The sequence below is a fragment of the Bufo gargarizans genome, chromosome 6 (genome assembly GCF_014858855.1).
Source record: "Bufo gargarizans isolate SCDJY-AF-19 chromosome 6, ASM1485885v1, whole genome shotgun sequence".
In the NCBI taxonomy this organism is placed as follows: domain Eukaryota; kingdom Metazoa; phylum Chordata; class Amphibia; order Anura; family Bufonidae; genus Bufo; species Bufo gargarizans.
The window spans coordinates 324,429,094-324,928,395 of NC_058085.1; the positions used below are offsets into that span (position 1 = coordinate 324,429,094).

Here is a 499,302-nt window from a genome sequence, read left to right on the forward strand (position 1 = left end):
TATGGCGCTTTCCTCTGCCAGCCGTTGACCCCTCTGGTTGCGACCTTGGGTCGCTGATAACGCCTCCAAGTTTAACTTATGCGGCCTGCCCTATGAGCCAGGAAGGCTATTTGGCTCTGAGCTGGACAAGCTCATGGAGAGCTTGGCAGACAAAAAAGGGAAAAATCTCCCTCAACAGTCCTTTCGCGGCCGCAGCAGGTACAGAAACACAATACCCCAGGGCCTCTCTAGAGCCCAAAGACATCAGAGGTCCTCCAGACGCGGTCCTGGCAGAGATCGCAAGGCGGACCTATGACTCTCCCGCTTACCTTCCCCTCCAGACCCTCCGTGCGATGCACAACTTCCAAGTGTTCCTCCGGTCGGAGGTCGTTTAAGTTTTTTTTTCAGCAGGCCTGGCTGCAAGAAATTCTGGACCAGTGGGTCCTAAATATAATTTTGTCCGGCTACACGATAGATTTCGTGTCTCCCCCTCAGGAGAAATTTGTGCTAACCCGGCCTCTACCCCAAATCAAACAAAAGATCCTGGAGGACGCGGTCCTCATTTACAAAAGAGCCCTAGAGGAGGTTCCCTCCCACGAACAAGGGCGAGGGGTATATTCCCCCATATTTCTAGTCCCAAAGCCTTCCGGAGACTGGCACATGATAATAGATCTGCGCTACCTAAATCGCTTCAGAATGGAGACCATCCGCTCCCTAATCAACTCCAAGGGGTTGGACAAGACTCACTCCCTGTCTGTCAAAGTCCGGTCCTCACTCAAATGGTGGAGGAACCTATCAGATGGGAGGTCCTTGATTCAACCTCGTTGGATCACGTTGACCACAGACGCCTCCCTTCTAGGTTGGGGAGCCCATCTTGAAGACAGTCCAATACAGGGTATTTGGACTCCACAGGGGAGGCTTCTCTCGTCCAATATGAGAGAACTAAGAACCATAAGTCTAGCTCTTTATTATTTTGCTCCTCTCATCTGCGGGAAGGCGGTGTTAGTCCGTTCGGACAGCACGACTGTGGTCGCTTATATCAACAGACGGAGGTACGAGATCTCGACCTCTTCTCCAGGAAGTTGGTCTGTCCATTCACACGTCCGCAAAATGGATCCGCATCCGTTTTGCAATTTTGCGGAACGGGTGCAGACCCATTCATTTTCAATGGGGCCCGAATGTGCTGTCCGCATCCACATTGCGGATCCACACTTCCGCATCCGTGCTTCTGTTTACGCAAAAAAATAGAACACGTCCTATTCTTGTCCGCAATTGCGGACAAGAACAGGCATATTCTATTAGTGCCGACAAAATGCGGAACGCACATTGCCTCTTTCCGTGTTTTGCGGCTCCGTGTATCCGCAAAACACATTGCGGACGTGTGAATGGAGCCTTATCCTCTCTTGGGAAGAGCTCAGTCTATCCCACCTCTCTGCGGTTCACATCAGGGGAGAGCTCAACATAGTTGCAGATCGACTCAGTCGGGGTCTACCAGTTCCAGGCGAATGGTCACTGAACCAGAGACATCTTCTCCCAGATCACTCTACGTTGGAGCACTCCAGAGATCGACTTGATGGCAACCCGGTTGAACGCGAAGGTGGACAAGTTCTGCTCCCTTTACCCTCTGGCGATAGACGCTCTGTCCATTCCATGGAGGTTCAGACTGGCGTACATATTTCCTCCACTTTTCATGATACCAAGGGTATTGACGAAAATCAAACAAGACCAGACCCCGGCCATTGCAATAATACCCAGCTCATGAAGATGAGTCAGGGCACATATTGGAGACTTCCCCTAACGCAGGACCTTGTGTATCAGGACACAGGCCCCTGCCTAGATCTTAGGAAACTCAATCTGACAGCCTGGAGATTGACAGGCCCCTACTAGAAGCTAGAGGGCTTTCTGCGGAGGTCTTGAGAACAATTTCACACTCCCCAGTGCTCCAGACAAGAAAAAAATACCTAGTAGCCCTTGGCTCCTGAACTAAAAAATTTAGGAGCCAAATAAAATTTTTGTCGCCAAATCGAAACCAAATCAAAATTTTGGTATCGTGACAACACCAGGGTGGTTTCGATACCAAAATTTTTATTCGCTTTCGCCACCATAAAAAAGTATTGCGATACGCAAGACCGCGCCAAAAAAAAACTGTGTGCATTTCGCATTTTATGAAACGTCCGGCCCATAATAGAACAGTCCTATCCTATTTTTTTGGGGGTGACAAGGTGACAAAAAAATAGCGAATCGCATGGTTTTTATTTATTTATTTCCGTTACGGCGCTCACCACATAGGAGATATTTTTTAATAATTTAATAGTTTGGAATTTTCGGACGCAGCGCTATGTAATATGTTTATTTATTGTTTATATATATTTTTTTTTAAACAAATTTTATTGGCAGAAAATGACAATATTGTACACGGCTTGACATGTCCCATCAAACAAAATATATGGGAATAGGTCTCATATCAGTAGATACAATAAATTACATCCTGTCAAAAATCTATTACATTTCCATATTTACGAATTACTTGATAGACAAGACATCGGAAATAATACATTATAGCCATTTTCAATACATAATAGTCATTTTCTCAATTTATTTTTTATTTTTTGTGCGCTAAATACCTCCCTCCTCCCCAAAATCAACAAATATTCCTAACTAACAAAATTAGCTCCTTGTGGTCAATCATGTGTGTCACCTATTGTCTAAACCTGAATATCATAATTCACAACTTATCTCATCCCTCATGCCAATCGCTGTCTAGTCTTCCAAGCGTACCCCTTGTTTTTTCCAGGAGATACCATTGAGTGCCTAGGAACGGGGCTACCAACTCCTTTATCTCATCTTGGGGTAGTATCTTTACAATGAAACTACTCCATTTATTGAAGAAATTCTTCGTGGCTCTACCCTTACACTGTTCTGTGTCTAATCTTTCCGTATACATTATCTGTTTTGCTATGCCCAAAACCTCCTCCAAAGTGGGCACCGAAGGGTATAGCCAATGTCTCAGAATACTCTTCTTTGTAGACAATAACATTAAATGTATCCCCTTGACTCCATTCACCTGCGAGGAGTTCCCCTCCGAGTCTGTCGGGATATAGTGGAAAATACATTGTTGAGGAGACAGATCCAATCCAACATTCCATATCTCCTTGATCTGATCTACTACTTTACTCCATAGTTGGGATAAAGATGGGCACTCCCAGAGACCATGGAGAAGGTTAGCTTTAGGTATCTGACATTTTGGACAGGCTCTGATATAATGTGCCGGGGCATCCTTGTAGGATAGATCAAAGGCATATGTCGCCTTATAAAGGATTTTGAATTGCATCTCTCTCCAGTCCTCACAGGTCACAGCCTGTCTCACTCTCTCCAGTCCCGCCCTCAGCTTCATGGTCAGCAAATCATCCTTGAGTTCTCTCTCCCAGTGTCTAAATACTAGGGATCGACCGATATTGATTTTTTAGGGCCGATACCGATACCGATAATTTGTGAACTTTCAGGCCGATAATTTATACCGATATTCTGGGAATTTTCATTTTTGAAAAAAATAAATAAATTCCCACAAATCTGCTGAAAATTAATGTTTATTGTTAATGTGTATTTTTTATTTTTTTGTAAATCTTTCTTTTTCATTTATATATAATATTTTGGTGTTTTTATTATTTTTTTTGTAACTTTTTTTTTTTTTAACTAACTTTTAGCCCCCTTAGGGACTAGAACCCTTGTCCTATTCACCCTGATAGAGATCAATCAGGGTGAATAGGAGCTCACACTGTCCCTGCTGCTGTGTGCTCTGTGCACACCGCAGCATGGAGCTTATCATGGCAGCCAGGGCTTCAATAGCGTCCTGGCTGCCATGGTAACCGATCGGAGCCCCAGCATTCTACTGCTGGGGCTCCGATCGGAGGAGCAAGGGAGAGGGGATCCTGTGGAGGGGCGCACTGCGACTGGGGTGGGGGGCGCACTGCGACTGGGGTGGGGGGGGCCCTATGCGCCACCACTGCCTAATATTGGGGGGGAGGGGGGGGCGCACTGCGCCACCAATGCTTTAATACTGGGGGGGCTTGGGGGGGGAGGCGCACTGCGCCACCAATGCTTAATGTTGGGGGGGGGGGGGCACTGCGCCACCAATGTCTGATACTGGGGGGCTTGGGGGGGCACACTGCGCCACCAATGAAGCTTAATCTATCATTTATTCATATACAGGAGGCGGGAGCTGCAGGATCACATAGCCGGCTCCCGACCTCTATGAGCTGTAGCTGCGATCCGCGGCACCTGAGGAGTTAACTCCCGCAGATCGCAGCTACAGCTCATAGAGGCCGGGAGCCGGCTATGTGATCCTGCAGCTCCCGCCTCCTGTATATGAATGAAGTATAGATTAATCTTCATTGGTGGAGCAGTGGCCATAGCTCCTCCCCTCCTCCTGTCCCCTGTCCTTACATTGGCGGCAGCGGCAGCAGCAGCACAGGGGGAGGAGACACTGCTTCCTTCTCCCCTGTGCTGCTAAGGGGAACACGGAGAGCGCTGTCAGCAGCGCGATCTGTGTTCCCCATACACTATCGGAATATCGGCAAAATAGATGCCGATACCGATAGTGTTCAAAATCCTGAATATGGGCCGATAATATCGGTAAATCCGATAATCGGTCGATCCCTACTAAATACCTTGTTACCCAACCCTATAGAGTGGGTACTTTGGAGTCTATCCAAGTTTCCCAAAACTTTAGCCTGGTCCATGCAATATGAATAAAAAGCAGCTGATACTGAATCTGTTGTTTCCAGGGAGTCAATTTGTATCCCGTGGGGGTTAGAATGTGTTTCAAAGTATGGATTCCTTTCTCCCTCCTTTTATGGAATAGTGAGGATTGTCTCCCAGCCTGGAAAGCAGGGAGCGTCCACAGGGGCATATAGGGGGTGATATACATAGGTAAGTTATACACTTTCCTGACTGCTCTCCAAGCAGCTGATGTATCTTTTATCAAGGTATATCGTTTTACTACTGGGGGCATGTCTCTAATTCTGGAGTGCAGCAGGGCCACCAAATCTTCCGGGGCTACCAGCTCAGCTTCCAGAGCCCTATTAGAGAAGAAGGAGGTATGCCATATCCAGTCTTTAATATGTCTTGTCAGGGCTGCCAGATTATACCTTCTAATATCCGGTAAATGGATTCCACCCTCCCATTTTGTCAAAGTTTTTCGTAACTAATTCTGGGACGTTTTTTTTTTTTTTACACAGAAATTTTATGAAGGCCCTTCTAATCTTGCCTAAATCTTGATGTTTTATAAGTAGGGGTATGGTTTGCATCGGATACAAAAGCCTAGCAAAACTGATCATCCTCAAGAGATGCGCCCTTCCAAATAGGGATAGTGGAAGGTTAGACCATTTCTCCAGCTCCTCCTATTTTCCTAATCAAAGTGTCATAATTTAGAGAATAAAGAGCAGTTGGATGTCTCCCTATTTTGATCCCAAGATATGTCAGATAGTTCGAAACAATCTCCACTCTAGGATTGGAATCTGATCGTGGAGTATGTCCCTGTAAGTAAAGGAGCTGACTTTTGCTCACGTTTATTCTATAACCAGTGGCATCTTCATAATAAAGGAAGGTGTCTAACACCTTATTTAGATGATCTCTAGGGGAGTCAAGAAAAATTAATATATCATCAGCAAAGCATATTAACTTTACCTGTTGCTTTCCTACTTTAATACCTCTGAAAACATTTGTCTGCGTTCGATATCGGACCAATGGCTCCAGAGCTAGATTAAAAAGGAGTGGGGAGAGGGGGCAGCCCTGTCTGGTACCTCTCATAAGTTGGAAAGTCTCTGATAGAAAACCCGGGAAGCTGACCCTTGCTTGTGGTCTTCGGTACAAACTTTCCAGTGCAGATCTAATCTGCCCTTTAAAACCAAATGCGTCCAGGGACCAACGCAGCCACTGCCAATTGACGTTGTCGAAAGCCTTTTCTGCATCTAATGACAGAAGGGCCGGCTGGTCTCCTGAGGCACCACTCTGACCGAGATAGTCCTGGACAGCGAGTACCGTTCGAATATTCATAACTGCTGCTCTGCCCTTGGTGAATCCCACCTGATGACGTCCTATCAGATCCGGCATATAGTCAGCTAATCTATTAGCTAAAATCTTTGAAAAGATTTTCAGATCTTGATTAATTAATGAAATCGGCCTATACGAGCCCACTAGACTGGGGTCTTTGCCTGGTTTTAAAATGACCTTAATATGGGCCGTATTTCCCGTAGGCATGATTTCCCCTCCCTGCATTATCGAGTTGAAAATGGACTTCAGGGGTGAGGTTATTTCCGAGATCAGCATCTTATAAAATTCGCTCGGGAAGCCACCTGGCCCTGGTGCTTTCCCGTTTGACAATGTTTTAATTGTTCTTTTTATTTCGACTTCTGTGATCTGGGCATTAATATTAGCTAAGCCAGGGCTGGCCAACCTGTGGCTCTCCAGCTGTTGTAAAACTACAACTCCCACCATGCTTTGCTGTAGGCTGATACTGTAGGCAGTCTGGGCATGCTGGGAGTTGTAGTTTTGCAACAGCTGGAGAGCCTCAGGTTGGCCATCCCTGCGCTAGAGCCTCCTCTGAGATCTGGGGGAGTCTGAGTTTAGACAATAACTCTTTAGCTTTATTACTATCCCATGGGCCTTGCGAATATAGTTTGGCATAAAATCGCGCAAAGCGATCTGTTATATTTTTCATATCCCGTAATTTCCCTTCTGACTCATCTAAGATATTGGTCCGACACAATGTACCCCTATGCGACTTAGCCAAGGATGCCAGCATCTTGCCAGCCTTATTACCAAATTTATAAAAAGTGGCAGCTTTTTGGTTTAGGAATAGTCTGGATTGCGCCTCTACATAATGGTCATATGTGTGCTTAGCCATCACCCAACCTGTTCTATTTTGGTCTGAGGGGTCTTCCACGAAAAGCGTATAAGCTTTCCTTACACTTTCTGACGCTAGTTGATAATGCTCCCTGATCTTCTTCCTTTTGGCGGAAACGTGGGAAATGATGCGGCCTCTCAGCACTGATTTTGCCGTTTCCCAAAAGAGGACATGTTCCTCCACGTGGGCTTTATTATCTTCCGAAAATTCCCACCACAACCCTTTTAGTCTATCTAAGAAGTCCTCATCAGTAAATAGGTGGCTAGGAAGTCGCCACGTGATATCCTGACCTCTGGGGATGATATCTACTAAATCAATCAACTCTGGGGAGTGATCAGATATGACCATGTCTAAAATCTCGGCCCTTTCCACCCTGCGCATTAATTGCTGTGAGGCTAATATGTAATCGATCCTGGACCATGAATTCTGTGCATGAGAGAAATGCGTGAATTCTCTCTCGATGGGATTGAAAAAATCTCCATACATCTACTAAGTCTGTGGCCTGAAGAAATGGGTCAATCGAGAAGCCGCCTCTCATAATAGATGACTGTGAATTCTGTGTTTGCCTACGATCCTCTCTTGTATCTCTGACTGCATTTAGATCTCCAGCCACCAGCAATTGACCATCTCCTCCTGTAGTACCATCGATGTTAGTTCTTTAAAGTATGTTGCATGAGCTGTGTTAGGACCGTACACATTATAATCTTTAGCTTCCCCACATCCACCTCTAGTGTAACAGACAGTAAACGCCCAGAGTCATCACTATGGCTTCAATAATATTATGCCGTACACATCTATGTATAAGGGTTAAAACCCCAGCTTTTCTTCCTACAGACGAGGATCCCAGGACCTGTCCTACCCACATGCGTCTCATACGCTAGAAGTCTGGTTCCTCCAGGTGGGTCTCCTGCAGGGGGGCAACATTTACATCCAACCGCCTAAGATGTCTCAATATGGAGACCCGTTTTTGAGGGGCTCTCAGCCCCTTCACATTCCATGTCACTATTTTCAACATTTGACAAAAGCACGTGGATATGTCAAGAACCAGGCAGTAAACCCACTTGGAGGGAGTAAATTATGGTTCATCAGGTTTCTTATTAATTGGACACAGTATCCTGTGGAGCAAAACATAACAATACAAAAACATTAACCTTTCCCCCCAACCCCCCCACATCTTACTCCTAGTGGGAGTTAAATTATACCAGCCAACATTCTTTCTGGACTTCACTTTTTTCGGCCATCTCTGTCTAGACTGGCTGACACCTAGAACAGCAGAATAACACATCCTTATTAAGAAACACCTTTATCATGCTAAAGCCTCATGTGCCCCTTATTTTTTAACTGGCACATCGCCCCTCTGCATTATGATTGGAGATTCCGGCAAGTTTCATTACTCGTCTCGAGCATCCCAGGCAGAGCGGCACGATATAACATAACATGAAATGCCCCTTTTTTTTTTTTTTTCCCTCCCCCTCCTTCTCTAGCCTACACACATCACACTTACGAACCGTCTTGGGTGCCGAACTAAACAATGATCTGCTCGCTGGGTCAATCAACACATCCGAAGTCAGACAGATTTGATGTTAAGTAAGAGTCATCAGTCCCAAGTAGGGCTCGAAGCTTGGCTCGGGCTCCGTCGCGGGGTGAGGGACGATGGACTCGGAGGGTTGGACCTCACGAGGCCTTGATGATGATTGCCTCTTTGAGATGCTCTGTGACCGACCTGTTGTCTCCCAATGCTTCCTTTGCATCCGACGGCGTGAGGTAGATGTCAATGGTTCGATCTTGTCTGAAGACTCTTAAAGTCGCCGGATATAGCAGAGCAAACTTGATCTTCTCTTGGGCTAAAATGGGAGCAAATCTCAGAAAAGGCCCTTCTTTTTTTGCTACGTCAGCCGAATAGTCACTGAACAGGAGAATTTTATGTCCCCGGATCTTTGCAGTATGTCCAGTTTTTCTGTATTTATCTATGAGGGATTCCTTTTCTGCATAATTCAAGAATCATGCGATCGTAGCTCTCGGCCTCTGTTTGGGATCTGTCGCTGATGACTCTCTTGGCGGTCCAATACGGTGAGCCCTTTCCACCGTCATGGGACCCGGCAGTCCCAGGGCTTGAGGGAGATCCTACTGCACATATCTGTGCAAGTTGGCCCGACGGGATCTCTTCAGGGAGGCCCACTATCTTGAGGTTGTTCCTTCTGTAACGGTTTTCCAAGTCATCCAACTTGTTCCTCAGGTATTGATTCGTCTGGAGGGATTCTTTCAGCAAAGATTGTGCTCGCTCCAGCTCATCCTCTATTAATCCCACTCGCTGTTTGACTTCTTGTATTTGGAGGGTATGCTGGGCAACCTCGCCTTGGATCTGCTTCAGGCAAGAGGCGACTGTGGCTTCCAAGGAGGCTTTGATATCTGGCGCCAAAAGTTTCGCTACCTCTATAGCTAATGCCTTGCAGGATATTTCTGTGCCCTGCGATTGAGGAAGGGTCTGATGGAGGGAGATTGTGGGTACCTCATTAACTGGCAGAGCAGGAGGTTGCGACGAGGAACGAGTGGGCCGCCTTTTCACGTCCGCCATATTTGGCTCCAGCCGTGCCGTGTCTCTGTCACGCTGTGGGAGCGGTGTATTAGGTGCTGGAGAGCCGCTTCGTAACAGAAACGTCTCCATCCGCGATCTCCCGACCACGGGTTCTAATACTGGAGCTTTGTTGCTCCGATTCAGCGGCGAAACCCCCAAGGATTTTCAACAGGGGCACGGAGCTTCAGCTACCTCCGTCTTCACATCGGCGCGCCGGAACCGGAAGTCTCGTTTATATATTTTATACGTAAAATTGGGAAAGGGGGGGGTTTAAACTTAATATTTTAGGGTACTTTCACACTAGCGTTTTTCTTTTACGGCATAGAGTTCCGTCCTAGGGGCTCAATACCGGAAAAGAACTGATCAGGCATATCACCATGCATTCTGAATGGAGAGTAATCCATTCAGGATGCATCAAGATGTCTTCAGTTCAGTCATTTTGACTGATCAGGCAAAAGATAAAACCGTAGCATGCTATGGTTTTATATCCGGCGAAAAAAAACTGAAGACTTGCCTGAATGCTGGATCCGGCATTTTTCCCCATAGGAATGTATTAGTGCCAGATCCGTCATTCAAAATACCAGATCCGTCAGACCGGTAAAAATGTGTAAAAAGATACAAGACGGATCCGTCTGTCCACATGGCAAGCAGAGAGACGGATCCGTTCTTGCAATGCACTTGTGAGATGGATCCGCATCCGGATGCGTCTCACAAATGCTTTCAGTCACATCCAGATCGGCGGATCCGGCAGGCAGTTCAGATGACGGAACTGCTTGCCGGATGACACTGCCGCAAGTGTGAAAGTAGCCTTAGTGTTTGTTTTTTTTTTTAAATTTATTTTTTGTTTTTTTTTTACTTACTATTAGCCCCCTTAGGGGCTGGAACCCTTGTCCTATTCACCCTTAAGCCTCTTTCACACGGGCGAGATTTCTGCGCGGGTGCAATGCGTGAGGTGAAGGCATTGCACCCGCACTGAATCCGGACCCGTTCACTTCTATGGGGCTGTGCACATGAGCAGTGATTTTCACGCATCACTTGTGCGTTGCGTGAAAATCACAGCATGCTCTATGTTGTGCGTTTTTCACGCAACGCAGGCCCCATCGAAGTTAATGGGGCTGCGTGAAAATCGCAAGCATCCGCAAGCAGGTGCAATTTTTCACGCATGGTTGCTAGGATGAAAGTCTATTCACTGTGTTATTTTCCCTTATAACATGGTTATAATGGAAAATAATAGCATTCTTTAATACAGAATGCTTAGTAGGTCAATTAAGGGTTAAAGCTCATCACATGGTACATAACATGATCCATCACCATGGTAATGGACCATGTGATTAGCTCAGTGACGTCACCACAGGTCCTGAAGAAAGAACAGGAGACCGGCAGCTATGCGATCATTTAGAGGAGGTGAGTTAATTTTTTCTTTATTTTTTAACCCTCATTGGCACTGCGCCACCAATGTTTACTATCCTGGAGTGTTGGGGGGGGGGGGGGGTGCACTGCGCCACCAATGAAGATAACTGACCTGTTAATACAAATAGCTGGCACCCGGCCTCTATGACAGGGAGCTGCGATCTGCTGCAGTTAACCCCTCATGTACCGCACCTGAAGGGTTAACTACCGCTGATCGCAGCTCCCTGTCAGAGGTCGGGTGCCGGCTATTTGTATCAACAGGTCAGTTATCTTCATTAGTGGCGCAGTTGCCACAGCCCCTCCCCTCCTCCTCCCGTCTCTCTTCTTATTGGTGGGGGCGGCGGCAGCACAGGGGGGAGGGAGAGACTCCTCCACTGCGCTGCTGAGAAGAACATTGGTGGCGGGGCCAGGGCCGGCCTTAGGTGTTCAGGCGCCCTGTGCGAGCTAACCTTGTGGCGCCCCCCCCCCCCCCCCCCCCAAAAAAAAAAAAAAAAATGCTTGTTGCTGGCATCATGGCATAGGCTGGCTGACTATCCAACCAAGTAGTTACCAGCCCTCACACCCCAAAGGCCGGTGTAATGTTATACTTCCCTAGTTCGTGAGATTTCCCTACCCTCGTCACTTCCGGTCGCACCGGACATGACGTGAGGAGGTGTGCAGCATCGCGCAGCCGCACAACGACAGGTTAGGGAAATTTCACAGCAGCGCATGCGCCAGGAGCCTCGCCGGCGGTTAGGGTAGGGAAAAACTATGGGCCAATGCGCAGTGATCGGATGGATGTTTTCAGCTGAACACCGGCCGACACTGCGCATGCACCGGGAGCCTCACCAGCGGTTAGGGAAGGGAAAAATTTACGTACGGGCCAGTGCTTTTTCCCTACCCTAACCGCTGGTGAGGCTCCCAGCGCATGTCGGCCGGTGTCCAGCTGAGAAAATTAGTTTCCAATGTAGTATTAATAACTAAACAATTAAATAATAAACATATTGCATTGTCTACTTACCACCAGGACAATAAGATGATCTGGACTCTGGCTGCAGTCTGGCTCTGGGGACTCCATTGTCACTCTCATTATTCCCCCCCCCCCCCCATTACTCTCATTATTCTCCCCCCATCACTCTCATTATTTTCCCCCCCATCACTCTCATTATTCTCCCCCCCCATCACTCTCATTATTCTCCCCCCCCTCACTCTCATTATTCTCCCACCCCCCTCACTCTCATTATTCTCCCACCCCCCTCACTCTCATTATTCCCACCCCCCTCACTCTCATTATTCCCCCCCCCATCACTCTCATTATTCCCCCCATCACTCTCATTGATCTCCCCCCCCCATCACTCATTATTCTCCCCCCCATCACTCTCATTATTCTCCCCCCATCACTCTCATTATTCTCCCCCCCATCACTCTCATTATTCTCCCCCCCATCACTCTCATTATTCTCCCCCCCATCACTCTCATTATTCTCCCCCCCCCACTCTCATTATTCCCCCCCCCCATCACTCTCATTATTTCTCCCCCCCCCATCACTCTCATTATTTCTCCCCCCCCCCATCACTCTCATTATTTCTCCCCCCCCCCATCACTCTCATTATTTCTCCCCCCCCCCATCACTCTCATTATTTCTCCCCCCCCCCTCCCCTCACTCTCATTATTTCTCCTCCCCCCCCCCATCACTCTCATTATTTCTCCCTCCCCCCCCCCATCACTCTCATTATTTCTCCTCCCCCCCCCTCCCATCACTCTCATTATTTCTCCTCCCCCCCCTCCCATCACTCTCATTATTTCTCCTCCCCCCCCCATCACTCTCATTATTTCTCCTCCCCCCCCCCATCACTCTCATTATTTCTCCTCCCCCCCCCTCCCATCACTCTCATTATTTCTCCTCCCCCCCCCTCCCATCACTCTCATTATTTCTCCTCCCCCCCCCCCATCACTCTCATATTTCTCCTCCCCCCCCCTCCCATCACTCTCATTATTTCTCCTCCCCCCCCCCCTCCCATCACTCTCATTATTTCTCCTCCCCCCCCTCCCATCACTCTCATTATTTCTCCTCCCCCCCCCCCCCCATCACTCTCATTATTTCTCCTCCCCCCCCCCCCCCATCACTCTCATTATTTCTCCTCCCCCCCATCACTCTCATTATTTCTCCTCCCCCCCCCCCCCTCCCATCACTCTCATTTCCACCTCTAGTGTAGCGTGGCCGAGCTCTGTTCGATCCGCGGTACAGGAGCATTTGTTTCCTGTACCCGGCCGGACTGACAGGAAGTGCACACTAAGTGAGCACTTCCTGTCAGTCCGGCCGGGTACAGGAAACAAAAGCTCCTGTACCGCGGATCGAACAGAGCTCGGCCACGATACACTAACAGCACACAGCAGGCGCAGGCAGGCTCAGCCACTCAGGCGGCGCAGAATGAGGGGCGCCGCCAGCCGCCCGAAGTTTTTTTTTTTTAAACCGCAACGTGCGCCCCCTGCTGAATACAGGGGAGGGGGAGATGGAGGGGGCGGGGGCCCGCCCGCCCCGTGGGAAAACATAAGTGCCGCCTCGCCTGCCCATATTACATTGCGGGCTGTCGGCCGCCCGGCGCCCCTGTTGCTATGGCGCCCTGTGCGGCCGCACAGCCCGCACACCCCAAAGGCCGGCCCTGGGCGGGGCAGAGAACTATCATCTCCTGTGCCCGCCGTTGTATTCAACGGCAGAGCCGCAGCGGCGGGTCTAGTCGCAAATGGAGACTAGAGTGTCAAAGGGGTTTAAGGCCTCATGCACGTGTCCATGTCCGTATTGCAGGTCAACAATATACGGTCCACGGCTTTGTGCACACCGCATCACGGATGCAGACCCATTCACTTGAATGGGTCCACAATCCAGAATATGCAGAATGGAGGCACAGAATTACTTCAGAGTGCATCGGTGGGGATTCTATCCGTACCTCCACACTGCAAAAAAAGTTCTATTTTTTTGCGGTGTGGATTCAAGTTGAAAGGGTCTGGATCCGTCTGCGGCAGCCGCACGGATGGTGCCGGTGCAAATTGCCATGTGCATGAAGCCTAAGTTGTGGATTTTCCTCTGCAAATTTAAGTTCCATGGGAACTCCGCATACAGTGAATACACAGTTATATACTTACAAGTGCTCAAAGTATCACAACTTGGTGGAAATCTTCTGTTGGCTTTAGATCTGCAGGACTCATCGTTTTTCCTGTACTCTGTAATAACTTAAAAACTAATCTTGGCCCCCAAAAAAATGAAGACAAGCTCAAACAGTAAGAAAATACTCTTTACTATTATGGGAGTTAAATTAACCATTAATACATCATTTCTCGGTGTGTACAAAGTGCTGTAAGTAACATCTGTGTATTTTAGTGTATTACAAATGTATATATACTGTAGGTAAAACAAATTCTACTAAATAGATCAGTAAAATGTATGTTTTTACTCCTTCCCTACTGATGTCACTATATGTATGCAGTGCTAGAATGATATGTCTTTAATAAGCTTATATTGTGGAGCAGATTCTACTCCCGAGTGCTTCATGTAGGATATGTCAATGTGTCTCGGCTTGGTTAAAACCTCTTTATCACTGTTTTGAGAACAAAAGTATGTGACAAATAATAGTAAAAAAAAAAAAAAAAAGGAGAGAACAGAAAAGACATTACTATAATGCAGATGAATGCTGGGATTGTTGCTTAGTACTGTACATTATATACATTTCTGTGTAGTTTATACAGATACACAGAACGACTACAGCTCGTCCAGCCCTAATCCCTCACTGTGGGTGTACACAGCATTTATAGGATAAAGTCACCAGTTACAGTAATATCAGTTGTCCTCATATGACATATGGGTTACATATACAAGTTCTACAGTAATGTCACTTAGCTTTTTCTAGATGTCTGAATGCTAAAACTGCCTAGCTGTAAAGCAGTGCAGGACTGGGGGATATAGTGCAGCTTCACTGGGTACAAATGCCCTTTGTCAGCCCTGAAAAGCTCTTTGTGAGTTGTACTGGCAGCCATATTCATTGTTACACACAAGTAAGGAAATTTAGAATTTCTAATAACTTGGAAAAGGACAACACAATGGCCCACTTTTGCATTTACTGAGCAGTTTAATCCCCCCCCCCCCCAACTTTTCCCGCACCACAAGAGATTCTCCCTTAGGGATAGAAAACCTGCATATAAAAATAAGCAGCCCCCATGGAGAGACTCCTAGAGCTTCCTCAGGAGTCCCAGCAGTTTAAAAGGGTTTTTCTGAGATTTCCAGGACCCCCCCCTGTTTTGAGGAGGCAGGGGCGCTCCTGTGAGCTCCGCTGCCTTCTCGCAGCTTACCAAGCACAGCACCGTACATTGTATAGTGGCCGTGCTTGGTATTTCAGCTCAGCCCTATTCACTTGAATGGGACTGGGCTGTACTTAGGCCAAGTGACAGATGAACATGACAGCACTGGCATAGGAAAAGCAGAGAGAAGGCCGCTGCCTTCTCACACAGCTGGGTGTCAGACCCCCACCAGTCCTCTGGATAGGTCATCAGTAAAAAAAATCTCAGAAAACCCCTTTAACCATCTAACTGTTTTGCCGGAGTCCAGCTTCAGCAGTGGGAAAATTAGACAACTGGAGGGGGGAAAGACTGCTTTAGATGCTGCTATCCCCTGAATGGTGGCAGCTAGAAACATGCAACTGGTCCTGTTTGAAAGCTGGCTTTGATACAAGACCAAAATGACAGCTAAAGTCCAAGCAACAGAGGAGAAATCACTGTCAGGAATAATCGCGGGTAAAACCTGTTTTTACTTTCAGCTGTATTCACTGAATCCCAATTTCTATCAGTGATCTCTTCCCCTGTACTGGACATATTGCTGTCATTCTGGTATAGCCTGAAAGCTTGGAATATCAGCTTTCAAACAAGACCTAGCTGCTACCATTCAGGAGATAGCAGTATCTAAAGCAGCTCTCCCCCGTCCAGTTAGATACTTATTCCACTACTGGAGCTGGACTGGGGCAAAACAGTTAGGGGGTTAATTCTACCTGTGGAGTTGCATTTAATCTGGCTCCTTCAGATATCTGTTTGGTCCTGAGTTTATGGATTGCTATGCTGTTGGCCTGGCCTTGGTACACATGGTCATTGTGACATTGGATGCAACTAAGAGCAGCACAGAATGCATGTGGGCAAAATTTTCAGACAACTTGCAGGTTGCGCCAGGATGTGGTGACCTATCGAATTCTTGAAGCTTAACAATTAGGAGTGGATGTGAGGAAGACATGGATTTTTTTTAAAGGTTATAAACAGATGAACTTCTGAGGAAATAATGGAAAGCAGCAGTAGCAGCGTTTAATCCAATTATTGTAGGAAATATGTACAGCCAGGTTTTTAGTCCTTGCCCACGTAGAATTTATTGTGACTGCTTCTGTAGTCACCATACAGCTGTTGACTTAATGTTCAGCCCTTTGATTTAAGTCGTGGTTGATGGATATGAAATAGACTTCCATGCCATATGATGGGCGTTTTCTGTTTTGGGTTTTCCAGGTGGATTTTGCTGTTCAGTTCCTAGTCCCATATCAGCAATTCTCTAAATGGCACCAGATGTAGGGTAGGGAGACATCTAAAAGGCCTCCTGCGGCTTGCTCCTGCATTTCAGAAAGTTGTTGAGACCTAGGTATTGATTGAAAAGATCTAAAACTTGGTTTCATGTCCCCTTCTCCAACAATTTCATAAATAACTCCTTCAAATCAGGGTCATGGCACTCTAACAGAGCTCAGTTCCTAAAAAATCTTTGAGGGTCTTTTATTAAGACCAGCGTTTTTGACTTGGTTATCCAGTGGGGTGAGAAAGGAAGGACTTGTTTTTACATCCAGATTTCCTGCCCCTATTAGAGGTGTCTCTATAGTAGTGCTGTCGTGGGATCAAGAAAATCTAATACCCTTTTGAGTAAATAGTATTTTGGCGTAAACTGCTTTAAAAACTACATGCAAAAAATATACCGAAAATGTCACATTTTCTAGGTACTTCATTTGAAAGGTGATGAGAAAATTGGAGAACACTCCACATAACGTTAACACAGAGCACAATATTGTGAGGGTTTATTACCACTCTGCAGTATGTGAGAGCGGTATACGACGGGATAACTGTAGGGTAGTGCAGTAGAATCAATCCTGTTTTTTGGGAAAATGATTTCTGCTGTTCTGCAGGGACCCTGTCAAAATATACTTCTCTATAAAATGGACTCTTTAGGATTTCTCTAACTGGATATTTCAGTCTTTTCTGGAATTTCACCGTATGTCACCATTCACGCGATCTCAGGACGGCCGTGCCCGTGTTGCAGAAGACAAACAGCGGATCTGCATCTTCAATGTACACCCCACCTCGTGGTGCGTCCTTTTGACTTCAATGGTTCAGCGATCTGCAAGATGCGGCCAAAGATAAAACATGTCCTGTCTTCTCCGGCGCAGAGGCATGCACCTGGAAGCACACAGAAACACGCGGAAGGGCTTCTAGGTACGTGTCTCCAAGCCACAAAAGGTAGGACATTTTCTATCTTTGGCTGTATCTTGCGTATTGCAGACCCATTGAATGTACACGGCCGATGCCTGTGTTTTGTAGATTTGCGGTTTGCTGTCTGCAACGCGGTCATGTGAATGCAGCCTTAACTGTGGTTTCACTGTTTACGTCACTTACCTTGGTTCTTGTGGTTTCATGGCAGCTGCAATCTGACCGGACTTCCTGTCTTGTCTCTCTTTCATATCCCGTTCTTTGGCATTCTCTTCAGAATTCTGTAGAAAGTGGCAATAATTTTATCACAAACATTTTCAATGAAAATATATAGCTATCCACACTGTATAAATGCAGACTTGCAGTGTCTTTACCTGGAGATTTCACTATCCTACCTGGGTTCTTTCCCATGCTACTTGAGAAATTCTAAATCCTCAGGTGCTATATTACAACACACATTCATCATCTGACCACAGCTCTGTACAGTGTGTAGTGGTCGCTCCTGCTTACGGCAGCGCTGCAGTAACCAGGTACAGCCATTACATAATGTATGCTGGCACACAGAAGCTCCTGCAAACAGCTGATCTGATATTAATGCCCTAGTCTATCCAAAGGAAAGGTTATTAATATTAACAGTTTTTTTTGTGGCAAAAATGGCATGTATTTTTTATCATTTTTGTGGCATTCTGTTCTAAGATTTTAAACAGGCATCTTTAGGTGCCTATTACCGTATTTTTTGCCCCATAAGACACATTTCTTTCCCCCCAAAAGTGGGGGGAAAATGCCCTGATTAGAACCGGTGTATTGGGACGCGGTGATAATGCTATACTCACCTCTTCCTGGTACTCGGCGCTCTGCTGTGAAGGCTGCGCACATGTGAGGGCGAGTTGTGACCTCACACTGTGCGTGCCGCACACAGCAGACTGAAGAGGAGGATTACCGAGCGCAGGTGGTGAGGAGCAGCGCCGTCCGGAGCAGGAAAGGTAAGGCCCCTTTCACACGGGCGAGTATTCTGCGCGGATGCGATGCGTGGGTTGAACCCCATTCACTTCAATGGGGCTGTTCACATGACCAGTGATTTTCACGCATAAAAAAATAAACACTTATACTTACCTCCTTGGCAGCGATGCAGGCCTCTTCCGGCATGTGTCCCGCGCTGTATGGCTCAGGCGGCGCGATGACGTCATTGCGCCGCCTGCGCCGCCCTCTGATAGGCTGCCGGCCTAGTGCCTGCAGCCTATCAGAGGAAGGGAAAGGGACACGCCTCTCCCTCCCTTGCCTCAGCACAGTCATCTGTATCGCTGTCCTGAGGTCGGCGATACAGATGACTATGGAGATGCTTCCACAAAGCATTCATCTCCCTGTGCCCCGCCGCCCCCCCCCCCCCCCCCCCACTTCTGCTGGCCCCAGGGGGGGGGGGGCACTTGCCCCCCCCTTGCCCCTCCCTGCGGACGGGGGCTGGGGCAGAGGCATATGGGGGACTGAAGAGAGGCGCATGGGGCTCTTATCTGAGGTCTGATTGGGGGTCATTCATATTGGGGTCTAAGCTGAGGTCTGATTGGGGGTCTGATCTGAGGTCCAATTGGGGTCTTATTAACATTGGGGGTCTGATTGGTGGACTGACCTGAGGTGTAATCAAAAATATTTTTTTCTTATTGTCCCCCTCTAAAACCTAGGTGCGTCTTATGGGATGGAGCGTCTTATAGGGTGAAAAATACGGTAATTCATATTTAAGGGAAATATGCATGCTGTGTTTTGTAAAGAGCACTAAAAATGCACAATGCAACGCAAAAAGCACCATGAAAAAAAAAACACTTTGTAGTTTGTGGTGCATCAGATAATACACCACAGAATGTAAAGTAAGTAACATCTGGCCTAAAGATAAAATATGAAAAAAATGGCACCAAAATGCAGAGAAAACCGGTAAAAATGCTAAAAATTTATTGTGTGAAACCACTCAGCTCACACTTTCATGCTCAATGATTTTGTAAAAAAAGGCACAGTTTTTGTGGTAGTTTTTCAACCATAGCCAAAATTGAATTTAAAAGGAGAGGAAAACATAAAGGAAGGATTTGTACTTTTCCTTCCTGCTGGATCCACTCTTGGCTTAGGCTACAAAAACGACAGTCTTAAAGGGGTTCTCTGGGAATAATATAAAATGGCCATCAGCAACCTGTCCTAGAATGTGAGAAGGACTAGTTGCCACCACTTGCAGAGCTGCCTGCCTACGATATGCCATCATGGCCGAGTAGCCTGACACAGGGGCGTAGCTATAGGGGGTGCAGAGGTAGCAGTCGCTACCGGGCCCAGGAGCCTGAGGGGCCCCAAAGACCCTTGTACCACATGAGAAGACAACTGTTTTATAGAAGGTGCATGCTGGTCAAGTTACACCTCTGGCTGGAGGGAAGGTGTTAGGTCACCCTCACCCCTCAGCTCTGTTGGCAAACAGTCTTGCTGACATTCTAGGACAGGTTGGTGGTGGCCATTTTAAATCATTCCCAGTGAACCCCTTTAATAACAAACCAGTATTACAAGGTAGCTGTAATTCTGATGCATCTCCTGGAGTCCTGTGCGTCAGAAAGTAAATTCTGTGCCTGCAGGCAGGTGGAGCAGATTTTAGGAGTAATGTGAGCCAGTTTTCTGACACACAAAATAGTGCATGTAATAGGCAGCAGGTGACCTGTCCGTGGCCCATTCCCTCTCTCTCTGGGAACAAGTCTCAAAATATTGGTGAAAAAACGCAATTGTGACAAAATTTGCGACTTAAATGTGGTTTGGCAGGAAATATATTTTAGGTCAACAGAACATAATTAGTATTTCCTGGAAACCTCTCTAAACTTCAGAGGCAGCTTGCACAACAGGATCAGCCCCTCCACATACATTCTATATAATACACACCTGCTTTTTCTCATACATCTCATAATTATTTGCTTTTACTTCTTTAAGTTGTTCTTTGAGGCCGATGAGCGCATCTTGTTTGTCCTGAATATCTTTCTCCAAGAAATTCACTGCAAATTCAATTTCACGTTGCATCCTAGCTGGCACAAGATCCGTGTCAGATTCCTGTAATGGTGGTAAACACAGGGATCACATGAACCTCTGAAGAACAAAAGCATGCTTTATAGCATGACAGGCTGTGAAATGGTGCTCGAAATGTAAAATGGCTGCCGCATTACCATGAATTGCCAGGAAGCATCACTTCATGAGGTTTATTTTTACTACTTTAAAGGGGTTGTGTCACTTCAACAAATGGCATTTAGTAGGCACTTACTAATGTATTGTGATTGTCAATATTGCCTCCTTTGCTGGCTGGATTTAATTTTTTTTATTATACACTGCTTATTTTCATCATTACGACCACTATAGAAAAAAAGTACCAGCCTATGTGTGCTTCCACGGTCCTGGCTACCAGAGAGGACGGCACTTTTTCCCATAGTGTGTAATAATGGCCGCCGCTAATGGATTGCAGCGGTGGTCATAACCTCTTGATATAAGAAGTGTATAATGTGATGGAAAAATGAATCCAGCCAACAAAGGAAGCAATAAGGACAATCACAGTACATTAGTAAGTGCCTTGTATTAACTTTGTCTACATGATAAAAGCCACTTGCTGAAGTGAGACGACCCTTTAACTGTACTTTTTACATGATCTTTTACCATGGTAATGGATCATGTGATGACCGGAGTGACGTCACCACAGGTCCTGTTACTGCACACAGCTAAGATGAAGACAGAAGGAGATGCCGGCTGCGCGAGCAAGTGGATTAAGGTGAGTTAAAATGTTGTTATTATTTTTTTAACCCCTCCAGCGCTATTTTACTATGCATTCTGTATTCAGAATGCTATTATTTTCCCTTATAACCATGTTATAAGGGAAAATAATAATGATCGGGTCTCCATCCCGATCGTCTCCTAGCAACCGTGCGTGAAAATCGCACCACATCCACACTTGCTTGCGGATGCTTGAAATTTTCACGCAACCCCATTCATTTCTATGGGGCCTGCGTTACGTGATGTGTGAAAATCACCGCTCATGTGAACAGCCCCATAGAAATGAATGGGTCGGGATTCACGCATCACATCCGCGCGGGATACTCGTCCGTGTGAAAGGGGCCTTGAAGCGATTAGTGACATAAAGCATATTGTTAGAATATGTCATCATTTGATGATCGTTGGGGATCTGACCTCTTTGACCCTCAGTCTGTCAGTCGTGAGAATGAAGCAGCACCTTGACTGTGTGCAGAGAAAGACTTTCATTTTCAGTATAATTGGGTGTCCCAGGGGTGGACCATCGCCGATTAAAAAGCGATGAGATATTTTCTAAAGATATGCCATCAATTTATGAGACGTGAATACCCCTGTAAGTGTTATATAATGAAGATCTCTGATTGATATCAGAGAATGGGCATTCTTTTACAACCAGACATAATAATTCTAGGCACATAAATGCATAGAGTTTAAGAAACTCCTAAATTTCTGTTTGATGTTGGGGTTAGGTCCAACTAAATGTCCTCACTGCAAGTATGACATGCCTTCTGGAGATCAGTTGGCTGGATGTGATGTATACAATTATTTTAACATAGTGTATTCTGCTAATGTTGCCATTTGTTCATATACTGGGCTACATGAAGGACCTAACGATGACCAAGCTATACGGATGCTTTACGTGGCCTGGAAACTGATGCAATGCGCAGCACTGGCTGCATGAGAACAGCCTTACTAGGAGCGAATATGTGTCCAAAATAAACTGACAACTAAACTTGGAAAAGGAGGTCTACAGGATAAGAGTAGCTATGCCTAAATTTGAAAAATGATGGCTGCTTTTGACTGATTGTGCCGGTCTAGTGTCAAGAGAATTGATGGTATATTGTTTGAGCTATAACTCACAGACTGTGCGCTCTGTGGTTTGACGTGTGGTGGTAAGAGGGTCCATCTTCTTCCATGTATTTTGGAATGTGCCATAGTATGTATATTGTATGGTCTCACTCAGATGATATTTGTATATGATCAACATTCTGCTGTGGTTTGTGCTGAAAAAGTTGGGAGATGGACATGGACTTGAAAAACTCATGGATATTCTGGACTTTAAGGCTGGTGCACTTTTTCTTTTAATGCTGGTTATGCGGAGGGGGGATTATATTCTAAAATCTTTAATAGAGTAACAATTTAAAACAAAAGCCATAATACATCTCACAGCAAAGAGTTTTCTATGTTTCCCTTATTTCAAAAGGGGTTTTATTGATAAGAGAAACCCCCCTTTGTCTAGGCATTGGTGGGCTCCCAGGGGTCAGACCCCACTGATCCCTAAAAGGATGTAACTAATGAGAGAAGTGGTAACTCTATGCAGTATGTTAATGGCCACATAGTTTGCCACAAAAACAAAATGCACAGCCATTAAGAAAATTGCAAGAAGCTAGCACTGCTCTCATTAGTAATCTGCACAACCCTGCTGTGCTGGACCACACGGAGGCAGAGGCTATGTGACAGCACCCTAACATTGCACCCTACAATGCCGTAAGCGTACCTGTTCCAGCTGTGATTCGTCATGATGAGTGCATATCTCAGTAAAGATGTCGCTCATTCCATGTCTTGAATGTTGTCTGTAGATGTGCTCGGCTTCAATTTCAGCTTTGGCCGCCTACATGAAAAGCAACCGAATTGAGTCTTAAGGGTACTTTCACACTTGCGTTAAAGTTTTCCGTTATTGAGTTCCATCCCTGCCAGAATCCTCTGCCGCAAGTGTGAAAGTACCCTAAGATGATACATTCGTACATGGGTCATTATGGCCCAGATGTGGCAGATATATGGTGGTCTTTAGGCATGAAGTTATACTCAACGTAGCACTTTTCTGTATTGGATTAATGTGCAAATCACCTGCTGAAATGACTTATCAAAGAGATACTTCTTTACCTCAAGTTGTTGCGCTCTCATGAAAATCAGAGCATTTTCATTCCTTAACTGATGATTTTCTTCCTGAAGTTTGATGATATTATTCTGAGCTATGGCTAACTAAAAGACAAAAAAAAGAAAACATTTAAGATCCTACAGAACGAGCTGACCATTCACAAGCCAATCTCTAAAGTCTTATACGTTTTCCACACTTCCACTGCAGTCCCTGTGGTTTGTATCTGGCTAGGCCGCTGTGATGGCTAACCTCCGGCACTCCAGATGTGGTAAAACTACGACTCCCAAGATGTACACTTGCTTGGCTTTTTTCAGAACTTCATAGAAATGAATGGAGCATGCTGAGAGTCATAGTTTCACCACAGCTGGAGGTTAGCCATCACTGGGCTGCCATCCCCTGGAATCCTTATAAATAAGTGTCCAGAACACTTTATGTAGGACCCACTGTATAACCTCTCCTGACATTTCTGCTTTCTTAGCTACTTGCATTTCCCATGTACTAACAATTCTGAAGCAACTATTCTACATTACATGGTGGATGCAAGTAGTGGCTAAAACAGACATGTCAGGAGAGGTTACAGGTCCTAAAGCTTTTTACACCGCCGGATCATCACTAACGAGTGTTACTATGAACGCTTGTTAGCGATGATCTTTTCAATACTCGTCCATGTAAAGGGCCCCTTAGTGTACAACGCATACCACAGGCAGGGCACACAACTGAAATTGAGACTATGGATGGTTGGAAAGGGTCTGGTATTGAACAGTTTCCTAGTCCCTATTTTAACTACATTACCTCTTCAATAAGTTTTGCATTTGACTTCTCCAGTGTGTCAATTCTTGTGTGAAGACTGCTCACTGTGCCACTGCAAACAAGCGAGAAAACAGCTGTTACACTGCTATATTATTAGGATATAGGTGCTTAGGATATGCTTATTTGAGACAAAAAAAAAGAAATGACATAGCACTAAACCAAGAAGACGTAAAAGAAGGTATCAAGAGTGAAAGAATGACAGTCCCTATGAGACAGAGCTATTTTTGAGAGCAAAGTGTCAGGAAAGCTCATTCCTTGGCCTCTATAATCGATCCCCCAATCATCCAATAAACAAGCAAATGCTTGTTTCTCAGCTAATTTGCATCTCTTATCAGGGATGGGCTGCTGATAATCAATAAAACTGTGATAGCAATCATCCCTCTCCCATATACTTTGCATGGTGTAACACGGGTTTATCATTGATCAGCGCTTGTCTTGCCCGACCATTGGAAAGACGAATAGAGTCTTAAGACTCCTATGTTATATGGTGTTCACCAGGTTTTGATTTATTAGGCGACCTCTAAATGCTATTTTGCCCTTCAGGTGCAATGGAAACCTGTTAAAACAGAAAGGGCCATGATGCCAGTGTGAAGTGACATGTTTTTGCCTATCATGTTCGAGAAGACATACATGATATTTTCAGTCTCTTTTGTATGATATTGTTAGCGTTCTCCCGTGTGCAACTCCCAGACAATCAGGTTACGAAATCTTTAAAGAGGATCTATTACAAGATTTCACGGGACTAACTGCATAGATTATTAACCAGATTTCCCCATTTTCACCCAAGCATCCCCTCTGAAATGAGCATCGGAGCATTTCATGCTCAGATGCTCTCCCTTTCCCTGCGCTGAATTGCGCAGGGCAAAGGCTTTTTTGGGACATCCGGTGAGGTACTGGGCTCTCCATGGGGAAAACTAGGCAGTGCTAAAATATAAACAAACAGCCCTTGCCCTGTGCAATCCAACGCAGGGCAAGGGAGAGCATTGGAGCATGAAATGTCAGAGGGGCCGGAGGGGTGAAAATGGGGATATGTCTGGGTTTAGCTCTGAACCCGGACAACCCCTTAACGTGCCCTTTACACGGGCCGGGAAGCCCGCACATAATCGCTAATGAGCGACAGCATTGCCTGTAAGACTTTATATGCCGGGTGGCAGTCTCCACAAGGAGAAACACAATCCCGAGAACTAATATACTATTATTTATTGGTTGTTCTATATCATAGACATAATGAATACTGTTAATGATTGTCTTTTATGGTCAGCTACCGAGAATAGTGTAAATTGTTGGAAAAGAATGGAAATTTGTGGTTAGCACTGGTGCCTTGCAGCGCTGGGTTCGAATCCGACCAAGGTCAACATCTGCATGGAGTTTGTATGTTCTGCCCGTGTTTGCGTGGGTTTCCTCCGGGTTCTCCGGTTTCCTCCCACACTCCAAAAACATAATGATAGGGAATTAGATTGTGAGCCCCATTGGGGACAGTTGGATGCTAATGTCTGTAAAGCGCTGCGGAATATAGTAGCGCTATATAAGTGCATAAAATAAATAAATTGGTCGCCCACTTACTTCAGCTGTCTGTTAAGTTCTTCAACATAGTTTTTCTGGTCCAGTATTGCAGAAATGTGCACATTCCTTACAACGAGAGACATCAGTTACTGAACATTTCATTAATACAAATGTAAAAAAAAATTAGAAACTTGACAGAATGTGAAAAGTACAGACAGGGTCGGACTGGCCCACCAGAGGATCCTCCGGTGGGCTCAGGATCTGATTCCATAATGGGTCCCAAAGATCCAGAAGAAAACCCCATTTGGCTGCCTTTCAGCCAATCACTTGCCAGTTTAGTCTATTTCTTTGAGCTTAACCCGGACATACCCTTATTTTCACCCCATCTCATGCTCCGACGCGCTCCCTTACCCTCGCGCAGGGCAAGGTCTCTTTTGTTTTCAATAACACACGGCCGGGGGAGAAACTTCCACCCGGCAGTGTGTTTGGTGACGTCACCGACTCTGATGGGCGGGCTTTAGCGCTGCCCTACCCTTTTTACTGGCTAGGGCAGCGCTAAATCCCGCCCATCAGTGCCGGTGACGTCACTGGGCTTCCTGGCAGCCCCCTGGAGAGCCCCGGTATGTCACCGGATCTCCAAAAAATGCCTTTGCCCTGCGCGATTTAGCGTAGGGAAAAGGAGAGTATCGGAGCATGAACTGCTCCGATGCTCATGTCAGGGGGGCTGCCGGGGTAAGAATGGAGGTATGTCCAGGTTCAGCTCTGAACCCGGACAACCCCTTTAAGCTTTATTGATGATTTAAGGAGCTGGGCCTTGAGAATAATTTCCTCTGGTAGGCCCAAGGAACCCCAGTCCGACATTGAGTACAGATCATATCTACATTGGGCAAATATTACAGTTAAACAGGTTGTTCAGCTTTCAGCCATTTTAAAGGGGTTGGACACTTTCTGGTTACTGTTGCTCAATGTGTTTGTAAGATAATTATATGGCACTTACTAATATAGCTGTTACCACCAGTGGGTGGGACCCACTGGTCAAACCAGAGTGTGGATTCTCTGTGTCAACCAAGGGATGGCAGCCACTAACCCATAGGACTGGGATTAGCAACCTTCGGCACTCCAGCTCCTGTGAAACTACAACTCCCAGCATGCAAGCATGCTCGGCTGCTCTTCTAACTCCCATAGAAGTAAATGAAGCATTCTGGGAGTTGTAGTTTCTGAACAGCTGGAGTGCCGGAGGTTGCCGATCTCTGCATGTCTATTGCGTTATTCAGCACTCTCTCAGGATACAGGACAGAACGCAACAAGAGAGAAACTGAACCACCTACAGGATTAGCTAATATGGATGACGGCTGACTAACAGAGTCAGACAACAGGTAATGCTCCAATTGCTCAAGCAACAACCGCAGTTAGCGTGAACTGAGTCATAGCAGACATGGTGGTGAGCAGTGGTATTTGCTGGAGTAAAGACAGCAGCTGATAATGATGATTGTCAGAAGCAGAAGCTGAAGAGTGGTCCGAGAGAAGCCGGTATCAGATAGTAGCGTGGTACAGAGCATCAGACATGCTCAGGGTCAGACAGGTCCAGTAGTCGATGCAGGCGGCAGACATAGAGAATGGTCAAACACAAAAGATCATATCAAAACACCGATTTTATATTATTTATATTACTGATAACTCAACGCTCAGGCAACTTCCTGGAAAAGGAAGCTGCTATTTAACCTTGTAACCCCACCCAGTGGCCGTTCTGGGAGGCAGGAAGCACACGCCCCTGGAAGCATAAATGACAGGAAGCGGCGGGCACGCGCCCCTATGGGATGTCAGTATGGTATGGAGCACAGAGGCAGCATGCGCCTGCCACATCTGGTGGAGACAGCAGAAGGTGGCGAGGCAGGAGATATGACAGGAGAGACAGCGGGAGGTATGGCAGAAGGCCCAGACCTAACAATAGCCTTTAAAGAAATTATGTGCCATTTTCTATATTACCGCCAATCGTTTGCCAGGTCTTTTGGTATACACACAAAGGTCTTGTCCATAAAATGGCTGCTGATAGAGATGTGACCTCCGTGTGATATCTCCTCCATTCAAATGAGTTAAGTGCAGGCGCAGTGTGCCTGAATAAAAGAGACATCACATGGAAGTGATCTGCCCGGTCACATGGGCCTCCATTAGTGGACAGCAGAGAAGATTTGTCTAACAAGGGGGCATGGCTTATCCTTATCACATACAGCAAATGGCACAGAATATGCCATATAGTCATCTTACATACACACTAATCACAAGTATCCAGAAAGTGGCCAACCCCTTTAAGTGTAGGCAGCAGCACATTGTACGTGTTGAAAAAAATCATACTCATCTGCTTAATTCCGGCTCCCTTCACTGGACTTCTAGTCCCCAACCTGTAAACTTCTGGATGGACAGGGTCACATCTCCAAGTGGCACATCATTGCCGGGCACATGTCGCTTGGGATTGTGTCACCATTTAGGCCAGTCATTGGCTGCAGCGACAAGACGGGCACCAGTGAAGGGAGCTAAAACGGCGTTAAACAGTGAGAAGGACGAGGCGCTCCTGGAGCGCAGCTGCCTTCTCAAACAGCTGATCGGCGAGGGTCCCGGGTGTCGGACCAACACAGATCAGATGTTGATGATCTATCCAGAGGATAGATCATCAGTTTAAAAAAAATGCAGAACCCCTTTAAGTGATCTCCTATCCTGAGGACAGGAGGGACATCACTAGCTGATCAGCGTGGGTTTTAAACCCCGAACCCCTGCAAATCAGCTGTTTAGCAATAGCTCCGACACCATAAGAAGACACCTCTATTGAAGTCGATGGGAGCAGCGCTGCAGTGACAAGCTCAGTCCACTACAAAGTAGACAGAGTTGTCTGTTCCCAGCAGTGGAGCTACTGCTGAACAGCTGATTAGTGGACCCTTACTAATCAGCTAGTGATGGCCTATCTTGATAAAAATCACTTAATGTATGCTGGCAGTCCTCCAGACTAGTCCTTTGACCAACAAACAAACTCTATGATTCCATAACAACACAGGCATAGAAATATTACTTACTTTCCCTCTCTGTTATGATCGTCCTCTTCTGATTTGAGATATATGGAGAAATCAATCACTCCAACCTACAAAATATACAAATTAAATATGATGTTAGGGACCTTATAAAAGAGTATTCTAAAAAACAACTCTTTTTAGTAGATGTGTTGCGATCAGGAATCCAGGACTGTCTCACTGCAACCTGGTCACTTGTTTGTCATGGGGTTGACTAGCCAGAAGCTCCAGTGAAAGAGATCAAGTCTCCTGAGTAACACTGTGGCCACCCTGATTCCTGTTAAAAGTACCTACCCAAACAGATGCAGCCATCTGAAAATTACCAGCGCTCTTTCTGCGGGTCCCTTTAATAGAGATGGCAGCGCCAGGGCCGCTTCTAGGGGCGGGCGGGCCGGGCGGCCGCCCGGGGCGCTGTCAGAAGGGGGGCGCCGGCAGGGGCGCCCTCTTGTCGTTTCTCTGCCGTGCGCCCTGGCTCCCTCCCTCTGAGATCTCGCCTGCCCTGCGCCCGAGTGCCGAGTCCTCTTCAGACAGTGCCAGTACGTACGTGCGGGCGGCACTTACTGACGTCACGCGCCTGCTCCTCCCACTAGGCGGCGCAGGCGAGTGACGTACAGTGAGTGAGTGAGCGAGCGCCGCACTGCCTGCCTTACCGTCCTCCCTGAACCCCTGAGCAGTACTGCTACTGTCCTCCCTGAGCCCCTGAGCAGTACCAATGCTGAAAAGAAGCCTGCTGTGAGGCGAGTGATGGTCGGGGGGGGCATTAATTACAATGGGGGACGGGGGCCACTGTGGGAGACATACAAATGGGGGCCACTGTCACTGAGGGGGACATTAAGTTTAATAAGGATAATATAGCTGAGTTATATTACTCTGCCCATGCTCTGTATAATAATGTACCCATCTCTGATACCCCTTAGTTATATTACCCCGCTGGGGTAATATAACTAAGGGGTATCAGGGTACATTATTATACAGGGCAGGGTAATATAACTCAGGACTAGGCCTATCAGACATTATACAGTTATAATGACACCCACAGCAGCCTCCATTCTAAATAATGTCCATAGTGATCCTTATTAAAAATAATGTCCCCCCACAGGCAGGCTCTGCGGGCTGCGGCGCTCACTCACTGTACGTCATGCTCCACGTGACGTACAGTGAGTGAGGTGAGCACCGCCGCCCACAATGCCTGCCTGTTACCGCCCGCCCGGAGCAGTGCTGATAAAGAAGCCTACTGTGAGTGAAAGCCTGAGTCTGTGGGTCACTGGGTGCGTCACTGTGAGTGCGAGCCTGAGTCTGTGGGTCACTGGGTGCGTCACTGTGAGTGCGAGCCTGAGTCTGTGGGTCACTGGGTGCGTCACTGTGAGTGCGAGCCTGAGTCTGTGGGTCACTGGGTGCGTCACTGTGAGTGCGAGCCTGAGTCTGTGGGTCACTGGGTGCGTCACTGTGAGTGCGAGCCTGAGTCTGTGGGTCACTGGGTGCGTCACTGTGAGTGCGAGCCTGAGTCTGTGGGTCACTGGGTGCGTCACTGTGAGTGCGAGCCTGAGTCTGTGGGTCACTGGGTGCGTCACTGTGAGTGTGAGCCTGAGTCTGTGGGTCACTGGGTGCGTCACTGTGAGTGCGAGCCTGAGTCTGTGGGTCACTGGGTGCGTCACTGTGACCGTCCGTGCAATTTGGTTACACATTTTTTACAATGTATTTCATCGAGCAGTTTTGAAGGGGGGGGGGGGAGTTTTTTTGACACTCGCCCTGAGAGGAATTTTACCTAGAAACTGCACTGGGCAGCGCATCGGTGTGGCCACCTCTCCACTGAACATCGTTAAGTCTGCAGTGGCCATGAATCGCCAAACAGCAGACCCCTGTGCTCTCAATACCTCAGGTTCCGAGAGGTGTGATTCATAGCTATCAGGCATTTATGGCTATACCATACAGGCTTAAAATGAAAATACCCCTTGTACTATAATACAAGTACATACTGCAAGGATCAGCAAACTCCAGCCGTTCAGAAACTACAATTTCCAGAATGCTTCATTCACTTTTATGGGAGTTAGAAGAACAGCCAAGCCTATTTGCATGTTGGGAGTGGTAGTTTCACAGCAGCTGGAGGGCCGAGGGTTGCTGATCCCTGACATAGAGTGTTATGGGAAATCTCCCGACATACACAACAAACTCAACATACCCCACTTTAAACCATATACTGTCACTTATAGGGCGCATTTCTGTAGTGGCCAATGACTTTCCTGTAAGTAAAAAAATGGTGTACAGATATACTGCTGCTTAGCAAATGTCGAAAAGACACTCTTGGCATCAATAGACGTCTAAGGACCTCTTCGGGATATGGGCATATGTGTATATTTTCCAGTGCACGACCCTCTGTGGGGAGGAAGGCGGCTTACTATCCCAGTACTAATCATTTTATGTCATTTCAGAAATGTCTTCAGAATGTGGATAGCCCCTTTCAATTACACTTGCTACTCCTCTGCCTTTCCCTCCCACCCTGAACAGACTGATTGCTTGAAACAATGCAGAGGCTATATTCGCTTTGAAATGAATGGCAGTCCATGTAATACAGTCTGCCACGGCAAGAGCAGCTGCTGGTGGTGGCTCTCTTCTCTTGCTAACGTAGGCATGACCTTCTTTGATATCCATATTTCCTAATAGGATGACTGTATCAGATAACACTTTTTAAATAAAGTTCCCCTCTACGACCATTCATCTTTAGCGACTACTAAAGGTGGATTTAGCGGGCCAACTGAGGGGTGATTGTTGGGAAGGAAGCGTTCCTTCCTGACAGTCGGCTGCTCGTTCAGTGAAGGAGACAGCGGACTTACATGCATCTCCTTCACTGTATGAGAACGGGGATCGCTATTCTGATCCCTCGTCCTCCTACAGAATCATGGCTTCTGAGCAGCTGATCACTGTTTTGACACTACGCTCTGCTGCTCAGAAGCCATGATCAGTGGTGCCTGCATGAAGGACAGGGTCACCCGCTAAAAGAGCGCTTCACTCGTTCATCAGGTGATCAGCAGCACATTTAGACGGCCAGATGATCGGGAACGACTGTTAGCAGGAATCCACCTTAACGCTGGACTATACAGGTTTACTATAAATTGTTTTCTTCAGAATTCCACCTAAAGAAATAATATTATTTTACAGAATATGATTGTACTATAAAAATGTGGTAATAAATGGATGAATTACATGTATACATTTATATAACATACTTGCGAGTCCAGGTCTTCCCCTTTCACACAGAGATTGGCATCAATCACATTCAAGCCAACCAGAAGCCCAACTATAACAGTTCCTTCTTCTTCCATCATTACTGCATGATTTTCATAAAACTCACTGGAAAGAAAAAAAAGCTGTTAGTAATAGTCCTAAATCACAGTTCAGAATAGCATATATTGTAAATCAATGTGAAATCACAACTGTAATTTTTATATAGAAGTTTCCCCTAATTAGAGAAATATGACTTATCAACAGGATATGGTACAATGCAGCTTTACTCAAAATATAACCCGAGCTTCCCAATCTTCACTGAACATTTAATGCTCATCTTGCAAAATTCTTCCTTGTTTTTATATCGTAAAATCAGGAATTGTATCTGTGCGATTGGAGGTACCGACCTTAAAATATCTCTGCGCATGATCAGGCAACGCAGGTAGTCCGCTAGTTTCTTTTGCATCATTGATAACCGCAGCCAGGCTCTAGCTCGACCAAGGGGGGTTCTAAAATAGAAATGATACCCAGATACTGTACAGAAAATTGTTGATGCTGGGTATATGGTATATAGGTAATACAGTAGTAACAGGCTACCCAAAACATTAAAATTCCTTAGAGCAGCATTTTGCTCTACAACCAGGATGGGAGGTAACTCCAATTCCAACTTTTAACTCTTTGACTGTTGCAGTCTGTGACCACAGCATGATCAAAGGGGATTTCACCCTCTGATTGAGTCCCAGTGATCTGATCGGAGGCTGGGTTAGCCCTCTGCAGTCAGCCCTGGGGACCTGGAATGAACCCGAAGTCTGTAAATTCAGGAATCCTGCCGTTAGGGCACACTAGTGTTGCCCTAACAGCAACTGCCATAGAGACAAAGAGCATAATGTACTGTATTAGCATACCGGAGTATGAGAAGGCATTCTAAGTTTAAAATAGTTTGGTAAAACAGAAATTCCTTTATGGGATTATAAAAAAATATAATACATTTTTTAAAAATAAAAATAAATAAATAAAAATAATAATAGGCAATTATTTTTCATTAAATAGCTTTCATTGCATATACCGTACTTGCATACTACGTACAAGCAAAAACTGTACTTATTAGGTATTCACATGACTGAAATAACCTGAAAAACTAATTTAATGGATTATTCAGTGGGAAATATGTATAGTATAAACAATAAAGTAAAAAAAACTATAAATTTCAAAGCAATTAATACAGTGTCTTGAAAATATATTAATACTCCAGGAACTTTTCCACATTTTTCCATGTTACACCCACAAACAAATGTATTTTATTGGCATTTTATGTGATAGACCAACACAAGTATCAAGTATGCGAGAAGCGAAAAGAAACTGATACATGTTTTAAATTTTTTTCAATAAAAATCTGGAAGGTGTGACGTGCATTTCTATTCAGCCCCCCTGAGTCAATACTTTGTACGACCACCTTTCGCTGCAATTACAGTTGCAAATCTTTTGCGGTATGTCTCTACCAGTTTGCAAGTCTAGAGGCTGAAATTTTTGCCCATTCTTCTTTTCAAAATAGCTCAGTCAGATTGGATGGAGAGAGTCTGTGAACAGCAATTTTCAAGTCTTGCCACAGATTCTCAATGGGATTTAGGTCTGAACTCTGGCTAGGCCATTCTAACACATGACTATGTTTTAATCTAAACCATTCCCTTGTAGCTCTGGCATTATATTTAGGATTGTTGTCCTGCTGGAAGGTGAACCTCTGCCCCAGTCTTAAGTCTTTTGCAGCCTCTGTATTTAGCTCCATCTATCTTCCCATCACCTCTGACCAGCTTCCCTGTCTCTGCTGAGAAAAAGCATCCCCACAACATGATGCTACCACCACCACCAAGTTTCACGGTGGTGATGATGTGTTCAGGGCGATGTGCAGTGTTAGTTTTCCACCACACACAGCATTTTGCATTTAGGCCAAAAAGTTCAACTTTGGTCTCATCTGATCAGAGCACCTTCTTACACGTGTTTGCTGTGTCCCCTACATGGCTTGTTACAAACTACAAACAGGACTTCTTATGGCTTCCTTTCGAAAATGGCTTTCTTCTTGCCATGCTTCCATAAAGGACACAGTTGTCCTGTGGATGGATTCTCCCACCTTAGCTGCAGATCTCTGCAGCTCCTCGAGAAAGGCCATGGGCCTCTTGGCTGCTTCTCTAATGAATGCTCTCCTTGCCTGGGCTGTCAGTTTAGGTGGACGGCCATGTCTTGGTAGGTTTGCAGTTGTGCCATATTCCTCCCATTTTGGGATAATGTATTGAACAGTGCTCCATGAGATGTTCAGGGCTTAGGATATTTTTTTATAACCTAACTCTGCTTTACACATCTCCACAACTTTATCCCTGACCTGTCTGGTGGGTTCCTTGGTTTTAATGATGCTGTTTCATCACTAATGTTCTCTAAGAAACCTCTGAGGCCTGTAGTTATAGTGAGAATACATTACACACAGGTAGACTCTATTTACTAATTAGGTGAATTCTGAAGGCCATTAGTCGCACTGGATTTTACTAAGGGATTTTACTTAGGGTTATCAGAGTACAGTGGCCTGAATACAAATGCACGCCAAACTTTTCAGATTTTTATCTATTAAACCATGAAAACCATGTATTATTTTTCTTATCACTTCACACATACTTGCTACTTTGCGTTGGTCGATCACATAAAATCCCAGTTTGTGGGTGTAAAGTGAAAAAATGTGGAAAAGTTCAAGGGTTATAAATATTTTTTCAAGGCACTGTATGTACTCTCAAACAGCGCCAATAAAATTCAAACTCTCCCACATAAAAATAGGCATTATACAGCCATGTCAACGAAAAAATAAAAAAGTTATGGCTGCTTAAACATGGAGAGCAAAAACTGAAAGAAAAAAAAAACGGTTGGCAATTAAGGGGTTAAAAGCACACCTGAGTCCTGGCAAATCCCTCACGCTGGCTGCGACTTCTTCTGCTTCTGGACATATTTTCTCCACCATCTCCAAAGGACCCCATATTGTTCTGTTAAAGCTAAGGAAGGATTTTCTCACTGCCAAGAAGAACAAGTTAAAAGATTATATTCAGTCCTATAGCCATCCCTGACATTACAAGTACACTGTACTGTATTAATGTCAGTTAAATACTATGGAGACTTTTGGGGGCATTTTGATTGCATTTTACTTATCTTGGGCCAAAATATTTTTTCCAATCAGTTTTTATTAAAAGTTTTCAACGATTTGACTTCTACAACCTTCAGTTTCACTGCATCTGCACACTTGTTCCTTCAGCTGATCTGATGGGAGGATCTGCACCCCTTATCTGTGAACTCCTGCCAGCTCATAGACACTCATTTAAGCTAAATTCTCATTAGTTTGATAGGATTTTAGCTTAAATGAACATTGAAGAGCTGTTAGGGAACTAGAGATCGAGCCGTCAGAGTGGCTCTATTTTGATATTCAGGAAAAAGGAGAAGGAACTGACTGAAGATGCAATGAAACTGAAGGCTGTGGAAGACAAACTGTTGAACATCTTTAATAAAGACAAACTGCAAAAAAAAAAATATTTTAGGCCCAAGACAAGTAGAATGCAATAATAAAAATGCTCCCAATGGTGTCCATAGCCTTTAATTTATTTAATATCTAACGTCTGTGGTTAGATACAATCAACTGATGCCAGAGGCCTCCACCACTGCTAGGTTCTGATGACATACCCCGACCAGTCCCAGCTTCATCAGACCTAGTGTGGACTGAAATCTCCATCCATGAATAACGGCAATTATGGCTGTACTGTATATGTTGTGACAGGCCCATATAGTCTACCTTTCAGTCCATGCTTGAGACAATGTTCCATCACCACAAAGAACTGCTGAAGAGGAGGGTAATCAGAATCCAGGGTACGGCCGTAGCTCAGAGCTGATTCAATGAGTCCTTTTATACTGAGCTTGGCCATATTCAGCAAATTTGCTCGCTCAACAACAGCTGGATCTCTCGCTGCAGGATAATGATAGTATTTAAAAGCCATCATTAAAATGAATTATGCACACATCCGAAAACATTGCAAAAAATCAATATCAAATGCAGTCAATGGTCTAAATGGTCTCTATTTTCTCATCTGTAATATGGTCAACTGAGAGAATCAAATGTGAATATATGATTAGAGTCAGCCACAGTGAGTGAGCTTGGGAGATCTACTCCATTGGGGCTGTGTGGGTGACTGGCGCATATCACAATTTAAAAAAATCGGAGTATAATGCCATTTTTCAATATTGTGATATTACTTTTCCCTTATATCCGCAAAAAAAAAGCAATTCTGCCACTTTTTTTTATATGCATTTTAAATTTAGTGCCGTGCAGCTGCTAACATGTTACTTTTATTCTTTTGGTCAATACATTTGAGGCAATACCAAATACTTATTTTATTTTTTTCGTTTTACTACTTTTGCTTTTATAATATAAAAAAAATTAAAAATGTATATTGTATTGCCACATTCCAAGAGTTATACCTTAGCCATCAGTGGGCTTGTTATTTACAGGCAGAGATGTAGTTTTAATTATCATTTTGGGATACATGACACTTATTTATTTATTTTGGGGGGGGAGAAGCAATTCTGCTTTAATTTTTTACGCAATAATAACTTTATAATACAGGTTGGAAAGACTATACCAATGCCAAATGTGTTTGTATGGGTGAGTGTTTTTTCCACTTTTACAAAATAAAAACAATTTTTATTCAAAAAATTGTTTTATTTATGTTTACTTCCTTTGTATTTACCGTGTATTTACCATACTTGATAAACATTTAAGATTTTTTAAGTCCCACTAGGGGAGTTTACAATACTATCAGTTTATATAATGCTTTCTTATAATGAGTATATCAGCATTATTGCCTGACAGTGTAAAACTAACATCCTCTGTCTAAACGCCTTGATGCCACAGTTGATATTGACTGCGCCATCTAGAGGGGTAAGGATAGTTTCACATCTGCGGAAGACCTGCCGATTTTTGGCATTCTCTGCAGGAATAGCCTGCAGCTGATGGACGGTCAGTGTTATCTTTGATTCCAACTCTTACAGTGGGCGCCAATCTATGACAGCATAACACCAGCCAACCAAATAAAATACTCATGTTCTGAACCCCTTCCATTCCAGCAATGCTGCTCTGGTGCTTTCCACCGCTGCAGCCATGAAGGCATGCCTTAGCTCCAGCAAATCAATGGCCTCAGTAGTATACGGCACAAGAGAGCTGAGGCCAGTTATTGGCTGCAGCAGTCACATGCTGTATACAGACACGTCGCCACTGCAGTCATGATAACAAAGCCTGGCGGGGAGACGGAGCAATAATGATGGAAAGAGGAGGTTTTGAACCGTGAATATAATAGATTTTTATTACTTAATTACACTAACTGCCTTTTTAAAAATTTACTTGGAGAACCCCTTTAAATGTTTTTTATTTTTTTTAAATACTGTTTCATTTGCAATTCATTTTCGTTCTCATTTTTTTTATTCCCACAAGGCAACTTTCATGTTTTTTTTTATTATAATATACTGCTATACTTATGTGTGTTGATATACTTTTATGCCGGTTAGGGCAGTAATGGCTAATATCCAGCACTCCAGCTGTGGTAAAACTACAACTCTCAGCATGCTGCATTCATTTCTATAGAGTTCTGAGAACAGCCAAGCAAGGGTAACATAACATAGTATATAAGGCCGAAAAAAAGACATTTGTCCATCCAGTTCGGCCTTTTATCTTGCAAGTTGATCCAGCGCGCCTACATCACCCTGGTTGCCATCATCCTCATCCATCTGCTGCTTAATTTCATCCCCTGATGAACCAATGACTACCTTCAGCTGGGAAACGCGTCGGGACCTACAGTGACAAGCGGAACACTTAACTTCTGAGGCTGATGGATGATGGACGAACAGGACTTCACCACAAACCACACTCCAGCTCTTCCAAAAACCAAATTAAGTTATCCAGAGCAAGGAGTGATGGGTAAAGTCAGACTAAATAGGGGGAGGTGAAGGTCACATGATCCACACCTGAACAGGAGGTGTGGACATACCAGCAACACACAGACAAAGTGAAACCAAAAGAGGCTGTCAGATAACTAATGTGCAGATAATCTTTCAGACCTTCTCAAACCTGTCACCGGCGTGACATCCCTTTTTTGTAACACTTTCTCTGTTAGTTGATCCAGAGCCAATTTTCCTCACTTAAGGGGAAAAAATTCCTTCCCGACTCCAATCAGGCAATCAGAATAACTCCCTGGATCAACGACCCCTCTCTAGTAGCTATAGCCTGTAATATTATTACGCTCCAGAAATACATCCAGGCCCCTCTTGAATTCCTTTATTGTGCTCACCATCACCACCTCCTCCGGCAGAGAGTTCCATAGTCTCACTGCTCTTACCGTAAAGAATCCTCTTCTATGTTTGTGTACAAACCTTCTTTCCTCCAGACATCTAAAGTGAATAACCCTAATGTTGATAATCTTTCTGGCTCCTGTAGTCTCCCCATTCCAGGTATTACTTTAGTTGCCCTCCTCTGGACCCTCTCCAGCTCTGCTATGTCTGCCTTGTTCACAGGAGCCCAGAACCGTACACAGTACTCCATGTGTGGTCTGACTAGTGATTTGTAAAGTGGTAGGACTATGTTCTCATCACGAGCATCTATGCCCCTTTTGATGCAACCCATTATCTTATTGGCCTTGGCAGCAGCTGCCTGACACTGGTTTCTACAGCTTAGCTTTCTGTTCACTAAAATTCCTAGGTCCTTTTCCATGTCAGTGTTACCCAGTGTTTTACCATTTAGTATGTACTGGTGACTTGCATTATTTCTTCCCATGTGCATAACCTTACATTTGTCACTTATCTGCCCAAGCCTCCAATCTATCCAGATCCCTCTGTAGTAGTATACTGTCCTCTTCCGTGTCAATTACTTTACCCAGTTTAGTGTGATCTGCAAAAATGTATATTTTACTGTGCAAGCCTTCTACAAGATCATTAATAAATATATTGAAGAGAATGGGGCCCAATACTGACCCCTGAAGTACACCACTAGTGACAGTGACCCAATCTGAGTGTGTACCGTTAATAACCACCCTCTGTTTTCTATCACTGAGCCAGTTACCCACATATACTAACTTTTTATGCGGCACAGTGTCAAATGCTTTGAAGAAGTCCAGATTCTCAGCGGTCAAGTCTAGAACTTACCTCCTCATAGAAACTGATTAAATTAGTTTGACATGACCGATCCCTCATGAAGCCATGCTGATATGGCGTTATTTGCTCATTTTCATTGAGGTACTCCAAAACATCTTGAGAATTGTAGTTTTACCACAGCTGGAGTGCCGGAGGTTAGCCATCACAGGGTTAGGGCAAAACACTGGTCTACCCTGATCATCCTGGTCAATGAACAGAATACCCGTACAAGAATCTACAGAACATATGTATCACTTATAAAGACAGCAGATTTATATGTCATTCAGTAGGAAACCTGACTGACAACAAGGATGAACTGAGATGGCCACCATTAGTAGTCAGAAATTTTGGAGTTAGGATAATTGCCCTTTTGACCAGCAGCTCCTAGAGCTCCAAGAACCCTCAACAATCAGTAATTATCAAATTAATGGCTCATCATATAAAACATGGATGGCCAGGTCTTCCAGAGTGGGAGTTGCTATTGGATATCAGCTTCCTTCTGTGGCTCACAGACGACTGTCCCGAGTTGGGATCCCCAATGTCATGGCCAAATGCACTAATAGGATAAATGGATGAGGGGGTGGACTGGCCATAGACTCTACAGGAATATTTCCCAGTGGGCATTAATTAATGCTAACAGCATCAGGTACTTATGTCCCAGGCTGGGATTCACAGGTGCCCTTATGAATTCAACTGTATTAACGTCCTGGTTCTGCATGGGCGGTACTGTGTGCTGCTCTATGGTACAGCTGGCCCTGCCTACTTCTGTTGTCCCTGCCTACTTGTTTTGCCCCACCTTCTGACAATCTGGATCTGCCTACAACATGGGACCACTTTTAGTTTCTTTCCACGGCCACTTAGAGTTCCCTGTCCGCCCCTGATTGTCTTTATGAGATAGTACGGGTACACACGTTATTACAGCTTCACCATTGCTACCAATGTAAATGCCACATTTTCGGCTCTTTATGGTGCAGACGCTGTGTGGTGCTGCATGGCAGGAATGTAATATCATGTGACACAGGAATATGCAATGAAATTAAAATGACAAACCTGGCTGGGACACCACAGCTGATGTGATGTGGGAGACCCAGTTTACAGGGTTCCTTGGTGCTCCGAACTGGGTCATGATGTGAAAGAGAAGTCGCCCTGTTCCTGTTGTGTGATCTGTGCAAAAAAAATATATAAATTCGCTGTAAACCTTCCTGCCTCCGCATCAACAGGAGAGATTTTTTTTTAGCCCTGGGAGTAAAGAATGAAGGTTTCTCTTGAATGACAGCAAACAGAGATCTTGAAAACCATGCTTGATATAAATTAGAGCTCCTTAAGGTCTTAGGAGTCCAGTGGGTAGTCCCACTCAGCGGCTAACATACTTTCCTATATGACTGTGCAGAGAGAGTTGACAATCACTGATTAGGTCCGTCCACTGGACTCCTTAGCCCTGAACGAGTGGAGATTTAGATCAATAAAATTCAAGTTATAGTGAATCTTTTAGACCCCTATATCTATATACTGTATATATATCTGCACAGCTCCTCCTGCTCTAGAACATGCTGCCTGCAGATCAGATTGAAGGTTCCCTTTAAGACTGCATTATGAGCAATTCTTAATTTAAAAGGGTTACCCCATGAATAATGTAAAAAATTAAAATCATACACAATGACAACCTCTTTCTAACACAGCTAGACCCAGCCCTGTTCCTTGCGTGGATCCAGAGATCTCCCCATTCACTGCTCCAATTGTTCTGCTAGATTTATTTCAAGCTGTCAGCTTAAGGGGCATGTCCTTTCTCAGGGGGTGCGTCCTTTCTCAGGGGGTGTGTCCTTTCTCAGGGGGTGCGTCCTTTCTTAGGAGTGTGTGTCCTTTCTCAGGGGGTGCGTCCTTTCTTAGGAGTGTGTGTCCTTTCTCAGGGGGTGCGTCCTTTCTCAGGGGTGTGTGTCCTTTCTCAGGGGTGTGTGTCCTTTCTCAGGGGTGTGTGTCCTTTCTCAGGGGGCATGTCCTTTCTCAGGGGTGTGTGTCCTTTCTCAGGGGGTGCGTCCTTTCTCAGGGGGCATGTCCTTTCTCAGGGGATGTGTCCTTTCTCAGGGTGTGTGTCCTTTTTCAGGGGGGCATGTCCTTTCTCAGGGGATGTGTCCTTTCTCAGGGGGGCGTGTCCCTTTACTCAGGGGTGTGTGTCCTTTCTCAGGGGGTGTGTCCTTTCTCAGGGGGCATGTCCTTTCTCAGGGGGCGTGTCCTTTCTCAGGGGTGTGTGTCCTTTCTCAGGGGGTGCATCCTTTCTCAGGGGGCATGTCCTTTCTCAGGGGATGTGTCCTTTCTCAGGGTGTGTGTCCTTTCTCAGGGGGCATGTCCTTTCTCAGGGGATGTGTCCTTTCTCAGGGGGTGTGTCCTTTGTTAGGGGGCATGTCCTTTCTTAGGGGGCATGTCCTTTCTCAGGGGGCGTGTCCTTTCTCAGGGGATGTGTCCTTTCTCAGTGGGTGTGTCCTTTCTCAGGGGACATGTCTTTTCTCAGGGGTGTGTGTCCTTTCTCAGGGCTGTGTGTCCTTTCTCAGGGGGCATGTCCTTTCTCAGGGGATGTGTCCTTTCTCAGGGGGTGTGTCCTTTCTCAGGGGACATGTCCTTTCTCAGGGGTGTGTCCTTTCTCAGGGGTGTGTGTCCTTTCTCAGGGCATGTGTCATTTCTCAGGGGGCATGTCCTTTCTCAGGGGATGTGTCATTTCTCAGGGGGCATGTCCTTTCTCAGGGGGCGTGTCCTTTCTCAGGGGTGTGTGTCCTTTCTGCTGCAGCTGGTGGCAGTTGAAGGATGGAACAGAGCATGTGCATCCACCTCAGTGAGCAGGACAGAGGAGTTAGAAAAAAAAGAAACAGCAGGTGGCGCTGTACAGAGAGATTTCATTGAATAACTCAGTAGCTATAATACATTTTAATTACAGGCAGTTATAAAAGTATTCAGATCCAGGTGCTGGTGTGGAAAATGTAGAATATTATTCCGTGGGACAAGCCCTTTAAGAGACACAATTTATGACTGTGAATGGAAGAAGCGGCTGTGAGGACTGTATAGGACAGTGATGTCGAACCTTTTAGAGACCGAGTGCCCAAACTGCAACCCAAAACCCTCTTATTTATTGCATAGTGCCAACACGGCAATGTGACCAGAATACTACAGTCCTATAGTATATCTTCCATGTACTTTATCACTTATCTATAATAGCCTGCCTACATTCAGTGCGCTGCCTGTGCTGTTCATAGTGCGCCCTGCCCTGATGAATGCCAGGAGAAGTCTAAGGCATATTGGTACACTGTAGACTTTTTCCAGGGGCGGATGCCCACAGAGAGGGCTCGGAGTGCCGCCTCTGGCACCAGCGCCATAGGTTCGCCACCACTGGTATAGGATATAGATTGCTCTCTGACTGGTAAAGGAAAGATCCCATTAAGAGTGCATTCCCATGACCATATGTATTTTGCAGTCTCTAAAACGTTGATACGCAAAAAATACGGAAGACGTCCGTGTTGCTTCCATTTTTGATTTTTTTGCGGATCCATTAAAAAAAAAATTCTATTCTTGTCTGCAAACGGACAAGAATAGGACACACACGTTCTATCTTCTTTGCGGGGATATACGGATACTGACAGCACGCGGTGTGCTGTCCGCATTTTTTGCGGCCAAATTAAAAAGAATGGGTCCGCATCCAATCTGCAAAAATAGGGTCATGTGGGACCTATGACTGCAATTTATTCTACAGTTTTGCGTCTACAGCTCCAGACTAGAAACCCTGTATGTGGCCTGATCGCGTGTTACTTCTTATTGACTCTTCCTGACCTGCAGACAGAACACATGGGGCACAGCTATAGGGAGCACACAGGCCATGTACCTGAGGGAGCCCGATGGCCCCTGACACGTAGACGCCCTCACTATAAATGGCACAGGGTAGGTGGGGGGCGTCTGGTACAGATTTTGCCCTGCAATGGAGAACATACCCGATATTCGTTGTATAGAAAAATACTTTCAAGATCTCTGTGAATTAAAGGGATTGTCCAACAATAGGTGAGAAATGTCTGATCGCCGGGACCCTCAGCCCCACGTTCCTGCTCACTGATATAGACTTTCTCTGTCAGTCCCATAGACTTTGAACGCAATGTACATGTCTGACCGCTGCTGCAATCCGTGTCCTCCTCCCTGCAAGACCAAACACAGGGCCCGGGCCCCCAGCGATCCGACATGTATCATATATCCAGTGACAGGCGATGGTGTAACAACTCTTTATACCGTATAAAAATCTTGCCTGGCTCTGGATTATGACCAGGATTCCAGATGATATACCATCAGTATTGCTTCAGTATTTCATCAGGATTTATATGTGTATTCGCTCCTATAGACTGTAATGTGCGTATTTGGAAACAAATTTCTGTCAAATACTGACGGAAATGAGCCGCCCATGTGAATAGCTCTATTAGTTAACATTAGCAGCGGATTCCGGTACATAAGATGCGGGCCATGTACAGATACGCTCGTGTGAAAGCGCCCCAAAACCTGATTGTTAGGCTACATGCACACGACCGTGCCATTTTTTGCGGTCCGCAAAGTGCGGATCCGCAAAAAACGGAAGCCGCCCGTATGCCTTCCGCAATTTGCGGAACAGAACGGGCGGCCCATCGTAGACATGCCTATTCTTGTCCTCAAAACGGACAAGAATAGGACATGCTATATTTTTTTTGCGGGGCCACGGAATGGTGCAACGGATGCGGACAGCACACTGAGCACTGTCCGCATCTTTTGCGGCCACATTGAAGTGAATGGGTCCGCACCCGAGCCGCAAAAACGGCGGCTCGGATGCGGACCAAAACAACGGCCGTGTGCATGAGGCCTTATATTATGTACATTTAGAGGCTGACAACCTGCAGAGATGACCGGCCTCCACCGGAGACGTGGAAACAATTGTATCTAATCAATGCTTTGGCTCATGCATTTTATCTACGCTGATACACTGTAGCAAACAGGACAGGGGTGATTTGTGCTGTTCATCTGTTTTCTCATATGTCCCACAGTACAGTCACTATCATAGTCAGTGTTTGATCAGTGACTGTGAGCCACAACCAGACGCAGGTCAATAACAGAAGAGGCCTCCATTATACCTTATCTCTGTGTAGGCTCCAATCACTGATGGAAATTACTGATCAAACACTGACCAAACACTGACCGGGCGAAAGCAGCCTTACCCTTTTAAGGCCCTGAAGCGAATCGTTCACATTATCGCTAACGAGCGTTCGTATGAATGTTCGTTAGCGATGATCTGGCAGTGTAATACTGCCGCCAAATACCCGATGAACACGCAAACACAAATCGGGTAATTGGACAAATCGGGTAATACACAAATGATCGGGTAATTGGAATCTTTTAACAGGTTTAAAAATCCTTGTTTGTTGGCGGCAGATCGTGCCGTGTAATCACGATCTGCTGCCGGCAAACAGTGATTCGGCATGGGGACGAGCGATGGCATTAGTGATCGCTGCTCCCCTTACTGAGGAGGAGATTGCAGCTTGTCATAGCAGCGGTCTCCTCTAGCGAGCAGGCGATCGCCGGGAAGGAACGCTTCCCTCCCGAGGATCGCCTGCTGAATCGGCTGATGTAATAGGACCTTTCATCTGCCAGCAGATACAGGATGCTTTAAATCTGAACTCCAATTAAAACTACATACGACATACCCCAATATATGATTTATTAAACACCACTATTACTCTTCGATTATACATTCTGGATGTTTTACAAAGGTGAACTCCATGATACATTCTTCTGTAAGATGTCCTGGTGCTGCACATGTCCCTGAGGTTAGTAGACCCTGCTTCACTGCGCATCCGCCAGAAATAGATCACAATGGTACATGCGCTTGTGATCATGCTCCCTGTCATCAGGGGTGTCGATCAAGTCTAGGGGGACGAGGTTAGGGGGCTGATATCCCGACTCCTGACTTCTGTGTCAATCACTAGAAAGGGCGTCCTGAGCCCCCCCCCCCCACCCCCCCATTCCTCTTCAATGATGGAGAGTGGGTTTGTGCGCCTGAGTTGGGCGAGAATAGCGTGCCGATATCCTGACTCCTGACCGACTTATTAGGACCCCCATCAATCGCTACAACGGGTGTCCTGAGCCCCCCATTCCTCTTCAATGATGGATAGTGTGTTTCTGCACTTGGGCAAGATTAGAGAGCAGAGATTAGGGTGCGGATATCCTGGATCCTGACCGACTTGTTGGGACCCCTCAGCCATCTTGCCTGAACTGTTCTTAACAGCATTTAGAAAGCATTAAAGGGGTTATCCAACACCTATAACGCCCCCCAAAATGCCCGGGCACCTCATACAGGTTATACTTACCTCGCTCCCCGACACCTGCGTCACTCCTGATGCCCGCATGGCCGCCGCTGTATCTCCCTGTCACACGGATCGCGGATAACGCTAGGGAGGCTCGTTCCCATCGCGGCCGGCTATTGGCTGCCCCAGAACTGATCTGCGGGACGGGAAGATGCAGCGGACGCCGTGCGGGCATCTGGAGCGACGCAGCTGCTGGGGAGCAGGGTAAGTATAACCTGTATGAGGTGCCCGGGCCTTTTGGTGTTGGATAACCCCTTTAAGAAAACAGCTTTACGGCAGCCCCATGGTCCATAGACACAATGGTCAGGACAGGACCTCAGTGACTTCTATGGGAGAGTTTTCTAGGCTGCTCTGTAACCTGTGCAGAGGTCATTGTACAAGGAAAGAATAGATAAGCGCCGACAATCGCCTATTGTGAATGGAGAATCCTGTCTTTTCTGTACACAGAGGTGATATCATTACAGGCAGGATTAGAGTGACAGATAAGCAGGTGACTGCAGTAAAGTGGAGCCAACTATTCGAAATAGTGGCCAGTGTAAAAACTGCAGGATTTTTGTTTTTTGTTTAAATATAGATGTTTACATGGAAAAAAATAAATAAATCACAAATTCTGTAAAAATGTGCTAAACATAAAAAACGCAATTTAAATAACAGGTCGTTTCCCTTTAATCCTATACCATGAGGTGACCGTACAGCCACCCATTTCATCCAGACTAGGACACGGCCACACGTATGTGAACACCCAGAATGACCGCTGCCCGTGACGTGTACGACCCCAAAAAGTCACACATAGAATATAATTAAAAATATATAGTGCCCCCTACAGAGAAAAAACAAGTAACATCATACGTTCTCAATAAAAACATATTGGGGGTCTCTGTAAGATGTGGATAACCCTTGTCACCTCACAACTAGCACTAGTTATTGTATAATCACATCTGACAGTCAAGGGGTTAATGCCAGGGATTCTGAGCATGTAAAATGGCAGAGAGCAATGTTTTTCTCATAAAAAATCACAATAAATCTGAATCTTTTTCACCGATGATGTAAACACCTGATGTCTAACAGGCAGCACATGAAGCCCTCCGGACAGATTGCACTAATATAGCAAAAATCCCATAAACAAATCATGTATAGACCACAGGGACTCTGAGGGAGCCACCAAAATGGCCAGCAAGTACCACGACTCCCATCCTCCTATATGACAGGCACTGCTTACCCCCGTACACCCCGGAGCCCCCTACAGACGCTGCTCACCTCACTCAGCGAGATGCAAGACGTCCGCCGCCTTCCTTCCGATGACAGGGCGTCCGCCCAGCTGCTGTGCCATGTGCGCATGCGCAGATTATCCTCCCATCACTATAGGAACTCGTGCGCAGCTTCCAGAATAGCACACTTGCGCCCAGACAGGGGGGTGTTCGGTTGTAGTGAACCCTGGCTGCGCAAACCGAGCAAGCGACTGGGCCGCTGTCCAATGTACTGACTGAGTGTCAGGGAGTTCACAGCGCGGGGCCATAAGATGAGAAGGCCATGTTCTGCTGATGTGCTGTATTACTGATGCGTGGTTTGCTCTAGTAGTCCTTATATGATGGCATTATTAGCAGGTGCATGGGGTTCTGGCTGTAGTTATGCCCACATTGTGCCCCCTCACAGTAGCCATGCCCAGATATTTGCCCCCTCACAGTACTAATGCCCACATTGTGCCTCCTCACAGTAGTTATGCCTACATTGTGCCCCTCACTGTAGTTATGCCTACATTGTGCCCCCTCACTGGAGTTATGCCCACATTGTGCCCCCTCACTGGAGTTATGCCCACATTGTGCCCCTCAAAGCAGTTATGCCCACATTGTGCCCCATCACAGTAGTTAAGATAGGCCCCTCCTTCTTGGTCCACAACATGGTAGTATCTCTACTTACTGATCCAGAGCAGGGCACCTGTCTAAATCTTCGTCACCAACATGGCATCATTTTTATTTGTAGTGCACAGTATGGTAACCTAATACTTGGTCGTCCCTAGCATGGTTTTGTTCTTGGTTTACCTCTTATTCCTAGTCCCCACCATAGATCCCCTCTCACTACTGGTCCCCAGCTTGGCTACCCTCTTATTCCTGGTGCCCAGCATGGTGCCTTCTAATCACATCAGTGGTCCACTGCACGACGACTCCTCTTATTCAACTGGCGCCCAACAGACAAACTATTACGAAGATCACAAGATTTCCATCATGTTGTCAGAAGCCTCCAAAGCAAAAGTGGCCTAAAAGAGAAACCTTTAGATGGCTAATCAGCAGAATTTGTTTATATTGTTTTTTATATCCTTAGAACTATAGTCAGATGGCTCTCCACTTCATGTCACTATAGAAACAAGCTTGTTTTCCCATCTTCAGACCTGCACATTTACTTCTTAATGGGCATCTCGAAACATATTTCTAATATTTGCTCATCAACACCTTATGACTGAATTCAAATTTTATGGTAGCTGAAATATAAAAGACTTTCCTGTTTGTGCAGCAACCTTAGCAGATTTCCTCTTTCTAATTGGGGTTTAATAGAAAGAAAATCACAACACACTCTGTCTACTGATATACAAAAATAATCAAAATCCTATTCTCCTGGATATTGACTCTTTACTGCCTTCCCTGACCTCGAACTGTTTTCTGTTTTACACATACTCTGCCTGCCCTGACTTCACCCTTTCCATGAAAACCGTGGGTGGTTATTAGTGGTACACACTCAGATTGGGTCACTGTCACTAGTGGGGTACCTCAGGGGTCAGTATTGGGCCTTATTCTCTTCAATATATTTATTAATGATCTTGTAGAAGGCTTGCATAGTAAAATATCAATTTTCGCAGATGACACTAAACTGTGTAAAGTAATTAACACTGATGAGGACAGTATACTGTATATATACCACAGAGGACAGTATACTACTACAGAGGGATCTGGATAGATTGGAGGCTTGGGCAGATAAGTGGCAGATGAGGTTTAACACTGACAAATATAAAGTTATGCACATGGGAAGAAATAATGCAAGTCACCCGTACATACTAAATGGTAAAACACTCGGTAACACTGACATGGAAAAGGATCTAGGAATTTTAATAAACAGCAAACTAAGCTGCAAAAACCAGTGTCAGGCAGCTGCTGCCAAGGCCAATAAGATAATGGGTTGCATCAAAAGGGGCATAGATACCCGTGATGACAACATAGTCCTACCACTTTACAAATCGCTAGTCAGACCACACATGGAGTACTGTGTACAGTTCTGGGCTCCAGTGAACAAAGCAGACATAGCAGAGCTGGAGAGGGTCCAGAGGAGGGCAACTAAAGTAATAACTGAAATGGGGCAACTACAGTACCCTGAAAGATTATCAAAATTAGGGTTATTCACTTTAGAAAAAAGACGACTGAGAGGAGATCTAATTAATATGTATAAATATATCAGGGGACAGTACAGAGATCTATCCCATCATCTATTCATCCCCAGGACTGTGACTGTGACGAGGGGACATCCTCTGCGTCTGGAGGAAAGAAGGTTTGTACACAAACATAGAAGAGGATTCTTTACGGTAAGAGCAGTGAGACTATGGAACTCTCTGCCGGAGGAGGTGGTGATGGTGAGCACAATAAAGGAATTCAAGAGGGGCCTGGATGTATTTCTGGAGTGTAATAATATTACAGGCTATAGCTACTAGAGAGGGGTCGTTGATCCAGGGAGTTATTCTGATTGCCTGATTGGAGTCAGGAAGGAATTTTTTATTCCCCTAAAGTGAGGAAAATTGGCTTCTACCTCACAGGGTTTTTTTTCCTTCCTCTGGATCAACTTGCAGGATGACAGGCAAATGTCTTTTTTTGGCCTTATGTACTATGTTACTACTACTACTATGTTACTATGTAACAGTTTTCGCTGATCATTTGGTGCTCTGCACTGGTGCACTGTCAATCATACAGAGGCTACTCCAAGAGGTAGCGTATCGGCCTGGTGGTTCCCCTGTAGCAAAGTTCAGATCCCTGTACAGGGGATCTGGTTGACGCAGTGGTTCGCCACCCAGTGCCATAACACACTTCTCAAAATAAAATAACATGCAGCATGCTGATTCACAAGTTCAGCCCGACCTAGGGTTATGCCTACCCATGGCTTCTTCCAGGTCCATGATCTCAAGCTGATGAGACATTGAGGGATGCCACAACACAATGACTCAAAACACAAAAGTTAATCAACTAAAAATGGTTTTAAAAAAATTTGGGGGCACATTTATTAAGACCTGAGTTTTAGACGCCAGTCTTAATAAAGCTCTAAACTGGCGGTGGATCCACCAAAGTTATGAAGAGACGCTGGCCTCTCCATAACTTCAGCGCATCCAGCGACACTTCAAAATGTAAGACAGCTTCCAAGCTGTCTTACATTTAGACCATTTTCTATGCCAAAAAAAGGCGTCGAAAATAATGAATGACCAGCCGTCCCCTTCCCCGCCCACAATTTTAGACCTGGATTGAGCGGGGTGAAGTCGCGGATAGCAGTGCAACTAACCGTTGCTCCGCTATCTGCGGCTGAAATATGCCTAATTTAGGCATATTTTAGCATAGTAAATGACCCCCTTTGTGAATTGGAATGACCAAGTCAGGTTCCTGACTTTGACTCTATGAAGGTGGGACAAGACCTGAAGATGGTTGTGCACACAATTCATCCTATAAATATAGAAGAAATGAAAAAAATTTTTAAGTGAGGAATGGTCCAAAATGTCCCCTAAACATTGTGAAGTTCTTATTTGCAGCTACAGGAAACATTTGTTGAAAGATGTACAGAATATTAAAGTCAGGGGTTCACTAAGTTATTGTCCATGCATTGTGGATATTTACTGAATGCTCTCAATAAAAGACATGAATGATACAACAGTCTGGGCATTATTCGTTTTTGCTTGCCTACAATTGTGACATATAACAATCAGACCACATCAAAGAGTTGTCTGGGATCAAGATGGCCCAAGGTGGAGACACTGCATTAAAGTTTACTTAACTGATAAATCTATCACTTCTCCATCTCTGACGCTACTGTGACAACCTCTGGCCTTAATGATCCAATTATTTTAAATTATTAATAACTCTCGGATGCTGTGGTCAATTGCAACCACTGCAACGGAGGCAGCTTTGTCCAGGAGCACTCTTCTACAGTGGCCCTTACGGCTCCCCATGCAGCGAATTGGAGAGGCGTTCGTTCCTTGCCGTAGCCTTGGTTTCTCTGAAACCTTTTTAGGCTATGATAGCAGTAGTTCCTATGAAGGCCTGAAGGTGGCAGGGCTCCACAGGAACATACTCCCATAGGCTGCAGTGGTAATTCATTGCAGTCTATGGGACAAGTGCTTTTAAGGGGACTTAAAATATGTGTAAAAAAATAATAATTTTAAAAGTTATAAATTTATTTTTTTAAAGATATATAAAAACTCAAATCACCCCTTTCCCCATACAGTGAACAGAGCAACGAGAGAAATGAAAATGTCCGATTTACCTTTTTTCATCGCTTCACCTCCCCAACAAATTAAATAAAAAGTGATCAAAAAGTCATACACACTCCAAAATGTTATCAATAGAAACCACAGAGCACCCTGCAAAAAATGAGCTCTCACACATCCCCATAGATGGAAATATAAAAAAAAAGTTATGGGGGTCAGAATTTGGTGATGCAAAGAGAAAGTTTTTCGGTATTAAAACACAAGAAAAACTTTATAAATGTGGTATCACTATAATCGTACTGACCCAGAGAATGAAGATTAGATCTCTTTTCTAATGGAAGGAGTGAATTTCATACTAACACATAATTATTTTTTATTTGATTCAGAATTTTACATACAGAAGAGAGGGACGGCCATGGGTACCGGATTTGCCCCCAGTTATGCTAATCTTTTCATGGCCCAATGGGAGGAGGACACCATTAAATCTAAACTGGGGACAAGTCCGGTACTATGGCGTCGTTATATAGACGATATTATTTTCATCTGGCAGGACACGGAAGAACATTTAAATAACTTTTTGCAAGAGATAAATATGAATGAAAGAAATGTCGGCTTTACATCAACTATAAGTAAAACACATGTTGAATTTTTAGACCTAACTATCAATATAAACAATCGTAACCTAATATGCAGCACATACGACAAACCCGTTATGAGAAATAGCTTTATCTTATACACCAGCTGCCACCTCCCCAGATGTTCAGGAGAATTAAGCGGAATTGCACTTATGGGGAACAGTTTGAAATCGAAGCCGTAGATCTCAAACAGCAATTTTTTGAGAAAAATTACCTTAGCCATTTGCTTGAGAATTCCCTGGATAAAGTAGGATCCATGAACAGGAAGGATTTCTTTATACCTAAAAAAGAATATAAACAGGATGAGACTTTACGAATCATTTTACCATTCCATTCTCAATATAGATCAGTTAAAAAGATTATCACCAAACATTGGCACCATTTATTAAAAGATAAGATTATAGGATCCACATAAAAAAATGTTCCTCAAATAGCATACACTAAGGCCCCAAACTTAGGCTTGAAAGTGGCCCCTACAGTTAAAAATAAGTTAAAGAGGACCTTTCACTACAATTAAAAATCTAAACTAACCATACAGACATGGAGAGCGGCGCTTAGGGATCTCCCTGCACTTACTATTATCCCTGGGCGCCGCTCCGTTCTCCCGGTATAGGCTCCAGTATCTTCATATGTTCGGCTAAACTGGGTGGAGCCTGCCGGCGTCTCCTTCTCCCAGGCTGTAGCGCTGGCCAATCGCAGCGCTCAGCTCATAGCCTGAGAGTTTTTTTTTTATTGGCTCTGTTAGGGAAAATAATGGAAGTGCTGGTTCGGCACATAACTGACACGAACGGAGCCAAACAGATCCCACTGACTATAAAGGGATGCATTAGGTTTCTGTTCAGGAGAACTCAGATGCCGGTCCTAAGCCCGACCCAACTTCTTAAAAACAGGACCTGCTTAAGCCTCAGGCCTCGTTCACACTTCAGTGTTTGGTCAGTGATTTCCATCAGTGATTTGTGAGCCAAAACCAGGATCGGAGCCTCCACAGACATAAGGTATAAGGGAAAAATCTGCACCTGTTCTGTGTTTAGAGACGCATCACAATCACTGATGGAAATCACTAACCAAACACTGACATGTGAATGAGGCATTAGTTAAGGAAATGTATGATGTAATTCCTCTGAACCCTAATGAATAGTTAAAGGGATTCTGTCATGAGATTTGAGCCCTATAAGCTAAACATATGGCCATGTCCGTACTAATAACATGAATCCTAAACTGCCCTTATTAAACCTGGTTGTGGTTCTATTAGCCCAAAAAACAGGTTTTTATAAGCTGTCACTCACCTACCTAAGGTGCCGAAGGGGTTTTATGTTAATCCAGGGTGCCCGCCTGCACCCCTCGCCGTCTGGTGCCCAGCACCGCCTTCCTCACCTCAGCGCCGCCTCCTCAATCCACTCGTCCCTCTGCCAGATCCGGCGCCTGCGCACTCGGCTCATCCTGATGCGCCGCGGACTCCTGGCAGCGGCTTCGTTGATCGAAGTGCGCATGCGCCGGCCTGATGCTTCCCTCGGTGCTTTTAGATGTCTGAGATATGAATGTCATACTAATAATGACAACCTATAGTGGTAGGTTGTGGTGGCTCACTAGGAAGTAAGAATAGTTAATCCTTTACTGTAGAAATTTTCTTCTGTATGACCATACAGTATTATCGGAGGCTTTTCAATGCAGGTACATCACTTGTTTCACCATACGCGTTACGGGTAGATTCACTCTCCCTTCCTCTGTGGCTTCCCCAGGAAGGGAGAGTGAATCTACCCGTAACGCGTATGGTGAAACAAGTGATGTACCTGCATTGAAAAGCCTCCGATAATACTGTATGGTCATACAGAAGAAAATTTCTACAGTAAAGGATTAACTATTCTTATCGTCGAAAGCTGCACCAAAGGAAATTGCGGAACAGAGTGGCAACTCCTGCGATCTTTGGAACTCCCGCGAAATTTAAACCAGCTTGCTATATGGAGCGACTAAATAAGCCGGCAAATATTTAAAGCTCCATTGAAGCAATAGGGAGACAGCAGACGCTAGACGGTAAGCCAAATATCGATTTAAAGTTTTCTTCAATTCAAAGCTCATATCGACTTTAAAAGGATATGCTATAAGAGACTTTTCACATTATCAGGATTCCTGTGGACACTTTATGAACATGTTGCGCTCCCAGTGAATACACCTACAACATTTTCAGTGACATTCAGTTTTCCAAATTGGGATAGAGTGCTAGAAGATAATACCCCCTCTTCCCAAATAACAGCATATACTTGAAGTTTTTTGGTGTGATATATATTATTGAATTTATTGACACTATTGAGTCATATGAATATAGTGTCGATCATATCTACCATAATATATGTGACTGTAATGTTGTATATTATTGCTACATTGTTCTTATAAATTTTATTACTTGTATTTTATGGGGATTTAATAAATATTTTCTGCACATGTCAATCTGGTTGCCAAGTGTATGAGTGCTCGCTCATTACTCTATTACTACATTTGCCTTTTAAGAGAGGGTGGGGTGATTCCCTCTATATGAGCTTGCAGCACCATATCTTAACTACTTCCTAGTGAGCCACCACAACCTACCACTATAGGTTGTCATTATTAGTATGACATTCATATCTCAGACATCTAAAAGCACCGAGGGAAGCATCAGGCCGGCGCATGCGCACTTCGATCAACGAAGCCGCTGCCAGGAGTCCGCGGCGCATCAGGATGAGCCGAGTGCGCAGGCGCCGGATCTGGCAGAGGGACGGGTGGATTGAGGAGGCGGCGCTGAGGTGAGGAAGGCGGTGCTGGGCACCAGACGGCGAGGGGTGCAGGCGGGCACCCTGGATTAACATAAAACCCCTTCGGCACCTTAGGTAGGTGAGTGACAGCTTATAAAAACCTGTTTTTTGGGCTAATAGAGCCACAACCAGGTTTAATAAGGGCAGTTTAGGATTCATGTTATTAGTACGGACATGGCCATATGTTTAGCTTATAGGGCTCAAATCTCATGACAGAATCCCTTTAACTATTCATTAGGGTTCAGAGGAATTACATCATACATTTCCTTAACTAATGCCTCATTCACATGTCAGTGTTTGGTTAGAGATTTCCATCAGTGATTGTGATGCGTCTCTAAACACAGAACAGGTGCAGATTTTTCCCTTATACCTTATGTCTGTGGAGGCTCCGATCCTGGTTTTGGCTCACAAATCACTGATGGAAACCACTGACCAAACACTGAAGTGTGAACGAGGCCTGAGGCTTAAGCAGGTCCTGTTTTTAAGAAGTTGGGTCGGGCTTAGGACCGGCATCTGAGTTCTCCTGAACAGAAACCTAATGCATCCCTTTATAGTCAGTGGGATCTGTTTGGCTCCGTTCGTGTCAGTTATGTGCCGAACCAGCACTTCCATTATTTTCCCTAACAGAGCCAATAAAAAAAAAACTCTCAGGCTATGAGCTGAGCGCTGCGATTGGCCAGCGCTACAGCCTGGGAGAAGGAGACGCCGGCAGGCTCCACCCAGTTTAGCCGAACATATGAAGATACTGGAGCCTATACCGGGAGAACGGAGCGGCGCCCAGGGATAATAGTAAGTGCAGGGAGATCCCTAAGCGCCGCTCTCCATGTCTGTATGGTTAGTTTAGATTTTTAATTGTAGTGAAAGGTCCTCTTTAACTTATTTTTAACTGTAGGGGCCACTTTCAAGCCTAAGTTTGGGGCCTTAGTGTATGCTATTTGAGGAACATTTTTTTATGTGGATCCTATAATCTTATCTTTTAATAAATGGTGCCAATGTTTGGTGATAATCTTTTTAACTGATCTATATTGAGAATGGAATGGTAAAATGATTTGTAAAGTCTCATCCTGTTTATATTCTTTTTTAGGTATAAAGAAATCCTTCCTGTTCATGGATCCTACTTTATCCAGGGAATTCTCAAGCAAATGGCTAAGGTAATTTTTCTCAAAAAATTGCTGCTTGAGATCTACGGCTTCGATTTCAAACTGTTCCCCATAAGTGCAATTCCGCTTAATTCTCCTGAACATCTGGGGAGGTGGCAGCTGGTGTATAAGATAAAGCTATTTCTCATAACGGGTTTGTCGTATGTGCTGCATATTAGGTCACGATTGTTTATATTGATAGTTAGGTCTAAAAATTCAACATGTGTTTTACTTATAGTTGATGTAAAGCCGACATTTCTTTCATTCATATTTATCTCTTGCAAAAAGTTATTTAAATGTTCTTCCGTGTCCTGCCAGATGAAAATAATATCGTCTATATAACGACACCATAGTACCGGACTTGTCCCCAGTTTAGATTTAATGGTGTCCTCCTCCCATTGGGCCTTGAAAAGATTAGCATAACTGGGGGCAAATCCGGTACCCATGGCCGTCCCTCTCTTCTGTATGTAAAATTCTGAATCAAATAAAAAATAATTATGTGTTAGTATGAAATTCACTCCTTCAATTAGAAAAGAGATCTAATCTTCATTCTCTGGGTCAGTACGATTATAGTGATACCACATTTATAAAGTTTTTCTTGTGTTTTAATACCGAAAAACTTTCTCTTTGCATCACCAAATTCTGACCCCCATAACTTTTTTTTTTATATTTCCATCTATGGGGATGTGTGAGAGCTCATTTTTTGCAGGGTGCTCTGTGGTTTCTATTGATAACATTTTGGAGTGTGTATGAATTTTGATCACTTTTTATTTAATTTGTTGGGGAGGTGAAGCGATGAAAAAAGGTAAATCGGACATTTTCATTTCTCTTGTTGCTCTGTTCACTGAATGGGGAAAGGGGTGATTTGAGTTTTTATATATCTTTAAAAAAATAAATTTATAACTTTTAAAATTATTATTTTTTTACACATATTTTAAGTCCCCTTAAAAGCACTTGTCCCATAGACTGCAATGAATTACCACTGCAGCCTATGGGAGTATGTTCCTGTGGAGCCCTGCCACCTTCAGGCCTCCATAGGAACTACTGCTGTCATAGCCTAAAATCCTTCAGAGAAACCAAGGCTACGGCAAGGAACAAACGCCTCTCCCAATCGCTGCATGGGGAGCCGTAAGGGCCACTGTAGAAGAGTGCTCCTGGACAAAGCTGCCTCCATTGCAGTGGTTGCAATTGACCACAGCATCCGAGAGTTATTAATAATTTAAAATAATTGGATCATTAAGGCCAGAGGTTGTCACAGTAGCGTCAGAGATGGAGAAGTGATAGATTTATCAGTTAAGTAAACTTTAATGCAGTGTCTCCACCTTGGGCCATCTTGATCCCAGACAACTCTTTGATGTGGTCTGATTGTTATATGTCACAATTGTAGACAAGCAAAAACTAATAATGCCCAGACTGTTGTATCATTCATGTCTTTTATTGAGAGCATTCAGTAACTATCCACAATGCATGGACAATAACTTAGTGAACCCCTGACTTTAATATTCTGTACATCTTTCAACAAATGTTTCCTGTAGCTGCAAATAAGAACTGCACAATGTTTAGGGGACATTTTGGACCATTCCTCACTTAAATTTTTTTTTCATTTCTTCTATATTTATAGGATGAATTGTGTGCACAACCATCTTCAGGTCTTGTCCCACCTTCATAGAGTCAAAGTCAGGAACCTGACTTGGTCATTCCAATTCACAAAGGGGGTCATTTACTATGCTAAAATATGCCTAAATTAGGCATATTTCAGCCGCAGATAGCGGAGCAACGGTTAGTTGCACTGCTATCCGCGACTTCACCCCGCTCAATCCAATCAATAAAATTGTGGGCGGGGAAGGGGACGGCTGGTCATTCATTATTTTCTACTCCTTTTTTTGGCATAGAAAATGGTCTAAATGTAAGACAGCTTGGAAGCTGTCTTACATTTTGAAGTGTCGCTGGATGCGCTGAAGTTATGGAGAGGCCAGCGTCTCTTTATAACTTTGGTGGATCCACCGCCAGTTTAGAGCTTTATTAAGACTGGCGTCTAAAACTCAGGTCTTAATAAATGTGCCCCCAAATTTTTTTAAAACCATTTTTAGTTGATTAACTTTTGTGTTTTGAGTCATTGTGTTGTGGCATCCCTCAATGTCTCATCAGCTTGAGATCATGGACCTGGAAGAAGCCATGTGTAGGCATAACCCTAGGTCGGGCTGAACTTGTGAATCAGCATGCTGCATGTTATTTTATTTTGAGAAGTGTGTTATGGCACTGGGTGTCGAACCACTGCGTCAACCAGATCCCCTGTACAGGGATCTGAACTTTGCTACAGGGGAACCACCAGGCCGATACGCTACCTCTTGGAGTAGCCTCTGTATGATTGACAGTGCACCAGTGCAGAGCACCAAATGATCAGCGAAAACTGTTACATAGTAACATAGTAGTAGTAACATAGTACATAAGGCCAAAAAAAGACATTTGTCCATCCAGTTCGGCCTGTCATCCTGCAAGTTGATCCAGAGGAAGGAAAAAAAACCTGTGAGGTAGAAGCCAATTTTCCTCACTTTAGGGGAATAAAAAATTCCTTCCCGACTCCAATCAGGCAATCAGAATAACTCCCTGAATCAACGACCCCTCTCTAGTAGCTATAGCCTGTAATATTATTACACTCCAGAAATACATCCAGGCCCCTCTTGAATTCCTTTATTGTACTCACCATCACCACCTCCTCAGGCAGAGAGCTCCATAGTCTCACTGCTCTTACCGTAAAGAATCCTCTTCTATGTTTGTGTACAAACCTTCTTTCCTCCAGACGCAGAGGATGTCCCCTCGTCACAGTCCTGGGGATAAATAGATGATGGGAGAGATCTCTGTACTGACCCCTGATATATTTATACATATTAATTAGATCTCCTCTCAGTCGTCTTTTTTCTAAAGTGAATAACCCTAATTTTGATAATCTTTCAGGGTACTGTAGTTGCCCCATTCCAGTTATTACTTCAGTTGCCCTCCTCTGGACCCTCTCCAGCTCTGCTATGTCTGCTTTGTTCACTGGAGCCCAGAACTGTACACAGTACTCCATGTGTGGTCTGACTAGCGATTTGTAAAGTGGTAGGACTATGTTGTCATCACGGGAATCTATGCCCCTTCTGATGCAACCCATTATCTTATTGGCCTTGGCAGCAGCTGCCTGACACTGGTTTTTGCAGCTTAGTTTGCTGTTTATTAAAATTCCTAGATCCTTTTCCATGTCAGTGTTACCGAGTGTTTTACCATTTAGTATGTACTGGTGACTTGCATTATTCCTTCCCATGTGCATAACTTTATATTTGTCAGTGTTAAACCTCATCTGCCACTTTTCTGCCCAAGCCTCCAATCTATCCAGATCCCTCTGTAATAGTATACTGTCCTCTTCAGTGTTAATTACTTTACACAGTTTAGTGTCATCTGCGAAAATTGATATTTTACTGTGCAAGCCTTCTACAAGATCATTAATAAATATACAGGGAGTGCAGAATTATTAGGCAAGTTGTATTTTTGAGGATTAATTTTATTATTGAACAACAACCATGTTCTCAATGAACCCAAAAAACTCATTAATATCAAAGCTGAATATTTTTGGAAGTAGTTTTTAGTTTGTTTTTAGTTTTAGCTATTTTAGGGGGATATCTGTGTGTGCAGGTGACTATTACTGTACATAATTATTAGGCAACTTAACAAAAAACAAATATATACCCATTTCAATTATTTATTTTTACCAGTGAAACCAATATAACATCTCAACATTCACAAATATACATTTCTGACATTCAAAAACAAAACAAAAACAAATCAGTGACCAATATAGCCACCTTTCTTTGCAAGGACACTCAAAAGCCTGCCATCCATGGATTCTGTCAGTGTTTTGATCTGTTCACCATCAACATTGCGTGCAGCAGCAACCACAGACTCCCAGACACTGTTCAGAGAGGTGTACTGTTTTCCCTCCTTGTAAATCTCACATTTGATGATGGACCACAGGTTCTCAATGGGGTTCAGATCAGGTGAACAAGGAGGCCATGTCATTAGATTTTCTTCTTTTATACCCTTTCTTGCCAGCCACGCTGTGGAGTACTTGGACGCGTGTGATGGAGCATTGTCCTGCATGAAAATCATGTTTTTCTTACCTTGCAGACTTCTTCCTGTACCACTGCTTGAAGAAGGTGTCTTCCAGAAACTGGCAGTAGGACTGGGAGTTGAGCTTGACTCCATCCTCACCTTAAAAAGGCCCCACAAGCTCATCTTTGATGATACCAGCCCAAACCAGTACTCCACCTCCACCTTGCTGGCGTCTGAGTCGGACTGGAGCTCTCTGCCCTTTACCAATCCAGCCATCTGGCCCATCAAGACTCACTCTCATTTCATCAGTCCATAAAACCTTAGAAAAATCAGTCTTGAGATATTTCTTGGCCCAGTCTTGACGTTTCAGCTTGTGTGTCTTGTTCAGTGGTGGTCGTCTTTCAGCCTTTCTTACCTTGGCCATGTCTCTGAGTATTGCACACCTTGTGCTTTTGGGCACTCCAGTGATGTTGCAGCTCTGAAATATGGCCAAACTGGTGGCAAGTGGCATCTTGGCAGCTGCACGCTTGACTTTTCTCAGTTCATGGGCAGTTATTTTGCGCCTTGGTTTTTCCACACGCTTCTTGCGACCCTGTTGACTATTTTGAATGAAACGCTTGATTGTTCGATGATCACGCTTCAGAAGCTTTGCAATTTTTAGAGTGCTGCATCCCTCTGCAAGATATCTCACTATTTTTGACTTTTCTGAGCCTGTCAAGTCCTTCTTTTGACCCATTTTGCCAAAGGAAAGGAAGTTGCCTAATAATTATGCACACCTGATATAGGGTGTTGATGTCATTAGACCACACCCCTTCTCATTACAGAGATGCACATCACCTAATATGCTTAATTGGTAGTAGGCTTTCGAGCCTATACAGCTTGGAGTAAGACAACATGCATAAAGAGGATGATGTGGTCAAAATACTCATTTGCCTAATAATTCGGCACGTAGTGTATTGAAGAGAATAGGCCCAATACTGACCCCTGAGGTACCCCACTAGTGACAGTGACCCAATCTGAGTGTGTACCACTAATAACCACCCTCTGTTTTCATGGAAAGGGTGAAGTCAGGGCAGGCAGAGTATGTGTAAAACAGAAAACAGTTCGAGGTCAGGGAATGCAATGAAGAGTCAATATCCAGGAGAATGGGATTTTGATTATTTTTGTATATCAGTAGACAGAGTGTGTTGTGATTTTCTTTCTATTAAACCCCAATTAGAAAAAGGAAATCTGCTAAGGTTGCTGCACAAACAGGAAAGTCTTTTATATTTCAGCTACCATAAAATTTGAATTCAGTCATAAGGTGTTGATGAGCAAATATTTGAAATATGTTTCGAGATGCCCATTAAGAAGTAAATGTGCAGGTCTGAAGATGGGAAAACAAGCTTGTTTCTATAGTGACATGAAGTGGAGAGCCATCTGACTATAGTTCTAAGGATATAAAAAACAATATAAACAAATTCTGCTGATCAGCCATCTAAAGGTTTCTCTTTTAGGCTACTTTTGTTTTGGAGGCTTCTGACAACATGATGGAAATCTTGTGATCTTCGTAATAGTTTGTCTGTTGGGCGCCAGTTGAATAAGAGGAGTCGTCGTGCAGTGGACCACTGATGTGATTAGAAGGCACCATGCTGGGCACCAGGAATAAGAGGGTAGCCAAGCTGGGGACCAGTAGTGAGAGGGGATCTATGGTGGGGACTAGGAATAAGAGGTAAACCAAGAACAAAACCATGCTAGGGACGACCAAGTATTAGGTTACCATACTGTGCACTACAAATAAAAATGATGCCATGTTGGTGACGAAGATTTAGACAGGTGCCCTGCTCTGGATCAGTAAGTAGAGATACTACCATGTTGTGGACCAAGAAGGAGGGGCCTATCTTAAACAGCAAAGGGTCACAATGGGAAAGGAGAAAGAGAGGGCGGTCACCTATGGTTATGTGTGTGGTCGTGGTGACTTATGTACAGTACCAAGCCTGTTTTATCAGTCATAGTATGGGACTGGTTGTTTGTGATATGCTGATGCCAGGCATTCATTTTGTCTCTTCAAATATTATTTGTCGTTTTTGAGTGTACATATTTGCTGACGCCATCAGACATTTTTGCATTCTGTATACTTTTTTCTTTGAGTGGACCACCTATGTAAAGACCATTTTTCTGTGCACAGTTGGGTAGTCGGCTCAAAGAGTTTTCAATTTGTTTTTGTATTTTGTTCTGTGCTTCAAGTGTCTGGATGTTAGACAACATATCCACACATCTTTTTTTTTTCTTTTTTGGCTTTATGGCCTATCTTAAAGGGGTTATTACCTTGAATAATGTAAAACAGACATCATATAGTACATGATAACTTCTTTCTAACAAAGCTAGAACCAGCCCTGTTCCTCACATGGATCCTCTTAATAGAAATGCTCTTAATAGAAATACTGTAATGTGGATCTATAAGTCCCTCCTATAGAGCCCCCAGTAGTAATAAGAGCGCTTAATGTCCCCTGGATTTAAAATGTCCCCACAGTGCCGTTCAGTATTTATAATACCCCCTACTGTTATAATGCTCACACAGTGCCCCCAGTATTTATAATACCCCCTACTGTTATAATGCTCATACAGTGCCCCCAGTATTTATATTGCCCCCTAGTGTTATAATGCTCACACAGTGCCCCCAGTATTTATATTGCCCCCTACTGTTATAATGCTCATACAGTGACCCCAGTATTTATATTGCCCCCTACTGTTATAATGCTCACACAGTGCCCCCAGTATTTATATTGCCCCCTACTGTTATAATGCTCACACAGTGCCCCCAGTATTTATATTGCCCTCTACTGTTATAATGCTCACACAGTGCCCCCAGTATTTATATTGACCCCTACTGATAATGCTTACCTTAAAGCGCCCCCAGTATTTATAATGCCCCCTGCGGTGCCCCCTGTAGTTATATTCCTCAGTTTACTGTCCTCAGAAATTATAATCCCTTAGCCCCTCCACCATACAGTCCCATGTAAATAATATTATTTCCCTCCTCCGCCATAGAGTCCCATGTAAGTACCATCACACCATCTGTCCAGCCCCCTCCAATATACAGTCCCATGTAAATAACATCCCTCTCTATCTACAGCCCCCTCCAAAATACAGTCCCACGTAAATAACATAACCCCCTCCCCAGCCACCGTCAACATACAGTCCCATGTAAATAACATCACCCCTCAATATTCAGTCCCATGTAAATAAAATCACTCCACCCCACTGTCCCGCGTAAATAACTTCAGCCCTAACATACAGTCCCAGTTAAATAACTACAACTCCCAACATTTCTCTGCCTCTCACACTGAGTAATCTACCCCTTTACTTACCTCTCCTCATGTAGCAGATCTCACCACAGCTTCTTCCCAGGACTTCTCTTCACTGCTGAACCGTCCTCTCCTGCACTGGTCGGTCACATGATGGTGACATCATCGCAGGTCCTTTTCAGCTACTGCATTAGGAATTGATCACATGGCCTGTGATGTCACCACAGGTCCTTCAGCTCTTGCAGTGCATTAGATTCAATTGTATTGCCGTCCTGAGGATGGCAATACAGTTGGATCTATCTGTCAGGCAGGACATTCAGGGCCTGGGACAAAACATCAGGGGCCCAGGCCCCGAATGTTTTGACCTAGCAACGCCCCTGTATACAGATACATTTTTTGGATAACTCAGTGGCTATGCAAAATTTTTCATTCACATGCAATTTGTCACCACCAGACATCTGAGAAGCTCTGACAGACGTCTAGAACCTCCTCCTTGAGGTTCCTTTGTTTTGCTTTCATTTTCTCATCTCGTTAGCCTCTCTCAGCTGTCATGTAGTTGCACTGATTGCATCCCTTTAAATCCTTTTCCCATAGTGCATCACTTTGCGGTTTATACAACTTCCTGGAGTGTGTGCATGTTGTTCCTACTTCTGAGTCTTCTACAAGATAAGTTTTGTTCATTTATTTGTGTCTTTCTGTTTGCTGGATCCCAGGTGACCCTGACTCCCTCCGTATCTAGAGTAGGGAGCCGGTGGTCGTGTCCCCTCACTATTATAGGGTGTTCAGGTGTTATACAGTCGAGGTACGAGGATATGCGATCATCTACCATTGGGATTTTCGCATAGGCTGAGCAGTCAGGGAGAGTGCCAGGTCTGATGCAGGGCTCTCCCTTTTTGTTCCTTAGTTTTGGATCCAGTCAGTCGTATATTCATTTTGTGTTTTCTAGTTTCCTGCACACCTTCTGTGACATTATAAACCGCCAAAACCGTCTCAAGCATGGATCCGGTTTCACTTTTGACTGAACGCATGCAGGGTCTTTCATTGGAGGTAGCAGATCTCCGTAAGACTCTTTCTCAGTTTTAAGTGACCGGTTCAGCTTGCGTTCATGGAGCTTGTTCTGAGCCTAAGATCTCGCTCCCGGATACGTTCTCCGGGGGTAGTGAGAATTTTGTGCGTTTTAGAGAGGCTTGCAAACTCCATTTTCGCCTTCTTCCCCATTCCTCTGGTGATGAGGAACGGAGGGTGGGGATCATTATATCGCTGCTCAGGGGTAACGCTCAGTCCTGGGCCTTTTCGCTGCCGGTGGGGGCACGGCCCCTCCGTTCAGTGGATGATTTCTTTTTAGCCCTGGGTCAGATATATGATGATCCGGATCGTGTTGCTTTGGCTGAGTCTAGACTACGTCTGTTATGCCAGGGTAAACAATCCGCAGAGGTATACTGCTCAGAATTTCGGAGATGGGCAGCTGATACTGGTTGGAATAATGCTGCACTCCGAATTCAATTTTGCCATGGTCTTTCAGAGGGATTGAAAGATGCATTTGCCTTTCATGAGAGGCCTATCTCCTTGGACTGTGCTATGTCTCACGCCGTTCGTATTGACAGGCGTCTTAGAGAGAGAGGAGAGATCTCTCCTTCCTGTCATACTCAGTCCCAGGACAGTGCAGCGGTCTCATTCTATGCGCAGGGGTCTCAGTCGCTGTCAGCCCCTTCTGAGCAGGAGCCCATGCAGCTGGGGTTGATTGCCTCTGACAATAGAAGATTCAGCCCGCATGGGAAGGTTTGTTTTTGTTGTGGAGGTATAAATCATTTGGCAAATGTTTGTCCCTCTAGGAGATTCAGGCAGTTTTCTGGGAGTAATAAAGAAACAAACTGGAAAAAATCTTTTAAAAATGTTCCATCTGTTACTATTGGCAGGGTTGAGGCGGAAATTGAAGGTTTTCCGTTTGCTTGTAGTTCCCGTTTTGTCCAGCCTGCCAGGGTGGCGCTAGAGAGCAAGAACATTTTTTGTGAGATTTTTGTAGATAGTGGAGCAGCTGTCAATCTCATTGATAATCATTTTGCGATAACTCATGGTTTCCAGGTGTGCACTTTGGGAAAGGATATTCCTGTTTTTGCTATTGATTCCGCTCCACTTTCTCAGAAATCATTAAAGGGCATAGTTCACAATATCCGTTTAATTGTGAGTGATGCTCATGTTGAGGATGTGTCATGTTTCGTCCTGAGCGGATTACCTACTCCTCTTGTGTTGGGGCTACCCTGGCTCACTAAACATAACCCCACCATTGATTGGCAAGCGAGGCAAATAAATGGTTGGAGTGACTTTTGCAGAGAGAATTGCCTCACGACATCTGTTTCTGAGGTTTCTACTAAGACTGTACCATCTTTTCTCTCTGAATTTTCGGATGTCTTCTCTGAGAGTGGAGTTCAGGATTTGCCCCCGCACAGGGAGTACGATTGCCCTATTAATCTCATCCCAGGCGCCAAGCTGCCTAAATCTCGTTTATACAACCTCTCCCAACCTGAAAGGGTCGCTATGCGTGCTTATATCTCTGAGAGTCTGAGAAAAGGACACATACGACCCTCGAAGTCACCTGTTGCCGCTGGTTTTTTCTTTGTTAAGAAAAAAGATGGTTCTTTAAGACCTTGTCTGGATTTCAGGGAGCTGAACAGTATCACTATTCGTGACCCTTATCCGCTTCCTCTGATCCCGGACCTGTTTAACCAGATTGTTGGGGCTAAAGTATTTTCCAAGTTGGATCTAAGAGGGGCATACAACCTGGTCAGGGTCAGAGAAGGAGACGAATGGAAGACGGCCTTCAATACCCCTGAGGGCCATTTTGAGAATTTGGTTATGCCTTTTGGTTTGATGAATGCCCCAGCCGTTTTTCAGCATTTCGTGAACAGCATTTTTTATCATTTAATGGGAAAATTTGTATTAGTGTATTTGGATGACATTTTTATTTTTTCTCCTGATTTCAAAACTCATAAGGAACACTTACGTCAGGTCTTGCTCATCCTGCGTGAGAATAAATTATACGCGAAACTGGAAAAATGTGTGTTTGCGGTTCCAGAAATTCAATTTCTGGGGTTTCTTCTCTCCGCTTCTGGTTTTCGCATGGACCCCGAGAAGGTCCGCGCTGTGCTTGAGTGGGAGCTTCCTGAGAATCAGAAGGCGCTGATGCGTTTTTTGGGCTTTGCCAATTATTACAGGAAGTTTATTTTGAATTATTCCTCTATTGTTAAACCACTCACTGATATGACCAGAAAGGGGGTAGATTTTTCTTCCTGGTCGGTAGAGGCGCGTAAGGCCTTTTCTAATATCAAGGAGAGTTTTGCTTCTGCTCCCATCTTGGTACATCCTGATATTTCTCTACCCTTCATAGTTGAGGTTGATGCTTCTGAGGTGGGTGTGGGTGCGGTCTTGTCTCAGGGTTCCTCTCCTGCCAAATGGCGACCGTGTGCCTTTTTCTCGAAGAAACTCTCCTCCGCAGAGAGAAATTACGATGTGGGAGATAGGGAATTGTTGGCCATCAAGTTGGCTTTTGAGGAATGGCGCCATTGGCTAGAGGGAGCCAGACACCCTATTACCGTGTTTACTGACCATAAAAATCTGGCCTACTTGGAGTCAGCCCAAGCGTCTGAACCCGAGACAGGCCAGATGGTCTTTGTTCTTTTCAAGGTTTAATTTTGTTGTCACGTTCCGCCCTGGGGTTGTGAATGTGAAGGCAGATGCCCTGTCACGTTGTTTTCCGGGAGGTGGGAATTTTGAAGACCCGGGTCCCTTTTTGGCTGAAGGTGTGGTGGTCTCTGCTCTTTTTCCTGAATTGGAGGCAGAGGTGCAGGCAGCCCAGTCAGAGGCTCCTGATCTTTGTCCTCCTGGGAGGTTGTTAGTGCCTCTCGCTTTAAGACACAAGATTTTTAAGGAACACCACGATACGGTCCTTGCTGGGTCACCCGGGGGCAAGAGCCACAGTGGATCTCATCGCTCGGAGATTCTGGTGGCCTGCGCTTCGTAAGTCGGTTGAGGGTTTTGTGGCAGCCTGCGAGACTTGCGCTTGTGCCAAAGTCCCTCATTCACGGCCATCAGGTCCTCTCCTTCCCTTACCCATTCCTTCCCGTCCTTGGACACATCTGTCCATGGACTTCATAACGGACCTGCCTCGTTCCTCGGGGAAGACTGTGATTCTGGTGGTGGTGGACCGTTTTAGCAAAATGGTGCATTTCATCCCTTTTCCTGGTTTGCCCAATGCTAAGATGCTGGTGCAGGCATTTATTGATCACATTGTCAAATTGCATGGTATTCCTTCAGACATAGTCTCTGATAGGGGCACGCAGTTTGTTTCCAGATTCTGGAAGGCTTTCTGTTCTCGCTTGGAGGTTCGGTTGTCATTCTCTTCTGCTTTCCACCCGCAGTCGAATGGCCAGACGGAGCGCGTCAATCAGAATCTGGAGACATATCTGCGCTGTTTTGTGGCGGAGAATCAGGAGGATTGGTGTTCTTTTTTGTCTCTTGCTGAGTTTGCTTTAAATAACCGTCGTCAGGAGTCCTCTGATAAGTCACAATTTTTTGGTGCATATGGGTTTCATCCGCAGTTTGGGACATTCTCGGGAGAGGGGTCTTCTGGTTTACCTAATGAGGACAGATTCTCCTCGTCGTTGTCATATATTTGGCAAAAGATTCAGGATAATCTGAAAAGCATGAGTGAGAGATATAAGCGTGTGGCGGATAAGATACGTGTGCCTGGTCCGGACCTGAATGTTGGTGATCTGGTGTGGTTGTCTACTAAGAATATCAAATTGAAGGTTCCCTCCTGGAAGTTGGGTCCTAAGTTTATTGGGCCTTACAAAATCTTGTCCGTCATCAATCCTGTTGCCTACCGTCTTGATCTTCCTCACTTGGAAGATCCATAATGTTTTTCATAAGTCCTTATTAAAACCTTATGTCCAACCCATTGTACCCTCGTCTTTGCCTCCTCCTCCGATTGTGGTTGATGGTAATCTTGAATTTCAGGTCTCTAGGATTGTGGATTCTCGTGTTGTCCGCGGTTCTCTCCAGTATCTCATTCATTGGGAGGGTTATGGTCCTGAGGAGAGGATGTGGGTCCCAGTGACGGACATTAAGGCCACTCGTCTCATCAGGGCTTCCCATAGGTCCCACCCTGAGAAGGTGGGCTCTGAGTGTCCGGAGTCCACTCGTAGAAGAAGGGGTACTGTCACCACCAGAAATCTGAGAAGCTCTGACAGACGTCTAGAACCTCCTCCTTGAGGTTCCTTTGTTTTGCTTTCATTTTCTCATCTCGTTAGCCTCTCTCAGCTGTCATGTAGTTGCACTGATTGCATCCCTTTAAATCCTTTTCCCATAGTGCATCACTTTGCGGTTTATACAACTTCCTGGAGTGTGTGCATGTTGTTCCTACTTCTGAGTCTTCTACAAGATACGTTTTGTTCATTTATTTGTGTCTTTCTGTTTGCTGGATCCCAGGTGACCCTGACTCCCTCCGTATCTAGAGTAGGGAGCCGGTGGTTGTGTCCCCTCACTATTATAGGGTGTTCAGGTGTTATACAGTCGAGTTACGAGGATATGCGATCATCTACCATTGGTGTTTTCGCATAGGCTGAGCAGTCAGGGAGAGAGCCAGGTCTGATGCAGGGATCTCCCTTTTTGTTCCTTAGTTTTGGATCCAGTCAGTCGTATATTCATTTTGTGTTTTCTAGTTTCCTGCACACCTTCCGTGACACAATTACAAATGTATTCAGATCCAAGTGCTGTAGAATATTTTTCGTGTAACAACCCCTTTAATGAAAATGCCACTTATGAATGCCTTATGGGCATTCTACAGGGAAATGGACTTGTAACTCAGCCTGCAGTCAGATGAAATTAATATTTTAAAGCATTTTCTATTTCGGATGGAAATGAGGGGGTTTGTCATTAGAAATAAGTTGCAATGGCAAAGACTGGAGTTTGAAGCAGCATACAATTCATTCAGAGAATGGGTGATTGCTTGCCGCATGATCTGACCATTTAATTAGATCACTTGTAGTATTGCTGGCTATGTGTAGGGCAGACAGGGTCGGCGCCACCAATAAGCAAGGTACGCCACCACATAGAGCGCACTCTTGCTGGAGGCGCCGGCCCGTGGAGCCACCTCCTAGCTAATTTATTCACTTCACTTGCCTCTGTGTAATCTCGCACAGGCGCACTGGCAGAGGCATCGTCGATCGAAGTGCGCATGCGCCCTCTTCCAGCGCACCTCGTTCGACGATGCCTCTGCCAGTGCGCCTGTGCGAGATTAAGGCGCTTCTCTGCAATTACACAGAGGCAAGTGAAGTGAATAAATTAGCTAGGAGGCGGCGCTGGGCGGAGAGGGGATCTGTGGATGACACTTAGGGGGATCTGTGGATGACATGGGGATCTGTGGATGACATTTATGGGGATCTGTGGTGGATGACACTTATGGGGGATCTGTGGATGACACTTATGGGGGATCTGTGGATGACACTTATGGGGGATCTGTGGATGACACTTATGGGGGATCTGTGGATGACACTTATGGGGGATCTGTGGATGACACTTATGGGGGATCTGTGGATGACACTTATGGGGGATCTGTGGATGACACTTATGGGGGATCTGTGGATGACACTTATGGGGGATCTGTGGATGACACTTATGGGGGATCTGTGGATGACACTTATGGGGGATCTGTGGATGACACTTATGGGGAATCTGTGGATGACACTTATGGGGGATCTGTGGATGACACTTATGGGGGATCTGTGGATGACACTTATGGGGATCTGTGGATGACACTTATGGGGATCTGTGGATGACACTTATGGGGGATCTGTGGATGACACTTATGGGGGATCTGTGGATGACACTTATGGGGGATCTGTGGATGACACTGATGGGGATCTGTGGATGACACTGATGGGGATCTGTGGATGACACTGATGGGGATCTGTGGATGACACTTATGGGGGATCTGTGGATGACACTTATGGGGGATCTGTGGATGACACTGGTGGGGATCTGTGGATGACACTGGTGGGGATCTGTGGATGACATTTATGGGGATCTATGGATGACACTGATGGGGATCTGTGGATGACACTTATGGGGGATCTGTGGATGACACTTATGGGGGATATGTGGATGACACTTATGGGGATCTGTGGAAGCCTAATCCTATGAATATCCTTTTGAACGATATGTGTCTCCTGGGCACGTAAAATGTCACAATTAAGCCGGAGAGCTTCCTTCCACATAGATGATCTCTTCTGAGGGCCATGGAGGCCCTTTACGTTTATAGATACTAATTTACAGTAATTACCATTCTGTGGCACCAGATGGCTGTATTTGACTTATCAGTATGGACATATAGGAAGGGCTTATCCCAGGAATAAACCTATGGTAGCATGACCCTCTGAAGCAACTCAGTGATATATATATATATAAATGCAGTCACCAAGTAAAAAGTAGAAGGTTAGTGAATCCACAAATAGTATCAATATCTGAGAAGTTACCAACATGAGTACGTAATAGATGAATGCACTGTATAAACACAAATGTAGAATAAAGAATACTGTGGCAGCTGAAAAACATAACGGGAAAGTCACATAGGGCTTGTCACTGAATTTCAGAAGGAACTAAAATACGCCACCATATAAGCCCACTACTGAGGCTGTCAATGCTTGGTCCCACATTTTGCCACTCCAGTTAGACATGCTGAGGAGGATTAGTAGGGTTCTTGGGAGGATCAGAAAATCAAATATTCTGCTTGCATTGCCATTTTTTGGCCCAATTAAATGCAAAACTATTCTTTTATATCAGGATCTTCATCAGAAAAGCCCCAGCGGTACGCTATCTTGTGTTCCCTCAAAGCAGTCTCTGCAGGCTAGTTGTCTGCAGAGATGTTAAGTTACTACCAGGGGCGGACTGGGAAGTTTAAAGTGGCCTTCGAAAAATAAAAAAAATAAAATGGCCCCACGTTGTAGGCAGGTCTAAATGGACAGAAGGCAGGGCCAACAATACTGTAATGCAGCACAAAATACTGCCCCAGCAGAACCAAATACACAGTGCAGTACAACATACCTGATGTCCAGTACAGCTGAATGCTGGAGGGCAGTTTCTTCTGCCAGCCATGTGCATGATTACCAGATGCTCTAACATTAAATGCTGAGAGCATCAGATCGCCATGTACCCTACCGTCGGCCATGAAGGCAATTTGGGTGGGCCCCTGGGCATCGACCCCCCAGGAATTTTCCTTGAAAGTCTGTTCCTGGTTACTACTGATGGATCTGCATACAGCTTAATGCATTTGTAGGGAGCTGGAAGCTCACTATTCCTCCTTGCGATAACTAAGAAATTTTCTTAACCCATAACTCCGTACATGCGTTATGCGTTTGCGGGTGTATGGAGCAGGCCTCTGCAGTGGGCCCACTCCATACACAGCGGCTCCTGTTATTTAACCCATCAGGTACCACGATAAACGCTGATTGCGGCACCTGTGAGTAAAGACAGAGGGATGCGGCTACCACCTCTGCCTTCCGATCGGAGCCCCCGCAGTGAAATCAGTTGCCATGGCAGCCTAGATGCTGCTGAAGCGATACGGGCCTGACATTGCTTTCTCCATACTGAGCTATGCACGAGGCGGATCAAAAGTTCCCATGTACCAGGCCCCTAATAGTTATAGAAAAAAAAAAGTAATAGAAAACCCACCAATATATTAAAAGTTTAAATCACCCCCCTTTCCCAATTTTAGATATAAAAATATATATAAAAAAATAAACATATTGGGTATCACCACGTCCAAAAATGTCTGAACTGTTAAAATATTTGTAAAAAATTCCTGTGCGGTGAACGCCGTAACGGAAAAAAAATCAAAACACGCGATTTGCCATTTTTCTTGTCATCTTAACCCCCAAAGAAAATTTAGATTTTCCCAAAGGTCTTTATTGTTTTTTAAAGCAGTAAAACAAAGTTTGGTATCACTGCATTCGTATTAAATCGCAGAATAAGGACGTCATTTCATTTTTAGTGCATAGTGAATACTGTGGTGTCAAAACCTCAAAAACCATGGCGGAATTCAGATTTTACAAACAAAGATTTTTTTTTCCTGTTTTCTAATACAAGACATGGTAAATGAAATGGTGGCATTAAAAAAAGCATTTTGTCCCGCTAAAAATAAACCCTCATATAACTATGTGAACTGAAAACTAAAAAAGTTATGGCTATTGAAACGTGGGGAGGAAAAATCCAAAATGTAAAAATGAATATAGGCCCGGTCTTTAAGGGGTTAAAGCGGTGTTCTCGGCTTTCCCTGTGGAGGAAAGATAGTTTAGTCAGTAGTTACCTCTCTGTCAGACCGCCAGCGTCAGCTTCTCTGCTGTGGTCCCTACCAGATGTGTTGCAGAGTCTCCTTGTTCAGGTGCATGTTCTGTATGGGCGGCATCGGTGGCCCGACGGAGGGGTAAGCAACACGTGGTGACACCTTGACAGTGTCCGGGGACCTGGCAAAGCGTTGGGGCCACCCCAAAACCGGCCACTGCATTATAATATAATGGGAACTACACATAGCAAGTAGAGAGTTGATGAAAACCTGTAAGTATTGTTTCAGCTCATGTTGAGAAACATCGTCTGATATCCCCCGAAATCTTGGCTTTTAGCTTCTCAACTTCGTCAGCTAAGTAATTATTAGTATCGTCCGAATAACTATGAGAAGTAGCAAAGACCCCCATTTTAATTTCAATGTGTAAAACTCTAGAGCCCAGATCTTGTACTGAGGTGTAAATTGGCTGAAATACGCTTGTCAACATCTCTGTGCATAGAGTGAATACCAATGACATTTTCCTAAAGGATTGTCATCTCAAACATTGGTGGCATATCGCTAGAATGTGCCACCATTGTCTGATAGCTGCAGGTTCAACCTCTTAGACTCACACCTATCTCTAGAATGGAGGACGAGAAGAGGAGAGCAGACTGTGCATGCGCAGCTGTCCTCCATTAATTTCTGTGGGACTTCCGAAAATAGCCGAGCATGCACTCTATTTTTGGCACAGGGCAGGGCAAGGGAGAGCAACTCATACCGGCTGACTGGGTGTAGAAGGGGTGACAACCCCTTTAAAGGGAATCTGGCACCAGCAACCTCCTTATCCAGCTGTTTGCATAGACACTTTGCTATGGTTCACCTGATTAAAATGCTGTTTTTCTTTTGTTGATCAGAGGCTCCGTTCCCGAGTTTTTCTTAACCCCTTAGTGACCACCCATACGTGTTTTTACGGCGGTCACTAAGGGGCCTTAGGCTGGGCCGCCGCGTTTTTACAGCGGCCTGGTCTAAGCGCAGCACGGCTCCCCCGTGCAGCGGGGAGCACGGACCCGGCTCTCACAGCCCTGACCGGCAGAAGTGCCGATCCGGGCTGTTTAACCCTTTACATGCCGGGCGCAATGGCGCCTGCTGCATGTAAAGTGGTGACAGATGGAGCGGAATCCCTCTGTCTCCCATCAGCACTCCGAAAATGCAATGGGTTTGCTGATGTGTTCGGAAGCTTACCTCGCTTCCGATCAGGGCCTCGAGCCTGTCTTCAGTTCTCTCCAGCAGGCTGTGCCTCTCTGGCGCAGCCTGCTGGTCAATCTTTGAATAGCATTGCTATTGAAATGTAATGTATTATAGAGATAATGCATTACATTTTAAAAGCAATCAAAATACAGTATTTTATAGTCCCCTTGTGGGACTTTTAAGTAGTAAAAAAAAATTGAAAAAAAATACACATTTATTAAATAAAAAAATTCCATAAAATAAAAAAATATGCTTTTTTTTCCATTGAAAATACGCTTTTTTAATGAAAAAAATAGCAAAAAGAAAAAATCCCCCATATGTTTGGTATTGCCGCGTCCGTAACGACCCGGACTACATAAATATTACATAAATTATCCCCTATGGTGAACGCCGTAAAAAAAAAAAAAAAAAAAGACAGAATTTCTAATTTATTCTTAGTTTCCACTGAAAAAAACGTAATAACAAGCGCTCAAAAAGCGGCATTTACTCCAAAATGATACCAATGAAAAATACAAGTTGTCCCTCAAAAATCAAGCCCTCACACAACTCCATAGAAAAAGAAAAAAAAAAAGTTATGGGTCTTGTGAAGTGGCAATGCAAAATCATTTTTTTTGTTAATAAAAGGGGTTTTATTGGAAAAAAAGTAGTAAAACTTTAAAAAAATTATAATTATTTAGTATCACTGTAATCGTACTGACCCAGAGAATAAAGATATTATGTTATTTGTACCGAAAACTGAACGCCGTAAAATTTATAATGTAAAAACGCAGTGGCAGTATTGCTATTTTTCCCCATCTCCCTCCCAGAAAGAGTTAATAAAAGTTAATCAGAAAGTTATGTGTACCCCAAAATGGTGCCATTAAAAACTACAACGTGTCCCGTAAAAAACAAGCCCTCATAAAGCTATATAGACGAAAAAATAAAAAAGTTATAGCTCTTGGAACGAGACCATGAAAAAAGGAAGAAAAACGCTTGGTCATAAAGGCCCAAACAGGCTTGGTCACTAAGGGGTTAATATCCAAATTAAGCCTTTGGCATGAGGGCATCACCATTGCACTTGTTGCACCCAAGCTCCACTCATTTCTGTGGCCAGCCACATCCCCATCCATCCTTACTGGCCCTATCAGTCAAAGCAGCGAATGGAGCTTGGGTGTTATGGTGAAGCCCTCGTTGCACAGTTCTGCGTCTATGCAAATAGTTGGCTAGGGAGATCAGGGGTGACAGATTTCTTTTAACCCTACTGAGATGTTCTGACATGACCTGAAGATAGCTGTTCATGCAAGCTATCCCAGAAATATTCAGAAACTAAAAAATACATTAGCAGGTAGAAACAGTCCAAAATTCCTCCCCTGTACAAATCCTATATATAGCTACAGCCGCCACCTAGGAGCACACTGACCAATGAGCGCTTCTTTCATGAGACCAAGTGAGTGAGACAACCAATGAGCACTTCTATCAGTGTGATGAACAAAGCGCTCATTGGGCAGTCCTGGACGTCTGGAAGGAGAATCTTCTCTGTCACCCTTGTACTGTCCAGCCCATCCAGACCCAGCAGATAGGTGCCCTGACACCACAGCAGTGCTCACAGGGATAGCCTGCAGAAGCTCCTGTCCAGCAACTCTGGGTCAACTCTCTCTTTTTTTTGATTGGATGAGCAGAATATGTCCCTGAGGATGGTTTGCAGTCGGCCTTGCAGATTTCCGCACCTATTCCTGAGATGATTCCACGTTACCTAAACCAAGGTTCAACCTCTGACTTCTGCCACAGATTCCAAGGAGGATTTTTTCCAGTGGAAAAATGCATTATTTGAACATACACTAAACTTGATTATTTGATGTGAGCCGGCTGCTTAAAGGAGTATTCCTATCTCGGACAATAGGGGCATATTGCTATGATATGTCCCCATTGTCTGACAGGTGTGGGTCCCACCTCTGGGACCCGCACCTATCTCTGAAACGAAGCCTAAAATGAACCCAGCAAAGTGGTGGCTGCCACCACCAATCGTTCTTATTGGCCTTCCAAAAATAGTTGAGCGGCGCTCAAGGCTATTTTCAGAATCCCCATAGAAAAGAATGGGAGAGCACTCAGCTCACGTAGACACCACTTCCACTCACTTCTGTGGGGACGACGGATAAAGCCAGGCCAATGCTTGGCTATTTTCGGCAACCCCATATAAATAAATGGAAGGGGTGGCGCTCTTTCACTTTGCTGGATACGTTTACGAGATAGGTGCAGGTCTCATAGGTAGGGACCCGCACCTATCAGATAATGGGGGCATATTGTCTGAGATGGGAAAACCCCTTTAAATTCTGTCGTTTTGCATGCGACGGTTTTTGCCTGGCCAAAAACCAGCACTGCGACGGTTCCCATTATAGTCAATGGGATCTGTTGGTAAACGTCTGTAACTGGCTAGGATCAGTTTAAGCAGTGAACCTGGCGAGGAGTGGTGAGTGTACATATCAGTGTTCATCTTACATAGAATGCATAAAGTGGCACTCACCGGTTGTGTTTAATGGCCAAGTTCTTCTCTGCTCCAAGTTTTTCACTGCTCCAAGTTCTTCACTGCTCCAAGTTCTTCGCTGCTTCTAGAAGTAAAATCAGCAGAAGAAATTATAATTGGGGGCTTCATCCAGTGGGTTTCTTATAAATTATTATTAAAGGGCTCCTGCACACAAATCGTGGATCCAGAAAACATGGATACAGGTGGAGAGCCGTTTTTTTTTTTTTACTCCTTTAGAAATGTCCAATCCTTGTCTGCAAAACGGAGAAGAAAAGAACACGTTCGATTTATTAGCGGGGCTGTGGAACAGACTTATGGATGCATTGAAATGAATGGGTCCGCATCCAATCCGCAAAAAATGCATATCGTGTCCTGACCAAAACCACGAACGTGTGCATGACACTCAAGTGGTTGGAAAGCATCCTGTGGGCTCATCTATTATCTATTTCATGGAAAATTCCTTCAGGATTCACTCCAGCAACTTTTATAGAATCACAGTTATAACTGTATGTGCGCCTGCAATGTAAAAATTATTTCATTTGGATAACCTACCAACTTTACCACTAGAGGGCACCTTAGTATCATGTAAATTATTTTTGTGTAGAGAAAAGGGGTTTGCCCATCTCATACATGGGTGGCTTATCGCTAGAATATGCCACCAATGGCAGATAGGTGTGGGTTGAAAATTTCTGGAACTCTCATAGAGGTGAATTGAAAGGTGGCCACACCTGTGCACTCTCTATTCACTTCTATGGGAGTTCTGGAAATAGCGACGCTTGCCAGAGGTGGGACCCGCACCTATCAGACATTGGTGACATCTGTTCCGAAAATATACATAATATGTTATATTTAGTAGAACTGCCATTTTTTTAACACTACAAACAATATTAGGACAGATGCACACGGCAGTTGACGTTTTTGGGGTCCGCAAATTGTGGAATCCGCAAATACCGGATACCGGCCGTGTGCATTCTGCATTTTTCAGATCGGTACGTCCTGCACACCGTTAGAACTGCTTATTCTTGTCCGCAAAACAGACAAGAACAGTTTTATTTTTTTTGCGGGGCGGCGGAACAGACATATGGATGCGAACTGTACACGGTCTGTTGTCTGCGTCTTTTGTGGCCCCATTGAAATAAATGGGTCCGCATCCGATCCACAAAAACGCAGATCAGATGTGGACCAAAACTAAAGTCGTGTGCATGAGCCCTTACGGCGACCACAAACCGGCCTTGGTACAACTGCAGGACTTACAGGATAAACTGATAATCGTTCAGGCTGTAACATCCCTCATCTCCATTTAGCAACCTGCCAGCCAATGAACTATGACTCCCATTCTCCCATACTACACCCTATCCATCCAATTGTTAAACTCTGCGGAATAGGTTGGTGCTATATTATTATCAGAGCATCATGTACATAATAAACAATAAAAGATCAATAACCCTAGATCTTTTGGACGTTTGTTTAGTATTATATAGTTCACCACTAGAGGTCGCCCTATGATAAAGCAAATTAACTAAGGATATACGAAGATCACTTCTACCCAAAATGTAAAAATAATGTATTATAAGATCAGCCACAGTTTGTTAATGCATGTATCGAACTTGCCATTTTTCTGTTCCTCAAGAAAGTCAGTTGTTCAAATTTCCAGAAATGCCACCAAACCCTGCTCGCTCCCACCCCAGGGAAAAAATGCAGTCCCAGAGCAATAATAAACAGCTGATTTTGCTGGAAAGAGTTGTGGCCAGTTTAGCCAAAATGTCAGCTGCCCAAAGGGTGCCTGCACACGGTGCGGATTGTGTGCGTTTTTTCTAAACAGATTTTTGTGCGGAAAAAAACAAAGCATAATACTGCACCAGCAAAGTGTATAAGATTAGACAAATCTCATGTGCACTTAGCTTTTTTCTTAAGTGCGTAAATTGACCTGGTGTGGATTTAAAAAATTGCACCATGTCAATTGTGGGTTTATTTGTGCAAATGTCACCTTTTTTAATGGAAAGGTGAGATCTGCGGGATATCTGCACCAGAAACAGCATAAAAACGCACCAAAAACTTGATAAATTGTGCGTTTTCTTGTGCGGTTTTGGTGTGGATTTCACACAGTGTACAGCAGCGGATCTGGGCGAAATCTAGAACGGCAAAATCCACACCAAATCTTGGAAATGCTGTGGGTTTGCTGCAGATTCCACCTTCTGCATGGCAAAAGATGAACCCATGGCAGATATCTGCAAGAAAAATTGACTTGCTGCAGAGTTAGTATCCACGCCATATTTCAGATCACGTGTAGACTCCAGTGTGGGAACTTTCCACTGCTCCTGTAAATGTCGTGGATTTTCTGTGTGCAGTTCTGCTGTGGAACATCTGTAGGGTTTTCTTTATGTGTGGCCGTATCCTTGTAGACCAGCTATCCCTTCTGACCCATAGAGAGGGGTCTGGAGCGGGGGGCCCCCTCTCTATGACATCTGGACGCTCTAATACAGGGATCAGCAACCTAAAGCTGTTGTGAAATTACAACTCCCAGCATTCTCCATTCACTTCTTTGGAAGTTCCAAGAATTACTGAGCAAGTGGGCCCTATGATTTTGGGAGCCATGAAATGTCTTATGGTGTAAATTAAATTTTATTTTTTATTATATATATATATATATATATATATATACTAATCAACTGGATCGACACCACCAGTGCATACACGGGTGTACCCCCTAAATATAATTCAACAAAGAGAACTGGTACTACAAAATACCCAAAATATCAAAATTTATTAGACATAAAAAACATATATATATACACATGTAAAAACATGTGTATGTATATGTTTTTTATGTCTAATAAATTTTGATATTTTGGGTATTTTGTAGTACCAGTTCTCTTTGTTGAATTATATATATATATATATACTGTATATATATATATATATATTTTGCTGCTTGATGACATAAGCATATTTAGCATTGTGCTGCTAAGATTTCCCTGAAATCTGACTCTGTCTGCAGTAACGGCACTTACTTTCCACGTGTCTACGAGTGTTTCACACAGATCTTATAAGATGGTATGTGACATACAAAGGGATTAGAAATGAAGAAGACTGGAGTGGACAGGCCTGATCGTATCATCTACGGGAGGGCACAGTCTATCTCAGTCCAGACATAGGTTCTTCTGGTGTCAAAATGAAATTACTCACAAGAATTATGTGTCACAGGTTGCTGCTATATTTACCCAGCAATGAGAAGCACGTACAAGAAAGGGGCGCAAGAGTGGATAACTGCTGTATAATATATGACCAGCATCTGCTAACTACGTAAGAGGCTCACGTTGAACCGCCGGCTAAAGCCACTGAATGGCGAGTAGAACAAATTGCAGAGATTTCATCTGCCTGTGTATTACGGGATGTGCACATGAGCCACTCTAACAGGTCTCTTCTCCGTACGGACACGGAATCAAGTGTGTACATAGAGGAAGCTGTGCCTCTGGCGCCACCTGTTGGAAGGCAGATATCCTGTAAGTCAAAGGAGATTATTATTTATTATTATTAAAGCGCCATTCATTCCATGCACATACATACAGTTGTGTTCAAAATAACAGCAGCGTGTTTAAAAAAAGTGAATAAAGCTCAAAATCCTTCTAATAGCTTTTATTTCCATACACACAAATGCATTGGGAACACTACACATTCTATTCCAAATCAAAACATGAAGAGAAATATATAAAATTTGTGTTGTTCCTCTAAAAAAATTGAAGAAAAGTTTATATTAGACTGTTCAAAAAAATAGCAGTGTTTGTATTCTTCTTTACAAACTCAAACATTCACCATATAAACTGAAAAATGTTTGAAGATTTTGCTTTCCTTTGAATCACTTCACTAATATCTAGTTGTATAACCGCTGTTTCTGATAACTGCTGTCCATCTGTGTTGCATGGAGTCAACCAACTTCTGGCCCCTGTGAACAGGTATTCCGGCCCAGGATGATTGGACTACATTCCACAGTTCTTCTCTATTTCTTAGTTTTGCCTCAGAAACTGCATTTTTGATGTCACCCCACAAGTTTTACTTTGGATTAAGATCCGGGGATTGGCCTGGCCACTCCATAACGTCAATCTTGTTGGTCTGGAACCAAGATGTTGCCCGTTTACTGGTGTGTTTGGGGTCGTTGTCTTGTTGGAACACCCATTTCAAGGGCATTTTCTCTTCAGCAAGTATTCTGATGTATTCAAACTGATCTGTGATCCTTGGTATGCGATAAATTGACCTAACACCTTAGTATGAGAAACATCCCCATATCATGATGCTTGCACCACCATGCTTCACTGTCTTCACACTGTACTGTGGCTTGAATTCAGTGTTTGGGGGTCGTCTGACAAACTGTCTCCGGCCACTAGACCCAAAAAGAACAATCTTACTTCATCGGTCCACAAAATGTCTCTTTAGGCCGTCAATGCTCTCTTTGGCAAATTGTAACCTCTTCAGCACATGTCTTTTTTTCAACAGTGGGACTGTGCGGGGGCTTCTTGCAGATAGCTTGTCTTCACATAGGCGTCTTCTAATTGTAACAGTACTCACAGGTAGGGGAAACCAAAAAATGGGCTCAGTCACATAACAACCGCAGGAGCACATTGCTGGGGCAAGGAAATAACATGAAAGACAGACATGCAATGTGACAATGCACTGCAATATAAAGTACAAAAATTGCATGGAAATAACAAGTGCTACACTATAAGTGCGAGATACTTGGCAAATTATTTTGTACAAAATTATTTGAGCCCGTCTGCCAAGCGTCAAGGCGTTCTCTGTTAGACGGGTTCCTACGCTAAATTCTACCTGTTAGGTGCCATAACGGCTACCGTACACTTCAGGGAGTGTAGGTTCCACGTACCTGCATTGTAACCTACCTGTTGGGTGCCATGACGGCTACCATCCACTCAGGGAATGCAGGCTACACAGCAGGCCCACTCCACAACACCACCGGCGCCTACAAGCCACCAAGGACCGCAGTGGGAGTCCTGGTGCTGTGGCTTCAGTGAATGAAGTGGAGCAGGCCTGACTATGCACTGACACTAATTAGTGTCAGTGCATAGTCAGGCCTGCTCCACTTCATTCACTGAAGCCACAGCACCAGGACTCCCACTGCGGTCCTTGGTGGCTTGTAGGCGCCGGTGGTGTTGTGGAGTGGGCCTGCTGTGTAGCCTGCATTCCCTGAGTGGATGGTAGCCGTCATGGCACCCAACAGGTAGGTTACAATGCAGGTACGTGGAACCTACACTCCCTGAAGTGTACGGTAGCCGTTATGGCACCTAACAGGTAGAATTTAGCGTAGGAACCCGTCTAACAGAGAACGCCTTGACGCTTGGCAGACGGGCTCAAATAATTTTGTACAAAATAATTTGCCAAGTATCTCGCACTTATAGTGTAGCACTTGTTATTTCCATGCAATTTTTGTACTTTATATTGCAGTGCATTGTCACATTGCAGTACTCACAGGTAACTTTAGACCTTCTTTGATCTTCCTGGAGCTGATTGTTGGCTGAGTCCTTGCCATTTTGGCTATTCTTCTATCCATTCGAATGGTAGTTTTTTGCTTTCTTCCACGTCTTTCAGGTTTTGGTTGCCATTTTAAAGCATTTGCAATCATTTTATAGCTTAGCAGCCTATCATTTTCTGCACTTCATTATATGTTTTCCCCTCTCCAATCAACTTTTTGATCAAGGTACGCTGTTCTTCTGAACAATGTCTGGAACAACCTATTTTCATCAGAATTTCAGAGAGAAATGCACTATAACCAGCATGTACAACATTTGCTGCCTTCCTTCCTTAAATAAGGGCAATAATTGCCACCTGTTTTTCAAATAATGAATGACCTCACTCATTGAACTCCACACTGCTATTATTTTGAACATGCCCCTTTCAATTAGTGATTCAATTACACAGAATCAGCAGCATGCATGTCATGATTGTTGGGTCTGTTGGATTTCTATTACTCCACTAGACCTTGCTATGTAAAATTATAATTTTTACCAAAAACAGAGACCCCCACCGACCATGAGAATGGAGACACAGTAGACCTCGGAGCCACCGAAATGATGGTCGTTTTGGGTGGCTCATTTTGAGGGGCTCGTTTTTGTGATCAGTTGGGGTAGGAACCCCACTGATCTAATAGTTATTCCCTATCCTATGGATAGGAGATAGATTGTAACAACCAAAATACCCCTTTAAGTGAGATTTATTAACTATGACTTTTTTTTAAATAAAAAAAGAAATGTCGCAATCTTAGGCTACTTTCACACTTGCGGTAGCAGGGTCCGGCAGGCTGTTCCAGCAGGGGAACAGCCTGCTGGATCCGTGCTACAGCAAGTTCACTGTCCTGCCGGAAGTCCGCTCCAGCCCCATTCACTATAATGGGGGCGAAATGGAGGTCCGGCCGCAGCACTTCAAACATGCCGAGAGGCGGCCGGACAAAAACTACAACGCGCTGCGGTTTTTGTCTGGCCGCTTCTCGGCTTGTTTGCCATACTGTGGCCGGCCCTCCAGCCCTCCCCCATTATAGTGAATGGGGTCGGGGCGGACTTCCGGCGGCACGGGGGACTTGCGGTAGCACGGATCCGGCAGGCTGTTCCCCTGCCTGAACAGCCTGCTGGAAAACGCTACCGCAAGTGTGAAAGTAGCCTTAGGCCAGTAAAAGGGGTGGTGACAAAAGTGGAGGAACATCTCAGGACAGAAGTGTTAGACTCAACGTGATTCTGTCAGCTAGGTTTAGCTAATAGAGCTGAGGACATGTGCTGCTAGATCGCAGCTAGCACGTCCGCAATAAACATTTCATATAGCTCTAAGTGCTTTTTTTCAGTAAAAAAAACGATTTTATATATATGCAAATTAGGCTAGTAAGGAGCCCAAGGGGCTGTTACCAACGTTTCAGGAGCCCAGCCACGCCCACTGTGAAGGAGCCCAGCACCACCTTGCATCCTCCAAATATCCTCCTTGCTTCCCCGACGTCACACAATTAGAGCGCTGTAATCTTGTGCATGCCAGCTAGCGCATGCGCAGTTCATTCCCTGAGGCTGATGCGAGCACAGGGAAGGAACACTATGCTGGCACTAACATGTGGCATACTTGCGCATGCGTGAGATTACGGCGCTCTAACTGTGTGATGTCGGGGGAGCAAGGAGGCGATTCGGAGGATGCGGGCCGGAGCTGAGCTCCTTCACAGTGAGCGTGACTGGGCTCCTGAAATTTTGGTAACAGCCCCTTGGTGTCACGAGGGTGTCACAACCTATCGCTGACCCTGTTGTGCCTGGGATCAGAAGGTCGCAGCGGGTGGCTACTCACTCGGTTTCAAGAGATCACTCCATGACCTAGTGGTGGGAATGGATTCCGGTCCAGGTTTTTCTGTTTAGGTTTGCGATCCTTTTTGTCCCAGATAGGAATCTGTAGCTTTTCCTTTCAGCTGTTCTCTGTCAGCCACTCCCAGCTACTATATATTCTCCCTTTCTGCTTCCCTTGTTGCCAGATATAGACCTTCCTTCCAGATCTTCTATTCTGACCTCTGGTTGAATGGGAGTTGCTGTGAAGGTGTTGGATTTGGTGCTGTTGGATCTCCGGTTCACTCCTGTTGTCTCCTGTTTGTTGTCTCCCTTTGGTGTTTGCGTTGTTTGTCCTTTCCCTGTTGTTACCCTAGGTGTCAATGGTGAGGACTAGTGCATTCACCGTCCCACCGCCCTATTCACTACCCAGGGCTTATTTCAGGGTAAGCCAGGGACAAGGGACGTAATTGGTATACGGGTTAGCAGCCCGTCTAGGGACGTCAGGGCAGCCATGTGCCAGTGCTAGGTGAGATAGAGGTCACCACTCCTCCCTCTCCCTAGTGAAAGGGTTCTTCCCTTCCCTCCCTTCTGCTCCGCATGTCTGTTACCTGCCATATCCTCCTTACTAGCCTCATTTACATATATATAAAACACTCAGCGCTATGGGAAATGTATATTGCGGATGTGCTAGTGGCGATCTAGCAGCGCATGTCCTCAGCTCTATAGGCTAAACCTAACTGACAGAATCCCTTTAAAGACACACATATTTATCAAACTTTGTGTGACATTCAATAAACTTGGCATAAATTATGTAACTCCTGCATAACTGATATTAGAAATTCCCGTCATGATAAATCTCCCTTGTGTTTGACCTTTTAAACAGGCGTTAAGATATAATTTAGGATTATAGCCAAGCCAGTATCTCATCTGCAGAAATCTATTTTGGGGTGTTTGCGCTGCTTATCAGTGCAGAGCCGAGAGAACTGGCCTAGCTGGGGGAGAGGCCTTTGTCAGGTAATCAAGAAAGCGAAGACAAGGCTCATCTTGTACTTTAACCCCTTCCTGACAGCAATTTTCCATTTTTGCATTTTTGTTTTTCACTCCTTGCCTTCCCGGAGCCATAACTTTTTTTTTTTCTCCATTTACATATGAGGGGATGCTTTTTGTGGGACAAGTTTTTATTGGTCTTTTTGACATTCACAGTACAGGATAAATAGTTTTAGCTCCTTAGGGTTGCAATTATCAGGTTTATACATTCATGTTTGTGAAATTCAGTATATTCCAATGCAGTGCTGCCATCTGCAGACCTACATTGGAATATACCCATGATAGGCCTGGTAGCCTTGTACAGGCTCAGGCCTATCCCCAGTAAGGAACACCTTTCCTGATCTCAGCGAGGGTGAGGCGTTCTGGCCCCAGGAGCGTTGCACTCTTGGGAAAGCAACCTTAGATGCCGTAGTCACAATTGACCATGGCATCTGAGCAGATAAATGTCTGCAATTGGATCAGCAATCACAGCTTTAGGATATTTGATACAATGGAGCACTTCCAGTAAGTTTCCATACAGGTCTGATCTCTTTAAGGAGAGCCAGTACCCTGCTTAAGCTGCATTTCTAACCTAGTAAGTGTTCTACATCTACAAATATAGTACATATCAGTCTGTTCCTTAAAGAGATGGTACCCACTTTTTGTGACTTTGGACTGGAACTGTGACTGCCCTCTTGGACCTGGCGACCATTCTCTTGGTTGCAGCTAAGATATCACGCAACCAGCATGTTCATGATGATGGGAGGTTGGTACACTGTAACACCCCAATAAGCGCGAAAAGGCATTGCAGGTGATGGCAGATAGAAGCCTCTTAGAGGCTCACAGAATAGGACAGACTGCATACCCTACAGTCACATTGGTGCAAACCAACCTAGAAGAAACTGCTGTGGAGGCTGAGATTCCCAACGTACTCAGTTACTGCACTGTAAAGTCAGAGATCGTTTTATCTGTCGTAGTGCAACATCTATGTCTTATTCATGAACCCCTCTTACAATCTGTACATAGATCCTGCTAAGGAATGGAATATGACTTATTTCCATGATGCATTCTCAAGGAAGTGCACAAGAGAACATTAATGTTAATGCCATGACCACTGTTTGCCTTTGTTGCCTAAGGATGTTAGTAATTTTACAGTAGTAATTCTTCTCCCCCATTGGTTTGAAGCTTAGATTTCATAGTTAACATTGCTTCATACACTCAAGTGCCTTGGATTACAGCAGAAATGACCTTCACTGCTGAATGTGAGCTCTGCAAATCAGGCTGCTGCCCACTCACATAGGTTCAGTTACAGGAGAGCCTGAGTAAACCAACTATTTTTAATTTAAAATTCATTACATGTGATTCTTAGCCTGGGTATACCCTTCTGTTTTCAGATAAACATTCAAACTTCCAACTGTTTACACAAACTTTACTCCTTTTTCCCCATCTACAGTAATTTAAAAAAAATTTAAGCGTACCTGAGTTTTCACAAACTGTTTGCATAATGTATGTGCTTCTTTGTACAATCATAGCTGTGAAGGAACTTTTTTGGGCTTCCCTAATGTCTCTTGCAGCCATAATATTCCCCGTTTCTGCTGCACAGCTAGATGCATTTCTCTCACAAGCAGGGGGAATCTCCCTTCTTGGGAATCTGACAGCACTTTGTATTCAGCTCCGGAGCTTACAGAATATATAAGAAGGGAAAGCTCACACTTATAGTTACACAGGAGGCTCCTATAATCTTCAGAAGCAGTGTAGAAGCAGTTCTCTTATCAGGCTCATAATCTCAACTAGCTCTGACATGCCCCCATTTCCTGTGAGCTGTCTTCTGTGTCTCTGTTACCAGGGACAGATCTTGCCTGACATTAGGCAATGGACTTCATATTAGGTGGAAGTGAGACCCCTAGTGGCCATGACTTTACAGCATTTTCAGGTGGATGCAGGCAGATTTTTTAAATGAAGTGGTTACACCATTCTCTATTAAATAAAATGAAATTGTGTGAAAGTGCAGTGACTCTTTAAGTTATCCATCCAATCAGGAACCAACTATTAGTTTCTGATCATTGCCTAATTGTTTTGCAGCCTTTAAATGAAGCAATCATCTTTGTCTGTATGAGGATGAACAATCGCTACTACGATCGTTTATTCCTATACATAATCTATGCTTGTTGGCAAGACAGGACAATGTGACCAGGACAATAGTCACCTAACAAACAAGCATTTTGTATGTTTGTTGGGTGATTGGGGGGACATTTACACTGGGTGATTATCAGGAAAAAGTGCTCATGACTCAGTCCGATCCCAATAATTGCCCTGATTATCTGCTCATGTAATTGGGCCTATACATGCAGTATACCATTGATAAAGTTTGCAGATTAGTATAGGATACAGTTGATTGCAAGTATAAAATGAGACACCTTTCAGGGGCTGCTTGACACCGCCACGCTCGGAACCACTGATAAGGGGAAAACCCAACTAAATGGATAATTGTTCATTCTACAGATACATTGTCAAGTTCAATTTCAGGGAGTGATTGCAGAGGGGCACATTCCAAAACCTTGCCTTGGTCACAAAAAGAGCTTGTGATTATACATTGTGATTAAGTTAATAAGGCACACAGGGGGTCATTTATCAAACTGGTGTAAAGTAGCCCATAGCAACCAATCAGATTCCATCTTTAATTTTTTACAGTTCCTTTGGAAAATGAAAGGTGGGATCTGATTGGTTGCTATGAGAAACTAAGCCAGTTCTACTTTACACCAGTTTTGATAAATCTCCTCCACAGAACCCAAATTGCATTCCTATCGAATGTGGTTCATGGCACTCTTTATAGAAGGTTTAAAATACACTCCCTTCCCTGACGAACGTGTGGAGTCAAGCATACTTACCTCCTCCCCACTACTTTATTCCTGCTCCTTCAGCCCCATACTTTCATTGGTGGGTCACGTGCCACTTGGGGACATTTCACGGTTGCGGACAGTCATTGGCACATGATCTCTGTTCGTTCAACTTTATATGTGGTGACCAGAACGTGAAGAAGAGAGTGATGGACCAAAGAAACTGGAAACAATTGTGAGGGGGCAGGTAAGTATGCTTGACTCCATAGGCGGGGAGAGGGAAAAATTTTTAATTTAAAATCATCATGAGTATGCCTGTAGGTTGATTTTTGCTTTTGACGATAGCGACAATATGCCATCACAAAAGGTAATTTATACAGGGTGGGCCATTTATATGGATACACCTTAATAAAATGGGAATGGTTGGTGATATTAACTTCCTGTTTGTGGCACATTAGTATATGTGAGGGGGGAAACTTTTCAAGATGGGTGGTGACCATGGCGGCCATTTTGAAGTCGGACATTTTGAATCCAACTTTTGTTTTTTCAATAGGAAGAGGGTCATGTGACACATCAAACTTACAATGGTGTGCTTGGTTTTAACGTAACTTTATTCTGTGAAGATACGAGATGTGCAGCACCTGAAGCTACGGATACTGGAAGCCTGTGCTAGCATTTCTCCTGCGGTGTTGCTATCAGTGTGGGAAGAGTGGGAGAAGAGGGTTGCATTGACAATCCAACACAATGGGCAGCACATTGAACACATTTTATAAGTGGTCAGAAACTTGTAAATAACTCATAATAGAATAAAGTTACATTAAAACCAAGCACATCATTGTTTTTCTTGTGAAATTCCCAATAAGTTTGATGTGTCACATGACCCTCTTCCTATTGAAAAAACAAAAGTTGGATTCAAAATGTCCGACTTCAAAATGGCCGCCATGGTCACCACCCATCTTGAAAAGTTTCCCCCCTCACATATACTAATGTGCCACAAACAGGAAGTTAATATCACCAACCATTCCCATTTTATTAAGGTGTATCCATATAAATGGCCCACCCTGTATAATGCTATCATAGAGGTTTCTCCCATCATTCTTCCACCTATACATGTAAAATAACAAACTCAGAGGAAGAATCTAAAGTTGAGTATATATCAAATATCCTGAAGCTGCCTTCAGTAGATTTGTTTAGTCATTTACCGTCAATTTCAAGTACATCGGTCCTCAAAGGTGTTTAAAAAAAAATACACGGACATATTGTAGTACTGAAATTTTTTTATTATTATTTTCCCAAACCCCTCCATTTCAGTGCCATTGATCCAGTTTTCCACAACATTGCAGTGGTGACGTCCATGTTTATCGCACATGATGTCTGCAGCCAGTCACTGGCCTCAGTGGTATATGGCATGAGAACAGTGATCAACTGCAGCAGTCACATTCAGTATATGATCACATCATCACTGCAGTCAGACCAACAAAGCCCTGGTGGGTTTTATTTTTAAACATCTCAGACAACCCCTTGTGGGCAGGGTTGGCAATGACACACAGCACAGGTTTCAACAGTTTAAAAGTCCAAGTTTTATTTCTTCCCAAAACAATATAACAGAAGCCAAACTTAAGTTTTCACGTTGAGCAAATTCATAAACATAAAGAAAACACCTGCCTGTCTGGGCGCTAGCTAAACAACAGTTTCCTCACCTATACTCAACATTAGATCAGACTTTGAACAACAAGCAGGTCTTGCAACTTCCAGGCGCTGACTATGAATGAGCCTCTCAGCCCTGTTTTTATTCACCCAGTAATGATCCCAGTAGCTACACCTGGGCTTTCCTCGGACTAGGGCAGTGATGGCTAACCGGCACTCCAGCTATGGTGATACTGCGACTCCCAGCATGCTGCATCCATTTCTGTCGAGTTCTGAGAACAGCAAAGCAAGTGTGCATCTTGGGAGTTGTAGTTTTACCACAGCTGGAGTGCCGGAGGTTAGCCATAACAGGGCTAGGGGAAAGTGTTGTACTGGAGTGGGGACGGAATGGCAGGTCCCACTACCAACCTATCAAACATTCCTTAAAAATCAAGCCTATAAAACAGTTTAAAGAAAAGTATCTCAGCAAACCATCCTTTGTTGAAACAACCCCTCCAGTACTTTTCAAGCCACCATGCTACACCCTTTAATTTTTAAGTTTGCTGAAGCTTTAAATGGCCACTGCAAGGGTCAATACCAGAGGCATAATATGAAGCTTCTGGGCCCCAGTGCACAATCTGTAACAGGCCATACACCTACCATGGGCCATTTATGATACTGGTGTCTTCGTATGTAGCAGAGGGCTTCAGGCACGACTACTATGTACGCCATACAATGCACACAGCAAAGTTGCATGAACAGGCCCTGTGGCACACGGGGTCCTCATCGTTCCGTAATACAGAGCTGTGCACGACCATTTTTTGGAACCCTTACAAGAATGGTCAATCTTTAACGCTGCTTCTTTCAATAATAAAGGAACTTCTCTGACTTCATTACTATCAGAAGCCAGGTTTTAGGTGACGGAAAATGTCATTCCTATAGCAACTGCACAACAGTTCAACCCTTTGTTTTAAAATAGAAAAGCATAGGTATGATTTAATGCTCGTGAAATAGTTTAGGCTTTATGTAAGTTTTGGCATAAGAGGTATAACTTCACGACGGTTGGCTCTCCTGGACCCGTCCTATTCTCTAAAAGACCATAAAGTGGTCATAAACTCTTTTCATGAAAATAATAAGTCCTGTTGGTTTTCATATAGCGAACTCCTGATTTCTGCCACGTCTCCAGTGTGCCATTGCTAAAGCTCCCTGCGCTGTTAACAGACGTCATGTATTATTTAATATGGCGTGAACTTACTATGCTATAAAAATACATCAACAAGAGGTAATTACTCAATAAGTAAGTGGGGCGTATGTGGGTTATAAAATCGCAGTCTCCGCTGCACATACTTTTCTATAGCTGATATATTAATGACATTGTTACCAAGATCTGTAAATAATAAATGCATAATGCAAACATTGAGCAGGATTGATATATCATACTGTGCGAATGAAAGTAAGAATGTGTTAATAGTTTATTTTTATCAATCACAATCAACAAAATGCAACGTGAATGAACAATGCCATAGAGCAGACCATGCATCTGCTATGGGGTCCATTTGTTATCGCTTTGTTTACCTGCCCAGGGATGCCCCTCTCTACTACTGCAGCAATAGGGGAACCAGGGGGCAAGTACCAGGCACAGTAAGATATGTGAGGCCTCCCTCTATGTGCACCTCCACTAATCTCCATGTTCCAAGAATTGGTGCTCTTCTGAAGGTAAAGGGTGGTCAAACCAAATATTGATTGGATTTAGATTTATCTATTAAACTTTGCATTTTGGAGCCAGTCACTTGCCACTAAGGTCTATATTTTTTTAATTCAAAACCTATAAGATTTATTTGATGTTTTAGGGGGTTGGGCCCCAAGAATAATTTCCTCTGATGGGTCCAAGAAACCCCAGTCTGTCACTGAAAGGAGCCTCCTGAAGCAGTGTGAACAAAGCCTTATACTGGTTATTTCAGTGAGGGTTCATGCCATTGTTTATTGTTTGTAAGGTATGGACAATGAATCACGACTAAGGTTCTTTTGGATAAATATTGATTTGGACAATCTGCAGATGATATCTGGGACCTAGATGCAGGTGTCCTTTGGGTAATCTGGGCAGGTAGCTGGTACCGGCTGACATGAGTCAGAGGTACACGATATGAATATCTAATCTACAAGTCCTCCCAAACTTAATTTATGGACTTTCATCCTTTTTTCAGCCTCAACCAAAAAGAAGCAACTGGAAATTCGCCACACATCCCATTTATCTATGAATACATGGACCGGACATACCTTCAGGTTTTTCAAAAGACATCATGGAAACAGTCATAGGCTCTAGGAGATTAATGTATGACAAACCATGGAAGTATTACACCCTCTGAAACTGTGGTTCACCACACCAGCCTAGCAGAATAATACAGTCATGGAGACCTAAATCCATCTAACACCGAGATAATGCACTATGAGATATATATAATGGAATTTCTATCCTGACTGAAACTTGGCTTGAAAGCCTTTTCCAATTAAAGCCCCCAATCATCTGCACTTACCAGTCTTGAAAGCTTTAAGTAATTAGAAAATAATATATAAAATAACGTTACTGGTCCTTGACCTTCCTAATCTCTGCTAGCCATCATTCCTTCACCATAAGACCACTTCTTCATTTCACTGGTCACCATGGAAAGTCTCCTGTAAGACTGGGAAGTGCCTCTGATGGGCTTTAAAATCTAGGCTTTGGGTTGTAATTGTAGCTGCAAGAGGAATTAACTTAAGAATTGAAGATTTCTTTCCTATTATTATGCGTTAGCTTTCTGCATGTAATTGAGGAAAGCACGAGATAAGATAACGTCCGGCTATCGAATTTTTAGGAGCAGTTTGGTATGATAACGAAAGCATGGATTCAGTCTTTATATGAACTACTGATAACTGAAACACTCAACTGTAAAGAGACTGTTCTCAAAGGTATAGGGCAGAACAAGGGTTAATGTCCATAAAACCCAGATATAGAGCTTTAAAAATATTTGTCTTTCTTGTTTTCTTTTTACAATAATTAATATCTTTGCTACTTTTAAGACTCTAGCACTGAGAAACCATATATGTGGACCAAAGCAGAACTTGGGTGCAACTCTGATTAAATGCGCCTATGCATACCAGGTTGTTGTGAGACTTCACTTATAGCAGATGTTAAGGGGGGAAAGGGTCAGACATTTTGCATTTCAGCACTGAAAAAAGCATGCAATCATGGTTTATCACCCACTGCAAAAACGTGCATAGCCAACCTGAGAGTGCGTGCTTATGGGGGAGTCAAAAGGAGTTGCTGTCAGTTATCTTAACAGGGTTTTCCCAGGAGTACAATATTAATAACCTATCCTCAGGATAGGTCATCAATATTAGATCAATGGGGGTCTGACTCGCAGCACCCATCTAGATCAACTGTGTGGGCGCTGCAACCTCCTTACATCCTGCCAAGCACAGTGCCGTACATTGTATAGTGGCTGTGCTTGGTATTGCAGCCCAGCCCCATTCACTTGAATTGAACTGAGATGCACATGCAACATACAGCCCCCCCTCCCCCAGGGCCGATCACGCCACAGGTTTATAGGAATGCCGAGTGGAGTGGTGCAGCCTCAATAGTTATCTGTGTGTGTCACGGTGCTCCTACCTGGATACCGTTGATTCCCAGGGTTTGGCTTAGAAGCAATAAAGGGGAGAGTAATGGTGGAGGTGGAGAATAAGTCGAGTCTAGACTTTTATAAAGTTCAACAGTTTTACTTGAATCAACTTGTATCCAGACAATATTCAGGCTTTCTCTTGGCTCCAACAAGCTTTGGCATAAACTGGCAGGCAAACTTAAGTACTCTGCTTTCTGTCTCTATGCTGTGCTAAACTCAGCTCTATTTTGGCAGCTGGACTTTAGGGCTATTCTGGTATTTCTAGAGTGGGGTGCCTTTGGCTGTTGACCCCCTCACAACACTCTGTAGGTAAATCTGCAAGGAGTCATGGTGCTCTAGGAGCTGCTTCCCTCTGGATAGACTCCTGCTGCAGCAGGGGGGCCTCCCCTAGCTACTACCTCATGGCACGTCTGCATCTGAGGCTGCCCTGGCTTAGACTGACTAGACACTTCCGGTTGCCCCTCCCTTGGTAGGAAATGAGACTAGCCCACTTCTGCTCAAAAGGGGGAGAATGGAATGGTAAGTTCCATTTTATCTAGAAATCTCTTTGCCATATATACAGTGGGATGCGAAAGTTTGGGCAACCTTGTTAATCATCATGATTTTCCTGTATAATCCGTTGGTTGTTACGATAAAAAATGTCAGTTAAATATATCATATAGGAGACACACACAGTGATATTTGAGAAGTGAAATTAAGTTTATTGGATTTACAGGAAGTGTGCTATAATTGTTTAAACAAAATTAAGCAGGTGCATAAATTTGGGCACTGTTGTCATTTTATTGATTCCAAAACCTTTAGAACTAATTATTGGAACTCAAATTGTCTTGGTAAGCTCAGTGACCCCTGACCTACATACACAGGTGAATCCAATTATGAGAAAGAGTATTTAAGGGGGTCAATTGTAAGTTTCCCTCCTCTTTTAATTTTCTCTGAAGAGTAGCAACATGGGGGTCTCAAAACAACTCTCAAATGACCTGAAGACAAAGATTGTTCACCATCATGGTTTAGGGGAAGGATACAGAAAGCGGTCTCAGAGATTTCAGCTGTCTGTTTCCACAGTTAGGAACATATTGAGGAAATAGAAGACCACAGGCTCAGTTCAAGTTAAGGCTCGAAGTGACAGACAAAGAAAAATCTTGGATAGACAGAAGCGATGAATGGTGAAAACAGTCAGAGTCAACCCACAGACCAGCACCAAAGACCTACAACATCATCCTGCTGCAGATGGAGTCACTGTGCATCGTTCAACCATTCAGCACACTTTACACAAGGAGATGCTGTATGCGAGAGTGATGCAGAGGAAGCCTTTTCTCCACCCACAGCACAAAAAGTGCCGCTTGAGGTGGGCTAAAGCACATTTGGACAAGCCAGCTTCATTTTGGAATAAGGTGCTGTGGACTGATGAAACTAAAATTGAGTTATTTGGCCATAACAAGGGGCGTTATGCATGGAGGAAAAAGAACACAGCATTCCAAGAAAAACACCTGCTACCTACAGTAAAATATGGTGGGGGTTCTATCATGCTGTGGGGCTGTGTGGCCAGTGCAGGGACTGGGAATCTGGTCAAAGTTGAGGGACGCATGGATTCCACTCAGTATCAGCAGATTCTGGAGACCAATGTCCAGGAATCAGTGACAATGCTGAAGCTGCGTCGGGGCTGGATCTTTCAACAAGAAAACGACCCTAAACACTGCTTAAAATCCACTAAGGCATGTATGGAGAGGAACAAGTACAAGGTTCTGGAATGGCCATCTCAGTCCCCAGACCTGAATATAATTGAAAATCTGTGGTGTGACTTAAAGAGAGCTGTCCATGCTCGGAAGCCATCAAACCTGAATGAACTAAAGATGTTTTGTAAAGAGGAATGGTCCAAAATACCTTCAAACAGAATCCAGACTCTCAGGAAGCGTTTAGAGGCTGTAATTTCTGCAAAAGGAGGATCTACTAAATATTGATTTCATTTCTTTTTTGTGGTGCCCAAATTCATGCACCTGCCTAACTTTGTTTAAACAATTATAGCACATTTTCTGTAAATCCAATAAACTTAATTTCACTTCTCAAATATCACTGTGTGTGTCGCCTATATGATATATTTAACTGACATTTTTTATCGTAACAACCAACGATTTATACAGGAAAATCATGACGATTAACTAGGTTGCCCAAACTTTCGCATCCCACTGTACATGTTCTCATTCTGTTTACGCCAAATTCGGACTCTGCCATTTGAATGTCTCAACAGAAATCGAGACTCATCAGACCAGGCAACATTTTTCCAGTCTTCAACAGTCCAATTTTGGTGAGCTCGTGCAAATTGTAGCCTCTTTTTTTATTTTAGTGGAGATGAGTGGTACCCGGTGGGGTCTTCTGCTGTTGTAGCCCATCTGCCTCAAGGTTGTGCGTGTTGTGGCTTCACAAATGCTTTGCTGCATACCTCGGTTCTAATGAGTGGTTATTTCAGTCAACGTTGCTCTTCTATCAACTTGAATCAGTCGGCCCATTCTCCTCTGACCTCTAGCATCAACAAGGCATTTTCGCCCACAAGACTGCCGCATACTGGATGTTTTTCCCTTTTCACACCATTCTTTGTAAACCCTAGAAAGGGTTGTGCGTGAAAATCCCAGTAACTAAGCAGATTGTAAAATACTCAGCCCGGCCCGTCTGGCACCAACAACAATGCCACGCTCAAAATTGCTTAAATCACCTTTCTTTCCCATTCTGACATTCAGTTTGGAGTTCAGGAGATTGTCTTGACCTGGACAACACCCCTACATGCATTGAAGCAACTTCCATGTGATTGGTTGACTAGATAATCGCATTAATGAGAAATAGAACAGGTGTTCCTAATAATTCTTTAGGTGAGTGTAATTGACATGTCTTTTCTTGGCGTGGTTTCTGTCCAGAAATTGCAGCTGGTGGCCCCAATTAGATTGGTTCCGTTGAATGGAGAAAAATCCACACATGGATCCAGGACGTGTACAAAAAATCCAAGGGTTCATGGCAAAAATCTATGGGTCAGTTTTCTTTTAACTGAAGAACCTGTTTGTCGCCCTGGTGTTCTCTTATCACAAGATTCAGTAAAAGTACTTTAAAAAAGGGACACATTTCTGTTCGCTGGTTATAGCAGCAATAGGTATAGATTTGTACATGCAGCTCTGTGGTATAATAAATGGATCACTGCAGGAATACTGCAGCATGGTCCCATTCACTTGGACAGCAGTGCTACGGTATAAGAAGGGTAAACTGTGTGACCTCCATTTGCAGCCTATGGAATGTCCATTTATCCTTTACAGTTGTTTTTTTCTTTAAATGGACTGCAAGTTTTCTGAGGAGCTGCTTAGATATTCATTTGTTATCTCATGTACATAGTTGTGTATATAATGTGTCGTGCTGTGGATGAAAGGCAGGTTGACTGGATGACATGCCATGGATGATCTGTGGCAACGTCATGAGTGGGATGCTGTGACTGGAGAAGGAATGAGAGTCTTTTGGGTGACTGTTACAGGGGAGATATGGAAGAGTGACTATGCCCAGGAAACGATTGGTGGTGGGTGCTAGGTTCAGGCACTGTGCCACCAATGGGGACAATGGAGGGCCAAGATAAGGTGGACGTTTAAGACCAAAAGATGGAATAGAGACAATGCATGTGAGTTACTAGACCAGAGTGCTGAAAGACTATGTGGAAAATAGACCTGACCATCTGAAGAGGAAAGCTTGTCCTTCTGCCGGAAAGTCAGGAGAGACTGGAGGCCAGGGGTGGACAGGCCATAGATCCTACAGGAATATTTCCCGGTGGGCTGATGCCCAGGGGAGCACCTGAACCCTCCTCAGGGCTGCCGGCTGGGTACATGATGTTCTGATTTTCTAAGCCTTAATTAATGCTAGGAACATCAGGTACACCTGGCCTACAGCTATAGCTGCCCTCCTGAACTCAAGTGTATCACCATCCTCAGGAGAGTGATACAGATGAATACTGTGGTGAAGGCGGCAGTATTTTGTGCTGCGCAGTGATATTTGCTTTTGATGAGGCAGTATTTTATGCTACACTGTGCTATTTGGTTCTGCTGTTGTCTCTGCCTACTTCTGCTGGTCCGCCTTCTGTCAGTTTGGACTCGCTTACAACATTGGGCCACTTTTAGGTATTTTTCCAGGCAGGTTGACTGGAAAACAAGCCATGGATGATCTGTGGCATGGACTTTATCACAGATTTGCCGAATTCCTCAGGAAAAACTGTGATTCTGGTGGTTGTTGATCGCTTCAGCAAGATGTCGCACTTTATATCATTAACAGGTCTGCCTAATGCTAAAACTCTGGCACAAGTGTTTGTCGATAACATCATGAAGCTACATTGTATTCCCTCTGATGTGGTGTCTGATAGGGGGACTCAGTTTGTTTCCAGATTCTGAAAGGTGTTCTGTAATCGCCTGGGGGTACAATTGTCCTTCTCTTCAGCCTTTCATCCTTAGTCGAACGGAAAGACTGAACGCACTAACCAGAATCTGGAGACTTATTTGAGATGTTTTGTCTTGGAGAATCAGGAGGACTGGTCTTCCTTTTTGTCTTTGGCCGAGTTTGCCATAAATAACAGTAGGCAGGAGTCCACAGATAAGTCTCTGTTTTTTGGGGATTATTACAAGTAGGTTACACAAAACATAGACATACACATAAACAATAATTAAATATACTATGTTGAATAAACCCGGAAAGAGTAAGTAAAAACCCACTCAGTGTACATGAATACACCAACCAACAAGAATAAACTGAGATTAAACGGGTATATCATGAAAAATAAATCCTTTATTGAATTAATGATACATAAAAACGAGACATGAGACAACAGATAAAAAATGGCTACATCTGAGGTGGTATGTCAGCACAAATGAGACATGGGGGGGGAGAGGGGTTTAGGAGTATGCAATGTACAAAAGGCGGTAGAAAAAAGGAGTACAATGCCTCACTGATTTCTGTATGTATAAATGCAACCACAGATATAAAAATGCAAAAGTGCAAATACTGAGTGGCAAAACACCATATCAAAAAAGTGGTTGCAGATGACACTGCGACATATGGATGTCTGATGGTTCCAAGTTATGGGACCATATAACAGCCAACAGAAGGTTAAAGTGCATAGGAAGTCACTATATCAATGGTCAAATACCACAATTGAAGCTATGGTGACAGCTTAAACCTCCAAAAACATACAAAGTTAAAGTGCAAGTGCATAAGAAGTCACCATATCAAATGGTCAGATACCACAATTGCAGCTGTGGTGACAACTTAAGCCTCCAAATACATGCAAAACTGGCTCAGGTGCACAATAAACATCCACCTGTGGATAACCCAAGTGGGTATAGCTGAGCACCTAGAGGAAGACATCCGCCGAAACGTGCGTCGGGGTTACGTGGCTCTCCTGAGGTGTATATCCCCACATCTATGGGTATGTAGACATGCTATATTGTTGTGGACTTTGAGGGATGTGCTTATTGGCTCTAGGTGCTCAGCTATACCCACTTGGGTTATCCACAGGTGGATGTTTATTGTGCACCTGAGCCAGTTTTGCATGTATTTGGAGGCTTAACTTGTCACCACAGCTGCAATTGTGGTATCTGACCATTTGATATGGTGACTTCTTATGCACTTGCACTTTAACCTTCTGTTGGCTGTTATATGGTCCCATAACTTGGAACCATCAGACATCCATATGTCGCAGTGTCATCTGCAACCACTTTTTTGATATGGTATTTTGCCACTCAGTATTTGCACTTTTGCATTTTTTTATATCTGTGGTTGCATTTATACATACAGAAATCAGTGAGGCATTGTACTCCTTTTTTCTACCGCCTTTTGTACATTGCATACTCCTAAACCCCTCTCCCCCCCCCCATGTCTCATTTGTGCTGACATACCTCCTCAGATGTAGCCATTTTTTATCTGTTGTCTCATGTCTCGTTTTTATGTATCATTAATTCAATAAAGGATTTATTTTTCATGATATACCCGTTTAATCTCAGTTTATTCTTGTTGGTTGGTCTGTTTTTTGGGGCATATGGGTTCCATCCGCAGTTTGGCACATTTTCTGGTACTGAGACTTCTGGTATACCTAAAGAGGAAAGATTTTCCTCTTCTTTGTCATCTATTTGGCGGAAAATTCAAAATAATATTAAAAAATATTTAAAAAAAAGGGCAACAAGTATAAACAGATGGCTGACAAGAGACGTATGAGTGGTCCGGACCGGAGAGTGGGTGATTCTGTGTGGCTGTCCACAAGAAACATTAAGTTGAAGGTACCTTCTTGGAAGTTAGGTCCAAGGTTTATTGGTCCATATAAGATCTCTGCCATTATTAACCCGGTAGCCTTTTGTCTTGAACTTCCGCAGGCTTTAAAAATTCATAATGTTTTCCACAAATCATTGCTAAAGAGATATGTTGAACCTGCTGAACCGTCCTCCTTGCCTCCCGCTCCTGTCATGGTGGACATCTTGAATTTCAATACGCCAGGATGATGGACTCTGCGTAGATCACTTCAGTACCTCGTTCACTGGAAGGGTTACTGTCCAGAGGAAAGAATGTGGGTTCCAGCAGCCGACGTTAATGCTAGTCGCCTTGTGAAAGCCTTGTACAGGGCCCATCCGGATAAGGTCGGTCCTGGGTGTCCAGAGGTCACCCTTAGAAGGGGGGTACTGTCACGGTCCCTCCAGTGATAGAGGATACAAGATCTGAAAGACTGGCTGCACGTTAGGTTATCTTACAGCCTATCTTTTTTCACTTGTTGCAGTGTTGTGGTTGGTAGTAACCACACCTCTTGTCTCAGGTGTAGCTTGTGGTTATTACTGCTCCTCTATTTAGCCTGGACTCACACTTCATACCATGCGGTTGATATTCTCTGCCTGGAGTTGGAAGAGCTGGTGTGTGGTCCTCATCTGCTTTCCTGCTCATCTATTTTCTATTGAAGATAAGTGTACTTCTCTTGGAATTTTGTTGCTCCCATTTGCTCGTTGTTCACTAGGCCTTAGGGAGACACTGGTTCATTCATCTGGGAAGGAACCAGTAGTCTCAGACCCTGTCACTAATCCTAGGGCTTTTCAGGGTTACTAAGGCCTAAGTTTCCGGTGTATGAATATTCCCACCTTTAGGGTCTATTCATACTGACAGGAGTCAGGGCTAGATTTAGGGTTTCCTTAGATGGTCACCATTTCCCTTTCCCTAGCCTTGAGGCCTAGTTCCTGGTCATTTTCCTTCTGTTGTCATTCTGGTGTTTCTTCCCTCCCCCTACGCTGTGACACAACCCTGTCTTCATGGGCTGGTGAGATAACTACAGTGGGAACTGGTCGTCATGAAGACCTGAGATATGCCTGGTAGTAGAATTCTGAACTAGACTTGACTGAGTGCAGTAGACAGTGGGAGGGTTGGTATAGCATTGCAGCACCATCATTCTTAGGATCAGTGGTTGTCCCAACATTGGGACCCCCAGCAATGTAGAAGTGATGGACTAACACTATGCCATCATTTTCTAAGATAGGAATGCCTTTAACACATTTACCAGCTGGAAGTTGACCCTATGTGTCACTACAGAGTAGGTTCAGGCAACATGTGGATGCATAGTTCAAGGCTGGATGGTCAGGAGCAAGCCAAATCAGTAAGAGAAGACCAAATACACCTTTGCAGAGATCCAATAACATAACCCATTGCTCGGGCACTTTGGAAGTGCCCTCAGCTTCCTTAAAAGGGTTGTGCAGGATGAGAAAAAATGTCTGATTGGTTCCAACAAGCAGTGCCACACCTATCTGGAGCTTGTGTAGAGTATCACAGCTCAGTCCCATCCACTTCAATAGAGCCGAGCTTAATTACCAAACACCCATCAGCATGTTTCTCTACTCCTGGATGACCTCTTTATATAGGTAAGAAGGTGTATTAAGTGAAAGGTCTAAGTTCTTAAAGAGACCATGTCCTCATACGTAAGAGCCAAACTGATGAATGAACCAAGTGAAGTGGATGGTGAATCCTGACAAGTTCTCATTTAAACTTTACAGGAAAGATAAATGACCATCTTCAAACAAGTGGTATCCTTTCAGGCTAGTTTTTGCATAATCTGTGTAACCGCCCGCCCCCCATTTACACCCCCTATGGGTGGTCTTTGTTTCAGACAATAGGTATTCAGTGGTATGGCCTTTTGAAAAGTATCGTAGAAGCATCAGGATGAATCATTCAGTTCTCTTGTCAATCCACAGGTATCTTTTACATTGCCTGAGGAGTCCTGATTTTCAAGGTCTAACACAGGAGACATTTTAGTGAATTGCCCATACATCATTAATAGCTGTTGGCGAGCACTAGTTCAGCCTGCAGCTATCTCTTCTGACACTACCCCATAGACATACACACTCGGCCAAGCATCTATGTGTTTTCAATGGGGAAAGAAGAGGAAGCCACTGCCACACATCTACACTCCCATAGACATGAGATTGTTGGCTGGTCCCACCAAAGGCAGTGGACATGGATGACAATATAGTAATGTAGGCCATTCTTGAGAAGCTGGATTATGTGATGTGTCATAGCAGTACTTAAAAATGCATTTACACAAAATAATATAAACAGCACTTGTAACAGCCATATGAAAAGTAATTGCAGCTTAAAGGGGTTTCCTGAGACTTAAAATATTGATGGCCTAACCTGAGAATACTTGAAGGCCTGACTGCCAGCACCTTATGCCTTGTATGCCATGAGGAGGACATATCGTTAGCCCGAGCTCTTAAGTCATCACTATATAAGCCCAACCCCTTTATTTTTATATCAACTTAAAGGGAACCTGTCATAGTCACCACAAAATGCAATCTGCAGGCAGCATGTTAAAGAGCAGGAGGAGCTGAGCAGATTCATATATAGTTTTATGGGAATAGATTGAGTAAAACTTGTAATTTATTCATTTAAATCTCTGCTCTTTTTATGCATCAGAGTCATGTGGGAGGTGCTACTCAGTAATTGACAAATTTCCTGCTTAGTCATGCAGAGTTGGCTGTCACTCACTGAGTAGCTCCACCCACGTGACTCTGATGCATAAAAAGAGCAGAGATATAAATGTATAAATTACAAGTTTTACTGAATCTTTACCCATAAATCTATATATCAATCTGTTCAGCTCCTCCTGTTCTATAACATGCTGCCTACAGATTACACAGCATTTTGTGGTGACAGGTTCCCTTTAAAGGGGTTCTACAGGATTTAACGATTGATGACCTAGGTCTGACACCCCAAACCCCCACCGATCAGTTGTTTGGGAGTAGCTCTGGTACCAGAAATAGGTAGCACAACTATACAGCACATTCATTTTGTAGAGGATGGAGCTGGATAGTACATTCACTTTGGTGGGAACGACTCTGCAGCTTTGTCCACAACATAACGGTCGGGGCTGTGTGGTTCTGGTGCCTATTTTTAGTGCTGGAGCTTCTCCCGAACAGCTGATTGGCAGCCTATTATTAAATCTTGGAGAATTTCTTTAAGCAAAATGTTTCGACCGTGTGCAATCTTCCAAAAAATATGGATTGGGCACGGCTGCAAAATATAGTAATGCAGGAGACCTTAATCCAGACAAAATAGTAGGATTTCATGTTTGAAGTGCATGTCCCAATAATGCCCCAGCATCTCGGTTGGGTTGAAGAACTTTTAGTAGCCCCATCCAAAGTTCTAGGCTGCTTTAACACATTCAATGTTTGCTCAGTGTTTGATCAGTGATTTTCATCAGTGAATGTGAACCAAAACCAGGTGCGGATCAAAAACACAGAACAGGTGCAAATCTTTCCATTCTATTTTTATCTCTGTGTAGGCTTCACTACAGGCTTTGGCTCACAATCACTAATGGAAATTACTGATCAAACACTGACCAAACACTGACTATGTGAAAGCGGACTTAGGCCTCATGCACACGACCGTATTTTGTTTCTGTGTCCGATCCGTTTTTTTTTGCTGGTAGGATGCAGACTTATTAATTTCAATGGGTCCGCAAAAAACGCGGACAGCACACGGTGTGCTGTCCACATCAGTATGTCCGTTCTGTTGCTCCGCAAAAAAAATAGTGCATGTCCTATTTTTTTTTCTAGTTTGCGGACAAGGATAGGCATTATTACAATGGATCCGCAAAAAAAAAAACGGATGCCATACGGAACGTCATACGTTTTTTTTTGCGGACTGCAAAACACATACGGTCGTGTGCATGTAGCCTTATAATGTGAAAGCACATTAGGACAATGTGATAAATTAAGTCATTATTGCGAGTCCTTCAACATGCTAAAGTGTCAAATGAAAAGGGTTATATCATTTGAACCATTTTGCAGTTAGCTGGTCCTAAAACTCATCGGTGATTTGTGAGTTCTGCCCCTGCAGGAGAAATAAAGTATTGCACAGGAACTACTGATATGGTGACCACCCAACAACTGCACTGTACACCAGAAGTCCTCCAAAGCCAAGAGGCACAGCACAAATGGTAGTTCACCATGGTGTAGCTAAAGGAAAGGGGGGGGGGGGCACTAGATTACGCTATTGCTGACAAACCCTATCAATCTCATAAACGTAGTAGCTATGGTAGATGACAGTAGTGGATGGGACTTGTTCATTAAAAATTCTAGGTTTTGGAACATAAATGTAAAATCTTAAAGGCAGGGGACACCGCTCATTTTACAGCACTCTTGTAACACACTGGCATTGAGATGGTATTTTCTCCGCCTGTGGTCTATGCCTATTTTGGATAATGGTGCCCTGGAGCGGACAGCTGCGTGTAGGTAGAGACACCTTCTTCACACATAGTTTTGGATTATAACATTATACGTGCTGACTGTGACATATGGGTGGGAGTGACACGCTTTGGATTCAGTAGTGTTTCAGATTTCCAGATCTGATGTGCCTTGTTATGTGTGACTGCTGCTTCACTTCATCATTGTTGGGGGGGGGGGGGGTCTTGTTTTACTGCCATGTAGGATACTGACAACATGCTATATTGACAAAAATGCCATATATTATTTATTTCAGATACTTTCTAATGCCTGTAAACGTTGCCAGCGTAATATTCAGCTTCTTGCAAAGTTCATGCAAAGGGGTATCTCCCAAGGAAGAGAATCTCACTAGCGCCACCTTGTGGAAGTGTCTCCTTATGAGTCAAAATGCTTCTTTTTAATAAGCCTTGGAATATGACAAGGGAAAATGTCAAGCAAGATATCCATCAGTACACAGCTGTTTCAGGGTGCATGCCCTTCATCGTTACAGAGCATGATTCTGGCCAGCTGGGTGCGATGCCTTAAATGCAACTTAGGAATGGTGCTGGATCACCCATGCAGCGGGCACCATAGCCGCCGGGCTTCTGCTATTTTAAATAGCAGAGACCCACGGCACATGTATGCGATCAGCCATAAGGCGGATCACATACATTTTCCCTTTCAGATGCCATGTTCAAATCTGCGCTGTCCGGAAGCGGAAGTCGTGCATTTCTGCACCAGTAACAGCGTTCCCCAGCTGAGATCGGGGAACCTGTTACATTGATCGAATAGGCTGAAGCCTCAAGCAGGCTTCGGTGCCTATTAGATGACTATACCAATACAGGCCACTGGGTGGCAGCATTGTATTGGTATGGTGGAAATGAAGTGTTCAATGGTGTCTATATGGACATCAATGAAAATAGTCAATCTAATGATTGCCAGTTATGGTCACCCAGGGTGACTTAAAAAAGTAATAAAAAAAAGTAAAAAAAAGTTTTTGCAAATATAAAAAAAATAAAAGTTTCCTTTCCTTAAAGGGACACTGACAGGGCCAATAAGCATATTGAGGTATATATATGGCACTACAGGTCTTATAATGGGTATTACAATCATATAAGTATCCCCCCTGTCCACATTATACATACAGTAAACTTTAAGTTTTATAACCTGCTCCAACGGTCTTCAATCTGCCCAAGGGGCGGCGTTTCACCTCTCTTGCGCCCAGCCAGCCTCCCCCAACTGCCGCTTTGAAGCGCCGCCCAGCTCATGAATATTCAGTTTGCTGGGCGGCTTCTGCGGTCCCCGCTGTGAAGCGCTGCGCTGAACAGTGCCCTGCGCATGCGCCGGATCTTGTGAAGTCGGGGACAGTAAGCGCCGCCCAGCAAACTGAATATTCATGAGCTGGGCGGCGCTTCAAAGCGGCAGTTGGGGAGGCTGGCTGGGCGCAAGAGAGGTGAAACGCCGCCCCTTGGGCAGATTGAAGACCGTTGGAGCAGGTTATAAAACTTAAAGTTTACTGTATGTATAATGTGGACAGGGGGGATACTTATATGATTGTAATACCCATTATAAGACCTGTACTGCCATATATATACCTCAATATGCTTATTGGCCCTGTCAGTGTCCCTTTAAAATAAAAATACTTAAACAATAAAAAAAACAACAACATGGGCATCACCGCGTGTGAAAATGCCCATACTAACGGGAAAAAAAATAAAAAACAATTTGCCATTTTTTTTTCACTTCAACTAGCACTGAAAAGAACAGATTGTCCCGCAAAAATGAAGCCTCACACAGCCTCGTACACATAGCTACAAAAAAGTTATAGGGGTCAGAATATGGTTATAAAAATACATTTTTCCTCAAAGGTTTAGATTTTTTTTTTCAGTATTAAAATCGCAAGAAAAATTATACAAGTGTGGTATCGTTGTAACCATACTGACCTGGAGAATCTAGATAACAGGTCAATTTTACCGCACAGTGTACAGTGTAAAAAAAATTAAATCAGAATTGCGTTTTTTCCCAATTCTACCCCATTTGGAATTTTGCTCCTGCTTCCTACTACATGGTATGCAACTGTAAATGGTGCCATTGGAAAGTAAAACTTGTCCCGCAAAAAATAAGCCCTCATAAGGCTATGTGAATGGAAAAATAAAAATATTAGGACTATGGGATGGCGGGGAGTGAAAAACGAAAACGCAAAAATGGAAAATCCCAGGGTCCTTAAGGGGTTAAAGACACCAATCCTGTATAGAGACTTATTGGCAATGCTCCATGGGAAAGGAATAAGCAAAGAGGTATCTCTCAAGCAGGGCCGGGATGATTGGTAGGACGCCCCCCTCTACCCATGATGGGGGAGCAGTTATGACCTGAAGCCTATGAGAGAGTAGAGCAGCGCAAGAGGCACTAAGGGGAGGAGCATTAAATACTGGCACTAAGGGAGGGAGAGCATTAAATACTGGCACTAAGGGAGGGAGAGCATTAATTACTGGAATTAAGGGGAGCATTAAACACTGGCATTAAGGGGGGAGAATTATATACTGGCAATGGGGATGGCAACATTATATACTGGCACTAAGGAGGGGAGAGCATTAAATATTGGCACTAGGGTGGGGGGAGCATTATATACTGGCACTAAGAGAGGGAGAGCATTAATTACTGCCACTAATGGGGGGGCATTAAATACTGGCACTAAGGGGGAGGAGAGCATTAATTACTTGAATTAAGGGGGGGGGGACCTTAAATACTGGCACTAAGGGGGAGAGAGCATTAAATACTGGCACTAAGGGGGCGAGAGCATTAAATATTGGAATTAAGGGGGGCATTAAATACTGGCGCTGGAGGGGGAGAATTAAACACTGGCGTTAAGGGGGGAGAATTATATACTGGCAGTGGGAATGGCAATATTATATACTGGCACTAAGGTGGGGAGAGCATTAAATATTTGCACTAGGGTGGGGGGGGGAGCATTATATACTGGCACTAAGGGGGGGCCAGCATTATATACTGGCACTGGGGGGGGGGCAGCATTATATTCTGGCACTAGGGGGAGTGAGCTTTATATACTGGCACTAGGGGGAGTGAGCATTATATACTGGCACTAGGGGGAGGGAGCTTTATATACTGGCACTACGGGAAGTGAGCTTTATATACTGGCACTAGGGGGAGTGAGCTTTATATGCTGGCACTAGAGGAGTGAGCATTATATACTGGCACTAGGGGGAGTGAGCTTTATATACTGGCACTAGGGGGAGTGAGCTTTATATACTGGAACTAGGGGAAGTGAGCTTTATATACTGGCACTAGGGGGAGTGAGCTTTATATGCTGGCACTAGGGGGAGTGAGCATTATATACTGGCACTAGGGGGAGTGAGCTTTATATACTGGAACTAGGGGAAGTGAGCTTTATATACTGGCACTAGGGGGAGTGAGCTTTATATGCTGGCACTAGGGGGAGTGAGCATTATATACTGGCACTAGGGGGAGTGAGCTTTATATACTGGCACTAGGGGGAGTGAGCTTTATATACTGGCACTAGGGGGAGTGAGCTTTATATACTGGAACTAGGGGTAGTGAGCTTTATATACTGGCACTAGGTGGAGTGAGCTTTATATGCTGGCACTAGGGGGAGTGAGCATTATATACTGGCACTAGGGGGAGTGAGCTTTATATACTGGAACTAGGGGAAGTGAGCTTTATATACTGGCACTAGGGGGAGTGAGCTTTATATGCTGCACTAGGGGGAGTGAGCATTATATACTGGCACTAGGGGGAGTGAGCTTTATATACTGGCACTAGGGGGAGTGAGCATTATATACTGGCACTAGGGGGAGTGAGCTTTATATACTGGCACTAGGGGGAGTGAGCTTTATATGCTGGCACTAGGGGGAGTGAGCATTATATACTGGCACTAGGGGGAGTGAGCATTATATACTGGCACTAGGGGGAGTGAGCATTATATACTGGCACTAGGGGGAGTGAGCTTTATATACTGGAACTAGGGGAAGTGAGCTTTATATACTGGCACTAGGGGAAGTGAGCTTTATATACTGGCACTAGGGGAAGTGAGCTTTATATACTGGCACTAGGGGGAGTGAGCTTTATATACTGGCACTAGGGGGGAGTGAGCTTTATATACTGGCACTAGGGGAAGTGAGCTTTATATACTGGCACTAGGGGGAGTGAGCTTTATATACTGGAACTAGGGGAGGGAGAGCATTAAATACTGGCACTAAGGGAGGGAGAGCATTAATTACTGGAATTAAGGGGAGCATTAAACACTGGCATTAAGGGGGGAGAATTATATACTGGCAATGGGGATGGCAACATTATATACTGGCACTAAGGAGGGGAGAGCATTAAATATTGGCACTAGGGTGGGGGGAGCATTATATACTGGCACTAAGAAAGGGAGAGCATTAATTACTGCCACTAATGGGGGGGCATTAAATACTGGCACTAAGGGGGAGGAGAGCATTAATTACTTGAATTAAGGGGGGGGGGACCTTAAATACTGGCACTAAGGGGGAGAGAGCATTAAATACTGGCACTAAGGGGGCGAGAGCATTAAATATTGGAATTAAGGGGGGCATTAAATACTGGCGCTGGAGGGGGAGAATTAAACACTGGCGTTAAGGGGGGAGAATTATATACTGGCAGTGGGAATGGCAATATTATATACTGGCACTAAGGTGGGGAGAGCATTAAATATTTGCACTAGGGTGGGGGGGGGGAGCATTATATACTGGCACTAAGGGGGGGCCAGCATTATATACTGGCACTGGGGGGGGGGGCAGCATTATATTCTGGCACTAGGGGGAGTGAGCTTTATATACTGGCACTAGGGGGAGGGAGCATTATATACTGGCACTAGGGGGAGGGAGCATTATATACTGGCACTAGGGGGAGGGAGCTTTATATACTGGCACTAGGGGAAGTGAGCTTTATATACTGGCACTAGGGGGAGTGAGCTTTATATGCTGGCACTAGAGGAGTGAGCATTATATACTGGCACTAGGGGGAGTGAGCTTTATATACTGGCACTAGGGGGAGTGAGCTTTATATACTGGAACTAGGGGAAGTGAGCTTTATATACTGGCACTAGGTGGAGTGAGCTTTATATGCTGGCACTAGGGGGAGTGAGCATTATATACTGGCACTAGGGGGAGTGAGCTTTATATACTGGAACTAGGGGAAGTGAGCTTTATATACTGGCACTAGGGGGAGTGAGCTTTATATGCTGCACTAGGGGGAGTGAGCATTATATACTGGCACTAGGGGGAGTGAGCTTTATATACTGGAACTAGGGGAAGTGAGCTTTATATACTGGCACTAGGGGAAGTGAGCTTTATATACTGGCACTAGGGGGAGTGAGCTTTATATACTGGCACTAGGGGGAGTGAGCTTTATATACTGGCACTAGGGGAAGTGAGCTTTATATACTGGCACTAGGGGGAGTGAGCTTTATATGCTGGCACTAGGGGGAGTGAGCATTATATACTGGCACTAGGGGGAGTGAGCTTTATATACTGGAACTAGGGGGATTGAGCTTTATATACTGGCACTAGGGGGAGTGAGCTTTATATTCTGGCACTAGGGGGAGTGAGCATTATATACTGGCACTAGGGGGAGTGAGCTTTATATACTGGCACTAGGGGGAGTGAGCTTTATATACTGGCACTAGGGGAAGTGAGCTTTATATACTGGCACTAGGGGAAGTGAGCTTTATATACTGGCACTAGGGGGAGTGAGCTTTATATACTGGCACTAGGGGGAGTGAGCTTTATATACTGGAACTAGGGGGAGTGAGCATTATATACTGGCACTAGGGGGAGTGAGCATTATATACTGGCACTGGGGGGGGGGGCAGCATTATATTCTGGCACTAGGGGGAGTGAGCTTTATATACTGGCACTAGGGGGAGGGAGCATTATATACTGGCACTAGGGGAGGGAGCATTATATACTGGCACTAGGGGGAGGGAGCTTATATACTGGCACTAGGGGAAGTGAGCTTTATATACTGGCACTAGGGGGAGTGAGCTTTATATGCTGGCACTAGAGGAGTGAGCATTATATACTGGCACTAGGGGGAGTGAGCTTTATATACTGGCACTAGGGGGAGTGAGCTTTATATACTGGAACTAGGGGAAGTGAGCTTTATATACTGGCACTAGGTGGAGTGAGCTTTATATGCTGGCACTAGGGGGAGTGAGCATTATATACTGGCACTAGGGGGAGTGAGCTTTATATACTGGAACTAGGGGAAGTGAGCTTTATATACTGGCACTAGGGGGAGTGAGCTTTATATGCTGCACTAGGGGGAGTGAGCATTATATACTGGCACTAGGGGGAGTGAGCTTTATATACTGGAACTAGGGGAAGTGAGCTTTATATACTGGCACTAGGGGAAGTGAGCTTTATATACTGGCACTAGGGGGAGTGAGCTTTATATACTGGCACTAGGGGGAGTGAGCTTTATATACTGGCACTAGGGGAAGTGAGCTTTATATACTGGCACTAGGGGGAGTGAGCTTTATATGCTGGCACTAGGGGGAGTGAGCATTATATACTGGCACTAGGGGGAGTGAGCTTTATATACTGGAACTAGGGGGATTGAGCTTTATATACTGGCACTAGGGGGAGTGAGCTTTATATGCTGGCACTAGGGGGAGTGAGCATTATATACTGGCACTAGGGGGAGTGAGCTTTATATACTGGCACTAGGGGGAGTGAGCTTTATATACTGGCACTAGGGGAAGTGAGCTTTATATACTGGCACTAGGGGAAGTGAGCTTTATATACTGGCACTAGGGGAAGTGAGCTTTATATACTGGAACTAGGGGGAGTGAGCTTTATATACTGGCACTAGGGGAAGTGAGCTTTATATACTTGCACTAGGGGGAGGGAGCATTATATACTTGCACTGCAGGAGGAAAGGAGCATGATATACTGGTACTACAGGGGGACATTATATATATATATATATATATATATATATATATCTACTGGCACTATGGGGGAGCATTATATTCTAGCACTACAGGGGGTGTATATATATATTGACACTACAGAGGAGGGCAGAGGAGCGTTATATACTGGAACTATGGGGGGAGCAATATATATATATATATATATATATATAGTATATATAATATATATTGGAAAATATTATCACTATTGGGGCTCCCCAATTACTAATGAGAGGGCAGTCTGGGAGCACTACTACTATAATGTATTGTACTATTATTTCTGACTGTATAGTGTTTGTGGGCATGGCGGGAGTAAATTTGCACAGTATTGGTGGTAGCAGCGGGATGACAGTGGCCGGTATAAATTTGGAGGCTGATCTGGGAACTTTATGAATTTGGGGCTCATTTGCAGAATCTGTAACAGTCCCCATCTATCATGTGCTATATAGTAATGCTGGTGTCTTCTTATATAGCAGAGGGGGCTGCACACAACTGGCCAAAGACGTCTGCCTGTTATGGACCAAATGGAGAAGAAAAGGAAAGTGAAGAACTGAAATATGTGGAGACGTCACCTGTAAGTTACTAGATCTGCCCCTGACTGCTTCTTTTCAATGTGTTTTAATCTCTTTATTAGGAAGTAACATCACTTTAAAATGATTCGGGGGGGATTTGGGGCGCAATTTGCCTGCTCCCCTAGGGCACCAAACTACCTCGCCCAGGCCCGCTCTCAAGGAATGCTGCACTTCCTTTTCTTTGCCATTGGGATACATTGTAATGGGGGTATTGCTGTGCAAAGAATCTCATCTGATGTCTATCTATAACTGATTTGCTTAATTACAACCTCAAGGCACGCACAAATTACTATTTAATTGTTATCACATATCTTTAGGATAGCTAGATAATGAGGTGATAATGATAGTGAAGGTGCCTATGTACTTGCATGTTTCCCATAGAGGAAAACTGGGGGTGCGTGCCTGCACATGTATGTCTTCCTCTTTCCTAACCATTTCCTCTGGCTTACCTATAGGGCACAGGGGGCAAAGGATCTCTGCTTTTGTGATTAGTGGAAATCCCAGAGATCAGATGGTGGCTATTTATACCTTACTGTGCAGCCCATAATGGAGTAGATTTATCAATAACACCTTAAAATACGTGACTTTACACAAATGGTTCAAACTGCCAAATTTTGTTGCAATTTCTTCCTCTTCTTCTTATTTTTATTCAGAATTCAGGTGTATTTTGCAATAGTAAATGTCCCTTTTCAGATATTACTTGATTAATTCAGATTTTGTACATTGTGCATTAATGTAAAACTCCTGGGCTCCAGCAAATTCTTTAACAGGGATCATTATTCACCATGTGCCAGTCATAAGTCTGGTGACAGAGGGGTCTTTGGGTCCCCTCAGTATCAGGACCCAGGTTCATCTGTTACCTCTGCACCCCTTATAGCTACACCCCTGCCCACAGCCCACGTATGTCTATTCAAGTCTTCTTATTGATTATACCGAACATTGTTTCTACTTGAGAAGCCATGACAATAGAACGTCTGCTGACTTCCTGTTTCGGACTATTTCCTCATCATTGTTGAATGCTGCCTTCACTGACCTTATCACCTAACCCTGACCCTACCTTATCTTGTAATTCAGTGTCATATTACAGGTCTAGTTTGGACACAACTGCTATCCTGCTAATTATTCTACTTCTGCCTTAGTAGATTGCATGCCATCCTTAAGTCTGTATTAGAAAGACATATTTTATGCCAGATGATAGCTAACGAGCATTCATAGCATGGGCGTACATACAGGGGTCGCAGTTGTGACCGGAACCGGCACTCCAGGGGGCCCGGCCGCCTGTGGACCCCTGGCCCTGCCCTGCAGTAGTGCTGTGTATGTGTAGCGTAGTACCCAAGCGTCCGGGGCCGGCCGCCCAGTGCTCTGTTTCCGCGTGGGCCGCCCCGTACCCTACCCTCCCTGGAGTGCACTCCCCGGCCAGTGTTCTAACAAATTTCCCTACCCTCGTTACTTCCTGTTGGGCAGCCGCACCGGACCTGACGTTTCCATGCGAGGTGCGCCGCGCAGGCGCACAACGACGCCGACAGGGTAGGGAACTTTCACTCCAGTGGGGAGAAGGGGCCACGGTTGCACTTGCGCCCTACCTGAGTCGATTCAGCTGGACACCGGCGCTTCACTGTTCTGAACGCGTACAGCGTCACATGCTCATCAGCAATCATCTGGCAGTGTAATACTGCCAGCCGATTACCCGATTAATGAGCAAACGCAGGAAGCTGTCTTACATTTAGACCGGCGCTGGATACGCTGAAGTTATGAAGAGGCCATACATAGCTTCATACATACATAGCTTCAGCGGATCCACCGCCAGTGCAGGGGCTTATTAAGACTGGCGTCTAAAACTGTTGGTCTTAATAAATGACCCCCATATATCTGTCTTTGTAATATGTAGCTATGGACATTTTCTGTAAAACCCAAAAGGCATGAAGAAACGAGGCCTCCGACTTCTATTTATTGTGTCTTTCTCTACAAATTGGAAGCGCACGGACTCTGATGATAAACAGAGATCTGGAAAGCGGCCATAGTAACTAAGCTGAGCATTTAAACACTGATTAAACGGATGAAAGCATTGCAGAAAAGGGAGCTACTCCTCATTACACAAGTGTGAATTCACACAAAAGACACATAAACACAAGTCCATCACTGCATTCACAGCGCTTCACGCTCGATTTCACTCATTCAGGTTTTTCATTTTCCTAACTAAACAAGGCCTTTACCAGCTTGTAAATGTCAGACTATTATATGTCGCTGCAGATCTTTGCCGAAGGGCATGCAATGGGAATCTGGAGAGCAGAATTTCTCTGGTAAATGTCCCACCTTACATAAAACATATAGAAAAAATATTCGGTCGACAATTTTTAGGCCTTATAGACATGACTATATTATGGTTACATTTTGACCAGAACCACAGAAAGGGACACCCATTAAGGTAAATGGGGTCTTGACTGTAGCCATACCTTCCAACTTTTAAAAAGCTATTTGATTTAATACTAACCCCACCCAACACTTTTCTATACACGCACAATCTCACCCACTCCATTTTCTGCACACGCACAGTAATAGTGCCCCACACATAGTAGGAATGCCCCTTTAGTGTAATACCACTGTAAAAAAAAATTGTTCTCACACATGCCCCCTTTAAAAACCCCATACCCCTAATTAACCCCCACAGAATAGAATGCCTCTAAGTGCCCCTCTCAAAGTTCCCATAAGTGCCCTGAACACTGATACCCCCTTAAGTGCCCACACACAGTGATACACCCTAAAGTCCCCCCACATAGTAGGATGCTCCATAAGTGCTCCCATACATTATGTCTTGAAACCACGGGCGGATCTAAATTCCACTCGGTCACAAGGGGAATAGAGACAAAAAAGAGGGATGAGGGGGGGCACACAATAGGATAGTACGTCCAACACAAATGTAAATTGATTGAAGGACAAAGGTGCTCACCTTTTAGGGTTGTGCTAAACATAGGCACAACACTACAGTTGAGGCCAAAAGTTTTGAGAATTACATAAATATTGGAAATTGGAAAACTTGCTGCTTAAGTTTTTATAATAGCAATTTGCATATACTCCAGAATGTTATGAAGAGTGATCAGATGAATTGCATAGTTCTTTGCCATGAAAATTAACTTAATCCCCAAAAAAACTTTCCACTGCATTTCATTGCTGTAATTAAAGGACCTGCTGAGATCATTTCAGTAATAGTCTTGTTAACTCAGGTGAGAATGTTGACGAGCACAAGGCTGGAGATCATTATGTCAGGCTGATTGGGTTAAAATGGCAGACTTGACCTGTTAAAAGGAGGGTGATGCTTGAAATCATTGTTCTTCCATTGTTAACCATGGTGACCTGCAAAGAAACGCGTGCAGCCATCATTGCGTTGCATAAAAATGGCTTCACAGGCAAGGATATTGTGACTACTAAGATTGCACCTCAATCAACAATTTATAGGATCATCAAGAACTTCAAGGAAAGAGGTTCAATTCTTGTTAAGAAGGCTTCAGGGCATCCAAGAAAGTCCAGCAACTGCCAGGATCGTCTCCTAAAGAGGATTCAGCTGCGGGATCGGAGTGCCACCAGTGCAGAGCTTGCTCAGGAATGGCAGCAGGCAGGTGTGAGCGCATCTGCACACACAGTGAGGCGAAGACTTTTGGAAGATGTCCTGGTGTCAAGAAGGGCAGCAAAGAAGCCACTTCTCTCAAAAAAAAAACATCAGGAACAGATTGATCTTCTGCAGAAAATATGGTGAATGGACTGCTGAGGACTGGGGCAAAGTCATATTCTCCGATGAAGCCTCTTTTCGATTGTTTGGGGCATCAGGAAAAAGGCTTGTCCGGAGAAGAAAAGGTGAGCTCTACCATCAGTCCTGTGTCATGCCAACAGTAAAGCATCCTGAGACCATTCATGTGTGGGGTTGCCTCTCATCCAAGGGAGTGGGCTCACTCACAATTTTGTCCAAAAACACAGCCATGAATAAAGAATGGTACCAAAACACCCTCCAACAGAAACTTCTTCCAACAATCCAACAACAGTTTGGTGAAGAACAATACATTTCCCAGCACGATGGAGCACCGTGCCATAAGGCAAAAGTGATAATTAAGTGGCTCGGGGACCAAAACGTTGACATTTTGGGTCCATGGCCTGGAAACTCCCTAGATCTTAATCCCATTGAGAACTTGTGGTCAATCCTCAAGAGGCGGGTGGACAAACAAAAAACCACTAATTCTGACAAACTCCAAGAAGTGATTATGAAAGAATGGTTTGCCCACAGTCAGGAATTGGCCCAGAAGTTGATTGAGAGCATGCCCAGTCGAATTGCAGAGGTCCTGAAAAAGAAGGGCCAACACTGCAAATACTGACTCTTTGCATAAATGTCATGTAATTGTCGATAAAAGGCTTTGAAACGTATGAAGTGCGTGTAATTATATTTCACTACATCACAGAAACAACTGAAACAAAGATCTAAAAGCAGTTTAGCAGCAAACTTTGTGAAAACTAATATTTGTGTCATTCTCAAAACTTTTGGCCACGACTGTATTGTAGACTTGTAAAATTATAGACCCTTTTTTTCCAGGAATGCAGCCGCAGAAGGAGTTTCTTTGGGATCGGATGCCCAATCCCCCAAAGGATACTTGTAGGAGAGGAAGTTCTGGTCAGGCGCAAAATCACTGGTGGAGCAGGTCTTTAGAGATCAAATCTTCTTTATTTCATAGATACCATATGTACATAAAACAACGCGTTTCGGAGCTCAAAATGTTCCCTTCATCAGGTTATTAGGTAATAATCGATTATTACCTAATAACCTGATGAAGGGGACATTTTGAGCCCCGAAATGCATTGTTTTATGTACATATGGTATCTATAAAATAAAGAAGATTTAATCTCTAAAGACCTGCTCCACCAGTGATTTTGCGCATTACCAGAACTTCCCATACAGTATGTGGCTCCTTTAAGTTCCCCCATACAGAGTAATGCCCCCATAGGTTCCCTGAACACAGTGTGAGGCGCCCCATAAGTGCCTTCATACTGTATGAGGCCCCCATAAGTGTCTCCACGAAATGATGCCCCCTTAGTTTGAATACTCACCTATCCCACAATGAATGGCTCTGCTCTCTGGTCTTTGCTGTCCGTGACTCAAGCACAGCAGGTGTGATGATGTCACTGTACCGCACCTGCCTGCTGCAAATCACTGGCACCAGTGGAGTGGTGGAGCAGGATGCTGACGGCTCCTTGTTCACCATTGTGTTCAACTGTATGTGGGCCCTGAGGACACAAATTTAGTTGAAGTAGGGACCTGCAACAGCTGTCCTGGGACCGTGGGACAGAAGCCGAAATTCAGGATCTGAGACACCTGGGAGGCCTGCTGTAGCTCTGTATGCCTTAAATTTATGAGAATAAAAATGGTGCCTGTCCCATCAGCTGCAATATATACAAAGGCACCCAATGCAGCCCATGCAACAGGCACAGAGGAACAATAAAAACTGTGCAAAGGTGTCCATGACCTTCAAATTTGCTACAACAACTCATTCACACGTCAGTGTTTTCCCATCAGTGACTGTGAGCCAAAACCAAGATTGGAGCCTCCACAGAGATAAGATATAAGGGAAAGATCTGCACCTGTTCTGTGTTTAGAGCCGCACCTGGTTTTGGCTCAAAATCACTAATGGAAATCACTGACCGAACACATGACGAGTGAATGAGGTATAAGACATAAGCTATGGCTGTTGGCTGAGATGGTTGGAAAATCCATTGAATAATCTCTAATAATTGGTACAATCACAGTCTGACTCAGCTGTGTAAAGCCAACTTTAGTTAGAATGATTGCTGTTAATAACTTCATTTTCCACAATAATCATCACATTAAAAACAATCTCCTGCAACTGATTAAAAAATTCAAAGGAGCTGTCTGGCAACATACCCTCATTGGCAAAGAAAAATAAAAAATAATGCACCAAGCAGGATTTGTTGGAATCAAAAGAAACTTCTAAGTGTGAACGTAATGATGATATATGTAAGTGAACACGATATTAGAGCGAAAAGAGAAGTTTATTGGGAAAAACTGTACAATTAAAAGGTGGCTCTAGGACCCTGTCTCTAGCCTGGATACAAGATGAGAGGCATTCAGGTTCCTTATGGTATCCTGTGGCACATTTGGCCAAAGATGTTACAGATGGGCCTGTAGATCCTGGACACTAGTAAATGCTAGGCTTTTACAAGCTTGGCTCTAGCAGTTAATAATCTCTCACTAAGGGCTCATGCACACGACCGTATGCCTTCCGAGACATGCAGTCCGTGAGCGGGCCATATGTCCCGGAGCGGCATACATCGTGCGCACGGGAGCGCACAGCATCATAGGTTGCTATGATACTGTGCACATCGGGCCGCCCGTGGGACTATTGTCCTGCACTCATATGATCATATGCTCACGGACCGTATGTCTCAGAGGGCATACGGTCGTGTGCATGAGCCCTAAGAGGTACACTACCCAAAAGAAGCTTCTGAGAGCCTTTTTATAGGACAGCAAAGGGAGGCACTTTTGCGCCATCTTGTGGCAGGACCTAGTGTCTAATGAGACCAAACCTGTAATCATTTACATATCTCCCTGAGGCATAACTCTATGCCGAGTTTTGCAGCAATCCAACATTTCTATCTGGGTGCCTTATTGCTTTTGTCAATGAGTGTAAAAAGTTCTTTAGGTGTTTTGAAAATGGAATTTAATAAAATGTACTAATGAAATTTTTACACAAGACTAAACAAGCTATGCTGCTTTCCTAACTCTTGGATGCTTACAGGAGGAGAGCCAGGTCCTTTGGTGTCACGGTCCCTCCAGTGACAGAGGTTAGAAGATCTGAGAGACTGGCTGCTTGTTAGGTCATCTGACAGCCTATCTGTTTTCACTTGTTGCAGTGTTGTTGTTGGTAATGACCACACCTCTTGTCTCAGGTGTAGCTTGTGGTCATTACTGCTCCTCTATTTAGTTTGGACTCCCACTTCATACCATGCGGTTGATATTCTCTGCCTGGAGTTGGAAGAGCTGGTGTGTGGTCCTCATCTGTGTTCCTGCTCATCCATTTTCTATTGAAGATAAGTGTACTTCTCTTGGTATTTTGTTGCTCCCATTTGCTCGTTGTTCACTAGGCCTCAGGGAGACGCTGGTTTGTTCATCTGGGAAGGAACCAGTAGTCTCAGACCCTGTCACTAATCCTAGGTTTTTTAAGGGTTACTAAGGCCTAGGTTTCCGGTGTATGAATATTCCCACCTTTAGGGTCTATTCATACTGACAGGAGTCAGGGCTAGATTTAGGGTTTCCTTAGGTGGTCACCATTTCCCTTTCCCTAGCCTTGAGGCCTAGTTCCTGGTCATTTTCCTTCTGTTGTCATTCTGGAGTTCCTCCCCTCCCCCTACACTGTGACATTCGGCACCTGGAGGGCAGACTTGTAATTAAAGGGGTTATCTAATATCTAAAACATGCCCCTCAAGGCCCGGCACCTCATATAGATTATACTTACCCTGCTCCCTGACCCCGCGCCGTTCCTGATACCCACATGGCTGTCGCTGCATCACCTGCGATGCTAGGGAGTCTCATGGCAGGCTGCTATTGGCTGCTCCCCACCATCGTCGGATGTTTTGATCCGCGCGACAGGGAGATGCAGCTGGGGCCGTGTGGGGATCAGGAGCGACGCGGGTGCCGGATAGCAGGTAAGTATAATCTATATGAGGGGCATTGGGTACATGTTTTAGACATTGGATAACCCCTTTAAGTCTATACTGTATTCGGCGTCTGGGTGTGAAAGGACCTGATATTGCTACGGCTTAATTAATCCATTTAGGGGCAGCCAAAACCAGGGCACAATGCAGCATTTTAAGGGTACGACCACACAGAGCGGCGGGCTCTAATGAAACGAATGAAGACCCCATTGGGGGTAATTTTTCAAAGACTGGCATTTTATGTTGGACTTTGATACCCTCTGCGCTACTAGAGGATGCAGCTAATTTTTGATGAGTACATAAATTAGGCACATCCTCTTAAAGTCTGTGCCCCAAAATAGAAATCTATTCCAGCCCCTTGCAGGAGTAGGTTTCAATCGTCCTTTATGCCTGGAAACGCCTGCCATGGACTGCTTTAGATTGCAGGCAGTCTGGATTATACTGTATATTGCAAAATCTTTTAAAGCCAGTCCTTAGCAGGTATCCGCTACCATGGGCTCCCCATGGCTATATCACAACCAGCATACATCAATGCAAATTTTACACTTGATTTCTCATATGGAAATCCAGGTACAATTAATAATATAGGAAAACTTTTTTCCATGTCCTGTCCTTTGCATGAAGCTCCCCAGCCTGCCTATGTTTATTGCTTTATCAACCCCTTCCTGACACTTTTGATAACATAAGGGCAGCCATGCCTTGCATTTCTGATCTATCAGATGCTTGTTAACAGCAGAGTCCTCCTACAAACACCAGGCAGGCAGCTGTCATTGGAAACTCACACCTAACAGTATATGAGATAAGAGCCACTCTCACACTGACAGCTGTGTGCATTGTGAGAATTACTTTCGGGCCCACATTTTGGTAAGTTAACATATGGTATAAACACTGCGGATTTCCTGCCAGGGATTTTTGTGTGGAAAATTCACAGCATTGGACAGTAGAAGCCAGGTGGATGAGATTTTTTAGAAACCTTACCACACGCTGTGGAAAAAACCCAGCAGCATGTCAAGTTATGCTCCATATATGACCCGCAGCTTTCATCCTTTGCAATGCAAGGAATGAAACCTGCAAAGGAACTGATGCAAACCCCGAATCAACGCAACCTCTGAGAAAGTGAAGGGAATGGTCTGGGAAAACAGGTATCTGTCACCCAGCAGATTGCATTGTGTGTGGTGAAACCCAGGATTTGTCTGCTTTAGGGCTCAACGTGTGCCAGCCGTGCCTGTATTGCGGCCCGCAAAGAGTGGGTCTGCAATATACGGGCACTGGCTATGTGCTCACCGTATCACGGATGCGGACCCATTCATTTGAATAGTGCGCAAGGCCATTAATCAATCTAGCCCCCATCATTTTGCCCTCAGTACCCCATAATGAGATAGTGGAAACATAATGTTTGAAATCTTTGTAATTTATTGAAAAGGAAGAACTACAATCCTACATTGACATAAGTATTTAGACCCTTTACTCAGGACTTAGTTGCAGCCCCTTTGGCAGTGATTACAGCCTCCAGTCATCTTGGGTATTATACCACAAGGTTTGCATGCCTGGATTTTGGGATGTTCTGCCATTCTTCTCTGCAGATCCTTTCATGCTCTGTCAGGTTGGATGGGGACCGTCGGTGGACAGCCATTTTCAGGTCATTTTCAGCTCCATTTAGCTTTCCCTCAATCCTGACCAGTCGCCCTGTCCCAGCCGCTGAAGAACACCCGACAGCATGATGCTGCCACCAGCATGCTTCACTGTAGGGATGGCATTGGGTAGGGCCTGGTTTCCTCTAGACATGACATTTAGAATTGAGGCCAAAAAGTTCAATCTTGGATTCATCAGACCAGATAATCTTGTTTCTCACAGTCTTAGAGTCCTTTAGGTGCTTTTTTTGCAAACTCCAGGTGGGCTTTCATGTGTCTTTTCCTGAGGAGAGGCTTCTTTCTGGTCAGTTCCATAAAGCCCAGATTAATGGGGTGCTTGACCTTCTGGTAGTTTCCCCCATCTGCACACAGAATCTCTGGAGCTCAGCCAGAGTGACCATTAGGTTCTTGATCACCTTTCTTACCAAGACCCTTTTCCACTGATTACTTAGTTTAGACTGGCACTTAGCTATAGGAAGATCCCTGGTTGTTTCATACTTTTTCCATATAAGAATTATGGAGGCCACTGTTCTCTTGGGAACTTTCAGTAAAAGAGAAAATGTTTTTTTACCCTTCTCCAGATCTTTACCTCCACGCAATCTTATCTCTGAGCTCTCCAGGCCATTCTTTCCCCCTCTTGGCTTGGTTTTTGCTCTGATACACCATTGTCAGCTGTGAGAATTTATATAGACAATGGAGTCTTTCCAAATCATGTCCAACCAACTGAATTCTTTTTCCACTTCTTTCTTAAGGTGGATTGATGGAGGAAAATTTGATATTATTTTTTTTTTTACTTCAGCACAAAGCCACAAAATAACAAAATGTGAAAAAACAGAAAGGGTCTGAAGACTATCCGAAGCACCGTATTGTGGGGCTGCTCACATACAGTATTTTCATCATGTCACAGTCTTCATTCATCTCACCCGTCTGCAGATGAAAACAATGTAATCTTTTAACATCCATTCTTTTTAGATGAAGAGGTACAGGTAAGGATTCATAACCTGCAAGTACTCAACAATTGTATGTATGTGTACGTCCCTGGATATATAGTTGAAAAACTGCCTGAACGTCCCTGGAACGTTAAAATCAAATAACAAAACTTTATTGTGTCATTTCTAAAATAGGAATCAAAGACTAACACTCAAATGGTGAGTGTATCAGGCTAGAGTGTCGCCCCTCAATATGGCGGAAGAACATACGTCCTACAGATTCTGTTTCCTAGTTAGTGGCGTATAGGAAGGCGTATTGTTCAACACTCTATAAATATAGTGGCACTGATAATATTAGTATTAACACCAGTGCTGCTATCGGGCATGGATCAAGGTGCCTCCTATAGTGACAGGCATACACCTTAACCGCCTCCGGACCGCCTAACGCAGGATCGCGTTCCGGAGGTGGCTGTCCCAGGCAGAGTCACGCATATACGCGTCATCTCGCGAGATGCGAGATTACGCGCAAAGCCGGCCCGCGCATGCGCATCGCGGGCCGGCAAAAGTTCGAGGGGGGTTGCATCATCAGCCTGCCAGCCAATGATCAGCGCTGGCAGGCTGATGATTTAAAAAAAAAACTAATCACAAGCCAGTTAACACATTATATTTATAAATATAATGTGTTAAATGGCTGCTGTGCTCCTCTGCTGATTCTTTTCGTCGGTTGGTCTCAGCAGAGGAGCACAGTTCACAGTGAATACACCAAACACTTCACTTAGCCCCCAGATCACCCTCCATCACCCAAATTAACCCCTTGATCGCCCCTGTCAATCACCTAGTGAAAGGGAAAAAAGTGATCAGTGTAAACTGTCACTTTTTTTTTTCCACTGGTATTGACTGATAGGTTTTAGGATAGTTTAGGCCCCTTGGTTAGGTAGTTAGCGTCGGTTAGCGCCCAGCCCACCGCACCGCAGTCACTGATTTGCTGATTAGCGTATCGCTAATCAGCATTTGTACTTTTATAGTATCTGTAAGTGATCAAAACTGATCACAGTCAGATCTATAATAGTATTAGTGTCACCTTAGCTCGCCCTCTACCCAAAACGCAGTGTTTGCCCGATCAGGCCTGATCGGTCGCCCACACGTGCGTTCACCCACGCCCGCCCCGCCGCAGTGACAAAAATTTTTATTTTTTTTATCACTGCACAATCACTTTCCAAGCGCTGCGGCGATAAGAAAATCAGTTTTGATATTTTTTATCAATCGCAGCGGCCTCTGGTACTTCGCTAGCCATTTGTGAGACAGGCTTGCTTTTTTTCTTGGGTAGTCTCAGGGAATACCCCCTAAATTTAGTTGCCCACATGTCAAACAGGGGGTATTCTTCTGAAGAGGCCTACAGGATTCTGACCCAGTTGGATGAGGAATGGGAACCCTCATCTGACGAATCTAGCGGGTCAGAATATGAACCTGTAGAAAGCAGTGGCAGTCTGACCCAAAGTTCGGACAAGGAGGTTGAGGTCCCTGATAGCACCAGGCGTACCCGGCCCCGTGTTGCTACACCACAGGTTGTGCAGGATCCGCTTCAAGGGCAGCAGAGTGGGGCTGGCGTTGTCGGATTACGTGGTGAGGCATACACCAGCAGCGCAGCCCTCCCTGGACCTAGTACCAGCACTGCCGTACAACATGGTGAAGTGGCGAGCACCAGAAGGGCAGTTGAAGCTGGTACTGTGGCACGTGCAATAGTTACCCCGTTGCAGCCACCGCACAGACAGGCCCGTAGACCCCCTAGAGTCCCTGCTGGCAAACCCTGATTGGCAGTCCCCAACTTCAGCCGCACCATTAGTTCCCCCTTTCACCGCCCCCAGTCTGGAGTTCGGGTTGAGACAGCTCAGATCGGTTCGGCCCTGGGATTTTTTTAGCTGTTCTTGACTGCGGAGCTCTTGGACATAGTCGTGGCAGAAACAAATCGGTATGCCACTCAATTTATAGCCGCCAACCCGGGAAGCTATTATGCCCAGCCTTTCTGGTGGAAACCCGTCCAAGTTTCCGAATGAAAACATTTTCTGGGCCTTCTCCTCAACATGGGTCTAACCAAAAAGCATGAATTGCGGTCATATTGGTCCACGAACCCAATTCATCACATGCCCATGTTCTCTGCTCAGTGGCGTAACTAGAGTGTTATGGGCCCCAGTGCAAACTTTGGATCGGGGCCCCCCCCCCCATTTATACAAAGAAGCGGCAGAATTTCTTACTAAGGGCTCTTTCCCGTGCGGCTAGTCCGCTGCGTGAATGAGAGCCAAGCCCCATTCCGGACAGCAGAGACAGCTCCGTGCCTCTCTGTGACCTTTTTACTACAAAATCACAATGAGATAAAGTTGTCACCGTGATTTTGTAGCAAAACGATCACAGAGAGGCAAAGAGCATTATCAGTCATGTTACTGCTCCGTGTCTCTGCTGTCCGGAGCGGGGCTTGGCTTTCTTTCACACAGCAGTTTAGCCACACGGGATCCGCTCGTGTTAAAGAGCCCTAAGCCCAATGCATGGCTACACTCACCCAGTCCTAATAAAATCTGGTCCTACCTCATCCAGGGTGTCTCTGGCGTCGGCGTGATGTCCGCTGGATCCAGAACAAGGTTCCTGTGGTGATAGAGAAAAAAAGAATAATCACATAAGGAAGGGATGGTGACTGCCCCTATGAAACTACCAGCAGGGGGCGCTGTGCTGGCCTGGTAGACTGAGCTATGCCAATGTATAGCAGGGTAATTTAGGACATTTCCCCTAAGTGCAACCACACAGTACTAATGTCTACATTGTGGCCCCTCACAGTACTAATGCCCACCTTGTGGCCTTTCACAGTAATTAAGCCCACCTTGTGGTCCCTTCACAAAAGTTATGTCCTTCTTGTGGCCCCTCACAGCAGTTATGCCTACCTTTGTTCCTGTCACAGTAGTTATGCCCAGATATGTGTCCCTCACAGTAGTTATGCCAAATATGTGCCCCCTCACAGTAGTTATGCCAAATATGTGCCCCCTCATGGTATTTATGCCAGATATGTGCCCCCTCAAAGTAGTTATGCCCAGATAAGTTCCCCCTCACAGTGGATATGCCCAGATATGTGCCCGCTCACAGGGGTTTGCCCAGATATGTGCCCGCTCACAGTGGTTATGCCCAGATATGTGCCCCTCACAGTGGATATGGCCAGATATGTTACCCCTCACAGTAGTTATGCCAGATTATGTGCCCCTCACAGTAGTTATGACCAGATATGTGCCCCCCTACAGTGGTTATGCCAGATTATGTGCCCCTCACATTAAATATGCCCACATATGTGCCCCTCACAGTGGTTATGCTAGATTATGTGCCCCCCTCACAGTAGTTGATATATGTGCCCCCTCATAGTTATGCCTTTATATGTGCCCCCCTCACAGTAGTTATGACATATTAGGTGCCCCCTCAGTAGAGATGCCCACTTTTGTGCCCCCTCACTCTAGTTGTGCCCATCAACCCCCTTCCCCTTTGCCCCCAGTCTGCAGTGTTAGGAAAAGAAAATAAAAAAACACATACTTACCCTCTTCCCTGGTGTTGCGCTGCCACACTCACATGGCACTGCTGGCTGTGCTGAAGGCAGTTTCCCGGGCCTTCAGAGCTCCTCCCACAGCCAGCAGCGCCTGCTTCACTGATGATCTGGATACAGCCTGGCAGTGACAAGAAATGCCGGGCGGACTGTATGTGAGTGAGTGAGTGCGCGCGTCCCCCCTCTTCCTCCTCCCCCCCTCTGCGCAAACCTCCCCCACCTTGCTTCATATTAAACATGCATAGGCGTGCGCAGCCTATTGCATTAGGGTGTGCACCATAAAGTACAAACACACACGCCCGTATATATATATATATATATATATATATATATATATTATATACATACACAGGCCAGGCCTCAGCCTAGCGTTGCTGTGACTCGCCTCTGCGCAGTGGCGACTCTAGGAACAATATATAGGGGGCACAGTCAAAACTGGGGGGGGGGGCACTAATAATTTTCACCACTTAATCATACCACTGAAAAAAACAAAATAAGTATATATAAATAAGATTACAAAATACGAGTATTGCTGTACGCAGAGATACCTTTTTATTGTACCAACCTAATACTTAAAAGACAAGCTTTCAAGAGTTTTCCTTTCTTCCTCGGTATTGCTTCAGACCTGAGAAAGAGAGAAACACTCTCCAAAACTTTTCTTTATAGTTTAAAGCAGTTTCAGCACTATAATAAAATAATTTACTTACAAAAAAAGCTATTCAGTCGTCTGCTGCGCCGTCCTCTGCTTCCTTCCGCGGATCTTCCCCTCCTTTCAGTCTCTCCTCAGTGCGCAGGTGCACTGTTATGGGGGGATCTGTGGATGACGCACTGTTATGGGGGGGATCTGTGGATGACGCACTGTTATGGGGGGGATCTGTGGATGACGCACTGTTATGGGAGGATCTGTGGATGACGCACTGTTATGGGAGGATCTGTGGATGACGCACTGTTATGGGAGGATCTGTGGATGACGCACTGTTATGGGAGGATCTGTGGATGACGCACTGTTATGGGAGGATCTGTGGATGACGCACTGTTATGGGGGGATCTGTGGATGACGCACTGTTATGGGGGGATCTGTGGATGACGCACTGTTATGGGGGGATCTGTGGATGACGCACTGTTATGGGGGGATCTGTGGATGACGCACTGTTATGGGGGGATCTGTGGATGACGCACTGTTATGGGGGATCTGTGGATGGCACACTGTTATGGGGGATCTGTGGATGGCACACTGTTATGGGGGATCTGTGGATGGCACACTGTTATGGGGGATCTGTGGATGGCACACTGTTATGGGGGATCTGTGGATGGCACACTGTTATGGGGGATCTGTGGATGACACACTGTTATGGAGGACCTGTTGATGATATATGACTGAGAAGGGCTATCAGGGGACATTATACAGGTGGTAATATAACTGAGGGGTATCAGGGTAAATAATACAGGGGGTAATATAACTAAGGGTTATCAGGGTACATTATACAGGGGTAATATAACTGAGGAGGGCTATCAAGGAGATTATACACAGGTATAATGTCCCCTGATAGCCCTCCTCAGTTATATTACCCGTGTATAATAATATCCCCTGATACCCCTTAGTTATATTACCCCCTGTATTATTTACCCTGATACCCCTCAGTTATATTACCCCCTGTATAATGTCCCCTGATAGCCCTTAGTTATATTCCCCCTGTATAATAATGTATAATTTAACCTGATACCCCTCAGTTATATTATATAACTGAGGGGTATCATGGTACATTATACTGGGGTAATATAACTGAGGGGTAGCTATCAGGGTACATTATACAGTGGTAATATAACTGAGGAGGGCTATCAAGACATAATACAGGGGTGAGGGGTAAGATAAGTTATATTACCCCTGTATAATGCCTGATAGTAGCCTAGCCCTCCTCAGTTATATTACCCCTCATGTTACCCTGATAACCCTAGTTATATTGCCCCCTGTATAATTTACCCTGATACCACTCAGATATATTATATAACTGAGGGGTATCAGGGTAATACAGGGGACAATAGAGAAGGCATAGCACTGTGGGACAGGGGGGTACAATGGAACATACTTATTTTTTATATGCCCTCACCTCACCAGCTAGCAGGCGCGCGAGGCTCAGGCACACAGATGCAGCGTGACGTGACGTCAACTCCTCCTGCGCCGCACAGCATGACCCGTACTGCTCCCTCTCTGCGTCAGCTGGGTCCAGGACTCCGCCCCCCTATGTGAATACTAGCCGCCGCCCGCCGGCAGCTCACAGCCAGGTATTGTAGATTAATTTATGTGCGGTGGGCGGCGGCAGCCAGCATAACAGACAGGGGACTAGGGCAGTGAGCACGGAGGTGACGAACCTATTAGGGTGTGCCCAGGCACACCCCGTGCGCACGCCTATGTAAACATGTAATGGAGCGCCCTGATGGGGGCCCGGCATTGTCACTGTACTTCATGCTGGGCCCCGTCACAGCGCTTCATTACATGTTAGTACAGCGGGCCCCTCCCCCCGCCGGGCCCGGTCGCAGTCGCACTCCCTGCGACCGCGATCGTTACGCCCCTGTCTCTGCTGCTATGTCCAGGGCACGATTTGAGGCCATCCTGCGTTTCCTGCACTTTAGCGACAACACCACCTCCCGTCCCAGAGGCCACCCAGCTTTTGACTGGCTCCACAAAATTTGGCCCCTCATAGACCACTTCAACCAGAAATTTTCTGATTTGTATACCCCTGAGCAAAACATCTGCGTAGACGAGTCCCTAATACATTTTACCGGGCGCCTTGGCTTCAAACAATACATCCTAAGCAAGCACGCCCGGTATGGGGTCAAATTGTATAAGCTCTGTGAAAGGGCCACAGGCTATACCCACAAAACAGGCTATGAGGGTAAAGATCAGACCCTGGAGCCGGTCGGTTGCCCTGACTACCTGGGGAGCAGTGGGAAGACAGTCTGGGACTTGGTGTCACCCTTATTTGGCAAGGTGTACCATCTTTATGTGGACAATTTCTAAACAAGTGTGGCCCTCTTTAGGCATTTGTTCCTAGAACAGATCTAGTCACGCGGGCTTCCCCCAACGGCTCGTTACCACCCGTCTTGCAAGGGGGGAGAGGCCTGGCTTGTGTAATGAAGAACTGCTCGCGGTGAAATGGAGAAACAAGCGTGACGTTTACATGCTCTCCTCCATTCACGCAAACACGACAATACAAATTGAACGAGCAACCAGTGTCATTGAAAAGCCCCTCTGTGTCCACGGCTATAATTCGCTCATGGGAGGGGTGGACTTCAATGACCAGATGTTGGCTCCGTATTTAGTTTCCCGACGCACCAGATGCTGGTATAAGAAGGTGTCTGTATATTTAATTCAATTGGCTGCATATAATAGTTTTGTTCTCTACAGTAAGGCTGGGAGAACAGGATCCTTCCTCAAATTTCAGCAAGAGATCATCGAGAACCTCCTGTACCCAGAAGGTTCCATGGCCCCATCCACCAGTGTAGTGAGCCGTCTACACGAGCGACATTTCCCCAATGTCGTTGCTGGTACCTCGACCCAACCGTCACCCCGAAAAAGATGTTGTGTCTGTAGCAGGAGTGGAATAAGGCGTGACACCCGCTATTTCTGTCCTGACTGCCCTGACCACCCTGCCCTATGCTTAGGGGAGTGTTTCCGGAAGTACCACAAACAGGTACACTTAGCATAGGGATTGCATCTCACAGGACAGGCACACAGGGCTATTAGGGCCCATTCACATAGAGCATCTGCAAACCTCTCCTTTCACCTGGGAGAGATAAATATCTTGGTAAAATGCCAACTTTGTATAAAAAAATGGGAAAAGTTGTCTTTTGCCGAGATATCTCTCTCACCCAGCATGGGTATATGTAAAATGACACCCCAAAACACATTGCCCTACTTCTTTTGAGTACGGCGATACCACATGTGTGACACTTTTTTGCAGTGTAGGTGGGCAAATGGGCCAGAGCTGCTTCAAAAAGCGGAAATTCACATTTTTGTACCATAGTTTGTAAACGCTATAACTTTTACCCAAACCATTTTTTTTTTATCAAAGACATGTAGAACAATAAATTTAGCGAAAAATGTATATATGGATGTTGTTTTTTTGAAAAATTTTACAACTGAAAGTGAAAAATTAAAAAGTAAAAATGTCAGCAGCAATGAAATACCACCAAATGAAAGCTCTATTAGTGAGAAGAAAAGGAGGTAAAATTCATTTGGGTGGTAAGTTGCATGACCGAGCAATAAACGGTGAAAGTAGTGTAGTGTAGAAGTGCTAGGGGGGCTGAAGTGGTTAAAATAGTAGCACTGATAATGTTGATATTGACATTGGTGCTACTAGAGGATATGGATCAAGGTGCCTCCTATAGTGTCAGGTACACATCTTATACATTGTCCACATCACCCTATCCACATACTGCCAAAACAGGGCCACATGCAGGGCAGCCAAGAAGTATGTCAGTCCAATCTATGCTGCACCTTGATTTGGACTGAGCTACTACATTAGCTAAAACACACTCCCTAAATAGTAAACTCCCTGCCTATGTGCCCTCTATTAATACTGCCCCCACTCGGCTCGTTTTTGTGCGGTAGTGAACCCGCACTTCATCAGGAGCAGAGCAGTTAACGAGGTAACTGTTTGTTACATAGACTCGCCGCACAGAGTGGCACCTTGATCCATGCCCGATAGCAGCACTAGTTTATTATCAGTGCCACTATATTTATAGAGTGTTGAACAATGCGCCTTCCTATACTCCACTAAATAATTGTGGGACTGGGAAACAGAATCTATAGGACGTATGTTCTTCCCCCATATTGAGGGACAACACTCTAGCCTGATCCACTCGCCATTTGAGTGTTAGTCCTCCTTCACACGGGCGAGATTTCTGCGCAGGTGCAATGCGTGAGGTGAACGCATTGCACCCGCACCGAATCCGGACCCATTCACTTCTACGGGGCTGTGCACATGAGCGGTGATTTTGACGCATCACTTGTGCGTTGCGAGAAAATCGCTACATGCTCTACTTTGTGTGTTTTTCACGCAACGCAGGCCCCATAGAAATGAATGGGGCTGCGTGAAAATCGCAAGCATCCGCAAGCATGGTTGCTAGGAGATGATCGGGATGGGGACCCGATCATTATATTATTTTCCATTATAACATGGTTATAAGGGAAAATAATAGCATTCTTAATACAGAATGCTTAGTAAAATAGCGCTGGAGGGGTTAAATTTTTTAAAATAATTTATCTCACCTTAATCCATTTGTTCGCGCAGCGGCATCTTTTCTTTCTTCTTCTTTGCTGTGCGGGAGGAAAATTACCTGTGGTGACGTCACTGCGCTCATCACATGGTCTGTCACATGATCCATCAACATGGTGATGGATCATGTGATGGACCATGTGATGAGCACAGTGATGTCATCAAAGATCCTTTACCCAGTTCCTGAAGAATGAAGAGAAGTCGGGCTGCGCGAACAAGTGGATTAAGGTGAGTTAAATTGTAATTTTTTTTTAACCCCTCCAGCCCTAATTAACTAATCATTCTGTATGGCCTCATGCACACGGACGTTTTTTTTCACGGTCCGCAAAACGGGGTTCCGTTGGTCCGTGATCCGTGACCGTTTTTCCGTCCGTGGGTCTTCCTTGATTTTTGGAGGATCCACGGACATGAAAAAAAAGTCATTTTGGTGTCCGCCTGGCCGTGCGGAGCCAAACGGATCCGTCCTGAATTACAATGCAAGTCAATGGGGACGGATCCGTTTGATGTTGACACAATATGGTGCCATTTCAAACGGATCCGTCCCCATTGACTTTCAATGTAAAGTCTGGAGTTCTGTTATACCATCGGATTGGAGTTTTCTCCAATCCGATGGTATATTTTAACTTGTAGCGTCCCCATCACCATGGGAACGCCTCTATGTTAGAATATACTGTCGGATATGAGCTACATCGTGAAACTCATTTCCGACAGTATATTCTAACACAGAGGCGTTCCCATGGTGATGGAGACGCTTCAGGTTAGAATATACAAAAAAACTGTGTACATGACTGCCCCCTGCTGCCTGGCAGGTGCTGCCAGGCAGCAGGGGGCAGACCCCCCCCCCTGTTTTTAACTCATTGGTGGCCAGTGGGCCCCCCCTCCCCTGTTGTTAACTCGTTGGTGGCCAGTGTGCGCACCCCCCTCCCTCCCTCTATTGTTTTAATACATTGGGGCCAGTGTGCGCGCGCCCCCCAACCCCCCCTCTATTATTTTAATACATAGGGGCCAGTGTGCGCGCGCCCCCCCTCCCTCCCTCTATTGTTTTAATACATTGGGGCCAGTGTGCGCGCGCCCCCCCAACCCCCCCTCCCTCCCTCTCTCTATTGTTTTAATACATTGGGGCCAGTGTGCGCACCCCCCCAACCCCCCCCCCCCCCCTCCCTCCCTCTATTGTAATCATCATCGGTGGCAGCGGAGTAGAAGATTTTCATACTTACCTGCTTCTTGCTGCTGCGATGTCTGCGTCCGGCCGGGAGCTCCTCCTACTGGTAAGTGACAGCAATGCGCCGCACAGACCTGTCACTTACCAGTAGGAGGAGCTCCCGGCCGGACGCAGACATCGCAGCAGCAAGAAGCAGGTAAGTATGAAAATCTTCTACTCCGCTGCCACCGATGATGATTACAATAGAGGGAGGGAGGGGGGGGGTTGGGGGGGTGCGCACACTGGCCCCAATGTATTAAAACAATAGAGGGAGGGAGGGGGGGTTGGGGGGGCGCGCGCACACTGGCCCCAATGTATTAAAACAATAGAGGGAGGGAGGGGGGGTTGGGGGGGCGCGCGCACACTGGCCCCAATGTATTAAAACAATAGAGGGAGGGAGGGGGGGTTGGGGGGGCGCGCGCACACTGGCCCCAATGTATTAAAACAATAGAGGGAGGGAGGGGGGGTTGGGGGGGGGCGCGCACACTGGCCCCAATGTATTAAAACAATAGAGGGAGGGAGGGAGGGGGGTGCGCACACTGGCCACCAACGAGTTAACAACAGGGGAGGGGGGGGGCCGCACAATGATATTCAAACTGGGGAGGGGGGGGGGGTCTGCCCCCTGCTGCCTGGCAGCCCTGATCTCTTACAGGGGGATATGATGGGGTTAATTGTACTATCATATCCCCCTGTAAGAGATCGGGTGCTGCCAGGCAGCAGGGGGCAGTCTTGTACAAAGTTTGCAGTGTATTCTAACTAGAAGCGTCCCCATCACCATGGGAACGCTTCTGTGTTAGAATATACTGTCGGAAATGAGTTTTCACGAAGTGAAAACTTAGATCAGAAAAAGCTTTTATGCAGACGGATCTTCGGATCCGTCTGTATGAAACTAAAACCTACGGCCACGGATCACGGACACGGATGCCAATCTTGTGTGCATCCGTGTTCTTTCACGGACCCATTGACTTGAATGGGCCCGTGAACCGTTGGCCGTGAAAAAAATAGGACAGGTCATATTTTTTTCACGGCCAGGAAACACGGCTCACGGATGCGGCTGCCAAACGGTGCATTTTCCGATTTTTCCACGGACCCATTGAAAGTCAATGGGTCCGTGAAAAAAAACGGAAAACGGCACAACGGCCACGGATGCACACAACGGTCGTGTGCATGAGGCCTATTAAGAATGCTATTATTTTCCCTTATAACCATGTTATATCTACACAACCTTGAACCCAAACCTGAACTTCAGTGAAGAAGTTCGGGTCTGGGTGTCACATTCAGTTTTTTATCACGCGCGTGCAAAACACATTGCACCTGCGCAATAAAAACTGAACAACGGAACGCAATCACAGTCAAAACTGACTGCAATTGGGTACCTACTGGCGCGGGTTTGCCGCATTGCAGCCGGGACGCTTCCGGAGCCAAAACGTGACGCCCGTGTGAAAGAGGCCTATACCTATTTTAGAAATGACACAATAAAATTTTGTTATTTTATTTTACCGTTCCTATCAGGCAGTTTTCATGAATAACCTGTGCGCCCTACATCTTTTCCGCTGTAGAGTCAGTAAAAGTCAGTATTAACAGCTGAACAGTGCACATGTCTTTAAGTAGGGTGGAGATCTTTAATAGCAGGAAACTTGGAGGTGAAATGCCTTGAGTCATAGTTTTTTTTTTTACTTTACCTCATTATGCTTGTTTACATACTGTAAAACAGGGAACATGCTCGACAATTAATGTACAGCCTACATTAATATGAATGATCGTCTTTTATGTACAAGGGGCATAAAATCAAACGACTCATCGCATAACACATTCCAAAAGCAGCTCCCTACCTGCCACGCTCATGACAGGGCTCATCCAGCGTTAGCCTAAAGATTTGATGGGAAAGAAAGACCTGCTGAAAGAATAAACTCTGGGTGACATTTATGACTTGACGTTCACCTTGCAGGAGGCTATGCAAACACTTGTAAGAAGTTTTACATTAAAGTGTATATACTGTAAATCCAAAAACAAGAAAAATGTACATTTTCTCATGAATATTCCTGTTCTCCTAGTCTGCCCAGTATTTCACGTGTTGGTGCAGAAGCATAGGCCCATTGTGTCACTATGGACCAAATCAGGGGGTGAACTTTTAGGCTAGGCAGAGTTCAGCAACCTTTAAAACTCCAGCTGCTGTGAAACTACAACTCCCAGCATGCATACTTTTTTTGGCTGTTCTTGTAACTCCCATAGAAGTGAAAGGAGAATTCTGGGAGTTGTCGTTTCTGAACAGCTGGAGTGCGGAAGTTGCTGATCCCTGCCATAGACTATCATCACAAGAAATGTCGCGCAACATTGGGGCAACATTTTTTATGATAGTCAATGGTGTCGCAGTCAAAACTGCGACATGCTGCAACTGCAACACGACAGTCACAAAAAAATCGATCCAAGTTGAATTTCTGTGCGACTGTTGTGTCGCAGTTTCAGCATGTCGCAGTGCAACACCTTAGACTATCATTACAATAAATGTTGCGCGACATGTCGCAATGTGGTTGTACGCCTTTTGCGTCGTCGTGTAGCCCTAGCCTAAAAGTTCACTCCCTGATATGGTCCGAAACCGAACCTAATAGTGACACAATGAGCCCATGCTCCTTCACCAACACTATCATTACAAAAAGTGTTGCGCCATATTGATGCAACATACTGTATGTCGCCATGTAGTTGTACCCTTTTTGTCGTGTGTCACATGTCGCCGTGTAGCATTAGGGCTTATTCAGACAAGTGATTTAAAACTTGGCCATGTTCCAGCCACTAAAAACATGATGACTATAGTGTTTTTGGGGTGATCTTTGTGTTTTATTCTATTCGTAAGACGTATTTTTTTTATATACAGATACCTTTGGGAAAATCATCATAAAAAAAAATATACTTAGACCTTGTGTGTTTTGAAAAAAAAACAGCACTGAGACAAAACATGTTAACAAAAAGGCATTGATTTATTTTGTATGTAAAATTTGTCTGAAGCAAGAAAAACTACATTTAAAAAAATCATCATAAAGCATTAAAAATACTTGGTGTGCAACCACCGTAATGCCAGTTTCACACTAGCGTGTTCCGTCCGGAAAACATGCACAGTGTGATGGCTGCATTTCCTGGAGCAAAAACTCCTCCTCTAACCTGAATTCACAGCATCACTCATGCACACAACCCTTGCCTGTTTTGCAGTGTGCAAATTGCGGATCCTAAAAACACGGATACTGGCTGTATGCATTCCGCATTTTGCAGAACGGAACGTCCGGCCCATAATAGAATTGTCCTATCCTTGTCCGTAATGTAGACAAGAATAGGCCATGTTTTATATTTTTACGGATGCGATGAAATGGAAAAACGAATGTGGACAGCACTTGGTGTGCTGTCCATATCTTTTGTCGCCCCAATGAATTGAATGGGTTCACATCTGACCCACAAAAAATGCAGCTCAGATAAAAAATATGTTTGTGTGCATGAGCCCAGAGGCTGTAAGTTCCTGCCCTACCGTGAGTCTACTGTACTGTACTCACATAATGCAGTTAGTAGAGTGCATGGTCGGGCAGGAACATAAGTCATTATTAGGAGCACTGCTGTATTTTTTGCAATTCGCAGCAACTGTGCAAGTTGTACTGCGACCCTATTCATTCCTATGGCAATGCCGCCACATTGTAATACTTGGGCACAACACAGACACGCAATACATGTTGAGGCCAAAATCGCCATGTAAATGTACCCTTATGGGCAGGTTAAATTCCCACTGATCAAGTGATGGCATATATTACCAATATAAAGGGAAACCCTCTGTGAATATTGTATAATATTGTATATTGTTTAACTCCAGGGTAAATATTGTAGTTTATAAATAAGATGGCTAAAGGCATACACCTCTATCAGACACAGTAGGGTCCAATTCATTGAAATCCAACTAGTCACAATAGAAACGATCCTGCAAGGTGCGAATTGTGGCCTGCAACTTCAATGTGTCCCCACGGGGAAAAACTCCGATATAGTACACATTTTGCATTGTGTTGCAGCAAGAAATGTAGACAGAATTGTATATATGGAACACTGTAGTAAAATGACAAATGGGAATTAAGTGAGAGTTCCATACTCACTGGGGGTCATTTACAAAGACCGGCTTTTTCCACCTGGCAGAGGATGCGCCTAATTTGCAATGAGACATGTGCCTCGCCATAAATTAGGCACACCTTCAGCAGTCCGTGCGCCTGGTGGAAAAACTAGACAAGCCTCTGGCTGGAGTAGTTTATCACCAACATTTATGCCTATTTCCAGGTGTAAATGTAGTTAAATTTGTTGGAATGTAGATAAATCCGGCCGGCACTACGATCCTCGTGCGTGCTGCAGCGGGAATGAGGAATCTCCAGTGACGAAATCCCGACACGCGATGAATGTTTCCAATTCTTATGCTTTTTTATTTCAAAAAGTATACATCAGTAGGACGCGTATCGGCCCTGAAGGCTGGACGGGCCGAAACGCGTCCTACTGATGTATACTTTTTGAAAAAAAAATAAGCATAAGAATTGTAAACATTCAGCGCGTGCCGGGATTTCATTAGATTGTGGTAAACACTCCCTTGACACTCTTATGTGTTAAATGCAGCGCAAAAACGCCCGTGCAGGCCAAAACATTACTCCCCCAAAAAAAATGTAAATGACCCCCACTGTATACAGGACAGGGCCTGGCAGTTTCTTCTATTTGCATCTTGCTGATGGTTTCTGATGGCCAAATGCAAGGAGTCCTGAAGTGCGTGCCCTGCAAGTTATTAGGATGCTGCCATGACTATGGAAGGGGATGGCAATAATAACATTATATTGTGGAATTGCGATTTATGAAATTCCTTAACATAAATCTCCAAAGCTGGAGCTTCCCTCCAATTTTTTCCCTCTGTGTTTTTTTCCTATGTCTTTCGTGGTTTGCATTTGTTGCACTGTGCCGATGAATGAAGCCATTAGGAATCATAATGCAATCAGACCATGCCTGCTGCTGTAGAGGAGGCCCTGGCAGCTCCATCCAGAGGGGTGGAGGAGGGTCACACACATGAAGGGCTGGGGGCGGGGAGCAGGCTTCACTGTGCAGGGAGCTCAGATCAGGAGCAGTCCTGGCAGACAAGGACAGCTGAGCATACCCTGCCTGTGTTCCCAGCAGCTGCAGCACATGGCACATCGCCTGCAGAACCAGCACATGGCACTGTAACCAGCTCCCATCCCCAGCTCTCTGCTCCTACCACCCAGCTCCCTGGTTGTATCAGCAGCAGCACATGGCACCATTAAGCAGCCACAGTGTGGGAGCTTCCTGTCCAGGGTTGTGTTTCTCAGCAGCTTCCAGCTAGAATGTCATATTCCTAGAGAGCTCCAGCCTGCTGCTATCTGTGCCCCCTCTTCTCCAACATGATGTCTCATGGAGTGGTGGATGCGTGTGTCCAGGATGTGCAGAAGAGGAGGAACCCCTCCAAACATTATGTGAGTAGTGGGGTTCTCCCATGATTTGGAATCTGAATGTTGACAGTTCATTGTATTTACAAACAATCATCCAATGTATACAGGAATGTATCATAATGTATTATTATTCAGACTATGTAACACATGCTGGATGTAAACGCACAGCTCAGTGGAGTATTGCATGTTCTGTGTATTGTAGGTTGTATTGGTTTTGTGTGTTCCTGTTCTATTGTATTATTATATGATATTGTATAGCCTGGTTCTTGAATTTTCCAGATATACGTTGTCCTGATGGATTTTGTGGTCTGTGAAGTTACAGTATATCCAGTAGCACTCACTGTAAGCATGCAGTAAGGCTACCTGCACATAAATCCGCACAAAAACACAGAAATCCGCAGTATTTATTGTATTTTTTGTGTGCATGGTTTTGTATAGATAAAACCGTGGGTTTTGTTGCGGATTTTATGTTTAGTTTATCAACCTCCATTGAAGTCTATGGGAACTACCGCTCTACATAATACCCAGAATTGCACAGACAATTGATACGCTTCAGATTTTAACGTCTGCATGGCAATATCCGCACGTAAAAGATACAAAATGTACATGAGATTTGACAGATGTCATTCACTTTGCTTTGATAAGCTGTGGTTTTTCCTTACATAATTCGCAACGTCTGCAGGTATCCTAATGACTGTATAGTCTGCAGTAATATAATTGGATGTTATCAGCTATAAGTTAGTGAAATGTGTCAGATACTTTATAAAACTTGACTTTGCTTGTAATCCTGGGGTGTAAATGGAAATCTGAAGAGTCCTGCATGATAACTTTAGATTGACAAATTTCAGTGAGCAGCAGAGCTACGAATTTTTTTTTTTATGTCCACCATATTGGGACAGAGCTATTAATTCCTTGAGCTCATTAATTAAGAAACTGAGAGCAGATATTGCAGACCTCAGTTTATGGTGGGACTCCTTCACACAGCCCTGCATGTTACTGTAAAGACAAAATGTGTATGGGAACTAAAACAGCTGCATCCTCCTATGTGGTCTGTAGGATCAGCTGTCACCATCCATGTTTCTTTATACTTACATTCGGGTTGTGTTGCCCCTACTTTCTATCGTGGATTTCCCCTTTAAAGGGGGCTTCCAGGCATTGATGATCTAACCATTAACATCCGATTGGTGAGAGTCTGACACCACGCAACCCCCACTGATCAGCTTTTCCCCCCAGCCTTCGGAGCTAGCTCTGTAAATGGAACAGGAAGCACAGCTCCGTTCAAAGTATAGTGGCCATGCTGGGTTACTGCAGCTAAACGCGCATTGAAGTAAATGGGAGCTGAGCTGCAGTAACCCGACATGGCCACTACACTTTGAACGGAGCTGTGCTTCCTGTTCCATTCACAGAGCTAGCTCCGAAGGCTGCGGGAACAGCTGATCGGTGGTCAGACCCTCACCAATCGCATGTTAATGGCCTATCCTGAGGATAGATCATCAATGCCTGGAAAACCCCTTCAATTGTGTTTAGCATCACTGAGCAAGTAAAGGACTTACTAGGGTTCATTTATTCATTGATTTGCCACTATTTTGATTATAAAAATAGTCGCAAGTCTTTTTTGATAGGCAATATGACAATATTTAGCCACACAGGCGGTCTTACACTGTGTTCGGCAGTTGAGCGGGATGGGGCGTGTCGGAGCCTTGCCAGGGCTGGAGCAAATGTACTAAAATTATTGCCAGGTTTAAATGTGGCTAAAAACGATTCAACTTGAGTTGTTTTTCTCTCCAGGTGAATGGACTGCCTTAGTCGCCTAATTTATGATGGCGAATCGTACGGCAGAGTAGGGGGGAATCTAATAACGCCGTAAAAAGCCGGTCTTAGGTGACTCACCACTGCGGGAGAACTGGAGCAGAAAGCTGCCCATTGGTTACTTCCAATGTGATCCTGTTTGTAACCAGCATACTGAATATCCGGCATGGTGGCAGCTCATGGCTGGAGGTTACCAATTAAAAGAGTTTAATCTCCTGCCACATATACTTTCCTGATGCCAAATCATTGTTATCTCTATGAATGGGATTTATTGTACAGGCGCTGGTATATGTATTCTAGTCACATCCTGGCATGCAACCGTGCACCAAATGTCCCATTTCCTAAATCACAAATATAATGTAGAGAGGAAGACAGGCATGGCTGTTTAACTGGATGCATATTGTTGGCTGCGACTACAAAGCAGAATAACTGAGCTCCGTCCAACACTGCCTTATTATGTCCCGATAATGAAAGACTGCACAAAGAAGCCCGTAAGATGGACAAATGTACAGCCAGGCTGTATAAGGGATGGATCATTTTCATAGCAATGGCTTATATGGTCTGCAATCTTTGGCTCTCCAGCCGTTGTGAAACTACAACTCCCAGCATAACCGATTCCCTTCTTCTATGGTATTTCTAAGAACAAACGAGCAAGTGTGCATGCTGGGCGTTTGCAGCTGGAGTGTCAAAGTTTGCTGACCTCATTGCTCATATCTATGGTAATCCCAATTTGGTTAAATATGTCTATGGGTGGGGTTTTGTGTGTTTGAGACACAATGGCCTACATTAACGAATGACCGGGTTAGCCCCTGTGATAAATCTGGTGCCGGTCTAAGGGCTCATGCGCACGATTGTGTGTGCCCCGTGCCCATATTGCGGACCGCGGGTCTGCAATATACGGGCACCGGCTCTGTGCACTCCGTATTACAGATATGGACCCATTGACTTGAATGAGTCCGCAATCTGCAAGATACGAAACGGTGCGGAGTGGTGGCACAGATCGGAAGCTCTACGTAACGCTTCAGTGGGATTTCAGTCTGTGCCTCTGCACTGCAAAAAAAATAGAACATTTACTATATTTTTGTGGTGTGGAATGTATTTTGTAGATCGCGACCCCCATACTGTGGAGGAGATCGCTGCATGTAATAGCAACGGTCTCATTCAATGACAAGCAGGCGTTTGTCGGGAAGGAATGCTTCCTTCCCAACATTCGCCTGCAAAATTGGCCCATGTAAAGGGGCCTTTCGTGTTCGGTCAATGATTTTAAGCCAAAATCAGGTGCGGCTCTAAACGCAGAACAGGTACAGATCTTTCCTTTTATAACTTATCGCTGTGTAGACTTCGCTCCTGGTTTAGGCTCACAATCACTGACCGAAACACTGACATGTGAATGAGGCATACAAGTTGCCGGCTATCACCCGATGAATGAGCAAACCCTCATTTATCCGGTGCCCTTCAACTGGCAGCGAAAATTACCATACTGTCTGAACAACAATTTGCTGCCCATGGGAAGTGTTGAGCGAACCTGTTTTTTAAGTTCTGCGTCCAAAGTTCGGGTTCGGGTTATCGAAGAATCCCGTTATGGATTCCAAATTCCGTTATGGTCCGTGGTAGTGGAATCCAAAACCCGAACTTTGGACGCAGAACTTAAAAAGCAGGTTCGCTCAACACTACCCCTGAGCAGTGATTTTCTATACAGCGGAGCTTTTTGCAGTCCTCATCTCCGCTGACCATCAGGCAGATATCCGAAACATCTGGTTTGTTCCCGATAGTTCCTTGACACATTGGTCCATGTAAAAGGACCATCTATAGGATTAATATACCTCTGTCCCACTATGTATTATAACCATCCGAAATGGGACATATCATGATTCACTAGAGGAACAGTTACATGACTAATTGACCTGCTCCTACATCTGTATGGGTTATAATGGCGAATGTTCCCTGGCTTTGATCTGACATAGTCATACAGGGTATGTGTACAATTCCTAAGCGGCTTCTCACCGGTGAGCTCAGTCCATGATGAACATTTCCTTGTGACTGTACATTACAGATGTAATTAGCCATCTTACAGTGCATACTTGCCTTTTTCTGATGCTTTGTTTGCATATACCCTTTAAGCTTTTTGATCTGCCTACAAACACTTAAGGTCATTGCAGGCTGCACTGCGGAGTCGGTGGGAGAACGTGGAACGTTTGTATGAGCTGGCAGGTTTCTATTCCTTGCAGTCTGTGGGTTTTCTCTATGAAAACTAGAGCAGAAGAATTTGGAGCAACCTCTCGGATTCCAGCTCCTTTCTGTCCAGTGCAGGTTAGAACATGAACTAAATATGTAGCTGCTGGATTGATTCCCAGTAAGGCCATGTGAATGAAGCCTAGTGGTCCATTTATGAACATCTACATATCGGGGCATGTCACTTTATGGATTACCTGCCATGTCCTGCTGGTTGTGTAGCAGATCCCTCAAGAATTATCCCTATCGTCATTCATTGGGGCTAATTCTCCACTAATTTCCCTCTGCAGAAATAAGAGACTTGCTACTTTTTTTTTCCTAATGGTGGCACCAAACATCCAGGATTTTTTTTATTTCTCTGTTGTATGTGAATAGGGTCGTGGAAATGGGATGTAGGTTGTCCTCAGATGTGAGACAGATATATGCTGGATAATAATTCTCAAATACCAAATATGTGAAGAGCCCATTACTGTCTTATTATAAGTGTAGCAGCTGGGACCGCCAACTTGGTTCCCCTAAGCCAAACTTATAACCTAATTGTTTTGAACCCTAAATTAGGGCTCACGTGGATCGGATGCGGACCCATTCACTTCAATGGGTACTTCATCCGTATGTCTGTTCCATGGCACCCGCAAAAAATATAGAACACGTCCTATTCTTGTCCGTATTACGGACAAAGATAAGACTGTTCTATTATGGGCCGTATGTTCTGTTCCGCACAATGCAGAACACACACGGCCAGGATCCGCAATTTGTGGACCCAAAAAATGGATACGTTCTTGTGCATGAGCCCTTATGGGTGTAGTTTCAGCCTATGAGAGGATTGGCACTAAATAGATAACCAGACCTGATATGGATTGTGATTTTAGCATGTGAACAGAGCTCTAGTCCTCATACACCGGGGGAGCCTTTTGCACTGAGCCTGTAGGGTTCCTCACGGAGTCCTCTGGTCCATACTGCATTTAGGATCATAGGGTGCCACCCTTGCAGCACTGCATTGCAAAAACATTCTCTTTTTCGTGTTTCGTGGATGATATATGATTTGATAGGATGTTTTTTTTCTGTGGCTTGTTTCAAATAATTTGTTTACTTTTTCTATGTTTTAGAAATTACTGTGATATAAAAATGAGACTTTTATTATAAAAATATCCATATAGCACATTTCTGCCTAAAAATGCAAACGTTGGACTAGCCTCGGTCTGCAGAAAATAGTTCTACCCTGTTAGAGTGCTGTAGAATGGCCCAGTGATGGAGCGGGGGAGGGCATGTATCGGTAATGTTGTTTGTATGAACTGAATCATTGTTTAACCTGTAGTCATTGCTTTGTGTGTGTCACGTGTGTGTGAAGTGTATACAACAGGAAATGGGGCATCAATGGGATAAATAAATCCCCATGTTTATGACAAAGCTGTGAGCGTGGGGCCCTTACAGCGGCAAGGGGTCTGCTCTTCTATAATACGGAGCTGTAGGATCTGTACATTTGTAGTAGGGCCTAATTAGGAATCCATACATCATGGCTCCGTAATCGTGTTAAGCCTCATTCACACGTCGGTGTTCCACGGACATGTTCTCCACGGACAGCGTATGTACCCATTCATATTAATGTGTGCATTCACACATCAGTGTTTTAGCGCGGTCGGGGTGTTTTTAGCAATGATACATGCTCTATTTTGTCTGTGTTCAGGGATCCATCACGCCCGTTATAGTCTTTGGGTCTGTGAAAACCACGGATGCAACACTGATGCCATCTGTGTTTCACGGATCATTAGGAAGAGATACTTTTAAAATTATTTTTCAGCTGTTCAGTGTCAGTGAAACACGGATGACACACGGACAGCAAAAAATGGACACACTTCATGGGCAGCTCCATGGATGAATCGCTGACCACATTTTCATGGCTTTAAACACGGATGTGTGAATGAGGTTCAAATGCAGTAGCCCCAAGTCGCGTTACATGCATCTTCTTCTTTTTTTTTTTTTTTTTTAGACAGGCCATATACTTAAAGGTGTTATCCAACCCCTGATATGCACCATAAGCCCGGGCCCTTCGCACACAATAGACTTACCTTGCTTCCCAGCACCCGCGTCGCTCCAGTGTTGGGGGAAGCCAATGGCAGGCGGCTCTACATAAAAAACTGTGGCCGGACATAACTGAAATATGTGCACCCAGCCTATATTATTAGGCTATTATTCCAATTATACAGAAACGGCGATATACCGTGATCCTATCCCGCCTCATCAGTATGGCACAGTAGTGGTTTGATCCTAACAGATTTGTACTTTACTAATGTCTCTTTCTAGCATCTGAGTTGAGGCAGTGGGATCAAAGGTCCAACGTCTCTGATCAGTTTCCCTTTCTAGCTGGTGAAATGCACGTAAAGCATTGAGCAAACAGAATCAGTACAAACATTACACTTTTGCAGTATCTTCTCCTAGAATTTATAGGTTAAAGGAGCACCATAAAGTGTAAAGTTTAATATGAGCTTAGAAAAGCTGATACCCATAAAAGTAAAAGAATGAATGCATTGAATCTAGGGCAGACACTCCAATAGTATTTATGGGGCACAAGAGATGGAGGAACCAGTCATATCTGCTATCATGACATGTAAATGGGAAACTTATCAGAGACCACTGATTGTCTGTTCATGGGGACTACAGGACAATTTACATTTTAGTATTGAATAATGTTTCTGTGGTGATGCATGTGTTGATCACGTTCTTCTCTACCAGGAAGTCCAAAGGTTTGCTGAAAGGCATCTGCCAGGGTTCAAGTGTAGGCCTCAAGCACACAACTATATTGCAGCTTTGTGCAGTGTCATAATATTAGGTGTCCAGAGGTAGCAGTTGCACCTGGGCCCTCATGGCCGAGTGGGCCCAAAATCCCCTCTACCAAATAAGAAGACACCAGTATTATAAGCAGGAGATAGTAGGTGGGGGTTCTGTTTCAGATTTAACATTGGGTCTCTGTAACTTCAAGTTACCCTTCCGACTTTGTGCAACTTCTGAGTTGTATGAGCTTGTGGTTCATGGTGCCTTCCTCTACTTTTGGATTTCCTTGATTTCATACAGAGACACATGGAGTTTTGTTCTGTTTAATTCTGAATAAAAAAAGAACACCTGGAAAAACTAATGCGAGTGAGCTGAGATGGGCAAAGTATAAACTGCTAGGTCATTGATAACACAACCAAGGTGGCGCACCCTTGATTTTGGGTTCTGCAGCAGGGTATATGTTGAGGCAGGGTCACATTAATGCTGATTGACATCTCCCCTTGCTTTGATACAGGATGCCACTGGCATGGTGATGGTCATACAGATGCTGGATATCCTTCTGTAGTATGTCATTCTAAGCCCTTTCAACTGGTGATGGAGCTGGCCAGGGGGAGCTGTTGGCTACCCTGAAGGTCTATTAGAGGCAGGTGTTATCTTGTTGGAATACCACATCTCCTAACAGAGTCAAAGAAGGCCGTAGGACAGGTTCCACAATGTCCTGGACATATCGAAGGCTGTCAATGTTCCCTCTAGGAATACCAGACGGTTACAGCCATGGTACTTAATGGTGCCCCACACCATGATACCTGGTGTTGGTCTTGTGTGTCTCCACACTATGTATGGTGGCAGTAGGTGCTCTCCAGTCTTCCTGTGAACTCTGATGTGGCCATCATTAGTACCAACTTAGGCAAAACCTCCTTTCGTTACTGAATGCTATTGTCTACCATGAAAAGGATGGCACAGCAGCATGGGATAAGATGGGCTGGCTCCCTGCCGTTTGCTCCCAATTATTGGAAGTCTGACAACCCCATTTATTAGGCCTAGTTCACACTTCCGTGATTTCCACTGTGAGCCAAAACCAGGTACAGGTAAAAAACACAGAACAAGTGCAAAGCTTTGCATCATAACTTACCTCTCTGTAGCTTCCACTTCAGGTTTTGGCTCACAATCACTGATGGAAATCACTCATCAGATCACTGACGTGTGAACTAGGCTTTAATGTGGTACACTGCATATGTTTGCATACAAGTCAAATAAAATAGAGGAAGGGATGTTCGGACATCTATGCAGAATGTGTTACAAGGGTGACAACAGCTGCGTCAGAGCTCACCAGCAGTTCAGCGCAGCTGCTCCTAACACGTTTCGGCTGGGGCTATACCCAGACTTTGTATCGTTCACTACAAAAACACAAAACCTCATAAACTGCTGACCATAGGAATTAGTTAAGTAACTTCAAAATCTTCTCAAAATCCCTCCAGTCACTGGTGGTTTTCTTTTTGTTTTTTTAAGTACTACATACTGGGATTTCTGAGTGATTTTTTAAAAAAGTTTTTTTTTTTAGGGTTTTGATTACTGTATAGACAAAAAGTCTGACTCTAACCAGAAACTCTACTGTGCATTGATGGCTGTTGATTTATTTTACAACAGCCACAAGAAAGAATATATTAAGTATATACTTAAAGGGAACCTGTCATCCACTTTATGCTGCCCGTACTATTGGCAGTATAAAGTAGAGACAGGTGAGTTGATTTCATCGGTCTCTCATTTATAAGTTAAAAGTAAGTGGTTGCAGAGAACCAACATCACAATCATTGCAGACTGGGCCTGGAAAAGAGTCACGGCCACCTGAGAAGAGTCCTGGTCATTCATGAATTCCTGCTCTCCTGCCCACCTGCTGATGACTGACAGTCTTCTACCTAGTTTTCTCCCTTTCTCTCTAGGAGAGAACTGCCAATCATCAGCAGATGGGCGAGAGAGCAGGAGATTATGAATAACCAGGACTCTTCTCGGGTAGATTTGACTCTTTTTAAGGCCTGGGCTGCAATGATTATGATGCTGGTTCTCGGCAACCACTTACGTTTAGCTCATGAGTGACACACCGCTGAAATCGGCATTTCTGTCACTATTTTATGCTGCTCTCAGTCAGGTCAGCAAAAAGTTGATGACAGGTCCCCTTTAACCGGATTTATAAGCTCTGAACGGCCGATTGTCGGGAAAAAAGCGTTCCTTCCCGACAGTCGGGTGCTCGTTCAGTGAAGGAGTCTGACGAATTTACATGCAGCAATCTCTTTCACTGCGAGAGGACGAGGGATCACCATTTCAATCGCTCGTCCCCCTACAGAATCCTTGTTTCTGGGAAGCAGACTGCTATTTAGACCACACAATCTGCTGCCCAGGAATGATGATTGGTGGTTTCTGCTTGAACAACAGGATCACCCAATAAACGAGCGTCTTCACTCGTTCATCGGGTGATTAGCGGCATATTTAGATAGGCAGATTGTTAGGAACGAACGTTCGTTTCCGATAATCTGTATCGGACAGTGTAAATCCACCTTTAAAGGGAGTCTGTCAGCAGTTTTATCTGAGGGCAGCATAAACTGCTGACAGATACCCTGAGAACTGTCTTGAACTGACACCGTTGTTTTGGTAAAATAAGTATTCAGCAACTCCAGCAAAAGGTGAATTCTGGAGTCCGCTTAGTACAGAGCCAAAGCTTGGGAGTCCTCATATTCATGAGCTTCTGGCTCTTCTCACCCCCTAGCTGCTGACTGGTATAGGAAGAGAGCTTTTAATCAGAGCTAGGAGTTCATGAGTATGAGTACTCTCAGTACTCGGCTCCCGCTGGAGCTGCTCAATACTGATTCTAGCAAAACTACTGGGTCAGTTCAAGTCAGTGACCCAACATTTTGCTGAGGGTATTGGTCACCAGTTTATTCTGCCCTCAGGTGGTAAAACATCAGTCTATGCACATATTATGTTCCCCCTGCCATGCACATACATAGACCATTTTTAGTCGACAGTTAGCATCTTTTCCTGACCGATGCCATCTGAAGGTTATCTGCCCTATTGGATTTTAGTGTTTGTCAGCGCCAGGCCCACAGATAACGGCAGAGATCATTCACAATTTTGTCATCTTAACTTATTGCCATGTCGCCCAGAATAACAACCTCTAAAGATCAACCTAAAAAGGGTAATCCCATGATTAATGTGAAAAAAATACAAATTTATGAGAATCAGATATCATCATATAGTACTTTACAATCTCTTTCTAACAAAGCTAGAACCAGCCCTGGACCTCACCTGAATGCAGAGTTTCCCCCAGTCATTGCTCCAATTGTTCTGCTAGATTTATATCACGCTGGCAGTCCGGGGAATGTGTCCTTTCTCCTGCTTGTCGGAGGGGCAGGGGTGTCCTTTTTGTTGCAAATCTCTCGCTATTACAGCTCAGGAACTGAGCATGTGTGTCCACCTGAGTGAGGTGGACAAAGGAATAAGAAAAAGAACAAACAGCAGGTGGCGCTATACAGATAGATTTCAGTGAATAGCTCACTGGCTATACATAATTTTTAATTACATGCAATTACAAAAGTACTTAGATCCCAGGTGCTGGTTTGAAAATGGCAGTCTAACATCTAACATGGCAGTCTAAAATCTAACATGGCAGTCTAAAATCACTTGGAGAAGACACAGCAGGCTGGTTTGGAAGAAGATGAAAATTTCTGAGGACTCTGCGTCCATTGTACTGTATTAGCTGTGCATTTATGGATCTCTTTATACAACCTATTATTTTGGTAATGTTTCTGGTTTTCTTCACCCTAGTTCTTAAATCCCCCTCATGCAGAGAACAGGGAGGATGCTCTGAATTTACTGTGGAGGCCAGGAAGCAGAGGAACCATGGCTAGGAATATCACAGCACCGCAGTGGTTTTTGTGACTAGTCATACCAATGCAAATAGCGTTGTCTTCTCTTAAGAGCCCTTCTCACCACAACGCTGATGTTCAGTAAGGGAACTTGCATTCAACCACATCTAAGACAGAAACCAGACTGCTGTAGTACATGGGTACCAATTATGTTTGTCTGCTTTTTCAGCCTGGACCACTTTGTAAACCAATGGCTAAAATGTTATAGATCATACATTTTCAAACCTACCTGGACTATATGCAGCCATTTAACTTCAGAGTTGGACTTAGGGTTCATAGGTAGGAACCTTGTACAGCAGGCCATAAAGTCCCTGAACAGCTGTGGCCTTTTCTGGCCATGAATCTACCAAATTGTCAATATGCCTAACTATTCATAAATGGATGAGAGTATGGAAAGAAAGACTTACTCTCTCCCCTGCTTGCTTAAGGGTACTTTCACACTAGTGTTTTTGTTTTCCGGTATTGAGTTCCGTTACAAGAGCTCAATACTGGAAAGAAACTGATCAGTTTTATCCTAATGCATTCTGAATGGAGAGCATTCCGTTCAGGATACATCGGGGCGCATCAGTTCAGTCCCTCTTATGTTTTTTGGATGGAGAAAATACCGCAGCATGCTGCAGTTTTATCTCCGGCCAAAAATACTGATCACTTCGGCATTAAGTGTTCCGGCAAAACGGATCCGGCTTTTTGGTCTGCGCATGCACAGACCTTTTAAAAATGCAAAAAATAATAATACCGGAGAGCGAGAGAGACTGATTCTGTATTTCAATGCATTTGTCAGATGGAGTCGCATCCGGATTCGTCTGACAAATGCCTTCAGTTTGTGTCCGGCGACGGAACTGCCTGCCGGAATCTTCTGCCGCAAGTGTGAAAGTACCCTTAGATGTACTGCATTTTATTGAAAGGCACTATTTGTGGTGCATCTTTTCAGGTCCATGCAACAAAGTGGAGATCTAGACCAGCGTGGGAGCTGTTCTAGATCTCTGCTATAATCTAGGCCAGTTTCCTGCCATAGAATATAATATATGTGACGGACCACCTACTCTGGCCCCTCATCGATCACCACTTTTCAAAGTTAAGCGAATAAACCCCATGCACCAAAGTTTGTGACTTTTTAGCTCCACTTTTTTGGCATAGAAGGGATGTGTCACCTATAACACCTATAGGCCCCAAAATAAGTGCTTGGGGAATGCATTTTAAGATTAATGATTAGGACGTATCACATTAAAGATGGTCTCCAGGAATCTGGCACAGAGTTTGAACATCTTCCAAGTGGTTGACTTTGCAGTATCAGCACTTCTCTTAGGTTGGTGATGGAGAACCTTTGTCTGTCTGGGTTTCATACACAGTTTATGTATTGGTATAAGTTCTGGATATACACCCTCCAAACAAAGAAGAACTGCGGGATGCTGAGAAAATAAAGACCTTCAAGGATAGAGATTAGGGTGGTCTTGACTCTCAAGAATTTATGGCTATTCTAAACATCTACTGAGCAGATCAAAGAAGAAGTCGGTGCATTGCTCAGCAAGGCTTTTCATCTACACTTCATAGTCTAACTAGTGAATCATCTTCAGGGGAACCTATAAAGAGGAACTAAGTCTCTCTCTTGTCCAGTGATGAGCATGAGGTGTCATGACTAAAATTGTCAAGTACATTCTGATGGCCCCAGGCTGGCTGGGTGGATTTGATATCTGACAAATAGGACATTGCAATGAATGCAAGCTTTTGTTCCATAGTAAATGAAGTTACAATGAAGGCTGAGGGCCTAGAGTCAAGAGAACATAGACATCGACAAGGCACCATTTAAGAAATTGTCTAATACCATACACCAAGCTTTCCTTCCAGAACTATATGGCTAATTCTACTTCTCCTGTTCTCCTATGTTAGGAAGCATTGTTTTCCATCATGTGTAACTGAAGGGTCTCTGCTTGGGATGCATTGAGATGACTGACATATTCCCTTTAGTTCAAGCTGAAGTGTGATGAAGTATCTCAGGTGCAGCATGCAGATGCCCACGAACATTTGTGTGTTACGGTCTGATTGCAAAAATCAAACAGCTTGGACGTGGCATCATGTAATTTTGTGCAGCCGCCTATCCCTTACTTTACTGAGCCAAGCTGCAAATGCACGTGGGGAAGATAGTTATTACAGCTGTCTTACGTCTGGCCAGTTTAATGTTCAGTTAGATGTTGTACTATATGAATGTTCAGTTTAATATTAGCCACTGATATGTGATAACTATTAGCTATATCTGCGCATGGTGTGGATTTGTATGCAGAAAATCCACATGATAGCATGAAAAAGGTGAGCAATTGTATTTATTGTGGATATAGCGCTGTTTTTGGTGTGTATTTTCTGTGTATTTTAAAGGGGTTTTCTTAAAGGTTTTTTTTTTTTTTTACTGATGAGGTATCAGTAATCAGTATCTGATTGGTGGGGGTCCTACACCCGGGCTTAGCCTAGGCCATGTGAAATCACGTTCATCGGTCACGTGGCCCAGGTGCAGCTCAGCCCCATTAAAGTGAATGGGGCTGAGCTATGATGCCAAGCACAGCCGCTATACAATGTACGGCGCTGTGCTTGGTGAGCATGGAGAAGGCCGTGGTGCTCACAGGGGCGTCGGTGCCTTCTCAAACAACTGATCGGCAGGGGTCCCGGGTGTCGGACCTCCACAATCAGATACTGATGACCTATCCAGAGGTAATTTGCATGGAAAAAAAAAACGTGCACAATCTGCACCATGTGCTGGTGTCCTAACATGCATGTTCACAAGGGGACAGAAACGTCTGCCAGACACCACTAGAGCCAATTATCTAAGGGAACAGGTTATAATCCAGCAAATCTGTCTAGATGTGTCCGGTCAGGGGGAAGGGTACTGTCTCTTCCTGCAGAGACCACCAGCTGGCATAAGTCTAATAGCCAATGCTCCCATAGAAAAAATGGCGTACTTAGAGCATGCTGTATAAAAAATAAAAAAGACCCTCTCCTGATATGTCTGTACTTGTAATGTTTCCATTCAATTCATATTAATTGTTATAATGCATGTTTTATTACAGTCTGGTTTGTGGTGTATTTCTTCCCAAGACGTTTACTATATGTAGTTTACTTGTAAGATTTGAAGTATCCCGGGGAGGACGTGACATTCCCGCTGACTGAACTGACCTATTTCAAGGAAACAGCTGTGGTTTTCTTATATTGTCTGGTATCTGCTCTCGCTACCATTTCCTGTTATGTGGAGACAATAATTCAGAAATAAACAGTAGACCCCTAAAAGCAAAAATTAAGTGTATTATTCCAGACATGGCGCTGTTATATGCATGAATAAAATGTATACTGCACCCCACGAGGGCGCCGCTCTGCTACCCCCCTCGAAGGCGCCGCTCTGCTACATGGCATATGCGACACTGCTGAAGTATTCTCCATACAAGTAAAGTGCAGTAAGGAATAAACTCTTCATAGGCCTTCATGCACCTCTATGGGTGGAGTATTCTGGTGGCATGCACAAGCCCTTGCTTGCTTTCAGTGTGTCTTTGCACTAGACCAGGGATGCTCAACCTGCGGCCCTTCAGCTGTTGCAAAACTACAACTCCCAGCATGCCTGGATAGCCTAAAATAGCTGTAAGCTATCCAGGCATGCTGGGAGTTGTGGTTTTGCAACAGCTGGAGGGCCGCAGGTTGGGCATGCCTGCACTAAGATAACTGCTAATTGCTGGTGGTTTGCTGTGCCTCACTGCAGACGGTGCCTGTAAATGAGCCAGTTATTTTCCCCAGTGCTCTCCTGGCCGCAGGTCACTGGGCAGACTGCACCCAGTCATGCACTTCATGTTTACACAGTTTTATTTACTGGGTGATCCAAGATGTGATCTGTCTACAGTCTGGTACTATGATGGTACATCTAATACCTGTCTATCCACATTTCATGTTACAACAGCAGCCGTACCATGACTCAGTACCCGGAGGACTTATACCAGTTATGAGAATGAGGGCCTCGCATCCGTTTATACAACATCGTACATGTGGAGTAGTTTAGCACATAGTTTGGTTAACCTAAACTGTGCTGGTTTTAGTAACTTTGTGTTTTCGACTCCATTCACCTGTAAAGCTATTGGTCTATACTTATAACTGTTGTGCTGTTCCTGTATTATTCCTGATAGAAATTCTGAATGAATTGCCAGCAGTTTGCAATATAGGTCCAGATGGGTGTTACCAGTTGAGGGTGTGTCCATGCACAGTCTGCCACCGGCAGCGCTGATTGGATAGTGTCAGACTGTGCAGTGACACACCCCCACAGGTAAAACCCATCGGGACCTTCATTGCAAACTGCCAGCAATTCAGAACTTCTAGCAGGAATAATAAAGGAATGGTCCATCATAGAGCCATAAGAATAGATGCTCCAGAATTGTTATTACAGGGAAAATGCAAGTAGTTACTAAAACAGACATGTCAGGAGGGGGGACAGGTCCTCTTTAAAGGGGGTTTTCTTCGACTGTAACATTGAAGGTCTACCCCAGTGCTTCTCAAGCTGTAAGACAGGTTTCACTGATGAAAATGTTAAAGGGGTTGTCCCACTATAACAGCTTTGATTGGTGAGGGTCGGACCCCCCTTCTATAAGCAGAGCAAAGGGGTTACAGAAATTCAAGTGAATGCAGTGCTGGTGAAGCAATTACTCATAGAGACTTATCCAAGACCTATAATGTCCCCCCCTCAAATGCCCAGGCCCCTCACACAGATTGTACTTGCCTCACTCCCTGGCATCCGCGTCGCTTCTGATGATGGCACTGGCGCCACTGCATCTCCTAGTTGCGCGGATAAAAACTTTCGGCTTTGGGGGGGGGGGTTTCATCTGCGTGACTGGGACATGAAGCGGCGGCTGTGCAGGCATCAGAAGCAATGTGGAAACGTGGATGCCAGGGAGTGAGGTAAGTACAATCTGTGTGAGGGGCTCTGGCAGATGGGGTGGGGGGGGATTGTAGTTCTTGGATAACCCCTTTTAAGGACTCCGTTCTACTGATCAGTGGAGGTACTAACAGTTGTACCGCCACCGATCAGATACTTGTCACCTATCCTGTGGACAGGTGGTAAGTAGTTATGGTATCACCAGCACAAAGGGGTTTGAGTGAGTGGAGCTGAGCTGTGGCAGCAGGCAGAGGAGCCCTTGTGCCTGGATAAGCACTGCTCCATCTAAGGCCTCCTAAGTCTGCAGGTTGGTGTTGGTTCCAGGAATGAGACCCCTCATTAATCAACTTTAATGGCCCATAAATGTTGTTCTCCCAGAAAACAGCCATTAAATGTTTTTTCCATATGCAGTTATTAGGTTATATGGATGTCATTGCTGAGTTTCTAGTAGACCTTTTTAGCCTATTTACGCTGTCTATGAAGCCATTGATTTTTAGTGCACAGGTTTATTTACTGACTAATCAACCCTTAATTCCCTCTTATTTGTGCCGTATCATAAATTTTCGTGGTCAGTGCACTTCTCTCAGCAGTCTTAATTAATGGCCGAAGACCACAGAGAAGACAAGGCATCAGATTGACTAGAGTCTGGGACCCATGAAGCGGCTCTGGCATGTATGACCTGTCTGCACTCTGTGGAACAATCCTCTGCTTCACTGGCTCTTCAGAGAATGGCACCGTCATAGATTCTCTCTATTTTGGAATAAATGTCACCATTTCATATCAACAACAGAAGAGCATTGTACAGTGCTGGAGAACGTCACCGCTTATCTAGAAATGAAGCAATTGTGAGTCTCCCCGGGTGAAGAGAATTTGTTTCAGTACCAGTGAAGTGGGTGCCATGTGGGCATAGAGAACATACCGGACACTACTACGTGCTGTTATAATAGTGTTTGTATCGGGGACGTCCGTGGACAATGAATCCTGTATATGGCTACATCATCCTGGATGTAATCTGACATACTTGAATAGACCCCAAAGGCCTGTTTACACAAAGATGATCCGGTCACTTATGGGGAATGAATGATCGTATGAACGCTTGTTTCCCATAATATGTCTGTGTAGATGTGCTGCGAAGTAGCAGAGGCTCCTAACAGGCCTCTTCACAGTGGCTGGACCCATGGTGGGGTTCACACTGCCTGGTTCCTGCTGCTGGTTACCAGCCGCATTGCTCCAGGGCCACCTCAGGCATGTCACGGGTCTCTGGGAATCAACATGCTGTTGATGGGCATCATGTGACCACTGCTGCCAATCACTGGCCGCAGTGGTGACCTGTTATCCATGCAGCACATGACTCAGTGACCTACTGCTAGGGTGACAGGTCACCGCTGCAGCCAGTGATTGACTGAAGCAGTCACACGACGGGACATGCCAAGTTGGCCGCGGAACAACGCGACCGGTAACCAGCAGCAGGAAACGGGTAAGTATGAACCCCACCGAAGGTCCAGCCACTCTGCAGGGGTTTGTTAAAAAAGTTTATTCTTGGATAATTCCTTTAACTGCATTTAGTGTAGGCGCAGTGCAAGAAAAAAAAAGCACCATATAGGAAATTATATGGATGGCGATGTCTGTACATCGCTACCCTGGGCACTGAGCGGGTCAACTCCATGTGGGCTAAGGTAAAAATGTATCCAGGAATTATTATTGATGACCTATCCTCAGGGTGTCAGACCCCTGCCGATCAACTGTTAGCAGAGGACTGGACACAGGATAGGTTATCAATATGATGTTGGCAGGGATTTGAGTCCTGACACTGCCGCCGATCAGCTGATTCAGGTAGCTATGGTGCTCTGGTGAGCTCCGCAGCTTCTTCCTAGGCCATGTGACATCACCTTAAATTGGTTTAGTTGAAAGTCAATGGGACTGAGCTGCAATACCAACAGCCGCTATATGATGTTTGGCACTGTGCTTGGTAAGCAGCTGGTAGTCCGCTGCTCTCACCTGAACTAGCCAATCTTATATTGATAACCTATCCTGTGTATAGGTCATCAGTATTATTTCCGAGAAAACCCCTTTAAGCCCAGAGGCCATTTAGCAGTTTCTTATGCCATCGCATACTATTCGAAGCAAATGGGCAATGCCTTTCAGCTAGGTTTAGATTTCTTTCTTTTGTTTTTTTTTTTGCACATGTACGACCAGAAGTTGTGCCAAATTTTGCAAGATACTTTCCTCTTCATATACAGTCAGGTCCATAAATATTGGAACATTGACACCTTTCTAAAATTTTGGGCTCTATACTCCACCACAATAGATTTGAAATGAAACAAACTAGATGCTTTAACTGCAGACTGTCAGCTTTAATTTGAGGGTATTTACAGCCAAATCAGGTGAACGGTGTAGGAATTACAACAGTTTGCATATGTGCCTCCCACTTGTTAAAGGGTTTCTACCACTTGCAGATCACATATTTGGTGATCAGACACTAGCGATCCGCTAGTGTCTGATGTAGCTTACAAGCTAATTATTACCTTAATCCGTTCGGCCCATACCTCAAAAAAAGCACTTATATCTTTATGCAAATGAGCCTCTAGGTGCTATGCAGGCGTTTTTCCAGCACCTAGAGGCTCCGTCTACCTTGCAGTTTGCCGCCCAGCGCCTCGCTCCAGCACGCCCATCTTCAACTCTATTCGATCCTCCCCCTGCTTCTGCCTTCCGAAATCTCGCGCCTGCGCCGTTCGTCGCGGCATTCGGCGCAGGCGCAGTCAATGTCTGACCGCTCCGTGCTCAGACATTTCCACTGCGCCTGCGCCGATGACATCGGCGCAGGCGCAGTGGAAATGTCTGAGCACGGAGCGGTCAGACATTGACTGCGCCTGCGCCGAATGCCTCCGAATGCCGCGACGAACGGCGCAGGCGCGGGATTTCTGAAGGCTGAAGCAGGGGGAGGATCGAATACGGTAAGAGATGGGCGTGCTGGAGCGAGGCGATGGGCGGCAAACTGCAAGGTAGACGGAGCCTCTAGGTGCTGGAAAAACGCCTGCATAGCACCTAGAGGCTCATTTGCATAAAGATATAAGTGCTTTTTTTGAGGTATGGGCCGAACGGATTAAGGTAATAATTAGCTTGTAAGCTACATCAGACACTAGCGGATCGCTAGTGTCTGATCACCAAATATGTGATCTGCAAGTGGTAGAAACCCTTTAAGGGACAAAAAGTAATGGGGCAATTGGCTTCTCGGCTGTTCCGTGGCCAGGTGTGTGTTATTCCCTCATTATCCCAATTACAATGAGCAGATAAAAGGTCCAGAGTTCATTTCAAGTGTACTATTTGCATTTGGAATCTGTTGCTGTCAACTCTCAAGATGAGATCCAAAGAGCTGTCACTATCAGTGAAGCAAGCCATCATTAGGCTTAAGAAACAAAACAAACCCATCAGAGAGATGGCAAAAACATTAGGCGTGGTCAAAACAACTGTTTGGAACATTTTTAAAAAGAAGGAAAACAACTGTGGTGGATGACCGAAGAATTCTTTCCCTGGTGAAGAAACCCCCCTCCACAACAGTTGGCCAGATCAAGAACACTCTCCAGGAGGTAGGTGTATGTGTGTCAAAGTCAACAATCAAGAGAACACTTCACCAGAGTGAATACAGAGGGTTCACCACAAGATGTAAACCATTGGTGAGCCCCAAAAACAGGAAGGCCAGATTAGAGTTTGCCAAACGACATTAAAAAAGCCTTTACAGTTCTGGAACAACATCCTATGGACAGATGAGACCAAGATCAACTTGTACCAGAGTGATGGGAAGAGAAGAGTATGGAGAAGGAAAGGAACTGCTCATGATCCTAAGCATACCACCTCATCAGTGAAGCATGGTGGTGGTAGTGTCATGGCGTGGGCATGTATGGCTGCCAATGGAACTGGTTCTCTTGTATTTATTGATGATGTGACTGCTGACAAAAGCAGCAGGATGAACTCTGAAGTGTTTCGGGCAATATTATCTGCTCATATTCAGCCAGATGCTTCAGAACTCATTGCACGGCGCTTCACAGTGCAGATGGACAATGACCAAAAGCATACTGCAAAAGCAACCAAAGAGTTTTTTAAGGAAAAGAAGTGGAATGTTATGCAATGGCCGAGTCAACCACCTGACCTGAATTCGATTGAGCATGTATTTCACTTGCTGAAGACAAAACTGAAGGAAAAATGCCCCAAGAACAAGCAGGAACTGAAGACAGTTGCAGTAGAGGCCTGGCAGAGCATCACCAGGGATGAACCCCAGCGTCTGGTGATGTCTATGCGTTCCAGACTTCAGGCTGTAATTGACTGCAAAGGATTTTCAACCAAGTATTAAAAAGTGAAAGTTTGATTTATGAGTATTATTCTGTCCCATTACTTTTGGTTTCATAACAAGTGGGAGGCACATATGCAAACTGTTGTAATTCCTACACCGTTCACCTGATGTGGATGTAAATACCCTCAAATTAAAGCTGACAGTCTGCAGTTAAAGCACATATTGTTTATGGTGGTGTATAGAGCCAAACATTTTAGATATGTGTCAATGTCCCAATATTTATGGACCTGACTGTATAGTATTTAGTGCAACTTGTACTCGGACCAGTGTATGAAAGGCAATCAATTTTCCCTTATATGCCTCAGTTACTGATGACCTGAAATTAAAACCTCCCCGTGCACATATTTATTTTATTTCACATTGTGTGTTTGTCATGACGGGATTATTATTGGCACCGTCCACATATCTGAGTTTGTAGATTAATAAAACATTATTGAACTATAAGGTGGCGTCAACCTGGCTCCAGCCTGACTAGGTGATAGGTGAGTAAACACGTAAAGATTGGAGAAGCTATCCCTTTGTTGGCCCTCACCTCACTGGGGCTGAAATAAACAACCTTGTCTCATTTGGGTGTTTCTTTGACCGATAAATAATCACTGTACTACCTATGACTGCACTGAATAATCTGTGGATTTGTGAAAGGCAGATCCAAGGAGTTTTTGTAATTAAAGGGGTTATACCACAGAAAGTATTGTTATGCAATAAATAGGGCATATCAAATTGAGTATTACCGCAATATATGTGCAATAAAAATATTTGTTATTTTTATATAGTTTACTCTTTCATCCTTCTTGTCCACCTTCTGCATTCATTTGTGGGCTACATGCTCATTAGCTTTCCTGCTGTCTTCCTTCTCTCAGTGCTGGCATAGTAAATCAGGTGAAATAGTCCAAACGCCTTTCATACATTCATCTCTACTTCTAAATTCATGAAAATATATAGCTATATATCTCTCTTAATGGTGGAGAAGAAATAGTTGGGTGTTACCTGCCATATGGTATAGTAGATGCTATAGTGTAGTAGAGGAAGGAGTTAGCAGTGCTTCTTGGGAGATTGATTCTTGTGAACTGCTGCCCTCCCACACAAAGGGAAGATTGTTCTCCGGTTAGGTTTCACCTTTGCGGTATAGCCTAACTCGGAGCTTTAATCTCGCAGCCTTGCATCTCTCACCTCTTAGAAAACAATACTTGACCATGGTTTAGGGATAAGCGAATCGATTCTAACGAATTCATTCGTCTCATTAGAGTTCTTCCCCTGCGAGGGACTGTCCATGTAGGTGAAGAAGAGCTCACTTGTCTGTTGATTGACAGAGCTAGACATCTCACCCGACCCTGACAATCTCGCTCCTGTGCTGCTGCTCCAAGGGTGGACTGGACATAGATCTTACAGGGAAATCTCCCGGTTGGCCGACAGCCAGTGAGACATCTGACCCCTTGTCATGGCCGCTGGGTCGGTACATAATAGTCTAATGCTCCCAGCATTAATCAATACTAGGAGCATGAAGTACTTATGCATTTGGCTGGTAGCCACAGGTGTCCTCCTGAATTCAATTGTATTGATGTCCTCCGTCAGTCTTCTGCTATACTGTGGTATTTGGTTTTGCTTGTGCTGTATATTGCTGACCCTGCCTACCTGTATCAGTCTATTTGGAACCGCTTACAACATGGGGCAATTTTAATTTTAGTTTTTTTCCAGGGCCACTTTAAGTTCCAGTCACCCCTGACATGTAGCGACACATGAACTATCACTGGTTCCAAATTGGAAGCAAAGTCTCTGCGCTTGCACTGGTACTTGGAGCTGTGGCACAGGTGGGAGATTATCAGGGCTGGCCGAGATGCCCCTCACAGGTGAAGAACTCTTACTAATGAATCGACTTGCTCATCCATCCCTACCATTGTTACTTCTGTGCCGACTTAAATGAGTTTTCGAAGAATTGTGAAATCTCTTGAAGAACCCCAAAATAAGAAAACATTATGTTATCTTCCTTTGGTACTGCATCATATGATCTTGATAGTCGTGATGTCAGCTGATACTCTAGTCCTACAATGAAGGGACCAGAACAGGATTTTATGTACGGTATATTATTTTTTTATTTTGGGGACGTTCATTGGATTTTTCTTGCAGGTAACACCTGGTGTAAATCTTCTGCCATAATTAGACTGTTCTTTGAAATATGAAATCTAGCCAATTAAGCTATTACCATGAATAACTTATGGGAATTACAAGAGTTTGCTTTCTAAGGTTTATAGTAGGTACCTTTTTAATCCTCCAATAATTGCTTGGGTCCAAGTCATTGGCAATCCGTCATCTTATGTTGAAGCTCATAAAATTGATTGCCACACATTAGAATATCATTGGCCGACAATATAATGATCATGGGGAGCTCCTGAATCTCTCCAGAACTGATCATATTGGAGAGAAGGATCGGGTGTGTTGAATATCTAAGGGCTGTATTACACCAACAGGTTATCTGACAGATTTTCTGACCAATCATTAGTCAGATAAACGTTTAGGGCCCTATTACGTTGGGGCAGATAGAGCAGACGATTGTCGGGAGGGAAGCGTTCCGCATGCAGCGATCTCCTCCATAGTATAGGACAGGGATCAGCAACCTTCAGCACTCCAGCTGTGGTGAAACTACAACTCCCAGCATGCACACCTCCTTGGCTGTTCTCAGAACTCCCAGAGAAGTGAATGGAGCATGCTGGGAGTCGTAGTTTCACAACAGCTGGAGTGCCGGAGGTTGCTGATCCCTGGTATAGGAACTAGTCCCTATACTGTCTCATTGTTTGCCGGCAGCAGATAGCCTATTACACGTCGCAATCTGCTGCCAGCAAACCAGGATTTTTAATATGTTAAAAGATCCAGACTACCCAATGAACGAACGTTTGCTTGTTCATCGGGTGATCAGCAGAAGTATTACACTGCCAGATGATCGCTATCGAGCGTTTACACAAACGCTCATTAGCAATCATCTTAACAATAATCTGCCCTTGTAATAAGGCCTTTACACACACCGATCTTCTGTTATACACACCAACTATTGGTCTGATTGGACAGAAATTGGTCAGATAATCTGTTGGTGTAATAAAGCTTTGAGCCTGATCCTTTTGTTCTGCCAGGAGATTGTCCAACGCCAGAGGTGTCTGGCTTTGATTGTCTCCACTGGAAATGCATACATGCTCAGCATTGTATTTGGAGGGGCTAAGGAGAGATATCTGTTGACGAACAGGTGTATAATATGTACAAGCATTGAATATGTTAAGAATTCCATGTTTAATTACCATTGTTTTTAGTAGGACTTGCCTGCCTCAAATAGAATAGGGGATCAAGGGTACGATGGGGGATAATTTTGGTTTCAAATGTTGGTTTACATTTGTGAGGCAGTCCTTGCCTAGAGTAAGGGTACCTGCATATATGGCACAAAACCCGCAGAAACAATTGACGTGCTGTGGATTGAAAACTCTGTTTACTCTGCAGGTTTTCTCCACAATGCATGAATTAGATTTCTGAAATCTCCTCCACTTTTCCTGTGCTGTAAGTGGCACGGATGTTCAGCATGAAATTCTTCTGCAGGATTTACATGATGTGTGAGCGTAACTTATAGAGTTTTCTCATATAGGACATGACAATCTTTTTCTAACAAAGCTAGAACCAGTCCAGTACCTCACATGGGTCCAGAGCTCATCTCATTCATTGCTAGGATATGCCCCCATTGTCTTATAGGTCTGGGACCCGCACCTATATCTGGAACAGAGCCCTGCAAAGTGGTGGCTGGAGGACTCCGGTCTGACCACCAGCAGGTGTTCTCCCCATAAAAGTGAATGGGAGCGCACGCCGCATGACGACCACCGCTCCCATTCACTTCTATGGACTCCACGGAAATAACCGAGCCAGCACTCTGCTAATTTCAGCGGCCCCATATAAAATGAATGGAGGGCGGCTGCGCATGCGCAATGCGCCCTCCACCACTTTCTGGGCTCCGTTCTCTAGTGATATGCCCCCATTGTCTGAGATGAGACAACTCTTTTAAGAGAATTTTCTTTAAGCAATGTAAAGTTCTACTTTTGCATTTACTAGCCTGGCATGATTAAATATGCTGCTAACCGTTGCTTATCTATTCCACAGTTTTTAGCGTTCAACATTCGACTTTTAAAAAATAAAAAATGTATAGGGGAGAACTGTTTTGTTGCAACATTGACACGCAATTTGTCGAGAAGCCTTCTTATGCTTTTAATCATTTTTGAGGAAAATTGATAAAATTTGCTTTTTCTGTGTAATAACCCTACATGGGTTTGAAGTTTACAAGTTTTGCCAAGTTTACTTTATGAGACTGACGTAGTTGGATTGAGCCCTTGTGAAGGTAACGTGATCTCATTATAAACATAACCAGGTCCTGGCGTTTTAAGTTCAGTGCAGGACAAGGGCCAGTCCTCCTAAATATACAATGAGATAAATCTTTAGGATACAGTAAATCTACTGATGTATACAGTGTATGATCTGGAGTCTCTGCTGCTGTGTAAAGATGTTGTGGAAAAAAAAAATCTGCTTTTTGTAACTTGTTCAGTGGTTTCCATTGTTTTATACAGATATGGCTTAAAAAGGAGTTTTCTGGAATTACTATGGTTTTTAACATATAAATGCTCATGTCATTGCTTACGTCGTGTACATCTTCATCATGCTTTATTTTTTTCAGTTTGGACTCTCCTGACCCTGACTTTTCACTATGTAAACTGATCCCTCTAGTTTGTTTCCCTCCTGTATGTAGCACTTCCTGTTTCTGTATCCAACCAAACCCATGATGCACTTCTCCTTTCTCTGCCACAGCTCCAGCACCGCCCCTAACGCCCAACTAGTTTATAGCTCCTCCCACCTAGCTAGTTACATAGACACTCCTCTATCACTTCCCTGTCCATGGACACACAGGAAATAAGAGCTACATGGTCATGTGACCACAGCCCAGAAAGAAAGGTGGGAACAATAAAGGTAAAAGAAATACATTACACAATTACACCTACCTTTTATGCATGATTATTTTTAAGGATGCTGATACAAACTGGAAAACCCATTTAAAGGGGTTGTCCAAACTAGACAACCTTTCCAAGAAAGGAAGGTGTCCCAGCAGTCTTCTGGGGTATGCTGCAGGGGACCTGTAGTATTACATACCTCCTATTCAAATTATGGGGAAACCAAGTTATACTTTGCTCTAGCTGTATGGAGTAGGGCATATGGAAAGAGGCTGGTCAGTTGGGCAAACCATATTGACACTGTTGTGGGAAGAAGGGATTTACCTTTTTCCTTATACAAACTTTGATGCGAGCTGATTACAACTATTAATATTTCTACAACAACACATAGGGGAAGGTTTATCAATTTGCGCCATAACTAACCTAGAGTTGGAGATAATAGTGAAAGTTAAGACCAAATTTATCAAATGTCCTACAGAGCATAATAAATGGGATGTAGTGCAAATAGGTGACGATTTTACACCAGTTTGTGGGAGAAGAACAGGAAGGACTGAATATGGCCGACAATGCGTGAGTTTACACAGGATTCATAAATGTGAGGGTCCTGACCTGTGGCATAACTAGAAATGACTGGGTCCCACAGCAAATTTTTGAATGCCCCCCCCCCAGCAACTTTTTCAGAACCTTCACTCCTGTGGCTAGTCAGATGAGGCCCGGCAGCCACTCCTTCCATTTCCTACAATGTCTCTGTATATAATGTCATTGTATAATACTACAGGGGGCCCTGACAAAATATTTTAGTCCTCCTCCTGGCTGAGGCCCCTTCCTGAGTTGGGGCCCCAAAGTAGCCACTTCCCCTATAGCTAAGCCCACTGGTTTCTGGCCACTAAGTACTAATTTAAATCTCTGTAGCTCCTAATAATTTATAATGGATACCTTGCTGATGATATGGAAGGAAGCATCTCAGATGTGAGTAAAGGACCCTTTCCACGGGATAATAATCAAAAAATATAAATGCAATGAAACAAACACTGATCAACTTTCTATGTTTAATCGGTGCTTGTGGGCGGTTCTGTTTCGATCGGTGCTCGTGGGCGGTGTATCTGCGCATGTAAAAGGACCCTAAGAAATATTCACCCTAAAGGGAAAAATAAATTTACTTTTTGCAGTAGTAAAATTCCAGTAGAATGGCAGTGCTCTGCTTCCATACTGTACTGTAGAAAAACGCATGGCTTGCTAGAAAGCCAATAAAATGAATCTGTTAAAACACACTGGTTGAGATTTACTAATGTGTCTGCGTCTAGAATCTGTCTTAAAGGTGGCGCAATTTGGTAGAGGTCTAATGTTTTTTTTCTTTTTTACTCGAAAAGAGGGTGGGGCTTAGTGAAAAAGGGGTGTAGCTTGGTGGAAAGGGGCAGGGCTAAGGTGCGAATTTTTGCTCCAAAACTGTGCCACAATTCTGCAGTGTAATCCAATAGTTGGCATAGAGTTAGAACAAGTGTCTAGCCAAGCACTGTGAGAAATCTGGTGCAGGTCTAAGTTCACGTCATCTATAGGGTTAGTACATATGCCCCACTAACGGCGCACAAAAAGCAACAAAACTCTATTAAAATGGCTAAATGAAAGGATCATTAATAATAATAAATAAAAACTTAAACCAAAAAAAGCATAGTGTAGTAGGAGCCTAAATAGCCACAATCAGAACCGTATATATAACATATTCTGTAGAATTCATTATCAATTAGCTAATAAGCCTTAAAATACATCATAATAGCTGGTGGTAGAGTGTTCCTGTGTGTTCTGCAATGTTCTCAAAGTGTATTTAGTGGTATAATTGTGCATATTGAAAGACAGAAGAAGCAGACTTCCATCTGTGGATACAATGACAATAAACATTTCCATCTGGCAGGGAGACAGGCCAGGGTTTAACAGGAGTATTGGAAAGAAAACTTGGAGTGGAGGGAGGGGAATATGCGGCACGATGAGAAATGTACTTTTCCCCTGAGTAGCAATCACTTTACAGAGGATGTGGCCAGTAACGGAGAGAACACAAGGCAGCTGGACCACTGTGTAATTAGTGATTCTCTGTAACCCGAGATGACTCGGAGCCTATATCATTTGCATAGTACTTCCTAAAGTAGTGCCGCACTTGTGGAGCATACATGAAGAAATGAGCTGGGATGGAGCTACATCCTTCATTTAGACTCATACAAAAGGTTTACATTCCATTATAACACTTTTACTTCAATGTGTTAGAGGGGTTGTCCACTTTTTTTATATTGATAACCTATCCTTAGGATAGGTATTCAATATCAGATCGGCAGGGGTCCGACTGATCAGCTGTTTGAAGAGACAACAGCGCTCATACGAGCCTTTTCTTTACTGTCTACCTGCTCAACATCGCAACTGCAGCGGCGAGCAGTGTAATTACACCTCCACCGTCCCATTCACTTCTATGGGACGGCACCTTCCTGTTTAAGTGAATCAATATAAATATCCCCCGTTAGGTTGCTTGGCTCTTGACTGTCCGTTTTCACTTTAAAGCCTCATTTACACAACTGTGCCCATTTTGCGGACTGCAAATCTGTAAAACATGCACACCAGTGGGTTCATCATCCGCAAGATACGGCTGCATGGACCCAGCAGAACACAGAAGGGCTTGAATGGAATGGAGCAAGTGTTGTTACACAGCACTGCCACTGCAATGTCGATGATTTTTGCAGTGGTCTCTCAAAAAGCTGATTAGTAGGGGTTCCGGGAATCAGGCCTCCGCCGAACTGATATTGATGAGCTATCCTGATGCAATGGATGGCTGCAATTATGCACTTAAGCGATACTGGCCTAGTGGTTGTATGTTGAAGGGTGGCTTGGCTGTAATCCCACACCTTGGTGCAGTGTCTGGAATCTTATGGCTTTACATGAGGGAAATTAGAGTAGTTTTCTGTCTGGAGAATTTGTAACAGGAGCAGGAGCTCAGGCAGTGTGCTTCCTCTCCCCGCTGTCTCTGGATAGAAACTGTCCCCTCCCTTGGCAGGGAGCAAGACCAGCCCACTCCTACCAAGAGGGGAGAAACAGGGTGGTTAACCTTGCTTCTGCCAACCTTTGCCAACCATTCCTTGCTGGGAACGAAGTACAGAAACAAACAGTAGAATACATAATGCACGTCAATAAATATTTTGTAGTACCCCCAGGTCTGGGGTACCACACTAGGGCTAAGCCACGTTTCCTTTCCTTTTTGATGAATGTACGCCTATGTTCAGCTATTTCTGTTATAGTGTTTTTATTTTATATAATATTGGTGTCCTAATATGTGATGTTTGCATCACCAACTATAGTTACGCCACTGGACAACCTACAGACATAGCTGCCCTTATGACACAAAACTAGCCGCCAAGTTGAGGTAATGACTCCATTACCATTTTTGTATTTTTTTATTTTGAATGGAACATTTTAACAATAGTCAGTAGTAACTGAAATGTGCTTACCTCAGTGCGAGTGATCGTGAGATGACAGCGCTATTGTTGTGCCGTTTCACTTGTGTATGATGCTTCCTGGACAGCGAGGAAGTCTCTGTATAGGCCATCGCTCTGCAAGGTTGGCCGGATGAATAACTTATCACTATCAGAGGGCATATGAGATATTAGGTAGATGTCATCAGATTTTCCACTGAAGACCACCTCTAGGTTCATATTGCATACATGAAGGGAAATGGTAAATTTGGATGTCACGTTTGTTCACATGTTCATAAATCATACCTCAGTAATGTGTCTTTATTTTGTCCATTACATAAATTTGTCCAGCTGCATGGTTGTGTTTATGAGGAATCTAGTATGATGAAAATGATCTGCTCTGAACTCTGGGCCCACCAGATCTGCCCTTTGGGCCCACCAGATCTGCTCTTTGGGGCCACCAGAGGGAATGATCTTGACAGCCAACCCTCATAGACTGCAAAGGGCCCCAATGCAAGAAAAGTATATGGGCCCCTTTTGTGTAACATCTAGAGCTCCTTTCCAGCAAGCTGTTTGGTGATCTACCAACTTCACTTGTGGATTCTGATCCACCAGTAAAAGCTGTGACAATAGTTAAACAGCTCTTTACATGTCATGAAGTAGACTTTAGGATGCATTGGCGTTGTCTTGATAGGATGGTGGTGGACCACTTTTCTTACAGCTGCAGATATGATATGTCCACCCTGATCTTATTACAAGGACAGCTCCAATTATCTTCTGCTAGATCTAAAGGTGGGTTTACATGGGCCAAGGAGCAGCCGTTTCTTTCTGACAGTCGGCTGAAGCGCTCCTTCGCTGTAATGAGGATGAGGAATCGCTGAAGCGATCGCTCGTCCTTATACAGCTGCACTGTTTCTGGATCTGCTGCACGTTTACACGGACATGAGCGTTCGCAAGAACGTTCGTTCCCGATAATCTGCCCAAATATCAGGCCATGTAAATCCACCTATAGGGGCCCCTTTTTTTTATTAGTGGTCCTTTATTCCGTCACATGTAAATCCCTGACAATGTCATGGCGCAGTGCAGCTGTTGTAGTCAGGTTGTATCTCTGCTTGCTCCAAAGGTTTCCTTCAGAATAATTATTTTTGGCACAGTCCATAATATTACTGAGCGTCCCCTGTGGTCATGTAGTGGTGCAAATGTAGAACCCCAGAACCCTATACACAAAATATGTGCACAAACCCTTTTATTGGGGCGTACAACTTTACGTATTATAAAATGAATGCAGACATCGGAGGACAGTTGGGCGGAAGTTAGGAGTGTGGGAAAATGTTTTTACTGTATTTTATGGTGAGAAAAAGAGACATACAGGAAGCATTATATATTCTCACAACTCTGATCTCTAAGGCAAGCCATATTTATTAGGAGAAGGAATAAGTTCTGGATAGCTCCCTAGAGAACTAAGGATTGGACATGCTGAAATCCAACATACCCAGTCTTTAATTTTCATCAATATTTGACAGACTGTTAGACTCTTCCTTTCACATCAGATAATTAATCAATCATTCCTAAATCTGTGGTTTTGAAGGCTTTAAAATGAACATAGCGCCTTTATATATTTATATATACAGGCTCGGACTGGCCCACAGGGGTACAGGTGAATCCCCCGGTGGGCCTCTGAGCAAGGTGGGCCCCTAGTCTCTCACCCCCTGCACAAGAGGCACATAACACAGTAGACTTACTGCACTACATACAGATATTCAATGTACAGCACCTCAAGCAGCCTGTGTTCTTATAAAAAACCTGATAGGTTATTAAAAAAAACTCCCCAGTTTATTATTATAGACACGATCAGAGCTAAGATGACTTCTAGGTATAGAGGAAAGCTGCCAGTGTCCTCTTCTCCCCAGGACCTACCTTCTCAAAGCTGCTGCAGGGACCCCCATATTCAATCATCTTGCTGCTGTGTGAGCAGGTAATATTTGAATGCATCTGTATGGTGGGCCCCCAAAATATATATATGTATATTAACACATTTTAATGGTTATAAGCTCAGCCATCTTGCCTGAATTGCGGGACTTCTATAGGACCGTTTTCTGTGACCTGTGCAGAGGTCATTGTACAGGGAGGAAGTAGATAAACTAGGACCATTACTTCTTCTAAATGGTGGATACTGTTATCTATACAAAGGTGTAATCTTTTATTTTAATCCTGCCTGTGATTAATATAAGATGACTGCTGAAAAGTGGAGTTAGAGCACAGAGGTAATGCACACAGTGATGTCACAGTACAGGGATAATACACATAAACAGTCACTGTGTACCTTGTCTAACATGCTGTAGAAAAGGGATAATGCACACAGCAGGGATAACATTGGGGGCCCATAGAAAAAGTATAAAACATTTAAATTAGAACCTCTGCACCTCCTGAATCTGCATCCCTGTTTATAGATCCTAAAATATGTTTATTAATTTTACCTATATAGCGCTGACATATTCCGGAGCGCTTTACTGTGGAGCTCACAAGCTTAGTTCCCTATCAGTATGTCTTTGGCGTGTGTGTGTGAGAGCTAGAATTCTTTTTACCAATGTATCACCAAAGAGTTAAATAACTAACCTCTCCCTGCTACATTTGTATTAAAGCGATTCCTGGTCAAAAAACCTATGGCATTTGAATTGTACTTAATATTTTTTTCAGTTTTAGTGGCAGTAAATTCTTTTGTGGGCAGTGTGGCCTGCGAATTATTTGATATGTAGGTTCCCAGGGTTAATGTTATTTTATATGTTTTATATATGTACAATATGTATAAAGCACTCGCAATATATGTTATGGCAAAATTATGTTCAAGGAGGTGTTTATTGGCTTTTAAAACTGTACCAGAAAGCCAAGATCAGCATAGAGGCAAACATGACGCGTTGGGCTGTGTGCCCTTCACACTTGATGAGCGAAATATACCCCAAATATCCCTACTTTTACTTGTTGCTTTTGGCTCTAAGACCTGTAAAGACCAATAAACACCTTTTTAAGCCAGGTTTTTCCTTAATTATCTTTTTAAGGTGTGTTCTTATAGTATATTTGTGTTTAGGGTTTTTATGCTTGGCATCTGCTGAGATTCATGCCTTGGCACTTTATAAATACTTGTTTTAGGGCTGAAAAAGTCCTCTTTAAGATGTGTAGCCCCTTTTGAGGATCCTTTTACAAGACCGTACTGCAGCTTGCAGGACACAGTAGGTTTTTTCTTTACCTGATGTATGGTAATCCCAGATGAGCAAATGCTTGGATTCTAGTATTGCTACGTGACTTTGCTTCCACTGGCATTGACGTTAAAGCTATATTGGATATCATTGCTCTCTGGTGACTTTTCTTACTGTGTTCACCATAGATATCGGAGTATGCCGCTTTGTATATGGGATTTGTATATGGCATCAGCTCATCGGTATCGCGCTGTCTACTTACTTCAGAGGCACTGAAGACAAGTTAAAGTAACACTACAGATTTAATTATGCACCTGTCCCGAATATCTGTCTAAAAATGAGCAAAAATTGAGCAATTGTGGTGCAATTTGGCGCTACTAGGGTTTTTATTTTTTTCTCCAACTTACTCGAAAAGGGGGCAGGTAGGGATGATTGAACTTGTGTTTCACATTCGGTGTAAAAGGTTCGGGTTATCTTAGAATTCCCTTATCGATTCTGCTACCGTGGACCATAAATTATGGTCCGTGGTAGTGCAATCTATAACGGAATTCTTAGATAACCTGAACCCCAACCCTGTACGCTGAGCTTGAAATTCACTCAACACTAGGGGCAGGGATTAGTGGGCAGTCATGGCCAGTTCGCCGTGTTCGCCCGCGAACACATGCGAGCTGCCATATTAACTCACAAGTCCGGCGATGCACAGGTAACTCCTTACCTGTGCCTGTGCGGGAGCCGGTCTGAAACAAATGCGCTCCCCGGGAGAAGGCAATTCTGAAAACAGCCGCCAGGGGCCTTTATCAGGCTGTTCTCGGAACTGCCTGCTCCCGGTGACCGCATTCGTTTCAGACCGGCTCCCGGCACAGGCACAGGTAAGGACTTACCTGTGCATCGCCGGATTTGTGAGTTAAGATGGCAGCTTGCATGTGTTCCCGGGCGAACACGGCGAACTGGCCATCACTGTTAGTGGAAGAGGCAGAATTGTGGCACAATTCTAATGTAAAATTCTGTCTTAAAGTAAACTAACCAATAGTTGGTATAGAGTCAGAGAAAGGTGTCTATCCCTGCACCAGATGTATCATCCAGCCTGATCCCCTGTGATAAATCTGAAGCAGGTCTAGACCGTCGGTCTAAGCTTATGCCATTCGTAAAACTGGACCAAAGTATATTAGAAAGTTGCAGGTGTTTTCATTTTTGCTATGCAGAATATTGATGGATTATTCTGAGAACAGGCCGTATGTGCACAGGCAGAAAAGGAAAAACATTGAAGTGAAGAGATACATGGTCAAGATCGTAAGTCGGACTGCCATTATGTCTACATGATAAAAGATTGATGTTTACCAGGAAGCGTCAATCCCAGCGTGGTCTTTAGGCTGATTTCACATTTTAGCATTCGTATTCTAGCCACAAGACCCAGAAATCCCATGTTACTGCTAAAACAAACATAAATCCCCACCGATCCCCATACTGATCTAGGTTAGGTCCAGTAGACCTGCCAAGGGTCCTGATGCTGTAGCCATAATGGATAGGATACCGTTATACGCAGACTTTTTGCAAAGTGATTGCACCAATTTACGGTAAACTGCGGTACTATAGTGACCGTGCATGTACTTGCGACCAAAAGGGTATGGCTACGATTGGAACACTTGGCTGCCATGTGTCCGAGTATTGTTGCCATGCAAGTCACAGCAAGACCGTATTAATTGTCAACTTATTAGAATTGAATTGTCTATTCAGTGTTCATTGTTAAAGGGGTTTTCCGGGATTTAAATATTGATGACCTATCTTGGCTGCGAACAATAGGACATGTTCTATTTTTTGCGGGGCCGCGGAATGGAAGTGCGGATGCGGACAACCCACTGTGTGCTTTAAAAATGAATGGGTCTTCACTCGGTCCGCAAAATTGCAGAACGGATGTGGACCCATTATGCGGATGTGTGAATGGACTCTAAGGCCGCAATCCATACGAGCGCAGTCTTCCCATGTTTGTTTATTTGCTCGTCGTCGACAGTGCAGTGGTGAGCGGGTGCAATTACAAGCCATACCATTTATTTCAATGGGAGAGATCAAGCCTTGTAACCAATATGGTCGCAAGCCACAGTCCCAACTCTCTAAGGGTACTTTCACACACATACACTTGAATAGGAACGAGCCGTCCCACTGAAGTGAACGGCTTGTAATTACACCTGCTCACCGCTGCGCTGTGCGACGGTGAGCAGGTAAACAAGGGAAGGATGCTCTCGAACACAGCATGGCCTTCTCTTCATGCAGCAGATCAGTGGGAGTGCCGGGTGTCGGACCCCCGCCGATCTGATATTAATGACCTGTCCTGAGGATAGGTCACCAATATTAGAATCCCGGAAAACCCCTTTTAATGATAACCTGCAAAACCATACAGTCATTGAAGGGGTTATCCATGATTAATGTAAAATAATGAAAATTTGATATCTTATAGTACATGATAGTCTATTTCTAACAAAATCAGAACCAGCCCTGTACCTCACATGAATCCAGAGATTTCCCCATTCACTGCTCTACTAGATTTATATCAAGCTGCCAGCTCAGGGGGGGGGGGGGGGGGTGTCCTTTCTCAGGGGGGGTGTCCTTTCTTTGATGCTGAGCATGTGCTTCCATCTCAGTGAACAGGACAGAGAAATTAGAAAAAGAGCAAACGGCAGGTGGCGCTATACTGATTTATTGATTTCATTGATTAACTCAGTGGCTATAATACATTTTTAATTACATGCAATTACAAACGTATTCTGATCCAGGTGCTGGTTTTAACAATATTTCAGTGGAGAGGTATAACTCCCACTGCGGTCTGCATGGCTCGGCAGCTGCATCCCATCTGCGTTATGGTCGTGCTGTGTGTCTGTCCCCTTAAGAGACTTTCAATAATAAATCTGATGCACATGTCCCAAGACTGAAACAATGTGGATGTGAAATATTAACATCTGTCTCCAATGATCCACAGAAATGATTTCCAACTTATTTCCATTTCCGTGATTTATAATGTAAAACCATTGCTCAGCAGTGTTGCTTCTACCAAAGAATTGCGCTGGTTGTGGCTAGCTATGGTCGGAAATGCAGCCATATGAAGTGGTTAATGTATGGACCATGAAGTGAGAAGAAGTATCTATAAACGTCCAAGATGCTGTCTAGGAAAAAACATCTTGGATGATCCTTCCTGGGTACAGACTTTGTGGAATTTACTTGTTTAGGAGAGGACTTTGATGACCTTCTACTTCCTGCCTTCCATGCTAAGAAGATAATGGTTGCTATTTCCAGTGGTCTTCTGCTCTTGACTTAAGCTAGCATGGCTATTCTCAGAGTTGATAGCCTAAACTTTGAAATGATTAAAGTTCAGATTGAGCGCTTCAGTGCATTACCCGGTAGATGACCTCAGGGTTTGCCTAGTTTACAAAATCCTATTTCCAATTATCATCATTACCACATTGTGAGGAGAGCCCCTTACTGGCAATTTCCATAAATTAACCAACTTCAAAGGGCGAGCGGTACGTTCATGCGTTACATGACTTCCTTGATCTTTAAAGATAATTTTCAATTCAAATCAGCTGTAAAAAGTTATAAAGTTGTGTTTCTCATTTATATCAATTATTTTGGAGGTGACAGTCCATTCGGCCATTATTGCAGGGGCCTGCAGGGGTTGTTAAATGTTTAAAAGGGGTATTCTGGCTGTTAAAACTTGTCCCCTATCCACATCCAGATGAACAAGGAATCTGAGGGGTACAATTACGGGGCCGGCGCTATCGCAGCTCCCTGTCATTGCACCCGCTACTTACAAAAATTGCGCTTCGTGATGAAGTAATTAGTCACTAAGCGAATTTTTTTGTAAAATTCGCCGAATTGGCCGAATTGAACTTTTCAATTATTCACTCATCTCTAGTTAGAATATATTTGGTCAAATTTTTGGTCAAATTTGGTCAAATTTTTTGCTCATCTCACAGTCCCTAGCGTTGTTAGGATCCGTTAAATAGATCCGTTCATATACTGGATCATCCGGAATAACGGATCCGGTATTAAAAAAAATTCAAAGATCAAAAGCAAAACTAGCTCCTCCTATATCCCGGCGCATGCGCAGGCTGGGAAACCGGATCCGGCGATGCGGCAATTTCCAAAACGCATAGTACTGGATCCGGCATTAATACATCTCTATGGAAATGGATCCGGCAAGTTGGTTGTGTTCCAGGATTTTGGCCGGTCAAAGCTGTGGTATTTTGTCCGGTCAAATACCGTACAAGGGACGGAACGGAAGACCTCCTGATGCATACTGAACGGATTGCTTTCTATTCAGAATGCATTAGGACAAAACTGATGCGTTTTTTTCCAGTATTGAGATCCTTTACTGGATTTCAATACCGGAAAAGAATAACGCTAGTGTGAAAGTACCCTTAGAGAGTTGGAACTGTGGCTTGCGATCATATTGGTTACAAGGCTTGTCCTGAAGAAGATAAAGCTATGGGATGAACAGATGGCATGTTCACAACTTGACAGAAGTCGACTCTACTTTCCGACCTATTAATGCAAATCTGTTTACTTATGCAAGAATAGTTGCACTATTAATCAGAGTTACCCTTCAGTAGTACAAAAAAGCAGGATGATCTCCCCTCTGGAAGCTGTCATTTCATCTACGTTGGTCGTCGGGCAGCTTACCCAGTGACATATATTTATTGGCGATCATCTTTATTGTCACGGCGCTCGCTTTTTACTGCTATTGTAATCTGCTGCGTACTCTCTGTATACAGGCATCAGTTCCTGGGAATATACATAAAGGAAGAGTAGATCCCATGAGGCTATGGAGGATGAGTGAGTGCTGGGGGAAGGGCGAGCATGAGAAAAAGCAAGTTTCAAACACTTGTGTTGCTTTGATGAACCGCAGACCGTTCGTTTATTTGTTATTGTCTTAAGCTTGATTAATAGAATTAGCTGTGGTCTGTCCTAGAACGAAGGTGGAGATTAGGCACGCTCACCGCTGTATTTTTTACATATTTGTCAGCATAAGGCCTCATGCACACGGCCGTTGCCTGCCGTGGCCCTTATTGCGGCCTGCAAACAGCGGGTCTGCAATATGCGTGCACCGGCCGTGTGCTCCCCGCATCACAGATGTGGACTCATTCACACAACGGCCATATGCATGAGGCCTAATGATAAATAAAGAGGGGGCTCCTAGGCTTGATTCTAACTAGGGATGAGCGAAGTTGTGTTTTTCGTTTTTTTTTTTTTTTTTACAATTCCGTTATGGATTCTCTTACCATGGGTCATAACGGAATGCTATAACGGAATGCATGATGGAATACCTTTTAAGTCCTCTTTTGTATAATGGAAACCAAACTATTATGACGGAATGCAAAATGGAATGCGTTTTTTAAAGGCTTCCGTGGTGCATTCCGTCATAGAATTCCGTTATTGCCAGTGGTAACGGAATCCATAAATTGTAATAATGCTCAAACTTGTAAAAGACAGGTTCGCTCATCCTTAAATCCAACCACAGATTATTTGCATGGACATTCTGGGAGAGATTTATCAAACTGGTGTAAAGTAGAACTGGCTTAATTGCCCAAAGCAACCAATCGGCTTCCACCTTTCATTTTTCAGAGCTCCTTTGGGAAATAAAAAAGGTGGAATCTGATTAGTTCTTATGGACAATTAAGCCAGTTTTCATTTACACCCGTTTGATAAATCTCCCCCTGTATGTTCTCCCCGCGTTCGCCTGGTTCCCTCCTAGACTATACAAAATATACTAAGGGTACCAGCACATGGGTGCATAATTATAAACAGAAATTCTACAGAGATTTCCATGTCAATTTCTCTGCTTTTCTGTACCAAAAACCCCACATGTCAGTTACAGATTTTGTTGCAGATTTGATGCAGTCTTGTAGCAGATTGCATAGAGAGAGAGGTATACTAATCAGCTCTGATAAAGGTCTTTTGTCCTGAAAGAGCTAGTTGCAGATGTGAGGCTGGCTTAGCTATTTTCTTTAAAAGGCTGTGTGAATATAATGTTGCACTCATACGTGTACTGTGTTCTTCTTACTGTTTACCTGCTCTTGCCATGCAATTATAGCTCTTCTTTCCCGATTCGCTACAATGGTACGGCTCCTTCCTATTCACCTTAGTATATACTGTCATCAGTATAGAAAAAGCAGACAGCCCTTTTAAAAACAAGCAATTCCATTTTACCATTTGGGGACTAATTTCAGATGAACCAGAGAGAGCCCTCCAAAGTAACATTCAACTGAAGGTGAGACAAGTGAGACGAGAATTAGAACATCTTACACTTTTGTGTGCTACATGACTCAAAGGACACTACAGAAATTAAAAGGGGTTGTCCACTTGTTTTCTATTGATGACCTGTTTTTTCATAGTAGCTCCGGCTCCTGAACTACACAGCTCCGTCCATTGTGCAGTAGATGGATCTTATAAATGTGCCGCCGCCCTCTTTTACTTGCAATAACTACAATGGACGAACCTGTCGAAGGGGATTATGATAGGAGTAAAAAATAAAAACCCAATATACTATAGTACATGACAACCTCTTTCTAACAAAGCTAGACCCAGTCCTGTACCTCACATGGATCCAGAGATCTCCACATTCATTGCTCCAGTTGCTCTGCTAGATTTATTGCAAGCTGTCAGTTTGGAGAACGTGTCCTTTCTGCTGCAGCTGGTGGCAGTTTAGGATGAAACGGAGCATGTGCTTCCATTTCAGGGACCAGGACAGAGAAATTAGAAAAAGAGCAAACAGCAGGTGGCGCTGTACAGATAAATTTTTTTGAAAAACTCAGTGGCTATACTAAATATTATAATAAATTACATGCCATTACAAAAGTATTCAGATCCAGGAGCTGGTTTGAAAAATGTTGAATATTTTTCATGAGACAACCCCTTTAAGTTCTGCAGCTCCCCTGAAATGGCTTATTGGTGGGGGATCCGCTGATCAGATCAATATCAAAGTCTTAGAAATCCCCTGATGATTAAAGCAAATAGTGCATTATGACATATATTCAGAGACGGCGATTGTCACGCCGTTTACTGGATTACAGTATGTACTGGTGTCTGTTACATGCGTTCGTTCACCCCTCAAAACAACACATGGTATGAATTGTGCAGCCTTCTGGACGAAATTGACTGATCACTATATGGACGTCATTCTTATGCTTTCTTCTGGCGAATAGCCTATCACAATGCTTCTTCCATAGCCCGGGATATGCTAGAGGTCTGTCATTCTGTCTCATAAGCTGCTCTCGTTTTCGGATGTCACCTGATTTGCTGAAATTCCCACTTCTTTATTGAAACCTGTAAACTGCATCGGGAGAGTTCTGCACACAGCTAGTGGAGGCGACTGCCATAATATTCTGGTTGATTGCAAGTTGGATGTATATGAATATGATCCTCTGTTGTTCTTCCTGGAAATGTATGGGCATTACCATTCCTCTTGGTGTCATTAAAGGGGTTGTGCCAAGTTTTTAAGTTATCCCCTATCCACAGGATAAGGGATAACTAGCTGATTGCTTGGGGGTCTGACTGCTAGGACTTACACCAATCAGAAGAACTAAGGCCCCCCCCCCCCCACCCCCGTTCTGACGGAGTGGCAGGTCATGCATGTGCACTGCCTCTCCATTCAATTTCTATAGGAGTGCCAGCAATGTACCCACCTATCTCGGGCACTCCCAAAGAGAATGAATAAGGCGCCAGTGCACATGCATGACCTGCTACTTCCATCAGAATGGGTCAGTTCTCGTCGGACCCCCAGTAATCAGCTGGTTATCCCCTATTCTGTAGTCCCGTCAGAACTGATTGGACAATTCCAATTGTGGACGGAGATGCCTCTTTGACAAGCAAAATGGCTCAGTTCTGAATTTATTTTTACTGTTCCAGGAAGAATAACAGAGGAAAAGCACAAAGCAATTTTCTAAGAAGTGATGCTCTAGAACTGGTATTTTGTATCAAAGTCAACAGAGAACCTGTCCGCTCGTCTAACGTTTGAACTTGAGCTGATTGAGAAGCAGACGGACACTGACATCCCATGTGCAGGATGCAGATTTAGATACTGCAGGGAAATCGAGTTCTCTGCACTGGTTTGCTCTATTGGGGTATGACCACGCGCGCTCGTGTTCCCCTGCAAACTGTGCGGCCATTAACAATACAGACTGACTAAACAGCGTGGTGCTGAGAAGTTTAATTGGAGCTCGCTATGTCTCGTATGGCCGCGTGGTACTTGACCACGGTGCAGCAAGCGTTGCAACCGCAACACAACCCAACAGTTTTGTAAATGGTGCAAATTCCATTTGCAGCTCGTTGATGTTCACCACCTACGAGTAATTGTTATAATGTAATATGGAAAATCTCAGCTCCTCCTTTTGAGCAGTGTAATTAGTGATATAGAAGAGGAAAAGGCCTTTAGAGTACTGTCGGCCGAGTCCACCATTTTTGGCCACGCTGGCTGACCACCTAATGTGTATGGGGACTGATGTTATGGGTTAGAAAACGATGGGCCATCTAGCAGGGGCATTCTCCTGTGTCTCCATTATAAGTGCGTACACACTCTGCACATTTCACAAGGTATGGGCATCGTACCAGTTTGTCAAGGTGCATGATGGTACATAAGTGGGTTAGGTTGTTTACATGAATGACATGGGGACAATGACTTGTTTGCTTGTTATCAATGTACAGACGTGGACAAAATTGTTGGTACCCTTTGGTCAATGAAAGAAAAAGTCACAATGGTCACAGAAATAACTTTAATCTGACAAAAGTAATAATAAATTAAAATTCTATAAATGTTAACCAATGAAAGTCAGACATTGTTTTTCAACCATGCTTCAACAGAATTATGTAAAAAAATAAACTCATGAAACAGGCATGGACAAAAATGATGGTACCCCTAACTTAATATTTTGTTGCGCAACCTTTTGAGGCAATCACTGCAATCAAACGCTTCCTGTAACTGTCAATGAGACATCTGCACCTCTCAGCAGGTATTTTGGCCCACTCCTCATGAGCAAACTGCTCCAGTTGTGTCCGGTTTGAAGGGTGCCTTTTCCAGACTGCATGTTTCAGCTCCTTCCAAAGATGCTCAATAGGATTGAGGTCAGGGCTCATAGAAGGCCACTTTAGAATAGTCCAATTTTTTCCTCTTAGCCATTCTTGGGTGTTTTTAGCGGTGTGTTTTGGGTCATTGTCCTGTTGCAAGACCCATGACCTGCGACTGAGACCAAGCTTTCTGACACTGGCTAGTACATTTCTCTCTAGAATTCCTTGATAGTCTTGAGATTTCATTGTACCCTGCACAGATTCAAGACACCCTGTGCCAGACGCAGCAAAGCAGCCCCAGAACATAACAGAGCCTCCTCCATGTTTCACAGTAGGGACAGTGTTCTTTTCTTGATATGCTTCATTTTTTCGTCTGTGAACATACAGCTGATGTGCCTTGGCAAAAACTTCGATTTTTGTCTCATCTGTCCACAGGACATTCTCCCAGAAGCTTTGTGGCTTGTCAACATGTAGTTTGGCATATTCCAGTCTTGCTTTTTTATGATTCGTTTTCAACAATGGTGTCCTCCTTGGTCGTCTCCCATGTAGTCCACTTTGGCTCAAACAACGACGGATGGTGCGATCTGACACTGATGTTCCTTGAGCATGAAGTTCACCTTGAATCTCTTTAGAAGTCTTTCTAGGCTCTTTTGTTACCATTCGGATTATCCGTCTCTTAGATTTGTCATCAATTTTCCTCCTGCGGCCACGTCCAGGGAGGTTGGCTACAGTCCCATGGATCTTAAACTTATGAATAATATGTGCAACTGTACTCACAGGAACATCTAGTTGCTTGGAGATGGTCTTATAGCCTTTACCTTTAACATGCTTGTCTATAATTTTCTTTCTGATCTCTTGAGACAGCTCTTTCCTTTGCTTCCTCTGGTCCATGTCGAGTGTGGTACACACCATATCACCAAACAACACAGTGATTACCTGGAGCCATATATATAGGCCCAATGGCTGATTACAAGGTTGTAGACACCTGTGATGCTAATTAGTGGACACACCTTGAATTAACATGTCCCTTTGGTCACATTATGTTCTGTGTTTTCTAGGGGTACCATCATTTTTGTCCATGCCTGTTTCATGAGTTTATTTTTTTACATAATTCTGTTGAAGCATGGTTGAAAAACAATGTCTGACTTTCATTGGTTAACATTTATAGAATTTTAATTTATTATTACTTTTGTCAGATTAAAGTTATTTCTGTGACCATTGTGACTTTTTCTTTCATTGACCAAAGGGTACCAACAATTTTGTCCACGTCTGTATTTCTGTGACCTTGGAGTCTATCGGTGTAGTTACTTATTGAACTTTATTGGCTGTTCTCACAGTGTAGCTATTGTCTGTGGTTTACGTAGAGAAGCGAGGTGCCGGGGCCTGTGTGTGACTTGTGCCTCAGCACCCTCTATAATTTAAATGTCTTTTAATATGAACTGTATATAATTGTAAATCATTGTCCATTGCCTGTAGTGACCATTCCTAATCATGCACTGCTAGAATATACTGTTGCGTGGACCTTTCTCCCGGAATCTGGTCATGTGACGCATCTCTTCTGAAATTCCAGCTTCCTCCGAAGTCCCATCCTTTAGGCCCCTTTCACACGGGTGAGTATTCCGCGCCGATGCGTGAGTTGAAAGCCTTGCACCCGCACTGAATCCCGACCCATTCATTTCTATGGGGCAGTTGGCATGAGCGGTGATTTTCACGCATCACTTGTGCGTTGCGTGAAAATCGTAGCATGCTCCTCTTTGTGCGTTTTTCTGCAGGCCCCATAGAAGTGAACGGGGGTTGCATGAAAATCGCAAGCAAGTGCGGATGCGGTGCGATTTTCATGCACGGTTGCTAGGAGACGATCGGGATGGAGACCCGATCATTATTATTTTCCTTTATAACATGGTTATAATGGAAAATAATAGCATTCTGAATACAGAATGCATAGTACAATAGCGCTGGAGGGGTTAAAAATAAAAATAAAAAAATGTAACTCACCTTAGTCCACTTGATCGCGCAGGCCGGCATCTCCTTCTGTCTCCTTTGCTGAACAGGACCTGTGGTGACGTCACTCCGGTCATCACATGATCCATCACAAGATCTTTTACCATGGTGATGGATCATGTGATGACCGAGGTGACGTCACCACAGGTCCTGTTCAGCAAAGGAGACAGGAGGAGATGCCGGCCTGCGCGATCAAGTGGACTAAGGTGAGTTACATTTTTATTTTATTTTTTTCCCCCTCCAGCACTATTATACTATGTATTCTGTATTCAGAATGCTATTATTTTCCCTTATAACCATATTATAAGGGAAAATAATACAATCTACCGAACACCGATCCCAAGCGTTCGGGTTTGGGTACCAAACATGTGTGTTTTTTCTCACGCGAGTGCAAAACGCATTACAATGTTTTGCACTTGCACGGAAAAATTGCGGGTGTTCCCGTAACGCACACGCACATTTTCCCGCAACGCTCGTCTGAAAGAGGCCTAACTAGGTTTCTGGCCTCCGCTATGGACAGAATGTCCCTTCTGCTCTGCATAGGGCCAGTTGTATTTGTCTCCCTGGTGCATGAGCAAACTCTTACCTCCACCATATCTCTGCATGTGCCAGGGAGAGGGAGAAGAAGCAGATATACGCTAGTTTGGAATGGTAATTATATGACAAACGTTCTCCTACAGGGGTGTTCTGTGTAATTAAGGTGGCTGAGGGACTCATCAGGTCCCAGAAAGCCCCTTACAGGGTTTGCCTCACTCTAGAAAATGGCATTTATCATGTAGAGAAAGTTAATACAAGGAACTTACTAATGTATTGTTATTATCCATATTGACTCCTTTGCCGGCTTCATTCATTTTTGCAGCACATTATATACTGCTTGTTTCCAGGGGTTACGACCATCCTACAATCCAGCAGTGGTGGTCGTGCTTGCACACTATAGGAAAAAGCATCGGCCTCTCTGGTGGGCTATCTCGTATCTGCGTTGCAGCTTTGGCCATAACCCCTGGATATGAGCAATGTATAATGTGATGGAAAAATAAATCAAGCCAGTAAAGGAGGCAATATGGACAATCACAATACATTATTAAGTTCCTTGTATTAACTTTCTCTACATGATAATTCTGGAGTGAGACAGCCCCTTAAAGACTGGGGTAAAAAACAAGCAAACAAAAAAAAACTCCACTCTTGATATATTCCCCTATTGATCTTTTTGCCAGAGTAAATAGCAGGACATTGAGTTGATAACCATATACTTAAAGCAGAAAGATCAGCATTGATCATAAAGGCTTGCATGTATACAGGTACCACTTAAAAAATTAGAATATCGTGCAAAGTTCATTTATTTCAGTAATGCAACTTAAAAGGTGAAACTAATATATGGGATAGACTCATTACATGCAGAGCGAGATATTTCAAGCCGTTATTTGTTATAATTTGGATGATTATGGCTTACAGCTTATGAAACCCCAAAGTCACAATCTCAGGTCCCCTTTGCTCAGGGGGTATGGATTAATTAGCTGACTAGAGTGCGACACTTTGAGCCTAGAATATTGAACCTTTTCACAATATTCTAATTTTAAGTTGCATTACTGAATTAAATTAACTTTTGCACGATATTCTAATTTTTCAAGTTTCACCTGTAAGTCATGGAAAACATGAGGAATACCAATCCTCCATCTGTATTTGGTTCCTGACACTTCAGCAGTATAACTTATCAGCACATGGCAAGTACTTTGTCACAGCTGTGTCTTGGTTTCGATGTTGTTCGCTGTGACACGTGAGCCGTGCATGCTGGTTGCCAGGGGCAGCGTGTTGTGTTGCAGCATGTGTTTACTCTGCCCCTTATTTCCTGTTCCTTCCATGTCTGATGCTTTTGGGATAAACTGCCTAGCTGGGTGTGTTCACTAGGTGCTTGCAGCCTGGAGTGAGTTGTCCTCCAACCTCTGTTGGTGCTGGAGCTATGCTCCTGTCCTGGGTGTTCCATCTACCCAGTCCTTGAGGGCCACCTAGTAAGACATCGATGTCATCTCAATGTCACCTTTCCGACCTATCCTTTATCTATGTTTGGTGTGGTATGTTTGGGTTGGTATAGTAGGTCTAGTTGTTGTTCCATGTCTGGTCTGTCTTTGGCGTGTATTGTCCTGCATGGATGCTAGACATCCCCCAGTTTGTTTGTGCCTTCGGTGAGAGGGCTCCAGGGTTCCCCGGAGGTGGAAGAAGTCAGTGAGCAGATCTTCCTGGGGCCACCATGCACCCTGTACGCATGGGGGTCCAGGCAGTTACTGGTTTGCTGGATCCTGTGTTTGTTGTTTTGTGCTGCGTCCTGTTCGGTGTTCGGGTTCAAGTACAGATGCATGGGTTCCAGCCGTTGTTGCTTCGGCAGGTAGGTGCTTGTTGTAGAAAAAACGAAAAGAAAAAGTCTCAGAATCCGTTGCCTGTCTTCTATGCGCTGCAGGTCCTGAAGTGATATGGGCAAGTTCACACAGTAATGCGTTTTATATGAAGGACCGCGCTGCTTCAATCCCCATAGAGGGATAGACTTTCGTAGCAGGATTTTTCCGCACTTCCTAAATGTAGTATATACGAATCCTCACAGTCGCTCACACCCTCCCGGTAGATCCTATAACCTTCAAAGAGGGATGTGCGCAGATAGTGAAGTTCAGGGTCTAAACACAAGTATATGTTTTAAGCCATTTTAAAACATTCGTGTATGTGAGTATAATAAATGGTACGTTTATACCTTTTGTGGTGGTACTTCACTATCTGCGCACATCCCTTTTTGAAGGTTATACGATCTACCGGGAGGGTGTGAGCAACTGTGAGGATTCGTATATACTACATTTAGGAAGTGCGGAAAAATTCTGCTACGAAAGTCTATACTTCTATGGAGATTGAAGCAGGTGCTTGTTGTGTTGGGCTCTTACTTGCCGATCCAGTGGCTGTTCTTTGTCTTTCCCTTTCCTTACATCTAGGCCGGTTGAGACTCCTGTTCATCTGTTTCTTGGAAGATCAGGTCGTCTGAGCCCTGTCTCTATTCCAGGGATTTTCAGGGCGACTTAGGGTCTGAGGTTCCTGTGTATGAGCCCTCCTACCATCTGGGTTTGCTCATATGGTTAGGAGTCAGGGCGAGGATTAAGGATGCTCTAGGAGGTGCCCTGCTCCCTGTCCCCGGTGTCCTGGCTTAGTTGCTATTCCCATTTTCCCTACGGTGTTTGGTGGGGAGTTTCCCCCCACTCCCCACCGTGACAGTATGTCTCACTTGGTGGACCTTAAGGACTGAGTAGATGGAACACCCAGGACAGGACCAGAGGCTGGAGGACAACGAACTCCAGGCTGCGAACCACAGGCAATATAAGCACCTAGTTAACACACCCAGCCAGGTAGTTAGCCCCACAAGCACCAGACAGGGAAGGAACAGGAAATAAGGGGCAGAGTAAACACATGCTGCAACACAACACGTTGTCCCTGGCAACCAGCATGCATGGCTCATGTGTCACGATGAACAACACTGAAACCGAGACACAGCCGTGCCATACTTATACAAAATGTTTGCATTTTATAGTTTTGGCAAACTTGGCATTTGCCAGGCTAACAAATACAATACCAATAGCATGGAGTATAACCACTGATGTTGTGCCAAGGAAGTCCTGGATGTGTGTGCCAGAGAAATATTGGTAATTCGGAACATTTTAGGCAGCAGAGCTAAGTGCAGATCTTTTCATTCAGCTGTGTTCCAGGCTTTCTATTAACTTGGCGGAAAAAATCTACAATTTATCCTGGATTGACTTTTATATTGGAATGGCTAAGTGGTAGCCTGTTAACTCTGTATTGCTTGGCTGTAACTCTGCAGTAATAGAATAAATGCACCTGTGCAAAAAAGACTATATGCTGTCTGCAGATGTTCCTCAAGACCATGTCTGTGCAGTGACCCACAGGGAGAGAGCCAGGAGGAGGGGATAGTAGTTGTGGCACTGATAGGAGTGATGGTTATTCACGGTAATTGTCCTCACGCCATTGTTTAAAATGTGCCCTCTTGAGATGTTACTCAAGATAGTGTTTCATCTGCAGATGCTCCTCAAAACAAATGTGCCGTCCACTAATGTACCTCAATACAAATGTGCTATATAATGATGTTCCTTAAGACAAATGTGCCATCTACAGATGTTCCTCAAGATAGTGTGCCATCTGCAGATATTCCGCAAGACAAATGTGCCATACACCGATGATCCTCAAAACGTGCCATCCAGAGATGTTCATCCATACAAATGTGCCATCCACAGATATGTCAACATGGTCTGCATTTCACATATGCCCTTTGTGCAGTGGCTGGATTTGTGGTGGCCCCAACTCTATGCTGAGTCCCCTGAACACCGTTGAGGTCTCACCATGTTTTTTTTTTTTTTTTTTTTTTAAATCTTTATTTTATTTTGACATTATAATTCAGCGATTATTATGACATTTGTAAGAAGGAACAAATAACAATAAACACTCCATAATCAATGTTGGTCACATATGCATAATTGACAATATCATATACAGGATTACAAGTATAGCAAAAGTCATATGGTCAGACACATGAACGGCATTCTGTTTGCTTCAGTATAAATACATGGTCTAATATAATGTTGAGGACATGGCTCGGCATAGCAATAGTAAGGGTAGGCATTCGTAACACCACATCCTACTTGACATATTGGATGCCTATAGGGTATATACTGGACTATGGGTGAAGCTTATTAGGAAAATGCATATATAAACTCCGCTACTTGGTGTGATTTTTATACCAATCAGACCATTTTCCCCAGGTCATAAAAAATTTGTCATGTGATAAAGATTCCCAACTTGTTAGTTCCTCTAGTTGGTATATTTCCTGGACCTTACAAACCCACTCTTTAAGGCTAGGGTAACCAATATTTTAGTATAAGCAGTTTTGCTGCTGCAATCAGTTGTGCAGGTAGTGAATGTTTTGTAAGTTTGTCGTTACAATCAGGTAAATTAAGAAGAGCTACTAATGGGGTGATGGGGGAGCCTATTGTACATATTCCTTATACCTCTTTAGATATCATGTCCCAATATTTAGTAATAAGTAGGCATGACCACGAGGTCTCACCTTATTTTGTTGCTTTTCGGAAGGGATGGTAAAGCGTGGTGCTTGGGGTAATGGGAGAGTCAGGGTCTGCAGTAAACCAGTGTGCTTCTTTACTGGAGGAATTCAGGTGCAAAACGATACAGGCGAGGCATAGGGCTTCTCCAGCCTCCTCCCTGGCAGAAGAAAGGTTTGATGCTGAGGAAAGGCCTAAGCTAGCTGTCTCTTTCTCTCTTTCTCCTCTCTCTCCTCTCTCCTCTCTCTCCTTCTCCTCTCTCTCCTTCTCCTCTCTCTCCTTCTCTCCTTCTCCTCTCTCTCCTCTCTCTCCTTCTCCTCTCTCTCCTTCTCCTCCTCTCTCTCCTTCTCCTCCTCTCTCTCCTTCTCCTCCTCTCTCTCCTCTCTCCTTCTCCTCTCTCCCCTTCTCCTCTCTCTCTCCTTCTCCTCTCTCTTCTCCTTCTCCTCTCTCTTCTCCTTCTCCTCTCTCTTCTCCTCTCTCTTCTCCTTCTCCTCTCTCTTCTCCTTCTCCTCTCTCTTCTTCTTCTTCTCCTCTCTCTTCTTCTTCTTCTCCTCTCTCTTCTTCTCCTCTCTCTTCTTCTCCTCTCTCTTCTTCTCCTCTCTCTTCTTCTCCTCTCTCCTTCTTCTCCTCTCTCCTTCTTCTCTCTCTTCACAAGGCTGGTACTACACTAGGAGCTCTGACTGTTCTCCTTATATACCATTTCTAGCTAGACTGGAACCTTCTAGTGGGAGGGGTGGAGTGGAGAAACTCAGCACAAACGGATACATTGTCACACTTTGCGTCCCTCATAGACTTACATTAGAGCTTCAATGATACTCAGAGGGAATGACACAACAAGTTTTCCAGACAAAAACAAGTTTCCAGACATAACATAGCTAAACCAGACAGTCAGAAGGTCAGTCTATCTGGTTTTGGTGGTAAACAAGTCTGGCTTTTTCCCATCACAACATGCACTCCAAAAACATGGCAGCTGTGGAAAATTACCAGCTACTTATTCAAGGTCCCAAAAGTCTCTCGGTATTCATTAACCCTTTCCACAGAGCCTTCAAAATACAGTGCAAATGAACAGGATACATATCACAATATACATACAAATGCAGTGAAACAGCGCAAGTTAACCCTTTCAATTTGCTTAGGGAAACATGGGAAAATGTCCACAAAAGTCCAGACTTCAAAGTACCCCTTGCTCCAGAGCACTACATTTGCACTGAGAAGAGTATGCCGGCCACAGATTCCCCCAGAGCTCTGTATCATGCATAAATATCCTTGATACAGCATTGGAAAACAATATAATCCTTAAAGGGACACTGACAGGGCCAATAAGCATATTGAGGTATATATATGGCAGTACAGGTCTTATAATGGGTATTACAATCATATAAGTATCCCCCCTGTCCACATTATACATACAGTAAACTTAAGTTTTATAACCTGCTCCAACGGTCTTCAATCTGCCCAAGGGGCGGCGTTTCACCTCTCTTGCGCCCAGCCAGCCTCCCCCAACTGCCGCTTTGAAGCGCCGCCCAGCTCAATAATATTTAGTTTGCTGGGTGGCTTCTGCGGTCCCCGCTCTGAAGCGCTGCGCTGAACAGTGCCCTGCGCATGCGCCGGATCTTGTGAAGTCGGGAACAGTAAGCGCCGCCCAGCGAAGTGAATATTGATGAGCTGGGCGGCGCTTACTGTACCGGACTTCACAAGATCTTGCGCATGCGCCGGGCACTGTTAAGCGCAGCGCTTCAGAGCGGGGACCGCAGAAGCCGCCCAGCAAACTGAATATTCATGAGCTGGGCGGCGCTTCAAAGCGGCAGTTGGGGGAGGCTGGCTGGGCGCAAGAGAGGTGAAACGCCGCCCCTTGGGCAGATTGAAGACCGTTGGAGCAGGTTATAAAACTTAAGTTTACTGTATGTATAATGTGGACAGGGGGGGGGATACTTATATGATTGTAATACCCATTATAAGACCTGTACTGCCATATATATACCTCAATATGCTTATTGGCCCTGTCAGTGTCCCTTTAAATATCTATGAACATAACTAGCAGCTTTAGGACTATGAAACTATAGTTTAGCAAAAATAATCACTTTAACCTGAAGTTAGAAGAATGCATGAGAAATGGAGAAAAGCACAACTTCTTCACCATATATATATATATATATATATATATATATATATATATATATATATATTTACAGCTAAGTTTTGTGCATACTTATTGGTTTATTTTTACAGCTTTCTTCACAGCGCATTGCAGTTGACCTCTTTTAAAAGCAGGCATAATGTTTCTTCCTGAAAGTGTATCTGACATATAATTTCTGACGTCATAATGATAAAGTTTATATTGGTCGGGGTCTCCACGACCGATCAATAGAACAAAGGACTAGGCGGTGTGTCTCTTTGCCTTCATTTGGCATGTTTAGGGCCATCTCTGGGTTGATACAGTACTTTAGGCCTCATGCACACGACTGTTGTTTTGGTCCGCATTCGAACCACAGTTTTTGCGGCTTGGATGCGGACCCGTTCACTTTAATGGGGCCGCAAACGATGCGGACAGCACTCAGTGTGCTGTCCGCATCCGTTTCTCCGTTCCGTGGTTCGCAAAAAAAATATAACCTGTCCTATTCTTGTCCGTTTTGCGGACAAGAATAGGCAGTTATATCAATGGTTGTCCGTGCCGTTCCGCAAATTGCGGAATGCACACGGACGCCATCCGTGTTTTGTGGACTGCAAAACAGACAATGGTCGTGTGCAAGAGGCCTTATATAGTCTATTAGTGCTTTAAAAAGCCAAGTCTGTAAAATCCCTTCATAATTGTATTTAATACTAAAACAATAGTGGAATGATAGCATTCTGGTAAACTGAATAGTCTTGATGGAGAATCGGATGACGCATAGCAGTGACCATACAGCATGTGGATCAGTAAGAACCAGATCCCTCCATCCTAAGGTAACAAAAGGTAAAAACATATCAAATATTTACTTGACAATTGTCCTCAACTTGAGTTGAGAAGTTGGTCCCAATATTCTCCACATCCTCCTTTATCGGTTGATTTACGGTATATGAAACACTCATCTTAAAGGAGTTGTCAACTTATTAAAAAATTATCTCAAAGGCAGTAATTCTTATAATGTATACTCACCGATTCCTCCCTGCTAGACATGGCGTATATTCCACACGAATGCTGCAGCCAATCACTGACCTCAGCAGTTCTACCATGTACTGCTGAGGCCGGTCATTGGCTGCAATAGTGTCCGAGGTGTTCAGGCGGTGGAAAATGAATTAGGTGAGTATTTAATCATTTATTTAATTTTATCTGAATTGTTACCTGGAGCAACCACTTTAAGAAATTCCCCGTTCATGTGTGTTAATACAGTCTAGAGCCCAACCATTGTTGTATTGAAAAGGTGAAACTGGAGCAGTGTCAAGTTTGTCGGGTTATATTGATGTCTGGCGTCTGTAGTTGTAATTAAAGGGGGCCTCCTGTTTAATAGGTTAGCCGCAGATACATGGTTTTCCTCATAGAGCTATGAAACACCTTGTGCGAAATATTGTATATTCCACATTTCCATGGTAATTGACTTGTTAGCGAGGTCTGGACATTCCCTTTTGCCTGTTTCCTGATGGGTCTAGCAGATCGCTGCAGATGAGAATCGCACAAGCTTTTCTTTTGTATTGTTAACTGAAGAAAGAGGCGTGATGTACATTTCATGGTCTGTAGTATACATGGCTTTCCACTTAATAGAAACCTATTGCTTTAAAAAAATACTGCTTGGTAAAAGGGGTGTGAAGTGCCAGGCCTCTCATGAGTATTTCTTAAAGGAGTTTTCCAGTTTGCTTCAACATCCTTTCAAATCCTCATGTATGAAGGAAGCTGTAATTTTGTATTGTATTTCTTTTACCTTTATTGCTCCTATCTCCCGTCCTGGGTTGTGGTCACATGACCATGTCCATGCAGCTTTTTCTTATTTCCTGTGTGTCCATGGCAGTGATGGGGGAGTGTCCATGTAACTAGCTGGGTGGGAGGAGCTATAAATTAGCTGGTTGTTGTTAGGGACAGAGATGGGGGAGTGTCTATGTAAATAGCTGGGTGGGAGGAGCTATAAATTAGCTGGTTGTTGTTAGGGGCAGTGATGGGGGAGTGTCTATGTAACTAGCTGAGCTGTGGTAGAGAAAGGAGAAGTGCATCATGGGTTTGGTTGGACACAGGAACAGGAAGTGCTAGATACAGGATGGAAACAACCAGAGGGATTGGTTTACATGGTGAAATTTCCAAACTGAAAAATCTAATAAAAAGGCGTACTTGAGGTAAGCAACTACATGAGCAGATCTGTCATAAACTATAGTAATCCCTCCTTATAGGAAATGTTGGCAACTGACTCCCGGGACCCCAGACAGTTCTCAGAATGAATGTCCTTTCACTGATTTTCCCTGCATAGTGATGCTTCTGGTCACCTGAGGTGCAGCCATCTATACCACAGCCTCGTTCATTTGAATGGAGATGGGTTATAGTTAAAGGGGTTGTGTCACTTCAGCAAATAGCATTCATTATGTAGAGAAAGTAAATTGAAGGCACTTACTAATGTATTGTTATTATCCACATTGCTTCCTTTGGTGTCTGGATTCATTACATTGCTCATTTCCATGGTTACGACCACCCTGGCCGTGCTTGCACACTATAGGAAATGGCACCAGCCTATGTGTGCTCCCACAGTCCCAGCCATCAGAGGCCAGCACTTTTTCCTATAGTGTGCAAGCACGACCACCGCTGATGGATTGCAGGGCGGTCTGTAACCATGGAAACGAGCAGTGTATAATGTGATGGAAAAATGAATCAAGCCAGCAAAGGAGGCAATATGGACAATCACAATACATTAGTAAGTGCCTTGTATTAAATTTCTCTACATGATAAATGCCATTTGCTGAAGTGACACGACCCCCTTTAGGGCTCATGCACACAACCGTATGTATTTTGCGGTCCGCAAAAAAACAGATGACATCCGTGTGCATTCCGTATTTTGCAGGATGGAACCGCAGGCCCTTCATAGAAGTGTACTATCCTTGTCTGTAATACGGACAATAATAAGACTTGTTCTATTTTTTTGCGGAACGGAAGTACGGACATATGGAAACGGAATGCACACAGAGTAACTTCTGTTTTTTTTTGCGGACCCATTGAAATGGTTCGGCATACGGTCCGCAAAAAAAACGGAATGGACACAGAAAGAAAATACGTTTGTGTGCATGAGCCCTTAAGGTGTTGCATACATGCTCTCTTTGTACCGCGCCTCTGTATATGTGTGCAGACTGTGTGACGCTGGACTAGATGGAAGGTCATTCTGAGAGCAGAGCAGCGACACACTGGATCATCGTTAAGTGTCTGAGCAGAAGATACTGAATTCCTCTTCCTTCCTTCGAGCAGCAGCTGCTGGCGTGAAGGAAACGCGTGATGTTTATTTACACACGTGGATAATGGAAGTTCCGAATTCTCAGCGCTTATTTTCATAATGCTGATGTAATGCTCATTGTTGCTTATCCAGATGATTTTTTATTATTATTTTTTGAATAGTCACCCTTGTCCTCTATGTACGGTAATATCCTGACCTGTGTATAAATACATATGCAGTAACATAAAGTCACATATATACCGGTGTGTGTGGCCCAGGGAAACTTTTTTTTATGTTGTATGATCGGTGGAGAATCACATGCCTGCGATGGTGTGAGGAAAGAGACCCATGTGCTAAATCTCTCAACACCTTCACGGCAGGATATTTTGGGCATACATACATGGCGTCTTTGATGCTGAAGGCTTGACAAGCGGATGGAGCAGGAAATAGATTGTGTCGGAGCCTCACCACTCCAAATGAAGCTGCTTTATGGAAGTAATGGGCAGCAACTGCTCACCCATTAAACCAACGACGATCGTTTTGTATATACCTTTATGTAAGATTGCTGAAATTGGCTCCTGGCAAATATGCAGAAAGCGTTAAGAAAATAGCTTGCAGTTCTCTATTATAACATCACAGACTTAGAGTCCTCTTACTTGGGCCAATGCCGTGCAATAATGAGCACCGATTGAGGATATACAAGTCATTTGTTGCAAGTTTACAGGGCCTTTCACGTGGCCCTTTGCAAAGTACAAAGAGGGCGAACAATCATTATTGTGCATGTGATCGTTCATCTCTCGTTCACTTTGCATATCGTTAACCTCAGTTTAGGGCGATGTGCTGCCTACGATAGATGATTTTAGGTGGCACATGCAGTGTCGGACTGGGATGCCTGGGGCCCGCCAGTAAAATGATTCTAGGGACCCAATGTAAAGCTCCATGCAAATATTATGTGCTCCTGCAGCAGCAACCCGCGTGGACCAGTCCGAGCATGTGCATGAAATGTATCATCCCCAAACAAACATTTTGTTCCTTTATCTGGTGATCCGCTGCACACTTACACGGCTAATTATTGTGAACAGGCATTTGCACGAACATTTATTCCCGATAATTGACCTGATCCTCATTGGTTGTGAAACGCCCATAAAGCTGATTCTAGATGCCTCTCCTATCATCAGGCCCGTCTGAGCAGAAATGTTAATTCTAAAGCTGGCCATACACATTCAGTTTACAATTTCACTATTTTTTTCAGGCCATCACAACTTTGAATTTACCATCCGTTGCTACTGTAGACGTCATCCAGTAGTTCTTCACTTGGTAGTCTAGCATGTGCAGTTCTGTCTGCCATTTTTCCCTATGCAGCTCGTAGTTTTTCTCTTGGTGGTCAAAGCATGTGCAGTTTTGTCTGCCCTTCTCCCCCTATGCCACTAGTAGTTCTTCTCTTGGTGGTTGAGCATTTTAAGTTCTGTCTGCTATTTTTCTCCATGCCACTAGTAGTTCTTCTCTTGGTTGTCGAGCATGTGCAGTTCTGTCTTCCCTTATCCCCTGTGTCGCTAGTAGTTGTTCACTTGGTAGTCTAGCATGCACAGTTCTGTCTGCCCTTATCCCCTGTGTCGCTAGTAGTTCTTCACTTGGTAGTCTAGCATGCACAGTTCTGCCTGCCATTTTTCCTCTATGTCGCTAGTAGTTCTTCTCTTGGTAGTCTAGCATGCACAGTTCTGTACCCTTATCCCCTGTGCCGCTAGTAGTTCTTCTCTTGGTGGTCGAGCATGCACGGTTCTGTCAGGCATTGCCCCCTGTGCCGCTGACTCTCTTTGATCTAGAAACTACTCATGCATGGTTTCCCCTTCAGCACCAGGCGAGCAGACCTTAGTGTTTATCTGCTCGTTTGATCTACCCTGCAGTCATACCTGGACATGCCCCGTAAGGAACCACTGAAACCACCAGGTGGTCACAGCACAGAAACTGGCAGAGCTATGCTTTTTGTAGGAGTCACACATGTGGCAGAAATATCTCCAACTGTTCTATTCCTCTGGTTCTTGCAGAAGTCCTCACTCTGAAAATTGGAAAATGGAACTGATCTTGAAATTTCGGAAACAAATCTGGCCATGTAACTTAAAGCTAAATGAATTGGTCTTACTAATAGGGCAAACAAATAATTCTTGATCCCACTTACCTTTCAAAGCCTCTTGGGTATCATTTGCCGGGCACAAAGACAGAAACTACCTTTCAGCTGACATTTCAAGTGCCTATTATTAGCTGTGCCTTGGGAGGTCTGCTGTGCCCGATCCAAGACTGAGATCCTTGTGATTACACTGGGACACAAACACGTCATATGGCTCTTTTTATAACACACAGATTCAAATATCAGTTTCACTCCTTTAACTTTTAAGTGGTTAATTTTATGCGTGGTTTATATAAACCAGAATGATAAAAGGGATGTCCACTCAGGGTATCTATTAAAGTGGCAAAGATCTGGAAGCATGCTTGCTTAGATTTCTGCAAGTTCCTTGTGGATATCCGGGGTGTGTCCCTTAATGGCCCCCTCATCCTTTACATAAAGTAGGCTTTGGATTAGGCTGGAATCGCACAGGCTGTTCTCAATGCTGTTTTTAGACCTCACCAGAGCAGGATCCAAAAAGAAGAAAAGTATGCCTCGTTTAGACTGCCCAATTGTCAGGCAGATTATCGGGAACAAATATTCCTAAGAACGCTAGATTCCGATACTCTGCCCGTCTTAAGGATGCTATAGACCACCTTATGAACCGACTAAACGCTCGTTCATCAGATGAAATAAAATGAGGTGCAGACACCAAAATTAAGGTTTTTGGGCAGCAGATCCTTCTGTCTAAACAGTGATGTGCTGCCCAGGAACAATGCAGCTGTAGGAGGACGAGCGATAGCAGTAGCCATTGCACATCTGCATATAGTAGAGGCAATTGCAGCGCTTCACCTCTGTTAACGAACATGCAATTGTCAGGAAGGAGGCATTCGTCTACTGTAAATGCTTGTTTAGACGGCCGTGAGCTGTCCGTTTTTTTAAGTACAGTTCAGAATGTCCGAAAAAAAGGATTGCATTCCGCATTTTTGCAGACCCATAGACTTCAATGAGGCTACGTCCTAATTTTTTGCAGAGCCGTAGAACGGAAGAAAAGGGTCTCATAGAAGTGACTGAATGAGCCATTGGGGTACGTGCACATGGCAGTGTATTTTCTGTACCAAAATCTCGTCATCTTAGCTGGTGCTGTATGACGCTGTGAATTTTCTGCTCTAAAATCCTCAAGTAACACTCACCATTTTCATGCAGCCTTAAAGGGGTTACCTGCAATAAAAAAAAAAAATATATGTATGGCCCGCCACCTCCTTCTTGTGATTAAGCACTTTGAGGGCTTATGCACAAAACCGTATATATTTTGCGGTCTACAAAAAACGGATTCGCAAAAAATACAGATGACGCCCATGTGCATTCCGTATTTTGCGGAACGGAACAGCTGGCCTCTAATAGAACAGTCCTATCCTTGTCCGTAATGTGGACAATAATATGACACATATGGACATACAGAAACGGAATGCACACGGAGTACTTTCATTTATTTATTTTTGCGGACCCATTGAAATGAATGGTTCCGAATATGGTCCGCAAAACAAAATGGAACGGACACGGAAATAAAAAACGTTTGTGTGCATGAGCCCTAACAGTGATGATGCGAAAAGTTTTCCTACCGGACCAGCGCTGTGCTTAGGTTGCGGCCACTCCCTGTATCACGTGCCGTACATGGTGCACGTGATTCTAGCCCGGTTACAACCCGTGATGTATGTGGGTTGCGCCTGCACAGTCGGGGAACCTCGGGCACTGACTTCTAAAAGCGCCTGAGGCTGCCTGATTGCACAGGTGCAACCCATGTACATCGCGGGTTGTAACCAGGCTACGATCAAGTGTCGAATGTAAGGCACGTGATCCAGGAAGCGGCCGCAACCTAATTACACCGGGGAGCGCAGCCCTGGCCCAGTAGGAATATTTTCAGCATCATCACTGTGGCATAGTGACATGCCAGACATGGTGGCATACTGACATGACAGACTTTTTTGGGGGGTTTAAGGAGCTAGGCATATCACATATTGCCGAAAAGAAGGGGCAGAAGCTCCGCTGTAATTGTCTCTGCTCAGCTCTCTTGGGGCAGGCAGCGTTAACGGTTTATGGATCCATGGAAAGTATCAGTTCATACATTGCTCTGCTTGTTTCTCCAAGGAGAGCCAAGCCAAGTCCACCACATCCGAAGGGAAGCAGCACATAGCTGAGCGCTTCTGACTCTTTGCTTCAGCAATCAGTTGGAGTTTCGGCACCTGGACACCTACTGATCAAATCTTCTGACATGTCGCTATGCCATCTCCCAAGTTTTATTAAACAATATATATGCTTTAAGTCCAAATACGGCGGGATCCATAGAGAAGAAAAAGTATTACGGAAAGACTGAGATTCTATTCACTCCTGTGTTTGGCTCGTGTGTGAATCCAGCCTTGGGCGATGTGGCTAAAGCTTCACATTTGTGTTATTTCCATTGTTCTGCTCCGTTATAGAAGCAGAACAACAAAAATAACGAAAGCGCCAAGTTCTTTGCATAACGGACACATACCACGACTGACAAACCCATTGATTATTATGGGGTCCGTTGGCTTTCTGTCATTAGGTCCAGCATTGTACCAGGCAAAATAGAGCAGCAGAACCTGCGATAGTTTCCTAATGTAGCTTTCAATGCAAATGTGAACAAAGCTCTAGCGTCATGGTCTCCATTACAGTAAGCAGCATGACTGACTCTTCTCATGACCTTCCTGTTTACACTACTTACATTTGGAGCTGGAAGGAAGGAGGTAGAGATAAGTGGTGTCTCTAACTTTTTTCTGTTTAGGATAAGGGAAAATGAGGACTCATCGTAGTAGTTTCTAGGAGATTTACGCAGAAGGATCTGTTCATGTCCGTTATGTGTCGAATGCAGCACTTCCATTATTTTCGTTCTATTCTTCACCCCTCTGGCCCCTGTGATATGAGCTTTGGAGCATTTCATGCTCCGAAGCCCTCCCTTGCCCTGCGCTGGATCGTGCGGGGCAAGGGCTTCTTTGCATTTATGACCATGCTAGGCAGAGGCTTCCACCTAGCAGTGTTGCTAGTGACGCAAAGAAAAAAAGGGGGTCAGTCAGCACATCCCAGTGCGCAGGTGCACGTCTCCATTGCTGAAAACACAACATAGAACAAAACATACATGCAACAGCACTCTGCAAACGAATAAAGTACAAAAACATCTCTAATTTATAAGTATAGCAATATAATTCATTTTTGTACTTTATTTGGTTTGCAGAGTAGTGTTGCTAGTGATGTCAGCGACACTGATGGGAGGACTTTAGCGCTAAAGCCCACCCATCAGTGCCGCTGACGTCACCAGGCTCACCGCTGGTCGGAAGCCTCCGCCTAGCTTACACTATGGAGAGCCCAGTATGTCATCGGATCTCCAGAAAAAGCCTTTTCCCTGCGCGATTCAGCACAGGGCAAAGGAGCGCATTGGAGCATGTAATAGGTCCCAGTCACACAGTTATCATACATGTAGTGCACCATGCTGGTTATGGGTTTCCTAGTTGTTTATGTGTACACCACCTCAAGTATTGGCACCCAATTCATGCCTATGGGCCCATTTACAAAGCTCTAATTTGTTGGTTGATGGAATCATTTATGGGCCTCATAAAATCATCATTTGTTGATTGTTCGTCCCCATACAGCTCGATGATCGCTTCATGTAATGCATCTAATGAGTGGCCAGTAATATGAATGTTCGTTCCCAATCATTGACTATTTTTGTCGGTCCCTGCAAATGCCCCATAAGGGTACTGCCACAGGTTCAGATTTTTATATGCTATTTTTAATGCCAAAACAGTAGTTAGCTGACCTGTTACATGTGCCCTTGGCAGCTGAAGACATCTGTGTTGGTCCAATGTTCATATGTGCCCGCATTGCTGAGAAAAATGATGGTTTAATATATGCAAATGAGCCTTTAGGAGCAACGGGGGCGTTGCCGTTACACCTAGAGGATCAACTCTCTGTAACTGCCGCACCCTCTGTACTGTGACAGTGAAAACATCATCACCCCTGGCCCTTTAAATCAAACTGGAGAGGGTACGGCAGTTGCAGAGAAAGCAAAGCCTCTAGGTGTAACAGCAACGCCCCCATTGCTCCTAGAGGCTCATTTGCATATATAAAAATATACTTTTCTCAGTAATGCGGACACATACGAACATGGGACCAACACAGATGCCTTCAGCTGCCAAGCGCACATGTAACAGGTCAGCCGGTGACATAGGTACAAATCTGCTGACAGATGCCCTTTAATATTGTCTCCTGATTTTGGCTTCAAGAAACCTGAATGTATGGCAGCACCTTAACATGATTAATAATCAATAATTACCATGAAATATTAGTTGATATTTTTATGCAAATATTCAATATATGTTATTTTTGTTAGGTTTTGTTCTTGTATTACTCCTTGTGCACCTGTTCCCGTGTTTATCCTGATTTGGCTTCTATACTGGGCGTCTGACCTTGAAATAATTATTTAATTAAATTGATAACCCATTAAACTGTAGAGGTAATTAAGGGCTATTATCCGTTTTACTACTGTTTGAAACCAATTTGGAAATGGTCCTAGCAAGCCCCCATGGTTACTGCATTTTCCATAAAACACCTATGGATTCTGTGAGGTTTCCTTTCCATGGAGATGTCGTTAACTGATCCAAAGCTGTTCGAGAGCTTAACGGGCTGAAAGTTTTACTTTTTAATCCCACTTGGCTGGGTTTCTGACCCCTGGAAATGGAGCCGGCAGCGTATTTTTGGCAGAGTAACGTTTTAATGACAGTAACAGTTTTGGAAAATATGTCGTTTATTGGTTGCTAGATACTTGGGTCAGATTTCGGGTCATTGTTTCAGTGCGTCCACATTTTTTCACAAATGTATCTTCTGTTTCCGTGTTCACCTTATGTTATCAGGTAGCTGGCAAATATAAGGTTGCCTTCACACGCTCCAGATTTTGTTGCAGAAATTTTTTGCGTGACTGAAAATCAGTTCTGTGGCTGCCGCCACAACAGACCAGTTCAGATGAATGGAAAATGTTCTGCAATGTAATCTGCTATGTGTGAGGGCACCCTAAGGTGATGACCATGTTTTGTTAAAACGTTATGTACACATTAGACACGTCATCCTATTCCACCAGTTTCAGTAGGATCAGCCCACTATCTAATGTGTATGGGGCCTCCCAACATTTCCCCAACAGCGGACACGGCAGTGAGCGATTGGGCATGTTCGATATGATCAAGTAAAAAAAAAAATTTCCCTGCGAGGGATAATCCCCCTGCCAGAAATTTCTGTTCCCCACTGAAAAAGATTATGCACATATGACCAAGCATGCACATTTATGGTGGAAATTGGGTGACATACAGCAGCTGCGTCCCAACAGTTAAGGACCTTCATCCACCAGCAAGACCAGCATGCTTGCATAGCGCATCTCTCTCGATGGAGGCCCTTTTATATGCAAGCTTCAAATGGATAGCACGCTGATTTTCTTTTACATCATGTAGTGCCTTATTCTACCTGTGGCGGTGCTGCAGGGGAAGGGAGCGCTTGGTGGCGCATTCGCCCTGATCGTTAGCGACTCCATTGTAATCATCTCGCTTGAGTACCCTTCTTTCAGATAGCGATTCCCAAAGTTCATAGATAGCATAAGTATATGCAAAGAGATGACTGTTCAGTTGGTTTTTTGCAATTCTAGTGAATTAGTATCAGTATTAGGCTTCATGCACACGAATGTATTTTCGTTCCGTGTCTGTTCATTTTTTTATTTTATTCATTTCAATGGGTCCACAAAAAAAACTGAAGTTACCGGTACTCTGTGTGCAATCTGTTTGTTCCACAAAAAAATAGAACATGTCCTATTATTGTCCACATTACAGACAAGGATAGGACTGTTCTATTAGGGGCCAGCTGTTCCGTTCCGCAAAATATGGAATGCACGCGGGCGTCATCCGCTAGATGTGGTCTTTCTTCTGTCCAGATTGGGGAGTGCCGCAGCCACCGGAGGGGTGACTGCGCATGTCAGTCTCTCTGCATTTATTCCTTCGGAAGTTCTGAAAATGGCCGAGCCAAACTTCTCAGTAGTTTTGGGAGTGAATGTAGTGAGCCGGCATGTGCAGCCACTTCCATGACTGCATCAGGGGACCCCCATTCTGGTAATAGGTATGAGTCCTAGAGTAGGGATAGGATAGGAAACCTCCTTTAAGAAAAAGATTATGTCACAATAGCAAGACATCGTACAATCCCTTTAAAAAGGGCTTCACGAGTCAAAATAAAAGGTTTTAATTTTGGAAACTGCACTGGAAAAATAAAAGAGCACTTTTTCTCTGGCCCCATAATGTCTTCACTAATTTTAGTTTTCTTCCCATTGCTTTAATTGTAGATGGCCAGAGCTCCAGATTCCCTCCTGCTGTCAGTGTAGCAGCTGTGCACATGGGGACGGGCAGTAGTCCTTTCTGTGGGGACGGGTAGTAGTCCTGTAGCGGAAGACTCATGTAATGTTTAGACCTCACTACCATCTCCTCGTTGTCCCAGCAGGAAGTATCTGTTACGTGGCGACCGTCTTGTTGGCTTGTTGTGTGTCACGTTTCGTGGCTGTTAATAATTGATTTATGGGTATTTCTGGGAGTCACGTACTTCCTTTTCTTTTTATATATCGACATCTGTCATTGTTGAGCAGCAGACGTTGTTTCAGATGGACGTACAGCAAATACCTAGCCGCCATAAGCAGGATAGCAGCAGGTCATATGTTACAGCAGCTGCTTATGTGTTGTCAGTGCTGCGATCTGACCAGCGCCTCTCTGACCGCATGATATATTGTTACAGCCTCCTCTCTCGTCTTTCTAGTTGACATTCGATTTCATATAGTTTTCATCAGCAAAAGATCCCAGCAGTGGGAAAATGGTATACTTTTCCCTGTCATTGTTTATTGTATCCTGCATAGCAATCCATTAGAACCATGAAAAAGTTAACGTCTACTGCCTTCCAACGCATTTTGTATAATAGCTGTGACTTAGGGCTCATGCACACGACAGTATTGCTTTTTCAGTGTTTTGCGGTCCGTTTTTTACGGATCCGTTGTTCCGTTTTTTGTTTCCGTTGTGTTTCCGTTTACTTTCTGTTTTTCTGTTCCGTTTTTCCGTATGCCATATACAGTATACAGTAATTACATAGAAAAAATTGGGCTAGGCATAACATTTTCAATAGATGGTTCAGCAAAAACGGAACGGATACGGAAGACATACGGATGCATTTCCGTATGTGTTCCGTTTTTTTGCGGACCCATTGACTTGAATGGAGCCAAGCACCGTGATTTGCGGACAAGAATAGGACATGTTCTATCTTTTCACAGCATGGAAATACGGAAATACTGAAACGGAATGCATACGGAGACACTTCAGTATTTTTTGCTGAACCATTGAAATGAATGGTTCAGTATATGTTCCGTATACTGAGCTAAAAAAAACGTCCAGTATACTGAACGCAAAATACTGTCGTGTGCATGAGCCCTTAGAGTGAGATTATCCATAGGGCAGAGGGGATTTATTAAAGGCTATGGACAGTTTTGGGGGCATTCTTCTCTTATGATTGCATTCTATTCATTTAGGGCTAAAACATTTTTTTTTATGTTCGGCCTTTTCTGAGACACAGGGGTTAAAAATCAGTCTGTTTGCAAGCTGTCACTTTCTGGTTTCTTTGAATCCTGTCATCTGATGGCCCATGTGTAGCTCTTATCTCTGAACTCCTGACGTTGTAAACAATTATTTAAGCCATATTCGTATTGAGGTATAATGAGTGTTTATGAGGCCGGGAGATCAGGGATAAAAGCCACACATGAGCTTGTAAACAGACTGATTTTTTAACACCTGTGTCTCAGAAATGGATGAATGTTTTTAACCAAGACCAACCTAAAAAATTATTTGACCCCAAAACCAGTAAAATGCCATCTTAAAAAAATTGGCCCAGTGTTTTGCATGCCTTTAAAGGGTTTTTCCAGTCTCTACTAAGTGATGGCCTTTTATCAGTATAGGCTATCACTAGCTGATCAGAGGAGGTCCAGCAACCTGCACCCCTTCCAATCAGCTGTTTGGGTGTAGCTTTGTCCCTGGAGGTATGTGTGATGTCCTATCCTCAGGGCAGGCCATCACTTAGTAAAGGCTCCGCTGTCTTGAGATGTGCCATAATTATTAAGAGTTGCCTTTTAATAATTCTGATGCATCTTAGGCCACTCATGCACCTAAACTAAAGTCTACATGAACCAGGAGCTGGTGTAGATGTCAGGTATGATTTAATCAGTTTATTGGTGTCAATTTATAATAAATGTGAGGCGCCCTGCACCATCTACTCCCTGCCCTGTTCCACCTACTTTTTGAAAAAAAGGGGCAAACGGGGGAGCAAAGCCTCCAAAATGTGTGACTTTTTGACACAAGTTTTCAGGCATACAGGGTTGATAAATGTGGGTTATTGTAATTTTCCTACAGTCCAAATGATTGCATCAAATTATCCAACCAGCTAAATATACTACAGCCGAATGACCTATTTTACATGTACTACTACCCCATGACCTATTTACGTGTACTACTACCCCATGACCTATTTACGTGTACTACTACCCCATGACCTATTTACGTGTACTACTACCCCATGACCTATTTACGTGTACTACTACCCCATGACCTATTTACGTGTACTATTACCCCATGACCTATTTATGTATACTACTACCCCATGACCTATTTATGTGTACTACATCTGGAGTATTGTGCTCAGTACTGGAGGCCATATCTCCAGAAGGATATCGATACTTTGGAGAGAGTTCAGAGAAGAGCTACTAAACTGGTACATGGATTGCAGGATAAAACTTACCAGGAAAGATTAAAGGACCTTAACATGTATAGCTTGGAAGAAAGACGAGACAGAGGGGATATGATAGAAACTTTTAAATACATAAAGGGAATCAACAAGGTAAAAGAGGAGAGAATATTTAAAAGAAGAAAAACTACCACAAGAGGACACAGTTTTAAATTAGAGGGGCAAAGGTTTAAAAGTAATATAAGGAAGTATTACTTTACTGAGAGAGTAGTGGATGCATGGAATAGCCTTCCTGCAGAAGTGGTAGCTGCAAATACAGTGAAGGAGTTTAAGCATGCATGGGATAGGCATAAGGCCATCCTTCATATAAGATAGGGCCAGGGGCTATCCATAGTATTTAGTATATTGGGCAGACTAGATGGGCCAAATGGTTCTTATCTGCCGACACATTCTATGTTTCTATGTTTCTATACTACTACCCCATGACCTATTTTATGTGTACTACTACCCCATGACCTATATTGCTGGAGCTGTGAAGCGTAGACTGAGTTTGTGTAACTATAGGATGATGGGTAATAGTTTTGCAATCATTTTTATTGCTTCTAAACATATAAACTAACATAATGAAGTAAGTGGGCAGGTAATCTTGATTAGGGTACATTTACACGAATGTGGTTTGGTTCCGCATCCGCTGTGTTTTTTGCGGCTCAGATGTGGACCTGTTCACTTCCGGGGTCCGGAAAAAATGATAGCTCATGTCCTATTCTTATCCAATTTGCAGACAAGAATAGGCATTTCTATAATGGGCCACCCCTTCCGTTCTGCAAATTGCGGAAGGCACACAAGTGTCATCCGTGTCTTGTGGATCCGCAATTTATCGACCGCAAAACACAGCACCTTCATGTGCATGGGCCCTAAGATGCAATAAAAATGATATATTTACCATTTATTACAATCAGCTGCTATGCGGACTTGTGTGTCTCCATGGTTTCAGACTGCAAAAAAAACCCTGACATCCTTCCATCAGTCCCTCTTCTTCTGTCCGTAGTTTAATGAGAAGTGGGGACAGATAGGAGTGCAAGATTATACTACACAGGGGTTTGTTTGACAGTGAGACATAGATCTGCATAGGAGCTGTAAACACAAAACGGTAAGGCATATATAATTGAACTTTTTCCAGTTGTCGGGTCTCTCATTACAGGGGTGAGTTTACCCTCTTGCTGAATGTACTAGAACCTGACACTTTTGTGATCTCTATGCAGTGTATAGCTATGGAATAACAATTCCTCTCTTCCACAGGTTTATATCATAAAGGTAACCTGGTTGGATTCTACACAACAGGTCATCTACCGAAGATACAGCAAGTTCTTTGACCTTCAGGTAAATGTTTTTTGGCTGCATATAGTATTTCCATACATACTCTATTCTGTACATACTCTTAAAATCCCCAAAAGGTGGAGAAATGTGGTGATGATGAGAATTACAAAAAAATGTGTAGCTTTTCTTAGGCCTCTTTCACATGAACGATGCGGATTGTGTCAGGATGCAATGCGTTTTTTCACTGAAGCCTCAATTCACTTCTATGGGGCCAGGGCTGCGTGAAAAACGCAGAATATAGAACATGCTGCGTTTTTTAACGCAACGCAGACCCATGTACACAGACCCATTAAAACAAATGGGCCGGGATTCAGTGCAGGTGCTATACGTTCAATTCGCGCAATGGAACGCGTGGAAAACTCGGAGGCCTTACCGGGACAATAAACCTAGAAATTTGCAAATTGAAGAGGACCTGTATAACCCTTCCTGACATCATTCCCCATATAATAATAATAATTCTGGAGTGTCTATTCTTTTCTATGGCTCTATGTTGTGTCATTCCTTTATTATTCCTGCTAGAAGTTATGAATGAATCAACATCTAGCAGTTTGCAATTACGTTGGGGGGTCTGACACTGGAGGCACTGTTTAGATATTATAATCTGTAATTAGCAGCTCACACTAAATCAACTAGTGGACCTAGGTGCTCATGTTCCAGGGCTGCCCCACACCCTTTAAGGAACTGTAAAATTGTATAGCTTCTGGTGGAGCAGGCACTCTGTCACCTGGAATTGAAGATAGAAAGATATTTTATTTCAAACAACAGTTAAACATTCTTAAAAAATATATATATATACATATAAAAGCTATACATAGGACATTACGAGCTGGATGTATTCCAACAGACACCTCCCTAATCGGGGCTGAGTATGTGGGAGTAGAAACAGCGGGCAAGGTGCGTCAAGGTACTGTCTGCAAGGAATCGGAGGATCAAAGCAATGAATTAAAACAGTAAATTAGAAATTAAGGCAAAGCATTAGACTGGGTTATTAGTCTTGCAAACCCCTATCGGATAGTTAAATATCAATCCATATAGCGTTGGTAAGGATAGGTTAATAATGTCCCAATAGTCCTCCTTTATAGGATAGTTATACCGTGTCACTTCTCTGTGTAATACATAAGGTAGAATATATCAGGTTATAAGAACTGCAAAGATGGTAGGTCAATCGGATCTACTGGGACCCATACTGGCCTAATTTGTATCTATTTTGGTAGTATTGCCAATTTCGCACGGCCCGTTACTTAATGCCACTTAGTATAGTATAGTTTAGGGAGGTGCCTGTTGGAATACATCCAGCTCGTAATGTCCTATGTATAGCTTTTATATGTAATTTTAACTGTTGTTTGAAATAAAATATCTTTCTATCTTCAATTCCGGGTGATAAAATGCCTGCTCTACCAGAAGTTATACAAGTTTACTGTTTAGATATTATCGGACTGTGCAGGAGCACCCCCCCCCCCAAACTGGTAACACCCAGCTGGACCTTCATTGAAAACTGCTAGTAATTTATTCATAAGTTTTAGCAGGAATAATAAAGGAACAGCACAACATACTCCTAAGAATAAGAATGTCTGATAAAAACAGACATGTCAGGAATGGGGACAGGTCCTCATTGAAAAACAGAAGATCTATGATCTATCGGGTGTATATTTCCTATTGAGAACACATGTGCGCTTGGCCAAACCAATCGTGCACGTGTATGAGCAGGTTGGTACATGTTGCCTCTGATCTTGAGAAATATGACAGTATATTGTAATACCGTGCTAAAGGCAAGTGCCAGATTATGAGAAATTGTGAATTATGGCAGTGATGGCCAACCTTCGGCCCTCCAGCTGTTGCAAAACTACATCTCCCAGCATGCCCGTACAGCCTACAGCAGGGCATGGTGGGAATTGTAGTTTTACAATAGCTGGAGGGCCGCAGGTTGGCCGTCCCTGGATTATGGGATGCCGGATTAAAGGAATTTCAGCGTAATATGTATTTAAAAGAGGGAATGATTACAGAATGTTTACAGTGTAAGTCACCATTAACGTATATTGCCTTGAATCTATAACTGTATGGGGTAAGTGGCCCGAAGAAAAATATTACTGGGACATACACATATCACAATATCAATCTTGCAACTAGTGGATTTTATTTTACTGATGCCTAGTTTGCACTAAAGCTGTAATGTAATTGTGTCATTAAATGAACAGCGTGCCCCTGACCCATGAAGGGGTTAAGGCATAATACGGAAAATAGTCCATTATAGATATAGCCATTTCCTCTACAAACACCTAGTGAAGCCGATCTTTATATTAGCATGACTGAAGATTGTGTGGGCTTTTGTTAACGCGTTTAATCCCCCAGATCTATTTTCTAGAACATTTTCGCCCAGTCTCCGGGTCTTTCCTGGTAGAGTTAAAAAAGTTCTCATCAGGCCAGGCCTGTCAATGGGGTTAGTGTTATGGGCAGGAAACGTTGTCTCAGTATTGGAGAATAAGTCTTGAAAGCTTCTATTGATAAGTGAATGGGTGCTTAGCGTCAATGGAAGGCACCCACTGCTTTAATGCTTTGCCCCATACCATATGGAGTGAAGTTAATTAAGCACTCTGGGTTTAACCCTTTTTGCACATCTGCACGTTGTGTTCAGTTGCAGTTGACTTTATTGTGTCCCAATGATATGACCGTGTTGCTCTAAGACAATTCCAGCACGGTAGTAAATAGGTACTTGTCAGAACGTGAATGATATGTTCCAGGATAGGCTACAAAAAGTGAATAAAGAGGGCGACTGGTGATATAATTGTCAGTAAACATACATGCACATGCACACGTCGTTACTTTTGCACGATCCAGCAACTCCATTACAACCAGTACAGTACAATGACATTATTACTGGTGTCATAGGTAAAGGCTATGGGCACTATGACTTTGAAATGTTCATTTTCTGCATTTGCAAAATTTAAGCAACTTTGTAAACAGTCTTCGTTAAAAACGTCCTACCATTTTTCATCTGCAGAATGTGTGTAAAGCCTTCACTTAGGTGCTGTTGCTGCTGAATTTGATATAGACCCAAAAGATCACAGATCTGTAGAATACAGATACAGTCCATGTGCCTGATAATTCTGCATGGCTGATTGGCTTCCTGCTATTGTGCCTTAGTCACCTTGTCACCTTCCTATGGCTATCAGCCCCATCAGCCATGTCTGTGTCTGACACATACAGCAGAGCATGTGCCACAAATCTGTGACCACGATCCTCCCGGAGAACAAAAGGTTTGAGAAGTTTAAATCCAACTGCCCAATTCTCATCTTAGCACAACATCTGCCATTGAGGGAGAGTCAGAAAGCCCCCCCCCCATATACATTAGACCAGTGATGGCGAACCTTTTAGAGGCCGAGTGCCCAAACTGCAACCCAAAACCCACTTATTTATTGCAAAGTGCCAACACGGTAATTGAACCTGAATACTATAGTCCAATATAATATATCTTCCATGTACTTTATCATGTAGATATAATAGCCTGCCTACATTCAGTGCGCTGCCTGTGCCATTCATAGTGTGCAATGTGCTGATAAATGGCAGGAAAAGTCTAAGGCATATTGGTACACCATAGACTTTTTCCAGAGCCCGGGTGCCCACAGAGAGGGCTCTGAGTGCCGCCTCTGGCACCCAAGCCATAGGTTCGCCATCACTGCATTAGACAGTCGGTGGGTTTCGCTAATATACAGCTAATGTATATACCTGTACACGTAGCAGTTTGTGCTACATTGCTGAGAACAGCGAAAACCGCATACGTTTTACTGTCAGTTGCTGTGGTTTTGCAGGGTAGTTTTTGACCAGACAACTTAAATGCCCACTATGCAGCTTAAGGTCTACAGGATATCGAATAGCATTTCTTTAGCAACACTCACCTCCATGGGGAATGTTCAGGCTTGTTTAATAAGACATCAGGTACTCGATTGTACGGAAAGTAAACATTTCACCATCACAGACATGTTGTAATGGGGATTTTGATATTGTAATTTGCAGTATTTAGTAGTCCTGCTTCAACTTGTAGATGACATGATCTTCTATGTCTGTAGCCTCTTAATTAATGGTGAGGTGTTTTTTTTTTTTTTTGTATGCCCGTGAACCTCTGCAGGTGAAATGCATGTTGTTCGAAGGGCAGAACCTCAGCCAACAATTAACGTATTTTTCGCCCATTAGACGCACCTAGGTTTTAGTGGGGGACAATAAGAAAAAAATATTTTTCATTAAACCTCAGGTCAGAACACCAATCAGACCCCCAATGTTAATAAGACCCCAATAAGACCTAAGATAAGACCCCCATGCCTCATATCAGTCCTCCATGCCTCTAATCAGCCCCCAGCCATATATGTAATGAGCAGCCCCCAGCCATATATGTAATGAGCAGCCCCCAGCCATATATGTAATGAGCAGCCCCCAGCCATATATGTAATGAGCAGCCCCCAGCCATATATGTAATGAGCAGCCCCCAGCCATACATGTAATGAGCAGCCCCCAGCCATACATGTAATGAGCAGCCCCCAGCCATATATGTAGTCAGCAGCCCCCAGCCATATATGTAGTCAGCAGCCCCCAGCCATATATGTAGTCATCAGCCCCCAGCCATATATGTAGTCAGCAGCCCCCAGCCATATATGTAGTCAGCAGCCCCCAGCCATATATGTAGTCAGCAGCCCCCAGCCATATATGTAGTCAGCAGCCCCCAGCCATAGATCACAAAATAAATAAACCACTTACCTCTCCTGCTCCTGGACGCCTCCACTCCTCTCCTCCAGCACGATCCTCTTCCTCCTCCGTCGGCTGTGCTGAGAACTGGCACGCACAGCATGAGGTCACAGAGCGTCCTGGCGCTGTGCGCAGCCTTTACAGCCAACAGCCAAGGACCAGGAAGTGGCGAGTACAGAGCCTTCACCTCTTCCTGGTCCTCCGATACTAATGAGCGTTCCATAATGGAAGCACTCATTAGTATTCGCCCCATAAGACGCAGTTATGGGGCGAAAAATATGGTATCTTCTGGGAATCTCCCATAAACAACAAATATGGAATGATTTTTTTTTCAGTTTTGAAAGAGAAAAAATTGGTTGCTGGACACCTGGTACAATTTATTCATCTTATCCAAGTCCATGTTTCCACTGGTGGGAGACTAGCTGTCACCCATAGAGTGTGTTAGATTCAGATGCAGGTTCTGTAAAAATTGGTGGGATCCAACAAAAAACCCAAACCTTGTTTTGCAAAATTTGATATCCTTAATTCTAAAGACTTCTTTAACTGAACATTCACCGTAAGGCTTGGCTTCCATGCTGTAGACAGTGGGCCAGATTTATCATGACTCTGACAGCTCACTCCACTTTCACATATGGCTAAAGTCAGTTTTAGCCAAGTCAGATTTATGATCGGCCCTTTAAGACTGTAATAAATGTGGTTTGACGGTAGCAGTTTATCCGTCAGTAAGCAGCTTTACAAATGTCGCACATCTTTACGAAAAAGTCGCAAGTTTTTAGGAAAAAGTCGCATGTTCTATTAAAAAGTCTCATAAGATGAGCATGGTCCTCACTGGAGTGAAATTGTGACTTTTTTGCGACTTTTTAAATAGTCCCAATAGTAAATCTGTCTAGAGATTCATTTACATAAGAAAACACGCCCACTTTCAGAAAACTGGCGAGCAGTTTTAGCGTTTGCGCATTTTTTGGGGACTTTTTCACTCCATTATTCTGACCTGAGCTAATGATAAATCTGGCCCATGGAGTCTAAGAACCATGCACTAAAACCCTAGTAGTAGACCATGAATTGCTACAGTTCCACGGCATGTACTTGTGAAGCCCACAGTTATATGTGCTTCCCCTATACTTGACTCAAAACCATCACAATTCGGAATAAACTACTCAGGGGCGTAGCTAGAAATGCATGGGCCCCATAGCAAAACATTTTCATGCCCCCCCCCCAATCTGCCACCCCCACATATCTATGGGGCCTCCCACCACCCCTTCCAGAGCTCCCACCCAAACACCCATCCTAGATCTCCCACCACCGGAGCTCCGCCCCCATCCCCATTATAGTCAAATACGGAAACGGAAGGCATACGGAATACCTTCCATTTTTTTTGCGGATCCCTTGAAATTAATGGTTCCGTATACGGTCCGAGTACGGAACGCAAAAAAACGGAACGTAAATAGAAAAAAAAAGTTTGTGTGCAGGGGAGGCCTTAAAATCATATTTACTAATGAACTGGCCATCAACACACTTGACTGAACTTGCTGTCCAGGCACATACAGTGCTTTCAAAAATCTTGTAAAAAAAGACCAGTGTGCACTTGCGCAAAGTGTTAAGCAATTGGTCTATCATGCCATACTTGCATAGTTTCCACCAAGGATGGACCAGTCAAAAAATCTCGATTTGCCTCATCACTTTTAGGCAGTGGTTGGTCATCGGCCATCACTTGTGAACATTTGTATTCAGTTTTAAAGAGGTTGTCTACATTTGAGAGCCTTTCAGCCTGACATACCCCATTCACTAGACCCATGGAGGGAAGCATACTTTCCTTCTCCCTGATTCTGGGTCCCAGCTCCTTTGGGACAGTACATCAGTGCTAGTGGGGAGCTGAAGGAGCTGGGACCCAGAATCGGGGATGTAGTAAGCTTTCCACCACAGGTCTAGCAACGTGCGTGGTCAGGCCAAAAGTCCCCAAACATAGACAACCCCGTTAAGATCATCCTTTCATACTCAAAGGGTTCAGGAAGGCTAAGATATGGAAGGTTGTAGCGGTCCTGACAATGTACAACTGCTATAGCTGGCTTTATGGACTGGCTCATTGTTCTTCAGCAGGACAAGGATCTCTTTGATGAACAACCACTGAAAGAAATCACCCTAACCTGCCACAAGTGCATCAAAAACTATAAGCCTATACTAGAGCAGTGACGGCTAACCTCCGGCACTCCAGCTGTGGTAAAACTACAACTCCCAAGATGTAAACTTGCTTGGCTGTTCTCAGAGCTCTATAGAAATGAATGGAGTCGTAGTTTCACCACAGCTGGAGTGCTGGAGGTTAGCCATCGCTGTACTGGAGAGTTCCAGTGCAGACCGCTGTGTATTTGCAGTTTTAGGTTTCTCTCGAACAAAAGCATCTCTAGAAATGGCTTCAAACATGTATTTAATTGTTCAGATTGTAACGCAGACGGCATGATGCTATGTCCTGTCCCCTGAACCACAAAATCGTGAGGATCTGCACAGGATATTATGACTCAAGTAGAGTAACTGATCCCAGGTGTGGAGGATTCTGATTCATATATGTGCTTTCTACTATTACGGAAACCCATTTTGCTCCATGACAGAATAGTGATGATGATCCCTTTAAAATTGTCATCATTACATCCTTTTCCAGAGGAATCCACGTTACAAACAGTTATTTTCTGCATTGGGTTGCTCCGTCTTCTGGGAACTTTGCATGCCCTTTACAGAAGAACTGGCAGTGTTTGTGCTGGGCTGTCATACTTTACAGAATACTAGAAAAGTTTACTTTGCTCTTTTTTTTTTTTTGCTTTGTTGCTTTGTCTACTAGCACCCATTCATTGAGCACCTCAAAACCTGCTCGTTTACATAATCTCTGGACATTTAGGGATTGTCTTATGATCCTCCAGTGCACCAAGAGGAGACCACTGATGAGCACAAGGAAAAGGGTTCAAAAGTTTAGTAGGAATCTGACACAGGGACAAGAAGCTTTATATAAGGGGGCATGAAGGAATTGGAATGGTACTATCGCTCAGGGAGCAGCACTCCTCTAAAATTGAGGTGCGGGATGTAAAGTTTTACTTCTGGTTTACGTGTGTTTGGAGGGAGATGACTACAATGTCCCCATCTATGTCCAGTGATTCCAAGGGACTGATACAGTAACTTTTTTCTTGTTATCACCCCACTTGCCAGTCTCAGAAGCTATGAGATCTCTGATTGTCTCTGTTGACATTAATGTTAGTAATATCTGTATTGTGCACACGTTTTTTGCTCTGTCCAGTTCTCTGAATATGTACTTCATGCACGAAGACTCGTATAAGTGATATGTAATAAACCTTGAACTTCTATTTAGGAGTAGTTGTGCGTTTCAGGCACTGCTTGCGTCGCATTGTTTTTCTGCATTTTTTCCAAATGCTTTGATGCACAAGTAGAAGAAGGCACCCATGAGTAAAATGTGTTGGGTGGCATAAATATGATGTAGAATTGCCCTACCAGCAAAACATTTTAAATTCAATGTATCTGATTTTTCTTTCCTCAACTTGTTCTTGGAGGAACATTGCTCATTCGCATTTCACAGTTGGCCATTTCTGCTCATATTTGGCAGGTTCTGACTACTTCTATTTCATGTATATGGCTGAAGGTTAATTTTGTTGGTGTTGCACAGGTAGCATAAATTAAAGGGGTTTTCAGACTTTTTTATACTGATTACCTATCCACAGGATAGGGCATCAGTATCTAATCAGTGAGGGTCCCAGGTGTTCCCACTGCCTCCTCACAGCCTACCAAGCACAGAGCTGTGCGTTGGATAGTGACTGTGCTTGGTATTGCAGCTCGGCCCCATTCACTTGAAAGGGACTGAGCTGCACCTGGACCATGTGACCGATGGACATGATGTCACTTGGCGCAGCGAGAAGGCTGTGGCGCTCACAGGTTCCCCATGGCCTTCTCAAACAGCTGATCGGCAGGGGTCAGCCCTGGTTTCCATCACATAATCGCCCACCCAGTGCTCATAATAGGCTACCAAACTGAGGCTAGAAGATATGGGGTAGTAGCTGAGAGACCCGGACCTTTTCAGTGTATGCGGCCCCGATATTTGAAATGGTGATCCTGCATTAACATCCCAAGTGTAATAACCTTAAATTATGATATAACTTTAGTCAGTTTCACAAAAGTAAACCAGGGTTTAAACAGTCCCAAAAAAATATTTTGGAGATATTAGATATTTAAATGTCACGTCCCATTATTTATTTGCCATTTAGAAGGTAGCAATCACTTTTATTACGAGAAAGGAAATGCGTGCACGTAGTACAGCAAGAAAGTCTTTGCTTACTTCTTGCCAAGCCGATATCCACCCCACGAGTCATAGCTGTGTCCTGTGCCATGTACTACTCTGATTATTCAGGCCCCTTCCTGTAGGAGGTCCATGGAGTACATGAGAGTAAAAGCAGGAAGTCTGACACCGTAGGGACTGAATGATGGAAGATTTGTCTTATTTTTATTTTTTCCTTTTTAAATGGTTAGATTAGATTGTTGAATGGAACTGCCGACCCATGATGTGGTCTACACCCGGTTGCTCTCTACACTAAAAGCTGCAGATCTAGACCACTCTTATTTGTGCTGAAAATGAGGCAAATATTATTGCCGCTGGTCTAGGCCCTGAGATCTCCAGCATTTGTCAGTTGCTCGCTTTTGCTTTGGGTTCCCCATTGCAGAGATGGGACAAGCAGTTATCTTACATTGCTGGTATAACCTATCGATGTGCCATCAGTGGCTATGATGGGCCAACTCCTTTAACTAACAGTACTGCATTTGTCATTTCCAGGCTGTCCTATTAGAATAGCGCTAACTCATTCTTGAAGGTATAGCTTCAAGAAGAATATGGACCATAAGGTGGTTTGTCCTGGCCCTCAACTGTAAAATCTTTCATCCAGGTTTCATATTAAAATAATCTGGAGTCACCTCAGGGTTCTTGAGATCTTAATGGGAGTCTGTCACCTGGAAGTTTGCTGATAAACCAGGCACAGTGCCTTGTAGAGCTAGCTCAGCTCAGGCCGATTGAGCAAACGCTTGTCGGGAGGGAAACGTTCCATACTGGCAATCGCCTGCTTGCTAGCGGAGGAGACCGCCGCCATTACATGCAGCCATTTCCTCCGCAGCATGGGGAGGAGCGGTCGCTAGACCATTGCTCGTCCCTGTGCGGTATAGTGGTTTGCCAGCGGCAAGTCGTAATTAGACAGCACACAATGATGTTTAAACATGCTTAAAAATCACAATTGCCAGATGAACAAGTGTTTGCTCGTTCATCGGGCAATCCACCCTAATGCTGCAAGATGAACGCTAACGATCTTTCATATGAATGCTCGTAAGCGATCGCCCACCGAAAAATCGGCAGGTGTAATACAGCCTTTAGCGATCCATTGCTTCATTCCGGAGAAAAAGTACAGTCACAGGGCAGCCTATATGTTACATAAATCCTAGCTTGTCGATTGTCAAGCCAAAGGTCTAGTAAGCCAGGGCCTGTCTTGCACTTTTAGGTCTGATTTTGGCCGTCATGTGCTGCCTAAAGGGGTTTCTCAGAACTAGGAAATCCATGGCTAATTCCTTTCTGAATGAGCAAGACACCTGTTCATGGGTGGTATCTGGTATTGCAGCCTCAATGCCACAAACAACCTAAGAACAGGTGTGTCAATATTTTGGCGGAATACAGCCATGGTTTTCTTCTACGGTGACCCCTTTTAAACCAATTTACTTTTCATACCTTTCATCACATCAGTAAAAAAAACTATATTCCATAGGACTGTTAAAACGACTTTTTCCATTAGAAGATCTTTTATAAGGTGCCTTATACTGAGAAGAATATTTCAAGTAAAGAGAGTTGTCCTCCGGGGCAGAGACTTGTGTAACGTGTCCTGTGGGTTTATCGCCTATACTTATAGGCTCCCATGAGAACGGCTAACATGGTTCCTATGATCTAACTTTTTCCATAGCATCTGCTCATTAAATACATTTTCGGAGCATTCAGTAAATGCAGCCCAGCCTATAAGCATGGCAGGGGGTGGAGATGCACACTGAATACAAGGGTTTGAATGGAATATACTTTTTGTATTGTGTTTTTAATTGTGTCTTTGTCATGCATTTACTTTCCCGAGGATTTGGCACAAGAGTGGTACACAATGGCACACGCCCTGCTCTTGTATAAACGTCACAAGATAATTCTGTGTCTGCAGCGAGTCTGGCCGGGCCGGAAAGCTGAAATCTGCATTTAAGGAGGAAAGCCCAAGAGTCTTAAAGGGAAAAGACCTTATTGTGTTAAGGAGACGCGTCACGTTACCAGCAGAGATAGGAGGGGCACCACAGCGGATGTGCAGTCATTGCCTAGTAATCATCCGCACTGTCAAACACATTTCTCCCTCTCCGGTTACCCGCCTACTGTCAGATTACATTTTTTTTTCTTCCCTGCAGAACTCATTTTCAGTTTTTACATGGGATGATTGAAAAGCAGGGTGTTTGTAGCCACGTGAGGATGTCTCAGGAAATGAGTCTGTGGAAGGCAGGGAAGTAATTGTAGTGAGCTTGTCTGTCTACTTTTAGTAGACCATTTTTATTTTATTTTTTTGTCCTTTTCAATTTCCTTTATCTTTCTGCAAGCACCTGCATCCAGATTTGGAGGCGTAAGAACACTGGTTGTTCAAAAGAGGGGAGAATTGGACTTCACATATAGCAGCCGCCTTTCCGAAGTGCTAACAGGTTCTGTTGGTACTCTGATATCCCCAGAACGTACAGTAGGGCTGAATTATACATCAACCCGACAGAGGTAAGAAGCATGGATCAGCACAGACAGGCAACAAATATACAGAAGTAAAAACTCGCCAACTGAAGGATAATTCCTATAGTTGGAATGGATGGAAGACGTATGGCATACAGGTTGATGGGAACCCTGCGCTGAATTCAACCTAGCAAGCCAGCCAGGCCAATACAACAGCACAGCAACATACAAATTCCAGAACACCGCAAGAAGGACCATAGGACTGCCGATCGCAGAATACACAAATAACTTGCTAGACTAGAACAAGATAGAAAGAATCTGAAAAGAATGCACATAGTATATGATATGGTATTCCCAGCACCAGAGTAGCAAGAGGCCTGGAAATGTAAAGACTAAGCAGTCAGCAGCTCCACCCAAAGTTAAAAAAGTTAACCAGGCGAAGCTAAGTAATAACCTAAAGTTCACATCTCTGTTCGGAGATTCAACAGGATTTTCCGGCACAGAGCAGCCTGCCGGATCTCACAGGATCTGGCGTTGCCGGATCCTCTACTTCACTGCCGGATCCCCATTGACTGCAATGAGATCTGGTGGTGATTCGGCTCATTTCCAGCATAAATGCTAGGTTTCGGCTGGACAAAAAACGTTGCAGGCAACGTTTTTTTGTCTGGCTGACGGTTGGCATTTGGGGCGGATCTCTTACTTGGATGCAAGACAATTGTCCCAACATTGTTAGTAAACATGAACGAAGAGGAAAATTCCTGTTACCCGTAACAGGAGGGTGTAAATCTGTGTGTTCTTATCGGTTAGTTACTTGTTTGGTATTGGAATTGTGGCCAACAGTATTGTGTTTCACATTGGCGGTCATAGGAGATAGCACTGTATACTGTGGCTGGCATTGTATGGGGTGTACTGATACTGTGGCTGACACTGTTTAGGAGCACATTATAGCTGTCACTGTACACGACTGCCACTGTGGGGGATTCAATTACGTTGCTTCTTTGAGCAGCTCTGTGTTCCTGGAAATAATCTTGGAACATGGGCCTGGATATCTGGAAGTGTGGAATAATTAGTATTCTAAAAGGCTTATCAAAAATTGACCCCCCCCCTTTTGAATCTAAACAGACAAATTTTATCCCTCAAAGAAGAAAATGTTTCCAGCTCTAAAATTGGATTTGTTCAGCCGGCCTCACCCTCTTAGATTATTTGCACAACTTTGCAGTTTATTAATTACCTTGTGACAAATTCAGACAAGTTCAGCCCTTCCCTCTCATCAAAGATGCTTTGTAGCTCAAACATCTCTTACTCTAAATGGGATGACAGATGGAAAATATCAATAAACAAACACATTGTTGGACTGCGGTGTCCACCATCCATCCGTACAGAAAAGGGTCCACGTTTACTTTTAATTTCTTTGTTACTTTTGTTATCATTGAACACACAGGACATATTTTCAGTACCATCTAATAGTGTGGAAAAGGATGCCAGCTGCACTCCTTATTTAATATAGTGCCAGATGAAGGGCTTGTTAACGCCAAAGTTCACAGTGAGGAAATTCCTCGGCACTCCAACTAATAGAAGTGTTTTACTAACATAAGCAGCTGAATATGATTCTGAATTCTACTCATAAGGTCAGATGGAGTCACTCATATAAATTGAACATGTATGTCCCATTGGACCTTCCTCCGCAGTATGAGTCTATAAAATCATAGGATAGTAAGGATTAATACCAGTGCATCCATATTGAGATTGCACATAATATACTAGACATAGTGAAATAAGTGCATTAATATATAAACAAAGATCCAAACACATATGATGTTTCCAAATTATAAATAAAGTCCCAATGAAAAACAAAGTTTAACAATGTCCCCTGCATAGTAAATTATATATTGTAAACCAAAATTGGAAAAGGGGCTTGAAGTAGGATCTAATGTTATTTTTGAATCAGCCCATAAAAAAATATCCTATTGGCAAGTCACAGACTCCAGTCAGCTCTCAATAGGTTGTCTTCTGCTGGACCTTTCAGAAGCTGTTACAAAAAGGGAGAGCCCGGTCCCACCTGTGGTACTCGGGTAGGCCAGTCTGAGTGCTCATGCACGAGACCCTTGCCTGTTTTGCAGTCTGCAAATTGCAGATCCGCAAAACACTGGTTCTGGCCGTGTGCATTCCACATTTTACAGAACGTCCGGCCCTCTAGAGAACAGTCCTATCCTTGTCCGTAATGCGGACAAGAATAGGACATGTTCTATATTTTTGCGGATGCCATAGGACGAACATACAGATGTGGACAGCATCTGTCCACATCTTTTGCGGCCCCATTGAAGTGAATGGGTCCGCATCCAACCCACAAAAATTGTGGATCAAATGTGGACAAAAAACAAGTTTGTATGCATGAGCCCTGACCCTGATAAAACCTTAAGGGGGTTTCCCTCTAAGCCACTCATGAATGAGATCACAATACCTGTCATATGCAGAGAGCAGAGGTGGTCGAGGTTATGGAAAAGTTGAGTGGACTATGTATTGGTGTTTCCGTTACGCTCTTAGAAGTGAACTGGAGCGAAGGCCAGCAGGTTATGCTGTTTCCATAACTTGGGAGCTACAGAAGCAGTACAGCTCAATTACATGGTGACTTGTTCTCAAACTGCTGTTGCCTGGTAGCTCAGGCCTATCTGTAATGCTTGTCTCTTTTTGTTATTATTAGTAATTCTGATGGGACGACATGATGGTGACTTAGGTATTCTTTAAAATCACTGAATAGCATAGAAATAATTTTTAAGCTTGTAAAAAGAATAAACTCATACCTCCCAGCTGTCAAGTAAGGCAGTGAGGAATAAAGTTTGCAACGCACGCAACTACTTAGTTTTTTGAACGTTATGCCATGCCTCCAACCACATTGAATTTCTCTCCATACATACCCAATTCTGTTTAGTCTCCTTTGTGCCCCCACTCAGTGATAGTTCTCTTGTGTGACGCACTATAATGGTGTCCCCACACAGTCATTATGCCTTTGTCCTTCTCAGAGTAATAATACCCCCTCAGTGTCCCCTCACAATATGTATGCCCTCTTAGTGACCCCACACAGTAAGAATATGCCCCAATACCATAGTTATGCCCCTTTAGTGCCCCAACACCAGGAAAATCTCCCATAACGTAGCTATGCCCCCTTAGTACATTCTCACAGTGTTTATGCCCCCCCCCCTGCAATAGTGAATCCCCTGTTGTTTTAGTAAAATAAAAAAAAAGTAACACCTAACCCCGTTCCCCTGATGAACATAGGTCATCATTCCCCAGCTTGTGCTGTCTCTTATTCAGCAGGCATGATGACATCACTGCATGGTGCCTTCCTGCGAGGGAGAGAACAGGCTGGTGAATGGTGGAGCAAAGAGATGAGGTCCTGAGGATGCAAATGTAGTTAAAATTGTGATATGCTACATCCTTCCAGGGACTGCAGGACCGTGGCTGGAATCCAGGAATCTGGAGAGGCAAGATGAACTTCATCCCTAGAATAAAAAAAAGTTTTGCCATTTTCAGTTTTATGGCGTTCTACTGTAATGCGTGTGAAACTAGGGTCCAAAGTCACAGCAACAGCGACACCATACTATATGCAGTCACATACAATGCCACGTCATACAGTTCAGTTTTCCTAGTTTTTGAAAATAGCGTTTGTTTTGCAGTAAGGCAGGTAATTACGTGTGCGCTTGCGCAGTTTGTGGCATACTTGCGGAGGTGATAATTAGCATAGGTTCAGCCAGGCAAATTGTTATTACATGGGGAGTCATTTGGTATGCCATCTATAAGAAGTGAAATTACCTGTCTGTTTCTGTACCAAGTTAACACCCTTAAGAAGGTGTGGGGTTTTATATCTGGTATTGCTTTTCAAAGTATGTGAATTGTAATTAAGAGTTTGAAGCATTCATTGATGTGGAATGTGCTGAACCTTAGTTGGCTGCTTAGCTTCGTGAGGAAGCCAGCTTCTACGGAAGATGGGTAGCAGAAGGCTTCATGAATAGCAATAGTGGTGGGTGACGCTGACATCATCAAGAGCATGGGAGAGGTGCACAGACGTGCTCTAGCTAGGAAGATGAAGGTTAGTGAATTTCACCATTCAATTCTTTTTTCAGAATAGTGAGCAGGACCGACCAAGTATTCTGTCTTTCACGGATTTGTGACCCATAATATACCTCCTAGCTTGCTTTTTGGGGTCATGCTGTATATCCATACTCTTCCAATTTCATAAAAATAAAGTATGTCATATTTCATTGTATGCATCAAGGAGTCTATGTGCTGCCATACAGGGTCTATGCTTTGCCGTGTGCGTAGAATCTTAGTTGGATTGACTTTATGAATTTTCTACTGAAAATCCAATCCTATCTTTCTGAACTATAGAATACTGCTATGGATACATTTTTACCATATGTAAATACATATTAATACACAGAAAGAGACCAATCGCTAAAATCAGGTTCTATAAATGTTCAGCAAGTGCAGTGTCCTGGGATTAGATACACCTTTTGTATTCTAAATTCAGCATATGGTTTCACTTATGTACAAGAAGAACCAATGTCATTTCTCCACTGCTGACTTACTTATCGGACAACGTTGCATAAGACAAATGACTACAAGAAACTTTGTAATATGTCTTAGTGAAAAATGTCTAGTTCTCATGTTATCAGATGTTTATCCCCCCCCCTTGTCTAAATGCAAAGGAAACTGTTTGCATAGACTCATAGCCACAGTTAACCTTTTTTTGATCCAAGGCTCCATTTGTGAGTTCTGATACTTTTCCCTAATGGACAAATTAGGCCTTTGGTCCAATGAGGGCATCACCATTGCTCTTGTTGCACTCAAGCTCCACTCATTTCTGTGGCCAGTCTCTTCCTGGCTGCTTTAAACAAAAGGGCCAAGTAGCGAGGGATGGGCTGGCCACAGCTCACAAAAGGGATCATATTACACGTGTCAATGCAAGTCTACGGAGGGGGCAAGAATGAGAATGAGCAGGAGACGCATGAGACACACACACAGACAAGCAGAATGCTGCAGCTACAGGGGCTGAGATGTAAACTTCCTACGCCTTTTATTCACAATCATACAGGTTAGTACCTCTCTGTGATGACCTCCATGGCCCTGGGGTAGCCTTTGAGTGAGTAAGAAAAGGTTAAGAAGCAGATTCTCCTCTACTTCCTGTTTGCAGTGGATGACAGCTAGTCTCCACCCACCATATCTGAGAGAAATGGTGTTATTCTTCATGTGCACGCACTATAGTACTTAGTTTTTTAAAAGGTTAGGTATGCTAGGTTAAGAACTGAAACAGACAACAGTATTTTTGATATGTGTGCGCAATGGGCTGCTCATGAACAGCACATGGACCTATAGAAGTGGCACTATCCGGACTATTTTTCGTCACGGTCCTGAAAAACTGTTTTAGGCCTTGTCTCCCGGAACATGGACCTGGAGACCATTGAAGACAATTATCTTCAGAAATTGATCTGCGATGTAAGATTTAAAAATCTGCAGCATGTCGATAGCTTGTGTGGATTTACAGTTTTGCATTGCAAAGGGTGAGATCTGGGACAAATATGTTTCAAAGTCAGATTTTGGTGTGGATTTGTTATGGAGACACAGTGAAAACCGCATGAAAATTTGTGCAGAAATCTGTATAAACTGAACTGCTTTGTGCATATACCTAAAGGGTATTCATATAACGCACAGATATTTGTGCAGAAAATCCACAGTCTAATACAGTACCAGCTAAGTAGATGAGATTTTCAAACTCTCATTTACACAGTGTGGAAATAGACTTGTGCTGCAGATTTTGAAATCTGCATTATGCCCATGATTTGTTCAGATTTAATGCAGGTTTCACCCTTTACAATGAAAAGGGTGAAACACATGCAGACTTGGTGCAGAAACGGATCAGAATCCACACGAAAATCAGCATAAACGTCACTTCTGTGTGCATCTACCCTTATGGTCAATTGGGTTAAATTCTCCTGAATGGCTTTTGTTTAAAGGGGTTATCCAAGACGATTAAATGCCACCCATATGCCTGGGCCACTCACAATGAATATACTTACCTGGCTCCCTGGTCCCTGCACTGCCGCTGCTGCTTTTCTCTGTGTGCAGATGAAAACATCCAGTTCTGGCGGGGGGTAGGGTAGCAGCCAATGGGGGGGATGGGGACGAGCCTCCCTAGTGTCACTCACGATGCTAGGGAGGCTCGTCGCCGTCCCCTCCTGCCATTGGCTGCCCCCCTCCCCGACACTGTATTTTTTCATCCACACACAGAGAGAAGCAGCAGCGGCGGTGTGGGGACCAGGAGCGGCGCCGAGAGCCAGGTAAGTATATTCATTGTGAGGGGCCTGGGCATATGGGGGGGGGGGGGGGGGAGGAGGCATTTAATAGTCTTGGATAACCCCTTTAACTTCTGGAATCTAAGATGAGATCAAGAAACGATAACCCATTTATTTTGATACTGATATAAACGTCATGCCCTAGCTGCCAGTAATTTACCAGTGAACCCACCTGCACAATGATTGGTTTCTTATCAAAAGGGTTGTCTCTGGAAGTCAACCACTATAGAAATGTCCTATTAGAGTATTTGGGACCCTTCTATGGGTCGGACTTCCTTTCTACAGACTAGAGTCATCCATTCATCACATAGTGTCATGGTCTTACCTCCTTGCTGTTCCCTTCGTTTGACATGTGCTGGCGGCCATCTTGGTTTCTGGGTTTTCTTGTAGCCTCCCACCCTGCGGCTCCTCCTTCCCACTGGGAGGAGCTGGATGCCCAGCTCATATATATAGGAGGTCTGTGGCTTCAGTTCCTTGCTTGGTCCTCCTGTGTTCACATGCTTCCAAGACTGCTGCTGCTTCTGGTTCCTGATCCTGGCCTCGTCTGACTACCCCGTTGGTTCCTGATTCCGGCTTCGTCTGACTACCCCGTTGGTTCCTGATTCCGGCTTCGTCTGACTACCCCGTTGGTTCCTGTTCCTGGCTTCGTCTGACTACCCTTCTGGTTCCTGACCTCTGTCTCCGCAAGACCCTGCTTCGGTTTAGCCATCCGTTCGGACTTTGCTTACGGCTTGCTCTTCAATAAAACCTTCTTATTTTCCGCTTATCTCTTGTTGTACGTCTGGTTCATGGTTCCATGACATTAGGACCAAGCCATGAATTCTGACGGTACAGGGCCACCCTCGCTACCTACGCTGGTTGCCAGACTTGATCAGCAGGATCACCTGTTGGGTCGGTTCGCTGTGGCGTTGCAAACCCTGCTTGAACGCACGGCTCATTTAGCTTCCGTTGCCGATGGGTCGGTTGTCGCTCCTGGGCCCGCTCCTACTGCCGCTCCGGTTGTTGCGCCAGAGTCTACCCTGACACCTGTTGCTGCGCCTGTGGTGTTTCAGGGTATGACCGGTTCTGCCCCCCTTCCACAGCGCTTTGGGGGAGAGCCAACTCAGTGCCGAGGTTTCCTTAACCAGGTGGGCATTTACTTCGAGTTGCTGCCACATGCCTTTCCTACTGAGAGATCAAGGGTGGGCTTCTTGATCTCGCTGCTCTCGGACAAGGCCTTGGCCTGGGCCAGCCCTTTATGGGAGAACAACAATCCGGTGGTTGCCGAGTTTTCCGGTTTTGTTGCTTCTCTTCGGAAGGTATTCGATGTGCCGGCTCGTGCTGCCTCTGCTGCGAAGCTCCTTATGTCCATCAGACAGGGTTCACGATCCGTAGCTGAATACGCCATTGAGTTTCGTACCCTGGCAGCAGAGGTGGGCTGGAATAATGAGGCTCTGGTCGCTGCTTTCTCTCATGGTCTCTCGGATGCCTTGAAGGATGAGGTTGCAGCTAAGGACCTACCAGTGGAGCTCGAGTCTCTTATTTCTTTCCTGATTTTGATTGACACCAGACTCAGGGAGAGACCTTCCTTTAAGGAGAGCCTGCGGAGGTCTCCTAACAGATTGGCGCCTACGTTTGCTGTCCCACCCGTGCCTCCCTCTCCTCCCACGCCTCCTGGGGATGACTTGTCTGGGGGTGAACCCATGCAGCGGGGGTTTGCTCGCCTGTCTGAGGGGGAGAGGGTACTCCGGAGACGCGAGGGCCGATGCATGTACTGTGGTCTCGGTGGGCATTTTCGGTTGGCATGTCCGAACCGTCCGGGAGAACGCTCGCACCTGAGGTCCTGTCGGGGGCAGATCTTGGGTGGAGTCTCCTCGTCCCCGGTTTCCCGTGTTGACAAACCACTGATCACGGTTGTCCTCTCCTGGGTCGGGGGCTCGGTGACGACCCAGGCGTTGGTGGACTCTGGTGCTGGTGGTTTGTTCATTGATAGAGTGTTCGTTGCCGCCAATTCCATTCCTCTGCAGCCTCGAGGTTCCCCACTGGCTCTTGAGGCGATAGACGGCAGACCCCTTCTGCCGCCACACGTGACTCATGAGACCCTTCCAGTGGGGATAGCCATTGGTGCCGTTCACAGAGAGTCGGTCTGTCTCCAGGTTATTTCGTCTCCACACTACTCGGTGGTCTTGGGGTACCCCTGGCTCCAGAAGCATAATCCGACTTTCGATTGGAGATCGGTCGAGATCCTCTCGTGGTCACCGCAGTGTGGGGCTAGTTGCATCCATGGGCCTGTCAAGTTGCTGTGTACTTCCTCGGACTCTCTGTTGCCTCCTGAATACGAAGAGTACCGGGATGTATTCGATAAGGTGCGCGCGGTTGCCCTACCTCCGCACCGCCCATACGATTGTGCCATAGAGTTACAATCCGGTGCCGTTCCTCCTCGTGGCAAAGTCTATCCACTGTCGGTAGCGGAGAATGAGGCCATGGAGGAGTACGTGAGGGAGGCGCTTTCACGCGGACACATTCGCAAATCCTCGTCCCCGGCAGGGGCTGGATTTTTCTTTGTGAAAAAGAAGGGCGGCGAGTTGAGGCCTTGCATCGATTACAGGGGTCTCAATCGCATCACGATCAAGAACGCTTACCCGATACCCTTGATTTCCGAGCTGTTCGATCGCCTCAAAGGGGCCACGGTCTTTACCAAACTCGACCTGAGGGCGGCATATAACCTGGTAAGGATCAAGGCGGGCGATGAGTGGAAGACCGCGTTTAACACCAGGACCGGTCATTATGAATCCTTGGTTATGCCCTTTGGGTTGTGCAATGCGCCCGCAGTCTTCCAGGAATTCATCAACGATGTTTTCCGTGACCTGTTGCAGCAGTGTGTGGTGGTCTATTTGGATGACATCTTGGTATATTCTGCATCCATGGAGGCCCACATTCTGGATGTCAGACGAGTGTTGCAACGCTTACGAGAGAACAAGCTGTTCGGTAAGCTTGAGAAATGCGAATTTCACCGATCCCAGGTAACCTTCTTAGGTTACATCATTTCCGCTGAGGGGTTCTCCATGGATCCTGAGAAGGTTTCGGCTGTCTTACAGTGGCCCCAGCCCAGTGGGCTTCGTGCCCTGCAGCGCTTTTTGGGCTTCGCCAATTATTATCGGAAGTTCATCAGGGACTTTTCCATGCTAGCCAAGCCTCTCACGGATCTGACCAGGAAGGGCAGTAATCCTCAGGTCTGGCCGCTCGAGGCCATCCGAGCTTTTGAGGCTCTAAAGTCCGCCTTTGTGTCGGCTCCGATTCTGTCGCATCCCAACCCTGGGTTGCCTTTTGTCCTCGAGGTGGACGCGTCTGAGACGGGAGTAGGCGCCCTCCTGTCTCAGCGTAGAACACCAGAGGGTCCTCTGCTTCCTTGTGGGTTTTACTCCCGGAAACTGTCTTCCGCGGAGTGCAACTATCAGATTGGTGACAGGGAGTTATTGGCCATCGTGCAGGCCCTTAAAGAATGGAGGCACTTGCTCGAGGGCTCGGTGGTTCCGGTTCTCATCCTGACGGACCACAAGAATCTGACCTACCTCTCTGAGGCCAAGAGATTGACACCACGTCAGGCCAGATGGGCTCTGTTCTTGTCACGTTTTAATTACGTGGTCTCCTACCTACCCGGCTCCAAGAACATCAGAGCGGATGCCTTATCACGGCAGTACTCCGAGCTGTCCGGGGAGGAGTCGATTCCGACTACGGTCATACCCCCGAATCAGATCCTGGCCGCTATTCGCACCAGCCTGACTTCTCCTCTGGGTGAGCAGATTTTGGCGGCTCAATCTGGTGCTCCCTCTGGGAGACCCAACGGCAGATGTTTTGTGCCTGAGGAGTTGCGCACTCGGTTGTTGCGAACCTACCATAACTCCAAGGCCGCGGGGCACCCTGGAAAGAATCAGCTGTCCTGGGCGGTTTCACGTCTGTTCTGGTGGCCTTCTCTACGTTCCGACATCGCCGCATATGTAGCGGCATGCTCCGTTTGTGCCCAGAGTAAGTCCCCTCGGCACCTTCCGTTGGGCCTTTTGCAACCCATAGCCACCGGGGAGCGTCCATGGTCACACCTGGGGATGGATTTCATTGTGGACCTCCCTGCATCCCGAGGCCATACGGTCATTCTCATGATTGTGGATCGGTTTTCCAAAATGTGCCACTGTGTTCCTCTCAAGAAGTTACCCTCTGCACAAGAGTTGGCCTCGATTTTTGCCAGGGAGGTCTTCCGGTTGCACGGTTTGCCCAAGGAGATTGTGTCGGATCGGGGGAGTCAGTTTGTGTCCAGGTTCTGGCGCGCCTTTTGCTCCCAGTTGGGGATTCATCTCTCTTTCTCCTCGGCCTACCACCCTCAGTCCAATGGGGCCGCAGAACGATCCAATCAGGCCTTGGAGCAATTCCTTCGTTGCTATGTCTCCGATCACCAAGACAATTGGGTTGACCTCCTGCCTTGGGCTGAGTTTGCCAGGAACACGGCGGTGAACTCTTCCTCTGGGACGTCTCCCTTCATGGCCAATTATGGGTTCCAACCTGCCAGTGTTACCGGAGGTATTCTCTCCCCAGGATATTCCGGCTGTGGAGGATCACCTTTCCGTCCTACGTGCTTCTTGGGTACAGATCCAGAGGTCCCTTGAGGTCTCTGCGCAGCGCCAGAAACTCCAGGCTGATCGCAGACGAGCGCCCGCTCCTTCCTACCAGGTCGGAGACCGCGTATGGTTGTCCACCCGCAACCTCAACCTTCGAGTGCCCACTCCCAAGCTGGCGCCTCGCTTTGTTGGTCCCTTCCGAGTGCTTCGCAGGGTAAACCCGGTAGCCTATGCCCTTGCGCTTCCTCCTGGCATGCGGATCTCCAACGTGTTTCATGTCTCCCTGTTGAAGCCACTGGTGTGTAATCGTTTCACTTCCTCGATTCCTCGGCCTCGTCCGGTCCAAGTGGGCAATCGTGAGGAGTATGAGGTGAGCAATATCCTGGACTCACGCCTGGTCCGCGGCCGGGTGCAGTTTTTGGTCCATTGGCGTGGTTATGGTCCAGAGGAGCGTTCCTGGGTTCCCTCCGCAGATGTCCATGCTCCTGCTTTGCTCCGAGCCTTCCACGCACGCTTCCCTCAGAAACCGTTCCTTACTCCGCGGAGGAGGGGCCCTTGAGGGGGAGGTACTGTCATGGTCTTACCTCCTTGCTGTTCCCTTCGTTTGACATGTGCTGGCGGCCATCTTGGTTTCTGGGTTTTCTTGTAGCCTCCCACCCTGCGGCTCCTCCTTCCCACTGGGAGGAGCTGGATGCCCAGCTCATATATATAGGAGGTCTGTGGCTTCAGTTCCTTGCTTGGTCCTCCTGTGTTCACATGCTTCCAAGACTGCTGCTGCTTCTGGTTCCTGATCCTGGCCTCGTCTGACTACCCCGTTGGTTCCTGATTCCGGCTTCGTCTGACTACCCCGTTGGTTCCTGATTCCGGCTTCGTCTGACTACCCCGTTGGTTCCTGTTCCTGGCTTCGTCTGACTACCCTTCTGGTTCCTGACCTCTGTCTCCGCAAGACCCTGCTTCGGTTTAGCCATCCGTTCGGACTTTGCTTACGGCTTGCTCTTCAATAAAACCTTCTTATTTTCCGCTTATCTCTTGTTGTACGTCTGGTTCATGGTTCCATGACACATAGGCAGCCATTCATCCGAATGCCACCAGTCAGCAGGGTGGCTCAGAGGTTAGCATTGGTGTCTTGCAGCACTGGGGTCCTGGGTTTGAATCCGACCATGCATGGAGTTTGCATGTTCTCCTCCACATGTTTGTGTGGGTTTCCTCCGAGCAATCCAGTTTCTTTCCACACTCCAAAAAATATGCAAATAGACAAAATTGGCTTCCTATGAAATGGAGCCTAGTGTGCCTTGTGTGTTGGGTCATGCGCCTATACGGCGGCCACGGATTTCCAAGGGAGTCTCCCCAGCCACACAACTATCCCTGCGCTTTGAGTTCCTGTGAGATAAGTGCATTATAAATGTCATTGTTTGTCAATGTTTCAGGTCAGTCTTGGGCTTGTAGTCCGTTGAGTTCCCGTGCTGACCAGTCTTTACAAGACCAGGATGGTTCCTCTCTATGATGCTATCGGTCCTCTGGGATTTATAAAATGTTTAATAAAATAATGTTAATAAACTGCTGCCATAAAATAATCATGTGTGCGTGAAAGGGTTTTGTGGCTGTTTACTGACAACACCAGTGGTTCTCTTCAGTATAGTAGTCATCAAAGCATGACCTCTAACACCCTTCACTTTTATGGTAATGGGAACTCGAAAGCTATGGGTGTAGAGAGCAGTGTATGTGCCTAATAGAAGAAGCAGAAATTCATCTGAAATAACCTCATAAACATGACAACACAGGCTGGTCATGGTTTGGTACAGCTAAAATCGCATTATAAAAGCGCGTGCGTTTTTCCCATGATTGCAGTTTTTAGAGGTAAAACTTTAAATAAATGTTTTTCACCTATGAAAACATGCAAACCCTTGCAAAATTGCTTGTTTTTACCCCCAATATGGATTTAACTGCACCTCAACATGTGACTATACCATAAGGCTTAATTTGGGCATATGCAAACGTCAGTGACTCAGATGTGCGCTGTGTTCTGCATGGACAGCACATGTATCCTTTGATTTTAATTATTCACACATTCTTCTTTTTCCAGAAGCATGCATTGCCTTAGCTTGTGTTGCAGACCAAACTCACTCACTGGAGTCTGTGGGTCCCTATGAAATGACATCCATGTTCTGTCCTCTGGATTACGAATAACAAATGGAGGGCAAAAAGTGGACACACAGACCCTTCATGGACATCTTCACAGTTGAAACACTGACCGTCCTGTATCGGACATTGTCACTTGGACATGTGACTAAGCCTTTGCACATAGCCTGCTAAAAATTCATCCTATATTTCTTTGAAATTGGAGGAACACGGTCTTTTTTCTCACAGCTTCCTTGACCATTCATCTGTATATGTTCCATATGGTTTGCATTTTGACCTCACCTTGCAGCAGTGTCTGTAAAGCGGTATTTTGCTGATCACTTGGTTGTCTTCTCTCTTAGGTGCTTTCTTGAGCTGTATCTTTGTCTCTCTTGAGAATCTTATATCGTTCCCAGGTGCAGGAGCTCTAGCGTGTCCTTCCTCTCCTCTCCCAAGATCAGGGATCAGCAACTTCCATTGCTCCAGCTTTTTTGACACTACAACTCCTAGAATCTGCCTGTGGAAGTTAGAAGAACAGCTGAGTAAGTGTGCATGCTGGGAGTTGTAGTTTCACAGTAGCTGGAGTGCCGAAGGTTGCTGATCCCTGCCCTAGATAGACAGACAGGAACTCTCCCCTCCTTGCAGGAAGTAGGACCAGACACTTCTACCAAGAGGAGAGAATAGGGTGGTTAGCCAAGTGCCTTGCCAGCCTTTGCCACCCACACCTCCTCTACTGGAATGCACAGCCAAATCCAGAAATACATAACATAACTAAAAACTATTTACAATTTCAGATACCACCAGGTCTGGGGTATTGCATACCTGCTTTTCCTTTTTTATTATCTGGATTGCATTTCAAGAGCAGCCTTCGAATACAAGACAATGAAGCCCAATGTAGAAGATTTATCAAAACTAGTGCACTGGAAAAGTGGAGTAGTTGACTGTAAGCAACTAATCAGGTTCCATGTCTTATTTCTTAGTTCTTTTTAATACATAAAGTCTGTGAAAGCCTTGAGCAAAATCAAATTAATATTCATTTTTATTACCAAGTGACTAATAAATAACCATACTTTATAGTTAGAGCCTATAAAGGAGCCTTACAAGCGAGCTACTGTTGGGGGGGACATGGCGCCGAGCTGTTCCTTCTGATTTCAGGCAATGCAGTTATTTTATTTTTAGATGTATTTTTGATCGTACAATATATTTTTCACAACTCCTTATTCACCAGATTTGAGACACAAAATGCAAAAATAAAATTTTGTGGTATTGCGATTTAAGCAGATTTAGCCCAAAAGCTTTTAAAAAGAGAGCCTGCCATGGTGGAGGCTCGCCCGTGGGTCCTTCCTATTACTAATATTTAGATTTCCCTGGCATGGTTTAAGTCTCACTTGATGAATGGAACATCAAAGGCTTCACTCCTCCATGCGAAATCTTTAGTGCAGCGAAACTTAAGTGAAACAGACCCGATCAAGTCACTGCACCTGTCATGTAATAGGAAGGGGTGGGCTAGAACAGTTTTCTGTAACCTTCCAGCGCAGGTTTAAGCCATTTGGACATGTATTCTGCACTTAATGGGGATATGAAAGGAGCTAATGCTGCAGAGTCCAGCCAGAGTAAAGAGAAACTGCTTCACTTAGGAACAATCATCTGCAGCAGGATAATTAGTTTAAAGTAAGACGTTGCTGTGGTGACATTTTTGATCTCATGTTCCGTAAAATAAAGTGTATGTGTATGTGTATATACAGTACAGACCAAAAGTTTGGACACACCTTCTCATTCAAAGAGTTTTCTTTATTTTCATGACTATGGAAATTGTAGATTCACACTGAAGGCATCAAAACTATGAATTAACACATGTGGAATTATATACATAACAAAAAAGTGTGAAACAACTGAAAATATGTCATATTCTAGGTTCTTCAAAGTAGCCACCTTTTGCTTTGATTACTGCTTTGCACACTGTTGGCATTCTCTTGACGAGCTTCAAGAGGTAGTCACCTGAAATGGTTTTCACTTCACAGGTGTGCCCTGTCAGGTTTAATAAGTGGGATTTCTTGCCTTATAAATGGGGTTGGGACCATCAGTTGCGTTGTGGAGTAGTCAGGTGGATACACAGCTGATAGTCCTACTGAATAGACTGTTAGAATTTGTATTATGGCAAGAAAAAAGCAGCTAAGTAAAGAAAAACGAGTGGCCATCATTACTTTAAGAAATGAAGGTCAGCCAGTCCGAAAAATTGGGAAAACTTTGAAAGGGTCCCCAAGTGCAGTCACAAAAACCATCAAGCGCTACAAAGAAACTGGCTCACATGCGGACCGCCCCAGGAAAGCAAGAGTCACCTCTGCTGCGGAGGATAAGTTCAGCCTCAGAAATCGCAGGTTAACAGCAGCTCAGATTAGAGACTAGGTCAATGCCACACAGAGTTCTAGCAGCAGACACATCTAATAGAGCAACTGTTAAGAGGAGACTGTGTGAATCAGGCCTTCATGGTAGAATATCTTCTAGGAAACCACTGCTAAGGACAGGCAACAAGCAGAAGAGACTTGTTTGGGCTAAAGAACACAAGGAATGGACATTAGACCAGTGGAAATCTGTGCTTTGGTCTGATGAGTCCAAATTTGAGATCTTTGGTTCCAACCACCGTGTCTTTGTGCGACGCAGAAAAGGTGAACGGATGGACTCTACATGCCTGGTTCCCACCGTGAAGCATGGAGGAGGAGGTGTGATGGTGTGAGGGTGCTTTGCTGGTGACACTGTTGGGGATTTATTCAAAATTGAAGGCATACTGAACCAGCATGGCTACCACAGCATCTTGCAGCGGCATGCTATTCCATCCGGTTTGCGTTTAGTTGGACCATAATTTATTTTTCAACAGGACAATGACCCCAAACACATCTCCAGGCCGTGTAAGGGCTATTTGACCATGAAGGAGAGTGATGGGGTGCTGCGCCAGATGACCTGGCCTCCACAGTCACCGGACCTGAACCCAATCGAGATGGTTTGGGGTGAGCTGGACCGCAGAGTGAAGGCAAAAGGGCCAACAAGTGCTAAGCATCTCTTGGAACTCCTTCAAGACTGTTGGAAGACCATTTCAGTTGACTACCTCTTGAAGCTCATCAAGAGAATGCCAAGAGTGTGCAAAGCAGTAATCAAAGCAAAAGGTGGCTACATTGAAGAACCTAGAATATGACATATTTTCAGTTGTTTCCCACTTTTTTGTTATGTATATAATTCCACATGTGTTAATTCATAGTTTTGATGCCTTCAGTGTGAATCTACAATTTCCATAGTCATGAAAATAAAGAAAACTCTTTGAATGAGAAGGTGTGTCCAAACTTTTGGTTTGTACTGTATATACAAAACCAGGGGTGCTCAACTTACCTTTCACGTTTCGATGCTTATCTGGTTCCACCTGGTCTACACTTTCTGGTCCCTTCTTGACAAACAGAGAATGCATGGAAATGGAGGTAGGTCAGTGATGGGGCCACTGCTTAGCTGAGGAGGCATTTCTTGCATGTCGAGACCAGGAAGAAGAGACCAGCAGGGACCCAGTACGCGGTCAGAAAAGTGAACATCGCGGGAATAGTGAGGTGAGTATCACTTTAAATCTGTCTCACTTTGGATGTTAGAAATAGGTGTTCCCCCTGGGCAGACCCCGTGTTATGTCACTTTGCTGGAGGAAGGTAGGACGCCCTTGGTGCTGAGGTGCAAATAATAGGCAGGAAACTGAGTTAAAGGTGAATAAGTAGCTTTCAGTCCTTAGTGAGTAGAAAGATGCAACACTCATCCACGCATACGATGGAGGCACACAGTCTTTGCAAAAAAGTTTCCAACAATGTTCTTGCAGAGCTGTAGCCGAGCTCTCCTATTTCCAATGCCTCTGAGATGCAGTTCTTGCAGCTTCAGATGAGGGGTGCACATGTTTACAATCTGCGAGCTGCAGAGAAATATGATGCGTAGTCAAAAGCCAAAACCTAGTCAAAACTATGAAGTCCATGGGCAATATGCATTGCCCTCCGACACTGCCCACTGCACTACCTTTCAGCTGCACACTGCCGCACTGGACTCTACTGGCTGAATGACAGGGTTGACTGGAGTCAACTAAGGCTACGTTCACATTTCCGTTTTGGAGATCTGCCTGATCCGGAACAAATCCCGGCTGTCGGCCGGACCAAAAAACATTGCATGAAACAGATTTTGTCTTGCAGAATCCCAGCATTTGTGCCGAATCACCGCTGGGCCTCATTGCAGTCAATGGAGTTGTGGCGGTGAACTAAGAGAATCCGGCAAGCTGCTCTGTGCCTGAACACCCTTCCGGATCTCTGAATGGAGGTGTGAACGAAGCCTTACTCCACACTTCAGCCTCTAGCAGTGTCCTATTGGAACACTCCACATTCTCTTTATGGTATACATCACAGCAGATTTGTAGCAGACGTTTCTGCAACAGTTCTATCCACTGAAATAGTGTTTGCCAAAATTTCTGTAATAAATCTGCCTCATGTGAATATAACCTTATCTGTAGTAGGTTTATCTTCTGTCCTATACACACAGCAGGTAACCTATCTTTGTGGCACAATGAGTATTGCAGAATAACAAACTCAGCACTGCTACCTTTTACGTATTCCATTGAACCATGCCTGGCAGACATTTCTGTAAAATAATTAATTCTACCTATACTTTGGGTGGAACTTTGTGATGGCGCGGCCATCTGGATGTAGTTAGGCGGCATATGAAATTAATACAGGGTTGTTAAGATCCATACATGATGTTAGTGGGGTTTCCTAAGGATAAAGTTGCAAACCACCTACATCAGCTCTCCCGTCATTAAAATTGAAAACATACAGTCAATTACCTTTTTCTTTTTTTTAAATCTTTTTTTGCATTACTTTTAGTAACAATCAAAGGGATTGGCATATTCATGATGCTGGTAGAGCAATTTTAGATTATTAGCACTTTCCTACCCTTGATTAAAGTTGATCGAAGACATAAATGAGCTGTCAGTTCAGTCTCCCACAATTTCACTCTGTTTCAGTCAGTTTTCTCTTTGCTCTTCCCCATCCCCCTGTCCCGTAGCAGAGATCGGGGTTGATGTTCTAGTCAGCGGAATAAGTTCACAAAGAATAATTTGCATTTCACATCCAGTTTTAAAGGAATCCATCATGTTGAAAATGTAGTCCAATCTGCGGACTGCTATCACTATGTACACTTATACAAGGAAGCCTGTCAGACACCGAGTAGGACCTCCCACTGGACTCCTAACCCTAAAAAGAGCAGAGATTTAATTAATGAAATTCAAGTAATATGGAATTTTTCCCCACCATGCTATATCTCAATCTGCTCATCATGCTATATAAGATGCTGCCTGCAGACTGGACTGCAAAAGAAACCTTACCACTCATTGTTCCTTTAGGTTGAGACCACACAGTACAATTGATTGCACGCGGCCAAGCCATGTCGGCGCTCATCAGGCTATGGCCACACAAATTTGCAGTAAAATCCTGCAGGCATTGGTTACCACGAGTGGATGGTGTTTCAAAGAGCTTGTCCAAGAGCTTGTAGCAAGCGATTGTTGGGAAGGAAGCATCAGTGGAGGTGACCACCGCATTTACATGCAGCTATCCCCTCCACTGTGTGGGGAGGAGTGATCGCTAATTCCATCGCTCGTCCCCAGAATCATTGTTTATCGGCAGCAGAGGCTGTGTAGACGGTGCAATCTACTGCGACAAATGATAATTATGTGTCCGTGCAAACTATGCTATTAGGGTGGGTTCACATCACGTTTTATGCTTCAGTTTGACGTATACATTTTTTAAATAATTGAACTCTATGGTAAACGGATGCCACTGTATGATATTAGTCTGGGGCATCCGTTTAAAGCATATGTTTTTTGTATACGTTGAGCGGATGGGAAAAACATGATGTGAACTCACACTTGCACGATGAACTAGCGTTTCGTTCATCTAATGAGTCCCTAGTACTAATGAGTAGGGATGAGCAAACTTTTACGCCGAACTTGAAAACACAAGTTCGCTCTTCCCTACTAATGAGTGTTCGTACGAACGCTCGTTAGTGGTGATCTACCCAAACATCGGGCAGTGTAAAGGGCCCCTGGAGGTGGAAAACCTAGACCCTGATGGGGTTGACCTTGATCTTCTTCTCTGTTTTCCATTATGCAAAGGCCTCTTGTTGTTAGCAAATAAGATAAAGGGAAACCATCCAAAGGTCATGTTGTCCAACTGTTTAGGTATAAAAGGTTCTGATCTGTCTTTTCTTGTAATGACTGGGGTCAGTGTTGTAAGCCAGCAAGGAAAGGGAGCAGGGAAGGATGAAGTGTCCATTTTGACTCCTACTGTACAGCCAAACTTTTCTGTACATGTCCCTACTGATATCATTGCACATAATCAACTGGTTTACTGTGTAGTAATAAAGGTTATGCTTTGGCACAGATATAGTATGAGAGTGCATTAGTGCATGTAGACATCAAGAGTTCTAAATAAAAACCATACAATGTAAGCGGGAAGTTAAGTTGGACGATACAACATGATAGATGGTGGATTTTCCATCATGTTGGAAATATCTTTAGCTGTCTCTGGCATAGGATTATTCACAGGTGGAGAATATCAAAGTGGACAAAATGATGGGGGTCAGTGAGGGCACCTGCGGAGCGCAGTTCACATTCAGGCACAGCTATTTTTTACCAACTGTTCATGACTTGTAGACACTTTCAAGTTATCATAGAAATCCGTTCACCTTTGTTCCTAAGCGGCAGAGATTTTTAAATGATACGGGCTGTCCATCTGTCAACATAATGAACCTCTGCGTTCTCCCAAGTAACGTAATGTTAGGCCTAAATGGGAACACACTAGACATGCCAGGAACACGCCTCGGCTCTGGGATGAAGACCTACAGCTGGAACTTATTCTATTTAAAAGGTTCATCCTGCTGACTGCTGTACAACACTCCCACGAGAATATTACAAGCTATCGGTTACATGCGCAGCTGTACATGTCTCCATACTGTAACTGATGAGGTTGTCTTTAAACGGTTCTTAATCACAACCATTTTCACTGTATACCCGAGAAGGCTGATTTCATATTGTCTTGAAGCCTTTCCTTTCAAATTGATACTGTCTGTAGAAAGTTATGAGGCCAGTTCCTTGGCATGCCATGACTTTCCTGCCCAATAGCTAGGGTTAATTTCCAAACACACAATGGGGCAGATTTACTGCTGAATATGTGCCATTTTTTGCATCATATTTACTTAACTGTTTTACTCACTTTTCCAAGTATCCCTAGTCCAACAAGGGGGCATGGGTTCACCTGAAAGAAGCCGTGGCCTCCAGGCACCAGAAAAAGGCCAATTTTATGAGTAAAACTACACTCACTGATGGACTTCTAGCGTAAATCTAAATCTATGCACCTGAACAGTAAATCACTATCTTCCCCAGTTTGACTTCTAAAAATGCCAGAGAAATAGAGCAAATTTATTCTACTCGATCTATGCATAAAACTGGACATAATGTAAGAAGAATGTGTCAGATATGAGACCATTTCCAGTGGTTACTAACTAAAAAAAATGGCAAAAATGTTATAATAGAATTATTTATGTAGAATATGTGGCATTTTCGATGAATGAATGGATTCTTACTTGACCAACTATTGGCATATATGAGACAAGAGCCACAAAAAAACCTTTTGTAAGCCACTTTTACACCAGTGTGTTTGGTTCTGGAAAAACGCACTGTGTGATGAACACAACGAACACTGCACCTCTGAACTGAACTCACAGCATCATAATGACTTATAATGCTGCGAGTTCCTGGACGACTGCAGGTTTATAGTACTGTACTCCCGACAACTGTAGGCCCGCTGTCAAGCAAGAGCTCACAGCATCATATTATGATGCTGTGAGTTTGGGTCAGAAAAACAGTGTTCAGTCCGGGAAATGCAGCCACATACGAAGCATGTTTCCCGGACCGAACTCGTGTGAAAGAGGCCCTATATAAGTGTTTTCATTACTACATTCAGTGAGACCTCTAAACTTCTGCGAACATGACATCGAGACCACACATCTTCTCTTCAGGGAGCTCCAACAGTTTTTACATCAGGAGGACTCAAGCTCTCTAGGAGCATTAGATCAAAGTATTAGAAAAGAAATATTATATTCTGGAGTAGCATTGACAGATTGCATCTAACTGTCTGCTCATGATTGTGAGATAATGTAAGTCCTATGGGAGGGACCTCCATGTAGCTAGACGTTAATAAATAGGTTCCCTCTTGCAAAACCTTCCAGGAGGTCCTAGAGATTGCAGGTCCAGATGCAGAACTGCTTTCTGGTGGTAATCCAGTGCTTTTATCTTGCAATGCTAACTTTGTCATAATGCAATTTCATATACTGGCGCACTTATCTATTTGGACATGATTTATTGGACTGTTCACCCCCAATGTTTTTTGTTCAAGAATATGATGCCAAAACTGCTCAGCTGCCATACTGTGAGACCTGGTGGTAGAGTCAAACGTGGTACATTTGTTGCAGAAAATGTTTGTAAGTGAAAATCTATTCCATTAATCTGAATGGTGTGTTGCTGTAGCAAGAACATGGATTTTTGCCAGCCCCATCCAAAAATATGTGCGACAAATCTGTCTGAATACACCCCTGGCAGCAGCTTATCTTCTCTGAGAACAAAACATCAGGCATGCTAAATAACCTCACCAATCGTTTTTTGCCCCTGAGTGAACATCTGCTGAACATTTCATATACATCACACTCCTGGAAATTCTCTGTAAGCTCAGAGACAATCATCTAATATGTTTGAGCAGGGGCAGACCCAAACGGCAGAGGACTCCTGTAAAAGAACAGAGTGTGGGCCCGTGCTCCCTGATAGCTCACACAGTCTGCCAGTAATTATGAAATTTCTTAGCTCTATCCCTTGCATGCAGTCTAATAGTCTGCAAGGGTCTTATTTCACAAAAAGCTACTATGCAATGTATAGAACATTTCAGATGAAGCATTATTGCAATATACTTACAATAAAAATATTATACTTTTTTTTTGTAGACTATGTTTTTCTTTCTGGTAGTGCCCCCGGCTGTTTCTTCTGGTGCAAAATTTCTGGTCCACCTTCTCCTTCATTCAGTGGTGGGCTAAAACATGTCCTTTAATTTGCTTCCTTCTTCCTCTCAGTGTCATCATAGTGATCTCATAAGTGATGAGTGGGCCAGACACTTTTCATTCATTCATTCATTCCCAACTTCTAAATTAATGGATACGTCTAGCTATATCTGTGTCTTGACCCCTGTGGTTCAGCAGTCTACTGAACAGAGACTACTCCAAGAGTTAGTGGCCTGGTGTTTCCCCTGTAGTGGAGTCCAGATCCCTATATAGAGGTTAAAGAGTGAAGACCAGGGAGAGGAGGACCACTTAGATAACGCCCTCAGCAGTAGCCCCAAGTCAGATCTGTTCAGTAGACACAGTGAATTCAGATCCGCTTCATAACAAGAAGTGTTTTTCTGCATAATTCTTTGAGTAAGAATGGCTGGCCACCTTAGGGGAATCTGTCTTTTAATACCCTATGTGAAGATCCCGAGCAATAGGTCCTAGTTGTTTAGTTTCCTTCTAACGTGTGCTACTTGTCCTGTGTACTGACTCCTGCCTGTTTCCGGACTTGACCCTTCACTTCCTGACCTGACCTATGTCTGATCTTTGTATTGACCCTCAGCTGACTGCCCTGTAGCAGAGTCCCGATCCTTGTATAGAGGTTAAAGAGTGAAGACCAGGGGAGCCTCTTAGATAACGCCCTTAGGAGTAGTCCCAAGTCAAATCTGTTCAGTAGACACAGCGGATCCAGATCCGCTTCGTAACGAGAAATGTTTTTCTGCATAATTCTTAAGTAGGTAAGTATGGCTGGCCCTTAGTGTACTGAAGACAACATCTCCTGTGTGAAGTGTTTTTCCGTATAATTCTTGGTATAAACCCTTTAAGGTAGCAGTGGACCACCTGTGTGGTTGCACATATGGTGTGTCCTGAGGCTGGAACTCCATGCTCTTAAAATTATTTGTGCACGTTGTACATTAAGGTATAAACATCAGTTCAGCTCTTTGTAGTTATTTTGACCAATTTACTCGACTTCAGTCTGTGCAGAGCTCTGCTCTCCTGGGATATTACATCATCACTATTGTGGACTTTCCTTTGACGTTCTTTGTACAGTGAGATTATTTTTGCTTCCCAGTGTAAAGGCTTCTTTATTTTCCAGGCAGCTGTTTTCCTGGTGATTGTCCAGGGCAGTAAGTTATCAGTCAAACGTGATTCAATAAAACTGAAAAAAACTGAATTGTGGTTTTTAGGTAAAATGAAAGCCAGAAGTACAAAGGCTTTTGAGGTAACTTCAAATTGCAAGCAAGCGATTTTCTTTACATTTCCAAGGATTTAAATCACTCCGGTCTTTTATTTTTTAAGAAGTTCCCAGTAACAAATTGCTTTTTCTTGCTTTAAAAAACCATCAGGAAGTAATAAAGACTTGGCGCATGTCAAAATAAAATTACTTTAGATTTGGTGGCTCCAATGCGGTTCAGACCAGGGGATTATCTTCTGGTCATTGGTGTAATGTCATATGAGATATTGGAGACTTTCAGGGATTGCCTCTGAAGGAAGCTGTGAAGAACTGAAAATTGCATGTAAATAGCCGAAGGCCTGCAATACATTACAATTATTGTTTGGATCTTCTACAAGAGGTCAAATTGGTTTGCAATTGGATACAGACAAACCGTAAAAATATTTTGCAGCCAGTTCATGTTAATGAAAATAACAGAGGTGAATTCAGACCTTCTTTAATTTATACAGAACACATTTGAAGGCCATTTCCCCCATGAATGAATAATCCCAAGTACATGTCCTTTAATTACCATGTAATGTCCAGGACTTTGAATTGATAGCCTGTCTTTGGAATAGGGTATCGATGTACAGTCGTGGCCAAAAGTTTTGAGAATTGCTTAAATATTGGAAATTGGAAAAGTTGCTGCTTAAGTTTTTATAATAGCAATTTGCATATACTCCAGAATGTTATGAAGAGTGATCAGATGAATTGCATAGTCCTTCTTTGCCATGAAAATTAACTTAATCCCAAAAAAACCTTTCCACTGCATTTCATTGCTGTCATTAAAGGACCTGCTGAGATCATTTCAGTAATAGTCTTGTTAACTCAGGTGAGAATGTTGACGAGCACAAGGCTGGAGATCATTATGTCAGGCTTATTGGGTTAAAATGGCAGACTTGACCTGTTAAAAGGAGGGTGATGCTTGAAATCATTGTTCTTCCATTGTTAACCATGGTGACCTGCAAAGAAACGCATGCAGCCATCATTGCGTTGCATAAAAATGGCTTCACAGGCAAGGATATTGTGGCTACTAAGATTGCACCTTAATCAACAATTTATAGGATCATCAAGAACTTCAAGGAAAGAGGTTCAATTCTTGTTAAGAAGGCTTCAGGGCGTCCAAGAAAGTCCAGCAAGCGCCAGGATCGTCTCCTAAAGAGGCTTCAGCTGCGGGATCGGAGTGCCACCAGTGCAGAGCTTGCTCAGGAATGGCAGCAGGCAGGTGTGAGCGCATCTGCACACACAGTGAGGCGAAGACTTTTGGAAGATGGACTGATGTCAAGAAGGGCAGCAAAGAAGCCACTTCTCTCCAAAAAAAACATCAGGGACAGATTGATCTTCTGCAGAAAATATGGTGAACGGACTGCTGAGGACTGGGGCAAAGTCATATTCTCCGATTAAGCCTCTTTCCGATTGTTTGGGGCATCAGGAAAAAGTATTGTCCGTAGAAGAAAAGGTGAGCGCTACCATCAGTCCTGTGTCATGCCAACAGTAAAGCATCCTGAGACCATTCATGTATGGGGTTGCTTCTCATCCAAGAGAGTGGGCTCACTCACAATTTTGCCCAAAAACACAGCCATGAATAAAGAATGGTACCAAAACACCCTCCAACAGCAACTTTGGTGAAGAACAATGCATTTTCCAGCATGATGGAGCACCGTGCCATAAGGCAAAAGTGATAACTAAGTGGCTCGGGGACCAAAACGTTGACATTTTGGGTCCATGGCCTGGAAACTCCCCAGATCTTAATCCCATTGAGAACTTGTGGTCAATCCTCAAGAGGCGGGTGGACAAACAAAAACCCACTAATTCTGAAAAACTCCAAGAAGTGATTATGAAAGAATGGGTTGCTATCAGTCAGGAATTGGCCCAGAAGTTGATTGAGAGCATGCTCAGTCGAATTGCAGAGGTCCTGAAAAAGAAGGGCCAACACTGCGAATACTGACTCTTTGCATAAATGTCATGTAATTGTCGATAAAAGCCTTTAAAACATATGAAGTGCGTGTAATTATATTTCACTACATCACAGAAACAACTGAAACAAAGATCTAAGAGCAGTTTAGCAGCAAACTTTGTGAAAACTAATATTTGTGTCATTCTCAAAACTTTTGGCCACGACTGTACAGTATGGTTACGGATCCCCACTGATCAACAGAATGACGGCACCGTGGTGCTCCAAGCACAGTGCCATACATCCAGCTCTATTCACTTGAATGGACTGGAGGATCTGGATCTTTATTTTTTTCTCAAGAATTTTTTGGGAATTGCAGATCACCCCCATATAATTGAAGGCAAATGGCATGCAATACTGGGTGCAGGCCATAAATTGCAATGAAGCCCAAAAAAAGTCTAACCCTGCTTTCTAAATCTGGACAATCTCTTTAACAACCAATCTGATTTGTTATATGACTATATGGGACTGTGAGATGGTGGTATAATTCTACATATTTAGGGCACAGGCACCCGACCGGTGTTTTGGGTCTGCATCCGATCCACATTTTTTGCGGGTCAGATGCAGACCCATTCACTTCAGTGGGGCCACAAAAGATGCGGATGGCACACTGTGTGCAGTCTACATCTGTATGTCAATTCCGCAGCACTGCAAAAAAAAAAAAGTCCTAATTTTGTCAGTTTTGCAGACAAGGATAAGACAGTTCTATAGGGGTGCAGCATGTTGCGTTCCGTTATGCGGATCCGGATTTATTTTATTTTCTATGCAAGGTTATAGTAGCAACCATCTTGCCTGAGCTGCGGCTAACAGAATTTAGGTATGTGCTTTACAGCAGCCACCATGGGCCATAGACAAAAAGACTGGAGTGGACCTCAATAGTAGAGTATTCTAGTCAAGCTCTGTGACCTGTGCAGAGGTCATTATGCAGGGGGGGTAGATAAGCTATGACATTACCTATTGTGTATATGTGTGATGTATAATATCTGTTATTGTAATCCTTCCTGTGATGATCATGAGATGACCGTTATAGAACAGTGTGTGAAAGCAGCAGGATTTTAGGATTTTTTTTAAAATATACATAATGTAAAAAAATAAATAACATCACCAAATTAAAAAAATATGTTTTGACATAAAAATTTTATATAAACAGGTGCAGTGTAATAGTATCTACCATTAAGGGTTTATGTACTTTTTTTGAGTGTGATCCCGTGAGCTGTATAAAGATGGTGCAGCTTAGTTATCATGCCCTACTCAACTGGACCTTCACCCTCTGAGGGAGGAGCTGAGTAACCTGATTGCATCAGCCATTGAGTCTGGTCTTGGCAACCAAAGTGTGAGGTGCTGCATGTGGCTGTGCAGTGTTCGGCCTACTACAAGAAGTTCTCCATCCCTGCGTTCTGACTGAGGATAAGTGCCTGACATCTGTAGACTGTTTAAGACCACAAGAGATGTGCGTGTTAGCAAAGGTAATGCTCATTAATGATAATGGGCTTTGCTGCTTGTGGAGAGGGTATATTCCTTCAGCACCCACCACACTTAGATTCACCGTCTGCTTGAAGATCTGCACCTCGCTGCGGGAACTGCAGTACTGATTGAGTACTGACTGAGTTTTGCATGCCTGTGGTCGATTTGGGAACATTGCAAAGTGTGTGGAAAGAGTCTCGGACTACTGCCATCATCATTGCCACTGCTTATATACACCCATTTGGAAACACAAGATCATACATTGGAAAATTGCAGTCTATGCTGTTCCCTAACAGAAGTATTGAATCGCCAGTCATGACGCATCAGGGCAGATTTACTAATCTTGTCTAAAATCTAGGTACCATAAATCTTAATACTTAGTCTAAAGGTCCGCTAAATTTATCACAGGGGCTCAGCTGGATGCAATAAATAGAACTGACTGGGCCCCACAGGAAACTTTTTAACCGGGCCCCTCCCAAGCCCTCGGACCCGACCAAAAAATACTCACCTGTCTTCTCTGCCTGCAGCTGCCCCCAGTCTTCTCACTACACTATGACCTGACGTCGGACAGTGTCAGGTCATAGTGCACTTCTATGCACACTGTGTCCTGCCCTGAAGCTGTGTGCTGTCAGGACTTAGTGCAGTGCAGGCCCCTGGAGAAAAAGTACAGGGAGCGGTGAGTAATACCAGTGCTAGGACTAGGGACATTTACTCACCGCTCTCTTGGCCCTGAAAATAAATCCATTTGTCTCGGACACCTTCCTGAGTTCTCGCGCCATATCAGCCGCTTTCATGGTAGCTAGGCCCGTGGCTCGGTGATACATTTGGTGCAGACATAGACCCTTTTGTCTAACCTTATACCACCTATTTATTGACTTACTTTGTGACAGAATTTTAGATGAAAATTGTGTTGCAAAAATGGTGTATTTTAAGCCATGTAGTTGGTGCACTTGCTTTTTACATATGTCAAAAATGAGATGCACCAAAATTGTTCCAATTTTTTGTGTCAATTATACCAGAATTCAGGAGCAGCCACCATAAAAATTTGGATCATTGTTTGCAATAAATACTTGACCTTTACTATATTGGCTTGCATTTGCTAAAGTGTTGCATACTGTTTTCTATGAATCATGTACTGTATATGCTTCGTTTCCATTTGCTTAATCCCAGGCAGCAACATTTTGCTGGAAAGCCTCTCATTTTGGATCTTGAAATGCTTTTTGTCTGGTGTTTGGCAGCTTTGGGTTATGAGGATATTATATATATTTTCTGGAGGAGAAAATGAGTTTCCCAGCAGCTTATTTTTTTCCAGAGTAACACCATCTATTTGACATCTCGTAATTCTTGCAAATTGAAGGGGAATTTTCCTGATTTGAACCAGTTTTATAGATCCTTTTAACATCTTCGTAGTGAAATTCAATATGTCTGTTCATGTGTTTTTGTCAGTTTATATATCCCTTCTAGTAAATGGTTGGAGTAAAATTAGACCCAAGGTGCACTCGATGTTTCTGTAATGCTTATAACACATTAGTTTGACCGGGTTATCCATTTCTCCAGGCTATCTCCTTACTGTTATTATCAGCTTGGTAGCAAATATGAAGATCCATCACACTCATGCATCTTATTTCCCACTAAAGAGGTGAATGCATTTACTCCTTTGGCTATGTGATCCGTGGTGTAGCCAGATTAAGCTGGCCATGCACATGAAATAAAATAGGCCTAATACATCATTATATTGTAATAATTGGCCAGTGATATCATATGATTGGCTTGTTGGATTTAAGCATGCCTGATCCTTTGTTCTTGTCGGAGATAAGGTGTTGGACTGCGGCTTATTTCCCTCTTCTCATTAACATAAATATGCATGCTCAGCCAAATTGAAGGTGCATGTTAATAGTGGAGTCAGCAGAACAAGTTTTCGGTCGAGATCTATCTAATGCATATGGCTCGGATATCACATGAGGTTGTCTGGCCTAGTTGCTGATTTACCCATTCCTCAATAACTATGCCCAAGTGCTGTCCTCTTCTCGGCCAATTTAGGTCCCCACTGGACTGCAAGTGACTTTGTTTCTGTGACCGCTGCAAACAATTATGGGCTTCAACCTGCTGGCGATATGCCGTTCTAGATCACGAACTGTAGAAGCAAGTGATTGGACACAGCGGTCTTGAGACCAAAGCAAATAAAAAATAAAAAATTTGGGCAAACTTTGTCACCTCCTAGGTCGGACAACCATTTTAACAACAAAAAGACTGTTTCTGTGAGTTTGGTAATATTCTGTCTCACAGTTCTCATTCCTACCTGCCCTTCCATCAAACTTTGCGGTCTGCACAGAGCGGGTGGGCAACATTAAAGTCCATATCTGAGCTAAGGCTGTTTGTTCACTGGATATTGTCTATATGGTACATTCTCTTCTGCAGGGATGGATCACCATTGGTGGTGGCTCCTTAACCCCTTAAGGACCGAGGACGTACCGGTACGCCCTATTTCCCGAGTCCTTAAGGACCGAGGACGTACCGGTACGTCCTGACTTAAAATCTGAATTCCGGCGCCGCGGGGGTTAATCGAAACGGGATTTCGGCTGAAATCATTCAGCCGGCATCCCGTAACAACGCAGGGGGGGGTCATTGGACCCCCCCGTATCGGCGATCGCAGAAAACCGCAGGTCAATTCAGACCTGCGGTTTTCTGCGTTTCCGGTCCATTCGGGTGTCCTGTGACCCGATGAACCGGAAAAAGACTGCGATCGGTGGCGTAATTTTACACCACCAATCGCAGTCCGAGGATTTGCAGAGGCGGAGCTGGCCCTGGTGCTGAACGCCGCTGTCCAGGGTGCTGATTGGTGCAGGGGAGAGAGGCGCGAGATTCAAACTTCCTGCGCTCCTCTCTCCCCTCCTCTTCCTGTCCAGCACCCTGACCGTGCAGCATCGTCCAGCACCAGCTCCTGTGTCCCCCTAAATCGGCATCCATCACCCTCCTGCACCCATCGCCACCCAGGTAGGTTAGGGTCAGTGAGGGAGAGGCACCTTTAGGCAGGGATAGAAGGGAAAAGTTAGAAAAAAAAAAAAAAAAAAAAAGCACATTTATTCCAAACTTTTTTTTTTCAACTTTCAGACCCCAGACCCCCCCTGCCACTTGCCCCCCCCGCATCCCCCCCACCACCAGCCCCCCCCCCCACCACCAGCCCCCCCCCCCCCAGCAACCCCCTCCCCCCACCACCAGACCCTTCCCCCACCACCACTTTTTTTTTTTTTCTGCGTGCGCTGACTGGCCGGCACTTTTTAGCGTCCGTCCACTGTTAGCGCATCGCCCGCCCCACCACCCCACCGACCGCTGATCAGCGTTGAACCGCAGATCAGCAAGTTTGAACTTTTTTTTTTTTTTTTTCCTAACACTTTTTTTTGCCTGGACTTTTTAGTACGTGAACACCCGTGCCCCCACACACACGCACATAGAATAAAGGTTTACACGCACGCACATACACACGCACACACACACACCCATGGCCCGCCGGGTGTTCTCGGCCGAGGAGGCATATGCCCAGATTGCCTCCGACTCTGAGAGCCCCAGTGAGGATGAGGATGACCCCACGTTCCTTTTGTCATCCGCATCCTCCTCATCATCATCGGATGACGATGAGCCACCAAGGCAGCGGAGACGCCGCCAGGCGGAGCCAGGGGCCACACATGCTAGGGATCCTGTGGCCCACCCTAGTACGAGCCGCCCTGGGGTTCGTACTGGTTTCCCGGCCCACCAAATAAGTTCACCGGAGCCCCCTGCCGATGAACTTAGCTGGTGTCCCCCAGTGGACTTTGAGCCTGAGATTCCGGATTTCGCTGGCAATCCTGGAATCCAGATTCCCACAGTGGGGTTTACTGAAATAGACTTTTTTAGTTTTTTTTTCAGTAACCCACTGGTGAATTTGATGGTGGAGCAGACGAATCTGTACGCCCAACAGTTCGTCGCTCAAAACCCAGGCTCAGTTTTGGCTAGACCCGGTGGCTGGACGCCGGTCAGTGCAGCCGAAATGAGGACATTTTGGGGCCTCGTGCTGCATATGGGTCTAGTCCAAAAACCCAGTGTCAGGCAATACTGGAGTGGGGACGTCCTGTACCAGACCCCACTGTACAGTATGGTCATGATACGTCACCGGTTTGAGGCCATCCGGAAATGTCTGCATTATTCCGATAATGCAGCATGTCCACCCCGAGGTGATCCTGCCTATGACCGGCTGTACAAGATACGGCCGGTCATCGATCACTTTGGGGCCACATTTCAGCAGGCCTACGTACCTGGAAGGGAGGTCGCGGTTGATGAGTCTCTCGTTGCGTTCAAGGGGAGACTCAGTTTCCGCCAATACATTCCCACAAAGCGGGCGAGGTATGGCGTGAAGCTATACAAAATTTGTGAGAGTACCTCAGGGTACACTTACAAATTTCGTGTGTACGAGGGGCGAGATTCCCGGATTCAACCACCAGAATGTCCCCCCACTCTGGGTGTTACCGGGAAACTCGTGTGGGACCTTATGTACCCACTGCTGGATAAGGGTTACCACTTGTACGTGGACAACTTTTATACCAGCATTCCCTTGTTCAGGTCCCTTGCCGCCAGATCCACGTTCGCTTGTGGGACCGTGCGGAAAAATCAACGCGGCCTCCCTGCCTACCCCCTCCAGGTACCTATCCCCAGGGGTGAGACCCGTGCACTTACCAGTGGAAACCTGTTGCTGGTCAGGTATAAGGACAAGAGGGATGTCCTTATGCTGTCCACAATCCACGGTAACAGCACCACCCCAGTCCCTGTGCGAGGTACCGCGGCAACGGTCCTCAAGCCTGATTGTATCGTCGACTACAATCGGTATATGGGAGGAGTTGATCTCTCTGATCAAGTCCTCACGCCATATAACGCCATGCGCAAAACCCGGGCATGGTACAAAAAAGTTGCGGTCTACATGGTGCAGGTTGCCATGTACAACTCTTTTGTACTATCCCGAAGCGCTGGCAGCACAGGGACATTCCTCCAATTCTATGAGGCAGTCCTCAAAGACCTGATCTTTTCGGACCGGGAAAGAGCAGGCCGGAGTACCTCGGGAACTGGAGGCGCCCGGATCGTCCCTGGCCAACACTTTCCAGGTGTGGTCCCCCATACTGGAAAGAAGGGACGAACCCAAAAAAAGTGCAGAGTGTGTCACAAGAGGGGGATACGGAAGGACACCACAACTCAATGTGACACGTGCCCCGATCATCCGGGCCTCTGCATTATCGATTGCTTCAGGGAGTATCACACTTCCATGGAGTACTAAATTTTTATAATCCCCAACAGTTCACTAGAGAACATAAAACACTATGGCTCTCAGACTTTGGAGACACGAAAACAATTTTTCTTTCCCCAAAAAATATTAGTTTTAGTGCAGGCATCCTCAAACTGCGGCCCTCCAGATGTTGTAAAACTATAACTCCCAGCATGCCCAGACAACCTACAGCCATCATCAGGGCATGGTGGGAATTGTAGTTTTACAACATCTGGAGGGCCGCAGTTTTAGGATGCCTGCTTAGTGTCTCCAAAGTCTGAGAGCCATACATATTGGGCATCGTCGCGTGCGTAAAAGTCGTCGCTATAAAAATAACTTTTTACCAAACGCCTCGGATGAACGGTGTTAAAAATATAAAATAAAAACGGTGCCAAAACACCTATTTTTGGGCAAAATTTAAATTTAAATCCATTTTGCCGGTAATAAAGCAAGGGTTAACAGCCAAACAAAACTAAACATTTATTGCCCCAATTATGTAGTTTGCAGAAACACCCCATATGTGGTCGTAAATGGCTATATAGCCGCACGGCAGGGCATAGAACGAAGGGAACTCCATACGGTTTCTGGAAGGCAGATTTTGATGGACAGTTTTTTTTTTTTTACACCATGTCCCATTAGAAGCCCCCCCTGATGTAGCCTAGACTAGAAACTCCAAAAAAGTGACCCCATCTAAGAAACTACACCCCTCAAGGTATTCAAAAATTACTTTACAAACTATGTTAACCCTTTAGGTGTTCCACAAAACTAAATAGCGAATGTAGAAACAATTTTAGAATTAAATTTTTTTGTTACATTGCCTCAAAAAAGAGTAATATAGAGCAACCAAAAATCTAATTTACCCCAAAAATTGTCCCAAAACAACAACCACCTTATCCCGTAGTTTCCTAGATGGGGTCACTTTTATGGAGTTTCTACTCTAGGGGTGCATCAGGGGGCTTGAAAGGGTACATGGTGTAAATAAACCAGTCCAGCAAAATCTGCCTTCCAAAAACCGTATGGCGTTCCCCTTCTTCTATGTCCTGCCGTTTAGCCAAACAGTAGTTTACGACCACATTTGGGGTGTTTTTGCAAACTACAGAATCAGGGCAACCCATTTTGAGTTTTGTTTGGCAGTTAACCCTTGTTTTACTCCTGGAAAAAACTGATTATATTGGAAAATTTTCCAAAAAATAGAAATTTCTAAATTGTTTCTCCATCTGCCATTAACTCTTGTGGAACACCTAAAGGGTTAACAAAGTTTGTAAACCCAGTTTTGAATACCTTGAGGGGTGTACTTTCTTAGATGGAGTCACTTTTTTGAAATTTCTATTCTAGGGGTGCAACAGGGGGCTTCAAATGGGACATGGTATAAACAAAACCAGTCCTGCAAAATCTGCCTTCCAAAACCCATATGGTGTTCCCCTCCTTCTATGTGCTACCGTTCGGCCAAACAGTAGTTTACGACCACATATGGGGTGTTTTTGCAAACTACAGAATCAGGGCAACCCATTTTGAGTGTTGTTTGGCAGTTAACCCTTGTTTTACTCCTGGAAAAAATTGATTATATTGGAAAATTTTCCAAAAAATAGAAATTTCAAAATTGTTTCTCCATCTGCCATTAACTCTTGTGGAACACCTAAAGGGTTAACAAAGTTTGTAAACCCAGTTTTGAATACCTTGAGGGGTGTACTTTCTTAGATGGAGTCACTTTTTTGAAATTTCTATTCTAGGGGTGCAACAGGGGGCTTCAAATGGGACATGGTATAAACAAAACCAGTCCATGCAAAATCTGCCTTCCAAAACCCATATGGTGTTCCCCTCCTTCTATGTGCTACCGTTCGGCCAAATAGTAGTTTACGACCACATATGGGGTGTTTCTGTAAACTACAGAATCAGGGCAACCCATTTTGAGTGTTGTTTGGCAGTTAACCCTTGTTTTACTCCTGGAAAAAATTGATTATATTGGAAAATTTTCCAAAAAATAGAAATTTCAAAATTGTTTCTCCATCTGCCATTAACTCTTGTGGAACACCTAAAGGGTTAACAAAGTTTGTAAACCCAGTTTTGAATACCTTGAGGGGTGTACTTTCTTAGATGGAGTCACTTTTTTGAAATTTCTATTCTAGGGGTGCAACAGGGGGCTTCAAATGGGACATGGTATAAACAAAACCAGTCCTGCAAAATCTGCCTTCCAAAACCCATATGGTGTTCCCCTCCTTCTATGTGCTACCGTTCGGCCAAACAGTAGTTTACGACCACATATGGGGTGTTTCTGTAAACTACAGAATCAGGGCAACCCATTTTGAGTGTTGTTTGGCAGTTAACCCTTGTTTTACTCCTGGAAAAAATTGATTATATTGGAAAATTTTCCAAAAAATAGAAATTTCAAAATTGTTTCTCCATCTGCCATTAACTCTTGTGGAACACCTAAAGGGTTAACAAAGTTTGTAAACCCAGTTTTGAATACCTTGAGGGGTGTACTTTCTTAGATGGAGTCACTTTTTTGAAATTTCTATTCTAGGGGTGCAACAGGGGGCTTCAAATGGGACATGGTATAAACAAAACCAGTCCTGCAAAATCTGCCTTCCAAAACCCATATGGTGTTCCCCTCCTTCTATGTGCTACCGTTCGGCCAAACAGTAGTTTACAACCACATATGGGGTGTTTCTGCAAACTACAGAATCAGGGCAACCCATTTTGAGTGTTGTTTGGCAGTTAACCCTTGTTTTACTCCTGGAAAAAATTGATTATATTGGAAAATTTTCCAAAAAATAGAAATTTCAAAATTGTTTCTCCATCTGCCATCAACTCTTGTGGAAGACCTAAAGGGTTAATGAAGTTTGAAAAAACAGTTTTGAATACCTTGAGGGGTGTAGTTTCTAGAATGGGGTCATTTTTGGGAGGTTTCTATTATCTAAGCCTCACAATATGACTGCAAACCTGAACTGGTCCATAAAAAGTGGGATTTTGAAGATTTCTCAAAAATTTCAAAATTTGCTTCTAAACTTCTAAGCCTTGTAACATCCCCAAAAAATAAAATATCATTCCCAAAATGCTACAAACATGAAGTAGACATATGGGGAATGTAAAGTCATCACAATTTTTGGGGGTATTACTATGTATTACAGAAGTAGAGAAACTGAAACTTTGAAATTTGCTAATTTTTCAAAATTTTTGGTAAAAAATGTATTTTTTTATGCAAAAAAATTAACTTTTTTGACCCAATTTTAGCAGTGTCATGAAGTACAATATGTGACGAAAAAACAATCTCAGAACGGCCTGGGTAAGTCGAAGCGTTTTAAAGTTATGAGCACTTAAAGTGACACTGGTCAGATTTGCAAAAAATGGCCTGGTCCTTAAGGTGAAAATGAGCCTGGTCCTTAAGGGGTTAAAATATATTGGGTTGGATGTCCCAATCTTATCCCCAATTTTTTGAAGACTGTAAACAGAAGGCAGGATATCAGCCCTCATCAGGTTTCCAGGTGGTGGAAGCCATTTGGCAACTTTGCCATTTATCCTCCCTAAAATCTGGCCCTGCTTTTTTGGATGGTTGCATTAATGAAAGTAGGGTGACATATTGGGCAAAAAGGATAATGTCATGTTGGACTGTCGTCCAATTATCACAAGTACTGTGTTTTTTTATAGGCTGCATTGTTCCTGTGAACAACAGATATTGGTTTACATGAACATCTATTTGTTTCTTTCCACTTGCATGCATATGTTTATACATCTGGCTTCATTTATGCTGCAGTTTATTAGACACCATTGGGCTGATGGCCAAAGCTAGGTTCTGTGACCGGAAACAGCTGAAAGTCTTGTACGCCTGGCGTTTGTGACAAAAGTGAACTCCCAAAACTTGTACTTGATTATTTTAACTAATATTAATGCAATAACTATGCTATTGATCTGCATGTTGGTGAAATGATAAGCCTAATCTGTGAGGAACATTAATGTAGAGTTGCCACATGTTTTTTAAATAATTGTTAAGCAATTTCTTGTAATTACAGAAAAAAATCATAAAAAAGAAAGAACTGTTTTAGTCAGTGCTGGAATTAGTTTTACTCATTGCTTAAAAACAGGAGCAGCAAAAATGACTACAAGCCATGCATGAGTGACCACCCATCCATTCAGTGCAACGAGCTTTCCAAAGGTTGCCAAGCCAGCTCCCAGCTACTATGAAAGTCCTATAGTGGTGAATAGAGGAGTGGCTACACATACACGGGTTGTCCTATATCCAACTCAGGTCCCATCCTTGAGATGGGTAGTTCCTCTTATGGGATCCAATTCTATCGATAAGTGTCCAGATGGTACAACCCCTTTAATACTTTGTATTGATGCCCAATGAAGATCTTTTTTGGGGCTGAAGTCAAGACCTTCACCAAAAAGAGTCTTGAGACCCAACGTTATACCTTCTAAATTTTCCACCGACAAAGTCTGACCTACATTCTGCTAGGTGGTTAAGACACATTCTTAAAGAAAGAAGCATGCCCCTCCTTTAGGCTGGAATTATACATACAGTAAATGTTCGGCTTCTAGATATTGATGACCTATCCTTAAGATTTGATCTGATACCCATCAATTTAGATGTTCTTGGCAGGAGCTGGCAATGGAAAAAAGCACTGTTAATGGAGCTGGTAACTGTATTGGGATATCCAATGATATCACAGATTTGTTTATTCTCATACTAAAGATAATTACTGCGTGTAAATACAGGTATTGAGCGCCGATCAACATGCTGTTGCCATGCCCCTTAGAGTATCTTATTCTTTCATCTGCTTAGTTGTAGAATTGGTTCTTTACTCATCTTTTTAAGCTTTCACCCACAATTGCAGTGCAAAATGGTCTTCTATATGGGGGTGGTCTTCTCAAAGATGTCTAGTATGCAGAGAAGGTTGGTGGATTGAAAACCTATCCCAGAAAAATCTCATCTAAATGGGGGTGCATTTCTGAAAGGCTTGTATCCATGTCCATGATTTATTTTGGAGCCCACACTTTTTTCTTTTAAAGGAAGTTTTTCTTACTTAGAAGTTCTGCCCAACGTCCTGTTTGAAGGCAAGCAAAATAAAGCTTCCATCTATCATGTATTATGTACGACTGCGTAAAAATACAACTTTGTTTTTCAAATGGCGTAACATCTGTTCTTCTGAAGTAAAATTCAATTAGGTGGGTGGTCTAAGGTATACAGTATTCCTTACATTACTAGACAAACAAGTGACCACCACTAGAAGACTGTATAGAGTTTTTTTTTTTCTTTACAACTTTTACCAAAGTTGGGCATAAGTGGACTGCACAAGTCTAACAGTTTCCATACGATTGTGAGCTTTAATCAGTACATTTATATTAGTGAGAAATATCCTTCAATCCTGAAAATAACATTTTGGATGATTTCCAGCTCCTTCTGACTAAAAATACACATAGGTAAATAAACCAAGGGCTAAGCGAGGAACATGTGTTAGGGCAGCCCCACCAAAACATATTGGAGGCCTGTTTGATATATGTAACTACCTAAAGGACTAATATTTTTACAGCCAGAGATAACAAATTTACCCCACGTGAAGTCAGTGATGCTACTTCAGATGAAGAAAAAGTCATCGATGCATCTTTTTTTCTCCCTCTTTTAACAGTCAAATTTTGTAGAGCCATTTGTGTTTAAAGGGGTTTTCCGAGTGTTTAATATAGATGACCTATTCTCCGGACAGGTTATCGATATTCATTTTGCTTACTTATATAGCACCAACCTATTCTGCAGCACTTTACAGATATTGCAATCAATCACTGTCCCCAATGGGACTCACAATCTAAAGTCCCCTAATCTTTTGAGTGTGGGAAGAAACTGGAGAACCCGGAGAAAACACACGCAAACATGGGGAGAACATACAAACTCAAGGCAGGAAGTTGTCTTTAGTTGGTTTTGTGGCAGGTGCAGCACTATGAAGTGCCTTTGGCGCTGTGGCCTTAGAATAATTTTGATATCTCTGACTTTTTAATCTAACCAGACTGTCTGTTAATCTATAATTCATCTAGCGCTGTTCTATGGAAACAGTAGGTTTAAAGAGTACACCAAATGCTTGAAATACGGTAACTTCTTTATGAACTTCAACTTTTCTTCATATAGAACACTGCCGCCTCCGTGTACATAACACGTGTTGAATAAAGATTCATAAAATGGTGGTATGCATAAGATGGTGGTTCAACTGTTCAATCTTGTCATTCAGCATAAAATGGTGTAGGGCTGCAACGATTAATCGATAATAATCGATAACTGGATTCGTTGTCGACGAATCCAGTTATCGAATAATCGCCGATTCGTTGCTATGCGGGCGGGCGGTTTACTTTAAGTCGCTGCATCTTTATTTTACTTTACAATCGTGACGCTCCAGTAACAACTACAGGCAGAGAGGAGGGCGGCGTAACGTCACTTACTCACGTGACGCACCTGCTCCGCCTCCTTCATTCATAAAGTGGGCGGAGCAGGTGCGTTACGTGAGTAAGTGACGTTACGCCGCCCTCCTCTCTGCCTGTTAGTTGTTACTGGAGCGTCACGATTGTAAGGTAAAATAAAGATGCAGTAAGTGATTAGTCTGCTGTGAGCAGCAGGGCCGGCGCTGCTATGGAGCGCCACCCACAGATCCCCCTCTCCATAACAGTGCCACCCACAGATCCCCCTCTCCATAACAGCGCCACCCACAGATCCCCCTCTCCATAGCAGCGCCACCCACAGATCCCCCTCTCCATAGCAGCGCCACCCACAGATCCCCCTCTCCATAGCAGCGCCACCCATAGATCCCCCTCTCCATAACAGCACCACCCACAGATCCCCCTCTCCATAACAGCGCCACCCACAGATCCCCTCTCCATAACAGCGCCACCCACAGATCCCCCTCTCCATAACAGCGCCACCCACAGATCCCCCTCTCCATAACTGCGCCACCCACAGATCCCCCTCTCCATAACAGCGCCACCCACAGATCCCCCTCTCCATAACAGCGCCACCCACAGATCCCCCTCTCCATAACAGCGCCACCCACAGATCCCCCCCCATAACAGTGCCATCCACAATTTGTTTTAATATGGCCTTTGAACATAATTTTTTAGGTAAAATCATATAAACCGGTTTGTTTTGTAATTTTGTCGTTTTTCCCGATTAATCGTAGAAATTAATCGGCAACTAATCGATTATTCAAATAATCGTTAGCTGCAGCCCTAAAATGGTGGATATATTTCTCTCTTCAGTATCTGTACTCTCGCATTAAGTTATTTAAGCACTTTATGATCTCTCTGAGAGGTATATCTGAGGTCTAACTAATTTGCAGTATGCAGTTAGCAGTAACTATTTGCAGATTGGTTGAGTATGATCTGGTATGGTTGTATGCAATTTGGATTGCAATATGGAATTTGGATTGTTAACTTTGTAGTTTGCAATTGAATTTGTAGTTTTCAATTGGTGGAACTGTAAGTAAACACACATATAACTAGTTCAATATACATTTCTAATCACTATATTAACAGTAGGACCATTATATAACTGTTTTAAATACCTATTTTGGCCTCTCTTATTCCATAAAACACAGCTCTTAGTGGCGTGAATGTCTGTTCAGCTCCTCTCCTCTGGTGTAATGATTCTAGCAGCTCCTGCTAGGGGGATTTCCCACACAGGCTGTCTGTGAGGCTGGCTGTGATTGGTCAAAACTCCTGCTGTGTGTGAGGCTGGCTGTGATTATATAATGAATCTTAAAGGGAGTCTGTCACACAAATTTGACAATATGAACTGCTTACGTTGCACTCTAGCACAACTACACAAGATTCCAATGGTAACTTTGTTAACTGTATTCTTCTGACTTTCACCAGCTGAAAAAACATAGTTTTATCTATATGCAAATGAGGGCTCATAAGTGCCCAGGGGCGGGGTTCTTGTTGTAGGTGCCCAGGCTGCTCTGCCTTCTTTTCATATTACCCCTCACCATCCTCTTGCTGGTCCCGCCCTGTAAGGCCGTTTCATCATGCCAAGTACCGGCCGAGATCCGGCGGGCATGCTCACTGCAATGTGGATATACTTACCTTTCTCTTGCTCTGCTTACCTCCAGTCTCCCTGCTTGCTTCTGGTCCGCCCCCTTTCCTCTGGTTTCATGCCGCTCCCCACAATGGGCATCGTAGTGCGTATGCCCGGGCTGGCGCTGAACTGTGCATGCGCCGGATCTCGGCCGGTACTTGGGATGATGAAACAGCCTTATAGGGCGGGACCAGCAAGAGGATGGGGAGGGGTAATATGAAAAGAAGGCAGAGCAGCCTGGGCACCTCCAACAAGAACCCTGCCTCTGGGCACTTGCAAGCCCTCATTTGCATATAGATAAAACTATGTTTTTTTCAGCTGGTGAAAGTCAGAAGAATACAACAAAGGTACCATTGGAATCTTGTGTAGTTGTGCTAGAGCGCCACGTAAGCAGTTTATATTGTCGAATTTTGGTGACAGACTCCCTTTAAAGGCACATTATCTTTTTTGCTTCTGTGAACACAAAATATAGCTATTACATGACATCCAAACATGAACTCACTGTAAATAACTCTGCTTTTGTCTTTAACACACAAACATAGTTCATTGGCAGGTTTAGCTGTATAAACACACAAGCTATATTAGCAGCCTAGGACAGGTCTTAGCTGGCCAGCTACAGGTTTTGAACCCAGGACCTCAGTGCTGCAAGGCATCAGGTTGTCCAAGATCTTGATATTGATTGCCTATCTTAAGAATAGGTCATCAATATTGGATCATCAGAGGTCTGACACCCAGCACCCCCACCGATCAGCTTTTTAAGTGAAGCTGTGGCGCTCTGATGAGCACCGTGGCCTCCTTGTAGCTTACCAAGCACAGCGCCATCCTTTGGATAACGGCTGTGCTTGGTGTTGCAGCTTGGCTCCATTCACTTAAATGGGACCGAACAGCACCTAGGCCATATGACCGATGAACTTGACATCATTGGCCTAGGAAGAGGCCACAATGCTCACTGGAATGCTGTGTCCTCTTCCAGCAGCTGATCGGCAGGGATGCCAGGAGTTTGACCCTTGTTAATCTGATATTGATGACCTATCCTGAGGATAGTCCATCAATCTAAAAATATCGGACAACCCCTTTAAAAGGTTGTCCAGGACTAGAAAAGCATGGCTGCTTTCTTCCAGGAACAGTGCCACACCTGTCCATGGGTTGTGCATGGTATGGTAGTTTACGTCCATTGAAGTGAATGCGGCTGGACTGCAATGCCACACACAACCTGGCACTGTTTTTGGAAGAAAGCAGCTTTTTATTGTAATTATACTCTTTATTTATCCATTTTATAAATATATTGGAAATTTATATATTAGAAAATTGCAATTAACGTATTTATTTCCGTTGCCTATATAGCAGCAACATTTTTATCAGCGCTGTACAGATTTTCCCCCTCTCACATTAGTCCTCGTTCCCGAAGGAGATCTCATTTTTCTGCATTAGACCCACAGAATGGGGCAATTCAACCTATCTTTATAGTTCGGAGAGTGGGGAAAAAAAAGCATCAAAAACCCACACAAAGGTGTGGAGAAGTATAAATAGTAGTAATGTGGTTCCAGTCCTTTACTATAGCATTATTAATGTCATATGGGTTACGGATTATGTTACAGCGTACGTATGCATTATACTATTTGATGTGTACATTTTGGCCATTGATCTTTACGGTATATTAATATTTCTGTTACAGATGCAAGTTTTGGATAAGTTTCCTATTGAAGCAGGACAGAAAGATCCAAAGCAAAGAATAATACCATTTCTCCCAGGTAAAACAAAAATTCTGTGTATATAATAATCATAATGCATACATCATAGTGTGCAGTATTAGCCACAGTACAAATCATTCCATTTGTAGTGCGCATGTCATGCCAGTCATAGTGCCCACTTAATGTTTTCGATTATTTTCCATGTTTCTCTATGTAGCCCTGTTTTTTTTACATATTTCTTTTCTCGTAACTTCACTTAATATTGCATTCAGATTACCCATAATTGAATTCTGCCTATACCATATTGGGGTTGTGCCGGGTGGTTTTCTATGCTTCCTACTATTGTGGACCCAAAACATGCTACTATATTTTCAAGTTTCCGGTTGCATTTTGTAAGTTGACCCCTTTAACTTTTATTTAAAGTGTCTGCATTGCAGACGTCTCTGTATGCCTAAATAGCCACTAACCTTTCCACAAACTTCATATAAGAAACTTTTTGGCTTCGGCTCCATCCCCCTGATACCACACTCCCTTGTTCCTAAACGTAAAATGTATTCTGAATTGTGTGATATATCTATCTTGAGAGACCAAGACTGTCTATCATCTCACTAAAGGATCAGATTACAGATGCCTATAGAAGTCTATGGAGAGGGTAGCGGATGGAACAATGCAGGTGAAGCAGCTGATAGGAAGTGTTAAATCTCACCCCAAGTGTTTCATTCACATCAGTATTGCTCATTACTTCTCTATCATGTCTATATGGTGAATCTGAGTGAAAGAGGTTTAGGGAGCAGTATCTCCTGTTTTCTCCATGTGCACTCTATGGGAGACATCATAGCAGCTAGTCTTCTCCCACTTGCTCAAAGAGAACTGAAAATTAGTATCTATTCACACGTCTGCTAAAATCTGTTTGATTGCTCCATCACAGGGGCAGAAAAATGAAAAATAACAAGAGTGCTGGATCTGCCCATTGACAAATACCGACAACCCCATCAAATTGTTTTCGCTTTTGCATTTTTAAACCCTCTGTCACATGTATATTACTTAGGAGATACTCTGGATTTTGAGTGCCTTTTGCACTTTGTCTTTGTATGTGTACCTTTGTACTGCATGTTTGCCTCCCTTTGTGGTGTATCTGTATTTGTTTCCCTTTTTTACATGTTAGATTTGTTTCTCCCTTTCTTGTCATTGGTGCCATTGGCAGCAGCTGTAGATGAGCCTTGATTGGCAGGCGCAGCCTGCTTCTTTCTCCAGATAGTAGTAGACATTCAGGATACAGTGCACACAAGGTCTTTTCTCCTAGATGGGCAGATGTGATTTATTTATTTATTATCCCCACTTATATAGCGCTGACATATTCTGCGGCGCTTTACAGACCTTAGCATCACACTGTCCCCAATGGGGCTCACAATCTAGATCAGTATGTCTAAACCGGACAACCCGGAGGAAACCCACACAAACCAGTGAGAACATACAAACTTCATGCAGATGTTGTCCATGGTTGCATTCAAACCTAGGACCCCAGCGCTGCAAGGCATTAGTACTAACCACTGAGCGATGTTGGCGTGATTGAGTTTTCTTCTATACACAAGCATCTAATAAAAAGGGAATTTGGAGGGGGTTAGAGGTCTGCTTATCCTATATTGATGTGCTATTCTCAGGATAGGTCATCAATATCCGATCGGTGGGGCCCCAAGTCCTGACACCCCGCTGATCAGCTGTAGGAAGAGAATGCGAGCGCTGTGTTCTCCTCACTGTTTATCTGCTCGCCATCAACATTGAAGCGGCGAGCAGGTGTAATAACAACTACGCCGTCTCATTCCCTTCAATTAACGGCTCCTTCCTATTCAAGAGGCCGTCCCATTAAAGTGAATGGGACAGAGGAGCTTTAATTACACCTACTCACTGCTGCAATGTCAGTGGCGAACAGTGCGGAGACGACTGCGCTCACATGAGCACTGCGTTCTCTTCATACAGCTCATTGGCAGAGGTGTGGGGTGTTGGACCTCCACTGATCAGCTAGTGAGGGCCTATCCTGAGGATAGGCATAACCTAGTACAGGCTGAACAACCCCTTTAAACTTATTTGGGCTATGCTATGTCTTATTTCAAACAGTTTCCAAGCCTTACAAGAATCCACGTGTGGGTCTGATTAGTGAATATAAGGGTAGAACTCCTCCTCTGCATCTAGGTTTCTTTTGATCCATCCCGTAATATTATTTGCCTTGGCAGCAGCTCCCTGGCACTGGTTGTTACAATTGAGTTTACTACTCCCTACTATCTGTTACCCACAAGTACTTACACATGTATGTCATGTATACAGTCTGTGGCTTCATTTTGTCAAATGCACTTCTGAAAGCTGTGCAGAGCTTGTTCTTGGACGAACGTTCCTTCAGGGACTTATACATTGTACTTCTCTATCATTTTGCAGTTCTTTCCCACCAAAATCAACACAATCAGCCCTTGTCAGTGGGAATCCCCATAACGCTGATGTTACTTGGCAGACCGAGGCTTGGAAAAGTCCACTCCCTGGGTCTTTTTTTTATTTTTTTTGACATCAGACCAAAGAAAAACTTGCTGATTGTCGTCCTTGTTTGTAGTGTCAACAATGTTTCATTTTGTTTCACTTCATCTTTCTAAACATACGTCTGAAGAGCCTGGGGGCAGATTCGTCAATGTCTTCTATTGACCCCTGAGTTCTTTAACTTTCTACCTTTCTTGGATTATTGAATTAGCGGGTGAGGTTCACTTTACTGAGACGCTGGAAGTCGTGTTACAAAATGTCAGGATAATGTATAAAAGTCCAATGTGACAGCGAAACAAATCTGATTTTGGACGGATTTTTAAAGTTTTCAGTAGAAAAATCGCAAATAAGCAGGATGTGAAAATGGTGTAAAGGGCATCTGTCAGCAGGTTTGTACCTATGACACTGGCTGACCTGTTACATGTGCACTTGGCAGATGAAGGCATCTGTGTTGGTCCCATGTTCATATGTGTCCGCATTGCTGAGAAAAATGATGTTTTATTATATGCAAATTAGCATCTAGGAGCATTGGGGGCGTTGTCATTACTCCTAGAGGCTCTGCTCTCTCTGAAAGAGCAGCGCCGCCTGCACTTTGACAGTTCCAGGTGTGATAACATTATTACTGCCTGGCCTGTGAATCAGTGCAGAGAGTGCGGCAGTTGCAGAGAGAGCAGAGTCTCTAAGTGTAATGGCAACTCCCCCGTTGCTCATAGAGGCTCATTTGCATATATTAAACCATCCTTTTTCTCAGTAATACGGGCACATATGAACATGGGACCAACACAGATGTCTTCAGCTGCCAAGCGCACATGTAACAGGTCAGCCAGTGTCATAGGTACAAACCTGCACCTCCAAAATATAAAATTATAAATTCCTGTCTGCTACATGTGAAATTATACAGTATATATGGGCATTGGCGGTCCAATTCCAACTCCGGGACCTGCACCACTCAGTAGAATGAAGGGGCAGTGGCAGCTTCAAGTTAATGGGGGTGATGCAGTACCAGGCACTGCCACATTTGTCTGGGTGTCATGATGCTTCCATTATTCTTTTTTTGGGGGGATGGGGGGCTCTTGGAGTTGAGACTCCCACCAGTTGTCCATTAATGGCTAGAAGCTTGGAACCAGATATTGCAGCTAATAAGAAAAATACAAGACGCATGGTCCCTAGAGTCTAATCTTTTCTCAAGAGGCACAGAACACTGTGAGAAGCGCTATGAGACGTGACGTGCGCCAGTATTGCACTGGAATGACGCTTACCCTTGTGTCATCTACATGAATGGGTTACTAAGGAGCAGAGGATGTGGCAGAAATCAACGGGGTCTGCATTGCCAAACATCTGCGCGTAAAAAAAATACGTGACTTGTATCTTCGATCGTTCTGCCCTCTAATTGAAACCAGTAGTATTCCGGATAACGCATGCAAAAGCTTGTTTATAGGAAATAGAGAGCGGACATTCAGTGCCAACTACGCACTGCAGTATCCTGCCAGCCGTCACTTTCCTCATCGCTGGTCCTAATTAACAGCTTTTGCAGTTATTTTGCTTCTAGACAAGTATTAACTATTATTTTTTGGCCGATGACATTCTATTTGTATAATTCTTCTATTGATAGATCAAGGCATCAGTGATAACCCGTCCTTGAAATAAAGTCTGCCTATTCTGGGTTGGGCCTCAGAAACCCCTGCAAATTAGGGGGGGGGGGGGGTCAGTCATGCATTTCCTCTACAGCAGCCACTGCTGGGTAAAGGTAGTACTGCACGGATCCGGCTTGTATCTTTTTTCACATTTTTACCGGTCTGCGCAGGCCGGAAGGACAGATCCAGCATTCCGGTATTTTGAATGCTCGATCCGGCACTAATACATTCCTATGGAAAAAAATGCATTCATGCAAGTCTTCAGTTTTTTGGGCTGCAGATAAAACCGTAGCATGCTGCGGTATTATCTTCGTCCTGATCAGTCAAAACGACTGAACTGAAGACATCCTGATGCATCCTGTACGGATTGCTCTCCATTCAGAATGCATTAGGATAAAACTGATCAGTTCTTTTCCGGTATTGAGCCCCTAGGACGGAACTCAGCGCCGGAAAAGAAAACCACTAGTGTGAGAGTACCCTTAAATTACATAACTTTTGTATGTACAGTGGTCCTTCAAGTTACAATATTAATTGGTGCCAGGACGACCATTCTAAGGCCCACCTGTGCAATATTCATGCTGTCTAATCGGCACCTTGATATGTCTGTGCGCTGGGATGGATTGTGTGCTCACTGTCACTAACACAGATTTGTGAACAATATTTGAGAGTAATGGGTCTTTTGTGTATGTAGACATTTTTTTCAGATCTTTGAGTTCTGCTCATGCAAAATGGGAGCAAAACCGAAAGTGCTGCGTTTATATTTTTGCTCAGTGTAGTTAGCAGCTATTCCTGTTATATGTAAGGACTTGTCTTATCTCTCTTAGTTATCTGCTTATTTTTCTTAAATCTTCATATTCTCTTATCTTGGATGACATTTTGGGGCTTTGGAACCAATTACTTAATTACAATGGTTTCATCATACAATGGTCGTCCTGGAACCAATTAATATTGTAACTTGAAGGACCACTGTACATACAAAAGTTATGTAATTTAAGGGTACTTTCACACTAGCATTATACTTTTCCGGCACCGAGTTCCGTCCTAGGGGCTCAGTACCGGAAAAGAACTGATCAGTTTTATCCTAATGCATTCTGAATGGAGAGCGATCTGTTCAGGATGCATCAGGATGTCTTCAGTTCAGTCTGTTTGACTTTTCAGGACAGCATGCTGTGGTTTTATCTCCGTTCAAAATTCCGGAACACTTGCCGGATCCGGTATTTTTTCCCATTGACCTGCATTAATGCACCTGTTCAGACCGCAAAAAATGTGAAAAAAATAAATGCCGGATCCGTTTTTTCTGGATGACACCGTAGAGACTGATCTGGCATGTCAATGCATTTGTCATACAGTTCAGGATCCTGATCCGTATGACAAATGCCATCAGTTTGCATGCGTTTTGACGGATCCGGCAGGCAGTTACGGCGACGGACCTGCCTGCCGGAATACTCTGCTGCAAGTGTGAAAGTAAAAAGGTTGTGTCACTTCAGCAAATGGCATTTATCATGTAGAGAAAGTTAATACAAGGCGCTTACTAATGTATTGTTATTATCTATATTGCTTCCTTTGCCGGCTGGATTCATTTTTCTATCTCATTATACACTTGCTACTATCCAGGGATTTTGACCACCCTACAATCCAGCAGTGGTGGTCGTGCTTGCACACTATAGAAAAAAAGCACAAGCTCACTGGTGGATGGGACCCTCTGCTGCTATAGGCAAGCGGCAGTTCCTCGTATCTGTGCTGCCCCTGTGGCTGTAACCTCTGGGATATGAGCCGTGTAAAAAGTGATTGGAAAAATGAATCCAACCAGCAAAGGAGGCAATATGGACAATCACAATACATTAGTAAGTGCTTTGTATTAACTTTCTCTACATGATAAATGCCATTTACTGAAGTGACACAACCCCTTTAATGGGTTAGCGTCCCTCTATATCTCTTTCATGCTGCTAGCAAAGGTTAAGAGTATAAGTAAAATACAGTTTTATGTTTAATTTAGTCAAAATCCAGTTGTTTTCTTAAAGGGGAAGCGTTGCTGGTTCTCATCTTATTTGTCAGGTTTGCAGTGCCCCCATGACTTTGTCTTTACTGGACAGAACCTCTTTTGCAGGAGTCGCACCGGAGACCAGTCCTTGGGTTTTTGTTCAGTAGGTGTTGAGAGCACAGTGGTGCATTTAGTCTGGATTTCTCTATGTCTGCATTTATAGCCACAGACGACCTGGGGAAACGATGTGCTCCGTGTGGTCAGGAGCGCAGTAAATCAGCCCATTATAATGGACGTCTGATGTTCAGTCTGCAGCAGGCCTGGACAAATTGGGATTTGTTACTTACTGGAAAGTGCGTCACTCCTTCCCTTTGTTCCTTTGCTGTCACCCGGATTCAGTGACATTTTTACAATGTGTTTTATACTTTTACCCTCCTCCTCTATTCCAAATTTGGGTCACTTGTTGATTCATCTCAATACGCCATTGTAATTACTGTTTGCGTCTGCGTTTAGGCCGATAAATAAGGTTAAATTCTTGTGTAATGAACGCTTAGAGAGATCTTTCCCATGACTACTTTACGTTTGAATCACTGAACATTTTCGAGAGCCCAGTTTGCTGTCAGTGAATGAGGACAATGTGAGCGGAGTCCTCTATTATTCATCTTTGTAGATAAGATCTATCGGCTGGAAATCTGAGCTGTTTAGCTCCCGAGGGATTGGGATACAAGTGTATTTAAGGAAGCCCGATATTTGAATATAAATAAGAATGTCATCATTCACTGACAGCCAACAGAGATTTCGAACATGCCAAGGAACTGAAACAGCAAGTAAAAATTAGAAAGTTGTGGAACTTTTTATTATAGCTTGATTAAAGGGGTTGTCTGGTGGATCAAAAATCTAATTTCATATACCCTGTTAGAGAATTCTTAGCTAATAGAGGGGATCTGTCATTGAGAGGTTTCATCTATTAGCCAGCACACCTATGAAAACACCAGGGGTGTAACTAGAAGAGGCTGGACCCCAAAGTACATTTTTGAATGATCCCCCACACACCTGAGCAGCTGCCCTTCAGCGCCCCCCCCCCCCTTCCCCACCGCGCCTAGCTAATATTGCCCAAACTGGTTATGCCTCCTTTGTGCCCCCACACAATAGTCAAATAGTCATGCCCCCTTAGTGCCCAAAAAAAAAATAGAAAACCCCCTTAGTATCCCCATCACAGTTGAATGCCCTCTTACTACCCCCGCACAGTAGAATGGCCCCTTAGTCCCCAAAAACAGTAAAATACCCCCTCAGTACCCCTTCAGTCGGATGCCCCCTTAGCACCCCCTACACAGTACTTAGGCTCCCTTACAGTCATGCTGGCTCCTTAGTGCTCCCCTCACAGTAGTGAAGCTCCTGCAGTGTAAAAAATAAATAAATAAATAAGGGCAAGGGCTTTTTTGTTTATAATAACACACTGCTGGGCGGAGGCTTCCGTCTAGCAGTGTTCCCAGTGACGTCACTGTCTCTGATGGACGGGCTTTAGTGCTGCCCTAGCCGTTTTACAGGCTGGGGCAGCGCTAAAGCCTGCCCATTAGTGCCGGTGACGTCGCTGGGCGGAAGACTCCGCCTGGCAGCCCTAAGGAGAGCCCGATACGTCACAGGATCTTCAAAATATGCCTTTGACCTACATGATTCAGCGCAGGACAAAGGAGAGCATCGGAGCATAAAATGCTCCGGCTCATATTAAAGAGGCTGCCTGCGTGAAAATGTGGGTATGTCAGGGTTCAGCTCTGAACCCGGACAACCCCTTTAAGATGCTTGTTTATGAGGGAGAGAATGGCAGGGAGCTTACGGCTGCAGACACAGTGGTAAGTTGTGCTGCGGGGGAACGGGCCTGTATTTCATGGCACGTACCCGGATGCCAGTGCCGGCAATGTCAGTGCTCTCTGATGTTAATATTGTAAGTGTGGTTCTGTGATGTTTCCCACACCAGAGAAGACTTGTACGTTTTTATAGTCTTACTTCACAGCATTAATTTCTGACCTATTTACTTGAGCAACAATGTTACATCATCATTTATGTTTCCTTAAAATCTTGCCCATTGTGAATTTTCTGTAGTCCTAGTCTAATTATTCAGTCATTCTTAAAGGGTTGATCCATGAAAAATATTCTATGGTTTCCAAATCAGCACCTGGATCTGAATACTTTTGTAATTGCATATAATTAAAATCTTAGCATAGCCACTGAATTATTCAATATCCTGTATCTGAATAGCGCCATCTGCTGTTTTTTTTTCCCCCTTTTTTCTTTGTCCGGCTCAATGAGACGGCCACACATACTCAGTTTTCTCCTTCAATTGCCTCCTGAACTGTGATAGGGAGAGCATGGACACGCCCCCTGAGCTGTGATAGGGGGAGCTGAGACACGCCCCCCTCACTTTCCTCCTTTAACTGCCTCCTGAGCTGTGATAGGGCCAGATCTGCTGCAGAATGGACACGCCCCCTGAGCTGTGATAGGAGGAGCATGGACACACACCCTGAGCTGCAGCAGAAAAGACACTCCCCTGAGCTGCCAGCTTGATATAAATCTAGCCGAGCAATGAATGTGAAGATCTCTGGATCCATGTGAGGTACAGGGCTGGTTCTAGCTTTGTTAGAAAGAGATTGGCATGGACTATATGATGTCTGATTTTCATTTCTTACATTAGTCAGTTGATTACCCCTTTAATATCAAGGCCCCATGCACATGACCATAATCATTATGCAGTTCGCAAATTGGATAACCGTATGCGTTCCCTATTTTCTTGTTCTACACATGCTGCCTATTCTTGTCTTATCTTTTTTTGGAGGACAGCGAAATGGACATGTGGATGCGGACGGTACGCGGTGTGCTGTCTGCATTTTTCGGAATGGGTCCACATCAGATCCGCAAAACATTTGGATTGACTGTGGACCCAAAATACTGTCATTTACATGGGGCCTTAGTGTGAAGTATGAGGTCCGCTTGTGAAAACCAAGGTTTAGGATCTGTCCTGTGGGTGTAGTAATAACAACGAGAGATGGATGTGCACTGATTTGTATAGATGGCGGGTAGGACCTCAGAATAATTTCCTCTGGAGGAAAACCCAGTCCAACAGTGATTAGAGGTTACTCGCTTCCCAAACAAATTATTGAGCACATTGATACGATGCGGACGTCATCTTGTGCTCTGTGTTTGTGTTAGCGCTCGTTCTCACAGCTTGCTCTGGCAGCAGATATAAGAAGCCACAACAAGCCGCAGCGAAGCTAATGAGGTCCTTCCAGACAGAGGTCAGGAGAAGTCAAACTGTTGTTGTGTACAGTATATAGCGCTAATGTATTCTGTAGCGCTGTACAGAGATTGTCATTGCTAGGAGCAGTCCCTGTCCCCATTGAGGCTCATCAAATTAAGGCTACTTTCACACTGGCGTCTTGGCTTTCTGTTTGTGAGATCCGTTCAGGGCTCTCGGAAGCGGTCCAAAACCGATCAGTTTTGCTCTACTGCATTCTGAATGGAAAAGGATCCGCTCAGAATGCATCAGTTTGCTTCCGATCCGTCTCCATAATGCTTTGGAGGCTGCCTGCAGCGTTTTGCTGTCCGCTTGACGAAACTGAGCCAAACGGATCCGTCCTGGCACACAATGTAAGTCAATAGAATGGATCCTTTTTCTCTGACACAATAAAAAACGGATTTGTCTCCCATTGACTTTCAATGGTGTTCAAGACGGATTCGTCTTGGCTATATTACAGATAATACAAACAAATCCGTTCTTGACGGATGCATGCGGTTGTATTATTGTAACGGATCCGCCCAAAACGTGAGTGTAAAAGTAACCCATCTGCATGTTTTTGGAGTGTGGGAGGAAACCAGGGCAACTGAGGAAAAACCCACAAACCCGAGGAGAACATACAAACTCCATGCACCCGTTTGCCTGAGGTGCTGCCAACTGGGATCTATCGGTGTTCAACCTGATGTGTTAAAGCCCTTGAATGTGTGATTATCATCTCCTAATTGTTTCTTGTATTTTTCTGACAGGCTTTTTGCAAGTTTCTTCATCTCGGTGTCAGGCTAGGTTTTAGGCTGGGTTCAGACCTGAGCGTTTTACAGCGTGTTCCTACGCGCTGTAAAACGCTCAACAGGCAAGAACCAATGATTCCCTATGGGAATGGTTCTCACCTGAGCGTTTTACAGCGCGTACGATCGTGCTGTAAAACTCCCGACGTCCCAAGAAGTACAGGAGCTTCTTTGGAGCGTCTTGTCGCGCGTTCCCGTACATAGACTTCCGCTGAAACGCGCGACAATGGGCGTTCGCTGGTCTCTGTATGCGCGATTGCAAACGCCCGTACAATCGCGCATACAGAGCGTACGTTCAAGTACGCTCAGGTCTGAACCCAGCGTAAACCATTTTTAAAAAGGCTGTGTCACTCCAGCAAATAACATTTATTATGTAGAGAACGTTAATACAAGCCACTTAAAAATATATTGTGATTGTCCATATTGTCTCCTTAGCTGGCTGGATTCATTTTTCCATCACATTATACACTGCTCGTTTCCATGGTTATGACCACCCTGCAATCCAGCAGTGGTGGCCGTGTTTGCACACTATAGAAAAAATTGCCGGCCTATGCACGCTCCCATTGTGCCGACCACCAGAGAGGCAGGCACGACCACCGCTGCTGGATTGCAGGGTGGTCAGAAACATGGAAACGAGCAGTGTATAATGTGATGGAAAAATGAATCCAGCCAGTAAAGGTGGAAATATGGGCAATCGCAATACATTAGTAAGTGCCTGGTATTAACTTTTTCTACAAGATAAATGCCATTTGCTGAAGTGAGACACCCCCTTTAAGGGCAATGTTCTATGCAGTGGTGTAATGTGTGTGCATGTAGAGCGGTGTTGCTCCAGGTGCTACACTGCAAGTGGCACCCGTCAATTTTCCCTTAACGTTTAAGCATCCATTGGACCCATGCTCACTGCCACGGGCCCCTCTGTGGACTTGGGGTTACACAGTGCCTGTTCTGAATTTTAGAACAACCAAGACCCTTCCCAAACTTAATAATTGGGGGAGAAGAGCCTTGGTAAGAGAGGTGACCAAGAACCCTCTAGACTGAACTCTAGAGACCCTGTGTGCAGAGGGGAAAAACTTCTATAAGGTCAACCATCTCTGCAGCACTCCACCAAACTGGGCTTTATGGCAGAGTAGCCAGAAAGAAGCCTCTCCTCAGTAAAAGACGCATGAAAGCCTACCTGGAGTTTGCAAAAAGAAAAAAAAAAAAAGCACCTGCAGTACTCTCAGACTGTATTAGACTGTGAGAAACCAGAGTCTCTGGTCTGCTGAAACCCAAGATTGAACGTTTTGGACTCATACCTAAGCGTTATGTCTGGAGGACACTAGGCACTGCTCATCACCTGCCAATGCAATCTCTACTGTGAAGCATAATGGTGGCAGCATTATGCTGTGGGGTTGTTTTTCAGTAGCTGGGACAAGGAGACTGGTCAGGGTTGAATGAAAGCCAAATAGAGCAAAGTACAGAGATATTCTTAATGAAAATTTGACCCAGAGTGCTCTGGACCTCAGACTAGGCCAAATATTTACTTTCCAAACAGACAATGACCCTAAGCACACAGCCAAGACAACACAGGAGTGGCTTAGGGACACCTCTGTGAATATCCTTCAGTGGCCCATCTAGAGCCCTGATCGACCATCTCTGGAGAGACCTGAAAATGGCTTCCACTAAAGCTTCCTAACCAACCTGACCGAGCTTGAGAGGATCTGCAGAGATGAATGGCAGAAAATCCCCAAACCCAGGTGTGCAAACCTTGTGGCCTCATACCCAAGGCAACTGGAGGCTGTAATCGCTGCCAATGGACTGAGTAAAGGGTCTGAATACTTATGTCCAGCAACATTTTAGTTTTTAATTTTTAATAAATTTTCCAAAATTTCTAAAATTCTGTTTTCATAGTTCAGAATGATGGGGAGAAACTTGATTTTATTTCTATTTTAGCACAAGGCCTCAAGATAATAAAATGTGAAACAAGTGAAAGGGTCTGGAGAAGTTCTGAATGCACTGTATATTGAAAAGATTAATTAATGAGTGTTATTTCTAGCAGCTTCCTGTCTACGAACAAAGTCTTCAGTGCTCCCTCAGTTATACTTTGTAATTATGAAAGGTTTCTCAGAGATTCCCTCTTGGGAACGATTTACTTGGAACATCATACAAGCAATGTTAACCCACAGTAAATGAAAGCTGACTCTGGTAGATGACAAGCTCAGTGTCTTGCAAATACCTTACAGTTCAAGATGCCGTCCGCGTATATAGCGGTCAGAAACCTATCTCCAGCTGACGCAAGCAGCTATTGGGCAGTATTTAATATGATACATGCTGTGTGTCTGTTTTATCAGTACGTATTTACTTTGGAGAGACACTGACAATCTTAGCTTCCCAGTGAGTATTTTTTTTTTAATATACTTTCGAAGTTCAAGCCAATGGCACTAGGCCATTTCTGAAGGCTGAAACCTCAAGCTTTCCATCTAACCACCTCTGAATTTATTAGCCACGGATGTCCACAATTGCAGTTGTAAACTAGAAGAGTTATTGCAGTTAGTTTAAAGTAGAGAATTCATTCGCCACCAAGTTCTTGTGTGGCCAAGGGAAGGTTTGTTTTTCTGTCATTTAGATTGCTTGTATACTCAGTCTTTGAGTTCAGTTTTCATGTCTTCAGACAGAGCGAAACCTGTGTTAGTGTTCAAGAAAATGACTTCTCACCAGCAAAGACTGCTTGATGAGGGGCAGATTTGGCCACCATGCAGACCATCCAAATGCCCGGCCCCCCCAGAGACCGGGGTGTCCCATGCTGCTCGCCAGCAGTGACACTACTTTCAACACCCGCAGAGATGGGACACCAAATTGTTATTTTATGGGGAATACAAGATGTACTTCTATAGACAGCGGGGGTCTGACTCCCTGCACCCCCACCGATCAGCTGCATTAGGCCAGTGACGTCACATTCATCAATCACATGGCCTAGGTGCAGCTCGGTCCTATTCAAGTGAATGGGGCTTAGCTGTAGTACCCTTCACAGAGCTGTGCCTGGTGAGCTGTGAGGAGGCCATGGTGCTCACCGGAGCTTCCTCAAACAGCTGAACAGCGGGGGTGCCATGAGTCGGAACCCTGGCTATCTCATATTGTTGAGCAGCACATCACCATATGTATGGGGGCAAATGATTGTCCCTATACAGTTTTCCTATATCGTCAGCACTTCCTGTTTAGATAAGGAGATGTGCTGCTCTCAAGTGATGATCTTTAGCTCAGCATAAAAGATGGGATTGCTAAGAAACTAACATTTGCTTGTTTGTTGGGTGATCGGCGGCACGTTTAGACAGGGCAATAATCGGGAATAAATGTTTACTCACAATTCGTGTTGAGCGAACTTGTGTTTTAAGTTTGGGGTCCAAAGTTCGGGTTTGGGTTATTGAAGAATCCCGTTATGGATTCCAATTCCATTATGAAAAATTAGGGGTCAGTCAGCACATCCAGTGCGCGTTGCCATGGCTGAAAGCACAAAGGCAAAAAAATATACAATGCAACCGCACTCTGCAAACCAAATAAAGTACAATAATACCACATTAACTGGTGCCATATTGGCCTCCATTGCATTCAGGGAATGCAGGTTCCACATTCCACATCTCAAATTTATTAGCGTAGCATTTGCACCAGAATACTTTCAAATTTTTTGGCGTTATTGTACTTTATTTGGTTTGCAGAGTGCTGTTGCATTGTATATTTTTTTTGCCAAATTCTGTTATGGTCCATGGTAGCGGAATACATAACGGGATTCTTTGATAACCCGAACTTTTGACGCTGAACTTAAAATACAAGTTCCCTTAACACTATTCACAATCATCAGCATAAGTAAATGCAGAGTTGCCAACTGTCCCGAATTTGGTGGGGCTATCCCTGATTTTCAGACACAGTCCCGGCAAATTTGCTCTGTCCCGCAAATTGGACCCATAAAAGTTGAAGATGGTTTGTTATCAGCACATGATCCACAAAAACCAAAAGCTGCTAAAAGAAAATGTCTTCTTTGGGACTATTTTTGCTAGTTCAGTAGGCCATTAAAGGGGTGACTTATCCTCAGGATAAGTCATCAGTATCAGATCTGTGGGATGCGACATCCGGGACCCCCACCAATCAGCTGTTAGAAAACGCCTTGAGCACCGCAGCATCTTCCTAGGCCAGTGACATCACTGTACATCGGTCACGTGGCCTAGTTGCAGCTCAGACCCATTTAAGTCAACGGGGCTCAGCTGCATTTCCAAGTACTGCCACTATACAATGTACAGGGCTTCGGTGATCGCAGTAGCTCCCCAAAACAACTGATCGGCGGGGATGCCAGGACTTGGATTTTCACTGATGTGATAATGATGACCTATCCTGAGGATAATAGAAGAAGGAATGAAAGCAGCACACTCGGTCTCATCGGGTCACCAGCGAGTGAAATGTGATGTTGGTGGTCCAAAGGTGGATCAGCAATTGTATCTAGCACCCAAAAAGAACGGTAATTTACTGTGCCTGTCATGCTGCAACTGCAGTAATATAATGAAGGGTGATACATTTACACACCCCCATAGTGGAAAAGTATTCAAATTAATGGTTTCTTCACCTGTCGATCAAAAGATGTTATTTACATGATACAGTGTCTGTGCAGTCTCATCTATGTGGGTGAGACTACAATGGAGGTGGGAGAAAGGATTAACAAACATAAGAGCACAATAAGGAAAGGTGCGTTGGACAAACCAGTCGCCAGACATTTCATTGAGCAGGGACATTCTATTAATCAGTTGCGCTTCAGAGTCATTGATGCAGTGGGTTTCCTTAGAAGGGGTGGAGACAGAGAAAAAATCTTAAGGAAAAAATAACTCAAGTGGATATATACCCTGCGATCCCTGCAACCACATGGTCTCAATTTAGAGTTTAGTGTGGTAGGGATTGAATAAGGTGACCCTTAAGTTAGGATGTATAAAAGCACTTTATTGAGGTCATCCTCCGTATCCTGTATAATCTTAGTGATTTTTTTAATTGTTTTTAATCATGTTTGTTATATCCTCAAGAATGATATTTGTAACCTGCTTTTGATAATTATATGCCCAGTCCCTAAATAAATGTACATCACCTAGTTATATACATATCCTGCCACAATTTGTTGGATATGGATATATATATGACATGAACAATTGGGTAGATGGACCCTCACTCCTTTAGCTCCACTTTCGCTGTGTCTCCAATTTGTTTTGTGCATTACCCTGGCAACTGGATACATAGTGATGTCATATCCATGCGCCGCTGTTAGTCCCGGCGCCGGCTGTGTGACATGAGTAGAGACGTATGACCCTTCTTATAGAGGTCGCCTTGGTGTTCGGCAGAAGGGCTCAAATGATTTTGTACAAAATGTATTTGCTAAGCATCTCTAAGTTATTAGCATAGCACTTGCAATGTAATATACCTTTGTACTTTACTTTTGGTTTGTAGAGTGCTGTTGCACCATGTGTTTGTCATGAGTAGAGACGTATTGTGATGCGTTCACGCGGGATTTCCGCAAGATTTGTAGCGCGGTTGCCTGGGTGATATGTAAACATCTTGTAGCGCGAGTTTGCGCAGTGTGGAAGCAGAGACGCGAACGTCGGGCGGGAGCGTGTAAGAACATGGTGAAGTTTACACAGGTGAGATTGCTGATATATGCAAAAGAGGGAATGTAACTGGGAACAGTCATGATTGGCTAGGCACTGCAGGTAGACGCATATTATTGGAGGATGGCTTTGAGGATGGTGGAGGTTATCCTATTTAATGTTGGTATATGTCACTTTCTGATTATGCTTGATAAAGGCTGGTAACAGCCGAAACGCTGCACTTTATTTGTGTATATGCTGTGAAGTTTTCGCAATAAAAAGAAAAAACTAGAGATGCTGCTGAGACTTTTCTACTTCAACTATCCTGAGGATAAGTCATCATTATCTTTTCCAGGATAATACTGTACCTTTTAAATTACAAGTTTCACTCAAATCAGTATTTCTTTGTGGACAGTGATCCCTAGTCTTCCTTGAACAGGCCTGAGACTGGAGTAGTGGTCTAGCCAGGAGATGACACCTGATAGCATGCTTTCAGTTCTACTGGATCATCATCGTTCTTTTCAGTTGCTGAAGTAACCCAGTCACTTACCTAATGTTACCCATTCTTGGAGTGCCCTGCTGGCCATCATCTACTAAGTGTTCAGCAGTGCAGTTCTACCCTTTAGGCCTTATTCACAGTACACAATGTCAACAGAATGGAATAAGATGCAATAAATAATATGTCTAAACTAAAATGCACAGGAAAGCATGGTGGTCTCAGAAGTAGAAAAACACCAAATAATGTTTTAGGCCCTATCATATTGATGAGTCATAAACACATTTTGAGAACCAATTTAAAGGGAGTCTGTCAGCAGTTTTGACCATACTAAACTTTTGTCAGAAATAGGTAGGGGCTGGTGAGAGCTAGAAGGACATACCTTTTGCGGAGCTTTTTATTATCAGGAGTGGTGTGAATGTGATCTTTATACGTCCAGGTTCTGCTCCTGTAAGTGCACTGAAGGTGGAGCTTCACAGTGAAGTGCTGTCTTCTCTGAGAGGCTCCACAGCCCCTCCCTCCCTCCTCCTGGTTGGATGATACAGGTCATTGAGAAGAGAGGAGAGGGGCTGTGAACCAGTGAAGCTCCTCCTCCTGATCACTTACAGCAGCAGACCTTGGCAAAATAAAATTTCATATTCAGACTACCTCTCATAATAGCTCCACAAAAGCTATGTTTATCCTGCTCTTTCCAGCCTCTACCTAGTGCTGCCAGCAGTTTAGCATAGTCAGAACTGCTGCTGACAGACTCCCTTTAATGTGCGTAGAATGGACTAGCCTTGCTCAAGTTATGCTATTGCATTTGTAGACAATTTTAGGGACGAGCGTTGCTTTAGTTAATAAGGCAAATATTATTTGGTCATATGTAGAAGATGTTGGTTGGATAATATTTGTGTTCTGTATTCTAATTACAATAGCTAACTGAATTTTTTTATGTAAATCAGAATTGATATAAACTTGTCTTTACCGTGTGGCTATAATGTTAACATTTGGTTGTGCTGGCCACCTGTACATCCAGATTCACTGGAACAGTGTCCCCTACTCTGTTAGGGTGTGCTGGGAGTTTCTCAATACCACCTAAACTTATAGTGTCAATGATTCCAAATCTTGTACCGTTTTTGGTTTGTTAACCCTTCTAAATGCTATATATGGAAACCATGCCTCTACAAAGTAAAGCTTAGAGATTTGTAAGCCAGCAATATGCATATGACGTTTTATTGTTGCCGAATATGCCAAAGTTAGAGACTTTGGGTCCCAGTCAACACTGAAGTATGTCCAACCAGTCGCCCAGCTTACAACACAATGACATAAGGTCAGGACAAGCCTTGGTTTCATGCACGGAGTAAACTGTTAGTCAAATGGGTTTCTCAGGCACCATTTTAATCCGCTGCAGTTTTATGGCTTCCATTATGACTGGAAGCCATGACACATTTGTGAACAAAAAAAGCCCCCAGTTGTGGAAAGGTGAGGACCTAGGCTAACCTCCAGCACTCCAGCTGTGGTAAAACTATGACTCCCAAGATGCATACTTTCTTGGCTGTTCTCAAAACTCCATAGAAATGAATAGAGCATGCTGGGAGTCGTAGTTTCACCACAGCTGGAGCGTCGGAGGTTAGCCATCATTGACCCTAGGCTATGTTCTCAGCTGTGCTTGTATTTCCGTTTTCTGTGCTGTTATAGAAACAGAAAGATGTGAGTAACGGCAGTACTGGATCAGTCACATGATTGATGCCAACAGTCCCCAACCTACCCCATTGAATTGGTCACTGTTTTACATTTTTGACAAAATCTGCAAAGGAGGCTCCTAATGGATTTCTGAAGAGTACATCCGTTAATTGGTGGGAAACGTGCTTACACACACATTGTTTGGTTGTCTAACACCGTGTTTCCCAACCAGTGTGCCTCCAGCTGTTGCAAAACTACAACTCCCAGCATGCCCGCACAGCCAAAGGCTGTCCAGGCATGCTGGGAGTTGTAGTTTTGCAACAGCTGGAGGCACACTGGTTGGGAAACACTGGTCTAACAAATCTCAAGATGCCTCCCAAGATTTCCCACCCTTGACCTGAGTAGAGCAGATGTTCTTCTCTGTAAAAAATAGATCTTTTAGTCCTCACATGCATCTTGAGGGAGAAATGAAAGCCGCTAGTATCACTGACATAAGGAAACCTCAGTCTTGATCTTGAATACATGCTGTATGCTCGGAAGTGGATTGTGGTGGCCACATGACTAAATTCTTGTGGTGAGGTCATTGTCATGTGTATTTCAATACAAAAAGACGAGACTTTGTGTTAGAGCGGTTGTCTGGGGTTAGAAATACTGATCTATGTTTCTTTTTTCTTCCCCTTTTCTTCACAAACCACACCAGTCTTGTCCATGGGATCTGCCTGGCATCTCAGTTCCATTTATTTGAATAAGGAAGTGCTGCAATAACCAGCAGCGTTATGTATGAGGAACCAATGTAGACAATGAAGAGGGAGCAGCATTCACAAGCCCCAGTCCCTTCACATTGATGATTAATGGGGGTGCCAAGAGTGAGACCCCCACCAATATTAGGATATTGACTTTTAAAACCTTTAAAACCCCTTTTTCCAAGATTACTATGATTGTGCTTGTGTGGTTGCTCACCTCATGTACGCGTTCCCCAATATTTTATTTTTTTATTTATTTGGACTCTCCTGACCTATTTTCACTGTATAAACAGTTTGTTTCCCTCCTGTATGTAGCACTTCCTGTTGTTGTATCCAACCAAACCCATGATGCACTTCGACTTTCGCTACTAAAGCTGCACTAACGCCCAGCTACTTTATATAGACGCTCCCCTATCACTGCCCCTGACAGCTAGTTTATTCTTAGATATTCTTAGATATTTTTATTTCATTGTGTTCCTCAATCTTTTGATTACATTTGAGATCTGAAAGTGACCATTTTTGGTATAGATGGTCCTTAAAGGGGTTGTGTCATGAAATGGGTATTAGATTTTTCAAACCAGCACCTGGATCTGAAAACATTTGTAATTTACATACAATTAAAAATTGAGCAGAGCCGCTGAGCTATTCAATAAAATGTATCTGTATAGCGCCACCTGCTGTTTGTACTTTTCTGACGCCTCTGCGTAACTTGGGCGCATCAAGTGCCAGCTCAGGGTTAGTCAGACCGGCGTCTAAAACACCGGTCTTAATCAATGAATCCAACAGACTCTGCCTACTTACAGGAAGTACATTTTATAGAGGCAGGCCATACGTTAAAGCAGGGTTGTGTTAAAGTAACCTAAGGATCACAGAAAGTTATTGGGTCAAACAAGTGCCATGTCCTCCTGGGTCCATCTAGATATGAGTTGGGTGGTTTTAATCAACATTCAAGAGGGACATGGGGGTCCTCTTCACTGTTTGTATGTCCCTGATTCTGATGTAAATATTTTGGAAGAATACAACTTGTCTAATTTTCCTACTGATAAAAATTGGAAATGGCGCCTTTGTAAACATCAGTCCTGTCCTCGCGCTTCCGAGCTGTTGTCTTATCTTTGTTTTGAAGGAAATTCTGTGAGAGGTGGAAGTGTTCCTTCATTGTGAATCGTTGTAATACTTTTATTATTCCAGATTTTTCTTAGTGCTGTTTTTGGCTAAACTCTTCTTCTCCTTTCAATTATATCCTTTATTTATTTTGTTTCATAGGCCTTGACCAGCCGTGTGTTTCCTTCTATACTATTGTTCACCGCCTTTTTTTATTTATTTTTTTAATGTGTAGTTTTTGTAGTAAAGTTTTATATGTATGAAAAGTGAGTATTAGAACCAATAACTTATTTACTTACAGTGAATCTTGCAGTCAGTAGGTAACATGGACAAGCCCTAGCTTACACTCTTCGGAGATACTTTAGGGTTTTTTAGGGCAACAAGACAACGACTATTAATTTTTAGACTATAAAGCAGCTCTATAATGCAAGCCTAAAAATTTAAATACACACGGCCCATCAGAGGTTGGTGGAGGGCAGCATGTCTTAGACTTTCCAACAACACTCTGCATCGGTAAGTCAGACAGTGGCAGACATTTTGAAAAGAGTCTGACGAAGGATTAGAACAAAGTAAAATAGTTAGCATCAGGGGAATGGAGGGCACAAATTATTCTGTGTCTACCCTTGGGGGCATAGGTAGAAGATGTGCACAAATCCAATTAGATCAGGAACCCAACTTGATGTATCAGTTGATGTGGATTGGACCATCATATTTATAGGTTGAGGTTTTGGTGATTTATGCCACGATGTGTAGGGTCTGGATTGCTATGACTCAAGAGCCAGTACACAGCAAAATGGTAATAGTATTACAAGAGACACTTCTAGGCAATGTCCATAATATAATAAAGCAGTTTGGGAGAACATTCAGAGTTACATAGTAACATTGTACATAAGGCCGAAAAAAGACATTTGTCCATCCAGTTCGGCCTGTTATCCTGCAAGTTGATCCAGAGGAAGGCAAAAAAAAAAAAAAACCCTGTGAGGTAGAAGCCAATTTTCTCCACTTTAGGGGAATAAAAAAATTCCTTCCCGACTCCAATCAGGCAATCAGACTAACTCCCTGGATCAACGACCCCTCTCTAGTAGCTATAGCCTGTAATATTATTACGCTCCAGAAATACATCCAGGCCCCTCCTAAATTCCTTTATTGTACTCACCATCACCACCTCCTCAGGCAGAGAGTTCCATAGTCTCACTGCTCTTACCGTAAAGAATCCTCTTCTATGTTTGTGTACAAACCTTCTTTCCTCCAGACGCAGAGGATGTCCCCTCGTCACAGTCACAGTCCTGGGGATAAATAGATGATGGGATAGATCTCTGTACTGACCCCTGATATATTTATACATATTAATTAGATCTCCCTTCAGTCGTCTTTTTTCTAAAGTGAATAACCCTAATTTTGATAATCTTTCAGGGTACTGTAGTTGCCCCATTCCAGTTATTACTTTAGTTGCCCTCCTCTGGACCCTCTCCAGCTCTGCTGTGTCTGCCTTGTTTACTGGAGCCCAGAACTGTACACAGTACTCCATGTGTGGTCTGACTAATGATTTGTAAAGTGGTAGGACTACGTTTTTATCACGGGCATCTATGCCCCTTTTGATGCAACCCATTATCTTATTGACTTTGGCAGCAGCTGCCTGACACTGGTTTTTGCAAATTATTAAAATTCCTACATCCTTTTCCATGTCAGTGTTACCGAGTGTTTTACCATTTAGTATGTACGGGTGACTTGCATTATTCCTTCCCATGTGCATAACCTTACATTTGTCAGTGTTAAACCCCATCTACCCAAGCCTCCAATCTATCCAGATCCCTCTGTAGCAGTATACTGTCCTCTTCAGTGTTAATTACTTTACACAGTTTAGTGTCATCTGCGAAAATTGATACTTTACTATGCAAGCCTTCTACAAGATCATTAATAAATATATTGAAGAGAATAGGGCCCAATACTGACCCCTGAGGTACCCCACTAGTGACAGTGACCCAATCTGAGTATGTACCGTTAATAACCACCCTCTGTTTTCTATCACTGAGCCAGTTACTTACCCACATACAGACGTTTTCTCCCAGTCCGAGCATTCTCATTTTATATACTAACCTTTTATGTGGTACAGAGTCAAATGCTTTGGAGAAGTCCAGATATACGACATCCATTGATTCGCTGCTGTCAAGTCTAGAACTTACCTCCTCATAGAAACTGATTAAATTAGTTTGGCATGACCGATCCCTCACGAAGCCATGCTGATATGGCGTTATTTGCTTATTTCCGTTAAGATGCTCTAACATAGCATCTCTCAGGAAACCTTCAAACAGTTTACCCACAACAGATGTTAAACTTACCGGCCTATAGTTTCCAGCCTCTGTTTTTGGACCCTTTTTAAATATTGGCACCACATTTGCCATGCCCCAATCCTGTGGGACATTCCCTGTCAGTATAGAGTCCGCAAATATCAGAAATAAGGGTCTGGCTATGACATTACTTAATTCCCTTAGGACACGGGGGTGTGTGCCATCCGGTCCTGGCGATTTGTCTATTTTAATCTTTTTAAGTCGCTGATGTACTTCTTCCTGGGTCAGACAGGACACTTTTAATGGGGAATTTATTTTTACATTCTGCAGGTCATCTGACAGTTTATTTTCCTCAGTGAATACATTGGAGAAAAAAATATTTAACAGCTTTGCTTTCTCCTCGTCGCTCTCTTCGACTCCCCCCTCAATCCTCTTTAAAGGGCCGACACCTTCAGATTTATACTTTTTAACATTTATATAATTGAAGAACATTTTAGGGTTAGTTTTACTCTCTTTGTCAATTAATCTCTCGGTCTCTAGTTTGGCTGCTTTTATTTGTTTTTTACATGTTCTATTTTTTTCCTTATATTATTATATGCTTTCTTTTTGTCATTTATAGCTTTCTTTACAGTTCTATTTATCCACATTGGTTTCTTTTTGTTCCTTAACCTTTTATTCCCATACGGTATGTACCTCTCACAATGAGATTTTAGGATGCTTTTAAAGATATCCCATTTTGTGGCTGTATTTTTATTTTTGAGGACTTTGTCCCAGTTAGGCCTATGACCTCTCTTAGTTGGCTAAATTTAGCTTTTTTGAAGTTTGGTATTTTTGTTCCTCCCTGTAGAAACGCTCTTTTGAATGATAATTGGAAGGTTATTACTTTATGGTTACTATTTCCCAGGTGTCCCCCAACCTGCACGTCTGTTGTTCTGTCAGGCCTATTGGTTAATACTAAGTCCAATATGGCCGTCCCTCTAGTCAGGTCCTGAACCAGTTGGGTAAGGTAATTGTCCTTGGTTATTGCCAAGGACCTGTTTCCTTTAAGAGATATACAAGTTTAAGTCCCCCATAATAACCACCTCATTATGATTTGCCGCCTTGTCTATCTCGTTTAGTAGTAGATTTTCTGTGGACTCTGGTATGTTAGGTGGTTTATAGTAAACTCCTATTAGTAATTTATTGTTGTTTTTAGCTCCATGGATCTCTACCCACAGTGACTCCACATGTTCATGTCCCTCACTTATATCTTCACGGAGTGTGGGCTTTAGTTGGTGCAGAAAATGGTTATTTGTAAATTATCTCTCACCTCATCTCCAGTTTAGGGTTATTGAGAGATTCCAAAAATATTTCAAAATTGCTGTACGTTTCAAATGACTAGTTTCACCACACACCGCTAGAGGGAACTTGAAATTTCACTAGATAGTTTTAATTTATCAAGTTTATAGGGTTATTCCCCTTGGTTGCCAGCTGTCTAGAAATTCATGGACAGTCCGTAAAAAAAAAAGGCAACTCTTTTCCTGTGTCTGTGAAAAAAATAAACATGTCTGTGAATTTTTTGAGGCTGGTGGTACTTGAGCAAGGTATTTTGATGATAATTACTGTAATTGTACAGTTCTTAGTAAATACTGGTGATGAGTTCTTATCAGTATTTTGAGCTATAGGCATGTATTACTTATAATCTTTATAATTAATTATGGTTTTAAATTTTGTCCATACAAAATGTTCTCTGTTTATTTTTGGGTAAGCTGTCCAGAATTTTTTTTTTTTGATCTGGTTGGAAACCCTGATATTCCAGTTTGGGACTTTTATGTCTTATGCATAGTGTGTTGACTTGGCTATTTGCAGAAGTGACAGTGAAGTTTATTTTAGCGCTGGTGGCTCCCGAAGATAGCTGATAGGTAGGGGTGCTGGGTGTAAGACCCCCAACCGATCTCTTATTGATGACCTGACTTGGGTCATCAATATCTAGAAGTTGGTGTATCCCTTTAATTCCTTGCCTGCAGCACATCCATTTTTACATAGGAAGATGTGCTGCTAACAATGATTTAATGTGCACCTGAAGGTGGGACCACCAGATGAATGAATATTTGCTCGTTCATTAGGTGACTGGTGGCATATTTACATAGGGCACTTATGGAAATAAGTGTTTGTACGATAATAACAATTATCCCAACCCGTGCCTACGTAAGGGGCTGCAACCATTCTATCCTTATTTAAATACCCTTCATGTGTTGTGTTGTGTAGAAGCCCTTGACTTGTTTTTGGTAAACCTACTTAGACTCCATCTTCTTGTACTTTGCTCTCCTCATGATCCATCCTACTCCATTCCTCTGTTCTGCTTCCCCGTTGCCTTCATAACAAAGTGGCCGCCTTAGAGTCAGGCTACATTTTGTGCTGTGATAGTCTGAAACATGCTCCCTGACCTGAGATAGCCCAGCATCGATATAAAAAGCCTACTTCATTGGCTATGGTCCATCCAAAGGCAAGGTGTCCCAGACTTTTGTTCCACAAGGTGGACAGTATAGTCAGAGGCTGTGGTGGCCATTTTGTAATGAAGACAATGAGGGAGCACCTGCGAAGAAGAGAAGAATGATGGATCAAATGGCAGGTACCAGGCTCGTTGACAATAGGTTAGCAACGTACAGTCAAATTTTTGGACTGGAGGGGCTTTTAGATGCTTAAAATATTACTTGCATGGAAATAATTTAGATAAAGACTAATTAAAAATATAAATAATTTTATTGTGTATAACCTGTGTGGGGAATACAGAACCCTACACTGCTTCACGGGGAGAGCTTGATTTTCAAGACACCACAATGTTTGCCAGTTGGACAAATGATTTTCGTGTAAATGCACAATGGTCCCAGTGTTGGGATACATGAATATTCTTGGACACCGTTGGGGCACCTTTGCTCGCGTGAGCAAGGTCAGTACTAGTTTTACATAAACCTTGGCACTTTCCACTGCAAGCAGCATGAGATCTTTTTAAATGGGATCTTTGTAATATCCGTTTACTACTCAGTGGGTAGAAGAGATAAATCTAGTGTCTTAAAGCATAAATGTGTTGGCCACTCAGTGGTACGCAGGATTTGACTCCATCATCTAGTATCAGATTTAGTATTATTTTTTATAATGTTCACATATAAAAAAACATGAACGTATCAGTAGTTCTTTCAGTTCTGATAGCAACGTTTTTGTCGCTTATTTTTTTATTTTTTATTTTTTTACATCCTTTCCACTGTGCATCAGAAAGTGGGAAGACATATTTGCCTTCAGGAATGGTGCATTGGGTGAAGTTCTAATGTGAAAGTGTTGACGGATGATGGCAAAGCGGTATGCAGGGGTGTAACGATCGCGGTTGCAGAGGGTGCGACTGTGACCAGGCCCGACGGGGGTGAGGGACCCGCTTCACTCACATATAACGATGCCCGGCACAGTCACTGTACTTAATGCTGGTTCCCGTCAGAGCACTCAACTCTCCTACATCACATGCGCTCCAGCATCAGGCCCCAGCACTGCCCTACTAGAATTAGTCACAAATTAAGTAGGTAAGCGGTGCCTAACCAATGTTAGTCAGGCTTCGCCCACCCATTTAATTTGTGACTAATTCTACTAGGGCAGTGCTGGGGCCTGATGCTGGAGAGCATGTGATGTAGGTGAGTTGAGTGCTCTGACAGGGCCCCGCACTGTCACTGTACTACATGCTGGGCCTGTCACATGTAAGTGAATACTGGGGACACTAGGGGACATTACTAGGGGCAGTGGGGGGGCACTACCTGCTGGGTCAGTGGGGGGACACTACTGGGAGCAGTGGGGGACACTACTGGGAGCAGTGGGGGACACTACTGGGGGCAGTAGAAAAAACATTCACTTCAATGGTGCCGCAAAAAACGGAAATGACTCCATGTGCATTCTGTGTCTGCATTGCCGATCCGCAAAAAATAGAACAAGTCCTATTATTGTCCGCATTATAGACAAGGATAGGACTGTTCTATTAGGGGCTGGCCCTTCCGTTCCACAAAATGCGGAATGCACACAGCCGTTATCCGTGTTTTGCGGATCGGCAATGTGGATGAGCCCTAAAGCTAGAAATAGCTTTTAACCCTTTAGAGCTGGATGAACTGTTTACTGCATTGGGTGAAGTCCCTCACGTGACCACTGACTTGGCCAAATTCGAGTGGTCAGATAAATGATGTACAGCATGTGCTAGCTGCAGGACTAGAAGGGACTGGACCAGCAGTACTGCTGGAGCAGCAGTGCCGTTTATTCTTTATTTTATTTTTCCTACTCTATGCAGTTTTTTATTTTTTTTTAATCTTGGATAACCTCTTTGATTTGATATTTCAACAATATTCTTTTTGTTTCATTTTAGGAAAAATATTGTTCCGGAGGAGCCATATTCGTGATGTAGCTGTGAAAAGACTTAAGCCCATTGATGAGTATTGCAGGGTAAGAACACGTTCCTGAGTATAATGGAAGTCAATGGGAGAACCAGAGCATTGAACCAGGCACCCCCTGCTCTGAAGAGGGGAGGGTGTCTGGTTCATAGGAAAAGGTCAGAAATTGATGGAAACACCACTGAAATGGTTTGGAAACAGCATGGGGAGGATGTCTGGATGCATCTTGGACTCACATGACGCTGCTGGGAACGATGTTGTCCAAGTAGTACGCCACTTTTACAGACTGACAATAATACACACCAAACCGAAGATAAAATCGATTTTAGAGGAAAAATTGTTAGGAAACATTCTTTCCTGTATATTTACTTGTATATAAAGTGTAAGTGCTGCTATCACATAATGGAGGGCATCATTCACATTGTGGTACAATTGTTCATGTAGTGGGACTCCTACACTCATAAAGCCTATGCACTAAGTAAAAGGGCTGCCAAAAATTACAAGGAACCGGCACGCCAATACACCCTTTATTACACATAAAGGAGGGCATCATACATAGCCTTAAAAAATTATGATTGATGGCCTACCGGTGACCCTCAAAAACATTTGGAGCAAAGGCCTGTTGATCTGACCATCTAATACATTATGGACGAGGGTCTGCTGCCGCTTTGGTGACTCTAGATAACCTGGGGCCAATCGCACATCCCAGTGATGGCGACGATTCATTCGGATGTCTGGCCTATCAACTTTCGATGTTATTGTCAGCGCAAACCATGGTGACTACAGGTAATGGGGAATCGGGGTTCGATTCCGGAGAGGGAGCCTGAGAAACAGCTACCACATCCAAGCAAGGCATCAGCGCGCAAATTACCGATTAGGTATAATTAGGTGAGGGCCTGCTGACCCTGTAAAATATTGTAGGTGCTGGCCTGCAGGTGAGCAGACCCTGTAAAAAATTATATGCGAGGGTCTGCTGGTGAGCTGACCCTGTAAAACATTATATGCGAAGGCCTGCTGGTGAGCTGACCCTGTAAAACATTGTAGGTGAGGGCATATATGCGATGAATAAGCATGTTGATATGATGGAAGAGAAAAAGGAGGATGAGAAAAGAAAGATTCAGCCATATACCCTTGTTTGTGGTGGAAGGGGTGCATGGGAATACAGTGTATTCAGTACATTATAAACAACACATTTAAAGTGCCTTTATGTTCATCAGGTTTTCTCTGATGGAGTCAAGAAGTCATGGTCAATCCAGGCCTTGTTCATTTTTATGAGTCAACCTGTCAGCATTTTCAGTTGACAGGCGGATACGCTTATCTGTTATAATGCCACCAGCAGCACTAAATACCCGCTCAGACAAAACGCTGACGTCAGGGCAGGCTAGCACCTCCAAGGCGTAGAGCCCCAGTTCGTGCCCCGTGTCCAGCTTGGACACCAAGTAGTTGTAAGGCACTGAGGAATCATTAAGGACGCTGACACGGTCCGCTATGTACTCCTTCACCATCTTCCAAAATGTTTCCCTCGTGACACCAGGCCATGCATCAGGGTGAGGGTGCTGGCGGGGTGTCATGAAACTGTCCCAGGCTTTGGAGAGTGTTGCCCTGCCTCTGTTGGAACTGCTGTGTGTTCCCCTCGTCTCCCCTCCTCGGTTTGCCAAGGAACAACGGACTCTGCCGTCAGCGTTGTCAGATGAAAATTTCTGGAGCAATTTTTCAACTAGGATCTTCTAGTATTGCACTGTTTGCTCATGCTCTCCACCAGAGGAATGAGAGATGAGAAGTTCTCATTGTAGTGGGGGTTGAGAAGGGAGAACAACCAGTAATCCGTGTTGTCTAAAATGCGTATAACGCACGGGTCGCTGGAAAGTCAGCCTAACATAAAGTCAGCCATGTGTGCCAGAGTATCAACAGGCAAAACTTTGCTGTCGTCATCAGGAGGATCTCCTCATCCTCTTCCCCCTCTTCTGCCCACCCACGCTGAACAGATAGAATAAAACTTCCATGGGTACTACCCTCTGTAGCGGAGGCAACCGTCTTGTGCTCCTCTTCATCTTCCAATTTGCGCTGAGAAGACGAACTGAGGGTGGTCTGGCTATCACCCTGTGTAATGTATTCCCCCATTTCCACCTCTTCAACATGCAAAGCGTCCGCCTTAATTGTGAGCAGCGAGCGTTTGAGTAGATACAAAAGTGGGATGGTTACGCTGATAATAGCATTATCGCTGCTCACCATCTGTGTTGATTCCTCAAAGTTTCTTAAAACCTCACAGAGGTCAGACATCCATGCCCACTCCTCGCTTGTGAATAGCGGAAGCTGACTTGAAAGGTGACGACCATGTTGCAGCTGGTATTCCACTACTGCCCTCTGCTGCTCATAAAGCCTGGCCAACATGTGGAACGTCGAGTTCCAGCGAGTGCTCACGTCACACAACAGCCGGTGAGCTGGCAATTTCAAGCGCTGCTGCAGAGTTGACAGACCGGCTGAAGCTGTCGATGACTTGCGGAAATGTGCACACACGCGGCGCACCTTCACCAGTAGCTCAGGCAAATTGGGGTAGGTTTTGAGAAACCGCTAAACCACTAAGTTTAAGACATGGGCTAGGCATGGGATGTGTCTGAGCTTGCAGAGCTCCAAAGCCGCAACCAAGTTATGGCCATTATCAGACACAATCATGCCTGGTTCTAGGTTGAGTGGCGAGAGCCACAGCTCAGTCTGGTCCCTTTTCCCCTGCCACGGCTCTGCAGCGGTGTGCTGTTTGTCCCCTAAGCTTATCAGCTTCAGCAGGGCCTGTTGCCGCTTCCCCATTGCAGTGCTACACTGCTTCCAGCTACCGACTGATGACTGACTGGTGCTGCACGCGGATAATTCGGAGGTGGAAGTGGAGGAGGAGGAGGAGAAGTGGGGGATGGAGCCACTAACGTAGGTGCTGGTGGAAACCCTGATCAACGTAGGGCCTGCAATCCTTGTCGTCGGTAGTACCTGTGCCATCCCAGGGTACGAGTCGCTCCCGGCCTCCAACATTCACCCAGTGTGCCGTCAGGGAAATGTAGCGTTCCTGGCCGAATGCACTTGTCCATGTGTCCGTGGTTAAGTGGACCTTCCCAGTAACTGCGTTGGTCATGGCATGTGTGATGTCACAGGACACATGTTGGTGTAAGGCGGGCACGGCACACCTTGAAAAGTAGTGGCGGCTGGGGACTGTGTAACGTGGGACAGCTGCCGACATCAGGCTGCGGAAGACCTCAGTGTCCACAAGCCTAAATGGCAACATTTTCAGGGCCAGTAATTTGGAAAGCTGCGCATTTAGAGCTATGGCCTGTGGTGGATGGCTGGGTATTTGCGCTTGCGTTCAAATGCCTGGGGTAAGGACATCTGTATGCTGCGCTGGGACACGGGAGTGGATGTGGTCACTGATGGTGCTTTCAAAGGTCCAGGTGCAGGGCAGGAGGCATCTGGGCTTGCAGCTTGGACAGGGGATTGGCCAGCACGTAACACAGGAGAAGAGGAGGCAGTGATGTGACCCGCAGACACAGATTGTGGACCCAGGCATTCGGCCCACCTATTACGGTGCTTTAATGCCATGTGGCAGATCATGCTGGTGGTGGTGAGGTTGCTAGTGTTCACGCCCCTGCTCATTTTTGTATGGCACGGTTTGCAAATTATAATTATTTTGTCGTCTGCACTTTCCTTAAAAAAGCGCAAGACTGCAGAACACCTACCCCTTGGCAAGGGAGATTTTTGCAAGGAGGTGCTCTGTGGAACAGCTGCAGGCATGTTTTGTGTGGCCCACCTTCTCCTTTTTGCCAACCCACTGCCTCTTCCAGCCTGCTGCAGTGCTGCAGTTCCCTCCCCCTCTGTACTGCTGTCCTCGTCCGACTTTCCACCTTCCCAGGTTGGGTCAGTGACTTTATCGTCCACCACCTCATCTTCCACTTCCTCACTCTGCTCATCCTCCTGACTTGTTGACCTAACCACAACCTCAGTGATTGACAACTGTGTCTCATCCTCTTCCTCAACCTCCTGAGACAGTAATTGCTGTTGAGATATTGGCAACTGTGTGTCATCATCATCCACCTCATTAAACAGTAATTGCTGTTCCCCACCGTCATCTTCTTGTGAATGTGGATGCTCAAGAGTTCTGGAATCGGGGCACAAGATCTGTCCCTCTTCAAGCGTGCTTGGCGAGAGGGCCAAATCAAGGAATGGCGAGGAATAAATGTCCTCGGAATATCCGAGTGTGGGATCACTTGTTTGGCCAGACTGTAAATGGTGGGAGGAAGGAGTATCAAGACTGGACTTGGTGGAAGACAGGGTGGTGCTTAACCGACTGGAAGCATTATCTGCTGCAATCCATCCACCTGGTCGCACTGGTCTGACTTCAAGTGTGGTGTCCTGCGCCACCCCGCAAACTGGGACATGAAGCTAGGTATCGTGGATGATTGTTTTTCTTGTGCTCTAGCAGCAGGCACAGTTTCAACGCGCCCCGGGCCACGGCCTCTGCATGCACCATCAGCATCAAAGCCACTTCCCCATCCCTTACTGCTCGCCTTCTTCATTTTAAATGTGATGATGTGAATGCTTGAAAGTATGTCACAGATACAGTAGTGTAGGATTTGGATGTGTATGCGCAAATTTTTTTTAAAAGGTATTTGGGATGTGGAAACGTCACACCGGAGATATTCCGCAGATAATGTCAATGCTGTCACCACCGACTAATAAAAAATTACAGGGAATGTCACAGGTATTTGGGGATGAGGAAACGTTATACAGGAGAGGTACCACCGGTAATGTCACTGTCCAAAGCGTCTACGAAAAAAGTACATGGTATGTCACAGCTAAAAAATTTTAGGTGCACACTTTACACTGGAGATGTGGCACTGGTAATGTCACTGTCCGCAGCGGACACCGTCTATTAAAAAAGTACACTGTATGTCACTGATATTTTTTGGATGCGCACACTTTACACAGGAGATGTGGTGCGGATAATTTAAAGAGGACCATTTATCTGTTTAACCCTAGTCTAGTTTTTTTTTTTTTTGATACGGTGTGGTGTCCGCTGAGGACAGTGAGATTAGCTGTGCCACATCTCCAGTGTAAAGTGTGCACATCTAAAAAATATCTGTGACATTCATAGTTCATCTGCTGTTGTCCCCCGTTGATTTCGGCGCCTTATATTCTAATTAGCCGACTTGGTTATACTAGGCGGAGACTGGAGCGGTTCTCTTCTCCCTGGCTGTGAGCGCATCCAATCAGAGCGCACCGCTCATAGCCAGGGAGGATGAGCTCTTTGGAAAAAAATAAAGTGCGATGACATCAGTGGGGGCCGCCCTATAAGGTAAGACACTAATTAAACTAGGGTTAAGCAGATGAAAGGTCCTCTTTCACTGTCTGCAGCGGACACTGTCTACTGAAAAAGTACACTGGATGTCGCTGATATTTTAGGGATGCACACACTTTACACAGGAGATGTGGCGTGGATAATTTAACTGTCCGCAGCGGCCTATTAGACGCTATTTAGCACAGGATGTGCTAAAAAAAATATATTGCTGTTGTCACACACACAATAGTCCTTAAAAGGACTTTTGGGTCTCTGAAAAGTTTTTTTAATAAAAATCTTCCAATAACACTCCCTACACTGTCTTTCCCTTCCTATGCTCAGCTCTCCCTGACTAACTCTGAGCCGAACGCGTGTCATCGAGTGCTTTATAGCATCCGATGACGCTTTCCCGCCAGCCAATCACTGTAATGCCAGTTACCAACATGTCTACGGCATTACAGTGCGTGCCAGTACCTACCTGCACGTTTATTGGTTGCATAGTAGCCAAGAAACGCGCGTCAGGAGACTCGAGCATGGCGCTCGAGCACATGTGATACTTGGCCAAGTACCGCCATGTGCCGAGCATCGAGATGCTCGAGCCGAACAGGTGTTTGGCCGAGCATGCTCGATCGTCACTAGACTGTACGTATACCCTCTTTGTGCAGCAACAGCTTTATGGGTTATTTCTTTCTTTGCAGGCTTTAGTTAAATTACCGACACATATATCACGATGTGAAGAGGTCTTAAGGTTCTTTGAAGCCCGACCTGAAGATCTGGATCCACCAAAAGAGTAAGTGGAGATTTTTTGGTGCATTCTGCATTGCTTTTATGCGTTAAAAACATTACATTTGGGAATGAACTAACACTAATGGCATAAGACACCGTTGTGCAATGTCCCTAGTAAGTGCAGTCATGTGGACAGCATGGTAAAGAGCAGGAGGAGCCGAGTACATTGATATTCAGTTTTGTGGGATAGGATTCAGTATAATCTGCTATAAATCTCTGCGTTCTATGCTGGAGTCCAGTGGGTGCTCCGACTTATTGATTGACAACTATATCTCTTTACATTGTTTTATCAACTTCAATGCAAAATAAGTGAAACAGAATTTCTTCAGAGCCATTAAACTGGTAAAGTGGTTTTCCATGCCCCTGATATTGATGACCTATCCTCAGGATAGGTCATTAATATGCGATCAGTGAAGGTCCGACACCCCGGACTCCCACCGATCACCTGCAGCCTCCGTCCCTGGAACTAGTGCTGTGACTGGAGAGGGAACAACGGCTCCGTTCAAAGTGTAGCGGTTGTGCCAGTCACTTCAGTGGGAGATGAGCTGCAGTAACCCAGCACAGCCACTACACTTAGAACGGCGCTCTTGTTCCCTCTCTATTAACAGTGCTAGTTACATCACTGGAGGCTGCAGGGAAAAGGTGATTGGTGGGGATGCAGCATGGGGGACCCTCACCGCTCACATATTATTAATTTATCCTAAGGATAAGTCATCAATATCCGGAGGATGAAAAACCCCTTTAAATAGTTTTAAACGTTGGAACCTCAACATGAATGTTCTCATTTTGAGAAGGATCGGCTGTTAGGCAGCAGAATGTGTTACTGGACTAGGAAAATGTGCATCTGTCAGGATAAACAGACACGGGGACCCAAAACTTAGATGGCAGCAGTTACTATTTCTCCATGTATTTTGGCTCCTAGGCCTGAGTGATTTTTCCAGCCCATTTGTAGCCACCAGTATGTTGTCATTATTTATTCTGGACAGAGCTTCCTAGAGAAACCAAAGCTGTGGGCGAACTGGTAGATTGCTAACCATGAAGAGATAGTCTATTGATTCGGATTCTTATATATGAACTCTATCTATCTATCTGTCTGCCTATCTACCTGCCTATCTACCATGTTTCCCCGATAATAAGCCCTAGCGCTATTTTGCAGGGTTTTCGGAGTAGGCTTAAAATATAAGCCCTAGATACAGTCGTATTTTATTTTATATAAAGGAAAGGTGGGGGAAATGTGCGGGCTGCAAGCTTTAGTGAATTAGCCTTCAGTGAAGCCGCCAGCCATACATCGCAGCACCTAACGGGCGGGCTGGCGGCTTCACTAAATGCTAAATTATTTCGGCAGCCCGCGTCTCTTTACTTTCATGTTGGGCGGCTTCTCTGTATGCCCTGTACTGCCACCAGCCCGCACGTTCTTACTTACGTGAAGGAGGCAGCAGGAGGATCTCCTTCCCTCCTACATCTCTCCCTGTATCTGCTCTCCCTGGTACCGTAGATTGCTGCCTAGGTCCCTTGGGTAAGGACAGCTCAGGGGCAATATACGGTACCAGAATGAAAAATGTGTGGCAAATATGACAATAACCCCCCTGCAGTATATGGGTGCATTCCTATGGATGAGGGGGGTTATAGTCATATTTAATCACTGTCCAGGGACTGTTCTGTAATTGGCATGTGTCTATATAAAATATGTTCATGGAGCCAAAATAAGCCCTACCTTTTTTTCGGAGAAAAAAATAATATGACCCTGTCTTATTTTCGGAGAAACTCTGTCTATCTGTCTGTCTATCTATCCTATCTATTTGTCTCCTATCTGTTTCAGATCTATGTATTTCATCTATATGTCTGTATATCTATCTATCCATCTATCTTCTATCGTCTGTCTTTCTGAATGGCTATCTATCTATATATCTATCCTTCTGTCTCGTGTCCATCTATCTATCTCTCTATCTCATATCCATTTATGTATCTATCTCAAATCGATCGCCTATCTATTTCAGATCTATGTATCTCATCTGTCTCCTATATTGATTTGTCTATCTCATATGAGGAGGGGACAAAGCGCAGGTGGAGCTACACAGGGAAATTCACAATTGATTGTGATGGATCAGATAAAGGATTTACTAGAGAGTCATAATATGGAGCTTAGGCCTGTATTACACCAACAGATTATCTGACCAATATCTGTCCAATCAGACCAATAGTTTATGTGTATAACAGAAGATCAATCTGTGTGATAGGCCATCTGACCAATGACTGAAAATCTGTTGTGGTAATACAGCCCAAAGGCTAGGTTTACATCTGCAGTATGGTATTCTGGCAGTCCGGTTGGCAGAGGAGTGGACTACCGGCACAGCCAGACACTGCCAGGCCCCCACCAGATCCCAATTGACCGTAGTGGGAACCAGCCAGATTTCCGGAATGAATGTCAGCTTTCTGCCACAAAAATACTACTGCATGCATTCATGGCAGAAACCCGATAGATCCCATTATAGTGACTGGTGGGCCCGGGCGGTGTCTGGATATGATAATTCAGATCTGAACAGAGGACCACAACTCGGTCCTGCAGATGTGGATGTAACCTAATATATAACCTAATATGCAACATGAATAGAAAACCATTAGTACATCTTGCAGAGCCCTTATGGTGCTCCTTCAGTGTTTTTCCTTCAGACCTTATTACTTCTGCCGATGCCCCTGATGTGATATGCTGAAATCTGTAACAAGTCAGAATCCCACCAGCCAGATTAAGAAGAAGAAAGCCAGTATCTGGCTCCTTCCCATAGAGGTGCCTTGCTTTTCAGTAGAGTAGCCTATTCTCCTAACAGGTGTTCCACCTGAACCTAGGGACACATTCGTGAGGTTCTTACTCCTTATCTTAGTAACTGTCCAACTGGTATTGTACCGTGTTAGGAGGCCAACATTTCTGGGGCTTTCCTCCCACTAACTCATCAGATTAACTGCCAAGAACATAAAAGAGCCCGGCGCGGAGTCGTTCTTCTAACCGTGTTCACTGAGGCCTGAGGGTAATTGAGCAGCGATCAGTCAGTTGTTGCATCCGTAACCTGACTTCATTAGATATTTGTGTCCATGTAAACTTCTCTTGTGGTGCTCGATGCTGCCTCATTTATCTTCAGTCCAATATCCTGCACAGTTAAGTGCAATGAGTCATGTGAATTCATTTCTGGCTGTAAAGGTCCTATTACACCCGATTAAGCAGGCGATTGTCGGGAGGGAAGTGTTCGCTAGCGGAGGAGACCGCTGCTATTACATGCAATGATCTCCTCCTCAGTATGGGGATGAGCGATCTCTGTGCCATCGCTCATCATCATACTGATTCATTGTTTGCCGGCAGCAGATGGCGATTACGTGGCATGATCTGCCGCCGGCAAACGATTAGTTTTAAACGCGTTGAAAGACTCCAATTACCAGTTTGCTCGATCATCGCTGATGATCATTGCCATGAACGTTTGTTAGGGATTATCTGTCAGTGTAATAGGGCCTTCAGTCTTCTGTACTGTTCTGGGAGTACTCAAAGTTTTCTTTGATTTACCATAGAAGTCCTTGTGACCTATATTGTAATAGGTATAGGACATGCCCGGTCTTTTTGTAGGAGCACACGGAAGGCCATCACTGTACAAAATTATAAACCCCCATTAAAACATTATGTTTTAATGGGGGTTTATAATAGTTTTCTGTGATAAGCACACGGAAGACTGGACATTCCAGTCCAGGCCAGTCTGTTACGAACATGCTCCAGTTGTGAGATATCCTCTTTACTTCATTATAATGGCTCCTGGTATTTTATCTGTATATCTTATAGTAATGTGCACGTCCACCTACTGAGGTGGTCACACATGCTCACTTCCATCCTTCAACTGCCACCAGTTATATCTACTGTTAGAAGCTGTTACAGTTTCAGAAAGAGAGCTGCAGCAGAAAGTGCACACCCCCTGAGCTGCAGCAGAAAGTGCACACCCCCTGAGCTGCAGCAGAAAGCGCACTCCTGCTGAGCTGCAACAGAAAGTGCACATCCCCTGAGCTGCAGCAGAAAGTGCACACCCGCTGAGCTGCAGCAGAAAGTGCACACCCGCTGAGCTGCAGCAGAAAGTGCACACCCGCTGAGCTGCAGCAGAAAGTGCACACCCGCTGAGCTTCAGCATAAAGTGCACACCCGCTGAGCTGCAGCAGAAAGTGCACACCCGCTGAGCTGCAGCAGAAAGTGCACACCCGCTGAGCTGCAGCAGAAAGTGCACACCCCCTGCTGCTACCCTGAAGAAAATCTAGCAAAACAGTTGGAACCTTTGAGGTTGAGGGCTGGTTCTAGCTTCGCTAGAAAGAGATTCTCATGTACTATAAGGGTACTTTCACACTTGCGGCAGAGGATTCCCGCAGGCAAACTGATGGCATTTGTCAGACGGATCTGGATGCGGATCCGTCTGACAAATGCATTGAAATACCGAATCTGTCTCTCCGGTGTCATTTGGAAAAACGGATCCCGTATTTATTTATTTTTGCATTTTTAAAGGTCTGCGCATGCGCAGACCAGAAAGCCGAATCCGTTTTGCCAGAACACATAATGCCAGGTCCGGCACTAATACACTTCAATGTAAATTAATGCCGGATCCGGCATTCCGGCAAGTGATCAGTATTTTTGGCCGGAGAGAAAACTGCAGCATGCCGCGGTATTTCCTCCGTCCAAAAAACGTAAGAGGGACTGAAGTGATGTATCCTGAACGGATCGCTCTCCATTCAGAATGCATTAGGATAAAACTGATCAGTTATTTTCCAGTATTGAGCCCCTGTGACAGAACTCAATACCGGAAAAGAAAAACGCTAGTGTGAAAGTAGCCTAAGATATTTAATTTTCAGTTTATATATTAATAACCCCTTTAAGGCGCTATATTAATATTTTGGCAAAAGTCGAATTATTTATTTTCTTACAGTTTCTCTAAAAAGTCCCAGAAAATCTTCCAGCAGGCAATGAAACTGTAATGTACTCTTCACATTCCCCCCCCCCCCCCCCCCCTTCTGTTGGAGGTTCCAGGAGTAAGGCTACTTTCACACCAGCGTGTTTTCTGGATCCGGCAGGGCTCGGCAAAAGCGCTTCCGTTACTGATAATACAACCGTCTGCATCCGTTCTGAACGGATCCGGTTGTATTATCTTTAACATAGCCAAGACGGATCCGTCATGAACTTCATTTAAAGTCAATGGGGGACGGAACAGTTTTCTATTGTGTCAGAGAAATCGGATCCGCCCCCATTGACTTGCATTGTGGGTCATGACGTTTTGCTCCGCATCCCAGGACAGAAAGAAAACTGCAGCTTGCTGCGTTTTGCTCTCCTGTATGAGAACGTAACCAAATGGAACGGAATGCATCCTGGAGCACTCCGTTCTGTTCAGTTACGTTTTGTCCCCATTGACAATGAATGGGGACAAAAACGGAAGAGTTTTTCTCCGGTATTGAGACCCTATGACGTATCTCAGTGCCGGAAAATAGAAACGCTAGTGTGAAAGTAGCCTTATCCCCAAACTTAAGTCTCCAGGTGAAGGCTGTGATGCATGACACTATCTAGCTATACTGTGACTTATGTTGACCGTTGACGACCACTGTTTAAAAATGAAAAAAAGGGATTTTTACTGCCCAGTGTATGCCAGAACGACGCTGTTTTGGCATCTGTCAAGTGCATTAGGCCCTAAGGATATGTTTGGTCTGGAGCTTTCTTGGCGCATATGTCAAAAACCTTTATGTATCAAGTCTAAAATAGCCTAAATAGTGACATATATTATAGAGTCATAAAATAATCATTAGAAATGTTCCGCTGTATTACTTTGTCCATAATGTAGCATTTTAGGTCCTGAATAATAAAGTGAAGATTTCTAGAATTTAGAGACTGCTCTGAAATAACTGGAGATAATGAAATCTCCATCTGGACATCGTTGCAAGATAGGACCATGAATCACTTGACAGATAAAACCAACTGACTTCTTCACAGGAGGATATATGATCACAATAGAAAACTGGACATCAGTTGTCTGTGAAAGCCGCCTTAGATCAGAGACCCTCATACTCCGCATTCTCATGGAAGTCGCTAGTCAGTCTAGCAGGGTTCTTTTTTGCTGACATTTCGCAGACAGCCGTAAAGTTGCTTTCATGTCTGTGACAATCCTTTATCAGCAGAGTTTTCCCAAGTGTCTGCAATGATTCTCCTGCCGTACGTGTGGGAAAATAACTTGAGCGGTCGGATAAGGCCTTTTACATGGTGATAATATTGGAGATGGGCATTTAAATGAGCGATCATTCCCAATAATTGCCCAATATAATTGTGCCGACAATCGCCCGATGAACAAGTAGACGCCTATACCTCCGTTATCCAACAAATTCTTCCAGCCTTTGGCTGCTTTGTGTAAGCAGGTTTGCAGCAACTGCATTGCTTCTAACCCACGAAAACGAAGGGTCCATTCACACGTCTGCAAGTGTTTTGCGGTCTGCAAATTGTGGATCCACAAAAAACACGGACACCGGCCATGTGCGTTCGGCATTTTGCGGACCACACATAGCTGGCACTTTGATAGAAATGCCTATTCTTGTCAGCAAAAATAGGAGATGCTCTACCTTTTTGTTGCGGGGCCGTGGAACGGAACTACAAAGGTGGACAGCACACTGTGTTGCAGCCCCAATTGAAATTAATGGGTCCGCGCCCGTTCCGCAAAATTGCAGAATGGATGCGGATCCATTCATACGGACGTGTGAATGGACCCTAAGCCTTATGTGATTTAATGGGGTTGAAATATGACGATTGCCATTACAAATAGGCTTGAGCAAATGGAGTGTAGATCTGAAGCGGATTCGTTCAAAGACTTTGATGTTAATACGGTTTCCGTACAGCATTAAAATGTATTGGCTCAGTTTCATCTTGTGAGACTTCGGTGACTTACTACTGTGTTCATATCTGCGTATTTAAAAACATTAGTGGGCTTTGGTACTGGCTGGTACCTCGGTACCAAAGCCTGCTTAGAAATCCTATTCCTATGGTTTGGATTGTCTTTTGCTCACACATTCATGAGCGTCTTCCCACCCCGGTGCTCCAAGCCTGAAAGACGTCATCAGAGGGAAGTCTCCTGCCTAGTGAGCTGCACTTTTCTACTTTTTCTTTACCTGTACTTGCATGAGAGTAGAGTCCATAGCACATGGTCAACGTTGCATCCTCAGATACTTTTCCATGGCCTCTGTTAGCTCATGTTTTAAAGTTAAACATCACTGGGTCCAGGGTAGTTAAAGTGAACCTGCCATCAACGTTAAGCTGCCCACACTAACGGCATCATAAAGTAGAGACAGGTGAGTTGATTTCAGCGGTCTGTCATTTATAAGTAAAAAGTAAGTGGTTGCCGAGAACCAACATCACAATCATTGCAGACTGGGCCTGGAAAAGAGTCCCGGCCACCTGAGAAGAGTCCTGGTTATTCATGAATTCCTGCTCTCCTGCCCACCTGCTGATGACTGACAGTCTTCTTCCTAGTTTTCTCCCTTTCTCTCTAGGAGAGAACTGCAATCATCAGCAGATGGTCGGGGAGAGAGCAGGAGATTATGGATAACCAGGACTCTTCTCAGGTAGATTTGACTCTTTTCAAGGCCTGGGCTGTAATGATCATGATGCTGGTTCTCGGCAACCACTTACTTTTAGCTCATGAGGGACACACCGCTTTCTGTCACTATTTTATGTGGCCCTAAGTGAGGCATAAAATTGATGACCGGTTCCCTTTAAGTCATGACATCAAAGAAGGAGAAAATTTTCACCTGGGACTTATATCTTGGATAGTTTTTTAGTTCCAACCTATGGCAACCTTTAAGGGTACTTTCACACTAGCGGCAGGCTGTTCCGGCGGATGAACGGCCTGTCTGATCCGTGCTGCCACTAGTGCACGCGTGCCCCCGGCTCCGGCCCCATTGACCATCCTAAATCCTCGTATTCACTTGGGTTAACATGGAAATACGATTATTTTGTTTTTACGCATTATTGTCCCAAGACACTGTGCATGTGTTCTACAATTTTACTGAAAGCAGTGAAACTGATGGCAAAATAAATTGGGCCTGTTACTGAGAAGCGGCGTAGGTTAACAGTCTGGATGAAGCCGCTGTGTTCCCGGCAGTGAGGTCAAGAGGAGTGGGAGTTCTGTAAGGGACACAAGATAAAGACAGGCTTTCAGGCATCTGGTATTTAGCAGATGTGCCATTTAAATGTGGAGGCGAGGAGAGCTGCCAAACTGTGTTGGTGAAGAAGGTCCCTTTGTGATGTTTCTTAGCTTGTAGAATCTGATACTTTTAAAATAGGTGCCTTTAGGGTATTGGGGCAGGGTAAGTAAACAGTCAGTAAAAAATGTTTTTGTACTTTCATTTTACGTGTATAATATTGCTAGATTGTTGTTTTTTCTTTTATACCCCTAGGGCTTTTGTAGCCTACACATTTCTTGTACGTTTGCTTAGAACTCAAAGGAGTTTTATTATTCTACATACACATTTTGGTTTTAAGACTTGCAGTGATGCAGATATTATTGTGGAGTACAGGGCAAGACATTTAACCCAGTCAACCCAAACCTAAAGGGATTTTACCCACTATAGACGATGATGGTCTTATGCCCTATGCCATTATTGTCTGATCAGTAGGGGCCAACCTCTAGAAACTGGTTCAAACCTTAGAACGAAGGAGCCTCAGCATTAGGCCTTATGCACACGACCGTATGTATTCCGCAAAAAATACGGATGGCGTCCGTGTGCATTCCGTATTTTGCGGAACGGAACAGCTGGCCCCTAATAGAACAGTCCTATCCTTGTCCATAATGCGGACAATAATAGGACATGTTCTATATTTTGGGGGAACGTAAATACGGACATATGGAAATGGAATGCACACAGAGTAACAATGCGGACCCATTGAAATGAATGGCAAAAACGGAACGGACACGGAGAGAAAATACCATCGTGTGCATGAGGCCTTAGATAATGCGCCATGGTCCGTTTAGCGGTTTCCAGATTGATCCTGCACTTGAAATACTGCCCCTCTGCTCTCATCCTGCTACTGGCTGCTATAATGGTAAATTCTAGGTAGCATTGTAACTCATTAAATGCCATAATGCCGTTTCTATTTCCCCCATTAGGGGCCTAACTCCACTCAAAGCCTGAATAGGGTTTTCTATGACTCAGTGGGCATTCACACGACCGTAATTTTAGTCTGCATCAGATCCGCACTGATTCCTGTCAATGGGGTAACAAAAGATGCGGACAGCACACCGTGTGCTATCCCTATACGTATGTCCATTCTGCGGCCTGCAAAAAAAGAGATAATATACTATTTTTGTCTATTTTGTGTACAAGAAGAGGCATTTCTGATGAAGGGTGGCATGTGCTGATTTGCTAAATGCAGAACACACATGGCAATTTGCGGACCACAAAACGAATACTGCTGTGTGAATGCCCTCTAAAGGTGCTCATACACTTTAGGTGAACATCAGCCAAACCTGTTGATTTGGTTGTTGAGCCCCAACATTCCCCCAAACTGAGCTGAAAGGAAAAGGAGGATCGGCCATGTTGTATTCCAACATGCCATTCCCTCCTTCTCATACAAGGTGCCTGGCAGCAGCTTATTAGCATCCTATCCTTATGATAAGACCTTTCATTGTAATAAGGGTTGAGTGAACCTGCCTTTTGGCAGGTTCGGGGTTTAAGTGAATTATGTAATGGATTCCGTTCTCACTGAATCCATCAAGTAATTCGATGCCGACATGCGCATAATACAAGTGTATAGCCAGCTCCAAGGGTTCCGTTCTGCTGGCCATACACTTGTATTATGCGGTATGCAAAATAAAAAACCTCTAAAGGTATTCGGTTTGGCATGCCGGCATTGAATTACATTATACAGTAGATTCAACGGAATCCATTACGTAATTCACTTAAACCCCCGAACCTAAACTTGAACCTGCCAAAAGGCAGGTTCGCTCAACTCTAATTATAATGATTGGCAGGGTTCCAGAGGTCAGGCCTCCACCAATTTATAAATGGACAACCTATACTAAGGATAGTCCATCATCATTTTAGTCCTGGTAAACTCCTTTGAACTTGAGCACAATCACTGACCTTGTATTATACTAACATGAGTCTAGGTGGCATCAGTTCTACCATTGGTCTTCTCAGTATTTTTCATGGCAGGAGTAGTCATATAAACCTGATATAACTGGATTAGTGATGATAGTGTTCCTTCTAGGTCTACACTGTAGAGATAGTTTAAAGCAGGAACCTGCAAACAAAACTTAAGTTCTCAGTTTCTTGAAACTTTTTATATGTATCACTTTGGGTGCAAGCAGCGGCGTTTTGAACTTAATTGTTGAATTTTCTGCTTTGTAGTGAAGGTAGAAGTCTAAAGCTGCCTAAGAATAACATTAGTATAATGCATACATCCATTTATATTTACATTAAACAATTTCAAAGAGATGACACAGAGGTAAAGATATTAACATGGAAAAATAGAGATTAAAGTGATTTATCTTGTAACAGTATATGAGTGAAGTCATCATTCCAGCTGTGCGGTAATACATTGTATTAAGTGATACAGCTTCCTGCTGCCCTATAGGACTGATGTGTAAGACCCCCAGATGTTTGACTGGTTAACACTGTCCTGTAAATATTCCTCATGTATTTTAAGACCTATTTTATTAGTCTTATCTCATAATATTATTCTGGTAGAGATTTATTATCCATTTTGCAAGACACAGACATCTTTTGTGTGTCCTACTTTGTATTCTACTAGTATAGAGCGTTTTGTGCTTATGCAGTAATAATTAGTAACCAAAGCTGCTTAATGACATATAATGTAACATCCTTATCAAAGATGAAGAATATGATATTATATATAATAACACAGTATTCTTTTATGATCAATGCTGCCATTATTTAGATGTCTAGATAGATTTGAGATAGATGAGTAGAGAGGAGATGGAGAGAGATGAGATGGATGAGGAGAGAGGTGAGATGGATGAGGAGAGAGGTTAGATGGATGAGGAGAGAGGTGAGATGGATGAGGAGAGAGGTGAGATGGATGAGGAGAGAGGTGAGATGGACGAGGAGAGAGGTGAGATGGACGAGGAGAGAGGTGAGATGGACGAGGAGAGAGGTGAGATGGACGAGGAGAGAGGTGAGATGGACGAGGAGAGAGGTGAGATGGACGAGGAGAGAGGTGAGATGGACGAGGAGAGAGGTGAGATGGACGAGGAGAGAGATGAGGAGAGAGATGAGATGGATGATGTAAATGAAGATAAATGTGTGATGCCCCCTTTCCGGCCTCGCCATGTTTCTTTTCTGAAAGGCGGCATAGAAATGCCCTGTGCATTTTACATGGGTTTTGCACTTTTATAATGTGTAATTAAAATGCAGGCTGTTCAGGAAAAGTATATTGCTTCTAATGCTTCTGTAAGATACGACTTAACTAAATGATTTACACATACAGTAAATACAGGCCTAAGGCTGGTCATAAACTTTAGTTGGCACAAAATAGCTGTTGGGTAACAAGATATTTCTTAGGGCCCACCATACACATGCACGCTGGGGAATAAACTGCTGCTGGACACCTCTAGTGGCAAATTATCTCCCGGGAACCAAATGTTTAGGCATGTTGAAATCAAACAGCTTGATCTTTGTCTTCCTTGACGCCAGTTTCGACACCTCCATACACACTGAATAGATGACTTATCCTACTGAAATCAGAGGGTTTGGCCAACATCCATCTAATGTATATGTATCTTTAAAAGTTAGCATCAGCATCTTTTAAAATAATAATTTATAAAGGTAGCTGTAATTTTGTAATGTATTTCATTTACCTTTATTGCTCCTACCTCCCGTTCTGGGCTGTGGTGGCATGACCATGTCCATGCAGATCTTACTTATTTCCTGTGTGTCCATGGGCTGGGCAGTGATAGGGGAGTGTCTATGTAAATAGCTGGGTGGGAGGAGCTGTTAGGGGCAGTGCTGGAGCTGTGGCAGAGAAGTGCATCATGGGTTTGGTTGGATACAGGAACAGGAAGTGCTACATACAGGAAGGAAACAAACCAGAGGAATCGGTTTACATGGTGAAAGCGGGTTAATAGAGTCCAAATTGAAATAAATAACATGGGGAGATGTACATAAGGTAGGCAAATCTGATAAACACCATAGCAATACATATAACTAATATACCTAATTTGGGTAGCTCCGATGCAAAATTTGTAACAGTGCCCACCAGACATGTAACACACTGACCTCCCCATTTTGGCAGAGAAAGCTTTTGGGCCCACATGGACCCCAGGATACAGGGGCAACCTCAATTTCTGCACCCTCTAAAGTTACATCCCTGTGCAGACAATAAAGTAGTGGATTAGCTGCTTCATATCTATAATACAACCCCCAATGTCAATAGCATTAATACTCCAAGCACAAAATAACCTACATTTTTTACATTTTACATATTATGGGTGTGTCTTTCTTTTGCCAGAGAAGCCATTTACACCCTGGGTCGATCCACTGTTGATGTAGCAGTATGTGAGAATATTTATGGCTGCAGGCTTCTTTTGACTTCCTAGGAGCCAGGATAAAATAAGAGATTTTGTGTCTTGAACTTTCTCATCTCAGCACAAGCCATGGGAGGGCCTGGGGTGAAAGGAGATTTTAATTATGCCATAAATGGACGCTTCCTGACCTTTGTTCTTCAGCTTCTTGCACATTTTTTTTTTTTTTTTTGGGGCAATGAACTTGCTTCAAAGTGACGTCAAGCTTTGTTATCACTCCAGAAAGCTTTATGAGGTTTGGACAGGAGAACGTGATCTCTGCTATTGACTAAAGGTGGAACCCTTTATAACATTGACTATATGAGAGGATACATGTGCTCTCAACACTTGAATAAGAAAACTCATTTGAAAGCAATTAAAAAGAAAAAAAATCCAATTACTGAAAAATCCACAATTCCCCTGTGATTAGAATGAGGCCTTTTAAGTGTGTCCATTCAGTAGCGACATAGAATAGCTTTTCTTTATCCTTTAATGTGGATTTTTACGTTGGAGACACCCATTGTGGGAATGAGGATTCCAACATCTTCCTCTCCCCGTGAATACTCTAAGATAAAAGTTTGACAACCCAAACGCACTGAGCCGCACACCAAGGATATCCAGTTTAAGTGGCAAGGACACTGATCCAACAACTACAGCCACCCACTATTTGGGTTGTTACATTGCATTAGCCTTTCATCAATTGCCATATTGTATACATCTCGTTGGACTTGTCATCCTTTGTCTGGTTCTCCATGTCTTATCAAGGCATGGTTTTCCAATGTAGTCTTTATTACCTGTTCTTCTGGTGTGCCCACGCTCTGTATGCCCTGACCACCATAACAATCTGCTTTGTTATACGGTATTACATTCTCCACTGCCCACACCCTGTTACTAGTTTGCCAAGTGTAAGAATTTTTTGGCACACTATAAACTTGGCACAGTAGTTTTCAACGTTTTACATCCATGTGCGATCAGCCGTTGTTGCGGATAGCACACTGACCCACTCATTTCTATGGAGATGCAATTCCACATATCATAGAACATGACCTTTTCTGGTCCGCTGCAGCCAAGAATAGTAATTGCGATGATGGGAATGATAAAACATGGAATGTACACAGAAGGTTATCCGTATTTGTGGATCCATTGATTGTGGACCAGACTCCAAAGACAGTTGTGTGCATCCATGAGTTTTGCGGTATCTGTGGCTACAGTTTGTGGGAAACCTTCCCGAGTTTTTAGTAGTTTAGACTAATACGAAGCCTCCCCTATTATAGTTGTATGATCAACCATACCTATAGGATGACGTTCTGCCAGGAATACATGCAGCACGGTCAAGAACTGCCTCACCAATGCATTGATTATGAATTTGCAACACCCCAGAGAGGGTATTTGCAATCGTTATGTTTTATATGTATTGTTATGTATCTTAATGTATTGGCTGTTCATTTCAGTTGAGGGAGGGCCAACCACCCTGTTCCTTCCCTCTTGGTTGGAGTCAGCTGGTCCTACTTCCTGCCATGAGAGGGAGTTCCGGGTCATCTGGAGAAGAAGGGAGTTCCTATGTGGATAGTAGGGAAGTGAGGAAGCTCATGCAGAACTCCTACTGCTAGTAACCGTATCTTATTCCTCTATGAGACTAACACCCCAGAGGGATATTTAGGAATTAGATACACCATGAGATATCAGAAAACCGCCTCAAGAAAGCATCAATTAGACAAAACAGCAGAGTAATCAGTGAAATTACAGCTTTGCAGACACCACTGCAAGGTGAGGGACTACAGCTCAGACACCACCACCTACCTTAAACAACCAAAAGGCCAGACAAATTTCATTATATATTACAGTGGACACCTATCTCCACAAGAGCCTGCTAGTGCCAAATAAACTCCCATCCAACCAGCCACTATACTTCCTTATTTGGTGCCTGAATCTGCACTTTGTATTTGCTGCTGCTGGATGTGTCAAAAATTATATTATACACTAGGAGACTGTTATACCTTTACGTCTGGCCTCATTCTTCAAACTACATTTGCACTGCATCGATCCCCAGGGAGCAACATCCTGAAGGAAGTACACCATGACACAACATCTCATCAGGGCCACTACCACACCCATCCTCTGCACTGGCTCCTCAGGGGCTCACTGCAAATTCAGTGTTCCATTGCCTGCCAACTTCCAGATAATGTGAAATACTTCTAGGACAAAGTGGCTACAAACCCTCTCCCCCGAACCTAGAACCAAAAATCAGGGACACTGTACAGTGTTATAAACTAATGAACAGATGAGACTTGATTTAAACTTAGAAATGAGTTGTTGGTATCTGCACTTATTCATATTGACCATCCAGGGGTTAAATGTACATACATGCTCCGCTCCCATGCAGCTGGGTGGGAAAACGGAATACATCATGTGCTCTTTGTTCATGTTAGTGAAATCCAGACCTTCCAAAAGCACAGAGTCGTGGAAGGAAGGCTTTATAAGTAGGGATGAAGAACGCTGCAGCCTTAAACTGCTTTGTAAATGTCACACAGGAAGACCTAGAGACACAAAAGTAAGTGATTGATATGCTGCTTCCCTAAGAGGCGGAAGGGGGTTATCTGCACTGTCACCGGTTCCTCTCGCTGTATCTTCTGCTCACTGTCTCTTGATATCCCTTGTTTTATTCTAGCAGATGTAGCGTGTGTTCTGCCTGGAAATGTGCAAATGAAATCTGTGTTTCTAAATGTTGGTCCTCAGAGTCAAAATATGGGGTGTTCATAATAACTGGATTTCATTATCTATCTATCTATCTGTCTGTCTGTCACACACGCACAGATTTGTATTACACTGTCTTTGTTTCCATACAATGTTATTCAGCCTATTGCATTGTCTTAAAGCGGTTGTCCTGGAAGGACAACCCTTTTTAAAGCATTGGTCCTCCATAGACACAACCTGTCTTTTCGAAACCGCATTGCATTATGCAGGTTTTCTCTGAAGCAGTGCTTAATTGTCATTGCAGACTTGTCCTTGTATTTATCACACCTTTTTGTACTATTACACAGGTCAACCTAATTTTATGCCAACCGCAACCACTTGTTTTTCAACCTATGTTGTGGAAAAGCCAAAATGCATCGTCCTCCAAGACCTCAGTGTGGTATACTGTATTATTCTTCCAAAGTTGATTCTATATGGGCATAGTTGGGCTTCAGGGGTGAAGTTCTTGAGAGGTTGCCCTATTGAAGTCAATTCTCCTGAATGGAGATACATTGATTTATCTTCCATTTGATATTTTGATTAGATTCCTAATTAAATGAGATTGTTCTGGTTTTACGACCACCTTTTGCATATACTCATATATGTGATTATCACCAGACTTGGACGTTCCTGGAAGCAGAAGGCTCTATTCACTCTGTAGTGGCTGTGCCAACTTACTGCCCCTCAGCTTCCATTCACTTGACCAGCTGTAGAGCAATGGTATTAAGTTGCAAATATCTAATTGGCTTCGGCAAATCTGAACCCATAGCACCAGTGCTGCACCAATCACTGCTAAATGCCAAGCCACAGAGCTGGTGAAAAAGTGCAAAATAATTGGTCAGACATCTAGGGTAATAGATTACTAGACATGAATATTTACTGTCCTGCCACTTGGCATACTAACAGTTAACGGTGTATTCCCCTAGTATATACCATCAATCAGTACAAGCTCTTTATCTGGGACCTGCTGTCATCTCCAGAATAGAGCCCCCAAAGTGAACACATGCGCAGACTACCCTTCGTTCACTTCTTTGGAAGTTACAAAAATCGTCCCATAACAGCGGATTGGGAGGTGGCCGAGCTTGCGCAAAGCTTTCAGTTCACCGCTATGAAACGTTAATACTGAAAATAGCTGAGATCACTCATTTGGCCATTTTTGGAGATAGGTACGGTCCCAAAAAACCCTACACCTATTTGACATTGATGGCATATCCTAGCGATATGCCATCAATGTCCCAGATGGGCCAAACCCTTTAAGCAGAGATTGTGCCTTTGGCAGCTATTGGCTACCTAACTTTGCCTTTGGTGAGTTTTTTGAGGGGTAGATCTACAGCTCTTTATGGATACTTTTGATGTACTTCATCATCTGTAGATAAGGCGCACGTACTATAATGTACGTATTCCCCTCCTTCCTGCACAGCTGCACCCATGAAGATCCCTTGGAGGACCTTTAAATTGCATGTAAACGAGTGGAAAACTTAGGACCCCGTTATATCATTACATTCTATCTTTTATTACAAGGCCTAGACAAGCCATTGGCTTTGCAGGTAATGTGGCCACTAACAGGGCTTGAAATATATGTACGGTATATGGCGTTGACTAATTATATAGCAACCCAGCCAGAGTTTAGGTTTCTCACCTTTACTCCCACTTTCCTCACACAGCTGGTTGGAGGCATTTTTTTCTTTGTTGTGAAATGGTAACTATGACTATAATCTCCTTCCACTGTGTTCTGGGACGCCGCTCTCCATTCCTGGGTGCTAAGTAGGGTCATGCTTGCCAAGCGCTGCAATGTATGTGGAAAGAAAGACTGCTCAGGGAAATCAAAGTAGGTGGTGGAGCATTGCTTTCCACTCCAGCGTTGCACATCACATAAGTGAAATATCTAATCCTGGTGGGTCACACTGGCCACCGTTCAAGTGCTCTAACTTTCTGGCACAATCTATTTCCAAATGTTTATTGTGCCATTTCAGCTTTTAAAGGCTTTTATAGCTCTTTCAGTTTTCATCTGGTTAAAGTAAATGTCTTCAAAATCCATTCTGTTCCTGAAGTTCTCTGATGATGCACCTGTAGTAAAAGCTACAGCAGATCATGGAGATCATTTAAAGAGGCAAAACATCAGTAGATGATTGAAAGGAACAAATATGAAGAACTTGTGTAGGACAACACCATAAAGTCATTGGTATTTCACCTGTTGTCGGGTGTAATGGGATGGTTTTATGATGGTCGAAGAATGACTACAAGCAACAGAGTATAAGAAAATATTGCTCTTTTATAAATAAAATAATGCTTTGTTGCAGTTACAGATTAGTTGCTTTTCCAAACCCTAGTCCAAACCAGTGAAGAGCAGTTTGAGTGGTCAAATAAAGGTGAAGTCATAAAGGATGGGGTCTCTCCTATATTAAGCCCTAATTGGCCCTGCGCTACTTATGTTCTTGTCTCACGGAACACCGACCAGGAGACAAAGGTCACAGGTCTATGTCCTACGTGGACCTCATTACGTTTTGGAAATCCCAGGAGTTGATTCTGTGATCCTTACTATACTATTCAAAGTGAACATGCCACCACTCTAATGACCCGACAACGCCCTGGATTACCGCATAGTTCTTGTCCCCAACGATGTTTTGGGGTAATTGGTCAAATAGATAATTTTACCGCAAAACCACTTTTTTTTCCCCCTCACGTGCCATATGCAAATGGTCAGTTTGAAGTCAAGGGACCAGCGTTCTTGACGCTTCAAACAAGGGTGGACTAGCCATAGACCCTACAGGAAAATTTTCCGGTCGGCCAATGCCCAAACGGGTGTGGGTGTGCATGTGGGGTTAAATACAGTTAAGGAGGTTCTACACTTTTTTTTTTAATACTAATGATCTATCCTTTGAACAGGTCATCAGCACCTGATCGGCGGGGGTCCCGGGTTTTGTTCACTTCAATGGGGCTGAGCCATGGGGCTCACTGGCCTGCGGGAAACAGCGAGAATTCCGCGGTACTTCTGCGAGCATCGCTGCCTTCTCAAACAGCTGATTGAGGGTCTCCCAGCCGATCAGGTGAAGGATACATCATCAATAATAAGAAAGTGTAGAACACCTTCAAATACTGAGGTGAGGGCGGCAGTATTTTATGCTGCACTGTGATATTTGGCTCTGCTAGGGCGGTATTTTGTGCTGCACTATGGTATAGCAGGCCCCACCTACTTTTGTTGTCCCTGCCTACTTGTGTTGGCCCGTTTTCTGCCAATTTGGACCTGCCTACAACATGGGGCCACTTTTAGGTTTTTTTCCAGGGCTATTTTACGTTCCCAGTCTGCCCCTGGATCCAAACCAAGCTTGCTGCACCCTCATCCCTCCTCTTAACCCTTGATGGACGTCTCTGAGCTTGTGTGTGTGTGTGAGACGGGATCTCGGGCACATAGTGTCTGATGTACACCAGCTCAGAGATGCCCATCAAGAGGGAAGAAGGGAAGGGGGTGCGGCAATCTATATTTGGAGGGCCAGGGCCGCTGGTCCCTTGACTTCAAACAAACCTTTTGCATACAGCATGCGATGGGAATAAAGTGGTTTTGTGGCAAAGTTTTTTTTTTTTTTTAATTGGACAAATTACTCAACAACATCATTGGGTGCATGATGACCAGAGCTGTGACGTACTTCAGGGTGGTTGGGGTCAATATATATTTGCCGATTATGAGAACATACATATTTTATGGAGATGCTTTTAGGAATAGTTTAAAAAAAATATATAAATGCATGAGGTTTGAAAAATTCTGAAGATAAACCTTTTATAGATGAACTGAATCTTTAGAGTAAGTGCTCCTTCAGGCAGAAGGCACGAGTCCTCTGACCTTGTCACTCACCATAACTGATGCTTTTGTGTAAATGAGTTAAAATTGGTCACCCCTGACTACTTTGCCCTCAGCTAATTCCCTTAAGACAATATGCCTGATGCTTGTCCTTCCATTTAACCTCTTTGGCCTGAGCACTTTAAAACCCATGAGTTTAAAAGGATTAGAGGTCATATCTGAAATCAACACCAAAGGAATTATTGCTGTAGCCTTAATGCTCAATTTCAAGGTGATCATCAGTTCTGTAGGAGCATCTGCCACGAATTTAACAGCAAAATCCCCCCCCCCCCCCCCCCAGTGAAGGCTCCATGCTAACATTTCAGGATAATTTATTTTTCAATATTACTCTGTTCTGTCTTGTGTTGTATATTGCTTTTGGTCTTTATTCAAAGCCTAGCACTCTGTGTACTGTGCTTCTTATCATTATCTATTCTTGTGATCCTTGTGGCAAAAACACTGTTACATTTACTTAACCCTGGGTTCACACCTGAGCGTTTCCCAAACGCGCGTCAAACGTTTCTGACGCGCGTTTTTGTAATAGTGAGCGCGCGTTTGACGCGCGTTTGTGTCATTGACTGCAGTGTCCTATGGCCACAAACGCGCGTCAAAACGCCCCAAAGAAGCTCAAGTACTTGTTTGAGCGTCGGGCGTTTTACAGCGCGTTCGTACGCGCTGTAAAACGCCCAGGTGTGAACCATTCCCATAGGGAAGCATTGGATTTCATGTCTTGAGCGTTTTACAGCGCGTTTGAACGAGCTGTAAAACGCTCAGGTGTGAACCCAGGGTAAAGGGGTTTACCCCATGATTAGTGTAAGAAATGAAAATCTGACATCGTACAGTACATGACAATCTCTTTCTAACAAAGCTAGATCCAGCCCTGTACCTCACATGGATCCAGAGATCTCCCCATTCATTGCTTCAATTGCTCTGCTAGATTTATTTTAGGCTGGCAGCTTAGAGGATATGAACTTTCCCAGAGAGGGTGTCCTTTCTTCTGCAGCTGATGGTAGTGGAAGAAAGGAACTGAGCATGTGCATCCACCTCAGTGAACAGGACAGAGAAACTAGAAAAAGCGCAAACAGCAGGGGGCGCTATACAGATTTCAGTGAATAACTCAGTGGCTATACTACATTTTTAATAACCTGCAGTTACAAAAGTATTCGGATCAAGGTGCTGGTTTGAAAAATGTAAAATATTTTTTGTGGGAGCATATGGATGACTCCGAACCCCCCTCTCTGTCAGCTGTAATTGAGAGCCACTAATATAGTGCAGCACCTGTTTTAGAGGACTCAGTCCATTCATGTTTTATAGGGTTGCCCCATATGAATGGCCAAGCATGTAGTTCAACATTTCCCCAGCAATAGGCGCTGCAGAGAAAACCACATCATAGCCGGCAGCATCCTCTCCTTTATACAGGTGAAGCTCGAAAAATGTGAATATCGTGCAAAAGTTCATTTATTTCAGTAATGCAACATAAAAGGTGAAACTAACACATGAGACTCATTACATGCAAAGCGAGATATTTCAAGCCTTTATTTGTTATAATTCGGATGATTATGGCTTACAGCTTATGAAACATCAAAGTCACAATCTCAGGTCCCCTTTGCTCAGGGGGTATGGATTATTTATCTGACTAGAGTGTGACACTTTGACCCTAGAATATTGAACTTTTTTACAATATTGTAATTTTAAGTTGCATTACTGAAATAAATGAACTTTTGCACGATATTCAAATTTTTCAAGTTTTACCTGTAGCTTTAATACTAACAGCCACATCTTTATAAGAAAGCTTTCTGAGCATTTTCTCCAGTCCTCACAGTATCCACTGTGTTTTCTGCTTAACTTGCTGGTAATCGAGGAAATGAACTTCTCTTATGTCATTTCCTTCTCTCAGCCACTTCTCTTCTTATCTTTAAAGAGTAATAAATAAGTCCTTTTGGCTTAAAGTTTTCCTCAAGAAAACGGAATGGGAAAAGGGACTGAATATTGAAGCTTTTTAAAAGGGTTTGTCCAATAAAAACTCAAGAAGCCGCCTGTAAATGTACTAAACTAACAAAAGAAGCCATACGTACCCCTATTCTCCGCTGCCACTTCCAGCGCTGCGCTCTCATCCTCCCTGCTGCTTGATATGGGAATAGATTCAATAAAACTTGTCATTTCTACACGTAAATCTTTGCTCGTTCTGAGCTCAGTAACCAAGTGCCCCTACTTATCAGTGACTGCCAGCCATCTATGTATACATACTTATACAGGGCATGCTATCAATCACTGATAAGGAGAATCAATGATTATGCATATATAATAGCATCAGTAGTAGTGCATCATTCATTGGACATAAAAATCCCTTTGAGACGACCATTCAAAGTCCTCAGGCTTTCCTGTAAGAGCATCAATGAGATGTATCTGGGCATCTTTAAAGGGTAACTGTCATTCTTTTTTTTTTTTTTCATTATTATTTTGTAATGTATAGGGGCAGGGATACTGACCATTTTTGTAATATACTTTCATTACTGAAATCATACATTTCTATTAGAAGAATGGCTCTAAAGTGGCCCATTTTGTTCCTTAGCAATGCTCCCCTGTCTTCTGTTTACTGAACTATGGAGACACGCTCCACACTGACTGCTGCTGCCCTCACTGCCTCTCTCCACACACACACACACACACACATATATATATATATATATATATATATATATATATATACAGTACAGACCAAAAGTTTGGACACACCTTCTCATTCAAAGAGTTTTCTTTATTTTCATGACTATGAAAATTGTAGATTCACACTGAAGGCATCAAAACTATGAATTAACACATGTGGAATTATATACATAACAAAAAAGTGTGAAACAACTGAAAATATGTCATATTCTAGGTTCTTCAAAGTAGCCACCTTTTGCTTGAATTACTGCTTTGCAAAATCTTGGCATTCTCTTGATGAGCTTCAAGAGGTAGTCACCTGAAATGGTCTTCCAACAGTCTTGAAGGAGTTCCCAGAGATGCTTAGCACTTGTTGGCCCTTTTGCCTTCACTCTGCGGTCCAGCTCACCCCAAACCATCTCGATTGGGTTCAGGTCCGGTGACTGTGGAGGCCAGGTCATCTGGCGCAGCACCCCATCACTCTCCCTTCATGGTCAAATAGCCCTTACACAGCCTGGAGGTGTGTTTGGGGTCATTGTCCTGAAAAATAAATGATGGTCCAACTAAACGCAAACCGGATGGAATAGCATGCAACTGCAAGATGCTGTGGTAGCCATGCCGGTTCAGTATGCCTTCAATTTTGAATAAATCCCCAACAGTGTCACCAGCAAAGCACCCCCACACCATCACACCTCCTCCTCAATGCTTCACAGTGGGAACCAGGCATGTAGAGTCCATCCGTTCACCTTTTCTGCGTCACACAAAGACACGGTGGTTGGAACCAAAGATCTCAAATTTGGACTCATCAGACCAAAGCACAGATTTCCACTGGTCTAATGTCCATTCCTTGTGTTCTTTAGCTCAAACAAATCTCTTCTGCTTGTTGCCTGTCCTTAGCAGTGGTTTCCTAGCAGATATTCTACCATGAAGGCCTGATTCACACAGTCTCCTCTTAACAGTTGTTCTAGAGATGTGTCTGCTGCTAGAACTCTGTGTGGCATTGACCTGGTCTCTAATCTGAGCTGCTGTTAACCTGCGATTTCTGAGGCTGGTGACTCGGATGAACTTATCCTCCGCAGCAGAGGTGACTCTTGGTCTTCCTTTCCTGGGGCGGTCCGCATGTGAGCCAGTTTCTTTGTAGCGCCTGATGGTTTTTGTGACTGCACTTGGGGACACTTTCAAAGTTTTCCCAATTTTTCGGACTGACTGACCTTCATTTCTTAAAGTAATGACGGCCACTCGTTTTTCTTTACTTAGCTACTTTTTTCTTGCCATAATACAAATTCTAAGAGTCTATTCAGTAGGACTATCAGCTGTGTATCCACCTGACTTCTCCACAACACAACTGATGGTCCCAACCCCATTTATAAGGCAAGAAATCCCACTTATTAAACCTGACAGGGCACACCTGTGAAGTGAAAACCATTTCAGGTGACTACCTCTTGAAGCTCATCAAGAGAATGCCAAGAGTGTGCAAAGCAGTAATCAAAGCAAAAGGTGGCTACTTTGAAGAACCTAGAATATGACATATTTTCAGTTGTTTCACACTTTTTTGTTATGTATATAACTCCACATGTGTTAATTCATAGTTTTGATGCCTTCAGTGTGAATCTACAATTGTCATAGTCATGAAAATAAAGAAAACTCTTTGAATGAGAAGGTGTGTCCAAACTTTTGGTCTGTACTGTATATATAGAACTATGGAGACACGCTCCTCACTGACTGCTGCTGCCCTCACTGCCTCTCTCCACATATATATAGATCTATGGGGATATGAGGCTGGAGGTTGATCTGTGGCATGAGGATGATCTGAGGTTTGATTAGGGGTCATTCACATTGGGTTCTGAGTGTGGTCTGATCTGAGGTCTAATTGAGGGTCTTATTAACATTGGAGGTCTGATTGGTGGTCTGATATTTTTTTCATATTGTCCTTGAAAGCCTAGGTGCGTCTTATGGGCCGGTGCATCTTATAGGGCGAGAAATACAGTATATGTGGAGAAAGGCAGTGAGGGCAGCAGAAGTCAGTTCAGTAAACAGAAGACGGGGAGCATTGCTAAGGCACAAAATTGGCCACTTTGGAGCTATTTTTCTAATAGAAATGTATAATTTCAGTAATTAAGGTATATTACAAAAAATGGTCCGTATCACTGCCCCTTCACATAAAAAAAGATAGTTACACTTTAACAATGCATACTGTATATAACTGCATCAGGCATTGTGCATCTAATGGAGCATTATTTAAAGTGTATATAGACTGTATAATAGCATTATTTATAGTGAATAAGTTAACTAGCATCAACCATATAACACATAAAATAGTGTTTGCAGTGGCAAACAGAGCCAGTCCTCAAAAGGCCCCTGTGAAAGTGACTGATCCATAGTCCCTTGTTGCTCTCCTCCATTAGTCAGCAGCCGGTCCTCTCTTTGGACCCTGGTTTAGGACAATGGCTGAGACTATACTTTTTTGGGTCTAGCAGGGCAAGTCCTTACTGACCACTACTGCTGGGAACTTGACTTAACAAGGACTTATAATATTTTTAATGGTGCTGCAGACACATTATGATTAGTGATGAGCGAACTTCTGTTTTAAGTTCGGCGTCTAAAGTTCGGCTTCCGGTTAGCGGAGAATCCCGATATGGTTCCCGATATGGATTCCGACTTCCGTTGTGGTCCGTGGTAGCGGAATCAATAATGGCCGATTATTGATTCCGCTACCACGGACCACAACGGAAGTCGGAATCCATATCGGGAACCATATCGGGATTCTCCGCTAACCGGAAGCCGAACTTTAGACGCCGAACTTAAAACAGAAGTTCGCTCATCACTAATTATGATATTAGACATAGATTCCGTTTAACCATTTCATTGCGAGTGAATAACATAGCTGTAAATTCTGGTAATTGTTTTCATTTTTACCTTTGGAGGACAGAAGACATACCCCTAGCAGTAATGTGAACAGTAACAAAATTGCTTGATACCTTTTACCTCGAGTTTATAATCGTGGCACATAGATACTGCAGTAGTTTGTGTCTAGGAAGTTTGTGTAGGATAAATATTGTGGTGTAGAAGTTTCATTTCCATTGTTTTTTGGTAAATATTTGATGGTGTGTTTTCTCCCCTTTGTATGACATTGTGTCCTGCTGTGATAAACTATAATTACTATAAATATTTCTCTGTTCTCATTCAAACCAAAACACAACCTCTGGATCTCCATCACCATGCCCAGCATTATCTAGAGGACGCATCACCAGTTATAGTCAGACGACGCCATCTAGTGGTCACAAAGTTACATTTCCCATAGTTGATTGCTGTATTTGATTGGTAATTGAAAACACTGGGGCAGATTTACTAATCCTGTAGATGGTGTAAACTAAGCGTTCTTTTACATGGACCAATGTGTCAAGCAATTATCGGGAATAAAGCAAATGTTTCTAATAATTGCCTGAGCGTCACTGGAGGTTGTCCGCCGGTGTGTGGACATTACGATCTGCTGCACAGCAACGATGTTTTTTGTTGCAGGCAGAATGACAATCACCCGATGAACAAGGGTTTGCTAATTCATCGGGTGATTGCCGGCACCTTTTTCACAGATTAAGGCCCCCTGCACACAAACGCGTGCTTCCCGTTGCCGTATTGCGGACCGCATTTGCGGTTCCGCAATACACAGATGCCGTTCCGTGGGCATTCACCATTACGGATGCGGACCTATTCACTTGAATCGGTCCATAAATCCGGAGATGCGGAACTGGTACGGAACGGAAGCACGGAACGGAACCCTACGGAAGCACTACGGAGTGCTTCCGTGGGGTTTCGTCCCGTACTTCCGTTCCGCAAAAAGATAGAACATGTCCTATCTTTTTGCTGAACGGCTGGATCGCTGACCCATTCAAGTGAATGGGTCAGCGATCTGCTGTGGCCGTCCCACGGACTGTGTTAGTGCATTGCGGGCCGCTGCACGACCACGGGGCGCACACGTTCGTGTGCAGGGGGCCTAACCGGAACAAATGTTTATATAAGTGCTCATCCCCTATAATCTGCCTGATCATCGGTCCATGTAAAAAGACATTGAGACCGGCTGTCTAGACCTGCACCAGATTTATTATAGGGGCTCGTGAAGGTGATACATTTGGTGTATGGCACTTCTGTACAGCTCTATACCAGCTATTGGTTGGCTTAGGCTACTTTCACACTGGCGTTTTGGCTTTCCGTTTGTGAGATCCGTTCAGGGCTCTCAGAAGCTGTGTAGTGCATTCTGGATGGAAAAGGATCCGCTCAGAATACATCAGTTTGCCTCTGATCTGTCTCCATTCCACTCTGGATGCAGACACTAAATGGATCCGTTTGTATTATCTTTAACATAGACAAGACGTATCCGGTTGTCCTATGTCTTCTATAGCCATGACGGATCCGTCTTTAACACCATTGAAAGTCAATAGAGGACGGATCCGTTTTCTATTGTGCCAGATCGTGTCATAGAAAACGGATCCATCCCCATTGACTTACATTGTGTGTCAGAACGGATACGTTTTATATGACACAATCTGGCACAATAGAAAACGGATCCGTCCCCCATTGACTTTCAATGGTGTTCAAGACTGATCCGTCTTGGCTATGTTAAAGATAATACAAACGGATCCGTTCTGAACGGATGCATGAGGTTGTATTATCTGAACAAGTGTGAAAGTAGCTTTACTTGGAGACAGAATTTTACACCACAATTGTAGTTCAGTCTTGGTGCAAAACACCTGAAACTTTCTCACCACATTGTGCCAGTTTTTGGTGCATTTACGCCAAAATCTAGTAAATGTGGGCCAATATTTCTTTCAGTGAACTTTTATTTTCACCATTGTCTCGCTGTCTGCCTGTGTATGTTTTAATCAAATCCTACGACAGGATCTCGGGGATATAGCGACGGATAACCCTGTTTTTTCCCCCCCAAGAAAACAATTTACTTTTCTATTTAATTCATTTTGGACATTGGCAGCACTACCACATGTCATCCTTGTGTCATTAGTGTTGAGCGAATTGAGCTTTGGATCCTAGATCCAATGTCGATTTGCTCAAAACTTTGTTTGTATGCTGTATGGAGATTTGTCTCTGTACATCATTCAAATGTATGGCTTCCAGTGACGGAAATTTGTTATAACAAAGTCTCGTGGGACACGGGATTAGATTTTTGAACTTAAAAACCATTTTAAAACTTCGGATTCCAAAAATATTCACCAAAGTCTTGCGAGACTTCAGTGATAATGAATTTCCCTCGCCGGAGCCCATACATGTCTCCGTACAGCATGAAAATGAAGTTTTGAGCGAATCGACTTCGGATCTTTGATCCAAAGCTCTATTCGCTCCACACTAGACGTCATATCCAGGTTGCTCTGATTTGTCAATCTTTTGCATGCAATTTATACCAAAACTTCACATGCTACCTATACAGTACAATCATAACTACTACTGTTGAGCAAATCGAGGTTTAGCAAATAGAATTTGATCCGAATTTCCTAGCGCTTCGTGGTAACAAATCAATTTTTCCTGAAATGGCAGTAAAAAAAGAAATAAATACTCACCTCATTCATTTGCTAGTGGAGAGGCCGTCGCAGCCATCTTGATTGAAGAAAATGTGCCAAATCTGTCAAGATGGCTGCGACGGCCTCTCCGCTAGCAAATGGATGAGGTGAGTATGTATTTTTGTTTAAACACCTGAAAGACCTCATTGTGATTGTCAGATGCCGAATCTGAGGGGTTCAATGATGGGAGGCTGCGTGATCGCCGTTCCCCGTCATTACACCAGCTACATACGGTGGAATGCGATTCGTGACTAAGTAATTCGTAGTGAATCAATTTTTTGGGCGAACTTCGGCGAAGCCGTCGAATCGAAATTTTGATAACTTCGCTCATCTCTAATTACTAGCTCCCAGTTCCGGTCGATGACGTGGCTCATGCATGGGCACACATGTAAGGGCACATCCATACTTGTGGACGTGAATGCTGATCACTCCTTTCTAAACCTTCAGTTGCCAGTGTTCAGTCTGTCTTGTCTGCTGTCATAATTAGAACATTTGCAACTCCAAATGCTCTCCAATGCCTACTGATGGCTTTAGACAGTGCTTGCAATTTGACTTACCTATAGAAAATACTCAAACAAATTTAAAAAAATCCCGGTACTTCTACCCATAGTCTCCTCGTTTCTCAGATTTTATCTCAATTTACAATTTAACATCAAGAAATATGTAAAGAAATCTTCTCTATGTGTCTCAGGAGCTCAGCCATGTCAACGGACTGCAGCAGGAACTTCTCCCCATCTGTCCTGTCTGCAGTAAGACAGAATAATGAAGCCCCACCCCTTGAATAAGCCCCACCCCTTCAGCCTTTTTTTTTTCGCCAAAATGGGAAGAGATCAGACCTAACAAATAGTGGGGACAAACATACCTCCTGTTTAGTTATATCATTCATTTCAAGGTTTAGTGTTCTTTTAAGTTCCTCCAATGGTTCTTCACCAGTAAGGGCTAATTCACGCTAACGTGCCAGGTCTGGGAAGCACCGGCCGTGTGTCGGCTTCATCTCCTGGACCGACTGCGTCTCCCCTGACTCAAACTGACTGTTTTATAGTACAGTCAGTTCCTATCTAATTGTGGCTCTTTTCTACTGTACTCGCGTGGATGATGACGATGAGTACAGTACAATAGCCCTGCCAGCAGATAGGAACTGACTGTATTATAAATCACTATGATGCAGTCAGTTTGGGTCATTGGAGTTGTGGTCGGTCTGGGAGATGCAGGCGACACGCGGTGTTCCCAGTCATGTGAATCCAGCTGTAAGTGATATAATAAATAATAGTACATATAATAATACTGTTATTATTGCCATTGTTTTTTAATGTGCATACACTTGTATTTACTGAGAAACAACAAGTGCAATATAATCGCAGGCATAATAAAATCTCCGGCTAAGACCATTACTCAGAGTAATGTGGGACCTGTCACGGATCCAGCCTCCACGCTCTATTATAGATGGTAATTTAAGGACTGAGAAAGCTCTTACCTAATTGAGGGGAAGATCCGCATTAACCTCACCGGAGATTTCTCATAGGTGGAATACACATGGGGGTTATTTGTAATCTGATCCACACCGAAACGTTCATGTTTAAAACTTTGTAAGATCCTTATTCCTCGCTGGGCTTCTTAAGAAACAAAGTCACACACTACTAGTCTTACAGAAACTTAAACCGAGTCCTTGTTTCACCTTTTCTGTGCGTGTTGTAGCTCTGTGAATTTTGAGAGGAAGCCATAAAATAATCATTTTAGATGAATGGTGGCCCGGTGGTTAGCAATCTTCTAATGCACCACTAGGGTCTTAAATTTGAATCTAGCCCAGGACCACATCTGTATGTGGTTTATCTGTTCTCCTCCTTCAGGTGCTCTGCCTTCTTCCCACATATGATTAACTGGTTGTCTGCTTTTGGACGATATCTTTTTGTTAGTTGGTCACAGGGTTAGGGTCTTGCTGCTCAAATACCCCAGTGACCAGCCATAAGCTGTGACAGCAAGTGTTTCATTTCCCTACAGCGCCACCATAGGAGACCTGAAACATGACATGCTATGGTCTTTCTTCTGCACTGTTGGGGCAGGTGTAGTACATAGCTCAATGTCGTGATGTCACTGGCCTAGGGTAAACTGTGAGAAAGCTGTGAAGCTCACGGTGGCTCTGGAGCCTTCACAGGTGTCGGACCCCCACTAATCAGATGCTGAGGACCTATTCCTAGGTCATCAGTTACAGTCAATTGGATAACCCCTTTAAAGGCTATGTCTGTTTATGAGTGTATTTTACTCATTTTGAACTAAAATAATTTTTTTAATTGGTCTTTGTTAAAAAATATTCAGATGTTCTGTCACAACGTTATTTTTAGAGTTACTAAAAGGTCATGAACACTTATTTAAGCCACCTACTTATCAGTAAAATAAGAATTGAGCTATAAAGAGTGCCTGACAGAACACAGTAATATACGGAGCAGCTACTAGAGAATCTCAAGGCTGTACAGAGAAAAGAGCTCAAAATTTTTAATAAAGACTAGTTGAAAAAATTATTTGGCTGAAAATGAGTACAATGCAATAATAAATAAAAAAAATTGCCCCAAAGGTATACATCCCCCTTTCAAAGGGGTTCTCCAGGAATAAAAAAAATATGAAAATACTTATTTTATAATAAATATATTCACAAATACCTTTCATTACTTAGAATGGCTTGTTTTGTCTGGGGAGCAATCATTAGGAGACGTAAAATGGCTGCCATCCTATTAGTTCACACAAAACCTGTCCTAATCACACAGGAGGACAAGTTACTTCAGAGCAGTGAGGTAAAGAGCTGCCTCATCTTCTTCTCTGCTCTGCCTGTCGGTAATCATGATCCTGAATACAGGTGAATCTCTGTGAGAATGAAAATGATGAGGAGACATGAGAGGAGAGTGAGGTGTGGATAATGAGCAGCAGCTCTTGTATACAGCCTCCATTACCGCAGCAACACATTACCACAGTCTGTCCTGTCCGTCCTCTCTGTACTTCATGTCTCCTCATGAACTTAATTCCACAGAGATTCAGCTAAAGTTTTTATAATCTGTATTCAGGATCATAATCCCTGACAAGTAGAGAGGAGGAGGCAGCTCTTTACCTGAGTGTTGTAAAGAAACTTATCCACATGTGTTATCAGGACAGGTTTTGTGTGAACTAATGGGACAGCGGCCATTTTGCTTCCCCTTATGATTGCTCCCCAGACAAAACGAGCCATTATAAATAATATAAGGTATTTGAGAATATACTTTTAATAAAGTAATATTTAAGTATTTTTATTTTCTTAATTCCTGGAGAACCCCTTTAAGTATAACATTGTCTCTACCATATGTGTGTATGAGTCCCAATAGGGGCAGGGACTGATGTGAATGATGGCAGCAGTAGGGAATATGCTGGCACTATATAAGCCATACTAAATACATTTTTACAAAGCTCATGCAAAAATAAACCAATTTATACTAGCGGTGTACTACTCATAGAGGCAAGTCCTACAGCCTCTATTAAACCCTACAAGGGTTGGCCATGTTCTCCTGCCCATTCAGCACAGGCCCTGTAACTTTAGTAAATCTGGTTGTAGACAAAGCTGGGATCCGCTGGGATCCATGTACATGTGTGTGTGTGTGTGTGTGTGTATATATATATATATATATATATATATATATATAACAACACAGAAAAATCTGCGGCACTCCTTGAAGTAAAAAAATGTGCAATTTATTCACACATGTCAGAAAAGACAACGTTTCGGTTCTCTCACAGAACCTTTTTCAAGTCAGCTACAGCTGAATATTGAGGAGTGCTGCCTGACCTTTTTTATGGATATATATATATATATATATATATATATATATATATATATATATATATATATATATATATATATATTTACTTATTTGGAGAGCCACATAGATAGGTATGGCAATAAAGCATGCATATCAGCAATATCACTTAATATATATGACGGTACAAGTTGAATGTCAGCTCTTGACTTTTAAATATATTTGTGACCCGGTGGCCGCCCAGTCCACACAGATCTCTTTATGGTTTCTTGTCAAAGGCTTCTTATTAATGGTTTCTGGTGAGAAGTCCTCAGATTTCTGACAATTGGGACATTCATCTACACACAAGCATTTTAATGATTAATGATAGCAGATTTCCATCATGTTGTAGGACGTGAATGGGACTGTTGTGTTTTATCTGAATATGAAGCTACTGCCCTCATTTTGTCTTCAAAGGAGAGGAAGCTACAAGTGCCATTCCAGATTTAATACCCATTGTCAACACAGATTCTGGTATACGTCATTGCATAGATTTAGAAAATGGATCCATTTATAATGTCAGTATGTGAGCTTCCTGCCCCAGCCTGCACCAGAAGAATATTTTTCACCATTTTGGTGTATTGTGACTGAAATGTATTACAACAATAGGTTTCCATTATCAAGATGTTCTGTCTCCCTTGGATTATAATATTGGAAGATCTGGACTGAGAGGCTACCTCGGGGTGCTTCTATGCCAGAACCGCCGGCCAGATCTCAATCTCAAGCACTAGTGTGAAACTAGCCTAATGCTTTGTGTGTGTTGTGTTGGGTGTAGATGGTTAAAATTTGCATAAAATTTTTATTTGACTGTCTTTATTTTAGATAATCCTAAGTGTTACACTATTGTAGCAACGATCAGCAGGAATACCTCCCAGATGACAAGCATCTACCCCCAAAAAGTCTGGAGACAAGGTCCATGACCCTGTGTTATTCACTCCTTCTGCTTAAATGATCTGCATAAATACCATTATATCATCTGCCTTGTACAATGTGTTTGGAAAGTCTTCAGACCTTCAGACTTTCTCTTTTTTCACATTTTTTTATGCTGCGCCTTGTGCAAAAAAAATAAAAAATTTCATCTTTTCCCGTCATTCTGTGCTCAGTACCCCATAATGAGAATGTGACAAAAGAATGTTCAAAATCTTTGCAAATTTTTTGACAAAGAAAACTAAAATTTTGCCTTGACATAAGTATTCAGACCCTTTACTCAGTACTTAGTTAAAGCACCTTTGGCAGTGATTACAACCTCCAGTCTTCTTGAGTATGTGGTGATTTTCTGCTAATATTCTCTAAAAGTCCTCTCAAACTCTGTCAAGTTTGATGGGGACTGTTGATGGACACCCATTTTGAGGTTTCTCCAGAGATGTTCGAGGCTCTGGTTGGGCCACTTAAGGACATTCACAGAGTTCTCCCTAAGCCACTCCTGTGATGTCTTGGTTGTGTGCTTAGGGTCATTGTATTGTTGGAAGGTGAACCTTCAGCCCAGTCTGAGGTCCAGAGCACTCTGGATCAGGTTTTCATTAGGAATATCTCAGTACTTTGCTCCATTCAAATTTTCCTCAACCCCGACCAGTCTCCCTGCCCCAGCTGCTGAAAAACACCCCACAGCATAATGCTGCCACCACCATGCTTCACTGTTGGGTAGTGCCTGGTTTCCTCCAGACATCATACTTACAATTGAGGCCAAAAATCTCAATCTAGGTTTCATCAGACCAGAGAATGTTGTTTCTCACAGTCTGATAGTCTTTTAGGTGCTTTTTTGCAAACTCCAGGTGGGTTTTTCGCGTATCTTTTACTGAGGAGAGGGTTTCTTTCTGGCTAGTATAAACGTGATCACTGCCTGGCCCTGTCAATTAAAATGCAGAGGGTGCAGCAGTATCGGAGAAAGCAGAGACTCTAGGTGTAATGACAATGCCCCGGTTGCTCCTAGAGGCTCATTTGTATATATCAAAACATAATTTTTCTCAGCAATGCGGGAACATATGAACATGGGGCCAACACAGATCCTTTCGGCTGCCTAGCATACATGCAACAGGTCAACAAGTTTCATAGGTACAAATCTGCTGACAGATGCCCTTTAAAATTTTGGACTGAGGTACTCCATGCATTCAAAGAACAATTAATAGCTCCTGCTGCTGGTCACAACTGATCAGCTGTGTGACTTATGATGGGACATATTTTTTCCCTCTGATTCCAGCATAAATCTGACCACAATATACAGGGAAATGGTAATCTGTTGTCCGCTTCTATATTTAGGGTACATTATTGAACAGAACTTGGCAAACCACAAGTTCATCTTGGTGTTCTGTTCTCCTTCGCCAAGAATTTAGTTTCATCTCTAATGAAACTTCTGGCAAAGTCTATGGGTGCAGGCTGTCCCTAGAATAGCAGAAATCAGGTTATCACTTTAGTAAATGGCATGGAAAAATAATCTGTTTGGCAGCACTTTATGGCATTTTAATGTAATTTCAATATAAAGAGTTTTCTTTTGTGATAATTACTCATTCTGCAATCTGGAATAATAGTATAAGTAAGAGCGAGTGGAAGAACGCATCCAAGAGAGGAAAAATGGGAGATTCCAGGAACGCTCTATACCTGTATATACAAGTCAGCGTAAAACCTCGGCTGATATTTTAAGCCAATTTCTTTAACCAAGGATAAAAAAATTTTTATAGAAAATCCTCAAATATTTAATTTTGTAAAGCCAAAAGCTGTTACACTCTGATTTGTCAATGTGTTCCTCTTTAGTCTTTTGGCATTGATCAGCTTCATTATATAATCTTCCTCTGGTTCATGAGTTCATTTTGAATTTAAAAGGGAGATTACAAATATCAGTGCGCCTTTGTTCAAGATACACTCTCATTGCTGGGTGGTGTCTGGTATTGCAGCAGGGCCCCATAATGATGAGCAATATCAGGCATAACCCATCAGCTACAAGTAAAAAGTAAAACCCACCTATTTTTCCAATCAAAGATGACCCCTTAAAGGCTATTTTTTTTATGATTGCACTTTACTGGTTTAGGCTAAAAATATATTTTTTTCAGTAGGTTTTTATTTTAAAAAAAATGTTCAGCCATTTCTGAAATACAGGGTTAAAAATCTGTCTGTTTCAGGCTGTCAGTTTCTGTTTTCTTTGAAACCCGTCATCTGACGGCTCACGTGTAGCTCTTATCTCTGATCTCCTGAACTCATAAACACTCATTATAGCTAATTTCTTATCAAACAGATAGGATTTGTTTATGAGATCAGGAGATCAAAGATAAGATCTCTACATGAGCCGTCAGCTGACAGGATTCAAAGAAAACACTGTGACAAACTGCAAGCAGACTTATTTTTAACCCTTGTTTCTCAGAAACGACTAAAAAAATTTAATGAAGAGCAATTGAAAAAATTATTTTAGTCCAAAATTTGTAAAATGCAATAATTAAATAAAAAATGTCCCTGAAGGTGTCTATAGCTTTTAAGAGTACCTGTACACGAGTGCACATTTCAAAGCAGAAATTCTGTGTTTTTTTCCTGAGGTTTTTGTGGGATTCTGCACCAAAGCCACACCAAAAACCGCATGTGATACTTGCAATTTTGTTGCAGCTTTGATCCGGATTTTCTGCACATCTCTCCCTTCCTTTGAAAAGGGTGAAATCTGTACCAGAAATTGCACAAACAATTGACATGCTGCCATGCTGTCCATACTAAAGACTTAGGCTACGCCTCTATTTATATAGCAGGAGACACCAGCTCCATCTAGTGGTGGCTGTGAATATGGCCCATTATTACCATGTGCAAATACATACAGTACATATACAAGTATTACATATTTACTTTGCGCGTTGGATGATGCAATACGGCTTCCGTGAAATAATTGTATTGAAGTGGTAGATTATTGTTGGTACATTGGCCACCTGCTCTGGACCTGTATAATTCTAAGAGCCTACAATTAGATGAGGTTTAGGATGGATGATCTAAGTTCAGAGCTTCTGGGGTCAGTATCTGATGCCATTGCTGGCAGTGTACAGAAAATGCAGTCGGCGGCACCTGGCACCTGACGGTGCCCAGTAGTCACCTTGTCCCATGAGACCACACAAGTACTATAAACCTTATGTCCTCGTGGGTCCTGATAGAGGTCCAGTCATGCCTCTGTGCTGGAGACTCAAGGAGGCCCTACGAAACACCAATCTGTACCATGGATCCTCTTTGCAGACCTAATGGTTGGTAGATTTAGATCATAAAGGGGGCACTGCTGACATGGATGATATTGTGTATGTTAATAAAATTAATTGCACAGCATTTTGTCTTGAAGCACTCAGTAAGTACTAGTATTATTACTCCTAGATGAAAGCTCAAAGCCTTCGTCAGATCTCGGCGTTCACTCACCCCTCTTTTTATTACAAGAATTACCAGTACTGGCCTCTTAAAAGTACAACCCGAGCAGTAGGATGTCCCTAAGCAGCAGGGAAGAAGTTACAGAAAGCTCCCGTCCCTTTCCAAGCCCTCGCATGCAACAACTGTTTTATCTCACCAGGGAAGCCCCTGCCTTAACTGGAAGCTCGGGGCCCAGGTTTCTTCACATTTTTTTTTCCCTCTAAATACTGTGCTTTGCACATTTTACGAGAATGTTATGTGTACGCTTGTCCTGCTCTCTGCAAACTGCATACATGTTTTTCTGTGCAGTATGCTAGATTTATCATTTGTGGTGGTCTTGGTTTCCGTTTTAAGGGCTTGTTCACACGACCGTATGGCTTTTTCAGTGTTTTGCAGACCGTTTTTCACAGATCCGTTGTTCCATTTCCGTTGTGTTTCCGTTTCTGTTCCGTTTTTCCGTATGGCATATACAGTAATTACATAGAAAAAATTGGGCTGGGCATAACATTTTCAATAGATGGTTCCGCAAAAAACGGAACGGATACAGAAGACATACAGATGCATTTCCGTATGTGTTCCGTTTTTTTTTTGGCAGACCCATTGACTTGAATGGAGCCACGGACAGTGATTTGCGGACAAGAATAGGACAAGACTCAAAATCTAGCGGAACGGAATTGCGGACATACGGAAACGGAATGCTCACGGAGTACATTCCGTATTTTTTGCGGACCTATTGAAATGAATGGTTCCGTATATGGACCGTATACGGAACGCAATAAACGGCCCGTATAGGGAACGCAAAAAACGTTTGTGTGAACGTGCCCTAAGTCTGTATTTGCTGTGTGAGGTCGTGGCAAATTTATTAAATGACGCACAGTGATAATGTATTTGGCGCAAGTGCAATGTGGTGTATGTCTGTAAAAGTACACCATGGGGGTTACCTGGCCTAGGCATTTTTAAAAAGTTGCGCATCATAAATGAGAGGTATTCTTAGGCTACTTTCACACTGGCGTTTTGGCTTTCCGTTTGTGAGATCGGTTTCAGGGCTCTCACAAGCGGTCCAAAACGGATCAGTTTTGCCCTAATGCATTCTGAATGGAAAAGGATCCGCTCAATGGATCAGTTTGCCTCTGTTCCGTCTCCATTCCGTTTTGGAGGCGGACACCAAAACGCTGCTTGCAGCGTTTTCCTGTCCGTCTGATGAAACTGAGCCAAACTCTGACACAATAGAAAACGCATCCGTCCTCCATTGACTTTCAATGGTGTTCAAGACTGATTCGTCTTGGCTATGCTAAAGATAATACAGATTGGTTCTGAATGGATGCAGACGGTTGTATTATCTGAACGGATCCGCACCAAATGCAAATGTGAGTAGCCTAATCTGAAATCCTGACCACTTTTCTCTATACTTCTAAAAGTGGCAAGGCTTACCAGATGTTGCAAAAATTGACCAAATGTCACAAAAATATGCGACACATTTTGTATGTGGCATTAGTTACCCCACAAAACTGGCGTAGCAGATTTGATAAATAACCCCCTACGTGATTTTGAGAAAATAAAAAGAGCAGCACACTGGCCCAGATTTTCTAATCCTGTAGATGGTGTAAACTTAGACGGCTGTCTGGGCCTGCAGCAGATTGATCACAGGGGCTCGGGCTGGATGGTAAATCTGGTGCAGGAATAGACACTTTTCACTGACTATATACCAACTATTGGTTGGCTCAGTCTGAGACAGATTTTTACTCCAGAATTGTGGTGCAATTTTGGTTCAAAATGGCATATCTTAGGCCCTGCCCGCATTCCCTGTGGCGCTCAACATTTACGCTAAGCCCTGCCCCCTTATTGAGCATGTTGGAAGCAGTGTAGAAACCGTAGATGCCTCAATTAGCGTCACTTTTTTAACAGATTTTTTAACTCTTGAGGGTCAGGATTTTGCCTGAAGAGCCCAGTCAGATTCTTGCATTACGACTAAAAACGCAATCCATCATTGGGTGTGAGCCAGAGAGTAACCTTACTTGCCAAGCCTAATATGAAGTCCATACCCCTAAAAGAATTATATAATCCAAAATAACATCAGTATATTACTAACTACTGTACCACCTGTTATCTAGAAATCTGGAGTCGCAGCCTTTTTCTGTCCCTCTATCATGTAGACTTACCAACTGTTTTGTGTCTGGAGCGTCTATGCAGATCTATGTGTCTCCATGGTAACGGACAACAAACAAACCTGGTGTAGTCTGATCCTGCAGTCATACTCCCTTCCATTTCTACTCTACTTTTTCCTACCTTACATTTGATGTGTTAACAAGAACTAGGGAACAAATGGATTGCAGTAGAACTACAGAATCAGGCTACAAAGGGTATATTTGTCTGTTACCATGGAGATGCATACATTTGCAGAACAACTGCAGACTCAAATTGGTGTAACATATTACATTTTTCCATTTTAGATGAATTACATAAATTAAAGGGGATGTCCGAGTATTTAATATTAATGAGCTGTCCTCAGGATAGGTCATCAGTATGTGATCAGTGGGGGTCCAACTCCCAGCACCCCTGCCGATCAGCTGTTTGAAGAGAACTTGGCACTCTGGTGAGAGCCGCAGCCTCTTCATAGGCCTGTGATGTTATGTTAATTGGTCACATAGCCTAGGTGCAGCTCAGTCCCAATCAACTGAATGAGGCTGTGCTGTAACACCAAGCACAGCCAATATCCAGTAGACCAGTGTTCCTCAACTCCAGTCCTCAGGCCCCACCCGCAGGTCATGTTTTCAGGATTTCCTTAGTATTCAGCAGGTGATAGAATTGGTGTCTGCATCAGGATTTTCCACAGGTATTCATTCTGTGGGATATTCTCAAATCATCACCGGCAGGTGGGCCCTGAGGCCTGTGCAGTGTCCCAGGGGGTCAGTAGTGTATGCTGGGCTTTGTAGTGCAGATTGACTCACTAACCTGGGATCCACTGTCGTCTTCAATTGGGGCAAATACTGGAACAGGCAGGTATTCAATGTTCGTGACGCCAGTGTCAGTTTAACGGTGACACGCCGTGTAAAGTAGTGTAGAATAACGGAAGCAACCACAGGATAGCCAACCAAAACGGGAACTTTACTGAATGTCAGTGATAGTTACACATGGACGCAGTTGGAAGCGCAGTTCCATGGAAGACAGTTGGTTTCTATTTGAATACAGCTGGTTCTTAGAAATACAGAATGGCCGGTTATAGCGATGTTCTTTACAGAGTGTTAATTACAGGAGATGCAGTACAGGCGGCTTGCACACTATTCCTGACTGGTCCTGAAACATGTGACTTTTTCTCCAAGGTCTAATGCCCTTTATCTGGCGTACCCTTGAAGCTGTCCTTATCTAGTACCTCCTCTGTTATCTTGAGTACCTCTCGCTTTATCAGATTGGCCTCTGTAGTATTCTGTGTCCCGGCTGGTTGCTTGCTTCTGATGTTTCAGCTAAACGGATGATGACTCAGGAGGGGAACCTTTTCCTTGGATCCGGAACCCGGTTACAGGGCTTACTACCCTCTCCTAGTCGGCAGGCTTCAGGCCTGCACTACTCTCACAGGCCCATAGCCTGGCCTTGATTCAGACACAGGATCATCTCTGACCTCTGCTCCCACTGTCTGACTTACTATTACTTCCTGACTAGGCCTTATATAAACTAGGGTTCCCTAGCTCCCTCTAGTGACTCAGAGCTGGAATGACACCCTAGCCGGCCTGCACATGCACATTTCACAGTAACAGGAAGTACATAGCATGACATTAACAAGATATTTTATACCAACCTCCCCATAAATACAGGGGGAACGACAGTACCCGAGTGACCCTTCTGTAGTGACGGGGTATTACTCTCCCGTACACTACACCTGGAGTTGAGGAACACTGCAATATACGGAGCTATGCTTGGTAATTTGCAGACAGCGGGGGTGCCAGGAGTTGGACCCCCACGATCACATACTGATGAACCTTTAAGAAATGATCTGCCAAGATGGCCATAGCCTATAAAATGTGAGCTGTCCGTTCTTTTCTCCTGTTTAGGCCTCTTGCACACGAACGCTATGTGCCCGTGGCCCGCATACAACAGGTCCGCAATACACGGGCACCGGCCCGTGTGCACTCCGCATCACGGATGTGGACCCATTCACTTGAATGGGTCCGCAATCACAGAGATGCGGAACAGAAGCACCGATCAGAACCCCACGGAAGCACTACGGAGTGCTTCCATGGTGTTTCTGTCCATGCTTCCGCACTGCAAAAAAAAAAAGAACTTGTTCTATTTTTTATTGCGGTGCCGACGGATCACGGAACGACTCAAGTTGAATGGGTCTCGATCCATCCTGTGGACCGCAAATTGCGGTCCCCAATGCACAGAACGGGTGCACAACGTTCGTGTGCAAGATGACTTACTCCCATTTGGCATACTTATGGCCGACCATTGTACAGGCACCACAGATATGAGAAAGCCCCTTTAATATTAGTTTATTGATTTCTTATTGCAACATAGCCCTGACTCAGCATATAGGAATGTGTGCTTCTGTACCACAAATTCAAAAACTCAGTACAGCATTAAAAAAAAGGTAAAAAAGGAGAACCAGATGTTCTGGTTGATAAGGAAAGAGCTGTATTCATATCGTGGAACAACCCGGATGGGGCTGATGATCCTGCATCACATGCTCAGCATCGTTTTGAGGTTATCCTGGTTTGAGTTAAGTGTAAAGTATGTACGGGGTACAGAGACCCGCTGTGAACCAGTGTGTGCTAAGACACATCTGTTGTCCCTTTTGTTTTATCGATCGAGGAAAGAACAAAGTTTGCACAACATGCTCCATGACATAGTGTACGTTACCTTCTTCATTCACCCCATTCACAGTATATGAGTGTTTCTTGGCCTCCGTCTATGCCTTGGAATAGAATCACATTCCTTCTGGACACAAAGAAGTTGCCTCTGATGTTCCTGAAACCCTCGGGGGTCTGTTTTAAATTTATATTTTTTTTGGATCATCCCAAAAGGTGAAGTAACCTAACACGGGGGTCACATTTCATCATTTCTTTATTCCATAACCGTAGACCTGAGGTTCTATTTATTTTCTATTGGACAGAAAGACTGGAAGGATACGAGCCTTGTTTTTTCAGACAATATTTTCCTAAATTGGAGGTAGGGGGCTGGTTTTGCTGACTCAAAGAATCCAAGTCCATTATGAGATTATGGGCAGAGGGCCTCATTTATGAAAACTAGTGCTGCATGACGCAAGATTACAGAATTCATTTTGTAATGTAAGATCAAAGGGGTTCTCCGCGTTTTTAACATTTATGGCCTATCCCCAGGATAGGTCATCAATATGAGATGGGAGGGGGTCCGACACACTCACTGATCAGCTGTTTGTGTGCCACGACCTCCTGGCAGCTTATCAAGCACAGAGCTGTACATTGGATAGCGGCTGTTCTTGGTATTGCATCCCAGTCCTATTCATATGAATGGGACTGAGCTGCGCTTAGGCCACGGGACCGATGAATGTGATGTCACTGGCCTTGGCTCACCAGAGGGCTGTGGTCTATTCAAAGAGCCTATTGTTGAGGGTGCCATAAGTTGGACCCCGACCAATCCGATATTGATGACCTTTCTTGAGGATAGGCCATCTATTTCAAAATTTCAGAAACCCTTTTTAAAGGGTGGGCACAGTTGACTCTTCCAATGTTTCATTGCTCTCATTTTTATAAGCCTAACCAGGTTTATATCTGAATAGCCAAGAGCACAAAGTAAGGGTCTACGGAAAAGGTGTGCAGAGGAAACATGTTCCAGTTTCTAATGGGTTAAGGGGTTTTGGAAAGAGTGGGGTCTAGTCCCAATTTTTTTTTATTTATTTATTTTTTAAGAACAGACTCAATACACGTTGGGTCATGTTTTGTGGCAGAGCTCAGATTTGCTCCATGAGTGTGATTCCTAAAATTGGCTTATGGTAGTGCATGGGGTTTGATTGTACAGACTGGCAATAACCCTATGGGTACAGCTGGTCTGGTGGCGGTGCAAGCAACACCCTGAAAGCACCTGCAAATATGAGCGGCTGGACACTGGTGTGTGGGCTCATGGTGATGTGGTGCTCGGTGTCCCCATGTGCCGGTATTGTACCTTGTCAAAGCTTCTTATACTTGGATTCAGCCTTTTTGGTTTTGCAGAAAATGGCACATTTCTCATGATCTTAACTTCTGGTCAACTAATGGTAGTTACATATAAGTCTACATCAATGAGGAGGGAGGCTGAGCTGAACAACCATTAATAATTAGATTTAGAACCAGTAGAAGTGGAGTAACCTTTAGGAATGAACTGTCTGTTCAGAGAATAGTAAATCATAATTAGCTAGAACATGATTTATTGCTTCATTGATAAATGGTTGAGTGACCCATCCTCATCGGCATGCTCCTTAGTAATGTGTGCGCTGGTTGCTGATCATGTTAGTAGCTGCAGATGGAGTATGTCTAAAATAATCACATGTGAATTCACAGACACTTACATGGGTTAGGTATCCGATTATAAACCTGCTTCTGTGAGTCAAAAAAGATCGGGGGAGAGTGTCATTGAGGATACTGAGGAGATGATTAATAAGGATCTATAGAATACAGGCCTGTTCTCCCAAGAAGTCCAGGAGAGTGGAAAAACAGAGGGATTCCCAGAAGAGCAGGCTTTGGTTTTCTCCTGGGTTTATTGGTGGCTCAGTGATGGGATTAGGGACCTGATCACTGCAAAGTAACATGCATGAGCAAGAATACACCACTACCTGCCACCACCAATGGTGCCATATCCAACCTGTGTCACAGAATGTGCCCCATCTAAGGGACACTTTAGCTGTCACTCTTATGGGAAGCTTTGCGGCTGCAACTCATGGGGGATGCTGTGGCTGATTATGGGGAGGCACTGTTATGAGGGTTTCTGTGGCTTGCTGTTATGGAGCACCCTGTGGCTTTCATAGTTATGGGGGACATTGTGACTGTCACAGTTATGGATGGTCCTGTGGCTGTCATGGTTATTGGAGGCACTCTGACCTCAATGTTATAGGGTACAATGACTCTCACTGATACAGGGGGTACTGTTGCTGTTACTCTTACCGAAGCACTGTGGCTGTCACTGTTAGGGTACTTTCACACTAGCGTTATTCTTTTCCAGTATTGAAATCCAGTAAAGGGTCTCAATACTGGAAAAAAACATCAGTTTTGTCCCAATGCATTCTGAATGGAAAGCAATCTGTTCAGTATGCATCAGGATTTCTTCCGTTCCGTCAATTGTTCGGTATCTGACCAAACAAAATACCGCAGCTTGCTGCAGTATTTTTCCCGGCCAAAATCCTGGAACAATACCTCACTTGCCGGATCCTGCATTAATTTCCATAGAGATGTATTAATGCTGCATCCAGTACCAAGTGTTCCAGAAATCCGTCTAACGGATCCAGAAAAAAAGGATATCAGTTTGCATACGGTTTGCCGGATCCGGCAGGCAGTTACGGCAACAGAACTGCCTGCCAGATCCGAACGCCGCTAGTGTGAAAGTACCCTTACCTTATGTGTTTAAGGGTATTAGGTTGGGAACAACGCTATACATTCGGATCATTTCACATCCATCAATGCTGTTGAATTTTTCCTTTAAATTTGCATCTGCAGTGGAATACAGTAGCAGAGAAGTGGAGGAGATTTTAACAAACCTTATCCACAGGATGTGGACATTTTCCATATGGAAACTGACCCGTGGAGCAGACTTTTCTGTACCGTGTCAGTTTCTGTTTTATTGTTTGCAGATTTGTTGCAGGTATTTTCCATTGCCTATTATAGGAAACAATAAAATCTGCCTTGTATTGTTGATTATTGCGAAAATCCACAGCAGAAATCTGCCCCAGAATCTGCACAGTTTGGTGCTGATTTGTCTTGTGGAATTAAAATCTTAGCAGTGTGGACATAGCCTTAGGGTCCATTCACACGTCCGTTGTTTCTTTCCTAATCTGTTCCGTTTTTTGCGGAACAGATCTGGACCAGTTCTGTACCCATTCATTTTCAATGGGTCCTGAAAAAAATCGGACAGCTCAATGTCTGATTTTTTTTTCAGGACCCATTGAAAATGAATGGGTACAGAACTGCTCCAGATCTGTTCCGCAAAAAACGGAACAGATCAGGAAAGAAACAACGGACGTGTGAATGGACCCTTATTAGCTGTGGGCAAGAAACAGAAATTTCTAATAGTTTTATATGAACGGTACAATTTCTGATGACTACAGTACATAGGCTCCAAGTGCTAAAGGCAAACGCTAGGGCTTTGCAAAGAGAAGGCGAATAATAGTCAATGAACAACTCAGGGCGATGCATCAGCTCTGCTATTCTATAAAACTATGAATCCCTTTAATAAGTTACTCCCTTCAGAGAATGTTCTAGATGGAGACTGAATGCACAGCCGTCGTAGAAGGCACAGGTGTCTGTAGAGTTATGCCATTTGCTGTGATAGAGTCAGAATAGGGAGAACCCTGGAAGCGTCTGGCAGCAGCAGGGAAAGCTCCCCTGTATAATTAGGGATGGTTCGTTCTATCATCACATGGTCCTCTGCCTTCCACTGCTGGCTGCAGCAGCTGTTTGTAGTGCTCAGATGCTGCCCTAGTCCTGTCAATCGCCTCTCTGTCAGGATCCTCGCAGCCCAAGCCTCCAGCTCCACCAGACATATAGCAGGGCTGGGGATTGTTTCGCTGCATGGGTGGGGCACCTGCATTTATAAGCCCCCCTAATACCACCTGATTAGTAATGTCTATTTGCTGCTGTTTCTTTTTTAGGGATTATGGCTCTTCAAAGCGCAAATCAGGTAAGAATATACATTTTTTATTATTTCCTCTCCTGCTGCATGAAATACCGTATTTTCCATTCTAATTTCCAAAGCAATGTGCATGCAGACGTACGTGTCCTACACGCAGTCAGGATTTATTCTGCATACTTTCCACCTTATCCCTAAATCTGGGGGTGCTAATGGATTCAGTTTCATCTCCTGCTTCTGAGATGACTATAATTTATGGGATATCTGCTGAATAAAATGTGTTCAGATCTGCTATGGGATTATCTTCTTTCTAACCTTTTACTTTACTCTTCTCAGTTTATTGGTATTTTTATTTCTTCTCTGCACTTTGATTTATTCTGAACATGCAAAGGGAAATCACTTCACTTCTGAGGAAGCTTTTAACATTTCTACCCATCCCTTAGGGGATTATTAGGTAATAGATGGTTCCTAGTGTTCCAAGCTTTGCATAGTATTGATGGCAATTTTTGAGAGTGGTTTCTGGGATGTGATGAGAGTGCATATACCAAGGGCTATTGGGCTTCAGCCCCCTTTGGCAATGTCCAGGGACCACGAGATTATTTACAGCACCTGCTTATTGATAGGGTTATTGATTCCTAGTCTCCTTAGTGTATTGAAGCCCTCGGTGTTCAGTGGACTTTCTGACGTTCCTCCTGTTTGTGGTAATAGAGGAAGTTTCTTGCTAGCCTCTCCCACTTTGAGTTAACTTTGAGCAATGAACAGAACGGAACACGGCATATAAATTTTGCAATGGAAAATTTGATCTGAGTTTCGGGTCCGTTCTTGAAAATAAAAAAGGCAGCTTAGTCCAATGTGACTCCCTTAGCCTGTGTCCACATCTGCACTGAAGGCTCTGTGAAGATCCCTTGTCGTAGGTTCTGTCAAAAATACTGAAACACTTTAGAGCAGCATGCTGTGCCGTTTTTCCTGGTAAAATGATGGACACCGAAGCAGAATCCCGATGGACCCCATTTTATACCTCCCAGGATTTGATGTTGACACGCCCCAGAATGTCCACTTCTGGCTGGGGTTTACATAAGCTACATTCATTTTCAGGCTGGGACAAAGCTGAATTTGCCAGTATTGTGTCTGAAAATTCATGCCAATCCCGGCAAATTTGGGACTCTTGGCAACTATGACATTATAGTCAATGAGGTTCATCAGACATCCTCATTGTCTGTCATGTTTGCTTTTCTGCTATTCATTGTTAAAATTCGGCCACTGATTATTAATAATAAGAAAAGTGACTGCTTGGGGGGGAGGGGAATTTGGGGTTTGCAGTGATTGAGTCTAACATTATGGACAAAGTAGTAGATTTGTGCATACTTGCCAACTTTTGACCTGCAGCCTCCGGAGGAGAGGATGCTGCGGTGTTGGCATTGCCCCATCCTATTTAACAGACCCCACCCCTTTATTATGAGCCCCACCTCTTTTCTTATTGTTCCCCACCCCTTTTTTACAGTGCCACACCTCCTCTATACATGCTTCAGTGTCAGGGCTTTGTGTAATCATGCAGCACCCTGGCACTGTATACGGAGGGCTGCTTTATGGAGTAGCCGTCCATGCTTTACTTGGACGATTTTCCAGCTCTTCTAAGATGTCTCCCATTTTTCCAGGAGAATTGAAAAGTATGGATTTATAGAAACAGTCAGTGTTGTCCATACCAACCAATCACAGAGCAGCTTTCATTTCTTATTCCACTCTTGAAAAAATGAAAGCGGCAATGTGATTGGTTGCTGGATACAGATTTCATAAATCTGCTTCAAAATGTATGTAAACTGATAAATCAATCCAATCAGTCCCCATCCCCACAGGCAAAAAAGCACCCACCTGCCGTATGAATGGTAGGGGTGGACATCCAACTCAGGCCTGTCAATCTCCGCTGGCACTATTACAGAACCTCAAATTCAACTTCCGGAGCAGCTATTGTGCACGCACTGCTACCCGGAAAAAAAAGCTAATCCTGAAGTCGAATTTGAGCTTTGGCAGGGGCACAAGCAGGGGATTGACAGGTCCTGGTGGGATGTCTGGCCGTCATTCATATGGCAGGTGGGCGCTTCTTCATGAGGGGACTGTTCCCGGTTGAAGAAGTCCGGCTAATGAGACAAATCGATTCACTCATCTCTAATGTAAACCTTGTCAGAGAGAGACACTTTTCTCTGACTCTGTACCAACTACTGGTTGACGTATTTCGAGACAGCAGAACTGTGACCGACTTTGTGACCAAATTTTGGTGTAAGGCCTCGTTCATATCTCTTTCAAGGAGACCTGGCCGCCTGATACGGCACAAATGCCGGCTGTTGTCCGGCCAAAACCCAGCATCTATGCCAGAAAGTGGCCGGATCACCACCAAGACCACATTACGGTCAGTGGGGATTCGGTGGTGAAGTAGAGAATCTGGTAATGCCGGATCCTGCGATATCTGGCAGGCTGCTCTGTGGCGGAATAGCCTGCCGGATCTCCTTGACAGAGATGTGAACTCAACCTACAATATCTCATGTTTGGCCCATCCATTCTGTTAGGCTGCACCCGTTGTCAGGCTAGGCACAATTAATTTCTCTAAACCTAAACTCTTTTTCGCCAAATTAATAGCACATTATGGTGCAATTCACATCAAAATCTAGGTTCACCCATATTCTTAAATGGATTGATCTCCTTTGCCCTGCGCTGAATTGCACAGAAAAAGGCTTTTTTTTGGAGATCGGTGTTTATATTTTTTTACACTGCTAGGTGGAGGCTTCTGCCTAGCAGTGAGCCCGGTGACGTCACTGGAACTAATCCGCGGGCTTTAGCGCTGCCATAGCCTGTAAAACGGCTAGTACAACGCTAAAGCCCGCCCATCAGAGCCGGTGATGTCACCGGGAACACTAGAAAATATAAACAAACAGCCTTTGCCCTGCGTGATGCAGCGCAGGGCAAGGGAGAGCATCGGAGCATGAAATTGGCGGGGGGTGAAAAGCGGGATATGTTCGGGTTCAACTCTAAACCCGAACAACCTCTATAAATATGGGTCTTTGTGCACCAGACATATCCTGCTTTTTTAATCTTATTTACTACAGGATACAGAATTAATTAACTAAATTAGATTTGAGATCTATGACTGCTCACAGCGTCACTGCCGGGCTGCATCTGAAGAATTCCTCTGACTCATTCCCCTGATGGTGGCACAGACCTTCACTGGTCCATAAAGATGAATGAAGATCTTACTCACTGTTTGGAATTTGTAGCTAATGTGAAGTCTTTTCATTCTTCCGTGCCATCCCTGATATGCACACATTGACTGTGCCAGTCCCGAGGTTACATCCATCCAAACCTCACAGTATGTTACTTATAAGTGCGTTGGATTTGTAGTATTACATATGCCTGTATTAGTCACAGACCTGCTCTCCTTAGAGGTAATGTCATTTCAGCACTGGCAGGAACTAAATTTACTTAATAATGTTAGGATTTCATCAGCCTTGTCTCCCAATTTCCAGCTCTGGTACAAATGAGAAATATTGTCTTCATTAAAGTGATTTGCCGCAATAATAAGTGATGATATCCTGCTGAGATAACTAGCGGATTGGTGGTGGTGTGACCAGGGGTGCACCACCAGTGAGGCCCAGGTAGGGGCAAGAGGGGGGCAGCAGAAGGGGCAATGAGCACTTTCATTGTGGCATAGGGGTTAGGTTAAGAAATTGGCATGGGAGTGGGGGGGTTGGCGCTGTTTCAGTTTTCGCCTCAGGCAGCAGAAAGGCTAGCTGCACCCTTGGGTCTGACTATTGGGACCCCCACAAAAATAGAGGTAGCACTCTGTGCAGGAACTAAGGCTTAGGGCTCATTTACGGATTACAAGTTTGTATTAATTACATCTTATAGAGCAGGAGGCATTGAACAGATTTATATATAGTTTTGAGGCAAAAGGTTAAGGGTTAAAAAAATAAATTACCATAAAATCCTCGGCAGAAACCAATGTTGACCCTCTGGTGTTTCTGCCATGGTGTAGCATTTTGATTTCATTGGGTCCATCCACCGCTATAGCCTCATTAAACATGGCTGTAAACTGTGCCATATCTTCCCTAAGAACAGAAAGATCTGCCATCAAGAGGCCCCCCAAACACGTCAAGCTGCCCATACACATTCGCTATCTGTCGGTGGACAGCAATCTCTCCCGTCTCCCTCCCAGCCTCCCCACACACATTCGTCGATGGGGAGAGCGGAGAAAGCTGCTGCCAAGACTGCTCTGGGGGGCAGCTTAACTCCTGGGAGAACAAAAGGATTGGGCGAAAATATTCATTTGCCCGATCCTTCTCTTTCCCAACATCATCTGTCAGGGGAGGGTCAGGAGCCAACATATTAGTGTGTCTGCCGAACCCAACGTTCTCGGCGAGTTTGGCTGACCAAAAGTATAATGTCTATGACCAGCTTTAGAAGGTTGGCCAGTCCTGATTAAATCATCCAGCTTCATGTGTTGACAGCCTAAGGCCATATACTAGGGTTGAGCGAATCGAAGTATCCGAAGTGAACTATGATCCGAAATTCATGGAAAATTTTATTTGCTGTGAAGTCGAATTTCCTTGTGCTTCGTGGTCACGAATCAATTTTCCCTGAAATTGCCGTAGAAAACCCCCCCAAAAATACTCACCTCATCCATTTAGACACAAAGAGGCTGCCGCGGCCATCTTGTTCGAACATCCTTTCCGAAATCTTGTGCGTGTTGACGTATGACATCACCACGCCGGCCAGCATGATGACGTAATTGGGATCTCCAATCAAGATGACTGCAGCAGCTTTTTTGCAGTCAAATGGATAAGGTGAGTATTACTTTTTTATGTTTTTTTAATGAATTAACCCCCTAAAAGCCCTCACTATTAGGCCTAGTTCACACGAACGTATGGCTTTTATAGTTTTTTACGGTCCGTTTTTCATGGATCGGTTGTTTCGTTTTTGAGTTCCGTTGTGTTTCCTTTCCGTTTTTCCTTTCCGTTTTTCCGTATGCCATGTACAGTATACAGTAATTACATAGAAAAAATTGGGCTGGGCATAACATTTTCAATAGATGGTTCAGAAAAAGGAACGGATACGGAAGACATACGAATGCATTTCCATATGTGTTCCGTTTTTTTTGCGGACCCATTGACTTGAATGGAGCCACGGAACGTGATTTGCGGGCAATAATAGGACATGTTCTATCTTTCAACGGAACGGAAAAACGGAAATACGGAAACAGAATGCATACGGAGTACATTCCGTTTTTTTTGCGGAACCATTGAAATGAATGGTTCCGTATACGGACTGTATACGGAACACAAAAAAAGGCCCGTACACTCGCAAAAAAATACGTTTGTGTGAACTAGGCCTTATTTTCAGATGCTGCAATCAGTGATGAAAGCAGCACCTGAGGGGTTCTGGGGTTGAATGATGGGGGGGGGGGGGGGGGTGGTGCAATCGCCGCTCCCTGTCATTACGCCCACTACTTAAAAAGAAATGCGTTTCGTGGCAAAGTAATTTGTCACAAAGAAAATTTCTGTGTAAGATTCAGCGAAGCAGTCAAATCTATTTTTTTTCAAAAATTCGCTCAACACTAACTGTATCTATGAAGAAGGGCCTAAAAAGCACTGGCTGCCATAGAGATCAGTTGGCTCTTGTGATGGATTTGTAGAAGGTTGGTGTCCGATCAGGTGGAGACTGTCCCCCTGGATTATTTATTTTAATTTATTGCACTAAATTGCTTAATAGAATAGAAAACGAGCAATAAACTATGGACATGAATTATTCAAGTAAATCGCCTAAAATTAGTGAATAGATACTCGCCTGTTTCCTTCCCTGTTTCTTCAAGCACTGCGCTCCGGTCCTCTCGCTGCTGACGTCATCTTGACTGCAGCAGCAACGTTCCGTGCACAGGCCTCAGCCATGCACGGGACATTTCTGCTGAGGCCAGTGATTTGGGGTAGTGATGACCTGTGTGCACAGAACGTCACTGCTGCATCCAGGAAAACAAAGCGCAACGGTGAGGAGCGGAGTGCAACGCAGGAAGCACAAGAGGACTTCGTTTTAAATTAGAGGGGCAAAGGTTTGAAGGTAATATCAGGAAGTATTACTTTACTGAGAGAGTAGTGGATACATGGAATAGCCTTCCTGCAGAAGTAGTAGCTGCAAATACAGTGGAGGAGTTTAAGCATGCATGGGATAGGCATACAGCCATCCTTCATATAAGATAGGGCCAGGGACTATTCATAGGATTCAGATATATTGGGCAGACTAGATCGGCCAAATGGTTCTTATCTGCCGACACATTCTATGTTTCTATCAGAGGAGAAAACAGGTGAGTATATATTAATTTGATATTTTAGGCAGTTTACAGGGGTTGCCCGAATTTTTGGATAACTTGGACAACCCCTTTAATTGTGATCACTGGCAATATTGGCAAGAAATTTTGTGAAATAAATTAAAATAAATAGTCAAAGGGGACATGATCGTCACTTGATCCCTAGCTGTCAAAGGGCGCCCATGTTCTTTAGATGCCATGTTCCCTATTGTCTGTCTGTGACATGTAAGGAGGTTAAAGAGGACCTGTCCCCTCCCCTGACCTGTCTGTTTTAGTAACTACTTCCATTCCCCATGTAATAACAATTCTGGAGCATCTATCCTTATGGTTCTGGGAAGTTTTATTCCTTAAGTATTCCTACTAGAAGTTATGAATGAATTGCTAGCAGTTTGCTATGACGATCCAGATGGGTGTTACCAGTTGGGCGGTGTCCCTGCACAGTCTGACACTGGCAGCACTGATTGGATAGTGTCAGACTTTGCAGGGACACCCTCCCCGCTGGTTGCACCCATCTAGACCTTCACTGCACATCGCTATTCATTAACGTCTAGCAGGAATAAAAAGGAATGACGCATCATACAGTCATAAGAATAGATGTTCCAGAATTGTTAATATATGGGAATGCAAGCAGTTACTAAAACAGACCTGTCAGGGAGGGGACAGGCCTTTCTATTTAAACAGCTGGGATGAGAGCTACTTCTAATCTCAGTCCTTGCCCTGAGAGAGCAGCTATGTGTCGCCGATCTTCTCCCAGGAGTGATGCGTAGTTGTGCCCATGCCATCAGTGCTCCATAATTGTACGGTACAGTGCAGGAATTGGTTAGACTTCTACATTGGGTACCCATCCTTATGGTATTTATGGCTCCTTCCTGGTAGAACCGTCTGGTTGATCTGCAGGTTCTTCGTACATCATTAATCCTATCTCACAAACCTATACACTTTTGAAATTGGACTAAAATTGAACTGAAACTTTATAAAAATATCTTTGTAATCTTACATTTTCCAATGTATATAAATGACCCGTGTAGTGATCATTCATCATGGGTTATAGGTTACTGTTTATTTTAAACAGTTCATGTTTCTATGGTTTTTATGTTTATTTTTTGTTCTTTTCCACACTTCTCTCTTTCTGTTATCAGTATGAAGGCGGTAAGTGGTTATCTTGAAAAGTTTATCGCCTTAAGAGATTAGAGAACTGAAATGAAGCAGAGAAAGGGAGGACGGCTGGCATATTTTCTAGTGGTTTTCTAGCAGAAAGTGTTTGTGTAAAGCCCAAAAACGTAGGCAGGTATAAAAGAGCCATTTAGATGTGAAAATGTGAACATTGATTCACAGATGTTCAACTTTGGTTAGCTGTAGTGTTGAGCGAATCAAATCCGTAGAATTCTATCCGAATTTCAGGATAAATTGGTTTTGCCACGAAGCCGAATTTCCTTGTGCTGCGTGGTAGCGAATCGATTTACCTGAAATAGTGTAAAAAAAAAACAAAAAAAACATGCTTACCTCCTTCATTTGCTTGCGAGAGGTCGGCCACGGCCATGTTTATTGAAGATCTTGGCCGAAATCCCATGCGCAGTGATGTATGACATCACCACGCTGGCTGATCATCTCAAGCCACGCAAGATTTCGCGCCAGATCTTCAAGCAAGATGGCAGCGGCTGGCCCGTGGTGAGCAAATGTAGGCTGTAAGTCATCAGATCCATGATCGTGGCATCTGAGGGGTACAGTGACGAGGAGCGGTGCAATCACTACTTCCTGTCATTGCACCCACTACTTACAAAGAAATGTGCTTCATGACAAAGTAATTCGTCACAAAGCGAATTTTTTTGTAAAACTCAGCGAAACAGCCGAATAGAATTTCCTAATACTTTGCTCATCTCTAGTAAGCTGTATTGGTCCCTCTGTTAGACAGCGGAGACTTAACGCCTTAGTGACCAGCCTGTTTTGGGCCTTACTGACCAAGGATTTTTCTTCCTTTTTTCATCATCGTGTTCTAAGAGCTATAACTTTTTTATTTTTCCGTCTATATAGCTTTATGATAGCTTGTTTTTTGTGGGACAAGTTGTAGGTTTTAATGGCGCCATTATGGGGTACACATAACTTTCTGATTAACTTTTATTAACTCTTTCTGGGAGGGAGATGGGAAAAACCGCAACTTTTTAGCAATAAAACCCCTTTTTTTTCTAAAAAAAAAAAAAAAAAAAAAGTTTTTGCATTGCCACTTCCCAAGATCCATAACTTTTTTATTTTTCTGTATATGGAATTGTGTGAGGGATTGATTTTGGAGAGACGACTTGTATTTTTCATCGGTATTATTTTGGAGTAAATCGCTTGTTATTACGTTTTTTCGGTGGCAACTAAGAATAAATGTGCAATTCAGTTTTTTTTTCTTTATTTTTTTAGGGGATAATTTATGTAGTCCAGGTCGTAACGGACGCGGCAATACAAAACATATGGAGAAGATTTTATTTATTTTTTTAATTGAAAAGCGTATTTTCAATGTAAAAAAAGCCTCTCTGGCGCAGCCTGCTGAAAATTACTCAAGGCTGGTCTGGGGCCTATTTTAGACCCCAGGCAGCCTTTACACACACACAATCGCATTTGCGGGGTGCCGATGGGAGACAGAGGGAGTCCGCTCCCTCTGTCAGCACTTTACATGCAGCAGGTGCAATTGCCCACGGCATGTAAAGTGTTAAAAAGCTCAGATCGGCACTCCTGCCGGTCCGGGCTGTTAGAGCAGGGCCACGGCTCTCATGTGAGAGCCGGGTCCCCACTCCCCGCTGCACGGGGGACCCAAGCATCACTTAGACTGGCCCAGCCTTAGGCTCCTTAGTGACCGCCGTATAAAGGCGTATGGGTGGTCACTAAGGGTTAATAAGGACCTGTCACCTCCCCTGACATGTCTGTTTTAGTAACTTCTTGAATTCCCCATGTAATAGTTCCGAAGTATCTTTTCTTATGACTTATGACGCTGCAGAATACACAATACTTCCAAAGCTGATCATGGGATAACCAGTAGTAAGATGGCTGACTCTGAGTCTCTCTCTATCCGATCCAAAACTACCTTCCAAATCGAACAAATGACTGCACATTTGCAATACGTACTACAATTCCCCCAGCGGGGTGTAGATCCTCCAATGGGTAGCTAATCTGTGGTAAAACAGACAATGTGGCCTTTCCACTATCAGTAAGACCTGTTGCTGTATAAAAACAATTGCACTTACTGTCTGTACTTTGCACCAATCCTTTAAAAAGCCCCCAACAATCTGTATATTCTGCACTTCTTTTTCTCTCAGAGGATGGTGGTAGTAGTCGATGCAATGATGAGAGTTCCTTATGCAACGACCGGGCCCCAGGGGCAATATGTGTGAGTTATGGTGGGCTGATGGGGGTAGTAGTGATTGTACTCCCAGTTCTGCAGCTCCCTGGGCCGGCGTGCAGTGATGGGGAAGGACAGCACTAAATCCATCGGGGATCGCCAGCCAGATGGTAGTTGAGGTGCCCTTGGTGGAATTGGTGTTTAGGGTGCCTTGGAGGCTGGGTCCCTGGTTGTTCGTGACGCCAGCACCGTACGGTGCATTGAGGGATAGTAACGAATAAGGAGAGAGTCAGGAATAAAACTAACTGGAACTTTACTTGAAATATTTGCCTTGAGGTAGTTAGCATCCACACAAATAAGGCCTTGGTTCACAAAATAATGCAGAGCTGCAACTCCAGACAACGGGCGCGGTGGGGCAGCTTTAGACGGGTTCCAGATTGACTTGAGTGAGAGAGTGATACTTTCCTTGGTTCTGGTCTCGCTCTGATAACCCAGCCTTTCGGAACTTGGATCTCGGACTAGAATTTGGCAACCAATAGGGCGGTCTACTTAGCGGCAGGCATCAGACTTCTGCTCCGTTATTTGCACAGGTTGCTTCAATACAAGTCTACTTCGTCTCTGGCTTCTGGACAGCAGCACTACAAAAAGCGATCCAATAGCCCTTGGGCTTTGTTTCCTATATATCTTGCCCTACTGGGGAGTGCCCAGAGATACACAGCAGAAGCTACATGCTCTCCTTTCCTAAGCTCTCATCTGTCTTCCTGTGACTGACCTGTTCTCTCTCTCTCTCTCTCTCTCTCTCTCTCTATATATATATATATATGTGTAATAGCACCACCTAGTGGTGACTGGGTGTAATGCAGTTCCCAGCCTGTTGTGAGGAATTTGCAGCTTAAGGGCTCATGCACACGACAGTATTTTGCGTTCAGTATACTGGACGTTTTTTTAGCTCAGTATACGGAACATATACTGAACCATTCATTTCAATGGTTCAGCAAAAAATACTGAAGTGTCTCAGTGTGCATTCCGTTTCAGTATTTCAGTATTTCCGTGCCGTGAAAAGATAGAACATGTCCTATACTTGTCCGCAAATCACGGTGCTTGGCTCCATTCAAGTCAATGGGTCCGCAAAAAAAACGGAACACATACGGAAATGCATCCGTATGTCTTCCGTTTCCGTTCCGTTTTTTCCTGAACCATCTATTGAAAATGTTATGCCCAGCCCAATTTTTTCTATGTAATTACTGTATACTGTATATGGCATACGGAAAAACGGAACGGAAAAACGGAAAGGAAACGGAAACACAACGGAAACAAAAAACGGAACAACGGATCCGTAAAAAACGGACCGCAAAACACTGAAAAAGCAATACTGTCGTGTGCATGAGGCCTAATACATAGGAAATACGGAGTGTGACACTGCACTTACACCAGGTCTCACACTGCACAGGCACATTCAGATGCTTCCTCTCTCTAAGGATCCATTCACACGTCCGTAAGTGTTTTGCACATCGCTGGCACTATAATAGAAAATGCCTAATTTTGTCCGCAATTGTGGACAAGAATAGGACATGTTCTATTTTTTGGTGGAAACGGAAGCACGGATGCAGAAGTGTGGATCCGCAAATGCGGATGCGGACAGCACATTCCGGCCCCATTGAAAATAAATGGGTCTGCACCTGTTCCACATTTTGCGGAATGGAATTGCGGACCCGTTCATTTCTATTGCGGACCCGCACTTCCAGATCCGCAATTCCGTTCCCGAAAAAAATAGAACATGTCCTATTGTTGTCCGCAATTGCGGACAAGAATAGGCATATTCTATTAGTGCCGGCAATGTGCGGTCCGCAAAATGTGGAACGCACATTGCCACTGTCCGTGTTTTGCGGATCCGCGGACCCTTAGGCTGTTTGAACTAACCACTAAGCTCCTGACCCAGAGGAGAAGGGCTCATCTCCTTCCACAGAGCAGAGCAACATAGCTAAACGGGGTTCCCATTTTACTTCTTGGATGACAAACATCACATAGAAAAAGTGCATTAACATTAACAATGGACATTAACCCTTTTGCAGCAAAATTACAGTTTGCAGTAGCCCTCTGGGGCACTGCAAATGTAAGTAGTCAGTAAAACAGACATGTCGAGAGAGGTTACAGGTTCTCTTTAAAAGAACAGACAGCTTGCTGTAGGGTTTGATTTCGTGGTGTAGATGGAGGATAGCAGTAATGCACATGGATGACATGTGGCGGTAAACACAATAACAGTAAGTTATCAGCTTCATATATTCACAGATACAATTGAGCTTTAGCACGCACCGAGACTTTAATTTTGAACATATTGTACGACAGTTCTGCTCCGGATCAGCTGCCAGGAAATGATGGTAGTAAATAATTTTCAATGTGGTTTGTTTTGTAAAATAACAACCTCTCATATGGACCAAGCATGTCCAGTAAGTGGAGCAGGAAGCTGACGTAAACCGTGATGCACGGATCGAGGGGCCAGTCTCACATACATTGTTTTCATCTCTCATCCCCTGCAGCACTCTACTACTATGCCGAGATCCAATTTCCTCACCATTTTGTGAATTGATGGCTCACAGAGGTAGCAATGATAGCAGTACATTAAAGGGCATCTGTCAGCAGATCTGTACCTATGACACTGTCTGACCTGTTACATGTGCACTTGGCAGCTGAAGGCATCTGTGTTGGTCCCATGTTCATATATGTCTGCATTGCTGAGAAAATGATGTTTTAATATATGCAAATGAGCCTCTAGGAGCAACTGGGGCGTGTTCCATTACACCTAGAGACTCTGCTCTGTCTGTAACTGCCGTGCCCTCTACACTGTGATTGACATGGTCAGGTGTGGTCACATTTCCCCTGCCTTGTCCTCTCACTTAAAGTACAGAGGGTGCCGCAGTTGTAGAGAGAGCAGAGCCTCTAGGTGTAATGACAACGCCCCCGTTGCTCCTAGAGGCTCATTTGCATATATTAAAACATAATTTTTCTCAGCAATGCGGGCACATATGAACATGGGGCCAACACAGATGTCTTCAGCTGCCGAGAGCACATGCCTTAGCATACATACATTAAAAATAAAAATACTCACCTCTTTTCTGCTCTCCGTCTCCTCTTGTGGCCTGACTTCTGGCGTCCTGGTGCAGGTGGTCACAAACACATCACTGTGTCCTCCTGTGCCGTATCGTTACGTCATCTCGCGAGACCCGATGTGATCTCTTGCTCCGTTCTACTGCCTCATAGGCTTCAGGCTTAGTGGCCTGAGGCCTATGAGACAGAACTGTCTGCTACCTGGTACCCCCTGCAATTTGGCACGCCCCCCCCCCCCCCCAATATGCCATAGACTCTGTCTCCTACCCACCCAACCCCATAAAAAATGGCTCACTTCTGGTGAGCAAGAAAAGTCTTAAAGCTTGTGCTTACACCTTCACTTATTTCACCAGCAGCCTCCCCCATAAATGTGCACACTCGGCGGAAAGTCGGGTCCGCATACATGTTGGATGCTCGGCGAGTCCTGCTGAAACTGGCACATCTGTTTTCCAGAATATGGGTGGTACAAGCCTGGGAATCGATCCCTGGATGGTAACAGAGTGCACGTTTTCTTGTGCGCACAGAAGTCTGGCTTCATTATGGGAGCTGTGTTTTTCCCTTTAAATTGTTCTCCATTTTCTGACATTTACATACAAGCGGCATATTGTCTAGTTGTCATTGTAATGTCACACAATCGTAGTAATCGTACAAAGGGCTATTTGATTGGAGTTTTTTTCCCCTTAAATTGTGTCTTGAATAGCGATTATATCCAGTGAAGAGTTGCGTTGTCTCACCCGCCATGTCACATGGGAGGCCAGCAGGATGCCAAACAAATATGAACCAGGATGCCGGGGCAGGCGGGGATAGCTTTTCACACAATATTTGGGGAGGCTTGTATTCTAAAATTTGCATGGTGCAGTAAACATATGAACTCCTGCAAACACGTATCCCACAGACAGCTAGAGTTCAATGAATCTCTTGTTCCTCAGGCTGTAGAGTCGCTGCCAGTCTGTCTTCAGTGTCTGCCGCTCCAGGGAAGCGTTATCCCCTGGGCTTAATATATGTAATGAAGAGAGGTCAAATATTTGACTATAATATTTGTCTTATTACCATGTATCATGAGCTATCATCACAAGCTACAGTTTTATTGGAGGAATTGAGTATTACTTCTGGTTGTTTGTATAAAAAAGTAATACCCAAGCAAAATTTCCATAACTTTTTTATTTTATTACAATGGATCATTCGCCACACGGTGCTGTCCTGTTTAAAGGGGTTTGAACCCGGACATATCCCTTACTTCTCCCACTCAGCCCCTCTGACATGAGCATCGGAGCATTTCACTGTATTGCGCTGTTATATTTTTTGCACTGCTAGGTGGAGGCTTCCGCCTAGCAGTGTTCCCGGTGATGTCACCGGCACTGATGGGTGGGCTTTAGTGCTGCCCTAGCTGTTTTACAGGCTAGGGCAGCGCTAAATCCTGCCTATTACTGCCGGTGACATCACCAGGCTCAATGCTAGGCAGAAGCCTCCGCCTAGCTTACCCATGGAAAGCCCAGTACGTCACCGGATCTCTCGAAAAATCTCCGATGCACATATCAGAGGGGCTGAGTGGGGAAGAAGGTGATATGTCCGAGTTCTGCTCTGAACTTGGACAACGCCTTTAAGGATAGCAGTTATAGGGAAACGTCTGCTGCACGATTAAACCAAACAGCAAAAAAAAAATTGACATTTGGTTACCAGCGCATAACCAAATTTAGCATATTTGCCACTAAATAGATTTGACTTGGGTCACCAAGAACAGCCCGATGAAGGCCCCCGGCGGCTGTTCTCTGAACTGCCTGCTCCCGTTGACTGCATTTGATTTCAGACTGGCTCCCGGCTTACCTTACCTGTGCATCGCCGGACAGGTGAGTCTACCTTACTAAAGATGGCAGCCCTCATGTGTTCGCTGGCAAACACTGCGAACTGACCATCACTGTTTGGTACGTGGGCAGTAGAGCGGGACTGTAGCACACTACTGCAGGAAGCTAGCTAGCTAAAACCTTTTGCTCAGGCACCCTCCCCGCCGCACCGCCGCTGCTGCTTCTCCCTGTGCGGAGATGAAAATATCAGGTTTCAGTGGGGGGGGGGGGAGCAGCAATGGCAGGCGGGGACGAGCATCGCGGGTGACGCTTGGGAGGCTCGTCCCCGTCCTGCCTGCCATTGACTGCTCGCTGGTCCCCCAAGACCGGATCTTTTCATCCACGCACAGGGAGAAGCGCAGGTTTGGGGACCAGGAGCGGCGCAGGGAGCGGGGAGCCAGGTAAGTATATACAATGTGAGGGGCCCGGGCATATGGGGGACATCTGATAACCTCTTTAAATATCCTGAGGTGGTCAGTTAGCTATTTAAGAGCTGGAGGGAGTATGTGCACACCTTACAGGCAGTGAGAGATTGACCAGGCCTCAGCCAGTGCCGCACTGCCCCGGTGGCTGGGACAGTTTGGAGGGAGCAGCAAGATGCTAGAGGCCCCGGACAGCCAAAAAGAAGATGTGTACACTCTGGCCGTCCTACCCGCTGAGAGGTGGGAGGTGGCTGGTACAGACCACCGGTATAACAGTATGTAGTTATGAGGCCACTGTAATTCCCGTTTCCCGTGCCTCATCCACCTTCTTTGCCATTTTTGCTTTCAGTCCGTAGTGGGATTAGGCAGGGGGAAGGGCTGCTTTCATGAATTCAAGTAACTCCTAATTGTATAGGTTTTTGTTGGTGTGGTCTGTGCATATTTGTTTATTTAGTTTTTGCATCAACGACTTTCCAAGTATCGCCAACATCTGCATCTGACAACGAAAAAATCTAAGATCAGGTTTGTCACAATATCTGCAAAAAAGGGCTAACCAATGGCAATAAGTGGTCAAAATCTGCCGAGAATCACCAGTGTATGGCTAGCAGGAGAATCGGGAATATCTAGCGAATGATCAATGCTCTTCCTAGAAGTTTCTAGTAGTACAGACTGTATTACAAATGTATTGTATGTTATATAAGCAGTGAGACCCTGAACCCATCCGGTCATCCCATACCAATCCATGTCGGAGAATGCTGTGCTCGACCGGTATATTTCCACCTTTGTGCGGATTTTCAGTAATCATAAAGGGATAAATAAGGAGAGGATAGGTTTACTCCCATAAATATATGATATGAAAAGCAGGAATTCCTTTTTATCCTTGCAGCATCCTCCCAGTTTCGGAAGATGGGCTCCTTTTGACGCTGTAGTAAATCTGTATATCTGTGCAGCTCTTTTCATCCATTGATCTGTTTATTGCTAGGAGTTTGCGTGGTCGAGAGTTGTATAAGCTTTAGCAGCGCCTTGACTTTCCTGTTCTCCTCCTTCTCACAGGAGAAAACCAGATGTACAGCTGCAGGAACTCGCACTACACAAGACACTATAACATCAGCCGTCAGAAAGGACACACTTTTTTATGCGGTTTTGAAGCTAAAACCAGGAGTGGATTAAAAATGAGAAAAAGACTCAGGGGCACATTTATTAAGATCAACGTTTTAGACGGCGGTCTCAATAACCCCTATACCTGGTGGTGGATCCACTGGAGTTATGAAGAGGTGCTGGCATCTACATAACTTCAGCGGATCCTCCGCCACTTCTAAATGTAAGACTGCTTCCAAGCTGTCTTACATTTAGACCATTTTCTACACCTAAAACGGGCGTAGAAAATGGTAGATGAGACGAGCCTGCCGGCCTGTCCCCTTCCCTACCCACGCCATGCCCACTTTTTTTAAACCTGGTGTGAGCGGGGAGAGGTCGCAGTTTGCGGAGCTGCAATCTGTGCCAGAAATATGCCTAATTTAGGCATATTTCTGTTTGATAAATGACCCCCTCAGTCTCTTCTATATTCCTGTCCTCCTTTTAGGATCTGTTCCTGATTTTGGCTACAAGAACTGCATACAAAAGACCCTGAACGTGAAAACCCAGCCTAATAGAGTATTCCTGTAAGGCTACTTTCACACTGGCGTTTTGGCTTTCAGTTTGTGAGATCCGTTCAGGGCTCTGACAAGCGGTCCAAAACGGATCAGTTTTGCGCTAATGCATTCTGAATGGAAAAGGATCCGCTCAGAATGTATCAGTTTGCCTCCGATCAGTCTCCAATATCGTTTGGTGGACACCAAAACGCTGCCTGCAGACACAATCTGACGCAATAGAAAACGAATCCGTCCCCCATTGACTTTCAATAGTGTTCAAGACTGATCCATCATGGCTATAGAAGACATAATACAACCGGATCCGTTCATGACGGATGCATGCGGTTGTATTATGGTAACGGAAGCGTTTTTGCAGATCCATGACGAATCCGCAAAAAATGCTAGTGTGAAAGTAGCCTAAGGCGACCATCTCTGTGATTGGAAGACTAGAATCAAAGGCGGATTTGCCATAGACCTTACAGGGAAATTTCCCGGTGGGCCGATGCCCAGGGGGCCCTCCTCACAGCCGGCCAGTGTAAGTTTTTGGGGATGTATTTTGTGCTGCTGGTGGCAGTATTTTGTGATGGACTGTGGCATTTGGCTCTGTTGGGGTGGTATAATGTGCCACAATATGGTATTTCCGGCCCTGTCTTTCATCAATGTGGACCTAACTATTTTTTCCATTGAAACTTTAAGTTCCCAGTCTGCCCCTGACTAGAATATTATCACCAAGGGTTATTAGTGGCACAGTCGCTTGTTTAAAATTCCATTTACATGGGACAAATTTCAGGAACAGGCGGCTTATTCCCGATAATTGACCAGTGTAAATGTGCGGTCGATCACCCAGTGAACCTGCAAACGTTTGTTCATCGGGTGAAAGCTTCATTGATGTGGCCCCCCAAATTATTGTTTGTGAGCATCAGATCATGCTGTGTAAACAGGGATCTACTGCCTATAAATCTGTATTGACGAGCGATCACAGTAGAAATCACTCATCCCCATACAGCAGAGGTGATTGTAAATGCATCTCTCGGCTCCTCTGATGAGCAGGCAATTATCGGCAACGAATGGTTCATTCATTGCCAAGGCATCAGCAGGTATAAAGGGGCCTTTAGGGGCCTTTTACATAGGCATGTGCCAGTTGATGATAACAGCATGTCAACTGGTGCTCGTTACCTGCCTTTATATGCAGCAATTATAATTAGAATGGGAATAAACGATCGGTAACACGATCGTTCCTCCCCACACCGTTTTGATTTGTTGGCAGCTTCTTTACATGGGAAGATGTGCTGCCGACCAGTGGTATAAAAGATGTGATCAACCAACAAATATCAGCCGAAATAACAGGCCCCTAAGAACAGGAGAACATGGGTTTTCTGTTCTTATCCGAATAAAGTTTAATAACTTTATAATGCAAACTTCTGCAACATTCTAATATAATTTGTGCTTCAGTTCCTCATTTTCAAGATCACTTCTTGCTGCATTGATACTTTTTTCCTAACAGTTTTTTATTTTAATTTTAATGGGAATCTATGACCAGCGACCTCCTGATGCAGCTGTTTGCGTAGACACATAGCTATGGTCCACCTGATTAAAACACAGTTTTTCTTTTTTTGATCTAAGTCCCCGTTCTCGAGTTATGATACTTTTTTTTGAATATGCTGATTTGGCCTTTGGCGCAATGAGGGTCAGTTTCCAGATGGGTAGCCCTTGTTGTGGTAACTACAGGGACGTAGTTATAGGGGAAACAGGGGAAGCTGCTGCTTTGGGGCCCGAACTCAGAAGGGGCCCACCCAGGAGGAAGACTAAAAGATTTTGTCAGGGTCCCCTCAACAGTGTTAAACAATGACATTATATACAGTAACACTGTAGGAAACAGAGTGCCTGCTGGGCCTCATCTGACTAGCCACAGAAGTGGGGGAGGGGGCATTCAAAAATTTCTGTGGGACCCAGTAATTTCTAGTTACGCCACTGGGTGGCTACTTTATGCCTAGGCCCATTAGGTCTTACATAGTCCCCCTGACAGGGTATCCTAGGGATAGAGACTACGTCTCGCGCGTATACTGTGACCCCTGATAGCTACAGATCCGGATACTTAGGGCACTCCACCACAACCACGGGAGGCGGCAGGACAAGATTGATTTAAATTGTGCACTCCGCATCCGCATTTCTGGAGCGTGGCCCCGATCTTCCAGTCCGCAATTGCGGACAAGAATAGGCATTTCTTTGGGGGTGCCAGCCTGGTGTATTGCGCAACCGCAATGCACTACGGACGTGTGAATGGACCCTTAGTTATGGCCAATTTTAGAGCTCCCAAAGAGCTTTTCCAGAATCATTCAGCCTCCACTTCTTTTCTATCACTGCAAGACTAGTTAGATTTACATTTTGGGTGAGCTGGATGGCAACCCCTGTAATAGACCTTACAGGAAAATTTACCGGTGGGCCGATGCCCAGGGGGCCGCCTGGGTCTTCCTCATGGCTGGTACAGTAGTTATTTCTACTGTAAAAAAAACACTTGGAACCGAACCCGAGTTCGGTAAAAGTGTTTTTACAGTAGAAATACATTTTTGAAGTTATCACCCGAAGTCTTGCAAGACTTTGCGAAGTAATAACTTCGGCTCATTGGAGCCAATACATTCTGATACTATATGGAGCTCCCGCTCTGTACAGTATTCTAGCAAAGTTTTATGCGAATCAACTTCGAATTCAATTCGCTCATCCCTAGTTACAATATATAGACCTAGGAATGGTTCAATAGATGTTTTACCTCTCTGCTTCTATAGCAGAGAATAAATCTGAGACAGGGCGTCATAAGATGGCACGGTACCATAGCACCCGGAGGACCTTGAGCCTCCATAGTACAGATGCACACGGACTCTCTCGGCATGTATGCAGTAGGCAGTCTTCTGAGCAGAGGACTGTTAATAATCCGTCTCATCTGTTACTGGTTTCTGTTAGGACGTTATACAGTCAGGTTGTAGGTTTGGATATACAAAGGTTTCTTCACGCTGGCACTGCAGATCCTGACTCATCACGATGAGTATCCCTCCCTCTATTGCTCTGCCAGTTGCACACTCATTTAGTAACCGCAAAGCTCAATTCCGACTTCCAGCTTTGGACATAATTCCAGCATATCTGTATGAAAACTGAATGGGCCCGAGCTGGAGAGTCGTGATCAGCATGCTCCATACAAGGGCAGGAAAGCGATGTGTAATCCTCCTCCAGTATGAGTCACCGGGACAGCACCATTCAGTGTCCTATCATCCTTTCAATTAACTTAATAGATACATGACTAGTCGGAAATGCGGCAGTGCTGAATTTATCATTTAACTCTTTGGAGACATATTTTTGGCGGTTTAACTACTGTCCTATGTAAAAAAATAAAAATAAAAATCATTAGGCATCATTATTGCATAATGAGGGGTTTTCTGGGATTTTTTTTAGCTGATCTATCCTCTGCATAGGTCATCAGTATTTGATTGGTGGGGGTCTGACACCAGGGACCCCTGCCTATCATCTGTTTGAGAAGACAACGGCGCTCACAGTAGCGTCGCAATTTTTTTTCGCAGTTTAGCCTTGCCCAAGTCACATGGCACAGCTCAGCCCCGTTGATGTGAATGCGGCTGAACTGTGATACCAAGCACGGCCACTGCACAATGTACAGCGCTGTGCATCGCGAGCTGAGAGAAATCCACGGCAAAAAGCTGACCGTCAGGGGTCCAGGGTGTTGGCAGCCTACCGCTCAGAGGATAGTCAAATCCCCTTTAACTGCAGTCCTATGTAAAAACGCACTTTGCAAATCATTCTACATAATGATTTATGCCAAATGACAAGCTCAGCCCTGCAACATCTGGTAAACCTGCCTTCTCCATATCTGACAAACTCAGTTCTGCAACATCTCATGAACCTGGCTTCTCCAAATTCAGCTCTGCTGCTTCTGGAAATCCTTTACAAGCACAGCTTTGCGTGGGGATTACCACACTCTTTATCTTGCATAGCTCCCCTCTCGTAACGGGATATTGTATAAGTTGACCGTACAGTTGTGTGCGTACAGAAGTGCCCACCAAGCTTATGCCAGCTGCCCATGATAAGTAATCTTTTGTCTGTTTGGTTCTACCAACTTGAACGGCACCTGCTATGATCAGTCTCATTGGCAGAAGACCTGACAGTGGTTTCTTTATGGTGTCAGTCGCTCTTGCTAGCCTTCAGCTGTTCACCAGCATAGCGACACTACCAGCCTCTTCTTTCTTAGTTGGATCTTCCTTTATACAATGTTATAAATCAGCAAAGACAACTGAAAGCGGAGTACCCAAATGGCGCTGCAGCGTCTTGTTCAGCTGATTTCTGGAACCCTGCGTGTGCAGTTTGGCAGTAGCAGTCACAAACAGGGTGCTAACATAGACCTAGATCAAGAGGATTGAAGGAATGGTCCCCCTAATTACACTGAACATTAAAGAGAACCTGTCATCAACTTTATGCTAACCTCACTGAGAGAAATGCCGATGTCAGCGGTGTGTCCCACATCAGCTAAAAGTTAGTGGTTGCCGAGAACCAACATCACAATCATTGCAGACTGGGCCTTGAAAAGAGTCACGGCCAACTGAGAAGAGTCCTGGTCATTCATGAATTCCTGCTCTCCTGCCCACCTGCTGATGACTGACAGTCTTCTACCTAGTTTTCTCCCTTTCTCTCTAGGAGAGAACTGCCAGTCATCAGCAGATGGGGGGAGAGCAGGAGATTATGAATAACCAGGACTCTTCTCAGGTAGATTTGACTCTTTTTAAGGCCTGGGCTGCAATGATTATGATGCTGGTTCTTGGCAACCACTTACTTTTAGCTCATGAGTGACACACCGCTGAAATCAACATTTCTGTCACTACTTTATGCTGATCGTACTGAGGGCAGTATAAAGTTGATGACAGGTTCCCTTTAATATTAATTTCTCAATTGTATCATTTTTCAAAAATGCTTTTGTGCCTCCTTTTGAATAAAAAAATAATTCTGTCCACCTAATGTGTCAAGTGCTGGTGAACACACGTGCCCAGTGGCTCAGTCCCGCTGCCTGTTTTGAAGACCAGATCATTAAAAACAGTACTGCTGATATGGAATCTTCTCACCAGTTCTGGACACATTAGGTTAATGTTCTGAGAAGGTAATTAAAAGAACACGATGGGGTGCCATAATAAGCATGTGACATCAATGTGGACAAATATTGCAATCACAGAAGACAATAAAGGAGACACTCCTCTGGCATCTATCCAGCTGATAATTGCAGTGAGGACCGGGTTTGAAGGATGTGGACTGCATATAGCCTTAAATGGGTTTTCTGATTTTACAATAACATTTCTTTCATCTGCCCAGAGTACCCCAAACACTGCATATTTTTGCCCCATATTCCTGTTCTTCATGTCAGCACTTTCCTCCCCCTGTTCTCAGCATCACTGCATCCTGGCAGGATATTTACATGCAGAACTTCCTGTTTTCATCAGCTTCCTGTAGGGTTTTCTAACCAAACCCAGCATGTTGGCTCTGTCATGTTTTACAGTGCTTGCTCCACCTTCCATACTGTTCCCTATGCAGTAATTGCTCCCCCTTCACCTCTTCTTTCCATGTTAGGTAGGTAGAACAAGCCATAAAATGTTAGCAAGACTGGTTGCCACCACTTGCAGAGCTGCCTAGAGGGATGAGGGAGCGGGGCCTACGATATACCATCACGGCTGAGCAGCCTGACAGCAAAACTCACCAATATGTACTATATGCAAGTGACAAAGTGTAGTGTGTAGTCAGGCTCTGCCTCCTCAACCTTCAGGCAGGTCTGTAAGTGGTGGCAACCAGTTCTGCTCATATATCAGGACAGAATTCTGGTGGCCATTTTAAATAATTCCCAAGAACCCCTTTAAGTTTCTTCTGAAACTACTTTTTAATGGTGAAAATTATGGCAGCAAAATAAGGAAAATAGGAATTACCAAATCCATATTTACCTCAATTGCGCAAAGATTTCCAGTGAAAAATATCAGAACTTTATGTTCTTGCCCAAGCCAGACTCCTGTAAACATCTTCTTTGCCAAAAATGTGTGTAATTAACACATCTCGCATTGTGTACTGTTTTGTTTGCAAGGGGCTAGCATCTTTTTCTGGAATCTATACGTGACACGTGTCAATGATAAATCATTTTTTCTTCCCCTTTTAACACTGGGAACAATTTATGTAGAAGTTTTTGAAAGGAAATCCAAATGCAAACCAGATGTGGCATCATGGCAAGAACACTTGCGAAATTGTTTTTTCCCCTATTTTTTTCTTTTTACCTTGGTTTGGGCCCACCAAAGAGATTTTCTAGAGATCGTTTTCATTTACTAGGTCACCATTTCAATGGCTGTACAGCTCACGCACCTATTTTTTACTTTAGCTTAATGCACACCATAAATTTAGAAATGCATATTCCATTGACAGTCCTCTTTATGTACAGATGACCTATGAAGCCTGAGACCTAGCACATTAACAGTCTCAAGAAGCTTCATTATATGTGTCACTCTAAGACTTTAAGTTCTACAACAACTGACTTGATCTTACTCTTTGCTACAGCCAGTAAATGTGTTTAAAGGATTATCTCAGTTGGCCAAAATTGGCCAAGGGGGAGAATTGAGATAAAATACAGAAATTTACATAAACATATAAAAGAGACCACTGAGGCCGGGAATAGGCATCAGCAATCACGTGGGTATAGAAGCATATCACCACTGTACCCAAGTAAACGGAGAACAGCAGGGAGGACCAGAGTGACGGTGGAGAAATAATATCTAAATAATGTTTATTTTATGGTTTCATAATATAAACCCATGTTCAGTTTTTGCTAAACTTGGACAAATCCTTGATGACTTACCCATTGGGATGGACCGTTAATGTTTGGTCATTGGAGTCAGGCCTCCTGCTGCTTCCCTTATACTGTAAAGCCACCAATGGGGGGAGCTCAGTGCATAGGAATTTACACAGTTATCCTTGACTGCAATGGAAGCTGTAAAAATCTCCAGTTATTTCCAGTTGTTAAGTGCATGGCCCAATAGCAATCACATAATCTGCCTCCATGGAAGGTAAGCCACTTGTCCACTATACTCCAGTGAGTTCCATGGCTCACTTTATTACGCAGGCCCAACAGCTTATCCATATGCGTGGATGTTTCTGGTACTGGAGCTTAATGGTGCTTTAAAACAAATAATAATAATAAGATTAATAATAACGGGAATACCAATAATAACGGGAATACCAATGGTCCCTTAAAAGGAACTCTGTAGCCTCTCATAAATTGTATTTTGGGCTTAGGTTTGCCCAAGGGATATTTTAGGTCTTGTGCTTGTGGCAACCTGAGCCTATGGCCTCATGCTTTATTTGTTCCCAAAAGTCAAGACCTCCGCCACAGTCTGACAGTCAGGCAGGTCAATTATTTATACTGACACTTTTATGTATTTTTTTTGTGGGAGAAGTGTGGTCATTTCTTTAATACTAGCCTTGGATGGCCTCAAAGAAATACTAATTACTGTACTGAGCCAAAATGTTACTTTTGTTACTTATTATTTTGTACAAAGGATATTTGAAGAGAACCATTTTGATTTTACATTTTATAAGCGGGGGTATTTCATTGTGTAGATGAGTTTTCCCAACTGGACAACCCCTTTACAGAATGCAGGAGGCCTTGAAATCCGCTCAGGGAAGATGCTAGCAGCCACACATTTCTCCTGCTCAAGTATGCTCGAGCTCACCATTAGCATATGACCCCATGGTGCCAATGGCCACGTGATTTTACTGCATAATTGTGGGCCTATTATTTCCCAGGAGTTAGCATGGCCTGGCTGTAGATTCTTAACCTTATAGTGGCTCTCCGCTATAAGAGGGGGATTCCAAGTGGGTCACTTTTTGCTCCCTTTTATCCTTAAAGGGGTTATCCAAGAATTTGTTATTGATGGCCTACCCTAAGGATAGGTCATCAATATCAGATTAGCTAGGGTCTGACTTCTATCACCCCTCCAATCAGCTGTTTGAAGAAGCAGCGGCGCTGTGTGAGCGCTTAGGCCTCTTTCTAGACCAGTGAAGTTACCGTACATCAGTTTCAAGTGAATGGGGATGAACTGCAATACCAAGCACAGTAGGTATCCAATGGACGTCGCTGTGATAGGTAAGCAGTGGGGAGACAGCAGACATCAACTGGAGATGAAGCTGATCGGAAGGAGGTGCCAGGAGTAAGACCCCCACCAATCTGATTTTAATGATCTATCATGATTAAATTCCCAGATAAGCCTTTTAAATCTACTTACCCTAGTAGGACATCTGGACATGGGCGTACCCTAATGGGAAAACCTCTAAAAGACAATGACAGGGCATCCAGGTCTCAATTTTACAATCTCTTCTAAGCAGGTTCCCTTAATAATGAATTAGATTTTAATTTACGCCGTTGCCTTTATATCAGACCAGTGTGATGGGTTTGCAGATCACCGGGGAGAATGTTATTTGCCGGATGTTATTCTTTACTGTGCAGATTGTTTAATGCTCCTTTATCCATTTGTAATTCTTTTCTTGCTGCCTCTGGATACCTGAAGTCTGGATGTCCAGTTTGTGTGAGATTCCAAAGGCTGAACCCAAAGGTAGTACACGTCTGTGTGCTGTGTATTCTGCTGTGTTACACGTCTGTGCTTTGTAAAATTACTTTACAGATAGTGCTCAGTGCATGTGGACAACTACATAGGAGATGCATGATGTCACCACCGATGGTATTCTCCATGGCCTTACAAAGTAAAGGGAACCTGTCATCCAGATATTCAACATTTAACTGTGTGTTACCTTATTATTTCAAGCATGTTGTCCCCGATGGTGCCGTTCTTCTTCTTTTGTGTTTCATGGTTCCAGAGAAAATGAACTTTATTCCATGCTCCCCCAACCATGAAGCACAAAAGCAGAATAACGACACCATTGGAGACAACATGCTTGAAATAATAAGGTTGTGTTGTGTGCATAGTTACATATTGAATATCTGGATGACAGATTCCCTTGGACAACTCTATTTAATTATATTGGTTTAGACATAAGGTACGACACAGGGAGCCATTCAGATGTAATACATGGACTTGTTAAGTCCTCCATATTCAGCTGCTCCTCACTCTGGCTCCTAGAAAGGGGTACCAAGCAGAAAGCACCTCTCAATATAGGGCATATAGACAAGGGTGGTCCTATAGTTTGTCTTATCATACAATATAATAACTGTATGATACTGTAACAAAGCATGCATGCTCTTCTAGATGTCCACTGTATGTGTGTGGAATATCCATTTTACACCTTTGGACTAATTGCATTGTGATTTTGCAGTCCTCGTCGTATGCTGGAATTTCTGCCGTACCATTTTACAAAAATAAAATGATGCTCCTTTTTGTGACATCATTTCCATTTTGGATCACAAAATCCGTGACACGTGTTTGGCTTTAATGCATGATGTGAGAAAGTTACCATTGAGCAGAATATTGTGACACATAACATAGCATTGTGTCACACATTTTCACCCTTTTATCCAAAACTTATGATACAAATAATGGAGGAGATTTACTTAGGCTACTTTCACATTAGCAGCAGCCTTCTCTGGCGGCCGGATTTGAAACTACGACATGTCGTAGTTTTATTCCGGCCGCCTCTCGGCATGTGAATGGGGCTGGGGCGAACTCCCGGCGGCACGCGTGCACTAGCGGCAGCACGGGTCTCGCAGGCTGTACACCCTCCGGAACGGCCTGCCGGAGAAGGCTGCCGCTAATGTGAAAGTAGCCTTATCGAAATGTGAAAGAGTTCTGCTGCAATTTCCAACCACTAATCTGACACACATCCCCTGCACCACATATTTTTTTTAGACCTTTTTATTCGCTCCTCTAACAAGGAGACCTTATTTAGCCAGAAAGGTGCGTTGCTTGCTGGAAAGAGGCAAACCTTAGCATGTGACTGCACATTCTGGCACAAAGTAACTGCCAACTAATAGGTGGCATAAACTTCTATCATCAGCCATTGCCATAAAAACAGTGTATCTTTAGACTTACAGGGGCACATTTATTAAGACCGATGTTTCAGATGCTGGTCTTAATAAAGGTCTATAGCTGGTCATGGTTCCGCTGAACTTTTGAAGAGGTGCCGGCCTCTCCATAACTTCAGCGCATCCAGCACTTCTTCCATACTGTCCTACATTTAGAACTTTTTCTACGCCTAAAACAGGCGTAGAAAATGGTGAACGAGACGGGCCTGACGGCCCTGTCCCCTTCCCCGATCACGCCCACAATTTTAGACCCGGCGTGAGCTGGGCAAAGTCGCAGATTGCGGCGCCTGAAATACGCCTAGAATTTTAAATAGTAAGTGACTAAATATTAGATATTTCAAGTAAGTATTTCTTGAGTCTGTGTTGCTGTTATTTGCACAAAATTTGCCTCTTTAAAACCAAAAAGGTATCTCCCAAGAAAGAGAATCATCTCGCCAGCACCACCTATTGAAGGTGGCTCCCTATGTGTCAAGATCTGACTTTCCAACAAGCCTTGGGCTTTGACAAAGAAATGTAGCTAAGCCAGATATCCATCTGTACACAGTTGTTTCAGGGTGAAGTCTCCATACCATGGAGTACTTCCAGTAAGGCCTCATGCACACGGCCGTGTGCATGAGGCCTAAGACTCCATACAGGACTGGTCTCTTTAAGGAAACTCAGCACCGTGCCTGGGGAGCATCTTTTAAGCAACAATTTTGTCTAGAGATGTTACTCTACTTTTTTTATATGCTAGCCCCTACTGGAGAGTAAGATTGCAACTTTTCTGGTGCCATTTTAGTTCCAGCTAATAAATCTGGCATGCACCTAATCTTCAAATCTATCCATGTTCCACTTTTTCAAAGTGCCATGGGCGGCATAAAATTGCAAAAAAGTCACAAGATTATGCTTCATGATGGCATGGGCCAAAATTGGCAACCTTTTTCTGCCAGAATTCTGCCACAAAGGAAATGATAAATGTCCACCATTATGTGTAAAACAGCAACACATTGAGGCAAATACTAATAGCACTTGTCCTCTCCTGTCTCCTAATCAAAATGGATATCATGCCTGCTACTCCAAGTGCTTTCTGAGTTTCCCAGTCTCCCGAATGGCAAAGCTTCTTAGGTCTCAGGTATTTAACACTCTCATTATATTTTTTAATACCCGATTATTTGGGGTATATATGAATATTCCTAACATTGATTTTTGTACCAGATGGAAATTAGGAGAAATGTGATGGTCCCTTCTTGTTGGGGATATGTGTAAATGTAACCCCAGAAGATATATAATGACGCCGTACCGGTCTTCAGTCGGCGCAGGCGCACTGAGAGTAGGATGCTCGCTCGGCCGCTCCTTCCTCAATGCGCCTGCGCCGATGACGTCACATCTACACCCGGCGCAGGCGTACTGAGGAAGGAGCGGCCGAGCGAGCGTCCTCCTCTCAGCGCGCCTGCGCCGACTGAAGACCGGTACGGCGCAGGCGCGAGATTTTGAACGCAAACAGAGCCAGCCAGAAGACGAGAGCGATCGCTGGCCCTGTCAATCAACAGGAGGAGGGGGCGTTTTTTTTTTATAGCAGGATGCGGCTGCTGCCAGCAAGTAACCGCCCTACTTGCTGGTAGAGAGGTAATTTACATATTATAAAAGTCAGTTTTTTAAAGAAACTAGTGAACGAAAAAGGCTAAGAGCACTATATATTGAAAAATCGCTGTATAGGGATTTTAAGTAGCCAAAAAACGAAAAATGACTTTTGGGGGGTGACAGAAGCCCTTTAAGGAACAATTACAGTATGCCCATTACCTGATATAGGACTGTGTAATGGATAATCCAACTCTGGCTACCATCCATCATTGGTGGTGAATGAACATAGCAAGGGTCCACTGGTAGTAATCTGCAGTTGGAGGAGGAGGAGTTACATCCGGTATTATCCAGAATAACTGATCCGGAATATTTTTTTTCAAAGATCAAAATAGAAACCCGCTCCTCCTCTATCTTGGCGCATGCGCAGACCGGAAAACCGGATCCGGCGATGCGGAAATTTCTGGAAAAATTGGTACCGGATCCGGCATTAATACATCTCTATGGAAATTAATGCCGGATCCGGCAAGTGCTATATTATTCCAAGATTTTAGCTGGAAAATATTTTGTCCGGTCAAGTACTTTACAAGGGACGGAACGGAAGACATCCTAATGCATACTGAACGGGTTGCTTTCCATTCAGAATGCATCAGGACAAAACTGATGCGTTTTTTTCTGGTATTGAGACCCTTTACCTGATTTCAATACTGGAATAACGCTAGTGTGAAGGTACCCTAAGTGTATTGCCTATAGCACCATCTGAAATCTGTTCATAATTTACCGTACTTGGGATGGTGAGAACACCTAAAACCATCTTCTTCCACATAGACATACATATTAGTTCAGGCATTGCAGATGACTGTTGTAAGAACGCTGAGTTTCTATACCCAGCAGCAAGAATACCTTATAAACAGGCCCCGTAAATGTAAACCAAGGAGAAAATTAGATTTTCTAAAAAAAAAAAAAAAAAAACATAAATGATTTTCCAGTATCCTCAGTTGCTATGTGGCCCATCACAATGTTCTGCTTTTTGATTGTCTCTGCTTTCTAATGGGTGGCCGTAGAGCTTGCAATAAAAATCATGGGATCATGCACTATGGGAATACGGATATAAAAAAGTTTTTATAATGTGTTTTTAAAAGAGTTTTGTGGGAGTTCAATATTGATGGCCTATCCTCAGGACAGGTCTTCAATATCTGATTTGGAGAAAGTTCAATTCCAGGCACCCCTGCCGATCATCTTATCCCCTTCAAAACAATTGTGCAGGGGTTTTATATTGATTACCTCTCCTCCGGATAGGTAATCACTATCTGATCAGCGGGGATCCAACACCCGGCGCCCCTGGCAATCAGCTGTTTGAATAGGAGGCAGCTCTCTATGCGAGTGCTGCTTCCTCTTCATTTCACTGCGCGTCTTCTCCTCTGCAGCGGAGGCGCAGTGTCACTACAAGTGTCATTACAAGCGAATGGAGCGAGAACTTGTGAATACACTCGCTTCTGAGACGACGGACTGTGTAATGAAGAGGGAGTAGCGCTCACACGGAGGGGCTTTTTTTCAAGATGTGATTTTTTTATTTATTTTTTGCATAAGCAAAATTCCAAAAATCAAATATGTACCCATATATCCCCATTCTTTTTCCAGTGGCCACTGTACACGGCATTCGTATGACCTCAAGTACCTACAGTCACATGCTTGCATCGTCTCTGGCTCTGTGCAGATGTCAGGAGCCGAATTGTTACTGTAGATGTCATTTTATTTTTTTTCTACAGGAAAATTTCTCTGAAAAGCCACAACAAATTATGATAATTGCTGATGACATCATGATTGACAGGAACTCCCAGCCACCCAGCCTGCTGATGCTCTTTAAAAAGCCTTTCAGAAAGTCTTATTTTTTCATAGATTTAGGATTTAATTTCTTCTCTTACTGCTCCTGCCATTACTACTATGAAAGTTTCCCATCCTTATCGGCAGGGGCGTAGCTACCATAGCGGCAGACCATGCGATTGCTATGGGGCCCAGGGCAAGAGGGGGCCCAGTCCTAGTTGAGATGATCGCCTCTTCTAATGGAGGTGAAAACTTGGTCAGGACTCTACCCTCTAAAGCAGGCATTCTCAAACTGCGGCCCTCCAGCTGTTGCAAAACTACAACTCCCAGCATGCCCGAAAAGCCTACAGGTATCAGCCTACAGCAGGGCATTGTGGGAGTTGTAGTTTTACAACAGCTATAGGGCCGCAGTTTGAGGATGCCTGCTCTAAAGAAACAACTTTTAGCAAACGAGGCAGTGGAAAAAGTGGCACACGGTTCATTGAAAAGGGTTTAGGCAGAAACCCTTCTGTCCTGTGCGGGGTCTGCTTTGATCCTTGCTATGGGGCCCTTACTTCTCTATGTACGCCACTGCTTATCGGAATGCAATTTTAGTACAGAGTGGGATCACTTCTCATCTGAAGATCTTGCTGTTCATTACCAGCTTATATGGCTAGATTTCTAGACGCCCAAATGTCCCATCTATTTGTCTTTTCTGAAGATCTATACAATCTCATGGGCATTAACATGCAGTTAGTGCTGTTATTCAGCCACAAGAGCAATATAAGGATGGGTCAATATGTCTTGCCTCACTATGGGTGTCTGAGTTGATCCCAAAGTTGTCAGACTCAGGATTATGCAGGCTAGTTTAGGCTTTTACAAGAGAATCTCATTATTCATTTTCATGGTGGAATCCAACATGCTTGAACCTTCCCCCCCGATGCATTCGTCCTACAAATGTCATAGTTGTCAACAGTCCTAAATGTGCATGGGCTGTCCCTAATTTTCAGAGATCATCCTGGCAAATTCCAGGAGCGAAGCTTTACAGTACATGTCCCGAATTTATCAACTACAAGGCTGCTAACTATGCAGTCTACACAGAAGATAGTTGGCCAGTCCTTCTGGCATTTGGCATATCCTGTCACTATACCACATACATATCATGGTAAAACTCATTTGCTGCCGTCCTCTTATTCCGAAAATAAATGGCACATAAGGCTACTTTCACACTGGCGTTTTGTTTTCCGTTTGTGAGATCCGTTCAGGGCTCTCACAATGCGGTCCAAAACAGATCAGTATTGCCCTTAATGCATTCTGAATGGATAAGGATCTGCTCAGAATGCATCAGTTTGCCTCAGATCAGTCTCCATTGCAGCGTTTTGGTGTCCATCTGACGAAACTGAGCCCAACGGATCCGTCCTGGCACACAATGTAAGTCCGTTTTATATGACACAATCTCTCATAATAGAAAACGGATCTGTCCCCCATTGACGTTCAATGGTGTTCAAGACGGATCCGTTTTGTCTAGGTTAAAGATAATACAAACGGATACGTTCTGAACAGATGCATGCGGTTGTATTATCTGAACGGATGCGTTTGTGCAGATCCATGACGGATCCGCACCAAACGCGAGTGTGAAAGTAGCCTTACAGCTCTGGGCCACATATGATTGAAAACTGACCTCTATTTCGTATGGGTATTAGAGCCTCAAAAAGATGATCTTAAAAAGATTATCCCACCACAAACATTATCGGCTAACAGAACTTCTAGGACCTCCGCTAATCACTAAAATGGGCGTTCTGAGCTCCCTACTCTATAGGCCAGTGTCTGACTGAGGTGCCTAGAGCCCACCATTAAAATTCATTCTGGGGGTCCACTATACAGCTACATGCAAATGCTACCTGCCTACATAGTGGTCGGCAGCAATAAGACTCTCGGGATAATTGATTATGGTGGTCCCTTCAACAACTTTGAGAAGGTAAATTGCTGGGGAAAGAGGATACAAGTTGGCCTGGTTCTGTATCTACAAGTAATCTCTGCCACCTGATGCAATATAATAATAAACTCAGTCGTTTTTAATTATTCTACCCAGTTTTTTCTATGGCTATAGGCTTAAGATACCTAAAAGACTATGGGTCCATCTTTGTCAGGGGCCCCCCGGAGGATTCACCTATAAGTCTGAGCCTGCTAGAGGCACTGGAAAGGAGCTGCCGTTTTGCGTTCCATTCAAAGTCTATGGGACGGACAGAGAAAGCAAAGTACTGCGCCAGTCCAGTCAGTCCCATAGACATTGAATGGAGCAGCAGGGCAGTACGGGTGACAACCACTCCATTCAAATGTTCTAGAATTTAGGGACTTAGGAGCCCCTTTATAGTGATCGGTGGGGGTCTCAGTGGTTGGACCAGTCATAAATTTTATTGGCTGTGTAGGTGATAAATGTTGGATAATACCTTTCATAGGTGAAATAAACTTCTAGGTAATGAATTTTTCAGTTATTAATTCTGTTGCTGGAAGCACTATTAAACATGCAGATGGCTTATTATTTGGCTAAGGGATTAAAATAAGAAAGGATGAAGTACTGCTGCAGAATATATATATATATATGGAAAATCCTCTGGCACTGTGACTTTACGTCTGCTGCTTGAAGTAAACAGTGTGCAGGCCTTCTCCTCCTTCCTTTCTCCTGGTTCCCCTCCTCCTAGCTACTCCCTCCTCTCCCTCCCTCCCTGCTCAGTTTTACTCATGTGTTTCTGTTTAAGAACTCCAGTGCAAATGAATATGATTGGCGTCTACAGTCCCCTCTTGACTTCCAGCTGGAGTCATAAGAGAAAGCACTTTTCCTTGCAGAGTAGAGCCGTTTACTTTCTCTATTAGCTTACATGGGGTCTTAGCTGCAATTCCACTCGTCATTTTCTTTTTTTTTTTTCTTTTTTTCTTCTTTTTCTTAGTCATTTCTTCTCATACAATGAAGATTTGAACCAGATCTGACATGAAGCCCTGTGATTGATTAGCCCAGCTCTCTCCACCAACGTTTCTTTTTTCATCTTCTCCTTTTCCATCCAATGTTCCTCCTTGCTCCTTTTTCAAGGGCCAGAAAGGGAGACATCTATATGGCCAGCCCTTTGGACCTATGCTGCAAGCCAAGATTGTGTTCTGATTGGCTAAAATCTCTCGACAAGTTGGCCTATCATGAATCGGATGGACGTGGGTCGCTCTCGAGGAGCGATGTCTGGAAGATGGCTGACGGCTTGCTTTCTCCCATCCCCAGGTGCTGATGCCAACTCTGAGTCCATGATCCTGGAACAATACGTTGTGGTGTCCAACTACGAGAAGCAAGAAAACTCTGAGATCAGTCTGAAAACGGGGGAGCTCGTGGACGTCATAGAGAAAAATGAAAGCGGTAAGAGGTCTTTATATATGTATGTATTTTTGTAATTTTTTTGGTCTCCATTCTTACAAGTTTGGTGCTCCCCTCCCATCCGCAGGGCTGTGCATTAACTACATCTAGTACTGAACTTGGCTCAGGAGGTAAAATGTTTCCCCAGTTGATTTGGGCTCCGAGCCAGAAATATTGCCTTGCTCTGTAGGAATGTCTCCTATGCCTTATGTATGGATTAGTAATATTGCATCACTGTTTTAACTATAGGGGCACCACCTACGTGTTTGTATGGGTGTTGCCTGCTAATGGAGACCGCTGTAATAGTTTTATCCATTGTCGATTAGTTAATAGTTAACAATGTAGCAGTTTTTTTTCCCCCTTACGCAAGCAACCTAAAAGCCAGACGTTGTGTGACCGTTTCTGAACTACGTTGTAGGATCCTCCAGCTCCGTGTATTGGAAGGGAGGCTGTATAAAGCCAAAGGGGATAGCTGTCATATTTGGCAGGCACCATGCAAGTTTATATTGCGTTCAAGGCCTGCAAAACGAATTTATACATTAGGCTGCGTTTTATTACTCTTCTATTGTTATGACACAGCTCCTGGTAAATGAAAAACTAAGGTTCGCAACGATTGGAGGGTGCTGTGTAGTTCCAACCATAGTGACATAAGCAAACAGAGCAGTTGTTCCGGCTGAGGGTTTAGTTAATACCATGTGTGTTTACCTTCTGCTTGGTTTTATAGCTCTGCAAGTATCCCGTAACACTTTATGCCGTGGATCATACGTTTGCATTGGGCTTTGTTGCTGCATGCTGCTGAGCTGCCTCATTGTGCACAGGCTGCTTCCCAGAACTCCTGTAAATGTGGCAGTCTGTCTGGGAGATCATTTCAACCATCCGTTTTTCTTTTTGCGGTTGGGATAGAAGCTGTGGGTGGAGACCTGAAATCAAAGTGTCAGCAAACGTTTTTGCTGTCTGGGTTAGAAAAAATATATTTTAGGAAGAAGGGATTGGCAATTTGTTCCATACAGCGTGAGCCAGTAATGTTTAAAATTTTGCTACCGCAATGGAGAATTCCAGAAATCATGCTAGCGTGGAAGCTGTGCCGCTGAGCCTATGAGAGCCCACCGTGCTTCTGTCACGTTGTTACCGCTTATAGTTGTGCTTCGCGTACGGCCATGCAATTGTTGGGCGACAGTATGAAGATTTTCTGTTAGCAAATGGGTTTCTAAAAAAAATAATGCTATACTTATAGAGCTCATGTAATATATGTATTATTCCATGGATGTGGTGTCATGTTGGCCTAGTGGGTCTAAGTAAACAAGCCTCCCCATGCAACCTTAGGCCCTAGGGAACCAAATTGGAGCATAGTCTGTATTAGAGCGCCCTGCTATTACTTCATCTGAAAACCAAAGTCAACTCTTTTTTTATATTTTGGCACCATCATTTTTGTGGACTTTTTGGACAATATTGTTTTAATTTTCCATGTCACTATTTATATTCTAACAAACAAAGGATCCACCATTCACAATAGGTGATATCTCAGCTTATCAGCTCCCTCCTGACCACAGGAAGTTTTGACATAGTCCCATAGGCCTAGTGGACACTGTGAAAACTGCAGAATTTTAGGATAAAAAAAAAAAATGTGTATATATATATATATATATATATATAGTGGCATGGAAAATAAAATAAAAAATTGCCATAAATTAAACAAAATGGACATAAAAAATTGATTTAAACAATGCTTTATTTTCTGATTACAAATTCCTTTTAAACACTCCTTTATCATACTTGATCTTACCACTTATACAGGACTACATTAGCATACCAAAGGCCAGTTTTTGGAGTAAATATTTAGGAATGAGTCTAGGCCAATGGCCCCACCAACACCCTGCCCTCACCATGCCCCCTTTTCGGAAGCCTAGCTAGGGCGGCATAAAATGCCAGTTGACACTTAAAAAGTTGCAGTGGCATTGAAAAAAGTTGCAAAAGTGGGGTTTTGAAAACATTTTAAGCCAAAAACATGCATAGAGGGAATGATTCATTTCTCCCAAAATCTTTAGTGTAATTGCTTGTTACAATATGCTAATGCTATACAAAGCTCTTTCAAAACTCAGTTTCCTGAAAGCCATGTATTCTTGAGGCCTATGTGGGCAGATGTGTACCTCTTTGATGCAGAGGTAGCAGTTACTCACAGACCCTGGTATCTGAAGGGCCCAATTCTTCATATGACACAGAAACCACTACAATAAATAGCACATGATTTTGTGGAATCCAAAAACTTAAGGTAATGCCTGTGGAGCATGGATTGATGGGATCATCCTACTTGTGGGCCTTGGTTAAAGTTGATTGCCTACAGTAACTGATCAATACAAATGTTCTCCAGGGTTCCCGAGAGTGTGTCATGTGTGAGATTTCAAAATTTTTAGTTAATGATGTTAGAGGGATCTCTTCTGATAGAAGAAGAATATGTAACTTCCAGTTCCTGTGCTAATCTATGTAGGAACATGTCTTCTAAATGTGAAACAGTTTGTGATACATAATACAGACAATTGCACTAAGCATGAACAAGACGAGTTACAGAAGGAGCGAGGGCCCACAATCTACATAGTATGGGAGAGGGACACCGTAGGAGAGGGTAAAGGTGGTCATGGCGGTATAGAGGCAGCAGGGTCACTGGTTGTAGGCTTGTCTGAAGAGGTGGGTTTTTAGGTTTCTTTTGAAGGAATAGATAGATAGATCATAGATCATGTGATAGATCACTTCTTGAAGGACAATTAGGAGACATCCCAAACCTGGTCTGGAACTGGGTGGCACTTCACCAATGAGGCCCACGAAGCAATGTGATAGATTATTTGTGAAACAATTCACAGACTCTAGGGCTGAGTTATATGCCTCAGTCAGCTTCAAAGGAGGTTGTCTTCTACTGGAATTCATAGATCCTGCCAGGTAAAGGCCGCATAGTTTACAGGTTCCATACTAATGGTGGGCATAGCAGAGTTAAGTCTCAAGTTTTGGTATAGGGCCGTAAGTTACCTGTTAATACTACCAAAAGTCAACGTTCTAAAGTCATAGAAGTGACAACATTCACAAGTGGCTCCTTTGTAAGGTTCTTGTAGAAATAAGATTTTGCATTATAATAGCATTAAGCTTATACAGAATCAGTCGCACTTATAGTACATTTGGAGGGCATATGCAGATAGTGCTCCAATTAGCAGTAGTAGCTAATGATCTTGTGACCCTACGCAACTTCACTAGAGTCAGCCTTTGTTCACCTGTGACACCTAGTGCTAGGTCAACTCAAAGGGCTGTGACTTAAGGACACGCTTCTTGTTGTAGCTAGGCAATTACATTGTAGTGGGATAATGCCTTTTGCGCCACCTTCCTGACAATACACAGAAGGTAAACCAGCACACAATGGATTGACATGTTTTTACTGGCTCCTCCATTATATCTACAGACGGGGTACATTCCTCACTGTTTAGTGGCCCGTTGGCTGAATCTTTATGTTTCCCAGCTACGGCGTTGATTGCTACACTTGGTGTGCTAGTAGATGTTCAGGACTTGGTAGTCTAAACAAGACTGAAGCCAGAAATGATATCACTTTTCTGCACAGACTCCCCTGTCTGAAGACATGCATTTTTGTGGTGGTCTTCATAACTTACGAATGGCACTGTCACCGTATCTGTTTTGAAAGGGCTCATCCAGATTTATTGAGTCAGATTTTCGCTCTGGAAGACCCGTGCTCCATGTTTATGCTATGCATTTAACCAGGAGGCCAATGACCGTACAGCAGAGACTCTGTTTTAAACAAAGGCCATCGCGTGGAAAGTTGAAAATGACAAGGATTTGCTCAAGAAATCATAACTCTAGAAATCAAACTCTTCTTTGTTAAGTAAACTCCTGGCAGATGTGCAGCATTCTGAAAGATAAAGTCAAAGAAAGTAGGCCAAGTGAAAAACCACAGGGTCCACCCAAAGAAAATACAAATGCATGTTACAGTCCTAAAACTAGTGGTCTCTCAGAGCTGGAATGCTGCACTGGGAAAACCTTACCCACTATATAATTAAATCCTTTTTACTTAACCTCTTCCACCCTTATAACTAGTAGTTACATGTTTAGCATTATTGTCCTCGACGGGTAATACTTGTATTTAATGGGAAATCTTGAAAGGAAAGTTCCAGCCGTGGAGCATCTGCAGTAATGTCATATTTTCACTTTCTGACATGTAGAGGTAGCTGTAAAGTTTTGCGTTTGATCTCTTTACGGATACTTTGCAAAAGTAGTGAATATTCAGTCCCAGCTTGTCCAGGAGTACAGCTGTGGAGGGTGTAGAGGTTAGGGTTATACCTTGGCCTTGGCCAAAAGGTTCCTCTGCACCATCTTCAGCCACAAGGGGCTGTTTTCATGCAGCAGTGTCATTGTGAGAGTAAGACTGGTTCCAGATGGTTATAATAAGGCCACATTTGGTCTCCTCAGTCTAGTGATCCAAATTCAGTTCAGTAGAACTATGATAAGTTCAGGCATTGTGGCCATAAACATCCTAAGATGCCTCAGTGATAAAGCCTGAGGCTAGCAAAACACTTTAGATGGATGACAGTAGAACATCATTTGGTTGAGAGCTATCTCTTTTGATCCCCCCCTTCACACATATGTTATGAATAGGAAGAGGGGAGAAATCCGCTAATAGATACATCTCCCTTGAGGGCAAAATGATTGGGCATGTTGAAATTCAACAGCTTGATACTTTTCTCCACTGACACATGCCGTCAGGCAAGAGTTGGGAGACATCCATACACATTAGATGGTGACTGGTCTCAATGAAATTGGATGGATTTGTCCAAGTTAATCTTGTATGCATGGCCAACTTAAAGGGGTACCTCCAGGAATTAAGAAAATGAGAATATCATTTTATTATTATTATATTCCCCATTACCTTTCATTAGTTATAATGGCTTGTTTTGTCTGGGGAGCAATCATCAGGAAAAATAAAATGGCCCCTGTCCTTTTAGTACACACAAAACCTGTCCTAATCACTCAGCAGGACCATTCCTTCAGAACACTGAGCTAAAGAGCTGCCTCATCCTCCTCTCTGCTCTGCTTGTCAGGGATTATGATCCGGAATACAGCTGATAAGATCTTCAGCTAAATCTCTGCAAAAATGGAGTTTATAAGGAGACATGAAGTACTGAGATGGACAGAAGAGGCTGTGGTAATGGAACCTGCATACAAGTGGTGCTGCTCATTATCCACATCCCCACCTTCTCTCTGTACTTCATGTCTCCTCATGAACGCCATTTCTACAGATATTTAGCTGAAGATCTTATCATCTGTATTCATGATCATAATCCCTGACAAGTAGAGGGGGATGAGGTCGCTCTGTAGGTCAGTGTTCTGAAGTAACTTGTTATCCTGAGTGATTAGGACAAGTTTTGTGTGTCCTAATAGATTGGCGGCAATTTATTTCTCCTAATGATTGCTCCCCAGACAAAACGAGCCATTATAAGTAATGAAAGGTGTTGGGGAATATATTTATAATAAAGTAATATTTAAGAATTTTCAGTAATTATACTTTATTTCCTGGAGAACCCCTTTAAGATTAAGGGATTTTTGCCCTAAAATGTATACTTATAGCGGGTCATTTACAAAAGACTGGCATTTCACAAGCCAGTCTTGGTAAACAGCCCATTGGTAAAAGATGCGGCCAATTTATTAAGAGGTGCAGACCTCTTTATTAATTTGTTGCATTTGTGATATTGGTGTGCCAGAAACTCAAACCTACCCCAGCTCCTGCCAAGAGCAGCATAAAATATTCACATTTGCACAAAATTTGATTTTGTGACTTTTTTATTCCAAAAACTTTGCATAAAGCCTTTGTAAAGGGTCCTCTTTAGGTGTCGTGATGAAAAAAACATTCATTTCAGATCTGGGAACATTCCTTAGAAAACTGACCTGAGTGCCCGAAGTTTATTGCTGTTTCGACAGTCGTATAAGTTGTTTTGCATTTCTGGATTTATTTGCAGGCCTCTCACTCAGAAAAGTTCATTGCACTCTATATCTTCGCCATTAACCAGTTGGCCGATCCATGTTACACAGTCCAAGCAGAAAATACTTTGGTAGTAGTACTTAGATTTGTGTTACTTGTACAGCTATGAACCACACTGTGTTTAATCCAATAAGGAGAATGAACAGACACCTCTAGCACCCAAGCATTGTTTTGTCTGGCCTAGTGTATAATGAGAAGCTTTTTTATGTGTTTCAGTGTGACAGTTTTTTATATTTTGTTTTTTTACAACTTGGAGGATTTTGTTGACATACTGAAGCTGAATAATGCCCCGCATTCCAGTGTTTTGCAATAGTCATGTGCTGGATTGCATATTTTCTGTCTGACCGAAGCAGGAGAAAATAAATTGGGAACATGTTTCTTTTATTCTTTCCCCTTTTTATTTATTAAAAAGTTACAGTGCCTTGCAAAAGTATTCACTCCCCTTGACTTTTTCTGTGTTTTGGTGCCTCACAACCTGGAATTAACATGGATTGTTTGAGGATTTGCATCATTTAATTTACAAAATATGCCCACAACTTTGAAGATTTTTATTTTATTTATTTTTTATTGTGAAGCAAACAACAATTAGGACATAATAATAGAAAAAGTCAATGTGCATAACTAATCACCCCCCTAAAGTCAATACTTTGTTGAGCCACCTTTTGCGGCAATCACAGCTCCAAGTCGCTTTGGATAAGTCTCTATGAGCTTGCCACATCTTACCACTGGGATTTTTGCCTATTCCTACTGGCAAAACTGCTCCAGCTCCTTCAGGTTGGATGGTTTGCGCTTGTGAACGGCAATCTTTAAGTCTGACCACAGATTTTCTATTGGATTGAGATCTGGGCTTTGACTAGGTCAAACTCGTGGCCCTCCAGCTGTTGCAAAACTACAACTCCCATCATGCCTGGGCATACTACAGCTATCAGGGAATGATGGGAGTTGTAGTTTTGCAACATCTGGAGGGCCATGAGTTTGACATCCATGGACTAGGCCATTCCAACACATTTACATGTTTCCCCTTAAACAACTCAAGTGTTGCTTTAGCAGTGTGTTTGGGGGTCATTGTCCTGCTGGAAGGTGAACCTCCACCCTAGCCTCAAATCACGCACAGAGTGGGACAGGTTTTGCTCAAGAATATCCCTGTATTTAGCACCATCCATCTTTGCCTCAACTCTGACCAGTTTCCGACTCCCGGCTGCTGAAAAACATCACCCCAACATGATGCTGCCACCACCATGTGTCACTGTGGGGATGGTGTTCTTTGGGTGATGTGATGTGTTGGGTTTGCGCCAGACATAGCATTTTCTTTGATGGGCGAAAAGTTAAATTTTAGAAGTGAAGCCCGTGCTTTGGACCGCAAATTGCTGTCCGCCATGCACGGGCACCGACTGTGGCCGAGCCGCATGGGGATCGTGGACCCATTCACTTTAATGGGTCTGCGATCCCTTTGTTCTGCAAAAAGAGAGAGCATGTTCTATCTTTTTGCCGTGCGGAGGCACGGAACGGAACCCCAGAAAGCACTCCATAGCGCTTCTGTAGTGTTCCGTTCCGTGCTTCCGTTCCGCACCTTTCCACATCTCCGGATTTGCAAACCCATTGAAGTGAACGGTGCCCATGTATTGTGGATCCGCAAATGTGGTCCGCAATACGGCAACGGGCAGCACACGTTCATGTGAACGAGCCCTTAGTCTCATCAGGCCAGAGCACCTTCCTCCATACATTTTGGGAGTCTCCCACATGCCTTTTTGCAAACTCACAACATGCCTTTTCGTTTTTAGCTGAAAGTAATGGATTTCTTCTGGCCACTCTGCCATAAAGCCTAACTCTATGGAGCGTACGGCTTATTGTCATCCTATGAACAGATACTCCAATCTCTGCTGTGGAACTCTGCTGCTCCTCCAGGGTTACCTTAGGTCTCTATGCTGCCTCTCTGATTAATGCTCTCCTTGCCTGGTCCGTTAGTTTTTGTGGGCGGCCGTCTCTTGGCAGGTTTGCTGTTGTGCCATTTGATGGTGCTCCTGGGGATCATCAAAGATTTGGATATTTTTTTTATAACCTAACCCTGACTTATACTTCTCAACAACAGTGCCCCTTAATTGTTTGGAGAGTTCCTTGGTCTTCATGGCAGTGTTTGGTTAGTGATGCCTCTTGCTTAGGTGTTGCAGCCTCTGGGGCCTTTAAATAAAGGTGTGTATATGTAATGACAGAACATGTGACACTTAGATTGCACACAGGTGGACATCATCTCACTAATTATGTGACTTCTGAAGGTAATTGGTCATGCCAGAGCTTTTTATGGGCTTCCTAACAAAGGGGGTGAATACATACGCACATGCCAATTTTCTATAGTTTTATTTATATATTTTTCTCATTTCACTTCACCAACTTAGACTATTGTGTTCTGATCCATGACATACAAATCAGATTAACAAAACATTGAACTTAAGGCTGTAATGTAACAAAATACGAAACAGGTCAAGGGGGTGAATACTTTTACAAGGCACTGTAGTTGGTTGAACAGACTGTTCATAACTACAGCCTCCCTGCTCCAGCGTTACGTGTCAAGAATGGAAAAAGCTACCATCACTTACAAAAAGCAGCTGCAGAGCCCATCGCTTGAAACTTCTAGTTATTATCCATAGGTTTCCGAAAAACATAGTAACTACAGATGTATCATTCACTAATTTTCACCAATTGAATTAGATGACAAATGCATTAAATGTTTCCGGTAGTTTGTTCTGATTATAGCATAATGATTATGATAAATACAATAATTACAGTATTTAATGCTGCATGGGACCTGGAATATAATTCTCCAATCCTATACACATGAGGAGGCAATTTTTATTCAAAATTAGGAAAACTGGCAATGCAGATTGTCCGGATTGCCCATTTATTGCCCCAGGACCATCTCTAACCCCCTTATGAACCCCTGTAAATGATACCAGAGGAACAGAATTCCATAAATTGTATATTATACCCTTGTTGCTGTACACATGAGGCTCACCTGTGTCTGTTATCAGTTGCACCTTATTGTCTGTGTCGTTGTGGCAAGTCTAAGCTTCTGTATGCTGCAACTTGTTGCTGTAGGGGGGTGCAGAGATTGCGGTCACACCCAGTGCCTGGTGCCTGAGGGGGACTAAGAGGTCCTTATGCCCCCCATATGAGGTGACCAGTGCTTTAAGCAATGTTCAATTGTTGGCGGGGTGACTGGGGGGGCTCTAAAATCTTCAGGTTTCGCCACTTAAATCCCATCTGGTATCAAAGTAATGCAGGAAAACATACAAAAATAGTACATATTTATAATATTTGCTAAGTGACACTAGGGCATACTAGTTCTTACAGGACATATGGAGACATGACGGAGTCAAGAAAAAGAAAATAGGATGAGTATGGTCCAAAGCAGTCACCAACATAAGACTAGCATGATAAATTAGGAAGGTAGAAGCTTTATGGTCTCATTTGTGAGTCCAAGGCACCACCAAATGCCATTTAGAGCACAAAAGCCAGTGACGACAATGTTTGGCAAAAATGCCTTTCCGAACTAGTCCTCCCTTCCTTCTTGTTCTAGGTTTACTCACAGCAGGACCAGGAGGTTGCTGCACCCTTCAAGCCATTATTAGTACGGTGTCGCTGTCTGTACTTAAAGGGGTATTGCCATCTCTCTTCTTACTGAAGGACAGGTTGTGGCCCACCCTTTGAGACCCTAACTGGTCCTGAGAATGAAAGAGCCATTTCACTTTTTTCCCTGAGCCGTGGAGTTCCCGGCTGCCCACTCTCTAAGGGAGCTGCAGCACATCTCTATTTTCATGAATGGGGGTAAAGCAGTTCCCAACACAACCAAGTGGGAAACAGGACAGCTTAGAAAAAAACTGTGAAGGGGTCACAGCCTCCCCTTTAATTTCAGGATTGGGAGAAGGCATGTCTTAGATATCCCATCACTTTATGAAATGGAAATAACCCTTTAACACAACCTGTACTGTTGAGCATATTTGGTACTTTTTAGTTCACCATAGTTGTTTTATGTAGCGTAGGTTTTATAAGCTCAGACTTGAATTACTGGTTGTGAAAACCTCACTGTCCATTAACATCATATATCGTGGTACTTGCCAATAGTTACTTAACACCACCTACCAGTCCTCCCTTCCTGTGCCCCGGAAAATTGGCGTGCCCATTACTATGGCATCAATAAGCAGATTGAGGGCTGCCAGTTATAACACTACTCTGGAAGTTGGGAACATGATGATGTCTTGCCTGGAGTTATTGAAGAACCCATTGTACTTGGGCATCCTCCCATTCCCCTGTTAATTCATGTTGTAAAACACAATGCATTTTCTTAATGGAAATACTGCTGAATAAGAAACGGCAGAGAACAATCCGGGCTTTATGAAATATTTGGCAATTACTGTTGAAGAAACGGTTTACCCTGGAGTCGGGCTTCTTTGCCGCCTTTTATGTTGACAACTTAAAAGTGATGTTTTTGCAAGACCTTGAATAGGCTCAATGACATGCGAGGCTTGATCTGCACAAGTGACTTTTCTGTTTCACTGATTTGTTTCTTTATTGCTTTTTGCCTTTTTTTTTTCTTCCTGGTTCATGGATTTTGTGGAAAAAAAAAAAATTGCTGTGAATTTTTTTCTTTGGTTTATGAAATTAATTGTGGAGTATGGAGACTGAAGTATGATTAGAATGGAGCTGAGAGAGTTGCTGCAGTAGGTGGTGAAGCCTTCTACACATATGTGAAGCCAGGGTGGCTGGCCAGCCTGGCATTGAGGTGTGCACATCTGGAGGAGATGGAGTGAAGGGGTCTGAGGAGTATATCATACATAAAAATACTAATGATGGGAGAATAAGAACAGTTAAAAGGGTTATCTCATGATTAATGTAGACAAATGAAAATCAGACATCGTACAGTACATGCCAGTCTCTTTCTGACAAATCTAGAAGCAGCCCTGTACCTCACATGGATCCAGAGATCTCCCCATTCATTGCAGTAATTGCTTTGCTAGATTTTCTTCAGGGGGTGTGTCCTTTTTCAGGGGTGTGTATTTTGTGATGCAGCTTTCTCCCTGTCACAGTTTGGCGACATGTCCTTTCTGTTGCAGATCTCTCCCTTTTACAGCTCAGTGGGTGTTGCATTTCTGCTCAGCTCTCTCGCCGTCACTGTCACAGCTTCTATCAGTAGACATGGCTGCTTGCAGTTGAAGGATGGAACTGAGCATGTGCGTCCAACTTGGCAATGTTAGTGAGGTGGACAGAGAAATAAGGAAAAGAACAAACCGTAGATAACGCAAGGAGATGCATATTATTGAACATCTCAGTGACTGTACTAATGTCTTAATTATATGCAATTACAAAAGTATTCAGATCCAGGTGCTGCTTTGAAAAAAATTTATGTCATGATAAAACCTCTTTAGTCATTGTGCATACGATAGCCATCATGCTGAACTTCAGGGCCTTAGAGAGAAGAGGAAGTATTCTGCCACCCCTGCCTTTGACACCAGGAGAACTTGTCCCATGCTTGCTAGGTGGGTACATTTATGTAAGCTCAATAAATAGTGTTGCAGAGAATTGTCAGCTCATCAGAAGGCAAACCTGGCAATTACACATAATCCTCCTAATTGCCCTGACCATTGTTCCCGACTTGCGTTGAAACATGAACATCTGCTGAGAAATTGCAATAAATCCTGTGTTGTCTGGAAATGTCTGTGTGACGCACGAGTCTTCCTAGTACTATACCTTTACATGATGGATTTTTCCCTTTTGTGGTTTGTTTTGTTATATTTTAGCTGTGTACAGTTTTCTTCTGCCATTTTTCAAAATCTGACAGAGGAAATGACTTTGCTGTTAGCCATCATGGGAGTATAAATACCAGACATTTGTCAAGAGTTGTCCATAAGGAGAACAGACACTCCACGATCTACAGTTAGACCGTGTCTGAACTTTTGCTCTCCAGAGAACTGCTCTTTGATAAGTAAATGAAAGATTGAGGCAAAAAGAAATGAAAAAAATGTACTATGGTTTCGTGACCTTGGAGCTGTTTAAGGACTGAGGGCTCCAAGCTGCAGAGATCTCCAACAGAGTTCATATCAGGCCAATACGTGTCTTCAGCAGATTGTTGCAAGCTCTTCTTAATAGATGGTGGGAGCTGGTATTTTTGAGAAGACAAGATAGAAACGCATGTCTGTAGTTTAGCATGGCTATTTAGTATGCTTTATGCAATTTTGAGTGCCTCTTGTCTGATTCACTTGCTTTCCTTTTTTTTCTTGGATAATGTGATAAAATATGTGGTTTCTTTTCTCTTTCTATTGACACTAATTGTCAGTCCCAGATTTTATCTTTTTCAAGGGGTAGAGCCGCTACACATACCTAGATTTCGGCCAAATGAGCATTTAATCAATGCCTATCTCTCTCTACTCCCCCATAATTATGTACATGACCCGTAGGGAGATTAGCTGGTGGCAGGCACCTCACATCACTTATGGTTGAAGCCACACTGGGAGAATATTTGGATGGCTCGTTACACTGTAGACCATCAGCTGATTCTAACTGGTTAAAGAGGTTCTCCAGGCTTTTACATATCCTCATGATAGGTCATCAATATCAGATTGGCAGATTGGTCCAACGCCCAGCTGTTTGAGGAGACAACGTGGACAGTGTGCACATGCCGTTTCCTTTCTCTCTTCCTGTCCGCTGCTGCTGTCCCATAGACATACAGCAGCAGTGGACAGGAAGAGTGAAGGGAAATGGCACATGCGCAATGTCTCCTCAAACAGCTGATCGGCGGGGGTGCAGGGTGACGGACCCCTGCTATTCTGATATTAATGACCTATCCTTAGGATAGGTCATTATTATGAAAAAGCCCGGAGAACCCCTTTAAGCTAACATCTGTTTAATATAAGGAAAAAGTTATGGAGCCCTATATTATTTTTTTTTACTTGAATTAATATATATGGCTCTATCTTTTCTCTAGTTTAAGCCCATCTCATTTTCATCTCACTATCTGTAAGTGGTATCATAGGGGAGTAAAATAGAAATAGATCTATCTATAAGAATAGTAATATGGCTGAATGTTAGTCTATTGTGTATTTCCTGAGAAAGGTCAGGCATGTTGGAATTCAACGTGCTCAATCTTTTTGTTCTCAAGGGAGATAAGCCACTGCCAGAAGTGTTTGGCTGTGCCTTATTCTCCTTTACCCACTGAAACACATGTAGACTCCGCCAACCATCCTAAGGAGATAATGGCCCAGATTTACTAAGCTTGTAGATGGCATAAACCGTCTAGACCGGCACCATTTATTACAGGGGCTCAGGCTGGAGGATACATCTGGTGCAGGGATAGACACTTTTCTCTGATTCTATACCAACCATTGGTTGGCTTACTTTGAGACAGATTTTTACACCAGAATTGCCATAAACTTTTGGGTGAAAAATGGTGCATCTGAGACTCTGCCCCCTTTCCAGTGAAGCTACACCAACTTCTCGCTAAGCACTACCCTCTTATCTAGCATGTTGGAATAAAGTGTAGAAACCCTAGATGCACCAATTTACTCCACTTCTTCAGACAGATTTTTGGCGCAGACACGTTAATAAATCTGGGCCAACGGCCCCAGGTGATACATGTAAGATTCTTCAATAGACTCCTAAATACTTCTCTAAAGTTCACTGAGACAGTAGTAAAGAGTTATGCGGTAATAGACAACGAGAAAGGGATGTTACTGTAATTGTGCACAAGTTCTTTTTTAAATTATTTACTTCTGAAAAAAATTTTTTGTCCTTTAAGTCTAAATGGGGAAAATGATGAGAAATTGTGTATGAAAATATTATAGCAAAGACTCCAGCAAGATTGTTTGTTTATGCACATTAGATTAAAAGGGTTCTCTGGGATTTACATATCGATGACCTATCCTCAGGATAGGTCATAAATATGAGATAGGCTGGGGGTCCGACACCTGGCACCCTCGGCGATCAGCTGTATGAAGGAAAGAGAGCGCAACCTTCCATCGTTTGTTTACCTGCTTGCTGTCAACATCGCAGCCGCAAGCAGGTGTAATTACAAACCGTCCCATTCACTTCAATGGGACGGCTCCTTCCTATCCAAGTGCCGATCATCTGTTGGAGAAAGCCACTGCAGCCTCCTCGCAGCTTCCCACCCACAACTCCGTCCATTTGATAGCAGCTAGGCTTGGTAGGGCATGTCATGTCAGCCCCATTCACATGAATGGGGCTGAGCTGTGCTTAGGCTGTATGACTGATGAACGTGACATCACATGGCCTAGGAAGAAGCCTAAATGTGCACACAGCGTCCGGGCCTCTTCAACAGGGGTCCTTGGTGTGAGATAGGCCATCAACATGTAAATCCCTTTCATTTCGGGAATGCCCCAAGTTTCCCCCTGTAGTAGATAAAAAAAGAACTATATGACTTTGGATCTCAACATGTCTGATCCTTGTCTTCTCAGGGAAGACCAGCTTTTGGCCAGACACCTCTTATTTCCCTTTCCCCTTTAAGAACAAATGCAAGACGAGCGTGCATGTCTATGGGGGGGATAGCTGTCATCCAAACCAGCGTTCAGCTATAGTATATAAACTGTATGGTCAGCCTAAGGATTAAGATGGTTTTCACTGAGCAGTTCCTAGATAATAGAGAAATCATTAGAAGCAAAGCTGTCGGATTTGTACAGTAAATCTTGATGCTTTTCTGACGTTATTACACAATGTTCAGCAAGACAATTTTATAAAGCCCTTTTTTTATTTAGCTCTTTTTACTGATGTCAGTAAAGTTTGGCTAATCCTAAAACCAGATGTCCCCTGCCGACTGCTGGATGCATTAAGTCTACCGCTAATAATGCTGGAGCCGGCTTGTTTCCCACTGGTACTCAGAAGAAAGCAACGGCTCTAGAGGGTAAATTACTGCAACACAGACTTTATTCTTCACGTGACCATCTCATCTGGAGCTTCAGATGGCTGGGAGGTATTTTTTTTTTGCAGCCTGTAAGCAAATACGACCTCACATCTGTTGAACAGGCTTTCTCAGGTTAGGAAACAGAGAGTAAAAATAGGTCTTGGTCCCAACTTAATATGGGAATATATTGGGCAGGATTGGAGACGTGCTGGGAGTTGTTGTTTAGGAAGCACTAATCCAACATGGTTAGACCCATCAACAAACCACTGCAAGATACCAAGTTATTTGGATGACTTGGACATGATGAGAGGAGTAGTTCAGCTCTGTATATGTTAGATGTTAAAACCTAAAAGCCTGTTGGTAAACCCCGGGGGAGTAGATGTGTAGGAAAGAATGAATGCATCTGGTAATAAACATACAGTTTGGATTTTATTACCTAAAATATCCAGATCAAACAGTCTACCTTAAAGTTGAATATAAATTGCGGAGCCCAGCTGAATACACAGACCTGGGTTTAGCTGTTCATCCGTCTGCCATACTATATTACCTTGCTTCAAGGCAAAAACCTGTAGATTGTAATCATATTGCATTTCAAAAGCTCTTCTTATGCTTGAAGTAGTCATCACTTAAGGAGGATAAGCTGCTTTTGAAGAAGTCCAGGTCAAGGCCATTGTGAACCCGGACAAAGATTTTGTGAATGGTTTTGAAAATGGGAAAGAAAACAATCTGGACAGTATATGGTTATGTTATATAGAATTTTTTTCGGCACAATATTTACATAAATATCCTAAAAATTGTCAGTTTTCGCTCTGGCCACTTCTTGGTCTGTTCAGATCACTTTCAGCAGTCATCTCTTTATCACCGACAGGATTAGGCCAGTTTCACACTCCGTACTACAATTTTGCACACATGTCCAGCCCCATTCACTATAATGGGGACCGGCCGGAAATCCGGCTGCAGCACGGCAAATATGCTGAAAGGCGGCCGTACATAAACATGCAGCGTGCAGCGGTTTTTGTCTTGCCGCCTCTCGGCATATATGCCATGAAGCGGCTGGATCTCTGGCTGGTCCTTATTATAGTGAATGGGGCCAGGGCGGACTTCCAGCAGCACATGTGCGCAAACGGTAGTACGAATCCGGAAGGCTGTTCCCCTGCTGGATCAGCCTGCCGGAAAAGCTTAACGCCAGTGTGAAACTCTCCTTAGAAGGACAGATATCACATATACATAGATAGCACAGGATCTACCATTCACAATAGGTGATATCACAGCTTATCTACTCCCTCCTGACCTCTTCACCGGTCACATAGCATCTCTACAAAACTCTACACTGCAAGCCATTTAGTCCCCTCCAGTCTATTGTGTCTGGGGCTCATGGTGGCTGCTGTAAAGCATATCTATAACTGCTATTAAGAACAGCTCAGGCAAGATGGCTGAATCATTACAAAAAAAACTCTAATCCAAAAATAACAGATTAGAATGAAATGATATGTGTCACTATCTGGTTTTAACTGGCAGAAAAAAAAAATTCTAGGACACACACACTCTATTTAACAACTATGACTTTTTTTTTAGCATCACCAAAGGCTTGGTTGTAGCCAGGCTTCATGGGGCAAAGATTCAGTTTGCTGACCTAGACCTGTATTTAAATGGACTATTCTGCTTGTGAGAACATAAAAAACTGTGGCAACTGTTTACAAAAAAGAAATAAATACTACTTACCTCTAATTTCCCCCAGCGGCGATCTTCCAGGTCACAGGACACATGCCCGCTGGAACTGCTGCTCTGGATCACTGGGGGAAAGAAGAGGGCAGTATAGTGTGTATTGTTGTTTTCTAACTAGTGTTGAGCGCAAATATTCGTATTAGGAATTTTTATCGTGAATATCGGCACTTCGAGAATTTGCTAATATTTAGAATATAGCGCTATATATTCGTAATGGCGAATATTCATATATTTTTATTTTTTTTAACACAGTACACATCAGGTGATCATCCCTCCCTTCTTCTAGCTTGTGGGCCAATGAGAAGGCTTTGTCACAGCTTAGCAACATCCCTAGCAACCAATAGGAAAGTTGCCTACCCTTCACTATATAAACTATATATGTGAGAGAGAGGAGCCTGAATACTGTGCTGTGCTTTTTCAAATTACATTCCAAATGGCTTATAAATATTCCAGATAGTTAGTGTTAGATAGTAATAGGGAATAGTGTAGCTCAGGGGTAGGCAACCTGCGGCACTCCAGCTGTTGAGAAACTACAACTCCCAGCATGCATACTTGCTCTGCTCTTCTAAGAACTCAAATAGAAATGAATGGAGCATGCTGGGAATTGTAGTTTCACAACAGCTGGAGTGCCGAAGGTTGCTGATCCCTGGTGTAGCTGAATCGCTGATAGGGTCCAGTGCAGGGTGTAGTGTAGGTTATAGAGATAGTTAGCTGAAATATATAATCCATAGAGTTAGTGTTAGATAGTGTTTGGCAGGAAAATAAATGTGCAATGTGAGATTTCTCTGCTGTCCATACATACATGCTACAGAAATAGTGCTGTGATGTCACAACAATACTAATCAGTATTATGTCTTCAGACCTGATTAAAGGTGAAGTTGTATGTATTACATACATACTATTCAAATCAATAGTGACTTTGTGCGATCTTGAATACTTTGAAAAACTCTATCTGCATATAAAGCTATTGTTATGACATGCATGGAAATTTTATCTAAAACAGTAATGCTAAAGCTGTAATGTACAATTACTTATCGTGATCAGGAGTTCTTCCTCACTATCTCGAAAGTTGCTGCCAACCATTTTCATCACTTATGCAGCTAATAGTGTGTGCGGGCGTACACAAAAAGAATATTTCACAAAATCACTAATATACTAATATTTGTCGAATATTCGCCTAAATATTCGCGGTATATCGCAAATTCAAATATTGCCCCTCCCGCTCATCACTATTTCTAACATGGGTCACCATTTACCACTTTTATTTTTCTCACATGCTAATTAAAGGGGTTGTCTCACTTCAGCAAGTGGCATTTATCACGAAGAGAAAGGTAATACAATCCACTTATTAATGTATTGTTATTATCCATATTGCCCCCTTTGCTGGCTTTATTCATTTTTCTACCACATTATACACGGTTTGTTTCCATGGTTACGTCCACCCTGCAGTCCATCAGTGGTGGTCATGCTTGCACACTATAGGAAAAAATCGTCGGCCTCTCTGATGACCAGGACTATAGGAGTGAATATAGGCTAGTGCTTTTTCCTTTAGTGCAAGCACGACCACCGCTGCTGGATTGAAGGGTCGTCGTAACCATGGAAACGAGCATCGTATAATATGATGGAAAAATGAATCCAGCTAGGAAAGGAAGCAATACGGGCAATCGCAATACATTAGTGAATGGTTTGTATTAACTTTCTCTACATAATAAATGCTATTTGCTGAAGTAAGACAACCCCTTTCACCTCTTAAGATACCCTGCCAAGGGGCTTGTTCTTGTTGGCTCCACACTGGGAACCCAGGACATGCTCCACACGTCATCCTTACAAATGGAGATACTCCTTAATCGTGTGACTTTGTAGAAGAGAATGTCCAACACAGAAATAAAATCTTGAGCTTTATTGTAGGATTAAGATTGTTCTGATTGAAACGCGTTGGGTGTAAATTATCCTTTTACTGTGGAATTTTAATAAATCCTACAATAAAGCTCAAGATTGTATTCCTGTGCTGGACACTCTCTTCTTCAAAGTTGTATTCACAAGCTAGAATGGGTCCGCACACGGAGAACATTTCAGATAGTTCTGGAGTAGGTTTCACTTTCCCCAAGCATGTTGCCTGTCTTCATGGAAGACTAGTTGTTTGTAAGCATTATGTTCTCAGTGAACTGTCAGATTGTTAGACATTTTCACTTTCTCCTGTGACTTTAGTTGGTGATGCACGTTAGATGTGGCAATTATGGTGGGATGAGCTGACCATCTAATGTGCATGGGGACCTCCAAACTTTCCCTCAGTGGGAGAAAAGGGCTGTGCATTTCGGGTTACAACCTTTTGTTATTGGGGACATAAGCCGCTATTAGAGGTGTCTGGCACCAGCTTACTACCCTCTCCACATAACCGACACATGCATGCTCAGCCAATCTTGAACATGCATGTGTATGAGTGCATCTGGAGAGAGAGCTGTCAGTGTAACAAGAGTTCACTGACAGTTCTCTAATATATATATATATGTGTACACACACAGTATTTTTGCTCCATAAGACACACCTAGGATATAGAGGAAGAAAATAAAAAAAAATATATTTTTTCCCTCAGATCTGACCCTCAAGATCAGACTCCCAAGCTCCATCAGACGCCTGTATCAGACCCTCATTTCTCCTCAGACCTCAAATCAGACCCCCATGAGACCCTCCCATTTCTCCTCAGGCGTCAGATCAGACCTCCATTCCTCCTCAGATCAAACTCCCAAAGCTCCATCAGACAAAAGAAAAAGAACTTACTTCTCCTGCTCTGGACCGGGCTAAGACTCAACTGTTCTTCTGTCAGCCTAGCGATGAGTACAGCCAGTGCAGCGCTACACTCTCCACTCCCCGCACCTCCTGCGCACTGAAGACCGTTTCCATAATGGAAGTGTCATTAGTATTTGCTCTATTAGACGCACTGCCATTTTCCTCTCGCTTTTAGGGGGGAAAAGTGTGTCCTATGGTGCGAAAAATCTGGTATCTATCTACTCTGTATGCCTCATTGTTCTAGAAAATAGTTTTCCACTCTGTCTCTTTTTCTTTCTCCCTTTAGCCCACTCTTTTTCTATTTACAGAGGCACAATAAGCTGCCACTTTTTGGAATGGGGAGCTGCATTTAATTTCACAATACACATGTACTGTCTGAGATGAATTATTTTCGATAGGGGAAAAAGAGAACTTGCAGAAAAACATTAAGGGAGCACAATAATATACAGTACGTGTTGTGTCAAATGAGGACAGTATTATTAGCATGCTGAGGCAGTAGTTTTCCCTCAGCCATACAGAAAATAAGCAGTTCCAGTCATTTTTGGCAGCCAGTTAGCGGCCATAATCACTATCAGGCAAGGTACTGCAAATAAAGTGGTGATATTTGAGAATTTGGGGATTTTTTTTTTTCTAGCTGGCCTCTTATTGAGAATCTTCTGCATAGCGCACGGCTTTGGCACCAGCTCTAAGTATTAATTCTTTGTTCCATAAAATAATTGTGTAAACTTTTCAAATGGGCATCTACTCACCAGCCCCACTCCAGGAAAATGCTGGAAGATGCCACAGCTGGCTATAGGTTGGAGTACACTGTAGTATCGGAATTCTAGGAAAGCCTGGCGCACAAAGCGTTTTATGGGCTCAATGGATAGAAATACTTTTCCTGACCCAACGATGAGGTCTGTTGTAGGGTTGGGCTTGCATTTCAGTTTCTGCTCCAAGACCTGGAGCTAGATTCATTTTTTTTCCTCCCTGCTGTTCTAACAGCTCAGCACAGCTGGAATTGGGCTCTCCTAAGTAACCTGAAGCCGCGTTAGGCAACGTTCATTCTTGAGAAGTTTACTGTACTACCACTCTCATGCTTCCCACTCTGGAGCTGATTCTTGAATTCAGTTTTTAATTGCAACCACCAGAAGGTTCCTAACCATAACCTATGACAGTTTACCTCTGAGACATACTTGCATCCAAAATTGTATACTTGGATGCAGTCCACGCTGCTGTAATACAGCAGTTTTTTGGGGTTTGTGGGTCTAGACAATTGAACTTAGATTGTCCTAGGGTCCTAAAGTGATGTAGATCTAGTCAGTCTGCCAATGGTCCTGTTGTTATAATACAGATGCTGAAATAGGTCCGTGTTACACCCTTCCGAAACTGGAAATATTCACAGCAACGTGGGAGACATAACCGTTGTTGTTTTCTAAAATTGCTTTCCTTAATGGTTGTCAGTTTTTTCCTCCCAAGGCCTGGTTCTCTGGAAAGACTCAAGGTGGTGTTTCTTAAACAACTTCAGAAGCATTTGTAGATATTCTTGTCCCAACCTCAGAATAGATCACCAATATAAGAAACTGTAGGTGGCTGGCTGACATTCTGCCCCCCGCCAATCGGCTGTTTTCGTGAGCCGCCGGTGTTGGGTCCTAGCCTGAGGATGGGTCATCAGTATATCGAAACTGGAAAATTCCTTTAAGAATCATGCACTTGGCAATATTACATCACCGTTTTTTTATTGGTCTGCCATTGAGGTGTGCGAGCCTCTACTATACTGTATGCCTCACGGGTCATGTGTAGGCATTCGTGTTTTCTGTCTGCTTCTGTAGAAATCCAGCAGCACCAAAAATCGTGGCATGCTCTGCATCTTTGGCGGTATTCTTTGAAGATGTAATGCTTCTACGGAACATGTCTGTACACACATAGGGTCTAACAGAGCCTGGGTGACCGTACATGGAGGCTGTCTGGCTATATACTAATGATCTGAGGGATATTATTTCTCCTTGTGGAGAGCACCTAGTAGGCATAAGGTGTCTTATAGGCCATGCAGTGCTCCTCTAGGAAAATGTATGCCGATTAGCTTTCTGTCCAATAAGAAAAGAAAGCTGAGCCACTGAGGCCCTTGTATAAGGCTACTTTCACACTTGCGTCTTTGCCTGATCCGGCAGGGATCAGCAAAAACGCTTCCGTTACTGATAATACAAAAATCTGCATCCGTTCTGAACGGATCCGGTTGTATTATCTTTAATGTAGCCAAGACGGATCAGTCATGAACTCCATTGAAAGTCCATGGGGGACGGAACCGTTTTCTATTGTGTCAGATAGTGTCAGAGTTAAACGGATCCGCATTGCTGACAGGGCCTAGTGCAAGTAGGTAGAGATGAGATTCTATAACGGTGCTGCTGATGTTGGGCTCCCTGCCAATCCCGACAGACGTTTCTTAAGTTAATAATCTGTGAGTCCATTTTGCTATAACAGTAGGCTGTTCTTGGACACTGACAAATGAATGCAAGTTCACAGTTTAGTTTCCCACAACTAATGGAAGCCATTTTCTCTGTGTGATGTCATTGTTTTGATCTGTCATCTTGAAGCACGCACGGTACAAATGACTTCAGACAAACTCAAGATAACTATGGGAGAATAAGCATATAGGTCTGCAAATATTATTTCTTGTGAAATGAACATGATATTTTTGTACATAATCCAGGGATGCTGGTTTGCGGGAAGAGAAATTCATGTCGGATGACCTTTAACACCTTCACAAATGACAGTCAGTTTCCTTTCCATTTTCTTGCATTACATCATTCTAGATGCAATCAGTTCCACTCTTTGCACTTCTCCTATAGGGAGTTCATTTATTTTCTTTTTGTACATATTCTTAACCAATTCTGTTTAACGAAAGTTTTATGTCTTAAAAAAAAAAAATTTGATTGAGTAGACCTTTTATTCCCACTTGGGCATCTTGTATGACCGTGTACCCCAACTGCAGGAGCTCATCAAGGGAAATTTACTGAAGCATTCACTTATTGCTCAATTTTTGACTAATGTTCGCATTATTATCTGACTATTCATGATTGAACACAAAGTGAAAAAAGCTATTCTATTTCATGTCTTTTCACTCATCAGTGGTAAAGTAAATAGTCATAAATTATAATGAAGCAAGTCAACAATTACTACTCTCCTGGAAGCATTTAAGTATCATGAATAGTGGCTTCAAAGCAAGTCTATATCTCTGGAGGACTCAACACATCCATGCATTACACCATTGTGGGTACTGGGTAACACTATTTTTTCCCTGTGGTGGTGCTGTAGGAGAATCAAAGACCTTCAATAAAAGGCATCTCAGAACCTTTTGATCATCTATTTTATTGGTAAAGAATGATTGTCTACACCAGGCAACCCCATCGATCAACTGTTTGGAAGACAAATGGATGCACAACAACGCACATGAACAATAACTATGGTATTGTGAACTGTACAGCTACTGATAGTTGACCATGTTGAAATACTAATGAGATCATCCATGGATTACAGTACAGTGGTCCCTCAAGATACAATATTAATTGGTTCCAGGACGTCCATTGTATGTTGAAACCATTGTAAGTTGAGTAATCGGTTCCAAGGCCTCAAAATGTAATCCAAGATAAGAGAAAATAAAGATTTTAGAAAAATAAGCAGATAACTAAGAGAGAAAAAGCAAGCCCTTACATATAACAGTCAGGAATAGCTGATAACTAGAAACTAATCCATTTATTATACCGGAGAAGTGACCTTGATTGGTTGGCTATGAATCTGAGAAATCGTATGTTGAGTCTGGTTTCAACTTACGATGGGTCAGAAAAGACCATTGTATGTTGAAAATATTGTATCCTGAGGCCATTGTATCTTGAGGGATCACTGTATTGGCATTATTAGGCACCTTGCAGACGAGCGTGTCCGGATTAGGTCCGGATGCAATGCGGCAAACCCACGCGAGTAGGTACGCAATTGCAGTCAGTTTTGACTGCGATTGCGTTCCATTGTTCAGTTTTTATCGCGCAGGTGCAATGTGTTTTGCACGCGCGTGATAAAAAACGGACTGTGGTACCCAGACCCGAACTTCTTCACTGAAGTTCAGGTTTGGGTTCGGTGTTGTGTAGATGTAATTATTTTCCCTTATAACATGGTTATAAGGGAAAATAATAGCATTCGTAATACAGAATGCTTAGTACAAGGTCAATTGAGGGTTAAAAAATAAAATAAAAATTAACTCAGCTCCTCCAATTGATCGCGTAGCTGCCGGTCTCCTGTTCTTTCTTCAGGACCTGTCAAAGGACCTGTGGTGACGTCACTGAGCTCATCACATGGTGATGAACCATGTGATTGGACCATGTGATGTGACGTCCTTTAGCCGGCAGCTCATGATTAAAGAAGTAAGAAGAGACCAGCTGCTACGCGATCAAGAGGAGGAGGCGAGTGAATTTTTTTTATTTTTTAACCCTCAATTGACCTGCTACTAAGCATTCTGTATTAAAGAATGCTATTATTTTCCCTTATAACCATGTTATAAGGGAAAATAATACAGTGAATAGACTGTAATCTTAGCAACCATGCGTGAAAATCGCACCGCATCCACACTTGCTTGCGGATGCTTGCGATTTTCACGCAGCCCCATTCACTTCTATGGGGCCTGCGTTGCGTGGAAAACGCACAATAAAGAGCATGCTGCGATTTTCACGCAACACACAAGTGATGCGTAAAAATCACAGCTCATGTGCACACCCCCATAGAAATGAATGGGTCCGGCTTCAGTGCGGGTGCAATGCGTTCACCTCACGCATTGCACCCGCGCGGAAAACTCGCCCGTGTGAAAGGGGCCTTAGACTATTGATTTCAGCCTACACTGTGTCATACTACAGTACTTTTCCTTTGTGGTGGTGCTGTAGGAGATAAACCACCTACAATAAAGGCTGATCTCCAGGGATCTCCGCACCTTTTAATCATCTTTTTTATTGGGACTCTTTTAATATAGAATGATTGTCTACATAAGGCAACCCTATGTATCAAATGTTGGGAATGCAAATGGGTGCACAATAACGCAAATGGGGATAAACTATAAAAGTGTAAACAGTATGGCTACAGATAGTAGAACAGATTGAAATACTGGTGAGATTTGGGCAAATTATCCCGACTTTTTCTTTAGAAACTCTATTCTGCCCTGTTTGACCTACGGATGAATACATTGAGGACTCCTAACAGATGATTGGACCTTCTGAAACTCTACTTTTCCTTACACATTCCAATAGGAAAAGTGGCACTGAAGCTTCATATATATGGCCATAGTGGTTAATCATTGATAAATCTGCCCCACTGAGTATTAGAGTGTTGAAGAAAAAAATAGTTCTCTTTTTGGGCAAATTTGATCAGGGACTTTACATTGAAGTCTTTAGGTTGTTCACCTTACATCGGAGCACAACGGATTCTGCTTTGCTCATTATGATGATTACCTCATGCAGTCTGTTCACATCCATGCCAAGAAATGGGAAGGGAGTGAAATTGACATTACTGAACCGGCAACTGACTTGCCAGGAACAGAGAGCCAAACTTAGTACATGGGCATTTGCCAAAGTGGATATATATTTTATTTGTCTCACCTCAGACATTGATGGCATAGCACTAGGATATGCCACCAACGTCAGATAGGTATAGGTCCCACCTCTGGGACCCACTCCTGTCTCCAGAACAGGACCCCCGAACGGAGAACAGCCGCACATGCGTGGTCACCCTCCCTTTCTATAGAAGTTCCAAATATAGATGAGCACTGGCTGAGCTATCTCCGTAGTGCTTCCGTGGGGTTCCGTAACTTCCGTGCCTCCTTTCCGCACCGTAGTTTCGGATTGCGGACCCTTTTAAGTGAATGGGTCCGCATCCGTGATGAGGTGAGCACACGACCGGTGCCCCCATAATGCAGACCCGCTGTTTGCAGGCTGCAATAAGGGCCACGGCCGACAACGTCCGTGTGCATGAGGCCCAAGGCTTATTTTCTGAAGGCCTACAGTTTACTAGTCTTCTGTTCTCAAATAAAGATGAGCCAGTAATTTCCTCTGATTTATCAATAACAAGTATCGCCCTAAGGTTCAGGAAGTCCCAGATATTCAGTAGAAATATATGAAATCTAGCGGAAAAGATTAATTCAACCAAGATTATCGAATGATCTGTTTGATTAAACCTTTTGTTTACAGTTATTAAAGGGGTTTTCCGAGTTCAAAGTTGAACCTGGACATACCCCCAATCTTGCCTGTGTGAAAGAGGCCTAAGACTACCAATCCAGAACTTTCATATATTTCATTTAGTTAATCAGTGTTTTGAAAGATTCCCATTAAATAAAAAAACAAGAAAACAAAAAACAAAGCTGCGGATTTGTAGGTAATGACACACGAGTATCGGGCCAGCAATCTAATAGTCCCAGCTAATAGTAATCTCCCCGGATTGGAAAACTGTAAACCTCTGGCATTTGCGGTGCTGTTACTAGACACTGGCAAGGATGAAACCCTTCGCTCCAAGTTTCAAGTGAGAGTTTCATATTAACTGAAGTCATATGTTATGAAACCGTAAATCCTATTCTAACGATTCAAGGGGAATACATTTTACGGTTCCCGGCAGGCTGGAGAGCAGGGTAGTCAGACTAAGTTGGATTGTAAAAACGATGATTGCTGAGTAAGATCATTGGGGTAGACCATATAAAGCTAATAGTTTCTAGTATTTGCAAAGGAAAGGGTGTAATCTTATGCCGAAATAACAAAGGATGCCTGGGGCGGCTGAAAGGGTTTAGCGTGCCTTTTGCTACTGTTGAAAAAGCGACTCCGGTCACAACTAATACTAACATCACCGTGTTAAAGGTGCCGTCTCACTTCAGCAAATGGCATTTATCATGTAGAGAAAGTTAATACAAGGCACTTACTAATGTATTGTGATTGTCCATATTGCCTCCTTTGCTGGCTGGATACGTTTTTCCATCACGTTATACTCTGCTCCTATTCAGGAGTTACGCCCATCCTGAAATCCAGCAGCGGTGGTCGTGCTTGCACGCTACAGGAAAAAACACCATCCTCTCTGGTGGCTGGGACCATGGGAGTGCACATAGGTCGGTGCCTTTTCCTGTTGTGTGCAAGCACGGCCACCACTGCTGGATTTCAGGATGGCCGTAACTCCTGAATAGGAGCAGAGTATAACGTGATGGAAAAATGAATGAAGCCGGCATAGGAGGCAATATGGATAATCACAATACATTAGTAAGTGCCTTGTATTAAGTTTGTCTACATGATAAATGCCATTTTCTAAAGTGAGACGCCCCTTTAAATACAATTCATTAGACATGCTTTACCATTTGTTTTTTTTCCCCTGAAACAGCGCCACTCTGGTTCATTGGCTATGCCTGGTATTGCAGCTTATCTCTACTTCAAGTGAATAGTGCTAAACTGCAATACCAGCCACCTCACATTTTCCTGTAATCCCAGATAATGCATACATTTTTTTTTTCCGGGATTACTCTATTTTTTATTTTTATAATAAGAGATATGATCATGTAGTGGATTACCCCATGTCCATCTTTCCCATGCTTTTTTTTTTTTTATCCTCTTGACCCATTTTCACCATGTAAACTGATCCCTCTGGTTTGTTTGTTTCCCTCCTGTATGTAGCACTTCCTGTTCCTGTATCCAACCAAACCCATGATGCACTTCTCCTTTCTCTGCCACAGCTCCAGCACCGCCCCTAACAACGCCCAGCTAGCTTATAGCTCCTCCCACCCAGCTATTTACATAGACACTCCCCTATCACTGCCTTGCCCATGGACATAACATCACAGGAAATAATAAAGCATGGACATGGTCATGTGACCACAGCCCAGAACAAGAGATATGAGCAATAACGGTAAAAGAAGTACATTACAAAATCACAGCTACCTTTATAAATGATTATTTTGGATGATGTTGATGCAAACCAGAAAACCCCTTTAATTGTTACTTTATTGACTCTAGTGATGGCTGCCTTTCTGCTTTTTAAGTTCTGTCTCCTCCATGCTTTACACTACAGTTATGCTTGTCATTAGCTGCTGTAACAGAAGTTCTTTTTAGCCTAGTCAGTGCTATCCTGCTGACTGATGTACTCAGGATGACCTGCAATAAGGAGCGAGAGGGGAAGTGGACGCTGTTTTGAGAACATTTCTATGTCAGCAAACTGGTCATCACTTTATTTGGATCTGAACTGTCAAAACCTTGCTGAAGTTGTTCTCTAGCATTTTGTGTTTAGACAACTAGACTTTTTGATAATTTAACTGATTTTAATGTAATATTTCCAATAATTTTTCCTCTTTACTACCGGGCATTGGTAAAACTCGTTAAAGCTAGTCACACACTTAGGGCATTTTTGTTACGGCTCGGGTGCGGACCCATTCACTTCAATGGGGCTGCAAAAGATACAGACAGTACTCTGTGTGCTGTCCGCATCCGTTGCTCCGTTCCGTGGCCCCGCAAAAATTATGAGGCATGTCCTATTTGTGTCTGTTTTGTGGACACGAATAGGCATTTCTATAATGGGCCTTCTGTTCCGTTCTGCAAATTGCGGAAGGCACACGGGCGGCATCCGTGTTTTGCAGATCCACAATTTGCGGACCGCAAAACACGGCACGGTTGTGTGAACAAGCCCTTAAGCAAGCATTCACCTGGCCATATCCGTTTTGCTTTCCATCTGCGAAAACATGGATACTGGCCATGTGCATCCTGCACTTTCTGTAGACCTTATTGTCACAAAACGGACAAGAATAGGACGTGTTCTCTAATCTGCAGCACAGCCTTACGTATGTGGGCAGCACATGGATGAAATCTGCGTTTGTTTGCAGCCCTGTAGAAATGAATGGGTCCGCATGTAATCGGCAAAAAATGCAGATCGGATGCAGACTGAAAATAAAGTTATGTGAATGCTCCCTAAGATAGCTGAGCTTTGCACCCATAGATATTCCTCCTGACTCCCCCATCCTCGTGCATGCTCAGCATGCATGTGTTCCCATTGGGAATCTTCTCAATAGCTGGGTGCAGGCAACAACAAAGGTAGCAGTAATCCTCCCTGTCTCTCTCTAAGTTCACTTTTCAATCTTCCCAAATAAGCACAGGAGTGGAATTCTGTTCTCATTAACACTTTCTGCAGTTCCCAGGCTGTGCAAAGTGCAGATCTTAGATCCTGATGATGGCCAGTCCATCTCAAAATGTGGTGGGTGCCGAAGCAATATACCCAAACCACAAGCAGTAAAGTCTTATTGCCATCAATGAGCGATACCCCTGTCTTTCCAGGCATGGCCTCTGAAGAGATTCTAAACCTTCAATATGAAACGTTCTTTCTCTCAAAGGGTAGTCTTTTCTCAGCTCTTCCAATTTCAGGAATGATGTTTTCCTGGATGCTGCTTCTCTCCAGGCCAACGTCTCAGGAGCTCACACAGACAGGTGTTCCTCTTCCTCCTGTCAACCTAACTAGGACTTCCAGTGTTAGCTATTTTTTGCCCATACATAACCATTTGGGATATATAGTGCAAAGAGTACTTTAACAACAAATCACAACATTTAACTCTCAGCATTTAATTAACCCTTTGCAATGATCCACTCCGTCACTGCACTTACAGTTCACAAAGTGCATTGAAATCTATGTCTACAAGACTGGTCTCTCAAGCTGTGGTAAAGCCAAAATTCCCAGCATGCCCCGCTACCCTGTGCCTTTCCGAGCATGCTTGTAGGGTTGCCACCAGTTGGGAACTCCGAGTCTACCCCTCATGACAGCAACCAATGGAAGGCTGAACTGTCCTGATATTGTGTTGTATATTGCCTCAGTAGAGTAACCTTTTTCTCCCCATATACTGCTTAGTATATATAGACTACTGTCTTTCAAAGGGGCTGTGTTGCCACTACCCCATGTCTGGAATTGCAGTTCAGTTCTATTAAAGTAAATGGGGCTAAGTTCATACAGGTGAAACTCAAAGAATTTATATCGTGCAAAAGTCAATTTATTTCAATAATGCAAATTAAAATTAGAATTAGAATTTTGTGAAAAAGTTCAATATTCTAGGCTCAAAGTGTCACACTCTAGGCAGCTAACTAATTACCTGAGATTGTGACTTTGGGGTTTCATAAACTGTAAGCCATAATCCTCCAAATTATAACAAATAAAGGCTTGAAATATCGCGCTTTGCATGTAATGAGTCTCATATGTTAGTTTCACCTTTTAAGTTGCATTACTGAAATAAATGAACTTTGCACCATATTCTAATTTTTCGAGTTTCACCTGTAAATATTTCTCATCCCAGACAACCTTCTTAAAGCTCTGAACCCGAACATATCCTCTTTTTCACCCAGGCAGCCCCTCTGATATGAGCAATGCTCTCCCTTTCTCTGCGCATGGGAAGGGCTTTTTTTTAATTAGATCCGGTGATGTACCGGGTCTTCTAATGGGAATGCTAGGCAGAGTTCTCCACCTAGCAGTGAGCCCGATGACGTCACCGGGACTAATAGTCAGGCTTTAGCGCTGCCCCAGCCTGTAAAACAGTGTAGGGTAGTGCTAAAGCGCGCCCATTAGCGCCGGTGACATCAGCGGCAAAACTGCTAGGTGGAAGCCTCAGTCTAGCAATGTAAAAAATATAAACAAACAGCCCTTGCCCTGCGCGATACAGCACAAGGCAAGGGAGAGCATCGGAGCATGAGGTGCTCATATTAGAGGGGCTGAGTGGGAGAAGAAGGGGATATGTCCAGGTTCAGCTCTGAACCCAGAGAACCCCTTTAACCATGAAATCCTCCATACACTGCATATGACAAATATTCTCAATGCACAGGAAATAGTCAGTTGGAGAACTTTTTGGGGAGAAGTTTTGCTGGTTTGCGTCTTTCACATACTGTATGTTATAGACATTTAGATTAGTCCATGACTGCTCTTTGTTCTTGAGCTATTCCATGACTTGTCCTGCTTTTTATCAAACTCTCTGGCTGCCCACCTGACGTGAGGCTTATTTTCCTGGTTGGAATATGTGACCTTTTCATTGTCATATTTGCAGATGGAAAATATTTTTAACGTCCTATGAACAAAAAATGCTTTTTATAGTCTAAAGATATTATCTATCAAAGGTTATGCACACCTGAAGAACTGTACATACCTGTGTATTGTGCACGTTGTACAAAGGAACACGTATGATACGATTAGTAATATCTGTATAGCTGTGCAGAAGAAGGAACAAACTGGGAAAGTCATGCAGCGAGGTCATGAGTTCTACCCGTACCCAGCTGGGACGTTTGGGATGCTTGGTTGTAGGTCACTACATGCAGATGCTTGGGGTGTAATAATCTCACTGTGTCTTTTATGGATTAATACAATTGCTCTATTCTACCATGTTAGACAATACAAATATTCAAGAGATAACTATATGCAGTGAACTGGTTTGACTCGTGTGTCACGGCAATTTGTAGCTGCCAAGAGGCTTTCCAGCCAACGGAGATGTGTCCAAGCTAAATACATGAAATGAGACAATCTCCAGAAGATTAGATTACCCTCCTTGCAGATGGTTTATATATTTTCCATGTATGCATGCAGAAAAAAAAGCACTTTTTAAATTTAACAGTAATATGTTGCCTAGGAATTATGTTCCTGCTGGATTAGAAATTCCATCAGGATCAACATGGTGGTGTCTCATGGTAGGCTTGATGTGGAGACAGGGGTTTTGGTGGAGATTTTAATGTCCCCATGGCACCTAATACTTACCCGTGTTATTAGTTTGACATTACTATGTAGTTGGAGAACAGTTTCTAAATGATATATGTAATATTTGTCCCAATTCATAGTTTAAGAAACTTATCTTTATCTCTCCTATCTGTCTATCTACAGTATGTGTCTATTTATTATCTGTCTTGCATGTATCTGTCTATTCTATCCTATCCTTCCGTCTTCCTGCATATCTAGCTTTATATACCGTAGGTCATATTATTCGGGGTAGATTATTGTTATCAATCTTGGACCAGCACCAGACAAAAGAGTAACTTGGCATCTTCTCTGCATGTCTTACTAGGGTTGGGCTCTAGCTGTCACCTTTTCAACTCAGAAGAATGAGAATATTACATCAACAGATATGGGGATACTGGGGAATAGGTGTAGCACTACAAACCACTCCCTATTACTAATGGCCGTATACAAATATGTGTTGTACATCTGGAAAAATACTTATTACTATAGCTGCCATTGAAATATTAAAGATTTTTATTTATTTGGCATATTCTTGTCAGTGAGTCCAGCGTGATGTCATTGAGTCCAGCGTTTTTTTTTTTTTTATTCAGAGCCATAGCCACTCCCCTGCCCACCTGCTGCTGATTCATATGGAAAAAACCTGTCACTCAGCATCAGGTGGGCGGGGAGAGTCAGGAGCTCATGAATATTCATGACTCATCATTATCAGCTGGAGCTTTTTAATACAAGATGTTGGCAGATTGACTGGGTCAATTAAAGAAAGTGACCCAGCATTTTGCTAAGAGAATCAGTTACTTATTTATGTTGCCCTTAGTTAGGACACCATAAAACTGGTTATCCAATTATCCAATTTCACCCAACAGCCCCCCCCCCCCCCCATGTGCCGTGCCCCTTCACAGGTAATATACTTACCTTACTCCCGCTTCCTGCGGCACTGCTGCTTCTCCCTGTACACGGATGAAAACACCCGGTGTCAGGGGGAGGGCGGGGGGGTTGAAACAGCCAATGGCAGGCAGGGATGAGGACTAGCCTCTCTAGCGTCACCCACCATGCTAGGGAGGCTCGTCCCTGTCCCCGCCTGTCATTAGCTGCTCCCCTCCAACACCGGATATTTTAATCCGTGTACAGGAAGAAGCAGCGGCGGTGCAGGGACCGGGAGCGGGGTATGTATATTACTTGTGAGGGGCCCGGCACATGGGGGGGGGGGCTGTTTGAGAAATTGGATAACCCCTTTAAGTTGCCTACCAGTATGTCTTTGGCATGTGGGGGAAAACCGAAGCACCTGGAGGAAACCCACACAAATAAAGGGAAAAATAACCCCATACAGCATACAGTTGCATATGTCAAGCTATAAACCTGACGGGTACGCCAAATGTGCACAGCAAGCAGTGTGAATAGAACCATAGAACCAACACACAGGTTTCAGGGAATGAGTGATATAGCTAATAAAACAAGTTGTTTACCCCTCCAGCAGCAATCCTTTAGCTTTGCCGTTCTGCTTTTAGCAATGTAGTGCAGTGAACGAAGGGACGGTCATATTATTGTTTTTAGAACCCAACCCTATAGATTCTAATGGAGTAGCTGTTACAATGGGTCTGCAAGGGGTTTGTGCAATATCATTTCATACATGTGATAAGATAGACATACTGCATAATGTCATCTACATCCTGTGACCATTCGGACAGTCAGTGATGAGAGTTGTAGTTTTTAAACACACACACAAACCACAGGTTGAAGAACGCCATATACAATACGTCTTTTATTGTTCTGTTTTGTACTGTTGATTCTTGTGGTTGCTGTTATCATTATTAATTGATATGTTTGTTAAGATTCTTCAGTTTGAAATTATACCCGACCTGATGGTTAGGGGAAGGGCAAAGGGGATAGCTTACCGCCGTTACCCAATGCATAGTGATTTTGAGATTGACCTTTACAAATATTAGATATAACCATCTTAGGCTACATGCACATGAACGTCGTTTGTTTCTGTGTCCGTTCCGTTTTTTTTGCGGATAGGATGCGGACCCATTCATTTCAATGGGTCCGCAAAAAATACGGACAGCACACAGTGTGCTGTCCGCATCAGTATGTCCGTTCCGTGGCCCCGCAAAAATAAATAAATTAGAACATGTCCTATTCTTGTCCGTTTTAGGCAATGGATCCGCAAAAAAAAAAACGGATGGCATATGGATCACACATACGGTCGTGTGCATGTAGCCTTAGGGCTCATTCACACGACCGTATATTTATTCCGTTTTCGTTCCGGTTTTTTTTGTGGTCCGTATACGGAACAATTTATTTCAATGGGTCCACAAAAAAAAAGTGAGCATTCTGTTTCCGTATGCCCATATTTCCGTTTCGCAAAAAGATAGAACATGTCCTATTATTGTCCGCATTACGGATAAGGATAGTACTGTTCTATGAAGGGCCAGCTGTTCCGTTCCACAAAATACGAAATGCACACGGATGTCATCCGTATATTTTGCTGATCAGTTTTTGCGGACCGCAAAATACATACGGTCGTGTGAACAAGCCCTTAGTGTGATGTTTAGGTGTAAACCTTAATATACTGTAGTGTAGTTTTCCAGTGAAACATAAGAGAAATTAATGGATGTAGCAGAATTAAACATTTAGCTCTCAGTTATCAAGTGCTAAATATATAAGCCGTTTTGGATTTCAGTGGGTGTCGGGGGGATATCTAGTTTTACTCTTTCTTCCAGATTTTAAGATTAATGATGCAGAATATATCCAGGTATGTAGTCTTTCCATTTTGCAGTCCCACTGATAGAGGAAATACTGACATAATACAGTGACGCCTTACAGACATCTTGATGTAGCGGTCTAACATGCTAATTGCCTTACTGGCAAATGCCTGGGGGGTCATCTCTGAATAAAATACTAAGCGCCAACATCAAGCAGCCCAGAAAATGTCAGTAGAGTCGTATGGTATTTGAGGGACCCATGTTGGTCCAAAGTATACGGCCTACAGTAGGGTACTTATGCATTGCTGACCTCCATTTGAGAACACCCTTCATTGCTTTACTGGGACATTGTATACAGGTAGATACGTATGTCCCTTCTATCGTATCTTCTATCCTTAAAGAGCCTCATGCTGATGCCTTATTTATCTTTGTACGTTGCAGTGTTGTGGGGATATGAGAATTTTTATTTTAATGCAAATCAGGCAGTTGTAGCACCAAGGGGCAGGCTATAGAGCTTTGAGCACCGCTACAGCTATTCCCCTAGTGCTCATTACATCCCCCCCCCCCCCCCCCGTGATTGACAGGACTAGCACCTCTATCTAATGGTGGCTGCGCTGTGACTCATTAATAATTATCTTTGCTATTCCAGCGTTAATTCCTAGGAAAGCTTGATTTTGATAATGTGCTACGGCTTATATCTATGCATTAATGGGTCACGGGTGGCAGTGGAGCCTCTGCGGAGGGGAGGGAGCACTGTGCGAGGAGGAGAGAATACAACTAGTGATGGTCAGTTCGCAGTGTTCGCCAGCGAATACATGTGGGCTGCCATCTTTAGTAAGGTAGACTCAACCGTCCGGTGATGCACAGGTAAGCCCTTACCTGTGCCTGTGCCGGGAGCCGGTCTAAAATCAAATGCAGTCACCGGGAGCAGGCAGTTCCGAGAACAGCCGCCGGGGGCCTTCATCGAGCTGTTCTCAGAACTTCCTGCTCCCGGTGACTGCATTTGATTTCAGACCGGCTCCGGCATAGGTAAGGGCTTACCTGTGCATCGCCGGACGGATGCGTCTACCTTACTAAAGATGGCAGCCCGCATGTGTTCGCTGGCGAACACTGCGAACTGACCATCACTGAATACAACCCTTCCAAGATGACGGTGTGTAATGAAGAGGAAGCAGCGCTCGCACGTAGCACCGCCTCCTCTTCAAACAGCTGATTGACATGGGTGCAGGGTGTCGGACCCCCGCCGATCTGATATTGATGACCTATCCTGACAATAGGTCATCAATATAAACAGGCTGCACAACCCCTTTAATAAAGCAAAGCGTCTGGATTGCATTTGCGTCACGTCAGAAAGCCTCCTTGTGTGATCCCATGATCCTCATTAAGGAGGCTCTAGATATGCTAGTTATGTACTGTACTGTGTGTCCACAATTAGGTCAGTGTAAATCGATATGATTTCATTCTTTGGCTCACTTAATTCCATCATTCAAGCAGCACATTGAGTTGTATACGCCTTAGGTCATTGGAATCCTCTGAAACCTCAGCTGACCATCAGAGCCAGATCATGGAGCCGCCTTGTATTTGACTTCATTAGAACATTTTCCTCTGCTCCAAAACTGCTTGGGGAGAAATACAGCCCGGCAGTTCCGATACGTTCAGTAATATATACCATTATGAATGCCTATAAATTATTACGTTCTTAGAATTTGTTCGTCAGCAAGGCTGGCAAGTCTTCAAAGTGGTTTTCAATGTGCAGCCTGTTGATAAGTGCGTCTATTGATTTCTCATTTGTTGGTTTTCTGTACAGGGTAGAAAAGTTCAAGATGTTGCTCTTTGTGTAACTTCCAAAAGCTGTAGATCTTGACTAATAGTAGAGATGTGTCAAAATGTGTCTTTCGCTCTGGAGGACTTGACAAGTCTGGGCTTTATATGGACAATCCATTGATTTCTGTGTAATGCTTCATGTCTCCTGTGTTGGCGCTGTAGGGAGACTGAACACTTGATAACAAGTTTCAAAGTAGATTGCAGATGATCGCTAAGGATGCAAACAGGACACCCTGTAGTCAGTATATTCTTAGGGCATCTTTAAAAGGGATTCTCCAAATTGGACAATCTCTTGAATAGTTTCACAATCCTAAATCCAATATTAAAGAGGTTGTCCAGCCTTATATAATCTTCAGGATAGGTCCTCAATATCTGATCGGCGAGGGTGAGAAGCCGGCGCCCCATGCGAGCACTGCTTCTTGTTCACTCCACTGCACTTAGTCTTGGAAGTACAATGTAATACAAGGACTCGCTCCATTCAAGTGAACAGCGCGAGTACTTGTAATCGCACTATGCCGCCGCTCCACTGGAGATGACGCGTAGTGTAAAGACCTGGAATCCTAAAGCGCCACCTCCTCATCAAACAGCGGATCGGTGGGGGTACCAGGTGTCAGACCCATCACCGATCTTACAATAGGTCATCAATATATATGGCTGGACAAACCCTTTAAGGAGCATTGTTCTGTTACATCTGTCTCATTATTTGGACACTTCAGTGCATATATTAGGGCCCATTCAGATGGCGGAATCAAAATTCCGGAGCTTGGCGAGTGGTGTCTGTCTCCTATTGTTTTCAACGGGAGGCAGCACTGCAGTTCATGGACTGGTAGTTTAAAGCCATGAATGGACATGAGGTCACCTAAAGCTGATGTCCTAATCTCGCTTGTGGCCGCGGCCGGTGTCCTCTTGTGGTTTAGCTCCATTCAATAGAGCCAAGCCATGAGTGTGCCCGAAACATTCAAAGTGAACAACCACGCTGGATTTTAACACGGTTAAAATCGGCAGTGTGAACGAGCCCTTATATGTTAGTTAATGTTTATACTCTTTATTATATATTGCAGTTATGGGAGAGGCTTAACTGTGATGAGTGGGTGAAGCGCTTCCCCTGACCTAGCTGGCTGTGTTGTGCCGGAAGCCAGGAGCGAGGGTAAGCCTAGTAGTGGGCATACCCTAAAAGGGAGTGTTTGAGAACAGGGGGGGTGGGTGGGTGTGAACAGAAGCGCCCTGAGGAGCTGGAGGCTGGGGCTTAAGAAGGTAATATGCCCCTCCCACAAATTCAGGCTGACTTTTCAGCCTTCCACTTGTGCGCAAGGCATTTACTAGGACTATAATATCAGGTATATATCGACTAAGAAAGAAAGAAATCAGACTGAGCTGTTCATCGTGTGTATTTATGTAACCGTAAGGATAACGGCCCTGGGATTCCAGTCAGCTGAGTGTCATCCTGTGTCCCAGTTTTCAATTCGCAATTATAAATCCATGTCTTAGGGTACTTTCACACTAGCGTTTTTGTTTTCCGGTATTGAGTTCCGTCACAGGAGCTCAATACCGAAAAAAACTGATCAGTTTTATCTTAATGCATTCTGTTCAGGATGCATCAGTTCAGTCCCTTTTACGTTTTTTGGACAAAGAAAATACCGCAGCATGCTGCAGTTTTATCTCCGGCCCAAAATACGGAACACTTGCCATTTTATCTCCGGCATTAATTTACATTGAAGTGTATTAGTGCCGGATCCGGCATTAAGTGTTCCGGCAAAAAAACGATCCGGCTTTAAAAATGCGCAGACCTTTAAAAAATGCCCCCAAAAATTAATACCGGATCCGTTTTTTCCGGATGACACCGGAGAGACGGATCCGGTATTTCAATGCATTTGTCAGGCGGATCCTCATCCGGATCCGCCTGACAAATGCCATCAGTTTGCTTCCAGATTGCCGGATCTGGCAGGCGACGGAACTGCCTGTCGGAATCCTCTACCGCAAGTGTGAAAGTACCCTAACAATATGCAAATCGCTTTCTGCATAACCCAACAATGCAGATCTGTTTTCAATAACTGGAATCTGGCATTCCTTCCACGCCAGCTTTTTCCCAAATGGTTTGCAGACGAGTGAAACAAATCCTTTCTATGTAACAGATAAACTTGAAACGGCACATTCTGGCCATTCTGTTGCCTAGTTAAGAACTGGCTCATTTGGTGACGGTGACCGCCTCTGGAAGTGGCTTTTTAGGATTGCACTGCATGAGAAGGATGGTTTGCAGGGGTTGTCTGCTCTGGACAACTGATTTTGTAAGAAGGCTTCCCTGGCAATAAGCTGATCACAAAGTGCTCTGCCGCTACGTTTCCCAGCGATCATCTGTAATCTCTGGGAGATCTGGTACCAACCTTTGAGTTCCGATACAGTGTCAACGCAGGGGACATGAAACATGGCACCAGAGGAAAACCACACGACTGCTATGGGGCCCGGCGAGCCTCCTTTTCATGCAGCTACCACTAGAGGGATCTCAGGTCAAAGAGATTATTAAAATCGCTATGTACATTCATATGCACTGAGCTCCCCCTAGTGGTGGCTGCAGACAGACAGTTTTGTGAATGGAAGCAGTGATTTAGAGCGTATGGGGAAGATGAAGCAATGTATGCCAGTTGTCTGGTGTGATGTGATTATTACATTTAAAATTATGATGTTCAGAATGAGTGCCATATTTTTAAAACACCTTTTCCACTTTTTCCAACATACAAGTCTGATAGAAGTGGATAAGGCAGAGGACAACCTCTGTTTATTACAAATGTGTTAATTAAAATTTCTTCGGCTGAAAACAAACAAAACATAAATTACTCCTAAATCTGGGGAATTTCGCCTTGTGTTCAGTGTTGCCTGGGAGTGTTTGACTCCTGCCTGCTGGGAACCTTGGTGGTGCAGGGGATCCCATGCAAAATTTTGGAGCCCTATCAGGTTTGTGTACACCTCTGCATGGCAAAGATCCAAATGAAATCAATGGGCTGTCGTGGTAATACATTGATAAGCTGGGACCTTTTAGAGACCTTTCATTTAGCTGCTGTCTTGCAATTAGGTGATGGTCCTAAAAGGGGAAATGTATGAATCTGGTGTAAAGTAGAACTGGCTTGTTGTCCATATCAACCAATCAGATTCCACCTTTCATTTTTCAGAGCTTCTTTGGAAAATGAGATGTGGAATCTGATTGGTCGCTATGGGCAACAAAGTTCTACTTTACACCAGTTTGATAAATCTCCCCCTAAGTTCTCAAACTGCATTAATTTGGTAGCTTGACTTAAAATATTTATATTATTCCACTCTTTTGCCAGTGTAAAGAATAGTTGCTGCTGCACAAGTGTGTGTCTTTCTGCATCATGTTCCTCTTGAGCTGTTGAGGTAGAAATGTCTCATACCTCAGGTGAAGAGTTGTAGAAATACCATAAGATACAGATAACCCAAGAGGAGTGGCACAAGGTGACCAGCTGTGGAAATAAAAGCCGGCCACTTATCTCCGAATCTCTTGAGCCTAAAAGGATGTTTGGGAAGGACACATCTGTAGGTTTAGTAGACCTCCATATGGTAGACACTGACCTATGTTCTGTTTCTTTTAGGCTGGTGGTTTGTAAGCACGGCAGAGGAGCAAGGTTGGGTTCCTGCCACTTACTTGGATTGTCAGAGTGGTACCAAAGATGATTCTGAAATCAACAACTCGAAATCTGGAGATGGTAAGTTTGATACATATGTGATCAGAAGTGAGTTCACTCCTTTTTGGTTTTACAAGTTTATTTTTATGCTAAATGCTATATTACTCGCAGAAAAGTGACTAAATGACTAAGGGTCCCTTTGCATGGGACAATATTACAGCAGATAGCCGGGAAGGGCTCTTTCAAAGGAGCAATGTTCATGTCTGGATACTGTCCATGTGTAAATAGGCCCCAAGGGTTAACGGGAAATAGACCAGCACTCAACCACCTATTTTGAATTACAGGCATGGCGTGCTGTTGATTTCATTAATCTGAGGGTGACATATTGGAATACACCATGTTCCTTCAAATTCGTCATGGATCACAATCTATCCACCTCATTATTTCAGCTTTGATGCTTTCTTGGCTATTTGTATTAATACCAACTGGTCCATGACATCCTCTTGGTTCTGATTTTACAGGTCTTTTGCATACAGGGCGAAACCTGTTAGTTGCACTGGGACTGCCCAGCGGACACTTCTATCCATGCAGTGTAATAAGTTTCGAAGGATATTTCTCATTTGCCAGTAGCCTTAGGCCACATGCACACAACCGTTCCGTTTTTTGCGGTCCGCAAAAAACGGAAGCCGCCCGTATGCCTTCCGCAATTTGAGGAACGGAACGGGCGGCCCATTGTAGAAATGCCTATTCTTGTCCGCAAAACTGCGGCTCGGATGTGCGGACCAGAACGACGGTGGTGTGCATGAGGCCTTACTCTGACTTTGTCATTCTTGTAGAGCTGCACGCTTGTTGCTTTTACTGCCCTTCCCAGCTGAAAGTCCAGAGGTTTACATCTTCTTTGAAGGTCTTCAGCATCCAGCTTTTCCTTAATTGAGTCCGAGTTAGAGCCACACTCTCATTTTCCAGTCTGCATTCCTCATCAGTAAGGCTACTTTCACACCTGCGTTGTTGTTTTCCGATACTGAGATCCGGCAAAGGATCTGAATATCTGGAAAAAAAAAAGTTTCCATTTAGTCCTCATGCGTTCTGAATAGAAATGGATCCGTTCAGGAGGCATCAGGACGTCTTCCGTTCCAGCAGCATTCTGTTTTGTGACCGGACACAAAACCACTGCACGCTGCGGTTTTGTGTCCAGTAATAGAAACGAAAAAAAATGGTTCCGGCACAATGTAAGTCAATGGTGACTGATCAGTTTTTAGGAGCCTTAATGTATTTAGTGACGGATCCGTTTTTTCCCGTTTTGATTTCACAGAACCGCATCCTAATGGAACGGATGCATCCTGACGTGTAACATCAAAACGGATCTGTTTGATTCCGGTATTGAGATCCTCTGCCGGATCTAAATACCAGAATTAACACCGCAAGTGTGAAAGTAGCCACAACACGTGTATGCTGGTGCTTCCTGCTGCACGTTTTGATCATTTCTGAATCTCTGTGGTTGAGATTATACAATAATGTACAGATTCCGATAAATCTGGTCGTCTGGCAGTTGTTACGAGAGCACAGTATTGTATATGCACAGACAATCAGCAAAATATATTTAAAATGATTGGCTGTACAAGTTGCAATGTCTGAATTTTTTTTACGATAATACGAATCTAATGTATCCTCAAGTATTATTTAATAATAGGTGTATCATCAATATCACAATGGAAATCGTAATAAACATCATATAATTACAATACAGTAAAACCTAAGACGAATGTGATCCTGGTCCAATCAGCTGCCAGTGCGGGGCCCATGTACTCTATGCTGCTAAGATTAATGTAAAGCAGGGCTTTGTCTAATTCCGGGATGCCCAACCTGCGGCCCTCCAGCTGTTGTAAAACTACAACTCCCACCGTGCCCAGCTGTAGTCTGTCTGGACATGCTGGGAGTTGTAGTTTTGCAACAGCTGGAGGGTCACAGGTTGGGCATCCCTGGTCTAACTGATAACTGGCACAGTACAATATATCCAATACAATGAACAATTCATCCAGTATTAAATAGTCGATAACACTTAGTTTTTTTTCTCTTAGGCAACCTGCACACGAACGTGTGCGCCCAGTGGTCGTGCTGCGGGCCACAATGCACGATCACGGTCCGTATGGGCAGCCGCAGCGGATCGCGGACCCATTCACTTTAATGGGTCCGCGATCCAGCCGTTCTGCAAAATGATAGGACATGTTCTATCTTTTTGCGGGACGGAGGTACTAGACGAAACCCAACGGAAGCACTCCGTAGTACTCCCATAGGGTTCAATTCCGCACCATCTCTGGATTTTTGCGGACCCATTGAAGGGAATGGGTCTGCATCCGTGATGCAGAATGGCTATGGAACGGCGCCCGTGTATTGCGGGTCTGCAATACGGCAACGGGAAGCACACGTTTGTGTGCAGGAGGCCTTACTGTGTAGTACCATCTCCACGTATTAGCAGTCCATTTAGTATTAAGGCCCCTTTGCACTGCCTGAACATCAGGCAGATTATCACTAATAAGCGTTCGTACGAATGCTCGTTAGCGATTATCTGCCAGTATAAAGGTGCCGCCGATTACCCGATGAACAAGTGAAACGCTTGTTCATTGGGTAATAGGATCATTGGTGCGGACACCGAAATCATGATTTGCCGGCAGCAGATCATGGTGTCTACACAGCCTCTACATCCAAGTTGGGCTACTTTCACACTGGCGTTTTGGCTTTCCCTTTGTGAGATCCATTCAGGGGTCTCACAAGCGGTCCAAAACGGATCAGTTGTTGCCCTAATGCATTCTGAATGAAAAAGGATCCGCTCAGAATGCATCAGTTTGCCTCCGTTCCGTCTCCATTCCGCTTTGAAGACGGACACCAAAACGCTGCGTTTTGGTGTCCGTCCGAAACTTAGCCAAACGGATCCGTCCTGGCAGACAATGTTTTCTATGACACAATCTGGCACAATAGAATACGGACCCATCCTCCATTGACTTTCATTGGTGTTCATGACGTATCCGTCTTGGCTTAAAGATAATACAAGCGGATCCATTCTGAACGGATGCAGACGGTTGTAGTATCTGAATGGATCAGTCCATGACAGATCCGCACAAAACGCGAGCGTGAAAGTAGCCTTAGGAAGAAACAGCACAGCACTTGCCTTGGGACAAATTCACATTCTTTTATTTGCTCCACAGCGGGTACATATCATGGGTATAACGTGATATACACAAAGCAGCCTCCGGCCGTTTCACGTCAGTAGACGCTTTCTCAAGGCCTGTTGGGAGGGGGTGGAGGCCCACCTTATATCATCCCTGTTATTGTGCATCATGCAATACCATATACATACATTAACTGGATATTATTATATAAAAACCACATAAAAAAATTAATCTTTTTTTAATATTTTTATTTTTTTAAAGTGGATAGGTAATTTCTATCATTTAAACCTAATGGCCTCCGTTTTCATAATGCACAAAGCTTCTTGCTGGAGTAGCCAACGCCCTTTGTATGCCTGCAAATCCTGCCACCAGAGACGTCTCCCCCATGTACGCCTCTCATGTGTTGGATACATCTAGGGGGAACCTTTTCCTTCTTTTCACCGAATAAAAATCTTCCCTTATACATTTACACAAAAGACACATTGTTTTGCCTATGTAAAAAAAATTGCACGTACATAACATAGCGTAGACCGCCAAGTCCAAACGGGACGTCATGAGTTGATGTGCCGTGAATGGAATATTACCCATTTATATTACCTTGTCTGTGCATACATGTTTACAATAGGAGCAATGACCGCATTTGTAGTTCCCTTTGGTATACGCTCACGTGACCAGTTGGAATCTCCCCCGCAATAACACATTGCGCAAATTCTTGCCTCTTCTAAATGATATAAGTAAGATTATTTCCAGATGCCACTTCTTCCTGATAGTGCTCTTCTTTACATCAGCCATGGGACTAAATTTAAAGGAGAATGCCGTCAATGATTCTGTATGTGGATGAGCGATAGCATTAGTGATCACTTCTCCCCATATTGTGGAAGCGATCGCTGCCTGTAAATGCAGAGGTCTCCTTCACTGACAAGCAGGCGCTTCCTTTCCAACAGTTGTCTGCTCAGTTGAGCAGTGTAAAGCAGCATTTAATCCTAAATTATAAATCTGTTCACAAGCCGCACATACAGATAGGCCAATATCAATCCAGCGCTGATGACAGAATCTGTCCACAATAGATATTAGTGGATGTTAGTTTCTAATCATAGCCACCCTCCGTATTGTCATTCCACAATCCTCATATGCAAAGAGATTTCCAGTCCACAGGAACTAAAAGCTTCCAAATAAAGTTATGTCCATAATAAATACTTATCATTCTGGTCTAAATATAGCCACAGTATCATCCAGGAATTCTTTCAAAGGGTTAATATCTGATGGTTAGACGCATTGTTGTGATTACTCGTGCTCTAGGGCGCCCCCCAGCCTAGTGTCAGCGGTCGACTATTGACTACTGCAGGGATGGCCAACCTACGGTCCTCCAGCTGTTGCAAAACTACAACTCCCAGTATGCCCAGACTGCCTACAGATATCAACCTACAGCAGGGCATGGTGGGAGTTGTAGTTTTACAACAGCTGGAGAGCCGCAGGTTGGCCATCCCTGCACTACAGGATGAAGTGTTCATTGTATTGGATTTATTGTATCAGTTATCAATTAGACAAGGCCCTGATTTAAACTAATCTTAGGAGTATATCAGCATCTAGAACACACGTGGGCCCCACAGTAGCAGCTGATTGGACCAGGATCACATTTGTCTTACTGTAGGTTTTATGTTATTGTATTATTATTTCATGATTTTTTTATTATGATTTTTATTTTGAAATGTTGATACATTTGTTTATTATTTAATATTTTTATTTATTTATTGTATATTAGTTATTTGTCATATACTAAACAATACTTGGATATGAATTAAAGAGGACCTTTCGCCGCTCCTGACATGACTGTTTTAATAGCTTCATGCATTCCCCATATAATAACAATTCTGGAGCATCTATTCTCTTGGCTCTATGTTGTGCCATTCCTTTATTATTTCTACTAGAAGTTATGAATGAATTGCCAGCAGTCTGCAGTAAGGGTACAGAGGGGAGGTAACCAGTTGGGGGGGTGTACCTGCACAGTCTGACAGTGGCAGCACTGATTGGATAACATGAGACTGTGCAGGTACACCCCCAACTTGTTACCTCCCCTCTGTTCCCTTACTGCAGACTGCTAGCTGTTCATTCATAACATAATAAAGGAATAGCACAACATAGAGCCATAAGAATAGATGCTCCAAAACAGTTATTACCTGGGGAATGCACAAAGCTATTAAAACAGGCATGTCAGGAGCGGTGAAAGGTCCTCTTTTAAGATAGCCTATTATATTATTATTATTATTTTTTTCAGTCACTGTTACATGTAGGACCAATCATTTCAAATGTGCATAACTGCACAGAATTATCCATTAGATCTGGGCGTTGAATACCCCGAATATATTATATGGGTCATGTCAAAAGTGGTGGAATAATGGTGTATAATGTGTATACTAGGTTATTTATGTTCTTTGTGATATGGACATGTCCACACGTACACAGCAATGTTTCATCTGAACATGTATGGGGATATCATGCTAACACCATTTTGGTGAGACAAGATTCTGTGCATCCATCCTCATTGAGAACACTTTTAGCTCACGTTTCTTGCATCTCGAGGCTAATAGGGACATTAACCCTCAAGGCAACCAATGCAATCCCTAATTTTCTTCTCTTGTCTGTGCCTCTTTCCCCATTTTATTTTAATGCACCCTCTTAATCAGTTGGGTGGCCCTCATGTGTGTGATCCTTTGGGAGATGGCTTCATAGGGTGCAGGATATGGTCAGGGAGGAGCTCTCCTCTATACTGATGGCGTGCCCACCTCTGGTCTTTCCTGTATTATGCGGCTGTACACATGGTCTGTGTTCTCTCCAGATGTTGCTTTTGTTTGTTTTTTGGCCAAAAACATTTGACGAAAACCTGTTCTTAGTATAATATTTTGAAAATCACAAGTATGACTGTGTGCATACCCACTATTCCAGGCTGGACGAATAGGATGTGTGGGTACATTTTGGGCCTCCATCATGTATTAGGTAGAACACCCCCGTGTTGTGAAACTGCCACTTCATATTTGATGGAAAACGTAACTTTTAAGGCCTTGGAGCATTAAATGCTGTACAATTTGGAAAGTGAGATGTCATCAATATTTTACTGTGCCTGAAAGACATTTCCTGCACGGCTGAGTCTCCTACAGTAGATACGTGCTAATGCCGAAATATAGATGTGTGGATGGCAGATGTATTATTGACGTGTTTCCATTTCAGTCTGGATATCTTACATATATTTTATATTTCAGAAACGGCTAACTATATCCAAAATGTTCAATAACAAGCCCTATTAGCAAGAAATTACATGTTAACATTTCATAGATCAGGATCGAGGTCCCGGGCCCTTAAAGAGATTTTCAGAGATTTTCAAACTGATCCTCCAGATAGGTCATCAGTATCTGATCTGTGGAGGTCCAACACCAGGGACCCTCCGCTGATCAGCTGCGCTTGCAGTTGCGTCATGGACTTCTCTCTGTTCAGCAAGCACAGCGACGTGCATTTCATAATGGCTGACCTTGGTATCACAGCTCAGCCCCATTCACTTTAATGACCCATGAGCGTGATGTCACAGGGCCTTGGGAAATCTGCGCGAAGACCACCACGCTACTGCCTTCTCAGACAGCTGATCGGCAAGAGTCCAAGGTGTGGGACCCTCTCCCATCAGATACTGATGACCTATATAGAGGATAGGTTATCAGTAAAAATATCTCGGAAAAAACCTTTTAATGATAGCTTGGTGTTGACCCTGGTCGTCTTTTTTTGAGTCTCCTTGGAGAGCTGTGGAAAGCAGTGTACTGGTTCATGGAAAGTCCCTAGTCTGTACATGGCTAACCTGGCTGCGCAGTTCTACTTCTTAAAGGGGTATTCCTGAATTTTAATATTAAACGCCTATCCTCAATATACCGTACCTCACCAATATCTGATGAGATGGGGATCCAACACTCTGCAACCACTATCGATCAACTGATGTGAATGAATGGAAACACTACACAATGGATGGAGCTCAGTAGTTCTGGGGCTGGAGCCTCTCGGGAACAGATGATCGGTGGGGGCGCTGATCTGTCCTGAGTATAGACCAGGAATGCTCAACCTGCGGCCCTCCAGCTGTTGCAAAACTACAACTCCCAGCATGCCTTAATAGCTGTAGGCTGTCCAAGCATGCTGGGAGTTGTAGTTTTTCAACAGCTGGAGGGCCGCAGGTTGGGCATCCCTGGTATAGACCATCAGAGTAAAAGATCTGAAAAATCTTTTTCATTTTCCCAGTTTGTGGGGTCACATCCTGCTCCCCGCAGGATGAAAAGTTTTATTTAATGGTTTTGTGTAGGGGAGGGGGAAACTGCAAGCGAGAGCAAGAAGAAATCACAGCCTGTCAGTGACATCTTTTCCCTGTGTTGCCCCCGGTGACCTCGGAGGTGTGATACATATGAGCTCAATACATCAGAATTTTTATTTTTTAGAGTTGTTGTGCATCTAAGATTATGCTTCAGTCAGGCCTCTTGCACACGAACATGTGCTGCCCGTGCCCGTGCTGCGGACCGCAAATTACGGTACTCAATGCACGGACATTGACCGTGGGCCACCCGCAGGCGGATCGCGACCCCGTTCACTTGAATGGGGTCCGCGATCCGTCCTTTCCGCAAAAAGTTCAATCTTTTTGCGGAATGGAAACACACAACGGAACCCCACGAAAGCACTCCGTAGTGCTTCCGTTCTGTTCCGCACCGGATTTGCAGACCCATTCAAGTAAATGGCTCCGCATCTGTGATGCGTAATGCACACGGCCGGTGCCCCGTGTATTGCGGACCCGCCGTACGGCCACGGGCAGCACACGATTGTGTACAAGCAAGAGGCCTCAGGCTTTTAGCCACAAATGTTGCATGTGTTTAAGGCAAAATTGTATGAAGGTGTCCTTCAGTGTAAAGTTTTCGGTGGGAATTTCACAATGTGCCAGGTCATATGGTTATGGGAGTATATTATGATTTTTATATATTTTTTTTAAGTTGAGGTTATGTGTCAAAAAATGTGACAGGTCACTCGGTGACTATGGGTCAAAATGTTGACAAATTTTAATGTTTTTGCAAGGCTATGATTATGCTGTTCACTGGGTTGTCCCGGATCATAAAAACATTGCTGCTTCCTTCCAAAAACAGCACCACACCTGTCCGCAGGTTGTGTGTTTACTGCAGCTCAGCTACATTTACTGCGGTACCAGATACAACCCAGAAGCCAAGGTTCTTAATTCTGTTCATCCGATTCAAATATTCAAGATGATTATAAATGCTGTAACATTTCTGTGGTTTCCCATAATTTTCATGGACTTTACAGGGGTTTTCTGAGACTTTTTCTCTGAGACCTATTCTCTGGACAGGTCATCAGTATCTTATGCTTGGCTTGGGTCCAACACCCGGGACCCCTGCTGTTCAGCCGTTTGAGAAGGCACTGGCGCTCGCAGTAGCTTCGCGGTCTTCTCTCTGCTCACCGATCAGAGGATCGACCATCAGTATAAAAGTCTTAGAAAACCACTTTAACTAGATAAACTAGATGTCAGTAATTTTATTTAATAAATCTTATTGAAGCGATTGCAAGTCACGGATGATCAAAATATGGACAGAAATATGAGACCATATTGGGACGTTGATGGGAAGCTTTGACACTGGTGCCTTATCTGGCGGAGGGGCCTGTGTATACCCCTACATCCCCCATTGCTGCATTTTTGCATTCATTCAAAACTACAAGCCATGTATTTGTGGTACAAAACACGTGTGCCTTCACCGAAACGTTGACTCTTCTCTCTCTATAGTGTCCAGTAACAACATTAAGTGTCAGCCATCTTCTCATCTCCAGTGTTATAATGTCTCCTTCACCATTTTAACCAGTTTCTATATTTTACGTTTAACATTTTTTTAATAGTTCATGTAATTTTTGGTTTCTTTTATGTTTTATTCACCTCCTTCTGTCATGTTTTTTTTTTTTTTTCTTTATTTGTCTCCTGATGTTTACATCCATCTCCATTAGTAACTAAGAGGCGCAAGGCTCATCTACGGCGCTTGGACCGGCGTTGGACGCTGGGCGGCATAGTCAACAGGCAACAAAGCCGAGGTGAATAGAAACTGTTAGAGAGTGCTGGTTGTGCTTTCATATACTTACACCATCAGCTCTTTCCAAAGGGTTGGTCTTTTTTACATGCATGTTGATGCTGTTGCTGTTCTTTTTATCACCCATAGCTAGAACTAACCATTTCATGCCTCCTACCACGTGAAGCTCTTCCCTATACCTTATTGCTATGCTCTTCTGTATATGATTTTCTTCTAACATTTATTGGTTTTCCAATCTTACACAGCGATGGCATATCGCTGGAATATTTTCCCTATTTTTTCCTACCCTATTTCTTGCACAGAGGCACCCCAGGAATCCGCCGTGCAAGCATCTGCAGCAGGGCCCTGTTCAAGTGAATGGGGAGTGCGGGAAAAATAGTAGGAAACAATAGGGAACACTGTAGCCCCTTCATTCTGAGAATCAGAGGTCAGACCCTCACTGATCTTAAAGTGGCAAATATACCATCCCCTATAACAGGGATGGCTAACCTCCGGTAGTCCAGCTGTGATGAAACTACGACTCCCAGCATGCTCCATTCATTTCTATGGAGTTCTTAGAACAGCCAAGCAAGTGTACATCTTGGGAGTCGTAGTTTTACCGCAGCTGGAGTGCGGGAGATTGGCCATCACAGGGCTATAAGATGGGAATAACTCTCTAATTCCGCTCTAACGTAAGCACTTAAAGCATAGATGTCTTTGCTCACCATTACCACCTATAGTGTAATCTGGAGCTGCATTCACACTTTAGGCTTCCACGCTAAAATCTCCCAGCATTCCTTGGTGGCTTAAAATCTGTACAGATTGTTATGCTGATGTAACTTTTGTGAAGCATAGTCTTTATGCCAGGCACTGTATGCGTATATATGTGCTATCAAAAGGAGCCACATTTTTGGTTATTGTAAATTACAGTAATAGGAAGATGTTAAAAAAAAAAAAAAAAAAATTCCAATATTTACTTGTATCAGAATTGTTCTCTTTACAAACAGGAGCATTCTAATATAAAGCTTGCAAATAAAGCAAGAAATTAAAAGGACAAACACAAGCTTTCATAAAACAGAAGCTGTATGAAGTATAAAATCCTGAAAAGATTTCTGTATCATTTTCAGAGGTAGGATAGGAGATAAATGTATGATCATTAGGACCTTAACACTGGGACCTGTGCAACCACAAGAATTGGGGGTCTCAAGTTCCCCATTCTAAAGGTGGTAACGCATGCGCCATGCCTCCCATTGTGGGTCTAGGTAATCAGCAGGGACCCTGATGATCAGCTGTTTGGGTGTAGCGCCGTCCCTGGATGTCAGTGACAGAACTACACAGCGCCATCAGCTGTTTAGTGGTGGGAGCTTGTTACCACAGCACTGCTCCCATTGAAGTCAAGTTTTGTCCACAGTTGACCAAGCTCCGACTTCTAGCAATGAAGCTTCACCCGAACAGCTGATAGATGGGGGTGCGAGATGTCAGACCCCCGCTGATCAGCTAGTGATAGCTTATGCTGAGGATAGGCCATCACTTAGTAAAGGCTGATCTTAGTCTTAGATTTGGCCACTATGAGGTCCATTGTATCTCTCCTTACCAGTAAATACTGAACTTAAAGTTTTCCATTAAAGGGTCACTGAATTATAGTAACACTTTTGATATGTCAAGTTGTGATCGGTGGGGGTCTGAGTGCTGAGACCCCTCACGATCCCTATAATAAGGAGATAGCCTGCATATAGCGCTCTCTTTCTCCTCCCTGCAGAGGACGGAATCAAGATGTCAAGATGGGGCCATAGACTTTCTTTTGCGTCCATCTCGCTTCCTCCCCTGTAGCGATCTGCGCTAGTGCTTCTCTCTCCTCGTTGTAGCAATGGGTGGGGGTCTCAGCACTTAGCCCCCCACTGTTCGAAACTTTTCATATGTCTCCTTACAACATATCAAAGGTTTTATGAAGACTCAGTGACCCTTTAATCCTGTTAATATGTTTAATATATGTGTTATAGCGTATACTAATTGCCGTATAAGTTAATAGACAATTATATACTGCATGTGTTGAATATTCCAACAAGTATCGTGCAATCCTGAATATACATGAAACTGTCACCAAGAGATGTGGAGCACATACGGTTCCTATATTGAAAATGAGCTCCAGTCTTTCCACAGCTCCTCCTTTCCACCCACGTCCCAGTCATAGCAAACACACAGTTTCCTGATTAACTATTCCGCGCTCCTCTTTGTTTTTCAAAAGGGAGAAATAAAAATATGCAAAAAACCCGCAGCCTCCATCAGCTGTGTATAGATTGAGCTCCCTCCGGAGCAGGGGCATAAAGTCTAGAGGAGATTACTGCCTGATGGAAGGTATTTCAGAATAAAGTCTCGCTGCCGTCTTGAGGACAACGCACAGTTTTTTGTTAAAACATTTATAATATTCATCTTCTTAAAGTGAGATCAAAGTCTAGTTGGGTTTCTGCTCCATTTGTGTAACTTGTGGCCGTGCATCTTCTTTTGAGAAGGTTCAGAAATTTGTCACCATGTTCTCTGGACATTAAAAACAGATTTACCCTTTCCTGATCTAGACCCTTGGTGTTTCTAATAGTTCAGGGCCCTAAAGGAAACGTGTCCCCGATATTTTTGTATGAATTACAAATTGTTGCAACATTTTTCTAATCTGATTTTATGTTCAGATTTTTTTTAATAGTAAGATCTGTTACATGACTATGGAAGGTGGCCCTCTTGCTTGAGCTGCATTCGGGATGTGCTTTATAGCGGCCACCAAGACCATAGGAGACAATAGACAGGAGACGTGCTCTATGACATATCTATCTTCTATCTATCTATTCATACATACATACAATGGCGTACATAGAGAAGTAAGGGCCCCCCACACAGTACAAAAGGGTTTCTGCCTAAACCCCCTTCAATGACCCTTGGGCCATTTTTCCACAGCCTCATTTGCTAAATGTTGTTCCTTTTAGAGGTTAGAGTCCTGACCAACTTTTCACCCCCAGTAGAAGAGGGGATGATCCCAGTCTGTCACTATGGTAGTTACGCCCCTACATACATACAGGTCCTTCAAAAAAAATTAGCATATTGTGATAAAGTTCATTATTTTCTGTAATGTACTGATAAACATTAGACTTTCATATATTTTAGATTCATTACACACCAACTGAAGTAGTTCAAGCCTTTTATTGTTTTAATATTGATGATTTTGGCATACAGCTCATGAAAACCCAAAATTCCTATCTAAAAAAATTAGCATATCATGAAAAGGTTCTCTAAACGAGCTATTAACCTAATCATCTGAATCAACTAATTAACTCTAAACACCTGCAAAAGATTCCTGAGGCTTTTAAAAACTCCCAGCCTGGTTCATTACTCAAAACCGCAATCATGGGTAAGACTGCCGACCTGACTGCTGTCCAGAAGGCCATCATTGACACCCTCAAGCAAGAGGGTAAGACACAGAAAGAAATTTCTGAAGGAATAGGCTGTTCCCAGAGTGCTGTATCAAGGCACCTCAGTGGGAAGTCTGTGGGAAGGAAAAAGTGTGGCAGAAAACGCTGCACAACGAGAAGAGGTGACCGGACCCTGAGGAAGATTGTGGAGAAGGACCGATTCCAGACCTTGGGGGACCTGCGGAAGCAGTGGACTGAGTCTGGAGTAGAAACATCCAGAGCCACCGTGTACAGGTGTGTGCAGGAAATGGGCTACAGGTGCCGCATTCCCCAGGTCAAGCCACTTTTGAACCAGAAACAGCGGCAGAAGCGCCTGACCTGGGCTACAGAGAAGCAGCACTGGACTGTTGCTCAGTGGTCCAAAGTACTTTTTTCGGATGAAAGCAAATTTTGCATGTCATTCGGAAATCAAGGTGCCAGAGTCTGGAGGAAGACTGGGGAGAGGGAAATGCCAAAATGCCTGAAGTCCAGTGTCAAGTACCCACAGTCAGTGATGGTCTGGGGTGCCATGTCAGCTGCTGGTGTTGGTCCACTGTGTTTTATCAAGGGCAGGGTCAATGCAGCTAGCTATCAGGAGATTTTGGAGCACTTCATGCTTCCATCTGCTGAAAAGCTTTATGGAGATGAAGATGTCATTTTTCAGCACGACCTGGCACCTGCTCACAGTGCCAAAACCACTGGTAAATGGTTTACTGACCATGGTATTACTGTGCTCAATTGGCCTGCCAACTCTCCTGACCTGAACCCCATAGAGAATCTGTGGGATATTGGGAAGAGAAAGTTGAGAGACGCAAGACCCAACACTCTGGATGAGCTTAAGGCCACTATCGAAGCATCCTGGGCCTCCATAACACCTCAGCAGTGCCACAGGCTGATTGCCTCCATGCCACGCCGCATTGAAGCAGTCATTTCTGCAAAAGGATTCCCGACCAAGTATTGAGTGCATAACTGAACATAATTATTTGAAGGTTGACTTTTTTTGTATTAAAAACACTTTTCTTTTATTGGTCGGATGAAATATGCTAATTTTTTGAGAAATTTGGGTTTTCATGAGCTGTATGCCAAAATCATCAATATTAAAACAATAAAAAGCTTGAACTACTTCAGTTGGTGTGTAATGAATCTAAAATATATGAAAGTCTAATGTTTATCAGTACAGTACAGAAAATAATGAACTTTATCACAATATGCTAATTTTTTTAGAAGGACCTATACATACATACATACATACATACATATGCTGTTGTAATCCTGCTTGTGATTGGTAATGAGATGACCACAAAGTGAACTTCACAGAAAAAGCATCAGCATATCAATAGGCTTGGGTGACCTTTACCGTATCCGGCATAGCTGGTTGGGGACGTACCCCGCTGGATGGAGCCTTGACAACAGTGGGATTCAGCTGAAATTCGACATTCATGCCAGAAAGCAGCCAAATTCCTGTTGTATCCCATTGTAGTCAATGGGGATCTGGCGGTGCGCAGCTGTATCTGGGTATGCCAGATATGGTAAATTCTGGCAGTCTGCTCCTCTGCCAGATCCGGCTGCCAGAGTTCACATATACCTTAGTGACCAGTGTATGAACTTCAGGCTTTTAGCATTTATAGATTTTTTTTTTTTTTTAAATACATTTGGAAAATTAATAACCCCACCAAAAACTCTTAAAAAAATATGCTTAAAATAAAAAATTATTTAAACAATAGGTCATTTTCTGAGGACACCTTCCCTTTAAGTGACAACATTACCTTGCAGCCACTACAGGGGAGATATAGCGCTATCAAATAATCCACCATGTTGGCTGGCTTTAAAGGCTCATGCACACAAACGTATTTTCTTTCCATGTCCGTTCCATTTATTTTTATTTTTTTGGCGGAACCATTCATTTTAATGGGTCCTAAAAATAATGGAAGTTACTCCGTGTGCATTCCGTTTACGTATGTCTGTTCCGCAAAGGATTAGAACATGTCCTATTATTGTTCGCATTACGGACAAGGATAGGACTGTTCTATTAGGGGCCGGCTGTTGCATTTTGCAAAATATGGAATGCACACGGACGTCATCCGTATTTTTTGCGGACCGTGTGCATGAGCCCTAACTGTGGCTTTTTGGTAAGAGCTCCTGAGTGCCCTCTTCCTTTGCAACTTATTAGGCATATGAACAGGGATTTTAATATTCATCACTGGTTTACATGCTGGGACCAGTCCAACTGCACCACCTGGGACTGGAAAACTCCCTCATAAGCAGTAGTAGGATTGTATCGGAGGTGGAATCTGAGCCCACGAATCTGCTTAAATATAGTGGATGACATGATCCCCCCCCTGCTCCATTTAGTGAAACTAGTTGGTATTTGTTAAAACCCACCACTGTGGGGAACATTAGTGTTTCTCAATAGAAACTGTGTGCTGTGTTCTCAGTCTGAGAATCCAAAGCCAATTTCATAAGAGCCTAAGTGTTTCCTAATGACCGGGACCACATTGAGTCTGTTTATAGATGGGTTCTGTGTTTACCTCCTTGGCTTTTATTATTTTTTTGTAATGAATTTTAATGTGGATCTAAGCAAAAGACACATTCTTAATAAATAGTGTGCTTCCCAACAATGAATAACAACCATGGAAGATGTTTGCCACATGCTGAACCTTCCAAGTATGTCCTTGATGCTGTTCCACACCAATAGTTACTGCAGATTCTGTGGTTGTTCTATCACGAGTAGCCCGTCCTGTCTTGCCATCCATATTTTGCTAAATATCTATTGCTCTTCAGAGCGCATTCAGCCAATGTACAGAGGACTGCACTTCTGGAAATAATATTATGTAGTGTCATCTCAAGATAATTTCTATAAATTATCTTTAACTGTCATCAGCTGTATCTTCTGTTAGAAGCTGTGGCAGTTACATGGACAGAGCTACAGCAGAAAGGACACGTCCCCTGAGAAAGGACAATAGGAGCAATGAATGGGGAGCTCTCTAGTTCCCTGTGAGGTACAGGGCCGGTTGTAGAATTGTTAGAAAGAGATTGTCATGTGCAATATGATGGCTGATTGCCATTTTTTTCTATCGTGGCATAACCCCTTTAAGTAACTCATTCCACGCTTCCTAACTAGTATGTAGTTCATTGCGTGGGTGCATTGGGTTACAGCCATTGGCATAATATGGGGTCATTGCCAAACCTTTCCAAGTAAAATTTAATCACACAGAGTTTTCTAGCTATTGCAAAGTTCCATGCACTGAGTACTTCCAACAAGTAACCTAGGCGGGAGGAATATACAGTATTTTAATAGTTATCTGTGTTCACAGATAAAAAGGCCAGTCCAATATGAGAATGTTCTTCTACCTACGTAAACGGCTAATAAAATAAAACTATTTTTATAAGGGTCACAGTGGTTGTGAAACCAGTGGAATCAGGGTCCATTGGTAATAGACTGCACCTATTGGCCAGATTAATTAAACTATTAATATATCTGCAATCGCATAATTTACCAGAGCAGAAATTGCAGATCATTATATTTTTTTTTTCCCTTTGCTCTTAACCACTTTGCCCCATTTTGTCCAAGTTGCTTTTGTGCTCCCTTGCCTCTTGCACTAGATTTCAGACCGGCACGTGCTCCGCACTCTTGCTGTATCATTGCTTACATTACGTTGGGTAAATACAAACTGCTTACATTTATTCTATCTAAACACTTTTAGTTTGTGCTTATCATACATAAAAAAAACTGTCAACATGCTAAAAATGAATAAAGCAATCCCAGGAAGTACGAAGAAGCAGCAGTAAAAGGCAGCCGGTGTAAATGCTGCTGCTGTATATGCAATCATATTTTTGAACAGTAAAATTTTCGGGGCGATTGTTTTAAAGGGGTTGTCTAAGATTATAAAAAATCGCAGACAAGCCCTACAATATCATAAAGTAAAAAAAATGATCTTGTACTCATCCCTTTCACCAGCGCCATTCACGGCAGCACTGAACTGGTCGTCCTGCCGGCGCGCGTTTGCAGACTGCACTTTGAAAAAAGCTTTTGAGATGGCATAGTGACATATTAAAGGTTTTGATGAGTGGGTGTCTGATCTCTTAGACCCCCGTGATCACTAGACTGAGGAGAATGAAGCACTCGTATAGCTTTCTCTCTGCAGAATACAGAATTGAGATGGGCCTATAGATTTTCTATGGAGTCAATCCCCTGCAGCGAGTAGAGACAACGCTCCTGTTCTAGCCTTTGATACGTCACTATGACATAACATAAAGTTTTTTCCAAGTATAGTGACACTTTTAGGTAAGTATAGCTTGTCTGAGATTTTAATTATTTTCGATAAGTAAAAAAAAAAAAAAAAAAAGTTAAAAGGTAGAGAAAGAAGTACAAGAAATGTGCCCTCTTTAGATTGATGGTAGCTGCTGGCAAATCTGGCATAGTATGATGAGGTATATACATGGAGGAATTGAACCCACACAAGTGCTCATGGTATACTGGAGGAAATAATGGCCCACTGCCAACAGAACATGAGAAGTAGAAAATGTTTCAGTTGGTTTCTGTCATATGCCATATGCGTTCACTTAGTCGCCTTTCGTCCCCTATGTGCTTATAGCCAGATGCTTGTATTATATGATGCACTAAAATTTCATACAAGGATTTTCTGCTTTGGATAATCCCATTTGTTCTTAGAAGGGCGCTCTAATGATAACCTGAACGTGGAGTGTCCCATTGATTGGACCACAAGTGATCACCTCTAATCCGTGGACAAACTTGGCAACAAGTGGTCAGATTTCCTGCAGTGCCACCACTGGAGAAGTTGCGCATTACACAGTTCCTATTGAAATCAGTGGGCTGTCCATGTAATGTATGGTGGAGGAGGAGACAAAAATACCCTTTAAAGCTTCTGTATGCTCAGTGCTAGGTTTATCGTATGTGAAGTACGTGAAGGTTTCGGCACATCGTGTAATCGTTAATCCCGCTGTTCTTTTACCTTCAACATGTCACTAATGAGGTTCTTTTCTCGTCATTAGAAGAAAAATATGTCACCACACAATCCTACACTAGCAAATCAAAAGATGAAATTGGATTTGAGAAAGGCGTCACCGTGGAGGTCATCCAAAAGAACCTGGAGGGCTGGTGGTACATAAGGTAAAAAAAGTGATAGTGCTATAACATTAAAGAACAATGTCTCCTGAAGGAGTTGCGTTTACTATGTTGAAACTCAATTTTGGCAATTTATTATTGTCACCTACTGGGGACTAGACCAGCCCACTGCGTCACGTGACAAGGGTTGCCCAAGCCCTTCAGGCCGATTCACCTCACGCCCTCACATGCTGTTACGCCCTGCACCAGGCTGTAATTCGAGCATAAATCGCTACCTGAAGCCTGCAAGCACACCCATGCAATAACACTAAACTTTTGCCGCCACCACCTGCCCGTTATAGGGTCGGCAGGACACCCCTGAGTGTTCCACTCGCAAGCAGACATACTCGCGATAGTAAGCCTCATGGAACAACAACAGATTGCACACAAACTGTTCATGGAGCGAACAGGTTCTTAAGGTTACAAGACAAACCATCAAACTTTTAGGTTTAATGTATGAAAAATGGACAGCACTTGGTTCCAAAAAATGATTACCAGAGACATACATAAATGGCAAACAATTGTAAAATGAAATGGAGAAAACATAGAAAGTTCTGATATTTAGCAGTTACGTGGTAAAAAGTCCTTTCCTCCCAGGAGATTTGGGCAGAGTAATGGTACACAAACCAATTCGATTGAATCTCCCACTTTGTGACACCCAAATATCCCAGGGGTTACATTTTTATGTCTTTCCTCCAGGGGCAGGATGGAGGGGGATTCTCCCTCACACCTTTGACTCAGCCCCTTTGGGCTGGGCTTCATTACACATGTAGCTTGCCCCACCTGGCCATCTAGGGAACAGGTGTGAAAATATCCAAAAGATATTTTCCCAGTTGCCCTGGTGAAGATACAGGCCCCAGCCCTTCTTCATAATTCATATCTCACCGTTCCTAGTCCTAGCACATCGCCCCCTCCTGAACAAGTTAGGAAGGATTACAAATTATTGTTCATTCTCTGGTTAGGAAGCTGCTGACAAAAGGGGCCAGAGAGTCTGCAGTCCCCTGTCCTGAGATGTGACCAGCAAGCGGGCCCATCCTCGTTAGCAGCTCTGTGCTGACTACCTCCCGGGGAGCAGTTTGTCTGTTTCCCAGGTACGAGGCAGACAGCTCGACTCTCTCTATGCAGCCTTAAACCAATTCATAAATGGCTGCTGGCCTTGACTGAATAGGACTCCTATTGGGACATTGCTGGCACGCTGCTATATGATCTGCTTGATTGGGACATTGCCGCTATATTGATCCAATAGTATTCGCAGAGATTGATGCATGCCATATATCACTTTTTCTCCACTATAGTGCAAGATTGTGTATACACTGCCATTCATACGCTTTATGTGTGCCTTTATGTATGTTTTTTATAGTTTTAGGGGTATGTTTTTAGAATATTAAAGTACTATATTACTATTTATTGTGTTTCCCGTCTGAGTGTGCCCCTTCATATTTGCTTACACCTCATTTGTCTTTTGTGGTCCTGAGGGTGGGACCTGAGGGTGAGCACCTTATCCATACGGTGAGGGTGTGAGCCGCTGTATCCCTTTGTTTCATCTAAGACATATAACCATAAAACATATAATATCACTGCAAACATTATAATAACTAGGGATAAGGCGGTCCTTATTCCTGGAAATAATCAACTCATACTTTTTAAGAGACTCACGTCTTCTCTATAGGAGGCTTGGATCTATAGTGCCAATAACTTGGTGTACAATGTCAAGTTGTGACTGTTGTAAATCTCCGCGTTTTCACAAGAGCAATGGGGGGAGAGGGGTGAATGAAGTTAATGAACCAAACACAACAGGAACAAAAAAAGCCTAAGTATATCAAGAGAGCAAAACATTTATAGAAGGCTGGCACGGCCTGTAAAACCTTACTTGGTCAATCCAAGAAGATGTTTGTGACGTTCCTGCCCTGGCTTTGTCCAGCACATTCTGTCTTGCTCTACTCCACAGTAATTGCCTGTATGTTGTAAATACATATATCCCCCGGTACAGAGGTATTTTAGGAGATTTTCTGGTTTTCTTACATCAGTTTGCAGATTTCCTACAAGATTTAGTATAAAAAAGCTTTGGAAAGCAAGCTGTTGGTTATTACGTGCAATTCAGTGAGTTGAGCATTCAGTGATCCAACAATTCCTTTGGTTTGACATATTCCCAGAATGATTCCAAACCTAATTGTAACCTATAATCGCTGATTGTAATTCGAAAGCTACAAATGTAATAGTATCTTCAGCAACTGTGCAACACTGTTGAAAGCACTGGCGTCTACTGGGGAAGAACGACAGGGGGTGGGGATCTGAAAGTCACATTATTATGTACTTGGATTACATTGTACAGCTGTAAGCTATGGTGGATCTGGTATAGTTCTTGGAGTACTGTTGTAGTTTTCATTACAGTTTTATAAGCTGATTGGCATCTTCCTTACATGTGTTAAAGGGGTTACAGAAGATTAGAAAAACATGGCTACTTTCCATTAGAAACAGTGCCGCAACTACCCACGGGCGGTGTGTTGTATTGCAGCTCAACCCCATTCACTTCAGTGGAGCTGAATTGCACTGGTTCTCTGAAGGTCCTTTTACATGGACTGATCATTGGGTCAATTATTAAGGATGAACATTTGTAGAAACTTGTGTTCCTGGTAATTGTCCAATGTAAAGGTGCTGGTGATCACAGGATGCGTGAGCAAAGATGCTTTATTGGGTGATCGGATATTTCAGCCAGAATATTGAAGTGCTGTGTAAATGGGGGATCTGCTGTCCAACAATAAAGAACCTGTATGGGGATGAGTGATTGCAGTAACGATTGCTCGTCCTCATACAGAGGGAGTGATTGCTGCAAGTAAATGCTCACAATCGGGCAATTGTTGGGAACATTTGGTTTGTTTCCTGGTCATGCTGTGTAAAGGGGCTTTTTGCATGTACTATGCTATTAGTGTTTAGGCTTCCTATACAGCTTTTATGCAGGGTGACATGGTATTCCATGGTATTAGGGTAATATTCCCTATTTAGCCAAGGAATTCAGTCCTTATCCTCTAAGAATGTAAGGCTCTTGTTGAGCCTTTCATAGATTTGAATAAAAAAAAACAAAAAAAACTTCCGGCTGTTACAGGAGATGATGTAGTGGTCCGGGCAGCTGGTCACATGATGTAGCAGCAGCAAAAGAGATTATTTAAATAACTAATCCACAACTGATCATCAGTAGAGCAGAGACTATTAGAATTAGACTTGGCCTCAATTTTTTTTTTTTTTTTCCCCAATTGAATTATTCTAGAATAGTCATTTTACCACCTAAAAAAAATCAATGTTTAAAACATTTTTAAGAAATTTAAAGTACATTGTAGGGATGGGGATGTTGGGTTATAGATGTTGATGACCTAACCTTCAGAAAGGTCATCAATATCAGATCGGTTGGGGTCTGATACCCGGACTCTCTCCAATTAGCTGTTTTGGGTTGCTGCTACATTGGGGCTATACTATGTATGGAGATGGAGGCAGATGGCTCCATATGCTGTGTAGTGGTCATGTCTCAGTAATCTAGCTCAGCTCCCATCTAAAGCGGTTGTCCCACGAAAAATATTCGACAGTTTTAAAACTAGCACCTGGATCTGAATACTTTTCTAATTGCATGTAATTAAAAATTTAGCACAGCCACTGAGTTATTCATTCAATAACATTTATCTGTATAGCGCTACCTCCTGTTTGTTTTTTTATTTCTTTGTCCTGCTTACTGAGATGGCCGCACATGCTCAGTTTCATCCTTCAACTGCCTCCTGAGCTGTGATTGGGAGAGAGCTGAGACACGCCCCCTGAGCAGTGATAGGGAGAGCTGAGACACACCCCCTGAGCTGCAGCAGAGAAGACACTCCTCCTGAGCTGTCAGCTTGATATAAATCTAGCAGAGCAATGAATGGGGAGAGCTCTGGACCCATGTGAGGTACAGGGCTGGTTCTAGCTGTGTTAGGCCTCTTTCACACTTGCGTTGTCCGGATCCGGCGTGTACTCCACTTGCCGGAATTACACGCCGGATCCGGAAAAACGCAAGTGTACTGAAAGTGTACTGAAAGCATTTGAAGACGGATCCGTCTTCAAAATTATTTCAGTGTTACTATGGCAGCCAGGACGCTATTAAAGTCCTGGTTGCCATAGTAGGAGCGGGGAGCGGGGGAGCGGCATACTTACCATCCGTGCGGCTCCCGGGGAGCTCCAGAGTGACGTCAGAGCGCCCCATGCGCATGGATGACGTGCCATGCGATCACGTCATCCATGCGCCTGGGGCGCCCTGACGTCACTCTGGAGCGCCCCGGGAGCCGCACGGATGGTAAGTATACTGCTCCCCCGCTACACTTTACCATGGCTGCCGGGACTTTAGCGTCCCGGCAGCCATGGTAACCACTCTAAAAAAGCTAAACGTCGTATCCGGCAATGCTTAAGGCCGGATCCGGATCAATGCCTTTCAATGGGCATTCATTCCGGATCCGGCCTTGCGGCAAGTCTTCAGTTTTTTTGGCTGGAGCAAAAAGCGCAGCATGCTGCAGTATTTTCTCCGGCCAAAAAACATTCCGTTCCGGAACTGAAGACATCCTGATGCATCCTGAACGGATTTCACTCCATTCAGAATGCATTAGGATAATCCTGATCAGGATTCTTCCGGCATAGAGCCCCGACGACGGAACTCTATGCCGGAAGACAATAACGCAAGTGTGAAAGAGCCCTTAGAAAGAGATTTGTCATGTACTATATGATGTCTGGTTTTTAATTTTTGACATTAGTCATGGGATAACCCCTTTAATTAAAGCCGACGCCAGAAACTACACAATGGATGGAGCCTTCTGCACGTACACTGTTTGCTTCCAGCATTGCGGCAGCTGAAAACAGTTGATTGGTGGGGTTGTCTGGTTCAGTCCCCCACCATTCTGATATTGATGACCAATCAAGAGGGCAGATCGTAAATAGCTGTAGTCCAGATGATCCCTTTAATACATCTATCCATTAACCTCTAATACATGGACAAGACCATGTCACATGCAGAAAGTCTGTCTCACTCGGTTCTTTTTTTGTGCATGATTAGATGACACATATCCCAATAAAATTGATTTAAATTTACATTGTATTGTTTTGACACCATGAAGCAATATTGTATTATCCATTTCTCTAATTGAGCTACTGTATACAGTAATTGTTACAGTAGTCATTGGGCAAACTTATTTGTTGATTATTTTATTTGTTAAGGACCATGGTTCTAGCGATCTAGTTATAGCATAATGTCTATCTACAGATATTTCTGCCCACTTCTAATAACCTGTATAATGTGTTAATCCACCTAAAGTATTATAACAAAATCCTCCTTCAATATGTATCTTGCTAGCATTCCTGCACATGTGTTGATCCTCATTTCCTGCCTCTTGCGCCTTGTATCCCTCTGGAGTTATTTCCAAGCTGGAGAGCAGATGTTGGAAGCTGGTCTTCCCAGACACACTTACACTCTGTATTTTTGGACATTCCTTTGATTCTTGTTACTCGGAATACTATTGCAATTAACAAATTACACACACATGTCAGTTTACAACTTAATTATTATTTCCGCTCCAAAAAAACACATGTGACAAATAGTTAATTCTGTTTTTAATAAAAAATGTATTTAATGTATTCTAGGTACCAAGGTATAGAAGGCTGGGCTCCTGCATCATATTTAAAGAAGGCTAAAGATGACCTACCATGTCGAAAGAAAAATATTGCCGGGCCTGTGGAGATTATAGGGAATATCATGGAAATTAGTAATCTCCTCAACAAGAAATCCAACGAAAAGGAGGCTCAGGCAGGGAATGAAGCTGAAGAGCCTCATATCAGCAAGAAAGAGATTAGTCTGCCAATCCTCTGCAATGACTCTAATGGCAACTCAATGGTGACATCTGAGAAACCAACACCCAGAGCCACCCCGGGGTCTCCGGCAGTAGCAAGAATAGCTCCCCAGAGATCTGAAATAAGTACGTATAAAAATGTCATCTATTTATGTCATAACACTCTTGTCACTGAAACTTGGTCCTCACTGACAAAATTGTGTAAGTGGACAGGTCACTGCCTCCAACAAGTCCCACACTCAGATTATAGTTGGCACATTCTTAAAGGGATATTCCATTTTATTTTTATTTTTTGTAAATTTCCAACCCATCCTGCTGTCACTTCCAATCTCACCCTAGATACCTCTCAGGAACACAGACGGGGAGTTCCAATAGTGAAATATTGCAACCAAGGGGAAAGACTTTTAAAGTGCTTTATTATACTCGCAAACGTTAGTTTAAAATGTGCACATCATTAAAAGGCCTGCTGTATAGGCATGCCTGACCCAGGTTTCGCACTTGCTTCCTCATGGGCAATAACTATTTCAACATCGTTCAGTCCTTTAAATACCTCCCTTTCCATGTATCCAGCAAATCAAAAACTTCCGTTTACATATCAAAGTATAACTTTGTGAGCAATGACAAAAAAATACCATGGCACTGGTCAAAAATGTGCATATCAAAGTACAGTGGCCGAAAACCACTTCAGGGCCATTTAACAAGTCACATAAACACTTCCAGTCCAATCGCTGACGGGATTCCCATTTTTAAACACTCCCTCAGTTAACATAAAGGCAATCTGGAGCCTGCCCCCTCAGAACAGTTATAGAGAGAAAATGAACATTTGCAGAAATTTTGCAAGGGAGTAGAAGACCAAAAATGTGCAGGTTTTAGCATGCACATATGGGTCATATTTCTCATTTTGTTCTACTTTTATTGATTTACAGCATTGTCATTGTCATTTTTTGTATTCTGTGTTTTAGTTTTTCTTACTGTTTTTCTGTGTCTAAGTGACTGTAGTTTACTTTTCTTTTGGCAAAGTATAACAGTGTGTATTTTATAAGATTTTGTACATTCTTTCAGTTTATAACTTTCTTTTGTACTTGGCAGGCTCTCCAAACCTTAGAATGAAGCCACCACCCCGGAGAGAATCTAGTCTGGTTTGTTGCCCTTTATTTTATTTTCCTTTCTTGGGAATATGATCATTTTCTTTTTTGGGCTTAATTGAATTAATATCAGTAATGACATTTAAATAATGCAAAGACTCATTATAGGATGTATAGTAAGTGATATGCCTGTAAGCACTGCTAGTTGTGGAAAAAACTGATGAAACACAATAGATTCTCACAAAAGGTCAAGGCTAGGAGACACTAAGGGTACTTTCACACTAGCGTTATTCTTTTCCGGCACTGAGTTCCGTCCTAGGGGCTCAATACCGGAAAAATACTGATCAGTTTTATCCTAATGCATTCTGAATGGAGAGAAATCCGTTCAGGATGCATCCGTTCAGTCCCTCTTTTTGGACAGAGAAAATACCACAGCATGTGCAGTTTTCTCTCCGGCCAAAAATACTGATCACTTGCCGGAAAGCCGGATCCAGCATTAATTTACATTGAAGTGTATTAGTGCTGGATCCAGCATTAAGTGTTCCGGCAAAATGAATCCGGCTTTCCGGTTTGCACACGCGCAGACCTTTAAAAATGCAAAAAAAATATAGATACATTTTTCCAGATTACACCAGAGAGACGGATCCGTTATTTCAATGCATTTGTTAGATCCGTCTGACAAATGCCATCAGTTTGCGTCGGATTGCCGGAACTGCCTGCCGGAATCCTCTGCCACAAGTGTGAAAGTACCCTTAGAGACATAATATACATTCCTAGGGTATGTTTAAGACCAGCAGATATATTGAATATTTATCTGTCATATATATATGATAAATTTAAATTCAACCAATATTTGGTGTGACCACAATTTGCCTTCAAAACTGCATCAGTTCTTCTAGGTACACTTGCACACAGTTTTTGAAAGAACCCAGCAAGGAGGTTGTTCCAAACATCTTGGAGAACTAACCACAGATCTGGATGTGGATGTAGGCTTGTTCAAATCCTTCTGTCTCTTTATGTAATCTCAGACAGGTTCCATGATATTGAGATCAGGGCTCTGTGGGGGCCATATCATCACTTCCTTGGCTCCTTGTTCTTCTTTATGCTGAAGATTGTTCTTAATGACATTAGCTTTATGTTTGAGGTGCAGAATGGAGCCAGCCAGACGCTTCCTGACTGTATTGCATGATGTATCTACCTGTATTTCTCAGTATTGAGGGACACCATTAGTCCTGACCAAGTCCTCATCTCCATTTGCTGAAAAGACACATTTTCCTTGCAAATTTGGGTAAATGGAGTTGGAGATTTGGTCAGGATTAATGGTGTGCTCAATGCTAAGAAATCCAGGCAGATACTTATCCTTCATGCAATACCATGAGAGAACCGTCTGATTACATGAATTATCTTCATTGTAAAGGAGAACAAGGAGTCCTGAAAGTGATGGCCCCCACAGAACCCTGATCTCAACATCATAGAGTCTGTCTGGGATTTCATGAAGAGAAATAATTATTTGAGCAAGCCTACAAATACAGAAGATCTATGGTTATTCTCCAAAATGTTTAGAACTACCTCCCTCCTGAGTTTCTTCAAAAACTCTGTACAAGTGTACCTAGAAGAACTGATGCTGTTTTTGAAGGCATACGAAGTATTGATTAGATTTCGATTTTTCTTTTATTCACTCACTTTGCACTTTGTGAATTGATCAAAATAAAGTATGAACACTATTTTTTAAATCATTTTTACTTTGAAGCATTTTTTCACACCTGGCTAACACTTTTGTACAGCATTGTATATATAATACAGATGCAGTAGAGTTAGGCTACTTTCACACTTGCGTTTGTTGCGGATCCGTCATGGATCTGCACAAACGCATCCGTTCAGATAATACAACCGTCTGCATCCGTTCAGAACGGATCCGTTTGTATTATCTTTAACATAGTCAAAACAGATCCGTCTTGAAGACCATTGAAAGTCAATGGGGGACGGATCTGTTTTCTTTTGTGCCAGATTGTGTCAGTGAAAACGGATCCGTCCCCATTGATTTACATGGTGTGTCAGGACGGATCCGTTTGTATTATCTTTAACATAGTCAAAACAGATCCGTATTGAACACTATTGAAAGTCAATGGGGGACGGATCCGTTTTCTATTGTGCTATATTGTGTCAGTGAAAATGGATCCGTTCCAATTGATTTACATTGTGTGTCAGGACGGATCAGTTTGGCTCAGTTTCGTCAGACGGACACCAAAACGCTGCAGGCAGCGTTTTGGTGTCCGCCTCCAAAGCGGAATGGAGGCGGAACGGATCCAAATGGAGCCAAACTGATGCATTCTGAGTGGATCCTTATCCATTCAGAATGCATTAAGGGCAATACTGATCTGTTTTGGACCGCTTATGAGATCCCTGAACGGATCTCGCAAACGGAAACTAAAACTCCAGTGTGAAAGTAGCCTAACACACATGCTTTATGAGATGTGTTATCTAAACTAAATGCTCTAAGCAAACGCCTGCAATGGCTTTTGTTTTAAGATAACACCATGAGTTAAGAAATTTGAGTTAAGAGTTTGTGTGTTAACCCCGCTACATCTGTAAATATATAATGTCATCTCCAGTTTAACGCTTCATTGTTTTACATTTTTCTGCGTGTGAATACTTATAGTTGTGTCATTGCTAATTATGTCTACAAGACCAGGTACTCTCTTTCTAAAATGGGACCTAAAAACAAACCATTTGAAACCATATCCTTGTTGATTTTTGTTCTCTAGGGATTTCAGTTGCCAAAACCTCCGGAGCCTCCATCAGTTGAAGTGGAGTATTACACAATTGCAGAGTTCCAGTCTTGCATATCTGACGGGATAAGTTTTCGAGGAGGTCAAAAGGCTGATGTAAGCAAAGATTTCTGTTCTTTGAAGCCTATGATGTAATGAGTAACTCCATCTATTGAGAGGGCATGACCTCAAATATGTCTACAAACCATAAAGTTGACATTTTTCAGGCCTGTGATCATTTAGAATTGACATAGAAAAGAATAAATTAGCATACAGTCCATTATATATACATATGCCATTAGTATAATTAGTGAAAATAATAATAAAAAAATGCATAAGCATTATAATTAAAAAATATATATAATTAATCTATATAAATACATTATTTTGGATTTTTTTTTTAATAAACCATCTCTTTTAACGTGCTACAAAGGTCATATAGTCACTACATAGCAGCAACTTACAGTATCTTACTCATGTCTGTGAAGTGTAATATGAATGTCAAAGCCCTATTTCAGACGATTAGTTTTTCAAGAACCAGGGCAATATTATATGTAGAAATCGGGAAGCTGCCAAAGAAGAATTAAATCTTAAAATAGGTTATTTTGGTGTTTTTACAGGTCATTGAAAAGAATTCTGGTGGATGGTGGTATGTCCAGATTGGAGAAAAGGAAGGATGGGCCCCATGTTCATATATTGATAAAAGAAAGAAACCAAACCTAAACCGTAGGACAAGCACATTAACAAGACCAAAGGTCCCCCCACCTGCACCACCTACAAAACCTAAAGATGCAGAAGAAGTGTCAGCCACTCGTCATAGCTGCGCTATGGACTCCAAAGATTCACCAGTAAATCAAATATATGAGGAGCCAGAATATGATGTCCCAGCTTTTGGCTGTGATCCAGAATCTGATGCACATTACTCCATTTCTCAGAGCAATTTTGCTGATGAAATTGTAGAAAGTATGTTCCAGCCTTCCAAACCTTCTCCTGTTTCTACTCTCCAAAGAGCAAAATTTCAAGTGGGAGAATCCTGTGAAAATGTCAGCAATGAAGAAGAGACTATCTATGAAAATGATGGTTTCAGACCATATGTGGATGACACAGCATCAAACAAAGAGTCAAGCGGAGATTCTGATTCACTGAAGAGTTCATCATTGGTGCCAAGAAACTCTCCATCTGGAACCCTTTCTAAACCACCACTTTTAAAAAATAAATCAGAAAGAAATGTCCAGCAGGAAACCACTAAAAATGTTTCCTTCTCAACGAATGAACAGAAAAAACCCAGGTCTGTATCTGATGTTGGTTTGCGATCCGTGCCAAAGGTTGGAGCAAAGAAGGATTCTGAGCAAAAACCTGGAGTCATTCCTTCAACCAAAGCAAAGCCATCAGTTAGACCAAAACCCTTCATTAATAAAACTGATGGTCAAAGCCAGGAAAAAATGGACATTAGCACTTTGCGAAGACAACTAAGGCCAACGGGACAGCTTCGAAGTGGACTTAAAGGTTCTAAAAGTGAAGAATCAGAAAATCTTCCGAAGAGTGCATCAGAGGATATTGAAAGTCCACCAAGAAGAAGCTCCGTGGATAATCCTTCAAGTTCTTCACAATCATTTATATGTCCAAGTGATAAAGACAAATCTGAGGATAGTAATGAGAAAATATTTTGTACTGCCACAAGCACCTATCAAAAAGTTCTGGATACGGAAATAAGCTTTCCAGCAGGAGCAAAAGTAGAAGTCTTGGAGAAACTCGAAAGTGGTTGGTGGTATATAAGATACAAAGATTCAGAAGGTTGGGCACCATCACATTACTTAGACCAAGTAGATAATAAGCAATGGGAAACCTCAGCACCTGAGCCTGAATCTATGAAATGTAAAAAGAATGAAAATAAATCAAACAGCCTGGAAAAGATAGAAAAAAGAGTGCAAGCATTAAATACTATTAACCAAAGCAAAAGAACAACACCTCCAGTTCCCTCAAGGCCGCCTGTAGGATTCTTGAAACCTACAGGGCAAAGTAGTAACGTTGTAAAGTTAAGAAATGGAATAAAACAAATTGCGGTAAGACCCCAGTCTGTATTCGTTTCCCCACCACCCAAGGAAAACAACATTGCTTGTCATCTGCGTAGAAATGAATCGCTGTCTGCTACAGATAATATGAGGTCTGTTCGAAGAAATTCTTCCTTTAACACCGTCCGCTCTCAGGTAAATGAGTCAAAATTCAAACCTACTGATAAAACAGAAGCGGATACAACTCAGATGGAAACATCTTTAAGATCTCCTCAAAGAAATGGGATCCCAGTGTCTACTGTTCGACCAAAACCCATTGAAAAGTCCCAGTTTATCCACAACAACCTTAAAGATATATACGTCTCTATTGCTGACTATGATGGAGATGATGAAACTGTTGGATTTCAAGAAGGGGTTTCTATGGAAGTGTTGGAGAAAAACTCTAATGGCTGGTGGTATTGCCATATTCTTGACAGCGCGAAACCATTTAAAGGATGGGTGCCTTCAAATTATTTAGAGAAAAAGAACTGAGATAAAAATATGACATAGACACCCTTGAGATATTTTCTTAATTTAAAGATTAGACTGAGCGTCCCTCTACTTGGAAAGCCAGCAATATGATCCTCCAAGTGGGGGAGACGCAATCTTCCTGTTTCTATAAAACAGGTATTAAAGAAGAAATTATCCCTGTGAAAAAAATGTTTGGAAATAACACAGGGCATTATATTATGATCAAACAGTTAAAAATGAAAACCACATTTGTGTGCCTTCACTTCATTATCTGGAACACGAGAAATGTCCCCTAAAAATCCAGGGAACTCCTATTGGCACGATCTGCAGAATGCTATGTCTGGGCTGCTGCTCCCTGAGGTCTTGTCTGTTTGCCAACAAGAATAGACACTTATTTAGTGTCTGAAAAAAAATGTGTAACTCAAACAAGGAATGCTAGACGTTGTAATTAATCGTTTCTATCTGGTTTTTGACTTTATAGCCCATGTTCTAATTTGTGTCCAATTTTGCCTTTTGCATGTTTATCTGTGTATGTTCAAATTCGTAAAATTGTGTAGAAAACCGAACCCTAGTTTTTTTTTATTTTTTTTTTTTACTTTCTATTCATTGACTATTTATATAGCCGTTAGATTTTCTCCTCTTAAGTTTCAATACATTCAGTGAAATGGAATAGTATTTGGTGTGCAAGATTCACAGTGAATGCTTTATATGGATCCAAGTACGCAATCCACAAAAGCAAAAATAATCTGCAAGGCTAAAAGGGTCCTATGCCTAGTTTAAATAAAAAAAAAAAAAGGTTAACTGCACTGAGTGTTGTATCTACAACCTTGTGGGTGAGATGTATGTGAACATCCATAGCCGTAGTTAATGAGACCAACACTCCAATGCCAATTTTAATACAATGTATATTATTTAAAGGGATTGTTATAAAAATATAAAAACAGCACCACACCTGCCCATCAACTATATCTGGTACTGCAACTTATCCTTATTGAAGTGAGTGGGACTGTACTGCAATAACACATACAACCCAAGGACAGATGTGGCGTTGTTTCTGGGGGGGAAAAAAACAAAACCTGATTTTTTTTTTTTCTAATCCTAAAAAAACCTTTAATGTACTGGATATGGTCTGTTCATTTAGGCCTATTTACAAGAAGGTATAGAGCCCTTTTAAATAACCACTAAACTTAAAATATAAATGATTTTTACACCTTTGAGGCATTTTTTTTAAATATTGCATTGTACTTATTTTTTAACTTTTTAGCCTTTTTCCAATTGGTCTTTGTTAAAAAAATTAAATAAAAAATTATTGCTGTTTGTCCACTTCTGACTCTGCAGACTGTTCTTTCTGTTTCTCACAGGGAGCAGCTCTGAGTCAGTGAAATTTGAGTGTTACAGAGAAGTGAAGTTTGAATTATATTTTTTTTAAGCCCAATTCAAAAATTTGTTTTAGCCCTAAATGAGCACAATGCAGTAATAAATAAATTCCCTGAAATTGCCCATGGCCTTTAAAGTAAGGCTTCTTTCACAGTAACTTTATTCGTTTCAACAGGCTGTTCTGGCAGAGAACAACCTACCAGAGCTCTCTGGATCCGGCATTGCCGTGTGTTACCGCAATGCCCGCTGACCCCATTGACTATAATGGGAACTAGCGGAGATATGGCTAATGTCCGGATTCAGCCGGACAAAAACCTCTGCCTGAACTAATAACGCTAGTGTAAAACAAGCCTAATGGTTGATATTGTACATATGTTAAATGATGGGTATGGGATTGAATGTCAAGATTCGGCAAGATATGTTCTTTAATAATCCTATTGAAAGATATTGCAGCCAGCCACTTTTGCATTTCAAGTTCTTGGAAACTATTGGAACTTTGAATGTAATGAGTCCTTTTTGTGACATGATGTGTAGCTTGAGCTTAGTGGCCCTTTTAAGTGAGATATATATTGTTGTGCTTCTTTTGGCATGTAGATAATCTATATACACTAATGTGCCATGTTGTGAGCACTAGTTGAAAATGTATTGATCTGCAGTGATTCGCCCTTTGGCCTCAGACGCATTGTTTACATAACAACCGATTCACACTCTGCAGTTTTACCGTTGTATATATTGTCTTTTTATAATAATTATTTTTAAAGTAGTTTTTTTTTTATTATTATATTATAATCGGTTACACGTGACTGAAACATGGTAAGAAAAAACAAAACAAAAGCAGAACAATGCAAGGAATATACATAGATGGGAGATTTGTGGATGGCGGGCAACCTGTGTATTATTGTCAACATTCCATAAGTAATAGGACACTCCCATCTAGTACCTCCTATTGTGGCATTATAGGAATGCCCACCATGAGGAGGAGGAGCAATTGGCTGTGCCAGTGATGGAGAACATCCCCTCAAAACCTCTCTGACACCATACCCCAGAGACAACTAGCCAATTTTAGCATGCACTTGAAAGTAAATACTTAATTGCAGATATATTATGGGTTCTAATATTGTATTTGTGTGTACTGTACCCCTTAGTGGGTTTCTGGCCTTTTGTAAACCCGTTTTTTTTGGTGACCAGATCAGCAGCCTACCCTGTCATATACTGTATGCCATGCATAGTAATGCAGTGTCTGTACTACCTGTACTACTCTTGTGTTTTACTACAAGTGCTACTTCAATAGAGGTCTCTAATGTAGTAAACATATAAAATAATTGAACAACACAGAAACCTTGTAATCAATTTTTGTAAGATTTGTAGCCATATGAAACATTAGTTTATAAAGGAAAATATATTTAATTATATTGGTAACTCGGATAAATAGCAGCCCAGAGAAGGTATTGTACCTTTAATTTAAAGGGGAGTTCCATGTGAGTTATACATGGAAATTAAAGTGAGTTTCCACCTGCATTTTTCTGATTGAATATCATGTAACATGGAAACTGTCCACTACCATTTTATATACTTTTTTTTTTTTTTTTTTTGGACAAATAAAAACCTTTCCTCAGAGACACTTTTGATATGTGAGGTCTACTGGGTTCTACCTAATGTTTTGGTTACAGTTACAAATTCCTGGAGGAGGTGTTCTCCCCTTAATATCCTGAATACTTTCAGCTAGGTAAAAAACAAACAAAACAAGGCCTCATTTACATGTCCGTGTTCGTGATGACATCAGTGACAAGATGGTCAGTGGTTCATCCTTGAAGATGTCCGTGAAGAATCCATGTTTGGTCTGTGTGTCTTCCGTATTCCATGGCTAAAAATTAAGTTCCAGAGCATCTCCTAGCAATGATCTGTGAAAACCACGGGCCAAACATGGACGGCGTCCATGTTGAGTTAGTGGTTATTATTGACCTATAGACTTTAATGCGCATGAGGGATCCGTACTCACGGACACATGGTGTCACCAGGCCCCCCCGGTTCGTGGAAAACCACTGATGTGTGAATACACAATCAGTGGATACGACACGTCTATGATTCACTGACGTGTAAAAGAGGCCTAAGGTGTCATCTGTCTTTGTACATAACCTGCCTAACTGGTGTTACGAATGTGAGGCTTTTATTTTAATTTTTTTTTGTAGAAGCTCTATATAGTTCTGCTGGACAGTATTACATAGAATATACATAGATTACCTGCTTGACTGCAGTACTAATAATAGCAATGATTTTAGTGATTATTAATATTATAACAATGATTATTTTTTATCAATAAGGATAAAGAAGTGGTTCATTATTGGAAACAGATGCACTTTAACAGTAACGTGATTTACGTTTCGGTGCATTATGGAAAAGTGCAGGCCATACAGAACATACGTCAACACATTAATTTATATATATATAAGAAGAGGTTATTTATAATTATTTATAGATATTCACAACTGTTAAGCCAATATTAATAAAGAACTATGTGGCTTTGCAAATTTAGTTTGATATTACAAGGAACCCAAATGATTTGTATACAGCTTTAAAGTTTACCGGATACAGATGCAGCCGAGCTAAAATTGACTCTGATAACACGTCACAGTGTTATCTCGTGCCATATTTTGACAAAAGACTTTGAAATACATTGAAAGAGTTACTTAACCTTTTTGTGCCTTTTTTTACTTAATGCGTTAACCATCAAGTTTAGCTCTGCTGCATCTGTACCTTCTCAGAGGTGGCAGCCATTTGCGGGCTACCTTCGTCTTGATGTAGTTGGAATCCCAAAGACGGGATTAAAGCATCCCTCCAATCAGGAGCTCAAAAATTCTATTTACGTCAGTACCTACCAAGGTGGATTACCTGCCATTTATTTTCCACAGATCCTGCCCCTTGGCTGCTGTTTATCTCCGCTCCATTAGGACAGAGCAGTAATCTATGACTGCAGTTTAGCTACAATGCCGCCACAGAGAGAGGTGGTCTGAGACATACCCACTGCTCTTCTACAGCCTGAATGAATGATGATACGGGGGGGTGTCTTAGACTACCTTAGACTCTCTGTAGGCACTATAGTCAAAGATCAGATCTTGGATCAGATAATGGAGCCAATCTAAACAGCAAAATCCTCTGTAGGAAACGACCTATATATCATATTTGAGCTCCTGACTGGAGGGTGGCTTTAATTGCCATATATCAAATTATTGTTCTCTCAAACGACTGTTCTCACTGAATTTGCAGGCCCTTTCAACAATAATAGGTTACCCCTTTTTATTTTACAGTTGCTCTGTAGAGGAGATTGAAGCCCTAAAATCTGTCTTTTTTTTTTACTGCAAATTATACTCGAAAGAGTCAAAGGTTGTACATAGAAATAAGCAGGCCCCATAGCAAATATTAAAATGGGCTTCCATTATGGTACTGGTCTTTGTTAACCAAGACAGATGGGTCTGGTGTTAGTTTCCTCCTCCATATATTCTCCATGACTCTTGGGCCAGTTCCCTACTTCTTTGCTACCAATGTAGATCCCCTAGAGCAGGGATACTCAACCGGCGGCCCTCCAGCTGTTACAAAACTACAACTCCCAGGTTGAGCATCCCTGCCCTAGAGAGAGGCAACTTGCACATTACCACCTAACAGCAAAGGGAATGGGACCAACCAAAACTGGGCCTCTCTTTCTTCCGTAGCCCCATAGTAGACTCTATGGTATTTAAGATGTGGCAACTTTGGTAGAAGGAAAGGTTTTAACTCTCTGATCTCCCCCATAGAGCAATTTATAATATTAGCACCTGTACATTCATGGGAGAAATAGTGGTGAAATTTTTCCCTTAAAGCGCAGGATTTGAAGCGGTATCAGTAGTTGAGATGTGCAAGTTTCTGTCAATTTGATTTCTGTCTGATTCAACCAAATCGAATTCCCATTTCAGACCCAAATTGATTTTACCTGATTCAAAAGTGCTTCAATTTTCTTGGAAAACTGTGGAAGACATTCTAGTCTCTCTGATTCTGTAGAATTGATTCGCACATGTCCACTCTGTAGCCTGAAGATTAAATGACAGCATCCTCTAATGCCCCAGTTACAAAAGGTGGTGGTGCCATATGGTGAGACAACCATCAGACTGCGGCTGATTGCGCAGCAGAGGTTGCACCAGGAGTGGTGTAGCAGAAGTTGCCCTAGACGTGATGTGCAGCAGAAGTTGCCCTAGACGTGATATGCAGCAGAAGTTGCCCTAGACGTGATGTGCAGCAGAAGTTGCCCTAGACGTGATGTGCAGCAGAAGTTGCCCTAGACGTGATGTGCAGCAGAAGTTGCCCTAGACGTGATGTGCAGCAGAAGTTGCCCTAGACGTGATGTGCAGCAGAAGTTGCCCTAGACGTGATGTGCAGCAGAAGTTGCCCTAGACGTGATGTGCAGCAGAAGTTGCCCTAGACGTGATGTGCAGCAGAAGTTGCCCTAGACGTGATGTGCAGCAGAAGTTGCCCTAGACGTGATGTGCAGCAGAAGTTGCCCTAGACGTGATGTGCAGCAGAAGTTGCCCTAGACGTGATGTGCAGCAGAAGTTGCCCTAGACGTGATGTGCAGCAGAAGTTGCCCTAGACGTGATGTGCAGCAGAAGTTGCCCTAGACGTGATGTGCAGCAGAAGTTGCCCTAGATGTGATGTGCAGCAGAGGTTGCTCCAGAAGTTATCTCACAACAAGGGCCTTATCATAAATTTGTTGTTGGAAGTTCATAATGCTTTTCATAGAATGAACTATTGCAACTTCGACACCCAACGCGTACAACACTCTGTTAATAATGTGCTATGTCTGCAGCATCATGGCCAGTCTGAGCTTTCTTTGAGTTATTGTCATCACATTCATTGAGCCAAAAATATGAGATTGAGTAACATTGGGCAATAAGCTTCAGTCTGTTTATAGAGGACTCTGTAAATTTTAATACGATTAGAGATTAGATTAGAGCCAATCGATTTGTAAAAATTGATTAATCTCGTCAAGCAGAGTTCTGCACGAAGTTGAGGACACTCGCCCTGCTGCTTGATTGACAGGGCCGAACATCTCGGCTGGCCCTGAAAATCTCACGCCTGCACCATTGCTCCGAGTACACTTCTGGGTACCAGTGCATGAACATTCACTGCTCCAGTAGCAGAAGCAGAGCCTGTGCACTGAGATATCCAACTCTGTCATTCAAGCGGCAGGGGAAGGCGTCCTTGGCTTCGGGTGCAGAACTATGCTTGATGAGACGAATCATTTACAAATGTATTTGCTCTTCTCACAATAATTTTTTTTCTATTTTAGTAGAAATCCTGGTTGTAAAGTTTCTAAATCCCCGTGGTCTTATCATAAATGAGTACAGTTAGACCCAGTGCTTTGGAGGAAGCCCTCTAGTGGTTGCTCTCTGCAATTTAAGACAAAATAAGTCCTATTTTTACTGTATACTGCAACTTTATTAATAATGAGCACTTCTGAGTTCGTTATTGATTGTTATAAAATGCCTGATTTAGCTTTTGGTTTCTATAGAAGATATATTGATTTTTCTTTTTTTAAATACTTCTGGATGAATTACACTTGTGAGCCGGATAACATTTTCTTCATGTAAGAGTTAGGTTACTGTTTCTTTTAAGTATTTGTATATGCATTTATTAGAGAAGGGATTTGATGCCTTTATTTTATCGTTGACACCTGTGTTCTATGTCTAAAATATGGTAAATTAGGATTATTGTCATGCAGGTAACTTTGGTTTCTTGGGTGAACGGAAGGTGTAGTATTTTTTGGACTTGGGAACATATGGTACAGTGGATTAGAGGACATAGTTGTACATTCATTAGGATATTTGCTATACATTGGGTAAAAGTTTCTTAGATTTGAAATATTTTGGGTACTACAGCCTATTTACCATGACAAAGACATCCTGAGGATGGTATTCTCATAGAATAAGGTTAAGGCTACACAGGCAATTTGGTCATTGCAACCTATAGATAACCCAAAGCATCCTAGACATTAGTGAAGTGGTGCAATGTAACACCAGACTGCTAGATGATGATGGAAACGGATCCATTAGTAAATATCAGTTAGCACAGTTCAGAGCCGTTTCAGGTCGGCTTCATCCACAGTCATTGCGCTCAGCATCGCTTCTTCGTAGAAGGGAAACTTTTGCATTGAAGCCTAGGAGTTTCAAGTTAAGAACAAATGTCTTGCACTTCATTGGTATCATACATGATATCTGTATCGGTGGCCACCCATGCACCATCATTTTAGATTTATAATCCACCATTGGTGTCATATCTGGAATCTACCTATTGATGGCCACTCACACATGTCAACTTTCAGAACAACATTGATACCGTAATTACAAGTCCACCTAAGGCTGGGTTCACATCACCCATTGGAAAATCTGAAAGCCTGCTGCAGCAGAAGAGCAGACTACCGGAGTCACCGTAAATATCCGGAATAGCCCTCATTCACTATAATGGGATCCTGCATGAATGCCATCTGCCAGAAAAAAACTCTACATTCAGTGGTATTTCTTTATCAGAAAGACGGTATTTATGGTTGAAACCCGCTGGATCCCAGTGCATTCTTATTTCAGTTTTCTTTACAAATTTGAAAACCCCCCCACAGCTACCTTAGTAGTCACATACTGCAGTTGTAGAAGGTGCCCACAGACCGAATAGTAACCTGGCTCTTACTATACTCTTACTATATTCACATCACCTAGTCTATTAGAAAGACGACGGCATTTTTATAACGTCCGAAATCACTTTTTGCAATTGTAGAGCTGCATATTTTTTTAGTAAATTGTATATTTATATACCGGTATATCTTATGCTTTAATTAAAAAAAAAGAAAACCTATAAACTAGGCTATGGCTTTAATGATATATAACACACAAGGGAATTTGCAGGGCTTATATCAGCCATGTATGTATCTTTATCTAGTAACCAGTATTTCATTCTAGGTAGCCATTGTTAACATTTTATGTCGCGTGTTATTTGCTCTATGGTTTTTGTTAAGTCAGTGTTTAAAATTCGCTTCACTACAAAAAAATAAAAATCGATATAAAGGATATGTGCAATATATGGAATATGAGTACAGGCTTCTCATCCAGGACCTTTGTTGTTACTGAGGTTTTTGATGAAAGGAGGACTACCTGATGATCTATAACAAACCCCCATATCTGTGTTTTGAAGGCTTATTCTTGTGTCTGGTTATATATCCTGGATCCCTGTGATAACACTTCCTGTCACTGGCCTTTGAAGGTCAGATGGATCCCAGTTGGAATCCAGCTTTATTTTTCCAAAAATAAAAGGGGGAAAAAAGCTGATTTGTTTCCGTGTCTCTTGACTGATGTTACCGAGATGTCACAGCTCAGGGCAGGAAGTGTCATTGGGATTCAAGCAGAGCAGGGATGCCCAACCTGCGGCCCTCCAGCTGTTGTAAAACGACAACTCCCATAATGTCCTGCTGTAGACTGATAGCTGTGTGCTGTCCAGGCATGCTGGGAGTTGTAGTTTTAAAAAATCTGGAGGGCCGCAGGTTGGGCATCCCTGAAGCAGAGGAATCACTTTCTTGAAGGGGCTGTCCGGTTTCAGAAGGAAAACTGACAAAACAGAAGTGATAATTTCTTACCTGGCACATCACCGCTCTGGTTCTACCAGCCGTGACCTGTTTACTGGGCTGCAGCAGTGAAATCAGGTCTACAACGCATGACCACTGCAGCTAATTACTGCGCCAAAGAGACCAATGGCTGGCTGCAGTGGTCACGTGATGTCACTGCTGCAGCCTTGTAAACAGATCCTGGCTGAGAGAATCGGCGTGGGATCTTCCAGGTAAGTAACAATCACTTATTACAGGTGGATCTCCTATGTTTGGTTTCCTTCTGAAGTGGGACAACCCCTTTAACCTTCAACACCGGTATAAATCTATGGGGTAGGTAGACATTCTGGTAATTCTTAGAGCAGAGAATATTGTGGAGCATATCTTTCCAAAGTATGCTGCAAAGAGCATGCTCACTCCTTTTATCAACTTACCTCTTGGAGTGGTGTGCACAGTGTGAAATTACCATTGATACCATGCACTCAGGAAACGGTGAGCCAGACCAGTGTGTTTAACCCGGGTAGGTTTTCGGTGCTCAAAGTCGTGGAAGAGACATTTGCATTGTATTTAGCCCCATCTTTTCAGAGGGGATCACAGTGCACAGTGAGACCTTCCAGTTGGTACTGTGTAAGTTATATTAGCTACCAAGTAAAAACTTATTTTGAGGTAGTAGCTTCTTTTTCTTTTTTTGTTCTTTTTTAAAAGCTAGTTGCAGCGTTGCTACCTCAATTCAGGGAAAACGCTTTGCATGGAAATAAAATCTCAAGATAAAAAAATTAGAGCATTATTATATTTATCAACTGGAGTTCTGCTGCTAGTCCTCTCATTATTTTTTTTTTCTTTTTAAATAAGGGATATTTCAGTGCATTAAATAAATAAATAAAATAAAGGCACTGCTCAGTCTTTCCACAAAAAAAACTGATGAACTGTCAGGCAGCTGCCGTTTTTTTTTTTTTGTATATTGGTTGGTTATATTCAGAACATAGTTATGCATTTCTCCCACGTACAGACATTTTTTTTTTCATATTGCTTTTTTTATGTGGCTGTTATATTAACAGCTATTCATGTTGTAAGTTTTTGTGTCATTTTTTTTTTCAGCAGAACCTCCATATTTTTAAAAAAAATATTTGTATTTTATACAGTACATCACCTTTTTGGTTAATTTTTCGCCTAGAGGGAGACACAGAATTCAGCACCTCGTCTCTGTGTTGTGTATTTTTTTTTAAAGTCTTGCACTGGGCTGGTCCCAAAAATTTTTTGTATTAATATCGTAAGTGCAATCCAGTTAAGCAGGTTTTAATTTGAGTGCAGTTAATATTAGATTTTATGAATAGCTTCACACTGGCTTTAACAAATCTTATCTTAAACAGCTTCAGCCACCACTGTCCTGAGTTGAGCTTCCTGTTGCTTCCAAGCCGCGGTGATAACTATTCATACCTTTCCATGGTAATTGGACATCTGAATAAACTAATACTAGACAAATTGCTAAAGGAAGGGTATATCTAGTTATGACTGCGGCAGTGAAAATGCTAGTGTTAACGGATATAAAAACCCTTTAACACTGCAAAAGTTTATGAGAGCCTCAATATGACAAAAAAATTCAACTAAAAAAACAAGGCTAAACTGGAATTATCTGAATAACTTTCCAAGAAATGACCATAATTGGAGCATAGTAAAAGAGGACTCTGTTCAAAGGTATATTCAGTTTTGTGTGTTAAGTCTATTGTTTGCAAAGTTTCTTAAACTTCTGGGAGGTCTCTAAAGGCCACCATACATCTTGAGATTTAGCCATCTTTGCAGTAATGTACGGTGGTCTCTCTAGAGGACTGAAGACTAAGAAAGTGGCAATGACTCCTCAATCCTGCTCCTTTTAAAACTAGCTTAGTAATGTCCTTTAAATGAATGCTTCGATTTAATTTTCCGTGAATTCTGCTTCATGTAATATGTAGTAATGCAATCTATAAGTGCACTGAAGAGGTGCAAGCATGTTGTGAATCAAAAGAGCAATCCTTTAAACTGGGGTTGTAAAAGGTAGAATGAACTTGATCTTGAATGCTAATCTGTTTGTTTGTGTTGCTATATTTTAGAAAAGTGATATGCTTCATTAGAGAAAAGGGTCTCCTTTTATTCCCCGTAAAACGCACCACTCTTGTCCATGGGTGGTGTATTTCCTCTCAGCCCTAGATAAGTGTGTGCAGCTGATTGGTAACGCCAGGCAAAATCCAGGTACAAGCAGACCCTTATAGACTAATCCTGGGCAAGCCTTTCAACCAAACCCAACAATTCTAGGCACTGGAGGACTAGCGCATCAACAAGAATGCTTGAGCCTAAATGCGGACCAGATGTATTAAGCTGTATAAGTGCTAGGAGTAACTTCGTTCAAAGTGCAAGGGCAGTAAATACTTGGGGATTCACAATTACAATGTTCCAAAAGTACAATGCTGTAGTTTAGCTTTCCCTGGACTAATAGACTCTGCAAACTTTAAGTATTTTCATAAACCTTTTGATTTCTTTGTGTTGCACTCCTGTTTGTGTTGCACAAGCATTAATTATTCTATCCATGATGGGCATTTTCTGATGCAGTCATTTATGAGGAGAGTTTTTTTTTTATAACTATATTAATTATTTCTTCAACAGACCAGTTACAGTTGGACTATCCTCTAATTGGTCTCCAATTGAAAGCATTCATTTCATTGCTCTAGGGGGTGGTAAGAGCCATAACATGAAGAATTCCTTTACTTAAATGTAGTAATATGGCTTTACTGATGAAACAAAAGAGGGCTGGAGAGTTTATGAAAGATGAAGAATGTTGAGTTGTTGGTCAGTAAAGTTTCTGTATGTGGTCGCATGTTGCTGAGTGTTTCGTCCTGTGGAATGTTATATTGAGGGAATAACAGGACATTTGAGAAAAGGGGCTAAGAGAAGTTGATTGTGAAAGATTCAGAAGGAACATAAGAAAGTTGAAATGTAGGTTTAAAATTTGGGGAGAATTGTTTACCCGTTTAGCAAAAGAATTTAATGTTTTTCTCAAAAGAAGGAATGTCAGCTCTTAAGCATATATGACTGTGTACTGTGAAACACGTAAGATTTGGAGAAGGTTGGCCTTCTAGTGGAAGTGTTGAAGTGTTTAGATGTTCTTTTAGCAATATTTTTCTGTGGTCGGTGTCGTCTGACGTTCTTAACACAGGAACTAACAGATGGACCAACTGACCTTACAAATAGTAGTAGACATGAGACTTTAGATCAGTGTTACCCAACCAAGATTCCTTGAAACCAAGGTGTTTTTAGAACCTGTTATGGGTTCCTCAGGAGAAGGCAACAGCTCTAATTGTATAGTGGGAAAAAGGTTGAGAATTACTGTCTTAGATGTCAGTGGGTTACTCTTGTTGACGAGGATGATTAGAACATTGGAAATCTTGGTAGAAATGTGACTAAATGGTTTTAATTTTTTTGCAATGTACCAACACAATATGTGACAACCATCTGTCAGCTTGATTATTGAAAGCATTACTAATAAGTGGTAATGTGTTGTACTGGTATGTTACCTAAGAGGACTCCTACTGCATTGCAACAAAAATCTTTGCCCAATGGATGGTCTGATGATGAATATCGACTGAGATTGTTGCTTCTCCTCAGACTTTAGTATTCTTTTTGTGGCCTGAAAGATATTCCATTAATTTTGTAGGAATTACTTAAACATCAGGTATTTTAAATTGCCTGATTTCTCAAATACACACATGCAAGTTCTGAACACAAGGTGCCTTTATGAACTTAGGGAAGACATAGTCAGGAATCCTCATTTGCGGGAATAGTTTAGAGCCTTCAAGAGGATGTCTGTGTTTGATAATGGAATTTAGTTTTCATGGTCCCCAACAGTAGCCTGATCGTAAGGTGTCACATTGCTGAGGCCACCAAATATTAGTAGTTTATTGGCTTGAATGTGGAACTTCTGTTAAGTCAGAATTATCTAATGGGTTATATGAAAATGGCGGTTCTAAACCTGACTGCCCATTTATCAGCTTAAATCTAAAATTTTTTTTTTTTTTAAACCTGTTTTAATTATTCCTTCAACACTGGTCCATATTTTTTTAAAGTTCCCCACACTTTTAGTATAGCAGCCTAGCAGTTAGATCAGTATTTCATTTGATCTAAGGTCCTTTGTGTCATATGCTGATCTCCATCTGCAACGTTTAGTTGGTATAAAGGGAACAAATCAATTGAAATCTTTTATGGCTAATTTTACATGAGGAGATATATAGTTCTTGCATCGGATAACTTTTTATCTGTATATTTATTGAAAAAAATCATCACATGTGATCATCTCCCAGTTTAAGTATGCTTTAGACTAAGGAGGTGCTAATGATCTTATATATTGTACTATTTATATCTACATGTAAGCAGCTTAACATATATTCCATTTCCGGCAAAGAGAAAATAAGAAAATCCCAATTCTACTTAGGCATGTATGTATTTATTACTTTATGGTAATACATTGCCCTGCCAATTGTGGTCGTTATGAACCCTACGAATTGGAGAACTTGAAAACCGTAAGATAGGATTTGTCTTTTATGTTTACATTGCATCTTTTATTTCTTTTTGAAAAATAAAAATTTAGATTTTTTTTGAAACCCGTTTATGTTGTGAGTATATTCCTTAACCTTTGTTCTAGAAAACTTTGAATAATTACTGTAAAGTGCATTCTTTTTTCTTTTTTAACCCGTAACCTCTCCTGTCTGTTTTAGCAGCTACTTGTATTCCCCATTTAATAACAATTCTGGAGCATCTGTTCTTATGGCTCTATGATGTGCCATTTCTTTATTATTCCTGATAGAAGTTATAAATGAAATGCTAGCAGTTTGCAGTGGAGGTCGAGATGGGTTTTACCAGTTGGGGGAGTGTCCCTGCAGAGTCTATCACTGGCAGCACTGATTGCATAATGTCCGACTATGCAAGGAGAAACCACTCAACTGGTAACACCCATCTGGATCTTCATTGCAAACTGCTAGTAATTCGTTCATAATGTCTAGCAGGTATAGCACGTCAGAGAGTCACACAGTAAGAATAGATGCCCCAGAATTGTTATTACATGGAAAATGCAAGTAGTTATTAAAACGGACATGTCAGGAGAGGTGATGGGTCCTCTTTAATGACAGCACACAGTCTATTGATTTGGAGTTGTGCCACGCTCTAAAATTATCCCATATTCATAAGCAGGATAGAGCATAACAAGCTTATTATGGAAGTCCAATAACTGGGACCCCCACCAATCATGAGAACAGGGGTCCCTGTCCTCCAAAACGATGCGTGACCACTGCAGCTTCTTTTATTCTCTATGGATCTGTCAGAAATAGCTGAGCAGCGATCATGTCCAAATTTCCACTCAATTTATACAGGGGAACGGGCCTACCATTTGCATGATAGTTGGGGGTCATAGCTGTGGAAAGGGAAAAACGTTACAACTTGCCACAATATTTTTGATGATAGTGGTTCTTCCCCAGTCAGCATCTACCTGGCCAGAAAAGGAACTCTAATCTTCTTTGCTCATTAGAAATATAGAGGATGTCGTAACTAACTGGTGCATGAAAGGGAGTCTGATTCATCACTCTATTTCTATCAAAAAGAAAAGCTAAGGAATTATATAGACGTTACTTATTGCTCATATATGGGTTGTTTCTTACACGTTTTCTTATCTGGGAACTAATGAAGATACCACCAACACTCGTATTTTTAATCCAGTATATAATTCTTTGGATATATTTTGTATATACAGATGCAGACAACTTGGCAGAGCAGTGTTTCCGAGCCAGTATCTCAGGCAGTGTTGGACTGGGATGCTTAGGGCCCACCAGCAACATTTTTGGGGGGGCCCACCTTATGGATACATTCAAATTAGAAATGAGCAAATTTCGTATTTTGAAATTCGTTTACTTGTAAAAGGTGAATTGCGTTATGGATTCCGTTACCATGGACCATAACGCAATTCTATGACGGAATGCATAACGCAATGCCTTTAGAGGCATTCCGTTATTCATTCCGTCATAACAGAAGTCTATGGGCTGCAAAATGGATCTGTTCAGTTATTGTTATGCAGGGGAGTCCTCTCCTGATCCTGAGTCCTCTCTTGCATAACAGAAACGGGCCGGATCCGTTATGCAGCCCATAGACTTCTATTATGATTGAATGAATAACGGAATGCCTCTAAAGGCATTCCGTTATGCATTCCGTCATAGAATTGTGTTATGGTCTGAGGTAACGGAATCCATAACGCAATTCACCTTTTACCAGTAAACGAATCGCAAATGAATTTCATAACAGGCAATTCGCTCTTCTCCAATTCAAATATTACCTGCTCACACTAGATGCTACCAGATGATGGAATATGGGGTCCCTGCAGCAGCTCTGAGAAGGTAGGTCCTGGGGAGAAGAGGACACTAGTGGCTTTCCTCTATACCTAGAAGTCATCTCACCTCTGATCGTGTCTATGATAATAAAACTGGAGTTTCTTTAATAATCTATCAGTTTTTTTTATATGAACATAGGCTGGTTGAGGTGCTGTACATTGAATATATGTATGTAGTGTGGTAAGTCTACTGTGTTATGTGCCACTTGTGCAGGGGGTGGGAGACTAGGGGCCACCTTGCTCAGAGGCCCACCGGGGGATTCCCCTGTACCCCTGTGGGCCAGTGCGAGCCCGATCTCAGGAGTCACATGTGGCAACTCCTCAATCTATTGCAGCCTAGGACTAGTAAGGGAATAGCATTACCTATTGGCAGTAAATTTGGAAAAAAGTAATGTAATTTAGTCCAAACTTTAATAGACTTTTTCCATTTGGATACTCCATGTAGCTCACCATCGATTGTTGCATTTAAAAGTTGCTATCCTCATTATAGGTCATTAATATCAGATTATCCGGGCTCCGACTCCCGGCAACCCCACCGATCAGCTGAAGATGCGCACAAGCGCTGCATTCTCTTCACTGTTTACCTGCTCGCTGTCGACATTGCATCGGCGAGCAGTGTAATTACAGCTGCTTCGACCCATTCACTTTAATGGGAAGGAGCAGTTGTAGTTACACTCGGTCCCATTCAAGTGAATGGGACAGAAGAGCTGTAATTGCACCTGCTCGCTGATCCAGTGTCGACAACGAGCAGGGAAACAGTGAAAAGAATGCAGCTCTCGCACGCATCATGAAACAGCTGATTAGCAGGTCGGACCCTAATAAAATTAAAGCTCCCTCCCTTTCTGCCCCTTCATAGTCGCCATTCTATGAAAAAAGCTTAGCTTCGTAGGCTTTGTCTTATTATAAAACATTTTTTCTTTAAAGCCATCTTGGAAGAAACTACCACACACTGCTCATGCACAAGATCTCTAGACTTATCTCGTGTTCACCATTTACTGGGATGGGAAGTAGTTGTCTACTGGCTACAGTTTTCAGCCATATTGGATTAATGTATTAACATGCCCATACACATTAGAGTAATGTCAACGGAACCCAACAATACCATAATGTATATAGTGGGCCTTCTGGCTAGCTTCCGCAGCACATTTTGAGGAAATTGTGTATTGGAAATGTTGGATTTCATCAACATCATCATTAATGTTTACAGGTAGGTCACTGGATGGTAAAGGATGTGTTGGGTTCCTTCTATCTGAAACCCTTATTGGCAGAGACGGAAATAACCATTTCCATGCCAACATATTCTGTAGTGCTGTACAGAGATTGTCATCACTCACATTGTCATCTGTCCCCTTTGGGGCTCACAAATTCCAAATGAACCTATTAGTATGTTTTGGAGTGTGAGAAGAAACCGCAAAACCTGGCGGAAAACCACGCAAGGCTAGGTAGAACATATAAACTCCATGCAGATGTTGCCATTGGTTGGATTTTAACCCTGGACCCCAGGGCTGTAAGTCAACAGTGCTAACCACTGAGCCACCCTGCTTTAATATATATCCATATACAGTAGCTGGCAGCTGGAAAATGCTTTACCATGTGTAGAGTACTGACATTTCTTGTCTTACTGTGCAATATATCATTAACCTTCATCAACTCTTCCACATTTATAATAGTCTTTGATACAAAAATCATTGGCTATGGTTTGGTTTATATGATGGTATTTACTACTAATAGCGCCATTCTGAAGCCAAGTAACCCACAATAAACACTTGGTTGGCATAAACTCCCAGATGAGGACGTCCATTGTTGGGCTTAGGACGTTGATGTACCCTAGTGTAGATCCTTTCTATGATCAGCCTGATAAGAGCATTGTATACAGCCCGAAGCAGCACTAATCACCTCCCACTTATCTTTGATCAGCAGTGAAATGCTCCCAATGTTAAACAAGTCTTTTAAGAGTTGACCCTGTGCCCACTGCCTTTAAAGTTGACATGGTATAAAGTATGTTCTTTGATCTCCGGTTGAGATTGGTCTCCCACTCTTTTCTCTACAAAGTGCTAGCACTTCACATGGATTTCTTAAACTGTGACTTGAGACACAAGTATCCAATCCAGTTTGCTGCTGACTTGTATCTCACCCAAGACAAGAAGAAATTGCTCCTACATTACATTATATACTATCCATAGTGTAACAGATATGGGTTATGGCGGCGATCCGTGGCCACTGCCATTCCACTCCTTTTGGTAAGCATGGCTGCCACCTTGCTCACCTGTTCCATCGCTCTAAGGCTCCAGTGGTCCGGTCCCACTGCCTTTTTCTCTCTTCTTGCTGCCAGAAAAACTCTGCCCACCGGCACAGGCTGAGTGCCCATGGGGCACATGCTTTTTCTCTCTCTGGCTGTTAAAGGGTAAGCATGCACACCCTAATCTTCCTAAGCCAATGGCTACCTACGCTGATGTACTTAAGGCATCTTCCTCTAGGGCAGGGCTGACCAATCTCTGGCTCTCCAGCTGTTTTAAAACTACTACTCCCACCATGCCCTGCTGTAGACTGATAGCTGTAGGCAGACTGGGCATGTTGGGAGTTGTAGTTTTGCAATAGCTGGAGAGCCGCAGGTTGTCCATCCCTGCTCTAGGGGAAGGGGCCTGAGCAATAGGTTCTAGCATAGGTTCTGTGCCATTAGTTTGTTTGACCCTTCACTGCCCTGTCTCGACCTCTGCTTGATCTCTATACTGACTTTGAACAGCCCCAACCTTGGACTGTTTATTGGATTGCACTATGCCTGGCCTGACCTTGGTCTGTCCCCGCTCTACCTTCTCTTTGCCCAATTCTCTATATGTAATTTATTGTTCTGTCTCTATATGCCCTCTCATACATACTTACCATGTTCCATCATCTTCCTCAGTATTGATTGTCTTTGCTCTAGTAGTCACCAGGTTCTTTTTTCTTCTTTTTTTTTCATACAACATACTATGCAATATACTATAACATACTCATATTATTTAGATACATGTCCCCTTGTATTTCATTATTTCTGTACGTATTCACATATATCACACGTACATACTACCACCCATCACCCCATATACACATCACATACATACATAATACACATAATACCTCACTACTTACACCTTTCTTCCCCTCTTTTCCCTATACGCCATTACTCTTGTACATATATCATACATGCATCCTACCAGGGGCGGACACAGACAGCCTGTGCAAAGAATGTACCTGCCCCCCCCCCCAAAAAAAAACAAACATACAGATATAAACATATGCGTGCAAATAAAAAAACATCTTGTTAATATGGGTCAAAATGTTTACAATATGTATGTATATATATATATAATTTTCATACTATCCCATGCCTACAACTCTGCCCAAAGCATAACTATACACACCCAGTCCCCTAAATACCACCACATAGTAATTATTTCCCTTTTGTGCCAGCACACTGTAGTAATGCCAACACTCTACCTCTTTCACAGCAGTTATGCTCAGAGATGCCCCCTTCACAGCACTTATGCCCAGATATGTGCCCCCTCACAGTAGTTATGCCCAGATATGTGACCCCTCACAGTAATGTCCAGATATGTGCCCCCTCACAGTAGTTATGTCCAGATGTGTGCTCCCTCACAGTAGTTATGCACAGATATGTGCCCACTCGCAGTAGTTATGCCCAGTTATGTGCCCCCTCACAGCTCTTATGTCCAGATATGTGCCCCCTTCACAGTTAAAGTTAAAAATAATAATACCTAGTTCTTCATGATCACAGTTCAGCCGCTGGTGCGCCACAGCAGTAGCACGATGTTGTGTCACACATTGCTCTGCTGGTCGGTGTAGGAGGAGGAGCACAGCAAATTCCCATCTGCACCGCTCCTCCTCCTACACAGACCAGCATTCTGATATGTGACACAACATTGTGCTACTGCTGTGGAGCCAGGGTCGTATTTAGATTTTATGCTGCCCTAGGCACTTTAGTGCTGGCTTGCTCCCCCCACTGAAGGCCATATTTTTTAGATAGCTGACTGTAAAATGCTCCCTAGGCCTTCAGGACTCCCTCAGGACTCCCTCATATGCTTGCAAAATTAAAGGGCTGACCTGTTACATGTGCGCTTGGCAGCTGAAGACATCTGTGTTGGTCCCATGTTCATATGTGCCCGCATTGCTGAGAAAGATGATGTTTTATTTATATGCACATATGAACATGGGACCAACACAGGTGCCCTCAGCTGCCAAGTGCACATGTAACAGGTCAGTCAGTGTCATAGGTACAAATCTGCTGATAGATGCCATCTAAAGCGGTTGTCCGGGTTCAGAGTTGAACCTTGATGTATCCCCTTCTCTCCCCACTCAGCCCCACTGACATTTTATGCTCCGATGCTCTACCAGCAAAGGTTGTTTTGCTTACATTTTTACCCTGCTAGGCAGAGACATCTGCCTAGCAGTGCTCCTGGTGATGTCACCAGAACTAATGGGCAGGTTTACAGGTTAGGGCAGCGCTAAAGCCTGTCTATTAGTGCCGGTGACATCACCAGCCTCCCTCCATAGTACCCCCAGTGGCAGTGGCGTACATAGAGAAATAAGGGCCCCATAGCAAGGATCAAAGCAGGCCCCCCACACAGGACAGAAGGGTGTCGCCTTTCAATGACGCTTGGGCCTTTTTTCCACTGCCTAATTTGCTAAAAGTTGCTCATTTAGAAGGTAGAGTCCTGACCAAGTTTTCACTCCAAGGAGAAGAAGGGATGATCTCAACTGGGCCCCCTCTATCCCTGGGCCCTATAGCAGTGGCATGGTCTGCCGCTATGGTAGTTATGCCCCTGCCCAGAGTTAATAAGGCCCCCTACATTGCTCTCAGTACTAATAAGGCCCTCCTATAGGGAACCCCTAATAGAAATAAGGCCAATCTATAAGGCACTCCTATGGAGCCCTCCGTAGTAGTAATACCCCCCTTCCCCCACTGCCCACAGTATTCATATCGTTCCCTGCAGTTCCCCCTGTAATTATAATACCTCCTGCCATACCCCTTGGAGTTATAATTTTCTTTGTAGTGCCCCCATAAATTATAATGCCTGTCCTCTCCCTACAGTCTTCTATACAATACAGTCCCATGTAAATGACATCACTCCTCTCCCTCCAGTCTTCTATACCATGCAGTCCCATGTAAATAACACCAGTCCTCTCCCACCAGTCTTCTATATGATGCAGTCTCATGTAAATAACCTCTCTTCCTTACAGTCGTCTATAACATACAGTCCCATGTAAATAACTTACATCTCCTCCTTCAGGCCCTCCAACACAGTCCCATGTAAAAAACATGACTCCTTACCCTCCAGTCTTCTATTATATCCAGTCCCATGTAAATAACACCAGTCATCTCCCCCCAATCTTCTATAGCATACAGTCCCATGTTACCGACACCCCTCCCTTTACCCCTTTAACATACAGTCCCAGCTAAATAACATATTTCCCTCCCACTAAACAGGGAAGAGGTATAATGGGGAGAACCACATCTCCCAGCATTTTTCTAGCACTCACATTTATTCCATGGCACCACAGGTCTCTTCCACTTCTCCCTACTGCTGCACTGATTGTGACCTCATCACAGGTCCTACCACCGCTTCCACTATGACTATGATGTCATCGCAGGTCCTTCAGCTATGGAGTTTAGGCACAATGGGCAGCATATTCACAGTAAGTCCTAATCAGGAATTCTGTATAAACATTATTTAAAGAATTAAATAGATGAAAATTACATGATTTTCCTATTTTATGACGTAAAGTCATGATTTTATTAAAGACACGGAGGCCAGTATTGCTTTCTCTTTCTTTACTAAATCTTATAGCAGCAAAGAAAAAAGCATCAATCAAACTGATAACCATGGCAACCAACTCCTCCCCACTGTGCCAGTATAATAGTCTCTGACTCTGCTAACTCCTCTTTCTTTGGTGACGACCAATGTCCATAACCCTGAAGACTAGAACCAAACTCTGTAAACACGGAAACTGTAATCCAACGGTAAGCAGCTCGGCTCTTCAACGGAAGAAGGAAGCTGGAAAATCAAACACAATCCGCACCCAGAAGACAGCATATTCATCCTATAAAAGAAACAAGACAGAGGTAGCAAAATGTCTCAATATCGTATCAAAGATAGACATTAGTGCACAGCAATGAATATACAGCATAATCAGATGATAAAATCCAAGTACAATGACAGAAAAAACAATGCATAACAGAGACAACACTCCAGGGAGGGCAGACAAAACGGGAGGGGCAATACTCGCCTCCGTGTCTTTAATAAAATCATGACTTTACGTCATAAAATAGGAAAATCATATAATTTTATTACACGACACGGAGGCTCCTATTGCGAGTTTAAAGCTGACCTACAACCGAAGAAAAAACGTGAACAGAAGGTCTGAAATAAAACTCACGGAATGTAGATACCCGAGACCAATCCGCCATCTTCATAATATCCTCCAAACGCGCTCCAGCCACCGCCATAGAGGTCGCGGAGGCCCCTCTAGTGGAATGAGCAGTGAAAATCGTAGTATCCACACCTGCCAAAGCCATAACCCATTTCACCCAAGGTAATAGTGGAGACCGGACGGAAAGGACGTCTATAAGATAGAAAAAGTTCCGGGGAAGAAGAGGAACGATGAGAGGCCATACGAGCCTCATATTCCTGAAGACACGCCACTGGACAAAGAGCCGGAGAATCCGGGAAACTGGGATACGAAACCGACCGAAATACTGGTTTTGGTGCGACGCGAAATGTTGAACATGACTCCCTCAGGAGTAAACGAACGAGCCTCGTGATCCAAAGCGCGAACGTCCGACACCCTTTTGCACGATATCAAGCAGAATAAGGAAACCAGCTTGGCTGCAAGGTGCCGGAGAGAAAGATCCGCATTAGACGGCCACGAGGAAAACAAGGTAAGCACCAAAGAGACGTCCCAGGTTGAAGAAAAACGAGGCCTGGGAGGGCGAGATAGGCGAGAACCTTTGAGAAGTCTGCAAACGAGAGGGTGTTGACCGGCACGACACCCGCTAAATCCTTGATGAAACGCTGAAATGGCAGAACGGTACAAATTGATGGTCCGGTAAGCCTTACCGTCCTCAAAAAGAGAAGCGAGAAACTGAAGAAGTGCGGTCACAGGACATGATACAGGATCCAGGTGCCTAGCCAGGCACCAATCAGCCCAAGACCTCCAGGCCGATCGATAAGCTCGTCTGGTTCCCGGCGCCCAAGCTTCGTCCAAAAGGCGTCGAGCTGTTTCCGAAATCCCAGCGATGTCCCAGGGTTCCCTGAAATTCTGCATGCCAGGAGCTGAAGGGAGCCGTCGAGGATGAGAGGGTGACCCAGACCCGCTGGATTCAACAAGAGGTCCGGAAAAACCGGAAGAAGTAGCGGGAACTGGATCAGGCATTCCATAAGCTGAGGGAACCACGACTGCGTGGGCCAAAACGGAACTATGAGAAAAAGATCCGCTCCCTGGCGGCGGATCTGAGATAACACCATCGTAAACGGGGGGAAAGCGTATGCGAGGTGTCCGGTCCAATCTTGGAGGAACGCATCGACTGCTTCTGCGTCCGGATCCGGACGCCGGCTGTAAAAGCGTGGAAGTTGGGCGTTCAAACGGGACGCAAAGAGATCTAAAGAGAATGGACCCCAATGGGAAGATATGGAAGAGAACACAGTGCAATCTAACTTCCAATCTCCCGAGTCCGAAAGGAAACGTGAGCTCCAGTCCGCGTGAGTATTGTGGAGTCCTGGCAAATACTCAGCCGTAACTGTGATTTCTCTGGCCAGGCAGAATGTCCAGAAATCCTGCCCCAACCGGGACAAAATGGCTGAATGTGTGCCTCCCATGGCATTGACATACCGAACTGCGGAAATGTTGTCCATCTGCAGCCGGACGCAAATCTTGGACAATCCGCTCGCAAAACTGCGAACTGCAAAAGAACCCGCCAGAAGTTCCAAAGCGTTGATGTGAAGCTTGGATTCCTCTGGAGACCAGGGTCCTCCCGTCATCACACCCTCGCAGTAAGCACCCCAGCCGAGAAGGCTGGCATCCGAGTCTATCGTGAAGTCTGGACTGGGACCAACTATGGCCTTCCCATTCCAGATCTCCAGGTTGTGGATCCACCACCTCAGTTCTTCTTTGGCGTCCTCGTCCAGAGTGACAAGATCCGCATAAGACGCTCCCGCCTGGAGGTGAGCAATCTTGAGGCGCTGCATGCCGCGGTAGTGCAAGGGAGCCGGAAGCACAGCCTGAATGGACGAAGAGAGGAGACCTATGACTCGGGCAAGATGTCGTAAGGGAACCTGTTGGAGAGATAGAGTATGAAGAAGTTCCTTGCGGATGGCACAAACCTTTGCAGACGGAAGGCTGAGAGACACTGTGGAGGAATCGATTGTGAATCCCAAAAACTCTATGGACTGGGCCGGAGTAAGTGACGACTTCTCCAAATTGAGGAGGAATCCCAGCCGGGATAACAGGTCCATGGACCACTGTAGATGGGTCAGAAGAACAGAAGGATTCTGGGCCAGTATAAGGATATCGTCCAGATAAATAATCAGACAAATTCCTTGACTGCAGAGACAGGAAATTACCGGACGAAGAAGCTTGGTAAAACACCAAGGGGCGGAAGAGAGGCCGAAGGGTAGACAGGTGAACCTCCATATCTCCGAGTCCCAGAAAAAACGAAGAAGATCCCTGGATGGTTCGGCCACCGGAACCGTCAGGTAGGCGTCCTTCAAGTCTAATTTGACCATCCAATCCCCCTGGAGGAGCAAATCCCGGAGGAGGTGGACACCCTCCATCTTGAAGTGCCGATATTTTACAAAAGCGTTTAGTGCCCTGAAATTGATCACGGGTCTCATCTGGCCTCCTTTTTTGGCCACCAAGAACACACTGCTGATAACACCTTCCGAGGAAGGAGGGGCTCGCTCTATGGCGCCCTTCTGACAGAGGGCTGACAGTTCCTGATGTAAAAGCAGATGAGAAGAGGCTGGGAGAACCGTAGGGTACGGGGACGGAATCTGGATGTGGGGGCAAACTAACTCTATGCGAAACCCATGGACAGTCGAAAGGACCCATGGGTCTGCCGTGATGGTTTTCCAAACATGGGAAAAAAGTCGGAGCCTGCCCCCTACACAAGGAATCAAAGAAGATGGTGACATTCGACTTACCGAAAGGGCGTCTGGAAGATGAACCTCTGGCTCCACGTGAACGCCAAGACGAACCTCGGGAGGGGAAGAAAGCAGGCGGTTGGCGGAACTCCTGGTTGGAGGGTCGATATGAAAAGGAGCCTCTGCCGGACCCGCGGGTCTGGTATGATGAACGGCCGGACAGGCGGCCCCTTGAGCTGCCGGCCCTGTTAGAGACCCGTCTGTGGAATACTCTTTTCATGGATGTTTGAGCCTTATCGAGGGCAGTGAAGGCCCCCACAAATCGGGAGAGATCCTTTATGAAGGAATCTCCAAAGAGCAAACCTTGAGCCTCTTTGCCCGTCTCCGTCAGGGCTAAATTGGATAGCTTAGGCTCTATTTTAAAAAGAATCGCTTTACGATGCTCAATAGAGGGCGAAGTGTTTACATTGCCCGTGATACACACGGCACGTTGCACCCAACCCCGGAGTTCTTCCGGGTCTACCAGAGTGTTCTGGGTTCTGGCTGACTCAGCCAATTCAAAGATTTTTGTCAATGGGCCTAAAAGGTCTAACAATTTGTCCTGACCGGACTTAAGGGCCGATTCAAGACCCTTCCTGGGGTTCCAGCCCGACTTTGCTAAAAATTGACACATTTTCAGGTCAACTACGGGTGTCTCGCAAACCTTGTTAGGTATAATAGGTCTGGGACATTCAGCCTTGAGTTTATTACGCGCCTCTTTAGATAGAGGTTGGCGTATATGGGCCTCCAAATACTTGGCAATATGAGAGGACGGAAGCCATTCCGCCGACCTCGGATGGTGGAGAGCATCCGGGTCAAACAGGGGTTCCCCTGCGGGATCCAAGATTGCCGAGGCGTCAAAGGGAACCTCAATGGGCGCTGTTGACCCCGGAGACGGACCTGGCAGGTCCGAATCCAAGGGATCCTCCTCCTCTATATCCACCAAGTCCAAAGACTGGTACTGAGCCTCCTCATCAGAATCGGGTTCGGAACATGATCCAGCATCCTGTTGCGCTCTGGCGCATTTCCATTGCCTCGCCTTTTCTGCCTGGCGGGCGTAGGCTCTCTTGCGCGAACGATGCGCGCCATCATGGGTGGCTATATTTCCACCAATCGTAGTGGTTCTGGAGGCAGGTAGCGGTAATACAGGTGGCGAGGGCCCCAAAGGTGCAGAGGGGGAGGGACCAGCCATAAGGGCCTCAGAAATTGAGCTGGAAATGGCTGAAGACATAGACCCCATGGCGGCCTGTATAGCAGCAGTCACAGAGCGCTGTATTGCTAAGGCCTGTGCATCAGGTGTAACCGCATTTAAATCTTGTACAAGAGGCCTAGAATCCATGCCCTCAGGGACAGGGCTAGACACCTGTGAAGGGTCCTTGGACATGATGTGTGATATATTGTATAAATATATGCCTAATATGGCTGCCAACAGACAATATTCATCAAGGCAGGCGATCAGAAAACGCACTAAAATGGGGCCGAAATATCGCTAAATATCGAGGTGACCTGAGGACGGACGGAGCTGCACACCAGACACTCCGGATGCAGCCGGCCGCGATACACCTGGAAATCCCGCGCACTCCCGCGAGAACACCGCAGGGAGTGCGAAACTCAGCTGCCGAAGGAGAGGAAGATGGCGGCCGAGATCTCGGCCGCAAGAGAAGCGTACGGAGGAGCGGGCAGCAAGGAGAAGACGCCGCAGGCAGAACCGACGGCAGAAAACAAACAGGAGGGGAGGTACAAGAAGGATACTTGTGACGGGTAACCACAACAATGAGGAGCAAAAAACCTGAAAGGGAAAAATGGGGATGAGGGAAAACAATGATAAAATAAGTAAACCCCAGTAAGATATCGCAGCCCAGGGGGCCAAGAACCCCAGAAACTAAGAGGATACCACACTAAACAGTAACAAATATCTCCTATCGCATAAAAAACCACATATATCCACCCACAGAAATAAGGAGCAGTACTTATCTGTGAGGGAGCGGCAAAGAAAGAGGAGGAGTTAGCAGAGTCAGAGACTATTATACTGGCACAGTGGGGAGGAGTTGGTTGCCATGGTTATCAGTTTGATTGATGCTTTTTTCTTTGCTGCTATAAGATTAAGTAAAGAAAGAGAAAGCAATAGGAGCCTCCGTGTCGTGTAATAAAATTCATTTTGCGTGTGCACGGAATTTATGTAGAATACTGACAGGGTTGAAGAGCCTTTTTGGTGGCACCGCAGCAATATATGGTGTGCTATTCCAATACACATTCACTTGGTGTGTCCCTGACCTATGGTTTTCCCTTGGGGTTCCGTACCAGTGTCTGTTGACTCCTGTTTTTCAGCAGTCACTTGAGCAGAGTACACTGAGAGGAAGTGGCCTGATGGTTCCCTGAAGTGGAGTCCAGATCCAAATATACAGGTTAAACCATGAATACTATCTCCTTTCTGTGTGAACCGGCGCCATCCGTTACCTGCTGCTGACAGCGATTTAAATAACTAAACTGCGCATGCGACCTCATGATCACGTTGTCGAGGGTGGGAGAAGCGGGACTCCTTTCGGATGAGCGCGACTGGGCTCCAGCACAGATGAGTACAGCCCCTTGGACTCTTTTCAACTCATTTGCATAATTATAACAGGCTGTTTTTTCGTGGCCAAGATAAGATTGATAAGCACATAAAGGAATATCTGCAAATGACATTAGGAGAGCTATAGAGACATCCCAAGCATTGCAAACAGTCCTGGTTGGTGACAGACTCCCGTTAATGTTCATCTTGTTGCTATATCCACTGTGCAAAATCTAACTCTAATAGGTCATAATTTGGAACTTCAGCTAGAAGTTTAAAGAAATGTGCAGGTGTCAAACTTTTGGGTTTCAAACCATCAAAGACATTTATTATATCCTGGAAAATATGACTTGACTTCAGGAACCAGCTATATATGCCATGTGCAGTGACCCATCATGCCACTGCTAATGATTGGGTTTTATATTTTACATGTTTTCTAATGTATTTTTAGGTGTTACACTGCTATGTGAATTGTAGGTAATTTCTGGCTGAATCATAGGGTTAATCGAAGGTCACTGACAACCGTCTCCAGGCTCTTTCCTGTGGAAGTACAGTGAGCCCCTTGGAAAGCCGGGGCAGAGGATGGGAGTGATAGTGGCCCCAATGAGATGTTGTGTTATAGTGTACTCCCTCTGGTCGTCACTCTCTAAGGATCAGTGCAGTGAAAAGATGGAACAAGGAATAGTCTCTCTTTACTAAATGCAAAGGATAAGTTGTGGTACATCCAGCAGTAGTTTGTACAGAGTGCAGTTTCACTCCCCAGATGATGATGTATGGTGGCAGATTACAGCACTCTGAGTATACTAGCCGGCAAAAGTCTGTGTCTCCTGATTCTCTTGCTAACAGTAATAAGCTGGCACTTGTGGCTATAGGTGTCCACTTGTGAAATGCAGGCTTGTGAGTGTGCCTGTCCTGAACTGTGGTGCTGGGTGTCTTAACATGTTTCCCCTCACCTGGAGGCTGGCTTGGAATGTAGAAAAGTGTTATACAAGGAAGTGCATCTTAAAAGGGACCTAAAGATATTGACTTCAGAATTTTGCCTCCATTTTTATGTGGATGATTTAGAACTTGCTCTTTAGTAACGACTTCTGGTAAATGTTAACTTGCACCACCTCTAATTCTCATCTGCCTTCTGTTCTTTAACCATAATCTGACACCAAGGGCACCATACCTTCCACCGGACAGGAGGCCATAACCTGGGTGTGCCCCGAGGAAGAACTACACCTATCATCTCGCGACTCCCGTGTTACTGTTAGCTCTGGGAGAGGGAAATAGTCACTGTAGTCTGTCCTCTATGACTGTGTACACAGAGAGAGCTGTCAATCACTGATAGGACCGCCTCCTGAACTTCAAAGCCCAGAATAAGCAGGAATTTAAATGAAGGAAATACGTTATACTGAATCTTTTCCTATAAAACCTGCTCTATAACATGCTGCCTGCAGATTACTTCGCATTTTCATGTTGACAGGTTCTCTTTAAAGGGGCTACACAGCTATTGCCCAGTATCCTGGCACAAGATCTCCCTCAATGATCTTGAAATTATATCATTTTTAAGACATTAAAGACCATGGACACCTTTGGGGGCATTTTTTTTATCATTGCATTTTACTCATTTTGGACTAAAAATATTTTTTTTCAGTTAGTCTTTATAAACTTTTTTTTAACCATTTCTTCCTCTACAGCGTTCCCTTTCACTACATCTACAGACTATTGCTTCCTGTCTTACACAGCTTCCATCAAGGAGCTGCTCTGTCAGCTGGATCGGTGGCCTTTATCTCTGAACCTCTGACAGCTCATAACTACTCATTTAAAGGGGTTGTCTGGGTTCAGAGCTGAACCCGAAAATACCCATAATTTCACTCAGGCTGCCCCCCTGATGCTAGCATCGGAGCGTTTCATGCTCCGATGCTCTCCCTTGCCCTGCACAGGATCGCGCAGGGCAAGGGCTCTTTTATTTACAATAAAACACTGCCGGGCGGAGGCTTCGGCCCAGCAGTGTGTTCGGTGACGTCACTGGATCTGATGGGCGGGCTTTAGCACTGCCATACCGTTTTACAGGCTAGGGCAGCGCTAAAGCCCGCCCATCAGTGTCGGGGACGTCACCGGGTTTACTGCTGGGCGGAAGCCTCCACCTGGCAGCCCTATGTAGAGCCCGGTTCGTCACAAGACCTTTTGTTCCTTATACAGCAGTAATTACAACAAAGGTTACTATTTTAATGTGTAAAATTCCTTAAGGCTGGGTTCACACCTGAGCGTTTTACAGCGCGTTCCTACCTCCGGTGACAGAGGTGGGTGGCAATAACCGTACCTGCTGACGATGGTGGGTGTAAGAAGGAGCACTTGGCATTAGATGTGTGGCATCAGGCAGGTGGCAGCATCAGAATAGTAGCTGAGGCAGGTAGCCAGAAGAAACCGTTCTCTTTTGTCAAGGTTTGGGTGAGGCAGCATGGATGATCTAATCTGATGCATCAGGCATTCGGTGGGTGGAAATCGTGGCTGATCCACGCCTGATTCATCTTGACAAAGGTCAGTCTCTCCACATTTTGGGTGGACAGGCGAGTTCTCCCTGGGGTAACTATGGCCCCGCCACACTAAACACTCGCTCTGATGCCACACTACTGGCCGGACAGGAAAGCTTTTCCAGGGCAAACTCGGCCAGTTGCGGCCACAAATCCAGTTTGGCTGCTCAGTAGTCCAGCGGATCTTCAATGTGGGGTGGCAGGGTGCTGTCCAAGTATGCAAAAACCTGCTGGTTTAGGTTCTGCTCCAGGTCCAGCTGCTGCTGCTGGTGAGCAGTTTCTTCACTAGGCAGGTTAAGAAAGCTTGCTTATCATCGACTTTAGACTCAAGCTGCTGCTGATGGAGCTGGTATTGCTCCTACCCCCCCACCCTGCCACAGCAGCCATAGCAGTGGAATGAGAGCGCAGAGAGCCTCCCTGGTCAGACCTGCGAGAGGATGGACAATGGCGCAGATAGGCAGCAGCCAACTGACTAAATAGGATGTTTCTATAGTAGTTCAGTTTGTCCTCCCTCAGCGGGTGTAATAAAGGCCCCCATTTTCGACTAGTAGCGAGGGTCCAACCAGGTGGAGAGCCAGAAGTCATCCCTCTGCCGAATGGTAGCAATTCGGCTGTCAATACCCAAGCAAGTGAGCATGAAGCGGGCCATTTGCGCAAGTGACTCGGAGGGATTCCCTGCCTCCATCTCCACTGCATACTGCCACAGTGTGCCTGGGACATCTGCCTCGTCTTCATCATCTCCCTCTTGCTCCTCCGGCATCCTCAAAGGGCCTGAGCAAACGGCAGGTGTCACGCATGATCTGCCACTGGCTGATATCGAAGTTACACAGGGGAGTACTCCTGTCCGCTTGGATCATCAAGAAATCGTTTATGGCCTTTTTCTGTTCGTATAGTCAGTCCAACATATGGAGGGTGGAATTCCAATGGGTGAAAACGTCGCATATCAGCCTATGTTGGGGGACGCTGTTCTGCCGCTGCAGCTCAAGGAGGGTGTGCTTGGCGGTGTACGAGTGGCTGCATGCAAAGCTTCCTGGCCTTTTTTAGGTTGTCTTGCAGATGGGTGGAAGACTTCAGAAACCGCTTGACAACCAGAATGAACACATGCACCATGCAGGGCGCAGGGCTCAGCCCTCCTTGTCGGTCACCATGGTTCCGATTTTGAGTTGTTGCGGAGAAAGCCAGGATTTGATTTCTTGATGAAGGACACGGAGCAGTTCCTCCCCTGTGTTACTCCGTTTGCTCAGGCAAACAAGGTGTAGAACAGCGTGACACCGCCGTGCCCTACACATGTGGTATGCTGGAGGACCACTGTGAATTGTCCCTGCAGAAGAGGCTGAGGACACGGTGGAGGATCAGAAGGCAGAGGCGGACATTGTTGCAGGAACAACGGCGTGAGAACGTGGAGGCGAAAGCGGCGTCACCTGGCCAAGTTGCTGGTTTGGCTGGGCAGGAACCACATTCACCCAGGGGGCCGTATAGGACATATATTGTCCTTGACTGTAGTTACAGCTTTGGCAGGCACTGACAGGCTCAAGGACTAGCCCACCTTCTGTTCTACATATGCGTGCAGGGCTGGTGCTGCCTTTTTGGCAAAGAAATAACAGCTTGGGACTCTCCACCTCAGTTCTCTGAAAGCTGCAGAGTCCACCACTTGTTAAGGGAGGGACTGCAGCACCAGCAACTTGGCCTGGAGCACATTCAGCTTCTGCGCCGAGTGCATGCATACTGTTATCTCTTGGCAATCGCTTTGATGATTGATTGCTGATGGAATGACTGACTAGGAGTAGGAGGCGAGGAGCAGGGGCAACAAGACCAGTAGATGATAGGAAGGACAGACAGCTCCCTTCGGCTGAGGTGGTGGAGCCTTGACTGCCTGAAATTGGGTGTGTGCCACTGGGTGATGCGGCAGGCTGGACCACCACATTAGAGCCACATCTCCTAGACCACTTTATGGTGACACTGCATATGTTGATGCAGGGCCGTGATGCCAACATTGGCACCCTGGCCACGCTTTACCTTCTGCCCACAGATTCGGCAAATGGCCACTTTCACCTCCTCTGGCGTCTTAACAAAAAACGGACACACCGCCGAGTAGGTTATTTTACCTCAAACACTACGCACTGACTGACTGCTACCACCACTGCCTCCGTGAACCCCTGCACCACTACTTTCCGGGCAGGTAGGCTTCTGCAAAGCGGGAGGTCTACCCCGAGCACGTTTTGGCTCCCGACCTTCCACTGCTGCCACCCTGCTGACCCCCGACCATGCTAACGACTTGCTGACTCCGCTGCTGCCTCACGCGCAAGCTGCCACCCTCTTCTTCTGATGATGATGAAGCCCCTTCATCACCCGGCTCTCAATTGCAATCGGCTACATCATCATCAAGTACTGTCTGCACGTCACTGATGTCCTCCTCAATGGTCTCTGAGCCAGGAGCCTGACCGCTTGCAACACCAGCTCCCACGCCACTCTCCTCATCACTACTTGCAAGCCTACCAGAGGAAGCGGCGGATGTATCCTCCAGATCTTGGCTGGGTAATTACTACTGACTGTCCTCTAGTAGCTCGTCCTCGCTGTATAGTAGAGCTGAGCCCACAGCATATAATACTTATCTGGCTGAGGGAACAGAAAAGGACAAAGGCAGGTTGAGGACAGGTGAGGGCACAGGGCCTGCTCCCGGGCCATGCCACCTAAGGGTTGTGTCTGACGAACCCACCGACTCTTGGCTGGGGGTGTCTGATGTCACTTGGGATGAAGTGGATGACCGAGTCAACCATTCGAGAACCGCTGGGTTGCTGGTCAAGACCCAACCGCTAGATGACACCGGGAGCTCAGGTGTCACGGCGGGGAGTGGGGGAAAACCCCCACCGTGCGGTGTCATAGGGAAAAGGGGATCAGCCAGGCCAAAAAGGAGTAATAAGGGAGCAGGTCACCTCCTACAACAGCCCTAATCCTCTCCCTGACTCCTCACCGTATGAGCGGACCCCGATGGTGGGACAGCTCATACCCTGGATACCTAATATCCTGAGTCGCCCTGGAAATCTCTCATTTAGAAGCAGGGGAGAGACGACCTGTTCATCCCAGTCATGAAGGAACACAGGAGTCTCTATCTGAGGCCAGGCTGCAAGGAGAGGGGAACACATACAGCATAAGGGAGATGGCAGGTAAGCGAAACCAATAACACACTTACCTGCCAAAGACACACTGACTGGAACCCGTCGACTAGTGCTGCTGTCCACACCAACATTAAAGGACACAGCACACACCACAAACCACACAGGAACCCAGGACTCCCATAGCTGCAATAACATGAGGCAGGGGAATGACTAATAAACATGCTGGACACCAAACATCACCAGACATGTAACACCAAACAAGAAATACAAACACCCTTAACATCACCCACTCCATACAAATAAAGACAGGAAGGGAAGGAGACACCGGGATAACATTGATGACCACAAGGGTGGCCCTCACTGGACAGATGGAATATGAAGACCAGGAGCATAGCTCCAGCACACACCATGGCTGGGGTACCACTGACTCCTGGCCTCTAGCGGAGGCAAAATAGCCCAAGCAGCCACACACACATAAACCCAGTGTTCACAAAACACTAGGAAGGGAGTTAACCCTTCCAACACCAGACAAGGGATGGAAGCCACTTAAAGGGGAAGTGCACACACAAGCATAGAAAGCTAAACATTGCCGCAGGCAACAACATGCGTGGCAACCATGTCACGGCAATCATCCAGAAGGCCGAGACACTGCCACTGCATGCACACACAGCAACACGTTGCCGCGGGCAACCGCAAGTGTAGCAACAGTGTCACAGCGCACACCATAGGCCGTGACATCAGGCCTCTCAAAGTGACCCCTGCTGCTATGCCCCCTTACTCTGCTGCGACCTGTGCCTGTGCCAGAAACATTTATGCCTCTGCCCCTCCCCTGTGTAGGGCATGGCACTTCTCTGTCTGACATACTGTTAGATCAAATCAGTAAATAAAAAAGAAATTAATACACGCCAAGGGCTGTAATTTTGTCACTTCACCACACGACGGCTAATAAGCCCTTTTTTTCCCACTTAGGCCCCTTTCACATGAGTGAGCTTTCCGTGTGGGTGCAATGCGTGACGTAAACGCATGGAACCCGCACTGAATCCTAACCCTTTAATTTCAATGTGTCTGTGTACATGAGTTCTGCGTTGCGTGAAAAAACGCAGCATGTTCTATATGCTACGTTTTTCACGCAGCCCTGGCCCCATAGAAGTGAATGGGGCTTTAAAAAAAATCAGTTTTCACTGATGGTTGCTAATAGATGTTGTTTGTAAAAAACCTTGAGTTTTTTTATCACGTGCGTAAAAAACGCATCAAACCGCATTTTACCCTCGTGGAAAAACTGAACGCAATCGCAGACAAAACTGACTAAACTTGCTTGCAAAATGATGCGAGTTTCACTGAACGCACCCTGAACGCATCCGGATCCAATCCATCCCGCTCGTGTGAAAGAGGCCTTATACACGCCAAAAAAGGCTTTATAACTGCACCACTGAACAGCAAATAAGACATACAAATATTTCCTAGTAATACACCCTGTTAATGTCACACAGCACTTGCACCCCAATAAAGAGAATGGTTTGCTGGAATTACAGAGGTATCATCTATTGCAAACCTGAAAGCAACAGTATATTGGCAATTTGGATCCCTAGTCTGTGGATGGTTTGTCAACTTCGATTCGCTCATCTCTAGTAATCATTAACACATCGTCGGGGGTCAGAGTCGCCGCATCCCCAACGATCAGCTGTTTCAGGCAGCTGCCACCCTCCCCGGAGCTCTGGTGAACGCAGCCGGCTCCTGGCAGCTGAGTGCAGAGAGGTTTAGGTATTCACTTTATATCATTCTGTATGCTTGTAGGAGCTCATGCACATGACCGTATGTATTTTGTGGTCCACAAAACACTGCAAAAAATATGGATGACGTCCATCTGCATGCCGTATTTTGTGGAACGGAACAGCTGGCCCCTAATAGAACAGTACTATCCTTGTCCGTAATGTGGACAATAATAGGACATGTTCTATCTTATGGCGGAACGGACACACGGAAATGGAATGCACGCGGAATAACCCATATTTTTTGGGGATCCATTGAAAGGAATGGTTCCACATACGGTCCGGAAAAATACGTTTGTGTGAATGAGCCCTAAAAGGCAGGTCGTACTGTTAATAACAAGCACAATTGGTCATAATTCTGTTGCTGACCCTCACAAACTATTACTTATTGTTGGTATAGATTCAGAGAAAGGTGTCTATCCCTCCACACATTTACCATCCAGCCTGAGCCTCTGTGATAAACAGGGCTGCGCATCTTCACTCGTCTCACGATTCGATGCGATTACGATTATCAAGTCCACGATTCGATTCGATTCGGCGATGCATCACGATGCATCAAGATTATTACCCAAGTCCCCTTGTTTTTCAATTTTACATCAAAAAATTAATTCAATCAGTCAGAAATGGCACAAAAATATTTATTTGTATCTGCTATTTAAACAAATCATACCAAGTTCCCTGCATATCATATAGCAAAGTCTGAATGAACAAAACAGTGCAGCAGACAACAGTATTTATTTAAAACAGTACTGTCAGTGTCTCTGTAACATTAAACTGTTGTGCTGGCCTGGCTGGTGCAGTTAGTTTATAAGTTTTACAATAGTTTTACCATATAATATATATTATATAATATTAAACAGTACCTACAAAAAAAGGAGCACTTCAGTTCCTGACTGTAAAACATCACAGTGAGTCAGTGAACCTATAACACAGTCAGTGACTGTGTTATAGGAGAGAGGGAGGAAAGAAGGAGGAGAGAGGGGAAAAAAAAGGAAAGGAGGAGAGAGAGGGAAAAAGGGGAGGGAGAGGGAAAGGGAAAGGGAAAAGGGGAGGGAAAGGGAAAAGCGGAGGGAAAGGGGAAAGGGAAAAGGGGAGGGAAAGGGAAAAGGGGAGGGGAAGGGAAAAGGGAAGGGGAAGAGGGAAAAGGGGAGTCTGGCAGGGGAGACAGAGAAATAAAAAATTTCAGTGGCAGAGACAATGCTATAAACAAAATCTATAAAATTAAAAACACTGCTCAGCATTTGGGAACATGTAGATTTTTCTGTAAGAACACCAATTGATCTACATGGTCTGGTTTGAGGGCGCTTCTTTTTGCAGTTACCACATCTCCTGCAGTGGAGAAAACCCGCTCTGCAGACACGCTTGTACCTGGGATACACAAGTATTGCTTTGACAGCCGAGAAAGGAGGGGAAATATGACCTCATGCTCACGCCACCAGTTCAAAGGGTCCTCAGTGAGAGGCAGAGGTGGGGCTTTACAATAGTTTTCCATTTCCTCTTCAGCCTTGGCATAGGGGGTCTTTTTGGGTTCTATTGTACCTTCAGTGTCAGTGAAAGACTGTCCCAGCAAACTCACGAGCAGCGATCTGGCCTTTTTGGGAGGAGATGGTGGAGATTCAGAATGGTTGTCTTCGATGGGTGAACTGTCCTCTTCTTCCAGAGTTTGTTTTCTTCTAGGCACTTGATGATCCTCTTGTGTCCTCTCACTCTCATCTGATGTAATCTGTGTTTGAACAAAAAAGAAACGGAAAAAAAACAATAAGTAAAAACACAAATGTCAATGCCTTTGATTCTGATGGGGTGATGAAAAAGCACAGGAAACGGACAGTACAGTTCCCGCACCGCATCAGATTCAGAAGCGTGGTAGTGCTACTGTCGTTTCAAGAAGAAACATGATGGAATTCTTCAAATTAATTTAATTACCTCCAAGGATGCAGCTTCCTCAGTGACTCCTTTAAATATCTCCAATCTTTCTTCATCTGTGAGGATGAAAGGCAGTCCCTTAAAGCGAGGATCCAGTGCAGAGGCTGTATGAAGGATCTTCTTCTCGGCCTCACTGCTGTACCTCTTCTGGAGATCTGTTCTAATAGAATTCTTGATATCATGGATCATGGGTGTGTCTCCCATCGTGTCTGTCATGCTCTGGAGAAGTTGTGCATTTATAGGGGCAATGAGAGAAACTGTTGGATTGCGCTCTTCTGACATCAGCATGGTTGCATCCTTCATTGGCTTTAATGCACTCACGGCGTCCTCTGCATTTGACACATCTGTTTCGTTTAGAGTGCAGAGATCGGACTCTCCTCTTCTGACTTCTGGAGACAGCAAGGTGGCACAGACTGCAGGTTGTTGTTCCAAGAACCTCTCGACCATGTCGTATGCACTGTTCCATCTTGTTGCCACATCAGTTATCAGCTTATGATTCTTCAGGCCAAGACATTTCTGTTTCTCTTTTAGACAGTGGCTTGCTCTAGTGCTGCGGTGAAAGAATGTGGATATCCGACGTACTCTGCCAAGAAGCCTAGAGAGAGTGGCCACTTGTTTCAACGCTCGCTGGGATGCAAGATTCAGTGTATGGGCGAAGCATTTCACATGGGGGAATTTTCCAACTTGAGCTGCAACTATCATGTTTGACGCGTTGTCGGTCACAAGCACTACAGATTTATCGGACAGCTGCCATTCTTCCACAACATGAGAAAGTAGCTCTGCCAGATGAGCACCCGTGTGAGACTCATAAATGGCTCTCGTTTGCAGTACATGCGACAAAATCTGCCAGTCCTTACTAACGTAATGTGCTGTTATTGTAACATAAGACTCTGTCGTGACTGAAGTCCAGGAATCACACGTTATTGCGACTCGACTTGCTTGGCTCATTGATGCAATTATCTTAGCTTTGGTTTCGTGGTAGAGTGCAGGTATGACGTTTTCTGTAAAGTGACTTCGTGACGGGATCTTGTAACGCGGCTCTATCGTCTTCAAAAGGTAGCGAAACCCACTGTTTTCCACAACAGAGTAAGGGCGCAGGTCCTTCGCTATGAAAGCTGCCACAGCTTTTGTTATTCTCTTTACCTTTTCAGAGTTGGGCGGCAAAGTTGACTGTAACATTGCATCAATTCTTGGCTGATCTGGGTTCATTTCCTTGGTGGTGGTGGTGGTGGTAGGTTTTAGCATTTCTGGGTGAAAACGGCTGATGTGGTTTCTCAGATTAGTAGTATTCCCTAGATATTTAATTTTTATGTGACAGATTTTACACACAGCGTATGACTTGTCCAATTCGTGCTTCCTACTTTTTTCATAAAAGCCAAAATGTTCCCAGATGTTTGCTTTCAAAAAGCTAGGTGCATTTTTTATCTCTCGTTCCTTTTGTTCTACTTCTGCCATTTTTATTTACTAGCAAATGCAATGCATGCCAGGCATCTATGTGAATTTGTGAGTAGGGATGACACAAGTCTTGACGTGACGATGATGTTGTCAAACTCTGTCAGTTTGAAAAAAAATAAAAATAAAATTTGAGTGACTAAGCCTAAAGCCTGCCACGAGATCAACAGAAAAAGTAACACTGCTGGCTGCTGGTGGTGGAGCGATTCTCCTCCTGCCTGTGGTGGACTGGACTGAGCCTGAGGAGTGAGGAAAAACGGACAGGTGAGGTGACACAAATTATTTTTTTAGGTATGGTAATAACAGGCAGTGACCAGCTGCAGTCTCTGTGAGTGGTGTATCTGTGTGATGGTCACCTACCTGTCACAACAAGGTGGCAGAGTCTGGCTGGCACGTGGCACCTGCGGGTCTCCTCTCCTGCTGCCTGTGATGGATGAAGGGACTCGGAGTGTGCGACACAGGGGGAGGGGGGTGTCACTGTCGTCACGTCAGCGGGAGGCGGGAAAGAAGGCGCCCAAAAACTTTTTTTTCCGACTCGGCTCTGCACAGCGGACGCGACGCTGACGTCATCAACATGCATCGATTATTTAAAGCAACCGCATCGATGCAGAATCGCCGGGGGTCGAATCGCGATGCATCGCTGCATCGATTATATTCGACAGCCCTAGGATAAATCTGGTGCAGGTATAGACAGCCTAAATTTACGCCTTCTACAGGCTTAGTAAATCTGCCCCAATGTGCCTGCCCCAAACCAGACTTACAAGATTAAGTACCCTGCTTATATTCTTTTACTTTGTCTTTTTAATGTAGTCATTACATAACATTAAGAGCTTTGTCCATCAATACAAACGTATAACTATACATCATTGCCCCTGTCATTGCATCATTCAACCAGCAGAGGTCAGAGTTTCATTAGAAACAATATAATTCTTACACAAGGGAGAGAAATTGATAATTTTTATATAATTATGTAACTGTTTTATATTAACCTATTACAGTCTGATCGTATTTAAAATATGTGTGCCTGCATCAGTCTACCTCCTTTTTATTTTATTTATTTTTTTATAAACGTTAAAGGGAACCTGTCACCTCCAAAACACTTTTTAAACAGACATCATTACTTTACAGTAGCCGTCTCCGGCTGCACACCTGCGCGATCCCGTCTCTGGCTCCTGCACTCAGCCGGCCGCTCTCCCCTCTCTGCGCATGCGCCGGGCGCACGTGCATGACGGAAAAGTCCGGCACATGCGAAGAGAGAGGAAAGCAGCCGGCTGAGTGCGGGAGCCAGAGACGGGATCGCACAGTGACAAGGAGCGCACCGCGCATGCGCAAGACTTGCACGATCCCAGCCTCACAGCAGGATGTCAATCACAGTGAAGGGAGGACAGGTAAGGGGCGGGCTTAGCAGGATGGACAGGACAGCCTGTGGTAATGTGTTGCTGTGGTAATGGAAACTGTAAACAAGTTGTCACCTCCTCTCATGTCTCCTCATCATCTCCATTCCCACAGAGATTCCCCTGTATTCAGGATCATGATTCCTGACAAGCAGAGCGGAGAGGAGGATGAGGCAGCACTGTAGCTATTATATAGGACAGGTTTTGTGTGTACTGATAGGATGGCGGCCATTTTGTTTCCCTGATGATTGCTCCCCAGAGAAAACGAACCATTATAACTAATGAAAGGCATTTGTGAATATATTTATTATAAAATAATATTTAATTATTAAAAAAATTTCAATTCCTGGAGAACCTATTTAACTGCCGGCAATTTCTCTACAAGGCCTGTTACTAATGAGAGCTTCCATTGCGGAGCTTCCTTTACCTCCCCACACACAAAAAAACCAAAAAAAAAAACCACTCACCTCATCTATTTGCTTGCGCTGTGGGGAACACCCGCTGCTGACTGGAGGACCGGACCTGCGAGACGTCATCACGCTGGAGCACAGGTTCTGTCCTGAGCTTCCAGTCAGCAGTGAGCTTTCACCGCAATGTGAGTAAATGGAGGAGATGAGTGTTTATTTTAGTTTTTTGGCAGAAGCGGAGAAGGTGGCACTAACCCTCTATGTATTCTTATAAAATCAGAGGCATACGTATGTAGGTACAGAAGGACTCCATAAAAGTCCATGGGCACCTTATTGCGGCTATGTACACCTTAAAGTTATATTCCGAGCTGTAACGTGAAGGAAAATGCAAAGGAAGGAAGGAATGAAGGAAAGCTCCTTTATCTAAACAGCTGCCTCCCTCCACTTACATCCATGAGGACATGTTCACACTGTACCTGGGGCCACACAGCACTACCTCCAGAACTACTGTAAAGTGGTCCATATTCAACTGCATGTATTCAAATTTACTATGCCGTGTTTTAATTTCCAGAACCTTACTTGTTGCATTTATATTATTGTATTAGATGATGGAAAAATTACAATACAGAGAAGACCTGTCCCTTCTCCTGACATGTCAGTTTTAGTAACTACTTGCATTCCCCAAGTAATAACAGTTCTGGAGCATCTATTCTTATGGCTCTATCTTGTGCCATTCCTGTATTAGTCCTACTAGAAGTTTACAAATCGCCAGCAGTTTGCAGTGAAGGTACAGATGGGAGTTACCAGTTGTGGGTGTGTCCCTGCACAGTCAGACACACCCACTACTGGTAACACCCAGCAGTACTTTTACTGCTGCCAATTTATTTGTAAACTTTTAGCAGGAATACTAGAGGATTGGCACAACACAGAGTCATAAGAATAGATGCTGCAGAATAGTTATTACATGGGGAATGCACCTAGTTACTGAAACAGACCTATCTGGAACGATGACAGGTCCTCTTTAAATACATAAGGTGACGGTTTTGAGAATGGATCAGAACAAAATCCAGGGACGCCATAACAAGTATGTAACAGCAATATCTCAACACGAGTCATTTTTTAAGATGATTCCAGTAAAAGCACTATTTTGTGCATGATGTAACTAACAAATATAATAAATGTGGAATAACCCCTTTAACTGAAAACAAGCGGCAACTCTGGCAATGCAAAAATGTACAGATGAGCTCTTTTCCAGGCAGCCATCAGGTAAGAGTCTAGCTGCATACAAGTGGCAGCACTACATGAGGCATAAAATGTGCACAGCTTGTTTCCAGTCACACAGAGCCTTGAGGGTGCATTCACACGTCCGTAATGTATTGCGGATCGCAATACACCCGGCCGGCACACCCCATAGAACTTCCTATTCTTGTCTGCAATTGAGGACATGAATAAGACATGTCCTATTTTTTTGCAGAGCTGTGGCCCGGAAGTTCGGGGCCTCGCTCCGGAAATGCGGATGCGGAGAGCACATAGTGTGCTCTCCGCATCCATTCCTGACCTATTGAGAATGAATGGGTCCGCACCCCTTCCCAATATTGCGGAACGGCTGCGGACCCATTTGCAGACTGTCATATTGTTGGGAATCAATTATATCGCAACATAATGAACTCATTACAAACACTCTTGAAGGATCCCGTTGTATCACCACCCTGTTTGTCAGCAAAGTGCCATCTTAGCATCAGGTCATGGACAAATTTATTAATGTCCAGGATTGCGGTAAAAACGTCAAAGTCAGTTGCAGGCACAAAGCTCAAGCCGAGGGACAATACCTCATATTGCTCTTTTGTTAATTCCGCTTGTGATACAATAACATTGTGTGAGACAGGCCCATCTGAACACTCCCCTACACCTTGCGGTGTCTGGTTGACATTGCATGCGGTTTTCTTTGTATGTTTTCTCCCTGCCCTTCTTGCTCGTTTTTTGGAGGTGGACCCCCATATTCTTTGTTCTTAGACTTCTTGTAGTAAGAGAGTTTATTATGCGGCAGAGACTGTTCTTCTGGCTCCTTATCCGAATCCTCCATGGAATCATGTAAATCACTTGTGAATTCTGAACCTTCTGGTTCGGATGAATTAAAACTTACTTTCCGGGTGGCCCTTGATTTTTGGTATCTTTTACCTTTAGTTTTGAGTATAGATTTCGGGGTACGTGGGTGATTCTGCCGTCTCCCCCACTCAGATATTTATTAATTGTCATAATCAAAGAGGTCGCGTTGGAATTTGTTTTGTTTCACCACCATTAAGCCGTCTTCTATATTTTTTTTATAAATCAGTTGTTTTTTTCCCTCCAAAACCTGGAAATGTTCTGAATTTTCATATATTTTTTAAAGAAATACGGCATGCCTCTATTTCCTTCTGAATTGAAGCAAGTTTTTCACTCTCGGTCTATTATAAGAGCCACCAACTTTTGGGAACATTCAGACAAAATACTGTTCCATTGAGAAACAAATACCTCTGAGAACACTGTGGTCGGGATCATTTTTATATGAAGTCCTCTTGGTATCATAGACCTCTCCACATATTTAATCAAATTGGTATGATCCCACCATATTGTCATTTCTTGTCCAATTGTTGCATTTTAATTTGCATTTGTAGATGCTCCTGTGTGGATTGGTCATGTGTTGAAAATACACGATCAGCTTTCTGGCGGCGGTCGGATAGCGGTACAAAGGCCATTGTAGGTGGTAACGGGGTGGGTGTAGTAACTTATATCATGTGAGACCTTCAATATGCAACCGGGCTATACATTTCAAGTTGTGGTGAGAAACACGGAATGTCCTATAACAGCTTAAATGTTGAGAAATTGCTTTTCCAGCTCACCACACCAGCTAAGGTGCACGGAACTCGACAGGACCAGTCTTGATAGATGCAGTGAAAAGGAAACGTTCCAGCACACAGGTAAATCCACACGGTTGTTCATCTTTATTGGTCTTCAAAATAAAATCACGTACAGCATGTATCTACACCGTGGACGGTTAACATGTTTCGGACCTCACATGGTCCTTAATCATAACCTGTTCAGAGTGAGTGTCCACAGGAGTATATATCTCCCCCCTCCCCCTCATTGGGTGGATGGGGTATAGAGGTTCCACCCCTCCTGGAGGCACACCCTTAAACACCTTCACCTGTCATAGAAAAGTAAGAAAGTTTAAACACATAAAAGCCAACCTCACTCACAAGCCATATGTGTCTGTTTTTATGTGTTCAAACTTTCTTACTTTTCTATGACAGGTGAAGGTGTTTAAGGGTGTGCCTCCAGGAGGGGTGGAACCTCTATACCCCATCCACCCACTGAGGGGGAGAGGGGGAGATATGTGCCCCATCACAGTAGTAATTCCCACTGTGCCCCCTAAAAAGTAGTAATGCCCTCTCTGTGCACCATAACAGTTATGCCCCTTCAAAGAAGTAATGCCCTCTGTACCCCATTCATAGTAATAATGGCCATTATGCCCCTTTCATAGTAGTAATGCCTATTGTGCCCCCTTCATAGAAGAAAGGCCTTCTGTGACCCCTCTGTGTTAGTAAAACACAAAAACAGTAACTCCTCACCTTGTCGCGTTCCTGATGCTCACAGTTCACCCCTGCAGACACAGATCACTTTGCAGCACTGTGTGGGAGGAGCACAGGCAGATTCCCGGCTTGCAGGCTCCTCCCACACAAGCCAGTAGCACGATCTGTGTCTGCAGGCTGAATGGGGGAGCAGATGGCTCCCTGCTTCATCATTCTGTGCTCCGGCCTGAAGAAGAGAAGGAGTGTGGGGAGCTGAGTAGTGAGTGAGTGACAAGACCGCAGCTTCTGGCATCCCCCTAAGAGCGGGCACCTGGGGCGCACCCCCACCCGCCCCCACCTTTGCACGCCACTGCTTTTAGTTTCATGTTGCAAAGTTACATTATGTTGAATTTTTACCTGGGAGAACTAACATTGCCATTTGCCCTCAAACTGACACTTGTAACATCACTTCCCCTGTGACTTGACATCAAAAACTGTGGTGCATTGACTGAAGCTAAATTAGAGCTGAAATTAAGTGTTATGGAAGTGCATGTAGATCAGATTTGTCACTTAAATAGATCTGGCTTGGGGTGTTATCTAAGTGCCTCCTGGTCTTTACTCTTTAACACTTACAAGTCATCTGGATTCCGCTGCAGGAGAAACTTCCAGGCTACTACCTCTTGGAGTAGTCTCTGTTAAGTGACTGCTGACACCAGTGCGGAGCACCAGGGGATCAGGCAAAGCCGTAGTTAGAAACAAGTCAAGGTCAAGGCAGGCAGAGTACGTTCAATTGAAGAATCAGGTTGAGACAGGCAGTACTGGAACAATACAAGAGTCAGGCAGCAAAGGGTCATATCTGGTAATCAAGCAGAGGTTGGGCATAGGATATCAGAACATACAGTCAGGTCCATAAATATTGGGACATTGTCACAATTCTATTGTCACAATTGGCTCTATACACCACCACAATGAATTTGAAATTAAAAAAACAATATGTGCTTTAACTGCAGACTGTCAGCTTTAATTTGAGGGTATTTACATCCAAATCAGGTGAACGGTGTAGGAATTACAACAGTTTGTATATGTGCCTATTACTTGTTAAGGGACCGAAAGTAATGGGACATAATAATAATCATAACTCAAACTTCCACTTTTTAACACTTGGTTGCAAATCCTTTGCAGTCAATTACAGCCTGAAGTCTGGAACGCATAGACATCACCAGACGCTGGGTTTCATCCCTGGTGACGCTCTGCCAGGCCTCTACTGCAACTGTCTTCAGTTCCTGCTTGTTCTTGGGGCATTTTCCCTTCAGTTTTGTCTTCAGCAAGTGAAATACATGCTTAATCGGATTCAGGTCCGGTGATTGACTTGGCCATTGCATAACATTCCACTTCTTTCCCTTAAAAACTCTTTGTTTGCTTTTGCAGTATGCTTTGGGTCATTGTCCATCTGCACTGTGAAGCGCCGTCCAATGAGTTCTGAAGCATCTGGCTGAATATGAGCAGATAATATTGCCCAAAACACTTCAGAATTCATCCTGCTGCTTTTGTCAGCAGTCACATCAGCAATAAATACAAGAGAACCAGTTCCATTGGCAGCCATACATGCCCACGCCATGACACTACCACCACCATGCTTCACTGATGAGGTGGTATGCTTAGGATCATGAGCAGTTCCTTTCTTTCTCCATACTCTTCTCTTCCCATCACTCTGGTACAAGTTGATCTTGGTCTCATCTGTCCATAGGATGTTGTTCCAGAACTGTGAAAGTTTTTTTAGATGTCGTTTGGCAAACTCTAATCTGGCCTTCCTGTTTTTGAGGCTCACTAATGGTTTACATCTTGTGGTGAACCCTCTGTATTCACTCTGGTGAAGTCTTCTCTTGATTGTTGACTTTGACACACATACACCTACCTCCTGGAGAGTGTTCTTGATCTGGACAACTTTTGTGAAGGGTGTTTTCTTCACCAGGGAAATAATTTTTCGGTCATCCACCACAGTTGTTTTCCGTGGTCCTCCAGGTCTTTTGGTGTTGCTGAGCTTATCGGTGCGTTCCTTCTTTTTAAGAATGTTCCAAACAGTTGTTTTGGCCACGCCTAATGTTTTTGCTATCTCTCTGATGGGTTTGTTTTGTTTTTTCAGTCTAATGATGGCTTGATTCACTGGATCTCCTCTTGAGAGTTGACAGCAACAGATTCCAAATGCAAATAGCACACTTGAAATGAACTCTGGACCTTTTATCTGCTCATTGTAATTGGGATAATGAGGGAATAACACACACCTGGCCATGGAACAGCTGAGAAGCCAATTGTCCCATTACTTTTGGCCCCTTAACAAGTAGGAGGCACATATGCAAACTGTTGTAATTCCTACACCGTTCACCTGATTTAGATGTAAATACCCTCAAATTAAAGCTGACAGTCTGCAGTTAAAGCACATCTTGTTTGTTTCATTTCAATTCCATAGTGGTGGTGTATAAAGCCCAAAATGTTAGAATTGTGTTGATGTCCCAATATTTATGGACCTGACTGTATATAGTGCACCTTTCCAGGGAACTTTCAAGCTAGAAAAACTATTGATCAGGCTCCTTTCCACAGGGGAAAGTGCCTCTAAATAGTCTGGAACAGATAGCCATAGACTGGGAAAGATTAGGGTGAGTGCACACTGGCCCTTTAAGAACCAGAAGAAGAGCATAGGCAGCCTACAGGCACAGAAGAGAGGTGCAGGCAGGAAGTGGGTCACAGCCGGCATGGAGTGGACAGAGTAGTACTACTTAACTTCAGCAGCCGGGAGTGCAGGAGTGGAGGGATGCCAGCAGATCTGGACCAGCGAAGACCTGGAGTAGCAGGATGGGAGAGTGTCTTCCCATGACTGTTCCCATGAGGAGCAGTGAAATATTGGTGGGCATGGACCACATTTTTTGTAGAAGCAACATTTTGCACAAATGCAGGTTATTATTTTTATGCCTTCTCACCGCTTTTTTAAATAGTGTGCAAGGCTTAGTGGGTGGATGCCTTCCTGAAGCCCAACATTTTAATACTATAATTAATACCAGAAGCTGACCACTAACTCTTGATGATGTATATACACCTGAACAAAATTGTTGGTAACCTTCCGTTAAAGAAAGAAAAACCCACAATAGTCACTGACAAAAATAATAAATAAAAATGTACTAAAAATCTGCTAATGAAAATCAGACATTGCTTTTGAATTAAGGTTCAATAGAATAATAATAATAATAACAAAAACTAATGAAACTCGCCTGGACAAAAATGATGGTACCCTAGAAAATATTGAAAATTATTTCACCATAGGGTCGCAAAAGTACGGCGGGCACCTGAAGCAATCAACACTTTCCACATGCAATAAAGTATATTGCCATAAATGTGTGTTTCCCTTACTGCCTCAGCCCAGCACAGCCTTAAATTGGTCCTCAACCTTCTATAAATACTCAGAGCTTTCTTTCCTCAGGGAATAATCCCTAGCAAAGTTGCTTTCTGGCAGTTTTCCACTTTCAGGAATGGTGTTTTTCTGGATAAGGTTCTGTTTTGGCCTACTTTTCGGCAGTACACCCAAACAGGTCTTTACTCTACATTTTCTTGCTAGGACCTCTCTACCCTACAAGCCAGAGGGAAAGGGACAGCCTGTCTTCCACAAAGCAAGAACTGCCAGTTTAACTACTTATTGCCTATACACAATCATTTGGGGTTACATAGAGCATCACAAAATACATTAACCATTTAATAGCTTTAACAGTGAACCAACAGGTCACTGCACAGGTGCTCTGTGCTACCTCCTACTCAGTATCTGCTATACCAAAGGTGTGGAAGTGTCAAACTAGTTGAGCAAATTATACATGTGTCCTTCCAACATATATGAGTTACAATTTTTTTTTTTATGTATTGTTGTTTATATTTTTATTATACTTAAATGTTGTATAGCTTGACCTGGTGTCACCAGGCAGATATGCTATAAAGGTTTTGACTGTATTGGGTGATTTTGTTAAAGCTGTTCTAGTAATGGTTTAAGAGAGTCTTTTTGGTAACACATTGAACCTAGTGTTTGATTTGAAGCAGTGCATTGCAGCTTGATGTATATGGGACTGCTGCAGACCGGTCAGAGAGCCCCTGCTGACCCCTGTCCACTGCCATAAGTGTCTACAGTCAGGGGCGGATTAAGTGCATGATAGGCCCGGGGCTGTCTCCCCAACTTGGGCCCCTCCCTCTATTTTGGTTTAGTTTTTTTTTGTATGAAGAGGCTGCGGTGCTTCATGAGCGCCACAGTCTCTTCCTAGGCCATATGACATCTTCAGACTAAAAAAAATACCCCAAATTGGGTCCTAAACTGAAAAATTTGGTCGCCAAATTTAAAATACATATAATTATTATAAAAAAGACACTGAGGAGAATACAGAACCATATACCTCTTACATCCAGTGACATCTCCTGTCATGTAGACCTTCTCTTTCCTCTTCTCCTCCATTTGACCCAGACCACCATGGCAAATTCTTTCAGCCGCATCTCGTCTCTACAGTTTGTAACACACACGCTAGATTTTTCAATTTTTCCATCAACCTCCTCATCCTGGTGTCCCCACAGTGTCATCCTGCTGCCACCCCCAATACCTGTGCCCGTTGTGCCCCCCAATGCCCCAGGTACTATACTGCTGAAAAAATTGTGACCCTAATAGACGTAATTGGAGTCATTTATCAAACTGGTGTAAAGTAGAACTGGATTTCCAAAAGAGCCGTCAAATATGAAAGGTGGAATCTGATTGGCTGCTATGGGCAACTAAGCCAGTTCTACTTTACACCAGGTTTGATAAATTACCCCAAATGTTCCTATAGTGTCCTCAGCAGCTATAATGTCCCCTAGAGAACCCCCAGTAATAATAATAACACCCTATATTGTGCTCCAGGCAATAATCCCTGTATAGTGTCCCCAAAAATAATAGAATTGCCCCTACAGTGCTTCCCCAATAGCAACACCCCCATATAGTAATTTCCACCACACTGCCCCATATAGTAATCCACCATAGTAATTTCCCCCCACACAGTAATTTCCCCCAAACTGCCCCCATATAGTAGTTTGCCCCCACACAGTAATTTCCCCTACATAGTAATTTCCACCACACTGCCCCCACATAGTAATTTCCACCACACTGCCCCCATATAGTAATTTCCACCACACTGCCCCCACATAGTAATTTCCACCACACTGCCCCCACATAGTAATTTCCACCACACTGCCCCCACATAGTAATTTCCACCACACTGCCCCCACATAGTAATTTCCACCACACTGCCCCCACATAGTAATTTCCACCACACTGCCCCCACATAGTAATTTCCACCACACTGCCCCCACATAGTAATTTCCACCACACTGCCACCACATAGTAATTTCCACCACACTGCCACCACATAGTAATTTCCACCATACTGCCACCACATAGTAATTTCCACCACACTGCCCCCACACAGTAATTTCCACCACACTGGCCCCACATAGTAATTTCCACCACACTGCCCCCACATAGTAATTTCCACCACACTGCCCCCACACAGTAATTTGCCCCATATAGTAATTCCCCCCACACTGCCCCCACATAGTAATTCCCCCCACATAGTAATTTTCCCCCACATAGCAATTTCTCCACACTGTCCCCACACACTAATTTGTCCCCACATAGTAATTTGTCCCCACATAGTAATTTGTCCCCACATAGTAATTTGTCCTCACATAGCAATTTCCCTTACACTGTTCCTACATAGCAATTACCCCACACTGTCCCCACATAGCAATTACCCCACAGTATCCCCACAGTATCCCCACATAGCAATTACCCCACAGTATCCCCACAGTATCCCCACATAGCAATTACCCCACAGTATCCCCACATAGCAATTACCCCACACTGTCCCCACATAGCAATTACCCCACACTGTCCCCACATAGCAATTACCCCACACTGTCCCCACATAGCAATTACCCCACAGTATCCCCACATAGCAATTACCCCACAGTATCCCCACATAGCAATTGCCCCACAGTATCCCCACATAGCAATTACCCCACACTGTCCCCACACAATAGTTTCCCCCACACTGCCCCATATAGTAATTTGCCCCCACATAATAGTCCCTCCCATAAAAATTTGGCCCCACACAGTAATTTGTCCCCACATAGTATTCCCTCCCATAATGATTTGGCCCCACAGCCCCCACATTCTCCCCCTCCGCATGTACTCGATGTCTCTTAATATGTCCTACTGTTTGTCCCCCACCCCCCACATGTCCCCCAAAGTAGGCACATGAAATAAAAATAAAAAAAATGAAAAGCCAAATACTCACCTAGGCTATGTCCAGGGCCAGGCTCGCACAGAAAGGCGGGATGAGGCAGTGCTGCGTCCCGGCACAGGCGCGCGATGACGTCATCACGCACGCCTGCGCCGGGATTTCACTACCGCATAGGCCTCAAGCCTTTGTGCGGCCTGAAGCCTATGGCGGTGATCGGCGACGGGACAGGGAGCTATGCGCTCCCGTGCCCCGCCGCAGTATGTGGGCGTTCGGGTCGGCGTTGGGCCCCCCAGCGGTGCTGGGCCCGGGGCTGCCGACCCGAACGTCCCTATTGTAATCCGCCACTGTCTACAGTGATACATGATCACCTGAACTGAACCATGGAGCAATGGAAGAATGTGGTTTGGTCTGATGAATCCCATTTTCCTTTCCATTATCTGGATGGCTATCTTACCTGCAGAAGCCATAGCATGTGCTATCTTACCTGCAGAAGCCATGGCATTGGAATGCATTATAGGGAGAGCGTAAACCGCTGGATGCAGTGTAATATTCTAGGCAATGTTCTGCTGGGAAATCTTGGGTGCTGACATTCACATGGATGTTACTTTGACACATACCACCTTCCTAAACCTTGCTGCAGACCAATTGACACCTTCATGACAATGGTATTCCCTAATGGCAGTGGCCTCTTTCAGCAGGCGCTACTTTCACACTAGCGTTCGAGCGGATCCGTTCTGAACGGATCCGCTCATATTAATGCAGACGGTGGCTCCGTTCAGAACGGATCCGTCTGCATTATAACTTAGAAAAATTTTCTAAGTGTGAAAGTAGCCTGAGCGGATCCGTTCAGATGGGGGACGGATCCGCTTGAAGATTGAGCCACAGTGTGTCATCTTCAAGCGGATCCGTCCCCATTGACTTACATTGTAAGTCGGAACGGATCCGCTCACCTCCGCACGGCCAGGCGGACACCCGAACGCTGCTTGCAGCGTTCAGGTGTCCGCTCACTGAGCGGAGCGGAGGCTGAGCGCTGGCAGACGGATGCATTCTCAGTGGATCCGCCTCCACTGAGAATGCATTAGGGCCAGACGGCTGCGTTCAGGGCCGCTTGTGAGCCCCTTCAAACGGAGCTCACGAGCGGACACCTGAACGCAGGTGTGAAAGTAGCCTAAAATGACCTTCCACATGGTTAGAGGAACATGACAAAGAGTTCATGGAGTTGCACTGGTCTTCAAATATCCCAAATCTCAACCTGTGCTGGAAAAACATGCCTAATCCTTGGAAATCCCACCTCATAAATTCAAGGATCTACTGCTAACAGCTTGGTGCCGGGCACCACAGGACACCTTAAAGCTTCTGTGGTGTCCATGCATTGATGGGTTGGAGCTGTTTTGGTACCATATGGGGAAACCTACACATTTGTATTTATAGGGGTTGTCCAGGCTACAGATACTGATGACTTAGGCCCCATTCACACGTCCGCAATTTCGTTCCGCATTTTGCAGAATAGAATTGCAGACCCATTCATTTCTATGGGGCCGCACGATGTGCGGCACGGCTCCGGATATTCTTGTCCGCAATTGTGGACAAGAATAGGCATATTCTATTAGTACCGGCTATGTGCGGTCCGCAAAATACGGAACGCACATTGCCGTGTCCGTGTTTTGCGGATCCTCAAAACACGTTATGGACGTGTGAATGGACCCTTATTCTCAGAAATGGTCATCAATATCATATTGGAGGGTGTTTGACACCCGATCAGCTGAAGCACCGCAAGCTAGATGGTGTATGGAGCTGGAAGCAGACAACTCCATACACTGCGTAGTGGTCATTCGGCTCAACTGCCGAACTGCGGTTTGCCAGTGCCAGAAACTACACAATGTATGTAGCTGAGCTACAGCTGTGTGTATTTTATGCTTTCTTTACACTTTCTTCATATCATTTCTCAGCCATTAGTTTTATTACATAACTTATACCGAAGCAATATTGATTTGGAAATAGACTGTTATAACAATTTTCAAGAAACCTACATTAAAAATGCATGCTTTATCCCCATTTTAGCTTTTCTGCTGATTGCTGAGCTTGGCAGCTTGTAATTGGTGTGTGTGGGAGTAGATGGAGAGGACTGAAAGCTTCTCTTCCACCCACCTGCTCTTTACAGTCGCTCAACAAAATTAAACATATATATTTTATGAATGCAGCAACACAATGAGAAATCATATAGATAATGATCATCTTTCGCTTTTGTGGAGGTCTCCGGTCTGGTTTTCTGAGTCACGGCAGTCACGTATTCGATTGCAATGTGCAGGGAATGGCGTAGTTGACTGTTCACGTGAATTCTAGTCTTTCACTGCTTAAAGGGGTTTTCCAAGACTTCGATAGTGATGATCAATATCAGATCTGTGGGGATCCGACATCTGGCATCCCCACTGATCAGATTCTAGCAGGAGCCGCAGCCGGCAGAACTAACTGAAAGAAAAGCACCAGAAGGTGACAGCTCCATACTCTGTGTAGCAGCTCCTCCACGTTACGGCTGATAAGCCCCCATTATAATGAATGGGAGCTGAGGTGGAGTAAACCCAGCAAAGCAAATGCACAGTGTATGGAGCTGTCTGCTTCCAGCTCTGTGCACTATTACTTCCGGTGGCTGTGGCTCCTGCAGGCAGATGATCAGTGGAGGTGCTGTGTGTCTGCTATGGAGGTCCTGAGAATAGGTTGTCAATATCATAGTTCTGAAAAAGTCCCTCAAGTATTATGGGACTAAAGATACAAAAGGGTGATGAACACATTTGGTGAGACATTGTAGGTTCTCAGGATAGGTCATCAGTATCTGATCAGTGGGGGTCCGACACCCGTGACCCCCATGATCAGCTGTTGGAGAAGGCAACAGCACTCCTATGAGTGCCGTGGTCTTCTCACACCTTCTCCTCATACAGTGAGGACACTTTCATCAGTCATGTGGTCTAGGGGCAGCTCAGCCCCATTCATTGACTTCACAAATCAATGTCAACATATCGTGTCTCTCAAGTATAGTTGAGAGGCCATCTACCGCACCAAAGCAAACTTCTCAGCAAATATGAAAGAATTTGTGCACAAAAATACAACTCTGTTTTAACCTCTTTATACTGGGAAAAGCTCTTACATACGTAGGTCATTACACATTCTATGTAAATAAACCTTAAAGAGGACCTTTTAATGTTTTTTTTTTAATTCTAGATAAATACCTTTACCGCTGATGCTGCCACCCTGCCTGTTTTTTTTTTTTAATATCGCTCCTACGCCCCTCTGTGCCCCCTGCAGTTTTCCCGCTCAGTATGTTAATACTGAGCATTGGTACAGGGAGGAGGAGACGCCAGGGTTTCTCAGTGGGCGTTTCCTTCTCCCTGGCTGTGCCGCGATCCAATCACAGCGCAGAGCGTCACAGCCAGGGAGAGAAAAAAAACTCACCTTCCCCCTGGTGGTGACGCTCTCCGCTGTGATTGGATTGTGGCACAGCCAGGGAGAAGGAGACGCTCATTGAGGAACCCTGGCATCTCCTCCTCCCTGTACCAATGCTCAGTATTAACATACTGAGCGGGAAAACTACACGGGGCACAGCGGGGCGTAGGAGCGATATTTTTAAAAAAACAGGCAGGCTGGCAGCATCAGCGGGGTTGTACCCCGCATGTAAAGGTATTTATCTAGAATTAAAAAAAAACATGAAAGATCCCCTTTAAAGTACAAATTATATTCACTACTGTCTGCGACTTACTACGACAAAATATGCTCCCAAAAATTTGAGCAGGTTTAGAATTTTTACTTTTCCAATGGAAATAACCTGTTGTGTCTTGCTTTGGACAAAAAAAAAACAAAAAACGACTGATTTGAATAACCACTGTGTAAAGCTTAATTTCCCCTGTGGTGGCGCTGTAGGGAAATTGAACACTTACTGCCAGGTTTCCCCACAGATTATGGCTGATCGCTCGAGACCCCAAGCACTTTGTGATAAATGAACCTTACTAACAAGTAGGGATTGTCCAAATCAGACATTCACTTTACCACTATAAAAGGCGTATTATAGTAAATCCCTCCAAAACAAACTACCACCTTTACTGAATGAATATTTATGATTGTTTGTGCCACTACTAGCTGCATCTCCTCCAGTGATATGAGGCTATTGTTTTCTATTTGTAGCCTTAAAGTGTAATTGCCGTTCTATTTTTATTTGTGTAATGTACAGAGGCAGTGATACTGACCATTTTTGAAATATACTTTAACGACTGAAATCATACTTTTTTATTAGAAAAATAACTCTAAAGTGGGCCATTTTGAGCCTTAGCAACGCTCCTCTGTCTTCTGTTTACATAACTGTGGAGACTGACTGTGTTATGTAAACAGAAGACAGAGGAGCGTCGCTAATGCTCAAAATGGGCCACTTTAGAGCTATTTTTCTAATAGAAATGTATGATTTCAGTAATTAAAGTATATTCCAAAAATGGTCAGTATCACTGACCCTGTACATTACACAAATAAATAAAAAAATGGCAGTTACACTTTAACCACTTCAGCCCCGCTAGCTGAAACCCCCTTCATGACCAGAGCACTTTTTACACTTCGGCACTGCACTCCTTTCACCGTTTATCGCTCGGTCATGCAACTTACCACCCAAATGAATTTTACCTCCTTTTCTTCTCACTAATAGAGCTTTCATTTGGTGGTATTTTATTGCTGCTGACATTTTTACTTTTTTTGTTATTAATCAAAATGTAAAGATTTTTTTGCAAAAAAATGACATTTTTCACTTTCAGCTGTAAAATTTTGCAAAAAAAAAACGACATCCATATATAAATTTTTCGCCAAATTTATTGTTCTACATGTCTTTGATAAAAAAAAAATGTTTGGGCAAAAAAAATGGTTAGGGTAAAAGTTATAGCATTTACAAACTATGGTACAAAAATGTGAATTTCCGCTTTTTGAAACAGCTCTGACTTTCTGAGCACCTGTCATGATTCCTGAGGTTCTACAATGCCCAAACAGTAGAAAAACCCCACAAATGACCCCATTTCAGAAAGTAGACACCCTAAGGTATTCGCTGATGGGCATAGTGAGTTCATATAACTTTTTATTTTTTGTCACAAGTTAGCGGAAAATGATGATGATTTTTATTTTAATTTTTTTTCTTACAAAGTCTCATATTCCACTAACTTGCGACAAAAAATAAAAAATTCTAGGAACTCACCATGCCCCTCACAGAATACCTTGGGGTGTCTTCTTTCCAAAATGGGGTCACTTGTGGGGTAGTTATACTGCCCTGGCAATTTAGGGGCCCAAATGTGTGAGAAGAACTTTGCAATCAAAATGTGTAAAAAATGACCGGTGAAATCCGAAAGGTGCACTTTGGAATATGTGCCCCTTTGCCCACCTTGGCAGCAAAAAAGTGTCACACATCTGGTATCGCTGTACTCAGGAGAAGTTGGGGAATGTGTTTTGGGGTGTCATTTTACTGGGTGAGAGAAATATCTCGGCAAAAGACAACTTTTCCCATTTTTTTTATACAAAGTTGGCATTTGACCAAGATATTTTTTTCACCCAGCATGGGTATATGTAAAATGTCACCCCAAAACACATTCCCCAACTTCTCCTGAGTACGGCGATACCAGATGTGTGACACTTTTTTGCTGCCAAGGTGGGCAAAGGGGCACATATTCCAAAGTGCACCTTTCGGATTTTGCAGGCCATTTTTTACACATTTTGATTGCAAGGTACTTCTCACACATTTGGGCCCCTAAATTGCCAGGGCAGTATAACTACGCCACAAGTGACCCCATTTTGGAAAGAAGACACCCCAAGGTATTCCGTGAGGGGCACTGCGAGTTCCTAGAATTCTTTTTTTTTTTTGTCACAAGTTAGCGGAAAATGATGATTTTATTTTTTCTCTTTTTTCCTTACAAAGTCTCATATTCCACTAACTTGCGAAAAAAATAAAAAATTCTAGGAACTCGCCATGCCCCTCACGGAATACCTTGGGTGTCTTCTATCCAAAATGGGGTCACTTGTGGCGTAGTTATACTGCCCTGGCAATTTAGGGGCCCATATGTGTGAGAAGTACTTTGCAATCAAAATCTGTAAAAAATGACCGGTGAAATCCGAAAGGTGCACTTTGGAATATGTGCCCCTTTGCCCACCTTGGCAGCAAAAAAGTGTCACACATCTGGTATCGCCGTACTCAGGAGAAGTTGGGGAATGTGTTTTGGGGTGTCATTTTACATATACCCATGCTGGGTGAGAGAAATATCTTGGCAAAAGACAACTTTTCCCATTTTTTTTATACAAAGTTGGCATTTGACCAAGATATTTTTTTCACCCAGCATGGGTATATGTAAAATGACACCCCAAAACACATTCCCCAACTTCTCCTGAGTACGGCGATACCAGATGTGTGACACTTTTTTGCAGCCTAGATGCGCAAAGGTGCCCAAATTCCTTTTAGGAGGGCATTTTTAGACATTTGGATCCCAGACTTCTTCTCACGCTTTAGGGCCCCTAAAAAGCCAGGGCAGTATAAATACCCCACATGTGACCCCACTTTGGAAAGAAGACACCCCAAGGTATCCAATGAGGGGCCTGGCAAGTTCATCGAATTTTTTTTTTTTCGCATAAGTTAGCGGAAATAGATTTTTATTTTTTCTCACAAAGTCTCACTTTCCGCTAACTTAGGACAAAAATTTAAATCTTTCATGGACTCAATATGCCCCTCAGCAAATACCTTGGGGTGTCTTCTTTCCAAAATGGGGTCAGTTGTGGGGTGTTTGTACTGCCCTGGCATTTGAGGGTCTCCGCAGTCATTACATGTATGGCCAGCATTAGGAGTTTCTGCTATTCTCCTTATATTGAGCATACAGGTAATGAGATTTTTTTTTCCGTTCAGCCTCTGGGCTGAAAGAAAAAAATGAACGGCACAGATTTCTTCATTCGCATCGATCAATGTGGATGAAAAAATCTCTGGCCAAAAAAAAAAAATGGAGGGGAAAGGCGTCTGCCAGGACATAGGAGCTCCGCCCTACATCCATACCCACTTAGCTCGTATGCCCTGGCAAACCAGATTTCTCCATTCACATCAATCGATGTGGATGAATAAATCATTGCCGGGATTTTTTATTTTTTTTTATATATATACAAAGTGTTTGCCAAAGCATAGGAACGCCGCCTCCTCCTCAGCTCGTATGCTTCGGCAAACGTATCTGTTACTGCAGAGTAGAAATCTCGTCTTGCAGCGCCGCATACACCGACTTGCGTGTAATCTGACAGCAGCGCAATGCTTCTGTCAGAATGCACATCGGTGCTGCAGCTAGTCGATCGGTTGGTCCACCTGGAAGGTAAAAAAAGAAAAAAAGAAAAAACCAGGCCGCAACGCAATAATTTTATTAACTTTGCAACAGAACATATAAACTTTAACTTTTTGAACTAAACATTAACCTTTTTGCTTACTGGTGTTTTTTTTTTTTTTTTTTTTTTTACCTTTATAGAACAAACCTCTCCTTCCCCATGGGTCAATGTGCAAAGCGCAAATCGCCCAAAGATGTGGCGAAGTGCGTTATGCACTTTGTCCCAGGTGAAAGGAGACGTTTGCAGCAGCAGTGAGTGAATGGGCCCTAATAGCCCTGTGTGCCTGTCCTGGTGAGATGATCCCTATGCTAGGTGTACCTGTGTGTGGTACTTCCGGAAACACTCCCCTAAGCATAGGGCAGGGTGGTCAGGACAGTCATAGCGGGTGTCACGCCTTATTCCACTCCTGCTACAGACACGACATTTTTTTCGGGGTGGTGGTCGGTTTGAGGTACCAGCAACGACACTGGGGAAATGTCGCTCGTGTAGACGGCTAACTACACTGGTGGATGGGGCCACGGAACCTCCTGGGTACAGGAGGTTCGCGATGATCTCTTCCTGAAATTTGAGGAAGGATCCAGTTCTCCCAGCCTTACTGTAGAGAACAAAACTATTATACAGAGCCAATTGAATCAAATATACAGACACCTTCTTATACCAGCGTCTGGTTCTGCGGGAAACTAAATACGGAGACAACATCTGGTCATTGAAGTCGACCCCTCCCATGTGGAGGTTATAGTCGTGGACTGAGAGGGGCTTTTCAATGACACGGGTTGCTCGCTCAATTTGTATTGTCGTGTCTGCGTGAATGGAGGAGAGCATGTAAACGTCACGCTTGTCTCTCCATTTCACTGCGAGCAGTTCTTCGTTACACAGTGCGGCCCTCTGCCCCCTTGCAAGACGGGTGCTAACGAGCCGTTGGGGGAAGCCCGCGCGACTAGTTCGCGCGGTACCACAGGCGCCAATCCGTTCTAGAAACAAATGCCTAAAGAGGGCCACACTTGTGTAGAAATTGTCCACATAAAGATGGTACCCCTTGCCGAATAAGGGTGACACCAAGTCCCAAACTGTCTTCCCACTGCTCCCCAGGTAGTCAGGGCAACCGACCGGCTCCAGGGTCTGATCTTTTCCCTCATAGATCCGAAATTTGTGGGTATAGCCTGTGGCCCTTTCACAGAGCTTATACAATTTGACCCCATACCGGGCGCGCTTGCTTGGGATGTATTGTTTGAAGCCAAGGCGCCCGGTAAAATGTATCAGGGACTCGTCTACGCAGATGTTTTGCTCTGGGGTATACAAATCTGCAAATTTCAGGTTGAAATGGTCTATGAGGGGCCGAATTTTGTGGAGCCGGTCAAAAGCAGGGTGGCCTCTGGGACGGGAGGCGGTGTTGTCACTAAAGTGCAGGAAACGCAGGATGGTCTCAAATCGTGTCCTGGACATAGCAGCAGAGAACATGGGCATGTGATGAATCGGGTTCGTGGACCAATATGACCGCAATTCATGCTTTTTTGTCAGGCCCATGTTGAGGAGGAGGCCCAGAAAAGTTTTAAGTTCGGAAACTTGGACTGGTTTCCACCGGAAAGGCTGGGCATAATAGCTTCCCGGGTTAGCGGTTATAAATTGTGTGGCATACCGATTTGTTTCTGCCACAACTAAGTCTAAAAGCTCCGCAGTCAAGAACAGCTCAAAAAATCCCAGGGCCGAATCGATCTGAGCTGTCTCAACCCGAACTCCAGACTGGGCGGTGAAAGGGAAAACTACAGGTGCGGCTGAAGTTGGGGACTGCCAATCAGGGTTTGCCAGCACCTCAGGGACTCTAGGGGCTCTACGGGCACGTCTTTGCGGTGGCTGCGACGGGGTCACTACTGCACGTGCCACCGTACCAGCTTCAACTGCCCTTCTGGTGCTCGCTACTTCACCATGTTCTACGGCAGTGCTGGTACTAGGTCCAGGAAGGGCTGGGCTGCTGGTGTATGCCTCACCACGTAATCCGACAGCACCAGCCCCACTCTGCTGCTCTTAAAGCGGATCCTGCGCAACCTGCGGTCTAGCGACACGGGGCCGGGTACGCCTGGTGGTATCAGGGACCTCAGCCTCCTCGTCCGAACTTTGGGTCAGAGAGCCACTGCTTTCTACAGGTTCGTATTCTGACCTGCTGGATTTGTCAGATGAGGGTTCCCACTCCTCATCCGACTGGGTCAGAAGCCTGTAGGCCTCTTCAGAGGAATACCCCCTGTTAGACATGTGGGCAACTAAATTTAGGGGTATTCCCTGAGACTACCCAAGAAAAAAAAAGCAAGCCTGTCTTACAAAGGGGAGGCTAGCGAAGTACCGGAGGCCGCTGCGGTTGATAAAAAATATCAAAACAGATTTTTTTTATCGCCGCAGTGCGTGTAAAGTGAATGTGCAGTTATTAAAAAAAAATAATAATTTTTGTCACTGCGGTGGGGCGGGCGTGGGTGAACGCACGTGTGGGCGAGCGATCAGGCCTGATCGGGCAAACACTGCGTTTTGGGTGGAGGGCGAACTAAAGTGACACTAATACAATTATAGATCTGACCGTGATCAGTTTTGATCACTTCCAGATACTATAAAAGTACAAATGCTGATTAGCGATACGCTAATCAGCAAATAACGGGCTGCGGTGCGGTGGGCTGGGCGCTAACCGATCCCTAAACTACCTAACCAAGGGGCCTAAACTATACTGAAACCTAACGGTCAATACCAGTGAAAAAAAAAAGTGACAGTTTGCACTGATCACTTTTTTCCTTTCACTAGTGATTGACAGGGGCGATCAAAGGGGGGATCAAAGGGTTAATTGGGGTTCAGGGGGGGTGATCTGGGGCTAGTATGTGATGTTTGGTGTACTCACTGTGTAGCCTGCTCCTCTGCTGGATCCAACCGCCGAAAAGAACCAGCAGAGGAGCAGGCAGCCATATAACAGATCATATTTACAAATATGATCTGTTATCTGGCCTTTGATTGGATTTTTTAAAAATCAGCAACCTGCCAGCCACGATCATTGGCCGGCAGGTTGCTGACGAAATACTTCTCGACGAGATGCCGGCCCGCGATGCGCATGCGCGGGCCGGCTGTGACGAAATCTTGCGTCTCGCGAGATGACGCGCCGATGCGTCCAGGAGGAATAAATCAACCACCTCCCGGACACATCGGTGCGTACAGAGGTCGGGAGGAGGTTAAAGTCCCTTTACATTGCACAATTTAGCAGGCGATTGTTGGGAAGGAACCGTTCCTTCCCGGTAAGAGCCTGCTCGGCATTGAATGCGACAACTGCATTTACATGCAATCGCTCTTCCACTTACAGAACCATCGTTTGCCAGCAGCAGAGGCTGTTTAGACAGCACAATCTGCCGCCGGCAAACGATGATTTAGGTGCCTGCACAAACAAGACTATTACCCGAAGAACAAGTGTTTCACTCGTTCGTCGGGTAATTGGTAGCACTATTACACTGCCAGATAATCACTAACGAGCGTTCCTATGAATATAATAGTTATTATCTGGCGGATTCTTGGTTTTGTGTAAAGGGACCGAAACGCGTTGAGCCATATATTATACAATAATAAAGGTGATTTGATCAGAAGCGCTGTGCCTCGCTTGCCATTCTTCACTGAGATTCTACACACGATCCTGGCCAGGGGGGAACCATCACAGGTGTCATGTGCTTATCCTGCTGACAACCCCCAGTGAAGTAAGTGCCTAACTGGATGTTTCCCATCCATTTTATCTCATATTTCTTGTTTTTAACCACTTGTTTTTAATCTCCTGCTGATACCATTGCGGGAAGTGACCTTTGTCTGTCTGTTTTAATCTACCTTGTATTTTCTATATATTGTGTACTACTCTACCACCAAGACATTACATTCTCCACCCACTCTCAGCTTGGTTTGGCGCTTTCGCACGTTTCTCCATCTCCATTGGTCAGTTGAACTCCGTTCAATTGACCTCCCCCCTTGTGTATCTCATTTCCCACTTAAAATACCAGGTTTCCCCGACAATAGACTTAGCTTGCTGGGAACACGTCACGCCTCAATTTTGAGAACAAATTCACCCTAAAATAGCTACTTCCCCGCAGCATTGTGAAAATCTAAAATACAGAAACTTGGATTATTTAAATCATTTTTATTCACAATCACATTTTCATCTAAAACCATACAATGAGTTATAATTCTTAAACAAAAAAAAAACCACAAAAATAGTAATAAATAGATGGAACAATGTAAAAAGACATTCATATACATTTATTCAACAGGAACAGAAAGAAGGGTCGGGGGAGAGAACATCTGGGATTATGGCTATAATCTGTATGCTTTAAGTACATCACACTAAAGAATGTCCAGTCCACACAGTAAAAGAGATCTGAACACTGGATATCCACTAAAGATTGGTCCACGGCTAGAAACGATATCGCAACGTATTTACATGAAATGATCAGATTTGCTATCCTTAAATCAAAGCATCCGCTGATTCGTCTTATATGACTGCCCATTTATTTATCCTATACCATCCCTTATAGATTAATGAACACTCCAGGGATTAGATCATTGACCAAAACATGCTGGATTTCATTAATGTTGACTTTCCATAATAAAGTTCCATTACAAAGTCACATGTTGGTTTAATGTACACTGCAATACATCACCTTGTGAAAATAAACCTCCGGCAGGAGCCGTAAAGCCTTGTTTTCATTGAACACATTTTTTATTCCATTTTTTTTCCAGTATGTGATTACTCAGATCTGTATTAATGAAATTCTACAGTACAAGTGGACCCAGATGTGAGAATGCTGTATGGCTGATAATTAAACCGAGTCAACTCTGGAAGTGATTGGTGACAACATAGGGTTACTGAGAAGCAGCAGCAGGAACTCTTAATTTCTTATTATGTACTAGTAATTAAAATTTCTTATCTACAGTTGTTCTGCATGTTTTCCATTTTGTTGTATACAAATACTGATACTGTCGTGACTCGTATATCTGCCATATACCTTTCTAAACTTCCTTCCCTGTTACTTTTGTGGAGCTGGCATCAGGGGCGGACTGTGAACTTGAAGTGGCCCTTGAAAAAAATCTAAAAGTAGCCCAATGTTATAGGTGGGTCCAAACTAAAAGTAGGTATGGCAATACAAGTAGGCAGGGACAACAGAAGTAGGTAGGGCCTGCAATACTATCAGCACAAAATACCGCCCCAGCAGAACCAAACACCACAGAGCAGCACAAAATACTGCTGCCCCCGCTGCAGTGTTCAACTGTATCACCGTTATAAGGACTTGAATTCAGGTGGGCATCTGTGGCCCAGGCTCTAATACCATAGTGGGCCCAAGAGGTCCAGAAGAAATAACCTATTTTGCCGTCTTTGGAGCCAATCACTTACCACTAGGATCTATTTTGTTGATTAAAACCTGTTAGACTTAATTTATGATGTAGGGGTTGGTCCCTGAGAATAATTTCCTCTGGTAGGCCCAAGGAACCCCAGTCCGACAGTATGTTCCTTCATCAGTGAATTTTCTTTTCTTGAATTGGGGGCTCACTTTAATTCAAGGATAACTAACATTGTATAGGGATACCAAGCAGTCAAAAGCAGGAGAGCAGGAAGACCTACCAGTTTAGCTAAGCCATAGAGCACAGAAGTTTAAGGGGGTTGTTCCAAGATCAACACTTATCACTTTGACTTTTAAAGGGTCACTAAGTTTTGAGAAAACTTTTGATATGTCATAGAGACATATCAAAAGTTTTGATTGGATGGGTGGCTGAGTGAGGCTGAGACCTCCTCTGAACGATAGAATGAGAAGAGATAAGCGCAGGCATATCACGCTCTCTTTCCTGGCTGCAGGAAGACAGGCTCAATAGAAAGTCCATATGCCTGTCCAACTTCTGTCCCCTGCAGCGAGGAGAGAAAACACGACATGTAAGGCTACTTTCACACTTGCGTTAGGTGCGGATCCGTCTGGCGAAACGGAGCCAAACTGATGCATTCTGAGCGGATCCGCATCCACTCAGAATGCATTGGGGCCGTACGGATCCGTTCGGGGCCGCTTGTGAGAGCCTTCAAACGGAACTCACAAGCGGAACCCCGAACGCAAGTGTGAAAGTAGCCTTAGCACTTCTTTCTCCTCGTTCTAGTGATCTGTGGGGGTCTTGGCGCTCAGACCTCTACTTTTCAAAACTCAGTAACTCCTTAAGTTACATTTCTATTCATTCATGTAATTATGTCTTAATTTTTTTTCTACAGCACCAAAAACTAGAACCAATAGATTGAAGTTAAACAACATTTGAGGAAGGGACATATCTTACGGGTGTATTCTGCATGGCCTTCCATGTGGTTCTTAACATGACAATGAAACAAGTGTCCCATGCCTTAGAGATATCACTAGCTCGAAGAACCTCATGAATATTTATGTAGCATCCACACATGTGTTAGCCTACTTACAATGAGATGAATTAGATTAGAACACCATTGATAGTTCAATAAATCAAGTGAAATATGCTCATCAAGTCATGAAACCAGAACACCAATATCTAAACAATACTTGTACCGTGATAAAGTTTCCTATCTGTTGCATACACATACTGTACTTGGGCCTCATTCACACCTCCATCAAGGAGATCTGGCAGATTGTGTCGGCACAGAGCAGTCCTCACTGCCGGATCCCTATTCACTGCAATGAGGTCTGGCAGTGATCCGGGTGCTTTCTGGCATAAATGGTGGGTTTTGGCCAGACAAAAACAGTTGCATGCAACGTGTTTTTTTTTGTCGGGCCAACAGCTGGCATTTGTTCAGGATCTCCTTCACAGAGATGTGAACTAGGCCTTACAAGTAGATCTACATGCTCTTGGGGTTAATATCAATAAGGCCTTATGCACACAAGCATATTAAGAGTCCCCACAACTTGCACAATGTATGGACCTACTGTATTTAGTTCTAGAAGACTGCACTATACCACCATATGAATCCTACATATTACAGAGCACGTCTCCCCCAGCATCATACAATGACATATAAAGTGTCTATGGCTGCTGCCGGGTCTCTGTCTACCTCATGTCCTCTAGTCTTAGTTTATATAAACTCGCAAAACCTCATTACTAGGAGTACCTTATTTTGGTCGGAAGTATTGGCCAACTATGGGCCTGTCTTACAAAGTAAAAAGTCTTCATTCATGTTAAAATGACTAAAAGAATCATAATGAAATATTTGAGTACTATACAAATAAGAAAAGAGCAAAAATATAGAAATCAATAAAATGAATCCAAAACTAATGGAAGAAATTACAAATTCATTGTTGGACAAAGAGCATGACTCAAAGGATAACACACAAAGAAAAAAAAAACCTCAAAGCAAATATACAAAAATGGGTAACTGGATGGACCTATTGGTCACAATTCTGTTTTTATGAAATGGCTATGAGCCAAAGCAGAATTTGACCACTAAGTAAACCGCATCTTTGTCTCCTAAACTGC

At 43.8% G+C, this 499,302-nt stretch overlaps 3 protein-coding genes across 5 annotated transcripts; 1 reads left to right on the forward strand and 2 right to left on the reverse strand.

The window, feature by feature from the left end:
* Positions 1–14,253: 14,253 nt before the first annotated feature.
* LOC122941646 (RUN and FYVE domain-containing protein 2-like) lies at positions 14,254–46,694 on the reverse strand. The gene is made up of 14 exons (XM_044299052.1): positions 46,658–46,694; positions 40,095–40,208; positions 35,662–35,832; positions 34,775–34,892; positions 32,252–32,353; positions 31,847–31,970; positions 28,629–28,693; positions 25,624–25,689; positions 24,043–24,112; positions 23,256–23,354; positions 22,870–22,983; positions 20,244–20,408; positions 17,532–17,626; positions 14,254–14,443 (listed from the first exon to the last, which is right to left on the reverse strand). The coding sequence occupies exons 2-14, from the start codon at positions 40,168–40,170 to the stop codon at positions 14,335–14,337; spliced, it is 1,374 nt and encodes a 457-aa protein (XP_044154987.1). The 5' UTR covers positions 40,171–40,208; positions 46,658–46,694; the 3' UTR covers positions 14,254–14,334.
* Positions 46,695–136,015: 89,321 nt separating this feature from the next.
* On the forward strand, positions 136,016–448,532 carry SH3PXD2A (SH3 and PX domains 2A). 3 transcript variants are annotated; one of them, XM_044297873.1, is made up of 14 exons: positions 136,016–136,383; positions 201,697–201,777; positions 255,131–255,206; positions 281,621–281,697; positions 287,661–287,752; positions 332,082–332,110; positions 365,409–365,540; positions 404,844–404,957; positions 414,068–414,151; positions 422,574–422,691; positions 428,332–428,663; positions 429,627–429,676; positions 432,388–432,507; positions 433,011–448,532. In XM_044297873.1, exons 1-14 carry the CDS (start codon positions 136,312–136,314, stop codon positions 434,931–434,933), a joined length of 3,300 nt encoding a protein of 1,099 aa, XP_044153808.1. In that variant the 5' UTR covers positions 136,016–136,311; the 3' UTR covers positions 434,934–448,532. The 3 variants fall into 3 exon arrangements, with proteins under 3 accessions (XP_044153808.1, XP_044153809.1, XP_044153810.1); XM_044297874.1 differs by lacking the exon at positions 414,068–414,151; XM_044297875.1 differs by lacking the exons at positions 136,016–136,383; positions 201,697–201,777 and adding an exon at positions 217,180–217,361.
* Positions 448,533–470,587: 22,055 nt separating this feature from the next.
* Positions 470,588–472,813, reverse strand: LOC122942188 (E3 SUMO-protein ligase ZBED1-like). Its single transcript, XM_044299688.1, has 2 exons — positions 471,359–472,813; positions 470,588–471,158 (listed from the first exon to the last, which is right to left on the reverse strand). The coding sequence occupies exons 1-2, from the start codon at positions 472,811–472,813 to the stop codon at positions 470,670–470,672; spliced, it is 1,944 nt and encodes a 647-aa protein (XP_044155623.1). The 3' UTR covers positions 470,588–470,669.
* Positions 472,814–499,302: the final 26,489 nt, after the last annotated feature.

Bases quoted from the DNA above. Each gene is read 5' to 3' on its own strand.
- LOC122941646 (XM_044299052.1), bottom strand. From the start codon at position 40,170: ATGACCCAGTTCGGAGCACCAAGGAACCCTGTAAACTGGGTCTCCCAC. The intron at 35,833-40,094 runs GTTTGTCATTTT...ATTATCCTGCAG, and splicing joins AGCTGTGGTGTCCCAGCCAG to CGAGAGATCCAGCTGTTGTT. The intron at 31,971-32,251 runs GTCGGTACCTCC...TTTTCTTTCCAG, and splicing joins ATGCGCAGAGATATTTTAAG to TGAGTTTTATGAAAATCATG.
- SH3PXD2A (XM_044297873.1), top strand. From the start codon at position 136,312: ATGATGTCTCATGGAGTGGTGGATGCGTGTGTCCAGGATGTGCAGAAG. The intron at 287,753-332,081 runs GTAAGTGGAGAT...TTTCTTTTTTAG, and splicing joins GATCTGGATCCACCAAAAGA to GGATTATGGCTCTTCAAAGC. The intron at 422,692-428,331 runs GTAAAAAAAGTG...AATGTATTCTAG, and splicing joins GAGGGCTGGTGGTACATAAG to GTACCAAGGTATAGAAGGCT.
- LOC122942188 (XM_044299688.1), bottom strand. From the start codon at position 472,813: ATGGCAGAAGTAGAACAAAAGGAACGAGAGATAAAAAATGCACCTAGC. The intron at 471,159-471,358 runs GTAATTAAATTA...GTTCAAACACAG, and splicing joins AGGAAGCTGCATCCTTGGAG to ATTACATCAGATGAGAGTGA.